Source organism: Silurus meridionalis, chromosome 22 (genome assembly GCF_014805685.1).
Source record: "Silurus meridionalis isolate SWU-2019-XX chromosome 22, ASM1480568v1, whole genome shotgun sequence".
Taxonomy (NCBI): domain Eukaryota; kingdom Metazoa; phylum Chordata; class Actinopteri; order Siluriformes; family Siluridae; genus Silurus; species Silurus meridionalis.
Genome location: NC_060905.1, coordinates 12,124,359 through 12,701,074, shown reverse-complemented (window position 1 = coordinate 12,701,074; position 576,716 = coordinate 12,124,359). Strand labels below are relative to the sequence as shown.

Genomic DNA, 576,716 nt, shown 5'->3' with positions numbered 1-576,716 from the left:
CTTTTTCTCTCCCTCTCTCTCTCTCTCTCTCTCTCTCTCACTCTCTGTCAGGAGAATAGCAACACATTCTGTCTCAGTGTGTAATTAGACACTTTTGACAAACCGGTGGGTTTCTAACAGATGTACACATTCGTTACCCTCATCCACTCCACGTGTGATGGAATTCTATCTGTTCCTGTTTGGAGGGATCCATAATTTTTATTAAACAACACACTACACACTACTGATAGTAAAAAAAATTTTTTTAATTAATTTGATTATCAGTTTATTGTATAATCACCTCCGATGGTTATTAGAGGTAACTGTAACAACACGAATGCTACCATTCAATGTTCAGACAACACACGGATGGATTTGATCTGAAGTGGATCATATGACTTTGCACAAACTTAAGGAGTCTGTGCCAGCTCGAGGGCATGCTGTCATCTGATGAAAGTGGCATGGAAAGATGTTATGTCTGGCCTCATTTAATAGACCCTTAAACAGCTAATTAGACTAAAGGTCAATGAGCAAACAGGATAAACAGATAGACTTTTTGTAGGTTACAATGCCAATTCAGTCTGACAGACAAACTGTCTTCTCTTCAATGTAGACACAATTGATCATGCAATCCACGTTACACAGGTCACTGTACTCTGTATTTCCAAAGTCACTGTAATACTGTACACTAAAGAATAAAAAAAAATATATATCAAGGTTTTTTGTGTTTTGAAACTACTTACATCACTGTACCTTAGAAGCAAAGTCACTTGCCTGACTTTTCCAGCCATTTGTGGTTCTTCCCCAAACTGTTATCACAAATTTGAAGGCGTATAATTATATAGGGTCTTTGGATGCGGTAGCGTTACATTTTTCCCCTCACTTGAAGTAGAAAACCCAAACCTGATTCAGCATGACAATAATGTCTCTGTGCAAAATGCAGATTCATATGCATGAAGATATTGCTTGGCAATGGAGTCGAAGATCTTGAGTGGCAAGGGATTTACCTTTTAATGACGACCAAATTAATTGTAAAAGGGATAGTGTGTGTGTGTGTGTGTGTGTGTGTGTGTGTGTGTGTGTGTGTGTGTGTGTGTGTGTGTGAAATCCGAGCCACCAAAGTTGGTTACTAAACATGAATGAATGCACGCATGAATAAAAGACGTTTAATTATTTGAGTATAAGCACACATATAGTAGTATTAGTTATTAAATACCATGGCCCTGTTTACTTGGCTGTAGTAATGTACTCCAGTCATCTGAAAGTTAGCTAACTAGTGATTCAATGTCTGTCGTTTTAGAAGGACTGAAAGTGAGACCAGTTCACTTTGGTTAGAATTTCATAGAGACAGAGGCAATACTTGTCAATGAAGAATGCAGAGTGTTATAGAATCCTGAATTCAATGGTACAGCATGCCTACAAATGAATACATTATACGTCTATAAACTACTGTCGATGAAATGCTGATTGTGTGATCATCTGTCTGCATAACATTTTCAAAGCACAAACAAACCTATGATCAATATCCCACCCGGCACAGTTGTCACTATTCGATTTGGGCTGCGGAGTAAGTTTAAGGAACAAGTACCTGCTTGTTGCTTTCAACGATTACTTGCTTTTTATATTATCAGAAAACGTGTGGGTGTTTTGGTGGAAACAAATATGCAAAACAAAAAAGAAGATTACTGAATCATGTTGTGGCCAATTAGTAATATTATTTGTTAAATAAATAAATGCAAGTAAATACTATCGTCTTCTTCTATTCAGAAAGAAACAATGCGACGAGTCCATTTACATTATATTTGGTAGCCACCCTTGGGTGGTAGCAGTTCATAGGTTAAGGCTCTAGGTTACTAATCAGAAGGTTTAGGGTTCAAACCCTGGTATTACCAAGCTGCCACTCTTGGGACCCTTGAGCAAGGCCCTCTTTGCTCCAGGAGTACTAAATCAACCTCGGCTTCATTACTTTACTGAGAAATTTAAAGAAAGAATTTCACTGTGCTGTAAAGTACATGTGACAAGCATAAAGCACCTTTCTTTTCAGTTGCCTCTTTTTTGCTCAACTAAGCTGAGCAAAGGGCCCAACAGCACCAACAGTGTTCCAACAGCTCAGTGGTGCTGGGATTAAACACACAACATTATACTCAGAAGTCCATCTGCATACATAACACAAGGAAGAAATGACTATTAGACTATTCAAAATGGCATTTATATTTATAAGGGCCTTGGGGCCCAGAAGTGGCAGCTATGCAGTGCTGCGGATTGAACTTACAAATTTCCAATTAGAATTTCAACATTTTAACCATTGAGCTTTCACTAGATAAAAAAACCACTGTTACAGAATCAATGGAACATAATGTAAATACTGTATGTTTATTTGTATGTATTCTGTGTACAATTATTTTTTACACAGATTACGCTATTCGATTTGGGCTGTTAATATATTAACTTTTGATTCGAGGAAAAAGAGCTATATTTACAGCTATTAGCACCACTGTATCCATCTCTGCCTCGTTTAACCTGGATTTGAACAACTCAAATACCGTGAACACTGCAGGGTACAGTATTTAGTTTTCCCCCCGCACCTTCTCTATGATCAGAGATTCATTTACAGCTATTAGTGTCAGCACAGTTAGTTCAGCTCCAACCTTCATGTTATTGTAGTTTAGTATAATATAAAATTCTATAGGTGATGTGTGATACTATTTAGAAATGCAAGTCCTACAGCACAACAAGTCTTAGACCTTTTTAATGAACGTTCATTCCTTTATTGTGGGGTAACCACACTGAAATGAATTATAAACTATACATTATCTATCTATCTATCTATCTATCTATCTATCTATCTATCTATCTATCTATCTATCTATCTATCTATCTATCTATCTATCTATCTATCTATCTATCTATCTATCTATCTATCTATCATCTATATAAAATATATATAATATATTATAATATATTATATATAATATACTTGTAAATATATGGCATATTTATGAAGAAAGAATAATAATAATAATAATAAAATAATTTTTTTTTAAATGTCTGTGGTATTAGCAGAATTAAGGACTTGTGCAATTGTAGTGCATTTATAGGAAAGTAACCACAATGATTTTTTCAGTTGAGATTCTTTTATATTATTATATACTATTTATTATATCTATCAATATACTATCTAATATTGTGTTTAAATCATATACACTACCTTAACAAATTTGTTAACAAAACATGCACTAAATTGCTAAACTAACAACAATAACAAAATAATAGTATCTACTGTAACACAACCCTATAACCCTCTCTACACCTCTCTCTACATGTGTGTGTTGTGGATGAAGAAAGAACTCTTTGACAAATCGGTGTCCTTCTGCTTTGCTTAAACACAGTGACGAATGACATTTTAATGGCCTTTTGCTCTCTCCTGAGGACAATGATGTTTTCAACCTTTCTGTTTCTTCTGTCATTTCTCTGACACACACACACAGAGCAACCACTTAAGCCTGTTGCAAGCCTGTTAACTTATTATCAGCAAGTGGAGCATCCAGGAGCAGAGGCAGCAATTATAACACCTCACTTAATGATATCAAAGAGAACCTGACTGTCTCTTAATGTTCAACCTCAAGAACCTAGTAATGTTGTTGTTTTTTTTTCATGTGAAATTAACCGAATTTAATTCTAAATTGTTGTTCATGCTGCCTCACAGATTAATACACTCTCTTCCACATACATGAACTTACAGACATCCAAGACTTAATAGAATTGCTGCAATTGACATGAGACAGAGAGCTCATCCACAGTAGAAAGCAAAGCCAGTTTTGCTCTCTTGCTTTCCAGTTAGAAATGGCTGTGTCATCATATGGATTCAAACTTACAATCTACCCCTCTCCCAAAAGAATGATTTTTCCGGTCATAAAAAATTTAAATATATTCAATCAACTTTTTTTTTTTTATATTTTTCATTTCCAATCTATACACCCAGGTCCCTAAGTATTTGAACAAGTATTTGGACAGTGAGAACAAATTCATATTTTACACAACCACTGTAGATTTGAAAGCGGCTTCAATAAAAGCTTTTCAAAAGGAGGAAACCTCAGGATTGGAGGTGTCTACAGGTTTCAGACTTCAGGCATTTATTGGCTGCAATAATCCATATATTTATAATGATGTTAGTTTGGTCAGTTACTTCTAAGCCTGTGAAAATGGACGGACATTGAAAAAAATGGCTGCAATACCTAAACGGATATATTTGTCTTAAACTTTTTTAGAGTCACTTTCAAGTCTTCAAGCAAAATCAAGTCAAGTAATATTTCATTGTCATTTTAACTATATGCAGTTGGTACAGTACAAAGTGAAACTAAACAACGCTCCTCCAGGAGCAAGGTGTTATGTAAAACATAAATGAACACTAGACACACAAAACTGACTAGGACATGCAGAGTTGTGCACACAGCAGGCCACAGTACAGTTAGACAATAATACAGTGACAGTGCAACACCAACTAGTACACAGAGCTAAATGTGTAATACTGCAAAGAAACTATTGAATACTGTACATGTACACATGATTTAGCAGCAGTTATTAATGCACACATTTGCAGTTAAATCTTTTATTTGATAGGTCTAATGGTTTGAGGGAGTAAAATGGTACACTCTGTAGTGAGGGCCCGAATGCTACAGTACTTCTATCAAAATGGCAGAAGGGTGAACTGTGTGTGAGGGATGTGTGTGTGTGTGTGTGTGTGGTCAGCCACAATCCAGGTGGTTTTGTGTGTGGTCTACACGTCCGTTCATGGAGGGAAGAAAGACTCCGATGATTTTCTCCGATGTCCGCTTCAGTCGCATCTTGATTGCTTTAAATCTGTTGTGATGTGTACAGTGGCAAAATTGGAAAAAAATTGTGTCACTGTCTTAATGCTCCCCTGCACACGTTAAACTATAGTACACAGTTATAATAAGAGATACTGTAAAAGCAGAACTTCATTCATATTTATCTGATTCCTGTGCATCAGTTTTTATTTGCGATAATCATTACACTGACAGGTTGGAAGCGGACAAAAACAATACAAATCCACTTGGTTCTTGCTTTTTTTAGGCATGCACTAAATATTTACTTACATAAGCACACTCATTTTTCTTCCACCTTTCATCCTTTCATATCTTTGCTTCTAAATTACCTTTTTTGCTTATTCTGCTCGTTCGAATCCCTGCATTTGTTTCCTGTGCCTGGAGCGATTGGTTTTCTTTAAAGTCAAGTCCAAAGGGCTTTCCCCCAGCAACCCCTGGGAAACAATTTCAGTCTATTGCTCTTTCATCTTGCTGTGTCTCACAACAAACAGCTACCTGTAAAGGTTAATACAGGACGCATGAGGGCAAACAATATTCTCCTTCATAGACACACACACACACACACACACACACACACACACACACACACACACACACACACACACACACTATATCCTATTCTGCAAGTTGTAGCCAAGACTGGTGCAGGAATTTTATCCAAAAATTTAAGGGGAAGCTGGCCTTTCTTTCACTTATGTGCCTGCTATATTGCAATATTACCTGAGGAAAATCACTTTTTAGATTCCTGCAAGAGGCAGCAAGAATACTGGAAACAAAGAGATCCAAAACTCTTGAATACAGCTCTCTCTCTCTCTCTCTCTCGCTCTCTCTTTTCTCTTTCTTTGTACCATAATACATCACGGATGAGGGCAAGCAATATTCTACTTTATGGACATGTGAATGGACAAAGAGAGAAATGAGAGAGAGAGAGAGAGAGAGAGAGAGAGAGAGAGAGAGAGACAGAGATGGAGACGGAGACGGAGACGGAGACGGAGACGGAGAGGAGATTTACTATTTGTATGAGCACTTGGACCAGACTGTTTCTAAGCCACTTTACCACTATTTCTTTCATGAAGCAATAAGAGTATTCCAAAGATGCAGTGAAATTGCCTGTATGACAAGGAAACTACTAAACTGTCTGACATGAAGAGATTTGCTGTATACAATAACAGCAAATTTTAAGAAAAAAATGTCCTAAAAACAAGAAAAATCAATAGTGTGGCTAAAGGATACAGCTTAAAAAAATACAAAATAAAAAATTAAGCTTAAAATTGGTAACATAAAGTGCTACTATGAAACACAACCTTTTAATATAGATAGGTCTTATTAGACATAACTAATCACTAATGGATTAACATGACATAACTGTTGCCTTTGAGTTGTACTCTGCATCTTTGTATTGAAAAACTTCTTTACCAATTTAAGTTAAATAAGCCAACAGGAATTTGAACTAGGATATGCTTCTTTGATTATTGTACTCTTATGTTTTTGTGTTAAGTTAAGCAAGACAATATTAAAAAATGGCAGCACTCTTGCTAGTACATATAATACAGACAAAATTATTGCCAGGCTGCAAATCTGTTGACAGAAACCTTAATCTGATATTCAGATATTCCTCTTCCTGAAACTCTCATGGTGGTGAGTTCTTAGCATTCATGGTATTAAGAAAGAAATATTAAGATGCCATATTGAGACACAGTGCAGTCAACATGAAGACAAGTGCTAGCAGTAGTCAGTGAGATAAATGAGCTAGATCTGTAAGAAAAAATTTCTATCATGTAGAGTTCTGTGATTAGTTTTCCATTATGGAACCACTTGAACCTGCAGAAAACCAGGAGAATGACACAAAAGAATGCAAAATACAAAAACCCTATGTAGTTTCCAGTTGTCTTTTTTAAGGAATGCTGAAGACAACTTGGACTAATCAGGAACAACATATTTAAATTAGGGCCCTTAAAATTCGCCTACTGTTTAAAATACGTCAACAGACAATTGGAAAGTTATCCGTGTCAAGATTTGCCACGTGTGTGGGTTGCCACATGAGCTATTAGGAGTATTTAGCTGACCTGTGTAGTGTCTTGTCAGTGTGTCGTGCTGTCAGGGGAGATTTTATAAAAGAGTATATAGGCTTCACTTTTTAAGCAAATTTAAGCAAATGGCTATTTAAAAGAATAAATTCCGACTCAAAGGATAATATGAAAATAAGTCAAGTATAACAATAAGATGTAATGAGTCATGTAATATATTGGAAATATAATGTTTATATTTATAAATAGCCACAGTTGATACACATCTCCCTGCGTGAGTGCAACTTAGTGTCACATTCAAATCCAACAGCTAGTGTTACTGCACCAGCTCTCACTTACTAGAATACTGATTTACACACATGTTCCTCATTTCTATTCATCAACAGCTGCGTATTTTTTGGATGATACACTCTCGTATTTCATGTAAGATTTTGTCCCTTCTTTTTATTTCTAAGTATTAAGTCTTCTATTCTGCCTGTTAATCTTTGATATTACCTTTGCCATGTTGCCCTATTTTCCCACCAATTGAGCATTGCCTCTCTTGCACATGCCTCTGCGTGTCTTCATTTTGTGACATTTACAACATCTTGTTCATTTCATACATTGCAACTACAAAAATACAAACATAAAACTATATAAAAAAATCATTTTTGTATATTTTCTTTTCTAACACCAAAACTGTGGTATTCTCATTGGTGTACTACAAGATATATTCATGTCATAGTAAATAATAAAACCCCTACAGCACAAATGCCTGTTTCAGGCCACTAAGTGAACATTTTCATTTACATTTGTGGCATTTAACAGACACCCTTGTCCAGAGAGATGTTAAAAAAAAGTGCTTTGGATCTCTAAATAAATCTACACTAGTACGCTAGATCACAACTTAGGATAAATCAGCCTAGAACTCTGTTGGAAGTTTTTTTTAACAAAGAAAACTTGAAAAGTGTTATTTTAAGTGTTTCAGGAAGAGGAAAGTCTTCCCCCATCGCTTGAAGATAACCAGGGACTCCGCTGTTCGGACATCTAGGGGAAGTTCATTCCACCACCTCGGTGCCAAGAAGGTGGTACCAGTCAAGCAGTGCTAGAGGATCTCAGACAATGTGGTGCAGTGTATGGAGTAATGAGGTCTCTGAGGTAAGAGATAAAAGAACCGATGAATCACAGACAAAAATATAATTAACACAATTCAACAAGTCTTCTTTCACTGCAGCCACAACTGAGCTGCCCACAAACGTTATCTCTAGCATCGATATTAAGGATATAAAATCACCCTGGGTTTTCCAAGTATTTTTGTGCATTTATTCTGTACCTTATGGTTTCCCTGGGGATTTAAAATTAAGGTAAATTGCAGGTTTTTTTGGCACATTATATATAAAAAAAATTCTAAAATATAAATGGTTCATGAACAGTCTCTGATCTTCTGATTCTGATATCAGCCACGCTAAATAGATTCCATACAAGAGATTTCCAGTCCCATCAGTTTGTGAAGCATACATCTTTTGTTTGTTGTTCGGTGATTTGACCTATGCTAATTTATTGTTTCACGTCTCATTGCCTGACCTTTTTCCAAATTTTTGACATTGAACCTGCCTCATGTTCTAAATTCTTTACCTGTGTGAATACAGCTGTTTTACTTGCAACTGCATTAATCTACCTTTAGATAACAACCGCTACATGAAAACTCTCTGCTATAAATGTTTGTAATATCCCACAAGTCACATCGTCAACAGAAAAATGTACTGTATCTGAATTTGGAATATGGAAATGGAAAAACGTGTTCTCCTGTTCCTCTTGATATTGACTAATGAGGCTACTTTGAATGTGCAACCCTGTTAAATTATACAGAATGGCTGAAAAATTACCACATGCTCTACATTTTCACCCTTACACTCTAGACATTTTGCCAGCTGCTGTAACAATAGAAGAATTCAATTTCTGCAGTGGCTCTATTCTGAAGAAAAAGCGTGAAAACATTTTTTCCCAACAAGGTATGGCAGAATCTGTGCCAAAATTATTTGAAGGGGATATACTGTATACATTAATTTGAAATATAATTATAGTGATCAGTTAATAGAATAAAAATATATGGTATAATTCAGATTTGGAATGGGACGAAGATTCCAGAGATACTCTAACAAAAATTACAATAAACCAAGTTCTTCAATGTAAACCTAGTCTAATCTGAAAAGGACATTATTACTCAATTCTGTATCTGATATTTTAGGAATAACTGGTCTACATAATTTTAATAATATTTGTTACATCTATGTCTATACTCTATAGATCTAAATTTTTAATTTTGCCACTATTTTGTCTGACCTGATCCAAGTCATGGTATTAGGAAATTTAGCACGAACAGAGCGGTCGCTTTGCCTAAAATGTCTGTGCATTGATAAGCCCTGATAAAAGATTACACTGTTAGATGAAGTAAAAGGCTGAAAGAGTTTCTATTTAAGAGCTTTAACGCGATAAGTGGCAGAACATCCAGATGGATATAATCACAAAGACACTGAGAAACTGAATGATTTTGTTAAATGTAAAACTTCACTGCAGGAACAAAAGCTGGAATGCAAATCCTTATTTGCTATTGACCACCTCATCCTGGGTGTCTTCCCAATCCCAAAGTGATGCTCATTGACTGTCTTGCTCCTCAACCATGAGCAATGTGAACTCCATCCATCAATGTCTGGAAGAACTGCCCCTTCACCAGATATCACTGTGACCATCAGCCCTGGCAGCAAGTCTGCCTGATGAACCCAATTATTTTGTGTCACCATGCTTGCAAGCTCACACAGGCACATAGAGATACATGCACACACAGGCAAACAGACAAAAACCGCTTCTTCTGTTCCAGCATGGGATCATCAGTGACCTGTTCACTTAATGCTCCACTTTCTGTACTTTTTCACACTGTTCCTCGTCTGCAACTCTTACCCCATGCAGCTCTTTCTGTTATTCTCTTACTTTATCTGCTTTCTTCTTTCCATGACCTCTCATTTTTCATTCCATTGGCACACATGGCTGACTACGTTCTTTTTCAGGTCAATGTTACACCTTCAAAAATCTTACTTTTTTATGTTTTCCAGACACAATCTTGAACCCTCTGGATCATTGCCTGAATGTATAGGAGAACTCATATAGGACTTTCTTATAGAGTTGAATGTGTGAAACCTTTACTTCCAGTAAAAAAATGCAATAATCTCAGAATAAATAGAGTATAGACCATAGGTTGACTGAATATTGCACTGAAATATTACATGTACTATTACTTTGTAACTGTGCCAACCTACAGATATTACAAATCAATTTGATTCCTGTTAGACAGGTAAAATTAATTTTAATTAAATTCAATAAAGCCAAACAGGAAACAAAAAGCAAAACAAACAAAAGTATGCAAAATGATTTCTTCTTTCTTTTCATCTGACATCATTGTGGAAAAAATGGATGCAGCAACAGACTGTGAGGGCTTCATTATGACAATGCATTCAGTTTTTTGAAGAAAAAATTACATATGCTAAACTGCACTCAATTTCAACAGTGGTACAGGCCAACAACTTATCTTGCTCAGTCGCAAAATCCTGAAATGACTGGTTTCCTCAAGTGCTATTTTAGCAGGCTCCTGTGAAGCACTTTGAATTTCTAGAAGAATCAGAGATGTAAACTCACAAGCACAAGTGTGTATGCCTTTGTGTGTGTGTTCCCCAAATATGGAAATGAGCCACCACAAAGCGCTGATAAATTGCCTAATTTTGTTTGCCTGAAGGAGATCAAAAAAGTACAGGAGGTGATGTAAAAAGTGCTGATAAGAGTCTCATTGAAATCTGAGAAAGGGTAAAAAGTCAGAGTGGAATAGCTGATATAGCAGAAAGGTGATTTTTAGTAGGATGATCCAGGCTTTAAAATAAATAGGTTTCCAGGTGAATGTTTGGATAGTGCATGTACACAGAAAAAAGGCCAGTACAGGTTATATATATACTTTTATATGCTTGTTCTGGTTCTTGTTCCTCAAAAATCCAACATATTACTTGCTCTGGCAGTCATTAAATGGTTTATGTAACAGTGTAAGCTTTCTTACATCCATGAATTATATGTAAAATAGCTCACTCCTGGTATAAATTGACCTAACAAAACTTGAATACATTTTATTTTTGCCATCCACATCAAGATTTTTGCTCTTAATAAATGTCTTAAGACAGATATTATTTTAGCTTGTTATGGAATTGGGTGTCACTATAGAACCCTGTATGTGTATATGTGTGTAAAGGAGGACTCAGGATACAGGTGGATTCGGAACTTGTTTTATTTTGCCAACAAGCATTTTTTTAGACTGCTTTCCACAACTCAATGGTAAAAAATAAAACAGTCTCGATATTTTTTTGGCTTTTGCCTCTTTAAGCTCAATTTCCCAGCCTACGTGTGTGTGTGTGTGTGTGTGTGTTTGTAGTGTGTGAACTCTGTCAGCTCTATGTTTATCTCTCATTCTGGTTCAGTGCATTCACTGAAGGACAAAAAAGCACACAAAAGTAGACTGACAGCAATTGAACGCAGGTGAGAATCATCATGCTTCATTGGCTTGTTCGACCCACCCTCTTTCTGTCCACAGTCGGGACAGTGTATGTCCCCTAACACTAAATCACTAATGATCATAAGGAAACTACATACAATGACATAAAGAACTAATGCTGAGGCTGATTTATTTTAAAAGCAGACTCTTGTAGCCTATTAGTAACCTATTGTGTCCAGTGATTACACTGTATAATTCAAAGATTACTGAGAAATGTATTTGCATATACGATGAATGTGACATATTTACTCTATCACCCATTTTTCCCTAACAAACTACCTATTCTGAAAAAAAACTAATATAGATAGACTTATCCTATAATCAGTGGTGGACAGTAACAAAGTAAATGTGATTTATTACTGTACTTAAGTAGTTTTTTGTGTATCTGTACTTTACTCAAGTATTTCCATTTGGGGAGACTTTTAATTTAACTGACCTACATTCCAAAGTCAAATATCTTACTTTTTACTCAAATACATTTTGCAAAATAGGTCATTCCTTTTTATTTCTGAGTGGATAATTACTGGCCACCAGTCAGGGTAGAACGCACTCTGTTTTAAACTTTTTTTGCTTTGTCACTTGGCAGTGGTCGATTTAGACATAGGCATAGGTTTTACTACCGCTAATTTGTCCATTATTATATCATTTCATGATACTGTTTGACCCTGTTCTGGACTTGGAGTGTGCACCCACCACCCGGAGAAGTTCCCTCATTCATACACACAGAAAGAAGTGGCGGGGATCATTAAGGAAAACTGAATCCAAATTAAAATTATGGATAACAAAAAAGCTCTAAACCCTCAGGAGCACAATTCAAGACAAAAGATGAAAGAAGTAGGGTGGAAATGTGCAAAAGATAAAGATGTGTATGCAGCTCTATCACTCATCTCCTTATGAGGATAGTAAAGGCATTTAATGTAATAGGCTAAAAACTGTATATCACTTAGGTTATGCTGTTGCCTGCTTTGCTTTTTTCACATAGAGCAACAATATTTTCTTTAGCAGCAGTAGTATGTAGATTATTAGAATGTGTGTAGCAACAAAACAAATACAGTTTAACTAATCTAGTTGGACTGTAGTTAAAAATACCACTTAATGTAGTTACAAAATAATGTGTATGTGGTTACCTTTAATTGAGGTGATGTGATAAAGGTTTTCTGATTCAGGTGACTATACTGAAAAGGTCCAGAACTGAGTTCAGTTAGGGGGAATCTCCAGTGCAGCTTAAAAGTGACATATTTAAAAGACATACAGTATATTATAAGGATATGTTGTGTGTATCTTATGGATACAATTAGCCCGTGGTGGGCTGTCAGGCCCAGCAAAGCCTTCTCTGCTGGCCTATACACTATAAGAAGCACTGACCTACATTCACAACCTAAATTTTTATATTTGTTTAATGAAATTAAATAAATTTATTCCCAACAGTTTATTCTCATTTCATAACGTTTCTTTTGGCTGCACTGCTTCCAGTATGTGTATGTGGATGGTAGATTTTTTGTCCAATCAGATTTCAGTTTTATGTGCTGCCATGCCATGCCATCTAATCTGCAAAGGGCCTTCAAAGTCTGTACTGCTGGCCTTTTTACTTTAGTCTCCATTGGCAATGGGTCTGTTTCTTTAACCAATCAGATTTTAAATTCACCTCACAGGGCCAGCTAGCTGGCCCAGTTTAGCGTTAGCGGAGGAAGAGGAATTGATTTGGCCTCAGACATACTTAAAAATACATTTTCAAGATAAGCTAGACATCGTGAGGAGGTCGACCAACCCCTAAGCTAGCTAGCTTGTCCCAGCCCGGGAAAAGGTTTGTTCTCAACTTTCAGACCAGTGAATACAAGCAGTACAACTGGCTTACAGCCTCTGAGGAGCGGTGCAAGTTATGAGTATGCATCACTGGTGGGTGCACAGTTGCGATCGTAGTGTAGAGGTTTGGAGTCTTAACTGGGTTTCTTGCTTTAGTAAAATGCTATTCACCCTTGATATTTTACATGCCTCTCTCACTGTAATGCCATGCGTTGTTATATTAAGTTTTTGTATAGTTTCGATGGTTTCTATGATTGCGACGTGATAGTGGTGGTATTAAGAGGTGGATTAAGTCGGGTAAGTCCCCACTGAAAGCCCAGGTACCGCCACTGCAATTAGCCAGGGAGTTGTGTAGTTATTGGTTTTAAGCGTTTGATAAATTGTGCACAATGACGTGTATTGATTTTGTGATAAATTTAGGGTAAAATTTATACATGTATGATGCTCTCAGAAATGTATCCAAATTTGTGGACTGCTCTGAGAATATTTCTTACTCACCCAGTGATGATAGCTGAAGCAGAGAGGAGCTTTTTAAAGCTGAAACTAATCAATGTGGAAGATGATTGGTCATGGCGTGGTTCACATAGAGTGTCATTCAAGCTATATCCACTATTGCTGTTCGGTGGTACCTACTTAGCACCAACATACAGTTCGGTGTCAGTTCAACATTAAGCAGAACATTATGAGAGGAATAAATGATGGAAGAAACTCCTGACTCTAACTTGCATGATTTTTGAAGTTGTTGAAAAGAAGGTTTTGGGTTTAATGATAAATTATTAGATATCAGTCAGTGTTTAACTCATTAATATCATTCTATTAATAGATTGGTTTGCTAAGTGTAACTTTAGAGTCTTTTAACATAAACTGAGTTGATTAAAGAAGAGTCTTGTGATAAAAGGGATAATAGAAACATTATAGCCATAAGAAATCATAGTACTTGAATACTTAAGCACATTTAAAGGTAAATACTTTAGTACTTTTTCTTAAGTAAGCGTTTAAAGGGAGCACTTTTACTGGAGTAATAATTATACCTACTGTATCTCTACTTTTACTAAAGTACATGCTTTGTGTACTTTGTCCACCGCTGCCCATAATGTCCAATCAAAGTATAAATTATACAAATGGCAGCATTTAACTTCAAATGCTCTATTTTCATTTTAACAAAAGGATTACAGCTCTTCTGCATGCCATGCTTATATTTTGAGAAAAAAGGCATGAAACCAGCATTATTTTTAAACCAAAACATTAAAAATTAAAGATGTTGGAAGCAGCTGCCTACCTGCTTTTTATTGCATGTGTAATAGTTTGCTCTACATCATTCTTATCATGCCATTTATAAAACCTAGTCATATACTGCATTGCTCAACATAATGGTTACATTGTCTTGCTCTTGATCTAATATCACAACCTGCCATTTCTGAATAGATCAGCGATGGTAGGAAGTAGAATGATATTATCCAGCGTACCTAGATTGCTGTGTGTGTGTGTGTGTGTGTGTGTGTGTGCACATGTGTGTACGTGTTCCTGTGTGCAAACCGGGCTAATGTTTAGTAGATTGTGTCAGTCTTGACAGCTTGTCCTCATTTTGTTTTAAATGAGTGCTGTAAAAGAACTGTCACAGGTCTGAATTAAGGGCTTAGCATGTAAGTCACAGTCTTCACACCATGACTGCTGGCAAGTATAGAACCTTTAATATTACAATAATGACGTTTTTTTTTCCGACATGTTGATGCAACCTGCACCCTCTTTTACGCTTTAACATGATGTGTGTGCTTGGCAGGATATACGAGAGAGTTCACCTATGCGTCCTGTCATTCCTTTCATGGGATGCAATTACTGATTGTGCAGTCACCTCACACGGGAGGATGACAGGACTAACCCAGTAATAAATAAATAAAGGCAGAAGAGTCATGCACTCATCGCCAAGCCAATGATGGAATAATTACCTTATAGCATGCTCAGCCATTATCTGCAGAAATCGATGTGATCAATGGCATAAAATCAGGGATGAAACCAAATGAACAGCTGCGTTAAAAGTAAAGATGAGAGGGTGGATGAGGGGGTGTGTTGATGTGAAGAAATGAGAGATTCTTCATTGTGAGGCTCAACTACACACTGTCAAAGGCTGTAAGGCTAATAGTGAGTTGTATACATTATAATAAAAAGAATCATTATTATGTTACATAAATTTTTATTATAATTTTATTATTATTATCATAAATATTTTTAAAATGAATAAAATATGTTTGAACTACTGCTAACACACACACACACACACACACACACACACACACACACACACACACACACACACACACACTGGCACATATAAAGACGTTAAGAGTTTACGGTTTTGCTTACCTGCTTTAAAACATTTCTCAAATCATCCTTAATATTTGCAAACCAGTATGTGCATTCTCAAAATGATTTGTACAAACAGCATATAACAATCAATTTCTTGCAAAAGCCTGTACTTTTCTCAAAATCCTTAGTTTATCTCTTAAAAATAATTATTTGTGTCAATTAACATATCATATCAAAAGGATTGAAAATGCACATGGATGAATTTCTTCTATATGGCATTTATAAATTCTAACAGCACAAATAAATGTTTTCGATTGCATATTTGATTTATGGATTGCAAGAGACCAGGCAGGATTTACACTGTACTATAGTAGTGTCTATTTTGTTTCTTGGTTGCTCATCTATTTTTTGAAAATGTAATTCTATGTTTTGCTCTGTCTGTATACACTCGCCAATTAAAGGTTCACAAGATTCACCTTTGACCTATTTTAGAGATCTAGTTAATCATTAGTTGAGCTGATGCACACTCCCCTACATAAGGGAAATTCAAGAGTCATCTGTGCAATTAATCAATTCAAGACAGATTTACAATGTTTAATATAAATTTAAGCTTGACAGATCATGACAACTGGTTTATCAATTTTGCATTAAATGACTTATCTAATGAACTGATGCTGAGATGTTTTTGGGGTTTGGGGGTTTCACTATTCAGGCAAAACAAGTATAATATATTTTGATCAACATGACAAACAACTGATAATGTAGGAAACAGCAGACAATTCTACACAATCAATTAAATGAATGTACCAAAGCATTCACAATTTTATCAAAGCAAAGAAAAATACTGTTATGATGTGCACAAGTGACTAAATGATGTGGATTTTGAAGAGGTAGTTTTGAGAATTTCATTTCTGATCTGAGAATTGCTCCAAATCAACTAAGAAAACATTCATCCACTGTTATACTGTCTGTATGGTTTTGTTCCACTTTACCCAATATATGGAACTGTAATTATAAATTAATAATTATCCCATCACATTTATCCAAATAATCCTGGTCCCATTATTCATTTTTGCCTTAAAATAAATGTTTGTAATTGTAAAAATAAATAAAAAAATGTGTACTTTGCATTAAACTGTTGATTGTGTTCAGTTGTAAGGAAAGAAGCTTTTTTAAGCCCTAAAGATTAAAATGCATTGAACCTTAACTATATACAGTAAAGCATCTTTGATGGGTTTTTTTCTTTCATTAAATGTGGAGGCTTTAGTGTCTTTTGCCCCCTGCCAGGCTTGATGAGCCTGAAGCGAATTGTCATGGGAATAAGCATGTCTCATTATTAACTTCTGACACATTTGCAGAAAAGTCTTTGATTTGGCAATTTAGCGAGACACACATATAGCTTACTAATTAATCTAAGTGTTTGAATGTAAGTTAAATCCAAACGACATATCAGAAGAGGCATTTAGAGCAGTGACTTTCTCATTCACAGATAGCACAAATCAAGTTGACTAGAAAGTAAAAGGAAAAGGTATTTTGTTTGTGTTCCTTCTACATTATTTAAGTGTGTATATTATATGTTATGTAAGTTTGTAGCATTGTCAATATTGTCATTAGGAATGTTACAAGCAATGGACCTTCAGCACCTAGTTTTGCAATTCTGGTACAAAGCAATGCGCCAATGAAAAGAGGTTATTACAATTACTTATTGCCTAATTAAGAATAATAGGAAAATACAAATGAAATGATGGCTAAGCCATTAGCACATTCCTCATTTATACTCCTACTTTAATGGGTTATAATTACTCTGAGTGCAAAGGATTACTTCACCATCGTGGAGGCTGAAAGAAAAACGAGGCACTGTAGCACTGTGGACAATTTCCTGTGTCAGATACTTTTTAAAAAATATGCTCAAAATAGCACCTTCAACCCTTTTGATATGTTTGGAGTGTGGCATTTTAAGACCCCAGAGCCATATTAACAATTCACAAAACATGCTTAACATTTTAATAAGCTTGAAACTCTGACTTCTTCCTCTTTTTGTATGAGATTATGCAATGATTTTGTGTTGGCATTAAAAATAATTATGCAAAACTTATTTTAAGGTTCCCAGAGACCCCAGTTATATAGCTTGATTGGCTGTAACTGCACACACGCAGACATGCATGCACGTAAGCAGGAACCCACTCATACAAACACACACCAAAACACAGACATCGCTGCCATCAAGGGTGCAATATTTTAACTTTTAAAGTGCCATGAACCAGACTTTACATGGATTTTTCACAGCTGGGAATCTACAAACACACACAGCTGAAAGTGTAAAAGCTGAAACTGTAATTTGCAGAACACTGGAGTGGAGAGAGATCATATAAAATTGGGAGGACAGAGCCTTGTGAATTATTCCTCTTCCTCTTATTCTGATTGTTCTCTCTCAGCTGTGCTTTGCTTTTGGAAGTGACATTTTCTGCTCTAGAAATATGCCTTTACAACAATAAAACTGAATAGGATGTGATTTATGGAGAACCCTGATTATGAGGGATACTTCGACAGGTTTTTTCTTTGTCTTTTTTGTTTCCATGACCCTTCTGAAGGCTCATGGAAGTGCCTGCTGCTCAATGACATAGATCAGACACCTCTGCATCTAAAAATGGAAAACTGTCATGATCTCTTTCCCCACTTGAGACACTATGCAGACTTGCATAGTGTGGAAAAATACAATCAAAATGTTTCCAGGTCCCAGCAGATACGCTGCTAGTTATGCCACAATCAGCAAATCAGCTTCTCTGATGCACGTCCCACCTCCAATAGAAAACGTTGTGCTTGAGGGAACATAGAGAGGAGGTGGGTATATGGAAAAAAAATGGATGGATATCAATGTGACCATCTGGTAATCCTGCTAATTCTGTGAGAAGCATAGGGGTCTAACACTAAAGCAGCAACAATTCATCAGAAGACTGATACTAGAAGAGCAATAATTTCTGCCACAGTGCCCCCTGAAATGCCCTTCTCCCATGTCACGTGTCTGATAGCAGGGATATGAAAAGAGAGCATGACAAGCTGGCAGCCAAATAGGATGTTATGTTTGGAGCAGATAGGCTCAGCAATTGCCTCTTTTCCATAGTCCACGCCCAAGTGTTTGTTGAATGTGTTGGTGCTTTCAAAAGAAAATATGTCCGTGACAGTATGTACAACAAGCCTACTAAATATAATATACAAGTTCAGGCTCTCTGAGATGCAAAATTAATGTAATCTTAAAAATAGAATATTTTTACAGGAAAAACATCATGCAGTGCTCTTGAAAAAAGTAAAGGCATAAAGGTTGTGCATGATTTGAGAACTAGACTATGTGGTTACAGTAGTAAATTCTACAAACCCTACAGTCTTGAGGAGGAAAAGCAAGCCCACAATGTTGTGGAAAAAAATCTAATAAATTAATTCAATTCAATTCAATTCAATTCAATTCAATTCAATTCAATTCAATCACACAAACTACAAATTAGTTCTCTTGATAAAAATACATAACTGTATTAAATAAAAAATAAAAAAATAAAAATAACCAGCACCAACAGCAGCTTTAAAACATTGAAGCTACTGGATCCAAACTTGCATTGTAAACAAATATTACTAATAATAAACAAATAATGTGGCATTTAGTCATCTTTTGTAACTTATTAGAGCCCAGATATGACCTGATGTGATATAGTCGTGGTTAAAATATATACTGTATATATAGTAAATCAATATGTGATGAATAACAAATAAATGTTACAAAACCTGGCAAAAGTCTTGGCTATGAGGGGATGAACCTTCTGAACTTTGCCTATACAGCAATATAACCTGTGGCCAAGTGTGTGGGTGCTTTTTATGTGCTGCATTGCAGAATGCACAAATAAACTTAAACAGTTTCCTTTGTTTTTCGTTGAACTCTGTACAATCTTTTTTTTTTTGCTTCCAAATTTTGTCAGGAGGTCAGCCCCCATACAACAGCTACTATACTTCCTCTGAGACATGTGAAGCATCCTTTTGAACTGCTGCTCATGCTGTCCTGATGACACAGTGACACTTGGATTAAAGTTGTTGGTTATCCTTATCTACATACAAAATATCTGCATGATTCTTTACTGTTGCTGGGATTGACAGGGGAGAGAGTATGCTATCACTCTCAGCCAGACAGCAATGGCAGTTCGACTTCCAGCAATCGGAATGGAAATATTTACAGCTTCCAATTAATGTGCATATGGATGTAAAGCGTATATAAAAATGGACACAGAGATTACCTGTCTTTATGTAATAATTTTGAAAATTAGGTTTTAACATTGTGTCAAATGACATCATGTAGTGATCAGAGACAATCAAAGCAAGTTCCACTTATGATGGCAAGGACTGCAGATCATTTAATATCACAACTTCCTGAGCATGCTAATATCCCTCGATACCTCCACAAATGTGCTGGCTTAATTGCGACTTGGTATCATTTTCTCTCTCTCTCTCTCTCTCTCTCTCTCTCTCTCTCTCTCTCTCTCTCTCTCTCTCTCTCTCTCTCTCTCTCTCTCTCTCTCACACACTCTTTCTCTGCATCATAGAGCACTGACCAAACAGTGTCAAACAATCAATCATACAGCTGGGTCTCCACCACAACCACCATCTCAGCCATGACCTAATAATCAACGAAATTATAACCGTAATTGCAGACCTCAAATGCCCCTCTATGAGGCTGACCCTAACTACCCTCCCCTTCTACACACCAATCTATCAAACACTGCGGGCTGTTAGAACCACCGCATTAAACCACCCCTGCACGATGGGTGTGACTTTGTTTTGGAAAGTGGTGAGAACAAGCCTAATTAGAAACCTGGGTTTTTCCTCAAGTGCGTTACACAAAAGAGATACACTTCCATTTTAAATTAGCGTTCAATCGACATAAGCGTTTTCCTCTCTTCAGCAGTCACTGATTGATAGATGCTTCGGAAGTCCTTTACATTTTACAGTTTGCCATTGTTTACAAAAGCATACTACCTTCCAGGCTAATCTAATTGGAGCGAGCAAATTTTAAGACAGGTATATGCAATATGAAGCCTCACTTTATTTTTGCATATGCCAAGATATATCTGTGAGTAGAGTTTTCTGTAAACGAATCTGTCTTTGACAAAAATCCATGCATATGACAGATGCATGAACACAGGTATTAACTCATTTGTGTCCTATTACATTATAGCTGCAAGACTTTTATCAAGACTACATATTGTGCTATACTAACCGCTGTGCTATACTAACCATGAAAATGGCTAAACTGATATTGTTAGAATGTGTTTGGCAAGCTAGAAAGCTTTTTAAATAGTGCTTTGAATATAATCAGGCAAATGAAAAGGCAATAGGGGCATGTCACATGTATCTCCAGTGTATTTTACACTTCTGAGGCTTAGTATAGAAACTGAAGTGATAGAATAATTAAAGTATACATTTGCTGATTGAGTTTAATGTGTAAATACATTGACATTTCCCCAAGTCAAATCTCCTCATTAGATTCTAATTTACATACATTATATTGTTATTGTCAGGATTATGGAGCATGGACTACGTAACCCAGCAGCCACTGCACTTCCATGGTGAATTACATGTCACTAATGACTAACACCTGATTCTTGTCACTTTAATTAAAGTAGAACTTGATAAGCACCTCATAGTACATAAGGCTCTTATTATCTATATTGTTGTCCCCTGTGGTTGTTGTGGTTCTTGTTCCATAGTTCACTTTGTTTTTTATTTCTTAGTCTCTTTGTTTCATTTATGGTTTACATTGAGGATATTTTGTACTTTATTAGATATTATCAGCAATTGCATCGACTTTCCTTTAGCTGACAATTATTCATATTTTCCCCAGTGTGGTCTCTTATTTTTCTTCTTTTTTTTTTTTGGAAACACCAGAGTATGTCAAAAATAAAAGAGACTTTATAAATTGACCCCATAGCCACACTGGCCAAAAAAAATAAAATTAATAAAATACACATGCTGTTTGTGTTCACATAAATTTGAAATTGGCTTTAGATCAGAGATGGTCAAATTTTTAACAAATATCAAACTTGAATCAGGGCTGAGGGCTGAAAGCAAATGTTGCAGTATACCAAACTGTATTATATTAAAAAAAAAAAAATAAATAAATAAATAGAAAACATTTATTTGTATTCTGTTTAACTAATGTAGTTTATTTTCTTGTTCAATGAAACCTATAGTTCTATGTTTTCATTGTACAGTACTAGGTTTCATTGAACTAGAAAATAGATTCATATAGTTGTAATATCTGTGACGTCTAACGAGAGAGCTAAAGTTTTTTTCAAATTTCAAAAGGTCAAATTAGCTTATTTTCCCTGTTTAATGTTATATTAGAAATAAGGATCTGGGTCAATGGCTTTTTTCCATCTTCTCATATATAGCATGGCAAATCAAACCAACTTTGGCCCACAGCCCCTAGCATCTTTGCTCTGACAGTGCTCTTTTTTTTTTTTTTAATTCAAAGCATTTTATTTTTCAAAAGCAGCAGCTCTTTATTTTTACAAAGTCAAGTCATCTGCTACCATTGTCACCAGCAATTATGAGTGCCTCATAGCGCCTTTTTTATCTTATAATGCATGAAGCAGTTCTTTCCTTGTTGTTGTGGTAGTTATATTCTTGATTATGTTCTTTTTAACAGTTAGCATAAATTATCACATACTTCAATGCTCCTTTCCACAGTCACTGATATCCTCGGTTGGGTACTAATGCAAATTTCCAGTCACTGTTGCCACCTCTTAGTTAAAGTTTCTAATAATGTAGTGTAACCAGGGAAAGGAAATTAAGGAGTTGACCTGGAATGGCAGAAGGACATGTGGGAGTTGTCGATTTGCATAATCATGCATATTCATAGCTCCTTGTACACTTTAAAGGTAAAGTGTAGAGACGGTCCTTCTTGCTATCTGACTGTATCAGAGTATTTTCTAATGGTTTCATGGGGTTTCCCTAAAGAAACATACTGAGGAAAAGGACATGGTACATTATAAAAATTACAAAAAAGGGAATGCGCAGTGCTCAGGGTAGACACTGACGTCAGAAGACTGTATACACACTTGGCTGGGGCTTATGAGGCATGAAATTGAATTTAAGAGCTTTTTCATTTGTCTCTCTCTAATTTCTGCAAAATGATTTGTTTCTGTTTTTGTTTGTTATGGTTCCTGAATGTATAAAGAGATGCTGTGGACCAGCAGGGGGCTATATAGTTATATGGAAACTTTACATCTGATCTTTTGGCTGAAGATCTGTGAGTTGATATGAGTGTGTATGTGTGGGAGAGAAGGGGGTGAGAGGGGTCTTAGCAGTCTGTATTTAGATGAGCAGAATCACCAAGCTTGATGTGGTGGCACTGTCACACCTGTGTTGCCATCTGCGCCACTTCACCTGGCCCAGTGTGCCCCGGATGCCACCTGGCAGTGCAGCTGCAGCTAAACACTGCTGATAAACATGTCTCGCTCATTCGTCCTCTACTCTAGGAGAACACAGAAAACTGGGAATAATGTTGGACAGAAATGGTAACAGACAAAAATATCGGTTATGACTGTAAGCCTCCTCAATCATCATTCTTAATAAAGATGAACAGAAGATAACATGCATTATCTGAGGTGACATTGTTAACAGTCATTGGCAAGTTGTCTACAAACCAACCTAATACTAAACTTTGTCATGTTGTTTGCTGTTTTGTAGTAATTACAGTAAAATAACACAAAATAAAAATCATACAAATTTTCACATTTTCTAAGTTTAAAAATTTTCCATTTTCCATATTTGGTATTTGTAGGAAATACAGCATTAATCCAGGATGTCACATATGATACATAGAAAGAAAAGTGAAGTATTGAATTTAAATAATTTTCATTTGGAACAGTGGTGCTGAATTCCCCATGAAGTTGAGGTCTTTACAGCACAGGTGTCATGGGGCCCATGGAATCGGTAACTGGTCTCATGAGTGCGCCTCTTAAATGTGACGCTACGCACTGTCAAAACATTTTCACTGCACTTTGTAAGATAAAAACACGTATTTCTTTCATCACCACTGCATCTAAATGAGCTTGTCAGGCTTGATGATATCCCTATTATTCCACCCTCTTCTTTCATGCTCTCTTTGTCTTCATCTCCAAGTCAGAGATAGATTCACTCTTGAGTGAGACTATTTTTCTGGGAATTCAAGTTTCAGTCTCTGGTCATGAGCACAATCCAGTACTGGTGAAAAGAATCTTTGCAAAAAGCTTTTGAAATGGATCTAAGAATTCTGATCTGTGTCATAATATTTGCTCTTCTGAGTCATCATTGTTTTTGACCTACTTTGACTTCCTCTGGAGAGCTAGTGGGGTGTTGAACCACATGACTGCATTCATCTCATTTATATTTTAATCCAAAAGGCTCGTTAGGACAGACTATGTAATGACAATGAAATATGGAAGGCCTGGAAACCTTGTGTTTAAAAAGGAGAAGAGAGAAAAGCAAGACAAAAGAAGTTTTTAAATTTTCCTTGATAATAAAAATAAAAAAGTAAATAAATATACATGATTGTGAAACAATCTATCCTAAATAAACAATCTAGCCTAAACAAAGTAAAGTATGTGTTGCAAAAAAAAATGTAAATTAATTTGAATAAAAACAAGCTTTGAGTACATTTGCTTACTTGCCCTATATACTGTATAATGTGATCGTGTGATAAATGAACAACCACACCATGCGGATGAACGTCAACTAGGCTCCCGGTAAGTAAATCTGATTGTTCTCACATGACACACATTCCGATTACATTCTTTGACATGTTCAAGATTTGGAAATGCCATTATTACACTGTATTATTTTAATAACTTCAGGTTTATTTGTGAAGAAATGATCTCCAAAATGTCATCAACTATAAGTTCATCTTTAATAACCATTCATTAAAAATGGGTGCGAGGCAAATTCATCACGAATGAGTTCAGCACCATTTACACCTGGGGCAATTTTAAGTTAGCAGTTTGTCCCAAGCATGTTTTTGGGATATGGGAGGAAACCAAAGAACCCAGAGGAAACCCAAAACTCTGCATAGACATTTAACTCAAACTCAGGCTTGAACCTTTTTCCTAAATAACTGAAGCACTTTCAAAACTAACACTATTATATGTGTGAAAGTAGCTCTGAAATGTTCACCGCAGTAACTCAGCGCCTGTGCCTGGAGTGTGCTACCCTTTTCACTGACCTACTCTCTCACACAGATTCTTAGCTTTGATGGTAACCAGACTTTCCTTTGAGCAGAGCACTGATCTCCCTTGGGTCTGATTTCTTGTTCTGCTTCTGTCCCGGTTTTTCCCAGACTCACGATTAAAGAGATTACATTCTTTACAGGATCTTGGAAACCATCTCTTTCTCTGTCCCTCTCTCTTTTTTCTTTCATACCCCAGGGAATGGCTGCAGCTAACCTACTCCTTTGCTCCTCTTTGTATCTCTGGTCCTGTGTTAGAGCAAGGTGACTGCCAGTGAAGATGGAATTAACAAATGATGCACACTGACTTTGTTCAGAGCGCAAGCGGTGTAGCACAGCATCAACACTGTACGCCTGCGTTCTGTGCGCTCTCCGCTCTGTAGTCTCTTCCTCCATTCAAGGGCTTCAGGCACGGTGTGTGTTCATCTGATTGATAATGAAATGGGAGAGGTGCGAGACTTGCTGTTTAGGGAATACTCAGTTGAGTGTGTGACCCCCAAATCAGCAGTGAGTCTGACACTTGAGCAGTGGGGTTTAATGACTGAGCTAAAAATGGAAGATGTGGGAGAGAAATGTGCAGCACTGGTCAGTGCTGAGTGCCTTCATGGGATTTTTTGATAAAGCATCAACATAAGCAAAAGTCAGGGACGAAAGTGACAGCTTACTCAGGGTATATTAGTGCCAGGGACCATATGGGATCATATGATCACTTCTAACTCCTTTATTATAGTACTATGTTGATGAGAAGTAACCTTGCCATTGCAAAGAAGGACACAGCAAGGGAGAGAGCGTGTGGGGGGCAGTCTTAGACATAATGAGTTTATTTATAGATCACTAATCCTCTGTGTATAGGAACCTAATGCTGAAAATGTATGATAACTTCACATAACTATACATAACCATTAAATGTCTTTGTCTGCGGATGAAATTATTTGGTTGATAAAGTATTTTTTCTTTTCAGATGACAATGGGATCACTCTAAACTTTCCATTAGAGAAAAATCTTGTGAAATGTGAAAATGTGTGGTATTTAGACACATAACATATGTCTAAATAACATATAACAGACACGTAACATTTTAAACCCCATGTCGGTTTTACCATGTTGATGTTTTACATATAGTGCAAGCGTTTTTTATTTCTCCATATGTAATTTTACTTCTATATGTGACTTTTTTTGTGTTCAAAAATTATTTCTTTATCATGTGTGAATTTTTGTAGACATTTAAAATGATTTAGATTTAAATTTATTTGCTTGTTGACTCTATATTAAAGTAACCAATGTCTTATCACATCATTGTGCCCTCACTTTTCTGGTTTTTGGCAAAAGTTACATGTTTCTGTGATAACATTTAGCCTTACAGAGCAACTTTTGGACTACTTAGCAAACATGACGAGATAATTGAGTAAAAAAAAAAAACAACAACTTTGAGCACTTTGCACAACCTGTAATCGAAATGTACGCAGAAAGGAAAAGTGTTTTATGGCATGATGCCCTTTCATTACACTGTGTCTGTTTTGTTCTTAAGACAGATTTCAATCAAAGCCCTTTGTTCTAAACTATTTCCACAGCGTGTGACCAGAAAAAACTGAAATGGTCACACAATCAAATCAAATTCATCTTCATCGAAGGACAACAGCAAAATGGAGAGCAGACAGTGTAATCTCCAGTAAACACAATAACTTTGCACCTTTTCACTCTAAAACTTATAATTTAGATTGTTAGGATTTCACCGCAATTTTCTGGCATGTCATCTCTATAGTTCAGGGATGTTTGATTCGAGTCATGGTGGACAACAATTTTGGAGTTTTAGCCTGCATCATCTAGAATAACACAAAGTGGTAAGGTGTTCTAGAAGAAGCAAAAGATCAAACTCTACCAGTATGTTACAATTCTGGACCAGTATGTTAAGTTTCAGGTGGCCTTGTAAATATTATGGATTTATATAGAGATATAAAAAGCATTCCTTTGCTGACATATATTTCTCTATTTCATGTAATCTTAACCATGAAGCATAAAGTCCTTGCATTTTTACACATGGTTTCCCCTAAAATTGAAAAGGAATTGGAAGACAAGTCTAAGTACATGTGCATGGTCACACATTTCTAAAGAAACAGAAAAATCACAGAAAATAAAATAAAAAATACCCAAAAAGAAACAGGTCAAGTGACAGTCATGTTTCCACCCAAATTCTGTATTAACCAATTTACAGACTATTTTAATTGTTGAACGCATCTGACAAACATCCATTGATTTTCTTTACGTTATTCATCCTGGTTCTTTTATATACACTATGCAGACAAACGTTTGAGGATCATTAGATTTGCATGTGCTTTTTGTACATCTCATTCCACAAAGCAGTCCTTATTTGCTTTTATAATAACTTCAACTTTTTCTGTGCTCATTCAGCATCAAGGGTTTTAGTAAAGGTGAGGAGGCCTGGACCACTTCATGCCAGTGGTGTTTAATAGGGTTGGAGTCAAAGCTCTATAGCAGGCAGCTCAAGATCTTCCACTTCAAAACCATGTAAACCATATCTTTTTTGAGTTCACTTTGTACACATGGGCATTATCATGCTGGAACACATTTGGGTCTTCAATCCTTAGTACATCTTATACGATTCTATGCTCCCAAGTGTGTGCAGCTTGGGGAAGAACCATATCAGGCTGGAAAAGAACATATCATATATATTTTTTATTGTTCACTGTTTTACTGTTTTACTGAGACTCATATTTTACAGATTTGAAGCAATGTTAAAAAATAAAAATAAAAATCTTTACACAAAAAAGTTTACTAGTAGATTTAACTGAATGACCACTCAGTGATTGTTGAGTGTTTTTTATTGCAATCATTTGGATAAGAAATAGGAGAGACTATAAAACTTTTCCAATGATATCAGGGAAAAAGGAACTCTGTTTTATGCTGTATGATAACTCAGTCTTATCAGAATGTTTTTAGTTTTGCATTGCATTTGCCTTATATTCACTGCTCCTGTACTTACCATTATCGGCATTCTGTTGCTTTGAATAATCTCAGCCATTATGTGGTTTTCCTATTAGATTATTTATACACTTTGCACTAGTGCTTGTTTTTGGAATGATATTCTCTTTACTGGCACTGTAGGAATTTCATCAAAAATGCCCTTCAGAAAAGCCTTTATTTCTGAGATGAATTACTAATTCACAGTTCATAAAATCCACAGTTTAAGAGTGAATATAAATACATCGTTGCTTGAAAGCAGAAAAGGTTTTAATGGGGGTTTTATGGATTAATTGATTTAAAGCACTTAATTAAAAGTATATAAATTGTATGAAAACATTGCACTGGCAGAGCTAATGGCCATTTGATGTTTACAGCTGGATGATTTTGGAAAGTTGAAACAAGGGTCACACATTAAAAAAAAAAGAATTTGTAAACAGGAAGTAGCCAAAGTGAAGTGATATTGTGAACGATTATGATTGCATATAGAGCACCTATTTTCTTATAGTGAAATCATTGCAGTGTCAAATGCGATGTAATTTCTCCATCAGGACAGGTGAAGGTTTGTGTGTGTGTGTGTGTGTGTGTGTGTGTGTGTGTGTGTGTGTGTGTGTGTGTGTGTGTGTGTGTCTGTGTGTGTGTTGGAGTGGATGTGAGAGCATGACTTTGCATTAGGTCTGGACATTTCATTTGACACTGTTCATACAGCAATTCTTAATGTCTCTCTGTTTTTGTTTTTTTACATTCTGCTTACTTTAATCAAATATTAACAGGAGATTTTTTTTCATGTTTACATATCATTCTAAACTGTTTCTTTCCAGTGTGTCATATTTAGCTTATCAATCCTCATCCTAATAATAAGGATTGATACACTCATGCAAACAATAGACCCTGAAACAAGTACAAAAATAAAATGCCGCAAGTAATATCTGGCATTACTGTTACAGAGCCGCTTCATCCACAGACTAGTGCGTGCCTTGAGTAACAGGGAAAGATCACTTAGTGCAGATTGAATGGAAATGAACAAGGAGGCTTGCTGTGACAGACAGATAGCTCTAAATATGTAAATGCTTTTTGCCGAATGTAATAGCCTCAGTCGACCCAAAGGCTCCTGTGCTTTATCCCATTCACATGCACCTGTTCTTCTGGTCTTTTAGAAAGACATCACAGAGGCATGAAATGCAAGTAATTTTGAACAAATAATGGTAAAACACTCCCCACTCTTTCCCTTTCTTGCCTCTGCTTTTCTGCTCCGTGGCAGCCAAGCCTTACATTGTCTAATTTCTACTAGCCTAAAAAAAAAAAAAAAAAAAAAAAAAGTCTGAGTCTGAGGATTTTATGATAATCCCTTTTACTTCTCCTCCTTTCTCCACCTACCATATTAAATCCATCAGTGTATCTGGGTAAATACTCCAGCTCAAAGCACTTCATTATTGACTTATCTACTACTTTTTGTGGCTCGCTGCTGTTCCATTAACAGACTTGTGCCAGTTGCCTATTCTTGTGCTGCTATGTGACCATCAATCATGCCATTTCACTCATCATATGGGCCGGCCAATATCGTTTATGCTTTTAAAATCCTCCCCCTGCTCTCAAAATTCTGGCAACCATCTGCCATTTTTTCCGTGCCAATAAGCACTAAGCAATAAAAGTGGTCCAAAATCAGAAGACATGATGCCTGAAGTACTTGGACACCATCCCGTATCCTTCTCCTGTCCACAGTGTTTTTGCTCACACTTAACACACTTAAATCACTTTTTTTTTTGGCCATACTGAATGCACCTCAAACTTTATTACCACTGACATCTTTTCTCAAGCTTCTCTCAAGTTCCTAGTCTCCACCATATACCTATTATCATCAACTCTCCATGACATGCCAAACATTACTTTCTATCTTGGGCTATCATGACTATATTATGTGAAGGTGTGCTATAGTATCACCAAAACATATCAGCAGAACCTTTAAACCTTGTAAACAGTAATATTCAGTTCCTCTGGACACTGTACAGGAGGTGGGAGAAAGGAGGATGGCAGCTAAACTATCATCATTGCTGAAGAACGTCTTTCACCCCCTGTATGAAACAGTTTAATCTCTGAGCAGCTCCTTCAGTGACAAACTGTTACATCCTAAGTGTCTGAAGGAGCGATACAGATGTTTTTTTCTCCCTGCTATTAGACTTTACAACCAGAGCTGCTCCCAGTGAACCAGTCACCAAAATATACACTGTTATTACTGTTTAACTGTGCAATACTAAAAATAACAAAGTTTTTTTAAACAACACATGTGCAATAACAGTAATATAAAACCGTGCAATATTACCTGTGTGCAATATGTCTGTTAGCGTAACTACTTATATGTGGTCTCTTTTTTCTCCTTTTTGTATTTATACATTGTGTTGTGTATATACTGTATACTGTATTGTCTCTATTCTTTTTATATATTTGCACATTTCTTTTTCATTTGCTGCTGTAACTAACAATGTTCCCCACTGTGGGACGAATAAAGTTATATCTTATCTTATCTTATCTTATCTTATCTTATCTTATCTTATCTTATCTTATCTTATCTAGGACCGCCATACCTGGCTTATTTATGATGGGGGAAATTTGAAATTTAAACTCAATGCATTTAACATCTTTGTCATGTTTCTCAAACCAGTCTGAACTTTTTATGTAGTACCATAATGGCAGGCCACATTATCTTGCTGAAAGAGGGCACTGCCATAAGAGATACTTATGCCATAAAAAGGGTATGCTTAGTCTAATGTTTAGGTAGGGTGTAAGTGTCCAAGTAACACTAACGTGAATGTGAAGACCCAAAGTTTCCCATAAGAACATTATCCAAAGCATCACATTGTCTCTGTTGGCTTGCTTTCTTCCCATAGTGCATCCTGGTGCCATTCTTTTTCCCAGAAAGGTGACTTGCACAAACTTAATTGTCTACATGATGCAAAAGAAATGTGACCAGACCACCCTTTTCTATTGCTCACTGCTCCAATTCAGACCCTCACAGGGGGGGGTAACCATATCTATATCTAATATGTTACTCCAAAAAATGACTTCTTGTACTTTGAGTCTTTTGCTTTTTTATTCTAGCTTTCTTGACAATCCCCTTCATGTAGGACTTTTTATTTTTTGGCTCCATCTCTTTCAGGACTATAACAGCATAATGCATTACAAAGATGTCATGTTAATCCTGTGCCTGTTTCACGCATTCCTAGTCTTCTTCATCTCCACTGACACCTCCTAAATCACATCCACTCTAACTTTTAAAGTTAGAATTCAGAGACCATACTGACTGTGCTGACATGTATACTGTTTTTTTTTTCTTTAGAGTTTTTTATATTGTTTTTAGAAGCAGTGAGTGGCAGCAGTGTGCGGCTTTAGGCCACACTCACATGATCTGTAAATAGATACAGAAATGACCATCCAGAACACTTAAGAGATGTTCAAATAGTACTATTGTAAACTTCAGAAAGTCTTATATTGTATTCATTTCTGCTGTTCTTCTAGATCCATTTTTTTTTTTTTTGGAGAATAAAATTGGTTGAAAGACAGACAAATTGTACATCACTCCAACAAGTTTGGCAATTAAAACAAAAACTCTGGTCCAGCCATCTTGCACAAATATGAAGCCATAATAACTCTCTTATCTAAAGCTCGAGGTTCTCTAATGCTTCTCAAGTTTTGCATTTGCTATTGAAACAATTGATCATTTGGAGGCATCATATGCACTTGGAAAATTTACTTAACCAGGACAATTTCAACTTTGCCCATGGATTCTTTTTGATGAATTGCTTCTAAATATATATGAAATGCACACACTGGAAGCTCAGACAACTCATCGCTAATACGCTTTATATTTCTCAGTGGTCTTTTCAAATAACATTAAGTAGAGTCCGATGCTGGTGTGTCATAACACATGAAAGTTGATTATTCTCTTCAGGAATGTGTGGCCATCAGTCTGTTAGAATGTTGACAGTAAGGAGTCAGCATGCACAATAAATCATAATGATGTTTACCTCATCTGTGCAGAGTGGCAAGGAAAGTCATTGCCAGTGTGCTATTTATCTGTGATCCCCAATGCCATTAGAAAAATCTATCCTCGGTGATTTGCATTTCAAATATGAGTAAGTGGTTTAGGAGGGATCCTATGCAGAGAATACCAAACCTTAAACAACCCCCACCTGGCTGCCAGAGCGGACAGGTTTAGTCGCACATCAGCACACCCTTCAGAATACCAATGCAAAAGCTCATTCTGTTTTAGCTGTCAAAGGTCATAGATAGCAGACGAATGCAATGTGGGTGTGTATGTGACTATGAAGGAGAGGCTGTTTAAACCTCGGTAGTCTGATGGACAGTAACTCACTGAGATGTGTTTGCGCTTAAAGGAGCAAAAGCTACCGATTAATGACTAAATTAGGGCATTACCTATAGAGAAAGTTTTGCAGTGATCATTAAGCCCTTTTAGTGTATACATTTCAATTATGCACACAAAAACTCGAGTCAAAGAATAAATATGAAATTATTTTATATAAGAATATTAATGTTAAGAAAGTAGGGACTCTGAATTAAAGCAACTTCGCCTCGTTTTTTGAGAATGTTGGCATTGTCCTCACCTGCAATGATAGGGTGTGTCACCTTCTCAGAAGTGCAGATTGTCGCAGTCTGCTCCTGCCACCTCAAGGGTGCATCTCTATAAATCAGCCCCAAGGCACAATGCGCACAACACCTTACCTTCCTAGAATGCACCATGAAAAGACAAGCAAGGCAATTTTGGGTCTATTAGACATTGTCCTGACCCAGTGCTGAAAAATATATATATAGTGTCCTGTGGCGTTCTTTGCAAACTCTGTCTTGTTTAGGTCTTGAAGTTGGCATTCTGTAACATTCTTAGAGAGGACGAGTAGAGTTCTTTAGGAAACTGAAGATTGTTAGTTGATGCTCTTAATAAATGCCTAATGGATAAATGTGTGTGGATATGACTCTCTAGATGGTTGGGTATATATTTTTTAGCACCAACCATACTGCAATGCAATACTGTACCAACCCTAATATACAAATCAAGCAAAATCCTACAAATACAGGATTTCTGATATCATTAAAAAAAGCACCAAAATTACTTCTTACATTAAAACAAACAGAAAATCATTTACAGCATATAAGACAATATATAATAGTTGAAGCACTGTACATTTCTATATAATATCTAACAAGGTTTTAGATGACAGCACAGGTTTACATTATATTTTGCTCCCAGAAAGGGTTTCTTTTGGGCGACATGGAGTTAGAAAAGCATGGTTTGCAATTTTGCCAACAGCTTTTATATTTTAAATCTCTGTTCTCTGTTTTATGCAAGAATTTTTCCACCATTCTCTCAAGAGTTGGCAGTCATTTTGACAGAATGTTCAATACATAATGGGCAATGAGTACCCATGAAACATTTTTGAGCGGGCACTAAAACAAGTCTTTTGCAAGATAAGAAAATATGAATAATGGTTTGATAAGGGCTTTGCCTAGATCATGTAATTATTTTTAACATTTCATTATTACAAGGATTTAATCAGTTAATTTATAAAATCAGTTTATAAATGTATTGACACCTGCCGTATTAGTTTTTGTTATTGTTGTTGCTTGTTTATTGAATTCGTATCACATTCATTCCCGACAAAAACAGATAGACGTTATGAACTATCGGACGTGAATCAAGCCACTATCACTCATTATCGCCAGAGCTGCCCCTGGTGGCAGCTGAAAGGACTACACACACACACACACACACACACACACACACACACACACACACACACACACACACACACACACACAAAACTAAATTTTTTAAATATTAACATTGTGTGAACAAATGAAGAAAGAAAGAAAGAAAGAAAGAAAGAAAGAAAGAAAGAAAGAAAGAAAGAAAGAAAGAAAGAAAGAAAGAAAGATAAGACAGAAATGAAGGGAATGGCCAGTGTAGAATAAATCTTTGCAGTGTGATTCATGCTCTGAATCTTTAAACATGGTTTTAAAAGTGGAGTCTCGGGACCAGGTATGTAAAGCATAGCCAAAGGCCCTATCTTTTCTCATTTTATTTATATAGCTTTGTGGGCTCTTAAAGAAGTGCCCTTCAGCTTGAATCTTGATTATGCCACAGTGGAAGTCCGAAAGAGCAATATCGCCCATGCACTTTTCCCTGTCAGTCAAAGTGACATTAGCTAACCGTGAGCCCATACATGCGGAAGACGGCAGATAGCTCTTGTCTCTGAGTATGCTATGTTGCCTGCATGGTGATGACAGTATGAGCAGCGATTTTCAGAGATGCAGTTGGCTGGTTTTGCAAGTCTCCTAGGAGCACATGACCGCCTTCACCCTGATCGTTTAAAAGAAGTTACATGTTTGGAGAAAGCTTGCTAGTGCTTCAGAATTAGAACAAATTAATGAAAAGTGCCCAATTTGTACAACTTTTTGTGTGTGTAAAAATAAATTGGTAATGACAAGGTCAATGGCAGTCGAAAAGCTTTCTAAAGTGTGCCCACAGAACAGCTCATTCAAGTAGTTTTGTTGTTTTGAGGTGGGCAGGGGGAAGTTGGGATAAGATTTAGCTTTTCACTCCTGTATTCATGTGAGAGGATTCACCTAAATTATATTTTCAATATAAAGTATATATTGTACATACTGTATATTCAAATTACATCTTCGCATTTACCAAATGAAAAGAGCTGACAACTTGCAAACTGCAAACATTTATATTATTGGCTTACAAATGTTCTACTTTATCGCCTAAAAGTTAGAATAAAATTGACATCATGATCTCTTTGGCAGGAGCCAAACTATTAAGTAAATGCATTATTGGAGACCAGTGACCGGCTGTGCATTTGGTACCTGGGCGTTCAGTGGGGACTTACCCGAATTAATCCACCTCTTAATACCACCACTATCACATCGAGATTATAGAAACTATCAATACTATACAAAAACGCAATATAACAATGCACGTCATTACAGAGAGAGAGGCATTTCACATATGGAGGGTGAATACCATTTTACTAAAGCAAGCTCCAAACCTACTCACCACAGATGCATACTCATAATTTGCACCGCTCCTCAGAGGCTGTAATCCAGTGGTACCTCTTATATTCACTGGTCTGGAAGTGGAGAACAAACCCTTTCCTGGGCTGAGACAACTAGCTAGCTTCAGGGTTTCGCCGACTTCCTCACGATGTCTAGCTTTTCTGAAAATGTATTTTTAAGTATGTCCGAAACCAAATAAATTTCTCTTCCTGAGTAGGCATAAAAAACGTCTAACTCAGGTGTAATAATGTGTGCAGATTGCTACAGATGTGTTTTGCCTGTTGAACTTGCCTGTAACAGTTTCACTCTGACCAACCAATCAGAGGAAGGAAAAATGCGGACGCTATTTTGGGCCAGCTAGCTGCCCTGTAAGGTGATTTAAAATCTGATTGGTTAAAGAAACAGACCCGTTGCTAATATCCTCTATGGCTTAAGAGCCAGCAGTATTAACTTTGCAGGCCCTGGGCAGATTAGACTGACATGGCATAACATAGAGGCTGAAATCTGATTGGACAAAAAATCTAACATCCACATACATGTACTGGAAGCAGTGCAGCCAAAAGAACGCTACGAAATGAAGAGAATAAAGTGTTGGGAATAAATTAATACAATTTTATGGAACAAATATTAAAATGTAGGTTGTAAATGTAGGTCAGTGCTTCTGATAGTGTTTAGGCCAGCAGAGAACGCTTTGCTGGCCCTGACCGCCCGCCACTGTAGGTGACTATACTTTGGTTTTACCTCTGAAAAAAATGAAGTAAAGAAATACATTGTAAAGTTTAAATTAGCTCTGTATACCATACTGAAGGTGGATAGTTTACATGTAACAGTTGTAATTCCTCCCACAAGCAGCTGACTTCATTCTACTCTCCACACATTTGTCAGTACAGAGGCGGCAAGGTGTCTCAACTTAAGAAAATCATATTTTGGGAAGACTAATGCTGCATATTTTGCTACTTTTTTGCTACACATTGTCACTTATTGGCATATTAGGCTTTCGGGGTTGATGAAGCAGCAGAGGCCCTGCTTGTCCTCTAGTCATGCCTGAATCAAAGTAGGGAGTGGGAAATGAGTGTAGCAGGGATGAAGTGCTGCAGCGAATTCACGAGCTGTTAGTTTTAATTAGGCCTCTGGCAGTGGAGCACAGAGCAACAACATCAAAGGTCAGATATACATCAGTAGTGCTGTGGAAAATGTCGGCTTACTGTGGTGGGCTGGGCCTGAGAGCATGAGATCCAGAGAGAGGAGGTAGAGGGAGTAAACTTTAAACTAGGAATTGCTTAATAGGGATGAGCTGAGGCTGCTTAGTTTATCATTCTAATGGCCAGTATACTGACATGTTATGCAAATGTATGGCACAAAGAGAATGATGGAGATAGAAAAAAGGCAGAAGGAGGATTTTATTAAGGTGTTGGGAGTTGAGGACAGCACAATATAACCAGTGTATTCTCAGGTGTAGATGAGCTGCTAGTTGATTTAACAATCACAAAGGTGAGACAAAACATCTGGTGAGGTAGTAAACAATGGCACAAATAGAGCCTGCAATCAGTTTATTGGGTGGGCATAAATATAATTAGTTTTGTAGGTCAATGGGTGTTTAAAGTAGGGGGGATAAAAGTAAGTAATGGAGACAATGGCACAATTTATAAGCCATTATTATATAATATATATATATATATATATATATATATATATATATATATATATATATATATATATATATTTATGTGTGAGTATGATAAGTTTCCAAATATACTGTATGAAAACAAATCTGCAGCTATAACGTTCGTCTGCAAGTGTTTTTGATCGAGTTATAATGCAGAAGTATTAATTCCATCTGATATTAAAATATAGGTAAAGTAATAAATGTTTTTTTTTTTTTACATATTTTAACTGCTCTAACATAAGATATAAAAATATGTTGAGTTATTTTTAGAGGACAGTAAATCTATACTGCTATACAAGCTGCACATTGACTGCTCTAAAATATATCCAAGTTTCAAAAGTATTGTCCCTTGAGAAGATATACTAAAATGGTTGCTAAAATGTGAGGGGTGTACTTACTTTTGTGAGATACTGTATATACATGCTGTATATTAGATGATTTTGTTAAATTGTAGATCTGAAATAAATCAGTATATGGATAAATGATTTAAAAATGCTATGTGCACATACACAGTGCTTATCTGAGAGCAGGAGTCAAATTCATACAAGTCAATGGAAACATGCCTTATAAAGAGAGTGGGGTACATGCTACAAATGCTCGTGTTCTTATTATAAGAAATATTTTTTATTACAATTTGTATCATGTTCACATTGGCACGTTTGAAATCCATTCTAATGTTTGGGGCTTATACATAAACATTATTTTCAGAATCTGCAATTAGTTTAATTTGATTAATAAGAATGGGAGCATGTTACTTTTCCCATAGTGTGTTTTTTTTTTTTTTTTAGCAATTCCACATTGATAAGATGTTCTGTATTGTGTCTGTGGTGCAAGATATTCCAATGTACTTCCATTACTAGGATTTTACTAAAGTACTAAAAATAAATGTCAGTTTAAAATAAAATATTATTTAATAATAAATACCAGAGTACACTCTTTGGTGGGGTTAATGATAGATTGCTAAATAAAATTACATTTTGCTGAGTTACTGACTGTAGCTGTAGTCCCCTGCCGTCTGAAGGGTTAGGTCGAAGCTGAGGCTGTATGCACTGGATGCATCAGTTTGGAGAAAAAAAGAAAAAAAATCTGCAGTGGATTTGTATGTTATTTCTGTGCCAGGTTCTTAGTTTTTTATTCCATCCCCAATCCTCTTTGCCTCCATGTGAACAGAGGATCTCTGGCTTTTTTGCCCGAGTCTGCCACACATCATATAATTTGCTTGTGGGTTTTTTTTTTATTCTTTTTTTAAACACTGGCTAATTTGCTTGATTCTACTATCCACTTTTATGATAATTTCCTTTAATTACTTTTGTTATTGCTGCACATATCAAGTTGGGGCATTTAGTCAGAAAAATAAAATGAACAAAAATTTTAGGATAAGACATTTTAATCCCAGGACAAGACTGCTGTCTCAGTCAGAGGTGTTTCTGTGTGAGTGTACTGTATGTATGAGTTTATGAAGTGGAGAGACAATCTTCCCCATGGCTCTTGTATTTATATTAAGTTTGGAAGTGAAGATGAGCCCCACACAGTTACATAAGGGAATTATCTCAAGCCTAACCCAGTGAGACATGTCTCTGCTATTTTTCAAAATTTTATACATTCTGTTCCATGGCTTACAGGAGGACGCTATAAAAAAAACAAACAAACAAAAAAAAAACAATTTGTAACAGTCAGTAAGTTTTCCACTATCGAAAAGTCTTCATAACAAAGACAAAAACATTTTAGTTGTATTTTTTTGGATTTCAAGAAAAAAAAAAAGTACAATGTTTTAGTTGGTATAAAACAAGTGATAATAAACCTAATGCAATGCTATGTAGGTGTTTAATAAAATCTAGTCATTTTAATAGTTTAAGAAACATAAAACAGTTTTGGATGTGTTGTTATATCAAAATGCATATATAAACAGTGTAAGTGTTCAATAACATTAAATATGTTTTAATGGTTTAAGAAAGAGAAAAAAGGTGTTGGATTTGCTCTTATATTAAGACTAAAACCTATTATCTATTAACTATCTAGACAAGGCATCATGTGACCCCATTTGTGGTAACCCTGATTGTAATAATATAATAAAATTAATAAAAGAATTAATGTGGGTCCCCTGGTGGTCTAGTAGTTAGGATGTGGCGCTCTCACCGCTGCGGCCTGGGTTCGATCCCCGGTCAGGTAACCAACCCCAGCCACTCTTAGTGCCGGTCCCAAGCCCGGATAAATGGGGAGGGTTCCGTTAGGAAGGGCATCTAGCGTAAAAACACGTGCCAAATCAAACATGCGGCTGATACGCTGTGGCGACTCCTAATGGGAGAAGCCGAAAGAAAGTAATAAAATAATAAATAAAATTGGCAAATATCATAATTAAAAAAAATGATGAAATACATTCTGAAATAAGAAATGAAGAGAGAGAGAGAGAGAAAGAACTGGCTATTTATGGGAATATGCAAAGATTGAGGTGCCACTGTTTTTTAAACATCATCTCTCTCACCTGGGAATGTTTTAAGCAAATATTTGGCCAGCTTTTGGTGGAGAAAGGAAAGTGAGGAGCTATAATGCAGGTACAAATCTCACACCTTTCCTCTTTTTGCCTGTATTCCAGCAGCATAAAAGGGCATTTGATTCACATTGTTTCTTATGCTCAGTTTTTTATGTATAATGCCTTTACAGATTAAGGTGAGCGCAAGATAAAGAGTGCGAAACAGAGGAGAGAGAGAGAGAGAGAGAGAGAGAGAGAGAGAGAGAGAGAGAGAGAGAGAATCCGAGAGAGAGAGAGAATCCGAGAGAGAATGCCATCGACCTTCGGGTCTTGGTGACCACAAGATAAACTACCTCTGATAAGGAAATAGACAAGTAAATAGCTTTGGCTCTTTAATGAGTGAGACTCCCTCAATCTCCTAATGGACTGCTTGTAAGAGTCGGTCAATTTGTTTCACTTAGCTCACACTGTGTTTAAAGGTTAACACAGGTAGAGATGTGTTAATAGAGTGTAAATCTAATTTCAGGTCAGCGCCCCTTCATAAATGATAATCCATTACATTTAAGCATGCACTAATGAAAAAGTTTATATGCTTTTTTGGTAATAAAATCACGCCTGAGACTAATATACAAAAAAAACATAATACATGCAGTGCAAACACACTGTGTCTCATAGTGCCCTAGAGGTTCTTTTTCTCAAACTGAATAATAACCCAGGCTGCAAAGCTAGACCTAATGTGTATACCCATGTTTCTGATCGAATATAATTTAGCGCTAAGAGGAATGCATAAGTGAGAGATAAAGAGTAAATAATATTAGGCACTCTGAAGGTGACCTGTGGGTGGCACACCATAGACAGATGATATCAGTGGTGTCTGTGGTAATCAGAAGCCCAAGGCCCCTGAGGCTCCAACACGTGTCAGTCTTCATCAGCGCGGAGGCCTTGTTCAGGCCTGCACCTTGCACTTCTTTGTTCTTACAATGATTTTCCGCCATCTAGATTTCCACCGACCTTTTCCCACCTGCACACATTGTACGCAACAGCTATTTCCAACAAAACAGGCCTGACAGCTGTGGGGTGGAGAAATACATCCAGAGACTTCCTTACACTGCCCATGAAACATTTTACAGCTGAACCTCACTGCTTTTTACAAAATGTTGGCATACACATCAGAAGAATTTGATATCAATACGTAATCAGTGCCATACATATGCATCGTTCTGGAAAAGTATCAATCACGGCTTTGTAGAAACAAATCCCAAACAGGCCAAAGAGCATCATTGTCAAAAAATGTAAAGAATACACAATCATGTATCTTAAAATTAATCATGAAAGCAACCAAGGTGACAGAGGGCAACTCTGTAGCTGGAGAGATTCCACAGTTCAGATGGAGAAAATGTTGGAAAGATGGAAATGACAGATGGAAAATGTTCTCAAGAAATGACTACCCAGAAACTTGACAAAGCCTGGCTTTTCAGTAGTGAGTCATAATTAAAAAATAGACTTATTAATTCCCTCTTAGTGAGTGAGCAGACATGTGGAAAATTATTCTCTGGTCTGATTGGACCAGAATTTTCCTTGGCTATATTTGGTGGAAATCCAACACTGCTCATTATCTTGAAAATGCCATCACAACAGTGTTGGTAATGTCATGTTGTGGGATGATCTTCATCAGCAAGAACATGGTTTGTTTGTATCACAATTCCAAAAACAGCTATACTTTCAAATGTTAGAGACATTGTGCAAAAGTGGTAAGCATCCTAATAGGATGTTTTAATTACAAGTTTTGTCACCAAAATATATGGAACAATTCAAACTGACCTTCACTCAATCACATTTGCCATTATGCTACTCTAACAAATGATGTATACACACACAATAGAAATTGTTTGAATTCAGTTGGGCAGTAAATCACCAGAGGAATGTTTGCATAATAAGGAGTTCATACTAAAATTCTAACAAATTTTCACACTTTTTATAATGTTAATTTACAAAGCTTTGAAGAGGCCATCTTTTTTTCTTTCTTTTATTACTTGTGCATGCAGGAGTTCTGGCAAGATAGCTTCAGAGACAGTACTTCATTAAAATATATTTAATAGTTATTAAATATTAATTTTTGTTTATATTTGTATGTCTGTGAATTTGTCTAAACTATCGTTTGATTGTATCTTGCTTTGTTTACGAGTCATATGCCAGGATGTGCTTTATCAGTGCATTTTCTGTCTTTTTTTTTTTTTTTTTTTTTTTTTTTTGCAGGTTTAGAGATGAATGGTGTTGTCTAGACAAAATGCTCCTGCTATTAAAAAGCTCCTGCCAACAGAGTGCTATGCCAGCAAATACCTGAAAACCTTGAAGGAATGAATTTTGATCAGGTGATTTCAATAATCTGCTCTCAGAATATAAAATTAAGCACCTGTGTAGCATGATTCAGTATGGGGGGGGGTACTTCAATAATTAATGTCTAACATTAATTATTGAAGTATCTTTAAAATGTAAGTATGAACAGGGCCGCCTTGAATTTGTTCAGCAGCTTTGTCATATCTTATGCTGCTTTAAAAGTCTGCTGCTGATTCTTATATCCATAACAGTATCCCATGCCGTGTCATACATTTTCCATCAAAATCCTAGACATTTCTCATTGACTTTCTTTCCTGTTGCTTTACTGTGCATGTGCTTTAAACTGTCTGTATTAAAGGCTTTCAGCACTTTAAAGAGAAACAGTCACCAGGGTGGCTCTTTTCCATGGTCTTTAAATGCAGTCAATCCCAATCTTTTTGTCCATGTTTATACCTGTATAATTAATCAATCCTATTGAATACCTTTGGGATAAATTGAAATGCTGACTGCACCCCAGGCCTCCTCACCCTACATCTAGTGGAACAACTTCCCAGAAGTTATTATAACCGCAAATAGGGATCAAATGTGGTGTGGAGAGTTCAAAAAGAACATACGAGGCCTATGGACAGGTGTCCACAAAATTTGGTCCATATAGTGTATGTCTGGTGTGTGCACACTGACGTAAAAAGAATTAGTGACATACAGTGAGGAAAATAAGTATTTGAACACCCTGCTATTTTGCAAGTTCTCCCACTTAGAAATCATGGAGGGGTCTGAAATTGTCATCGTAGGTGCATGTCCACTGTGAGAGACATAATCTAAAAAAAAAAAAATCCAGAAATCACAATGTGTGATTTTTTAACTATTTATTTGTATGTTACAGCTGCAAATAAGTATTTGAACACCTGAGAAAGTCAATGTTAATATTTGGTACAGTAGCCTTTGTTTGCAATTACAGAGGTCAAACGTTTCCTGTAGTTTTTCACCAGGTTTGCACACAGTGCAGGAGGGACTTTGTCCCACTCCTCCACACAGATCTTCTCTAGATCAGTCAGGTTTCTGGCCTGTCGCTAAGAAACACGGAGTTTGAGCTCCCTCCAAAGATTCTCTATTGGGTTTAGGTCTGGAGACTGGCTAGGCCACGCCAGAACCTTGATATGCTTCTTACAGAGCCACTCCTTGGTTATCCTGGCTGTGTGCTTCGGGGCATTGTCATGTTGGAAGACCCAGCCTCGACCCATCTTTAATGCTCTAACTGAGGGAAGGAGGTTGTTCCCAAAAATCTCGCAATACATGGCCCTGGTCATCCTCTCCTTAATACAGTGCAGTTGCCCTGTCTCATGTGCAGAAAAACACCCCCAAAGCATGATGCTCCCACCCCCATGCTTCACAGTAGGGATGGTGTTCTTGGGATGGTACTCATCATTCTTCTTCCTCCAAACACGTTTAGTGGAATTATGACCCAAAAGTTCTCTTTTGGTCTCATCTGACCACATGACTTTCTCCCATGACTCCTCTGGATCATCCAAATCTTCATTGGCAAACTTAAGACTTAAGCCCTTTCCAGCCTTGTGGAGGTGTACAATTTTGTCTCTAGTGTCTTTGGACAGCTCTTTGGTCTTGGCCATGTTCGTAGTTGGATTCTTACTGATTGTATGGGGTGGACAGTTGTCTTTATACAGCTAACGACCTCAAACAAGTGCATCTAATTTAGGATAATAAATGTAGTGGAGGTGGACATTTTAAAGGCAGACTAACAGGTCTTTGAGGGTCAGAATTCTAGCTGATAGATAAGTGTTCAAATACTTATTTGCAGCTGTATCATAGAAATAAATAGTTTAAAAATCATACATTGTTATTTCTGTTTTTTTTTTTTTTTTTTAGATTATGTCTCTCACAGTGGACATGCACCTACGATGACAATTTCAGACCCCTCCATGATTTCTAAGTGGGAGAACTTGCAAAATAGCAGGGTGTTCAAATACTTATTTTCCTCACTGTACATTAATAAAATAAACTTGGCCTTTCCATTGAAAGTTTGTAACTAAATTTGTTTTTGAAAGATTATTGCTTAGTGCCATGTTGATGCAATGGGTTAGTTTGCTGCTTCACATCTCCAGGGTGTCTCACTCAATCTTAAGCTTGTATATTTATGCATTTATACTTCAAAAAATGTGTGTTAGTTGGGTTGACTGAGCTTGAAATTGTCCCAAGTTGGAATAGGTGTGTGTATGCAGCATCCCATACATATTCCTAATGTTCCTAGGTCAGGCTTTAAAGCTACCATGACAAAGATAAAGCAGCTCCTGAGGATGATTGAATGAAGGTTTTGGTTAAATCTATGGGTGGGGATATTTATAATGTTCGTAATTATTAATTAATGATATTGTCCTTGTTCTAAATACCTATGTCTCATGAGATTGTGTTGATTAAACAGGCTTCAGCCCGCATTCAAATTAAATATACATCAACATCATTGCAAAAATTTGCATCACCTTCTGAGTCCTGGTATAAAATATAAAACTGATCTGTGTTTTCTTCTATTGAAAATCTGCCAGGACAGACTGCAGCAGAATATTAACACACCTATGACTAAGCAGTTAAATTTATTAGCAAGCTAAAAAGTTTGTATTCCCACTAGACACACTATATTTGGTTACCATGAAGTACTGTTTATAATATCATATGGAATCACATTATATAACATCAAGCCTTCGAACAGCCAATAGCAAACAGTTTTTACAAGACCTAAAACTAAAAACTTTCACATGACTGGAGAAGAAGAGAGTTAAAACAAGACTTTAAAAAAAATCTTAACAATCTACTGAGAGTGAAACCAACTTTCAGGAATGGAACATGACACAACGCATAGACACAAAAACATGACCAAAGAGAGGATGGGGGAACTAAAAAGAAGGGAAAAGTAATTCTATTTAAGTAAGTCATTCTGTCTATATAGTTATTTAATATTAAAATTTATATATGTATATATAAGCAACATTTATTTACATTTAAATAAAAAAGTCAAATAGAAAATGGCATATTGATTGTTTCACAGTTAACTTAACATGCCTGTCATTTAAAATGCAATGACCCTGATTTAAACACAGTCACAAGCAAATCATGCACCACTGTCTGCCAAAAAAAATAACACACATAAACAATAGAAAAACAAACACAAAAATAATGAAATACAAACCCAAAGTACTAAGAAGTGAATGCTAAAGAAGTGTACTGTCCTCAAGGGAGCTTCATCTACCCAGCCAGACTTATTCTAGAAAGTTAATAAGGAATCCCTGAAATCAGATTTAAAAGTTATTTTTTGAGTGACAAGACAGGCTGCAATCCATTTCCATTAAGCAGTGTGCGCAAATCTGCAAATCTTCTGGCCTGTAAAGCTCGTAATTGGCTCTCAGACTATTTGAGCTGGAGATCTATGGTGTTCACAAACACAGGTCTTTACCTGAGTGCTTCAGAGGCAGCAATGTAGGTACGAATTGTTTATGTGTGCTGCTGTGATATGTGTATGCTTGTGGTGTGTGTAATGAGGTGTATAAGTGGGAAAGAAAGGTGCTGATGAGGTTAAATGAAATGTTGTAGCTCTCTTCTGGAAGCTGTCCTGATTACTAAGGGCAGGAAAGAACAGGGAAGGGTGGAGGGCAGATGTTGGAGCACAGCAGTGACCCAGGCAGTAACCTTTTACTATGCTGGAGAGTGTAGGGCACACCAGGGACAATAGGTGAAAACACGGTTCACAGCCGCTACTGGAGTTGCAACCGTAAACATAAGAGGCAGAGTAGCTGAGAACAGCTGCTCGGTCAGTCTTCACTAACCCCAATGTATTCAAACTCAATTTTTTTTTTTTTTTTTTTTGAGAATTTTAAATAGATCCTATGAATGCTCATTTTAGTGTTTTTGTTTCAGCTATTGAAGATAACTGTCTGAAGATGGTGCAGGAGAAGATTAAATATTACACTCTCTGTTTACAGGAGCTTTCCTGGATTACCGTGAATGATGTTTAAAGTATTGCAAGGCACACCCAAAAGAGAACTGCTTCAATTTATATAATTTCATGTTACAGTAACATTAAAGGTACGTATTCTACACACATACAAGTGCATCTCAATAAATATTAGAATATTGTGAAAAAGTTCAATATTGGAGACTCATGGTGTCACACTTCAATCAGCAAATTAAATCCAAACACCTGCAAAAGGTTTCCTGAGCCTTTAAATGGTGTCTCAGTCTGGTTCAGGCTACACAATCATGGGGAAAGACTGTTGACTTGACAGTTGTCCAGAAGACGATCATTGATACCCTGCACATGGAGGGTAAGACACAAAAGGCCATTGCTAAAGAAGCTGATGTTCACAGAGTGCTTTATCCGAACACATTGATGGAAAGTTTTAAAAAATGTGGCAGAAAAAGGTAAAACAAAACCCATTCAAGAATTTGCGGGAGATTCACAAAGAGTGGACTACAGCTGGAGTCAGTGTTTCAAGAGCCACCACGCACAGATGTATCCATGGGCTACAACTGAAGCATTCCTTGTGTCAAGCCACTCCTGGACCAGAGACAACATCAGAGGTGTCTTAACTGGGCAAAGGACAAAAAGGACTGGACTGTTGCTTAGTGGGCCAAATTAGTTTTTTTCAGATGAAAGGAAAATAAATTTTGCATTTCATTTGGAAATCAAGGTCCCAGAGTCTGGAAGAAGAGAGGAGAGGCACAGAATCCAAGTTGCTTGAGGTCCAGTGTAAAGTTTGCACAGTCACTGGTCATGTCATCTGCTGATAGTGGTCCACTGTGTTTTATTAAGTGCAAGGTCAGCACATCCATCTAATAGGAAGTTTTAGAGCACTACGTACTTCCCTCTGCTGACCATCTTTATGGAGATGCTGATTTCATTTTCAAGCAGGATTTGGAACCTGCCCACACTGCCAAAAGCACCAAAAGTTGGTTAAATCCCTATGGTGTTGGTGTGCTTGATATCATAGAGAATCTATGGGGTATTGTCAAGAGGAAAATGAGAAACAAGAGACCACAAAAATGCAAATGAGCTAAAATCCACTGTCAAAGAAACCTGGGCTTCCATACAACCTCAGCAGTGCCACAGACTGATCACCTCCATGCCATGCCGAATTGAGGCAGTAATTAAAGCAAAAGGACCCCCTATCAAGTATTTCAGGCTGTGTGGGATGAATCTATATAATATACGAGTTTCACTTTTTGTATTGAATTAATGCGGATCACAAATCAAAATTCCATACCGGATCGGTTGAGGCCCTGGTTACCAACAACTGCCTCAGGTATTTTTGGCCAACAGGGTACCGGTGGATATTGGGCTACTGTTAGCCAAAGGAGGAGAAGAAGAGGAGGAAGACATCTACAGAGACAGCAGGGAAAGGAAAAGTGAAGGAGAGTGGAGTTTTGGGTTGGTACTATGACTGGTGAAGGGAGAGAGTTAGCTGATATGAAGGCAAAGAGAAAGGTAGATATGTTGTGTGTTCAGGAGACCAAGTGGAAAGGGAGTAAGGCCAGGAACATTGGAGGTGGGTTTAAATTGTTCTATCATGGAACGAGAAATGGTGTAGGGGTGATTCTGAAGGAAGAGTACATTAAGTGTGTAGTGGAGGTAAAAAGAGTTTCTGATAGGGTAATGAACGTGAAGCTGGTAGTTGAAATATAAAGGAAGTCAAAGAGACATGGTGGTGGAATGAGTAAGTGCAGGAAAGCATAAGGAGAAAGATTGGGATCGACAGAGTGATGAGAAAAGTAGGCAGGAGTACAAGGAGATGCAGCAGCAGATGAAGAGGGCTGTGGCAAAAGCCAAGTAAAAGGCATATGAGGAGCTGTATGAGAAGTTGGACACTAAGGAAGGAGAAAAGGATTTGTACCGATTGGCCAGGCAGAGAGACTGAGCTGGGAAGGATGTGCGGCAAGTTAGATCAATGAAGGCTGCAGATGGAAATGTGTTGACTAGTGAGAAGAGTGTGTTGAGCAGATGGAGGGAGTATTTTGAGCAGCTGATTAATGAGGAAAATGAGAGAGAGAGAGAAGGTTGGATGGTGTGAAGGTGGTAAACCAGGAAGTGGATAGGATTAGTTAGGAGGAAGTGAGATCAGCGATTAAGAGGATGAGGAGTGGAAAGTCGGTTGGACCAGATGACAGGTTCAAGGTGGAGGTGGGAAACAGACAGGTTCAAGGTGGAGGTGGGACTGCATCAAGGATCGGCTTTGAGCCCTTTCTGGTTTGCAGGGGTGAGGGAAAGGTTGACGGATGAGCTCAAACAGGAGTCTCCGTGGACTATGATGTTTGGAGGGAGTTTTGGAGACGGGAGATCCACTGTGGCGACCCCTAATAGATGCAGAAAGTAGAAGAAGAAGCAGAAGACTTTTTGTATTAAATTACTAAAATAAATAAAATTTTTATGATATTCTAATTTATTGAGATGCACCTATATATAGTTATACAGTGAAACCTCGCGATACCAACGTTCCCGAATAAGAATCGTCATTCGCCAAAATATTCGGTTTACTCGGTTTACTCATAAAAATTTAGGATACGAATCATTCGAAACACGTAGCCGAAATTTTGAGGGGACCTTGGTTCTTCCGTCACGCAACCTGTGCGCTTTCCCACCTCAGAAAGTTTAGTTAACGTCTTGAAATCATTGTGTGTGTGTGTGTGTGTGTGTGTGTGTGTGTGTGTGTGTGTGTGTGTGTGTGTGTGTGTGTGAGGCCCTCTGATGCAGTGGATTTTCACCCAGGGTGTCTTTGTACCTCACGTGGATCCATGCTGACACTGGGACAATTTAGAATCACGAATCCACCTACCACAATTTTTTAGGTGGTAGGATGACACCAGAGAATGCAGAGAAAACAACATAGACATGAAAAATGCAGAAGTCAATACTATAAACCACCAAGCCAGTATAATTCCTTGCCTGCAACTGTATTAGGAATCTATCTATATTTATATTTTAATATCTAAAATATTGAGAAGTTGAGAAATGTCTTAAAAAAAAAAAAATTAATAAACAATATGTGTCATATTTATCATGTTCATGTTTTTGTCTGTTGACAGGACCATGCAAATTTGTCTACGTTGTATTAGAGCAGTTAAAAGTTGGTGATTTGAGTTCAATTCTCTCATACTGACCACTGGATGTTCAACATGGCACCTCATGGTAAAGACTCTCTGAGGATTTAAAAACAAACTCCACAAAGATGGCAGAGGCTATAAGAAGATGGGTAACACCCTGAAACTGAGTTACAGTGCAGTGGCCAGAGTCATACAGAGGTTTTCCCAGATGGTTTCCACTCAAAACAGGCCTCACAAGGGTCCATTAAAGATGTTGAGTCCTCGTGCTGTGCGTCAGGTGCAGAAGCTGGCTTCTAAAACAGATGCATGAGTGCTGCAGCATTGCTTTAGAGTTTGCAGAGCTGGAAGGTCCGCTTGTCAGTGCTCAGACCAGACACCTGACACTGCAACAATTTGGTTTGCATGAATGGGGTCTCAGAAGGAAGCCTCTTCTGAAGCTGTCTCACAAGAAAGCCCACAAACAACCTGTCCAAGAGCATGAATTACTGGAACCGTGTTCTGTGGTCTAATGAGACAAAAGTTAAACTTGTTTAGCACAGCATGTGTGTTTATGTCCTGGTAAGGAGGACCAAGAAAATTGTGTCTTGCCTTCAGTTAAGCATGGTGGTGCTAGCATCATGGTCTGGGGCTGCGTAAGTGCTGCTGGCACTGGGGAGCTGTGGTTCATTGAGAAAGACATGAATTTAAACATGTACTGTGACATTCTGAAACAGAACATAATGCCCTCCCTTCAGAAACTGGACAGAACGTCAGTTTTCGAACATGCTAATGACCCCAAACACACAGGCAAAATGACAACTGCCTTGGTGAAGGTGATGGAGTGGACAAATATGTCTCTAGACCTGAACCCTACTGAGGACCTGTGGGGCATCCTCAAGCGGAAGGTGGAGATGCACCATGTGTTTAACATCCAGCAGCCTCGTGATGTCTTTATGGAGGAGTGGAAGAGGTTCCCAGCTACAACATGTGCAGCTCTGTCAGTGGTGCTCACACAAAATATTGTGTAAACCCCTTTCTTGGCAGCTATTTTGACAGTTATTTTTAGAGTAAATTAAACATATCAAAGTTCAATTTCTAAAGTATTGTCCCTTGAAAATATATAATAATAAGTTGTATATAATATAATATATAATAATAAATAGTTGTTTAAATGTCAGGGGTGTATTCACTTTTGTGAGATATACATATGTATGTATATATATATATATATATATGCATGAAATGTTAAGAAAACAAGCAGAGTTACTTAGAGAGTGTACAGGAGTTCCTATGTGTAGCTTATAAGAATCTACATGAGCGAGAAAAGCAAAGGTTAAGTGGGAATCAAGGGACTTTAGCACAGCTGAGTGAGAACCTCTGGCTGGTAATAAATAGAACAGGCTGTACAGAATCAGTCAGAGCATCCAACGTGAGCATGTGCATAGACTCGCGTGTGTGTGATTGCATTGTGTGCATCGTGTGCTGGCCCATACATTATTCAACATCTCGCTGGATGCCTCGCTGATGAGTCACTCTACAGCTGAGAGAGCGAGAGAGAGTGAGAGAGCGTGTGTGTGTGTGTGTGTGTGTGTGTGTGTGTGTAAGAGAGAGAGAGAGAGAGAGAGAGAGAGAGAGAGAGAGAGAGAGAGAGAGAGATGAGAAAACCAGAAAGTGTGAGTGAGATAAAGAGAGCTTTAGCGAGGCAGGGAGCAGAAGACAGAGAGCAATGACCACTTTATATCTACTTCTGATTAAAACAAGCTTCTGACTATTCAGTGATCCTCAAAGTTTGTTCTTTATTATGCACCTCTATGGCATATTTATTTATTATGCAACTCTATGTCTGTTTTTTCCCCTCAAAGGGTCGGGTCACTGAAGAAAAGATTCAAATCGTGAAATAGAAAAAATAAGCTTAAAGTTTATTTACATTTTAAAATCAGAATTTGAAATGGATAGATAGATAGATAGATAGATAGATAGATAGATAGATAGATAGATAGATAGATAGATAGATAGATAGATAGATAGATAGATAGATAGATAGATAGATAGATAGATGCATAAAGACTGGCTTAGGTTTTACATCATATAATATTTGAAAAACAAGCAGGAGAGCTGCAAAAAGCTTGTTCTTCTTTTTCCTTTTATTATTATTATTATTATTATTATTATTATTATTATTATTATTAATTTATTTTATTTTTATTATTTAGGCTTGCTGCAGATCAACAACTTGATAACAATCTAATAAGAAACAACATATTAAAAAGTCCCAGAGCTGTAGGATAAAAAAGGCACTGAGAGCGCATCTGCCATTAAACAAACTCCATATATTTATCCATATATATCCATATATAAGGAATTCCATCCTTCTTCATTTTGACATCTTAAATATGGACCGTCAATGCTTTTACAGTATCTGCTATAAAATTTTTGCCTGTATGGTCATGTTTTCAAAACTGTCCCTGCCCATTTCTTTTACCCAGAACTTCCTTTTTGCACACTAAATGAAAGCTTTATTAAACTAGAGTAAATCCTAATTAATACTAAAGTTTGATTAAATGTAACAATGTAAAATGAGTATGATTTATTGGTTGAGAGAGAAGCAGAATAAAAATGAAGATAGACAAAAAGTTTTACATCCTGATTCCCCTTTAATATAGAGAATTCTGGCAGGTGCGAAAAATTGCTCTGCTACTAACCGGGATAATTAGAGTATTTTTTTGTGATTTGAGCTGGAAAATAATTTCCATTATGTACACACTTTATATTTCTTCAGCATTATATTTTTTTAATATATTTTTTTCATTTAGACTTTTCTGATTTGAATGCTGTGAAGCCAACAATATTCAAATGAAGACTATTTACCACCATCATCCCCAGGCATTAATTAAACATACACACGTAGGTAATCACTTGAAGCCTGCATCCAAGTCTTGGCAATTCAAATGCAAAGAGAAGAAGGAAACAAGATTCAAGATCATGCCCCACAGGAGTTGCTGTTTAGCTTTATTGAGCATCATTCCTCGAGTGGCAGGGACTAGTCCACTATCTGAACGTGTACCAGCACTTGATAATGATAACTTGATAACACAATCATTTTAGTCTTCTCCTTTGCTATAATGATTTTACAAGGACAATGTTTTTTTCCAGAGTGGTGTATATAAGCCAATATAATAATAGTCTGGAATGACAGCTACAGTATGTGACATTCCAAATGATAAAACTTTTCTAGATAAACTTTTTAGCGAAGAAGATTTCTGTTCACGGCTGTTTCCATGGGCACATCTCTAGCTAAACTGGCATGACCCACAGAAACAATTATACTTTGTAAAGTGCAGACAAAATTTGACTTGAGCTGCATTAAATGCTCATATTAATGTGTCTTACCTATGCAGGCCTAATTAATTCACTTTGACAAAAAAGCACTTAACTTGCAAGACATTACAGATTACATTCATTTTACCAAGAACAATTTATTTGGGTGATTATTTTTTGTGTGTGTCTACTACAAAAAGAGACAAAGAGATCGAAAGAGAGGTAGGTCAGACTATGGCACATCCAAAGCCATTACACACGTCCAGTACAGTCCCAGCATGCAGCTGATAGATAGAAGAAGAGCAGCTTCGGCCAATGACTAAGAGAGTGGCCCGAATGGCACAGGATGGCTTTCCTATTTTAGCATGCTGCGCTGCTGCTGCTTTCTCACTCCCCTGCTTCATCAATCCGAAATAATGGAAGTGTGCAGACAACCCAGGGCTTCTCTATCCCATTACAGCACATATATGTGGAACCCACCAAGAAAAAGGTAGCACTAACATATGTGCATGAGTGAAAGCAAAAGAATAATCAAGATGGAAAGAAGGTTTGAAGAAAGAAAAGAATGATAGAGAGAGAGAGAGAGAGAGAGAGAGAGAGAGAGAGATGAGAAGGAGAGAGAGAATATATATCAGAAAAATATTAAAGCTTGTGAGATTTCTCTAAATGGCTAAAATAGGGTTGGCTGCTGGAGTAATAGCTTAGCTAGAGAGCTGCACAAAGCTGCAAGATTGTGTTGAGCGTATGAAAGGCTTCATTAAATACATGAAAGGTCATGGGGGAGGGGTAATTTGCACTGCTTATAGGTCTGCTGTCAGAAGAAAAGTACTTTTCCATCTAGTGCAAATGGACCAATGGTTCGGCTTAAAAGCCATAATGCCAAATGTGTATTGTGGATGCAATTATCAGTGTCTATTCACACTGTTCAAGTAGTTAAAACACTGAAGTAGAACTAGATTTATATCTGTTTTATTAACTTGCTAGAAATAGTTTTGGTACTTTTTAAAATGCAATAAAATTTTTGCATTTTTTTAGATATTGGTGAGGATTTATTGTTTTTTTTTATGCTCTAATTAAATGATTGGGTGGTACAGTGGCACAGAGATATGCAGACTTATGTGTTTATGTGTCTATGTAGCTTTTATCCAGGTTCTTCAGTTTTCTCTCACATACCACAAAAATGCTCCTGGGATAGGTTTTGGATTCACCATGACCCTGACTAGGACAAACAGACTACTGGAGATAGGTGAATAAAGGGACTAACCTCAGTTCTCAAACTCTTTTCAGAAAATATTCTTTCAAACCAATTGCTGATAGGGTTGTTTATATATATTGTGCGTCATGCCAAAAATGTACAATAAAAAATACAGTGTAATAGCTATAAACATTTACCGAAAAACTTTTCGCAACTTGGTAGAAACTCATCCACAGCCCGTTACTATGCGGAGTCTTAAAATCAAAAACAATTCTACTGTAAAATAGAATCATGTTTGTTAAAATTTCAAACCTCCTTATCTTTTGACTTTGGATTTAGAGTATGTTGTGAGATAACACTAATTATCATGTACATTGCCACTTATCAGGGAAACGAGTACATTGTGTTCTAATGGGATGAAGAAAAAACTTTCAAATTTAATAAATATTTTTCATTTCACTTTTCATGTCACTTTAATTAGGCAAGTTAGATTTTCTACTTGTCAGATTAGGTTTGGATTTCTTCTCCTGTGAAATGAATTTTAAGAATTTTAACTTAATGACATCTAGAGATTAAAAAAGTCAAAGATAAGCAAAGCAAGAGCACACGCTTCTCTATCTCCCCTGCTTCTTTTTAATTATCATTATTATTATTATTATTATTATTATTATTATTTTTTTTTTAAATTGTAATGGCAGACAGAGTGCTTATATCAAATGTGGTGATGGATGAAAAACTGCAATAATGCTAAAATAATTATTGTTTTTTTTTAACTAGCATGCTTGATCCATTAAAACTTTAGTGTCACAGTGCTGGCAGTTATAATATCATAAACATAATATCTACATATATCCATACATAAAATACATACATAAAATGGATTAAATCATGAAGCATAACATCTTCTCAAAGACAAAATCTTTAAATTGAGCCAGTTAAAGGATGAGAAAACTTGAACTTGAACAGAACTGTGTACCATTGTATGGTGTGGCATACCAAACTTGACTAATTGCTTTTAAAGGTCACATTGTGTATTATATTCAATTAGGCATATCAGTCATTTAGGGAGCAGGGATTAGAGAACCGAAATTGACCCTGTCCTTTCATCTCAACACACTATTCCTAATCCCCAATGAATATATTGTAAAATTACGTGTGATATTGTATTTTGTTGCTATCTACATCACTACATGAAATAATGTTGTACCTCATTACCTGTGTTAGGTTTGCTTATTGTTTCTGGCCATGTACTGTGCAAGCTGAGACATAAAAATAGTGCAGTCACCTGTCTTCCAACACAAAAATTGTTCAGTAGTGAAGTGACTGTGCCAACACCCCTTTCACTTATACAAAAGTTCTTTTTTGGCAGCTTAAAGAGAAAACATCACAGCTTTATCCAATGTGTCATATCAATTTTAAATCATTTACCCACAGTCATATTTTCTTCTAAGTATTTAACTTGAGATTTCTTTTCTGTCATCCAAACAAAAACCTAATTTAAAGTTAGGATCAAAATCAATTTTGTTTGCCCATTATACAGAGCGTAGGATAATGGTGAGGTGAGCTGTACATAGTGTAGTGCATGTTAGGGTAGAACTTTTTGTGCACTTAACCTTCTCAGTAATTTCACAAAAGATGAATTAAAACTGCATAGTATTACGCATTTGTGGGCTTCAGGGCTAGCAAAGCCTTCTCTGCTGGCCTAAACACTATCAGAAGCACTGACCTACATTTACAACATAAGTTCTAATATTTGTTCCATGAAATTTTATTAATTTTTCCCAACAGTTTATTCTTATTTCGTAGTGTTCTCTTGGCTGCAATGCTTCCAGTATGTGTATGTGGATGTTAGATTTCAGCCTCTATGTGCTGCCATGTCAATTTAATCTGCCCAGGGCCTCCAAAGTCAGTACTGCTGGCCTTTTTACCTTAGAGAATATTATCAATGGGTCTGTTTTTTAACCAATCACATTTCAAATTCACCTCACAGGGCAGCTAGCTGACCCAGAATAGCGTCAGCATTTTTCCGTCCTCTGATTGGTTGGTCAGAGCGGAATTTGTTACGGCCAAGTTTAACTGGCAAAACATGTCTAAAGCGCTCTGCACAAATTGATACATCTGAGGTAGACTTTTTTATGCCTACGGAGGAAAAGAAATTGATTTGGTTTCGGACATACTAAAAAATCAATTTTCAAGAAAAGCTAGACATTGTGAGGAGAGGTCAGCCAACCCTGAAGCTAGCTATCTTGTCTTAGCCTGGCAAAGGGTTTGTTTGCCACTTTCAGACCAGTGAATATGAGCGGTACCACTAGCTTACAGCCACTGAGATGCTGTGCAAATTATGAGTCTGCATCTCTGGTGGGTAGATTGTATTTATTTACATTTTTAAGTTTTTGTCATGTTATTTGACAAATATTGATTCTGAACTGCTCTAGATGATGTAGGTGGCACAGTTGTGGTTGTAGTGTAGAGGTTTGGAGCTTGCTTTAAAAAAATGGTATTCAACCTCTATATGCGAAATGACTCTCTCTCTGTAATGACATGAGTTGTTATATTGCGTTTTTGTAAAATATTGATGTTTTCTATAATTGCAAAGTGATAGTGGATAAGAGGTGGATTAAGTCGAGTAAGTCCCCACTGAAGGCCCAGGTACCAAATGCTTGGCCCGGCACTGGTATTACCTACAGTAAGATTTAAGTGTTGGCATACATATATTTTCTTACCCACACACTGCCAGTAAAACATACATGCTCTGATTCATGCTTATTTGTCATGTCAATGCAATCCCAGAACACACTGTGACCTACAAACATGGCTGCCTTTTACTCAAGCCCTCAGAATCCCCTTAGACCTCTCAGACTTCTGATCTTACATACACTCAAAAATTCTCAGCAGTAATTCTATGAGTCTTTGACTTCACTAATCATTCTGTTCAGTGTAATACATTTTGTTTGTTGATTCTCTGCCTTTTTTTGACATTATCCTATTTTACTTTGCCTAGTTTACTCTGCTTGCTCATGGCTTGACATTTGTCTTGCTTTTTGAAATTGATCCTGCTTTACTTCAAGTCCTGCTTTACTGCTTCACAGTCAATTTGTCTGACTTGACAATATTCAGAAACTACATTTGTTGTAATCCTTTAAATTCTTGACAATGATATTTCATCCTTTAGCGCCTTTACCACAATCACACACCAACATACACATAACATAAGACCTATTCACCACCAGATAACTCCTCCTACTTTTTTGGGTAGTGTTTGCGATTAGATAATGACGTACAAACTCAGCCAGCAAAATGTTCTGGGTTTGGGTTTATTAATGAGCTGTTCCAAGCTGTGTTGCGAGATAGAAATTGCTCCAAGATACCACTGCATGCTGTTTAGAGCTAAAGGAAAGAAGAAATACATTTTGATTGCCAATCTACTTAGTGGCAGGCAAATAAGTAAGATAAGATAGGATAAGATAAGATAGTGGCAGGCAAATAATTAGATAAGATAGTGGCAGGCAAATAATTAAACAATCCAAGTTACTGGATTGCACCCCTTAAATGTAGAAAGTCACAGGCCTCCATGAAAATATATAAAACTAACCAGCATCAAAGGTATAAAAGCAGATGCTAAATTACTGGTGACTTTTCATAACTGAGATTTTTACTGGTATTACTGAGATTTAAAAGCTATTCACATCGAGAAAATAAAGACATTTGTGTTTTTTTGTGTGTTTAAAAAATAATAATAATATTACAGTACTCATCATGAACTTTTGTTCAGCAGTTTACTTTGGTTCACCTACAGCAGTTGATTTTATTTTCTTAAAACTTTTTTTGTAAAGGATTCACACAATATTACACTAAACTTCCATTAGAGAATTGCTTCATGTCCTGAAAGCTTTAATGTTACAGCTAAAGTTTTGGATATATTTGCTATGAATACTAGTCTTTAGATTACACAGACACATAAATTTTATCTTTAACACCTTTTTTTTGGTAAAGCTTTTAGACAATATTACACTTAAATTCCATTAGAAAATGAGCTCATGTTCTGGAGGCTTTAGTTGTATCTAACACTTTGAAAATATCTACTTGGAAAATAATCTTTAGATTAGATGGACACATAAATACATCTTTCAGTGAGATGTGTTGTGCCTTAAAAAATAAATCTTAAAAACACCTTAAAACACCTTTATATATATATATATATATATATATATATATATATATATATATATATATATATATATATATATATATATAGGTGTTTTAAGGTGTTTTAAGATTTACTTAAATCATATTGAAATTGTATGTGTACTTAATTATGTTTCCAAGAAAAATATTTCAAAGTAAAATGTATAAATTGTAAAACAACCTTTCTTACCTGATACTCGATAACTCTCAAGTGTGTTCTGTTTATAGAATCCAGTTTTTTTCACTGTAGCATCTACTCAATTTTACTGATGTTGAAAAAAAAGAAAGATTTGCATTTAAGAGTGATTTACTTGATTATTTACATAATTGAAGAAGATTTATTAATTTATAAATGTGTTAATTTATGAATTGATTATTTGTTCATTTATGTTGACCATTAATTTAATAATTTATTATTTATTTATGTTGATCAGTGCCAAGCTGGACTAGCATTAAGTCATTAAGTTAACAGGAAGCTAACAGGAAACGTCTTAATTATTAATTATTTGCATAACATTTAGACTTCAGATGAATATAGTTTGGTCACAAATTTGGTTTTTAGATTACAAAAAAAAAAGTTTTTAGATAAGTCAAACGAACCTTCACCTGAAAATATGGCAGTAACTTAATTTCATCAGTTAAATGTTAAAATGTTTGATATGAATACCTGACAAATTTTTTTAAGTAGCAACATTTACCTTTTGACTTGAGTACATTTTTGGCAGATACTGCCACTTATAACTGCAGAGGATTTTGACACATTATCTATACTTTCACTTAGGTATAATTGTAGAGTCATTTTGTAACCACTGTGCATAAACCATAAATCCTTTTTGCTAAAGCATATACTTCTTAAAATAAAGCTTTTTCACCACAACACATAATTGATGCAGTGATGTATAATTCTATATTAAATTAATTAAAAACTACAGCCCTTTGCTTTTAAAATATGTGGTAGTTTTTAAACAAGGCAGGAAAAAAACATAAACACAGACTAATGATCTGTTGGGCTGTCAGGAATCCCCCTGCCACGCCCCCTTCGGCGGCTGTCAAACCTCCAGTGTCCCGAGGAGAGCTCTTCTCCGCTCCAGTGTCCCAAAGATAGCTCCTCTCCGCTCCAGTGTCCTGAGGAGAGCTCCTCTCCGTTCCAGTGTCCCAAGGAGCGCTCCGCTCCATCCCAGGACCTCCGTGAGTGCTCAGCTCTGTCCCAGGACCTCCGTGAGTGCTCAGCTCTGTCCCAGGACCTCCGTGAGTGCTCCGCTCTGCTCCAGAGAGTCCCCGAGAGCACCTCTCCGGTCCAGGACATCCAGGCGAGCTCCTCTCCGCTCCTTGGTTCCAGGAGCGCTTGCCTCCAAGTTCCCGGGAAAGTGGCATCTCGCCCCTGAGCTCCCCGGAGGGTGACGTCACACCAAGGAACCCCGCCGAGGTCATTGCTCGGCCTCGAGGACGTCGTCTGGCCTCAGGACACCGTCGAAGTCGTGGCTCGGCCTCAGTTCTCTATTATGAGCGTCGCTCCGTCTAAGGTCTCTGTGCAGGTGGTCTTCCAGCCCGTAAGCCCCGTGGAACGGTCCATCGAGCCTCCGGCCGTCACCAAGGTCATCGTGCCAGTCCGGGTTTCCTTGGTGGAGATGGATCCATTCCAGGCATCCGTGGGGGACGTCTCTCCGCCTCCGGTCTCCGTGGTGACCACCTCTCAGCTCCAGACCACCGCAGAGGAAGTCGCTTAGCTGCCAGTCTTCACTGATGGTGTCGCTCCACTCCAGGTCTCTGTGGTGGATGTCTCCCCGCCCCCAGTCTCCGCTGATTGCATCGCTTCGCTTCAGGTCTCCGCGGAAGGCGACGCTTCGCTCCTGGTCTCCGCTGAGGACACCACTCCTCCTTCAGCCTCCGCAGGAGGCATCACTCCACCTCCGGTCTCCGCCAAGGGCGTTGTTCCGCTTTGAGTCTCCGTGGGGGAGGTCCCTCCACTTCCGGTCTTCGCAGAAGGCTCCGCTCCGTTCCTGACCTTCACGTGGGGCGGGGTTCCATCCTGGGTCGCCGCGAAAGGCGTTGTTCTGTTCCAGGTCGTCAGGGTGGTCGTCGCTCAGTCTCCGGTCTCTGCCGATAGTGTCTCTCTGCCTCCGGCCTCCGCCGAGGGCGTTTCTCTGCCTCCGGCCTCTGCCGAGGGCATCTCTCTGCCTCCGGCCACCACCGAGGGCGTCTCTCTGCCTCCGCTGAGGGCGTCGCTCCACTTCCGGCCTCCACTGAGGACGTCGCTCCACCTCCAGTCTCCGCTGAGGGCGTCGTTCCGCATCTGACCTCCGTGGTGGGCGTTGTTCCGCTCCGGGTCTCCGTGGGTGACGTGTCTCCGCCTCCAGTCTTTGCTGAGGACTTTGCTCCGTTCCTGGCCGCCGCGTTGGTCTGTGCTCCGTTCCTGGGTCCCTCTGTGACTATGGTCCCATTCCAGCTCTCCGCAGGGGTGGTCGCTCCGCCTCGGGTCCTTCCCAGCTTTCCCCGGTTCCGTAGCAGTTCCAGCCGGGTCCCCTTTGACCCTGGACGATTTGAGGGGCCCTTCTCAGAGTGCCCCGGCCCGCCGGGCTTTCTATGGGTTGGGGCCGTCCGGTGCCGCCCCTTAGGAATCCCCCTGCCACGCCCCCTTCTGCATTCCTAGAAGCAGCTCGCTCGTTCTCTCGTGCGTGCCCCGCCCGCATGGAGCTGCTCGCAATCGGGCTTCATGGAGAACACCTGAGGCTCGTTTATTCACTCATTTCCAGCTCCAATATAAACCGCCCATATTCACCCACACTCCCAGTCCGTTATTGCACGTTCATGCCCGTTCACGTATGTTCCTGTGTGTTCGTGTTGGTATGTGTTCGTGTATGCTTTTTCCCGCTACGTACCGTTCGACTCGGACTCTCTCTCTCTTCGCGTAGACCGCGCCTCATCCCAGGCGTGCCTTGGATCAATTTCCTGATACGTGTTCCAACTCAGACATAGTGGACCGCGTCTCTTTCCAGACGCACCTGGGATTATACCTTCCTTTTTCCCGGACTCCGTTATCTGGATTATTCCGCAGACTCTGAACTGCTGTGAGCACACCACCGGATTATCCCTTTGCAGCAGGTATTTGTGTTTTTTGAATAAAACTTTATTTGCCGCTACTTCGGCCTCCGCCTCCGCCTCCATATCCGCATGACATGGGCAGTGCTCTAGTTCTTTTTTTTTTTTACACATTTATTAAATATCAACAGTGGAAAATATCAAGTGGTTTACAGACATAACACACAATGAGTTTAAACATGAAAGCCATTAACATTTGATTTGTTCGGAATCTGAAACTCTCGACTTTGTTTTCTTGGTAAGTAATCATCAAATATAAGTAATTTTCTTAACCAAAATTGTTATTTAATATATATTTTATTACTTTTTTAAAAGTTTATAGTGACACAATTTAAAAACAAACAAATAGGTTAATATTTTCAGATTTATTTTTTTTCTGATGTCATTTGCATTTAAATTAAATATTGGTGTAGTATGTAAAAAAACGTATTCGCACATTTTTATCTGTTCCAAATATACATTGAATTAATGATTGTAATAAGTTTTTAATATTCTGGTTCCTGCTCATGGCTGGAACAGTATGTTTATTATTAGTGAAACCATACAGAACATAGAGCATCGAGACAAAACATGCTTGTAAATGTTTCAGAGTAACTATAGTGTTTTAGTTTACGTAAATCATCAGGAAATCAAATGGAACTTTTGCTATGTTTCCACATGTACGGATTTAATTGCCGGATGTGTGCATCATTGTGGATTTTGGTGCTTGATTTGAGACTTGGCGCATCAGTAAAACAAATGTTAAGAGATTCATATTTTTTTTCTATTGAATTTATTTATTTTATATCTGAGTAAAGAAATGACATTGCGAATAAATGTGTGTTTTAATTTCACCTGTTTTATATTTATTTATTTATATTTATAATAAAAATGGTCAGTACACCCTAAGTGATAACAGCTGTATATCTTAAACATGCAAAGCCACATGTCCTATTCATCATCTTCATGTTATTGTTTACGTGAGAGGACCATACAAATTTGTGTTTCATGTTTTACAGCAATTATAATGTGTTTTGTTTTTCTCTCATACTGACCACTGGATGTTCAACATGCCACCTCATGGCAAGGATTTGAGAATTAGAAATGTTGCCCTCCACAAAGATGGTCGAGGGCTATAAGAAGATCGGCAACACCCTGAAACTGAGTTTCAGGACATACATAGTTTTTCCAAGACAGGTTCCTTGGAACAGGCCTCGTAAGGGTCAGTAAATGAAGTTGAGTCCCCGTGCTGTGCATCAGGTGCAGAAGCCGATTTAAAAGAACAGACACAAGAGTGCTGGCAGCATTGCTTTAGAGGTTGCAGAAGCAGATGGTCCACCTGTCAGTTCTCAGACCATAAGCCACACACTGCAACAAGTCAGTTTGAATAGCAGTTGTTCCAGAAGAAAGCCTCTTCTGAAGCTGGTTCACAAGACATCCCACAAACAGTTTGCTAAAGACAACTTGTCTAAGAGCAAGAATCACTGGAACCATGTCCTGTGGTCTCTTAAACTTATTTCGCTCATATGGTGTCCAGCATGTGTGGTGACGCCCTGGTGAGGAACACCTAGAAAATTGCGTTTCTTGCAAGCATGGTGGTGGTAGCATCCTGGTCTGGGGCTGCATGAGTGCTGCTGGTACTGGGGAGCTGCAGTTTATTGAGGAAAACATGTTGGATTTTGAACCTGAACATGATGCCCTCTTTTCAGAAACTGGCTCGAACGGCAATTTTTCAAAAATATAAGGATCACAAACACACTACCAAGATGACAACTGCTTAGCTTAGTAAGCTGAAGATAAAGGTGATGGAGTGGCAAAGTATGTCCCCAGACCTGAACCCTATTGAGCACCTGTGAGGCATTCTCAAGTGGAAGGTAGAGAAGCAGCATGTGTCTAACATCCAGCAGCTCACTGATGTCATTATAGATGAGTGGAAGAGGATCCCAGCAACAACCTGTGCAGCTCTGTTAAATTCCATACACAGGAGAATTAAGGCAGCACATTCACTTCTCTGAAATATATCCAATTTTTATTTCCGTAGTATTGTCCCTTTAGAAGATATGTTAAAACAGTTGCTGAAATGTGAGGGGTGGTGTATATATATATATATATATATATATATATATATATATATATATATATATATATATATATATAGGCCAAAGCCTTAACCACTAAGCTACCATCCCTATCGCTATGAACAGTCTGAAAGCATCATTCCTCTATTTCTAATACCATTCTACCTGAGAGATATAATATGCCAATGCCTTACAGATATCAGAATCAGAAAGAGCTTTATTGCAAAGTATGTTTGCACTTACAAGAAATTTGTCTTGGTGACAGAAGCCGCCTCCAGTTGCACATTTTACAGTAGATAATGTCACAAAACAGCTTCACAGAAATACAGAGGTAAATCTTGCTCACTAATGAGCAAGCCAGAGATGACAAAGTGGTAGAATTCCCTGACATGACATAATCAAAAAACAACTCATGAATCATTAGTCTTCTATAGAACTTATAATATAGCCAAATAGAACTATGTCGACTGTGAATGGTTTGTTATAATGAGTCCTGGAATGACCTCAATACAGTCTATGGTTTGAGTCGCAGTCCTTTTGGTATAAAATCTTCAGGATCTCAGTGAGATCTTTTTGATATGTTTTTAGTTGCAGTAGTAAGTGTCAGTCTAGTGTCTCTAATTATTAATATTTTTTTATGATGAGTGTTTTATATAGGGTATCGCGGTTTCCTTTTTATTACAAACTCTAAAATGTGCCCAGTAAAGGAAAATATCACTGTTGGTCTTTAAATGGTGCAGTGCACACAAAAGGTTTATGCCTTCTGTTTTTTGGGTTGCAGTGGTTCTGCGGCAGCTGCAGTGATTCATTGAGAAAAAGTAGTCTGCTGGTGTGGCCATCAGTATTCCAGCCCTCCTCTGTGGTTTCTTAATCCTGCCCTGCTGCGCCTTTAATTCCCTCTTAACTCAAATGCAAATACATCTAATGAGGTTAATATTCCATGGCTTGTGTGTGTGTGTGTGTGTGTGTGTGTGTGTGTGTTTGCTTAAGAGATGTACACACATAAATTGAAGTCACAAAAACAGTGTGGTCTACAGTTTTTTGATGTGATGAGTATCCCCTGCTGATACAGCCCTTTCTACCATTTGCATCCTCAGTGCATTCTTTAATCATTCACTATAATTACCAGTAATAACGTGAAAAATGGCAGTAGATTATTTAACATTGTAGAGCGTAAGAAGTTTTTGAATTTGCAACTATCATATATGCATAATGATAAACCCAGCCATTAGGGAGGCACAAGCCAGTGCATTCTTAGTGCCGGTCCCAAGCCCGGGTAAATGGGGAGGGTTGCGTTAGGAAGGGCATCCAGCGTAAAACGTGCCAAATCAAAGATGCGGATCACAAATGAGAATTCCATACCGGATCGGTCGAGGCCCGGGTTAACAACGACCGCCACAGGTATCGTTAGCCGACAGGGTACCGGTGGAAATTGGGCTACTGTTGGCCGAAGGAGGAGAAGGAGAGGAGGAAGACGTCTACAGAGACGGCAGGGAAAGGAGCAGTGTAGGAGAGTGGAGGTTAGGGTTGGTACTTTAAATGTTGGTACTATGACGGGAAAGGGAGAGATAGCTGATATGATGGAGAGGAGAAAGGTAGATATGCTGTGTGTTCAGGAGACCAAGTGGAAAGGGAGTAAGGCCAGGAACATTGGAGGTGGATTTAAACTGTTTTATCATGGTGTGGATGGAAAGAGAAATGGTGTAGGGGTGATTCTGAAGGAAGAGTACAGTAAGAGTGTAGTGGAGGTGAAGAGAGTTTCTGATAGGGTGATGATCGTGAAGGTGGAAGTTGAAGGATGATGATAAATGTCATCAGTGCCTATGCTCCACAAGTTGGCTGTGAGATGGAGGAGAAGGAAAGATTCTGGAGTGAATTAGATGAAGTGGTAGATGGTGTACCTAGGAAAGAACGGTTGGTGATTGGGGCAGATTTTAATGGGCATGTAGGTGAAGGAACAGAGGTGATGAGGAGGTGATGGGTAGGTATGGTTTTAAGGAGAGGAATGTGGAAGGGCAGATGGTGGTAGATTTTGCTAAAAGGATGGAAATGGCAGTGGTGAACACTTATTTTAAGAAGAAGGAGGATCATAGGGTGACGTATAAAAGTGGAGGAAGGTGCACACAGGTGGACTATGTGCTATGCAGGAGATGCAACCTGAAGGAGATTGGAGACTGTAAGGTGTTGGCAGGGGACAGTGTAGCTAGACAGCATCGGATGGTGGTCTGTAGGATGGTTTTGGAGGCGAAGAAGAAGAGGAGGAGAGTGAGGACTGAAAGAAGAATAAGATGGTGGAAACTGAAGGAGGAAGAGTGTAGTGTGAGGTTCAGGGAAGAGGTCAGAGAGAGGCTCAGTGGTGTTAAGGAGGTGTTGGATGATTGGGCAACTACTGCAGGAGTGATGAGGGAGGCAGCTAGAAAAGTACTTGGTGTGACATCTGGAAATAGAAAGGAAGACAAGGAGACGTGGTGGTGGAATGAGGAAGTGCAGGAGAGCATAAGGAGAAAGAGGTTGGCAAAACAGAAGTGGGATAGACAGAGTGATGAGAAAAGTAGGCAGGAGTACAAGGAGATGCGGCAGCAGGTTAAGAGGGATGTGGCGAAAGCCAAGGAAAAGGCATATGAGGAGCTGTATGAGAGGTTGGACACTAAGGAAGGAGAAAAGGATTTATACAGATTGGCCAGGCAGAGGGACCGAGCTGGAAAGGATGTACTGCAAGTTAGAGCAGTAAAGGATGGAGAGGGAAATGTGTTGACTAGTGAGGAGAGTGTGTTGAGAAGGTGGAGGGAGTATTTTGAGCAGCTGATGAATGAGGAAAATCAGAGAGAGAGAAGGTTGGATGATGTGGAGTTGGTGAAGCAGGATGTAGATAGGATTAGTAAGGAGGAAGTGAGAGCAGCGATTAAGAGGATGAAGAGTGGAAAGTCGGTTGGACCAGATGACATACCGGTAGAAGCGTGAGATGTTTAGGAGAGATGGCAGTGGAGTTTTTGACCAGATTGTTTAACAGGATTTTGGAAGGTGAGAAGATGCCTGAGGAATGGAGAAGAGTGTGCTGGTACCGATCTTTAAGCATAAAGGAGATGTGCAGACCTGCAGTAACTACAGGGGAATTAAGTTGATCAGTCACACCATGAAGTTATGGGAAAGAGTAGTGGAAGCCAGGCTGAGAGAAGAGGTGACCATCTGTGAGCAACAGTATGGTTTCATGCCGAGGAAGAGCACCACAGATGCCTTATTTGCTTTGAGAATGTTGATGGAGAAGTATAGAGAAGGACAGAAGGAATTGCATTGTGTATTTGTGGATTTAGAGAAAGCCTACGACAGAGTGCCAAGAGAGGAGTTGTGGTATTGTATGAGGAAGTCAGGTGTGTCAGAGAAGTATGTGAGGGTGGTGCAGGACATGTATGAGGACAGTGTGACAGCAGTGAAGTGTGCAGTAGGTACGACAGACTGGTTTAGGGTGAAGGTTGGACTGCATCAAGGATCGGCCCTGAGCCCTTTCCTGTTTGCAGTGGTGATGGACAGGTTGACGGACGAGGTCAGACAGGAGTCTCCTGGACTATGATGTTTATGGATGATATTGTGATTTGTTGTGAGAGTAGGGAGCAGGTTGAGAAGAGCCTGGAGAGGTGGAGATATGCGCTGGAGAGAAGGGGAATGAAACTCAGTAGGAGTAAGACAGAGTACATGTGTGTGAATGAGAGGGAGGGCAGTGGAGTGGTGCGGTTGCAGGAGAAGAGCTTCAGAAGGTGGAGGAATTCAGGTACCTGGGGTCAACAGTGCAAAGTAATGGAGAGTGTGTTAGAGAAGTGAAGAAAAGAGTGCAGGCAGGGTGGAGTGGTGGAGAAGAGTGACAGGAGTGATTTGTGATAGTAGGGTATCTGCAAAATGAAAGGGAAAGTTTATAGGACTGTGGTGAGACCTGCGATGTTGTATGGATTAGAGACAGTGGCATTGAGTAAAAGACAGGAGGTGGAGCTGGAGGTAGCAGAGCTGAAGATGTTGAGGTTTTCGTTGGGAGTGACGAGGATGGATAAGATTAGAAATTAGTTTATTAGAGGGACAGCGCATGTAGGATGTTTTGGTGACAAGGTGAGGGAGGCGAGATTGAGATGGTTTGGACATGTGCAGAGGAGGGACATAAATTATATTGGTAGAAGAATGCTGAGGATGGAGCCACCAGGTAGGAGGAAAAGAGGGAGGCCAAGAAGGAGGTTCATGGATGTGGTGAGGGAAGACATGCAGGTAGTTGGTGTAAAAGAGGCAGATGTAGAGGACAGGGTGGTATGGAGACGGATGATCCGCTGTGGCGACCCCTAATGGGAGCAGCCGAAAGAAGAAGAAGATATATGCATAATGATAATAAATAATTAATAAATACAAAAGTGATAATTGAAATACATTTTTTTTATGTTTCTTAGTTGGAAAGTGGCTTCCTTTTACTCTTACATGCTCTGGGGTTATTTAAGCACTGACAATTAGCAAGTACGACACTAATTAGCCTGTTGTACTTGCTCATTTCCAAATCTTAAATAACTTTCATGTGACACAAGTACATTATTGACATGTAATAATAACAAACAAACAAATAAATCAATAACTGGACATTTTTTACTGGGGTTATGGAAGATTTTTCATAAGCTTTTCACATTTCTATTTTTGTATTTTGTGAAACAATAATATTGCAGTAACCATCATAGGCTTCTTCCTCACTGATTTACTTTGGTTTACTTACAACAGTTGATTTGCTACTCTTTCACAACTTCTTTTAGTTTAAGCTTTTAGGTTTACATGTGACACAAGGACATTAGAGACAGTGATTTTTAAATGTAATAAAAATGACTGTAAATCAATCAATCAATCAATCAATCAATCAATCAATCAATCAATCAATCAACTATTCACAATCATAAAAAATGAATAAAGTTAATTTTTCCTTTTTTCTATAATCTTCAGAAATTTTTACTGGTTATGTTCCAAATATTGTATTAAGAGGAATGTGTTTGAATGTATAAATTCTCCAAAACCTAATAATAACCATAAACCTATAATGGCTTGTGGTAAATTATGTTTTTAGAGCATAAGTGATAAAAAAAAATTATTAAAAAGAAATATTTTTTTATGCTTATATTTCAGTGATTATATTTCGTCTGCACACAGGTTGTTGTGAAAGTCTTGCATGCATAAAAGTTTTTATTTTTCTTTGCTTTACTTCCATATACATGTAGTATTAGATGAACACAAATGGTCAAATCACCATAACCATAGCAGACACTTAGAGTTTTATTTATTATTTGTTTTAATGTTTTATCATTTGGAAGCCAGCTATACAGAGACATGATAAACAGACAGTTATGATGGCGGTTTACTGATTTCAGAAGGAAGGGTCATATTTAACTGTCTAACTGCTCACCTTATTAAAATGTTTAAGAGGCAATAATGTTTTAACATGCGTTTACAATGGGTGCTCGCCAAATTATCTGCCAAACACGGATTTGGCTAATGCATACAAAATCCAATCTACAAGGCAATGAATGGCATCTCAAAGAATGATGTATTTTAAAACCATATCTTGCTCAGTCAGTCATGCTCAGGAAATATAATACAGATTTTTTTTGGTCCTCATCTCAAATGATTGATAGCTATCATAAGAATTAAAGGCTCAACTATGAGGTCAAGATGAAGGATTTTCTGTCAGAGAGTCTTTAATAGTCATAGAAAGAGGGAGAGCTTAGGAGTTATTTCTCTTAAAGATAGACAGGTGATGGGGATGGGAGGGGTATGGATGAACAGGGATCGGCGTGAGCCAAAGAGGGTTATGGGATTTTTAATCAATATGGTTGGAGACGAGTAGATGATTGAAAAACAAACCTAATCTAGTGCTCGCTCTTCCTTCTCCATTTCCCTGTTTGTCTTTTGCTGAAGACCTAGATCTGTTGCTTTCATCTAAGCATCACAGTGGATTTTGTTTTCCCTTGATCACACATATCATCCGCACACATCTCAAAGCTGGAAACAGGTTTTTATCCTTCAAGCCTTTTAAAAATGTAATACAAAGGACTTGTCATGGGGCTTGTTTAGAAGTAGCAAATGTTTTTTTCCCAAGTAAATAAGCAGAGCATATCAGGAGAGATACATGCAACATTGCAGTCATGTTTGTGACACACAATGATTAAGAAGTCAGTGGGAATGTGTTCAAACGAAATCAAAGACTAAATCACTTTGCAGACAGGCTTGCAGTGTTCAGATATTTAACAAAAGGGTTGTGTATTTATTAATGTATTGCTTGGTGAAGTGGACAGGGCATAAACTACAAACACATTCCCAATCATTTGTTTTAATAAAAGATTTACACCTTTATTTAGCACACATGCCCATGCCCATGCCCACTTTGGATCTAGTACATTTACAGTGCTGTCAAAACTGCCCTTATTGGTTACCCTTATTGGTTACCACCTATAATCCCTTTGCCATGGTGTATGCTGTATGTTACACTTCAGGCATTCCTTGCTACAGGTTTCCTACAATGTACGTTAGATTGCAACACATGCCATTCAGTGAATTCAGAAAAACTGCAGCCCTAGTAGCCACAGAAGGGCTTCTGTGGCTCACCCTGTAAGCGGAGCTTCCCGACAGGGACAGGGCTTTCCTCCTGAACGCCGCAGTGGCCCCTCCTGGCCTGTTCTGGCGACACTTTAGGTAAGGGCGATCGCCGGAGACCACAGTGGCGTTTCAGTGGTACTTCCTCGCCGCTCTCACAGGGGCTGCTCGGCGGGCACAGCCCCAGCCAGGCACGGCCGGGCGGCATAGGCCCAAAAACAGAGTGTTGCCACCCAGGCCAGGAGGGAAGGGCCAGGGGCCCCTGGTGAGGGTCGTCCTCTTCTCGGACAAACGGGCTGCAGTGCGTAGGTCGTGACAGCTACAGGGCCTTACATCTAGAAGGACGGTGTGCACCTTGTTGCACGGTGTCTGTCCCTCCTCAGCACCACCAGGAGGCCAGACCGTTAGCCCTGCCACAAGATGTGCTTCAGGGTGTGGCCTCCCTTCAGCAGGTGTCTCCCTCCACCTCCGCCTGAAAGATCGCAGCGGATGGAGGAGACCCGCCGCCTCTCAGCTGCAGGGCATTACCCCAGCTGCTCTGGAAGGGTCAGAAACCAGCCTCGAGAGGCTGGTTCCCTTAAGAGACTTCCTGGCAGCTTGGGGAAGCCTGCCAGACGTGTCTCGGTGGGTTCTGCACATAGAGAGGGGCTTCTCGACTCAGGTTGAGTCCTCTCCTCCCCGGTTCAACGTGTTGTGTTCCCCTATGGTGGGACACAAGCAGGCTCTGGTCCTGAAACAGGAAGTGTGCACCCTCCTAAGGAAAGGGGCCATCAGGGTGGTTCCTCACTTGGCCAGGGAGTCAGGCTACTACAGCCAGTACTTCGTTGTTCCGAAGAAGGATGGCGGGTTGCGTCCGATCCTAGAGCTGTTCTCCTTGAACCACTCACTCATGAGGCTCAGGTTCAGGATGCTCACTCTCAAAGAGGTTGTGATAACTGGTTGATATTGGCTCAATCAGAGCTTCAGGCAGTCTGGCATCAAGATGTCGTTCTCGCCTGCATGAAGGAGCTGAGGTTAAGACTAAACGCCGGGAAGAGTGTGCTTTCTCCACGCAGAGAACTTCCTTCCTAGGCATAGTGTGGGACTCAACTGTGTTGCGGGCACAATTGTCTCCCACTAGGATCGAAGCTATCCTCACAGCAGTCAGGAGAGTAAGAGAAGGCCAGTCACTCACTGTGAAGCAGTTCCAGAGGGTGCTGGGTCTCATGGTGGCAGTGTCCAATGTGATTCCACTTGGACCTCCTTCATATGAGACCCCTCCAGTGGTGCCTCCGGGACAGAGGGTTCTTCCGAAAGGGCAATCCATACCGTACCATCAAGGTCTCGTGGCGAGCCCTTTGAGCCTTAGGTATGTGAAGAGAACCAACGTTCCTGTCTCTAGGCGCCATCTTGGGAACGCCTTGTCGTCACGTATGCTAATGATGCCACTCCGCCCATGGTCGGTAAAGCGAGCCACACCTCTCATAGCACATAAACTGCTTGGAGATCATGGCTGTGTTTCTGGGTCTGGAACACTTCCTCCTAGACCGCCATGTTGGTCCATACAGACAACACATCAGTGGTCTCATATATCAACCACCAGGGGGGTCTGTCTCTCCTAGAGTTTGCCCCTGGCATAGCCAGGCTTTCCTCTACTCAAAACCTGGGTACGTACCTAAGGTGCCTGCGGCTCCTCCACGACCTGTCATGCTGCAGGCATTCTGTCCTCCTCCGTTCTTAGTCCCTGTTCTTAGCCCCCCAGTGCGAGCACTGGACACTTATGTCTACAGGACGAGTCCATGGAGGAAGTGGAAGCAACTGTTTGTCTGCTATGGCCCTTAAAAGAAAGGTGGATAGTGGATGCAATCTCATAATCTTACGAGTTCACTGGTCTCCCCACTCTGTTCGGGGTTAAGGCTCACTCCACTCGGAGTGTGGAGGCCTCTATGGCCTGGTCCGCTGACGTCCCACTCCAGGACATCTGCAACGCTGCAAGCTGGTCCACCCCGCTGACCTTTGTGAAGTTGTGAAGTTGCCCACCGATGACATCACGACTTGCCTATTGGCCAGATTTCACATGTGATTTATTGCAATGACAACGCGAGGCGTTTTCAAAGCATTGCGAAGCAGCATCTTGTTCCATCAGGGAACTAGGGTTACGTACCTAGACGATCTTAGCTCTGTCTGGCTCATTGCAAAACAGTGATCATTTTTACTGAAGCCATCTTTTAATGTCCTACAACAACAATAATAATAATAATAATAATAATAATAATAATAATGACAATAACAATACAGTGGTACCTTGACCTACAAGTGCATTAATGTACGAGTTTTCCGAGGTACGAACGTTCACTCGGTTGATTTTTTGCTTTGTTACGCCAGCGTTTTCGTTAGCTCAACCTTATTATATCTTTACATACTCGTTCTATTATGTTTTTATTCAAGATTTGTTATTTAGAAATGTATTTTCCTAATTTAATAACATGGAACATAAAAACAGGGTGGCATTTTGAGGGTTGGAACGGATTAATGCCATTTTAAGTATTTTTAATGGGGAAAATTGATTTGATGAACGAGCAAATTGAGATACGAGCTCGGCCATGGAACGAATTAAACTCGTAGGTCAAGGTACCACTGTAATAACAATAATAAAACAATCATCATCATTATCATCATCATATTTTTGTTTTGTTGTTGCTTTATAACACCAAAGAAAAAAAAAAAAAGGTTGTCACTTATATCTTTGTTCTGCCGCTGTTAAAGGCTGTGTACATTTCTAATGTGTATTTAAATTTATTAATATAATAATTTTCATTAACCTTTAATGTTCTATATAAGTTTCATTTTTGCCTGCCACTACTGTGTAAGTCTTAATCTGAGGACTCTTATTTTGTGAACCGTGAGCCAGGTAATAGGAAATAGGAAGCAATGAACACATGGCGCAGCAAGTGCATGGCATGTCACGTATTAATTGATCCTTCTTCTGAATCCTATCGAAAGCATTGTCTGTAAGTTTATTTAATAATTAATCTGTTTAGTTAAATGTGATAGGACCAGATATGTTTTTGTTATTGCCAATTAGCATCACTTTGCTGCATTAAGGATGTTTCTAACTTTCTTTTGAGTTAGTGATTAATCTGTATACGTTTTGCTGATAACACTGATAAGTTTATTATTTTCATCATTGATTTTCTATACATTTCTTTCCTTTCATTTACAGTTTTACTCGGTTCAATGGCCGCTGAGTTTGTTTGTGTAAACCGCACATGGGACTAATAAAGGATCAAGGTGCTCATTTCCTGGCTCTTGAACAGAGTTTGGCTTGCTGTTGATTTATATTCCACGCTAGGAAAGCAAAACATATAAGGAGAACAGTACAATCTTAATTTTAATAAGTGTGGAGAATCTTTTAATACTGTAATAAATATTAATTTGACAGTTCCTGGAAATCAATTAAGTTATATGTTCTGCACAGCTGCATTCATATAAACATTTAATGTTCCGAGGTCCTTCCTCAGTGGTGCTGTAACATATTTCTCACAAGATGTAAGATGTCCCATAGGTTTTAAGACGTTTCCAACGTTTTGATCCAGTTCCTTAGATCCTTACACAGCAGATTGCTTTGGGTTTAGTATCCCTAGTTCGTTACAGTTAGCACTGCTTCCTCTTTGTCTAAATACAGTATCTTTTGAACAGCATCTCTCTCAAAGGTAATAATCATAAAAAACAGAGAGAAATTTTTACAAAGAATTCTATAGGCACACAGAATTGTACAGACATTCCAATGTAAAAAAATGTACAGCTTCTACCTTTGTTAATTTCAGTGGTGGACAGTAATGAAGTAAATGTAATTCGTTACTGTTCTTAAGTATTTTCACGTATCTGTACGTGTAATTTCCATTTGGGGAGACTTTTTTGTTTCAATTGATTACATTTCAAAGTCATTTTTATTTCTTTTTACTCAACTACATTTTGTTTTGTTTTAGATATTTTTTTTCCCGCTCATTTGCATGGTCACGTCAATTATTATATAATGTCACAGTGAATAAAGCTGGTCGGGACTTGGCGTGTGCACCCACCACTCGGAGAAGTTCCCTTACTTATTTACTCAGAAAAGAGGGGTGGGGTATCATTAAAGAGAACAGAATCCAAATTTAAATTATGGATGACAAAAAAAGGTCTAAACCCTCAGGAGATCAATTCAGAAAAATAAGGAAAGAGGTAGGATGTAAACGTGCAAAAGATAAAGGTGTGTATGCAGCTCTATCCCTCATCTCCTTATGAGGAGAGTAAAGGCTAATGCATTCAATGAAATAGGTTAATAACTGTATATCACTTAGGTTATGCTGTTGCCTGCTATGCTTTTATGCATATAGCAACAATATTTCTTTCAGCTGCATAACATTATAATTTATAGTATGTATTTTATCATGAAGTGTGTGGCAACAAAACAATTACAACCTACAGTAACTAGTCTACAAACCCGATTCCAAAAAAAGTTGGGACACTGTACAAATTGTGAATATAGAAGGAATGCAATAATTTACAAATCTCATAAATTAATAAATGCTGAAAGGTATATTCAAGTTATAGAATAACATATGCTCCCATCAAGACGTCGTCTCTTTCAGGAAAGACCTTGCATTTTCCAACATGACAATGCCAGACCAAATACTGCATCAATTACAATATCATGGCTGTGTAGAAGAAGGATCTGGGTATTGAAATGGTCAACCTGCAGTCCAGATCTTTCACCCATAGAAAACATTTGGCGCATCATAAAGAGGAAGATGCGACAAAGAAGAGCTAAGACAGTTGAGCAACTAAAAGCCTGTATTAGACAAGAATGGGACGACATTCCTATTCCTAAACTTGAGCAACTTGTCTCCTCAGTCCCCAGACGTTTGCAGACTGTTATAAAAAGAACAGGGGATGCCACACATTGGTAAATATGGCCTTGTCCAAAACTTTTTTTTAAATGTGTTGATGCCATGAAATTATAAATCAACTTTTTTTCCCCTTAAGTTTAAACATTTGATATGTCATCTATTTTGTATTCTGAATTAAATATTGAAATTTAAAACTTCCACATCATTGCATTCTGTTTTTATTCACAATTTGTACAGTGTCCCAACTTTTTTGGAATCAGGTTTGTAGTTGGATTGTAGTTAAAATAGCACTTATTGATTTGGTTACCTTTAATTGCGGTGATGTCATAAAGGTTTTTTGCGATTGTACTGAAAAGGTTCTGAACTGAGTTTAGTAAGGAGGAGTCTCCAGTGCAGCTTAAAGGGCTCATTTAAAAGACATATTATACGGATATAGATGTTGTATGTATTTTATGTCTACAATTAGCCAAGGAGTTGTTTATTTCTTGGTTTTGAGAGTTTGATAACTTGTGCACAATGATGTGAATTAAATTGTGCTATAAATGCATTTAGGGTGCTATTTATACATTAAAGTGAGCTCTCACAAATGTAAATTTGTGGATTGATCTGAGAATATGTCTTACTCATCCAGTGACAGTAGCTGAAGCAGAGAGGAGCTTTTCAAAGCTGAAACTAACCAATGTGGGAGAGTCATGGCGGGGGTTCACTCATTTAAGCTAGAACCGCTATTGCTGCTTAGTGGTATCTATTTAGCACCAACATACAATTCACTGTTAAACAGCAAGCAGAACATTTTGAAGGGAATAAATGATGAAAGAAATAGAGTCACTCCTGACTGTAAGTTTCCACAACACCTTTGGCCTTATTTGCACAATTTTTTTGAAGTCGTTGAAAATAAAGTTTTGGGCTCATGATAATTTATTAGATAGCAATCAGTGTTTAACTCATTAATATTATTCTATTAATAGATTTGTGTGCTTAGAGTAACATTAGAGTCCTTTTACATAAACTGAGTATATTAAAAAAGAGTATTATTATAAAAAATGATGTCATTATAGCCATAATCAATCATAGTGCTTGGACACAAGTACATTTAAAGTAAAAGTTTAAAAGGGGCACTTTTGCTGGAGTAATATTTTACCTACTGTATCTCTACTTTTACTTAATCACATGCTTTGTGTAGTTCATCCGCTACTGGTTAATTTTGAATAAGATCCTTTCACAGAAAATGGCCATGAAAAATTCAGTCTAAGCTGATACTATAGAGAAGGTAATGTATTAAAATGAGTGCATACATAAAATAAAAGCAGTCGCTATAGGAAAATTACACCTTCTGACCAATCAGAATTGAGCATTGTGTACTAAACTGATTTTAAATAGTTTAGTGGATGCAATGTATATTGATATTTAAAAAGACTTTAGACAAATCAGTTTTTAAAGATAGCTATTAAATGAATGAGGTTAGCAGGTTAGCAAAAGTGTTTTTAAGTAAAAGATTTGATAGGATATTGTGGAGATAATTCAGCATCATGTCTGGCGTGCTTCACAGCTAATAACAAAGTAGCTTTAAGTACATGTGGGGGCGTTGTTTTCTGCCTTGCTACTTGTATAGAGTAATTACCTGCCTCATTTCAGCTAATTAATTAACCATCCATGGAACCAACACATGGCATAGAAAACTAAAGGAATTAAATGCAGGAAAAAAAGTCAATTATTTACTGTTTAGCATATGTGATGTAATTCTTACAAAAACATCTTATTCAGTAAGCATGAAATTTTATTTACATCATTATATAGTTTTTTAGAATTGCCAGTGTGCATATGTTAATATGATAATATGGATACTTATTGTATTAAATACTGATTAGGAAGTCAATTAGCTTATTATTGTCTGCTATATCAAGGCAAGTTTTTTTTTTACTATGGATAAAATGGTTAAATGTAAGTAATAATTAGAATACAAACAGGGTGATGAAATATTCATGAAAACATATTGGAGGTAAAGGGCTCCCCTGTGGATGGACAGTATAAAGATGATTAAGCCAGCACTTGCACCAGGGTACTAGCCAAAATTTACATGTACATCGCAGTTTTCCTGTGTATCATGGCACAAAATAATGACCCGTGTCTTTATTATGGGGTGTGAAGCCTATGCTTTGTGAAGTGGAAAATGAAACCCAATACAAAAAAAGGCCTTCACACCCCTACAGCAGCCATCGAGCCTCATTCCCAGGTTTGAGATGGACTCAGCTGGCCTGCCTTGCCATGCTGTCAAACGTGTGAGATGTCCCTGAGACTGTAAATCGACCCATTGCTTCACACTTACACGGCATGAATTTCAATTAAAAAATATTCAGACATAAATCTATGGTGAGTGGGCTGAGATAAATAAATAAAGTAGTAGACTTTAAATAGTCAAGCAACACATGGCCCTATTCCATGATTAAATTTAATTAATCCAGGTTACAAGTTGGAAAGAAACCTATGACATGGCCTCAATTACCTATATTTTATCACTTTTAAGTAGGAACTTCAGAATCCAATGCCTGGATGAATAAGCCTTAGATAACCCTGTGCAATGATGTTTGGGGCTCATCTAATGTTTCCTGCAGAGCATGTATAAATGATTGGATGACCTCCAAGCTGGATCATAAATCCTCTGGCTAGATGACTCTGGCCTGTACCTTATTAGTATGAGTACTGCTGCTGCTTCCTGCTCCGGTAGCAGACTGCACTGCCGAAGACCTGGGCACTCAACCCTGTCGACTCCTGGATATCACAGATGTGTCAGCAATCTTTTTTCGTTTTCATTTTTTTTAAATAACTGCCGAACCTCTTGGAAAGTCTCTTGCGCTTGAATCGGGGAATACAGAAGCCCTTAGCTTCAGATTTGCCTAAATAGTTAATAAAAAAAAAATGGAATCAGGGTATCTCTTTAAGACAATGACCAAGGAGACGCAGCATTTTTAATAGTGGCAATGAGGAGAGTCTTTAATGGCCTTAATTCCTCCCACACAGGGATTATGTCCAAAAGTTTGGATTACAACTTGAATGGACAGTTCACACGCACACACACACACTGACACACACACAGACAAACACACACAATCCTACCAATATACTGTGTGATTAAATAATTTTGAAGGAAAGTGGCCTGGTAGACTGGAACAGGAAGTCTTAAAAACATTTAAAATAAATAAATAAATAAATAAATAAATAAATAATCATAATAATAATAATAAAAAGCTTGCATTTTTTCAAAGCTAGAAAGGACAGAAAATATCATGGGTCAGAAATTTAATAGGAGTTAAAGAGATTATTTTGACATATAATTGTTTTTTCAATAATAATCATAATAATAATGATATTATTTGTATTAATATTAACATGATTAACTTTTTGAATACAGACTTACATACGTGATGGTGCTAAAAGCACAGGTAATTGTTTGCTATCAGTAGAAAACACATTAAAGCCTATTATAGCGTAATTGCATGTTGCTTTCCCCACTTGCATTTACACAGTTATCAGATATAACACTCAAAGTAGCACAGCTGCACACACTCTACGCCTCTCCTCAGCTTGTCTATACAATAGCACTGTTGTTAGCACTGTAAGGACTAAGATGCAATGTGAAAGAGGTTTATTGTGCATATACAATTTTCTACAGGATCCTCCATATGAATAAAAGTAGGTGATGTGCTTACATGTCATGCAGCCCTCAAATAGTTCAATAATCTATTATACTTGTGTTTTATTGTATGTGAGGAGTTTGGTAATCCTCATGTAGATGCATTTAATCGGACTGACAGTGAATTGCACAACCTTGGCATAAGGTCACAGTAGCATGGATTAACAGGCAGTCTAACCATGTAAGATGGTACTTTGAGATAATTAACTCCTATTAGAGCAGACTGACACCCACTGAGACTCAGTGGGAGAGGAGTATTACAGGGAGGGGGGGTTGTTTTGATAACCTTTTGCTCCAAAGGAGGAGAGATGGAAGCGATACAGTATGTGTGGTTCCTCCAAAAACTGCTAACTGCATTTTTGACACTGTACAAGTTCATCGGAATGCTCTGCCAGCTGAGGAATAAAGAAGTGCAGAAAGTGCACTATGGACTAAGGGCCTTGTGCATGTAATGAGGACTTAATGCAGAGATGGAGCACATCGGCATTAAGACTTAACCACAGACTCAAGTGCAATATAAGAAATGGCCCACACATGCAAGGTCTGCTGAAAACAGTGGCTTTAATCAGATATGAGTGATTCTGGCACTTACTTTGTTGCTCAACATGAGTTTGGGTGAAAAGCAATATTAAGTCCAGTGCTATGTTTGGATATTTTGTCAGCCATATGTCAGCAACATGTAATGTATGTTTTGGACTGTAACAACACAAAAATATTTAATAAATTAACAATACAAATAAATAACTAAATTAATAATGTTGTAATATAAAATGTATTTTTAAATGCCTCATTACAACACCTAAACTTACAAATGACCTCTCAATGTATAAACAAAATGTATTGGTGTTATTTTGTTACTATTATATACATAAAACAATATATAATACCAATTAAATGTGTATATAAAAATTTTAGAACTATGATTTAATGGCTACTTGTGGCTTCATTAACTTCTCTTCACATTTAATTGTCAGCGCACAGTAGATAAAAAGAAAATGGAGCAAAAGGACCTTATCGTCTCATACATACAGCTTATTTTCATACTGGGCTTTACATCATAATAGTTATCTTACATTTAACAGCAAAACTCTGCCACCTGATTTGGAATCTAAATCCAAACTTTAGTGCTGTGTTTGCTGATATGATAACAATGTGGTTTCTGTGCTGTCCTGTGAGCTTGGTGTCCAATAGAGATCACATATACATACTGTATACAGTATATACAGTACACTGTATACAGTACTGCAGATCTGTTCCCACAAGCCATTAAATGGTCTGTCATACAAAAGCGGGCGTCTTGCTGAAGCTTTGCATATGGGGTGCAACACAGGAATTGCCTTGGCACATAATAATGAAATCAGCGGTGACTAATTTACAAAAGAGAGTAAATTTTGTAAATTTAATTAACAGTCCAGTCCCTGAATACCAAAACACAATTCTAGGGACTCCCCTTCAAGCGATGAAATAGTCTACTCCACGTGTGCAAAGAATTATACAGGCTGAAAAATAGAATAGACACGATTTAATGAATGAAAATGTATTATAAATATATACACATTTGGGGGTGAGACATTATTATAGAAATTACACACATCACTATTTAGACCATAGGATTATTTACAGACAGACTAATACATTCATTCATTCTGTAATGAGGGTTGTGATGCAGCCAGAGCATAGCCAAGAAACAGAGGCTGAGTCAGGAATACACACTGGATGCATGCACAAACACACATACAGTACATTCACACAGTAATTCACACCTAGGAGTAATTTTGAATCACCACTTGACCTACTGGTATGAGCATTTTCGGGGGAGATTCCATAGAAGCTGTGAGGTGGCAATGTTGCCCACTGATCCACTGTGCTGCCCTGTGCCACAAATCAACAGCTATTTGCAGCTATTTGCGCACGTGAGATGATTATCTTTTTTTTTTTTCAAGAATTATGTTCATTAAAGAAAATGAATTAAAAATATTGTGCACATAGAAGAGCTTGGAGGAGGCACTATAAAAGATAATACTTCTTGCAAGGGCAGAACTTAAGTTGTTTTAAAAAAAAAAAAAAAACGTTTTAACTCAATACAATTCATACAGAATTCAACCAGACAAATGCATTTCATGACCTTGCTTTAGACCTTGTCTAAAGGTCACAATAAACTAATTTGTGCCAAAAATTTAGTAAGTTGGCTGGTGTAATTTGGGTTATGTAACTTTCGGATCTATTTGGAGAAATTTGGAGACAGGCATCAGGTTACCAATGAAAAAGGCTTTTTTTTATGTATTATTACCACAATACATTTTTTGTCTAAGCATATATATATATATATATATATATATATATATATATATATATATATATATATATATATATATATATGTCTTTTTCAAATGTCTTGTGTCTTGCCCTTTTATCCCTTTCCCCACTCACTGAAATTGCGAACACTCCTCACTAAAAAAAGCACAGGTGTATGATTCTTACTACTCACTTTCTCTGACTCTGCCCTCAGTTCACAAATATTGCTATACTGCAACTCAAAAACCACTTTTAGCCTTTATTGAAAGTCTCTGGCACAGCTCTCTGGAAAAAAAAAAGGTTTAGCAAGAATAGGGCCCAGTTGTATTTTAAACAGATCATTCATTTTTACAGATATTATAATGTCATAAGATTATGCTGTTATTGGGTGCCTCTGGTTAAGGTGTTCTGTATGGTAAATAAACATAGGGGAATGTAAAGAAGTTTGCAGGCATTTGGGCTATACGGAAGAAGAAAATGCAATGTGTGTGTGTGTGTGTGTGTGTGTGTGTGTGTGTGTGTGTGTGTGTGTGTGTGTGTGTGTGTGGGGTGTCTGATAGGAGGACACCAGAGAGATGCCAGAGAGTAGCAAGTGTTATTTTGTAATTGTTTTCTTTTTGCACAAAGCACTCTACCAAAAGTGAATGACTGACAGGAAGCACAGATTGTCTGCACCTTTATTGGCACTTTTTCCCTCCTTGGAGACACAAAGCCTGGTGGAGGGATTACATAAAAACATGAATAAATGGTAAGTAATAAAAAAGACAGACCATCTTGCTTGTGGCACTGTACCCTATTAACATAGAATCTGTATAATACAGGAGGAGCAAACGGTAAAATTAGTAGTGTGTTCCCCAAACATATTTGCATTTGAAGGAGACACCATACCCATAACAGATCTCTGTTTTGTCACATACCCTATTGATCAGGTTAATTACATTTTCCCCTACATTGTGCAGAACATCCAGAAAGAGGAGAGCTAACTGGACCCGCTCAGAATCTGCATCAAAAGAAAAGAGCCAGAACAGAAGAGAGAATGAGTAGTTGTACAAATGCATGTCAAATTCTCAAAAGTGATTGTGCCGATAGTCTTATTAGAGATGAAAAAGGATTTCAAGTTTTTTTAGTCATTGATTCAGACTTGTCTCTCGGAGCAGGGATGCTGGAGATCATGTGGGTTGGTGAAAGGTTTTATGACGACAATAAAGTGTACATTATCACTTTGACCATGCAGTCTGACAAAAAAACAGTAAATAACTATGCGTAACCTGGCATCACACTAGTAAAGCGAGTGATTTAGGGCTATTTGTTTTTGCTTTCTATTTATTTTGCATGATGGTGATATTTACGAGGCTCACGGACCCTTGGAAGAGAACGCTCTCCGACATGACAGCAAGACACACAGCCCAGCTGAAAGCCAATTTCCAGGTAGACTACTTTAAGTTTTATGACCTCGCATCACCAAACCTAATATAATTACCCAGCAAGGGCACTCTGTCATTCAGCCCTGGGGGGCGGAGAGGAAGAACAAGCTTTGGGAATGAACAGAGATGAGATACACATTACTGTGTCTAAGTATTTTATGTTGTACGCTGCTTGTTAAATGGCCGTCCCATGACAAGAGGTTATGACCTTCTAAGTGTTGTTATTAATTACCTTATTACTGTAATTAAGAAGTAACACCCCATGTGAAGTGAAATTGATCAAGATCAAAAAGTGGGTGTGTCGATGCATTTTGAAGGTCACTCGTCAGGGCAGCTGTAATCATTTATGCCCCGACAGAGAGAAAGAGAAGAGAGGTCAGTGTATATAAAAAAAGGAACTATAGATTTTGTTTGAAGTTTTTTCTTTTTTCTTTTTTTCCCAAGGGTTATATAAATGAAATCGAAAATCCCTTTGTTGTATTAATTTCCCAGGCTTTTTTTTATAGATTTGATCAAAAAGAAAATATTCTTACTGTGTGTCTGTTTCAGAATGCCCTTCCCTTTTTTAGCTTCCTCTTCAGGTTTCTATTTGGCTGTTCATGCAGCGTGCAGTTCCTATCTTTCACTGAGAATCTCCATTATTATCCTTCCGCTTTGTCGCAGCTTCACTGTCTGCACCAGTAGAGGCTGTAAAAAGGTTAGAATGTAAGGCTGTGTATGAATGAAACATGATGCTTCTTAGCCATACAGCCACGTACACAAGATGTGGCCTGCAGTCTCTGTATGGACTCACTCACATAATATGCTCCGCAAGGAAAATGTGTGTGTGTGTGTGTGTGTGTGTGTGTGTGTGTGTGTGTGTGTGTGTGTGTGCGCGCGCTCATGTGTAGATGAGACGAATGCTGCATGATTGGCCCCGCTGTGGGTCAAACGACGGTGCTTGAAAAGGTCTCAACAAAGTTTACATGCTGTAAATGTAATGCATGTGTCAAGTCCATGTATTGGATGGTGAAATATGTGAACACTATAAATGTCATCAAAAAGAAAATGACATTCAATAGAGCAATGCCTTGATTTGAAGGGCAAATAATCTGCACCTCTGTATTCAGACGGGAGAGAGGATGATGAGCAACGACCACCAGTTTGTATGTCTGAATTTTGAATGAGGATTAATTCAAGAAGGAAATATTTAAAAAATAACAAAAAATAAATACATGCTTATGCATTTCAATAGCAATTTTCCTCACATTCAAGGTTGCTAAAAAAAAAAGAAAGTAAAGATTTTCAGGAAAAACTAAGATTGAAGGAAGAGGTAACTAAGGTTATGGTTAATGTGAGCACTTGCTAAGGTCCTCAGACCATGACCTGTAGTGCATATGTGGGAAGTTTAGGTATGTGTTCAAGTTGCTTTAAAGTTGGTATTCAGTGTAGCTATCCAACACAATTGGTGTGAGTAGGAATTACATTTAAATACTGTATGCTAGAGTTTGTTTATTTATTTATTTATTTACTTACCAGAATTGTCAGATGACCCAGGATTTTAGCATCTAGAATTTTAATAAGGGTTGATAGGCAGTTTTAACATTTACTTTTCTTGTTATTTGGCACATGCCCTTACAGAAGTGTTTTGAAGACTCTGTCAATAAATACATTTTGATACTGGTTCATTAAGTCAGAGACTTCAAAAACTTAAAAACAAAAAAATGCAGAAATATAATATAGTGTAAGCATGTGTGTGTGTGTGTGTGTGTGTGTGTGTGTGTGTGTGTGTGTGTGTGTGCATGTGCGTGTGTTACTAAATTAAGTACTTGCAAAAAAGATAGGTCTTTTCACATATGTTAGAGAAATTCATTTGACCACATAAGTGGCAAAACTGAGACGGGCTATGAGGAAAATCACCCTTGTATCCTGATATAAACCTTGAACATAGATAGAGGTTAAAATTATCCATATAATAATAATTATTATAAAGTCTTGCCCTTCATTATAGCTAGTCAAGTTCATGGTTGCGTTGACTCTGTTTATATAGATGTACTGCTAATATGTTTTAAGATACAAATCTGAATGTCACAATGATTTGCTTATGTCTATATCATATTGCTTATTTGCAAGGTCCGAATTGAATTGTTATTATGTAAGAATGTAACTGGCCTGACATTTCTAGTAACCCTTTTTAGAAAATGATTAATTATGTAATTTTTATGTTTGCCTATATTTTTTTCTTTAAGGTATGTGTTTTGCTTTGTTATGCAATAATGAGTTAGAAGGAAAACATATTATTTACAAAAAATATTTAAAGCAGGTTGGATGTTTAAATATGGTACATAGTAAGTCTTTTGGTGCAAATCACTTCAGCACCCAATAAATACTTGTATATTCATATATATGCAAATATACATGACTGAAAAGTTTAAGTGTGTAGGGAACAAGTAATTTTGCATTGCATTATCTGTTCTACTGCTGTATATTTGACATTTTTCTCACTTCATACATGCAAATTACGTAGCACTAATAGGAAGTACATTTTTACAAAGGTTAAAGTGATTATTGCATTGGGGCAAGTTCTGGTGTAGTTCTGTTGGAAAGTGTACTTGATTAAGCAATGTGCATAACATGAACTAAGGGTTATCTTTAAATAATATCTGTGTAATTTACTTAATGCAGTGTCATTAAGGTATTAATGTAAACTGTGGTTCAAATTAAAGAGGGAGAAAGAGAGGGAGAAAATAAAAGTATATAAAGTATAAGGATACCAGCAAGTCCTGCTGTGCTGTAAATAGTTAATGTCTGTCCAGCCTCCTACTTTAAAGGTTAATTACCTTCTAATCTGTGTACAAGGGCCACAGCAGAGTAGAGGATATTAATAAGACATGACACAGCAGGGCTCTGCTAGGCCAAATGTCTGGACAGTCAGAAGGACATTAACTATAGATGTGTCCATCACTTAAGATACATGATCAAATTGAGTTATCAGTCATCTGGGGAAAGGAGTCAGGAAATAACACTGAGAAATAGAATTAGAGAAAAGTGGAGGAAAAGGAGACTATAGTAGTTACAGTTATTGCTATGGCAGCCTCATGAATATCATATAATAAGATTTCTGTCTGTATTGTAATTAAACCTGATATTTATAGCAAGATCTATATTTCCTGCCTCTGATGTTAAGAGTAAATGTTTCCCTAAAGGGGGAAACTGTTAAATGAATTCGGAGTGATGAAATGTAAGCAATAATATTCATTTAAAATGTTCATAATTAAATTGTACTTAATGTACAGTATGTTGAGTATACCCACCTTGTTTGCATTATCCATCAGTGATCTACGCTGGTGTAATCATGTTAAATTCCAATTAAGCATAAATGCTTAAAAAGCTGTAAGAGCACTGACGAGCACAAACATTATGTAACTGTATGCATTATATTACTGAGTGCTGATTTGTATGGATGTGTGATTATCACGATGGCACTATCATCCTTGGCTATAAATACACAATACAAATTGTTTCTTGAAAGATAATCCGATAAAATGGGATTTTTTTTTTTGAGAATAGTGACAGGGATTTGTGTATCATAACATGACTGCTGTATTCTACACATCTGTAATGCACTGGCTTTTTCTGGATGAAATGCAATGCAATTTTTCTCCTATCAGTGCTCATAGTGTCAGTTATTAGGCTCGAATACGAAAGATTGGGAGCCCAAAATTGTGTGCTTTCAGGGAAAATTGCTAGATAAAAAGTGAATGAAAATGACATCCCTCTTTCATTTTACCTTTTCTTTGTTAGGATAGAGAGAACAAATCAGAAGATAACATTCAGTGGTCTTGATAGAAACTCTACTATTTGCAACCTGCCTCATGTGAGAGCCTTTTTCACCACAGTGCAAAGTCTGCTTCAACAAGCTGCCTGAACAAATCTCCAAGCCGTACCAACATTTCATGGCCATTTATCAGTCCTTTCCCCTCTATCCACCTCTTTATATTGCATCTAAGGGCTCTCATGTGTCTCAAAAACACAATTCTTTCTTTCAGCTGGAAAAAAAATATATAAATAAAAAACATACCCGGACACAACAAACAACACAAAATCTTTCATCCACCTGTGGCACAAAGTGTGAAGTGGATAGCTGCCTTGGGAATACTAGACATTTGTTTCCTAAAGTTGTTGATGGAGTAGAAATTGTGATGTTCTGTTTTGACGAAAGAGAATGTAACTCTCTCCACTCCTGATTGTCAAGTGGGCTCACAGCTTCTTCAGTCTTTGAGACTGCTGAAATAGATTGATTTAATAGCGGATTTGCCCAAGGCATTATAACCATACAGCACAATGATACACTGCCAAGATGGTTTATATTGTCTGTCTCTGTTGCTTCCAAGCTGATGGAGCATCAACTGACAATACATTCAAGACAATGACCGACTTTTACAAATTCATTTAGTAGGAAGACTGAATGATTCATGAAAGCATTAGTTCTCACCATGGCTTTGCTTTGAAGAATGATTTAGAAGTCTGGCCTTGGCCTCATCTTACAAATGAGATTTTGGAGATTCCACTGTAATCACAACTCATTAGTAAACTGTGAGATATCTGATTTCCCAGCTTGTGTAACAGAATTAATATGGTTTTATTCGATGATGCAAAATGATTGTAAATAACCATGAATATGAAAAATTAATTTACTTAGAGAGGCACAAAGATTGAATATGAAATAAACTGGACATGGATAAAGTGATTAAATGGGTAATGTGTCTATATTACATGCTGTTCGAAAAAGGTGAATGATTTTCGTTTGCAAGAAGACAAAAACCCAATTTGGCAGATGCAATAGAGTTGCATCAGCAACAAAACTGCAAAACACATTCTCTTTAAAGCAAACAAACAAATAAAAAAAAAAAACTGTACCTTTCTTTGCCACTGTGGTGCACCTTTTGAATGTTATTATGTTGCTTTGACATTAACATGTGGATATAGTGCACCTTACATAAAAATATGTTGGGTGCATAAATGTGCCTCCCAGACACTGAAGTCTTGCCATGGAGGTCTGACAGAAATCTTGGCTAACATGACTTACATGGCAAGATGAGCTGTTGTATATCCCTTAAGAGGCATCTCCATGTCAAGATCTTGTGATCTCTTTGGACAACTACTCTCAGAACACACCATCTGACAGTGTGCAACAACCTTGGGGTAGTTGTAGACAAATGTCTATCCTTCTCACCTCCCATCACTAAACTGACACAGTCATGCAGGTTTCTCTTTTACAGGCCAAGTTTTCCAGTCATTTTTATCAATAGAGTCCACCCAGGAGCTTGTGTAACTTGCTACTTATGGGCCCCTGCCTTTTCATGCCATCCATCTCTTGATCTTGAATGCAGCTGCAAGACTTGTTTTCAACCTTTCCAAGTTTTCCCCAACCACACAGTTGCTGGTTACCCTCCACTGGCTTCCTGTAGCTGTCTGCACCAGATTTAAAGCACAAATGCTTGCCCCCTAAAGCTGCAACAGACCTACTATTGTTTAAGATATAGTCAGGACATACATTAAGACACTTCTCTGTTGTGCCAAAGAGGTGGTAGAATGAACTGCTCCTGGCTTTTTGAACGGCTGTTATTAAACAAAGCCTAAGGCCCTACTTCTTTAGCAAGACCTTAAAGTGCAGTAGGGTAATTATTATTATTATTATTATTATTATTATTATTATTATTATTATAACTAAGGTAATTACTTATTTCCAGATATCTTTGGGATAACTTTCATGATCTATCCCTAAACTTGAGTCAGAAACAACTAATGGATTTAGTGACAACTTAAAAGAACCACGCACTGAAAATGTAGATAAAGGGGGCCGCCATCTAAAGTGTAATGATTTCTTTTGCACATGGCTAGTTTACATAATAGCATCTAATTAGCCTAGCCTGCATGATGTATTGGCCGATTTATTACAAGCGATTTTCCCCCGAATTCCATTACCATGTGATGTTCACCCAGCAATTCTTAATCAAACTCATAATGTTATGACTGGAGTCACTTATCCAGCCAAAGCAAGTCATTTCTCATAAAAAAGCACTTAATGAGACTGAAACGGTCACACTGAGATGTCTACCAAGGGAGCTGAGGCCCGGACCCTGACAAATGTTAAATTAACTTTGCAGACATTTTCCATTTACTTTTATGCAAGAGCAAGGCACCCTAACTTTCACTCTTCCATTTAAGACATTATAGACTGACCTTTTCACAGACTAGAATGGAGCTGGTCATGTGATCATGGTTTGACTATGCTGCACAACCGTTGAGGCTATGTTTTCTTGTGTGCCATTTGTTATACAATTGTCTTTTACAGGAAGCAGTATAATTATTTTGAGCACAGAATCAACTTTTGAGACTAACTGAGAGTTATTGTTTCTATTTTTGAGCCTGAGCAGTGAAGGGTAATGATAGTGTGTGCTGAGTGATATTTCTTTACAATGTCAAAAAGTAAAAAAAAAATCATTTGGTATAAGGGGACAAATGAGTGACAGGAGTTGAAATCTTCACAGTTAGTCTCATGACAAATGGAGAGTACTTTTGTAGTGTCTTGTCAACAGTCAAAAAGGTATTAATGGACTGGGTGCTGGGAATATCCTTAGATGCTTTAAAAAGCAGTTTAAACACTGAGTGTCATGCTGTGGAAGAGAAGTAAAATGTAGTTCAGATGTGTAACCTAGTCTTTTGTGATACTAATGGACAACATGGCTTACCATGACTAAGCAATAAATATTAACAAATTATCAAATATTTAAATAAAATTAATATTTGGTTGTTGAGCTATTTTCATAATACTGTGGCTTTTATTAGTTTTATACGTTTATATAGAGTCAACATCCATTTTTATTTGAGTGACTGGCCGAGAGGATGATTAGGTGTGAAATATACTGTTAAGCACCAAGTATTTTTTTGATGAATTATCAAATCAGGCGACTGTGTAATCATTAATAGCTTGTAGAGAGGAAAATTACATTTGTGAAGAAGCTTTCTCAGTTATAAGCCCATATTCTGACTCTTTCTTGTAGTAGAAGTGTCTCTAAAGATTATCAGGTGGTGATTTGGCAGGAGTAAAAATATAGTACTTATATAAAAATAAAGTTCTAAATTGAGCTTAGCATGTCTATGAGACACTGAGGTGGTACCTTAGTAGCTTAATGGATAAGGCACAAACACACACACACACACACACACACACACACACACACACACACACACACACACTCCATCTAGGGAGAAATTGGAGTACAATCCATACAAAATGATGTTAAAATAGTAAAAAAGTAGTCATATATTTTCTGTGACTGATTTTCAAAGTTTCATTATGTTCTGTCCTATCTTGGTATTTGAAGAAAATTTGTGATTTGAGACATGGATCGCTGCAAAGTAAAATAAGAACAAGCAAAACAGCGTGATGAAACATTACTGTCAGGAAATAACTAAAATAACTGACTAGCCAAAAGATCTCCAGAAAGATATTTTTCTTTAAAAATATATTCTCAAAAGAATTTTAGAAAGGCACAGGCAGAGGCTTTATTCAGAACATCTCAGCAGACGTGTTTGATCAATCTATCAATAACCTGCACTATTTTTAACTCTATATGTATGTTTCAGCTCAGATCACATCGTACCTGGACCAAAATGGTAACCAAATTCAGCATTAAAAAAAGCAATAATGTAAATTATTATAGGTTATCTTAAAAAAAAAAAAAAGTGATGTTTTGAATGCCATGAAATTTTGTAAATGATAAAAAATACATTGAATGACTGATTTATCTGTTGATTCTGGTTAAAATCTACAACTACAGTACAAAAAAAGCCAATAGTTCTAAATAATCAATAGTGCTCTTAGCTGCTCTTTGTAGCTCCGGTTGATGGGTTTGAAGTAAACATGCATTTTTTTTGGTAACTATTGATTTTTATCTGTGCTAAAATTCAGATAATAGATATATACAGATAATAAAGTTTTGCTCATGTAGTGAATAAAATTAACAATGATACATCCTAAAACATGAAAAATTTTAATCATTACTTTGTTTCACCCACCTTGCTTAAATTCCTTTCTTCCCTTAGTCATCTATTTTAAGTGAGAGAAATTAACTCTCCTTCTCCCAGACACATTTTCTTTCAATGCTAAGCTAGGCATGGAGTCCTCAGATAACCTGTACAGTATATTTACAACAAGGATTAGAAGCCATTCTCCTAAGACAGATATGCTATATCTAATACATGTTACTAACTTCTGATTGTAGTTGTTCACAGCTTCTCATCATTTAAAAAATATTACACCAGCAAAAGTGCAGCTATAGTAAGCCCTGAATAGTAGACAGCTGTAACTTGGCCATAGACTGCAGGCTAAGTTTTGTAGATAATCAAAGCCATGCTATTTTATTTGTCGTTCCTTTTGCAGAAAAATATACTTTATTGCACTTTTTAAACGTGTTTCTGTACCTTTTCTTCTCTATCTGACAAGCTTTGGTGCTCTAAGTCTAAAGTTTTATTCCTGATGTTGCATTGTCTGCTGATGCTATTGCAAACGCTAGTAACTGTAGTAACGGTTTCAAAGTAGAAAGTTAAATTGGATGCACACTGACAAACACAATTAAATGCCCAATTGCTGTTAAATAGATATAAGCACTCTTGGAATGCTTCTCCAATAAATAAAATGTTTGCAGTTTTAATTCTGAGGATTTTTAAGAGTCATTGTAAGGATTTAATAAATTGCACTCTGTATTCAGTCAGTCAGTCATGCAGGATTCCATAAACAGAGAATGGGGTTCAGTTGCATGCAATTCTCTCTTAAAAGCAATTCATCATGTCCAATAATAGCTCAAGTGTGGAGCAGTAAGTTTAAGGTTGGCACTGTCTGACGTTCTGATATAACTATGATATGTCAATTTGAACTCTGTTTTAGGGTGGAAATAGACTGGAATGCAATAAAGCACTGATAATTAGATACAAGTATCATCATTTTTAAGGCCACAGTTTAAGCTGAAAATATAAGTTAAACAGTTGTTAAGACTGATTTTAAGAATTTGATTGATCATTAAGAAATAACCCTGCTCTGAATACAAGGAACCATCATTGCATAAATATGGACACAATTTTAGATATGAAACAGTCCTAAAATATAAGTGGGTCACATATTTACCTATACAATTACTATTGTACAGTAGGCCATTGTATTGTATTTACTGTTTTATTTTTGTATTTTTTTTATTTATATATATATATATATATAATTGCTATATATAGCAATTACGGCACTTGGCATGTACAAATCTGTCTCAAATGTGGCACATTTAACAGTGATAAAATCATACAGAATATTTTCTATTGTTTATTTAAGACATTAAACAGTTACTTTTTTTAATTATTTGACTAAAATCTAAAAAAAAAAGACTTTATTAGTTTGTATGTTACTGTGTGTACAAGCAAATGAATAGTTTACATATATAATAAGAGATACATTTTGTAACACAGTATATCCCCATTGTTTGTTAGTAATGGAACCTCTATGGGAAATTCAACAGAGGTTATCACTTCAATATAAAAACAGGCCCCACAGCTTGAACCTAGCTAAATGAACAGTATCATGAAAATGATCATAGTTTGAATATATAAAATATGTACATCCAAATCAAATCAAATCAAATCAAATTTTATTTGTCACATACACATACATACAGGGTACGGCATGCAGTGAAATGCTTTTAATGACGGTCCGGCATGAGGGAATAAAATGGGGTAAAAAGGAGAATAAAAATTATAAATATAATGACAAAATTTAAAAGAAAAATATAATAACAAGAAAAAGAAGGCAGATAAATAAAGATATAAAGATATATAAATATATATGTATATATATACATACATATACATATATACATATATATACACATACACAAAAAAAATCCAAACAAAAATCCAACAAGATGTTATATTAAATCCATTACACAAATATGACTCTATCTAGAGGAAGCTCTCAAAAAAATGACTGGGTAAGGAAGGTAGTCAGAAATGATAAGAACAGCTAGAAGATTCCATAACTCATATTGGGGAAGCAGCACAAAGCTGACTGTGACATATTCTACAATGCATGCTGTCATTGCAGTTAAAGGTGGCTCTGACAAGCAGCCACTAGTTGACTGGGACTATCATTTGTGGACTTACTAAACTCTTTTGAGGTCAAACAAAACATCACTACACCGACTCATCATTTTAGTCACACACTAGACTTAATATACCACAGAGCAGACATCACTGATATAGATATTTCACCTTAGAGTGATGATAATCACAGACCATTACCTTATATTGTACGCACTACCATTAGAACAGATTAGCCATGTTTCACCACGTTATCAACTTGGCAGGATTATTGTTCTGACCACTAAGGACAGATTCATAAGTATCCTGCCTGATTTGTCTCAACTTCTCAATAAACTAAATGCTAATGACGAAATGGCTAACAACATACTCTATCCTTGCTAGCAGATTATACACCGTTGCCCACATCTGATTAAAAAATGTTAGAGAAAAAACACCTGCACCATGGTATAATATAATGCTTTTAAGAGAGCAGCCCAAGATCTGGAAAGAAAATTGAGAAAAACTAAATTAGAGGTTTTTAGAATTGCGTATAAAGACATTATGCTCAGCTACAGACAGGCGCTAAACACTGCTCGGGCTGAGCACCTGAGCAAACTCATAGAAAACAACCAAAACAATTCCAGGTTTCTTTTGATTACAGTGGATATATTACACTAAATTAACTACAAATTAGATATCTGAAAAGAATGTCTCATCACAGTTTAGTAGTGAGGACTTTATGAAATTCTTCACTGTGGAGGTGTGACCTCTGACAGCATCTTGTGATCAAGTCTCACCTAAAGCTTCAATATTACAACTACAATGTTTTACAAGTGTAGGACAGGAAGAGCTGTACGATGTTATTACCAAAAGCAAATCAACAACGTCTGTTAGACCCTATTCTAAGTAAACTAATGAAAGAATTGTTACATACGGCTGGTAAACCTCTTCTAAATATTAGGAATCCTCACTGTCTTTAGGTCACATCCCTAAACACCTCAAGTTGGCAGTTATTAAGCCCCTAATTTGGATCCAAACAAGCAATCAAATTACAGATCCATTTCAAAACTTCCGTTAATGTCAAATATTTTAAACAAGATACCGTCTGCCCAGTTATGTTCCTTCTTACAAGAAAACAATATCTTTGAAGAGTTTCAGTCAGGTTTCAGGCCCCATCATAGCACAGAAACTGCAGAATACATCAGCCAGAGTTCTCACAAGGTCGAGAAAATATGACCATGTAACCCCAATCGTATCATCCCTGGCTACCTGTTAAGTTTCGAATCGACTACAAACTATTGCTATTTACCTACAAAGAACTAAATGGTTTGGCTCCCATGTATTTATCCAGTCCTGACAGTGGTTGGGGATCAGACACACACTCCCAGATTAAGCGTAGATTAAAAAAATATATTTTTGTCTAAAGCCCACACATAACACATCACATATTATAACCTTGTGCTCCAGTACATTGTCTCTAGGTTACGTATGGAACCTTAGTTTCCTGAGGAAACGAGACGCTGCGTCGCAACGCTTTGGGAACATTGCGTCTTGAGGATTAAACACGTGATTCAAAGCGTGAACAACGTGGAAGCGTTCCCGAAGTGTTCTGCGACGCAGCTCGAGTTCTGAAAAGGAACTGACCAAATGCACATTATTAACTTGTGCTTGTTAATATTATGAACAGTGCTACGCTAATCCTTCTCCACTGCTTTTCATTTTCTACCCATCCCAAGGAATCCAGAGGTTGCGCCAGCTTCAGTTGTATCCCACCTTATGAAGATTACAGACCTTCAAAGAAGTAGATGCCGACCCTGCAAACATCCCGAGCCATCTAGAGATGTACCAGCACCATTTAGATCCCACTTCATGTAGAGTTTGGCATTAAACCTTTTCGAATTTTTAAAGGGTCTGGCATGGAGGAGCTGGTGTTGGATCTACGATGATCTCAAATATTTATTATTTTATAAGTTGCTCAGTAGCTCCTGGTTCTACAATGTGAACTGACTGTATAAGACTGTAGAAAGGAAATTACTCATAATCACACACTTCGGTACTCATGGTGGTTCTCATTTTCCAGTGTTTTGTATTTTTTTAAGATTTATAATCACACCCTTAATATTACCCAAATGAGGATGGGTTACCCTTTTGAGTCTGGTACCTCTCAAGGTTTCTTCCTTATAAAATCTAGGAAGTTTTTCCTTGGCACTTATCAGGGATAAATACACATCATTCACTTTCATTCTTAAATTCTGTAAAGCTGCTTTGAGACAATGTCTATTGTGAAAAATGCTATAGAAATAAACTTGAACTAGAACTGGACAGAGTTGTTTGGTTTGCCGAGGATGAGTTATTTGTTCTGCAGTAATGTCAGACAGGACTGACTGCCCTTTTCCTTATCAGTAAAGCACAGATAGATGAGTGGTCTATTGATCCATTCATTAATGAGTGAGAGATGGGACAGCTGAGATGCTTGATTGAATGGAAAAATCTTTACTCAGGCTGTGGGAGTAATTGACACTGACAACAGGACTTCTTTACATCTAACAGAAAGAGAGAGTGTGTGATTAAGTTAATAAGCAATTTAATTAAGACATTATTGATAATGAGTTTGTTTATAATAGATTAAACAGTCTAGGAATGCAGGTTTAAGGAATAGCAGGTGACCAAACAAAATTGTAATCATTCTAAATTCACAATAATCAGGTCGAGCAGAACCAACACGGCGAAAGAAATGTATGACATAAATGGCATAAATCATCTGCATAATTGAAATCAATTAGTTATTTTCCATTAAATCATAGCTACATCTGTTCTTGTTGTCATATTTTAGTGCAGATAAATGATCAAATATCAAAGTCCTAGAATCAGTTTTATTTTATTTTTTATAAAATTTACAATCCTACAATGACTTTCCAATAAAAAATACCAGTGTTTTAGTGTGTAGTGTCCAGAAGAGAACTTGATGAACACTGGAGAAGCATTTAAGAACTGGACTATAATGTATTTTATGTGCCATAATAGCTCTGTGCTCCAGCATCAAACTCCTTTTAATAGCCTTCAATTATTGTTTTAAAAAAATATATTTTAGGTTTCATCAGAGAAAAGGATTAACCAGTGAAGGTAATATTTTTGTTATTGCTAAATCTGTGGGTTAGCTAATTAGCAATATCTTACAAATGTGCAATAAAATGCATTCAATGTCTTGTGAATAAAGTCAATTTAGACCAACTAGAGAAGCCAAAAGAAAAAGAAGAAGTAGTAGAAGGAGAAGAAGAAGAAGACCAACTAAAGAAAATTACAAATTGGCACTCTATTAAAGCCTCTAAATATAAATTTTTATTATTTTTATTCTTATTATATTAAAATTATTATTATTATTATTATTATTATTATTATTATTATTATTATTATTATTATTATTATCACTTTTTGTTTTTACTTTGCTAGCTAGCATTTTGCAGGTACCAAGTTTACTTTTTTCAAAACTTCTCAAATAGGCACTCGGTGTGGAACAAACTGTGAATTATTTTCTTTTTCTGTGACTGAAAATGTATTCTGTGAACACACATGTCAAACTTCTGCCATTCATTTCTCACTTGAGCCCCACACTGGCAGAAATTCATACTTTTACAGCCCACTTTTTCAAATATTTGTGCATTCTTTTCCGAGACCAACAAACTCAAATCTATAGCAGTTTACATTTTTTTTTTAATTTGTAGCAATTTAGCAACCTAAATACAAAAATGAAACCAAATTCAAATCAATTAAATTAAAAAGTAAAGTTTAAATGTAATTAAATAAAAAATCTAATGTTACATTTATTTTTTCGATATTTTCACATCATAATTTTTTTCACACAATTCACATTTTTTTTTACACTTTACACAGTGCAGTCTATCTGAACCAAACTGAATAAATTTTTATTGTCTTCTTAGATTCATTTCTGTGACACTAACATCTAGCACATAGTTTTTTAAATGTTGCCAAGCATGTCATATACAAACTCTTCCATCTGCGAATGGTTTAATATTTTATTTTTAAACTAAGAATTAAATGAATCTGGAATGGTTGACTGTAGTCTTAACCGACACCCCTTTTTTTTAGACCCTTTTTTTGCTTGTATGCTGAAGTGCACTTGATTTCTGTCTTTATAGTGAAATAAAATTGATGATTGACTTACAGAATGTAATTGCTCTCAAAACAATTCACACTGCCCTCTAAATACAATCTTATCTTGGCCAAACAGTTACATTTTTCCGGCCTAATGAAGCACTGTGTTTGATTCTACTAATTTATTCCATAAAAATGAAATGCTAACATCAAAAAACAAGTGTTTTCTTTGTTGGTTTTATAATAATATTTAGTTGTAGACACACAGGTTATTAATTAAAATACTACACGTTTATTGTGAAGTTCTAATGATGAGCTTTATAGCAACAAACTGTATAACAATGAGTTCTTTGAGATTATTTTTAATAAATATTTTTACTCTCATCAACATCACAGCCTATATTCTTGAGAGGCATACATCATACATGTAGAAATAAAAATAATGCAGTGAATGTTGAATCCATGCTTGACAAACTTCTGATTCTGCTCCACAGGTTCTTCCAATGCTTGCAGAAGTCTTACTCAGATGTAAAGGTTAAGATTATATGCTTTCCATCTATAAGCGAAGAAGAGGTTCCCCTTCAGGAACTCGAGTTGCATCAATGCTTTGGGAACACTTCTGCATTGTCCAAGCTCTGAATCACATGTGTAATGAGTCCAACGGAAGGCGCTGTATCACCAGCAGGGTGACATCATGACCAGGAAGCTATAAACGCAAATGAATTGGGCCTTCAGACATATCTCCTCAGCCAGTCCTATTCGAGGAGGGAAGCTCGATATAGATTAACCGGCCGATCAGCAGAAAGTTCGCCCATCCACACTGGGAGGTGCCTTAATAACATAATAATCCATATCCTTCTCTTCCTGACACCCCTCCTCTCTCTCTCTCTCTCTCTCTCTCAGTCTAGTTAAACATGCTCCTGAGGTTCCAGTGACCACTGTTCCTGCCCCTCTTTCCTCCATGGATCTTCCCACTTCGTCCAGGTCTACCTCTGGATAGTGTCCTCTTCGTTTGGAGGCCACTATGTGCAGCTGGGGACAGTTTCTCATCAACGCCTGGGGTGGTTCAATGAAATTCCGGAGTAAGAACGGAAACTTTATGGATGGATTTGGACTGTAGTTAATGTCAACAGTCTGTTACACTGACTCAGGACTACAGTTTGCTTCTGATCACCATCACTGTACCCCGCAACATCGTATATCTGCAGTAAATGGACATTCGGTGCAACCCAGATGAGAGAGTGTTAAGTGTTTAAAATGTTGGTAGAATTTGTTATGTCGCAGGCTGGAATACAGCAAAAATGTGTCTGGGACAGGCTGAACTGGAGTCAGATCTGGAATCAGGAAAATACAGCATAGTGTTTAATCTAATGTTAGAGTCACACATCTTATACTTCAGATGGCTGGCTAAATGCCCAGAAATACATCCGTGTGCAGGTCAGCTATTATCACATCCAACACCAAGAGTATCTGTGTCCAGGGTTGCTGGTATGAAACCAAAGTCTAAAAGAGCTATTTTCTTTTCTCTTTACTATAAAGGACATTAAATGTTCCTAGATAAAGACAGTAGATACCATTTAGTGTATTATATGATGAAGGAAGGTATTCAGTCTCAAAACATTTCTGATAAAGGAACTATGATGTAACACACATGCACTGTATTTATCTATTAACTTTTCTAGTTAATAGAAAATTAGTAGAGGCTATTGCTTTTATTTGGGGCTATTAATCATTTTCATTTGACTCATACCCTACTGTTAAAGCCAGCATGTTTGCTTTGCCCATTTACTGAAATTACACTTCACCTTGAAATGTTAGCATGACTCAAAAATTCGAAACATATAAATACATTTAACAACTCATACTTGAAACAATATTTTATCATCTGTTATTAAAAAAATAATAATATTAATAATCATTTTCTATTCATTTGAGTCTTTCACATCGTTCACTTAACCTTGTAACATTTTCACCCCTTCTAAACATTTCAGATATTTTCCAAGTGTATGTTTTCCTAGATTCAGTGTAGAAGTGGTAGCTCAGTGTTTAATATGTTAGACTTCTGATTGGAAAGTGTGTTGACCGAGGCCCTTAACCCTTAACTGCTTAGTGTATAAATGTAATAAATATAAGTCGGACTAGATAAGAACAACTCCCAAATGTTGTAAATGTGTTTAGAAATTATGTAATAGAAAAAAACGTTTTGAGAGTGAGATGGCAGTTCAGTCATGGACTTATGTTATTTCACCTTACATTCATATTCTTTGTATAAGCGAAGCAGATGTGTAACAATTAAGACAAACTTATATAACGATGATGCTTGAAGTGACACGTGAAGTTTTGCGTATTCAGAATCAAATAAAGACTTCACAGAAAGTTTAGCACATGCTATTATCAAAGCTATTAGTGCCTGTGAGAAGCTATGAAAATGCTAATGATATGATCTGCTCTGAAGCTGTATGAGTTTTTCACGCAGCTTAATAGCCACTTGAAGAATTACAATCACTGTTACAACCATTACATTAAATCCAGTCTTGCATAAGTGTGTGTGTGTGTGTGTGTGTGTGTGTGTGTGTGTGTGTGTGTGTGTGTGTGTGCGTGTGCGAGGGAGTGTGTGTAAGTGTTTGTGAAGAGAACAACCGGGTTCAGACTGATCAATAAAACATGTGCTCTAGAGTGGGACCAGCATTTGTGCCAGCATCACTCGGAAATGTCATTGCTTTGCACAGAGATGAGGTGAACTGAGCAGAACGTCTTACTGAATTCCCAGCCTTGTCCTTGTGATGCTTCCAAACCCACAATCCTTTGCTGCTGTCTATTTATTAGAAGTGCGACAAACCCAAGATGTACTGGAGCAAATAGCTGTCTTACTGGTGATTTCAATTGCTTTTGTGGTGCAATTTGTGGTGGATTTAGTTGGCACCTATAGTGCAGTAGGTAAAGTGTTTAAAACATTGGATAAAATTCTGAAAATATCAGTAATCTTTGAAAGAAAATAAAGAATATAACAGACGACTTATAAGGATTATTGGAAGTCAATAAACAATCTTCTTGTATCTTTACAAGATGAAGGGTTTCGTTCCATTAGCCAGCTGTAACCTATGAATGTCACAAATAATTACTAAATATTGGTCATAGGGAATCAGTCAGTGGATTCCTTGTAATAGTGTAAACAGATCAATACTGTCATAACCAGATATACAGATGTGTATGATGTAAGAGCCCAATACAGGAAGCTGTTTTTCAATTGCCAATACAAGATTCCAAACAGCGAGAAGAACGAAAAAGCGCATGATAATGAACGTTCACAGATTATTATTATTATGTCGATAAAAACACCTGCTGTGCTTTTTAAAAGGTCTGTTTAAGAAGGAAACATACACTATATGAACAAAATTACTGAGACATCTGACTTATGGCCATATGTGGTTCTTCTCCAAACTGTTACCACATAGTTCAAAGAAAACAATTGTATAGTATGTCTTTGGATGCAATAGCATTTCATTTTCCCCTCACTTAAATAAGGAGACAAAAACCTGTTCGAGCATGGAAATGCCCTTGCACAATGGCATCTCAATGAAGATATGGTTTATATGGGATGGAGTAAAGGTCTTGAGTGCCCTGCTAAAGAGCTCTTAAAACAGAGCAAAATGTAGTGGAACATCTTCCTAAATAAGGTATAAATGTAGAATTAGATCTTTAAAAAGAACACAGAAATTGAATGGTCAGGTGTCCACAAACTTTTGTCCATATAGTGTATGTATCCCATAAACAAGCAATGATCAGGCTAAATAAATTAGCAGCTGAAAGTTATTAAGGTCACATTCTGGCCACATCCAATGTGTATCACTGCCTTGCTGTGATACACACCTGATTTGTGTACCTTTGTCACTTAAATTTGGAAATGAGCCAAATAGGGTCAGGATCAAACACGGTCAATTGACTGTTTTTTTTTATTATTATTATTTTTTTATAACAGAGATTTTATTTACATGACCATGTTCAGGAATATGTGCCAATCTAAGATTTTTGTACTATCTGTAAATGTACAGAATTCAATAATGCTTGTATTGCATAGAAGTAGGATGTATTGCACAGATTCCTGCTACCACCAGATGAGATGATTACATTCTGGCACTAATCCACATGGCAAAGTATATTTTAAGGGTATTTATGGCATAAAAATTAGTAACAAGAAGGACTATGCTTGTTGGCAGCAGTTTCATCCTCATTTACACTGTTGGCATAGAGTTCTACCTGTTTCAGGACTGCATGGACACAAAAAATCTAAAACACTTTTGTATGTGTTGCTACAGTAAATAGGATATATCAGATTTATGTATTTTTTCTCCAGAGAAAAATCTGCAGAAAAGAAAATCAAAGGTTTGCAATGGCATTCGTCATGTAATCTTAGCATAACAGCCAGAGAGCATGTACATATCAGAAAAAGGCCTGTGTGAAAATTTCAGTCAATGTAAAAGTTCTTAGCAAAAAGGGAAACATGTAAAATGTGACAAATACTAACTTGTGTGTTAAAAACAATATAAATATCATTATACTTTAAATAATAAGAACTAACTAAATAGTCAGTCACAATTATAGTTTTTTTAACATCCGCTTTACAGATATAGTGCTCCTTTGCTGTTATTATATCATCTATTCTATGAAAATGTCAGGGTTTTCTAAGTTCTCAGCACTCACTTCCGGTTTGCGACCCGCACTTCCGGGATCTCGGTGCGTGCTTCCGGGTGGCCATCTTGCCGTTTTTTTCCGTGCCACTAGGCTAGCAAAGACTTTTACTCGGGACCATCACTGTACCCCGCAACATCGTATATCTGCAGTAAATGGACATTCGGTGCAACCCAGATGAGAGAGTGTTAAGTGTTTAAAATGTTGGTAGAATTTGTTATGTCGCAGGCTGGAATACAGCAAAAATGTGTCTGGGACAGGCTGAACTGGAGTCAGATCTGGAATCAGGAAAATACAGCATAGTGTTTAATCTAATGTTAGAGTCACACATCTTATACTTCAGATGGCTGGCTAAATGCCCAGAAATACATCCGTGTGCAGGTCAGCTATTATCACATCCAACACCAAGAGTATCTGTGTCCAGGGTTGCTGGTATGAAACCAAAGTCTAAAAGAGCTATTTTCTTTTCTCTTTACTATAAAGGACATTAAATGTTCCTAGATAAAGACAGTAGATACCATTTAGTGTATTATATGATGAAGGAAGGTATTCAGTCTCAAAACATTTCTGATAAAGGAACTATGATGTAACACACATGCACTGTATTTATCTATTAACTTTTCTAGTTAATAGAAAATTAGTAGAGGCTATTGCTTTTATTTGGGGCTATTAATCATTTTCATTTGACTCATACCCTACTGTTAAAGCCAGCATGTTTGCTTTGCCCATTTACTGAAATTACACTTCACCTTGAAATGTTAGCATGACTCAAAAATTCGAAACATATAAATACATTTAACAACTCATACTTGAAACAATATTTTATCATCTGTTATTAAAAAAATAATAATATTAATAATCATTTTCTATTCATTTGAGTCTTTCACATCGTTCACTTAACCTTGTAACATTTTCACCCCTTCTAAACATTTCAGATATTTTCCAAGTGTATGTTTTCCTAGATTCAGTGTAGAAGTGGTAGCTCAGTGTTTAATATGTTAGACTTCTGATTGGAAAGTGTGTTGACCGAGGCCCTTAACCCTTAACTGCTTAGTGTATAAATGTAATAAATATAAGTCGGACTAGATAAGAACAACTCCCAAATGTTGTAAATGTGTTTAGAAATTATGTAATAGAAAAAAACGTTTTGAGAGTGAGATGGCAGTTCAGTCATGGACTTATGTTATTTCACCTTACATTCATATTCTTTGTATAAGCGAAGCAGATGTGTAACAATTAAGACAAACTTATATAACGATGATGCTTGAAGTGACACGTGAAGTTTTTGCGTATTCAGAATCAAATAAAGACTTCACAGAAAGTTTAGCACATGCTATTATCAAAGCTATTAGTGCCTGTGAGAAGCTATGAAAATGCTAATGATATGATCTGCTCTGAAGCTGTATGAGTTTTTCACGCAGCTTAATAGCCACTTGAAGAATTACAATCACTGTTACAACCATTACATTAAATCCAGTCTTGCATAAGTGTGTGTGTGTGTGTGTGTGTGTGTGTGTGTGTGTGTGTGTGTGTGTGTGTGTGTGTGTGTGTGCGTGTGCGAGGGAGTGTGTGTAAGTGTTTGTGAAGAGAACAACCGGGTTCAGACTGATCAATAAAACATGTGCTCTAGAGTGGGACCAGCATTTGTGCCAGCATCACTGGAAATGTCATTGCTTTGCACAGAGATGAGGTGAACTGAGCAGAACGTCTTACTGAATTCCCAGCCTTGTCCTTGTGATGCTTCCAAACCCACAATCCTTTGCTGCTGTCTATTTATTAGAAGTGCGACAAACCCAAGATGTACTGGAGCAAATAGCTGTCTTACTGGTGATTTCAATTGCTTTTGTGGTGCAATTTGTGGTGGATTTAGTTGGCACCTATAGTGCAGTAGGTAAAGTGTTTAAAACATTGGATAAAATTCTGAAAATATCAGTAATCTTTGAAAGAAAATAAAGAATATAACAGACGACTTATAAGGATTATTGGAAGTCAATAAACAATCTTCTTGTATCTTTACAAGATGAAGGGTTTCGTTCCATTAGCCAGCTGTAACCTATGAATGTCACAAATAATTACTAAATATTGGTCATAGGGAATCAGTCGAGTGGATTCCTTGTAATAGTGTAAACAGATCAATACTGTCATAACCAGATATACAGATGTGTATGATGTAAGAGCCCAATACAGGAAGCTGTTTTTCAATTGCCAATACAAGATTCCAAACAGCGAGAAGAACGAAAAAGCGCATGATAATGAACGTTCACAGATTATTATTATTATGTCGATAAAAACACCTGCTGTGCTTTTTAAAAGGTCTGTTTAAGAAGGAAACATACACTATATGAACAAAATTACTGAGACATCTGACTTATGGCCATATGTGGTTCTTCTCCAAACTGTTACCACATAGTTCAAAGAAAACAATTGTATAGTATGTCTTTGGATGCAATAGCATTTCATTTTCCCCTCACTTAAATAAGGAGACAAAAACCTGTTCGAGCATGGAAATGCCCTTGCACAATGGCATCTCAATGAAGATATGGTTTATATGGGATGGAGTAAAAGGTCTTGAGTGCCCTGCTAAAGAGCTCTTAAAACAGAGCAAAATGTAGTGGAACATCTTCCTAAATAAGGTATAAATGTAGAATTAGATCTTTAAAAGAACACAGAAATTGAATGGTCAGGTGTCCACAAACTTTTGTCCATATAGTGTATGTATCCCATAAACAAGCAATGATCAGGCTAAATAAATTAGCAGCTGAAAGTTATTAAGGTCACATTCTGGCCACATCCAATGTGTATCACTGCCTTGCTGTGATACACACCTGATTTGTGTACCTTTGTCACTTAAATTTGGAAATGAGCCAAATAGGGTCAGGATCAAACATGGTCAATTGACTGTTTTTTTTTATTATTATTATTTTTTATAACAGAGATTTTATTTACATGACCATGTTCAGGAATATGTGCCAATCTAAGATTTTTGTACTATCTGTAAATGTACAGAATTCAATAATGCTTGTATTGCATAGAAGTAGGATGTATTGCACAGATTCCTGCTACCACCAGATGAGATGATTACATTCTGGCACTAATCCACATGGCAAAGTATATTTTAAGGGTATTTATGGCATAAAAATTAGTAACAAGAAGGACTATGCTTGTTGGCAGCAGTTTCATCCTCATTTACACTGTTGGCATAGAGTTCTACCTGTTTCAGGACTGCATGGACACAAAAAATCTAAAACACTTTTGTATGTGTTGCTACAGTAAATAGGATATATCAGATTTATGTATTTTTTCTCCAGAGAAAAAATCTGCAGAAAAAGAAAATCAAAGGTTTGCAATGGCATTCGTCATGTAATCTTAGCATAACAGCCAGAGAGCATGTACATATCAGAAAAAGGCCTGTGTGAAAATTTCAGTCAATGTAAAAGTTCTTAGCAAAAAGGGAAACATGTAAAATGTGACAAATACTAACTTGTGTGTTAAAAACAATATAAATATCATTATACTTTAAATAATAAGAACTAACTAAATAGTCAGTCACAATTATAGTTTTTTTAACATCCGCTTTACAGATATAGTGCTCCTTTGCTGTTATTATATCATCTATTCTATGAAAATGTCAGGGTTTTCTAAGTTCTCAGCACTCACTTCCGGTTTGCGACCCGCACTTCCGGGATCTCGGTGCGTGCTTCCGGGTGGCCATCTTGCCGTTTTTTTCCGTGCCACTAGGCTAGCAAAGACTTTTACTCGGGACCAGATTATCTCACTGGCTTCATAAATCCCTGAGAGTATTCTTGCAACTCCTGGTCCTGATCCTGTTCTTGTTCCTGATCACGATCCTGTTCCTGATATGTCTCGTTTTGGATTTTTGGCTTTGGTTTTGTTTTTTGCTTTGCCTATATTGCTCTGTTTGAAACCCAGATTATCCCACTGGCTTCCTAAATCCCTGAGTCCCTGCTCTGTCTGAAACCCAGATTATCCCTGAGAGTATTCTTGCCATTCCTAAACCCGATCCTGTTCCTTATCTGCCTTGTTTTGTATTTTTGGACTTTGGTTTTGTTTTTGCTCTTGCCACCCTTCCTCATCCTGATCCTGATCCCTGCTCTGTTTTGGATTTTTGGACTTTGTTTTGTTTTTTTGCTCTGACTATATTGTTGTGTTTGCCAGCTCTTTTTCTGCTTCTGATGGTCTTCAGTTTTGAATCTGTTTATTGTTTATTCTGTGTTTAGTTTTTGAGGTTTCATAAGTTTTTGGACATTGTGGAATTTCTGCTCTGCTCCTTGCCCTCATTAAAGACTGCATTTGGGTCCTTTCACCGAGTCACCCTGACAGAAAGTTTTTTATTGTTTTCATCCTATTTCATCTCAAAGGTGTCCAAGGGGATTAGGTTAGAGCTTGTGCTACCATTTAAGTTCTTTTACTTAAACCTTGCCAAACCATGTATTCATAGATCTTGCTTTGTGAACAGGTGCATTGTTGTGCTTGGGATCTTAGTTCTAGTGCAGTGAAATCTTAATACTGTAGCATACAAAGACATTTAAAGCAAATGTTTGCTTCTACCTTTATGGCAGCATTTTGGGCGAAAATTTGGCTCTGGAGGTCCACATACATTTGACAAGTCTTATGAAAATTGATTTATTTATTTATGCTATTTTGCATGTTATTGGACTACAACCTACTCCTGGGTCCCCTCACCTAGTTTGGACCCAAAACAGCTTCCTTGGTTGTGCCTATTTGAGATCTGTAAGTGAATCAAAATAACCTCCACAATAGAGACACTAAATTGGTGTTTGCGTGCTTATAGTTCTATTTTTATATTTTGGTATCAGAAATATAGGCTTTGCACCATGCCTTCCCACCACATCCTAGTTGCTTATTCCAATCTTGTCTTAGCTAAAGAGGCTTTCACAGAAGATAAATTATCCCCTATGTAAATTATTCATCTGTATCCGTTGAAAACAGATTGAGATGTAACAACAGAAGGGGGGTGTCTGTTGAGTGTTACATAATTCGGGAGGCAATCTTCAACAAAGATGCCCAGAAGGTGTAAACCTTCACACATATATTAAGAGTAGAGAAACAGACCAAAGTGTAATTATAAGTAATGACCACTCTCCCTTGTCTGTCTGCGATTGTTAATTTTCCCTCCTTCACTGTCCCCCCAACCACCTTTTTTTTTTTTTGCTTCTTGCTCCTGCTTTCAACAGCCTGTTCCTGGCACCTGTGTTCTGGCAGGAAACAGAAGCAGCAATGTGCAAGCGCATTAGCCTTGCTCTTAAGGCATTAGACACACAGCCGTGGAGAATTGCCTCACACCATTTACCCATTCATCCATGCTGCATGATGAGTCTAAACCTCTCCCTTTTTCTTGCCCAGTCACTCCCCCCTCCTTACTACAGCCTTGCTACTAACTTTTTCACAGCCAAGGAATCCAAATTTCCTCCTCACACACACCAAATGACACTTCACGAAATGTAGGCATCAGGGCCAGGACTGGCTCAATAAATTACATGCCATGCTTCTAGGAGAAAGCAGAAACACACACACACACGCTAGCATGGTCACTGTTAGAATCGATTATGACCCGGACACGATAATCTTTAATCCCCGAATGCACATCAAGGACTAGCATTTGTACATGACTGCTTAGCCTATGACGCATGGCTGCAAAATAATGGGATAAAATGATATTTTTGCTGTTCTCTGAAACCTAAGTGACTGGATCAACTTGCTGCATTTCACTTCAATAGAGAAATGAAATAAGTGTAAAATATTCAAAGTCTGTCAGCCAGCAAGGCCCTTTGCCCAACTATATATGCACATCTCAGAGAGAGAGAGAGAGAGAGAGAGGGAGAAAAATAGAGATAGGCGGTGAGAAAATTAGGGAAACCCTGACACTTGTCAATTTATTATTATTATTATTATTAATATTATTATTATTATTATTATTATTATTATTATTATTAATAAATAAATAAAAAATCTATTTGCATTCAAGCTGAATGGCATCCATGTTGTTATTCTGAACTGGCACACCACAGGTTGTGAACAAACACTTCAGAAGGCAGTTCAAGTCAATAAAAGTACAAATTAAAGCTGCATGTAAGATCTATTAGAGTTTACCTTGATAGTGCACTGAACAAAACATTTTGACATTTGACATAATTTAGTAAATGTTTGTCAAGCTGAGCTAAAATTGTTTCATATTTCTTCAGTTTACATGTATTTTTCTGGTTAACTGCAATAGATCATAATACAAAACTATACATTTGAGTAATTTCTCAATAGGCATGCTACGTAAAGAATGTAATTTACAGAAGTACAGCAATGCAATCTGTAGTATAATCACAACTATTTATGATATAGGGAAAACACATTACTACTACTGTAATTAAAGTCATCTTATGCTGTCCTTCTAGTGGTGGCTTTAAGATGAGTGCCATAGCAGCTGAGATTTCAATCAAATAATTTCCCACGCTGTCAGAACAGGCTGTTGGCTGTCTTTGGCTGTAATGACATTTAATCTGGTAAGCATGTCACATTATTCATTCTAAGATGGCTGATCTCAAGTCATGAGCATCGGATTCTTTTATGATGTGGGATTTTTAGGATATCTGTCTAGGATTTTACAATACATTAGGATGTCACCATTTTTCAAACATTAATTTTACAAAAACAATCACTGCTACTACTAAAATATTACTACTATTAATATAAAGCTATTACTATTACTCTCACTCAAAACTAATCAAGGATGTTTTGGATTACAAACAGATACAGAAGTGAATAATTTGGCCAAAGTCTGCAGAAGAATTGTTGCAATTTCTCCAAGAACAACCTACCAGCCAATTTTTCTTATAAAACCGCATGACAATTCACCAGATATTCACACAAAATGAGTTCCATATATGTTACTGTCTGCTTTTTCTGAAGTTCAGTGGCCTTTTCACACTGCTTAAGAGCAACTTAATAGCCAATTAAAGCCACTGTTATAACACTTCACTAAACCCACAATTCCGTCTTACATAAATGTAAAAGAATTTTCTCAACCCACAATCACGTACTGCTGTCTGCTTATTAGAAGTGCCACAGACCAAAGAGTTTTCCTGTGCTGTCTTCCAATTTCACATATCTACACGGAATATTATTCAAATAATGGCTGCCAAAAGTAGATGCATTCATAGGCAGAGTTTGTACAATAAAGTCTAAATTCACTCCGACCCATGTAAAAATTAATGCTTACTCTTAAAACAATTTGTTTAAACCCTGCATCTTTTACTGTCTAATTACTTTATGGTCTACGTAAAACCATATGTATATTTTTATATAGAGAGAATCTGGCACATCCTTACACTACTACATGCATTGCTTTTCATATTTGTACACAAACATTTGCTTTTTTATTGTAAAAATAGGAAAGGATTTAATGTAAAATAGTTATTTTAAAATAAAATCAACAATTAACAGTAAAGGAAGTCATCAAGCTATTATTTAATTAAGTATCTATTAACTACTAAAATAGTGGACAATTACATAATTAAACATTATAATTATTACCTGGCTAATGGCATGACAATTTCTTGAATGTTATTTTTTAGGGCTGACAGTGAAGCCGTTAAATAACTATTGGTTTTGGGTTTGGGAGGCTGCAGATAAAACATTGCCTCATATTAACCTAGCGTCATACAACATTTAAAACAATTCTGTCCTGCAATGCAGTGGTACTACTTCTGAATGCACTTAATGACTCTGGCACTCTTTTACATCTGGATAAACAGCTAGCCTGACTAAATGGCCGCAACAGTTATCATTTCATATTTAATTAAAATGATAATTATTATTAACAACTATGAATAAAATACGTTTTTGTTTTTTGGGGTTTTTTCGTAGTGGCAATTCACAGTACCACTATTGACTATCATTACAGAATATGAGCCAATAAAGCATCTAATTTGATTAGAATTTGAGGTCTGTCCAATCGACAATATGTTTGCATTTCAAAATGCCATCAGTACACTATTAGTCTGTAATTCTTATAGCACTGTGACAAGTTTCTGGTCTAATAAATAGCTTACAGTTAAATAATTTACATAACTGTATGTGATTGAATAACCCTGGCCTTATAATAAAGCCAAAATAGTTATCTGGAAAGCTAGAGTTGCCAGTTTATTGGCTGTGCCACACAATTTTTTTTGAGTACTCGCTTTGGTAAGATGAAACAGTGAAAATTCATTTGAAAATATTTATGCAATGTTTTCACAATCACTTTCTTTCCCTCTCTGAACTGTTCTGAAAAGCTACGAGCAGGGCTAAGTATGCGCTCAGTACTTTGTTAGAAGTCTGTTCCTCTTTTTCCAGTTGATTGGCCCTCCATCCAGCAGGGCATGACTGAGAAAGAGCTGAATGGAAGGAGGGAGAGAGAGTGAGCGAGCGAGAAAGAGGAAAAGAGAAACAGAAAAAAAGGACTCTCATTACATCGTTTCTGTCATCCCCTACCTCGCCTCTCTTGTCTGCTCTCTGGGATTAGCTGCATCAGAAATCTTTTTCAAATATTTCCTTCTCTCTCTCTCTCTCTCTCTCTCTCTCTCTCTCTCTCAGATACACACACACACACACACACACACACACACACACACACACACACACACTCCTTCTACACTCAGTATTCTTCTGCTTTTCATTCTATTTCTCTGCCAATTTCTACATATTCTGCTATCATCCTGTAATGAACTTGAATATAAATAGGGTTTACATGCATGGAAATAGGCATTTTCAATGTATGTTATTTTTTGGAAATTATAGTCTAAATGCAGTATAACTTTCTGTATACAATATTCACTGGTTTTTTTTTGTGCTGTTTTGACAGTTCTTTATTTTTTAGCTTGTGTTTTCATATACAATTTGTTGTTATACTCATTGATTGAACAAGGACTTTATACAAATAATATATATGAAAGTCAAACTATATTTTACTAAACTTTATATTTTATATTAACTTTATAACTAACTGCATTGTTATGAATGACTAATATACAGTTCACATATCAGTTAATATGTCTACAAGTCCTTGCTCTTCCCACCAAACAATAGCAAAATGAATGAGAGCTATGTGAGATATGAGTGTGATACTTTATTCATGACTATCAGTCCATAAATATCCATGACAATCGCTTTATTCATGACAATGCATTCATAAATAAGCATGAAATGTTCATGAAATCGAGCTGAAAGAGCCACTTGCATACATTTTCAATGGCAAAACCCTTTTTTTCACCCAAAAACAATTTCTCCATCTTTCTATGCAAAACTTTCTAGACAGAAATTCTAAAAGCTTTTATATAAAGTAAGAAGCAGGAGCATTGGTGAGGGACATTCAAAGAAGCAGAGCAACTGTGCAGGCTGTGTAGTGTTCTGGTATAATCAAGGCTAAAGATGTGTGTTTATCAAAGTGAATTCCTGCCTTTGGTTTTCACAGACTCGACAAGCTTTAGAGATGTTTAGTTTATCAAAGCCACATGCCGGGATGCTTAATGATGAGCAACTCCTGTGTCATGTAGTTATAGCATGAAACTTGAGCAAAATTTCTGTAAGGATGAAGCTGGAGAGAGTGAGAATTATTTTATTCTTATGTATCTGTATTAAGACATGCAGGTAGTTGGTTTAAAAGAGGCAGATGTAGAGGGTATGGCAACGGATGATCCGCTGTGGCGACCCCTAATGGGAGAAGCCGAAAGAACAAGAAGAATCTGTATTAGGTTGTGAAGTTTTAACTGATGACTGATGATAGCAAAATCTCAGTTCATCCAAGCAGTTTATCATATAAGTTGATTTTATTAATGGCACTCCATTTTAATTTACATAAATATTTTAATACCTACTCATTTCAACTGCTCAGGTCAACCAACTCAAGCCAGCTTTTAAAAACTATTTTATTATTCAAGCCATATTGAATGAATAAGGCAGATGCTTTCAACAAATTTAGACTAACTTAATATTTATACAGTAAATAGCTTCACATTTCCCACTATATATAAAGATATATACTAATGCCATGCAGTTGTGCAAGATTGACCTGAGCATGTATATATGCTGGGTTAAAATGAGCTAGACTGTCCCGACCTCATGTCAAAGAAGAAAAAAATCCAGCAAATTACACCTTATCTTATTATGCTCATTATCTTACATTCTGTTTCACAAATATTGTGCAGTGGTGTCACTTTTTAGCATCATGAATCGAATGTGTGTTATTTCTTGTTTCTTTTATCGTCATGTCTCCACCTGTCTTCATCTCCTGTTTGTTCAATCACTGGCTTATTACCTTCTTGTGTGCACTTGAGTACTTTGTCTATTTACACCTTTCTGTGTTTTTGTCCTTTTATAATGAATCCTTGCTTTACTTTGCTCTGTGTATTCCTTATTCTGCCTAGGAGGTTTATAGATGTGGTGAAGGAAGACATGCAGGTAGTTGGTTTGAAAGAGGCAGATGTAGAAGACAGAGTAGTATGGAGATGGATGATCTGCTGTGGCAAACCCCTAACGTGAGCAGCCAAAGAAGAAGAAAAAAAGAAGATATCTTATTCTGCCTTGAATATTAATAAAAGGACATGCAGTTAACAATCTTATGTCCTACGTTTCACTGTACAGCCCACTACAAGTGGATTATCTTTCACTATAGACTATACGAAGAATGAAATAAACTAGAACCTGGGGCTGATTTCTTTCTATATCAGATGCTACAATCACAATCAGTAATTTTTATTTTTATTTTATTTTATTCCATTTAGTCACTTAATTTAATTTTAGTCACTAATTTATGTAAGTATGCTTCAATGACATCCATAACACATCAACAGCAGTCATTATGAAAATGCATGTGAAATACAGTTGTGAGTATATTAAATATGAAAAGAATTGGATTATTTTCTAGTACTCAAGAACTTTTCAAGCGGAGCTTTTCTGTTTATCATGCATATTTTTCAGAAGTGAAACAGAATGATTACAAATTAAAAGAAAAATTGTATTCACAAATGGTGCTGTCTTCTTGTCTTTCAATAAGTACATTCTTAAGTGAAAAAATAATAATTTTATGCCTGAGTCCCTTTGCTAAACGGTACCACCAGAATGAATTGCATTACTGACAGGTAGTAGAATTTTCTTTAGCCCTCCCATTTAGTATCATGACCAGCAATCACTGCATGTCTTGATTACATCTGTTTGTTTAAAGAACATTTTTTTTACAATTGTCATACATTCAATAAACGTTTAAGCAGGTCCAGCTTCCAGCATTATTTCAAAGCTATTTTGCTTGAAATATTTAGAACGTTCTTCCGACTCTTTGCTAAACTATCTAAAAAAAAATGTAGACACTTCATAGGAAAGACAAGCAAAGGAATTGAATCAATGCTAAAGCAATCCTCAGAGCTTCACTCATCTGTGAGCCTTCAGAGGACTGGCATTGATTTTCTGGTGATGCATGCCCCAGTGTCACTCACACCCCAGAAAGGAAAACATTAATCATTTACTGTCATACCAGAGCAGATGCTTGGTGTGCTACACGGGTTAGCTCTACACTGATGATGCAGTATGACAACAAGTACATGACGTGACTGATTGTACTGCTTGTTTTGGCTGCTGGCTGAATGTCTCCAAGGAAAAGAGGATCCTAAGTTAAATTACAACAAAAGGAAGGTAAATTAATTGGGTTTAGTTAGAGTAAACAAAATGTATTTTGACAGTGGGTGTTTTCTTAGTACCTTTGCATATATTTTTGCATTTCAGGCAACCACTATTAAGATAAGAGAAAATAATAGCACATATGTAGTGTGCATATTATTTTATTCATCTGTTTATGATCACTTTAAATTTAAATTTGTATCTTAAGAACATTAGAAGTGAGATGAGAATACACCCCCCGAATGGAATACCAGTCCATTGCGGAGCACAAGGCACACCCATGTTTGACTACTCAGACATAAGGGTAATTTAGCATAGCAGTCCACCTACTGACTATGTATTATGATTTTGTGTGGATTTTATATATTACCTAGTATTCATATAATCATATAGTGTATTTATATAGTTCATATAATCCTATCCTGTGTATAATCCATTATAATGCTAAAAAAAAAAAAAACAGGGCAGGTTTTATGTAAAAGCTAAAATGCCTTAAACATCTGCAGTGCAATATAAATGTAGTGCTCATTTGAAGTGTTGCTGATATTGTATTAAGTACAACCGTCACTTTTAAAAAGTCCAAATAATTTACTTACTGCAAAACCCCTTCCTAATATAGATGCATGACCCACATGAGGTCATCTTAAATCATCCTCAGTACTATGTCTAAAAATGGAGAAAAAAAAGTTATGAGATCATTTAAAATGTGACTTTGCTAATTTGACGACATTTGCTTCCAGTTTTTGTTAGATTCATCTATTTCAGTGTTGCAAGGTTGAAGCAATTTTGCTGCTTATAGAGTGTGGTGTAAAAAAAAAATGAATGTTTTCACTCCACAAAAAGTGCATGGTTCCACTCCCAAGAGGTGCTGGAGGTTACTAATCTTAACAGCAGGCATGCTGCCCACTCCATTAGTGCGTTAATTAGATGGGCATGATGCCCACCGTATGCCCATTGGGGAAAAAGTTGCCCTGTGTGCTGATTATTCATGCTGTTAGTAGAGCCGGTGTTGATAAAAACATGGATTGTGACACTATTTAATGGGAAAAACCTGTATCCACCTGACCCACCACCATACACTCCTGCCTTCTGGACTGTACCCCAGCTCTCTACGGACAATTATGGCTCATTAGCAAAGCGCTTGTGGCGAAAAGTGTCTTGTGAGTGGAGAGTACGTCCTCCTAAGTGTAGAAGAAGCGTGTACACTGCGCCCAACACATGCGTGGTACTCTCTGAATATATAGGTCTCTCAGAATGAGTTTGGCTGGATATTAATTTTTTGCTTGACACAGCGATTACTAAAATCTATCTTCATGAAAGCTGGTTGTAAAAGCAAAACAATTTTGCTAACTACATAGGATATGGACAAGAAATGGGAATTGAAACTAGATAAATGATTTCATGGACACCCTAACGTGCAGTTGGAATAGTCGTTTGGGTAATGGGGTAATCTAACACATATTTCCATTCATTATCACGAAAGTATCTTTTAAAGAACAGCAATAAGAGTTGAAAAGCTTATTGTGCTGAAAACGGCGATTTGCAGGAGTGTTTATGCTCCTCGGTAGAGCCTTGCATGCCAGTATTCTAAGCCAGCTCATATCTATTGTCCAAGGGAGAGGCCACTACCTGCCAAAAGTCATTAAGGTAGAATACAAATCAGAGCAGTGGTACCTTCTTTATGTGGTACTCCACAGTGCATTGTGCCTTGTTAACAGCAAGCCTTTTTGACACATATAAAGAATTATTAAATTAGGCCATGCAACGCTGCTTTCATTTAGTGCCTTGAGCAGATATTACATTCTTCTTATGTTTTATAAATACCAACACTAGCAGTACTGAATTTTAGATCATTTTTGTTATTTTCACTTCTAATTTTTATGTCAATTCACTTCTGGGGAAACCAAACAATAAGTGTGTCATGGTTATGCTAAAATTATAACAATGTCTACATTACCCATCAGCCCCCATAGGTTGCATGACCTGCTACACATCAATGAGCAGTAAACCTGTGTTATCACTAGCACTCCTGTATAAGGTCTGATTTTTGGACGTCTTTTGCCATTGCATGGTGTATGTGTTGTGTTTTTCCACTTCCTTGCCTATAGTTTTACTGTTTTGTAGTATATCTGGTGTTTATGTTTAGGGGTCTTATTTTAGGGTTTGGGTTGGTTGTTTGATATTTGTATCAGTCCTTTAAATAAAATCTACACCCACCAGGTCCTGGATTACATGACAGTGAGTTGATATTGAGCCAGATGTTATATACCATGATCCTCGTGCTGCCCATTAGGAATATGTCATAGAATTCTATAAAACCTTTAGATAAACATAAATGCTCAATAAAGTTGTTAAATTTATTGCACACTCTAAGCGATCACTTACAACGGCATAGCGTCTAAATGACATGCAATCAACCAGCAACACATCTGACATGGTACTGCTGTAGGAATTGCTGTAGGAAATGTACACATACTTTAAACATGTTTTCTAGAGATGTGCTTTAGAAAGGTTGTGTACTAGATCACTTAAATGTAACTTAAATTCATAAACAATTTAATTAATAGAAAAAATAACAGTTTATCCGCTAATAAACAACACATTTTTAATGATGTCATTATATATATTAAACATTAGCCAATATACATCCAATCTTATGTGATATATATATTTTTTTCGTCACAGGTTTTTGCAGCTAACCATCATACAGCTGACCATCATACATTTACTTTCCAATTGGAAATATATAGGCATTAACATTGACTATCTGTTATAACAGCCTTTACAGTTCTGAGAAGGCTTTCCACTAGATATAGAATCTGTGCCTGTTCACCCAGAAGAGCATTACTAGAAAAAACTCTGATATTGGACATGGTGTGCAGGATTCAAATTATCCCACACATTTTCCTATGCTTTTTTTGGAGCTTACTTTGTACACATTGTCATGCTTGGGCTTCTTACTTTCATTGAAGAGAAATGTGTTTTCAACTTGGTGTAAACGATTCATAGAAGGTGTCCACATACCTTTGGCCAAACTGCATGTGCTAAGCCATGACTAATACCAAATATGTTATGCTTCTTCAATTTGTTGTGTAGTACAGAAGAAGATGTATTTTATAAAAGAGGAAGAAGAGAGAATGAAGCATCAGAATCCTCAGGAAGACTTCCTACTGGCTGCCAAAAAGCAACACACCAGGAGATTTCGTTTTTTATAGTAATACAAGGTATTACACATTTTCAGATATCAAAAATATGCAAAACACAACAGCAGGTTTGTTAATGAACTACAATTAAACAGTTGTGATACGGGCTGTGCTTAGTAAGAGATAGAGAAAAATACCATAACAGTGTTTTAAATATGGAAATGTCCTCTCTAAATATGGAAATGTCCTGCTTATCATTGGCATCCTGTTTACCCTGATTACAATGCTCTCTATAAGTCTCCAAGTGATGTGATGCTAAAAGGGGGAACATGAAGGAAAAAAGAGAAGACGGAAAAAGTGAAGAATTCTTTGAACAGAAATGCTGTTTGTTGTTGTTGTTGTTGTTGTTGTTGTTGTTGTTGTAGTGTGACTTTATTCGAAATCCCCCCAAAATGTTTTGCTAATTAAAAGTTTTTCTTTTTAACAATCTTTGTCGCAAAGAAATCCAACCCATGTATCTTTGTGAATCTGGCTTTGTGAACTGGGGCATTGTCATGTTAGAATAGGTTTGTGTCTTCTAGTTCAAATGAAGAAAAAACTTTTTGCTACCACATCCAATAACACCCTGTGCATATAAGGCATTGGACTCTGGATTGGAAGGTCACTAATTCAAATCCCAGCACAACCAACTTGCCACTGCTGGGCCTTTTGAGCAAGGCCATTAACCCTCAACTGCTCAGTGGTAAGTCACTGTAGATAAGGGTGTCTGCCAAATGCTATGAATGTAAATGAATGAATAAACAGAACAAATAAATAAATACTATATTTGAATACTTTGTCTATATAGTGTATGTTTTCCACAAGCCACTGCATTGTCCCATGTCATGTCACTATCATTGGTACAGATCTACATTCTGGCTTTTTCTTTATGCTTTTTTTTTCTTACGTCTAATAGAAATATAATACAATAAAATAGAATAGAAAACAAGAATGTGGGATGATCGTTTGGACTCTGAGGACTACATTTCAGAAGGATAGTAAGATTTAATAGAGCAAAGGTGCTCTATGATCTGTGGTTCACTATCACCCATCACGGTCATATGGTTTTAATGAGATCTGGCTTTTTAACCATTGAATCAAACCACACTTTATAGATGCTAATAAAGTCAAACTCCATTTAATGCGAAAATGCCTGAGAGCAGAGAGGATGTGGAGAGAGAGAGAAAGAGAGAGAGAAAGAGAACCACTAAAGGGGTGATGTTTTATTTATCATGCTCCTCATATTTATTTGTTTCATTTTTTTCTTAGAGAATTTTTATGATTGCTAGTTCACTGGTTTCAAGCACACAAATTTTAACATTAACTTAATTATGCTTTCCAGCATGTTTATCTTCCAGATGCCATGGAGAGTAAAAGATGAAGGGAGTCACAGTTCTGTCCAGTATTAAATATCAAACAACATAACATGACAGTGACTTTGAAATGAAAACAAAATTAACTTTTTAATTAATTGTACTTTTGCTGTACTGTTATAAGTGCTATTGTTATGTCAATAAGTCTTAAATTAACACAATTAAAATGCTTTTTCTATGAAGGGGTAGTTTCATAATGAGGTAATTAGTAGATCGGGTCAAAGCTGGTAAAAGCATATTTGTGCTTTAATTATAACAAGCAAGGATTATGTGCTTAGCTGATGCCACTCTGTGTAATTTAGCACAGCCAAACAAGGATAGATGGATGACAGTCTTCTCACTTCTGAGTGGTCTTTAAGCAACTGAAGCCAACTCTTCATAGTCGGCATATAAATCTGATTTGAAAATAGAACATTGGCAGCTTCATACGTGCAAATTTTACTTGCAATTTGACGATAATTTCTCAGTTTTTTAGCCAAGGTTAGGCTGAATTTGAAAAGCTGTTACAAATGTTTCAGATATTTTCTACAATAATGTTAAAAAAGACTGCAACATTTTCAAAAAATTATACATATATATTTATAATGCATTATAAAAGTGTCTTTAAAAGTGGATACACAATATCATTGATTACAAACTTTTCTAATCTGGTAAAATGGAAGATCTGTCATAAGTCTTTGTGAATGAGCAGAACAGGAATCTGAAACTTAATAGGCAGAACTGCTGCCCAAGCTCAGCTGTTAAAGACCAAACAAAATAAAGAATCCAATAGAATACAGTGGAACCTCGGGTTACGAATTTAATTCGTTCCGGTACTTTATTCGTAACCTGAAAAGTTCGTATCCCGATACAAATTTCCCCATAATAATGAACAGAAACTTCGGTAATTCATTCTAGACAACCAAAAATATTACTTAAATAAAAATAAAGGCAATATTCACTAATATTATTTACTTTTAACATGTTATATTAAAATCATACCACATAAAAACATACAAAAGAGGAAAAGATCTTTACCGGGTACTTTCCTTTGAGAAGACTCGCTGCAGGAGACGACGTCAGAGAAGGGGAGGAGGAGAGTTATTGTTTGAAGGAGAATCTTATTATATTATATTATTATATATTATTATATATTATATTATAGAATATTAAAGACAGTGTTATTAACACTAACGCTGAGACAATTGTTGCATTAGAGGAAAATGAGAGCTGTTTCTTTAAGGCTACTATCAGTTGGTATTGAAGTCCAGAGTGAAATTCATTATGGGTATTGTACTGGAAAAGACTGTAACCCTGCTAATCTATCTTCATAAAAACAAGTAAAGTGGTTATGCATCGGCTAATGTTGTCCATCTCATCATTCCACGAGCATCAACTAACGAGTTGTTACGCTGCTGCCGGGAAAAGTTCAAGCGGATAAGTAACACGATGCTCTCGCTAGGGACACAGGACGCTAACTGATGTGACGAGCTGCGTGGATAGAGCAAAAACAACCAACTTGCCTGCGATTTTTTGGTGAGCGACGTTCGTATCCCGATATATTGTTCGTAACCAGGGGCAAAAATTTTGATGAACTGCGATTCGTAACCTGAATTATACGTATGCCGGGGCGTTCGTAACCCGAGGTTCCACTGTATATATATATATATATATATATATATATATATATAGAGTACAGAGCTGTGGTGGTTTAACATTAAATGCTCTGGCTAAAGAGTTACTGATCAGAAGGTCAGTCCCCAGCACCCTGCTAAGTAGCCACTATTGGGCCCTTGAGCAAGGCCATTAACTCTTTCTGTTCCAGGATGGCTGAATCATGATTGACCCTGTTCTAAGGCAGACGGTAACAAGAAGTATGGGGTTAACAGGGATGGGACAGAGGGAGTCAGCGATGTAAACATTACCAAGAACAGAAACATTCCTGATCACCATCATCTTTTGACACCTTTTGAAATTCGTTTTGTATTAATATATTAATTCAGGCTGTCAACATGCTAATTCATTTTAACGGCACTGGTTTTATTAATGCGCGATTAATGCAGCGTGCATTTCTGTTTGACCATTTTTGTAAAAAAAATAAAAATAAAAAATAAATATAAAAGAGACTAAATTTGAACCTTTAGCGCAACACACATTTATTCACAACATCCTTTCATTACTCAGATATAATAAATAAATAATCTCCACTGAAAAAAAACAAATCATTTTATACTTATAACACTTATAACAACAAAACGCGTTGCTTTTGCAAAGCAAACAGACAGTGGGGGCTCTCTGCTGTCTCTGTCTCTGTCATCTCTCTTCACAGACACTGAAATAAAACAACCTGAATCTCAGTGAATACTTACCTCACAGACATATATATATATATATATATATATATATATATATATATATATATATATATATATATATATATATATATATAAATAAACCAATTCACATAAAAACAAATACCTGTTTATAAAAGCCGTATGAAAGTTAAAAGATGTAAAGTTTCTCCGGCATCACCTCATTAACCGTCCGTGTGGAAGGTTCCATTCGGTGTCCTGATAATTTACATAATTGAAAACATTGTAGTTTCTTTAAAACATTTAAAATAATATTTTGTCTTCATGCTCTATGTTGAGTTTGGTTTTACAAAAAACAAACATACATTTGTGTTAAGCATCAATATTTGTCCATGCCCATGTTAATTAGAGTATAAAAATATTGGAAAGTATTATTTAAAGGTACAGATACAAAGAACAAAGAACAGATAAAAAATATGCGATTAAGGTGTGATTAATCGTGAGTTAACTCATGACAATCATGAGATTCATCATGATTAAATATTTTAATTGATTGACAGCCATAATATTAATATGACGTGAGGTCCAGTTACCAGTGTGACACTAAAATAGGTAGAATGAATGGCTTACAAACATATTACCATGCACAGACATCCTCTTATGCATTTGTGTACAGCAGTCAGCTTCCCTATTGCAGCAGCCCAGTGAAATTGATTATTATGATAATGCTGTTGCAGGTGAGGACACTGAGGAGAGATAATGACATGTCTGTAATGAGTGGTCATGCCATGGCTTGAATTATTCAGTAGCAAAGCCTGCTATTCACTTACAGCAACTTGTTAATTGCTGCCACTATAACAGTGACACCTAGTTTGCAGAATGCTCTCCAATATGTTGAGCAGCTCATTCATGATACAATGATGATCAAGATAATCAGACTGGATAATAAATTGGGTTCATTGCATTTGTGTTAAACTTAACTTGGTAGGTATAGAAGGCTTTGTGGAAAAGACTGGGGTCTACTACAGAAACTGTTGTATGGTTTACGAATTGCTCGATAACACATAAAATTGTCCTTTAGAATCGGGGCCGTTTTAATAAATTCTAGACAAACAAATGAAAAATAGTAGGTCTATAAAAAAGAAGAAAATAAAGAGAACCTTTTTCTTAGCTAGCACTACAATCAAATATCATTTCAAACGTACCTGCTGTAAAACTATTGTCTTGAATTGCATTTTTTTGTTATTTTTTCTTCAGAAATTTGGATATATTCGTATATATGCACTGGACCTGCCAGAAAATAGATGCTAAACCCAGTCACAAGGCATTTGCAGTTTCAGTAGAGGATAGAGTAAAAGCCAGAATTGTCAGTGTTGTCTTTAGAATTTTAAGTGTCCTTAAAGGCAGTAGAAAAATGTACAAGTTCTTTAACATTCTTATCTACACAGAGGCAAGATTATCAATTATATTTTCACCTTAGACTGTAGAAGGGGCTAATTAATTTGAATCATTTAATTGCACTACACAGCACATATATAGGATTCCACCCCTAACCCATTTGATTGAGATAATCATTGTGTGTAATTAACTGATTCCTAATCATGGTATTAAGCCGGAGAATAGGGTATTTTGGAAAGTTCAGACAGAGTGCATGTAACATTGTGACCATACAACAGTTGATCTATGTTATAAAAATATAATGTCAATTATATTTTATTGAAAAAATTAAAGCTTTACAATAGAGTCAACAAATGCGTCTTATTTTAGTTTTATTAAGAGCATCACAGAAAATATACTCTCTCCCCCAGTTAATATGATCTCAGCCTTTCAATGCATTTGACTAATTGATTTTATTTATTTATTTATTTATTAAAATATTCCTGAGTTATGGAAATTTTACCATGGTGAATTTCAACTCCCTGGTAATGATGCCATAAAAACATCTCTGCTCTTTTTTTCTGTTTAACATGCTCATACTATGCTGTACAAGTTCAATTTATTTAACATCAGAGTTGGTTAAATTGCTACAAGATGCTCAAATATGTCACTGAGCGTCAAAATTTTATCGGGCTATGTCTAGGTGTCCTCTAACACTACAATTTAAATATAATCATGTTGCTCATCTGCTTTTGTTCGCACATCTTACAATTCGTCCTGAGCATTACCAGATATCTTATTTTCTTAGTTCTGTCTTTTCCCATAAATGCCAATTGCCAATATATAAAATATAACTAATCCAGTCAGAAAAGAAAAGAATAAAGATCCAGTCTGAAAAAAAAGGCACAGCAACGAGGAGAACAAAGTATGGGTGCACAGATGTCTCAAAGGAAGAAAAAAGAATAAAGCGAACACAAGCTAGTGGCGGAAAGGAATAGAGAGGAAATCTGAGATTGGTACTGTGGTCTGATTTGATTTCTTGCATTGATATAATGGATCTTCGTTTTCTATTAATCTTTCCTCTCACCAAGAGGCGGCGGCGAATCGGGGTATTAGAATCTTGCCACTGGGCACTGTGCAGGCCATTAAAACATCATTACCATCATCTCCCATTATTCAAGGAATGTGCTGAAGGAATTACCTCAGTAATGAGACCAACCTGAATTTTGACACAGTATAGCCTAGTAGGCCATCCTCATGCACATGCCCTCACACTGACTCGGCACACACATGCATGCACACACAGATATCTTAGATTTTCACAACACTAAACATACTGTTCTTACGTGACTCTGCTTCACGCTTTCTTGATAATTGATGAAAAAAATTTAACTTGGGAACATATGTCCCTGAATGCTCTCAAGAATACTTTTACAGTTAAACGTTTACAGTCATAATTATAATTTTTTGAGCATACAGTATTGCTCTGTATGGAGTTTCCCTCTGTGTGAAGTATACCCCATATGGGAAGATACGCCACACTTTCTGTATGAAGTGTCCCTCAGAATAGAGTATATCTCTGTATGGAGTGTCCCTTTCTCTATCACCAAAGGTCAATTTTTCCACTGGTTAATTTACATGGCAACTTCTCCCCATACTTGTGTGACTTCCATGTTTTATTCACACTGTCCAAATACATGCAGGAAAAGTATTTACAATAATACAAAATGTTCTTACAAATAACTATTATTAGAAAATTAGAGGTCTTAAGTTTCAAGAACTTATGTTTTAAATTTGTGTTGAAATTTGTATAGCTCTCACTTTTTCTTCCATGGTGAAATGAGCCAGTCTGACCCTTTGCCTCCGTGTATAATGTGGAAAAGAAAATGTTAAAGCCTTTACTCAAACAATAATGAAGAAACAGAGTTCACATGTGGTATTAGTCTTTTCTTGGCTAAGTATCAGTGTTTTACTAATCTCAGTGGATTTAATTTTGTAGACACAAGTAGCAGCCAAACTAAAGACACCAATTAGTCGGAATTCACTTCCCATTGAAGAGGCCCAGAGAGAGACCTGATACAGCTGAGCAAACTCTTTTTCAATATCGAGGATAATAGGTGATCAGGATTGAACATTTTATATCTCTCACATGCTTTGAGGCATCTCTTTAGTCAGAATGTCTATTACTTAAATAAATAAGAAGGATTTTCTAGCTTGTAGGATTTCGAGATTTATTCATCTTACCTACTGGCTGATGCCACAGCCAGCTGCATAAACAGAAATATGGAAAGTTCACAACTACATCAGTTTAAAGTTCTGCAAATGTCAGAAAGTTAGGGTTATAGGATCCAAGGCAGATGCAAAAGGAGCAGGGGAGAAAGGCTGTGCAGAGCTGAATCGGAAGCCGATTCAGGAGTCGATTCAGGAGTCGATTCCGGAGCCGATTCCGGAGCCGATTCAGAGAGCCGATTCAGAGAGCCGATGTGCGAAGGGGTGAGGATTCCGAGCCGAAACCGAACACGCCCAGCGCGAGCAGAGCAGAGCAGAGCCGAGCCGAAACCGAACACGCCCAGCGCGAGCAGAGCAGAGCCGAGCCGAAACCGGAACACGCCCAGCGCGAGCAGAGCAGAGCAGAGCCGAGCCGAGCCGAGCTGGAACCGGCGCGTTCAGCGCGAGCAGAGCAGAGCCGAGCCGAGCCGAGCTGGAACCGGCGCGTTCAGCGCGAGCAGAGCAGAGCAGAGCAGAGCAGAGCCGAGCCGAACTGAAACCGGAGCGCTGCTCAGCGCGAGCCGGAAACCGAAGGACAGAATGTTCAGGTCAGAGACAACGAAACAAACAAAAGAACAAACAAACAAAACAGAATACGCTGGAGAGTGCTCAGGCCAAACCTAAAGACAATCTGGCACTGACTGGAGGATTCAGGCGTCCTTATAAGTGCCAGAAAATCATACACCAAATCCGTGCAGCTGGTTGGGAGTGGGCGTTTCCTCTGTGGTTGAGGCGGTAATACCTGAAGTGCTCAAGCGGGCTGACAGTACCCCCGCCCAGGGCGGCCCCGACGCCCAACAGGCTGCCCGGTGGGCCCGATGAAAGCCAGCAATCAGGTCAGGGTCCAGGATAAAGCGGAGGGGACCCAGGAGCGCTCCTCAGGACCATAGCCTCCCAATCCACAAGGTACTGAAGGCCCCGCCACGACGACGGGAGCGGAGCAGGCGGCGACGGTGTAGGCAGGACCCCAGCAATGACCCGGCGGGCGGAGGGGCCTGGCGGAGGGCACCAGGAGCAGGCCTGAACGGGTCGAACCCTAGACACATGAAACGAGGGTGGACCCGAGCGCCTGGGGAGCCTGAGCCGGAGGGCCACGGATTAATAACCTTGGAAATGGGGAAGGGGCCGATAAAGCGGGGCGAGCTTCCGACAGGTGGCCTTAAGGGAAGGTCCCAGTAGAGAGCCACACACGTTGCCCGCACGGTAGCGGGGGCTAGGCACCGCCACGGTTGGCCCCTGGCAAAGCCTTATGCCATTCTTGAGCAGGGCTGCTCGGGCCGCCTCCAGCCTCGACGGCAGCGACGAAAGAAAAGGGCGGCAGAAGGAACGGCGGACCGGGGTTCCTGGTTGGAGAAAATCGGCGGCAGAAAACCGTGGACCACCTGGAAGGGCGCAAGTCCTGTGGCAGCAGTGGGAAGAGTGTTATGGGCATACTCAATCCATAAAAGTTTGTCCGACCAGGAGGAGGGTTCCCGACTGCAAAGGAGACGGAGACCGGTCTCAAGATCCTGGTTGAGCCTCTCGGTCTGTCCGCTCGCCTGGGGTGAAACCCAGATGAGAGGCTGGTCGAGATGCCCAGGAGGCGGCAGAACTCCCTCCAAAACTGCGCCGAGAATTGGGGTCCGCGGTCCGAGACGATATCTCTGGGGAAACCATGGAGGCGGAATATGTGCTGGAGGGCCAGCTTGGCGGTTTCCTTGGCAGACGGCAGCTTGGGCAGAGCGATGAAGTGGCCCATCTTAGAAAATCGATCAATGACCGTCATGACAACCGTGTTGCCACTGGAAATGGGCAGCCCGGTAACGAAGTCCATGGCGATGTGCGACCACGGGCGTTTCGGGATAGGAAGGGGCCGAAGAAGACCATGGGGGCGGCCACGAGGGTTCTTGTGTTGGGCACAGTCGGGGCAGGCGCGACAAAGTCCCGGTGTCCTTTACTACAGAAGGCCACCAGAAGCGTGCCTTGACCAGAGACAAGGTGCGAGGCTGACCGGGTGACAGAAGAACAGGGAGTTGTGACACCACTGAAGAACTCCAGGGCGGAGACCCTCGGGACGAACAGGAGACCAGTAGGGCAACCCTCAGGGACAGGGCCCCTGTCTTGGGCATTCTTGACCCGCTCCTCCAAAGCGAGACTAAGGGTGTGGACCGACACAGACTTGGCAAGGATGGTCTCTGGGCATGGCTCCTCCTCCTCCAGGGCATGAACCCTAGAGAGCGCATCAGGCTTGACATTCCGCCCCAGGCCGGTACGAAGAGAGAACCGAAGCGCCAAAGAAAAGGCCCCATCTAGCCTGTCGGGGTTGAGTCGTTTAGCCGATTGGAGGTACTCAAGGTTGCGATGATCCGTCCAGACCAGAAAGGGGACCTCCGCACCTCCAACCAATGGCGCCATTCCTCCAAGGCCAGTTTGACAGCCAGGAGCTCCTCTCACCCACCGGTAGTTACGTTCAGAGGAGCTAAGGCGCCTGGAAAAAAGCGCAAGGATGCAGGCGGTTATCCTCAGGGCAGACCTGGGAGAGCACTGCCCCACCCCACACCGGAGGCGCCAACTTCAACCACGAACTGCCGAGCCGGGTCAGGAAAGATGAGGATGGGCGCCCGTGAATCGCCGCTAAGCTCCAGAAAAGCCTCCTCAGCCTCAGGGCCCCAGAAGAACGAGCGGAGGGAAGACGTCAGGAGGTGGAGGGGCGCCGCCACCGAACTATAGCCCTTTACGGCGGCGACAAAAATTGGCGAAGCCCAAGAACCTTTGTAAATGGCGGCGGAGGTGGGGTCGGCCAGTCCCGATAGCCTGGACCCTGGCAGGGTCCATCCGGATATTACCGCGGAAAGCAGGTATCCCAGGAACGAGGTTTGTGAGGTGTGGAACTCACATTTCTCAGGTTTAACATAAAGCCCGTTCTTGAGAAGTCTCCAAGACCTGACGCACCTGCCGGATGTGTTCGCCCATGGAACGGGAGAAGATCAGGATATCATCCAGGTAGACAAACACAAACGTATTAAGCATGTCACGGAGGACCTCGTTGACCAGAGCCTGAAAGACGGCCGGAGCGTTGGTTAGGCCGAACGGCATGACGAGGTACTCGTAATGACCAGCTGGGGTATTGAAGGCGGTCTTCCATTCATCCCTCCCTGATACGCACCAGGTGGTATGCGTTGCGTAGATCCAGCTTAGTGAAGATCGTGGCACCAAGGGGTAACGGTTCCGGATAGTGATCGCATTAAGACCCCGGTAGTCAATACATGGGCGAGGGACTTATCCTTCTTTTCGACAAAGAAGAAACCCGCACCAGCCGGGGAGGAGGATGGTCGGATGATCCCTGCTGCCAGAGACTCCTGGATATACTGGTTCATGCTAGTCCTCTCCGGGCCGATAACTGATACAGGCGCCCCTAGGGGACTGGCTCCGGGATGCAGGTCGATGGCACAGTCGAAGTGCTGGTGGGGAGGCAGGAGGTAGCCAAGGCCTTACTGAACACGCGCGCAAGGCCATGATAGACCTCAGGAACCGACGCCATATCGGAGTGCTCGGGAGTGACAGCCGGCAGTGGCTTGGGTGGAGGAAGAGCAAGACAGTGGCCGAAGCAATGCACACCCCAATCAACACGTGGGTTGTGTTTCCGAAGCCAAGGGAACCCGAGCATAATGGGGGCTTGGGGAGAGGAGATGACCAGGAAGGAAAGCCACTCCCGATGTTGTTCCCCCACTGACATGAGCAGAGGCCTAGTGCGGTGCGTGGCCCGGCCCAAAAGGCTGCCGTCAGGGCTCTGATCAGCAGAGCTTCAGGCAGGGGCTCCATGGGAACCAGCAGCTGCTGGGCAAGCTTGAGGTCGATGAACTCGGCATCAGCCCCGGAGTCGACAAAGGCAGCCAACTCCGTGCCATCGGGGCCAACCTGGAGGTGGACCAAGATAGTGGGTTTGGAGGGAGCGGGGGAAGCGCGGCTCGTGGGTGCTCCCTCCATTACCGACGAGCCTTGCCTTTTACTGGGCAGGATGCGGCCATGTGCCCTTTACCTCCGCAGTAGAGGCAAAGACCTAGAGACCGACGTTTTTCCTTCTCAGCGGGGGTCAGGTGGTGGCGTCCTATCTCCATGGCCTGTGGCGGAGAGAAAGAACGGGTGCCAGAACCCAAACACGAGGAGGGAACCGCCGCAGTTAAAGGACTGTGAGGACCTAGGCTCTGAGTTGGGTAACCACGCTCCCGGCGGCGTTCCCTTATGCGCCGATCGATGCGTGTAGCCAGGGAGATCAGCGAATCCAGATCCCGGGTGGATCACGAGCGGCAAGTTCGCCCCAACAGCAGAGGAGAGGCCCTGGAGGAAAGTGTCATAAAGCGCGATGCGATCCCATCCGCTGTCAGTGGCCTGGGTCCGGAACTCAGCCGCGTACTCCGCAACAGAGCGTTGCCCCTGTGCGGCCGAGACCAGGGAGCGGGCGGCATCTTGGCGTGGCGTAGACGTGCCGAAGACCTTCCGGAGTTCCGCAGAAAAGCCGCGAACGATCCGCAGTTGGGTGATCGGCTTTCCCACTCCGCAGTGGCCCACCTTAGGGCTCGGCCTGACAGGAGGGAAATGACGTAGGCCACCTTGGAGCGCTCTGTACCGAATTGAGAGGGTTGCATGCTAAAAATCAGGTCGCACTGCATAATAAATGAACGGCAGGAGTCAGGGTCGCCCGAAAACCGGGCTGGCTGCGCGAGCTGAGGCTCACGCATGGCTGAAGGGGCGATAGGAGGAGCAGGGGCCTGCCGGGCCGGAGCAGCAGATGATGATGGCGGCAAAGCACCTGTGGTGAGCCGGTCGCCAAAACGCAGCGCAAAAATCCCATGATTTCCTGCACGCCAGTAGAGAGGTTCTGGATTTGTTGCTCCTGCACCGCCTGTTGGCGAGCCAAGGCCGTTAAAGCGGCGCTAGAGGCAGGTACATCCACGGGATCCATGTTGGCCAGATTGTTCTGTCAGAAAGTTAGGGTTATAGGATCCAAGGCAGATGCAAAAGGAGCAGGGAGAAAGGCTGTGCAGAGCTGAATCGGAAGCCGATTCAGGAGTCGATTCAGGAGTCGATTCCGAGCCGATTCCGGAGCCGATTCCGGGAGCCGATTCGAGCCGATTCAGAGAGCCGATGTGCGCGAAGGGTGAGGATTCGAGCCGGAAACCAGAGCGCGTTCAGCGCGAGCCGAAACCAAACGCTGCTCAGCGCGAGCAGAGCAGAGCCGAGCCGGAAACCGGAACACGCCCAGCGCGAGCAGAGCAGAGCAGAGCAGAGCCGAGCCGAGCCGAGCCGAGCTGGAACCGGCGCGTTCAGCGCGAGCAGAGCAGAGCAGAGCAGAGCCGAGCCGAACTGAAACCGGAGCGCGTTCAGCGCGAGCCGGAAACCGAAGGACAGAATGTTCAGGTCAGAGACAACGAAACAAACAAAAGAACAAACAAACAAAACAGAATACGCTGGAGAGTGCTCAGGGCAAGCCTAAAGACAATCTGGCACTGACTGGAGGATTCAGGCGTCCTTATAAGTGCCAGAAAATCATACACCAAATCCGTGCAGCTGGTTGGGAGTGGGCGTTTCCTCTGTGGTTGAGGCGGTAATACCTGAAGTGCTCAAGCGGGCTGACAGCAAATGCAAATTAAGTTCAAAACCCCACATTCACATTATAGCATGCAAATGTTAATAAAGTAAATGCTATAAAAAAAAATTTGTTGTTGTTTTGTGAGCACCTTAAACCAGTAAAGTATTTTTAATATGCACTGTGAGTTTTTAGTGCATATTTACATTAATTACAGTAATACAAACTTATTACACCAACCAGGCATAACTTTATGGCCACCGATCAGGCATAACATTATGACCGCCTGCGTAATATTATGTTGGCCCCTCTTTTGCTGCAAAAACAGTCCTGACCTGTCCACCACTAACAGCACTAACTTCTTCAGCAATTTGAGCTACAGAAGCTCGTCTGTTTGATCGGACCACACTGGCCATCCTTCGCTCCCCACGTGTTTCCTTGAACCACTTTTTAAGATTGTGACCAATGCAGACCGGGAACACCCCACAAGAGCTGCAGTTTTGGAGATGCTCAGTCTTCTAGCCATAACAATTTGGCCCTCGTCAAACTCGCTCAAATCCTTACACTTGCTCAATTTTCCTGCTTTTAACACAACAACATTTAGGACAAAATGTTCACCTGATGCCTAATATATCCCACCCAATAGCAGGTGCCATGATGAAGAGATAATCAGTGTTATTCACTCACCAGTCATAATGTTAAAATGTTATACCTGGTTGGTCTACTTTGCATGTTATCATGTAAAAACCAAAGCTTTTTTTCCCTCTGTTCACACTAAATCATATTTTTTTCAGCTTATTAGGGATTGTTGTGTTTCCAAGAAAGTCTATTCTCCTTTAACAAAAACTAGGCAAGAGAATGTTATGATATTTCGAAACACAATGGGGCTATGTCTAAGAGAAGAATAAACTCTTTACAAAGCAAAGTATGAATTGTATTTTTAGGATAAAAAAATTTATTACTGGGAAAAACAAAAACACTATACGTAATACCTGTAGTGAATTAACAGTAATAAAGCCGCTTTTGTATAATATAGTGGATTTGCTAAATTTATCAAAACAGTGTTTGCTCTAATCATCATTGCCTGTTGTTTCAACCATCCAGGGTTTCACTCTCTGAATAAACAGAGCAGACAGGGGTATGCCAGCAGATTGTGGGAAGCGAAAAACAGAATGGGAGGATGGTACAGTGCACAGGAAGACATGTGTGCTGGATGATGAGCAGTAACACGGTAAGTGGTAGCATTTTTCATTTGCCCGATTAAACACACCACTGAGTTTCTAATTATCCTGCATCTGATAAGAGCAATGCTCCATCCACTATCATGTCCAGGGTCTGAATCATGGAAATAATGGATAGCATTTACTTTACGAGGCGATGCATAATAGGATTCACCCATCCCTCGCTTATAAGTCTACAAGTCAACATCACGCAAAAGGAGCATTTATACCATTATGTGTCCCAGAGCGAGGACTGAGTTATAGCAGTCTTAGAGTGAGTCTGCAATTGAATTGATCTCACATAGATAGACACATGGAGACATCCATACCTAGAGAGAAAAAATACATTTGTATAATTCTTTTGAAATGATTAGTGTCAGAAATAAGGAATCTACAAATGTCATACTGATGTACTACGATAGCTGGATAAATATTATTTATAATATATTATTATATTTTATTACTTATATAAATGTTTACTTATATATTCATATATATGATATTTATATAGATCCCTGGTATAAGTCGGAGATTGATTTACTGTCTATGTACAGTTTAGCATGTTCTCCTCATGACTGTGTGGGTGTCTCCTCTCTGTTTTCTTCCCCTAGTCTAAGAAACATTCCAGTAGGTGGGTATTGGCTTTTAGTTGCACAACAATTGAACTATAAGTTTGTGAATGTGTGAAAGGTGCTCTGCAATGACACTGTGTCCCACCCAGGGACAGTATGTGTGTGTAAAAATTCTCTGTATGCTGAAGCTTAAGAGACTGGCTCTACTCAGAAAAAAAAATGCTGAGCTATGTGCAAACATATCTCTCAATAGAATTTGATTCAGGTGGATTAAAATAAATCATTATTATGCAAAGTGATTTTTAATACCAAATTATATTCTATAGATATGATTTTTCCAGCCTCTTTGAAAGTGATGAAATTTCTGACCACCCATTAATAATAGAGGAAGAAAATAAAGGGAGGAAACAAGAAAAGGAAAATTGATTTGATACCACATTACAGGAAAACGGCCGGGTAAAAAATGGGCAGAGTTACACCTAATTACACAGCAATGTCCCGTGACTATTAAGCAGAGCCATGTGATTTCATGCCAATGCTTAGCCAAGTGTCTCTGCAAGGTATGATAATGCTTTTCCAAGCAGCTGAATTAATCCTTTGTTCAGAAAACAGCTTGTCCTTCATTTTGCACTGCTTGCCAATTTCAAGCATCTAAGTGTTTTACCCATTTGAGCTGGTTAGTTGGTCCAGTCTTTCTTGATCTATTGTAAGGCTGACCTCTGAAGACAAGTTGTTGCTTGCTGTCTGGCACAAACCAAGAAGGTTTTTCCACAATGAGGGTGGTATGTAGCCCTTCTAACTATTAAATATGTTTGATGTAGTTTTGCCTACAAACGCAAAATACTCATTGATATTCGTTCAGACAGGACAACATAAAAAAAAAGGCTGGCATATAGTTGAAATCATGTCAGTTTAATTAAGTTGAATATGGCATTATGCCCATGTTGCCCAACTAAATATGATCTTGGTAATGTTCATACACCAAACAGTGTGTGTGTGTGTGTGTGTGTGTGTGTGTGTGTGTGTGTGTGTGTGTGTGTGTGTGTGTGTGTGTGTGTGTGTGTGTTGGGGGGTACCATTCAATGGTATCCAAGCAGCAACACATTAAAGAACTGCATAATCCCGATCTGAATTCTTAGGGGTTCCTATGTCATTTTGGCTAATTAAAGAACTCTACAGAAAAAGAAATTGGTTCAAAGCTCATTGACATTAAAAGCACTCAACAGCAGGCAAACAGCATTGCAAATGTAGATGGGAGAAGCACTACTCAGTAGCAGCTTGGTTTTGATTAAGCAAAGCATAATCTTTCCCCATTTGGTTCAAATGCCCTGGATGCACTGTACACAAAGAACGATGTTTTCAGTGCAAGTATTTAGAAAGGAAAAACGTGCATGTTTTTGCAGTGAGGTCCACATATTTGGCTCATGGTTCACATTCACTTAAATTAATGTCACGTGAAATGAACACTTAAAAATACAGCAAATATTCTGAGATGCAAGGTCCTTAACTAGGTAATCAAAGCGGTGTGTTATCATTAATTTACCTTTAATAACCATTTTTCCTGGTTAGGGTAGAAGATCTGAAGCCTATCCTGGGAACATTGAGCATGAGCAGCACACACAGACACAAACATTCACACATCTATTCAAACCTGGGGGCAATTTATTGTAGTCAGTGCACCTGCTGGTATGCTTTGGGAGATGGAAGGAAACTAGAAATGCTGGGAAAAAAGGGAACAATGGAAAGAAGATGAACAACTCCAGATATTCCATAACCCAGGCTCTGGATCAAACCTGTGACCCACTACAAGGAATTATAATTTCCGTGAAATTTTATACAATATTGCTGAGAAGAAACAGATGCAAAATACATGAGCTATGGTATTCAACTGGTGCTTTGTAATGGTAGGGCAAAGTTCCCCTGAGTTTTTTTTTTTCATGAGAAGTGTGAACACTGCCATCTAGTGATATTCAAACAAACAACTGAAACTGCATTCCAGTAAATGACTCCACAGCTCAGTCGTCCTCTCTCCCAAATCATCCATCAGCTTACTGAAACCATTTCCGCCTCCAGCTCATTAGTGCAATGCTGTATCCAGGCAAGAGAGATACATCCTATCAACCCAAATCTAATACTGACTTCTCAGAACCTGCACTTTGCCTCTAGCAATAGATCAGCACCACTGATAGCTTTTCTACCAGGCATCTGTAAATAAGAAAGTGAGACAGTAATAAAGCCATTCTTATCACTCCTCTCAATGTCAGATTCCTGCTGTTGGATTTTTCTGCACGTGTATTTTATTCTTTTACAGTAAGATGGGTCCCTGGTGGTCTAGTGGTTAGGATGCGGCTCTCTCACCGCTCCTGACCGGGGATCGAACCAAACGTGAATCAAACATGCGGATGATCCGCTGTGGCGACCCCTAATATGAGAAGCTAAAAGAAAGTACAGTAAGATGTACCAACAAGTGTACAGTCCTTAATTTAGGGTTGCAATATATGTAAACTTGGCAATGAGCCTTTTACTTGACATGGTACATTCAGTTAAGCTAGCGTCCCCTAACGAATTTAAAGGAATGTGGAAATCATAGATAAGTGCTGAGGCTGAAAGTGTGAAGAAAGTTTAATGGCTCAGAACTCTCCTCATAAAACTGTAAATTTTTAGGCTGTGCTTTGGTTGTGCTTTGCCTCTATTGTATTCCAGTTTAAATAGACACAATTTCTCTGCCAATGAAGTGTGAAATGTTTTCTTTTTTAAATATTTGGTGCTGTTTGGTTGATGTATTATCACGAGTTAAATTTCAGTCAATATTTAAAAAGCTCTCCCTTATTAAACATTCATATAAACTTTGTGGGTGAATAGTCACGTTTAGTGTCACCACACTATATTTAACACATATTCTTTACCTGATTTATTTTTTTGATTTGTTTTTATGTGGTGATTTTCATTACTTTTTTTTTTAATGATTCACTTATATCTACAGGATTTTGTCATATGAATTGTTTATTTATTTATTTATTTATTAATTCAACATCATTCAGTTCCTTTACAGATGTGATTTTTTTTCATCCCATATTATTCACAGAGGTGTGATTTGTCTGTAAAAGCTCATTTCGATTAGAATTAACAAACAATTTGAGCTCTTTTTGCTTTTAAATGTTATATTTGTTGTATTTTTAAAATATATTAAAAAACTTGTGAAAGTTTCATTTTTGGATTTTCTACAAAAAACTTGACAATAAATAGTAAAAAAGAACAAAAAGAAAAATGGGAACATAAATTACCTTATAAAACAGAGAATGTAAGAGTGGTGGTGGTGGTGGTGGTGATGGGGGTTAATTTCTTTTAATGCCAGAGACAGATTGGCAGCAGTGATTTGAGTAATAACCATTACAGAGGAGAATTAGGACAGGCTTTTGTCTGTAATGGACACTTGTCAGCACACAGTGATTAAGTGCTTAGTGCATTTTAAAAACTGAGAAATTTTGAAGGCTTGTTTCCAGAAGTGATTGTAACATACTCAAAGCTGACAGGTTTCTGTTTTGACTTCAGGTTTTTATACATTTGGCCACATATTTAACAATATTTAACAGGAGCTTTGACATGATTTTGATGCATTTTAAGTGTACATTTACATTTATGCCACTTGACAGATTTGAAACAGAACTTATCCAGAGCGGCTTACAAAGTTCCCTTTTAGGAATTCAAGCTGCGTCACAATGCTTTGAGAACACTTTGGTTTTGTCTACGCTCTGAATCACGTGTGTGATCCGGCCAACAGAGAGACGCAACATCACCGGCAAGGTGACGTCACGACCAGGAAGCTAAAACTCGCATGCGGTTGGGGACAGCCCATATGTCTCGCTGTATGCGAAAGTAGTGGGGATGAAAGAGAGCGGTTATGGAGTGATGCCTCGGGTTGAAGAGACGCTGGCTGGCTATCTTTCCCAGGGCGCAGCATAGTCCCTTAAAGTCCTGGCTCTGCAATCGACTTTGTCTCTGGTAGACAAGGCTTATGCGGCAGCGGGTCAGGCTGCGGGTTGCCTCCACACTATGGCTGTGTGCAGGCATACCAGGCTGACCTGCTTTTGGAGATGGATGAGGGGCGGCATTTCAGCCCTTCGTCGCTCACAGGGGCTGCTAACCGGGCACCGCAAAGCCCCAAAAAACTGAGCGTTTCCACTCGGACCTCCTCCTGAGGCAGGGGTTCCAGGTGACGCTCCAAGCCCAAACCTAAGGAGCCAACAGACCTTAGGCTCGTCCTCTAGGGCAGGCTGGCTTCGGCGCAGAGACCCTGACAATCAGGGGTTCTTAGTTTGAGGGGGTGTACACCTCATTATATGGTGCCAGTCCCTCCTCAGAGTCACTAGGAGGTCAGGTTAACCCTGCCATGGTATGTGCTTCAGATCACAGCCACCTCCAACGGGTGTCTCCCTCCACTTCCGCCCAATCCCGTAGCAGATGGAGGAGACCTGCCGCCTCTCAGGAGGCACCAATTGCTGCAGGGCATTGCTCCAGCCGCTCTGGACAGGCCAGAGACCAGTCTCGAGAGACTCCCTTTAGCGACTTCCTGGCATCTTGACTTGACTCTTGACTCTTGGCAGCCTGGGAAAGCCTGCCAAATGTGTCCCAGTGAGTCCTGCACACTGTAGAGAAAGGCTACTTAAATCAGTTTGGGATCTCTCCTCCCGCTTCGACAGGGTGTGTCTTACTCTGGTGGGACACAAGCAGGCCTCTGTCCACTCATAAGGAAGGAGGCAATCGAGGTTGTCCCTCCTTTAGACAGAGAGTCTGGGTTCTACAGACGGTACTTCATGGTTCCCAAGAAGGATGGGTTTGTTGTGTCTATTAAGATCTACGCTGCTTGAACCACTCGCTAATGAGGTTTAGGTTCAGGATGCTTAACCTTAACCTCTTAGCCTGGGTGACTGATATCCCATTGTTTTTAGGTGTTAATGTTTAACAATAGATTAAATGAAAAGGGACAAAAGGAAACTAAATAAAAAATCATTCCAAAGGTCTAAGCCTTAAGCATTGATATTAGATCACTGTTTTTCAATGGAAAACATATAATAAATGTATTTGCTGAATTTGTTTAATCAGTACACAACAACATCATGAAAAAAATTCAATACTTACATTATTATAAAAAAAGAAAAACGGTCAAAAACGCATCCACTACTGCAAATTCTGGTTGATTTGGAAAGATAAGAGGAGTAGAGTGAGGACTGAAAGAAGAATAAGATGTTGGAAACTAGAGGAGGAAGACTGTAGTGTGAGGTTCAGGGAAGAGGTCAGACAGGGGCTTGGTGGTGGTGAAGAGGTGCTGGATGATTGGGCAACTGCTGCAGAAGTGATAAGGGAAACAGCTGGAACAGTACTTGGTGTGACATCTGGAAATAGAAGAAGACAAAAAGACAAGAAAATAGGCAGGAGTACAAGCAGAAGCGGCAGCAGGTGAAGAGTGATGTGGCAAAAGCCAAGGAAAAGGCTAGGAAATGGAGATGGAAATGTGTTGATTAGTGAGTGTGTTGAGAAGATGGAGGGAGTATTTTTAGCAGCTTATAAACAAGGAAAATGAGAGAGAGAATGTTGGATGATGTGGCGATGTTGAAGCAGGAATGGGATATAATTAGTAAGGATGAAGTGAGAGCAGCGATTAAGAGGATGAAGAGTGGAAAGTCGGTAGGACCCAAAGACATATGGCAGGGTGCCGAAAGAGGAGTTGTGGTATTGTAAGAGGAAGTCAGGTGTGTCAGAGAAATATGTGAGGGTGGTGCAGGACATGTATGAGGACAGTGTGACTGCAGTGAAGTGTGCATGAGGAATGACAGACTGGTTCAAGGTGCGGGTTGGACCACATCAAGGATCGGCTCTTCTTTCAGCCTGGATTCCACTACACTTTTCCACTACTCACTCTCGCTCTCCTGCACTTCCTCATTCCACCACCATGTCTCTTTGTCTTTCTTTTTATTTCCAGTTGTCACACCAAGTACTTTTCTAGCTGTCTCCCTTATCACTTCTGCAGTAGTTGCCCAATCATCCAGCACCTCTTCACCTCCACCGAGCCCACCTGACCTCTTCCCTGAATCTCACATTACAGTCTTTTTCCTTTAGTTTCCACCATCTTATTCTTCTTTCAGTTGTCACTCTCCTTTTCTTCTTCTTCTTTACCTCCAAAACCATCCTACAGACCACCATCCAATGCTGTCCAGCTACAGTGTCCCCTGCCAACACCTTACAGTCTCCAATCTCCTCCAGGTTGCTTCTCTTACATATATAGTCCACCTGTGTGGCCCTTCCTCCACTCTTATCGACACCCTATGCTCCTTCTTCTTCTCAAAATAAGTATTTACCACTGCCATTTCCATGTTTTAGCAAAATCTACCACCATCTGCTCATCCACATTCCTCTCCTTAAGGCCATACCTACCATCACCTCTCTTCCCTTCACCTACATGCCCATTAAAGTCTGCCCCAATCACCAATCGTTCATTCCTAGGTACACCTTCTACCACTTCATCTAACTCACTCCAGAATTTTTCCTTCTCCTCCATCTCACAACCCACATGTGAAGCATATGCACTGATGACATTTATCATCACCTTTTCAACTTTTAGCTTCACGTTCATAACCTCATCAGAAACTCTCTTCACCTCCATTACATTCTTCCTAGACACTCTTCCTAGACCTTACTAAACTAAGAATAACCACTACACAATTTCTCTTTCCCTCCACACCATGAAAGAACACTTTAAACCCACCTCCAATGTTCCTTTCCTTACTCCATTTCCACTTGGTCTTCTGAACACACAACATATCTACCTTTCTCCTCTCCATCATATCAGCTAACTCTCCTCTTTACCAGTTATAGTACCAACATTTGAAGTGACAACCATAACCTCCACTCTTCTCTACTTCTCCTTTTGCTGCTGTCTCTGTACATGTCTTTCTACCCTCCTTCTCTGCCTTTGGCCAACAGTAGCCCAATTTCCACTGGTACCCTGTTGGATAACAATAACTGTGGCGGTCGTTGGTAACCCGGGCCTCGACCGATCTGCTATGAATTTCTGATATGTGATCTGCATATTGGATTTGGCACGTTTTACACTGGATGCCCTTCCTAACGCAACCCTCGCTATTTATCCGGGCTTGGGGCTGCACTGGCTTGTGGCTTGATTTCATGTATTTATATTTCAAATAATAAAATGTTCAATGCAGGAAATGTATATTCAAGGAACTTCATCATCTATAACATCATGTTTTTGAGCAATATCAACTTTAAATGATTAACAGTAAAGTTTAAAGTGTCTTTTTTTTTTTCAAAGAAGGCAGTCATTCACTGTAAAGCAGTTCCAGAGGCTGCTTGGGCTAATGGCAGCATTGTCCAATGTGATTTCATTTGGCCTCCTGCATATAAGACCCCTTCAGTGGTGGCTGGAATATCTTTTAAAATATATTGCACTGAACCTTCTGGTTCTCCCTCATTTACTAAGCCCCCTTGGAGCTGGACACCATGGTGCAGATGTGGCCGAGGCTGCGCCTGTACGTCTTTCTCACTATCATGCTGCTCCTGGGAGTTCTGGAGAGAGTTCGCCGGGATGGACTCCGTCTTCTCCTGGTGGCCCTGGATTCCTCCCAGGAGGTATCTTCTCTCCCAAGCAGAGGGCACCCTGGTTCACTACCGCCCGGAGTTATGGAGGCTGTGGCCCCTGAGGGGACACAGTTTCTAGCAGCTGGTCTCTTTAGTGAGGTACTGGAGACCATCCTCCAATCCAGAGCTCCCTCTATGAGGAGGTTGTATGCCGCTAAATAGCACCTGATCTCTGCGTGGTGCAAGCCCACCAATTGGACCCAGTTAACTGCCTGGTTAGTTCAGTGCTTGAGTTCCTGCAGGACGAAGACTGAGGCCTGGGACATGACCCAGAGTGCATGTGTGGGACTTGGCCATCGTGCTGGAGGCTCTCTCAAACCCAAAAGACAGAACTGTGGAGGAAGTCAGAGCAGCTGTTTTATTTTATTTTATTTTATTTTATTTTATTTTATTTTATTTTATTTTATTTTATTTTATTTTATTTTATTTTATTTTATTTTGTTTTATTTTATTTTATATAAAAAAGGGTTTCCTGCCAACAAGCAGACTCTCAGTAGGTGGATTGTTTATGCTATATCCTCCTCTTATGAGTTCACTGGTCTCCCCACTTCCTTTGGGGTCAAGGTTCACTCCACCAAGTGTGGCGGCCTCTTCGGCCTGGTCCTCTGGAGTCCCACTCCAGGGCATTTAAAATGCTGTGAGCTTCGTCAGGTTCTATAACCTTGACCATAGAGACACTCCCGGCTCCACGTTCCCAAAGTGTTGCGACGCAGCTCTAGTTCCTGAAAGGGAATGTCTCTAGGCTACGTATGTAACCCTAGATCCCTGAGGGAATGAGATGCTGGGTCTCCAAGCCACACTCCTTGCATCCCTGCCACACTTGCTTCTTCTTTTAGAAGTTAGCATCGGCTCCACCGCATGTGGACAATAATGGACTATAAAACAATAACGGACTATAAAACACCATCCTCTAGAATGGTGAATGCGGACGCTTCTCTGGTAGACGAGCTAAACACCTTTTACGCTCGTTTCCAGGCTGCAGCTAACCACGGTAGTGGCGCTAGTGGCACAACCAGCGTGCACGCAGAGAGAGCCGGAGAAGTAAACACGTTTACCATCTCAGAGCATGAGGTGAGGAGGGCATTCTGTGTGGCCACATCCAACTCCACCACCATCATCAAGTTTGCTGACAACACTGTTGTGGTGGGCCTGATCAACAACAATGACGAGACGGCCTACCTACAGGAGGTTAAAAACCTGGAGAGATGGTGCCAGGAAAACAACCTTCTCCTGAACGTCAGCAAAACTAAGGAGTTGATCGTGGACTTCGGCACAAAGCGGGAGCGGTCGTACCAACCACTAAACATCTGCGGGACTCCAGTGGAAAGAGTGGACAGTTTCCGTTACTTGGGTGTTCACATCACACAGGATCTGTCTTGATCCTGTCACACTAACACCCTGGTGAAGAAGGCCTGGCAGCGTCTGTACCATCTGAGACGCTTAAGGGACTTTAAACTACCCTCTCAGGTGCTTAATACTTTCTACACCTGCACCATCGAGAGCATTCTGACGGGTAGCATCACTTCCTGGTTCGGGAACAGCACCATGCAGGACAGGCGAGCCCTACAGAGGGTGGTGCGTTCAGCTGAACATACCATCCACACCGAGCTCCCTGACCTGCAGGGCATCTACAGCACGCGGTGCAGGACCAGAGCCAGGAAGATTGTGAAGGACCTCAGCCATCCCAACAATGGACTCTTCTCTTTGTTGTGTTCAGGGAAACGCTTCCGTTCCCTGAAAGCGAACACAGAGAGAATAAGGAGGAGCTTCTTCCCGCAGGCCATTCAGTGTTTAAACCAGGAAACACCCAGGATCTAAAAACTGGTCCACTCTCTCCATCATCACACTTCTTCTCTGTACAGATCTCACCTTTCGCACCACGACACTATAAACTCTGGACTTGCACAGCAAAGTGCACTTTATATTTATTTCTTTTATACCACACCATTCTGCACACGGACACTTTATGGACACTCTATACCGCACACGGACACTTACGGACACTCTACACCACACCATACCGCACACAGACACTTACGGACCCTTACACCACACCATTCAACACACGGACACCTTATGGACACTCTATACCGCACACGGACACTTACGGACACTCTACACCACACCATACCGCACACGGACACTTACGGACCCTTACACCACACCATACTGCACACGGACACTTATGGACAACCCACCACTAAAATTGTTTATTGTTTACACTTTGGTACACATTGTTTACTGTTTCACTGTCTACTGTCATAAGGATTTTCTTTGTATATACACTTTTCTCTTTGTTCACATACATATCTTTATATATATCCTTTATATCTTATATTTTATTTTATATAGTTTTTATACTTTATACTTTATTTATCTGCTTTTTTCTTTCTCCCCACCCTATTCCCCTCTTGCCGGACCGTCGTATAAAGCATTTCACTGCTTGTCGTACCCTGTATGTATGTGTATGTGATGAATAAAAATGTTATTTGATTTGATTTGATGTGTGTTTTATGCTTCCTGCTCTCTCCATTGGCCGGATTACACATGTGATTCAGAGCGTGGACAACACAAAAGCATTTTCATTGTGACACAGCATATCGTTGCCTCAGGGAACTAGGGTTACATACGTAACTTAGAGACGATCTAATTTATACTGAGCAGTCATCAAATAGTGGAAGCTTGTTGATGCTGGGATTTAAGTACAAGACTTTCTGATCAGAAGTTTTATCCACTGAGCTCCCACCTCACTTCCAGGTCTGGTCTCAGAACAGAGCAAGATAAAGCAACAGACTAATGGAATGTGTGTCTCCTTTTGTTCAATGAGATTGTGAGCCTTGCTATTGTAATGAACCCTGCTTCAATTACCTTTCCAGGACAAAGGAGCAAATGGACATGCCGACAATGTGATTACCTGATTGTAATCACTTGTAATTTGATTGTCATCCCCTATTTTTAATTCAGAGCAAAGTTGCAGGCATCAGAGTTCGAAATCAACAGCTCTTGGGTGTTGATACTTCTTAATTATTAAGACAATCGAATGAAAAGTTAGCAGAGAAACGACTATCTGGCCAGGTTAATTTCTGCATCATTAAATTATTTTGCGAATTAGTACGGTGTCATAAATAAGAGGGCAGAGAAATAAAGAAATTGTAGGAGGAAGAACGACAGCAAAATGAGCAGATATTTCTTCCACTGTAATTAAATAAAATTAGCTCAGCAAATTAGCAAGGCTTTTGTATTGTGCCTAGAGTGGGTTTCACAATATGTAAAAGGGCTTTTTTTTCCAAAGTTAATTAGAAGAACACATTTTCACCTAGATTTTATTAAGTTATTGGGAGATCAAAGGATAAAGTAAGAAGATAACAATCCTTCATTCATTCATCATCATGCTAGCATCTTTTAACACGTCCTTTTCCACAGACTCTGCCAGCATTTAAATTTGCATAATAAAATCACTCTTAAAATGACACTAGAGATTAGCATATATTGGCAAAATGCATATGCTCACTTTCATTCATTTTCTCGTTTATTTATTTCATGAAGGGCATCACTGAGTAGAAAACCTGATAATTCCGAGTATTCTAACAAGGATCTGTTTTCATTTAGTGGCTACTCTCTTGGAAAAGTGTAATTTGGATTATTTGACTAAAGCACCAGCTTTATTTCTTGTTTTCCCAATGACATAGAGTTTAATTAAGGTAATGATTCTGTCCAGTTCTGCAGAAAAATCTGTACCACCATCAGCGATGAATCACTCATAATCTGGGTGAATTTGGTGATTACCGTGCTAAATACAAGTCATAAAAAGTGATCACAGCAGATCAAAGAAAGCATCCTGAAGAGAGAACGTTTGAAAGATTCAATTAGCTGCACTTCAATATGCAGTTCAATATGTGAAGCTTCATTGTTTAATATATTAATAGTAGATAGATAGCAATTGGATGCGTGTTTGTGAAGTATTCTGTTGAATGTTGAGTATTTATATTGACCAATGTCAGTATTTTTGATGACTTACAGCAAATAAAAAATGCCATGCATTTGACTCTGACTCAGCAGGAACCACTCTGGCAATTTCACAAGACCAGTAAGTCCCCTTATCAGTCATTTGTCCAGTCAAAAAAGCATTCTCCTGGGTTGCGTCTCTATCTTATAAGGCAAGATAATGCATCCGTTCTGTCCCAGCACAATGTGACTGGCTAGATGTTATGCTAAACAAGTCCACTGTTCTAGGCCCCAGAACACAGATCTCCTCTGTATTCTCCTCCTCAGCTTCTTGATCATTGTCCAGTGTGCTGTTTGACAGTCTGCCAGTTCTAATGCTGCTAGTGTAATGTCCCTTGTCAGCTCCTATAAACTCATATATCTATCACCGAGATTGGCCTTAAAAACTTTCATTATTCAAGTGAATAAAAATTACCCTTGATTTTAGGGACAGTCAGTGGAATGAGAAAAGTGTAGGATGATGTACAGAGTTAGATATTACACAACAGAAAATCATGAGAGAGGAGTGACTGGAGAGGCTGCTAAGGAGATATTAGGCACTTAAATAAAAAAATATAGAACATCAACATTTTATTCTGTGTATGTTTATTTCTACAATGAAATATCATAATGGTCAACAAATGAATGAACAACCAATGAAACCTGAAAATTTGTATTTGAGTACATGTGGATTAATGGTGGCTGTGCTTCTTTACTAACTAGAGTTTTAAACAATTGAATAATTAGTTAACAATTCAAGAGCATAAAGCAAAGAGTTTAAGCTAACAATTCCATAAAAGAAAAAGAAAATATTACTTGAAGACAATTAAACAAAAAACTTTTTTTATTTATTTTTGTTACTAATAAAATACACTGCTCTCCAGACTTGATGTTTTTGAAATTATAAAAGCTATATTATAACACCGTATAAAGCTCTAATACTGGAAAGTCCTAAAATTCTTAATCTTCATGCAAAAAGTTTCACTATATCAAAAAAAAAAAATAATAATTTGTCTAAGATTTCTAACTTAGCATCCCTGTCTATAGTAAGGACATGTATATGCACACAGTATATAAACCTGTGGTTACTTATGTTTTAAAAGACTCAACCTACTGGCTAAATCTTTTTACTCAAGTTCAAGTAAACAGGTTTGGGCTCTGACATGTACTCTAGTCGACCTTACATTTTGTTACCCAATGAATGTATTTAGGCTGAACATTCACCATAAGAAAAACAAACAGAAAAAAGATGATGATCAGGTGATCAGGAAATAGGTTTATGGGCTAAAAAGAAAATATATATATATTGACATTTTACCAAAAAGATAAAAACTAAAGTAACGTGCCTGGTTTAAAAATAAAAATAAAGTAGAAATAACATATTTGAATAAATGATAAGTAAAAAGTATAAAAGTAAAAAGTCATATAAATAAATAGTTAAGTAAAGTACTGATACCAGAAAAATCTATTTAAGTACAGAAACAAAGTATTTGTACTTTATTACTTCCCACCTGTGTAATAGATTAGAAAATGTATTTTATGATTTTTAAAAGACATGCATTTTCCTTTCGTTTCTACGCAACAAACCAGCTAATTTAACAGTGTAAAGATTTAGTTTGACCAAACAAATATATAAATGTACAGATGTCTAAACCTTAGTTTTTATTTAATTCTAAATAATAACAATAAATCATACACTTTTATTTTATATTATAATATTTATTTTAATGATAATTAAAAAAATACAATTATTCAATTTTATTTAATTTAAATATTTAAGTCTGCTTCAGTAACCTGATTACCATTTAATTATATAAGACTGAATGCACAGCCAGCACCTCTGTTTTAAAGATAGTATTGTTGAATAATAGATCTCTCGTGTCAAAAGCGCTGACTTAAAATTAAATTATTACCAACCAGGAGTTTAATGTAATGTGTTTGACAGAAACGTGGATTTAACCAAATTGATATGTAGCATTAAATGAAGCGAGTCCTCCTGGGTATAGTTACATACACCAGCCTTGTCTAAATGGTAGAGCAGGCAGTGGTGCAGCTAATTATAATCTAAGTGTCACAAAAAAACTAAACACAAATGTAACACATTAAATATTGAGTGTCCAGAAGCAAGTCTAGTCAGTCAATTGCATTAATTATTATTTATAGACCCCCAGGGCCCTGCTCTGATTTTCTCATAAAATGTGCAGATTTCATCACAAATCTAGCAAATTCTTTAGATAAAGCATTTCTTGTTGGTGACTTTAATATCCATTTTGTTAATCATCAAAACTCCTTAAGAACAAGAGTTGTGTCCGTTTTAGATTCAATAGGAATTAATCAGAATGTCATAGGACCCACTCATAGCGGTGGACACACTCTTGATTTAATATTAACATTTGATATAAAAAATATAGTTATAATTCCACAGTCTGAAGCTATTTCAGATAATTATTCAATCGCTCTTAAAATCTGCCTCAGTCATAGCATTAGTACCCAACCACATTACCTTGTTAAATGTACGTTCACTTCAACTACAACAGCGAGTTTTATTATTTGTTATTGACATTAATTAGATCTCCGTCTGACCCCATAGCATTTGACTGGGGCACTGAATGCCTAGAATCAACTTTCTGTTACACTCTAGATCAGGGCTGGGCAATTTTCTATAGGGGGCCACATGAAAAATCTGAACTGTGTTGGAGGGCTGAACCAATGATAACGTGAAATTAATTCTGCTCAATATAAATTTTCTCCCATTGTAAAAAGCAGTAAATGATATATTTTGATAAGCTGCTAGTAAGTAAAGTAATAAAGCGAGTGAAGCAAGTAATAAACAGTTTAAAACAAAAAAAGGAATCGAACACAGGCTGCAGCAGTGAGAGCGCCGCGGGCTAACCACTAGACCACCAGGGAACCTTTAATTTTTAACTTGTTATAACAGTATGTTAAAAATAAGCAACTGAACAACTTTATTCAAAAAGCAATAAGTGCTTTTGATGTTTTCAGTTTAGTTTACTTGTTCAGTGAGAAAAATCCAGTCTGTCTTAAGCTTGAACAAGTGCATTGAAATCTGGCTGAATGTCTGAGGTGGCTATGTGAAGGACAGCTGAGAGGTGATCATCAGTTATATGATTATATATATATATATATATTATATAAGGCTCTGTATCTGAATTTGCAATGTTTTGTGAGAAGCGTTTGTTGAGTTTGCAGCTTGGCTAGCAAAGTCTCCGAATCCTTTGCGTGCTCTTCGTCAGATAAGCTCCTATATTTCTCCTTGTGTATGGTCACATAGTGGCGATTCAGATTGTAATCCTTAAACACAGCGACTTGTGTACCACAAACCAAATACATGGCTTTACCTTTGACTACTGTAAATAATTAGCAGTCCATGTCTTGTTGAAAACGTGGCATTCGGCATCAACGTTTCTTTTTTTAATGTGAGCCGACATTTTTTTGGGGGGGTCGCAGACAGAAAGATACGCGCGACCATATGTAATAATAATACGTCATGTTTTTTTTCAAAATAAAAGCAACACAGTTGCACAATTGCATGCACAGCATAAATACTTGTTCATTTGTGTTTATGACTGACATACCGTGGGCCGGACAGGGATGCCTAAAGGGCCGTATGTGGCCCGTGGGCCGTAAAATGCCCAGGACTGCTATCGATGATGTAGCTTCCGTTTAAACCAAAATGATCTGGGATGAAAAATTACCACTGTAGTATAATGATCATACGCAAACCTTAAAACAGACCATTCGGAAATTAGAACGTAAATGGCATCAAACCAAATTGACATTTAATATAGCATAAAAAGAGAGCCTTCTGAGTTATAGAAAAGCTATTAGTGCTGCTGATCAGCATATTTCTCCGCTCTCATAGAAAATAACTAACATAATCCTAGCTTTTTATTCAGTACGGTAGCAAAATTAATAGGAAATAAAAACACATGCCAACCAAATAGGTGGTAATGATTTCATGAACTTTATCAATATTAAATTTGAAAACATCAGGCAAAAAATCCAGACGATTAATATAAATTCAACTATTTTATAAATAACCATGTAGGCAGCACTGTAATTATAACAGACATTCAATTACAAAGTTTTACTTCTATTAAAAAAAATGACTGAATTTCATTTATTTCCTAATCAAAATCATCAACTTGTGTTCTTGAACCTCTTGCCTACAAGTTTCTAAAAACAGAAATTCCAGAAGTAATTGAATCTTCTCTAAAAATAATAAACGCTTCCATCAGCACTGGTTATGTACTTACATTTTAACTGGCAGTTATCAACCCCCTAATTAAGAAACCTGACCTTGATCCTTGTCAGCTGTCCAACTATAGCAAATATATCAAACCTACCCTTTATCTCCAAGATTTTAGAAAAGGTTGTAGCACAGCAGTTATGCTCACGTCTACTTAGGAATAAAAATTGGTAAATGTATAAGTCGAGATTTAGGCCTCATCACAGCACAGAGACAGCAGTAGTTAAAGTGGTCTCTGTGATCTGGATTTTGTCTCCCCACTTGTTTTGCTCGACCTTAGTGCATCTTTTGACACCACTGATCATACTATCCTGCTTGCTAGACTAGAGAATGTTGTTGGAATGAAGGGAACAGCTCTCTCCTGGCTTAGGTTTTATCTGACTGATCGTTATCAGTTTGTTAATGTAAATTGTAAGTTCTCCACACTCTCTGAGGTAAAGTTTGGTGTTCCGTTTATATGCTGCCTATAGGTGAAATTATAAATAAACATGGTATTAGCTTCCATTGCTATGTTGATGATACACAGTTGTATATTTCAGCAAAGCCCAAGAGAGAGAGATTATTTTAAAAATGTTAAAGAGTGTGTAAAGGACATTAGACGGTGGATGCTTGATAACTTTTTTCTGCGCAACTCAGATAAGATGGAAGTACTTTTACTAGGACCACATGCAGCTAAAAGTCAACTTTACAATTACGTTGTATCTCTAAATAGTATTGTTGTCTCAGTGTGTACAGCAGTCAAATATCTTGGTGTGATTGTTGACCTTAGTCTGTCCTTTGAGGATAATGTGGCTATTACATCACCATACGGTGGCTGACAAGTGCAAAACACATTAATAAATTGGAAAACAAATTAACAAATTAGAAAACACTAACAAATCGAAAAAAAATTTACAAATCCGAAAACAAAAGAACAAATCCAAAAACATAACAAATCCGAAAACAAAATAACAAATGCAAAAACAAATTAACAAATCCGAAATCACAGCAATAATTTAGACAAAACAGAAAAGGTAGGTATAGTTTGTGAATGGAACACTTACCAATCATTGAACGAGACACCTGTCATTCAAGATATACAGGAAGTATGAAATCTTATAACTTGTTTCTTTTACATGTGTAAAGTTCTCTGTTTACTTTAAACAATTTTACCTTTAAATATAAGAAAATAACAAAAGTAAACATTGGCAAGCAAGGAAAAACAGTTTTCCTTCCTGTATATCTTGATTGACAGGTGTCTTGTCCAATGATTGGTAAGTGTTCCATTCACAAACTATACCTACCTTTTCCGGTTTGTCTGAATTGTTGTTGTGTTTTCGGATTTTTTATTTTGCTTTTGTAATTGTTAATTTGTTTTCCGATTTGTTAATATGTTTTGCACTTCTCGGCCACCGTATTACCAGGATCGCCTTCTTTCACCTTAGAAATATTGCTAAAATTAGAAATCTGATGCTGTTACAGGATGCAGAAAAACTAGTTCATGCTTTTGTTACATCTAGATTAGACTACTGTAATGCTTTACTGTCTGGGTGTTCGAGTAAGTGCATAAATAAACTTCAGTTAGTCCTGAATGCAGCAGCAAGAGTCCTAATTAGATCTAGAAAATATGACCACATCACCCATGTTGTCTATAGTACACTGGCTCACCATTAAATCTCACATTGATTATAAAATACTACTACTGACGTATAAAGCACTTAACGTCGTGTGCTGCAGTATCTGAGTGAACATCTGTACCAGGATGATCCTCCACGCCTACTTAAATCAAAACTGTGCAGGCTATCTGTTGATATTTCAAATAATGAAGACTACAGGGGGGGAGGATCTTTCTCTTATAAAGCCCCAAAGTTATGGAACATACTTCCAATTAGTGTTCGGGACTCAGACACAGTCTCAGTGCTCAAGTCGAGGCTGAAAACATATTTATTCAAGCCTTTGTTCTGTAAATTTTGTTTAGGTAAAAGAAAAAGATCTGGAGGGATCATGGTTATAGATTGTTTGGTGAACTGTGATATTTGTATGGTGTCGTTCCCTCACTCTCACACATTCACTTATGTTTGTTGATGGTAGTGTGGTGGGTCATCTCTTTTCCCAGAGATCCCTCATGTCTGTGTTATCTTCTGGTTCTCCCTTTTAGTTATGCTGCCATAGTGAGTCTTGCCCGAGTCCCCAACCGCACAGTGTCCTTAAGTCTTATACAACAATAAGGATACTTTATAATCCATATATTTCTCTCCCTGTCACCACTCTTCTCTCTCTCTCTCTCTCTCTCTCTCTCTCTCTCTCTCTCTCATTCTCTCTCTTTCTCTCGAGTTAACATGCTATTGAGATACCAGTGACAACTGTTCCTGTGCTTCTCTGAATGGTGTTGTCTTCAATTGGAGGCCACTCTGTGCAGCTGGGGATGGTTTCTCATCAATTAACTGGGTATCCTTGAAATTACAGAGTAACACAGTAGCTTTGAGGATTTGGATTTAGACTGTAGTTAATGTCAACAATCCGTTACACTGACTCAGGACTACAGTTTGCATCTGATCACCATCACTTCACACCTCAACATCATTTAGCTGTATTATGCCATCTCAGGGAGTTTTTCCTTGCCACAGTAGCCACCGGCTCGCTCATTAGGGACAAACTTTCACTTATAAAGAATATTCTAATTCATTCTTTATTACTGCATTATTTGTAAAAAGCTGCCTTGAGACAATGTTCATCGTTAAAAGTGCTATACAAATAAAAAATTAACTGAATTAAATTAAAAAATCCTACCTTAGCATGAATTACATATTTACACACACTTGGCATCTGGACCTGGACCTGGCCTTGGTATCTGCGGAATAGCATGGAAATGGTTTGCTTCCTACCTGGAAGGTCGCTCATACCAGGTAACATGGAGGGGATTCACATCTGCCCCGTGCAGACTCACCACTGGTGTCCCACAAGGCTCTGTACTTGGTCCCCTCCTTTTCTCCCTCTATACCCACTCCATTGGTGAAGTCATATCCTCACATGGGTTTTCTTATCACTGCTATGCAGATGACACTCAACTCATCTTTTCTTTCCCTCCATCAGACACCACAGCTTCCGCTCGGATCTCAGCATGCTTGTCAGACATATCTTTATGGATGAGTGCTCACCAACTAAAACTCAACCCCAGCAAAACAGAACTGCTGATCATCCCAGGTGATTCATCTCCAGGTCAAGATCTCCAAATGACTTCATGACTCTCTGCTCTCCCCTTCAGCCACTGCTCGTAACCTTGGGGTAACTATAGACAATGAACTGTCTTTTTTCACACATGTCGCTAATGTTGCTCGTTCTTGTCGATTTCTTCTCTATAACATCCGAAGGATTCGACAATTTCTGTCCATACAGGCTGCCCAGATGCTTGTTCAGTCTCTTGTCATTTCAAGACTTGACTACTGCAACTCTCTGCTGGCAGGTCTTCCCCTGAACGCTATTCGTCCACTGCAAATGATCCAAAACGCAGCTGCACGACTTGTGTTCAATCAGCCCAAGTTTTCCCACACCACCCCACTGCTGCGCTCCCTTCACTGGCTTCCAGTAGCTGCACGTATCAGATTCAAAACACTGATGCTTGCCTACAAGGCCAAAAATGGACCAGCACCATCTTACCTCAGTGACCTCATCACATCTCGCACTGCACCACGCTGTCTGAGATCCTCCAGCACTGCTCGACTGGTACCTCCTTCTCTCAGAATGAGAGGTAAGTACACTTCAAGGCTCTTCTCTGTTCTGGCACCGAGGTGGTGAAATGAATTTCCCCTAGATGTCCCTACAGCAGAGTCCCTGACTATCTTCAAACGACGACTGAAAACCTACCTCTTCCTGAAATACCTAAATTAGCACTTTCCAAGTTTGTAGAATTCGAGTTATATTTATATTAAGTTTGTAATCTTGCGTACCAGTGTAGATTTATTCATTACTAGAGACTCAAAGCACTTTTGTACGTCGCTCTGGATAAGGGCGTCTGCTAAATGCCACAAATGTAAAATGTAAATGTAAATCTGGACAGTTTGTTTCTACAAATATTCGGTTTAAATAATTTGCTGTGTCTTGTAAAAGTGTAATAATAATACTAATACTACTACTACTAATAATAATAATAATAATAATAATTTCTTGAAATAAATTTCCGTAATTCATCAAGTAAGAATAAATAATACTCTTCTCCGCTCAAGGTCTCAGTAATTATTCTTACTAATAAAGGCTGGCATTGTATCCCTTTCCTCTTTTTTCCCCCAAGTGGCTGATATTGAAGACAGAACTAGGCTGCAGGGAAAAGGTGTGGCCTCAATTAATTTTCCAAGGTGAATGCAGAGGATTTTAGGATTCTGGAGGTGAGTAAAATGCAAAGCAGCATAGTTACAGCAGGACAAGCTTAATTAGAACTACGGCAGGAGCATTTTGGAGTCTAGTGGGGAGACATGGTCATGCAACCGCTCTGCATAATATGATGCATGAAAACAACGTTTCCCATTCCCATATATGTGTGTATATGTATATGTATATGTGTGTATATATATATATATATATATATATATATATATATATATATATATACAGTGAGGAAAATAAGTATTTGACCACCCTGCTATTTTGCAAGTTCTCCCACTTAGAAATCATAGAGGGGTCTGAAATTGTCATCGTAGGTGCATGTCCACTGTGAGAGATATAATCTAAAAAAAAAATCCAGAAATCACAATGTATGATTTTTAGACTATTTATTTGTATGATACAGCTGCAAATAAGTATTTGAACACCTGTCTATCAGCTAGAATTCTGACCCTCAAAGACCTGTTAGTCTGCCTTTAAAATGTCCACCTCCACTACATTTATTATCCTAAATTAGATGCACTTGTTTGAGGTCGTTAGCTGCATAAAGACACATGTCTACCCCATACAATCAGTAAGAATCCAACTACTAACATGGCCAAGACCAAAGAGCTGTCCAAAGACGTCATGGTTTAAAATCATGCATGGCACGGAAGGTTCCCCTGCTTAAACCAGCACATGTCCAGGCACGTCTTAAGTTTGCCAATGACCCTTTGGATGATCCAGAGGAGTCATGGGAGAAAGTCATGTGGTCAGATGAGACCAAAATAGAACTTTTTGGGTCATAATTCCACTAAATGTGTTGTGGAGGAAGAAAAATGTTGAGTACCATCCCAAGAACACCATCCCTACTCTGAAGCATGGGGGTGGTAGCATCATGCTTTGGGTGTGTTTTTCTGCACATGGGACAGGGCGACTGCACTGTATTAAGGAGAGGATGACCGGGGCCATGTATTGCGAGATTTTGGGGAACAACCTCCTTCCCTCAGTTAGAGCAATGAAGATGGGTCGAGGCTGGGTCTTCCAACATGACAATGACTCGAAGCACACAGCCAGGATAACCAAGGAGTGGCTCTGTAAGAAGCATATCAAGGTTCTGGCGTGGCCTAGCCAGTCTCCAGACCTAAACCCAATAGAGAATCTTTGGAGGGAGCTCAAACTCTGTGTTTCTCAGCGACAGGTCAGAAACCTGACTGATCTAAAGAAGATCTGTGTGGAGGAGTGGGCCAAAATCCCTCCTGCAGTGTGTGCAAACCTGGTGAAAAACTACAGGAAACGTTTGACCTCTGTAATTGTACCAAATATTAACTTTGACTTTCTCAGGTGTTCAAATACTTATTTGCAGCTGTATCATACAAATAAATAGTTAAAAAAATCATACATTGTGATTTCTGGATTTTTTTTTAGATTATGTCTCTCACAGTGGACATACCTTACTAGTACCGGGTTGGACCCCCTTTTGCCTTTAGAACTGCCTTAATCCTTTGTGGCATAGATTCAACAAGGTACTGAAAACATTCCTCAGAGATTTTGGTCCATATTGACATAATAGCATCACGCAGATGCTGCAGATTTGTCGGCTGCACATCCATGATGCGAATCTCCCGTTTCACCACATCCCAAAAGTGCTCTATTGGATTGAGATCTGGTGACTGTGGAGGCCATTTGAGTACAGTGAACTCATTGTCATGTTCAAGAAACCAGTCTGAGATGATTCGCACTTTATGACATCGCGCGTTATTCTGCTGGAAGTAGCCATCAGAAGATGGGTACACTGTGGTCATAAAGGAATGGACATGGTCAGCAACAATACTCAGGTAGGCTGTGGCATTGACACGATGCTCAATTGGTACTAATGGGCCCAAAGTGTGCCAAGAAAATATCCCCCACACCATTACACCACCACCACCAGCCTGAACCGTTGATACAAGGCAGGATGGATCCATGCTTTCATGTTGTTGACGCCAAATTCTGACCCTACCATCCGAATGTCGCAGCAGAAATCGAGACTCATCAGACCAGGCAGCGTTTTTCCAATCTTCTATTGTCCAACAATGTTGTGCTTTCAGAGATGCTCTTCTGCATACCTCAGTTGTAACGAGTGTTTTTTTGAGTTACTGTTGCTTTTGTATCAGCTCAAACCAGTCTGCCCATTCTCCTCTGACCTCTGGCATCAACAAGGCATTTGTGCCCACAGAACTGCCGCTCACTGGATATGTTCTCTTTTTCGGACCATTCTCTGTAAACCCTAGCGATGGTTGTGCGTGAAAATCCCAGTAGATCAGCAGTTTCTGAAATACTCAGACCAGCCCGTCTGGCACCAACAACCATGCCACGTTCGAAGTCACTTAAATCACCTTTCTTCCCCATTCTGACGCTCGGTTTGAACTGCAGCAGATCGTCTTGACCATGTCTACATGCCTAAATGCATTGAGTTGCTGCCATGTGATTGGCTGATTAGAAATTTGCATTGGACAGGTGTACCTAATAAAGTGGCCGGTGAGTGTATATACTGTATATATATATATATATATATATATATATATATATATATATATATATATATATATATATATATATATATACACTGTATATATGTATACAGTGTTGGGCAGTAACTCCAGTCTGTCGAAGCTTCTCCAGGACCTCCATGCCTGAGGAGCTAGAAGCTAGAAGCTAACTCGGTGTTCTACATTGTTGATAGTTTTCATACTTCAGCTGTGAATGGAATATTTTTAAGAGCTCAACACAACAGCAGACGCCACTTTAGTTTTTGATTGTGAATATATTATTCAGCTTGTTTTGTTATTTATTTCAGAAATCCTTGTGATATATTCAGTTTGCGCAGGTCTGACTTTAATAAAATAGTGTTTAAAAATTACTTTGTGTTTAAGTCAGTTTTGTGTTTGTAGACCATAACGCATAAAAGGGCATTAATGGGAACATTAAAGAAGGTTCTTTAAAAAAGTAACTAAAAAGTTACTTTTAACAGTAACGCATTACTTTTTGGTGTAAGTAATCAACAAAGTAACTAAGTTACTTTTTGAATGAAGTAACGAATAACTGTAACTAGTTACTATTTTTTAGTAACTATCACAACACTGTATATATATATATATATATATATATATATATATATATATATATATATATATATATATATATATATATATATATACAGTGTTGTGCTGGGAAGGTGGCAAAATACCTACCAAAATACCTGCCAACCTCAGTTAATGCATTTGGCTCTATTGCAGCAATCTCTAGCACTATAATGATAACACACCTGCTATTTTATACCACAGTTGAACAAGCCTAATTAAAACTGATCAAAATTAGCTGCTAGATGATCGTAGGTTATGAAATATCAACTGCTTATTACGAGGCAGCAAGATTTCGACTAAGATTTGTTTATGGCTATAAGCTGCTGCTTGAATATATTATGCTTTTTGTATGACTTCCTATCTTTGATAAAACCTTCCAAGAAAAAAAAAAGAGTACACATTTTTTTTAAAACAAAGTAATTATAAAGACTAGAGAGTATTATGTTGCAGCTCCTGTGTCAAAATTTCAAAACACTCTAAATGACCCCTTAATGAAAAAAGAGATGTTGCCATATTTTTTTTTACTTTTTAAGCATTTTGTAAAAGAGGGCTGAAGAATAGGAACGCTTCTTAGATATAATATGTTAAATCCTCCCAAATACTCTCTTGTTAGCTTTTCATAAAATCACTTTGGGTGGTCATTTAACAAGAGCTATTTAGCAAAATAGTAACCATCATAACTGCCTAAACAGCCATACAGTGCAAAGACAAGTTTCATCTCTTTAGGCTAGCTTGAAATAGCAGGATACAGCAGGAGGAAATGGAAATGTGCTCTTTAATGTAGAATATTTGCAGCACTAGAAAATCAAAGCTATAAACCTTACATCCAATCACTGACATCAACCACTGATTAGGGTTGCTGTGGATTCAGAACCTATTCTGGGCAGGGCACTATTCAGAAAACATCAGCTTCAACAACTCATTCACACATAAGGGGCAATTGAGCATAGTCAACCCTCTTACTGCAAAAACTTTGGGAGGTGCAAGAAAACCAAGGAACCTAGAGGAACATAAGACACTGTGCCTCTCAGCAATAAATCTGCAGCTGTAAAAAAAAAAAAAAAGTTCAAGCTTCAAAAGATCATGAAGTTAGACAGGCAGGGAACACTGCTTACATTCAGCCACCTACCAGCACTTTTCAGAGTTCAGTACAAAGAGAGCTCAGTACATTACAAAGAAATAAAGATAAGCCAGGAACCAGCAGTGTGACTACACAAAGCCACCACTCCTATATCCACTGCCACAATAGTAGAAGATTGAGTGGAATAGGGTTCTGAGTGATAGTTCAGGTAAGACAGACAAAGCTATCAGGCAGAGCTGTAGTGTTAGCTGGGTGGAAAAGCAATGTTCTTTACCGAAGGAGGCTGTCTAACCCTAAAGGAAGACATTCATATCCTTCTCAGATCCAGTGGTTTGTTTCATGTCTAGTCAGCTATAGAGCAAATAAGAAAGTAGTAATGTTACGACTGGACAATATGATGTTACAAATAATAAATTAAAAGACGATTAAAAAGGCCTACTGATTGGAGAACAGCTAGCAAGTTTAGATTAGCTGAAATATTTTTCAGTGTTTATTCCAATCTGGATACAAAAAACTGTTTCTGTAACATTGTTGTAGCTTTTGTAGCTTTGGGAACTTTAACTTAAACATTTTAGCATAACATTTAATAAAAATAAAAATAAAAATGAATAATACAACTTCCTGTTGTTCATGTGACTTGTTGGAGACTGAAATGTTCTTAAGTGAATGTAATGGACGTCTTGTGGAAATGGATGTTGCTAAGCATGAGATTTTAAATGAATTTACACATTATAAATATTACAAAATAAATCAAATTACTGGATTAACTTTTAATCTAAATGGTAGTTCCAGCTGACTGACATAGGAAATACTCTTTTTAAAGTGATGTAGAGATTTTATTAATGTGTTACACAAATATTTGTAAGTCACTCTTGAGCAGAGAAAGTGTTAGGCACTAACACAAATCTGTCACGTTGAAAAGTACACAAAATTTCACATTACACATTTCCAAATAACATTTTCTTACTTCTTATTCTTTTGGGTATTGATCTACATTTGCATTCTAATTGCTTTGCTGCATAACCCAACCCATACTGATAAGAAATCCAGCTAAAATGATTTGAGGTCAGCATGTAATTTATAAAAACAGAATTTCTAAAGTGCTGCTTGTACCTGAGGGTCACAGCTCACTGGCAATAGAGGTGGGTTGTGGGGTTTTTGTGCTTTGAGTGTCTATCTATCTTTATCTCTGTGCAGATATTAATATGGACATTAATTACACAGATGAGAGAATGAGAATAAAAAAACTTGAAGAGTGTGATATATTGTAGACTTTTTTATGTAGGCTAGGGTAATGTACCATACTAATCACATAAAGAAATAATTTATTAATTGCCTTGCAGTGTTCCTCACTACGGCAAGTTCATTGTGGAGGATTGCTCAGTGGTTAATAACATAAGGAAGCATATTTTGCTAAATCGCTGTAAAGTACTGGCTAAAATTAGTTGGGGTGTCTAAGCATGTCATGTCGTTTCATGTAATGTACAATTGACCATGAGTCCGTTAGCATGAAATCATAGCACAAAATTGAATAAGGGAAGGATGGATTTATTTTGTGGTCCAAATGAAGGTATCAGAAATTGTCCATATTTTGTGTTTTTTATATATTTTTAAGATATTGTCAATTGTAAGAATATTGAGTCATGTCCTACTGTGAGGTCTAAAAAAGTAAATAAATAAATAAATAAATTCTGATAGCAGCATATTCCTAGCTGCTATAGGTTCGGTTTATAACTATTATTTTTTATTGATTTGAAAAACCACATAATAAAATACATTTTAAGTTTTTTATGCTGACATTGGCTGACTTTTTGCTTAAATGAGTATCATGTTGAAATAAACAATCTTAAGATTCCTTTTAGAATATTATAAAAATAATTTAAAAAAAAGTAGAACTGGACTAAATGAGATGTCATTTTGTTGGAAGATTTTAGAAACATAAATCTGTAAAGTCTGATCATTTTGATCAATTATAAGACACTGATCGCTCAACCCTATGCTGACTTTCTGTATAATTATGAACAGTAGGCTCAATCTGGCCCTCATTTTGTTTAACTCATGGCCCCCAGAATTGGTCAGGTGCCATAGACATCATCAGGGATCAGAAATAAAGACTCACAAGCAGGTTTAGTGAGGTGAATGTGGAAAATTTATTCATAAATTCTTTGTGCACTTTGTAAACAATGTCTTATGCTTTATTGCAGTATTTCATTGGACTAAAGTGTGTGTTTTTCACATGGACCACATTGTTCTACTAGGTACAAGTAGCCAAACATTACAAATCTATTATCATTATTAGAAGATGAAAATCATGAATGCAGTCTGTTATAAGCATTACTCTGATGGCATTAGTAAAAATGCATGAATATGTTCCATTAGCAAGCACTTTCATTTATCCGTACTGCATTACTGGTACATTTTCTAGTGTATAATAGTAAGGCTTTTATGACTGTTCAGACTAATTTTTTAATAAACTTTACTGAATGTATCTATTTAAACATAATTATCTAATTTATTTTAGTGGCAAATTTGATTTTATTATTATTCTCAGTGGCTAAGGGAGGTAAAAGTAAGTGCATTTGTACATTAGGTTTATGAGCTTTTTGTCCTACTTCAGACAAAACAATAAAAAATTACAACAATACAAATTAAATCCACAGACATGGGATAAAGAGATTAGTGAATATGTTGTGAATAAATGTATGCATAAATGAATAGTTGGATGGTGAATGAATGAATCAATGAAAGGACCTTAGTCATCTTAATAATGGGCTATTCTTTGTGCTGCGGCCAGGAAAATGATTTTCTTCCTGAAAACCTACAAAGGAAGAATGAGGAGGAGCTTCTTCCTGTAGGCAGTTCGAACCATCAAACAGGAGATGATCAAGAACAAAAAAACGAGAGCCAGGATTTTGGTTGCATAATGTTTAATCTTAAAACCTCCTATTTAATCTTGATTTTATTTAATCTACAAATCTACAAAATACATTACTTTAATGCAATATAGGGATAAAGGACTGCACAGGCAACATATAGGCATCCAAGGGCCTTAATGAATTAGAAAATGTTACCATTTCTTTAAGAAAAGAAGAACATTAAATCTATTATTTGCTGAAATTTTCTGAAAGGCGATAGTTATTTAACATTTACGAAAGGAGTGTCTGTTATCAGTGTTTTGTAAAGGTCAGTATGTCTTCCACTGGAAAGTCTTCAGCAGAGAGGAGTTTGCACTTTCCATTTACTGAGCTGCACAAAAAGGGCTTCTGTTTCTAAACACTAAAACATATTAATGATAAAATGTAAGAAATGTCAATTATTAATAAATATATATATTTTTTTATTGCAGTGCGTTCGGCCACGACACACCACATACATACATACATACATACATATATATTATACGGTAAAACATTATGAAACGTTAATTTTTCCCAGAAATTGTGTTTACAGTTTTCATGTCTATGGCACTGCAGGGAAGCAGTTTCGACATACATCCTGATAGCCCGTCTTTCCTCTTCTTCTGTGAAGCGGTAATAAACATCTTATTGGCACTGTTATGAATTAATTACAGTGGCAGCAGTCCAGGGTTAGGAAGAAGGGCAGTGTCATCTGCTACAAGAAGCCTGAATTTAATCTCTGCCTGGTCGATCTGGAAATCCAATCAACCTTGCCTTTTTGCCTAATAAATCCTCAGTGAAAAGCACATGTCAAAGAAATGCTGGAGAGATTCTATCTTCTTTTTTTATCTTTCACCTTTCACCTTATTTGTGTATCTGAATACCTGTTTGGAATTGACGGCACTGTTGTGGCATAAAGTGTAACTTTAGTTCATGGGCTATTTCATGGATTCATGGACTTATGCAGTATGTTAACGTGAAATGTGAAACAGATCTCTGCTTTATTGAGTGTGAAAAATAAAAAAAGATACTGTTTGTTCCTGTCACAGTTTTGAGAAAGTGTGTCTTGTGTCAACTCTCCACAGATGATAAAAAAAAGCTCATTTAATTAGTTGTCACACCAATGTCACTACATTTTACACATCCCTTAAGTGCACTGTGTTCGGTATCTAAGGTTATTTTCAGCCATTCAACTCACTCCAGATCTTGTCATTTCTTACTTGAGCAGAAAGGATTTTCTGCAGTCTGAATGGAAACTGGTTGGTTGAGTTTTTTTCTTTTTTTTCTAATCTGAATAGAATCAGATTGCAGGACATACAATATTTGACCTGATTTATTTAATCAATTAGCGCAATATATAAGGCATTTAAATCAGCAGGTCAGAAAATAATAATGACTGTGTATAATGTGTCCATTTTTTTATTAAAGTTTTATTTTTATTTTAATTTTTTTTATGTTAACAATTATCAAGGAAATCACAATATTGTTTACTCATTTTTTTAGGTCCCATGACATGGTTTCAGATGTTGGCCTACTTCACACTACACCTACGAGCACATGTACATTTTTTGTTCATTGTAATTCTCCTGTTTAACACTCTAAAATGTATACATCTAATTTGTTCTTCTGTCTGAACATAGCCTAAGAGCTGTCCCATTGTCAGTGAAAAGACAAAGAGAATTATAAGCTACCGATCCTCTGTATCCCATGTTAATGCTATAGTAAATAATGGAGAGTGATTATGCAGGTGATTAGTAATCTGTGTTGTCTTATGGGAGCTGGTGAGGGGGAAAAGGAAATGCACTTCTTTTAGCCATCCAGATGCAATTCTGGTTTAGGTCATTATAATAATACAATTATCTGTATGAGATCTTCTCCATAAGACTAATATTGTTAATCATGTATACTGTACACTGCCTATTTTATTTCACTTGTTTTATTTGGGATTTCTGTTAATTCTATGTTACAGTAGATATTTAAACTCAAACTGCTAAAGTCAATTTATCTAAAAAGCAATTTATAATAACATATGCAAACTAAACCTTCAGCTGATATTACTGGGCATATTAATTTCAAGTAATCTGACTGCACACTGTTGATTTATTATAAAAAAATATTGATGATAAAAAAGAGTTTTTGCTTTTTTTATAGAGACACGACAAGATTATGTTTCCAACAACAGTTGTAACATTTGTTCCATAGGAGTTTAGTTAATTACTAAAAAATCTGCTTTGATGTGAATAAATGGTTAATAAGACAGCCAGGCACAGGAAAAGTTTCTTTAGCCAGGAAAGCTACCTTAATGACACTTAAATGCTCTCTCTGTTGTGAAATAAAATTAAAATATATGTGCAATACCACTTTTACTAATCTAAATCTGTACTTTTTTGTGCAATAATACTCTTTATTTATTTTCTTTATTGAAAAAAAAAATTGTGCAATAACTTTTTATTCTTGTTTTTACTTAGTTTTTTTTATTTCTTTTTTTACTTAAAAAAATGTGCATCTGAAATCTTTTGTCACCAAAACAAATTCCTTTTGTAAATGCAAACATACTTGCCAATAAAGCTCTTTCTAATTCTGGTAAACTCATTTTTAAAAGGGAGGACATGATATAATTTTAGGTCCAAGGGTTTGACACTTAATACCAGATGTTAATGTGACTACAATTTCATGTAAATATTGAATATATTGCTTTCAGGTACTTATTTAAATATGCTTTTATTTATTTATTTATTTATTTATTTATTTATTTATTTATTTATTTATTTTTATTTTTTTGTTGGTGGAAATGTCATTTTATTTGGGAATTTGAAATACATGGCAAGGCCAAATATTTGTCTCTCTGTTTGTTTGTTAAATAAAGGTGTTTGAAGAACACAGATTGTATAATTATCTGCTTTCCAAAAGACTTGGACTCATCATCCTTGCCTCACCAAATTAATAGGATTACAGTCGAAGAGACAGGTGTCTTAAATATTGCATATACATTGGGGGAAACAATTATGATGGTCTTGTAGCCCATTACAACCTTGTGCAGGTCTGCAATCTTGTCCTTCATGTCCTTTGACAGCTCTTTGGTCTTTCTAATGGTGGTGGAGAGGTTTGTATAGAGGTTGATTCTGTGACTGGTGTCTTTTATATACATAAGTTAATATTAGGAGTACTTTCTTAAAGGTACAGGACTAATATGGTTTTGTGAAAGTCAGAATTCTTGCTGGTTGGTACGGGATCAAATACTTATTTCTTTCTTTCTTTTTTTTAAATAGATTTTCTATTTTCTGTCTCTTTCTGTTAAAATAAACCTACCATAAAAGTTGACTTACTGTAAAAGTAGATTGTTCATTTCTTTGTAAGGTCAATTTCTTTGTAATCAGCAGGGGATCAAATCATAATTTTCCCCATTGTATGTGTATAATCTAAAACCAATTTTTCATCACGTAATTTTTCTGTATATTATTGCATATAGTTGACCATTGAGTATATTAAAATAGGTGAATAATATGCTTAGCCCTTTCACATTCAATTTAACAGCTATGAAAAATTGTGTACCAAAATCTTATGTGCAGGATAATTTGTGTTATTCAATGAATGATATTTTTTGAAAACTAATAACTGAATAAAAAATTCACGTTAAGTGTGAGAAGGAATTCCCGCAGAAGGTGTTAAATCAAACTTCCAAGAAGTATATTGCCAAAATCAAATATTTGATTTCACTTTTATCCTTCACCATTCACTGCCTCCATACAGTTTGATTTAGGAAACTTTTAAAGCAACATTCCTGGTGTGATAATGAAGACTTAATGACTTTAAGGACCTGCTTGAGATTGATATAAAATAAGCTGTTGGAAGAGGAAAGTAATAGGCAGGCTTCCAGCCAAAGATGGGAGATGTGGGAGAAAGTCTCTTAGCTCTGATGGAGAGACTTATTGTCAAATATTTTTTTAATGATTATATTGTGACTGACAGCAGTTCACAGCTTTGTATTTATCCACTTCAGAATTATGGTACTTTTCTGTTGAATCTTACAGGGATTTGGATGAAGTATGTTTTCTTGTCTTGCCATTCTAATATTATAGTGAGATCTATATATAGTTACACTATATTGCCAGAAGTATCTGGACATCCCATCCCATTTCAAAACAATAGGAATCGTCCTTAATATTTGCATAAGTGCATTCGCAAAACATTTTGTACAAACAGCACAATACATTGGATTCTTTAAAAAAGCCTGTACTTAACGAATAAACACTAGTACACAACAGTAAAGTGTGACTCCTGTTCGGTCACATCAATCAATATAAATCAGATATGCAATCAAAAACATAAATTTGTGCTGCTGAAATTCATATATATTATACTAAATAAAATTAGCCTTGTGAATTTTCAATCATTGTAATCCAAACCGTAGTTTATATCAGGAAATACTAAAACTGTGCACCGTCATACTGACAACATGACTAAATATTTTGACGACCTTGTTTGTCAACAATGACAAAATTACTTGTTATTCTGATGGCAATGAGGTTTTCATTGACACAAATACTTTTATGACATGAACTAAGGATTTTGAGAAAAATACAGGCTTTTGCAAAAATCCAATACATTGTGCTGCTTGTACAGATTGTTTTGAGAATGTACTTACTAGTTTGCAAATATTAAGGATGATTTAAAAAATGCTCCAAAGCAACTAAAATGGTTTAACCATCTGATAACTGGTTTAACCATTTTGCAATCAATGACTTATCCAATGTGCCGAGACTATTTAAGTAAAACTAGTATCATATATTTTGATAAGCATAACATAAACAACTGATAATGTAGGAAACAGCAGACATTTGTACACAATCAACTAAGTAAATGTACAAAAGCATTCACAATTTGGTCAAAGCAAAAAGAAATGTTTTATGATGTGACTAAAGTGACTAAATGATGTGGAGGTTAAACAAGTAGTTTAGAGAATTTAATTTCTGATCTGACAAACGCTCAAAAGCAACTGATAAAAACTGTAACAACTGAGCTTCAGACTGTATGGCGAAAATCTATCTATCTATCTATCTATCTATCTATCTATCTATCTATCTATCTATCTATCTATCTATCTATCTATCTATCTATCTATCTATCTATCTATCTATCTATCTATCAACAAAGGAATATAACAAAGGAATATCCTGGTTTATTTGCTATTTCATTATATCCCCTCCGCCTTCCTGTCAAAAACATTTAAGAAAATTTGTGAGCCTACTACACCATATCTGACACACTTAACAGATGTAAGACATGCATGGAAGCAATTATGGTGGACTATGGTGGAATATATAAGAAACTAAGTAAAAATACACAAACACCAGAACCAATGTCCATATGTCTTACTGGTTTTTAGTAAAAAAAAAAAAAAGGTTGCATTTATATCTCAACCCTACACATGGTTAATTGTTCCTACATTTTGTACTCTATATAGTACATAGTTCTGACAATTTTCCTAAATACATATAAATTATTTACTTGATTGCCTTACTAAAACAAAATGCCCAATGAACAGAATTCACAAGTCTCCTTTCACTGCAGCCACAGCTGCACTGCCCATATACATAATCTCTAGCAGAAGCATCAATATTTACCTAATAAAATGCCCTGAAACACTATGCAATAAAGAGAATAGACTATTGGGTATAATTTAATACATATTCATGGACAAAATAAATTCAGTCAATTCTGTTGCATATTGTTTCTAATGACCTTTTTATTAGGTATTTTTTACATATACAGTGTATGTAGTGTTTTTTTTTTTGTTTGTTTGATGATGTGAAAGCAGAAAAGCATTACAGACATTTTAACATCTGGTGTCTGATTACAAATTGATTAGGCTTATGCTTGATTTAGGATTTAGGCATCTTTTGGCAGACTGACTCCATTTAGTGCTGTGTTTGTTAAACTGGCAAACAGACTGCCAACATGATCTTGGTAAGCAGACGATCAAGGCAAGGTTAAAAAGTACAATAAAATGTGGTTTTGGAACATAAATATTTTTATGTTTCCTTAAAGTAGAGCTGTCAAGTATATTATTGGGAGAAAAAATAATATTTTAGTCAAAACTTAAATTCAGTGACATTCTATGGAATTTCACATACCACCACGTGCATTTCAAAGACCATGGTGTAAACATTCTCTCTTTAAAAGGGAACCTACATTGATGTAGGCTAAAAACTAGTTAAACACAATGTAAACTATAAATATGATTATATTTGTAGAGTATGGGGTTTCTTATCTTATACCTCATAATTATAAACATTATTTTGACTCTATATGATCATATATCAGGACACTGTATTTCTCAATCATTGTGCTATGAGCTACAGAGTTTGCTGTGCAGATTTTACCAGTTGCTCATCTATTAATTCAGCAGCAGGCGTTCCTAATACTGGTTGCCATAGTAACTTTTATCAGTGGCTGGCCCAGATAGCAGTCCAGGATTGACAACAAATTAGGTGACAGATCATGTGTGCTTTACTTCCATTTTTAACTCCTATTGGTATTTGTTGCACCAAGTCGCTCGATATTTTTTCTTACATTTGTCTCATCTATGGACATGCCCACACCTTGTAATTAGCTGTTGTGGTCACCCATGTTTCAGTCCCAGTCATCCGGTCTCAATGAAGAAAATTCTCTCTGGAATCTTTATTGCAGAGAGTCGCTGTAGGTGTGGGTGAAGTTTATCTTCCACACAGTGCACATACTAAACATACAGTATGACTATAGAGAGTACTTCAGTATTTTACTTTACAGTAAAGTGATTACATTTACATTTGCGGCATTTAGCAGACGCCCTTATCCAGAGCGACATACAAAAGTGCTTTGAGTCTCTAGCAATGAATAAATCTACACTGGTACACAAGATTACAAAGTTAGTAGAGGTAGGTCTTCAGTTGTCGCTTGAAGATAGTCTGGGACTCCGCTGTACGGACATCTATGGGAAGTTCATTCCACCACCTCGGTGCCAGAACAGAGAAGAGCCTTGAGGTATACTTACCTCTCATTCTGAGAGAAGGTGATACCATTCGAGCAGTGCTGGAGGATTTTAGACAGCGTGGTGCAGTGCGAGATGTGATGAGGTCACTGAGGTAAGATGGCGCTGGTCCATTTTTGGCCTTGTAGGCAAGCATCAGTGATTATTGCATTGTAATACACAAAGTTATTGCATTGAGGTAAAATCTGTTATTATAAAGTAAAACATGTATAAGTTGGTACAATAACACATCCTGCCCAGTCAACACTGTAAGTATTGAATTAGTTTTATTTTGTTTGAATAATGTGGTTTGTAAAAACTACAGTAATAGTCATGCATTGTGAGATTTTGAACCACTGTGAGCAGAGCGGCTATGAGTTTTTCTATGCCAGTAATGGGTTGCTGCATCATTTTCACACCCACTGCACCTCCTATTAGGCAATGCCCGGGGGTGCTGTGTAGGTCCCTGTCATACTATTATACTCATTGCATTGGTCCAGTGGGCAGAAATGTAACCATGGAAAACACAACGCACCAAACACACAGGGTTCGGCAGTCCTATTCAAGCATGGCATCCAGCAGTTTGAATAAAGTGGGGGACCAGGTTCAATCAGGAGATAGTGGCAACTGTCAGACTATGCTGAAATGATGTACGACTCTCACTGACAGATACTCTTTTAAATTTGATAACAGGGTGGAATAATAATTCTGTATGTGGAATTCTGATGGCAGGCTGTTCCTCCTGTGCTCTTACCTTGAGTAAGAAGATGAATAAAAGACAATGCAGGAGTGCTGCCAAATGAAGTGTGCTGACAATACATCTGAAATTAAAGTTGATTTGTGCCAAGCTGTTTAACTCTTACATAATCATTCTTGAAGCCTTGGCATAATTAGGTCATAATTAAGGTCAGTTCTGAACCAGCAATGTCAGTTTACAAGTTCAACTTCTTGTTGAAGTCATTCACAACTGTCATATTTTAGGATCAGTCCCTATTGTCATAATTTATGATTATCAGAACAGCTAACTGAACCCCAAAGCTAGATCTCTATCAAAAATGAAGGCTCATAAATCCAATTTGACCGGAGGGATTAGGGGAACCAAAGACTGATGTCTTAGATGGGAATAAGATGCTTAGTGTGTCCTTCATACATCAAATCGGATGAAAGTAAACTTATTGAAAACATCACTCACTGAACTGGTATCCAAATAGGACTCAGATTAATCTCTTTCTTACTTGGATTGAGTCGCACTGAAGTGTTTTGCACAGAAAAAAGTGCGTAGCTTAGTGTTTCTATAGATAGCTATCAATTGCTATGATATTACGAAATATTATGGAATCATTAATTCGCATTACAGTTCTTTGAATACTACTTGATTCTTCTCTTCCCAAAATGCTTCTACCTGGAATCAATTTGGATTGTTATTTTCTCATTTGTAGACTGTTTCAAGGATAAATAAAATAGAACATGTTAGGGTACTCAGACCTTTTTTTATTAGAGCAAAAGGGATTGCCAAGTGGTAGACCATATCCTGGATATGGACCCAGCAAAAATTTTAGTAGACCGGACTAAAAATATATTTTAGCAGAGTGTCAATATATGAAAAAACATCCACATTTAAACACATTTTTATTTCAACATGTACTATCACGACTTCTTAACAGATTCATAGTTTTAGTTTATCAATGACATGATTTTATGTAAATTATTCAGTTGAATACATTTCCTGAAACCAAAGATTAGCTATACATTTTAGTTTAGAAAGGCCATGGTTTTCACAGATTTTTAGTGATCATTTATTTAATTTTATTGTCTCTGGGTAGTGCAGTGCTTGTGCAAAAAAAAAAAGTCATGAATGCAAACAATTAATTGCCAGATCTATTATCTAGTTGGTAAGCTTCAAAAGGTAACTGTAATTGCCATTTAGCATTGTTACTTATTTATCCAGATCTTTTTAGGCCAAAAAAATTTAATTAGACTGGACCTGTAAAATTTTTTGTTTAATACCATTAATGTACAGAAAAATATTACTAACTACTGGAACATGAACTGGATTTCATGTGCCTGAGATAAGGATGGGTCTGCTGAGTTTTGGTTCTTGGTTAATTATTTCTATTCTATTCTATTCTATTCTATTCTATTCTATTCTATTCTATTCTATTCTATTCTATTAATACACCAAAGAAAAGCTGCAAGTCAAAAGATGAGATGTCACCGGGTATTGAGTTGTATGATGTTGCGATCTTTCATGCATAACAGTCATTTCCAGTAAATGGGACACTCCATACACTTTATCTCATTGTATCTTTTTTGAGGCTGACATTGATATCATCATTATCGTCATGGCTGTGGGCACTTTTTAAGCAATTTCCCTTTACTTACTTCCAAACAACAGCCATGAATTCTGGTGGATTTTTTTCTGACCTTGCACTTTACATTTCACTTTATATTAGTTGTAGATAAGGATTTAGGTGAAGTGCAATGACTGTCTGTCTAAACACATCAGAAAACACACAAACACACACACAAACGAAATTCTTTACTATTATCGTTGAATATATATTCTACTACAAGTTTTGAATTTTTAAGAGAGACAGAGAGAGATAGAGAGAGAGAGTAGGTATAGAGAGAAAGAGAGAGAGAGAGAGAGAGACAGAAACAGAGACAGAGACAGAGAGAGAGTCAGAGAGAGTGTGTTTGTGTGTGTGTGTGTGTGTGTGTGTGTGTGAGAGAGAGAGAGAGAGAGAGAGAGAGAGAGAGAGAGAGAGAGAGAGAGAATAAAAGTTCCTTCAGTCATATACCCATATGTTATTGCTTCATTTCAATAATCAGCTTATGAGTTTGGCAGCGATTTCATATGCAATCAGATAAGATTAAAAAAATCAAAGCTTATGCTATTCCCTGGTATTCCAGCTTAAGTATTACACACACTGATTTCTGCAGGCCATACTCACTGCCTAGTGGTCCCAGTGGGGCCTTCAAAGATTGTTTGCACTATTTAGCAGACAGCTCATGTTTTCCACTGGGGAAGTGGAGAATGATGTTAGTGTGCAGTGAGGATATTCTGTCAGCATGTTGCACTCTGTATTGCACTTGTGAGATTTGTACTAGGTGTTGGCATGCACTGGATGTCAACACAGTTGGAATTAAACTGCACATGAACCCTGTCATGATTCAGCCACAAACCTACTGTATGTCACAAAACATTTGCAATACCAGGAAATGGAGGACATTCCAATGTAACAAGCTGAGAAACACTAGGAAACTAGAAACCTAGGACTTGAATTAAAATTCAAAAGTGAAATGGACAGCTGTAGACTACATTTTTCTGGGGTTGTGTCAGTGTGATAGAAGTGCTATCTGAGACAAAAGCGAGTGTCATTTTCATTGGTTTGAAAGCTGCTGATATATGCAGACAAAGTTCAGGTTTAGAGAATGAAATTGATTTTGCTGTTGTGGTACATGGAGTTGTGGGGCAGCTGTAATCCAGTCAGATATTTTTCTCCAGGATATTAATTCAGAGAAAATAGAAGAAAAAAGTGAGGGGATACAATCCAATTTCTATCTGATGGAAAGTGGTGGTTAATCCATTTTGGGTTATAATTATCCAGAATGCATTATTTCTACAGTTAAATAGAAAAATAGTTTCTTCTGTCTGATTGAAAAATTGTTTATCCAATCTAATTAATTTCCCAACAGAATCATTTCATAGATTATGTGCTCTTGTGGTTCTTGCTAGCAAACGTAGTTAAAAGAATGAAAAATATAATATATATAATTGAGGAAAGTGGAAAGCCAACTACAGTTTATCATGCATGATAGAATGCATTCAGGGTTTACCTCAGAATTTAATTTAACATACTGTATTATCAGAATTAATTCTGATGCGAAATCACTTTTTAGGGCAATTGCTCATTATCATTTGATTTACCATGTCCAAATCAGTGTCAAATTTACACTTTTGGTTTGTTTTGGGATTTTACCTTGCACATACTTAGTGCAAACAAGATAGGCAGCACACATGTCACGGGCCACTACGGTGACCGTTAATCAAGATGGCCGACAACAGTGTTAATGCATGCATGGAACAGCGTGTGTGGAAAACCTAAAACCCACAGATATCTACAGGAGAGTTCAAGCACAGAACAGTGATGAGATGCTCAGCCTCAGTAAGACATTTGACTGATGTAAAGGTTCGAAAGATAGCTGTATGTCCATTAGTGACGATCCCGGTAGTGGAGGTTCACTGGTAATATGAAGCGGGTTGTCCTAGGATGGTTCATGCATACTGACAAAATATTCTATGTTGAATCTTTCCAGGCATAAGTTAAACACTGAGATAAATGTAGAAATGTAGCAGGGTAGTATGTCGAAAAATAAATGCAGTTTTCACACCTTAAAATTAGTCTTTAATTTTATATTTTATAATGTATATATATTTTATTTTATATATATTTGGCCTCAATGCCTGTGTCTGTGTGTGTATATATATACATATATTACACATTATATATACATATAATGTTAATGTGTATTACATACATTTTTCTCTTTCCTTTAGATTTCCAGTCCAAACATATTTAACCTTGCATAATGTTTAGCAGTTTTGGTCCACACTTAAAATATAAATGTTTTTTTATTTGTTATTATTATTCTCATATAAGCTTTAACTTTAAAACATGATGATTTCATTTTTCCGCTTACCATGGCAATAACACATAAATACAAGGGATGTGGCACAAAGATTTTGCTTTTAAAAAAGTGTTTTGAACCAGCCATTTAGCTACACGTGTGCGACCGATGCTTAAGAAAACTACAGAAGAAGCAACAACTACAGGCACAATTTGCTGCTGGTAGGTGACTTGCTGTGTTGCTATAAAATATGTATGGACAGTGGCCCAATTAGCTGTTGTATGAATGATGCCTCTTATTTTTTTAAACTCCTTTTTTCACGCCAGAAAACGAATATTTGTCCGATAATGATCATTAGTGCCACCATCTGCTGATCGTCCATGACCTCAGAGGGTATGTGAAGTTGGTAATAGGGTGTTGCCATTAACAACACACAGAAAAATGCTAGTTGCTTTAATGAGTGGAAAGGAATTGAGAAATCAGACATTGAATCACAGAGATATTCTAAATTCCCATGTGATCTAATAACCTAGAATACTGTTTTCAGTCCTTGTCCAGCTGCAATAGCTGCAATCCAAGTTTCTAATCATAAGAAATCCCACCATGGTTGTGAAGCACTCAAACATATTGGCCACATGAACAGAATTGTTGCTTGCAAATGCTATGAAGTAAAGCATTTGATGAATAAATTTTATTACCTTTCTTTATAACGACCAGTTGCAGATAGATGAAACGGAAAAAAAAGGCAGAATCAATAGACAGAGACCATTTTGTCTGCAGCAAAATATCTCACATCTCTGCGTAGGCAGATATCCTCTCAGTCTCTTGTGGATATTAGGAGAGTAGTGAAATTCATTACTTTACTCAACAGGTGTTTCCACAGCAACCATCAAGATGTTTCCCTACCAGAGATTGATTAGCAGGCACGTCACATCTCCTTTATGCAAGACTGACAGCACAAGGTGAAAATATGAATACAAGAGGAAAAGAACAAAGGCAAAAGAAATGGAGGAAATACTGACAGATCTGGAGCTAGTAAAAGCTAGCAAAGCTGACCAGCATATCAACACCAAAGTGCCTGAGAGGGTCTCATCTACTCTTTCTCTTGTTCGTGCTCTCCCTTTTTTTTCTGTGAGGCAGAGTAGCATATCAATGCTTCACCTAAACGTCAGCTCTACTAAATGCCCTCTCATGAAGACATGAGAAAACAGGGATGCTTTGAGGGGGAAAACAAGTGGTTAGCTAAACTAGAGCAATAGCTCATGACGAAGCTTTTTTTTTATATAGCTTAGCAGCTGTAGGAACTGGTAGGGGACCCTATTTAACACATGAACTTAAATCATGACATTTTTAAATCAAGAAGGCAAAGTTTAATAATAAAAAAAGACACGTTTTTTCTCTTATTGAATTGTTTATTGAAAACAGGTTACACAATTCTGTGTAATTCTTTACAGAATCTATATTCTTTTTCCATTGCAAACATTCAATTATTTACACAGAGTCTGGATTTTATGAAAAAACAATCTAACTTATTCTTATATTACAGCCACATTAAAACATTATGTAAATGTTAGGCTATAGAATATATATATATATATATATATATATATATATATATATATATATATATATATATATATATATATATATATTATGCCTATATAAACAATAAGCTGCTGTGCATGTATTAGTTGAGCATGTGCAGTGTCAAAGGACTGACAATATCAGTTATATTTTCATCATTATGTTTTTTAATAGTATGACAAAACGATGCAAGCTTTTAATGAGTTGGGACCAAACGTTTAAAAAACAGTCCCAATAAACATATACAACTTCTGAATCATAATTTATGATCAAACTATAATATTTGGAATATTTAGAATTTTAATATATGCAATATTCCATAGTTTTACAACCTTCACTTTACAACATTTGCTGCCTCTGTATTGGGAGAAAAGAAATAAGTTTCTCATCTTAGCTTGCATTTACTGGAAGAGGCCTTGTGTCAAATTCAACACCAATGGTAAATAATTGTGCATACTTTATAAATAAATAAATCAGGAATATATAGTCTGTGAGTTTTATCCTAACAATGCTTTTTAAGATGTGATAAATCTTAGCAGTTTCATGCAATGGATAGTTGGTGAATATCCAAGGATTGTCGATTGACACGCTCACTGAATTTTTCGGAAGAAGTGCATGAAGTGAGTTCCATTCACTAGAGAAAATCCATTGCATCTTGCAGTAAGTGAAATAAAATCCGACACCTGGGTGATAAATTGAGAGTTTGTCCTTCTAGCTTTTTAGCATTGAATGAAAGCTTGCCAACAGAGTTTTAAGGGGGAAACACTATTGATTTGCTCTTTTTTTTTCTTTTAGTTCAAATGGTTTTAATTAGTCAGTGCATTTTACATGTCAGTAACTTCATAGATTTGTTTCTTTATTTGAGACAGTGTAAATTAACAGCCACTTGATCAAGTTAAATTGATCACCAGATTCAGAAAACCTATTATCTACAACACATAATATACTTACAGCAGACCATTTTCTATATTTGAATCTCTATATATTCTAGATTTATATCTATATCTTAATCTTACGGAAGTCCATGCATGCCAAATATTTTTACAATCATAACAAACTATATGCAGATAGGAATAAGATAACTTGGTCAAAACAAAGAAATGTATAAGAGTTACACAAATGGCCAAACAAAAATGATAATATTTGTTTTGATATTTCTTTACTAGAGATTTTAAATGAAATAATTTATAGATCATTTATTCCAATGTGAGATTCAAATAAGATTCAAAAGTCCTCTTATTTATATTTTGGTATCTAAAGTTTATTTCAGTAAAAATATTGCAGTGAATAGATCAATAAATGGTTTCTTATGTTTTCTCTAAACCATGTTTATGCATCATATTTTGAGCTTGAAACAGATTAAATGATTTTCTCCATTCATTGATCCAGAAGGCCTTGGAAAAAAGACACATGGCATACTGATTAAGTCCATCTGTGCAGGAAATAAGTGAATCAGCTGCCTTGAATGCATCTCTTATTCATGAACGACTTTCAGTGACACATTTAATAGATAAATAACAATAATTTAGCTAATCAATTAAATAATGTATACATATTTTTTGCATTATAGAACCAAGGTAACACATTAAAGACATTAAACATTACAAGTGACATAAACAAAGACATTTTTTATATTGAATACCTTTATTAACCAAAAATTATAAATGTGCAAATATATAGAATGTTTTTCTAGTTTGTGTTCAAATAAATAATAAATATCGGGGAAGATTGTATACCAAATTGTTTAATCCCAGCTAGCCTTGCTTTCTGAAATGCCAGCTTCAAGGTCGTATGGGGCACACTCAGTCATGGAGAAATACAATAGAATCCCAGCAGCCAGTAGAAATCAATTAAATGAACTACAAGAAAGCATATATTCATAATAATTCCTAAGCATCTACTGAATGCCACTTGCACGTGAATGGTCTTGTCCAGTTTTAAAACAAGCCTGTGTTAGTGGGATTTAAAATGTTACCGATCACCAGGTTCAGAGACTAAGAGATCGATTCAGAGCCTTGGGTCAAGTGCTAATATAAATTTACTGTCCAATTCACTGTTATAACAGAAGACAACAAATGGCAATAAAACATCTGTAATTAGAATAATATTCTTTGGTTTGCATATTATTTTAGAAACAGGAGCTTAGTGCTACTGATGCTGGGGGTGCAGTGGCATAACTCCATTCATGCTTACTGTGCATAGGAGGTATACATGGCTAGCATCTATGGCTGTTGGTTGACATTGATCTCTGACATATCTCTAAAGCTGATCTGTCCCTAGTCAGCAGCTGTCTGTTTGGAAAAAGTCTTCTAATTACAGTGACAAGTGGAGCAACACATTCAGCCAGGTCAGCCGATTAGAGTTCCACAGTCTAGCCAGGTGAATATCTGTCTGATTGAAGATGACAGCAGTAAATGTGTGTGTGTGTGTGTGTGTGTGTGTGTGTGTGTGTGTGTGTGTGTGTGTGTGTGTGTGGGTGGGGGGTTCTATAGTTAGTGGGGATAGGAGGTCGTGAGAAAGTTATCAGAAATCAAAAAGATATCAACTGTCACATTGAAAACAAAGGCCACACACCTTCTGTTTAACAAGATTGAGGTTTGGGTTTGATATAGAGTTGTTTGTCGCATAGCATTTACTACTCTTCAGCACGTCATACCCACTATCATACCCAACAAAACACATTACCATTACCATACCCTCTCACACCTCTTCATACACATTGTCATACCTTTTTACACTCTCATACTCACTATGCATAATATTATACCCACTTAGACACACAATGAAGCTTTTCTCATTCAAACTATTACATTGTATTATACACAAATCTCTCGCACTTGCCGTAGATTTGATTTCCATTTAGGCTGGGGGTTTTTATCGGCCAATGTTGCTGACATTAATTCATAACACATCAGGGGCAGCAATTACGTAGGGACATAAGAACAGTGCTCCTTGCCTATCGTTAGGTCTTAAAACCGACACAAAAGAACAAATAATGAAAACAATGCATCTGTAATGCTCAAAATTTTATCAGGTTGAAGTTTTGGAAATAAAGGTACAAATAGAGTCAGCAATCTGTTTAAATAAATAATATGTATCTCCTTTTTAATCTAGTTTTGTATCAATTGCAACACAGTACTGTTGGTAAAATATATACTTTGGTTTTTAGTCACATATTTTCATAAAATTATTTAGCACTTATAGCACTAACAGTTTTAAAGATTTTCTATGTTGTGTTAAAACTTTATATAAAATTGTAATGTTGTCATTTTATATCACAACCAGCCTGTACTAATTTAACTTGATATAATTGTTCATGTAAAAAAAAAAAAGTCTATGGACACTGTATTGACAAAGGTTTGTGGACACTTGACCATAGGTTTGTATGTTTTTTTAACGTTCCATTCCACATTTAGTCCACATTTACTCTTATAATGACCTCCACTCTTCTGTGAAGATGTTCCACTAGATTTTGTGTAATTGTAGAGATTTGTTTTCATTCAGTCACAAAGGCATTATTAACGTGCAGGGTGAATAGGCCTGGGCTGCAGTCAGCATTTTTCACATCCTAAAGGTGTTCAGTAGGGATGAGGTCAGAGCTCTATACCAGGCCACTCAGGATCTTTTACACAACCTGTAAACCCTACCTTGTAGTGTATGCAGTGAATTTTTATGCTCTTAAGGCAAGCGTCAAACAGACTTACTAGCAGACTTTATTGCAAAAATCCAAAATGATGAGGTGAGGGTCAGGCAATCAACAAACAGAATAGGACAAAACGGTAATAAAATACAAAATTAAACAGAGAAGCAGAAAACAGCTGACACGTCAACAGGAACACATTTTTTGTCACTTTAAGACAGAAACAGTGCCCTGAAAGTTACATTAATGTTCTTTCTTATTTGGTTTACAGGTATAAATAAAAACATTGGTATTGTTTCGGCAAGTAGGACATAACATAGTCTTACATCAAAAAACTCAAATGATAGACAGCACTATTGTAACACTTCTGTCTGGGCTTTTATATTATTATTTTGCATAGAAGAGATTCAATAACAGAAAATGTAGCATTAAATTATGATGTAAACAATAGTCACAATGGTTGAATTTTCTGGCAATTTTTAAAGTGATAAACAGTGCGGATGTGGCATTGTTATTTCTTGGTGTGTAAGAAGTGTACAAAGTTGGCTACCTTTAAAGTCTTTATTTATATATTTTTTTAAAATAATACATTTATTTTCTTTATCATCAGAATTATATGTATTACTGCATTTAAGCAATTCCCAACCACCCTGATCCTGATCATAATTTTTATTCAGGTTCTCAGTTCTTGAATTGATGCTACAGTTTCAATTCTCTCTGTATGTTACTGTATGTTATATATATATATATATATATATATATATATATATATATATATATATATATATATATATATATATACAGTGCCCTCCACAATTATTGGCACCCCTGTTTAAGATGTGGTCGTGGACTTCCTTTTTTTTTTAAACAACATAGAACCCAAATGCAAAAAAAGAGAAAAATCCAACCTTTTATTTAAGTACATTACTTTGGTGGTAAAAAAATCACACATTTAGAAAAAGAAAAAAAAACTTGAAATCATGTGTGCCACAATTATTGGCACCCTGATGTTAATACTTTGTACAACCTCCTTTTGCCAACAAGACAGCACTTAATCTCCTCCTATAACATTTCACAAGATTGGAGAACACAGAGAGAGGATTTTGACCATTCTTCTTTGCACAATCTTTCTAGATCATCCAGTGTCCTGGGTCCTCTCTTATGCACTCTTCTCTTTAGCTCGCCCCACAGGTTTTCGATTGGGTTGAGGTCTGGGGACTGAGATGGCCATGGGAGGACCTTGAGTTTGTGACTGCTGAACCACTTTTGTGTAGATTTTGCCACATGTTTTGGATCATTATCCTGCTGAAAGACCCAATGATGACCCATCTTCAGCTTTCTGGCAGAGGCCATCAGGTTTTTATTTAAAATATCCTGGTACTTCAAAGCGTTCATTATGCCATGCACCCTAACAAGGTTCCCAGGGCCTTTGGAAGAGAAACAGGCCCACAGCATCACAGATCCTCCACCATACTTCACGGTGGGCATGAGGTGCTTTTCGGCATACTCATCTTTTGTTTTACGCCAGACCCACTTAGAGTGTTTGTTGCCAAAAAGCTCAATCTTAGTCTCATCTGACCAAAGCACACGATCCCAGTTGAAGTCCCAGTACCGCTTAGCAAACTCCAGACGTTTACGTTTGTGAGTGTTAGTGAGAAAAGGCTTTTTCTTTGCATGCCTCCCAAACAGCTTGTTGACATGTAGAGGTCTGATGGTTGTGCGTCTGATGGTTGTTTTGGAGACTCTGTGACCCCAAGATGCCACTCTTTGATGCAATTCTGTGACGGTGAGCTTGGGAAATTTTTTTACTTCTCTTACCATCCTCCTCACTGTGCGTTGTGGCAAGATAAACTTGGGACCTCTTCCAGCCTTGTTTGTCACTGTTCCAGTTGTTTTAAACTTCTTAATGATTCCTCTGACTGTAGATACCGGCAAGTTAAGGCGAGTGGCTATTTTCTTGTAGCCATTGCCTGACTTATGAAGGTCGACACACATCTGCCTTACTTGAATGGTGTGTTCTCTTGTCTTTGCCATGTTGACAAATGGGTAAGAGAATTAGGCCTCTGTGTCACGTCATATTTATACCCCAGGAAACAGGAAATCATGAATTACTAATTAAAAGTCCCTAGATACCCTGACCAACCTTAGCAACTACAGAAAATATATAAAAAAAAAAACAATTAAATTTTCAGAGGAATTGTTAGGGGTGCCAATAATTGTGGGACACATGATTTCAAGTTTTTTTTTTTCTAAATGTATGATTTTTTACCACCAAAGTTATGTACTTAAATGAAAGGTTGGATTTTTCTTTTTTGCATTTGGGTTCTATGTTGTTTTAAAAAAAAGGAGAATTTTTAGAAGTCCACGACCACATCTTAAACAGGGGTGCCAATAATTGTGGAGGGCACTGTATATATATATATATATATATATATATATATATATATATATATATATATATATATATATATATATGTATATATATATATATAATGTGCTAATTAATGCATGCCGAAGATCTCTCACAGCGTGCTGGCTCCATCCATCCATTACAATTATTTCAACTAATGAACTTGGTTTTATTTATCAATTATTATCATTAGCCAGCACAAGAATCTTGCGTCCTTTTCATCTAGTAGATTTTTTTTTTTCAGTTTGAATAGTAATGTAACAACTTTTTAATACGTATATGTCTTTACAAATGAACATATATTCTAACATAGCCTTAATATTTCTTGCTAAAAGAATAAACAAAACTGGAGGCTTTACATTACGCTTTAAAGATTTGTTCTTATTTAGCCACAAAGGTTTTAGAAATGTCAGGTGATGTAGGGTGAGGAGGCTTGGGGTGCAGTCAGCACTCAAATTCATCTCAAAGCCGTTTAATAGGGTTGCAGACAGAGATTTATAGGCCGCTCAAGATCTTCCACTTCAACCTATGTAAACGTCTCTAGGTTTTGTAGGTAACCCTGGTTTCCTGAGGGGGCGAGACGCTGCATCAACAACACTTTGGGAATGCTTCTGTTCTACACTTGGACGCCACTGACACTTTCCTCTCCTCTCATTCTTAAACCATGGACCTTCTCTGCCCCTTGTCTTCTAAACCCGTAAGACTTCTTGTCCCTGGCTGTCAGTAGAATTGCGCAGCAATTAGCGAGAACTTAGATCAGCGGTGAGGAAGTGGGAAAAAATCACAACTGAAGCAGACCTCACCTCTTACCGTGCATTTCTGATTAAGAAAAATAGAACATTTTATAGACTGTCCCGAATATATCTATATATCTAACTGATTTTGCTGTAAAAGTGGTATGTGATTTGATATGCAGTATATGGGCTGTTCTTAAATAAATCATTAGCCATTTTGGTCTTAAGGCCACTGTCATGTTCTTATTAAGGCCTGAATAACTGTTTTGTCTTTTTATTAACTTAAAGATATGACTTAATCAATCACAGGCTTAGCAGCAACTGAGTTGCAGTCATTACGTGTTTTACAGAGCAGCTTTGATTTGGTCCTCTCTAAAGCAGTGTTTGGCAAAGTGGGGTTGGGGGCAATTGAATTAGTCTCACTCTGTGAAAGCAAGTAGCACCTTAGAGCTTTTCTATTAAATAAAAGCCCTTTCATTCACTCATCATGCTCTCTTTATCGTTTATTCTTCACTTAACCTTTTTCATTTTTGTTCTCTTAATATGTTGACTAAAGACATTTTAAAGAGGGCAGCAAAAAGTGTGCCTACATCATGAAATAGTTTAAAAACATGCTGAATTTTATGCTTAACTGTTATGGAAAATTGCTATGTATTGTAAGGATGGCTGCTAATATATTTTTTTTTGCAGAACAAAGTTCTAAGGTTTTGTGTTTCCTGGATAAACAGAAATGGTCACTTAATGTTACAAGTGGTCTCTAATTCTTTGAATAAAAAAATAAATAAAATAAAAAACATAAGCCATGCTGATGAGTCTTGCCAGATCAGGCTATGAGACAGGCAGCTCCAGTCCTATAGAGGTAATGAAGATCAATAGTACAGAGGATGAGAGCAGGCTGTGATCCAGGAACTGTCTCACAGTCACGGGCCAAGGCACTATTGATTTTACCTTCTCTTCCACCATCTGATAAAGAGGCTTCTAGTATTCTTGCAAAAAAATAAAATAAAATGCACAGAACAGGACCTAAAAGCTAAATCAGGATTTCTTTCTCTTTCTGTTTATAAGAAAAAGATAATACTTCAGGAATATTATCCATTGCAAATATACTTATTATTATTATCATTATAATTATTATAATTATTATTAAATACGTATTTAGATTTTGTACCACTATATTGTCTGAGTATATGTTGTAATACTCTACTTAATTTTAAATTGAAATAGTAATACAGAGCAACAACCCCTGCGTGACATATGAGCTTTGTCAATGCTTAACTAATCACCTTTATATACTGTAAGGCAATTTTAATCAAATCTGAGGTCAATTACACACATAAAGCAAATAAAACTTATAGGCTTTTCTCTTTGATTTGAAAAGATCTTGCTTGTGCACTTAATGCAAGAAATCTCAAATATATCAACACTTAAAAACTATACAGTGATCCCCTGGAACATCCGCAAATTTTGGACTCACCCCCACAGCCCCAATGGTACCTTAGTGAATTCATCTAGACATTATGTCACTTTAATACAATAACGTGTTTTAAAAATGTTTATGAAATATGTTAGTGAAAACATAGTTTAAAAGTTTATTCCTAACGTTCCTGAACATTCGGTCCCGCTGCAGATTCCCACAAATTTTAACATAATCCGCAACTTGCTGTTAGTTAGGTTCCAAAGGAGAACCCATGAATTTTCCAAGCTGCGAATTATCGGGGTTTGACTGTACATACATAAAATATATTTTCATTAATGCTTGATGACCACTGGTTACAACCAGAAGTAAAGGATAGGTCCATCACTAAACAAAATATTGAAAATAAATAATCCATTAAACTCAGTAAAGTACTGTAACTAAATGTAAACTTTTGATTTTAACTGCATTTTTTTAATACATTAATTAATTACGGATTGTAAGGAGATTAAATAATTCAAACAATTTCCTTCATTGTGCAAAACAATCACATATATGTTTTTTGTCATATTTACTAAACCACTGAATCTTTTGTGTATGTGTGTGTGTGTCTGTGTGTGTGTGTGTGTGTGTGTGTGCGTGCAGATCAGCCCAGACAGTGGCCTGTGGCTTGCCTGCTGAGAAAACACCTTCATGGTTGCAGGAACAAAGTAAGTAGAAGACAGAAAGTGGCACATTTGAAGCACTGGTGGGATCAGAGATTTTTTTTTTTTTTTTGTGGCGGGCGGGGTTTGGGGGGATAAAGGTTTTTTTAACCATGGCTAGCAGCCATGTGCATGTGTACAGGCTGGTGATGCAGCTTCTATAAATGGAGTTAAACTTTTTCTCTATCCTAACCTTCAAAGTCAATAAGAAATCAGAGTGATGGATGCAGAGCAATAGAAATATAGAGAAATGGAAAAATTCATGTGGGTTGGCAATGCAGTAGCATTGTCACTTTTTTATCTCCAAGGCCTGAAGCTCAAACCAGAACTGGGGTTACATGAGTTTCTTCTGGGAATTTTAGGTTTCATCTCTGAAAAAAAAAAAAAAAGTTGTAGAGTCTCCATTAGGTGTGATTGAGAGCGCACGTATGAGTTTGGGATGCCCTTGGGTTCATTATTCTTGTTTATTACATCAAATCCATTAATCAGAATTGGACATTTCATGGTCAAAAGAGCTATTCTATGAGTTAGAATTAGCCATTCAGTGGGTTACAGTGATGTCCACCTAATAAGCATAAGTATTTTAAATCCGTTTGATTAATCACACTAATTAAAGTAGCAGGATTCTCAGGACTGCTTTCAGGCTGCTCACTTTTTAGGCTTCCTTGTAAACAAAAAGGATGGACAGAGAATTTTACTGCTGGGCAGAACAAGGGATATTATTCACTGTGCCAGAGTTTCAGAGCCACATGGCACATCCCTCCCTCTAATCCTCTTCAGAGGAGGTGCAGAACAAGAGCTCATGGCAACCGTCACACTCTCAATTTCTCCTTTATCTCAGTTCCTGAATGACACCCTTGAGGGGAGTGATGTTGCCCCAGTGAGGGAAGATAAAACATTTAACAGGACATGATGTCTGGCATCGCAAGCCTCTCTGACTCCCACCATAAGTATATGTGATTCATCTGCTCTGAGGTTCGGTCTCTATATCCTTGTCTGAGAATTAATTGGCAAATCGACAATGAAGAAAATGTACCAGTAATTTCAAAGTAAAGAAAAAGTTTTCACTTATTGTTAATGGTTAATATATATCAAATCATTTTGTTAAGAGTTTAAACAGAAATGTAAATGTTAAGATCACAGTCCAGTGTTGTATGTAACATAGCATGGCTGGTTGGTCAGAAGGTTATGATTGATTTTCTGAAAATTCCTCCTCTGACTGGTTTAAATTAACATCCTCATTTTAATGTATTATCATTTCTCCAGTAACTTTTTCACATAGCCTGAATAGTGAATACTAAACATAATCAAAGACAGTCAAATGAATTTTTAAAAGTATTAAACCAAGAAACATAATTGATTTGGTGAAACTTTCTGGAAAGAGGAATTTAACATTTAATTTTTTTTTTATGGAGGAAGTCAGCACTTCTAACAGTCTACCATGGGGGACTTGATGCTTTCTGATTTTGTGTGTGTGTGTGTGTGTGTGTGTGTGTGTGTGTGTGTGTGTGTGTGTGCAAATTAACTTTTATATAAAAAAATAGAGACTGGTGAAGGATTGCCTGTTTATAACAAGAACTCTCACAACATTAAATGTAAATCGAAACAGTTAAAAAGCTACTGAAAAAAATTGTGTCTGAGAATTTGGAAAAAACAGCAAACCTTAAGGCCTTGAACTAGATATAGGTAATTTGCATACTCAGAGTTTCTAGTGACTGGAAAATGAGCCTAATCACATGCAAAAACCTCTCTGAATATAAATAAATGTCCCTATGTGTATATTAATGTAACAACTGGACTTAATTCAACAACTCTGAATGAACATTCAACAACTTTGAATGTGTTTGTTTATCTAAAGTGTTATGCTTCAGCTGCCACCTGGCTACATGTAAGTCTCCTTTTCAAAATTAAATTCAATTATTTCAAAGTTAGTGGGATTTCCTTTTACTAGGTTTTGTTCTGTACTCAGTGTAAAGAGTATATCAGAATCATTGTATCTGGTTATAAAGACCTGTTATATAGCTCCTTCACTGCTTGTGTCTTACGATGAAATACACAGCGAACATATACTGAATCTCAGAAAGTCAACGTGTTGTGCATTTTTAAACATACCACCTAGGTTTCACTCTAAATGGGGGTGTCACGGATGTTGGGCTCTGTAACCTCTCACTATATTGTTCCAGTGCCTGAAAATGGGTTTTATTCTGGGCTGAAGATGAGATAAGCCAGTGTCAAGAATGCAGCAGTTCTGCTCTGACATTCACTGGGGGGTTGTTATAAAGGAACAGATTCACATTCACTCATTCTCCCATGTTCATCTCCTTGGTGCAAAATTTTACCCACCTATTTCATCTGCTCTGCCTTGGTCTCATTCTGGATTTTATTATGTTTAGCACCATATCTCTCTACCCTTTACAATTTTCATGTTTCACAAAATCTCATCACATCTTTGCCTTTTATTCTTTCTCCATTGCTCCCCTACTATCTCAGCCCAAATGTTCCGATTCACTTTTCTTTTATTTTCTTTCTCCCTGATGCCAGTCTGTCTGCTACTGTGCCAACTTTGCAAATACTGCTGTCATTAGGATAAAGTATGACAACCTTTGGGAATCTGTGCTTCTTTTCAGCAAAAACCCAGCCATTTAAAAAAAAAATGGAGGTCTCTAAGCTGATCGGTTTTTTTTTGTTTTTTTTTTAATCCTAACCTAGCGTGTGTGCACAGTATGTGTGAATCTGTTGTGCAAGAGCATAGCCAAAAACAAAAAAAAATAACAATGACTCATCCTACTTGTGAACTATTAGACCTATCAGATTTGCCCAGTTTGCAGTGTGTAATATAACAGTATGACACCTCAGTGCTATCACACTCATTTGATCCCACAGCCTGTCACCTTTCCCACTGCATCTTACTTCTCTGGGGTCAGGAGTCCATAAATATAGCTTGGATAAATATGGTCACAGCTGTTAAGCAGCTCTGACACTTTACCTCCAAATGTCCCCAACACTGTCCTGGACACCTATAAATTCTAAAGGCTTAAAAACAATGGATGCGTTCTATACAATGTAGGGAGCAGGTAATTGCACCATAGTCATGACCTACTACAATTCTTTCTATCACATCTTTTTCTCATTCTCTCATCTTAACTAGTTCTACATTTAGAAACCCATGCAATGAGTAATATTCCACATATTCCAGATAGCCCACATACACAACTAGCCAAGACACACAACAGCATTGATGCAATAAGAGGGTTTATATGAAATAATCATGGAAAAATGTTTTATGAAGGGATATAAATCATGTATTATTAGGGCTGTCCATCGATTAAAACATTCAATTGCGATGAATCACATGATTGTCATGAGTTGACTTGTGATTAATCACAACTTAATCACACATTTTATTCTGTTTTATACATAACTTAAATTGATTTTTTTTTTTTTTAATATTCTAAATAACATGGGCATAAACAAATATGGAGGTGGACGACGCTGATCTGGGGGTAGGTGCCATTCTGTCCCAGAGAGGTGCCCGGGACAACCACCTGCACCCGTGCGCTTTCTTTTCCCGCCTACTACTACCTCCAACTACCCTGTTGGAGAAAAAGATCTCTTGGTGATCAAATTGGCCCTGGAGGAGTGGTGTCACTGGCTGGAGGGGTCCAAAGTTCCATTCCTCGTCTGGACCTATCATCAAAATTTGGAATATCTGTGGACAGCCGCCTGATTCCATACTCCCTGCCTCCTGCCTGTTACTGTCCACGCACTCAACCTGAAGATCGAGAAATAAGTCCAGCAGGCCACTGTCAGCCAACCTGTCCCTGAGGGATGCCCACCATATGGGCTTTCCATACGCCGACACCCTTGGTCGCACACGGATTTTGTCACCAGCCTTCCCCCTTCTGCCGGTCATATGCTGATCTTCATGGTGGTCGATAGGTTTTCTAATATGGGTCAATTCATTCCCCTACCCAAGCTTCCCTCTGCCAAAGAAACTGCCCAGCTCCTGCTCCAAGTCTTCCACCTCCATAGTTTACCTCGGGACATTGTGTCCAATCGGGGCCCCCAATTCTTTATTTTTCTTTATTAAGGAGTTCTGCCATCTCCTGGGGATTTCCATCAACCTTTCCTCCAGATTTTATCCTTAATTTAATGGCCAGACTAAAAGGCTCAACCAGGATCCTGAGACCAGCCTCCGTATTTTCTGCACTCAAGAGCCCTCCTCATGGTTGGAGAAACTTCTTTGGGCTGAATACGCTCACAATACTCTTCCCACTGCTGCCACAGGCCTCCTGCTCTTTCAGGTCGTGTTCGGCTACCAACCCCCACTGTTCTCCACCCAAGAGCCCAAGACCTCCGTTCCATCCGTCCTGGCCCAGTTCAAGCGTTGTCGGCAAGGGTGGAGAATGGCCTGGGCAGCCCTCCTCAAGTCCTTCCGGAGTTACGAGCGTTGGGCCAATCGCAAACGCCGACCTGCCCCTCAATATAGGATTGGCCAGAAGGTCTGTCTTTCTACTCGTGACCTTCCCCTCAAGGCCATGTGCAGGAAGCTTGCCCCTTGTTTGATGGGTTCATTTCCCATTTCCAAGGTCATAAACCCCGCAGCAGTACGTCTTAAGCTCCCCAGAGTCTTACGAATCCACCCGACCTTCCATGTCTCCCGCCTTAGATCTGTCCAAGTATGCTCTCTGGTACCCTCCATCAGACCCCCTCCGCCCACCCGGTTTGTCGAAGGGGGCCCCGTCTTCTCCACGGTCTCTTATGCTCCAGACGTTGGGGCATATTTGTCAGCCAGTTGCACGAATATGTCCGCAGTCGCGACGTCTGCTTCTGGTTCAGCACCATCTTGCAGCCAGCAGCACTGGAACGCCAGCCATTTTGTTTATGTATAAATAGATGCCGGCTGCATGCGCTTGCTGCCAGATTGTCTAATTCAGCTCTGCGCTTTGTTTGAGACCTTCCAACCTTCTATTTCCCCTCGTGGAAAGTTTACTTTAGGTTTCGGATCTCCCGGTTTCTCTGACCTTTTGCCTGCCCTCGATTTCGGATTGGATTTTCCTTTATTGCTCTGTTCTCCGTCTCTTGACCTCGGACTGTTTTCTGACTCGCTTTACACTCTCGGATCCACCCCCTGCTTCGTGCTCCCGGTGCCCCGGGACCTGGTTCTGTTCTTCTGGTGGTGTCCTGCTTTTGGGTCCTTCCTGCCAGCCACCCCTGACAAATACAGCATATCAATTGTAGTTCCAATGATATTTTGAATGGAATTCTAATGCTGAGTTTTCTTAATGGAGCACCTTATAGTTAACAACATTTAAATATATATATTTTTAAAAGAAAAAAAATTATTTTCTCCAATAAATGAAATGTATATTCTACACCATATAGTGATGCATTTCATTCCAAGAGAGTAGAATTTGGGCTAGTTCATTGTTATGTGACAGGTGTTTCTGCAAACTGGTTCTGTCAATAACAGTAATTCAGATCATTCAAATATATCGTAAAGCATTGTGTTGATGACCTTGCAGCTCTTAGTCACCACCACTGCTCCTGATGTTCAGCCTTATGTACACCACATGGCATTTGACCAACTAGGATTTTGTCCGTGAAAAATTTATACAGGCCTTAACACATATAATGGAAAACTCTAAACCCCAGAGTAATGGAAATGGCCAATTATCCTTCTTTGTAGCATCCGTCCTAATTTATAGTGAAAAAATATGCAGAGACATTAAGATTTAGCAAAAGTAGCAAAAGAAGCACCCAAAAGGCTTTTGGCTCTGGCTTTTCAAGGTAGAAATTCTCAATTACTATTCTGCTCTACAAATGTTGTGCAGCAAAATTATTCACATGGAAGATCATTATGAAGGCAGAGAACAGTACTGAGGCTACACCTTCACTATTCCTAGAAAATGTCTGTCATCTTTCATCCAACATTCAGGAAGAATTTCTACAAGTGCACTGGGGCAAAAGTGTCATTGTCTTAATTAGCTTCAGAGCATTTCCTAAAATGAATAACTCTACCATTTAAAAGAACAGCACTGTTAATTATGTGGCAGGAAAATGGCTTCCATTATGATATAAATGATGTCCCATTTTCTAATTTACTCTGTGAGGCATGATCAAAATTTGAGAGAGGGATGAGTGGCTACAAAAGGTTAGGTAACACTGATTAGACTTAGCCATCTATTGTATAAATCATCTGTCTTTAGAAAGGCAGATTAGGATTTTTCTCTTTTGGGAGAAAACATTTAATTTGTAACTGCTCAGAGTTAAGACTCAGCTGGTTGTCAGTGTGATTCTGATATTTATTCATGCTGATGCACAAGGTTCCCTAGTGGTCTAGTGGTTAGGATGCGACGCTCTCATCGCTGCAGCCCGGGTTTGATCCCCCGGTCAGGGAACCAACCCCAGCCATTAAGGTTGCACAAGCCAGTGCACTCTTAGTGCCGTTACCAAGCCCGGATAAATGGGGAGGGTTGCGTTAGGGAGGGCATCCAGTGTAAAAACATGTGCCAAATCGAACATGTGGATCATGAATACGGATGATCCGCTGTGGCGGGAGAAGCCGAAAGAAAGTTTTTTATTCATGCTGATGCACAAATGGTTTAATGCACTCAAATTTACACTAATGTACACCAAAAACTCATATGGTGGTCAAGTCTATGGTTAGATGATGAGAACAGTGCTTGGGAACTTTATATGTATGAAACAAAATCCAACACAATTCTGTGTAAACCTTTGAATATTGTGTGTGAAAATCCGAGTAGATCAGCAGTTTTTTTTATTCTCAATCTAGCCCATCTGCCAACAACAACCATGCCACAGTTAAAGTCACAGGATCCACACTTTTCCCCATTAAGGTGTTTGATGTGATCATTAACTGAAGCTCTTGACCTGCATTTGCATAATTTAATAAATTGTGCTGCTGCCATATTATTGGAGATTAAATAAATATTTTATTTATATTGCATACATGAGCCGGTGTACTCAAAATTCCTTTTAAATCAGCTATTCAAATGATTCAGATGCATTTTGAAAATGTTTATCAACCGTTGTGTGCTGAGGGTCACAATCATTGGGCACTTGTTCCTATACCTAGTGGTCAAAAATTGGATTTTACAAGAGCTGCTAATTGAGGCACATTTAAGCAGGAACCATTGAATGAGCATTTTGTTTGAGGACAGGACAGAAAATGATATTACCTTTCCTGTGTTTATGTTTATCTGGCACACTGTGACACTGGAAAGAGGATCAACACCTGTTCTATCAAAGTGTTGAATTTCTTCTAATGAGACAATTATTAAAATTATTAGTCCAGAGTTTCCGTCCTTCCCTTAATTACAAAGAATTTGATTAGCAAGTGTACTCGACACACCGCAACTATCCAGGTTATTATTATGTCTTTGGTGTGCAAAAATAAATAAATAAATAAATAAAAAAATGGCTACAGTTACTTAAAACAGTATCATTTATGGTTTAATAAACCCGGGATTGAAAAATTGTGCATATGGGATTTTATTTATTTTTACAAAGTGGAAAAAGGTGAAAGTGTTACGCTAACCATTTTCAAATTGCTGAACCGGAATTTGACTGACTGACTTTTTAAAAAGTCTATTAATTTGTGCTGTAGGTGCTTGTTTTCAGACTTCTGTCAGTTCTCTCACTGAAATGTGGTGTCAATTTGTTCTATTTAATCAACTCTCTTTTTCTAGGCTATGTCACTATTAACTTTCAGTTCTTCTATAAAGTGTAAACTTCATGTTATAAAGCATTTTGAAAAAAAAAATTATTTCATTAGAAATTATTTATTAGAATCATTCTACAGATATAAGAGGGCATACTGGGAATCCATCCATCTATAAGACACCATGTGTCACATATCTGGCTGTAAAAAGACTGCAGTCTACATGAGAGGTGTATAAGCTCAGCTAATTCATTAATTTCCAAATCAGTTTCAACTTCATCTGTATCTTTCAGATATTGTTTTTCAGTACTGTTGGGTTTTCTGTTTGTTTGTTTGGTTGGTCGGTTGGTTGGTTGGTTGTTGTTTTTATATTTTTTAGTTTTCTGTGTAGGATCATGCCTGGAGAACAGAAAGCTGTCAATAGTTTACCCTTGGGAAAATTGGTTGTATGTTTGCACAAAGCTGTTAGAAGGAGATGCCAGGGTGTCTTTTTTAATCTGGGTTTGCTTGTGCATCCTCTCATCAGAATGACTGGGGCAAATATCCTGCTAATGAACTGAAATTTCTGAAGCAAATTTGCAGCTGAAAGCAGGGTTTATAGTAAGTGTCTGGAATGGTTTACTTTCACTGTAGTAGTCATTTCATTGGCTCACAATGAAACTAATTAAATGTAACGTCTCAAGGTTACGAACGTAACCCTAGTTCCCCGAGGGAACGAGACGCTGCGTCGAAACGCTATGGGAACGCCCCTGCGTGACCACGCTCTGAACCACGTGTGAAATCTAGCCAATAGGCAAGCCGTGACGTCATAGACAGGCGACGTCGCGTAAACCAGGAAGCTACAAGATGGCTGTGCGGTGGTAGCGACATTAGCTTCTGCAAAGAGAGAAGGTAAGCGCCGCGGGATGCAGGAGTGTGGCACGGAGACGCAGCGCCTCGTTCCTCGGGGAACTAGGGTTACGTTCGTAACCTTGAGACGTTCCCCTTCAGGAACTCGAGCTGCGTCGAAACGCTATGGGAACGAGTGTCCAATCACGCCACACTGACCAGACCCTGCCAAAGAGTGAGGGCCTCGGCACCAGCACGTAGGACAGAGGAGCCCGGGGTGGCTCTGAGGTCGAGGCCATAGAACCTGACAAAGGCCAGCGGGTGGACCAACCCGCAGCGTCACAGACGTCCCGGAGTGACACTCATGTGCACCCGGCTGCAGAGGCCGCCACACTCCGGCGGGGCGAGCCCTGACCGCGATCGGGGCGGGGACCAGGACTCGCAGCCGAACAACTGCACCAACCACCTCCAAGGACTCGTCCTGTGGAGATAAGCACCCAGTGCTCGCACTGGACACAGCCGGTCTCGTAACCCCTGGTCGGGGCTATAATAGAGGAGGGCAGAATGCCTGTAACACGACACATCGTGTGGGAGCACCTGGCCCGTGTAAGAACACTCTGGGCATGCCAGGGGCAACTCCAGGTGGGGCGAGGCAACTGCCAAGTCCCAGACAGGCACTCAGTCGTGTCCCGGGCCACAGCCTCCGGCGCCGCGGAGGAAACGTGTCACCAATGGGACCTACCCAGCGAACACGGAAACCCTCAGGGTCGAAGGGTTAACCCTGCGGCAAACTGTACCTGCAAAACACCAGAACTGAACCGACCGGGCAGTCATCTGGGTCCAAGTCATGGTGCTCACACCGTGGCGCGAACAGTCGCCATCGTGCGGCATACGACCTCCTCATGGAGGAGCTCTGGAGTGGAGAGGGGCCTCTACTACCTCGGTAGAGAACAGCCGCTGCAAACTGTGTCCCCTCAGGGGCCACAGGCTCCACAACACCGGGCGGGTGAACCAGGGTTCCGCCCGCCAACCAGGTGCTACCGGAGGAGACAGACTCCCTACCGGCAAAACTTTCCCAGAACTCCCGAGAGCAGCGCAATCGGGAAAGGCGACAGGCGTAGCCTCGGCCAAGACCGTCCACGGCAGCCACTGTCTCGACAGGCGTCTGCTCAGGCATCCAACCGTCCGGGATGTAACCGGCTCTAAATGAGAGGAGTTCGTCCGGGACCACAAGAGACCCCTGCGCCCGTTGCTCGCAAGGCGAGACCGAGGTCCCCGGTGGGCGATGTACGAGACCACCGCAGCATTGTCCGAGCGGACCAACACATAGCGATCTCTAAGGACTGGGAGAAAGAGTTGTAACTCCAACAACACTGCCAGCACCTCCGGCAACCTATGTGCCACAAGAGGCGGGCGCTCCACGGACCCTGGGAGGAGTGGCCACTCATGACCGCTCCCCACCCCGTGATGGGCGCCCGTCGTTGGCGTTACGTGACGACAAGGAGTCCCTAAAGCGGGGCCTCGGGACAGAACGTAAGGTTCTACCATGCAACCAAGGCTCGTGGGCACACCGTAAGACCTTGATGTGATGACACAGACTCCCTCAGGGGAGAACCTACTGCCCGGAGCCACCACTGGAGGGGCCACATGCGGACACTGCCGACATGAGACCCAGCAGCCTCTGGAACTGCCTCACAGTGACCAGGCGGCCTGCCCCTACCCTCCTGACTGCAGTGAGGATGACTACAAACCGGGCGGAGACAACCGTGCCCGCAACTCGGCCGAGTCCCACACCATGCCGAGAAAGTGGCCCTCCGCTGGGAAAGTACACACAACCCGGCGTCCCAGTCCGAACCCCAGTACCTTCATGCAGGCGGAACAGCACCTCAATGCCAAACCGCCAGGTGGTCTAACGAGCCACCATCAACCAATCGTTGATATAATACAGAACGCGGATGCCCTGAAGCCGCAGCGGGGTCAGTGCTGCGTTCACGCACTCTGTGAAGGCACGGGGTGAGGGCGCTAGGCCGCACGGAAGGACCGATATTGGTAAGCTTCGCCCCGAAAGCAACCTCAGGAACCTCCGTCTTGGCGGTGAAGGACGGCTGCATGGGAGCATGCAACCTCCAGATCTAGCGTATGACAAATCAGTCCTTGGACATGACCTGAGACACGACCTCTCTAAGCGAGAAACCTGAACCCGAGCCCCAAAAGTGAGTGGTTCAAGTAGCAGAGATCCAGAATGGGGCGCAACCCACCGTCCTTCTTCGAACAACGAAGCACGGGCCGTAGCAGCCTGACTCGCAAACTGAGGGGAACCACCTCGATGGCCCCTTTCCCCAGGAGTGTGCGCACTCCCTGTTCCAGGACCAGGGCCTGCACGGGTCCCGCCAGGGCGGGACACACCCCGTCGAGCCGGGGAGGAGAAGATGCGAACCGAATCGCGCAACCCTTCTTCACAGTACGCAGGACCCCGAGAGACTCAGGCAGCCCTAAGACTGACAGAAAGTCTCCACAGGAGAACCAACCCCTCGGGCTGGCCCCGACCCACTCAGAGCGGCTGGGCGGTGCTCTGCAGCCGACCACACCTCCTGAGAGGTGGCGGAACCCCGTCCGCAGCGATCACGCGGGCGGAATACGGGAGCAAACCGCTGGAAGCTGCGCCTGAACACGACCCGTGGCAGGGCTAACAGACAGTCCTCCTGAACCCAAGCGGCAGGAGCAGCGTACTGCGGCCGTTGAAGCCTCCTGAGAGGCGGCGGAACCCCGTCCGCAGCGATCATACGGGCGGAATACTGGGAGCAAACCGCTGGAGAAGCTGCGCCTGAACACGACCCGTGGCAGGGCTAACAGACAGACCTCCTGAACCCGAGCGGCGGGAGCAGCGTGCTGCGGCTGTCGAAGCCCCTGAGAGGCGGCGGATGACACCCATCCGCAACGAACTGTCGGCGGAAATAAGGGAGTTAACCGCTAGAGGGAGGCAGCGTCCGAACACCCTGTGGCAGGGCCGACAGACCGGCCTCGGCGGTGCCAGGGAGGGACGAGCACCGTAGCATGAGGTGCGCACCGCCTCAAAATGCAAGCCATCAGGCCTACGCACCATAGCCCGTTCACCAGGCGGGGCGACCCTCAGGCCGTCCAGCCTCCTCGGGCCTAGAGAGTCGCCAGGGCCCCTAGGACCGCCCAGCAGTCGGGTGGCAACACTCTCACCGGGCCATCTCGCTGTGCCTGGACGTACCAGGCGCGGCTGCCACTGAGCAGCCCCATCGAGCAGCGAGGAACTACCACTGAAACGCCACCGCGGCCTCCTGAACCCGCCAGCAATCACCCTTACCCACAGCGTCACCAGGTCAGGCCAGGAGGGACACCATGACGCTCAGAAGGAAGCTCGCATCATCCCCCATAGCAGGCCAGCCTGGTATGCCTGCAACACACTCATCGTGTGGAAGCAACCTGTAGCCTGACCTGCCGCGCAGCGCCACCCACCAGAGCCAAGCGGCGCTCGTAGGCAAACCGATGGCCGTCACAGACGCAACACTCGGGAGAGATAGCTAGCTAGCATCTCCACCACAGCGGCAACGTCCGTAGCCGCGCCACGCAGATCCAATAACATTCGCGCTGGCGAAGAACATCGGAAAAGCATGCGCGTCCACGGGCCTCCCAGGACCCAGACACCTCGGTGCGCAGATCAGGGGAGGCGCTGAGGCTGTGACACAGTGCAGGAAACGCACAACCAGCTCACTGGCGCGCTGCTCCGCCACACAACCGCCAAGCTAATCCAGCTCGGACCGGCCCGTGCCACGACCACAAGGAGCTCCATATACAGCACAGGCTGTGAGGAGTCCGCAGGCTCGCCAGCATCCACCAGCTCAACCTCCTCGGAGAGAGAGACATGTAATGCTGCGCCGCCCGCACGGGAGAAGAAGCAGCCGCCAGGCATGCTTCCCTAATTTCCAATTTCATCCACCTCGGAGGAAGAAATACGGAGCACCGCGTCACACACACCGGGAAAAGAACCGATACCAAACGAGCGCTCTCCCCGGGGAACGGGAGCTCGGCTAGCAGCCGGGAGCGATTAGCCACACGGCTAAATGCTAACAGCCGATACCATCGAGCCAAAGCCGCGAGGAAGAGCGCTCACCTCGGAGAGCGCTCCCGAAATTCACCCACCTCGGAGGAGAATACGGAGCACCGCAACGCACCGGGAAGAACCGTTTCAAACGAGCGCAATCCCGGGAACGGAGCTCGCCTCGCAGCCGGAGCGCATAGCCGCACGGCTAAATGCTAACAACCGATACCCTCGAGAGCCGACTAAGCACGCTCCTAAGCTAGGCAAACAACACATCGGCTGCGTGTCACCCCCCCCCACCCCGAAATGAATCGGGGCAAGCAGGAGACACGCAGACGGAATTTTGCCTGCATATAAGCTCAAGACTGCACAGATAACACACTCAAAGCGCTTACCTGAACTAGCAGAAGCTAATGTCGCTACCACCGCACAGCCATCTTGTAGCTTCCTGGTTTACGCGACGTCGCCTGTCTATGACGTCACGGCTTGCCTATTGGCTAGATTTCACACGTGGTTCAGAGCGTGGTCACGCAGGGGCGTTCCCATAGCGTTTCGACGCAGCTCGAGTTCCTGAAGGGGAACTATGATTGTTAAAACATACCTAAATCTTGTGGCAGACTATGGATGTATGGATCTGATTTGTATATGGTTTTATAATGCTTGGCCTTTCTTTGACATCTAGCATCTTCTCTTTTACTTTTCCAACTTCCTCTGTTGCCATGATACAATGTCATGGTCTAGAGCTCATTCTCCCCCTTCTGTAACATTCAGTTCCTACACCTCTTTTATCATTTAGACAAAAAAAAAAAAGTATGCTTTTTAAGAAAAAAAAACCCTTATATACTGTAGTCATAGATAGCACGAGGAACAGACAAAGCACAGCATCATCAAATGGATACAATACCAATAACAGAACAGATAATAGGTGATATCTCTATAATAGTCAATTACTAAAAGTAAAATTTGTTATTGATAAAGAAAAGGTTATTTTATCTTTATCTGCAGTTAGATGTTTGAGAGACCAGGCAGAATTGCAACATGTTTGTTTTATCTAAATGCACACCTACATTTGTGACTACATCATATGCAAGTATGTTAATTAGTATGTTTATTAGGAAGAAAAAAAATTGCAAAATCTGTTTATTCTTGCTAGGTGTTTGAATCCTGTCTCCTCCTGCTGGATTTGCATGTTCTCCCCATACTTTGGGTCCAAAAGGCATGTAGTGTAATCTGATTAGCATTTTAGAATTGCCCTTAGTGTGTAAAATAAAGGATGTAAAAATTAAATGAAAGAATTCTCTGCTACAAAACTATAGTAACCATAGTAATTATGTTTTAACCATCATTTTACCATAGTAACTATAAAAAAGAAATGGAAATTGTTGTTGTGTATAATCAATCAATTAAAAAATATCTTTCAAGCATGAAATTAGTGAGTGAACATCTTATCTATCTCAGTGTTTTTTCACACATTACAGCATCTGATATGCATCAGCCCTCATTGTCGTTCAATTGTTTATTACAGCGGGATTTAAAAGTGCAATTGTTCTGCATGTGCTTGTTTGCATGTGCATTATCAGCATGAAACAATCTTTTGTAACGATTTAATAAGTCCAAGCTACTCTTAGAGCTATCACACACAAAGATGAAATAATTGTTCCTGACATACATGTATTTTTACAGTGATTTTAACAGTCTTACAAGTACAATTTTGGCTGTACACTTAAATTAATTAAATTAAATTAAATTACAGTGACAATGCATTGTACTAAGTGAGAAAATAGGTAATCTTGCTTTGGTCATGAAGCAAAAATTAAATGATTGTAGGAAATAAACTATACAGACAAATTTATGACAGACCTAACTTTTCCAGCCATTCTCCAAACTGGTACCACAAAGTTCGAAGCACACAATTATATAGGATGTCTTTGGATGCTGTAGCATAACATTTTTTCCTTTTACAATAATTAGGACACTCAGACCTGAATGACAATGGCCCTGTGAACAAAGCCAGCTCTGTAAAAATATGCTATATATGGGTAGAAGTGGAATATCTTGAGTAGCCCACTATAGAGCTCGGACCTTCACCCTATTGAAGACTTTCAGGATGAATTGGAACACTAACTACACTCCAGGCCTCCTTACTGTACATCAGTACCTGACTTGCTAATGATTAATGAGCACAAATCTCCACATCTACACTCCAAAATCTAGGAGAACATGATGGGGGACTATAAAATGTGGTGTTTAAAAAACAACTACGAATGTTATGGTCTGGTGTTCACAAGCATTTATACATATAATGTACTTTATGTCTTTCAAAATCATCACTTAAACCAAAAGGTGAGGTGTTACAGTTGTATGTTACATGTAACATACAACTGTAACACCTCATTTAGGTAGTAAATCCTGAGTTCATTAACTTTATTTAAGTAGCCTAAATTTGAAAATCATTCTGGAAGATCTACATGAGGAGCACATCATTACTGACAAAAATAAATATAAAAAGCAACCAATCAACTGAACAAGTTCAATAAAAGGACCTAAGGTGTGTGTGTCTTGTGTGCAAGGTGTCCATTGCTAACACAGTGCATTAGTATTGTTGTGACCTTAAAGTCATTCTCCTGGAACACAAACAAAACAGCAACATTCCTATTAAAATTGATTTAAGCACGGGAATCCGAGTCTGTTAATGTGCTGATGTGCAAACTGACCCATTAAATGGCTGAAAAAGCTAGGGCTATCAGTGGAAGAGGAGGTCATTTCCCTCTGTAAGTCACAGGAGCCCTGAAATAACGAGTGGATGTTGCTCAACATGGCGTGAAATGACTTTATTGCATTTTCACATTAAAAGCATTGATAGAGTACATTTCTAATAAAGGTTTGTAGTGCCGGAGGGAGAATCGTTCAGAGGCCGCTAGTCATGCGCAAGGGCAGCAAGAATGCATTGTGGAAAAGTCAGAAAAAATAATGTGTATAAAGAAAGAAAAAAAAAAATCCTCACCTACTTCATTCAGAAATACACACATGGCTTCAGGAAGAAGAAGAATGCCATATCATCAAATGTGTTAATTGGACATATGTGGCAGTGTAACAAAAAGATGAATGGCATTTAGGTGCAGACTTGGGAATCTAAAGAAGTAGAAATAAATATCACAAATGGAAAAGCTTGTGAAAGCTGCCAGATTGATAGTTAGTCATTAAAACGTGTTTTGTTTTGTTTACATGTTTGTTCTTTTCACCAAGAAACTTCCATCACTAGCACATGTTGCTTTTTTCCAGTAGAAATAGAGGTTTGTGTTCACAGTTGACTAAATAATTTAACTGCGCTGTTCTTCAAAATATATATTACTGGTTTCCTCATCCCGAGTCTTAATGGAGCAGAAAAAATCATAAGCATAGCTGACAGAAAAAGCACAAGCATAGCTGACAGTTAATGACAGATAACAGCATGGGTATTTTAACGAGTTAAACTGCTGAAAAACCCGAGATGGAGGTGAACATGAGCACCAATGTCATCTTGCGCCAGGAGATTTACTCGAATACACAGTGACAGCACAAATTCATTGGCCATTAATCATCTACTGTGGCCCAGGCCACATGCATAATTACCACTGTCCGGTTGTACCGATTTTTGTCTTTCCAGCCATGTCATCACTCAGGTCGGGCCAACAGCAGGGAATGGAGAAGTTTCTCTCTTCTTAACTAGGGTCATTTGTGCAAAAGTGAGTGCTGTTCTCAGCATGCTATGAGGAGCTTTCTTAGGACACAATGGCGTCTGTTGGTCTTTCCTGCACCCCTGCTGGCCCTAATTAGGATAAGGGAAATTCATTTTTTTTTCTCTTTTGTTTCTGCTTATTTCTGTCTGCTTTTACACGCTAACATTCCTAGGGCTATTGGTATTTTTGTTGATTAAAAAAGGCAAATATTCACATTGGGACTCTACAAACAATTTAGAATCATTGCTAATCGCCGAAGTACAGCCATCATGGTTTAATATTAACACATTAATAAGCCAATTTAGGATCAACGAGATCAGTTTAAATTGTCCAGTTCAGATATGATAAATAAAGCCATGTCTCGAACTTGCTGTAAGTTGACAAGAGTGACCCAGTGTGAAAATAAGTCATAAATAGGATATGCCTTGGTCCATAAAAACAACACTTTATTACAGAAATACAAAAAAAGTTCATATATGTTCCCTGGCATCTTTTTTAAAAAATGCCCTGTTTTCTACATGAAGGACAAGAAGCAGTCGTGACTACTGATTTACATAAAGTAACAACAAATGTTTTCCCTTTGTTTAGTTTTTTTTGTGTGTCTTACACCATAGAGTGTGACTGCCCCCTGGTGTACCACGTTATACACGGAATTTTGTTTAATTAGACATAAATACGTATATTGTTTTAGGAGGTTGTGCAGTTTTCACAATGATGAAAGCTCTTATACAAACTTGTGCTGAAGACATTCTTGACCAGCAAACTTCTTAACGCAGGGTTATTGACTAAAGCAACACAGACATGGTTGCCTGGCAACAAGCGGTGCTTTTTTTTCCCGTAAATACTCATAATCTAGTGGATAGTGAACATCAGGACTGGAGTATGGACTGAAGCGCTGAAAAACAAAATAAATAAATAAATCTTCTAATCAAATTTGAGCTGATGGAACCTGTTGTCTTCTAGACATCTTTGTAAGCACCCAGGAGAATAAAAGACAATTCACAGAGGAGTGTTTTAAAGATGAAATTCCTCCGCATGTTAAATATCAACATACTGAAAGCAGGAAAGGCTTTAAATAAAATAGGGTTGTAATGCAATGCCACTGTCTATATCTGTCTTTATCTGTTTATTTTTATTTATTTTATATATTTAACATTATTTTATTTAGGCTATCTTTGAAATTTCCTCAATCTCAGTTAGTGATGTGTGCAGGACCAAAAAACCTATTTACAGTTACTTTTTTTCTTTTTTTCTTTTAACTCTTTTAAAAGCAATTATGAACTATATTTTCTGTTTATTAATATTACTGATAAATTTGATTGCAATTGAATTTTAAATGTTTCTGTGTTGTCAGTTAAGTATTCTGATTGAGTCTGATCTGATTCTGAATTAGTTATATTCTATCTTATACCTGTATTTGTATTAATTCTGAACACATTATTTTCATTCTAAGTAAAGCGTCTTTTTTAAATATCTATATCTATTGACACCCTTTTCGAATGGGTAGAAAGGTATAAAAAGGTTTAGGTTTAGAAGAGTCAACTTTTTAGACATTATAGAAAGTTTTGCAAAATATTGTTCTTCCAAACGAATAAAAATTGTCTTCCTTAGACATCTTTCTTATAAAAAATACTAAAACAAATTAAATCAGTTTCAAGAAACTTCCTTTTTGTGATAAAAGAACAAATAACCCATGTCCCTCCTCTGCACATGACCAAAGCTTCTCAATCGGCCTCTCTCATTTTGTCCCTGGTACATCAGACATGTGCTGTCCCTCTAAAAAAATATTTTTTTAATCTTGTCCATCCTCGTCACTCCCAATGAAAATATCAGCATCTTCAGCTCTGCCACCTCCAGCTCCACCTCCTGTCTTTTACTCAATGCCACTGTCTCTAAACCATACAACATCACAGGTCTCACCACAGTCCTATAAACTTTTCCTTTTACTCGTGCGGTTACCCTTCTATCACACATCAATCCTGCCACTCTTCTCCACCCACTCAACCCTGCCTGCACTATTTATTTCACTTCTCACACATTCTCCATTACTTTGCACTGTTGACCCCAGGTACCTTAACTGATCCACCTTGACCAATTCTTCTCCCTGCAACCGCACCACTCCACTGCCCTCCTCTCATTCACACACAAGTACTCTGTCTTACTCCTACTGACTTTCATTCTCCTTCTCTCCAGCACGTAACTCCAGCTGTCCAGGCTCTTCTCATTCTGCTTCCTACTCTCACCACAAATAACAATATCATCCACAGACATCAAAGTCCATGGAGACTCCTGTCTGACCTAGTCCGTAAGCCTGTCCATCACCACTGCAAACAGGAAAGGGCTCAGAGCCGATCCTTGATGCAGTCCAACCTCCATCTTGAACCAGTCTGTCATTCCTTCTGCACACTTCACCACTGTCCTCATACATGTCACCATACATGTCCTGCACCACTCTCACATATTCTCTGCCACATCAGACTTCCTCATACAATAGCACAACTCCTCTCTCCACCCTATAGTACGTTTTCTCTAAATCTACAAACACACAATGCAACTCCTACTGACCTTCTCTAAACTTTTTCATTAACAGGGGGAAAATCATACATAATAGCTGCCAAATTACATTTAACAGAAACTTACTTTTAACTTTTAACATAAAAACCATAAAACAGTCAACAAAACGGGTTGTAATGTATAAAGTATGTTGCTATTATTATGACCTGCTATATATAATAATCCATCCTGTGTTACAGCATATTATTCTTAACAATAAATGTAGTTCATGCCAAAAATTTTTTTTACATGAGCAATAAAAATGTTCAGAATTTAGTTGAAGTCAAAAATTTAGTTGCTGGGCAAAGACATAATAGACAATATGAGACAAATTTATATTCTGTTCCATAAAGGGCTATAAAGGCTTTTAGGCCACTTTACATTTTTAACTTCAAAGATTGGTAGAGAAATACAGTATAATGCATGGCTTTTTTCATTTATGACTTTTTGATCTTAGATTACTGTTAGTGTGGAGTTGTGTCCATGTGGCTTTACTTTAGGTTCTCTTGTTTCTTTTTACATCCCAATGGTGTGCATTTGTGACATCTGCTCCAGTGTATATTACTACATCTCACTTAAATACATTTTTTATATTGAAATGTTAAAGGGTATTCAAAGGATATATAGAAAAGTAAAATAAAAACACATTTCTCCTTTGATTGATCAGTGTCATCTTTTTAATTAATGTGAGGTTAATAGTTCCAGATTATTCAATGTTAATTTAATATTGAGTTTCTGTCATTAAACAATATTTTAATGTGTGACAATTTTGACAGAAAAAAACCTAAATTCTTTCACCTGGAAAATGAAAAATACACTCAGTAATTGTTGAATTCCAGTTTAAGGCATCATGAAATGTATAGATATGATATTAATTAGTTGTTTAAATCATCTCTATAGAGGTCACAGTTGTTTGAGTGTGTATTAATGTCCAAATTACCATATGTGATTGTGTGCATGAAAGATTTAAATAAAGACAGCATTTTAACACTTACACTATTAATACAAGAGTTTGTGGACACCTGACCATAAGATTTGTATGTGCTTTTTGAACATCCCATTCCACCCATTTGCTGTTATAATAGCTTTCATACTTCCGGGAAAATCTTCTGGAGGTTTTTGCTCATTCAACCACAAGAGTTAAGCAGTAACCTTGGGTGCAGTCAGCATTCCAATTTATCCCAAAGGTGTTTTATATGGTTGAGATCAGAGCTCTATAGCAGGGCTCTCAGGATTTTCCACTCCAATCCATGTAAACCATATCTTTATAGAGGTGGATTTGTGCACAGGAGTATTGTCATGCTCAGAGCAAGTATATATATATATATATATATATATATATATATATATATATATATATATATATATATATATATATATATATATATATTCATACACAGTATGTTTTTGCATAGATGGATTTAGCAATATCAAAATTATTAATTGTCAGTTAGCACTCTTCAGGAATGAAAATGTCTATTGATTCACAAATGTTACTGTGTTTCATAAACAAAACTATAATCATCTTTTACATGTTTGCACCTACTTGCACAAACTTCCAGTTGCACATGGAAATAAAAAAAAGTTAAACAAATAAAAAAAATAATAATAGTATAAAGTTATTGCATATGTGTATGTTTTATTTTATTGCACAATGGGCAGAGTTTTTAAGTGTTCATAAGGTAGATTGCATGGGAGAAGAAACTTGTTTTGTGCTTGGCTGTCCTGGTGCTCGGTAGCGTCGGCCAGACGGCAAAAGTTCAAAAAGCATATGGCTTGGATTTGAGGGATCCAGGGTGATTTTCTGGGCCCTTTTCCTCACTCTGGATGTGTACAGTTCCTGTAGAGTGGGCAGAAGAGCATCAATAATCCTTCCAGTCTTTTGAACCGTCCTCTGTAGTCTTCTGATGTCTGTGCAATTGAGCCAAACCAGACAGTTATTGAGGTGCACAGGACAGACTCAATGATGGCTGAGTAGAACTGTGCGAACAGCTCCTCTGTCAGGTTGAACTTCCTCAGTTGGTGAAGGAAGTACCTCCTCTGTTGGGCCTTTTCAACGATGGACTTGATGTGATTGTCCCACTTCAGTCCCTGAGAGACGTTGGTTCCTAGGAACCTGAATGACTCCACTGCTGCCAAAGTGCTGTTCATGATGGTGAGTGGGAGGGGTTCAGGGGGGTTTCTCCTGAAATCCACAATCATCTCCACTGTTTTGAGCGTATTAAGCTCCAGGTTGTTATGACTGCACAAGACAGCCAGCTGCTGAACCCCAGTCTCACTAGCTGTTGCTTATTTGTTAGAAAGCTAGTGGTCTGGAGGAGTGTTGGGATGATGGTGTTGAAGGCTAAACTGAAGTCCACGAAGAGGATCCTTACATAAGGCCCTAGTTTGTCCAGATTTTGCAGGATGAAGTGCAGTCCTATGTTCACCGTATCGTCCACAGACCTGTTTGCTTGGTAAGCAAACTGCAAGGGGGGCAGCAAGGGTCCAGTTATGTCCTTCAAATAAGCCAACACCAGTCTTTCAAATGACATTGACCACAAATGTTTGGGCAATAGGTCTGTAGACATTAAGGTCAGTGATTTTAGGGTTGTTGGCTGAAAAATGATTTTCTAGCTTTTTAGAGTAGCACCTCTTTGCCACTCTAATCTCCTTTGTCAGTGTGTTCCTGGCCTGATTGTACAAGATTCCCCTTCCTGTAGGCATCCTCTTTGGCTTGACGAAGCTATCTGAGTCTTACTGTATACAATGGCTTATTGCTGTTGTATGTTAAATGAGTCTTGGTTGGAATGCATATATCCTCACATATGAAATTAATAAATTAAGAGTAAAGTTAAAGTGTGCAATGGTAAACCAGCCATTAGGGTTGCACAAGCCAGTGCAGGTCTTAGTGCAGGTCCCAAGCTGGGATAAATGGGGAGAGTTGCTTTAGGAAGGGCATCCAGTGTAAAACATATGCCAAATCAGATATGCGGATCACGAATTGGAATTTCATACCAGATCGGTCAAGGCCCTGGTTACCAACAATCACCACAGGTATTGGTGAAATTGCGCTACTGTTGGCCAAAGGAGGAGAAGGAGAGGAGGAAGATGTGTAAAGAGACAGCAGAAAAAAGAGAAGTGTAGGAGAGTGGAGGATAGGGTTGGTACTTTAAATGTTGGTAGTATGACTGGTGAAGCGAGATAGTTAGCTGATATGATGAAGCAGAGAAAGGTAGATAAGTTGTGTGTTCAAGAGACTAAGTGGTAAAGGAGTAAGGCCAGGAACAATGGAGGTGGGTTTAAACTGTTCTCTCATGGTGTGGATGGAAAAATAAATGTTGTAGGGGTGATCCTGAAGGAAGAGTACAGTAAGAGTGTAGTGGAGGTGAAAAGAGTTTCTGATAGAGTGATGAATGTGAATTAGGAAGTTGAAGGGGTTATGGTAAATGTCAGTGCCTATGCTCCACAAGTGGGTTGTGAGATAAAGGAGAAAGACAAATTCTGGAGTGAGTTAGATAAATTGGTAGAAGGTGATGAGGAGGTGATGGGTAGGTATGGTCTTAGGGAGAGGACTGTGGAAGGGCAGATGGTGGTAGATTTTGCTAAAAGGATGGAAATTGCAGTGGTAAATATATTTTAAGAAGAAGGGGGAGCATAGGGTGACGTACAGTATAAGAGTGGAGGAAGGTGCACACAGGTGGACTATAGTTTACGTAGAAGATGCAACCTGAAGAAGATTTTAGACTGTAAGGTGTTGGCAGGGGACAGTGTAGCTAGGCAACATTGGATTGTGGTCTATAGGATGGCTTTAGAGGTGAAGAAGAAGAGGAGGAAAGTAAGGACTGAAAGAAGAATAAGATGATGTAAACTGAAGGAGGAAAACTGTAGGGTGAGATTTAGGGAAGAGGTCAGACAGGTGGTGGTAAAGAGATGCTGGGCAACTACTGCAGAAGTGATAAGAAAGACAGCTAGAAAGGTACTGGTGTGACATCTAAAAAAAGAAAGGAAGACAAAGAGACATGATGGTGGAATGAGGTTGGCAGGAAAGCATAAGCAAAAAAGAGGTGGGTGAAACAGGATTGGGATCGGCAGAGTGAAGGTGAAAAGAGATGTGGTGAAAGCCAAGGAAAAGGCATATGAGGAGCTGTATTAGAAGTTAGGCACTAAGGAAAGAGAAAAGGATTTGTACCGATTGGCCAGGCAGAGGGACCGAGCTGGAAGAATGTGCTACAAGTTGTGATACAGGAAGTGGATAGGATTAGTAAGGAGAAAGTAAGAGCAGCGATTTAGAGGATGAAGAGTGGAAAGTTGGTAGAACCAGATAACATACCTGTAGAAGTGTGGAAATGTTTAGGAAAGATGGCAGTGGAGTTTTAACCAGATTGTTTAACAACATTTTCAAAAGTAAGGGGATGCCTGGGGAATTGAGAAGGAGTTTACTTGTACAGATCTTCAAGAATAAGGGAGATGTGCAGACCTGCAGTAACTACAGGAGAATAAAGTTGATCAGTCACACCATGAAGTTATGGGAAAGAGTAGTAAAAGCCAGGCTGAGAAGGAGTGACTATCTGTGAGTAACAGTATGATTTTAAGCCGAGGAAGAGCACAGTGGACGCAATATTTGCTTTTAGAATGTTTATGGAGAAATATAGGGAAGGTCAGAAGTAGTTGCATTGTGTGTTTGTGGATTTCATTAAAGCTTATGACAGGGTACAGGGAGAGGAGTTGTGGTATTGTGTGAGGAAGTCAGAGAAGTATGTGAGGGTAGTGCAGGGTGGTGCAGGGCATGTATGAGGACAGTGTGACAGCAGTGAAGTGTGCAGTAGGAACGACAGACTGGTTCAAGGTGGAGGTTGGACTGCATCAAGGATCGACTATGAGCACTTTCCTGTGGTGATGGACAGGTTGACGGACAAGGTTAGACAGGAGTCTCCATGGACTATGATGTAGCAGATGATATTTTAATTTTTTTTTTTTAAGTAGGGAGCAGGTTGAGAAGAGCCTGAAGAGCTGTAGTCAGTAGAAGTAAGACATGTGTGAATGAGGGGGAGGGCAGTGGAGTGGTGTGGTTGCAGGGAGACGAGGTGGTGAATGTGGTTGAGTTTAGGTACCTGGGGTCAACAGTGCAAATTAATGGAGAGTGTGTTTGAGAAGGAAAGAAAAGAGTGCAGGCAGGTGGAGTGGGTGGAGAAGAGTGCAGGTGTGATTTGTGATAGAAGGGTGAAAGAGTGAAAGGAAAAGATTATAGGACTGTGGTGAGACCTGCTATGTTATATGGTTTAGAGACAGTGGCACTGACTAAAAGACAGGGGTTGAGCTGGAGTTAGCAGAGCTAAAGATGACCCCTAATGGGAGCAGCCGAAAGAAGAAGAAAAAGAAGAAAGTGTGCAATTGTGCCTCTTCTGCTGTAAATAAGACCCTATTTTACTTTATTCAAAATTTAAATTTATTAAAATGTAACCTAATAAAATATCTGAATTAAGTCTGACATAGTGAAACATTTTCTAAAACAGTGTGATTAAATAGTTTAGAAATATCCTATGGATGACATTTGTGCAGGAGAAAGATTAAGAATAAAATCTTCCATTCTGACTGCTGCCTGAACTTTTGTATTCTTATCATTTTGTCACCATATGATACCTTTTTAATTTACTATGTACCATCTTAATTTACTGTTTGTTTTTACTCTAAGAAATTTTTAAGTAATTCAGTCAATTAAGAGCTCACATACTAATAATAATAATAATACGAATTTATTCTCTATACTTTTTTTTTTTTATTAAAGGAAATGTTTATCCTCAAAAAGATAGTCCAGATACAAATGAAAAACTGTGGCTTTGTAAAATTTACATCTTATAGAATGAAACATTCCAGCATCCCTCATTCCCACTGCTTAATTGTTGTTCTCATCTGCATAAATATAAACTTTGCCCAGCTATTTTTGACATTGTTCCCCATTCTCACCTTTTAATGCTAGCAGTTACTTTGTCTAATGTTGATAGAATGTTGATGCCATTAAATCACTTCTGGCTGTATGTCATAACAAACCTTTTAAATTAAGTTGACACTAGTATTCTTTATACTTCAAATAATATAAAGGAGATGAAGGTTTATCGATACAACACAATCCATAATTCAGCATTTACAATTAGTTTTTATTAATATTATTTATACTCTAGTCGCTTCCACAGTAAACATACACAAAGTAACACACATGTATGTTAATTTGATGGAGAAGCCACTTTCTACGGCATGCCATTCTGTAGAAAGTTAGAGATTTTGTCAAAAGGATTTTTTTTAGTGACCCTCCCAGCAGCTGGTGTTTAGGTTGCCAGGCATGACAACTGGAATTCATCTCCTGCTTCTGTCATCTGCCAAGCAGCACACATCTGCACTGCCAAGCAGCCAGGCATATCCGCTAGCTGACACCTCTCCTTTTATCTCTCCCCTGATACAACCCAAACCTCCCACTGACATTGCGAAGTGCAAGTCTCGACTCCAAATATCTTCTTTCCTTTTGACTAAACTCCCACTGCCAAAGTAAAGTTTCTTGGGATTCTTCATCCTCATCACTCACTCACTCAGTCACTCCTTCACACTTATCTTTGGGCTCCCAAGCACGGTCTCTGTTTCATGCATTTTGCATGAGCATTTTTTTTTACTATCCCCACTTGGCACACACAGGTAATAGTGACCTTAGGGAATGCTGTTTCTTCAAAAGAAAATCAATTGTTCCTCTATAAAGAGGCATTAAACAATGCACTACCTCCCTACAGCTTGCTTACAAAGGTGGTAAATGTAGAGGTACAAAGCAGCAAGGGAGTTTTACCCCTTAAAAGCAGTTCTCCATCACAACTGTGGCAGTTGCCGTGACATGAACAAGGGAATGGCCATGACGTTAACCAATAAATTGAGATTTCCTTACTTTCTTTCTGCAGATGGTATCAAAAGACACAGTTCAAGGGATGTTTCATAGTAATCTGCTTATCAAACTCCAAATTCTAATGCTATGAGAATCAAAAAGAGACCAAGCATTTAGCAGATGCCCTTATCCAGAGCAACTTACATTTATCTCAATCATACAACTGAGCAGCTATGGGGTTAAGGGCCTTGTTTAGGGGCCCAGTAGTGGCTGCTTGTTGTGGCTGGGATTTGAAATAGTGACCTTCGAATCCATAGTCTAATGCCTTAACCACTAAGCTACCACCTCCCAAAACAGTGTTAAAAAGATGGATCTGCTATATTAAGAATACCAAAATTAAAATACAAACAAATACAAACAAAAATACCAATCATTTATTTACCTGCAGTAACCTCTTTATCCTGGCCACACAGAGTGGATCTAAAGCTTATTCAAAGAATAAGACTTTGCCCTCCATAGTGTATTCTATCACAGAGCACCATGAAACATTCACATACAGTTCACAGATGATACGACTCTTTGGCCATATTTGCATCCTATTAAACTCTCCTTCTTACCAGATTGGTCTCATGCGTTCTCCCACCAAGCATACTCAAATGTGTACAGCTTGGGGTCACATATCTGAACATCAAGGCCAAATATAATAGTCATATTGTTTGCAGAATCCTTACAGTAATGTCCCTCAATTCAAATCAGTATAATATTTGATGTAACTGAATAATTTAGTTTGTGTGAGGTCTTCATGATGAAGGGCCTCAGGGATAAGACAGTTAGGTAATAAGTCACATGAGCAGTTTTAGACTTTCTATTACAAATTTATAATCTCTCTCTTCCAGTGAGCTGTATGCGAGTTTGTGCATGACAGTGTCAGTGGAGATGAGGAAAAGTGAAACTGCAAAACACATTGGAAAGGTTTCCTGTTCTATGGCAGTCTAGCACATATAAACATGCCAAGGGGAGCTGTAAAAAGGACAATAAATGTTTTAAACTTACTGTTTTCTGAGGAGACTCCTGGGTTTTGGCCTACTCTGAGCCAATGAGAATAATTGACCCAATTATTGGTCAAAAGTCTCACTGCAAAGTTTGTAGGTAATCCTCAATTAATAATTCACAATATATCATGCCGTTACCATGGCACCACCACTTAAGCAAAAATTTGATCCTTCTTTTCATGGCCTTCATATTCATTGTGCAATATTCTTTGAAGGCTGAGTCATAGAGTCATACTGAAGGCTGAGTAACTATTTCTTCTTCTCTTTCACTCTCAGTCCTTTTGGGTGTGTGGGTATGTTTAAACAGAACAATGGGGATGTTCTGGTTTCAGTTGTGGTGTGATTCTCTGACCTTTGTCAAGTTCACCCAGACTCTCCAAAGGGAAATCATAAAATGAAAATATTTATTTATGTACATTCACACACCCACACATTTCCTAAATCATTTGCATTTAATTCAGCATTGTACAGCCTTGTCTATTGACATTCTCTATGATTTTCTTTCCAAAATTGTATCATAATTCTGGAAAGAAAATTAGAGAATGTCAATAGTCAAGGCTGTACAACACTGGCAAAAATAAAGCATGTTTTAGGACCAAGGTAAGCACTAGATAAGTATTTTTTTATTATTTGTGTAACTAAAGAAATAAAAGCTGAGAGACTGGCATTATGAGGGAAAAATAATGCTTAAAAAAAAGACAAAATCAGTAAATCATTTGGAGTAAAGCTGAAAATAATGAAACATTGTAAATATTAGGTATTTTCCTTTCTCTACATTGCCTCTGAAGAATGAGATGAGGAACTAACAATGACAAACTGGTAAGGCTGCATACATTTTAGTATCATCACCTCTTGCTTTTGATTTTAACAAGAACTGTCCTAACTATTGTCAAATCCAGGGCTATGAAAACCTAAAATCTAAAAATAAACAAGAAAAAAAAAGAATAATGAGTAGCTATAAAACAAAGCTTTATATCTAGCAGTGCTAAAAACAGTTTTGCTAAAATGAAACCTGGTAGGTTCCTGTGGGTTAGTAGATATGATGAATATTGCTGCAGGCAGAACCTTTCTTGCAGAATAGAATCAAGATTTTACCAGCTAGAACAGCATGTTCAGATTTTGTTTGCATAAATAAAGAGATTTCTCTCCAAAAACAGATACAACAGATGCAGCACAATACAGCTAGTAACAAATGTGCACTTTGCCAGATACCAAAATGTTTCTGTAAAAGTTTGGCAGTTTTGCAAATGGAGGTGCTTTTAAATATCAGCAATTAAATAGATCATTCAATTTTTTTGACAGTCCTCCAAATTGTTGGCCAAGAAATAGTTTTTTCACTGGACTCAAGTACAGTAATCACTTTGCTAGCAGTATAGATTGTTAATTATATTACCTCATGCACATTAATTGGGCACAAATGTTTACATTTATATATTTTGGTAAAAAACAACTTTTGGACAACTTCCATTGTTAAAAGCTCTATACAAATGAAATGCAATTAAACTGAGCTAAACTGGTTAGGATTGAATTCTACTCGTTGTGAATGTCAGGTTTAAGAGCGGGACACTATAACGAGTTGCAGAGACACACTCAAGATGTGCAATGGCATGATTCTTTAATGAAATCACCAAGTCCAAAAAACAGCTTGGGCGAACCAAAAATAGAACACAGGCAGAGTGGGTTTAACAAAACAACACAACACGACCAATACAATCAAGTAAAGACAAAACAGGACAAAGAAACTCGAGAAGACAGGAGGTACCAGGAGACTCAAGAAGACCGGAGACTAGAGAAAACTCAAGAAAAGCAGCAAAAAAGTAAAAAGACACTCAACAAACAGAAAAACAAACAAACCCACACAGCCAGATTAAAATGCAAATATCAAGACAGACACATAACAAGTCCAATATCAAAGCCACCTATCCCACCAAAAATAATGACAATAATAATAATGAACCAACAAAGACCAATGCAAAAGGGGTAACTTCAATAGACAACACTAACAAAGAGCAGGTGGGAGACATTAAACAGTTAGGGGCTAAGGGAGTAGGAAATAAAGGCCCGGTGGCGGCATCTGGTGGCCAAAGCAAAAACGAACCCCAAAAAATGCCCAGACACTGACAGTGAAGATATCATTTGTAGTGATATTATATAGATGTACTATTTATATTTATCTTACTGTTCTAGCTATACCATTAATTATTTGCTATTATCTTACCTACAAGTTTATTGCAATTAAATGTTTCTATCTAAAACTTACCTTGTCAGTACTAGCAGTAGCACTTCATAGTCTCCTTATATATATATTACTTTTTTGGGTACTGCTAGGTATATATACAGTACAATTCTCACATACTTTTTTTTTTCTTACTTTTTTATTTTTTGGCAATGCTTTGTACCTGAACATTGCCCAATCTGCAAATAGAATGATGTGTGTTTTCATTACCTTTAATAAGAAGGGTGTGTGAAACCACAAGAATGACTGCACTTATTTCAGCAATAGGAGCATTAAGTAACATTGCAAGCCAACAGGAAATGTTTTTCTTCTGATCTTTGAAGCAGTTGCTCATTGGTTAAGACAATGGACTTCAGACCAGATGTTCAACCAACACCGCCAAGTTGCCACTGCTGGGCCTTTGAGCAAGACCCTTAAATGGCTCGTCTGCCAAATGCAATATTTTTTTACTTGGACTTTTAAATTTATTTTTTACATGCTGTGATTTTAAATACTATATGTATAATGTAATCTATATGTATCTTAAATATCTTAAAGTTAGATCTAAAATGTTCCTAAAATTAATTTTTTTCCTTTCTTTCTGATCTTAAACTTTATATAAAGTAATCAATAGACTATTGTCATTGGAATGGCAAAACCCTAAAACAGTTTATTACACTATAATGCATTTATTATCTTTAAACTTATTTTTTTCAAGGGTACATTTATTCTAATAGTTGTTCTTTGAAAAAATGTTTTTGCATACACACTTGACCAGTAAATAACCACTAATCAATAATATTTGGAGAGGACTGACAATCCTTTGATAAATTAAAGTTTAAGTAATAGTTCAAAATAATAAGAAATTTTAAGGGGCATAATTACTGATTATTAAAAATTACTATATTTTAACATATATTAGCTCATCTGGCAACTGAAAGCTTTGCTGTGCTTTGTTCCTATGGTTTAGATGACCTGTTTGACTAGTCTAAAACTGGGGACTTGATGTCATTTCCCGTATGATGCATCAGCGGCAGTGATTTATTCCGATCTTGCAGTGTGACATGCATTCTGTCAGCTTTGAGCGAAATCTATTAAATAAATCAGGCACCAATGATGTATGTCATAAAAAAAAATCATAAAATGGATGTTAAAAAACAACAATACAAACAAAAGACAAAACAACAGTTAATAGTTTCCCAAGAAACATGGTGGACATGCCTGTGAAGGATTCCACTCAGTATTGCCATTAAATTTTCAGTTTTTAGATTGTGGCATATGATATGAAAGGTGGAGACAGCATTTCATTGTCCTTACTCAACTGGTTTTGCAAATATAATTCATCGTCATCATGTTCAGTTAATGAATAGAGATACCACAGTGAATCCAGTTCACCTGTAAAATCAATGAGGTATGACACTGACTGACATTGAATGCATTTTATTAGGTTAACCTACAGGAAATGAAATAATCAGTATCTTCAAAGTTTTTAGGCTAATGTGCAAAGGTAATTAATTTTTTATGATTTAAAAAATGAAACATTTTCAGCAGTCAATCAGGACATGATTTGGTCAATGTGTAAAGTGCAAAAAACCACACTTAGTTTTATAGATCAATCATCATTATAGTTTTTGAGATCAACCAAGCACAGCAAAACACAATGTTTATGACCTAACCTCTCACACTACTGATTTTTTCACCACTGCCAGTATACTATGGCTTACAGCAAAGTAGCCGCAGTGTCCCTGTTAAATTGGTGACAGTGTCTCTCTGAATCAAGACTTGAACTTGAATTATATATCTGTTTAAAGTTTTTGGTACATACTTTATAAGACACTGAAGTGACTTTAACTGTGAGCTCAACTGAGTCTTAATTCTGAGTAGTTTGATATAGCAACATCTCCCTTTAGTCACCAAGTTAAGTCATTTGTCCCAAGAGAACACCAGAAGACACATTCAATAAAATTTTTTCAGTAAAAGAACCTGTACCCATAACCAGAACACAAAAAAAATGCAAAAGAAAAGCAAAACCTTCATAAGCTTCTCTACATGTTTCTCACAGTCACTTCCATTTTGTTGAAGTTTGGCTGCTAGATAATGTCCTATCTACCTAAAAAATCATAATACTATTTTCAGGTTGTTGAACAGGCTGCTGAAACATCCACCCACCTGTACTGTAGCTATAGGGAAGTATTGCTTTCAGTTAGTCTAGATTGACAAACAAACGAGGGAGCGACTGGTGTACCTGCCCTCTTTCACATTTCTTAACAAGAACAAACAGGTAAGACTTGGTTCCCAATGTTCGACTGGATGTTTTATTTGTATATATAATCAATGTTTGGTAGCTTTTTTGGTGCTTGCTGTAGTTCTGATGATAATCAAGATATAAAGACATTGCTGTATCGAAGCAAACATTGAGGTAGTTTAAGAACTGGGCTTTGTGAAGGAATCTTTGTGGCACCGCATTGTTGATAAAAATAGGTATAGTACCCTGTTTAGCAATGCAGCAATGCTTTTATTTATGTGTTCATTTAGAGGCTTAAAATGTTTTTATATGCAAATATTCCTTTACACTGCCAGGGGCTACAAATAATCTATTTTCTCTTCTCCTATTGATATTGTCAACGTATGTGCTTATGTGTGTGCTCATTTTGCGGGTGTGTGCTCAGTATTTTTATGACCAATCTAACATTCTGGTGATTATTTTTATTTAGGTATTAGGTTTCAGATCGCTAAGTTCCACAGAGTAAACTATACTTGTCTTATCCTCAGTTCCCTGAAAATGTATTATCCTGTGATATTCAAGCCACAATACACTAAATACCTAACTGGGACAAAATAAAACATTATATAATAGTCCATTTTTTTATTTTTATTTTTTTATTGAACAGCAAAACTATAATGTCTTGCAATGCACTAATAAGCACTCATCTAGACATATACTCTCTGTTGTGAATACCAAACCTAGACCTGTTGTCGAGCACAAACAAGGTATAAACAAGGAGAAACAGATCCTGCTTGCATCCATGCTTTCTGGTAAAGCACTGTGTACCCTGCCTCAGCCTCTGGGAAATCATCAGGCGATGCGAAGCAGAGACAGCAAAACAGAAACTTTCAAAACCTGACATGAATTTGGCTTTGAGGGAGATTTTAATGGAATCAGGCAACAGTGATATATGTCATAAAATAAATAAATGAAACAAATACTATAATATTTAGCAGAAAACAGAGAGAGAAAACTTGTAACCAACATGTATTTCTTTCCAAGTTGGTTGGTGGTGGTTTGAGAAATTTTTGGCCTAAAATGTTAGAATTCAAAATGTAACCAGTGCAACATGTAGCCAAAATGATCAAACCAGTGCTATCATATGGTAAATCATGAACAAAAGTTAAACATTTTACACTTCTAGTACTCATCTTAGTGGTCTACTTTTGTAGACATCGTTTCAATCTGTTTTCTCAGTTGACTTTTAAACCTTTATTTAATTGCATTCATTTTTGTAAGGGTCCATTAATTAAGTAGGCCATGTAGAAGTCTTGATCATCTAAATGTGGTTTGACAAAAGACTGTGTCCTTTAGTTTAGTTTTTTCCCTTTGAAAATAGGAAACAATACAAACATTCTAAAAATAACAATAAACCAAATATAACATATTCTCCAGTAAATGATACAGATGTTTTTTCTTTTTTCATATACTCTGTACAGGAGCTGTCTCATGACCTTAGCAGCTGCCAACCTCCAACTGCTAAGATGAACTGGTTATCCCTGCAGGCCTTGCTCAGTGGCGTAAACAAATACTCCACCGTTTTTGGCCGTATTTGGCTCTCTATGGTCTTTATCTTCCGTGTGATGGTTTTCGTGGTGGCTGCACAGCCAGTTTGGGGAGACGATTCCAAAGACTTTGTGTGCAACACAGCTCAGCCAGGTTGCAACAATGTGTGCTACGACAAAACTTTCCCCATCTCCCATATTCGCTTATGGGCCCTACAGCTCATCTTAATAACCTGCCCGTCTCTCATGGTGGTTGGCCATGTCAAATACAGGGAAAAGAAGAACAAAGATATTGCAGTTGTTCAGAAAGGCAAATATTTGTATTCCAACCCGGGAAAGAAGCGTGGTGGCCTCTGGTGGACCTATTTACTTAGTCTGATTTTCAAAACAGCCATTGATTCTGGTTTTCTCTACATCCTATACTATATCTATAAAGGATTTGACTTACCCACTCTGACAAAGTGCAATCTGTATCCTTGCCCTAATGTGGTAGACTGCTACATTTCACGTCCTACAGAAAAAAAGATCTTCACTATTTTCATGGTTGCCTCCTCTGCTCTGTGTATCCTCATGTGTATCATTGAGATGATCTACCTGGTGTGTAAGCGCTGTAAAAAGGTGCTTCATGAAAAAATAGAGAAAGAACGCATGCAATTAGCTGAGCAGTCTGAACAGAGGACTTGTTCTCGATCAAGGTGCGAATGCAGAGTGGATCCTACTGCATCCTACACAAATATCAACACAACAAAAAAAGACGAGTTCAAGTGAAATCAGTTAGTGTTACTGCTCTGTCTGAAATCCTTTACACTGTAATTTTTTTAAAGTTGTAGTTACACATTTGATTTAATGTGAAACTCTAAAGGTATTGCATGCTTTACAGTGAGATGAACTGCGAAATAATCCTGTACAATAATCAAAGACTGAATCAATATAATGATAAATATCTGGACTCACTAATATATAAATATGAGCAAATGTTGTGTTATGACGACTTTGGGTGCAGTGTTTTATAATTTTGATATTTTGACATTTACAGTTTAAAATTCCATGTATGCCTAGATAAAATGTTCGTGTTTGTTATTAAAGAGAAATACTGACCCCTAGTGGACAACCATGAATATTATAGGATACTTCTTTTTAAAAAATTCAGGAGTGTATTGATTCACAATTACAGTACAGTTTTAAAATAATGCAATACAGTACACGTTCTTTGCATTTTCACATGATTATTATCTTTTGATAAAAAAGTTAACACAATCTTTCTTCACACACCAGCTGTTTCATATTCTTGTACAAAGCCTAAATACATTCACCAAAATTCAGTTGAAGAAGGCATTGCTTATTTGAACAAAGTGTACTGGTGAAAATAAAATTAAATAAATAAATAAATAAATAAATAAATAAATAAATAAATAAATAAATAGGTGTAATAGGGGATTCAAATATTATAGTGAATGTCACTATGTAATTTCTTTTAAAAGAATGATCGAAGTAAATTGTTATTTGTTGTCTTCTGGAAAAGAGCTTTTGAAGTGCAATACTAAATCATATACTTATAACAATAACAATTGACTCTGAACATCCTGTTTTTAAATGTACACCAGAGACCCTTAATGGACCATGTTGCCTTCTTGAAAATTGATGAATGTTCTCAGGAATCATGAACTCAGCTCTTACAAAAAAAAAATTAATAATTTGTGTATCTTTTATTATTGTGTCTTTTGGAGTATATGTAAACATTTGCTATGTGAAATGTGAAAATATCTTATTGTGGGCTGCACTGAGTACAAAATAAAGTATTTTTTCTCTTTACATTAGAAAGAATGATTCTATTTTGCAAATTCAACAATCTTTTATCACGATGCATCTTTTTTAACATATTTGCACTGGTAAAAAAAAAGAAAAAATATTTATTTATATATGCTTTTTAGTAGATGTGCGATATTTTTATAATTTAGAAACAGATAATATAACCAATAATTTGTGACCAATTCTTTTATATGTAGATTGATTTCTCCTCACTAAACTGTTTCTTAAGCACATCCTCTCAAAACCACTGCTGACTATAGACACTATAGAGACTGGTCTGTGTCCTGAAAGTCACATAGAATATAGATTAACATGTTCAAGTTTAAGTTCATTTCTGTAGCACTTTTCACAATGGACATTGTCTCAAAGCAGCTTTACAGAACTCAAGAATGAAAGTGAATGATGTGTATTTATCCCTGATGAACAGCCTGGGGTGACTGTGGCAAGGAAAAACTCCATAGATGTTATGAGGAAGAAACCTCGAGAGGAACCAGACTCAAACGTGGAACCCATCCTCATTTTGGGTGATATTAAGGGTATGATTATAAATCTTAAAACAATACAAAACACCAGAAAGCGAGACCCACAATGAGCACCAGAGTGTGTGATTATGAGTAATGTCCTTTTTACAGTCATACAGTCAGTTGATGTTGTGGAACCAGGAGCTACTGAGCAACTCATAAAATAGCTCAATATTTGAGATCCAACACCGGCTCCTCCATGCCAGAGCCTTCAAAAATTTGAAGAGGTCCAATGCCAAACTCTACATAAAGTGGGATCCAAATGGTGCTGGTACGAATCTAGATGGTTCGGGATGTTTGCAGGGTCGGCATCTACTTCTTTTAAGGTATCTAATCTTCATGAAGTGGGATACAACTGGAGCTGGAGCAACCTTGGGATGCCTCAGCATGGGTAGAGAAGGAAAAGAAGTGGAAAAGGATTAGCGTAGCAGGCTTGGCATAACATGCCAACATTGCATCTTCCTGGAAACAATCTTTTTGGATACAAATAGAGTACAAAGGCCTGTTTGTGAAAGAACCATGTGTTAGAAATAAGAAGGCACTTAAGCAAATTTATGATTTGCTGACTGTCTGAGCAAAAAAAAAAATTAAAGCCTTATTAAATTGCATAGCATCATATTTTTCCAGTGCGTCGTATTGCATTGAATTGCATTGTGTTGAATCGAATCGAAATCGGATCGCATTGTAATAGGGTGAATCATATCGCATCGCATAGCTGCTACTTGTGTATCTTTAACGTATCGTTGACTATGTACTAAAAGTTATAGGGATGCAAATCCCTTATGTGTGTGATGCCTTTTAAAAACTAAAAACTATATTATAATAATGCAATATTATTGCCTTTAAATCTCACTTTTCTGCTTCACTTTTCACATGTTTATGACATGATTTACTACCCGTTCGACATGATCGAACAAAAATAAATACACTTACGCCCGCTTATATTTTATTTAGCACACATTAGAACTTAAGGAATCATATTAACCACCGAAGCTTGCCATGGATCAGTCTGTAAACAGAATGTCTAGTGGTTAATGCCAACTTTCTCCTGAGGTGTGGTTACTGTCTGACTCATAGTTCCGGGATGAAACCTTTTCTCTGACTTTGACCAATGAGAGGAGGAATATAGGATACATTCTGTGACGTACATTAAATCCGACCAATCAGCAACGGGGGCGGGACTACAAAATCAAATGTTCGTACTCACCCAGAAGTTCCTTCACACAACAAGATGAGTTTTTACGGACAGGTAATGAAGCTTCCGGGGTTTTATAATGTTTATGTTGTCATTATTTGTCGTTTGTCGCTTGTCTGAATTTCAGTAATGTTTTATTACTCTGAATCTCTTTAAAACAATCCCGGAACTACTGTTAAACTGCGAGAGCTGGATGGGGTTTTGCTAACCTTCTGCAGCAGGCAGATACAGGATTGAACAAAAACTCTATCCAGTGTATACATGAGTACCCAGAGATGTGTTTATATCTGGCATATATCAATATGCTACATTATTTTAAATGGTTGATAAATAACGAATAAATGATTTGTTACTGAAAATGCTTCATAAATTAAAGCATCTCCTGACCGTCGAAATCAATGCCTACTTAAGATGGTGAAATAGGTCTGTATAGGTTTTCTCTTTGTGTTCACAGGGCTATCCAGGGGCAGGAGGTAACATTCCGCGTCAGCATCCTTCACCGGGTAACCCTTACGGAGGTGGTGCACCACCAGGAGGTCCTGTAGGAGGGCCTTATGGGGGTCAGGGTCCACCCGGGGGCCCGCAGTATGGTGGTGCACAAGGAGGACATTATGGAGGACCATATGGTGGTTATGGTGGAAGTCCTGGGGCCCCTGGAGCGCCTTATGGTGGTGGTCAAGCCCCAGGAGCTCCTTACAGAGGATATGGGCAGCCTCAGGGAGGACCATATGGCCAGCATATTCCTGGAGGTGAGAAAATGGTGGGAAAAGGTTTTAAAGGACTGATTTTTGGCATGCCATATTTTTTCTCCCTATTTGTCTCTCCTAATTTTATACACTTTCTACAAGTTTTGTTCTTTTTTGTTTTAAATATTGGACTGATCTGTATTTATTAGTTCTGGTTCAGAAGAACCGTACAGTGATAACTTTTGAATCTAGAACTACCCATAATCTGGTTGTGATGTATTTTTACTGCATAACCACACTCATGGCATTAGCAAGAGTTCACTGGTGATTTGGAGTGTGTCTGGTCTGATTTGTCTGATGGTGAAACATTTATTAGTGCAAATTTATACACACACTGCAGCAAATTCTCAGTTGTTTAAGTTTTGGCCATGTTTTGGTCAAGTCTGTGAATATAGCAAACAGATGCAGAAAATGTTTATTTTGCCTACTGCTAATGTTTTACTCGATATCTGACTGCAGTCCAAGAACACAAATTCTGAAGCTTAGAAAGATCTGGTACATCCAGAGATCTAGATCTTGTTCCTGTAGTGGAATTCGAAAGCTGTATGTGATTGAGTGTGTGCGCGCGCATGTGTGCATCATGGTAATTTTATTTATAATGTGAAATATGTGATATATATGTTCCCCACAGGGCCTATGTATAAAACAGTGTAAATTTTCTCAAGGGACTGCAGCAAATCTCGTTTCAATGCAAACTGAAGTAATACACTATGTCGATTAATTTCCTGACAGTATCTGCTTTTAGCACGGACACAATTAGCTTATTCCACATCATCCTGTGCCACTTGAGACCATATCGATTTTCGGTACTGTGTAAGACTGTTTCAAATTGTTTTTATGTTCTGGGTAACATCCCACCAGGGGTTAACCCTGAGGCATATCAGTGGTTTCAGACGGTTGACAGCGATCGCAGTGGTTACATCAACCTGAAGGAGCTCAAGCAGGCCCTGCTCAACTCCAACAACTCTGCATTTAGTGATGAAACCTGCCTGATGATGATCAGTGAGTACTTTTATCACGGCTTCAATCTTTCTACAAGCGCAGTATTTCTGAAAGGTTCTTCTATTATCCAGGTATTGGGGAAAAAAAAAGCTTTACGAGGCTGTGTTTTTTTCAGATATGTTCGACAAGACCAAAACTGGCCGCATTGACATATTTGGCTTCTCAGCTCTCTGGGTGTTTTTACAGCAGTGGCGGGCAATATTCCAGCAGTTTGACCGTGACCGCTCGGGTTCCATCAACAGCACTGAGCTGCATCAAGGTTAGTCAGACAGAGGACAAACAAAACGCTGATTCTGCCATCCTTTTTATATACATATGTTTTGTGGGAGGAAATATCACACTGTACAGATTCTTCAGATTTAAAATGCACAGATCAGGCACAACATTATGACCAGTGAGTAAATAACTGATTATCTCTTCATTATGGCACCTGTTAGTGGGTGGTATATATTAGGCGCAAGTAAACAGTTTGTCCTCAAAGTTGGTGTGTTAGAAACTTGAAAAATGGACTAGCGTAAGGATTTGAGAGTTTGACAAGGGCGAATTTATGATGGCTAGAGGACTGGCTCAGAGCATCTCCAAAACTGCAGCTCTTGTGGGCAGTGGTTAGTAGCTATCAAAAGTGGTCCAAGGAAGGAACAGTGGTTAACCAGCAACAGGGTCATGGGCAGCCAATGCTCATCGATGCAAGGTGGAGCGAAGGCTGGCCTGTGTGGTCCGATCCAACAGACGAGCTCCTGTAGCTCAGATTGCTGAAGAAGTTAATGCTGTTAAAGCTCGACAGGTCAGAACTGATTTGGCAGGGGGAAAAGGGGGAACAACACAGTATTAGGCAGATGGTCAAACAGTTATGCCTGATCGGTATGTTTTTCTTATTAAAACATATTAAAATGTTTTACTGCAGGCCTTAGACCTTTTTTGGTAATATCCAAATAGGAAAACAGACAAAAATGTATATCTTATCAAACAAATCAGCATTCTAAACGTCAAATAAAATTTAGAGATAGCTGAAGTGTTTTTTTTTTTTCTTCAACATGCTGTATGAACTATGTTAATGTTTTCTGACTTGTCAGGGAAGTATATAGCTACACATTATAATTGCATAAATGTCGAACAGCATTATCTGCTTGCTGCCATTACCTAACATCATGTTAGCCTACATTACTGCAGTAATATTCACTTTTCAAATGGAAGGTGCAGCTTACTTTTAGACTGTAGTAGAAAACAGAACATAATGGATGCCACTTACCTCAGTATGTCTTTTTATGTTCATGTTGTGATTTTTCATTTTTGACAAGTTTTCACTTTTAACGATCTGTTTTGCTTATTAGAGGGTGGTATGAAAAAAGGGGCTAACTTCCTGTCAGAAGAGAGTGCATTTAATCGCTTTAAAAAAAATAATAAAATAATTAAAGCTGTCTGAATTTTGATGAAATTACAACTAAGTAAAGAGATGCCCAAAACAATATCATATATTTTACCATCGATATTACAGACTTTCTGTATCACCTTAATGGTACGCACAGCTTTAAGCCACCATCCTTTATGCCGCATAGTTATGTCTAGTTTTTGTGTTTAAGCACTTCAGTTGCACTATGTATGCTATTGTTTTTTTTGTTTTGTTTTGTTTTTTACTTTTTAAAATAATTTCTTATACAGTTTTATAAAGTAGTTTGTAAACTGGTGATGAATTAAGGTCAAACACTGACCCTGCATTCTTTTAAACCGATGTGTTTTTTTTTTTTTTTTTTTTTTTTTTGGTCTTTTGTCATATTGATGGCATTATTTATAAAAGATAGCCAGCAATACCACCCTGGAACATATTTGATCGTTTCAAATTCTTACAGACCACCACAGTCTGCTGAACCAGAGAGTTCATTTACACATTGTAGGGTTTCAGAATATCAATCTTCTAATGGCTAGACCTGCTATAAACCTGAACGAACAACATACATTAAGGCCCCATAATGTATACATAATGATAGTAAATGTGACCCCCCTTCAAAATGTGTCTTCTATACAATTATGATAATTTGACATTTGCAGAACATTTATGAACCTTAGCATTTTCTGCTTTATTTATTATTCAGCCATTTTTATATGATAGTCATGCTATGAATCTCATTTCTTTCTTCAGCACTCTCTCAGCTGGGCTATAACCTAAGCCCGCAGTTCATTCAGAACCTGGTGAACCGTCACTGTGTCCGTGGCATGAGTAACGCCCTCCAGCTTGACTCCTTCATCCAGGTGTGCACTCAACTGCAAACCATGACCCAGGCTTTCCGTGAGAAGGACACCGGCATGACCGGCAACGTGCGCATGAGCTATGAGGACTTTCTCTCCTGCACCATCATACGGCTCATGTGATTTTCATTCCATAAGATGACAGTTCTTTTCCAGTGATGACGGCTTTTTTTTTTTTCTTTTTTTTTTTTTCCATGCCAAAGACCACCAGGCATTCTGGATGTTCCCTCATAACTGTGCCTTTCACTGCAGTTTACTTCCCTCACCCTAAATGCCCTGTACACATGAACTCTTACAGTGTGCTTAGCTTGTAGTTTGTTTCAGTTTTGAAGTGCAAGATAAATGAACAGATACCTGTGCCATAACTGCATGTAATGCCTGAAAAAAGCAGTTTGAGGAGAACTATCTCACTCAGGGAGTGAAGTTGCATTATTATATCTGCTGCCAATTATGTATTTTGTGGGGCTTTGTTTTATTAAATATATTATTTTATATTGTAACTGCATTCAACAGAAACTATTTTGTTTCTGATACTGATGGGGGAAAAAAAAGTCCTACTAATTCAACCACAAACTTGGTCTGGTACAGTGTAAAATTGATTTATTGTAATAAATTGAAGGCTTGGATCCTGAGTGGTTGTACATTTAATAACTGTTTAAGTCCAAGATCTGAATCAATTTGATAGTCATACCTTTGTAATGGAGCAGTCAATACCTTTTTTTGGCCTTGTGCCAGAGGTTATAAGGATTAAAGCTTTTAAGCGTATTGTTGATAGAAGCTTCAGAGTTTTAGTTATGATTGTAATGTCATCTCTTGTAAGTGGAAAAGTTCAAGAACATTTAGAGCACCGATTCTGAACCTCGGATTCAGGGACCCGCAGGGGTCACAAAAGCACAGCCAGAAAGTTAACCAAATTATTATAATGATTATAATTATTATAAGGATTTGGCCAATTTTATCAGGTGCTTGCTCGGTTTCTTGTCATTTCGAGACTGCAACTCTCTGCTGGCAGTCTACCTCTAAACCAAATTTGTCCTCTGTAAATGATTAAAAATGTAACTGTGTTGCACTTATTTTAAACCTGCCTCACACAGCACCTTACTGCTACACACTCTCCACTGGCTTCTGGTAGCTGCACGCATCAAATTCAAAACACTTCATCTCTCAAGGTAAGAGGTATTTGACCGATCACTTGATTTGACCCAAATATAAAAAAAAAAAACTAGCTCTTAATATATCACTTAAGTGTATCATGGTGTGTCCTAGAGATGGAGTGTGCAGAAATAGAAAGCTCTATGTCTCTTATAAATGAAGGCCTTAATAGTTATCAAGAAGACTGTACAAACAACAGGGAGGCAATAACCCGTTGAAATCTGAAGGTTTGATGCACAAGGTGACCGCTAGGTGTCGCTCATGGGCCGTATGTCGTCGTACACCAAGGCGGTGGAATTATTTTCCCCTAGATATCCAAACAGCTGAGTCCTACTCCAGACTACCCCAGAAGGGGACCTACCTCTTACTAAAACACCTAAACGAGTGCTTATTTCTCTCTGTTCTATGTAATTTTTTTTATTGTTTTTTAATTCCTATAATTCCTCCCAACAGAGTTTTAGTCTGATGGAATTCTAAGTCTGCAACCTTGTATACCAGTGCTTATGTATTCCTTGAGAGAGGCTTCAAAACACTTTTGTATGTCGCTTTGTATAAGAGCGTCTGCTAAATGCCGTAAATGGAAATCATTGACCGATCACTTGATTTGACCCAAATATAAAAAAAAAACTAGCTCTTAATATATCACTTAAGTGTATCATGGTGTGTCCTAGAGATGGAGTGTGCAGAAATAGAAAGCTCTATGTCTCTTATAAATGAAGGCCTTAATAGTTATCAAGAAGACTGTACAAACAACAGGGAGGCAATAACCCGTTGAAATCTGAAGGTTTGATGCACAAGGTGACCGCTAGGTGTCGCTCATGGGCCGTATGTCGTCGTCATAGCAACGCGACCAAACTGACAGTGTTTAAACTAATCGTAAGGTGTCGCGTTACAGTTACGTCAACAATAGAGGCGGGACCTGAAAGCAGGAAGTCGGTTTTTATGTAAGTTCCCTGTAAGCATGGAACATTTGCTTTGAATTGCGTCTTTAGTAAGTAAAATCATTTGCAGTGTTTGTTAGTAGTCATTAGTATCAGTATTGCATGTGCGCGTGCCTTTAACGCAATGAATTGGTTTATTTTAGGAGTATTTGCACAGGCTTTTCCTCGGTTAGGTAACGGAGGGAAGCACACTGAACATTTGAACCCTATTATGTGTTTTGTAGCTGTATAAAGGCGATAGTCCTAAAGATGAGCGAACAAGAAAATGCAAAAAGTTTTATCTAATATGAAGCCTTGCTGGTTTGTATGCATGCTGCTAAGGAGAATAGAATTATAGCCACTTGAGCTCATATTTAATTTGTATTTCTTGCTATAAGATTATAATTATAGATAACATGTTTATTTGTTTCTATTAGGCCGTGCTGAATTCGGGTTTTCTGTGCCACCATGTGGCCGGTTTTGTGGACCGCGATGCGCACCTACGCACCCTATGTGACCTTCCCCATTGCCTTCGTGGTGGGCGCAGTAGGGTATCAACTGGAGTGGTTCATCCGGGGACCCCCCAAACCCCCGGGGGAAGAAAAGGCCGTCACGGAAATTCGCGAGGACCGGAAACTTGAGGAGCTGGTGGGCCGAGACAGCACCCAAGTCCTGAGTCTGAAGGACAGACTGGAGTTCGCCCCAAGGGCAGTACTGGAAAAGAACCGGCCTGAGAAGAGCTAGCTAGAGTCAGCGCAACTTTCAGAAAACAAGACTAGTGCTAACTACATGCAATGCTGTATTTAAGGACACTGTGTACAATGGGAGTTCATGCTTCATCACTCTACAGTCACTTACATTACAGGTTTCCATCTCGGGTCCTGAACATTTGGGTTTCTTTGCACACGATTTGTCCAGGGTTAAGAACCTGTGCATGGCATGATGATGATCATCATCATCATCATCATCCACAGGACAAACATACTAGCAAATGTGTTGAAGATATTTTTTCATTCATGGCTTCATGGCCTTATGTCCTATGGTGGAAAAGCATTTAAAAGCTTCTATACATCTCACGCTTTTCACAGGTTATCATAAGACCAAGGTTTAAAAAAAAAAAAAAGCTCTTGTTTTGTGTGTGACTGATTGAAAACCTGAACAAGATTACCATATTAGAATTGCTTGAAATGTTTTGTGAGAAGTGCCCTTATTACAGAAGGAAATAAAATGCCAATTGACTTCGTTTGTCACTTCTTTCATGGGTGGACACGATACAGCTAGTTTTAGCCATCTGTCACTTTATATGAGAGTTTAGTGATTCGCCACACAATTCCACCCTGAAACACAACATGAGATGAAATAAATATGATCTGCATTTGTATTCTGCTTGTGATTAGTTAGAATTGAACTCCTATTGGCACAATTACCAGCACTGGGACTATGGGGAATGTAGGAAAAAAGTAATAATAATAATAAATTACAAAAGTATGGTGAAGTTGTCTTTAAAAAAAGAGGGCAGCATGTTTGAAAAAATTAAAATTAAATGACCACAGGTTTTCATTACAGGTTAAATCTTGGATGTGACATGCCATGTAGAGAGATTAATATGCAAATTGTTTTGGGTGAATATTTATCCTTGTCGTTATAGCAAAACTGAAGCATCTTTGTAGACAGATTGTATATCTGATAATTAATTACAGAGCATATTTGCACTATGTTTGTAAAGATGTGTGGTTTATTATTCTGTGTATGTTTGTGGGGTTTTTTTTTTTCAGGTTTTTCACTAAAAACATACACTGAATATAAAGTAGTTAATAAATGAAAAGTCACTCAGCTGTGTACTGATATGTGTTTCTAAGCAGTATAACACTGGCCAATGTTAAGGTACTGGGCACACGGAGGAAACTACATGATGGATGTGGATATTATTCAACAGTATTGTTAAACAACATGAATTTATTACTTTATTGAAATTCCACATCTCCCACTGTGTGTATTTTATAAGAAAGAAAAAAAGGACGTCTCATTAGCTTTACCATTCACCATTGTGTGTTTCACTTTTGTTATGAAGCCAGTTCATGTCCATACATATTAGGAATGATGCCTCAATTAATCTAATTGAGTGTTTATGTATTTCTCTGTAAAATTAGACAAAATAAAGGCAACCAATTATTTCTTGAACATGATCCCTTTTTTGGAAACTCCTTATCAAACCTTCTAACAGCACTGAAATTCAGTACAAGTCCATTCATAAAATAAGAGAATTATGTTTAATGGTCATCTGTCTAATCCCAACTAATTATTTGTGTTCTAGCTTTAATCAAGCAGTATTACATTACACAAGTACCTTATAGTATAGATAATGTAAACATGACAGCAAACAGGACTTAAGAAAATAAAAAAACCTCAAAAGACATCAAAGACAATAATCTGTTGTTGCTATCAGACTATTATAAGAAAGCTAACTGGGGAAGGGGACAGAAATTGAGTTGAATCTCATAACATCCTGATTGTGAAATTGAAAGCATGAAATTATTTCCACACCCTTTATCATAGGCAGTTAGAGCCAACACATTATTTCATTTACTTTATTTTTTCTATAGTACTTTGATGTGCTGTTATAATTTCTCAAATGGAATGTAATACATGCACTTTATATGATAAATAGTGTAGAAAGTCATATTGTTCATAGTAATGTGGTACAATACAAATTATAATGATTTAAATCATTCTTGTGTAAATCTGTTTTTTTGCAACATCGATTTAGACTTACGTTTGCACTATTTCAACTATATATATATATATATACGTATACATATACATATATAATAATTTATTTTTTTTTTAAAGAAAAATGTATTATTCCATTAATATTTATTTTAGGGAATTAAAAAACTAATCACTATCGCCTATACATGTGGGTGTTTGCATTTTACATGGAATTTGAATTTGTAAATAAAATTATATCGTATTAATGTTTTTTAGTCTACTTAATTGCTTAAGTTTAGGATTTAATGATTGTCAGGATTACATTGTAATTATTCTGGATGCCTTTGTAAAAAAGTGTGAAAACTTTTTTAACATCATATTGCAAAATATTCCACTAAATATTTTTATACAGTTTTTAAGTTTGTATCGGCCGTCCCTAATCGAAAAACAATAAAGCACAGGTGAACAAGCACATTAATATAAAGAAATCAAAAGTGACGATTGTCATTTTTAATTTCTTTATATTAACTGCTTGGTCGGATACTTTGCCATAACTGGTTAATAGGGCTGTATGGAAAACACGGAATATGTGGGATATATTACGTGGCATAACTCTAATACTGAAAATCTATGCTGTTATTTAAGTAAAAAAAAAACTTGATTTGATATGTTGAAGCTTTCTGTAAGAATGCATTTGTTTAATATTTAACTGTTATTGGAACACATGGTCAACAGGGTGGCTTTGAATTTTTGCAGTATTGCAGATAATAGCAGTAAATGATTTTATTCGTCATTTTGTGAGTGTGAGAAGTAAAAGAGTGCAGGTAATAGGGGAGAGACTTAGGAACTGAAGTGCGATCATCCCAGAAGGCAAACAGCTCCATTGTTCTTGAGAAATGGGAAGAGGGAGCGACACCACCAGCCACCTCTGGCCTCTCTAATCAGGATGTGTGCAGGCCCAGTGCACAATGCCGGCACGATTATTTAATACAGAGATTTCCATCAGCCACAACAAAAACAATTGAGCCACGCTCGAAATCCTTCCCTTTCCCATGGGTTCCCTGTTCAGTTCCCACAAGTTTCTGCACTGTCCTGCTCTGACCTGTTTGCTTGGACCAATCACTTTCGTTTCCCTTTGGATGAATCTCTAGGGATGCATCAGTGTCCATATAAGCCTAAAAAGTTATGGATTTGGAATTCTGTTTAGAAGAGTTGTGCTTATATTGATTTACAATGTAAGATTTTTTAGTCATATCATAATTGTTTTGTGTGTAGACAAAATAATTTTTTTTTATATAAACTGGAAGAAATGTCTTCTGCTTTTCAACTGTCCACTTTTGGTGATCCTGTGCAACTGTCAGTAAGTGAGCTCATAATTTTGCTTCTATTCTGATGTCTGATTTGAAGAATAACGGACTCTCCTGGCCTGTATATGCATCTTTTTTTCCATTGTACTGCTGCAACCTAATTGGATAACTGCCTGAATGAGCAAGTATCCAGGTGTTCCTATTAAAGTGGCTGATCTATTTCAGTTGCATAGGTATCATAAAACCCTATATTGAGTTATATCATTATTATAAAAAAATATAATTATTTTTTACCTTGGGATATATTATTACTGAAATTCAAAAGACTGCTGGGAGAAGAAAATCGTAATTTGCATTTTAATGAATCTCATATGCAATGTGTTATTTATCCTCTATCCCACTGCTTCCTCTGTTAGAGGCTTTTGATGAGGTGGCTGTGACATCTGTATAATGCTGGTGGGGCTTCATTATGAACAATGCAACAATGCCCACTGCTGCTCCATTGTCGGAGCGAACAATCCTCTGTACCAGTCCCTGGAGAGAGCAATGAAGGAATCAGGAAGCCGACACAAACTCATTTCCTCCTCGCTGTCTAAATGAAGGACTTATATAAATGTTTTTCTTAATCTCAAGCAAATTCATTAGGAGTCCATATATTTGGTCTGTTGTTCAGGTGCTATGGTCAGAGGTGGGAAGTAACGAAGTACAAATCCTTCATTATTGTACTAAAGTAAATGTTTATGGTTTCAGTACTTTACTTCACTATTTACTTTTTACATTCACTCATTATATTTTTACACAAATATTTGTACTTTCTACTTACATTTTCAAACCAGACTCATTACTTTAGTTTTAATCTATTTGGTGAAATGGCTCTCACACTCCACAGCTAGTTTATAAAGATAACAATGAGCAGTCAGAAGGCAACAAGAAGTATGAGAGTAATGTGGATGAGACAGAGGGAGTCAGCGATATAAACATGACTGAAAACAGAGACATTCCTGATCACCATCATCTTTTCTCTGCTTGTGTTCCATATGGTAATTCTTTAGCCTGAATACATTTATTAGATAACAAAATTTGCAATTATTATATATATATATATATATATATATATATTTGTTTTACTGATGCACCAAGTCTCATATTAGCACCAAAATCGGCAATGATGCACACAATTAACCCTCTGGGGTCGACAAACGCTGCCATTTTTTCCCATGATGCTCATAATAACAATGAGCATCTTTCCACACAGACACATAAATAAAACAACTTGAATAGCAGTGAATACTTGCCTCACAGACATAATACATATATGAATAGAAAGCTCTAAATGTCTACATTTAAATAAACTGAGTTTATTCGAATACAAATATTCTCAATTATGTAATCCGCATATAAATTAGAAGAGGTACATTTTCTCTGGTATCACCTCACTAACCGTCCGTGTGGAAACATAGCAAAGGTTCCTTTTGGTGTCTTGATGATTTACGTAATTTAAAACACTATATTTACTTTAAAACATTTACAAGATTATTTTGTCTTCATGCTCTATGTTGAGTATGGCTTTACTAATAATAAACATACATTTGCATAAAGCATCCATATATGTCCATGCCCATGTTGATTAGAGTATAAAAATATTGGAAAGTGTTTATTTAAGGTTCATTAGAACAGATAAAAATGTGCGATTAAATTGTAATTAATTGTGTGTTGACAATCGTGTGATTACTTGCGATAACATTTCTTAATTGATTAACAGCCCTAATATTATTATGATGTGAGGTCCAGTTACCAGCTAAAACAGGTAGTAGGAATGGCTACTTTTTACTTAAGTACGTGTCAGAGCCCAAACTTCTTTTTTTTTTTCTTTAATTTCAGTAAAAAAGTGTAGTCAGTACTTCAACTTTTAGCAGAGTTTTTTAAAACATAAGTATCTGTACTTCTACTTAATTGAAGAATGTGTGTACTTTAGCCACTTCTGGCTAAGGTTGTCTTAGTTTGATAAAAATTTTTATAAATAAATAAAAAATCTGTATCAGGAAGTTCATTTTTCGATTTTGATATTTTTACCCAGTAACTAAGCACAGCTGAAAAACATGTCTTACAGTTTCAACATTAAAACATTTGTCTTTAGAACATAATTTGGTGATGTGTACCAGGCAAAATTTCTCTGTTATATTTTTTGTTCTTTTTTATGACTGAAGCTGGGGAAAAAAAGGTGCTTTCATCACTTACGCTCACAGGAAGTGTAAAACTTCCTTTTTGCCATGTGGTCCAGAATCATCCCAGGATAAATTTTCCCTAAATAAAAAAAATAAATAGCTAAATGCGAAAGTACAACATTAAAAATCCCCTTTTTCCTGAGGTCTCATTGTTACAAGTGCAGTATTTCCTTTACAGGTATCTTTGGTAGGACCTGCAGTTCTTCAGAATGCTGACAATGACAGAACAAATAACACTACACAAATCCCCAGGGAAAGCAGGATGTCTGATCAATCTAAACCCCTTGAGTTGGACTTAAACCCAAAACACATCAGTACGGTTTGGAATGTAGGCTTGGTAATTGCTTGTGCCTTTTTTGTCTGTGTGAAGAGTGTGTATTTTGTGTCAGGAGAAAAATGCTTCAGCAATCAGAACAACAATATCAGGCCAACAATATGACGCTGAGGTGACTCACTCGTACTGATACACAAGTGTGCAAATGACGAACTGACAAAGAACCGTGTTGGATTCAGGGTAGAGATTGACCACAGAATGACTAAGCGTATAATTCTTACAGTAAATCCAAAATGATTTAACAATACAAATGAGGTACAAATGCTTTCATGCTCTTAGGACAAACTGAAGAAGACAAAGAAATGTATTGCTGCTATAAAATATTTTAGATATTTTTCTATATTATTCAAATAATACACAGAGACAGATTTAGAGAATATCTTTGCTTTGAAAAAAGATGACAGTTTTGTGAAATGAAAGGAAAAGTCATAGTCATAGTCATAGAAGTCATAGACGTTAGAGCTTTTAAATTGTCACTATTTACCCACTGTTTACAGACCTACACATCATGAGATTCTATGGTTTGTCCAAAGATGACACACTGAACTTGGACTGATGCTGCACTGGCCTGAAAAGCTACATTATTCTTGGCTGTATCATATCATTCAACTTATTTATTTTAATAGGTTGGAGCAGTAATGCAGACTACTCCCCTTAATGAAACACATTATCTGTGCCAGCAAATCACCTATTGTTGAGTAGTGCAGTGGGAAGTGTTGTTTCTTCACAGCATTATGATCCATGGCCAGAGTTTAGGTTTCTGTCAGCGATGAGTTCTATGCCTCATGCTCAGTTGAACGCTAATGAAATGCTTTTATTTTTGATTCTTTTACTAAATTATATTATTGACAGCTTTCCAATTTCTATTATATATGTCCCGCTTTTCACTTGATTATAGTGTGTACTCAATCAGGCATGGCTGTGAGAAACCGTATAATACATTTTAGATCAAATCTATCTTAGTGTTGTCTGAACACACACTTCAGTAAAAGAAATACAGTTATGAGGAAACTGATACGGTTTTGTAAAAAAACAGTTTACATAAACAAGTCACACATTTACTTAAACCAGAACCTAGAAATAATGCAGAATTGCATCCCAATATTGTGGATGATTACTCTGGTACTGCAATAGGTTCCTTCTTTGACAAAAGACGTTTGGCAAAACCTGTGACCAGCATATACAACATTATAGAAGACAACATGAATTAGAATTTGATTTTTATTAAAGCAATTAGCATATATACATATTAAAAAAATAAATATAAAAATAGAGAATACAATATCATAATATAATATACTTTAAATATATATATATTTAAAATTTAAATTCACATATTTAGTTGGTACATAGTTGATATTTTGGTCAGTGTGGACAGACTGGATAACGGACATGTTTGAGCCTGCCTGTGAGACTTGGTGAGCTTGGGGAGACATTGCACAGCCCTTTGGTAACTGATTTGAAATGCATTTTACAGGAAAGGATTAAAAGAAGCTGAATAAATCTGCTAGCACCTAAAGTCATCTAGCTGCCAAATGTAAATTCCAAGTGTGTGTAACATTATTTTTAATTTCAACTGAGTAAAAGTAACATTGATAAGCACATCAACTGTTCTATCTAGCTGCAAATAGCTATTATGATGATTTTTTTTTACTACGGTACAAAGCGAATTGAAGTTATAGTTATCTAAATCCTATTCTTCATCAACTAAATGTTAAAATTTTGTACATTTTAGCACTGTGCCTCCGAAAGTGCAAAATATATGCACCAGATTTTCCCCTGACAAATAGAACTAGTCATAGTGTAAGCAGATTTGCAGTGTTTTTTTCTGTGAAGGAATCCTAGTGTATATTGTAATACTCGCTAGCTACTCCTTATGAAAAAAAAATGGTTAAAAATAACAACACTGGTAAGACAACATGCAGTGCTATTATCCAAAATTACCAACAGGTACAGAAAGAAAGGAAAACAGAAGTTGGACCTAGGCTCTCAAGTGACATCTTTACAGTATTACATAACTGATGTGAACAGAAGACATACACTTTGGCACATTAGCAAGCACAAGGTTTAGTGAAAATGTACTTATTTAATAAATTATGATTTTCCCTCCACCTTATTCGTGATTAAACAGATTGCCTCAAACTACAATTTATCTTTGCATGTTAAAACTTAAAATTGAGTTTAGTTTACAGTGTATTAGATTCAACTGTTCATCTAAACAGGAAATAGAGGAAATGGCAGTTGTCTTACAGCAGTGTTTTGTCCTGCCCTCTGATAAAACAAAACAGGATCCATTACACTGGTTGTCTAAGCTCATACATGATGTTTATCAGTGGAGTGTTTCACTTTATCCTTAACTCTTAAATGGGTTTGGTTTGAACATGTCTGTACTTTCAGAGTCACTAACAGCTGTAACCAAATTCCTTGTGTATGTTGGCCAATAAACCTGATTCTGATTCTGAACATGCTTTTTGTAGTGACCCCTATGTATGGTGTCAGTTTAAGTTTATCACTGTAATAAATTTTCCTATAAATTAACAGTAAAATACTGGAAGAAGCGTTGCCAGGAGTTTACTGTTAGTTTTACAGTAAATTCAGTACAGTACAGTTGCAATCTGCTTAATAATTTACTATATGCTACTAAGATAAAGTCATGCACTGAATTACAATTAAAATACAGTGCAGAATATTTTTAAAAGTAGACTACTGGCAGTAGGGTTGACAGTATGTTACTGTTTGTTTGTGGTTTGTTTGTGGTTCTCTGCATACAGATAAAATGTATTTCATTTAACTATTTATAATTTGCCCTTAAAAAGCAGGCTTCGGATAGAGAATACTTGGAAAATAAATCCGATTTGGCTTCATGGTTTCCTGTTCAGCGTGTCTCCTCTAGAAATACTGTTGTGTGCTGTATTCGAGGGGTCTCTATACTGCTAATTCTAACATCACCCTCAGAATTCAAAGCTATTCACAATGTCTTGTGGTATTTTATAGAAAACGGCAAATATTGCCCAGTATTCCATAGTGTAGTACCATTTTAATGGGAAACTGGCCAAATGTTACTGGCAGAATTCTTCTATAGAATTATGTTATAGTGTATTTGGGGTGCATGTCCTTGTCTGGGGATGTCTGCTCCCAGGCCAGTCCTTGACATACTGAGCATAGATGCCATTTTCTGTTGAAAAATGCTTCTGGTACGATTGAGTCTGAGCCTCCTTTAGCTGTAGTGGAACGTGTTTCACTACTGGATTGATCCCTGGCTGTTGATATTGGAACTTCTTTTCAAAATAATGTTTGATGAACAGTTGAAGAAGTTGGAACAGCTCTAAAACATTGAGCAACACAGAGACCAAAGCAATGACCTGAATATATATAGTGAAAATTGTCTTCTCAGTCGGCCGAGAGACAAAACAGTCCACCTTGTGAGGGCAGGGAAATCGCTCGCATTCATACTTAGCTGAAATTACAAACCCATAAAGGAACCACAAGCCAACAACAAAACCAATTTCAATTAGGACTTTCACAGCTATGCTGATAGCGTATGCACCCAGAAGCTTCCCCTTGAGCTTTGGAGGAATGGACGGTTTCTTTTTCTTTGCCTCCTGTGTCTCAACTTCATTCTCTTCCTCTATCACATCTAACTTGGTTTCTTTGACTTTTATATACATCATTTTCCCGTGTGGCTCCTCTGTCTCTTTTTTTGTCTCCTTATGTCTCCACATGGCCACATAGACGAAAAAGAAAATGCTGGGCGTAGAGACAAAGACAACCTGTAGGATAAAGTAGCGGAAATGGGAGACTGGAAAAGCCTTGTCGTAGCATACAGACTCGCAGCCAGGCTGTTTGGTGTTGCAAACAAAATCCGACTGTTCATCGTCCCACGCGGACTCAGCAGCAGCACACAAGACGAGTACACGGAAGAGAAAAAGGACAGTGAGCCACACGCGCCCCACAGCAGTAGAGTACTCATGACTGCCCTCTAACAGGTTTTCTAGAAAACCCCATTCAGCTTTGGACATCCTTTGGATCTGCACACAACAAATGTTCACACAGCATAAAATGAGCCAAGAACTAAAGTCAGGAATTTGTAGACTATTAGAAAAAAGTACTACATTACAAAGTAATACATTGTAATAACACTTGATAGGGTATAGGAACATCAGTGTGCTAAGTGCACCATTAAACAAGAGAACGTTTGAACCGTGTTTTCCAAAAATGTACACCAATTTCTCAATTTTGTATGAACATTTACTAAAATAATTTCTTTTCTAATTGTTATTGTCAATAGTGCATCAATTTTAATACGTTTAATTTCTGTGCTCCACGTTCCCCTTACATACAAACCTATATATACGTAAAATCTGCAAATTCTGCAAATGTGATCCTGACTTTACCTTGTGCAAATAAATCTTTCTTCTTCTTTCATTAATATTTGTTGTATCTTGAAGATTTTGTCACCAAGACCAATGACTTATGTGTGAGCACACTTGCCAAATCTCTCATTCTTTTATAGTTTTAAGATCTATTAAGATTGTGGTACCTTCTGAGTCATTTACACCTTTAATTATAAATTTAGACTTTTCATTACCACTTCTTTTATTCTGGAGTTCAGGAGATCAGACTGCTGTAGTGTAAAATCTGAAAGTCAAAAAGAATATATATCTTGTTTAACCCTTTCATTCATATTAGAAAATAGTAACATCTTCATATTTGAATTAATCACAATAATATTTTGTATAAAGTTAGACAAAATATTATAAATTAATAAATAAAATCAATAAAGGACTATATGTTTAGTGGACTGTTTCTATATGGGAATACAATGCATCAAAGACATCAGGAAAAGTTTTATTTGCAGGTTTGCGATTCTATCAGGCAAATATGGAAGTGGTTTCTACCACTAAATAAAAAAATAAAAATAAAAGGTTATTGCGTTTTTTTCTCTAGGGTAGATAGGGTAGAATTGTGAGATATAAACTCGCAATCGCTAGAGAAAAAGGCAGAATTGTAAGATATAAAGTAAGATATAAACATATAAAGTAACTCATTTACTCTTTTTTACAATAAAAAGGTACCTCCCGCATTCTTTAAGAATCACATCTCATAGTTTTCTATGGTGCTTTGCCAGAAAGTGTTGTAAATGAGAAATAAACTTAAGAAGTCAGAATTGTGAGGAAAAAAGTCTGAGATATGAACTCACAATTGCAAGTTTGTATTATGCAATTCTGAGGAAAAAGTTAGAATTGTGGGATAAAAAGTATAACGTATAAAGTATAATCACAACAACCATAGGCTACAGTATTCAGCCAGTTTTGAACAATTGAACAGATGGGAGTGTGGTGTAGAATTGACTGATATGAAGTTTAATACAGTTTCGAGTTAGCTTGTATGTTTTGGAAATTGAAATTACACAGGTTTACAAAATTGTCCATATTCTATTTCAATTATTTATAATTTCACTTTTTAGGCTAATAATAAAAGACCTATACAGGAAATATGTATCTTTCATATCATAAGTTTGCTTCCTTCACCTTCATTTCTAACGTTGGAGCACTCAGTGAGTTTCTAATGCACATTTTTATTCAGGGGCCAAAACAATCCTGTTACTTTAAATTTGCGATGATTTCCATCTGTGTAAACATCCTATGAATCACATTGGTCTATGCTGTTCCTTCAGTCCCGAAAGACTGTTTTTCCATGCAGATACTGACTCAAACTGTAAGCAGTTATAGGAAATAGCATCAGAGAATCCTCCGCACTTGGAGGATTATTATTATTATCATTATTATCATTATTATGCTTACTTTTATACATTTATTACTCTGTTCTTTGTTAAAAATGAATCACATTTTGATAAATATTTATATTCATCCTATACATAATGGATTCGCATGGGGTGAACAAAAACACTTCCATTTAATTATATTGAGAATGTTACAATAAAGATATGAATTTCATGTATCAGAATATTGGAAGCATAGTACACACCAAATACTGTAGTCTCATAGTCCATTCTTATCTTGACTAATAAACTCTCAACTAGAAGCAGCTAGTTCTTTTTTAAATATGAGACTGAATGTATTCTCTCTTAGACAAATGTCTAGTAAAATCTACTTTGTGATTAGGCAAGAGCTGTGACCCAAAATAAACCCTACCTGTATTTCTTGGACTTGTGTTGATCCTGTATTTCTCGTATGTCTGTTTTGGAGCTTAAACAGCGCTGTAATGATGTCTAGAAGTTCCTGTTATCAGCATAAAGAGAGCCGAGGAAGAGGAACTTTCCCAAGCCCTCCCACAGGAACCTGGTCCAGGAAAAGGGATGGATGTGTTCAAAAATAGTCCTCTTCTCTTCTGCCTTCACACTGGCTAAATGTCGTCATGGAGAGATTCAACCCATAGGTCATGAAGATGCACATTTCTACTTAGATGTCTTTTCACTCTTCCTGGCCTTTATGATCTCAAGGGCTCAACATTTTCTCCTGATGCATTACTTTCATGTTTTTGTTTTGACAGCCTGCTGCATAAAACTGGCCATTAAAAAGTTCATTGACTGTTAAAGCTTTTAAGAGTATTTTAAGGGACCAATCAAAGTTACAGTTAAGTGCGATTTTTTTTTTTTTTGGCTGAAGAAAGGAAAATTTTACATCATGCATTATCTGATGAAATTAATTATGTGACCAAATAGATCTGATAATAACATCTTAGTCATTCAATTTTCTTACTCTTTAATTTGTTTGTTTTTTTTTCATGCAAATGTATTTGAATGGTTGTGTTTGGTAAGCTAACACAGACAGACAGACAGACAAACAGACAAACAGACAGACAGACAGACAGACAGACAGACAGACAGATAGACAGATAGATAGATAGATAGATAGATAGATAGATAGATAGATAGATAGATAGATAGATAGATAGATAGATAGATTCCATGTTCCCACTATTTCTCCATTCCTGCATTTCCTTGTTGCACCACAAGGTGTCGCTTCATATGCATTAAAATATTCTATTGCAGTTTGTGGAGATGTCAAATCAATCACGCTGAAGCACTAAAATTTAGTGCTGAAATATAGCTAAATTAATACACAAAAAATTGATACATGTATAACAAGTGGGTGTACGAGTGTGTTTTCTGGCACACAAAGGAATGCTGAGTTATACTCTAAAGGTGATTGGTGATTCCATATGGGCATTTCCTTAATCAATAATTAAATAGGTAGTAGCTTAATTGCAAGCACGAGGCAAAATATTACATAATTGTAATAGTTGTTTGAGCTATTCATCTAATTAATAACATTAACACACTCATGATTGTATATTATGAATGTTTTATATTCTTATATGTTATTGCCAGGCCAAACCAATATTACCTTAAGAACCAACTGAGGTGTTGTTGATTTTACCATTGACTGTTGATTCGATTTTTCAAGACTATGCTGCTATTTCATATCATACAACTCAGAAGCCGTTAACTACACAAGTAGTCTAAATGTGCCTTATTTGAAATCCACCATTTATGTTTTGAACACTGTGTTCCTCAATGGTCCTATACAGTGTGTTGATTTATGATAGGGCTTTGCCTGTAAGCCGTGCTTAACAATGATGGGTCATGCAAAGTGTCAATATTTTAATTGGTTGGAAGAATAAAGGGCCTATTTGAGGCAACTGCAAAAAGAAAGCATTTTCTAAAGTCTGTTCAATTGGCAATGAATCATTCTGACAATCGCTTCCCTTTTCTGGCATGTCATTATAAAACCATTCTGATTGCAGGGAACTAGAGGTTGTGCTTCTGTGGAAATGGCAATTTCTAAATAATGATGTGATGTAGCACCAAGTCCATGGTGATAAATCATAAAACATATTTGAGCATAAGCTGTAAATGCCCTATCTCTGTTACAGAACTTAAGATGAACGGAATTGAGGAGGTTAATTGCGAGAGGTTGTTCAGTCACTGCTCTGTAGTCCACGAGGCTGCATCTGGGAGGGACAGGCCATGACTGTGCACTAAATTCAGATCTGACCTTTAACTGTGATTGGACACAGGCCCCTGAGGGTGTTGGCGTTTTTTTGCTTTTTCAATTATGAAGCTGACAAAGTAGGATCTGGTTTTGTGCTTTTTGTGAAGTATGCTTGAGTGAGAGGTGGACATGAAGGTGTGGACACATAGTGCGTTCTGGCTTTTCCTGCAGTGATAATCATACTTTGCATTGCCTTTTTCCTTGTACATAATTTCATGAACTCATACATAATATATACCATAAGCCATGAGAACGGTAGGGTGTGTAAACAGACATTTTATCCACACGTGGATCTGCCTTTAATAAGAAATCTTCAGGATGGATTTGTGTTTGGGGTATTTTTTAACCATCTATGGCATTGATCATTACTTTGTCATTATTTCTCATCAAATGTAAAGCTGGTGATTAATTAATATTTTTGTTCAGAGTATCCACAGTATGTTTGCTACAGCTGTTTATATACATAAATTGTGTTTTATTGTTAACATTACCTTAGAAAAGACAGAAAGATATAAGCGGAATACATATATATATATATAATATATGCACATATACAATTGAACGGATAATTTCTACTATATTGTGATATACGTTGCACTTTAGTAAGAACATTTTTTTTCATAAGTCGTTGACTTTACTTGAAATATTACTATGCTGAAAGTGATGTCCCAAAAATTAATGAATTAAAGTGCACTGTTGAGATATGCTTATAAGCATGCCCACATTTACTCATCTACAGCAAAGTTTCCTGGTCAGGGTTGAAGTAGATCCGGAGCCTATCCTGCCAACATTGATTACCAGGTGGGGAAGTTCACCCCAAATGGAATGCCATGAGCAAACATCCACATTTTCATTTACACCCAGGGGTTATCTTAGTCCAAGCAATTTGTTTGCTTGTTTTTGGACACTGCGAATCACACCAGGGAATCTGCAGCTGTGAGGTGGCAATGCTGCTCACTGCACCACCATTCTGCACCAGCATCCTAATCATATTTAGCAGATTGGTGGCTTCCACTCAGTGCAATTTAGACCCATGGTAACAATATGAGGTGCCAACAGTGTGAAGTATACTTCAAACCTATAGTGGTGACTCTGATACCACTCTACTGCCACAGAAATCTTTTTTAATCCGCTATGTAAGGTTGCTGGCCAAGGTGCTGAATTTACAATCAACACCAGACCAAGGCATTTTACTGTTTGCTCAGTAAAGCGAACTTAACTTTAAATTAAAAAAAAGCTCTATATTATCTCTTTTCTAAATAATGAATGAATAAAGATGAAAAGATTACAAAGGTCATTAATGAATGAAGTGTGTGTTTGTGTGTGTGTATGTGTATGTGTGCATGACGTTGCTTTGCATTAATTCACACAACATCTGAGATTTTTTGTGGCTGTAGGCGGTGAATGTCGCTTGTGCAATTTGCGTGCCGATCGTGTCAGAAGGCCTACAGCTTGGTGGAAAAAATATCGACACTAAATGAATCATTGAGCTTCCCACTTTTACTCAATTTTTTATCCAGTATGCCAGGTCTCTTCACTTAATGACAAGAAACATTAGGCTGTAATGTTTTTTTGTTGCTTTGTAGTGACATATTCTGCTTTTTCTTTCAGAATTTTCCATTGCCTTCTAACCCATGTCATTTGTAAAGATCATCTAGATTTCTGAATACTTCTCTCTCTCTTTCTTTCTTTCTTTCTTTCTTTCTTTCTTTCTTTCTTTCTTTCTTTCTTTCTTTCTTTCTTTCTTTCTTTCTTTCTTTCTCCCTCTCTCTCTCTCTCTCTCTCTCTCTCTCTCTCTCTCTCTCTCTCTCTCTCTCTCTCTCTCTCTCTCTCTCTTTCTCTGTCTCTCTCTGTGAGTCATACTGACATTGATTTCAATGCCATTGCTTAAGAATATTGCAAAGTTATTTAGCAGCTGCTCTGTGCTTTTGTTTTTTGAAGTGTTAGATTTCATTTCAAAGGGACTTTCATTTTGCCTGGGTTCACACTAACACTTTTAATCTCACTGCTCTTCTAAGGTTTAAGTAAAATATGCAGAATCAAACATCATTTATTCAGTTTTCCAGGTTAATTTAATGTTTGAAAATGAAAGAGCCAGCTGTTCTTAGATGCACTGGACGCATGTTTGAAGAGGCAAGTGGCACAGAGCCCAAATTAAATTACAGCCTGAAGGATGAAAATATACAGATCATAAAAAAAAAAAAAAGAAAAACATTGTCTGACAAATCTGATTTTCCTCTGGCATCCATGAACAGTATGACTCTCATGACTGTGAAAGGGAACTGGGAAAAATGTCAAAGTGTATTAACTACTCTGCATCTATAAAGGTCTGAGCATTGAATATTAATAGACTGACATGTAGTGCAGGATGTCCATGATAGTTTAAGCATATATGACAAAGATGTTTACGGTTGTCTTGGTGTTGTCGAACATGTTATTATAACCCAACTCTCAAATCAAATTTAAATGGTAGTTCCAGGTTGGACCTAATTACACACAGGGCAGGGTTGCATTTACAAAACTGCATGAAAATTGTTGCTACTCATTCAAGTGCACCATCTTTAATTAGTTGCGGGTAGGTGGTAGCATAGTGGAAGGAGGTGGTTAAGGCATCTGAAGGTCGTTAGTTCAAATCCCAGCCATACCAAGCTGCTGCCAGTCATGGCCCCCTGAGGAAGGCCCTTAACCCCATAGTTGCTCAGTTTGTACAAATTATATATATGTAAGTTGCTCAGGATAAGGGTGTCTGCCAAATGCTGTAAATATTACTTTCTTTCTGAGAGTGAGGGATTTTTTTCTTGAAATCATGATTAGGTAAATAGCAATGAGGGTTATTACGTCTGCATGAATTGCAATTATGATAATGGGTCTTTCATAGATGGGTGACTGAGTTAGGGTAACAATTGGGATTGCAAGGCCTACCTTGAGAGAGAGAGAGAAAACGAAACAGTTATTTATATTTTTTTTTCTTCTAAGAAGCCATACTGCTTTATTCTTTCCCTATACTATGGGCACCTTTCATTTATTTCCTTGAGCCTGTAGAGTGTAGCAGCAGCATCTAATGCGCCCTGTTTGAAGCCTTTTTCTGAAGCCACGCCCCTCCTCCGGGTACACGGGCCGCTCTAGACCAATAGGGTTTAAGCAGCGCCGGGACGGAGGGGAATCCTGAGCGCGCGGAACCTCACAACCAGCTGCACATTACAGAGCGCTTCGCTTCTGTCTCCGGATTTCTGTACTGCTGTAGAGACGAGGCTGCTGCATAGAGGAATATTGCCTGAACCCGTGCCCAGTACGAGGGACCTGAAGGCAAACCTCTGAACTCCAAACGAAGGTAAGTCTCCTTCATCAGGATGCTCTTCACCAATGACTTCTCTTTGCATCTCAGAGGGGTCTGTGTCTGTGTTCACTACACCGCTGGATGTTAGTACAGGGAAACTGGGGCTCAGGTATGCTTTCCTTTCTTTTGCATTGAGTTTTTTTAGTGTGTGTGCACTAAATGCGCACCCCTCGTGCGTAATCGTTTGAAAGTTTTGCCATGAAGCCGGGGCAAGACCGCGGGCAAGACATCTGCACTTTACACATTCCAGCTGAACGCTGAAAACCCTGGTGCGCATGTGCCAGCCGTGATTGCTCTCCTCTCCTAACACTCCCAAAGAATCACAGATAACGGATTCAATGGTGAGCAGCCAATTGTTCTCATTCATAAAAATACTCAGTGAAACAAAAGATACTCGGGATAAATCATCGACACAGAAAACCAGTCCTTATAACCCCTTTTCCATCCTTTTGGAAGCTCATTAAGATATTTTTTTGTCACGGTAACTACACATTTGCAATGCCTGTTTTTTAAAATATAAAATATATGTGCCTTCTCTTGGCTAAATGAACACTAAAATTTTGCTTGGTTTAAACAATTAAATATATGATTACTGCATTAACTTAGATCAGGTTTTTGCCCCTTATCTACCATCCACCACCACTGAGACTGCAGGAAGGCTATGGAAAGCACCAGTTCTATTTGGGAAAACCTTTACTGCAGGGATTTTACTTACAATCCATTCATTTAGATGAACAGTATAAAATCAAACAAACAAATACATATATAAATAACGTAATGTGATGTAAAATTTAATATGGTAAGATGTGAAAGATAAAGTGTTTACTTTCATCAGTAGTTTACTTTCAGTCAGAGCTGCAATTAGTATGTATGTACGAATTGAAATGTGATCCTTGTGTATTTTATGTGGTGATCTACATTCTTGATAGCTAGATCAAGACATATTCTTTGGTATAATTTTTGGTTGTAAAGCAGTTAGAACTTGAGGGAAAATACATTTTTTATTAAATAAAAAATGACAGTTTATCATTGAAATCCAAAATATGTGAGTAGCCAACAGATAAAAAAAAAAAAAACTACACATTTTTAAATAAAACAATGAATTTCACAAGGGATACAAGAGATAATGCTTGACAAATAGTCACAAAACAAATGACCAAACTACTATACACATTACCACCCTTTTTCTTTTGGTTTTGAATGTTACTTGAATCAAAGTAAAAAAAACTGATCATTAGTTTTAAAGCTTTACAAATGTAATGAAAAATGTCTGAGATCACATCCTTTTTCTTCACTGAGTACATGTATAATTATGAACTGTGCCATTGGTAAGTATAACATTTCATTAAGGTTTTATGTACAAAATAATGACACATTCAAAGTCATTCATGTACAGAGATACACACAGGTGTACTTATGAGTACACACACATTATGAGTGACTCATACTGTAGTGCAGGTCACGCATAACACACACACACTTCAACTCGCACATTCACCCTCTTTCAGTGCACCCCGTTCTCTTTGCATTTTCCCTCTATTCCTACAACATTTTCTACTAAGGTCATTCTTTTCTCTCTTTCTCCAACCTTTATCATTGTCTTTTTCTTTTTTTTTTGCCCATTTCTCTCCCTTTCTCCTTTACTACCCTTTCTCTGTTTGCTGTTTTGTTTTTGTCCAATAGTAGTAATCAATCCTTGCCCTCTACTCTCTAATCTTTCGCCTCTATTTTCCTCTACATTATCTTAAGTGTTTGAATGTGTCATAAGAAACTACAGTAATGATACATATTATAGAAACAATTTAATTAAAAAAATTGCCATTCAGTGAATCTGAATGGCAATTTAATTAAAAAAATTGCCATTCAGTGAATCTGAATCTACTAATTTGTTTGTTTTATGATTCATGATTTCCCTGATCCAGAAATTAACTTCATTTAGATCAGTGCTTTTTTAGAATATCCGAGGGTTGGTTGGGGAGGAATACGTGTTCGTTATTTTTTTTATTTATCTGTTTATCTTGTTGTTAATAAAAATACAAACTGCTCCTTCAAATAGATATAGAATCAACGTTTGCAATACTGTCTTTCACAGTACCATAAAGGATTTTTCTTAACAGAGTCAAAGAATAATAGTAAGGATTTCTTTATTTGCATAATTTGAAATGTGCATATAAATAGAAGGTCTAAACAACACAATGTTGTTAATGAAACACACCTCAACTTGAGAAAATGTGCGTATACTACAGACTGAAACAGCAATAGGTGTCAGCATCACTTCTTATCTCTGAAAAGTAGTTCATCTTTGTGGTTGTTCTAATTAGCTTTCCTAAAACATACAAACCATGAAATTGAAAAACAAACAAAAAAAAAAAAGACAAAAAGTTTGTGATGGCAGTTTTAAACACCCTATCATTCAAACCACATTAAGTGAAACTTACCTTGCACAATTAGCTGTGGGATGCTGAGCAGACTGTCAATCTTTCTCACATTAACATCTGAGGCAGATGGCTGCAGTGCAACTGAAATCCGAAAGTATAGAATAGACAAACGCGCTTTAAATAGTATCCAGCAAACAGAACAATTCATAGAGTGTATATAGAGTGTGCATATATTCGTAAGGGACTGCAAACTCGCATATACTTCCTAGAGTAAAAATACATGTAATAGTAGATACACATCGTAAATACATCCTGAGTTTATTAACATCCTAAAAAAGGAACTGAAATAATACTTGGAATATCATGAATAAAACCTTCAAGATATTTTAGCTGGGCAATAATTGAATTAAACTTTTATTTGTTGTCTGTTTAGTCTTGTTAACTCAAGTAACCAAGGTGGTGTAAAAGTTTAAATTGTTTGGAATTACCACCATTACTTTCATAAACTTTGTTTTATTGACGAAAAGTAGAATATTTTCTTTGCAACTAGTGAAGTATATCAAAGTTATCACAAAGGTTTGAAATATGTCCCAATAGACTGTTTAATAGTAGTGCTATTGAACAATCTGTGAAGGGGTCAAGTGACAGGTTAATTGATTAATACTTTTGTTTGCAATCGCAAATACAATCAGGTTGTGTGGATTTTGCAACACTGTTGGATGGATGTCTGCTTTGGTGGTGGGTTTCAATTAACTGTATGCAACTAAATATACACTATATGACCAGAGGTCTGCATACTCATGTTTGTTGAACTTCCCCATTTTAAAACAATGGCTGTTTGTATGGAGTATGTTCAGCCTTCTGTACCGGCCTCCAGAAGATTTTGGTATGTAGCTTTGGTGGTTTTATGCAGGCACTTAAACAAACCAGCCTTTGCAAGCCTTTATGGAGCTCTCTTTATGTACATATTATGCTGAAATAGGTTCACTTCGTTCCATAAAATGGAAATGCTAGGTACAAAAAGTATTACATACAATTCTGTGCATGGTCAGGCAACATTTTGAGAAAGGCCTCTTTAAAAGTGTGTTGGCCAGCTGTCCACATTAGTTTGTACACTTAGAAGATTTGCAACAAATTGTTTTTATTGTTTTGGGATTGTGGAACAGCACTACAGCTGAAACATAACTTTATGGAAAGAGTATATTGGCTGGATATGATTAGATTCCAAGTGAATTTTTGAGCAAGTTACTAAGGTGAACAAATAAGTATTGGCCACTGCCATGATCATTGATTCCTATTTAGACAGCAGGAGTAGAACAGGAACAGGCTGCTCATTTGGGCAGAGAGAATACTTAATGAATCAATGGATTAATTCAAATAACTCAAGTTACTAAAAAGCCCATTTAAACTCAAAGGCAAAAATAGTGTCTAGTGGTAGCCTGCTGCCTCAAAATGTCTGTTTTTTTGGACAGAGGCAGGTGCCATTAAATGCGTTCTGGGCCTGTGTGTCAATGACCAGTTAAACTCATAGTAGCAGGTTGAAGAATCTTTCTATCAGGCTTGCTATGTTTTCGTTGCTAATTGTTTCATCAAGGTTAAACAGTTCCCTTTTAAAGGTGTACAGTGCTCATTTGCCAGAGCACCACAGGCTTGGTGAATGAACATATCAGCTTCTATCTATTTGGCTGAGTGCCACTTGTGTTTACTTGCAGAGTTTCATCATTGTCTGTACCAAAGGCATTAATGTCAACCTCACTGCTTCTGCATCTGCAATTAAAGTGCCATATTCAGGTCACAAATACAATGCACCTTTGAGTGTGCATAAGGGCTCTGTAATAAATTTGAGCATTGTGATATAGAATGATCACTTGCTTGAGCAACTATGTCTCAGAGAGGTTAAGAATTTTCCAAGCTGTGTTGAGTGGAAGATCCAATTTTCCTAAGACAGCCTTAGTATAAGCCCGAAGCCTTGCATGCCTACTTATCTCTTTTTGATCACCAGAATGTTCTGATGGAGGGCTCTCAAAAATCTCCACCAGGGCGGGCTCATTATTCAAGTTTAGAGAATGAGAAGCAGCCAGAGACTACTGTGAAGCATATGCAGCAGATGTACAAAGTTGCACTTCACTGCACTGAGCAGATGAGCTTCTTCCCATTTTAGTTTTTGCATCGACAATATGGTGAAGGAGCTTTAACTTTTCTTCTAGGTGGCCCAACAACCACGTCTGCTCTTGATGTTGCGCAGCATTAGAGGATGATTATAAATACTCAGCAGTATTTGCATAGCCTGACAGTTTCATACATCACTATTGGCTTTATGCTTCATTTAAATCAAGGCTTGTCAGAGATGCTCAAGCGTCAACATTTTGGGCATTGATCATTGTCCATCATCCAATTTGTGGCCTGACAGGGCAAAAAAAAAAACAGCTCACTATCCTGCACTGAAGTATAAGAGGCTAGGCATGTTCAACGATTTAAAACAAGCAATGAATTCATAAAATTATGAAATCAGGTACTCTGCCACTTCTGTGGCCATATAGCTATGCACCAATGCAAACAATAGGCCATGTGTCTGCACTCAGGACACTGTAATGTGTCAGACACAAAAATAACCATCACACAAGGTGTGTGCACTCTCATCTGGTCCAACAAAACCAAAACTAGCAGGAAACAGAAGAATTAGATGACTATTTTTAGCACTTTGAATCCAATTCTTGACAAGATGAGAATAGGAGAGAGAACGATCATGAACTTGTAGGTACCTTTAAGAGGCTACTCATGCAGGTTCATAGTCACAGTCGTGAGTCAAGCAAATGGAAAATAGTCCAAAAGTGAAAACGATACCATGGAAAAAAAAGATTTTTTTCCCTTTTCGGTCTTGACATTTTCAACCTACTAACCAGCTTACTAGCTAACTACCAGACTGGAAGAGTGGTGTAAACATACTCCTCTGAATTATTTTGAACTGCTTCTGCAGTATTCTGCTTGGCTAGTGAGAAGTATGTCATCTCTCCCACCGAGAGAGCATGGAAGTTTGCTCTCTTGACTGCCAGGCTGTTGCATTGTCAGGATTTCAACCACAATTTCTGGAAAATAGGGCAAGCTTTTTTTTGTTGTGCCACTTGGAATTGAGAAATACTTGTCTGGTACTGACTCGACATTCAGCAATGATGCTCTGTCTGATATTGCCTATACTTGTCTTCAAATGTTAGCAATAGTAAAAGCTGTTGTCTGGTACAGACAAAGTAGATAAAAAATTAAATAAAAAACTTTTTGTTTTATTATGTTTAACAACAGGTACACAGTATGCCAAATGTCTGGTGATATCAAGTAGACAACGTGCATTGAATTTGAGTCCTGCCTCTGCCTTAAGATTAATAGCTTAATCTCAATTTCCATATCCAAAATCACAGGTATTTTGAAAAACGTTCGAGATGTGTAATGAGCTTTGTTTCCCCACAGGACCATTTTGCTCCATCTGCATCAATCAGTGCATTTCATGACTCAAAGGAGTATGTAAAGATCCAATTGTGAATGTAATCAGATAAGAATAAGCTGATATGACTATGAAAATTTTAATTAAATACAATTAAATAAAATTTGTAAAAAATACACCCACTTTATTTAACAAGGTAAAATATATTTTCTGATTGGCTCAGTCAGTTTACTGTACTCTGGATGACAATTTATTCAGTACAAATTGTCAGTCAGTCTAATAAAGACAATACAAAGAATCATAATTTCGAACGTTCCTCATACATAAATGTTTAGCACAGCCTGTACAAAGTGTTACAATAACAACTAATTGACCTCACCACAGATCTGCAGTAAAGTCACCTCTTACATGACCCTGGGTTATTTAGAGACCTCATCTCACATTACACACTTAACTCTGATAATAAAAATGATGATCAGAGGATTTTATATATTTGCATATATTTGTATTTATCTATACATATTTTATTGTATATCATTTTCGAATTTTATATTTATGAAACATAAGAAAACATACTTGATTTAATCCAATATATTCCTCAATTTGAAAATCCTGATACTCCTGCCTTTAGTTGTGCTTCAGTTGCATTGATTAAAAAGAGCAAAACTGTTTTCACAGAATAATATGGCCACATCTAAACAGTCTAGCTAATGACTAAAGCAACTGTACCTGGTAAAAAAGTGAAGCATAGATTCCACAAAATTCACTTTCTAATGCATTTACAAAATTCTGCAAATGTTTTTGTTCAAGCGTTTGAGTTTTCATCATCAGCATTTTTTTTTAACTCTTGTCAAAACTCCAATTTTGGTGAGAGCTTTAACTGCTGACTGAAATAACAATCTGCTCCTGTCCTGTTCTTTACAGATCAGAACAAGCTTCATGTGATGTGAGTAACATTAGATATTTTTATGCATAAAAATATCTGCCAGTGAACCCAAAATATCTTCAAAGCAAATCCTAAAGGATTTATAACTTCAAAGTGTGCAGAAAATAGCATCCAATGTGTCTGAGCAAAACATTCTTGCCATTATCATCAGTAGCTATTAATGCAGGTCTCTTTCAAACCGAAGCACAGCATATGCCTAGATACATTTACTGAAATGCAGCTTACACTTACTGTCATATTGCAGCATTTAGAGAGTGATTTTAATGCAGAGATAATTTCTAGCATTTGATGATGGCCACTGCCTTCCACAACTTTATGCACTGAAGTGAATGTAAATTGTTTCAAGCTCAAGTAAATTTAATTATATCACATAATTATTAAATAAATTATAGTGAAGGTGCAACAAAAAACAACAGTAACAAATGCTTCTACATTTTTAAATGTGGAGAGTAAATTGACAAATCTAACTGTCAATCAGTTGTAGGATGTCGATGTAAAGAGATAATGATTGACTAGAGAAATTGCAGGATGAGTAGATGGAGAGATTTGAAGGGGGGGGGGGCTTAGTAAAACTTTTGGGATGTTGGCTAACTGACTTAATTTTATTATAAGGTGAAGATCTGTATTCAGGCATTAGTGGTCCGTGTAGAAGAACTAACAGGCTGTAGAGACTCAATAGACAATATGGAGTATTGGGTCACCTGACTTTTCTAGTTATAGGTATGTGGTTCTTCCCCAAACAGTTTCCACAAAGCAAACATCTTTAAAGGATGTCTACGGATTCAGTAGCATTAAATTATTTTCTCACTTGGAGACCCAAACATGTTTCAGCATGACAATGCCCTTGTGCACAAAGAAAGCTTATGAAGTTATGGTTTACAAGAGTTGGATTGAAAGATCTTGACTGGCCTGCTGTAGAGCTCTGACTTCAAACCCAATAAACACTTGGGACGAATTGGAACACTAACTGCACCCAGGTCTCCTCACCTTACATCAGTCTCCACAACCACACTACAAAATCTAGTGAAACATCTTCCCAGAAGAGTGAAGATTATTATAACAGCAAAAGGGGACTAAATGTGGTATGCAATGCTCAAAAGGTACATGTGATTCAAATGGTTTGGTGTCCACAAGCATTTGTCCATAACATGTAGTTGAATAAGTAAATGAGAGTTTTGAGTATGGTAATGCGATGTTTAGCAGGAAGAAATATTTAGCCAGCATGCTAAGAAATGATGCCTGATTCCAGGATGTGTGTATTACCTATCTGGATATTTAGGCAAACATTTGTGATTAATAGCATAACTATTGCTGTTACTGTTATTGGGCCCTAACACACACTCTCTTGATCATTTTATACTTTGCTTATTTTAAGAATTATAATCTCTCTCTCTCTCTCTCTCTCTCTCTCTCTCTCTCTCTCTCTCTCTCTCTCTGTTTCTCTTTTACACTCACACACACACACACACACACACACACACACACACACACACACACACACACACTCAGATTAAAACCTTTATAGCTTTGTTAGGCTGTGCTAAATCAAGAGCACATAGGCTTAACTGTAGCAAAAAGGATTAGAGGTAATTGCCTGTGGCTTTTCTTCTATGGTCCTTTATTCTCAAATCTGTGTAATTCTTTTCAGTGATATATAAAAAATAAAATAAAGAGTGAGATAATCAGAATACACTAATGTGTGCACGCTTAAGTGTCTGAATTCATGGTGAAGTTTTGAGAACATGGCAGATGTGGTGCATTCTGTTGTAAATAAAGCATTGCTGACGTAACCTGATTCTGTGTGTAACAGCTAAGCTCTTGCTTCTACTTGGAGTTTCAAGCATTACTAAATTGCTTCAAGACTGTTTTAGGCATAGAGGCAAAAAGAAAAATATATTTTAGAAGCTCACACAATGTTCAAGTTTAGAGGCTGTGCATTAGGTGTTTTTTTTTGTGTGTATCATGCACTTTAATACTTATAGGTTTCTATCTACCATTCATTCTTTACCCAAATACAACCGTTCAATAGCATAAATGCATAAATAAGTGTGTTTTCTTGATTTTAGAAGACGAAAGCTCACACAGACAATGGATTCAAGAAGTGTAATAAATCCTTATCAAAAAGAATAATATTTAAATAGAAATGGATATGGATTCAGATTTGTACAGTATAATAGAGGTCTGATTGGCGTCATTCTGTTTTGTAAGTTATTGATGTCAGTGTGTAGAGAATATCAGGTGTTTTAAACGGTAAAAATTAAAATAAACATCAGATTTAGAGAAACGAACAAAACATTTGGCCACACCCACTTTTCGTTTTAAATCTGAGTATAGATACAGATATGAATATTTCACGCACTAAACAGAAACAGATATGTTTACAGAGAACATTACATTCCTACAAGAAGTGCAAAGATACTTAGCTTTATTTATGATCAAATGCTTGTTGCATTCTGCTCTGGTGCTTATAGTCATTGCCCATTTATGACCAAGATTGCTTCCCTACATGATCTTAACACACTCCAGTCTCATCCCTAATTCTGTCTTTACAGCCAAAATGTGTTTGTTTCATGCTGACATGGAGATCATAGAGCCTCTTTCTGATGAAACCGTGGATTTACACACTGTGCTTGAAAGAAACGATCCATCCCTAAAATACCACATAAAACCACTCGCCTAGAAATGCTTGATAACCCACACATAGTATCCCGCAATAAAAGGCCCATTTTGCATATTGCATGCATATCAGTAAATGCACTTTATTGAGTGCTGTCCTTTACAAGGTCTAAATAGGGAACACTAAGCATCTATTTTGCATTGAGTCAATTGCTCCATTACAATTTACCTTCTTATACTATGCACTAAAGGTATGTAAGCTTTTTGTAAAGAAAACATGCATACCTTCAAATGTACACCAAAATAATATGCATACAAACATGTCATATAAGAAAAGAAAATGTTGTGTAGTTATATAGGCGGTTGCTGTAAAAAATGCATTTCAGCTATACTTTATTCATAATATTCTGTGTGTATATACGTATGTAAAATCCATCAACATTTTTACACTTGTCCACCATTTTGCAGGTTTGCAGGTTAAATTTAGTAGTCATAAACCTACTCCTCACTTGTGCAAGGAATTGTTGATAATATTAGTTGGCCAGGGCTTAAAAATAGTCAGAGTGCTTTTGTTATAGTCATTGTAACTCACTATGGTCTTATCTTAAGAATACTATTAGGATAGATAGTAGGCAAATTTACATCTAATGTGTCTCATGGATAAGAAGAATCTGAATGATCCTGTATGTGATAGGTGATATAGTTCTGGCTCTGTCAGTTTTGGCTCTGTAAAGGCACTAACCAAGTGCCTTTAACATCAGCTGTTGGTGGCTTAGGTTTGAGTGAAAAGCAGTAATTGATCAACATTTTTGGTAGTCTGTTGTGAGGTCTGTGAGAGCTGGCAGGAAAAATTATTTGAGTCTTGCAAAAAGCCTCAAAACTGTGCCCTCAAAAGTATTAAAGCAGTAAACACCATGTACATGATACAGAGCAAAAGTCTTGGGCATTGGGAGAAAATTCTGTCTGAACCACTTCATCTTAATAAATTTCTTTATTAGTTGTAATACAAACATGCTCATAATCCTCATCACTCTTGCACTGATTTTGATCCGATACCCTTTATCACTGGCTGAAATCCAACCCCCGGCCATGACTGTATCCCCTCTGTAATTTGTATGAGAGTGAGCAAGGAGTTAAGAACATGTGTTTGATAAATTTCAATATATATATATATATATATATATATATATATATATATATATATATATATATATATATATATGCCTTCTCTGCTGGCCTAAACACTATCAGAAGCTCTGACCTACATTTACAACCTAAATTCTAATATTTGTTCTATGAAATTGTATTAATTTATTTCCAACAGTCTATTCTCTCAATTTTGTAGCATTTCTCTAGGCTGCACTGCTTTCAGTACGTGTATGTGGATGTTAGATTTTTTGCCAGCAGAACAGACTTTGAAGCCGCTGGGCAGATTAGATTGACATAAGGCAGCACATAGAGGCTGAAATCTGATTGGACAAAAAATTTACCATAATATTACCAACGAGAATATTACCAACGGGTCTGTTTCTTTAACCAATCAGATTTTATATTCGCCTCACAGGGTTAGCTAGCTGGCCCAGAATATCGGCAGCATTTTTCCGTCCTCTGATTTTCAGAGGAAAACTCGAAAAGTTAGATTAGCAAAACATGTGTGTAGCTCTGCACACATTAATACATCTGAGTTAGACTTTTTTACGCCTACAGAAGAAGAGAAATTGATTTGGTCTCGGACATATTTAAAAATACATTTTTAACTAAAGCTAGACATGAGGAGAGGTCGGCCAACCCCGAAGCTAGCTAGCTTGTCTCAGCCCGGGAAAGGGTTTGTTCACCACTTCCAGACCAGTGAATACGAGCGGTACCACTGGATTACAGCCTCTGAGGATCGGTGCAAATGATGAGTCTGCATCTCTGGTGAGTATGTTGTATTTTATTAAAATGTTTTATGTTTTCGCACGTTATTAGACAAATATTGATTCTGAACTGCTACAGATGATGTAGGTGCACTGTTGCGGTTGTAGTGTAGAGGTTTGGAGTTGTCTTAACTGGGTTTCTTGCTTTAGTAAAATGGTATTCACGCTCCATATGCGAAATATATATATATATATATATATATATATATATATATATATATATATCAGTTAGGGGTGTAACGTACACAAAATTCCCGTTTTGGTATCTAAGTCACAGTACAGTAAAATTTTTGGTTAGTGGGAAGAAATGCAAAACCTAATATTTATTGCTTTTTTATTAATGCAGTTTATTATTAACATTTGTGAACATCAACAGTTTACATTAAAAAAATTGCTTGGTTAGATAATATAATATAATATTTTATAATTCTTTTTTTTTTTTTTTTTTTTTTAAATAGAATAAATCTAATTAATGCAAGACACTTTTTTATTATATTGATTCAATTGAGTAATAAATTAAATTGACAAATAAAATTGATACATTTAATACATTTAATACATAAAAAAAAACCATTTAAATAAAAAGAAAATATTAATCAATAGTTTACATTTGTTAGACCCCATTTAGGTAATACAGATGTATATGTAATGTGTGTTTTACATTTAATATTTCATTTTCTAATAATATGATCTACTTAACTGTTCTTCTTATTTAAGCATACATTAACAAATGTCTTCAGTCTTTCCATCCTTTATTCAATCACTCCCTCGATATGTGGAATTGTCAGAATTTTATCCTTTTAAGAGAAATCCTTGAAGCTGATCCATAGTGCTAGCATTAGCAGCTAGCCACTTCCTGGTTAGTGGCTAATGCTAGCACTGTGGCTTATTTAGCGTTTTTATGCTTACCAAAAGCCCTTTACCAAAAAAATGCCCCAATACACATACACACACACAGGGAGAGGAAGAGAGAGAGAGAGAGAGAGAGAGAGAGAGAGAGAAAGAGCTCCATACGGACATCTCAATATTTTAATTTGTATTCAGTTTTGTGTTTTGAGGCTAGATGAATCCTGATCTTATATAGCAATGTTTATTTAGGTGTATGACTAAATGATGTATCTATGGAAATACAGCTTGTATTTGCATTTTTCCACATCGCCTACTAGGGCATAGCCCCTCCAACTGTATGCAGAGAAGCGTGTAAGCTCATATGGTTGACCATCTACTGTACTGCTTCAGTTCCACATCTCAGTGCAAATCAGCAAAATTTCACCAGCACACACATCAGGGATGAAAGAATGACTAGAGACAGCACCGACAGCAAAGTGACTAGAGAATGAGTGCACTGTAGAGAGAAGCTAAGAAGTTTTTCCCGAGATGAATCTGAAGAAAATCTAGAATGATGGAGAAGTGGTTAACTGTTGCATGTACTAACCTCATTAGAATATATTATTTTACTTATTAATGAAGTGCTGCAGTGTGGTATGCATCTGTTTGTGTGCGAGTGTTTTCACCCGACTCCTATCTTCTCTTTTTTAAATAGTCTGACACGTCTCATGCTTTTAATCACTCACAGCTAGCATCACTGCATAATTTCATTAAGATAATACACGCACTTATTAAGATCCATATCAAAACCGACTGATAAATGTTTATATGATCCCCAAGATGCCAACACTGCCACCACCATGCTTGCTATAATAGTGTGAACAAACCCACACAGATCAGGAAGCATTGTTTCTCATCCTCCAGATTGGTTGAGGTATAGTAGCCTCTGTGGACATCTTCATCTGGCAGCTTCTCCACATCTGTTTCCAAGGAGAATTATTGGCAAAAGGAAACATCGAGAACAAAGAGAGAGATAACAGGGAGGATAGAGAGAGGGGCAGGGTATGTAGAGGAAGAGCGATTGCATCAGGGTCTTAGACAGAAAGGATGATGTTTTGGCTTGATGAAAGGAAGATTGCAGAGGGCATGCTGAAGAGATGGAAAAATGATGAAAATACAAACAGACACAAAGTGATCCTGCACCAGGATCACTGTACATTTCATTTCCTGTCTCTTCCCATGTTTTGCATGTTCACTAACCAGGCCATGACAGATCTACATGAAAGCTTTAAGATGGGTTTTTGTGCATTTAGTTAGATAATGTCAGGTCTCCGCTTGTTTTATGCTGAATTATTGAACAACACCTCATTACATTTTGTGGGGATGCATCAACGGTGGCATTTGGCATTGAAAAATGTTATTTTCTTTTGAAATAAAGCATGGTTGCAGAAATATAGCATGTAATCACAGTAAATGTACCATCATGAAAGCAATATATATTATTTTTTAGCCTATAACCTAGTCTGTTGTACAGATTTAGCTTTTTTTTCCTGATTGCCTTATTGTGAAAAAAGCTTTCTTCATTGTACATCTTGTGAGAGAGAAAAAAGATTTTTTTTCACATCAGCAGTTTTGATTCTTCATAGATGTTAGAGCTATAAATAAAGCCTGGTTTTTAGCATATAGACTTTCTAAGTGCATCTTTATATGCACTCACAAATCTCTAAAAAAGGGCAATATTAAAATGCATAATCTATGTAACTGTCTTTAAAAATGGATTATTACAATACACAAATAGTTAAAAATATCACTGAACCTAAGAGGTCCAAACCGATTTCAGCATGACAAATGCGACTGAAGCTACAAAGTGAGATCCATGAAAAGGCATGGATCGCCAATTATATCTCAGCCCCACTGAACACCTTTTGGTAAAACTTTAATTCAATTAAATTTAATTAATTTTTATTTGTATAGCGCATTTAACAATCAACATTGTCTCAAAGCAGCTTAACAAATGCCAACTGTATGCCAGGCCTCAACCTCAATAATGCTTATATCCCTACAGCCACACTCTATCTTGTGGATAGCCTACCTAGAAGACTCCTGAGTTTGTTTAGGATTACACAAATACATTTTAATGCCATGCTTTTGGAATATTATGTTTAACAAGAATACCACGTACAGCAAGCTGTCCAAACAATCTGATCCATACAGTGCACCATGTCATTAACACTATTGTAAAATTCATAGAACTTCTATATTTGATCCAACAAGAACCATATTTATATATATTCAGGCTAATATCTCTTTTAAAAAAAAATTCTTACATTTATTTTCTCTCTTGTACTTCCTTGTCAGTCCAAAATCTGTGACCCTAGCAGTAGAGCTGCTCTGTACATCATTAGTCAGTAATGATCTTAATGGAGTCTAAATTTGAGGAAATTTGTGTTAGAACTCTAGCCCATTCATTGAAAATAGTTTGAAATGGAGGATAAATGTGAAAGAGAGAAGCATGGCATAGGGTGGATTAAAGACTCTTTTAGCTTTTTTATATTTTACTAAATTGAAAAAAAAAATTCCAGTCTGCCACAGTTGCTACTGGCAGATGTTTCACTTTTCTGATACTATGGCATTTGTCTTTTACTTCTCTGCCATCTCTTAAGTGGTGAGTATGGAAAGAGGACTTTAAGTCAAGTCAAGTCAAGTCAAGAGGCTTTTATTGTCATTTCTACTATACACAGTGGTACACAGTACACAGTAAAAATGAGACAACGTTTCTCCAGAACCCTGGTGCTACACTAAACAACAACAAACAAAACAACATAGAGCTACAACACAAGCTACATAAAGTGCATCGAGTGCAACCTAGTGCAAACAGTGCAGACAGACAGTGCAGACAGACGACACAAGACAAGACATAAAACCCTATATAGCGCCGACCAGTAAACCTACTGTATACTTGATTATACAGTACTGTACAAGAAAACTGTAAAAAACTATACAAAATAAAAAGACTATCCCAGAAGTGAGTATAACCAGTACAATGTAGTGCAAAATAGTACAGCAGCAGTCCAAGGTGCACAATAGTGCTTAAGATAAAGATTTTATGGATCCAACTGGAAATGGCAAGATGGGCCCCCAAACCTGTATCTCTTCATAGTAATAGCTGCATAAATATCTATGCCTTTTTCAAAATCACACATATGTATGAGTCACATGCACATATCTTTCAGCCCAACAGATATTAGAAACAGAGATTCCTCAAAGATTGTTATTCTCTTGAATAATGCGGATTATATTGCAATGCCAAACAATTTTTTCACCCTCTGCACTGTTGAGAATCTGGAACTTTATTTGTATGAATAATTTTTTGCTGGTATTCCTGCCTGAGCACCACACTTGCCTCCACTCGATGAGGGTTAAGCAGGCATACCGGGCTGACCTGCTATTAATAAGGGATTCAGCTCTGGGGCTGACGATTTAGGAGTGTTGTCGTGCTGCCACCTAACCCTCATGGCCACCAAGGTACGGTGTAGGCCGTAGGTTGGTCTATGTCAGCTCTAGTAGCCACAGAAAGGCGTCTGTGGCTCCCCCTGTAAGTCGGAGATTCCCGACAGGGACAGGGATTTCCTTCTGAATGCCCTGGTGGCCCCTCTTGGCCTGTTCAGGCGATGCTGTAGGTAAGGGCGGTTCAGGAGACCACAGTGGCGTTTCAGTGTTACTTCCCCGCCGCTCTCATGGGGCTGCTCGGCGGGCGCAGCCCCAGCCCGGCACGGCTGGGCAGCGCGAAGCCCAGATCGAAGGGGTCGGCCAACCCTAGGGTGGTCCTCTCCTTAAACAAACGGTCAGTGGTGCAGTGGCCTTGACAATCAGAGCGCCCTATTTCTGGGTGGGCGGTTTACAGCTCATTACACGGTGGCTGTACCTTCTCGACACCACCAGAAGGCCAGACAGTTAGCTCTCCCACAAGATGTGCCTCACCCTCCACCGGGTGACTCCTTCTTCCCCACTGGGGATGGAGGGGACCCATGCCTGCTTAGGAACCACTCATGGCTGCAGGGGATTGCCTAGCTGTTCTGAGAGGGTCCGAAGCCAGCCTCGAGAGTCTGGTTCCCCGATCAGACTTTCGGGCAGAAGGGGAGGCCAGGCTGTTAACTCTCCCACAAGATGTGCCTTGGAGTGCAGCCTCCCTCCTTCTACAGCTAAAAAGAATGGAGGACTTAATTATAAGAGAATAAATATGTAAAGGGATTTTCAAAAACACATACAAATCTTATGGTCAGGTGTCCACAAACTTTTGTCTATATAGTGTGTCTATGGACATGATGTAATGAAACAATTGTAAATGCTTACAATAGAAGTAACCAACATTTATGTATTGATGTATTGTTCCTCCGATGCCAATTCTAAGAATCATTAGTCTATAAACAACCCTTGTGTCCTTCAACTACAACCACTAACTGGAATTTTACTTGATCTCAATTGTTATTCATTCCCTCTAAGTATACACCACAGTTCACTCAGTTCATTGCTAAATCTTATTAGTGCTACTTCACCTCTCATTACTAGCCCTTTGTGTTTTCACAGTCCAGCTTGTTGACGTTAGTAACCTTTTTGCCTGTTTTTTTTACTCTGCTTTCACCTTGTTTTGTTTATCTCGAGCAGAGATAGGAAGTAAAGAAGTACAAATACTTTTTTACTGGACTTAAGTAGATTTTTCTGCTATCAGTAATTCACTTCAGTATTTATTTTTTAGACTTTTTACTTTCACTTATTAAATTTTTACACAAATATCTGAACTTTCTAATTCTTAAAATATTAAATCAGGCTTGTTCAGATGACCTGATCAATATTATTCATTCTCATTGCACTCCTTTTTCAGACTATCAACCTATTTCTTGTCATTGCACGGCTTTTTCTACCTACCGCTGGTGTATTATTTCCTGGCTCTCACACACCACAGACGTAGGCTAGCCTACGAGGTGAACAACAAGCAAGGCAGAAGGCAACAAGAAGTATAGCTATCATGGATGAGACAGAGGGAGTCAGTGATGCAAACATGACAGAGAACAAAGACAATTCTGACCATCATCATTTTTGCTCTGCTTGTCTTCCATTTTGTGGTTGTTCAGCCTGGATACATTCATTAGGTAACAACATTTGAAATACTTTTGTATTAATATATGAATATGATGTGAGGTCCAGTTACTAGCATGCCACTATAACAAGTATTAGGAATGGCTACTTTTTACTTAATTCAAGTCGGAGCCCAAACTTCTTTTCTTTAACTTGAGTGAAAAAGTGTAGTCAGTACTTTAGCTTTTGCCAGAGTCTTAAAACATCTGTGGAAGTATCTGTACTTCTACTTGAGTAAGAGATGTGTGTACTTTTGCCATCTCTGATCGCGAGCAATGCTCACTAATATACAGTGGTATTTATATTAACCTGCTGTTTGTCTGTGCTAGTTTTACCAAAACCTGACTTTTTGCCATTTGCAGTGAAAAAAAGTCCCTTTTGTTATCAGACCAGCGTTATGTGCTAAAGTTATGAGATCACATCAAATCATGTTTGTTGAACATTTTGAATGAAAATACAATTTATGAAGAAAAATCAGGTGGTTGAGCAATGGCATTCAGAGCATATTCTCTGTTGGCTTTCTCACAATGATTGTAAATAGATGTTATAATAGGGTTGAAAATTGCAGCAGAAATGTCATTGAGGCAATTGTGACTCTGCTGTACAATATTTAACTGTATCCATTTCCATATCAGAGACTCGAGAATGAGGCAAACTTTTGAGTTACATTTCCACATATTTTTGTGAATAGTGTTCTGTGACCAAGTTAATTTGAGATTTATATCTCTCTTAGTACTTTTGTGTACAATAAAATGTTTTTTGTATATGAGTTATTTGATAAAAGTTTGTTACAAAGACTTGTTGATCTTGTGATTGACAATTTTGAGACATGACAGTCAAGCATCATGCATTTTCCATCACACAGATAGAGCTCTTGACAGCAAAGCCATTTTATTCTGGTGTAAACTCTTTCAACTGCTCTAACTATTTTACCTATTTGTGCTTTTTTTGTAGGATGTTGTACTGATATAATAAGGAACAAACCAACATAATGATTCCATGTACCAAAGCAGCTTACACTAGCTACACTTCATAAATTCAGATTGATTTTAAGGTGAAATAACTAGATTATTAAATTATGGAGCAATTTTATGCTAAAATTAAAAATGGGCTGTTATAAGTGTAAATATTGACTGCTGTTTACCTCTACATCATTTTATCATGTTAGAGAGCTAGCAAATGGTATCACAGTCAGTCTTGACTCATGCCAGTTGGCAGAGACAGACCGATTGAAGTTTAACACTTTATTTAAAAAAACATGCAGACAAATATAACACGTGGTCAAAAACAGGCAAAGTGTCAGGCAATCAACAAACAGACAGAACCAGGAGAAAGCAACAGAGCAAAAGTCAAAGAAGCATGCATAGTAAACACAGGTTCAGCATGCCTGGTGAATACAAGTGATACAAGTATTAAAATAGAGGGGTGTGTGATTTAATTCAGATTTGTAGTATCAGTAATCTGGTCACTGTGAACATGACTAAGTGTGTAAGTTTAAGTGAGTTCATGTTGGCTATGTTTTGTAGGCCAAGTTCAATAATCTGTTCAGGAAGTTCAAAGCTTTTAACTTTTACCTGTCCATGGTAAAATATTTTCAAATTCTATGACTACAATTTAGCACCTCACATATTAATTAAATACACTGTACCTTTACACTTGTACACCTGTACACTTTTAGCTAGTGCTTGTTTTATTGTCTTGATTTTAGGTAAACGTCCCTCAGCACACATGTTCCTGGCATGGCAATATCTAGCATGGGAGGTCAAAAACTCCATCCAGCCCTATTTATTGTGTATCCTCTGTCTCTGACCCACTGCACAAACTCATTCAAGACTCTTACATTTTAGGCATATTTCAGCTTAAATGCATGGAAGTCATTAACTGGTGCCATGTTGTCCACTCATATATACAGCCATTAGTCTATCTTGGTATATAATTCTGATTATAGTAGACAAAAGCAGTTTTCCAAATGCCATACAATATAGGGATGATATATACTGTAAACCACTGGCTTTCAAATGTTTTTAGCCACTGAGACTAGATTACAGGCAATAACACATTTGACATACCGGTGTTTGGCAGAAAGGAGATATGATCAGTGTCACAGCAAGGGCAAAGTTCACATAGTGTTAGAGGTTGTGGACAGTGTGTTATGCCTTTCAGTCATAGAGCCAGTGCTTATTTGGAGACATCAATCATCAAGATGTTTTACTTCCAACATTCACTGATTTGCTTGACTGGTTTTGTAGACAGAAGCGTGTAGAAGACCAGTGGATTAAACAACAGCTCTGGCATGCAGAAGTTAACCTCTTAGCAAGATTTCTCATTTTTATTTTGCTCTGTGGGTAGGCTGTTGGCTATAGTTGAGTTAGCACATTTAATCCACTTGTTTGTGTACCTTTAGCATTCCAGAGGGTACTGGCAAAACTCTGTGTGCATTATTTACTCAGAGAACAGCAGCTGGGCTGTAGGGCTATTGTTTCGACCTGATCTCGTACATTCTTCTTCATTTATCAACAACTAGAGAGGAATGCAGAATATATAGAAGTTCAAGTTAATGCAGACAGTTTGGTTTATTTGTGTAGGAGTATGTAATATTGTGTATCTCACCTTAATTCTGCATTTAATCCACGTTTCTTAGATATTTTGCATAAATAGAAGGGCTAAAATTGTTTCACATATTCTGTGTTAATTTCTCTACAGCTCTGAGAAAATGTAGCACTCTCAATTCCATCATGGTAAGACATGCTTATTGTTGTGTATAGATAAGCATAACAAAAGACACAGGAGTTCCTCTGCAGTTAACTCTCCTGCTGGAAAGAAAAGGCTGAATGTAAATATTGTAATTTTGATGGCAAACCAGTGTGGTCTACCCCTCGCTCCAAGCAGTGAAATGGTATAAATTTGTATTTAACTGGAATTTCTTCTTGGATTGGTTTTTAAATATCATATATCTTCCCAGTTCTAGTACCTTTTCTGTTATTAAAGTGAAGATGCTGCTATAATGAGAAATTCATTTCTAACAATTTAGTTTTCTTGGCTGGCAATAAAGACACCAACTCTTTTGCCTTTCATTCAAATTTCCTTTTCATCTTAACCCTTGTTAGCATGTAAATGTAATCAGTGACTAGTGGTAGGTGTCATTAAAACTATGGGTTGCCAATCAGAAGTTATTGGGTTTAAACCCAATACAGCACTGATTTTGGAGAAGAAGATTCTTAGTTTGGTTCCAGGCTAACTCAACATAGCGCTCTCTTGGGCACTGGTGGCTCAATGGTTATTGCTCTGGGTTACTAATAGGGAATTCAAGCCTCGGCACCCACAAGCCACTCTTGGGCCCTTCAGCTAGCCCTTAACTCTCTCTTCTCTAGGGGTGCTATTTCATGGCTCACCTTTTGCTCTGACCCCAACTTCCTAACAAGCTGGGATATGCAAAGAAAAGAATTTCACAGTGACAAAATAACATCTGCTTCTTTTTAAACCACTTTCTGCCTCTATAGCTTTGGTAGATCACATAGATCATTGTGATTTCCTTCTGTAACCAGAAAACAAAAATGCAAAACATTTACTGATATGGATCAATAGTGATATATACTGTATGAACCATATACAGTGTGTCAACCTTGAAATCCATCTGTGTAATTTGTAATGATTGGGTTGTATTAGTTCAATACAGATGGGTTTCCTATTAAATTTGTTTTACTCAGGGTTTCTTCCTCACACCATCTCAGGGTGTTTTTCCCTTCCACCATTGCCACTGACTTGCTCATTACAGTTAAAATATTTAGGGACAAATTTCAGAATTTATGTAATCTGTTATGTAATATGTTATGGAACAATGTCCATTCTTAAGCACACTGTACAAATTAAATACAAACAGCAATGCTTCCATAATTATTTTAAAATAATATTAAATTAGAGTTTAGGAAGGAAGACCTACATTTTTAGGAATAGTAAAGATTAATTTTAGCAATTCTCAACATCAATATCATGAAATTTATACTGACAACAACTTAGTGTTGAGCAGTTTTGGCACAACTATATTTTATCAGCATAGAGTATTTATCCCTTCCTGGGCTTTACACTGTGCTAAAATCTTCTTGCATTGGCACAGAACCGTACAAGGACATCCTGGAAAAAAGCAGAAAGAGTATCATCATGAATTGCATCAATGTTGAATACTAATAGCACTATGTCAATAAATTGCTTATATGCTCTCCTAGGGAGAGAATATGCAGCTTAGAACAGACTCATTAAGCTGACATTTTTCTCCATGTGTTCATTGCTTCATTTAACTTTGGTCATTCCAAAGGGTGTCACTTGGTTTTATTGAGTATGCATCAATATCTGTATAAGTATCAATTTAGATCTAATATTACATTCTTTTGTGTTCATGTTTGTAAAAAAAAAATGCTCCAATAACATCTGATACCAGCTTTATCTGTGTAAAGCTGTTTTGAGAAAGTGTTCATTGTAAAAAAAAATGCTATACAAATAAATATTTTTGAATTAAACTGAATTGGTACTATATACAGAGTGTATGTTTCATGTTAATGATCAGACGAGATGAAATGTCAGCGATCCAAAATGTCAGAGACTGCTAACTTTGCTCTTTGAAAATATATATCGAGAGGAGGACCTGCCACATCTTTCTACTACACGAGTTAACTGTATAATACCTTATAACACCTACAAAACTTTACAACCCCCTTAAATATATACTTCAGCAAACAGAGGTTGTTTCTAACACTACTTAGTGAGAAAAATGTCTACAGTTCATTATAGATGAGTAAAAATAATGGCACTTACACTCAGTATACCCTGAGTATGTTGTTCTTGACTATCCAGATTATCCATCCAAGTGGTAGCTACAGTAATAAGTTCAAATCCCAGCAATACCAAGCTGCTGGGACCATAAACAAGGTCTTTCATTCTCACCTGCTCAGTGTATAAATGTAATGAATATAAGTCAGTCTGGATAAGGGCGTCCGCCAAATGTTATTAATGTGAATGTAAATGCAATTAATCTATGAGAATTAGGGATTCTGGCACCATATCATTTTGAAGCATGTACTTGAACTTGCTGGCAAACAACGGTACTGATGCACCACTGGTATAATGGTTATGTTCAAGAAGCTCTAATCTAAGCAAAATAGTTCTACCACTTGATAAATTATAATCAACACATATTTTTATAAAAGAAAAGCTATTCTATTTTATAAGGGTTTTAAATATATTGCAGTCAGTGAAGCTCTTAAGACTGACAAAACGTGAATTTTCAACAAAGTTATTTCTTTGTCTCCTACTGTATTGTGTCATCACATCTTTTCCATTATTCAGCTAATCTAACACACTATACTGTATATTAAGCCTGTATTAGCAAGTTAATGCAAGCTTATTTTGAATCATGGAGGGTCAGCTAGGGTTAAGTAATGTAATTTAGTGCTCAGTAGTCACTTCTGACCTGTACATTCGATTCAGCACACCTGTATTTGAAGTCAGCGTTTTTTCCACACCTGTTTATTTAAGTCAGCAGAACACCAATATGCATTTCTCAGAGCAAACACACCACATTGCATACCAATAAGCATCTGAAATTCCACTCAAATCTTTGTCACTTATATAGTAATACCAACTGATTTGGGCAGAATTATACTTCTCACTGCATTAGATCTTCTCAGCTCTCTTTCTGCAGGAGTTTGTGGCACCATATAACATCGCCTGAGGCTAAATTAGCTTGTAGCCTTTGTAAAGTCTGAATAAAAGTAGAGAAAGCAACCATGTCGAGATAGAAGGTATAAGGCAGTAGCTAAAGGCAAGGTACTTTACCAGTGGTCTGGTAAAGTGTTCTTTAACCACATGGAATAGAATAGTTGCTGATATATGAAGTGGATTATTCTGCCTTTGACTAGGTATGTGATTGTCTTCAACATACTTACCCGCTTTCACAAAAAGTGTATGTGACTAGAAACATGTGAATGGAGGAACACGATGAACAAGCCGCATCATAGATTGTTTTGCACCAGGCTGCAACGGTGTGTGTGTGTGTGTGTGTGTGTGTGTGTGTGTGTGTGTGTGTGTGTCTGTGTGTGATTGCAAATTGATCCAACACAGCATTATACAATTCAGAGAGAGATGTCATCAGTACCTCCATCAACAGAACATAATCAACTATTTTATCACAGTCATTGCAGATGTGCTTCAAATTAAAATGTTGATTGTGTACTGGCATGAAGATGTTGGCACACAGTTTTTGAAAACTAAATGCTCTTCAAATACCTATTTTTATTTAATACATAAGTATTAATAAATAATGGGTGCTACTATACATGCTATGTAGAACATTTTATTTTTTCACTTTTATTGATAACTAGGGATACAATATAAACCGAATTTAAGATTTTAGCAAAGCAGCGATAGCGAATCAGGTGCATCATGTACATACAGATTAAAGTAAAATATCACCAGACCATGAAGAACCTACAGTGCAGAGATGATCTTATTTTATTTTATTTATATTTCCACCTAGTGTCTTTGATCCTATCTCACCCTGTGACATTTGATGCATTACATACAATTCTCTTTAAGGCATAACTGAGAAGTCTTTAAAGACTAAATATATATACAGTGGATGGATGACACTATGGATTCTTTAGAGTTTTATGTCCAGCTTCAAGAATTTTTCTTAAAAGGTGAAAATTCTGACCATTTCACATATCGAGGGATCGATGAGTAGCCACACTGACGCTGCGCTAACTCTAGTTTTTTATGCCTTCTTATTTATATATATATATATATATATATATATATATATATATATATATATATATATACACACACACACACACACACACACACACACACACACACACACACACACACACACTACATAACTACATAAAGTCCACATGTACAAAGAACCATTATTGCCATGATGTCAGTCCTAATTATTTAACAGGAAACAGGCAATTACGCTAATTAATACTGCCCTTTTTTACCTCCCAAAAATTCTTAGCAACATTGATATCTCCTATTCAGCTCTATCTTTTTCCTCTCACAATGGCCTGCTGAATACAGTCATGTGAAACCACTGTGCTGTTCTGAAACTTAGTGGACTGCAGCACGGTATTCTGGGTGGCACTGGTGTCACACAGCTGAATGACAGGACAGAGATCTGAGTCATGACTGAGTTTGGCACTGAGCCCATCTGTGCCTCTTGTCCTCTGTCCCAGACCACTCTTTCTCTAGTTTACCCACCAATAATATCTTCTTATTTTCTGAGACTGCCATGGGTTACTCTTGACCGACTTATCTGTGCACTTGTGTTCCTATGTCTTTGATTGTGCAGGCCCTGCAGTACATGAGTAAAAAGGATGAGTAGTGCTGATTTTCAGTAGTACTAATCTACTCTTACAGCTGTAAGCCATCAAATGGAAGATCACAGCTGAAAATGCCTTAGGTTTACTTTTTAGGTGTGGTATTTTTTTTGCAGCGATAACCACCTTTCACATAGTATTGTTAAAGAAATTTGCATGTAGATTTAGATTCCTAATGAGCAAGGCAATGAAAACCTCTTGAGGAGGAAATCTGATATGAGGAGGAAACTTGGAGAGAAGCAAAAGGAAACTACCCTCTTCTAAGGTGAAAATGTAGTGTGATTGTTAATCATTACACTATACAGTTGTAGAGTAAAGTTAAAACATATTATGCATGTTTAACGTAAGTTCTGTAATGTTACAGAATAATCACATGATTACAACCATGGATCTTATCTATAAATCTCCAGTACACCAGGTATCTACTTGGAAAAGGGTAAGACTTATATTTTTGAGACGTGAACGTACATTCGTCTACACTCGTCATGTGTCTGCTGTGTCATGGATAAAGCATGGTCCCTGTTCAATGGTTGTGGTATGACAGTGTTAGAGTTGGCTAGTGTGTGAGCATTAAGGGAGAAAATGAAGTTTCATAATGACACAGATCAAATCAATGAAATTCCAAATAAAAGGGTTAGTGTATCACACCAACAGTTGTAAAGTTAAAACAATATTATGGGTGTTCTGTAGACTCACAGTAAAGAAAGTTCTAGAGACTCCATGGATCTTATGTAAAAATCTACAGTACTTAAATAAAGTTATCTACCGGTGAAAGGGTGAGACATGGGTACAATATTTTTGTTGGAAATGCACCTACATTCTGCATATTAATCTTTAGAATATATGTGTAGAATTATTAGCAGCAGCAGAATGTAAGCCAGAATGCAGAAGCTCCAAACAGAATCCAGGCCTGGAGGGTGAGAGGAGTTTATGATAGAAAAGATTTAGATTTGGAAAATGTTCCCTTCCCATCGAACTCAAAATCAAATCTCTCTCTCGCGCTATCTCTCTATCTTTCTCTCTTTCTCTCTCTCTCTCTCTCTCTCTCTCTCTCTCTCTCTCTCTCTCTCTCTCTCTTCACTTTTTTAACAGAACCTCATTTTTGCCTCAGCCATATTAGTGGGAATATTATTTAGATTTAAAGCATTTTGTTGGAACATTTGGTCTATAAATGCTTTTTTATTCAGATTTAGTTTGATAATAGTATTGAAGGTGCCTAACTCTACCACCATAGGTGCCACTACTTGCTGCATCCGATTGGGAAAAGGGGTGACTCCAACTGAGACCCTAACTTGGTTAAAACCCCTGGAGGGACACCACTGGAGGGACTACAGATTAGTAGTCTGTATGTATAATGTAGCTATTGTTTTATATTAATGTATTGAAAAGTGTTTCTGCAAGAGGTCTGACTTCTTGGGTTCTTTGCTTTATGTATAATGGTTAGATGAATCCCTAAAAATATGAGTGTTGTCATTTTATAATATTGTAGATGTTGGTGGTAAACGTGATATTGAAACATGGCATGGATTTCCGAGCCCCACTGACATTTCTCTTGAGGTGCCATATCAATGCTGGAGGCTCATCTATCAAAAGCCCAGTCAAGCTGTACAGGCTAAATATTACTATACATAATATATATAATTACAGCAAGACATCTTTAACTCGTTAATTGGAACATAACATTTCTAGCCACTTAAAATTATGTTTTTTTCCCTTAGAGAGAAAGAAAGAATAACACGTGGAGTATTGCATCTTCACCACCATGTAATGATTGTCATTGAGTTGTGTGGAGGTCAGGTTTATCATCAATTCCTCTTGAGTAGCGCTTGCTCTGTTTTCAATGCAATTGTGATTCTAAATTCAGTCTGGCGAAAAACGGGTCACTTATAATTACTGTGGCAGAATTGGAATTGGCATTTCAATTTGACACAACTGAAAATCAGGCTCGCCTGTACCCAGCCTGGCTTGGCACTACCTGTACAGCTTATTATGGCTAGAGTGTTTACGACACTGCTATAGTTCTAGTGGCTGCAGTTCGGTATTCAAGAAGGGTAGATTTTAAGAAGTGCCTCTGTTCTATTGTAATCAGACAGTAAGGAGGCGATTGTCTTCTGTCTCTGTCTTCCTGGGAATGCACCACGGGAGAAGATTAATGTGCACTTGGGCCTTTTATATTCTAATTAGATAACTTTCATGGGATGTTCTGTATCTAATGGAACTGATCTTTTGTCATTATAAAAAAATTACAGCAACATGACCAATCATGAGTGTCTGTAGAATCATATATGCAGGGGAGGGCAGATAGCACACTATTACACTTTCCTGTGATGCAGCATCAGCAGCAGTTTATAAAGATGTGCTTTATGTGTCTCGAGGGAAGGCTTTTGTTGATTTGGATGGTTGGCTTCATGGGTCTCTTTGTGTGTCTCCTGTGTCATGAAGGAAGCATGTGTTAGGATTCATGCCTGCTGTTTGATGGTTTGATGGTATGATATTGGAAGAGCTGACTGGTCTGCGGGCATTAGTGGAGTAAATGCAAAAAAAAATAATAATAATAACAATAATAATAATAATAATAATAAAAAAGTTACCTACATTCCTATTTTTGTTTTAGTAGGTTCAACATGAAGGTTCATAATGGCACAAATCAAAGCAATGAAATTAAAAATAGTTGGTTGGTGTATCACCATAATCAGTGTCATAGACTCCATTATAAACATTAAACTCCATTAAGCAGCCTGTGATAGGCAGTTCATCTCTCCATCTGAAAATAGCACTCCACTGGCAGTCACAAAACTGGGTAATGGAAATAAATTGCTATTTAATGTTCCTGCCATGTTAGATAGCAGCTTGCTCGACTGTGCTTTGGCACTGCAATTCGTACCGATCTCTCGCTCTCTTTCTCTCTTGCGCTTTCTCTGACACTGTGTCAGCACTTGACCTTGATTCAGACAGAGGAGTCAGAGTAAGATTATCCTCTTTTTAGGTTCAGACGGCCACTCTCTTTGGCTTTCTTTCTCTCTTGTTCTTTTCCTGCCAATCTAAACAATTTCCCTTTGTTCCCTAGAGCTACTGGCTGATCTATTACACTCTAAATGCTTTCTTATAATGCTGTATTTTTCCTCCCATATTGGGAATCAACTGACAGAGAGATTTCTTTCAGTTCGCAAAAAATAAAGCATTAAATAAAGTAAAATGTGCATGATCATCCTTTGTTTGTTCAGAAATATTTACAGGAAATACAGTGTTGGCAATTTCTAATGGTACCTGTGTTAATGCTAATCTTTGGGCCTCAGGCTACAGAACATCAAAGACTGATCATCCAACATGTGTCTTTGGTACCGTTGGCAAAATAAATCAACTTGTCCCATTAGCATTAGAAAATCTATATAAAGTTTTATATTGATTTATATTTACGTTTTGAAGAGTGTGCTTTCTACATGGATAATTCCACCCCTTTTCACTGGGCATGACTGTTTACTGGATTGGCATGACTGGCAACATTCTCTTTCCCCTCAGCAAAACATCATATACAGATTTATTTTTGGTATTCTACCATAAATATATCATTTTTCTCTAAAAAACAATAATTATCGCAATAAATGAGAGTCATATTGTAATTATAGACATTATGTAGTAATATGGCAGATGTGCTTTGTGGTTGTCTCCATAAAAAAAATTTGAGTCACACTAACAACTGCTGATTTAGCATCAATAAAGCAAAAATGAATATCATTAAGGTGCTAAAATGACAATCCTGACCTTATTTTGAGAAAGTCCAGCATTTGTTTTTCTTTCTTTAGAACTGTGAGTCATTGACAAATAGCAGTGGTCTTAAAAGACCACTATTTCTGCTACTATGACTGGGAAACTGTTCAGCGTTGTTCACACTCTCCGCAGGCTTAATTCAGAAAAAGTCTTCTTTAAAAGCTGCTCCAGCTGTGCCCCAGTGTATGAAGGACTCGTTTCCCATGGCAAACATGTTATTGGGGTTTAGTCTTATAGCTGCTGTCAGCACAGATTAGCAGGTTTGGGAGAAACCCTAGAGAGAGAAAGAGACAGAGCGCGAGTTGGATGCATGGAAAAAGAGGTTAGCACTAGAAGCCCAAAGCTTGAGTGTAGCTATGGATGGCTCAGTTCATCACCATGGCAACCCCATAAAGACCAGTCCCAGATGCAATTAGAAGCGCTTTGGGTCTGTGCATTAATGGCCGAGGTTGAAAAATAATGAGAGCAAGGAGCAACATAAAACAAAGGCATAAAGGAAAACAAAAAGGAGGCCGAAACTTGCTTATTTAATAGTCGCTTTGAGGCAGGATGTCAGGTAATGACACAAGTGGCGGGGGGCACAGATTGGACACGAAGGCGGCGGGGATCTAATGGGAAATGTTGAAGCAATGCAAACAGTCCACGTAAGCAATACTCAGCCTCCCACTACAGTGCAGCACAACACAGAACAGCACCGAGGATCAATATTAAAAAGCGGGCCATTTGATTTGGAACAATGCCAAGGGATGAAGGTTAAGCCAAGGAGCAATTAGAATTGCAATTAGAGCACAGCAGAGAGCCGCCTCTTGTATATGGGTGATATAGCAGTAGGGTTCTGCCTTCTCGGCCATTTCACAGGGAAGGAGGGATCCAGAGGGAGGGTATTCAAACTGCACTGGTGTAAGTGGTGCATGCTGTGGCTACTTTTTTTTACTTTGCTCAGTTTAGTTGGCAACGAGAACTCTCTGTTCTTTCCAATCCATTCATTTCTAGTGGTATTGTGAGTTTTAGCCACTACCATGCATTGTGCTCTAATCTTCCACAGTTGGACACTAATCATCCACAATAAAGAATCCAATGCATTTGTACTTCAGTTTGAATGTCCTAAATTGCAATGTTCATATCACTGGTACTGCTTCATCATCTTTATTCACGCCTCTTCTCTGGCATGCTGTTCAGAGGTGCCGTCTGAGCTTCGAGCTTATCCCAAAGCTTCTATGTAACTTAATCCAGAGAGATCCTTATCTCATCAAATTCTCATCTGATTCAAACTTTCAGCACTCTCTCTCTTCCTTTCTTTCTCTCTTTTCCTCTCTTCCTCCTCCTTCTTTTCTTTCCATTCTCTAATTCATATCTGATTTATTGCGTTACTTTGAGTGCTGCTAGTAAACCGATGACTCATCTTCTGTCTGTGATTAAAAATCACAGTAATCTCATTCATTGTGTCCCCTTTGAGAATACACAAAATGTATGACTACAAACACTGTATATTCTGGATGCTCTTACTGCTATTTTCTTTTGAGTTGTTCCTGAATAGCTGGAGGTATCGAATGATGATGGCGCAAAACCCGCAAGCACTTTTTGACCCTCTAGCAGGGCTCAGACATAGCAACTAATTACATACCAGTCAGGCCATCAGGAACACCTTATTAGCTTTGAAAAAAACATCAGATGGAACTGCGGCCATCCGTAGGTGAAGACATCAGAAGATTCAACACGGATCACTGCCTGTGTTCAGTTTCCTGCTTTGAAACCTGGAGTGACCAGTGACTGAGAAATGGCCTTCGGTTATGGAAATGAGGCTGTTTGATTTAGTCAGCGTTGCAGTAATTGCTCCCTGAGAAAAAATAAATCAATGGCTTTCGAGTATCTTACGTACACGTAATTTAGAGATTAAATGGCTGAATAAGCTTTTACCGTAGTTCTATGAAAGTTAGATTGGAAGTAGTACTTTATTTCAACTACATTTGACAAAAAATAAATAGTTTCTCATTCTATGTCATACAAAGACTTTGACCAAAATAAGTTTTTTTTCAAGTGTCAGGATTATGGACAAGGACTTCCTTTCCCACTCCCACCTCAATGTATTATGTCACGTGTTTGGGCACCTGATTCACGTTCACGGTAACTGGCATGTGTACTTTTTGTCTTACGTTTGTTCTTGGTCTCTTCCATTGTTTTCACATTTTTCCTTGTTCCATGTCCAAGTTACAGTTTTCATTACTTTGCCCATTGTTTTTTGTTTGGTTTCATTTTAATGGTGTGTGTGTGTTTTATATTTATTAAAGTATTTCTAAATCTACTCCCGGTCTTTGAATTTGTCCCATTATATGACAGAAGCTGATTTTTTAAATCTTTTAATTTTGTTATCTATTAAAGGTCTATAGGCTTTTGGGTTAAATCATTATCTTTCTATCTAAATGTTAAAAGGTTTTATTAAGTATATATTTGTTAACTGTTTTTAGGAACATTCTTTCAACATTATATAGTAAACAAATAATTCCAGCAAGAATGTTTGGTACAAAAAATAGATAAAGCCAAATATGGACATGTAAAACAAAATTAAGGTTTATGAGCTTTATAGTAAGTTTAATAAAAAAAAAAAAAAAAAATCGTTCCTTTACTTTTTAGTCCATTTTAATTTTTAAGCCAGAGAAAAGCCACCCCCTGTTGTCAGGAGCTCTGTTTGCTGTGTGTTGTATCCATGGGCTCTTGTTAAGCAAATTGTTGCCACTGTGGCATTTAGAATTTATAGTATATGGTAAATATAGTATACGGATGACACTAATGATAAGTCTGTGGCAATGCAACTTCTAACCAGAAAGAATTGGTCATCATAGGTGTGTGCATATGCATCACTCTGTGTGTGTGTGTGTGTGTGTGTGTGTGTGTGTGTGTGTGTGTGTGTCTTAGCCCATAATAGATTCGAATATCAGCCTATTTTGCTCTCTACCCAGACAAGATAAACCTTTTTTATTTCAGTATATTATTTTTTTTTTAGCAACATTTTTTTTATATTTTGCTGAGCAGGGGTTTTTTGTCCCGATGCACTATTAAAAATGTAAGAGTTTGCTTTGTGTGGAAAATGCTGCATTTTTTCCATAGTGCTTCTGAATTTTGCTTCTTGGAGATTGCTTCATCTATAGCAAACAAAACATATCTCAAAAACAGTGCTTTCTGGTGTTTTCCTACAGGAGTGTGACTGGAGGCATTGTTCTGTACTCTGTCAACTGTCATACAGAATCACAAGCTGCTGAGCTTTGGGATTTGTTTATTTATAAGTGTTTCATACATCAGCTAAAATCACCAACAAAAATACATCCCCTCAATGCATTGCATTACTGTCAAATGTGAATAATTTTTAGGATATAACCACAGAGATGAAACCACAAAGTTTCCGCCTGATTACATGCAAAACATAGACTAGTTTTAAAGTAAAAATAAATAAGATAAATATTAATATTAAAAATCCTTTGAAATGTGATATCTTTTTTAAATGTAACATAATAATATAACAATTATTTTAAGTACATTCAAATGTACTTTTGTTGTCACTGTGGTGGTACCCACAAGCTTATTTATTTTTTATGCTAATCATAGTCCAGTTTTAATTTGCGTAAATTATTTTAAATGAGCTATATTCACATTCATACCATATGAGAGCTACATATTTAAAAAGGATTTTGTGTCTCATGGTTAAAAAAAAACACAAAGAAAGTGTCCTCTGGGACTATTTTATCTATAATAGGGTTTCCTATTATAGATAAAAGTCGATAAACTGCCCTACAGGGTGCCCTTAAAGTAAAGTAAAAAGAAATGTGCAGGATGTGATTCTATAGGTCCCTTATAGGGTGGAGAATATGTGATGCAGTGCCCAATAGTGTTCCCCTATGTGTAATAAAATATAATGAAGTGCCCTAATGGGTGCACTAACAGCTCAGAAAATGAGATGCTGTGCATTATAGATAGATGAGTGCACTCTAGGACCTGCCATATGCAAAAAATATGCCCTTTAGTGTCCCCCCTCAAAAAAAGGTAAACAAAAGTTAATGTCCTATCATCCGAGTGTCTTTTCTACATCTGTAGCATTTGTAGCAAGGCTTCTAATCATGTACTTTTACCCCTCCACATTTCAAAGCAGTAGAAAAGTGTAGAAACAAAGAGACACATACACAATTTCACTTTGCTATATTGCAGTTCGGCAGGACTTCTGAGGGTATCATTTGTATTGTCAGAGCAAAGTGGGGAGGGAATTGAACTGCACAGTATCAGGCTTGACGCTGGTAGCGCTTCATTGTGTAAACCCAGGCAGAGGCATGAGCGATCTGTTTGTGTGTCTTTAATATCCATGTCATTACCACGCGGCCTGTGGCGAGCTGCGTGTGAGAGGATACAGCAAGGGGTGAGTCCACAATTAACCCACATAGAGCAGGAAGCTTCCACTTTACCCTCACCTGCAAAACAGTCTCCTCCCACAACCATGACCCACAAGCTCTTTCACCCACTGACTACACTAACACTTATCCATGTGATTATGCACGGTGACCTCCCATGTTGTGTCTGACTAAAGCCTGCGGTCCACAAGGAGGTTGGATAAGATCGTAAATGATTTAGAGCGCAGATCTGACACAGCCATAACTCGGGCTCTGCTCCATTATGAAAGCAGAGAAGACGGCGTGTAAAAAATTGATGTGGCCTATTTTACCAGGCAGAGAGAAAAAAAAAGAGAGGGAAGCATCAAGATAGAGGGAAACGAAAGCATGTTTGTGTAATCTAAAAACAATGATGATGATAGTGAAAGGTTGATAGCACTAATGTACAGTTTGTATGAATGCTTTCTCTTTGCTTCACTCCTATCTACCTGCCTGTATATTTCCTTTTCGCTCGCTTGTTGTCTTAAGACTTGACAGATGAGTGCTTTTTGTTTGATGTATATGTATGCTTCTGTTCATTTTGCGTGCAAGCATGCAAGGCCTAGCATCAGGCTCAGAGCTTCTGCTGTCCAATTAAAGTGGAGGCATCAGTGAGTTGGCTGGGGGAAGGAGAACAAGAGGGAGAGCAGCATGGCTTCTGTGTTACCTTAGCTTTATTACTGTAAAGTCCTGCCTGCCCCAAGAGGCCCACTCACCCAAATCACCTCCAAACACACATACATACACACATACATACACACACACACACACACACACACACACACACACACACACACACATTCACCTTGCTTTCATTAGCTCCTGTCCACACTGCAAAATAAATAAATTAAATAGCAGTAAATAGCCTTTGGCCCAGAAACCTTCTCTAGGGCAGGGGGTTCTTAAAGTCTTTGTAGCCAGGGACCACTTTAACAGTAAACAGACCCTCTCAGTATAGATTTATTAAACTTTTACAACACCTAAATGTGTGCAATAATGCTCTGGCTATTTATTAGAGTTTTTAAGCATTTTATTGTTAGAAATTCCATCGACAAAACACTGTATTTAATGAGCGTAACTTTATTAAAACCTATGTGTTTTGGAGTTATTGAGGATTTGGATTAAACCCAATTCAATTATCCAGTTAAAATCGATTAATATCTAAAAGAACTCGATATGATACCTTTCGTGTGGATGTAATGGTGTGTTGTGATTCATACATTGTTTCATATACATGTTGATTATACTCCTTTACATTACCAAACATTATGGGTTCTTAGGAATATTTTTAAAAGAATAATTATAAAAGTGTTTTGAGTGCCTTTGCCAGACTGGCAATAATCAGAATACATCATTCTGCCAATCTTGTTATTATTTTTTAAGTTATTGTTGTTATTTCTATAGCTTTCATTTATTTATTTTATGTTTAAGCATTTTCCCTCTCTAATATTTGCTCCTTTACTCTAGTGCTATTGATTACTCATTTATTTATTATTTAGCACTCCTTGTTCTCTGACAGCCCAATATTATGTGCTCAGGCTTTTCAGCTTTGACACTCATGACAGCTTCATCAATTGTAAATTAAAATACCAGGGGTAAAAAAATAATAAATGTAATTATAAAAGTTAATAAATTATATCAGGTAGTAATTTTCTTGCAGAAAACCCCCACAAATTAACTAAGGGCAACACTATCAGTAAAGTGTAAGTAGTATGATAGAGGGCTAATAACAATATTGAAAAACCTGAAATAATTGCCATGGCTTTATTTGAAGGTAGATATCTACAGATGCTTTCATCACAATAATCTGTGAGAGATTAGATCTCTTTAATGCTGGAGGGACCAAATGTAAGTTTGTATGTTTTATGCCTGGTGACTTTTTATACCTTTTCTAGATATTTAGTCCAAATGCTTTGTTATGTATTTCATGTGTAGGTTGTTTAATGGCATCTCTATGCCACTTAGGGTCACCACTATCACTGAGACATACTGTAAGCATGTTCTAAGCCATCTTGTGAAGTCATCACTCCATCACTGATCACTGACACTGTCAATTTACAATTCCCCTTGAGATTGGTTTTAAAAAATGGCAATGTTTTGTTATTTACTTTGAATTGTGTTAATTGTGACTTTCCACATCACCTGATGATATATCTATGTGGCTGCAAAACACTGTTCAGGGTGTTTAGTGCCTGGGGTTCATGCCAAATGTGAATAATGACATTAAAGCATCTGAACATGCATGCTGTGGCAACATGCTGCATTTGATGAGTAGTTGTGTGGTGTCGATGATGCATACCCAGGCATAAAATTGAGGCAGGGCGGATACTGTGCAAATTTGGTTTCCTAAAACAGACACGCAATTGTGGTTATGTGCATCAACACAATTGATACGATCATTATATCTCTGGGCATCCATGTCTAATTGCTCTAATCTCATTATCAAATGTAAAAGTAGCCAAGGGTAATCGTTAAAATGTTTTCAGCAATGGCAATAAGCAGGATTTCTCTACAGTAGTAAGAGGCCATGTTGAAAAATATGATGGTGATTTGGTTAATAAGAAACCACAGAATGTGAACTTAGAATGTAAAGTACCAGGTCTGTCTAGGTAGGCCACAAGGATCATGCTTTTTTTATCTGCATTCTGGATTTGTATTGGATCAAATGATAATACCCTAATCCCATATTACATGTTCTACTGGAAGATATAGGTTTACAAGGCTGGACATGGCTGGACAAACTGGAGTATCTCAAAAGTGGTGAGGGCAGAAGTTGGAGGGCATAGCACAAAGTGTGTCACTATTGTTTATTAATAAACCCAAAATCATTATTTATTTATTTTTATCCTGCATATATTCAAAATGTGGCACAAAGTCACAGATTAAACTTTTTATTTTTTTATAATCCAAAATATGGATTTTTTTTTTTCAATTTCATACTGTATAAAAGTCAAGTGAAAATGGTAAAGCGCCTGAAATTAATGGCAACCTTATGTTCAAACAACCTCCCATTGTTGCTTTCCACCAAACAGCACTGCTTCAGTTGCTAGCATGCTGCCAGTGAAACATTGTCTTTCTGATAAGTTCCAGGTTGGTCCTCCTTCACATCATTATGAATGAAAATGGGGGCTTCTCCAGGGACTGCCTTGTGCTGTAAAGTGAGGAGATGCACCTTTTATTCAAGCTTTAGGAGGGAATTGATTTTTCGCTGCTTTAGCTTTCCACGGTGCTTGACCCTGGTTTTTTGCCACTTCTCTTAGTCCAACAGCTCACTACAATAGAGTATTGTGGAAAAAAATACAATATAAACACTATTGTCAATAGAGCCACTCTAAAAATGAGGTAATATCACATTGAAATTGAAAAAGACTGTGGCTGCTTTTGGTGGATTATTGTGTGATGCACAGGTTTTGTCGTTTTTGAATTTCTGAAGCGACTAGAAGTTCCCATTGGGAAAAGAATGGAATGATGGAAGTCTCTTCAACAATAAAAATGCACTATGATGGAAGGAATAGATTGGGGTATTTTTCCCTGAAGGCAATATCACACTTTAGCACCAAGACAGAGATTGAGAATGGCAGGCAACAGGCCTGACCAAGGATTAGTGACAACATAGAAACCGTTGTCAAGCTACGCTATACACTAGGTGCTGAATGAGTCATTATTTCATCACCAATGACAAGTGGATAGAGTATTGTTTAATATTGGAAATTTTATGAAATGTATTGGTCTTCTAAGAACGATTAGTGATAAGCAATATGAGTGAAAGACTATTCAGGATTTGTCACCCAAGGTTAAGTTGTTGTAATTAGTGAGTAATTTCCCAGAAGATTTCATAAGCATTCTAGCACAATAGTATGTATTTACTTGTATGTACATGTTTATTATGGGGAAAAAAATCTGCTCTCATAGTCTGCATTTCTGATCAGTAAACAAGAGACGTGCTAAAATATCCATTTAATCATTGATAAATTATGCAAACTCAGTGTAGTGTAGAATAGCAGAGCATCATAGCTTTGATTGAGAGTTGGCTTTCTTCCACCAAACCATAATTTCTATCTTTGTCACATACTGTTCTATCTTTTTCCCCTATCGTCTTTTCATTCTCTCCTTCGCTTCAGTGCTTGTCCTGCCCCTCAGCGCTTTGTTCTGCTTTTGCTCATAGTTTTTCACTCCTCTGTCTCTTCCTAACCTTACTGTGTGGACTTGTAATTGTTCCTTCTTTTCTCTTTCATCTTTTCCCTGAGTCACACTTTCTTTTTATTTTGTTTTATTTTTTCACTTTCACAAGCGTTTGAAATTCACACAGAGCCTTCATTAATCTTTGAGCCAGGGAGACTGGGTAATTGAAAGGCATGTGGTTAGCAAAAGTCAAACGGCTGTGGGTTTATCAGCTCCACATGCCATTCGAACTCCAGAGCATGTCAGCACTCAGCTAATTTGTTTTCTGTTTCTTGGTGTTTTAGAGTAAGAGCAATGGGAAATACATAAGAAAAAGAGCAGACAGATAGCAGGAGGTAAAAAAATTGTTTACCCTTTGCCTTACCACTGGGTTAAGTCAGGGTTTGGTTTGAAGGTGATCAATCTGAAGCAGGTGGTAGGTAAAACAGTAGTAACTTTGGATAAAGGTTTTTTTAGTATCTTGTAGAAAATGGGCATAGAAAAACGTATTTAAAGCATGCTACTGTGTTAATGCTAATAGCTTTGAAAAAAGGCACTGGGTGTGATTCTCAGGTGTCTACATATCTTTGGGCACTGCAGTTTGTACATTTTTTGTTTTTGTTTTAATTTCTTTAATTAATAAATTAAACAAAATATAATTTTAAAGATGACAAAATATGTAGTCTGTCTGTGATTTTACCCACAGAGACTGAGATCACTAGGAGACAAAGATGGTGGAATGTTCTCTAATAGAATGAGCCTCCAGACAGTTTTTCTTTCATTACTTTTTTTTATTTTTATTTTAAATTACACAAGAGTGTATTTTGAACAATTGATGATTTTTTAAAGTACAGGCTGGTAACAACAAATATCGGTTTGTTGATTTATTTAGATCTTTTCTATCATTTACTTCTATAGCAGTTGATAGGTGGATAGGTGAAGACTAACACATAATTCCTTGTGCTGCATACAGAACTGCAAAACACACTAAGAAGAAAGCATTATCTGTTTTTTTCTGTATACAAAGACATCAATGATAAGTATCACTTAGGTTGACAGGGAAAAGAGTATACCATTCATCCTTCCATTCATTCATCCTGCCCAAACAGCCAAAACTGCTATGTAGACTCCCAGCCAGGCATGGTATGCATGCATTTTCTGATATTAACTTTTTTTTTCTTTTTTTTATATGTGGTTTATTCATGTTTAACATGCTTTGGTTGTACTAATACAATTCATTAAGAAATGTTCAGTAACTGTATAAATAGATCTATGGATTGCTTGACATCCAGATTTTACAGATAATTGCTGTTAAACAGTAATAACAGTGTGTATTATGGTGACTGGTTCACTGGGAGCAGCTTTGATTGTAAAGTCTAATAGCAGCAGGGAAAAAAGACCGTCTGTACCGCTGCTTTAGACACTTAGGATATTACAGTCTGTCACTGAAGGAGCTGCTCAGAGATGAAACTGTTTCATACAGGGGGTGAGAGTCATCCTCCAGCAATGACGATAGTTTTGCTACCATCCTCCTCTCTCAAAAAAGGTCTTCACTCGCTCTCCCTGCACTCCAAAAGACCTTAGTCTCCTCAGCAGAAAGAGTCTGCTTTGTCCTTTCTTATAGATTGCCTCAGTGTTTTCTGTCCAGTCCAGTTTGCTGTTCAGATGAACACCCAGGTATTTGTAAGAGTCCACTCTCACAATGTCCTTCCCCTGAATGTTCACTGGTGGTAATGAAGTTTGTTTGTGCCTACGGAAATCCACCACCAGTTCTTTGGTTTTCCCCGCATTTATCTGGAGGTAGCTCCGTTGGCACCAGTCCACAAAGTTCTGGATCAGTCCTCTGTACTACCTGTCATCATCATCCATGATCAGACCGACGATGGCAAAGTCATCTTCTGCAGGTGACAGGTTGCTGAGCTGAACATGAAGTCTGCAGTGTAGACGGTAAAGAGGAACAGGGCCAGAACCTTTCCCTGCGGGGCTCCAGTGTTGCAGACAACCATGTCGGACTCACAGTCACGAGTCCTCACATACTGTGGTCGATCTGTGAGGTAGTCCAATATCCAGACAGACAGATGATGGTTCACTCCCATGTACACCATCTTATCCCTCAGGAGCATAGGTTGAATGGTGTTAAAATCACTAGAGTAGTAAAAAAAACATGACTCTCGCTGTGCTCCCAGCCTTTTCCAGGTGCGAAATAGCCCAATTTGGGAGGAAGATGAAAGCGTCTGGATCCATTGATGGGCTCACCAGAGGTCAGAGATAAGTGAGCACCACCCTTTCCAATGCCTTCATCAGATGCAAGGTCAGTGCTACTGGTTAGTAGTCCCCAAAGTCTGTGTCTCAGGCACGCAGGATGTTTTCCATAGCTGTGGCACCTTCCCCAGCTTAAGGCTCAGATCAAACATGTACAGCAATATGCTGCACAGCTGGTCTGCACAGGTCTTAAGGAGCCTTTGTGAGCTGATAGCAGTGCAGAGAGAGGTGGGGCTGGAGCCGCTTGCTGTGGAAGCTGAGAAGAGGGTATGCAGCAGGGGAGACTGGATGGGGCCAGGGGAGGATAGCTGATCAAATCTGTTAAAGAATAGATTCAAATCATTCAACCACTTCTGGTCACCCTCAGTCTAAGAGCTGGGCTCCTTATGACCAGTGATGGTTTTGAGCCCCTTCCACACACATTTACATTTGCGGCATTTAGCAGACGCCCTTATCCAGAGCGACGTACAAAAGTGCTTTGAGTCTCTAGCAATGAATAAATCTACACTGGTACACCAGATTACAAACTTAATTACAAACCACACACCACTGACATTGAGAATACTACACAGTCTCACCCCACATCGTCACATATCGACGTTGCCTCGGATGGCGTACACATCCGACGCAGAAGGGGGCCCCTTTGCGTCGCTTTTTAACGTAGATGTCTGTTCTATACACTTCAATGCAAATCCCGCGTTGCTTTTCAACGTAGATGCCCGTCCTATACATTTCAATGCAAATCCCTCATCTTCGAATTAGGGTTAGGGTTTGGGTTAGGGTTAGGGTTAGGGTAAGGGTTAGGGTTTGGGTTAGGGTTAGGGTTCGGGTCATCATCGGATTTGGACGCGGCCGGGGGACAACCAACGAATCGGTCGTATGTAGTGGACATTTCGTAACATTATTATTATTTATTAAATATAGTATAAATAATCCGATACACTTATTATTATAAATAATAAGCGTTTATTAATATAAATAATTTTTATTATAAATAATAAGTGATAAAGTGTATAGGACGGCCATTTACGTTGAAAAGCGACGCAAAGGGGCTCCCTTCTGCGTCGGATGTCTACGCCATCCGAGGCAACGTCGATATGTGACGATGTGGGGTGAGACTGGCCTGGAGAATAATAAGAACAACCTATGGTACCTGCTCAGCTATGAAGTTATCCAAATTACCAATCGCGTGGAAGGAACAAAAACATGCAGATACAGGTCAACAACTTCAGGACATCTTTACATCAAGCCATAACATGGTTGTTTTTACAACATTTGTCATTCCTCACTGAGACACAGCTGTCTTACTTGACTATTTACTAGCACAGGATCTAGGGGTACACCGGGAAAATGTCCGCAACATTTTTTTATGTACTGAATTTGTTCCAGCCACTGTATTAAGTTAGAAATCTTTTATGTATTCACTCTAGGCAGAAATTTATCTAAACAGTTTCTAAAAATATCACTTTTGCTGTATTCATGTTGTGCTTCTCAGGGTGTAATGAAATTTTCACTCTGTGATATACCTATGGCATCTAGACAGCAATAACTAAACATTGCAAAACTGGATGCTTGCATCAAAAAACAGTGATATGATCACATTATTGTATCATGGATTTATTTATAGAAAACTGTAATCATATTGCAGGACATACGTATGAATATAATATGATGCTTTGTACAACTGTAACTGTCATTATAATGTCCATTTTAGTTCAGCTGCATTTTTTTATTCTTTACTTTCTTTGGGCTAAATGAAGGTAATATGTAGGTAATGTAGATTAAAGCAATTTAGTTTTTCATCCATTGTTCACTTTCTGGCTGCTGGATTAGTGGTGATACAGACTGGTCTTGATCATTTTATACTTTGCTTATTTTAAGAATTATAATCTCTCTCTCTCTCTCTCTCTCTCTCTCTCTCTCTCTCTCTCTCTCTCTCTCTCTTTATTTCTAAAACCATGGGTTTGGGCTGCTCCTCAGCGATAAGATTTAAAACTGGTCAACAGTAATAAAGATGGATGCTCAGTGAAGACAGTGCGGCCTGTTTAGAGATGCGTTTGTGAGCCCTGCTGAGGATACACATGACATTCTTATTTTATAAATGTCCTTTTACAAAAAGAAGACATAAAAGGAAAAATGAGGGGGAATAAAAGTCCAGGGAAATGAGAGGGAAAAAAGAGTCCAGGGAAAAGCAGCGGTCTCATTAAAGGAAGGATTCAATGACAAAAAAATAATGATGTTTCATTGTTCTGTGCTTTGTTTCTCAGTACGAAATGAAGCTGTCCTTGAAACGTGCAGAAGTAAATTTCCTTTATGTTTATTATTAAGGAAATTCATCTGCATCGTGACTTCCTGCTTACCCATGCACTATACAACTGTAGTGAAATGTACATATAGTATGGAGGAATTTTGAGTTGAACAGTTAGTTAGGTTTATAGTAGTTTATACACTCGCTGTGTCTGTTATCAGTGTGACTTCTTGAGTTGTCGATCAAGTTAGAAGACAGTAAACTAAAACCTCATGTACTGCTGACTCCTGTTTGCGACATATCTTGTTCCTGAATGTGTGGTGGAAAAACTCGCTCACAGATGAAGTTGTCTAGCCAAGGCACAGGGGAAACTTGACACATGTGCCAATTAAACTGTGCAGCAACAACTCGAGCACTGGCAGTTAAAGATTTGTGACTGTGTCTCTGTTTGAATATATATATATATATATATATATATATATATATATATATATATATATATATATATATATATATATATATATATATATATATATATATATATATATATATATACATATATATATATATATATATATATATATATATATATATATATATATATACACACACACATATATATATATATATATATATATATATATATATATATATATATATATATATATATATATATAGATAGATATAGATATATAGATATAGATATAGATATAGATGTAGATAGATAGATAGATAGATAGAGAGATAGAGAGATAGAGAGATAGATAGTGCTTGTGGGGGAACAGTGCAGTGCCCAGCAGGCTATCAAGCCTGTTTCGGGAGTAAGCCTGCTTGATATTACTGCTGCAAATCAAGTCAGCTGCAGTGCTGATGCCAGCAAATATCTGCAGCTGTGCCAAGCTAAGAGGAGAGAGAGGCCATCCAAGGTTCCAGCAATTTAAATGACTGTTATTGTAACATTAAGAGATCCATTTTACATTTGGAGATGTGCCCAACTAAGCAGAGAGTCAAATAAATCTTTTACTCTTGTCGTTGGAACAGTAGTAGTGGAATTGAAAATATGTGCGAGATTTTGTGAGCAGTACAGTTGTTCGTAATTTCGTAAAGAGGAAAGCCTCACTTTACATTCACACCGCTATCAATCTCTGCTACACCCACTTTCACTTAGTAATCGATTTATCATGGCCAGGGTCACAGTGAAGCACACCTGAGCCTATCAGACCATCTGATAGACTCAGCACACCTGAGCCTGGTAGACCAGTCAATCACAGGGAACCAACATACACATCTACATCATTCAGGTAGTAGCAATTTATCTTACCCAATCCAACGCCTGGGCTGTTTTTGGGAGTTTGGGGGAAACAAGCAAATCTTGAAGAAAACCACCAAAGATGTAGATAAATGTTTAGACAATAAGCACAGGATCAAACCTGGGGACTTTGTAGCTATGATGTCATCTCTAGCTACTGTACCCCTCTGCTCCCCTGCTACTATATTTTGTGATTTATTCATGATTAAATATATAACAAGATAAGTTAAAACTAAACTATGGTTATTTAAAAAAAAAAAAAAATCTTTTTTAAATTATAAATACATACCAACTGCATATAAGAACTAAGGGTGTAAGTGAAGAAATTTTGTCAGTTTTTGGAGTCACATATATAATTCATTGAAAATTCCAATTCACTCCTTGTGTTGCTTGATACTATAAATGCAGGTTCAGATATAATGATACCAGTTTAAGGCAGTGACAGGCCGTGCATTTGGTACCTGGGCCAGTGTGGACTTAATCCACCTCTTAATACCACCACTATCACGTCACAATTATAGAAACCACCAATACTATAAAAAAACTCGATATAACAATGCGTGGCATTATGAGGGAGAGGCATTTCACATGGAGGGTAAATACCATTTTACTAAAGCAAGCTCCAAACCTCTACACTACAACCGCAACTGTGCACCTATATCATCTGGAGCAGTTCAGAATCAATATTTGTCTAATAACATGACAAAAACATTGAAAAAGGAAAATTAAATACAACCTACTCACCAGAGATGCAGACTCATAATTTGCACCGCTCCTTAGTGGCTATAAGCCAGTGGTACCACTCCACTGAAAATGGATTTTTAAGAAATTTTCTTTCCTCCGTAAAAGGCCATCAGTACTGACTTTGAAGGCCCTGGGCAGATTAGATTGACATGGCAGCACATATAGGTTGAAATATGATTGGACAAAAAAAATCTAACATCCACATACACGTACTGGAAGCAGTGCAGCCAAGAGAAACACTATGAAATGAATAAAAAAATAAACTGTTGGGAATAAATTAATATTCAAAAATTTTTATGAAACAAATATTAGAATTTAGGTTCTAAATGTAGGTCAGTGCTTCTGATAGTGTTTCCCACCACTGATTTAAGGTAATACCAGTACAGATCATCTAATGACCAAATATTCAAGACATGTACTGGAACATAAATGTACATTAAGAGAATTTTTAAACACTGACATGCTTAGGTGACATGTGTGCCAATGTAATGCCAGTGATGTCTTAAATGAGTGGGTGAAACACTTTTCAAGCAATTATTCTGTAACTTCTTTCCTGTTTTTTGACTACACTTTATTATAAAAAAAAGGAGGGCTGACAATTGAGAATAGAAAAAAGAAAGACATCGTGTGCAGCTTTTTAGCTTCTCCAGCTTTTTTCTTATTCAAAAGTATAGCTGCAAAATGTATGGTATATATAGTTTGATCGATGACACAGCATGAGTGTCTATCTGAAATTTTAAAAATAGGCATGAATCCAACCTAGTTTTTGCATACTGACTTCCAATTTGAATAAAGTGGGTGTGTATATGTGCATACATGTATGAGACAGCTAGAAAGAGATGGAGGTCTGTGTGTTCTGTGACCTCTGTGTTTTGTAAATAAAAGCACTAGCTGATGTGCATAGATTGTCCTACACTCAGTACCATTTTTGCTGTTTGATTTTTACAAGGGTTTAAAAAAGCAGAGGATCCACCATATACTGCATAATGAACGCACACAATCATGACTAAGCATAGCATGTGAGTTACTCAGTGTTTGTCTTTGAAAGGCTGAGGGGGGTACCAAATATGAAGTGGGTTTTTTTCCAAAGACACCAAGTCTTACAACTACTGAACATCACTTTATATGAGACTTGTTTAGCTGTGAGCCTGATGGCTGAGAACTGATTCCTGCAGTGCAGGGAGTACAATAACAATAAGGAATTTAACAAAAGGACTAGCAGAGGCTTAAAAAAGACTCATTTTTTACAGCATTTTGTTGAAATGTTTTTTAATCTGTCATGTTTTTCTGATCATTTTAACTGAGAGGAGACTGAGAATGAAACTGAGAAGAAAATCCACTAAAGGTAGTTACCTAGTTACAACTTGTGAATAAATAATGCATTAAAATGTTTGCACTTTATCAATTAAGGACTCGGGTAAAAGGAGAAGCTGTTACCTAAGCTGTAGTTGTGTTGCACTTTCTGCTGCAGTAGATGGTCTCACATGAATACCCTCAAGATTGGACTTCCAAGACTCACTCCTCTTTTCAACTGCAGCTGTTATTAATTAACACTGTCCAGTGTTTATCCATAAACTTATTTACAATATACCTTTAATATATCATGACATATACAATACTCAGTGAATATCTCTAGGCCCCATATTCAAAACACTACAAACAAACAAACAATACACTGTAATACAACAATAGATTTTATAAACTAACATTAGTGCTAAGACAGAGATACAGTACAATACATATACAATATGTGATGTACAGTAATACAAAATGAAGATGTAACAAATATGTAATAAATAGATTAATAATACATGTCTAGTTCACACATTAAAATCTGTGTGTTGATTTATTCTTACAAGCCAGCAGTGTAGCCTTCAAGGTCTTCATACTCAGAGTAAACTAGCTGGGAGTCATCTCTGCATGTATTATATGTATTTCTTTTCCTCCCTTCACAACCTCCAGCATCACCTGTATAGATCTGCTACAGGGGTCACACTTTTTTGACCTTATACAGTAGCAGCATGGGCTTTCTAAGTTTAAAAATGCTGAACAGAGCAGCAGCAGCATAGCAGATCTTGTCCAACAAGAGCGAACACAGTTTCACTTTATTCATCCATAAATAAACTCTTGTCATCTTCAGCCTGAGAGTTGACAGTAAACTATGCAAAATTACCTTAATTACTGATTATGAATAATCAAATCCATAAACATTAAACCTGTGAAGGGCCAGCTGTTAATTTCTAGATGAGTAGAGATTTCTAATAGTTATAATCCACTATAAAATGTATAATAAGTAAGTTCTTTTTAAGTTTTTTCCTTGCCACCTATTAGGGATAGCTCATTAGGGAACTAAATCTACTTTCTGATTTCTAGAAAGCGGCTTTGTACCTGTATGGATTTTCTTTTGAACACTGCAGAACTACATTAAATTTGGTTATTGGGGTTTTACCTGACAATGCATTGCATCTGTTGAAGACCATATTGTTGACTGAAAGAATGAATTATGCAGACTTAGAGCATAATTTACAAATATTATTTGAAGAGTTCATTTACATAATACAAAACATTGTTTGAAACATATTACATTGCCTTCCAGTTCACTGCCCTTGGGTTACAATTAAGCAAGTCTTGAATAAACATGCCTTATGTCCTTTTCTCAGTTTAGAAAAAAATTGATGAAAACCTCTTGTAATCACAAGTGCACAGAGAGAGATGCAAAGAGGTTGAAAACAGCATAAACAGCCCTTCCTCTCACACATACACCATGTATGTCTGCTCTTTTGTATCTCGTCATATGCATCAGAGAGTGTATAATACTTCCGATTCTAGATAGCAGTGGGGGGAATAGACACATCGCTCTGGCGTTATTAATGTTTTATATAGCTCTGTCAATGCTGCTGGTCTTCGACTCACAGCTGTACAGAAATGTTTTGCTGGAGGAGGCTGAGAGAGAGAGAGATAGAGCGAAAGAGAAAAAGAAAAAAGGGAGCACAAAAGGAAATCTGTATGAAGAACAGAAAGACTATTTCTTTTAGAAACAGGAAGTCAGTGTGACAGTTTGCTAAAGTGCAACAACAGACATTAGCATTTGAGATATGCCACGCCCTGCCTTATTTTAACAGACTTCACTATGGAACAGCGAAGAGCATAACAAGAGCCTGTGAAACGTTTCTCAAATTCACCTATATCGGTCAAATTTAACAAACAAAGCATCCGAGACAGTGTAATGCTTTGTGGTTTTTTGAGCTACTCTGTAAATCTTACACGTTTCAAGTTTCTTGTCATGTGCATTGAGAGTGCTTTAAACATCTATATGTGATTAAATTATTGTGCTTCATTTCTTGTTTATTCATTCCTCCTCAGATAATTCAAGAGTATCGCAAAATACATTGCAAAATTCTTAAGTGATTTTACCAAATATAAAAAATTATCAACTTTAACATTGTATGCAGTCAAAACATTTTATAATGAGAGGTATTACACATACATTACAGCACAAGGACAGTCAGAGTGTGAGTCTTATATCAATTTAAGTTCTGTAAATGTTTAAGCCAAGGCCGACTGTCAGAGGTGTAGATGGTGATGGAGAGGCACACGGATGTTTCCGCGAATCACCTCATGGTGCCTGAATGGTAAATAAAATGATGTTACTTACTCCCTGACAGTGTATAAAGACAGAATCATGTTCTGGATCAGTCTGAGGTGGCAGACGCATTGAACAGATCCAAGGTAAAACACTTCTCTGAAAAGTGCCTGTCACATAATCATAAAACTGCACAAATTGCACCCCCTTGAAAAGCATAAACTCCAGACATTTTTTCCTTCTGCTGTCGTTGAAAAACGAAATAGTGTACTAAAAGGCTCTGAGCCAAATGCACAAATTAAACAATGCTTACACATAAAAACTTTTACTTTAATGCAAGACCTGCCCTCAGTACTGGGGCATATGCATTCTGGAGATTAATTGGATGAACAAGGACTAGTAGAGTATGGGTCTGAAATTTTATTATAATTTTCCCAGAAGCAACGCATGTACCATATGTATATTTGCATTTTGTTGTGACACTCAGTGACACTAAGGGACAGGTAAAACGAAAAAAGTACACAATGTAGAGCGTTATTGTGTGTATGTGTGTGTCTGTGTGTTTGTGTGGGGGTGATTGGATGGTTGAGATGACTAGCTCAGCCAGGACTGTAGGAGAGCTCAGCCAGCTTTACTGTACTGATCCTAGGAGCTCAGGAGGAAGAGCTGGCCTGCAGTGCACTAATTCACACACACACACACACACACACACACACACACACACACACACACACACACACACGCACACACTTCTTAATTTCTAATACTGTACACTTTTGCATACCATTTTCATCTTTCTACTTTTTACTGTACCTTTCTTTCTTTCTTTCTTTCTTTCTTTCTTTCTTTCTTTCTTTCTTTCTTTCTTTCTTTCTTTCTTTCTTTCTTTCTTTCCCTCTCGTCTCTTCACCTTTCTCTTTCTCTGTCTCTGTATGGTGTCGGTTTCATCATCTCCCTCCATTTCTCACTCGGTGCATTCATGCTTCTAGTTATTGCTTCACCACATTCATACCCCCTTTTCCCCATCACCTTTTCCAGATATTTCACTGCTTCTTTTCACTCTAAATCATTTCCACTCCATCCTCTGCTATTTACTTTTCCTCCCCTTGTCCTGCCTCCCATCATTCCTCTTATGAGAAACTTTCATTTCCTCCCGTGACCAGCCAGTTGCAACAGGAGCATCCGAATTTGAGTCTGAATGGGGACTCAAGCAATTACAAGGTGAAAAATTGAAATGCCCCTATCTGATTTCTTTCGGCTGTCCTGCAGCGGTGCACTCCACATTGAACAGTATCAGTAATGCTGATGCGCTTTCACACTGTTGGATGCAGCTGCAGCATTCAGATTGTTTACAGCAGCATAGAAACGTTACATTTAGAATGGTCTAAATCTTCAGGGTTGTAAACTAAAAACTAAGACCTACTGTAGAATCAAAGCTTATATGGAAATGTAGCATTCTCTCTCTTTAGTTCTCTGTAGGTGAATATTTGACCTTGTATGTGATCTTTTAATGGTTATCATATTACTCTGCCAGACTGTACACATAAGGCATGTTCAAATCCTCTTTTCTGTCACTGTCTCTCACCTTGCTCTCTTCCTGTACAGTTAGGAGATAATAGGAGATAAAACCAAGATCAAGTGTTCTCAAACGTTTTGCAGCTACAAACCTGTCTAACTGCAAGCAAAAATAAATAAATAAATAGACTATACCTGTACAGATTTATTGAAGGAATTATGGAAATAAGTTAATTATTTATATTTATACAATAATAATAATACAAAAAGTATACAAAAATAATTCTGTGTGTTTACGAGAGCTATAAAGCATTTTATTCCAGAATAGTCTACTGATAGAGCACAATACATTCAAGTTCAATTGAATTTAATTTGACTTAATAAGAAACACTGCTTGATGTTTACTTTCCTTAAAGAAAAGTATGAAATTTGAGATGCATTTTGGAAGTTCAGTTTAATGTTCATACTGAAAAGTCATTAAGAAATTACACAGAAATATGAAAGTAGTCTTTGGCCTGCAGGTTTGCTGTCAGGTTTAGTATATTTCCAAATGGTTTTTGTTCTGCAGTAATGTTTTGACTTTGCAGTTTGCCTCATTCAAAATGCAGTCTGGCTCAAAAGAAAATCTATCTGCATTTTTAAAAGGCTATAGAAAGATATATTTTGTGTTTTACCCTTACATCTTCCTCTCCAGTAGCACTACATTATTAATGCTTTAATGTAATTCATATAGTGTAGGTGTCTTATTTAAAAGTTTACGTGATCAGAATTTAAAATTGACTGCCACTGAAGATGATATGGATTGTATGGATCAGAGGTTGTCACCTGACAGACCAATCCTGATCCAGCAAAATATTTCATCAAATCAAACCAAGGAACTGGTCTGAAATACTGCAGCATAAATTATGTTTGTTAAAAAAAAAAAAAAAAAAAAAAAAAGAGCATGACCAGCTTATCTAGTTTTCAGATTATAGCATTTCGAAGGATTTTGTAACAGACACTTCACTGAAGCAGTCACATAAATGTGTCTAAATTATTGGTCTAAAAAATTGGTCAACTAAATTGGTCCAGAGACCAGCTACTGGGCTAAAGACATTAGTTCAGAAAGGGGAGCGATTTTACAGACTTTCCTAGATCCTTTTTTTTTTTACTTTATACTCTCTGATCTAATTAGCAAACTGGTGACATGGCTTGTTTAAGAAAAAAAACTTAGAAGCTTTGCTTGAATACCCCTAGTATGTACATTCAGTTCACCAATATTACATTTCACTATTTTAATGAAATTAAAATTAACTGAACTAGACAGGCAATGTAAGAATTTAAGGGGTAAATAATATAATAAAAAATACATTTGTTGACACATTTTGTCACTTTTTTTGGTAATTGTATTTAATCATGCTCTAATTGAGCTAATTTTCTTGCTGCCACTGCAAATTGATTCTAGACAATGCCAGGAACAAGGTGAGCCATGAGGAAAGTGAGAATGAGAGAGCCAGAATTAAAGCTATGCCTATCATTCTGCTGGCAGTTTGCTTGCCTTTCTTCCCCTTTTATTCCATAATTGAATTTCAGTCTCAGCATGCCATGTTGTGTATTTGTGTGTGTGTGTGTGTGTGTGTGTGTGTGTGTGTGTGTGTGTGTGTGTGTGTGTGCGTGTATGCGTGTATGCGTGTATGCGTGTGTGTGTGATGGTCATGCATGCTCACACACATTTTTTTCCCTAATAAAAATTCCAGTTTTTCAATCAGATCATGTTGGCAGGCGTCTTGCACCTGCATCGCTTTATTAATGGTGCAGTAAGAGCTTATTTAATTATTATTTAATGCCTATATTCTATGGTGCGTTTGCGACATTTGTTTTAAAATGCATTTAATTAGAATTTTCCTGTAGCTCAAATGATTATTTATTAACAAAACTTCAATTAAGAGCAGATGATGACACATTAACTAAATTTCTTAAATTACATCTAAAAAAAATTATTGAAACTACTGTTATACATGGAGTGTCCTGTACAATATAGTAGGTAGAAAACAACATACTTATTTCTAACTGACTAATGAGTCATTGAATTGTAAAAGGAAAGACACAGAGAGATGAATGAAGAGTGGACACACTCCATTTTGATATTGATTTGTCTAAGTGGTTATTATTTCAATCAGCTAATGAATTGCATAGACTTAAACAGGAGCCACAGTAGTGTTCTCCAATCGTGGTCTATGCTGCAGTAAAAATCCAATAGAGTCATGTCCACTATTCACTTTTACACCGAACACCATTTAGTTTATTAGTTTAATGAAGTGAAACAATAAGCACTTCACACAATTCTGTTGTACAAGTCTTTACTGTACAACACTAGTAAATGGATTACAGATTGCTGCTCTCTGTACTCATGTCTCTTACCTTGAGATTGTGCCCTTAATATGTTTAGCAGTTTTTCTTCATGACTAATCGTTTTGGCATCCGCAAATTCAAATTTGTCTTGTGGTCTTCTGTGGTTACACCAGTTGGATGTGAACATGATGCAACCTAAGTGTTCACTGTTTTAGATTTTCTTGTTTCTTGTTTACTTCAAATTTTTTCCATTTTACAATGTCCTGTTATGCCAAACCTTTTTAACGGTCTTATTTTACTGAAATATTGCTACATTCTAGGTTTTTAAATTTCACTCCAAATAGTCAACAACCCCATGTGTAAGCTAAATGACAAGACAGAGAGGCCATTAGGTATGAAATATTTAAAAAATGTAGTCATTATTAAGTAAATGTCAGTGCTATTGTTGTTGACATGATGAATGCTGAATAACAAAATGTAACTAGCTACACTGCATGGACAAATGGACAGTATTGGGACACCTGAATTTAGCCGAATGTGTTGTTTTTTTTTTTTTACATTTTTCGTTAACTTGATCTAGTAGAAACCAAACCTGTTCTGGCATGACAATGCCCTTGTGCACAATACAAGCTCCATGATGATAGGGTTTACATGAGTTGGAGGGGAATATCTTGAGTGGCCTGCTATAGGGCACTGACCTCAATCCTACAGTACACTATTTTGATGAACTGGACAGCCGACTGCATCCCAAGCCTCCTCACCCTACATCAATATCTGCCTTTACAAAGGCCCTTGTGACTGAATAAGCAAAACATCTCACAAAGCACATTATAAAATCTAAAAATGTTTTTTTACAAGAAAATAGGTTATTATAAGTGCAAATGTGGACTAAATGTGTAATGGGATGTTCAAAAAACACATACAAATCTTATGATCAGTTGTCCACTAACATTTGTACAAAAATTTCATATAAAACATTTTCAATTTCATTTTTGATCCATGACATAGCATTTCCTGTAGTTATCACACCTCTATTACACCTGGTCAATAAAATTAACAAATAAAGATACCCTCATTCATACAAACCAAATTCCGAAATAAAAAAATTAAAATAAAATCATGAAAAGGAGCTAATCAAAGCTGAAAGCTGAATGGGAATTGTTATCATGTATATATAAAATTATTAATTAAGCAATGTTTGATGTTAAAGCCTGCAAAAAAAAGTCAGTTCTTAGTGGTGATTCATGTACACAAATGTGCTTATTAGTCAACTGAAGGACTAATGAGCTGTTAAAGATGCACATCTGCGCCTCTGATTTCCGTTTTCACATTACATATTTATACATTTTTCTATATTTAAATGAAATATATAACATGATTTTTGTGGTTTGCTCTAAACAAGGAACTGTATGCTGTATTACATTGACTGGGGTTCTTTATAAAGGCCAAATATAGACATAGATCCATCATAAATGTGTAAGTAGATTTTGAATTTGAAGGTGACATTTTACATTTTACCTTCACACACATCCAAATCCGAATTTGCACAGCCAAAGCAGCAAAAACTGTCCAATTACTCACAGTCTGTACTATGGATTTGTAGCTCAGTGACAGCTAATCTTATTTCTTTGATATATTACAATGAGACCTGAACCTCTGACCTTATGGTCAGGTCTGTGAGTCGCTTTACCAGAACATCACTGCGACAAGAATTCTTTATGCAGTGTTTGGTAAGAAATGAGGTGATGTTCTCATATGCACCCTTTTAATCTTCATGCTCATACATATATGTTGGTAAGATTCCGATTACATCTTGGTTGCAAGTTTGATTGATGGGGTACATGAGTGCAGCCTTATTCATTGACAGATGTTTGGTGATCTCGGCTTACACAACCCCGTCACATAATTCACATGGATCGATTCTCTCATTTTGTTGTGGGGAGGGGAAATGTTAAAGGCAGCAACTGCTCCTTTTAACTTGCATTTCTGATTAGGAAGTAGTAAGTTAGTCACAGCGAGGGGATGCCATCTGGGTTGTTTATTAAATTCGTATCCTCAATCCTACCTGTCCTACATTGGAAAATATTTAATAATCATCATTTTATTTGTGCTATAATTTCTATTATTTAAGGTAAGTAATGTTATTTTTGTTAGTTTGTTTTACTTAAAATGAGGATGAGGATGGTATACTCTCTCCCCTCCCAGTGTTACCAAAAGGAAAGGTTTTAATTAAACTGTACATCTCACAAAGTTAACCTGTCAGTTAAGCCTGAAGGATTTGTCAAAGCTCAGGCTGTGAACACATAATCATATCCACAAGCTGTAGTTGTCATCAGTGTGGTAACATGCTGTGTCTGACATTTAGCTTATACATTTTTATGGTGTACAGCATGTAATGCGAAGATGCCAAATGATGCGTCCTGATATAAAAAAAGAAAAACAAATGTATTTTTTTGTAATGATGTGTTTCTTCCATCAAGTACATCAAGTTTTTTTAGGATTATAGGGACAATGTTTATTGTGTAAAATATCTACTGTACAGTACAATGGCTCTTTAACTGCATTTTCAAAGTAGAGTCCATTATATGCTTTGCTTGCTCACAACTAAATTATCTAAAATAGTAAAGGTATTATTATTATTATTATTATTATTATTATTATTATTATTATATTGAAAATAGGTCTATCAAATGTGCAGGCTATAATCCATATTGGAAAATATATATAAAAAAATATTTTGTAAAATAAACAATAAAATAATAATAATAAAACATTTCCACTGATATATAATTTTGGTAGTAAATATATTATGAAGTATATTTATGTTATTAAAATGTAAAAATGAGTATGGAGACAGTAGACTTTTTAAGAATTCCTTTTTTTTTTTTTTTTTTTTTAAAGATTGCCAATTTTCACAAATTAATGTGGAAGTTCTGTTTGCTTTATACATGTATAAAGTAAATAATAACATTTTCCAACAAGGGCTGATAGTGTATATCTTTTTGTTTATACTAGGTTCTATGGTTTCTTCCTACCTCCCAAAACCATGACAGTTGGTGTACTGGCTATGCTAAGTTGTCCTGAGGTGTGAATGAGTGTGTAAATGAGTAAGCAAATCAGCGTGCATGGTGCCCTACCATGGACTGGCATCACATCATGGGTTGTATTCCCTTCACGTCACATTTTCCTGGAATAGGTTCCATATTCACAGTGACTCTGATCAGGATAAATCAATTAACTGAAATGTATGTGGAAAAGTCTTAGTGTCTGAAATGCTAAACTTGTTCATTAGTTAACTTAAGCTTGACATCAATATGTTCCTGTTTCCTAGCAACTATCACCAGTTTGAGTGGTAAGCTTTTTTTATGTGTTCACCATTCCATGTCAACGGATGATGTCTTAAATATTGTTAAATGCATCAATAGTGTCAGGAGTTTTGATTTTGAACAGTTTTTTTAGAGACATACTTTCCTTCCAAACAGAAATGATAAAAGAAAGAAAATATGACACATATGGAAATGTACCAGGCAAGAGGAATCAGTGAAATCAAGGAAGAAAAATATTATTTTTTAAGTCATTCAGTCTGTTATATGCAATTAAACACTATACTACTGATCCATTTTAACTTTCTCAAGGTATTTCAAGAATTCAAAAAGAGTTGCCAGTGAAGCTTTAACGATAAGGAGAGAGAAAAGGCCAATTTTTACACTGCAATATCCCACTGTGCCTGTCAGCTGTACTGATTGCTAAAGAATCAAGTTGCACTAACTAAGGCAGAACTTGCAGGAGTGAAAGTAGAGTTGAACAGTGTGACAGGGCATGTACACAGAAGTAAGAAGAGTAAATACAGCACTGTAACAGGCTGAAACTAACAGACTGTGGAGAGCAGATGGTCTCTGAGCTCACGCCTAAAGGCAGCCTAAAGAGGGAGAGATATGATTGAGAAACATGAGACAGCATGCAGGCACTATTAACAAGGCTTTAAAAAAGAACTGACAGAGAGAGGAGTAGGAGAGTAAAAATGGCTTGATGCATCAGAGATCAGGCTGATTGCTAGTGATATATCTGTATTTAAAGGATTCAAGGATTTTTGAACAGAGGGTTTTGTTCAGGTTGATCAAATGTTAGTGAAAAATGGACCCTTCATAAAATAATTGAAAGCAATTGTACAGTGCTTGTTGACAGATCCAGCTGCGCTTTCAATAACTTAACACTTTCTTTTGATCTCAAGGCTGTCTCAATCTTAGTCAGAAAAGAAACCAATATGTAGTTTTTTCTTCAAGATGTACCATTTTTGGTGAGAAAATTGATTTCCGTGAATAAGTCTGAGATGGTAACTCCAAATACTGTAGCTTGCAGGATATAACATACAGTTGGACTACAAATTAAACAAATCTATAAGAGGCATTTTGTAGCATGTTTTGTAGCATGTTTTTTGTTAGATGTAGGAGTATAAACTATTATAATTATTTTCAACAGATTGTCTACTAATTCCAAATAATGTACTCAGTTCCATCCCTGCAGCATGCAGTGCATATTTAATAAACATATGTACATGCGAAAATAATAAATCTGCATAATCTTTTTGGCTTGTAGAAAAGTAAAAAAAATCACAACTAAATACTAATGAATGTAGAGGTAGAGGTATGCGCTGGAGAGAAGGGAAATAATGGGAGCAGCTGAAAGAATAATAATAAGAAGAAGAAATACTAATGAATGTAAACTGTCCAAGCCCAACTCTTGCCACATGGCAGCAAGTCAAACGTGGCCCAGGGAAGACGTTGGAAATGGCAACTCTGGTTTCCTCCATATAGATTCCTCCTCCAGTTGCACGGGTTCTGCTCTATTGGGATTATTATAGTAGCATTCTTGGCTGTTCACCAACAGTGCCTGCATCCAAATGGCTTGGCAACAGAAAACACAGCAACTGACATCTCTGTTTATCATAGCAGCTAACACCTGTGGCTTAACAACCAATGATCAGTCAGTTCAGCACACTAAAATAAGTAGGTAAAAATGTCTCTGAATGTACTGTATGGTTTGGTGCCATAGTGCATGTGGAGTCTGTTTGTACCCCACACACTAAGTGAGCTTGCTGTAACTCCCCATGTGTTCTGCCTTTGATTACTCAATAACTGAGTGTCAGTGTTCAGTAAAGAGCAACAGAGGAGTGAAAGATAGAATGATAAAAAAAAGTGAGAGATTTCTGAGAAAGGAAACAAGTAATTTATTGAGAAGCACAGGGGTCAGGAGCATAGATCATTTTTAATGGGTGATGGAAAATGGAAGTAAACGTTCAAAGATGAAGAAAATTGCGAAATCTGTGCTGCCCGAGTGTCGTGAGGGTAAAACATAATTATTGATGACACGCATCATGTCAGTGGTGTTCTGCAGGCGAGTTCAAAACCTCTCGTGATAAAAAAAAAAAAAAAAACAATAAACATTTGCATGCTATTCCTTTCTTTATTATTCCCCTTTGCTCTTTCCCAAGTCTGCTTGCTGTCTCTCAAACACGCAGCTAAAATGTATTCGCTTTAGTTACAAAGGCTCTGATCTCTCTTACTGTGATGTAAAACTAACTTGGCCTAAATGAAAACCATTACAGTTTTACCCGCCATCTAATGCAATGGCTCAACTATTAACTTCACTCTGTGTCATTTTTCTACGAATCTCATTATCTCTCAACTCAAACCGCTACCCCAGCAGGACATTCTGTTATGGCAAATTCATCCATTAATGATTCTAGTTCCTGTCCATGCCAGTCCAGTGTACAAGAGAAAAAAACAACAACCCTAAAACCTCTGCCCTCTAATGAGCGACATTAATATACAGAGAGACAGAGGGGGTAAAAGTGAGCAGAGAATTTGTCTAATTGGGTGAATAATGTGTTTCATAGCCTAGACATTCAAAAAGTCAAGCTTGGGCTACAGGGTATGTAGAACAAGAACAATAAGCCATACAAATAAGTCCTCGGTAGCCAGAGATTGAAAGGTTATGTGTGGGCTGAAGATTATTAGTGTGAGCATAGCTTTTTACTCCATCTCTGTAGTAGAAAGTCAACACATTCGAAAGCGTATATGAACCTATATATTCGACTACATGAGAGAACTATGGGCTTTGCTGGGTAATCTTCAGGTACACAGAATTATATGGATACAGTGCACTCTTGAGGAAAACAAGGTTAAATCTAGCATTCTGAAACATCTTTGGATTTATTGCTTTGTGAAAAGGGTTCCGAGTAGAGCCTCTATACAAAGTTAAACCATTACTATCCAAAAACCCTTGAGGTACCTTTTTTTTTTCTAAGAATACAGAAAGTGAAAACTGGAAGACTCAGTCTAGGCATTTGAAGATTCGTTCTGGCTATGAGAGGGTTATTAGCCTAGCAGTAGGCCCAGACCCTTTTGTGTCTACCAAAGAGATCGAAAGTGCACACACATGTTTTGTTTTCTGAAACCCTGCAGGAGCCTTAAATGCTTAAATGACCTGGATAAAGCATAGCAATAAATTATTAATAATAAATAATATATTAATTTTATTGTTGTTGTATACATCATTGCAAAATACAAATCATAATGTGACAATCCATATTTTTCATGTTCTATGAACATTTTAGCCAATCTCCCAGGACCAGAAAACTTTGGCTGTGATCAAAAACTAAAGCTTCTGGTTGATTAGCCGATTGGATAATTACATGAACGTGCGGTTGTACAGGTACATTTTAATAAAATGATAGAGTATGTAATATAGTCATTATATTGTGTAGTTATTTTTCAATATAATGAAGGGTTTGTCAGGCTTGTGCATCTGTGTGATGTTTGCATATATGGCCATGACAGCAGGCATCAAACCTTTGCTTGTGCCAGCTCCCCTGGTTCTTGTCCTCATTCTGTCTCCGGTTCGTCTTTCAAAATACTAAAAGAGAACACCTTTAATTGTTGACCAGGAGGATTCATACTGTGATGATGAGTTCATACCGATTGTTCCCTGTGGTTGGTACTGTGTGTATTTGCTGTTTCCTGGTAGAAATATGTATGTGTGTGGATAAGTATGGCTTTCTAAAAAGACATTTTATAGTGTGTTTCTAACACTCATTTTTCTTTCTTGAAGGTCAAGTGCATTTAAAATGAAGAGCACTTAGCAGGCAATATAATCTCATTTTTAGCTAATTTGCATGTATGCGTGCGTGTGTGTGGTTTGTGTGTGAATGTGTATCTGTGTTATTTGATGAGAAGGGTAGCATCTGTGCTCCATTAAAAATGACCGCTCTGGGATCTGCAGCTCCTATCTGTTTCTTTTTTCCAGCGTCTCTCACATTCGAATTCTCGATCTGCAGTGTCTATCCTGACACTGTGCCTGTACTGCAGTGATGTGTGAGTCCTGGAAGCAACAATATGCAATTTAATAAGAACACTTTACCTGGACCAGGCGAGATTTTTCCAATCTTCAACCTTCCAGTTTCACTAAACCTGTGGCCACTGTACCCCCAAATCCCTGCTCTTGACTGACAGGAATGGGACCAGATGTGGTCTTCTGCTTTTATAGCCTATCCACCTCAAGCTTCTACATTTCATTTGTGTTCAGAGACTTTTTTTTCTGTTCACCACAGTTGTAAAGTGGCTTTCTGAGTTACTGCAGCCCACATAATTGCCACTTTTTCTTTTTTTTGTTTTGTTTTCTTGCACCATCTGTGTAAATGCTAAACACTGTTGTGTGTGAAAATTGCTGGAGATCATCAGTTTCTGAAATACTCACTTAGCCAATCTGGTGTCAACAACCATGCCGTGGTCACTGAGATCACATTTCTCCATTCTGTGGTTTGATGTGAATGCTAACTGTTAAATAGCTCTTGACCTGTGATGTGATTTTATGCACTACATTGCTGCCATATGATTTTCTGATTGGATAATTTGCATAAATTAGCTGGTTTAAAGGATAATAAAGTGTGCAAGGAGTGTATTCCTAAGTGCAAAATCTCTTGTGAGCTTGATTTGACATTCTAGCAGCACCACTGCAATATTGTTGATGTCTCCTGAGAACACTTCAATTTTCATGCTTCTCATCAAGACTCAAAGCCTATGCAGTCTTCCTAAAGGACCACTGTCTTCATCTTGTTATGTTTTAAGTCAGTCCTTCCTTCATTTAATGCAATCACTACCAAGAATGACTTACAGTCATTATTAGCTTTATCTTTGTCACCCAGATTAGGATGGGTTCTTTTTTTTTAATCTGTTTCCTCTCAAAGTTTGTTCCTTTCTTGCCACTGTCCCTACTGGCAGGCTTGTCCTGGTAAACCCATGTAAATGACTCAAACTGCAATATAGTGATATAGTGAACTCCACAGAGCACAAGAGCTGTCTGGCTACTGGAGGCCATAGCAGTGTACCCACTTCAAATTATTTGATAATTGCCAACAGAGTAACCCCTACTTATTCATTCCAATCTAATTTAAGTTTATTTTTTTATGCCACCTTTAGATAGTGCCACTGGTATACAGATTTCTGAATATAGATTTAGGCAGTGTTGTGCTAGTTACTAAAAAAATAGTAACTAGTTACAGTTACTCGTTACTTCATTCAAAAAGTAACTTAGTTACTTTGTTGATTACTTACACCAAAAAGTAATGCGTTACTGTTAAAAGTAACTTTTTAGTTATCTTTTTAAAAAACCTTCTTTAATGTTCCCATTAATGCCCTTTTATGTGTTATGATCTATATAAAAACAAAACTGATTTAAACACAAAGTTATTTTTAAACACTATTTTATTAAAGTCAGACCAGCACAAACTGAATATATCACAAGGATTTCTGAAATAAATAACAAAACAAGCTAAATAATATATTCACAATCAAAAACTAAAGTGGCTTCTGCTGTGGTGTTGAGCTCTTAAAAATGTTCCTTTCACAGCTGAAGTATGAAAACTATCAACAATGTAGAACAGAACACCGGGTTAGCTTCTAGCTTCTAGCTTCTAGCATGGAGTTTCTGGAGGAGCTTCAACAGATTGGAGTTACTGTTTATCGCAGTAGATACGAGCTTCAAACCAGAAAGACACAGCTTACATTTGACTCAAAAGGTTTTGTCTTTATACTCAACTAAAGTGAAATAATGAGCATATTTCCACTTTGAGAAACTTGTCTTGCTCTCTCCTTGACTCGCTATTACTGCCACACAGACCTGAATAAACGGAGACACACCCACAGCGCATCTTCTTTGTGTATACAGAGGGTAATCCATTAATCCTACAATGCGTCTTTTTCCTGTTTACAGTGGTTTATCCACCAATCCTACAATGCGACGCTGCTGTAAGCAAGTTAGGCTGTAGTCTACACTTCAGCCAAAATTAATTCATTTAAAAAAGTAACGGGTAACGCACCATACGGTAACGGTAACAAAGTTACTTTATTTTTAAAAGTAACGCGTTACAGTATTAGTTACTGTAAAAACAAGTAACGCGTTACTGCCCAACACTGAATTTAGGTCCCTATTGAGCAAGTCAGTTGACATTAGAAGGAAATGTTAAGATGGACCAACCCCAAAAGTGGGCAGGGATAGTAAGATTAAGGCATTACAATATGCAGCTGCAAAAAAAAGTCCAGTCACACAGTATTAAAAAAAAGAGAAAGAAACAACAACAGCAAAAAAAAAAAAAAACATAACTGTTAAGGGTTCCAAGATCCCATTCCAGAGATGACAACCAAACAACTTTACTGGAGGGGGTCCTGCTTCTTTTTGCAAGAAAATCACAAGCTATTTAATGCAATTTCACAAAAAGACACTTTATGCTATAAGGTACAGACCAAATAAACCTCAAGTATGTGAAAGTGTAAATGCAAGGAACTGGTGCAAGAAACTGAAAGACATTTCATGATGTTACCTGTTTAGTGCAGTGATTTTAGAATGGCTTTTTTAATTGCCATTTAACTCTGTCATTAATCACTTAGTTGGTTTTGTTGCACTGTGTTAATCGCTTTAACCTTTTCCATTCGGAAACAATAGATGTTAAGCATTCGTATTGTTATTTTTGAATTTTTTTGCCATTTTGCATCAATGTTGCTTTTTATTGTAAGTAACCCTATTCTTTGTGATCAGACCTAGTTATTTCAGGTAAGTTTGTTGTTTGTAAAGCCTCCAAATAAGAAATGACAGGAAGCACTGTATAGCTTTAAGGACCACAGGACAGAATATATTATTGTGATCAGTGAACACACGTTTCTGATTACAGTATATGGTAGATTCAGAATACAGAATAGAGGTCGATTCTGACAGATACAGATAATAAACCTGTACAGAATAGTATTTTGTCACTATGTTGTGCATTTTTGGGTTCTATCCATTTGCATATAACCAGTTTTTCTCAACTTGCTGTGATTCCTGTACTGAGGTGGTAAGCTTTTTTACAACTACATATTCTGCCTCAATTACAGCCAATCATGACAGATCTAAGGCATGCTTCAAAGATCTGGGGTACAGAATCGCATTACTTTCCAGATCAAGTCATTGCTGTGATGCTTTTACTGAACCTTTTATCTTTCTAACACTGAATCAATAGGGCTCTAATACAATCTTTTATGTTTTGGTGTAATTTCCCCAACCATGTACTTGTGTTTATTCTTATTTACTGTACATCTTATTTTTTCTGTTCACACACAAATACAATTTAAGAAGGCAATAACATATTGTAAGAGTTACTGATTAAAAAAAAAAGTGAATTTAAAAAGGTAAGCAAATTAATGGATGTTGCCATCAAGATGTGTGTCCGAGTATGAGTTCATTGGCTGATGGGTCTATGATGTTGGACCTTTAATAAATCATTTGCTGATTGTCTGCCATGTTATTAGTGATAAACAATGAAGGGTTTATTCCTATGTATCCATTCTAGAGAAAAAGGATATTAAAGAGAACAAAGTAGAAGTGAAGTTATACCTCAATTTCTTCCAAACCTTTGCCATCAACTGGAAATTTTGAGCATGTTTGCTATATTTTCCTTTCTGCAGAGGAAACAATCTACAAGGGTAATGACCTGAATAGTGCTCAATATAGGAGTGTGCGGAGGTGCTGGCAGTTTTTCTTATTAAGACACACTACAGAAGCAGAAACCTACAGTAGATTTCATGTTTCCCTTGTTAAATGTTGTCTATAATTCAGTCATAGCAATGGCATGTTTACCAGTTCAGACTTTTTCACAGTTTAGTTAACCACTGTCTTATACTGCACTGATTTTCTTATTAGTTTCACTGTAGATGCTGAATATTTGTTTAAATGTTTATGGTTAAAAGTGCCTGCTTAATGTACCAATGTAAAATTAGGTGGAGTTGCATAAATCTTTAGTTGTGTCACAGTAATGGAAAGTCTATTTCCTTTTATGCATTTGTCATCATGACACAAATTGAAATTATTTTAGCAAGTAATTAGATTTAGAAGAATTTATTTTGGGAATACTTGAATTTTTTTTTTTTAAGGGCAATCTCTCCTATACAATCTACAGCAAGACAGAAGAGGGACAAGACGAAATGGCGTATTCTGCTTCTTGAAATCAGAAAGGCTGTGCAACAACGAAACAGGAGAATAATTAGAATCATTAAGAGCGATAGAGTGTGAATCAGATGACAGAAGAGCAGGGAGGTGGGGAAAAAAAGCATCGCTCCGACGTGACTGCTGTAATGATGGCTGGCGGCAGTTTTGTGGCCCTTCTGTCATACTTCTTGTACTGAAAAGACAATTAATGATCACGTGCTGTCTCATTAGGAAAGAACAGGCTGTGACCTACTTTTGAAATTACATGAGTGATATTTCCTCAAAAAAGAAACAACAGGCCATTTCCATATTTTGCCATATTTTGGAAATTTCCTTTGGCGTGTGCATCTTTTATTGATAATGTCCCCGGTGCTGCCACACATAAGTGCTGATCTATACTGATGTAGTGTGTGTGTGTGTGTGTGTGTGTGTGTGTGTGTGTGTGGTAGGAAACCTTTTATTTCAAATGTCTCTATTAATTCCAATTTAAAAAACACTGTATGTCCAAGGTCGGCCTCTACTACAGAACACGTAGACACATAGATGAGTTCAGCTGCTCACACAAGGCTCCTTTGCTCGGCTATACTGTTCGAACACTTGTTAATGAGGACTGGGACACTAGAGTGCAGATGAGGGAGGGAGAGCAGCTCATATGGATGAACATTAAAGAAACACTCCAACGTTTTTTACCTTATCTCTATCTGCTGCATCCATACTACAAGGGCAGTTACCATGGAGAGAACATTTTCAATCCAGCATTGAGGAAAGATCAGAAAGCCTATTTATATAAAACTCTCAGTACTTAAGTGTAAGTGTATAATTTGTTATTTTATAGATGTGGCTTTTTTTATGATGAGTTCATGGTTATGGAATACCAGTTATGCTATTCTGCACACAAAATGTTGCAAGTTGTCGTACAGTTTGCATCTAACGCAAATAGCGATAGATATATATGTGTATACAAAGTATATTTTGGTGTTTTGACACAACCAGACTCTTTCTCATGCATTTAAGAGTCAAACTGTTGCTTTATTGGCATGACAAATATAAAAAAAAGTACAAAAATGAAAATAAAATAAAAACAATACAATAATTAGAAAAAAAAAGTTGTTTAATAATAATAAATAGATACAAGTAAGTACAGAATTATGAATCATGTCTGTAATCTGTCCAACAGAAAGTCGTGATGTCACCACGATGATGTCAAGTCAAGTCGAGTTTATTTCTATAGAGCTTTTCACAACAGACATTGTCTCAAAGCAGCTTTACAGAATTTAACAATTAAGGTGAACAATGTGTATTTATCCCTGATGAGCAGCCATGGTGACTGTGGCAAGGAAAAACTCCCTTAGATGTTATGGGAAAGAAACCTTGAGAGGAATCCAGCAAACCTTGAGAGGAACCCGACAATGTCACGTGATGTCACAACCAGGAAGCTATAAAAAGCACATGCGGTGAAGATGGCGCTAGCTTTTGTTTGCTCAGGAAGCGCTCTGTGTGTGTCTGTGTGTGAAAAAAATAAAATAATAATATGAGGAAAATAAATAATAAGAAAATGGAAGGCAATGAGGGGAGCATACACACAGTTTGTGTGTAGCTTGCCTGGGAGAGGAGCATGCTCGGTAGGCTCTTGTGGGAGCCGGCTGCCTGCATTGCGACTGTATGTCCAGGTAGACGCGCCGCTCCAGGAGAGCGCTATTCAAGGAGAGGGCTTCCACTCCTTGTGGTTCTGGCCCCGCTTCCGCCAAGGCGAATCTGGTGAAGAATTTGGAGACAGGCCTGTCTATTTCTTCTGCCTCACCTGCCAGAGCCAGCTCTTTCTCTCAAGGTTTGGAAGCATAAAGCATCCCTTTCAGCAGCTGGACTCGTGCTTTTTGCGATCTACGTCACTGCCTCCACGTCGGGGTCTGCACAATGAGGTGTCCAGTTCATGGAGCAGCCTATACTCAGCCCGCCTCTTTAGTCCCAATGTTTCCCTCTACACTGATGTAGTAGGACTGAAAGAGTGCGGTTATGGGACAATGCCCTGGGTTGAAGAGACACTCGCTGGCTATCTGTCTCTGGGTGCTGTATTGTCCCTCAAGGCCCCAGCGCTGCCCACCAAGCCCCTTCGGACTTCCTCGGCCTTGGAGGGCAGGCTTACATCGTTTCCTCAGAGAACCAGGGTTGAATACTTACCCTAGAAACAATCTTCTCCACAAAGTTGAAGGCACAAAGTTGTATTGGGCGTATTTGAATCTAAGAGACTAGGAGACCCAAGCCTTTTCCAGCATGGCAATACTTTTGTGCACAAAGCGAGTTCCATGAAGATATGATTAACATGGTTTGGAGCGGAAGATCTTGAGTAAACATTTTCTCAAAATTGTGAAGTTTATTATAATCAGCAAATGGGGAATAAATGTAAATTTATTTTTAAGAAGCACATTCAAAAACCTATGGCCAAGTGTCTACAAACTTTGGTCCATATGGTATCTCTCTCTCTCTCTCTCTCTCTCTCTCTCTCTCTCTCTCTCTCTCTATCTATCTCTCTTCTCTTTTTCTCTCTCTCTCCCTCTCTCTTTCACTCTCTCTGTCTGGTCAGTATTCATCACAGGTGGGCAGCTTTATTAAAACCTGGGGACAGTGCAGTTCATGCTACAATAAAAGGTTGTGTGTGTGTGTGTGTGTGTGTGTGTGTGTGTGTGTGTGTGTGTGTGTATTTGGTATTTCTGTGGTATTTGTGAAGGGGGAAAGTCAACTTCATACATTGCAATTCAGCCCATGCACTTTCAGACCCATCTTATTTTAATATTCTGTACAGCTAAGACAGTCATCCCAAGATGAAATAGTCAGCAGTACACTGGCATGCTTTAAGAAAGTCAATAAAGAAATTCAACTGATGTCTTCCATTTCAGTATACATTATATATTATATGTATTTTAAAATAATAAACAATTAAATTATCGATCCTGTTATTTGATCTAGATTTTTTTCTGAAAGATTCAATTGAATTTTTATTGCAAGTGAAATAATATGGCATTACCATCATGGGTGCAGTCGGTTTGGTTTGAATGAACAAAAGATGAATTCTTTTAAAAAAGCAGGTGTACCTACTGTAGTATAGATACAAGGACGTATTGGAGTCACTCTGGCCAAGTTATGCCATAAGTGTATTATTTGCAGCTATAAATATACAGGGTTATTCAAAAAGAATTAACCGATTTTATTACCCAATATAACAACTTAACGTTTGCTGAAGAACGACGCGACTACTTCGCCCCTGTCGCAGCCAGTCAAAACTTAGATAACTCCTTTTTCAAATGGTCACTGACTCATTCCATGAGGATGCTTGAGAACTAAAGCAATGCGTCATGATATCGGTTCATTCTTTTTGAATAACGCTGTATATTCGAAAATACATGGTTTGAATTGACATACAGACAATGATATTAAGTAGTAGAAATACCCAGAAGATCTAATTGGAACTTATTATTACTAAGAAAACTATGTCCTTTTGTCCTTTTCAGGCTTCCTGTTTTCAAAGTAGGGCCTCATAAGTGGAACATAAACTGAGGGCATTTGTGATATTTTGATGAACTCCAAAGGACCTCCATTACCTAGGTGAGAAAAAAAATACATCTTTGATGCCTATTTTCCACTCTTTTGTTGTGGTTGCCATGGAAATGTGAATGATTTCTTTTAATTGTCCAACTGCTGAACTGCTTTTGAAAAGTACTGGCCTATTATAGATGAGAAGGTTGGAATATAGCTGAGAAAAAAAAAAAAGAATACAATAAAAATATTGGAATATTATTATGAAAAATAACATACTGTATCTTCAGTTGACATTGCACCTGTGCTGAGTGAAGGCAGCTTCCTGTTGAAGTTTGTATTGGATCAATTCTGGACCAATGTGAATTCTTGAATATTACTTCAACAACTTACAGATAAGAAGGTTCCTAGCCATGCATATAACAAATGGGCAGGACCAGAAAAACATGTTTTAGTCTTTACGGTCTACTAGGTTATGGAAGCTTGAATTTTGTGTGTATATTGAAAGCAGCCTGCAATCTGATTATTTGTCTCACTTTTTAATATGTATTCTGTATAGTGTAAGATTTTGGTGTGAGAGGAGAATATGGTAAAACCTTAAGAATTTACAGAATGGGTTGTTCCATTTATGCATTTATACACACTCAGGTCTTTAAAAAACCTGGAGAAAAATGTACTGTATCTATGGTTCAGCTAGTAAAGGTTAAATACCTTATAGCCTGTTTAAATGAATACACTTACAGAATATGTTTATTTGACGCTATAGAGCTTATAGCACGTACAGATATGTTTTTTCTTCTCATTTGCTCTCATAGCAGGTAAAACCAATAACCTTATATGCTACAGAGATCCATATTGACCTGACCTCTCTGTTGCTATGTAAACAACTGGTTTAGACTATGTGGAGTTTTATACAAGAACACATCTTTGCCAGCTGAGACAAGTCACTAGTCACATCCATTACGTAACTACTTTAACTCATTTAAAGTATTTTATAAAATTTACGATCCTGTATATTAGACATTCTATATTCATTGCATAGACTTGATACATAGTCCCTCTCATATTATTGCTCTGTGGTATTAAATTGTCCACCTGGTGTCTGTATCTGTGTCTGTGTATCGATTTGTGGATGCAAATCTTTAAAGCTATAGCGGCCTCCCCTTGCGCCCTTGTAGCCTCTCTCTGCAGTCGCTATAGCCTCCCTGCTGTTTGCCACTGCTGAGAGATTCACACATTACATCCTTCCATCATCAATCTGCTTTCTACACACTGCTATACCATGCCAGCACTGATACCACTGTACGCAAGTGTGTGCAGACCCGTGTAGGGAAATGCAGTTCTGCAACAGCTACAGTAATTCCTCTGTGAGGCCATGTTGGATTTGAGATCAGTGGTTGTGGAAACACAACGATGTCTTGTATGAGAGTCAGAGAACAAACACTGAGGAACATCTTTATGAAATATGAATGCCGTTTGCACACATTGCACTCTTAGGAGTTTTTGTGTGACACATTGCAAGGAAATAGGGGCAAATAAAGAGATTTTTAATAGAGCTCTTGGAGATCAGCATGATTAGGGATTGTTAGTAATTGCTTATTTGCCTTAAATGTCCTCAAGAAAGGATGCTTTAATGGATACAGCATTGTAGATACTGTATGTGCCTCTGAACACCTAGGTTTTTTTACTTTCGAAAGGTGTTTTGTGAATCTGACAGGGTATCTCCACAATAGTAGCAAAAAAAAAAAAAAACCTTAACTAAACCAGTGATGACCTAGTTTCTTCACAAACATAAAGACTGAGTCACTGACACCATTGTGTTTTGTGTGTAAGACCTTGCATGCAATATATTTCTTTCCTTTTTTTATACCACAGTGCAATTAATATACAGTTTATATGGACATGGTAGCTCAGTGATTAAGACATTGAACCTCTGCTCACAAGGTCACAATTTCAAATCTCAGCACTGCCGAACTGCCCTTGTTGTGGCATTTGGGCCACTGAGCAATGTCTTTAGCCCTCAGCTACTCAGTCCTATAAATGAGATAATTGGAAGTTTTTCTTGATCAGCACATCTAACCAAAGCCAGAACATAAATATACAGCTTTTACTGATACACATAACACCAGTATATTCTTGTTCCAGTATATTCTTTCAATTTAATCTTTAACGTCTACAAGCAAAAGTGAGATCTCAATATTCATAATGACCAGCTTGGTGGTGCAGCTTTCAGGTAAAACTAAGCCTAAAGTGACACAAGGAAAAAATAATTGCATAATAAACTACTGCTTAAATTAAAGAGTTTTACTTTTTACTTTGAGAATTTTCTACAGGAGAGAGAGAGAGAGAGAGAGAGAGAGAGAGAGAGCACGCACACAGGAGATAACAGGCATTGCAGTGTAAGCTTGTGATTGGATAGAAACTGTGTTCACAGGATGATGTGGTAGGAAGATTGTGTTCTTTGCACTTTTAATTAGGCCTGACAGGAATTAAGAGCAGCTGAGAAGCAGCTAATGAGAACAGAAAGGAGTGAGCAGTGCCGGAACAGCAAGTTAGGCTACATTCTGGTAACCATGTAGCACATCTGTTTACACTAATCCATACATTAATTAGCTCAGCGGTTCAAATGAAGATTCCGATCAACTGTCATACACAGGTGCAAGGAAATTGAGACATTTTCTTTTGTGTGCATATTGATTATATATTCATCATTCTGACTTAAACAGATGCATTTGTACTATTACAATTATATTTAATTGTTTATCAGATGGATTTATTTACTTATTATTTTTTTAAGAAAGTGACAATTTGATTACCAACTTAACCATTTAACTGTTAACAGAACTGATAGTGGCGGTGATCAAACATGTCAGTTGATCATACTACAAAATATATATCAAAACAATATACATTTCCTATTAGTGTAAAGTAAACAAAATTTTTATCAGAAATTGATAATTAGAACAGTAAGACAGTGTTTGAATCATGGGCTATCCTCACAAGAGGTCTTTTTTAGAAAGAAAATTGATCACTTACTGACATGTGCTATGTCCAAATAAGAATATGCTATATTATAATAACTTGTAATAATGCCATGGTTATGCTCACTACAAGTTATTTAAAAAGAGTCATTAGTTTGATGTTATGTTGCCACTGCATCTGTATCCAAAACAGTTCAAACTGATTTCTTACTTCCTAATATGTAGCCTATTTGAATAAATCATATTGTAATGAAATGCAGATGGATACAAGTGCAGGAAAAAAAAAAGTCTTTATTCAAAAAAGTAATATTCAGATTGATAGCAGAAAATATAATCCAGACAGAAGTCAAGCGAATACAAACAGAATCCAATTGGCAAAACAGATAAAAAAAAAAAAAAAAAAAAGAAGGCAAAAGTCATCCACAAGATATTGCTCATAAATATATGCCATTGTAAGTCTATGGAACGGGTCACAAAGAGCATTACTTCGAATTGATTTAATAAATAGAGTCTCTTTTTGTGTTTGAAGGTGTGTGAGTAATTGAGCACACCTGTGCTCGATTAGTAATTTGGAAACAGGGAGTTCATGAAAGCCAACTTTGAGGGCTCGGATTTATATTTACTAGGGCTGTCAATCAATTAAAATATCAAATTGATCGCATAATTGTCATGAGTTAACTCGCGATTAATCACAACTTACTCGCACATTCAGTATCTGTTCTAAAACTACCTTAAATTAAAGTTTTTAATACTCTAATCAACATGGCAATGGACAAATATGGATGCTTTATGCAAAATTATGTTTATTATTAGTGAAACCAGACTCAACACAGAGCATGAAGACAAAATATTCTCGTAAATGTTTTGAAGTAATTATGGTGTTTTAAATTACCTAAATCATCAGGACACCAAATGCGACTATTGGACACGTACGGTTTCCACACGGTTTCCATGGTTTTAATTGCGGATGTGTACATCATGGCGGATTTTGGTGCTTGATTTGAGACTTGGCGCATCAGTAAAACAAATGATTTAAAATTATTTTTCAGTGGAATTTATAATATTTTATATTATTTATATATTTTATATATGTGTGTGTACGTGTGTGTGTGTGTGTGTGTGTGAGTTAAGAAAGGATGTTGATGCGATATATATATATATATATATATATATATATATATATATATATATATATATATATATAATATAATATAATATAATTTATTATTTACTAAATTAACATAGCTCACTGATCACCTCTTGAAATAAGGACAATAGATTGTCTTTATGCATTTACATCTGGCCATGTCTCCTGCCGTCTTTCTAAATAAGATTTAAATCATTCCAGGAAGTCAGGGTGTATTGCTTTTTAATGTCAATTAAAATATGTCTTATTTGATTTGCATTGACTTCCTGTTACATTTTACATTTACTGCAAGGTCTTGCTTTTGGCTTTTATAGCCCTTAATGGTCTAGTTATGGCATATCTCCCTGATCTCTTGAGGCAGTTATCCACACCCAGACTCCTTCACAGCCGAGACAGGCTTACACCTAAGCCTGAGGATTATTTTTCTTATATACTTCCTAATAGCGTTCTGGGGAATATTATGAATGTGAGCTGTATTTGCTGCTCATAGAAATACAGATTAAATACTTGTCATTCAGGTTGTCCTACACTTTTATTTCCATTGTTAAATTTAAGGCGTTTAATATGCTTTATGCAAACCTAGTTTCCGCTTGCTTTCATGTTCCTGTCAGTGTGTATGACCAAAAGAGGTACGAGTGGAATGTAAGCAGATAGCAAAGGTGCCTTGGAGCGCTAGTACTCTGTGCTCCTTTACCTTTTTAACAAAGCTATGAAGATAAATCTTTCCAGTGATTTGGAGACACATTTCACTAGCGGGTCTATTTTTCACTGATATCCTACTACTATATGTTATTGAGAGAAAGGGGCATACAGTGACATTCCACTTTATCTGGAGCACCTGCACCCCTGAATACAGTTATCCAATCGGCCACTCATGTGCCAGCACCACAGTGCATTTAACTATGCAGATGCAGATTCACACTCAACAGTCTCTAGAACTGACACAGAAAAAGGGTAAAAAAATAATAAAAAATTGGTCATATGGTAATGGCTAAAGTGGTTTGAACTGATAGGAAAGCTGAACTCAAATAACCACTATTTATAACCATGTGATGAAAATAATCATATTTTCTCTCCATTCTGATGTTTTGAAGTGCTTTTACAATTAAGTACATTAAGTGAAGCTCTTGACCTCTATGTGCAAGATTTTATGCATGCATTCTGTTGTGGCCGCATGATTGGTTGATTGGATAATTTCATGAACTTGCAAGTGTAAAGTTGTTCCTATTAAAGAGGTCACGAGTGTACTTCCACTAATGCCTTGCACGTTTTTCACAGATATTTATCTTAACTGGATGATGTCAAGGCAATTGATGCTAGCTCAATGCTCTAATTGACACCTGTAATCATGCAGCAGAGAAATGCTAACAGGGTTTAATTAATGAGTCTTGCACAGAGCCAGGTCAAGTCATGGTATTTTCTTCTGTCCAAGTCCAGCAGTGAGGTCACATCTTTTCTTGGCACTAATTAACACTGAACTAATGTGGGGGAAAAACAGGAAGCCATTAACTGCATTTCACTGATTTGGTTACTGTTATTGTAGACAAGGCCACCTGGATCTAGAACTAAAATAGAAAGATGCCATTACAAGATCATTTTAGAGGATAATTATCAGATGTCTTGGGAAGAGACTTCATTGTGCACATACAACAGACTTACATTTCTCTAAGGTGTTTTTGTATTTTTTTTACTATGACCTAATTCTTTAAACATGGTACACATGTATACATATATATATATATATATATATATATATATATATATATATATATATATATATATATATATATATATATATATATATTTTTTTATTTATTTTTTTTCACCAGGCATAAAGATTTCTGCTAAATTCTGTAAATCGCTGGTCTGGCAGTTTCCTTTTATAGCTTTATGGATGCAATATCAGGATTAATTTTAACCACAGTATTGCTGGTGGGTGGTAATGTTTGGCAGACCTAATTTACTATTCTATTCTAAATATTATATTCTGCATCAAAAAAGAAAGAAAAATGAAGCAGCTTAACTGAATATTTAATTTTGCCCTTTGCAGTGTGCTACCTCACTATTTTGCTTCATATTCTGGCCTTATGGTTGAGGGGCCGAGGCAAAATGGCTCTGAAGGGGATAATCCATCCTAAGTGTTCTTGCTTATAGCCTAGTTGATGAGTCTGGATTTGCTAGTTCCTGTGTGAACACACACACTGCTGACACCCAATAAGAAGTTCTGCCACATGCAATAACACCTAAATCCTTTCAGGAGAGCTCAAGAGACTATCAATATCACTGAGACAAGAACAAACCTTTGCAAGAATTATGGATTCAAAGAACAGTTTTATTACAAAATCAGTTTAAAACAAACTATATTTCAGTAAAATGATACAGATATACTGTTTATGTAGACCTTTTAAACACCATGAGACATCTTCTTGGAGCTCAGTAATCTCTGATTATAGTCAGTGAAAACAGCATGCTGAATATACATTGTGGAGCTCTGTTGCAGTACTGTGCTTCAACATCTTGTTTAAAGCCATTTTAGAGCTTTAAGGGAGCATCTTTTGTCTGAACATGTTAGAAGTAATGGACTAACTGTAGCAAACATGTCCATGTTCAAGTAATAAAGCTATTTCTTCATTGAGTTGTTTGACAGCAACAACCTACAGGCCACGGCTTTTCAAGTGCCAGATACAAGTATTTCACGGGACTGAAATGACCACTTGAAAAATACTGCGGTAGGGGCAATCAATATATGAAAAAAAATGATGGCTGTAGAATAGTGATTTTTTTTTAAACATAAACTGTAGCTGAACTGTAGCAGATGTTTCAGCTTATCTAATCACATTTAAATAAATGGTTTAGTTCTGGCTCATAGGCTCAGAAACTATAGCTATAGTTTGAGCAAAAGAAAGCAATGTTTGTTTACTTATTTATTATTGTTTTTGGTTTAAGTGAAACCACATGACAGGAGATGAACTTGCAGAGATGTAGGAACTTATTTCATGCTCTAAACAGGCATGACTCATCTATCTAGAGTACAGGTGTACATTGTGACCAGAAAGGCACAGGAGTAGGAGGATTTACTTTAATACAAATGGTCAGATCTGACAACTGAAGAATGACCGTGCTCATTAACCCGTGCAGCATTTTGATAAATGACAGATTTTCTGTGTTTATAAATTTTTCTTCAGTAACTTCTTAATTTACGGTTTAATATTTGTATTTGCTTATTAATTACATTTTTTATGTAAAATAATAGCAAGTACAATCAAGAATAACTTGAATAAGTGTGTGTGTGTGTGTGTGTATGCACAGACACACACAGAAATTACAATTTAAATAATTTATTAACATTTTTTATTTTAGTTTAATATTTTATAAAAAATATATATATATATTTATAAGCTCACAGTGCTCAGCGAAGTGGTGGTAATGTAAGTTTCATTGCGAAAAAAAAAATAAAAACATTTTGAATGGTCTTAATTGCAGTCATAATTAATAATTTATGGTTCAGCATTAAAAGCTGTCTCAGTTAAGCCAAGTTTGCGGCTTATTCGCACCTTTGAAAGTTAGGAGTAAGAGTGGTCCGTAATTGAATCGCTCTGTAAACTCTACTATATGTAGTTATATTTTAGAGATTACATGAATTATGCCTTCTTGTATTTCTATCACCAGTCAGCCTTAAAGTGATATAGCTGACTGCTTAGAGTAAATACCTTCCAAAATTTATTATTTCCTACCAAAGCCAAGATTAGCCACACTGTAATTAGCCACACAAACATATGCAAATATACAAATCAGAGAGGAGCAGGCTGGGCAGTGTTCAGCAGAGCATGACAGATTTTCAGGTAGAGCGCTAGAAGGGGACAGCTGTAGGAGGTTGAATAAGCACGCTGGCAGGCTTTACATAAATAAACCTCTCTAATGTGACAAGTGGAAGTCAAAGACTGTACAGTGCATACAAGCTTTATTCGAACCATTTGATGCATCATGGTTTAAGCCGGCAGAATTGTTTTTAAATACAAAACGAGAAAGTACATGAACATGAAAATGAAAGCAAGGCTCTTGAAAACCAGCAATAAATATAAGTAGTAAAAAGCATATGAGCACTCACAGCACTGAGCCAGGAACAATATTAATTCATGCATGTTCATGTAGCTAAAAAGAGAAAAGGAAAGGAAATAATAAGAACTGGAAATGGGTGGAGCTTTTGACTAATCAGGAGTGAGGGAATCAGTGTTCAGTCTTCCTCCACATACATCACATCACCCTTTAATTGCTCGCCAATAGTAAAAACGCACTGCTGTAGCTGATGGTGGATGCCAGGGCCAGGTTTTTATGTTTTTGAACAAAACATAAACATAAAAGCAATGCAGCATCTGCTTTCTTATATCTATTCAAGAAATCTCTTCCATCTTCTTTTTTCTGGCTTTAGAGCTTTGCTGTGATGTGTGTTGTGGAATCTGTAAAAGAAATTGTGACAAAATTGCCCTTTTTTCAAGGCCTTGGTGTGGACTGTGAGAAGCAACAGCTTGGTTTAACGTATTGTATTTTAATAGTACATGAATTCAGTCCATGACCCTTTAAATATACAAGATGGATGCTTCCTGTTGATAGCTCCTTTGTGTCACAATCTATTCTCGACTTCACATGTGAAAAATTAGACGGGTTGAGAGAGTTCACTAAAGATGAGATGTAATTTTACACTCCTTCAACTCATTAACCCCTTGCAGCATTGCAAGCTCTCCACAGCTCAGGGCTTTTATGCAAGATTTCCAATATACTTTTGACATGAGCTGCTAATGCATATATTTCTAGTTTGTTATATAGGCACAGGAAAAAAGGAATCAGAAATGAAGTTGGTAATTTTCAAACTGCATACTTGTATGTACTTGTGGCCATCCCAAGGCCCTTAACAAATTTCAGGGATTTGATTTCTGTCAGTGGGATCTGGGAAAGTAGCTCAATTTGTGAGCAAATTCAATGTGCTGCATTCTGCAATTCAGTCTCTATTTAAAGATTGATGTCACATGAAACACAGACGTTTGTAGTCAAGCAGACTGAGCCAGTGCAGGGGTGCACTCAGAGGTAGAAAGAGAAATTGATAAATCGTTGCTTTGTCATGTCTTCATTTGCTTGCCTTAGAACTCAAAAGCAGCAGGAAAAGATTTTAGAAGGAGACTGAATTATGGTTTTGATTAATTTGGCTTTCTGTTTTACGGCCCCCCCAACCCCCACCCCCAATTTTGCGCTTCTTTGTACTTCTTTGTACCTCGTACAATTACTTTGAACATAACAATGTACAGATATTAAATATAATGAAATTATAGTATGACAAAGTGGTTCATGAGTCCCTTGCTTTAGTGAGCAGCTGGAAAGCCAAAAATCATAACAAAGTAATGCAGGCCAGCAAAGTGGGAAAGAAAACGAGAGTTAACCTGATAAAGAATGTACATACATAACAGGCTATGAACTTGTCTGCAGATGCATGCGATGCAGATGCGCATGTAGTAATTCCCTGTGGCTGTGTATACTGTCTACGCTGCAAGTTTAAAAGTGGCTGAATGCTGTACATTACCACATAATCTCAATAACACAAATACCTGCAGAATGCAGAGAAACATGCATGAAATTGATGATTTACTTTAGCCCTGGCAATTCTGTAGTTTTTAAGTTAATACTGCATGCAAGTAGAAATATGCAGCATGATATACAAGTCATGTAACTACCTGACATAGCTTCTTCAGAAATACACAATAGTGGCTATTTCTTGTGTTCAGTTTAAGGTTCCTTTATAGTGTGTAAGAGAATGCTTTAAGAAAAAGCTAAATGCAGTCATGACTTGCTTTAACCATTATTTAATAGCAACACAATTTAAAATAAAATATATCCACTGAGAAAAAACATCAATCTATAATTATTAAGAATGAACACAACCAAAAAATTATGTAAAATCACTAAACCTAAAAAAAAAAAATACAAATAACAACATTCAATGTTGCAATAGTTAATAATCCAACACAGAGATTCCAAATTTGATTTATCCTCAACTACAGGAATAGAATAAGAAAAAGTATATGTATATGTATGTAAAATACCTAATAGAATATTATGTACTGTGTTCTTGTATTTCAATTTTACATACACCTTTTTGCATATTCTTATAATAGGAAATGCCAATTGAATTTCACTGTACTCCTATCATGACAATAAATGTAATAATTTCTATACTATTTTATGCAGTTCTTCTCAGATCTATTCTACGATCTAAAATTTCACTAAAGTTTTATTAAAATGAACTAGAAATTGGTAGGTTTGTGTACATCACAGAAAAAAAAACAGAGACTGTATAATCTGAGTGGTTTCTTTAGATAGGCACAGGATTTCTTTAGGTTTTGGTTTTCTGTGCATAAAGAATATAATCATAATTATATAATTTATACAATTAAATATATTTTTTAAATTGTTTAAATTATTCATGCTAAGGAAGAGCACTACAGATGCAATATTTGCTTTGAGAATGTTGATTTAGAAGTATAGAGAAGGTCAGAAGGAGCTGCATTGTGTGTTTGTGGATTTGATGAAATCGTACGACAGGGTACAGAGAGAGGAGTTGTGGTATTGTATGAGGAAGTCAGGTGTGTCAGAGAAATATGTCAGGACATGTATGAGGACAGTGTGACAGCAGTGAAGTGTGCAGTAGGAAGGACAGACTGGTTTAAGGTGGAAGTTGAACTGCATCAAGGATCGGCTCTGAGCCCTTTCCTGTTTGCAGTGGTGATGGACAGGTTGAGAGACGAGGTCATACAGGAGTCTCCGTGGACTATGATGTTAAGAAGAGCCTGGAAAGGTGGAGGTACGTGCTGGAGAGAAGGGGAATGAAAGTTAGTAGGAGTAAGACAAAATACATGTGTATGAATGAGAGGGAGGGCAGTGGAGTGGTGTGGTTGCAGGGAGAAGAGGTGGAGAAGGTGGATGAGTTTAAGTACCTGGGGTCAACAGTGCAAAGTAATGGAGAGTGTGTTAGAGAAGTGAAGAAAAGAGTGCAGGCAGGGTGGAGTGGGTGGAGGAGAGTGGCAGGAGTGATTTGTGATAGAAGAGTGTCTGCAAGAGTGAAAGGGAAAGTTTATAGGACTGTGGTGAGACCTGCGATGTTGTATGGTTTAGAGACAGTGGCATTGAGTAAAACACAGGAGGTGGAGCTGGAGGTAGCAGAGCTGAAGATGTTGAGATTTTCATTAGGAGTGACGAGGATGGACAGGATTAGAAACGAGTTTATTAGAGGTAACGCACATGTCTGACGTATTGGAGACAATGTGAGGGAGGTGTGACTGAGATGTTTGCACATGTGCAGATGTTTATCAGTAGGAGAATGCTGAGGATGGAGCCGCCAGGAGAGAGGAAAGGAGGAAGGCTAAAGAGGAGGTTTATGGATGTGGTGAGGGAAGACATGCAGGTAGTTAGTTTGAAAGAGGCAGATGTAGAGAACAGGGGGTATGGAGATGGATGATCTGCTGTTGCGACCCCTAATAGGAGCAGCCGAAAGAAGAAGAAGAAGACTTTTTTGTGCACTGCTAGTCGTCATAAGAAATACACAAAATGCGATAACATGAAGCCAAGTGCTGTAGATTCATACAGCCAAAAAGAAAGTGGCCATGACTAATATATTTTAGCCCATTTTAGTGATGCATTTGGTGCATGTCTTCAGCAGGCACAGTATGGATCTAGTTCATGACTGAAATGAACAGGAAAAGTGGACAATTGAGCCCAGTCCTATTTTTCCACAATTTTCATTTGTATAGTAGGAGAACCTTAAAGTATATAGATAAAGCACACGTGGTCTAATAAAAAAAACAATTACATGAAAGAGCAAATGACAAAAGTTGTTTTGTGTGTGTGTGTGTGTGTGTGTGTGTGTGTGTGTGTGTGTGTGTGTGTGTGTGTGTGTGTGTGTGTGTGTATATTTATTTACCCTGCTATTATTTCCATATTTTTAATTTATAGACTTCAGCAAACACTGTTATCGAGACCGGCTTAAAGATTTTAATTAAGTTTTAAAATCCAGTAATGTTTTGCCACTTTAGATATTGGCTGATACATTAGTTAGCTGTAATCTGTCTGATCTTGCTCATTGTCTGCATCTTGTTTAGAAAAGAAGACTCTTTGGTATTCATGTGGCTTTGTCTAGCTCACTGCTCTGAGATTGGGTCTAATCGATCGCATTAAAGCTGAATGCTTTTTATCTGCATCTGAAACGGTAGCACTTATTCAGAGGTGACACATATAGGTGGGATTTGTGTAACATCATAACCTGCAAAAAAAGAAGGCCTCTTTGTCTTTTGGACATCATGACCCTGTTGTTTAAATCAATGTCATAAGATGAATAACAGATAGAGCACAGAGCTCCTGCATTTTAGAAATTATCTGGCTTCTCCAGGTCTTTCATCAATTAATGTATGTTTTATTCATACAAACACATGCAAGTTCAATTAGACAGCGTTTGTGTGTGGGTGTGTATGTGTGTGTGTGTGTGTGTGTGTGTGTGTGTGTGGGTGGGTTGTGGGTGGGTGTTGACTATAAGGGGAATTAGTTGTGTTAATGATATACATCCCAGAATACATGTAAAGTGCACTGGCTTGGTGTGTGGGTTAAAGCTTCTTTAAGATGTTTAGCAGGGCTTGTGGAAAATCCCTGTAGCATTGCTGGCCCCTAATTAGTATCTCTGCAGTTCCTGATTAGAGCTCCTTCAACCTGTAAAATGGAAAGGGGAGACAGGGCTGTAGAAAAAGCAGGATTATCGATCAAATTAGCATAAGGAGCTGCAGTGGTTCCATGGCCGGCTACACACTGCTTCTGCCATCCAACCTAAAATGAGCAAGCCTTTGTGTGTGTGTGTGTGTGTGTGTGTGTGTGTGTGTGTGTGTGTGTGTCAGCTAGTACAAAATTTCTTATATACGACAGTGGGTAGTGTTGAAAAATGTAAATAGTGTTGAAACAATATTCAGCATTAGTCATTTGATCTTCTGAAAATAAAAACGATTTAAAATAATAATAATCTAATTCAAAATTACTAATTATTAAAAAAGCTATTCGAATGAAGCTGATTTTAGATTGTGATTACAGCTGTCTTTTATAATCATGACTTGTCAGTATTCTGTTACAGACAGCGCAATTTCTATGCCAGATTTCCCACAAAAATTAATATGTTCTGCTTATGTTATCAGTCACATCAGAGCAATCCAGGCTTTTGAACAGAATTGGGAGTGCATGAACAGAAGCATTCTTCAAACCGAGCTTGAAATAAAAGAATTTTCTTTTTTATTGTTTCGTTTTTTGAAGTGGTCAAATGAGTTTTTACATAATCCTATGCTGTGCTCCTATTGGTAGCTTTTAGACCAGCATGATTGCAGCGTTCTGAAATCAAGGTTCTAATTATAAAAAATGTGCACCATCAGAGCTGGTCATAATGCCACTAAATCTGTTGCTGTTTAGCATGCCAAAATATATGTTCTTAAACTGTATATGCATTTGTGACCAACTCATTATTTTACAATATGCCTTTGTGTATTCAACAGCTCCATTTTGACTAACAGTGTACAGCTCACTTAAGAGTAAGAAAGTGACTTGTGAAAACACAAAATAGTGTTATTCATTATATAACACAAGATTTACGTAAACGTGAACATTTCAGCAAAGGCAATAAAAAGAATGGCAGATTAAGAGATTTATTGAACCATATATAAGCTAGACCTTTTTTCTGCAGTGAGAGAACGAGCCATTGGGGACCAATCCATTCGATTAATCCTTAGCAGAAAGTGAATCCATTATGTATGTTTTTTTTTTTCCTTAGCAGCAGAAGTGGAAAGTAAAAAAAAAAAAAAAAACTCGCTTTTCTTTTACCTTGTACTTTAAACTTTTATTTACCACATTTGCGAAAAGGAGAATGCATTCTACTCATTGCAGTTTGATGCTTTGCATTACATATTTCTCCATAATCAAAACTCCTAAAGTATTTTTTTTCTTATTGTTAAACAATGTGAAGAAGTTTATCTGAAATTCCTAACCAATCACACTTTTACATAAGACAGATCACTGTTTGTTGGTATGTACAGGTTTTTTGTTTGTTTTATTATTACACCAGTCTGCATTGTGACATCTAGTATTAGAATTAATCTAGTTTGAATAAGCAGAGTTGTCATGTTATATAAAGTTATAGAGATTATGAATAAATTCAAGCTTCAAATAAATGTTGAAGTGAGCATTAGTTGATGATTTCCAACATTTCTTTAGTTTCCTGGTAAACAAATTGAGGGCCACTGATTTCCTTTTTGTTTGTGAATTGTTTGTCTCTCGTAATTGTATCCTTAAATGTACAGAGTTGTATGATGTACAAGTTTATTGTTGTCTGCATTAACTTGGTGGAGAATCTATAGTAGGGGAAAAGTATATTGTTTTTGCAGCTGTAATAGGGAACGAACTGATACATCTTGCAATCGGTTAAACTGTTCCAGTTTAAAGCAAAAAATGCTATTTTTGCTGATATATTGACTCTTTGGCTTGTATGTGTTTACACTCAAAAAGTATACAAATACAATTATTAATAGGCACTTTTTTGTTTGTTCATTTCATTTGCAGAAAAGTTCCATGACATCTGTTTAAGACTAAAGGTCTCATGACCTTATGTACATAAGCTGTCAATATTAAGTTAGCAGGAAATACAAAGACCATATTTTTTAACATGCATTTGAAGTGTTCATTTATTCATCATGAGTTACTGCCAAGTGAGGGTCATATTAGTTTATTATTGGGCTCCAATTTTTATCTGGGAAACTAGAAAGAGCTAAACAGGCAGATGCACACCAAAAAATTTATTACTGTGCCAAACTGAAACTTGTCTATCAGATTTCACAGACTATACAGACAAAGCTAGCCTTTCTAGGTGTCTTTCCCTCTAGTGTTTTTCAATGTTTAATTTTGGTTTAGGTCAGAACCCTGTAGACAGAGGTTTATATACAGATCCAAAGGCAATGCATTACACCCATAACAAATGTGCACACCATACCAGATGAAAGAATATCTAAGTGCGAGTGATATCTTCACTAAGTATTTATTATACATAGATACAATGCAGATAATTTTTATTTTTTTTATTTTTTGCTGGTTTTGTTGCTCATTATGCAGTATTACTATTCACCTTCAATTGCAGTGAAAGAAGAGGGTCTGACATTTAATTTCCAAGCCCTGGCAGATTTGGACAGCACAGAGCAATAATCCTCAGCTGCACTCCATGAGACGAAAAGTGAATAGGAAGCAGCAAAGGAAGCAAGGATATGGTGTTATCTCAGAGCACTAGTCAAGGTCATTGTATTTAAATTGGCGATAGACTGGAGTCCAGCAATGAGAGGTCTACAAGGATAAGGGCACGAGAAATCTGCACTTTGTTTTCTAACTTTTGTTGGCGAGTGTAAGCGGTTGTCTGTGACTGTTCCCGGTGTCAAAAGTAATCAGTATCATAACCAGATAATTATGAGACTAGGAAATTAATTCAGTATTAATGATGCAACGACCCGGCACAGTCTCAATTCTTAGGAGACATTCACACACAGTGATCCATTTGGGTTCATTCTACACATACATATGCACACAAAGACTCTGACACATTGGCGCAAGCTTAATACTCAGACACACACCCACACAGGCACCCCCAGAATTCGTAATTGCTTTCTTGCAGTTTGAATTTATAATTAGTTTTGAAATGAACTTAGTGGTGACTTGATAAGCATCCTTCTACCATGACCTATATTCTCTTTCTTCTGTTGCCTTTCTGCCCAGTGGGAAGAATAGCAAAGTTGTGTTCTAATTATTCTACCTCCAGCTCGTGCAAATTTAGTCGGAACCATTACCTAATATTTCACTGTAGGGAAATGAGCATCATTGCTAAAACCATACTTTAGCTTGAGCAACCCTATATTGTTGCTGTTTTATTGCTATGTTATGTAATATGTGACATGTTTTCTTTATTTGTTCACTTTAGTAAGTGTGTGTGTGTGTGTTTCCCATTTTCAGCCCATTAGGTACGAGGTACTATGGCTCAAGTGGACAGTATTGCAAATGTGACCAATTTTGGGACAGGACTACTTTAGTGGTGCAATATAAAAAAATTGGGTTTCATAAAAATTGCAGTGTGTTTTCTTATTTAAGGATCCCAGTAAACATTTGATACATCGTTCTAACTTCAAGGCCCTAGCCACATTTTGTCCAAATTTAATGGAATATAGAAGATATGTCTTTTAAAGTAGAGCGATTTCCTTATAGTATAATAATAATATCGCTTCTGTTGCTAAATATTTTATTAATGCCCATTAGATTCATTGGTTTCAATGAAACTCGGGATGTAATCATATGACAAAGTGTAATAGACAATGGTTTAACCTGGATACGTTAGTATACTGTGTATACTGTGTATATATAACGAGATATTTCTCTGTCTTTATCTCTTTGTTTCAGATTCCTGTGAGTGAATGCCAACTGCAGAAGCATTGGTTGGTCTCCAGAGAAGCGTTTTCCCCCTACTGCTGATAATGGAACTCAATTTACAGATGAGGAAGCAGTGAGTACTTTCTCCTGTTCCTTTTCGACAGTGCTCCGATCTGAACTGCTAATGTTTTCCTGGTTTGCTGTGTGTCTATGGAAAATTATAATTTTCTCTTTGGGTACCTGGAAACGATTGGATGCTGGTCCATTTAAGATATGAGTTTAAAGGCTGTGCTTGAATCTAAATAGCTTAACACTCTGTTGATAAAAGTGCGTTTGGAAGCATGCTGGCTTGAGAAAGGTGTGTAGCTGATGAGTTTTTGTACTTGTAATGAGGGCTGTAATAAAGCAAAGAAATTCAAGAAAGTGTTTGAAGCTTCAGTGTAGGAGCAAGTGTACACTTTATTGACTGTTGTTCAGGCCACATACACACACATACATATATTGTAACAAAGACATACATTACATTATAATACTACAGGGCTTTTCCCACTACACTTATCATCGTTCTAAACACTGCTTTTAACCCTGGATAGGGGAATGCTTCACACTAGGAATTTTAAAGCAGATTTAGGACACCTTTTTTATTGTAACTTCCCAAACATCTATAGTGTGAATTGTTTCGGTGTGACCATCAAATGTGCAATACATTTTTTTAAGGTTTATGAATGTACAACTGTGAAATGTCAGAATATAAATCCCCAGGATTAATTAAACCCAAGTATGAGCAGTGTGATACATGGAACTAGATGCGAGGATTCAATTTCCCCAAGGTTAAGAATGACCCAGGGTTAACAGTTTCAACTGTGAAAAGTCCTTATAAAAACCCAGGCGATAATATCAACACAGATCAACTTTGGAACATTAATTTATATTCACTTACAAAACAGTGCTAATAAGGTTTTAATCAGGACGAAAAACACTTTTTGAATGTTGTCATAGATACTTCTAAAAATAATTTGATTGCATTTTCATCTTGAAACCCAACCCATGTCTTTGCCACCTCTCATCTTTATTTTTCCTCTAAGCAGGGAGTCTGTAGAATGATGTCTAACTCAATACAACTGTCTATAGAAATTATAGCAAAATTGTTAGTAGCACATCGCCTATTTCTACGTAATGTTAGCGTACTTTACCTGAATTGCACCATAATTGCATAACAACATAGCAGATTTTTTCACAATTGACCACAGCATGACATCACTAGCCCGATTGTTATGCCCTTAAAGCTTTCTTTACACATATTTTATGTAATACAGTCGAAAATACCAGGATAATATTATATTGCCCAGCACCATTGCAGAAGGTATGACAGCTGGAATCTAAGCTGTGAATTAGAGTGCACTTTGTTTATACCCGGGTGGACCCACAGTGTAATTTAATTTGAGGTGATGCTAGACAGCTGCTGTGAAAAAGTGCAGTGATTGAGCTCATTAGTGAATTAAGGATAGGTAAGTGGGTGTCAGGCTGCACCAACACTTTAGCCCCTTAAAAATCTAATAGAAATATATGTTCCTTTCAAAGCTCCATAACTGAAAAAGGTGTTATTTTACTGAATTAGGAAATAGCTTTCATTAGACATGGAGATGCTTGACCTACTTTGTAAACTCCACTTCTTACTTGTCAGCACTCTCTTGTCTTTCTCACTCTCTCTCTCTCTCTCTCTCTCTCTCTCTCTCTCTCTCTCTCTCTCTCTCTCTCACTATTTTTCTGTTGCACACAGACACTGCCACTAATTTGTTAGATTACAATCAAACCTTTCACTTCCTTGAAGAGCTCTTCATCAGTTGCAGCACAGCTGGATACCCCATGTAACTGTAGCATGTTTGTCTGGATGCCACTCTTCTTCAACAGTGTACAAAGACACTGAAAGTTCTAAGTAGTTATAATGTAATTAAACACGAATTTGTCCATTAATCCCCATCTACAAGGCTGTAATGTTATCGGTGCATGAATCAGTTAATTAATTATTTAACTCTGTTGATCCATCCATCCATCCATCCATCTTTGTACTTCCGATCAAAATGAATTTAAAGCCTAGTATTGCCAAGCTGCTATTGTTGAGTCAATCCATCTGTCCAGTCAGTTACAAGGGTCTACAATTGTTCCCAGCATTGCTCCTATAATTAGCTGGTAATGGCAAGTTTATCTCATTAGTGGTCATGCTGAGAAATGATAGCCTCATTTCGTTGACTAACTCACTCTACTGTGAGTACTTAGACCTTATTATGTGATGTTATATGATGCCTGAGTCACTGCATTACTGTTATCCTAGGTGTCTTTTCTTACTTTTCTGTTTGCACTTAGTACTTTGGCAGACACTCTTAAAAAAAAAAAATTGCAAAACAAATTAAAAATAAAAAGTACAACCAGCTGAGGTCACTGGTTAAGAATGTTCTAAAGGATGATAACCTAAAAAAATTGTGTATGTGAACAGTATTTTATGTGCTGCATAATCCAGGGTTCTGGACAAGAGCTGCTTGGGAAGGGAGCTTGTGAAGTGACCTGAATTGAGTAGTAAAAAGAATAATTATGAGTTAGATGAGCAGCAGCATTCTTAACACTCTGTGGAAAAGTCAAGGCATGTGAATGGAAGCGAGCAAGAGAGTCACAGTAGTGAAGTGTGAAAATGATTAGAGCTTTATCAAGTTATTCTTGTGTGTGAGGATGTGTGTATATTTAGACCTTCTCCTGATCATGTGTATGCAGAAATGCCTAGTGCTGATAAATTGTAATCATGGGTGAACTGATAAGCTCTTATCACACTTATTGTCAATCATTTCAGCATAATTCACAGTAATTGCTCACTACGGTGCTCACAGCATGGTGCAGGCAGGTGACACAGATGAAATGTAAAGTAAAATCCTATTAGAGGCACATTCTAAAGATTGATTGGACTGGTGCAGACAATTGCTGAAGTTGGCTTGCTTGAACATTTGGCACAGGGAGCACTGGAAATGTGTTTTTAAGGATCACAACCTCTTTGCTGAGAGTGATGAGTGGCTTATCAATTTGTTTGCCCAGTGAAATCTTTTTTGATCTCTGGCAGAAAGTTTTAGAGAGGCAAAACAAAATGCAGTATAGCATCCCTGCTAATACTCAAGTGATTTCTACTCTTTGTAGCCACAGGCATGTTTTATCAAGATATTGGCGACATTTCACACCTAACTATAGGCTGAATAATGGCGTCTTAAATGTTTTCATAAAACCAGTGGTGCAATACATTACAAATTCAAATAAGGCAATGCAAAAAAACAACAATGAAATGGGATTTCACATCGTTGCCAGTTTGCAGAATGTAACTGAGGCAATAGATTGCTCACATATAAAATCCATTCTTTACAGGGATGTTTTAAAGGGAACCAGTTTGAGAACACTGGGGCAATACAGCTGTGCATATTCAGGTGTGATAAATGGCAATTTATTTAATGTTGTATGTACTGCCGGGTTTTACAGCTAGAAGAAATAATCTATTGAAACAAGACCACGTTTTTTGTAAAAATGCAGAGAACATCTTACTGCACATATATCATCTGCAGATACAGTAGTGCAATGAATGTTTTTTTAGGATTATGATAGTGCATGTGATATCTCATAATGTAACTGTAAATCATATAATTTGTAGTGCCCCAAGTTAGTGTTCTCTTTTATAATTCAGCAGGCTTGTTTGTGTATGTGCGCTTGTGTGCATGCATGCATGTTTTTGTTCGTGAGAGAAAAAATAACCGTAATTAACTTGGAAGCAAACTGCTGCCACATGTGTACATACTTTATGAAAATCTGTTGGCTAAATTGTATTAGTTTTGTATAATTTCTTGCCTGCTCATTTCGAAAGCTAAGAGAGACTTTGTATAAGACAAAATGTTATAACGGAAAATGTGCACAGGATCATTAATTAGGACTTGACAAAACCATTTTGTCTTTGTCCGGGAATTTAATCAAAATTAATCAATACATTTATAAAACAAATTGTATGCACTGTAACTAAATGCACATACATTAACATATGGATTCCATTTAAATCAGAGTGGATGTTCTGACTTTGAGATATTGGGGCTGTGGGGAGTGATGTAAATCACAGAGCATGTTAACCAGGAGAAAAAGATTATCCTTCTGCCTAGCAACTATTTTTATTCTGGTAGAAATTATAATGCAATGGTGATTTAATTTTACCAGCTAGGAAGAATCACCTGAATTTGTTCTTGTGCATGGACACATAGACATTTCTTGCATACCATACACACTATTGTCCACTAGCATCTTCTTTTTGGACCTTGTGTACAACTTGTAGCTACAGTATCTGTGTAACAACTTACATCTACGCGTCGTAGTTCTCTGTTTAAAGCTAGTATCAGACTCTCATTATTTTGTTTCATGTCTTTATGTCCTTGGTGAACTTATTACATACATTTTGGATTCATTTAGAAACCAGAGAGTACTAGACTGAATTGGGTTCACTATTTCAAAGTGTGTCTTTCCTCAGTGCTTTTGTGACTTCACCAAGTGACCCGTTGATCTGTTAATATTTACCTCTAGCATGATCGAATGCCCCTCAACCTGTGTGTGTACAACCTAGCATTAGCCATGACTCAGTAACAATCACTGATCCTGATGTTTGTTCCTTTAGCTCCATTTTAGCCAAGAACCTGATGCTAAACTGTGATGCATCAGCAGCATCTGTAAATTCATCTGAATTGCCCTTTACCAGCATCCTAACATGCCATGAGGGACAACCTTAAAATAGCAGCAGCCCAAATTGGATTGTGTGTTGACAGTGGATGACACACTGAATGTGTTCTTCCACATGATGCTGGTCAGGTTTTCACTGTGCTTGGTATTGACACATCTATAACATCACAGGTGGTTTTACTGGACAAGGCACAGTGTTCAGTAAAAAGAATTGCCTGCACTTAAGGCAGGGTCATAAGACTCCACCAAAATTTCATCAGTGTGACTGCAATTGGGGCTTGGGCATCATATGTCTCAACGTCCCACTTCATCCTATTATCCATTTTGCTGCTTGCCTTGAAAAAATAACTCCAATATGCAGCTATCAACCTCTCTGTGATGGAGCTTGGTAAAGCGCCACTCTTGGCAGTACAACATCTAGGCTCTGATACAAAAAGGCTCTCCACTAGAATAGTTTATGGATGGTGCCAAGAATGGTTGACATAATCCTGCTGCTGGACACATGCAAGTCAACCTTATAAAACCTACCCAATGTGCCAGAGTGGCTTTTTGGGCTTGATGTCAAAGAGAGCCCTGCAGACAAAGACAAAAGTTTTAGAAACTTGAGAACAACACATCCAAACCAATCGGTCACTTGGCACTCTAATTTGCACAGTTTGTTTTGTCAAAATCCTTTAAGACCTTCTCATACGAGGAGTTTATACAGAATACATGCAGGTTTCTTGCCAGTGGTCACTTCAAACTAAATGTGCAGAAGATCTACATACCCTAGTCATAAGCTTGCCTTTTTTAAATGTTTTTTTTTTTTTTTTTTTTTTAGCCTTTCGATCCAATGTTTCTAACCCAATCAAAAAAACTGGCAGAATTCCATGGAGGAAAAACATGTTAAGGGTTTGATGTTATGGCCAGTACTTGCTATTTGTGCTATTTGTACCAAGAATGTGATGTAAATTTATATAAATTTATTTTATTTCTTCTACTGGGAACTTGTTATGGCATGAACCCTGGATTCATTGTTGTAAAAAATACCCTGAAAGGTAAATAATTGTTGACATTCTCCCAGTCATTGACTCATTTACTTTTCTAAATAATATTTCTATTTCAGTTTTCTTGCTGCAACTACCTCTCTTTCTCTTGCTTATTATTTCTTCTTTAGAAGAATTGTACAGTAGCTGAATACATGGAATATTGAGGTGATCACCTTGGTAACAAAGAAAAAAAGTGACTTGCTATAGAAAAATGCCAGAATCGGGCAGGTGATGACTGTGAGCACAAGTGGCCTTAGGCAAGAGCTGAAAATGTTCAGTGTATCAAGTGCTGGGTATAGACTGCTTGTGAGTATGTTTTGAAAATAGAATAAAGTTGTGTACTTAACACAATGTATTAAAATATTTACATAGTGTAATTGCATAGATGAATAATCAGATTTGCTTGTAAGGCGTTCGTGAAGTGTCTATCTAAATTGTTTGTGGTGTCATCAAAAAACTCTGGATTAAAGGCTTCCTACCTAAGCAGTAAATTCTGTCTTGTTTACAGAATTGTAAATCACATCTCAGCAACAGTATCCTGCATAAGCAGCAGCTAAAGTGGGAACTATTTGAAATCTATCTATCTATCTGTCTGTCTGTCTGTCTGTCTGTCTGTCTGTCTGTCTGTCTGTCTGTCTGTCTGTCTGTCTGTCTGCCTGTCTGTCTGTCTGTCTGTCTGTCTGTCTGTCTGTTTATCTGTACTTCCCACATTTGTGTATAAGACAGCTACTGCTTATCTGTTGAGCCTAACCATGTAAAATGGCCATTGTCCAGAGTTGAGCTCTCTGGAGAGTTCTGTAATGTGGAATCTAATAAGATATTGTTGGTTTTGTGCTAGCTTATGTCAATTATATGGGTGACAGAAGCAAAATTCATCTGCATTTGGCACCTGGCAGTACTAGATTTGACAAAATCTTTATGGAAGACTGATTTTGCTTCACTTTTACACAATGTTTATTTTTTAATAGTTATAAACAAAGTAAAGTGTATCATTTAAATATAAGAACCCTATAGAACCCTTTTTTTTAGCAGCTCAGACTTTCACAGATGGCTATACATTCACAGATGTCTCAAGCAATGTGTGCCACTATATGTGTGTGTATCTTCAGGTAGTTTCCGACGCTGGAGATGCATTCCGATGACCCCATCGTAACTTAAAATTATCAAAAGTCGAGACATGGTCTAGCGCATAATTTAACAATTACATTAAATAATTTAGCAAAACAGAGCAATTTACAGTAGACTAATTTATAAACTTTATAGCATATTTGTAGGTGGCAGCAGGTGGCGGTTTAAAACCCCTAAAAAACCCACATAAAATGTGCTCAAACAGTGAGACAACCAAACTCTGTTGACCGCTGACGAGAATAAGACATCTCACAAGGCAGGTAATGCATACATTATAGCAGTGTCCCAACGTGTTGTACCCATATACACTGCTACATTTGCCTGCTGCATGAAATTTATTTTGTCATATCACTATCGTCATTGTAAGATCAAAAAATCCTCTGTCGAACAGTTGTAAGTCAAATCAAGTCAAGTTTATTTCTATAGCGCTTTTCACAACAGACATTGCCTCAAAGCAGCTTTACAGAAACAACAGTCAAGGTGAATGGTGTGCATTTATCCCTGATGAGCAAGCCATGGCGACTGTGGCAAGGAAAAACTCCCTTAGATGTTATGAGGCAGAAACCTTGAGAGGAACCAGACTCAAAAGGGGAACCCATCCTCATTTGGTTGACATCAGGAGTTTGATCATAAATCTTTCAACAATACAGAACACTGGAGAGTGAGAACTAACATGAGCACTGAAGTACAAGATTATTAGTAAATGTTCTTTCAACAGTCTTTGGTATAAAAGTAGGAGCTACTGAGCTCAGCATTTGTGATCATCACAGATCCAGCATCAGCTTCTCCATGCCAGAGCCTTTAAACACTCCAGGAGGTCCAATGTCAAACTCCACATATGCAGTGGGATCAAATTGGCACTGGTACGTCTCTAGATGGTTCAGGATGTTTGCTAGTTTGGCATCTACTTCTTTAAAGTCCATAATCTTCATGAGGTGGGACGTGACTGAAACTGGCCAAACCTCAGGAAGCCTCGGGATGGGGAGAGAAAGAGAAGCAGTGGAGAGGAATTAGCGTAGCTGCTGTTCATTATATTAACAGCACAAGTTGATAATGTGCATGTGATCAGATGTTCTGGAGCACAAGGTTATGATGTGAGACGTATGTTATGTGTAGGCTTTGCTAAAAAGATATCTTTTTAATCTACACTTAAACTGGGTGAGTGGCTCTGAACCCCGAACACTGTCAGGAAGACTATTCCAGAGTTTAGGAGCTAAATGTGAAAATGCTCTTCCACCTTTAGTGGACTTTGCTAGTTGTAACTTTGGGACTACCTGTATATTGATATGCAATCCACATCCTTTATCTATTTCATTTAATTAATTCAGTATGTTTCATTAGAATTAGCATCGTCATATTTTTCTTTTAAGCACAAAACCCAATGGTCTATGCTTTATCTTACCAAAACTGATGTCTTGACCTCAGTTATTATAATAATCTTGCTGACATTTGTAAACCACATTTAGACACGACATGTAAATTAATTCTAGTGAGTCAGAGCCTTATTTACTCATGCACAGATTTTCAAACTCCGTTCTGAAGAACCACTATGTACTGTACATTTTATTTATTTTTTTCCTTCTCTTACTTCTCATGAACAGCTGTTAATTAGCTAGTTAGTTAAACCATGTGTTTTGGGAGCAGGGAACAAACATTCGGGAGTCTATGAACAGGGTTAAAAAAGTGTAATGGATTTATAATAAAATATATATTCAGGTCAGGATTCTGGTTTGGGTGATCTTAAACATAGGCAAGAGTATAGTATACAGTATATATAACTGTTTCTCAGAACCGTAAGTCTGATTGAGCAGAAACTTGGTTTCTTGTGTCATAGTGACATATAGTGATGACTGGTCTTTTTGGGCTATATAAAAAGCAAGAACTGAGAAACTGTAACATGAACTCCACAACTGTAATGTTTTTGTATCTTTGCCAAGATATTTTACTCACTTAATTACCTGATAAAAACTTCTAGCAACCCACACATAAGTGAACCCTTTTAAAAGCATGTGCAATGTGAAAAAAACAAGTATAAAATAAACATCTTCAAGCACACACTACTTAAGGTAATGAGAAAGGCTCAGCTGATTGGATATGACAGGATTTGCGCCCACTTTTTGCAACTACTTACTAATTACCAGGTGAACCCATGTAATAATCTCAAATTAATTTTTTCAGCTCCATTAAACTGAAGCCAGAAGTGCGATCTCAAACCTTGTTTTTTTTTTTTGCCATTGTATCAGGATCATAACAAATATGGCGCTTAGCAACTGAATGTATTTTTTTCTTTAATCTTAGTTTCCAGACAATAACAATACCTGAACTCACAGTCTATCAGAGTGAAATTACCCTGTGTCGCTGGAGGAGAAGATGTTTTATTACATCTAGTTTAGCCCAGTGGATAAATGGGTCCATTTCTGTGCCACACATCACATTTTTATGCTTACATCAGCTACTCTGTCTTTTAGTTTTGTTTTTTATTTTTGTTTATTTCTTTGTTTTTCTTTGTTTTCCTTTTCAACTGTCTAGGTTGGTGCTGGTCAAAAATCTGTAAAATCATTATTTTATCATTTTCTTTGTAATTATACAATTTTCATTGTATTGGCAAATTAAAGGTAATTGTCTTTTTTGCGCTTGATTCGGTTACCGGCACATCACAGGGAATGGTCTGAAAAGTCATAAGCAAAGTTTCCTTCATTTTTATAGGACAAAATCTCTTAACATCTTTACCTAATTCTATTAATAAATTTTGCATCTTGAGATGAGTTCAAACATGCCATTTTACTGACTGCTTCACATTTCCAAAAATAAATACATAAACATATACACATCTCCATTGCAGTGTAAAGATGAAAGGCGGTGGATAAATAATCTGCTGTCTGTTTACCAAAGGGCAGACTCTGCTATGCTAATGGACTCATTTGTAACTGTGAAGAGTGACTGCTTGACGATTCGCTTCTGGACCTGTTTAACTGGAGAAAAAAGCTGCCTAGGGAGCCATCTTTCTCTCTCTCTCTCTCTCTCTCTCTCTCTCTCTCTCTCTCTCTCTCTATCTATCTATCTATCTATCTATCTACTTTTCTTTTTTCCCCTCTAGATGTCTTTTTCCTTGTAGTCTCCTAAATGACACATTGTGCCTTCTTAGTTGTAAAACAATGGTGAGGGTATAAAGATATGAATTAAGAAAGAAAGGAAAGAAAGGATTAGCTAAACAGTGATGACTCTATTTAAACTGCAATGGTGCGGTGGAGAGGATGGAGGATAGAAATGCATGAGGACTAGTATTGATTGTTCTTACAGATTATCTTCTTGCAGTTGGCTTATCACTGACAAGTGTAAAAAGCAGGATAAAATTCGCTTTGCACAGTGTATTATGTTTTTTTTTTTTTTTTAGTTTGCTTTCCTTTTTAGTATTACTCACATGATTACCAATATTTCTCCCATATTTCTTATGGTTTATTAAAATTACCTGCATACACTTCATGTTTATTTTAAAAAGCTTCTAGACAACTGCTTTTAAACACAGAATACAGAACATGCAGACTGGAGCAGCAGATCATGTCTACTTTTCCTTGCTGTCAGCTGAAAAGGGAGCAGACAACATAAAAATATACAAATGAAAGGGAAGGCTAATGTGATAATATACAAAAAAAATTACGGTAAACCTTCAAATAATCATCAAATGTGTTATGAATCTAGTGTATTGAAAATCTATTGCTGCATGTAAAGTTGTAATTACCACATTAAGTAATTACCACAAAGTGTTCTTATTTTAACAAGAGCTACCATCATGTTGCAAATTATAGAATAGTATTTGATCCATCTTATCTCTATTCTGAATGTGCCCCCTTATGATATAGTTTTTTTTTTTATCTTGTTTCCAATCTCGTCATGTGATTATAAATTAATAGCCTCTCTCTCCTTCCTTTTGTTCATCTGAATCTCTGATCTTTCTTTCTTAGTCATTTCACCCTCTTTCCAATGATTTATATCTGTCTCATGAGGTTGAAATGTCTCAGCGCTTTAACATCCATCATGCCATGTTGCAGTCTGCTCCACCAGGCTGCACTCTCTTTTTGTGTGTTGAACACTTTTGATTTTTGATCTTAAATTGGTTCAAAAAAAAAAAAAAAAAAAAGGTACATTTGGCAAAAGATGCTTTTAATGTACTTTAGAGCACCTAAAGTCATTTGAAATCTGCTTTGAACACCATTTTTTTAAGTAATAAAATAATTAGCTTGATAGAGCAAATCCACAAAATTAATGCCATTATCATTATGATGTCTTACATGTGAGTGGTTTTGCCCCAAAGATGCTGATATAGCATTCACTATACAACTACTACTACTACTACTACTAGCAATGTAAACAATGTACACAAAATTCACGATTCGGTATGTACCTCGGTTCAGTTCAATTTCAGGACAGTTAGAGAAGAAATGCAAAACATAAAATTGTGTTGGTTAAATTTTTTAAACAATTGTAATTAAAATGGTTGCTTGGTTTAAATAAATAGAAATGTATAAAAAATTAAATGTAGTCAATTGAAATAATGCAATACATTTTTTATTATATTGATTAATTTAAGTAATCGATTAAATTGGCACATATTAAATTGATAAAATACAATTTAATTGCTCACTTTTGTTTAGATCCCACCGGCTGTCAGTGTCAGACATGCTGGTGTGAGTATTTTAGAAAGTGCTGGGATTTTGAACACAAAATACCATGTTACTGATAGTGGTCTGGAGAAGGGGGGCCAGGCTAGAGCTGAAGGAAAGTCTATACAACACAAATAACCACACTTTACAAATGTAGTGAGCAAAAAAATCTCGGAACTCACCAAACCTTATAAAGTTGATGGACTACAATAACAGAACCAAGAACAAAAATAAAAGCTGAAAGCTACAGTGGGCACATAGGATTTCATCTTACCCTGGTGTTTGCAGGCTAAAGAGATTACACAAGATTCTGGGTTTATTTTACTGATAGCATTAAAAAGTGTTTTTGATTTTTCTCTGTGAAACTGTGCACTATTTCTGCCCTGTGTAAAAAGACAACCTAATTTTATTTGGGAAATAATGTTCTTAAGGATTCAATTAAAGTGTAAATATAGAACAAAGTAGGCAATTTCATTCATCCACTCCACTGCACACTCTCTACCTTGAAACTGTGTCTCTCTCATGTATACTACAATTCATGAATGCCACCTCTCTTGTTTTTTGAAGGGCACGGTTTTATTTTTCACGAGTTGCAATTATTGTTGTGTATAGATTTATTTAGAACCTTGCAATATACAGAGGGAAAGTGAGCTTGAGCATGTGAGTATGTGGTCAGAACTCTAACCATTAAGCAGAAGAAGGTAGCCTGATCTGATGAACCATGTGTTTGTCCGGGTGAGTGCAAATTCCTTACCTGGGGGAGAGATGGCATCAGGATATACTACAGAATGAAGGCAAGCAGGGAGAGGCAGTGAGGTCCTCTGGGCATTGTTCTGCTGAGAAACCTTGATGTGGACATTATTTTGGTATATACCATAAACCTAAATATTGTTTCTATTGTTGACTAAAGACACAAATTCATGATAATGATAATGGTCCCTAATAGCAGTGTCTTCCTTCAGCATGCTGAAAATTTTAGGAATGCTTTGAGGAACATAACAAAGAGTTCAAATTTTTGATTGGCCTTCAATTTCCCCAGATCTCAATCTGGTTATGAAATCTGTAGGCTGTGTTGGACAAACATGTCCAGGCAATGGAAGCCCCAACTTGCAATTTACAGTATGTAAAGGATCTGCTGATAACGTCTTGGTGCTAGATGCCATATTAGATACCGGCATATTAAAATGGTGGTTTTAATTGTTTGGCTGATCGGTCTACAGTTATGTTTCTGTGCAGTAGTGGTTTTGGAATATTATGTTAGGGTTGCACAAGTCAGTGCAATCTTAGTGCCGGTCCCAAGCATGGATAAATAGGGAGGGTTGCGTTAGGAAGGGCATCCAGCGTAAAACATGTGCCAAATTAAATATGCGGATCACAAATTTAGACTTTCATACTGGATCGGTCGGGGCCTGGGTTACCAACGACCGCCACAGGTCTTGTTAGCCAACAGGGTACCGGTGGAATTTGGGCTACTGTTGGTAAAGAAGGAGAGGATGAAGACATCTACAGAGACAGTAGGAAAAGGATAAGTGTAGGAGAGTAGAGGTTAGGGTTGGTACTTTAAATGTTGGTACTATGACTGGTAAAGGGAGAGAGGTAGCTGATATGAGGAACATTGGAGGTTGGTTTGAACTCTTCTTTCATGGTGTGGATAGAAAGAGAAATGGTGTAGGGGTAAATTCGAAGGAAGAGTTTAGTAACTAGAGTGTAGTGGAGGTAAAGAGAGTTTCTGATAGGGTTATAAACGTGAAGCTGGAGGTTGAAGGGGTGATGATAAATGTCATCAGTGCCTATGGTCCACAAGTTGGTTGTGAAATGGAAGAGAAGGAAAAATTCTGGAGTGAGTTAGATGAAGTGTTAGATGGTGTACCTAAGAAAGAACAATTGGTGATTGGGGCAGACTTTAATGGCAATGTAGGTAAAGGGAGCAGAAGGGATGAGGAGGTGATGGGTACATATGGCTCTAAGGAGAGGAATGTGGAAGGGCAGATGGTGGTAGATTTTGCTGAAAGGATGGAAATGGCAGTGGTGAATACGTATTTTAAGAAGAAGGATCATAGGGTGACGTATAAGAGTGGAGGAAGGTGCGCACTGGTGGACTATGTTCTATGCAGGAGATGCAACCTGAAGGAGATTGGAGACTGTAAAATGTTGGCAGGGGACAGTGTAGCTAGACAGCATTGGATGGTGGTCTGTAGGATGGTTTTGGAGGTGAAGAAGAGGAGGAGAGTGAGGACTGAAAGAAGAAGAAGATGTTGGAAGCTGAAGGAGGAAGACTGTAGTGAGAGTTTCAGGGAAGAGGTCAGACAGGGGCTTGGTGGTGGTGAAGGGGTGCGGGATGATTGGGCAACTACTGCAGAATTGATAAGGGAGACAGCTAGAAAGGTACATGGTGTGACATCTGGAAAGAGAAAGGAAGACAAAGAGATGTGGCAGTGGAATAAGGAAGTGCAAGAGAGCATAAGGAGAAAGAAAATAGGATTAGTAAGGAGTAAGTGAGAGCAATTAAGAGGATGAAGAGTGCAAAGTCAGTAGGACCCGATGACATACCAGTAGAAGCATGGAGATGTTTAGGAGAGGGGGCAGTGGAGTTTTTAACAAGATTGGTTAACAAGATTTTGGAAGGTGAGAGGATGCCTGAGGACCTACAGGGGGAAAAAAAGTTGATCAGTCACACCATGAAGTTATGGGAAAGAGTAGTGGAAGCCAGGGCTGAGAGATGAGGTGACCATCTGTGAGCAACAGTATGGTTTCATGCCAAGGAAGAGCACCACAGACGCATCATTTGCTTTGAGAATGTTGATGGAGAAGTATAGAGAAGGTCAGAGGGAGTTGCATTGTGTGTTTGTGGATTTAGAGAAAGCGTATGACAGGGTGCCGAGAGAGTAGTTGTGGTATTGTATGAGGAAGTCAGGTGTGTCAGTGAAGTATGTGAGGATGGTGCAGGACATGTATGAGGACAGTGTGACAGCAGTAATGTGTGCAGTAGGAACGACATACTGGTTTAAGGTGCAGGTTGGACTGCATTAAGGATCAGGTCTAAGCAGTGGTAATGGACAGGTTGACGGACGAGGTAAGACAAGAGTTTCCGTGGACTATGATGTTTGCGGATTATATTGTAATTTGTGGTGAGAGTAGGGAGCAGGTTGAGAAGAGCCTGGAGAGCTGGTGATACGTGCTGGAGCAAAGGGGAATGAAAGTCATTAGGAGTTAGACAGAGTACATGTGTGTGAATGAGAGGGAAGGCAGTGGAGTGGTGCGGTTGCAGGGAGAAGAGCTGGAGAATTTGGAGGAGTTCAGGTACCTGGGGTCAACAGTGCAAAGTAATGAAGAGTTTGTTAGAGAAGTGAAGAAAAGAGTGCAGGCAGGGTGGAGAAGAGTGGCAGGAGTAATTTGTGATAGAAGAGTGTCTGTAAGAGTGAAAGGGAAAGTGTATAGGACTGTGGTGAGACCTGCAATGTTGTATGGTTTAGAGACAGTGGCATTGACTAAAAGACAGGAGGTGGAGCTGGAGGTAGCAGAGCTGAAGATGTTGAGGTTTTTGTTAGGAGTGACAAGGATGGACAGGATTAGAAATGAGTTTATTAGAGGGACAACGCATGTAGGACGTTTTGGAGACAGTATGGAGAGGGATGATCCGCTGTGGCGACCCCTAATGTCAGAAGCCAGAAGAAGAAGAAAATAAAATTTTAAAATGACGGTTGTGCATTTCCAATATGTTAATTGGATTTTTATTCTGAGATCTGCAACTCGAACGTTGATTTCTCTTGTTAACATTAATGGACTATAATAATCACTTCTCTAATGCCTTGCTTTACAGGAAAAGCTGCTCTCTTTCTCCTCTCTCTCTCTCTCTCTCTCTCTCTCTCTCTCTCTCCCTCTCTCGCGCTAGCTTTCTCTCCAGATTGACAGGATTTGTCACTGAAATATGGAGAAGCAATTTGTAAATTCTCTTCTCTTGTGCTTTCAGCATAGTTATTAGGCTGACTGATAAAATTACTAAAGAGAAGACTGCAGTGAAAACAATAATCATAGACTAGATTCACCAGAGGATCACTTTGACAAAGCCCAGTGCCTACCATCATTAGCTGTTCGAATAATGAACTAATGAATAAACTGATGATAACCACACTCTGCAACCATGCCATGTTTGTGTATCACAGCTGAAAATCAAAGACATATATATACATTTTATGAAAAGAAAACATAACACTTTTTTGTGGCTGAATTAAATGCTTTTAAGTTAGTCAATATCCCTTTACTTTGTAAATATTTTATAGCACGCAGGTCACGTCAATATTATCTCCCTACTCGGCTTACTATAGGTCTTAATTTGATCTGTTCCCAACTACTAATCTAAATAATTACATGTGACACCAATGACAGCATTGTAAATTGAAACAGTTTTGCTATTTCATACATTTTGTGTGCATGCTTTTCTAAGAAATATTTTGACCTCCTTAAACCTCAAATTTTTTTTTTATAGAAATGTCAGGGATTTATGTATTAATCTTTTTTTTTTACAGAAAAGGCCAGGTCTTCTATAGATGGCTGTTTAGATTATTTAACAAATAATAAAAGCTTAAAATCAGACTGGTGACCATTAACAAAAAGGTGAGACAAGGAGAGATTTTTACTTTCTATTTATTTGATATTCTGTACCAATGTAGTAAATAACTTTTAGAAGCTGTTTTTTTTTCTGTCCTGGGCATTTGTGTCCTGTTACAAGATTTTTTCTTTTCCTTATGGATCAATTTAGGTCATAGGCTACTTGGAGGATTCACAGAGTAAGAATTTTATTGTATGGTGTAACCGAATGCAGTCTGTTACATTTGACAATAAACTCTCGAATTTTGTCTTCAAAAACGTCCTATGTTTAACTAAAAAACACTTTATTATTATATATTTTAAAGGAATTAAAATATTTGAGAAGTTAGCTTAGGAGAAATAATACTGGACATTGTTTGTCCTTTATTTCTTTGTCACATCTTCTGTTATACGTGGACTTTTTTTTGTCAAGTTTATTTAGTACAAACATGAAATCAATAATACAAACAAAGCCATAAAACACCAAATAACAAAAAAATTTAAATTGTTTAAAAAAAACAATTAACATGACAGAGAAATCCAATAACAACCAGTGAAAAACCATGAGACTAATCAAACGGGACAAAATTGCTTAGATCAATGCTCCTGACACTCACAGTGTATTATATATAACAAATGGATATACATATAGTAGATGGTGGTTTATGTTTATTTGTAAAGTTTTGATCGTGATTCGATTTCATATAAAGTCAGTAGATTTTAAAAGGGTCCATATAAGATTTTTGAAAGACATTTTTGGTAGAGGCCCAAGTTTAGGATTCAAACAGATTTCATTGAATTCATCTAAACGTCTCATTGAGATTTTTCAATTAGAATGGAATTTATATGAATATTTCAATATATTATATAAATATATTATAATATATTAATATACTATAAATTATATTATTTTATTTATATGCATATATGCATTTTCACATTTTTATGCTTGTAAACATAACCAGTGTTGTGCATCGATTTGATGAACTGCTCCAGATATTCATAAGTCACAGAGCAAAATAATCAGGAGAAAAGTTTGCTCCTGACGGCACTGACAAACAATCTAATTGACTTGAAGTTCTTCTGAAAGTTGTTTTGAATAACAAGAAGTCAAAGACTAGTCTTTTGCACTCAGGCAGCAGTAATAGATTCTGCAGTCACTACATTGGCACAATGTTTTGTACTCAGTCAGTTATGCATTATTATACTTACACTCTATCTTAGTGCGTTTCCACATCAGCGCTTGTCGGTCCTGAGAGACACAGATGCTGGCACGCTCTAGTCACTGTCCACATTGATTTTCCCATAGTGGAACACACACACACACACACACACACACACACACACACACACACACACACACACACACACACTTGTCCCTTTCATGCACTGTGTACTTTTGCTGCTTGAAGCACTGAAATGCCTAAATGCATGTAGTACTATAAACCTCTATAAATCGTTTTACATTTTACAATATCTGTTTTTAAAGCACTAAAGAAACACGAAATTCAGGAGACAATTTTTAATTTTATATATGTATTTATAACATATATAAACTGTGTTGCCGAATTTGTGTGACATCCATGTAGGCGGATTCTCACTGTCTGCATTGTGTTTGTAAGCATGAGCGTGTATTAACATGGGCCTGAAAAACAGCTCTGTCATGTCCCTGTCACTGTGATCCCAAAATACTGTTAGAATGATGTGAATAATGCATGACTCCTCCCCTCTCTTTATTTTCCTATACTTCACATGCTACATTATAATGCCAGTGTCTCACAGTGCAAAGTGGAGAGTGTGGTTATGGAGATTACATTATTGGAACAGATTAGATGTGTGCAATAGCCTTAGCCCCATGCACTATGCTTTTCTTTTGGATTCTGGACTCAGCTCACCTTGGCTAAAGCCAGTGAGTGTATGTGTGTGTAAGCAGGGATGCAGTGTGAATGTAAAACAGTATGGTGCAGGCAATGGGCAGGGAGGCCTGAAGCCATATTCACAAAAAGTCATTTTCTTATCATTAAGCCCCTGATGCACTAAAGGTTTGTGAATAAAAACAGGTGCACATTTTGATGTCCCTTACAAAAGTGTGCTATGAATTATTAACAGGAGTTTGTAAAGAAACTGACCTGCAGTATGACAATTAACTGCAGGCAAATTAGAACATAAATAAGTTCTTGATTCCTGAGTTTTCCTCAGTGACACTGAAGGAAAAGGATGATTTTATGCTTAATGACATAATTTCAGCACTGAATGATTGATCCAGTTCTCTTTGGTAAACTAAATAAAATAAATAAAATCACAATTAGTGGGATAAGTTAATATAAAAATGCGGTGTCACAAACTGTTTACATGAGTATTGTGAATTAGGTTTTTAAAAAGGAAATTTTATTTTACATTTTTTAAAGAATATGATCAAATTATTATAAAAAAATATAATATAAAAAAATGAGTGGTACTCCAGTGTGGCTGGTTTGACCCTGTGCTCGATTTGCTGCCTGGGTGGAGTTTTATATGCTCCCATGTTATACCCCGTGCTCCTGGAAAAGCCACAGGATCCACTCTATGCCTGACCATCATAAAGCAGTCATTTCAAAAGACCAGGTAAAAAAAGAATATCAATTGGACATCTTTCATAATTAGCAGATTATAGCAAAGCGTATTCATAGCTGAAGTTACTAAACACAAAGAAGATGACAGACTCTGGAGAGGCGTTTACTTTGGGATGAACTACATGACTCAGTCAGTATCTCATGACTGAGATGTTCATTTGCACTGCTTAAGTGCTGTGTTTATTGTGGCCAAGTAGTGAATCTCTGGTGTTATTGCACTGCTTCTGTAAATACAGGTTAACCTTTATTAGTATAGCCCATTTAACAATAGAGTTTGTAGCAAAACAACTTCTGATGACCATGCTATGGGTTATTAACATCAGCCATTTTAGAATTACTCTCTGGACTCTGCCTAAAGTTTTAAAGTTTTCTTTCACACACACATTGTTTGTCTTTTACAGTTTGAGCTAATTGATACACTGGCGCAGTCCCATAAAAAAGCAGGATTGATCATGAATGGCACATCGCAGGTACTGTATAGCAGACAAAAGTAGGAATTAATGGTACTCCATCAATCTCTTCTCATCACTGTATAGTTTTGCACTACTCTCCCCAGGCCCTGTGCTGAGCTGCTCTCTCCTGTCTCTTTCTCTTGTTCATGTTATCTCTCCCTGTCCAGCTGTCCTGTGTGTACTCTTACAGCCAAAAGCTCTGCACTCTCATTAGCTCCTTTTATGAAAGCAGAGAATAGTTTAAATGAATGAGACACTAGAGTACAAGGATTATTCTGAGCTCATAAACATCACCCCCACCCACCATAGACCCATGAGTGCTCTACAACCTCACTTATGCATGACCCCCTCCCGCTTTCTTTCTCTTTATCAGTCTCTTTTATTTATTTATTTATTTATTTATTTATTTATTTATATATATGTATGTGTCCTCCCTAAATCATTTCTCTTGGTTTTAAAAAGGAATATCCAAAGCGCACAGAGGTTGATGGTCAGGTGTCCACATGTTTTTTTAATGGTTTTGTATGCAATTCCAAGTTTAGTTTTTTAGTTTTAGTAAGCAAGTGGAAAAATTGAAGAAAAATGTGGACAAAAAAATGAAGTGACTTCTTTTTCTGTTTACTCAGGTTTCCTTCAATTTGTCATTGTCTCTATGTGCAAAATTCTGTATACATTATGCACTCTGGCTCTCCATGCCTGTAAACATTAAGCCCTTGTTAGCTGATTGACCTGTTTTTGCCTCACTTAAATTTTCTACAACACAAATACACAGAGCGCTTCGTGAACAGACAGAAGCTGCCGCTGCCTTCACTCATATGTGTTTTATACTCCTGGTTGTGACGTCACCCAACCGGGGACAGCCAGCATCCAATTTTTGACTGATTACACACATAATTTCAGAGCATGAACAGTCGGGCGCGTTCCCAAAGTGTTTGACGCAGCGTCTCATTCCCTCAGGGAACTAGGGTTACATACGTAACCTAGAGACGTTGTTCTGCTTTACATTATGACTATGCCTATTTGGCATATGTACCCCCAAGTTTACGACCTGAGGCTGTACAAACAATAGCATTCAAAAAAACTTTTTTTTTTTGCTTTGTCATTTCTACAACATATAACTGCAAAGGCTTGTGTGATTGGATCATAACAGAGCAACAAAGTCTTTCCTCTTTGACAAGCCCTTATTTTAGCTAGGTCGCTATTATCAGCTCCCGCCTCTGATCTGATCTCACAGAACAAACGTGGCATTGATGATCACCATGCTTCAGGATCGCATTACACTATGTATTCAGTGTCATTCAGAGGATCAAGCAGAGGACTGACTACACTAATGTTTATCTGTCTGTGCTTTATTAAGAACATTTATTTTCGTTAATGAACTAGCATCATACTCTTCAATATGTAAAATACATTTTCAACAAGCAACAGTTAGGCAGATCCTCCATGTCAAAATTGGTTGTAGCTAGCTTTTTTTTTTATGGTCAATTTGTTCAGCAAGTGTTGCTCAGATCAAAAGTCAGTTAGAGAGTGGATGTAGACTTCCTCTCATTATAATGGTAAAGATATACCTTAAGCCTTGGCAAAGAAGGGAAGGATAAAAAGAAGAAGAAGAAGAAGAAGAAGAAGAAGAAGAAGAAGGATTGTATATTGTATAAAGTATATGAATAAAACTAAATTTTGGTAACTTTTTTCTGGTGTAAGTACATAAGTTTAATAGATTTGCTTCTCTAAAATTAGCTGAGTAATTTTAGCCACCGTTTCCCTTCAGTTTATTTGCCATGTAGCTATAACTCCAAAAATGTAGTCTGCAAAAATCTCACCTAACTCAACTGCTACAATTACAAAAAAAAAATCTTTTTGAAGACTTATTGAATTAACAATGACCTTTACAAAGAGATTTCACAAATGGTGCATTGGATAGATGGTGACCTGATCTCAATGTAGATGCCTCTCTGAATATTTTTGGGTTTACTAACACATAAGTTTACCCCACCAATTATACCAGGATTTAGCCATTAACCGATTCCTATCAACAAGATTCTCTCTGCTTGACTAAGTCACATGATGTCATATGCTTAAGTTCTCCAGTCCCAGAGGACTAATTTCTACAGATCATACTGAGAAAATAGCATTTGTTATCAATCTTAGATTTGAACTATCTTTGGTCTGAGAGCTTACATGTCCATATGAGGTGCTATATTGCGCTGAGATTCACACACCAGATGTAGTAGTGCGTAAGAAGAGAACGTGTGGCAGGAAGTCTAAACCAAAACCAACATGATGCAAACATGACACAGATAGAACAGGAATAAATGAAGTAACAGGAGTAACTAGTTACAAAATAAGAGCGCACAAAAATAGTTTTATGCACTTGTTAACGAACAAATTCAAGAAAATGGTTTTTAAATGGCTAGAGAGGCTTTTTGTATTTGTCTGCTGAAGCATCCTAAAGTGAAGCATGTGTGATGTAGATGTAAGTCTGCAAGATGAATAAAAATACAGATAGAATTAGTCTGGGTGAGAGCATAGTTCATAGGACTATAGTTCATAGTGACTCAGCACCACCTTTCTTTCCTCTGCCCCTTTCTTGCACAGTGATTCATGGTTCAGTTCTTTATTCTGAAGCACCAGTGATGTTTTTAATTCCCTCAGAAGCCCTTTGTAATAGTCCTGTGGCAGGTGCAAGCTCAACATATATAAATGACCACGACCAGACAAGGCTTGTTTTTGTCAGACCACAGGGAGCCTTAAAAGGCACCTGAGACACTCTTATTTTTTCTTTTTTTTATGTACTGATCACATATCTCTAATGCTGAAATAAAGTTTTTCACAACTGTATTCTCAGCCATCCAATATTTTGTCTATGGAATTCCATTAGCACCACTTAAACTATTAAAAAATGTCATAATAAAAAAGAAAAAAAGCTTCAGACAGAAAATTTCTCAAAAATGAAACCATTTCCTAAAATGGCACTTCCAGTGATAATAACATTCAAAACAACCCTGTGAAAAGGTTTTTATTCACATATGCCTTATCTACAGAACACCCATCCCATTCATTGATTATACTTACTTATTTTTCATTCGTTGTGAAATCATATACTTATCTAATTAAATTTAATCAATCTTTGCATTTAAAAGCATATTTACAATGGTAGTTTACCACAGACAAACCAAACCTGGGAGTGTTGTAGCTCAGTGGTTTAGGCATTGGACTCTGGATCGGAAGGTCATAGGTTTAAATCCTAGCACCACCTTAATCCTTAACTGCTCAGTTGTAAGTCGCTCTGGATAAGAGCATCTGCTAAATGCCATAAATGTAAATCAAAATACACATAAAAGTAATTGGGTTGTCTAAAGATTTACATATAGTAATTTAAGTTAATGAAAATTGTTTTTTATTGATGGTCCCTTTCTAGTTAAGTGCCAAATAATCAAATAAAAGCAGTGACATTAAAAACTCTTTAAAATAGAATATAAATGCAAGGTAAATATAAAGACTATACTTGTGCATTTTGCAGATAACTGTGCATGTATGAAAAAAAAATCACAGGCTCTCCTTAGATGGTGTAGGTATTGAAGGTTTGTAGCAAATATCTAATGCAAAAGCATCATTACAGTAACAAAATGTAAGATACTGAATCATCATTGTGATAAAAGCTTCCCATACTATACAAAGTCAGACTTTCAAGTGCTCCATGTTACACATATAAACTGCACCAAAATAATGACTATAAAAAGCTTCTAACTTTCATAGAAACAATAACCAAGGGTGACCATGGCTTCTGATTGGTCATTTACAGGGCTAGTTATTAATTATGAAGGAATCCCATATGCTTGCACATGTAAAACTAGATCACCAACTGTAGATACGAGGAGGTTGGATGCCATGAGCTCCCTCAAAGTCTGCTGGAAAAGGGGAGGACCATACTGTCTCTGTGGAGATTTCCCTGGGCCAATGTGTGTCTGTGTGTGTGTCTGTGTGTGTGTGTGTGTGTGTGTGTGTGTGTGTGTGTGTGTATGTGTGTGTGTGTGTGTTAAACATACAACAGCTCATATAATTTTCCACTCTTCTTATTCAGGCACTATCTGGCTGTGTATAATAAGTAGATCAAACTGGCCTTGTGATGAAACAACATGGAACAAAAGCTCTTCAGATGCAGTTCATAGTACTGATTTGATAGATCTTGGCCATGTTGATTCAACAGGAATCTTTATATATATAATGAAAGAAAGATGGAAAGAAAACATTGTCATTAGTTGTTGTGCCAGTTTACACACTTTAATTAGAATTGAATCTTGCAGTCCTGAAAAAGTAAAGAGGTGGAAGGTATTTGCATGTAAATTTTCCGTTAAAAAATCACAAGTGTCAAAGCCAGTGCTTAAACTGGGCCAGCACTATGCACAATGCAATACCGCTGTTTCTGTTTTGTTCTCTTTGTGCACTTCTCATACACTTTTTTTTGCACATTAACCCAAGCTAAGTGGAAGTTAAGTTCACAGCATGTAGAGAGCATAACTGAGATTTCATGGATTTTTGGGGGATTGTATGTGGAATGGAAGCAGTATCTGAAACTGCCTCAGAATAAGCATAAAAAACAAACCAAATAAATGTAATGTAATCTGCACTAATGACACTTTTAAACCAGAAATAATAGATATTTAAATCATTTTGTGTTTTAAAATTTGTGATTTATAAAATAAGATGTAATTTAATTGCTTGCTATGTACAGTATATGGGTAGGTATGCCCTCTATATATATTTATTTGTCTTTTAATCTTCAGAAAGGTGAATTTGCACCTACCTGAAATCTGGGCTTATAAAAGCACATAATATACTGTATATTATATTGTTTACATGTTTATAAATATGAACTAAATAATTCATGGTTTAAAGAATGTTGTATTATATGCCACATAGATATGGAAAGTTGTTGAGACAATGTGGTGCACATACATTTAACAAAGTTTTTTTTTTTTTTTGCAAACATTTAATGTTCATGACAGCAGAGTATGTTTGTGTATATACACACACATTCACTTTGTACACTTGCTTAAAGTCAGGGATTTTTTTTGGATCAGAGTCAGGTGTATGTATATACAGTGTGTATATACACTCATCGGCCACTTTATTAGGTACACCTTACTAGTACTGGGTTGGGCCCCCTTTTGCCTTCAGAACTGCCTTAATCCTTCGTGGCATAGATTCAACAAGGAAACATTCCTCAGAGATTTTGGTCCATATTGACATGATAGCATCATGCAGTTGCTGCAAATTTGTCGGCTGCACACAAGATGCGAATCTCCCGTTCCACCACATGCCAAAGGTGCTCTATTGGATTGAGATCTGGTGAGTGTGAAGGCCATTTGAGTACAGTAAGCTCATTGCCATGTTCAAGAAACCAGTCTGAGATGATTCGCGCTTTATGACATGGCGCGTTATCCTGCTGGATGTAGCCATCAGAAGATGGGTACACTGTGGTCATAAAGGGATGGACATGGTCAGCAACAATACTCAGGTAGGCTGTGGCGTTGACATGATGCTCAATTGGTACTAATGGGCCGAAGTGTGCCAAGAAAATATCCCCCACACCATTACACCACCACCACCAACCTGAACCGTTGATACAAGGCAGGATGGATCCATGCTTTCATGTTGTTGACGCCAAATTCTGACCCTACCATCCGAATGTCGCAGCAGAAATCGAGACTCATCAGACCAGGCAATGTTTTTCCAATCTTCTATTGTCCAATTTTGGTGAGCCTGTGGAAATTGTAGCCTCAGTTTCCTGTTCTTAGCTGTCAGGAGTGGCACCCGGTGTGGTTTTCTGCTGCTGTAGCCCATCCGCCTCAAGGTTCCACGTGTTGTGCGTTCAGAGATGCTCTTCTGAATACCTCGGTTGTAACAAGTGGTTATTTGAGTTACTGTTGCTTTTCTATCAGCTCGAACCAGTCTGGCCATTCTCCTCTGACCTCTGGGATCAACAAGGCATTTGCACCCACAGAACTGCCGCTCACTGGATATTCTCTCTTTTTCTGACCATTCTCTGTAAACCCTAGAAATGGTTGTGTGTGAAAATCCCAGTAGATCAGCAGTTTCTGAAATACTCAGACCAGCCCGTCTGGCACCAACAACCATACCACGTTCAAAGTCACTTAAAGCACCTGTCTTCCCCATTTTGACGCTCGGTTTGAACTGCAGCAGATCGTCTTGACCATGTCTACATGCCTAAATGCATTGAGTTGCTGCCTTGTGATTGGCCGATTCGAAATTTGCGTTAACGTGCAGTTGGACAGTTGTACCTAATAAAGTGGCCGGTGAGTGTATATATAAAATATTATTTTGAATTTTTTTTCACATGCCTAGCCATGTAATGTTTTTATTGAAAATCAATACCAAACAACACAACACTGCACAAAATGCCAGCAGTGTGAAACTGCAGCAATGTGTTATTTACTGTGTTGTAGTTTTATGTCTGATCTTGAATTCTAGCAACAGCTCAACATTTTCTGTTTATATGTGAAGACTTGAAGAATAATTTTGCCTGATGTATCTCTGTGAAGTTGCATTTTCCAATAGCATCATGTACAGGCATGCCATGTGTCTATGTTTGCGTATTTGTCTGTTTGCAAGAAATGCAAAAAATCTTTACCTGCATATTTAAAAAAAATAGTTTTTTTCTGCTTGACCTTTCAAGACACACTTTACTTACCATAAAAGTCTATTTTGTTCAAAGTGATATTTAAGTCATGTAACCTTTAAAGTATATCAGTATATTTAAGAGTCTATTCCTTTCAGAACTGTACTTATTAACTTATAAATAACAGCTCATTTGTTTATTAATCTGTAAAGCTAGGTGATAATTCTGTAAAATTTTAGAATTCTGTCATTTATTAAAATTCTGAATAGAATAAAGATTTATACAGAATACTGTATGATAAATATTCCATTATGTTTTAATCAGCCCTGGTTCCTAAAGGTTTAGAAGATACATTTTCTTCACAGATTTTCTCACTGTGCTTCAATGCATGCCTCCAATAATATGTTCTTTTGAAATGTTCTGTTCACCCTTATTATATAACTGGCAAACCTCTACCAGAGTCAATTGCCTTTTCTAATTGAATAGAGGTGAGAGATGTTTGAGAAGTCTTTGTATCATTACAACAGGCAGGGTTTCACTCATTGACCCTGTATGAATGGTGGGCTCACTGTAAAAAATGTGCCACAATGAATTGGCAGAAGCACTACATCGGCACCATCAGTCAAAAATGATAGAAAGAATAACTTTGCCACAATAATTTCTGCTGCATTTCGGACAGAATGTTTAAAAAAAAAACACAAGTTAATTCTTACCTTGCTGTTTCTAAGCCTTCAAGGTTAGTTTTGGTTAAAGCGGATAAAATGCAATTCATGAGTTAATGAGTCTGTGTGTCTGCTTTAAATTTGCGGATTAGAGGCAAAACTAAACAATACAATACAGTCAAACTTCAGTGCAGTCAAGGTGAAGACCTAATTTTTGGCATCCACTGCATATCGTCTATATGTAGGGTTACGTATGTAACAGAGGTTGAGGTTATAGAACCCCCCAGTGTTGCAGATGTCTTGGATTGACACTCCAGAGGACCAAGCTTTAGAGGCTGCCACACTCCAGATCAAGTGCGCTCTGACCCTGAACGAAGCTGAGAGACCAGAGGACTCAAAGAAAGACGCCATAGAGTCAATAATTCACCTGCTAATAGTCTGCTTATTAGCAGGGAGGCCTCTCCTCAGAGGGCTGTAGCAAACCAGCAGTTCCTACAGGGACTCGTCCTATGGGCGTAAGTGTGAAGACAGCCGGTTCAGTTTTTCCTGGTCTGGGGCCTGAAACCGTGGAGGATAGAATGTCTGCAGCCTAACAGGTCGTGGGACGACCAAGGGCACCTTGGGGATGTAACCCACTGAGAGGGACTGAAGATCACTCACTCTCCTCAGAGAGCAGATAGCCAGGAGAAACACAGTCTTGACTGTGAGATGCATCCATGAAGCCTCGGCCAGGAGCTAGAAGGGGTCTCAAATAGAGCATCCAGCACAAGGGCCAGGTCTCACCCAGGCACTCTAGGTTGCACCGGAGGCCTCAGCCCCTGGGTGCCATGGAGAAAACGCGCCAAAGCAGGTCTCCGCCCAGTGATTGCCCGGCCATGATATGCATGATACGCCAAAACGGCGGAAGCGTACACTGTAAGGGTGGACGGGGTCAACCCTTTTGCAAACTGTTACTGAAGGAACTCCAGCACTGAACCGCCCGGGCTGAACACACCACACAGTGAACAGATGCCATCTCACAGCATATGACCTCTGGAATGCAGAATGGTCTCTACCACCTTGATGGAGAGACCGGACCCTCAGAACTGTGCCCCTCAGGGGCCACAGCCTTCATAATTCAGAATTCTGGGCGGGAGTGGACTATCGCATCCCCTGCTTAAGTGAGGATTCCCCTCCTCAGAGGGATTTCCCCTGGAGGCTGATCGAGGAGGGCTAACCATGGCAAAACATGGTCTGCCCAGTCACCTTGAGGCCACCAGGAGGAGACGGACTCCATCCCGGGAAACTCTCTTCAGAACTCCCAGAAGCAGGGCAATATGGGAAAAGCGGTACTGGACGGAGGGGCTTTCTGCTCATCAGTCGGTCAAGCTAGATCCAGCTTAACAACGCCACGTGTCACAACCTCCATGAGCTCCTCGAATTCAGACTCGCAGAGAGGCAGAGCTGCATACTCTCTTCACAGAGGGAAGAAACTGGCGAAGCCTGTGAATGGGAGCTGGACCAGGCAGGTGATGTTTGAGAAAGGGACAAGCCTATCTCGAAACCCTCTGCAAATTCCATTTGCAAACCCCAGGAACTGGTGTGCCGCTCTGCTTCAGCAAGAGCGAGACCAGAACTGTGAGGAGTAAGGCATGCGGAGCAATCGCATTGACATGCGAGCGCAGTGCTCGAAGTCGGCTCCCTCGAGAACTGATTTAGCATTTTCTGCTTTCAGGCAAGCCACACAAAGGCTGTGTGTATCCCACCCAAGATATAGCGTGGGGTGTTCACAGCCTGAAAGTGTGCTAAGCCTTTTTTGATACCTTAATTTTTTGACAAACAATTAACAAACAATAGACTTGTGGTGTGTTTGGAGTGACAAGGATGGACAGGATTAGAAATGAGTTTATCAAAGGGACAGCGCACGTAGGACGTTTTGAAAACAAGGTGAGGGAGGGTAGATTGAGATGGTTTGGACATGTGCAGAGGAGGGACATGGGGTATATCGATAAGAGAATGCTAAGAATGGAGCCACAAGGAAAGAGGAAAAGAGGAAGGCCAAGTAGGAAGTTTATGAATGTGGTGAGAGAAGACATGCAGGTAGTTGGGTTGAAAGAGGCAGATGTAGAGGACAGGGGGTATGGAGACGAATGATTCGCTGTGGCGACCACTAATGGGCGAAGCCGAAAAAAGAAGAACAAGAAGATGAAAAATATACAGAGTGCTTCATGAACAAAAAGAAGCTGTTGCCGGCTTAACTCTATGTGCTTTTTTATAGCTTCCTGGTCATGATGTCAACCCACCAGTGACGCCACACCTTTTATTGGACAGATTACACACGTTCAAAATTCAAAAATTCAAAATGTGGCGACGCAGCTCGAGTTCCTGAAAGAGAACATGTAGTATCATGTATTGTAATGTATCTGCACACCCATGTAGTATGTGTCTGTGTTTGTGTGGGTTATATACACTCACCGGCCACTTTGTTAGGTACAACTGTCCAACTGCTCGTTAACGCAAATTTCTAATTAGCCAATCACATGGCAGCAACTAAATGCATTTAGGCATGTAGACATGGTCAAGACGATCTGCTGTAGTTCAAACCGAGCGTCAGAATTGGGAAGAAAAGTGATTTAAGTGACTTTGAACGTGGCATGGTTGTTGGTGCCAGACGGGCTGGTCTGAGTATTTCAGAAACTGCTGATCTACTGGGATTTTCACGCACAAGAGAAAATATCCAGTGAGCGGCAGTTCTGTGGGAACAAATGCCTTGTTGATGCCAGAGGTCAGAGGAGAATAGCCAGACTGGTTTGAGCTGCTAGAAAGGCAACAGTAACTCAAATAACCACTCGTTACAACCGAGGTATGCAGAAGAGCATCTTTGAACGCACAACACGTCGAACCTTGAGGTGGATGGGCTACAGCAGCAGAAGACCACACCAGGTGCCACTCCTAACAGTTAAGAACAGGAAACTGAGGCTACAAATCCCACAGGCTCACCAAAATTGGACAATAGAAAAAAATAGAAAAACGTTGCCTGGTCTGATGAGTCTCGATTTCTGCTGCGACATTCGGATGGTAGGGTCAGAATTTGGCGTCAATAACATGAAAGCATGGATCCATCCTGCCTTGTATCAATGGTTCAGGCTGGTGGTGGTGGTGGTGTAATAGTGTGGGGGATATTTTCTTGGCACACTTTGGGCCTATTAGTACCAATTGAGCATCGTGTCAATGCCACAGCCTACCTGAGTATTGTTGCTGACTATGTCCATCCCTTTATGACCACCATCTTCTGATGGCTACTTGCAGCAGGATAACGCGCCATGTAATAAAGCGCGAATCATCTCAGACTGGTTTCTTGAACATGACAGTGAGTTCACTGTACTCAAATGGCCTCCACAGTCACCAGATCTCAATCCAATAGAGCACCTTTGGGATGTGGTGGAACGGGAGATTCGAATCATGGATGTGGAGCCAACAAATCTGCAGCAACTGCGTGATGCTTTCATGTCAATATGGACCAAAATCTCTGAGGAATGTTTCCAGTACCTTGTTGAATCTATGCCACGAAGGATTAAGGCAGTTCTGAAGGCAAAAGGGGGTCCAACCTGGTACTAGAAAGGTGTACCTAATAAAGTGGCCAGTGAGTGTATATAAAATATAAATATTCTGTTTTCACTTTGTCATTATGGGGTAATGAGTATAGATTACATAGATAAAAAAAAAAAATATTTGCACGATTCTATTATCAGGCTGCAACATAAACTTAAAAATAGTGAAGGTGGTCTGAATACTTTCAGAATGTGCTGTATATGATGAAAATTAAGAGAGATTTGGAAAAGACTTGGGAAAGTGTCTAAATATCCTTTATAGTTGCCATCTCAGACATGTGAGTTGTTTTCTCGGTAATGATTATTCACACTCTTTCACATAAATAGTGTTTAAAATTTAATGAGCATTATTTATTTCTATTCACAGATTGAAGCACAGAGATAATAAATAAAAAATATATACATATTAAATGCTATGATCAAAGCAGATTGTAAATGTACTAATATACATTTTTAGTGGAATAACGTAGCAGTGCTTGACACAGGTATTATCTTTATAGGAAAATAAAATCTAAAACCACTCTGGCAGAGTGCGGTAAGCTATGATATAATATGCTAAATATGTTTATTAATAAACAGAATGTACAATAAACAACACAAAGAAATGAACTAATATTTCCACTGCTGGAATAATCAACAGTACTGGTGGTAATTTGGAAAAATAATATGGAATATATATATATCTGCTTTGACAAAATTAGAGTCAAATCTCCTTTTTCTATATGTATTCTAGGTAATCTTGATATTTTTTATAAGCTTAGTTAACAGAAAATCAGATTTTTCATTTATCTTAAAAACTGAGCATGCACTGGTTGCTTGGTGCAGTGGCATCTAAAATACAGATTTAGTCTGATATTATATCATGATATCTGATTTATTTCAACATCATTCTGCAGGTGTTCACTTAAGTGCACTCTAAAAGTCTTTACCAGCATATTCCTTATCTCTGCGTGCTGTAAATTCACCAAGTGCAGTATTTAGTTTGATTTTATTAGATGTTTTATTGATTCTTTTGAAATATATGATGCCGTGTGCATATTCATCCAGTCTGTATGTATCAGCTCTTATTTTTAGTAGCTACAGATCAGCTGTCTGTTATAATTTGTTGGCAAATGTATTAAGAGAGTGATGTACAGTAGCAAATTTGTATATAAATAGAATGAAACAAATATAGTGGTTTATTTGGAAAATGGACAGGACTGGTCAAGATTATGAGACGATTATTTACTATATTTATTTATCAAATAAAATGTTTCAAAAAATGTTTATAAAAGGAACCAGGAACACCGATATACACCTACCTCTATCCATGTGAGAGAAAGTAACTAAGGTTGGCATGCTCCTGCCCTCGATGAAGGTTAAACCTGAAACAACCACGTCATGGTCAGTCAGTCTGAATAATGCGTTATGCCGGAGATGCGCCATGCCACCGTGACACCGATGCTCTCCCGAGTGTTTTTTCCTGTGCAATCAGAGAGGCTAATGTCATTATTATTTTGATTGCCATTAATTAAATTATTATGAATGCATGGTGACAAGCTGTTTGGTCTGATTAGAAATCACTTTCCCATGAAAGCCAGAACTAAGATCTCAGAGACCCAAAGCCAGGCCACATTTACACTTTTTCCACTGCCTCCCACAGTCATTGCTTGTCTTCCAGTGTTTTTCCGCATTCTCTACATTAAGATGCAGCTCAGCATACCTCGCTGCTGTAGGGTACTACATCGTTTTGATTCGGAGCAATCTCCGGTAATTTTGCCGCTCTCTCATCAATGCAATCATTGCTTTTTAAATAGAGTTTTATGCTAATCCAGTGCATTTAATGGCATAGAGTTTAACATGAAAAAATAAAGGAATGATCATTACAATTTTTGATTTATATAATGCAATACATCTGTTTCTGTCCTCGTGTATACGGAGCGCTAAGGAGCTCTCCCTCCAGCCTACAGTCCAGAGAGGGTTTTTTTCCCTATACTGATTGTTCAGTTGACACTGAACTATAAGTCAGAGCAATCAGACACAGTGAGACACTGACATGAAATGTGGCCTGCTGTTGCAACACTAACACTCACACTCACACTTACATACACTACACTGACATATATCTGTGTTCTGTACAGGCATACACAAGCAGCCATTTTTTCTCCTCTCCATTACACATCTAAGCGTTACAGGACCAATTCATTTTAGAGCACATGTTGTATAAGACAGGACATGCATCTCATTTTTTCAATGACAACTGGTAGAAGAGGTAGAAAAAGCGCAAATTGAAGTAGGGTTTAGGAAACAACACACACAAACACACACACAGTTAAAGAAAGCTCTAATTTAAATAAATAAAAAAAATCATACAAAACTGCACCTTTAAATATCTCCAAAATTGGCTAAACTATTTCATCAATGTTGACCATGACTAAAGTTTGTCTCCACATACATTATAAATAGAAAATTGTATCTAGACATGCTAGTTACCCTATACATGTGAAAAAATTTACACAACAATGTCCTAACTGCTGTGTGAATTCACAATAATTGACATGTTGATCACTTGATGACATATCACTAACCAACAATTAAAATTAACATTTCTTGCCAATTGCTAAGCACTGGATTGCTAGTTGACCACCCAATATAACCAATATTCCTCACATTTTTTAGCTGTGCTCTTCATGTGCTGATCCTTAATGAGCCTTATTAGCCATTTGTTTTCATTTCACATCAACAAGTAAAGAAATGCAAACTATTTTGCCTCTTGTATTTGCTATGAGCAAGAATTTGATTCATGATGCACAAAAAAATACTGGAAAAAATTCTGCTTTGTGTATTTCTGCATTTATCAGTTCTCTAAATGTACTGTAAGTCTATTCAAACTGAAGAGAAGGATATAGAATAGAATAGAGCAGGAAATTAGGAGGTACAGACATTTACAGGGAATAGAGATCTCAGAGAAAGGTGTAACTCATGACAGATATTAACCCATGAAATAGTTGTGAGAAAGCAAGATTACACGTTGCTAGCCTACTTTTATACAATTTAGCTTACAGTATGCGGTACATAGCTGTCTTTTCAATAATTGCATGTTCTGCTCACTTGTTCTGACAGGTTTTTACTTAAATAAAATAAATTTTTTAAGACATTATTTTTGTTTGTTAATAAGTTTGCATTGCCTCTGCAGTCATTAGAATTTTTTTTTTTTTTTTTTTTTTTTTTTACTTCTTCCACCATTTCACAACAGCTTTGAAACTGCAGATTGTGCTTCTTGCAGAACACATTCAGATGGTCCCAAGTGCAAATGGCGTAATGAGCTACAACCTTAGCAAAGCGAACCTTAATGTCAGACATATGGCAAGAGTGCTTTGGGTCTGAATCAAGTCACATAATTGTTTAACTCCTCACATACTTTTTTTATGGCCTCAGGTCTTTATAGCAAAACAAATTAACAGGTTCCTCTTAAGCCTGCACATAATACAGCCCCAATGTTTTTTATGTTTCTATTTGCTTAGCATATGGCACCGATTGCTGCCATCTCATGCTTTTAACACAATTAACACCTATCTGTTAGTGCATATGATGAAGAGTCTGATGCATACGGAGAGCTCTTCAGTAAGTGCAGAGAGTTTGAGCTGCATGTCTCTGCAGGCTGAGTGCAGTAATGAGAAATCTCCCGAGTCCTCTCGTGTTTCATCATTAAACTCATTACCACTCAGGCAGAATATCATGTAGCTACTGATTAAGGCCAGAAATGAGAAAATGGGGACTGGCTGAAATGCTGCAGGTTATTTTATTATTTATATATATAAACAGCAGCGAACAATAGTGCTTGAAGCTCTACACTTCTCCTTGAATGTCCTTTCTGTCTCCATGCTTCAGGCTCCGCTGATTAATAGATTGTGTGTGTGTGTGTGCGTGTGTGTGCGTGTGTGCGTGTGTGCGTGTGTGTGTGTGAATAACCACACAGAGATGGAGAGGTGTAAGGGAAAAAAGAGAAGAAAAAGAAACATGTAGAGCCATGACACACAATTTCTAACTTGAGTATGACAGAGGCATTGTGACCTACTTTTCATAAAAGATGCCATTGTATGTTAACGAGTGTGTGTGTGCATGTGCGTGTGCGTGTATGTGTGTGTGTACGTGTGTGCATATTATCGGTGCATTTGTATTCATTCAGAAGTAGCTCCAGAGAAAATTTACAGAATAGCTTGCCATAATGTCAAATTTTTTTCTGTCAAAACAGCTTCAGCAGTTTGGCAGGTGGAAAGCACATGGACTGTCTGATGCAAACTGTGAACTGCCTGATGTCCAGTTAATTAGTCACATTTATCAGAATCCCATTGCATCCCTGTGTGCAGACTTATAAACTCTTTATTAACAAAATGGCAGTGGTATTAGGTAGAGGTAGAAAAACATGCCAAAATATCATACACCATATGGAGCTCTTTCCCAAACTTTGCCACAAAGATGGAAGTGCACAATCATTTAGAAGGTATTTGGATGCTACAGCATTACACATTTCATTTGACTGGAGAGGCCCAAACCTGTTGGAGCCCGACAATACCTTCCTCTTCCTCTTCTTCTTCTTCTTCTTCTTCTTCTTTCATCAGCTCCTGTTAGGGGTCGCCACATCATCTGGATCATCTGTCTCCATACTACCCTGTCCTCTACATCTGCCTCTTTCAAACCAACTACCTGCCTTTTGGTTTGCCGTAAAGATTGAAATTTATGAACTGAGATGACTGTCTAAGTCCGCCTTTCAAGCCCACGGAACACCTTTGGTATAAATTGGAAGATTGAAAACTGGAACATTGGAACTGTATTCTCTTTCATTTCTTAAGAATATATACTGTAGGTATCTACAATAGGAACCATACTGTAAATTTTATTAAACACAGTAATAGCATTGCATCCCATACGATAAAAATATTAATTTTCTAATATATTTTGTAATGTATTAAAACATTTTAATATTTCGAAGATATATTTTTTAAAAATTAAAAAATTTATTTTGTCCTCCATATATTTCAATCAAAGGAAATACATTCGCATGAAACATTTTAAGAAAATCTTTATTTTATTTATGCCACATGGCAGACACCCTTATCCAGAGCAATTTACAACTGAGCAGGGGAAGGTTAAGGGCCTTGCTCAGGGGCCCAGTAGTGGCAGTGGGATTTGAACTTGTGACCTGAAGTCCAATACCTTAACTACTGAGCTTCCACCTCCTTACCATTTTATAACATGTACAGTAACACATTTTATCAAGCAAGCAAGGAATATTATTATATATATATACATATTCTACTGTAAGGTTAAAAATGTATTTTCTTGACCCTAAAATATATATAATATATTTTGGTTTAACTGAAATATATTTTCGATTTCAAAAATTTATTTTGTTGAGCATCACAGCATAAAACATATATTTAACATATATATTTAAAATATATTTTTTACTATATAGGATAATAAACCAGACTTCCAGAGTGATGCCTGTAGGTCTGGTTGAGTTTTTGTTTTCACTGGTGGTATGAAAAGAGAAATACATGATTCAAATATATTTATGCTTCAAAACGTACACAAACCTCCTAGTATGAGATGTAATTAGCAACATCAACAAGCAAAGAAAATGCAGTAAGGCATTTAAATGTCAGTGCAGGAACCAGGACAGATTACCTCAGAGAATTCTGATTCCTAACTGAATCACAGTTGTTGATTTATAGCAGGTATGGGATACTATGTTTTGTCATAAAATATTATTTTATTATGTGCATTGGACATTTTCTGTTAATAATATGCATTGGGTTCCTGGAGGTTTCTTGAACTGTAAGGTGGTTTTTTTAATACAGACACTCCCAGTATAATACACAGTATATGATCTTTGCCCTCCTATTTTCACTTATACAGATTACAGACTTGTACATTTTAATTAATAGCTGCTGGTTTAATCGCATCACTAGCCTGCAGTGTTCAGGATCATACAAATTGGTGATGGAGTCAGCAAGGATGTGGAACGATTCTTAATGCACTCACAGAGTGTAAGTAACGACTCCTAGGATCTTGCTGTATACTACCAAAGCACAGCCCCTCCTTGCTGATTAATAACCCAGCATGTTTACAAAGGCCATTTGTAACTCTCGCTGCTAGCTAATTGAACTAATTGTCACAATTTATTTTTCCATGTTTTTGATGGAACAGTTCTACATTCACTGCTGTTTTAATGATTTTTGGGTGGATTTTATACATTTAAGTATCCATCTGCAGAAGGAGAGGGAGAGTGCAGGGTCTCTCTCATTTTTGTTGTTGTTGCTGTATAGTGTAGCAACTTTTGGACCTTTAAGGCCCTTAACTCTCCAGGGGTGCTGTATCATGGCATTGGCTGCAGCTTTCTCACAAGCTGAGATATGTAAAAAAAGTATTTAACTGTTCTGTAATGTATGTGCAACAAGTAAAAGCCTCTGTCTTTATTCTGTCTAATGATGTTTTAAATAAATGAAAATACCTCAAATCATTAGAAAGTTATAACTTAATCCTAAAACTCTGAAATAATATGATTCGATTCTGTAACTAATTTAACAGAAACGATAATTATTGAAATTAAACTGGTATGTAAATTAAAAGAATGAGGAATTAAGACCCTAAGTCTGTATGCGGGGACATATATAATAACGGTGATTTTTTGGACAGTGTTGGAGTGTTATTGTTGTGATATTTCAATCATAGCAGTAGTCACACAAGGTTCACAACACTGAACTACAAAACCCAAGTAACATTATGCATAGATCCCTGTTGAACAGGAAAAAAAAAGTTTATCTTAGAGTAATGTGCATGTAAGTGGACTAATGTGTGCTCTTTAAAAGTCAGTAATACTTTTTTTTGGAGAGTTCTATTCCTCAACAGTAAGTTAAGTCTGCAATCATGGCTAAAGCCCAGCAGAACTAAATGCATGTTTGCTCAGAAAAGCACGCAGCAAACACTCTGAGAAGAGCTCCCTGCTGTGTCCCTCACAACTCCTTGGTGTTCTCTAAAAGTTTCACAGCATGAGCACAGAGTGTGTAGCATCTATTAACACTTAAGCACCTGTGCATTTTGTGCTTTTGGGCTTTGTGTATGTATTTACAACATGCCTAAAAGAGACGTGCATGAGTAAGCATCAGGGAAATGTAGAATATGGAGTTTTCTTAAATGAGCAGCATGTGTATGCATTTTGTTGCTGATTGAACAAACATGCGCATTTTGGAAAAGAGTTAACATTGCAGATATATTTTCCTCTGCATATCCGGTGTTTATTAAAAAGAGCAAACAGCAGGCTGGGTTCACATGGGCATATTTCTATCTGTCATAACATACCTACTGATTGAAAGCAAAACCCCTCCCACCCCCTCCTCTCTTCTCTCTCTCTCTCTCTCTCTCTCTCTCTCTCTCTCCTCTTATTAACATTCCAAAAGTGTCTTTGCACTTCAGGTAGTTTATGTTCAAAGTGCTGTCTGTACTCCATTTTGTTTTGTGGAGCAATCTATAACTTTTTCTATTCGCAATCTCTTTTCTACTAGCTGAACATGTGATAAATGCCTCTGTCCTCCATTACATTGTTTTGGAGAATCCCCAGTGACTGGATTAATAGAATGAACGACAGGATGCAAAGACAAATTAATACATAGATACATATATACAATAAAAATAAATAAAAAGTACTTAAAACCTGTATTCAAAAAGGTAATTCATCCAAGCAGTGCAGTAAAATTCATAATAAATATGACAACAATCAATCACAGGGTACACAATGTTTCATTTGTTTTTTCTGCATATCTCCATGAGGAAATCCTATGAAAACACAAGGAGATCAGGTTAAAATCAATGCAGAAGTCAACCTGTGCTCAGGATCACACCTAAAATTCTCCAGCTTTGAAGCAGGAACACTGCCTGCTGAATATGCCTGGAGGAGAGCACGAACTAGCATTTTACATGTACATGAGGTAGACTCACAGGACTGGGTGCTACTCTTGCATGGACAGTTTAATAATTTACATTTTATTGTCAGTTATTCTCTTTAGAACTTCTGGTCTTCTTACATATTAGTTACAGTGTTTTGTGACTCCAGAACCTGTGTGTATTGTTTTTGAGAGATTTTTATTCTAAAGCAAAAAGTTACTGGCACTTATTGTCCAACTTTTTATGCTGCACAGCTGGAAATCTGTTTGGTACATTAAATTCTTAGATATTTAAGGCAAAGACATTATTGCAATGTGTGTTTCGACGACAATTCTAGCAACCCTACAGTGCCATTTCATCCATATCTCAGGAGTCAAGGCAAAGGGCACAAATTGCCCCATTGAGAAAAGATAGAAGAAAGAGACAAGAGAGCATTGGCAAGAGTCTTTCCCCAGGGTCAATCCATAGCTTTATCTGTTATTATTCATCTCTCTTCCTGCTTGCTGTGAGGGCTTCAGACGGTAAGAGAAGGGCAAAAGAAGAAGTGAGGGCTTATCTTGGTGAGTCTGGCATAGAATCATATCACACTCTTCACCTGTGCAAGACATATGAGGAAAAAAGAACCTTTAATATTTGAAGCATTATATTTATTTTGTAATTTCTGTGTGTTTGTGTGTGTACATGTGTGTGTGTGTGTGTGTGTGTGTGTGTGTGTGTGTGTGTGTAGTGTTGGCATATTTGTGTAAGAATACATAAAACAGAATGATGGTTATAGCAATTCCTAGAGCAGATAGTGGATTTAAAATTGTCTCCATTTATCAGTGTTTCCAGTGCGATGGCAGTTTGTCTCAAAAGCTTTTGTTATTACAGTAGGATTGAAGCAATACAATCAGTGGGAAATCACCTTACATAGTCACCAGTGGTGTCATACCTCTGACAGACACTCTCCAGAGGGCCGCTGGAGCACAATCAAAGAGGACTCCATTATTTTCACAACACACACACACACACACACACACACACACACACACACACACACACACACACATACAAACACACATGATCCCCCTGTGCATGATCCATTATAAATTTAATTCTCAGTTGGTAACAGGTGTCCCTCCTTTGTCTTACCTAGATAGAGAATTTAAGTACTTCTACTATCTTATTCGAAATGCATGTGACAGAAAATACATAAGGTATTATTTTGATAGAGAGTGGGAAACCTAAAATGTTTCAATGCCTAAGCGATGTATTTCTGTCCTTAGAGCAATGTTTTAGGCAGGCACACAGCCCTACTGTTTCTGCTGTTATTTCAACTACCAGTTTTGAATATTGTCCACATTTCAAAGTGGATATAAATAAAACATAAAAGAAGGCAACAAGCAAATAATAAAGTTAATCAGATAAAGTGATTCAGATGATATAAGCATTCTTAAAACAAAATGTATTGTGTAAAAGTCTGTGGACTTTGAATAGTAATTTCTCCTACTTGTATATGTCCTTTCAGTCTCAGTAGGGAAGTTCAAACTCAATAAATGATTTTTGCATTTACCATTTGGCATACAAGTGTTGACATTTTATTTACCAATGATGTGGATGCCTCATTAATAGCTTTATGTAAATGAAATTTGAAATGTGATCATGCAAATATCATTTAACCTTTATGTGCTTTTTAATAAGCCAATTTAAAAACACAGCATGGAAGACAGCTCCACAATAGTATGAGTCAAAATCAAAACTTTTATTCTACAAAGGTTCAGGTGAGAACAACAATCCCTCCATTGCTTAGGTACAGCACAGTGTTATCAGGTCTGCTCAGGATTATCGTCTCCAGGTTCCGTATGTAACCATGGGTACATAAAAATGAAACGCTGTATCAACAACACTTTGGAACCACTTCCGCGTTGTCCACGCTCTGAATCACGTGTGTAATCCGTCCAATTAAAGGACAAGGGACGTACCCTGTTCTAGGGTACAGGAAGGCACTGGCCATGCCTGGAGTGAACTCCAGAAATAACTCCACAGAGAGGGCCTAAAGATCCCCTACTCTCTTAAGAGAGAACATGGCCAGGTGGAACACAGTCTAGACTTTGAGGAACCTCCAGGATACCTCGGCCAATGATAGAGCCTCCAAAAAAACAGCCAAGTCCCACGCAGGCACTCTATATCGCACAGCCTCTGAGTGCTGCGTCACCAGTGGGTTTCTACCCAGTGATTGCCGTACCAGGGGGGCATTATATGCCGAAATAGCCATGTGTAGACTTTAAGGGTGGATGCAGCCAACCCTTTGGCAAACTGTTTTTTAAGGAATTACAGTACTGAACCAACCGGGCAGATAACTGGATTCATTACCGCTCCCCAGCCCGTGAGGGATGCATCTGTCGTAAGCGTTACGCGATGACCAGGAACTCCCAGCACGGGACCTGAGACAGGAACCCAGGATCTATCCACACATCTAATGCATGTAGGACTCGCTGTGTGACCTTGATCATACAGAGTGAATTGCCCCTCTGAGAGAACCCTTGGGCTCTGACCCACCACTGGAGTGGTCTCATGTGCAGGAGGCCAAGTGCAACCACATTGGATGCTGCTGCCATTAACCCCAGCAGTTGGAACTGCTTGACAGTGAGTGTCTGTTCTTCTCTGATGCTCCTGACAGCCATAAGGATGGATGCAATGTGGGCAGGAGACAGCTGCACACACATAGGGGGTCAATTCCTATACGACGCTTAAGTAAGTGTTTCTCTATCATGGAGAAAGCATACTCTTTTTGGTGTTTAGCTGTAACCCCAGTTATTTCATGTGAGCGAGAATGACATCTCGATGCCAGGCCACTTAGTGCTTTGATTGAGCTAGAATCAAACAATTGTCTTTATAGTTTAAGATGCAGATGCCCTGAAGTCTCAAAGGGGACCAGTGCTGCATTCACACACTTTGTGAAGGTGCAGGGTAAGAGGGCAAGACCAAACGGAAGGACCCAATATTGGTACACCTTAGTTCCCTGAAAGCAAACCTGCAGAAATTCCTGTGAGAAGGAAGGATGGATACATGGAAAGATAGATACTTGATCTATCATGACAAACCAGGGTCAGGGTCAGCGTCTTAAACCTGTGCCTTAATAGTGAGCGGTTTAGCTAAAGTAGATCTAGAATAGGACGCAACCTCTGTCCTTTTTGGGAACTATGAATGACCGGTTGTAGAACCTGGATTCTCAGTCTGATGAAGGGGCCACCACAATGGCCTCCTTCCTCAGGAAAGTGCCTAACTCTTGTTCCATGAACAGAGCCTGCTCGAGTCCCACCAGAGTGGAGGCAGGTCACAGAAAGTGCTCGTCAAGTTTACTGGACGGGGGAACTTTCTGCTCATCAGCCGGCCAATTAAAATTTAGCTTGGCTATAGCACAGGTCACAGCCTCCATTAGCTCCTCGACTGTCTATGGGTTCATTAGCATCCAACCCCACCCACCCCTTATCAGGGGGAGGAAGACAGGTGGGGCGTAGCACTCTCTATGTAGGGGGAAGAAAAGTTGAAAGGCGTGCCTCCAAGCCCGTTTCAAATCTCCTGCCAAGTCCTAATGCGAGCCCCATGACCTCATTTGCCGCTTTGCCTCAGCAAAAGCAGGGCCGGAACCGCGAAGAATGTGGGAGCACCCCCTCAAGGAGTGCTCTCCATAATTTTTCAGACATTTACCACTTACCAAAAAGCTTACTTTTGGTAAAGATTATGGAGAGCACTCCTCGAGGGGGGTGCTCTCACTCCTCGTGAGAAACACACTCAGAGCGATTTCTGAGCAAACTTTACTCCATGTGCTTTTATAGCTTCCTGGTCGTGATGTCATCCCCCCAGTGATGCCATGCTTTCCACTGGACGGATTACACACGTGATTTGAAGCGTGGACAAAGCAGAAGCATTTCCGAAGCGTTGTTGATGCAGCTCGAGTTCCAGAAAGGGAACCTTCATTTTATCCAGGATTCATATGTATGATGCAGAAAATTTTCTTCAGAAAATAATTGACAGATTATAGTCGGCTGTAAACTCCCAGACATTTTCAGCAACAAACCTCATCTCCCAGAATGCACTGCTACTGATTAAGCATGAGATTTATTTTTTTTACATTTTAAAATAAGGCAACTGTGATTTTTGGAAAACACAATCAGTGTCTGATTTGGTGATAAAATCAAGAAGGGCCACTAGCCCATTTTCAATATATTCCCACGAATGTTGTATGTAACAGTAAGGCCTAGGTAGTATCATTAGTTTGAATGAACACATTTATTTGGAAAGGAAAGAAAATTAACAAAATCATCTTCAGATAGTAGAAGTGAGTTTAAGACCCAGGGGGAATGGCTTATCAGTTAGAAGGACTTTAACTACTACCGGAAAATGGCTTTATATCTTTATATGTGTCACAGGAAACATTTGAAATAAATTTATTACGTAAAGAGGGAAAACATCTATACAATGAAAGCTTGTGAACAGGGGAATGGAAAAAACTTCATTGGCGTTAAAAGACTCAGTGAACTTGTGCTATGTGTAGATTCCTTTTTTTCTGGCAGATAGGAGTAGGTTTGCTGTTGGTTTGCTGCTAAAGCAGACCAGTGTCAAGGTCAGACATGTGGATTCTGAGTTGCTGTTCACTAAGGGAGTAAAGAGTGGCTATTTAAATAACTGTAGCTATTTTTTTGTCAGCTAAAACCAGCCTGGACATTTTTCTCTGAAAATAATGTATATCTACTTACAAAACTCTCTCAGTGGATGTTTTTTGTTTGTTTATCACACCATTTGTTTCTAAATGTCCAGAGAGAAGTGTTCTTATTTAAGTGACCAGAGAGTGTATATAAGATCCTATAAGTAAAATCCCTCCTGACTTGATAAAAGAGTGTGGCCTTTGGTATTAATATGATATTTCCTGCACATTTGTTTAAAAAAAGAAAAACAAGTGGTATAAAAAAAAGCTTTTGTTTTTGTAAAAAAATCTAAAAAATAAAAAATTATTATTGATTATTACAATAGAGTATGCATTAGAGCAATTTATACCCCATAGTGTCAATGCAGTTATTGACAAACCTAAATATTAGAAGCTAAATTATTAAAGAGGGATTTTGTTTCATACACAGAATTTTCTGTCATTATTATTTATATGAATTCAGTCAGCCATGCACCCTCCAGCAGCTCTGGTAAAGTTGCATTTTGTTCAGTTTGTGTGTGTACTCAAGATCTTTGCCTTTTGCTTTAAGGGTAGTGATAGAAGCAATATGTCTAGAAACCTCAGACTTCAAATATGGATCCCTTAGCCTTTTACCTTAAGTATCTACTGACAAAAGTTAAACTCCATGACCTGTTTTTTTTTTTTAGTTCCCTGATATGCAATCATTGTGTCACAGATCTCCCTCTTTAGCATGTTTACCATTTCACTGAATAGAATAGAATAGAATAGAATAGAATAGAATAGAATAGAATAGAATAGCCTTTATTTGTCACATATACATTACAGCACAGCTAAATTCATTCTTCGCATATCCCAGCTTGCTCGGAAGCTGGGGTCAGAGCGCAGGGTCAGCCATGATAGGGAGCCCCTGGAGCACAGAGGGTTAAGGGCCTTGCTCAAGGGCCCAAGAGTGGCAGCTTGGCAATACCAGGGCTTAAAATTCCAACCTTCTGATCAGTAACCCAGCCCCTGAGGCACTGGTATTGGCACTGGCCATTCTGATTTTCAGCATTGCGTCATAAGAAAAGTCTATTTTAAATTACACTGAAGTAATTATGATTTGTATAAAAAACAAACAAACAACAAAATAGACCAAAATGATCAGCACAGTTTCTGATCATGCTATAGAGGTACGGAAATTGAGGTCTTTACATGTGGTCTTTAAATCACCAAAACAGCAGTTTTAATGTTTCACTAGAGAAATCATAGCTTTCAATTTGTCCATATTTTGCACTAGAGCTCTAAATGACTTATTTTTGTACTACTGTACAAGCATAAGATGCAATGACTAGCTCTCTATATCTTACCTCTTCTCCACAATTACAGGTGGTCACATAGGGTCAACTTTATCAGCCCGGCCAAAGATCCAGCTTTCCTTCAATTTACTTAAATTTACTAAATATAGCATTCAACACACACTTAGGAGTGGCTATTGGACACTAGAAAACATTTGGTTTAACAGACTAACATCAGAAAGATGCCTTATTGCACATTGAAGAATGTGTGTCCATTCTTTGTTGGAGGGACATCATGACAAGAGGTAGATAAAGCCATTGTGTAAAATACTTCTAGCTTCCTGCTGTGTAACAGTGGATGGCTTTATTACATGACCACTTAAAGCTTTTTTTTGTCTCTGCTTTGTTATGCAACAGAAAAAAAAATTCAATTGGCATGTTCTGATGCTATGTGGCGTCTTCAATCAGTTTGCCGTCTTATGAATTAGATCATAATCAATATGTACACTAAAATATGTACAAAGAATGATTACAGTACATTGGCTTGACAGAAAATTCAGAACAGCACCTTTTGTGGAACAGATGCATGCAGAGAATACTGTAGCCTTCGTTTAATATGGATAATTTGACATTAGGCATTAGGCAATAGGAAAACAAAAATACCTCGGTTTTTCAGAGTTTCCTAGTATTTGCCAATTTGGATAAAGTCACAACAGAAGGTGATGAGACAGATAGAGCTCCTGACCTCACATGTAAAAGCTCTGGGACTGAAAGTCAATCAGAAATAAGTCCAGCTGTGTAGTTCATAAGCATGAAAGTTAGCTCATGTGCCATGTAAATATTTGTTTTCCCATTTTCCCCTTAATGTGTTACCTGCCAATTTTCATCAACCTGCTAACTCTCTTCTATTATAAGACTGCTACCAGCTCAGAAGGGTAAAGACAAATACATATTTTTCCTGAGAAATCTGTAACTGACCAACACGTTTTTTTTGTTTCTTCTTCGCCTTCTTCTTTCGGCTTCTCATCAGGGGTCGCCACAGCGAATCATCCATCTCCATACCCCCCTGTCCTGTATATCTGCCTCTTTTAACCCAACTACCTGCATGTCTTCCCTCACCACATCCATAAACCGCCTCCTTGGCCTTTCTCATTTCCTCCTTCCTGGAGGCTCCATCCTCAGCATTCTCGTACCAATATACCCCATGTCCCTCCTCTGCACATGTCCAAACCATCACAATCTCGCCTCCCTCACCTTGTCCCTAAAAGTCCTACATGCGCTGTCCCTCTAATAAACTAATTTCTTATCCTGTCCATCCTCGTCACTCCCAACGAAAACCTCAACATCTTCAGCTCTGTCTTCAATCTCCACCTGCTGTCTTTTACTCAATGCCACTGTCTCTAAACCATACAACATCGCAGGTCAACCTGCTCTCTACTCTCACCACAAATTACAATATCATCCGCAAACATCATAGTCCATGGAGACTTCTGTCTGACCTCGTCCGTCGACCTGTCCAACACCACTGCAAACAGAAGCCTCAAAACCGATCCTTAATGCAGTCCAACCTCGACCTTGAACCAGTTTGTCATTCCTACTGCATACTTTACTTCTGTCACACTGTCCTCATACATGTCCTGCACCACCCTCACATACTTCTCTGACACACCTGACTTCTTGATATAGTACCAAAATTCCTCTCTCGGAACCCTGTCGTACGCTTTCTCTAAATCCACAAACACACAATGCAACTCCTTCTGACTCCTCTATACTTCTCCATTAACATTCTCAAAGCGAATAATGTGTCTGTGGTGCTCTTCCTCGGCATAAACAGATGCTCACAGATGGTCACCTCTTCTCTCAGCCTGGCTTCCACTACTCTTTCCCATAACTTCATTGTGTGACTGATTAACTTTATTGCCCTGTAGTTACTGCAGGTCTGCACATCTCCCTTATTCTTAAAGATCGGTCCCAGCACACGTCTTCTCCATTCCTCATGCATCTTCTCACCTTCCAAAATCCTGTTAAACAATCTTGTTAAAAGCTCCACTGCCATCTCTCCTAAACATCTCCCAACTCAGGCCCACTCGGTATAAATCCTTCTCTCCTTCCTTAGTGTCCAACTTCTCATATACGCCTCATATGCCTTTTCCTTGGCTTTTGCCACATTCCTCTTCACCTGCTGCCACATTTCCTTGTACTCCTGCCTACTTTTCTCATTACATAGATCCTAATTCTGTTTTGCCAACCTCTTTTTCCTTATGCTTTCCTGCAATTCCTCATTCCACCACCACGTCTCTTTGTCTTCCTTTCTATTTCCAGATGTCATACCAAGTACCTTTCTAGCTGTCTCCCTTATCACTTCTGCAGTAGTTGCCCAATCATCCAGCACCTCTTCACCACCACCAAGCCCCTGTCTGACCTCTTCCCTGAATCTCACACTACAGTCTTCCTCCTTCAGTTCCACCATCTTATTCTTCTTTCAGTTCTCTTCTTTCACTCTCCTTCTCTTCTTCTTCATCTCCAAAACCATCCTACAGACCACCATCCAATGCTGTCTAGCTACACTGTCCCCTGCCAACCCCTTACAGTATTCAATCTCCTTCAGGTTGCATATCCTACATAGAACATAGTCCACCTGTGTGCACCTTCCTCCAGTCTTATATGTCACCATATGATCATCCTTCTTTTTAAAATAAGTGTTCACCACTGCCATTTCCACCCTGTTAGCAAAATCTACCCACATCTGCCCTTCCACATTCCTCTCCTTAAAGCCATACCTACCAATCACCTCCTCATCACCTCTGTTTCCTTCACCTACATGCCCATTAAAGTCTGCCCCAATCAGCAATCTTTCCTTTCTAGGTACCCCTCTTACCACTTCATCTAACTCACTCCAGAATTTTTTCCTTATCCTCCATCTCACAACCCACTTGTGGAGCATAAGCACTGATGACATTTATCATAATGTCAGAAACTCTCTTCACCTCCACTACACTCTTAGTGTACTCTTCCTTCAGGATCACCCCTACACCATTTCTCTTTCCATCCATACCATGATAGAAAAGTTTAAAACCACCTTCAATGTTCCTGGCCTTAATTCCTTTCCACTTGGTCTCCTGAACACACAACATAACTATGACTGGTAAAAGGAGAGAGGTAGCTGATATGATGGAGAGGAGAAAGGATTCTCCTCTCCATCATATCAGCTACCTCTCCTTTACCAGTCATAGTATCAACATTTAAAGTATCAAACCTAAACTCCACTCTCTTACACTTCTCCTTTTCCTGACGTCTTTGTAGTCTTCTTCCACCTCTCCTGCTCCTCCTTTGGCCAACAGTAGCCTAATTTCCACCTGTACCCTGTTGGCTAACAATACCTGTGGCGGTCGTTGGTAACCTGGGCCTCGACCGATCCTGTATGAAATTCTCTTTGGTGATCCGCATATTTGCACGTTTTACACTGGATGCCCTTCCTAAACCAAACCTCCCCATTTACCCTGGCTTGGGACCGACACTAAATTAGTGCACTGGCTTGTGCAACCCTAATGGCTGGGTTAAGTTTTTTTGGAGGGGATGTGTTGGTGTTCGCCTTTTTTACATTCATGAGCTCATAATAGTGCTGTAGCATTTTTAAGAACATGTAAAGGTTCCCTGGTAGTCTAGTGGTTTGGATGCGGTGCTCTCACCGCTGCAGCCCGGGTTCGATTCCCGGTCAGGAAACCTACCCCAGCTATGAGGGTTGCACAAGCCAGTGCATTATTAGTGCTGGTCCCTAGCCCGAATAAATGGGGAGGGTTGCGTTAGACAGGGCATCCAGTGAAAAACATATGCCAAATCGAACATGTGGATCATGAACACCGAAAATAAAGTTTTTATAAATGTAGTCATGTGTTAATGTCGCGTGTTAATGTAGCCTGTCAACACTGCAATGGTGCTTCACATCAACCACCAAGGATGCACATATCTGCAAATGATGTTGAGATGGAGGAACAAGCTCTGGAATAGGCAAATGTATTCTGTGTTATTTCTGTGTTAAAGTGCTACCTACATAGTGGGCCAATACAACACAGTAGTATATGCACTGTCTCTCAGTATGCCTGTGTTCAGGGATTGAAAAATTCACAAGCAGGTGGATCAGATCATTTGGAAAACCTATGGCAGAGAGGAAGTCAATATTTTGCTGAATGTAGTTCACATAGAGGGCAGAAACAGATGTTTTGAGGCAGAATTTGTTGATGCCGGATTGGCAAGATTTACAGATGGTGTTCCACTGCTCTCATTGTTATAGATGACACTGCAACACATCTCTTAGCTCAGTATATTTGATAGCCTCATTCTGGCTAAACAGGCCATAGTTCCACCTGCTGTTGATGATATTGACATGTCCTTTGTGTCCACTGCTAATCAGACCAGACCTGCTGTCTCAGATGATTGGGTCACTGTGGCACATCAGACCACACAAGTTCAAATTATGGGTCTGGCCCCTGTGAGCTACTTGCATTAAATGGCTTTCCTGCATAGCAAGCAAAAGAGAACACTTCGCTAGTTCCAAAGATAAAAACTTATAAAAAATCATAACACACAAATTACCATTACCATTTTAAAGGTCTTTTTTAATAAACTAATATTAGATTCTGAATTGTAATATTTAGATTATGCCTCCATTATGTAGTGCTGTTTAAAATTCAATTTAACTATAGTATACATTAAGTGTACATGAACTAAAGTTTCCTAGTTCCCTCTCTAATTAATCCCTTCTTACATGTTGTTGTTCCATGCTGACACTTTTTGGTTTAAATACATTTTTAAATAATCCATTTGGGTAAAACTTTGAATGTTTTACTTCTTTTACACAGTTCTCCACTTCTAATCACACATTTCCAGATAAACTAATTTCGTAATAATGATTTTGAGGAACATATTGCTTGTTTTCTGGCTGACCGTTAATTTATTCATTATTACCTAGCATTGTTGGTCACCTCTTTTTGTGAAATAATATTATGATGCATGACCTATCAGTTGTATGAAAGTTATAAGTAGGGAAAACATCAACTCAACATGGCAGTTTCCAATGCATTACAGCTTAGTGCGATAAAACAGTATGTGATTAAGTGTTTGAGAGTGTGTTTTTTGTCTGGATCAGTCCATATGGTGTTTGTGCTCAGGTGGAGCAAAGCAGTAGTTCCAGATTGTTAGTGTGAGCAAAGAGAGCAGACAGAACGATAAGTGTAAACTCAAAATAGAGGAGAGACGTATGGCTATTCAGACAGACACTCTAGAAAGGCTGTCAGGGTTCCTCTTAAACTGAAGTAAAAGAAGTAGGTCAGAAGTAAGGATCTAGAAATAGCTAAGAGAAAACGAAACAGATGGAGAGCAGAGAAGAACAGGGGAAGCGTCAAGAGACATTTGAAAGACATCCCTGAACTATCGGCGATGCCTTTGAGATGCATTTGATCCCTTTGCTATTTCACGTTACTATCTACTTAATCTCTATTTCCGTCCTTGTCTGTGGCTGACTAAGGTGTGATGCTATGTGACAAGAATTGTTGTGGACAAGTGGCACTTAAAAGAATGCTGAGAGACAGTGACTGACAGATACCTCTTCTAAATTACATACACATCACACACTGTGTTATTTATCAGTGATGTGTGACAGCACTTTTCAACTTCCTCTCTCTCTCTCTCTCTCTCTCTCTCTCTCTCTCTCTCTCTCTCTCTCTCTCGTTTACTCTCATTACTCAGTACTGCACCTCTAAACACACACCTCTTAGTGTACACATCTAACTCACAGCCATACATAGAGTACTTAATAATGCCAATGATCCTTGAGTCTGCATGTGCATGATGGAGGTGTCTAAGTGTACTGGCTACAGTCTAGCAATGTCTAATTACCTCCACTTCTTTTACCTCTCAAACCAACATCGTTACTAAACGACCTGTCACATAAAGACGTTCCCTGTTACACACACAGAGGAACTCGTTCTCCTTACTGTCTCGCTTTGTGGTGTTTATCTCGCTAAGATTAACAGGAACCCAGCATAGACAAAGTAGGCATGAGTCACTGGAATTGTGTGTGATGGGCATGAAATGGGTTATGGGATGAATTAGTGAAACAGCATGCTTGCTCTTCTAAATGAGTTTGGAATCAGTTAGCAGGGATGTGGGATGTCTCACTGCTGCAAATAAACGAACGTTGTTCAGATGTGTCAAGAGTGGGGCTGTGTGTGTAATCAGATGTTCTCAGAGTCAGCTGCTGCTGTAAATAATAAAAGTCTGATTGGTTCACTTTCTTGAAGAAAACCACAAATTGTACAATAATGCATTCTCAAAATGTCTCTAAAGAAAGTCTTTTTACAGAGTGTACCTTTTACTGTACAAGTGAAAGCGATTTGTATCCCAGATGTCTACACTCAGTATTAGGAGAAAAAACCTGACAAAACATTTCTGAGTGTGATCCTGACAGAACTCTCACAAAAAGCACACAGTATTTTATACTGTCAAGGGTAATAGGCTAAGCAGGTAGAAATTGTAATTCTGAATACTGCATAGTCCTGATTAATAGTAGCTCTCTCCGAGTCTTGATTTGTGTAGCAAGCAATTGTGTGTCCATCTTTATTGATTCTAATAAAATTATATCTTTAATTAAAATAAATAAGAATAACATGTAGAACATAAGTGAATTATTGAAGGAGACTAAGTCTAACCATGACTTTTTTTTTCTTTTTGTGTGTAGCTGACTCCAGCGCAGCCCTGTCGCGCCCACAGCGCCCGCTCTCGGCCCGGGCGGCTCACCATGGCCCAGCTATGAAGGGCTACCAGGTGAGCCGCAGCCTGTCGCAACACTCACCCGGGCCATGCCAATGCACACCTGAGGACTTTGAGGCCACACGTGACTACTTACGCCATGCAGACCATGCATACTACCCACCTGGTGGACCCCCTGAGCCTCTGGCACTGCCCCCTTCTGGAGGAGGCACTTTCCCACGCTCTCATTCCACTCAGCAGCAGCCATATGACTCATGCGAGGAATGCTTATCTTCGGCTGGGCACGGGCATGGACACGGGCATGGACATGGGCACCCAAAGATGCACCGCATCCCTTCTAACCTGCTTGATCAATTTGAGAAGCAACTACCCTTGCACCCAGATGGTTTCCATACTCTACAGTACCAGCGCTCAGCCAGTGGGGAGCAGCGCAGCGAAAGTCCCAGTCGGATCCGCCACCTGGTGAACTCTGTCCAGCGCCTATTTGCCAAGTCACATTCACTTGAGGCACCATCCAAGCGTGAGGTTAATGGAATGAGAGATCGTGATCGAGAACGGAGTCAGCGCACTGGAGGGGAAGATGGCACAGGGCACCACCACCCAGGTACACATCAGTCCCGTTCGACCCGCCGCAACAAGAGTCGGGAACGCAGCAAGAGTGGAGACTCACGTCATGACTCTCGGCACTCCTCACGCCACCGCAGCAAAACAGCAGGCTGGTGGAGCTCTGATGACAACCTGGATAGTGACAGTAGCTTCCTGGTGGCTGGAGGCAGGGGGGTAGGACGGGGATACCCGCCAGGTCACGAGACTCTAGATGCAGCCATCCAGGAGCTAACCTTAAAGAAAGGGAAAGGTCCAGCTCCTGGAGAGTGCCTGGCTTGCAGCACCATGGCCAGGGTAGGAGATAGTGGTCATTCTCTTAAGAGGAGCACCTGGTCAGCCATGACAGTCAACCAAGCCAGAGAAGCATATCCTACCCCTAGAGGAGGAGGATCAGGTTATGATAAAGCTCTAGTACCTATGGAAACAAAGTTGAAGGAGCGTAATCTCCATTACCTACAGGCAAGTTTAAGTGTGAGTTTGTGTGTGAGTGTGTTTGTGCATGCACATTTTCAGTGAATAAGAGACACTCTTACAACCTTTCAGGATGACCCTCCTGGCACGCATACACAGTATGCTTTCAGCTATTCTTTAGACTAGATTTGGCTGCAACTGAGCATCAGCAGTGGCATGCTATGTGCATCATGATTCAGCTGCTTGACAGAACAGAGAACTGATTCATTACACTAACAGACTGCCTCTGAGTTGTTAGAAAATATGGTTAGTTATCTTGCTGGGCTGCAAGAATATGATGTGTAGAATATGATGTGTGCACTAGTGTGCACTAGCATACTATCTGTGCTAATACCTTTACAGGTACAAATACGAAGACATACTATACATGTTTAAGCAGCGTTTCTTAGATGATTGAATCCAGGTTAAAGAAACCATTGTGGCAATTGTAAAACTTACAGCTGCAGATATAAATCTATTATAAAGGATACAGGATTGAAAAACATGTTTGAAATACAAAGACACAGAAATTAGCAAGGTAGCAAGGTTTATTATTGTCCACATTGGGATAGATTTCAGTAGAAATATTAAGTTGGTTAAGGCACAAAGACTGTAAAAAAAAAAAGATTTTCAGGGTAGTTTGAAAGCTTTTTTGTAATATTAGGCACTTGCTGTCTAGTAGTACCCACTAACAGGTGCCATGAGATATATATAGGGGTGTAATGGTACACAAAATTCACGGTTTGAAGTCAAGGTTCGGTTAAATTTTGGTAGAGTTAGAGGGAAGAAATGCAAAACATAAAATTGCATGTAATCTTTTTTTTAATTAATGCACTTTATTATTAACATTTGTGAACATTAACAGATTGCATTTAAATGTGATAATAATATCACATTGGAGCTACAGCACCCTTCCTTCGTTATCTTACCATGGCTGGCAGAAGAAAAGAATGAGAAATAATAACAATATTTGATAAAAAAATTTGATGACTCTCTGCACTCCTCATGCCACCACAGCAAAACAGCAGGCTGGTGGAGCTTGCCTCCGTTTATATATAATAGAATAACTCAAATTAATGCAATCCAATTTTTATTATATTGATTCAATAAATTAAACAAATGGAAAAAAAGTATTAAATATTTAAAATTTGGGTAATACGTGTGTGTGTATGTGTGTTTTTACATTTAATATAAAAAATGTATGAGCATGACATTGAATGGACAGAACACATTGGAGCTACAGCACTCTTCCCTCGTTATCTTACCATGGCTGGCAGAAGAAAAGAAGGAAAAAGGCAAGAGATGGCAGGAGAGAGACAAAGCTTTTATAACCAGGATGAGTGTGAGAATATCACTGGGTGGCAGCAAGCCCCATGCACTTACACAGATAGATCAATGTAATGAGGAAAAACAAGCTTTCCAAACACTACTGGGGATTTTTAATAGATGATACACATCGTATACAGTGTAATCGCCCTCTCATGTAAGGTCAAGCAATTTTTCTGTACAGTGTCAACAAATCAGGGTGTGGAATGCGTCACCAATACAAAAAAATAGAAAAGAAAAAGAAAAAAAAAAAAAATATATATATATATATATATATATATATATATATATATATATATATATATATATATACGCACACAAACTATATGTATATACATACACATAAACAAAGTATATACTGTGTATACTCCTGTGTATATCGAGAAGAATACCAATAGTCAAAATTCCTTAGTCAGCCGCTACCTGATCTTCAGAGATTTTGACAAGGGCTGTTTCAGCAGTGAGAGCGGATGCCTGATGGAATTGTTCATTTAATTATTTACTGATAGGTGATTGTGCACCTGAGCTTAAACTACCGTTTCTAGAATTTTGGACAAAATGGCAGATTGGGAATTGGACAGAAATGATCAGTTATTTGGATCAGCAAATGGTTTCTTGAACAAAGGAGTTATTAATGCAGTCTTAAATAAGTTGGGATCAATGCCAAAGCAAAAGAACTGACAAACAGCCTTTGACTAATTAAGTTGGAAGGGGTTCTAACTGAAAGGTTAGGGTTAGGGTTAGACCATAGATTAACCCTACATTTAGATTTACGAATGAATGAAGCAATCTCATCTGCTGTATGAAGTTTATAGGTAGAGCAAAAAGAATTAAGCGAGCATGTAAGAGTGATAGAAAAGAAGGCTTTAGGTCTGGGACCAGCAGAAATTTTTAAATATTATCTATTTTTGCAGTGAAATATAAGATAATACATAATAAGTGAGAAGAGTGTTGCATAATTCAGCTGAGTGTAACTGTACAGGTGGAGAATCAGAATCAAATAGAATGTATAGAAGGCAGAATAAACAAATAGCTGCTGCTATTGATTATTTTAGTAATCGAATATTCTAACAATCATTCCATCGATTAATAAAGTAATCGAATAAGAAGTACTTTTTTTTATTAAAGAGCAATAATTAATAAGAGATAGAAAATTAGTTAGGTCTCTTAAAATGAACAAGTAATTTGTTTTACTTTTTAGAAAAATGTACATTTATATTGTTTAAATTGCAAAAGAATATCGGTGAAAACTAAACCCATTTTGTGCATTTAATAGCCATATTACATCCAAATGCAAACACAGTGTGGGGAAAAAAATCCCTCCAAAGTCACTACCTACACTCAGTTTCAAATTACTTTTAAAACGTTAATCACACTGTATGGTGTTTTTTTATGTTTTAGTTTGAAATGATGCCAAACTTTGAAAACTTTCTGTAATTTTCTTAAATCCTCTCTCCCCTAACTGTTTTTTCCCTATTCCTCTATTTTTCATTCTGCAGCGTTTTCTCAAACTAAAATTTTTATTTTTAATACATACAGAGTATGACATGCAGTGAAATGCTTTATATGACTGTCCAACATTTAAACATGAAAAAAATAAATAGAATATAAGGATTTAAAAAAATCATTAAAAATAAAAAAGTTAGGAGTTAAGGTGCTGAAATCTTCATGCTGAAGTCCACTATCAACTCCTTAGTCTTGCTGATGTTCAGGAGAAGATTGTTCTCTTGGCACCATCTCTCCAGGTTTTTAATTTCTTGTAGGTAGGCCGTCTCATTGTTGTTGGAGTTCAGGCCCACCTCAACAGTGTCGTCAGCAAACTTGATGATGGTGGTAGAGTTGGAAGTGGCCACAGAATCATGTGTGTACAGTGAGTAGAGCAGGGGGCTCAAAACACAACCCATTAAGAGCTCCAGTGCTGAGGGTGAGGGTGGGTGAGGTGTGTTTGCCCACCTGTACAGCTTCTGGTCTGTCTGTCAGGAAGTTGGAGATCCATTGACACAGCGGCAGGAGTCCCAGGACCTCCAGCTTAGAGGTGAGCATAGAGGAAATTATGGTGTTGAACGCTGAACTGTAGTCCACAAACAGCATTTTTGCATAATTCCCTTTCCTGTAGTCCAGGTGGCTCATCGTTGTGTGAAGAACATGAGCAATGGCGTCCTCAGTAGGGCAGTTCTGGCAGTACGCGAACTGTACAGGATCCAGTGTGTCTGGTAGTGATGCAGTAATGAAGTCTCTGACCAGCCTTTCAAAGCACATCATCACTACTGAGGTCAGGGCTACAATGCGGTAATCATTGAGGCAGGAGGGCTGTGGCGTCTTTGGGACAGGAACAATGGTGGACCGTTTGAAGCATTAGGGGACAACAGACTATTTCAGGGAGAGTTTGAATATCTCGGTGAACACTGGTGCTAGTTGGTCAACGCATGCTTTCAGAACCCAACCTGTGATGCCATTTGGTCCTGCTGCCTGCCTGGTATTCACTCTCCTGTATTTCCCTCCTTACATCATGCTCCGAGATGGTGAACGTGTTTACCTCTCCGGCTCTCTCAGCGTACATGCTGTTTGTGCCGCTAGCGCTGCTAGCTTGGTTAGCTGCAGCCTCAAAGCGAGCATAAAAGATGTTTAGCTCATCTGCCAGAGAAGCATCTGCATTCCCCATTTTGGAAGATGGTGTTTTATAGTCTGTGATGTTAATTCTGTGTTTACCTGTCCAGAGTGCTCCAGAGTTTATCAGGCGGTGTGTCAGTAATAATGGTTTGTTGGAAACACAGTGCTCCATGTGTAGTTAAATGGACTAAACAAAGCATTGAGGCAAATAGTTTGCCTCGATGAATTATTGTAATCGAATTACTCAAGCTATTCAAGGAAATGTTACAGCCCTAGTATCTAGTAATAACTGCAGCACATCATTGTAGTGAGATAGCAGTCCATCTGGAGTTGTTAAATAGTCTTTACTAAGGAGAGTAATACGTTAATCTATTAATGTCATTGTCAATTTTGTTCGTATTCCAGAATGAGATACTACAACATTTGACATTAATATGATTAAGCAAGTTTTAAAGGTCCAGAGATATACATATATATGTGTAAAGGTCCATATATATATATATATATATATATATATATATATATATATATATATATATATATATATATATGTGTGTGTGTGTGTGTGTGTGTGTGTGTGTGTGTGTGTGTGTGTGTGTGTGTGTACAGAATATATATGTGTGTACAGAATATATAAAATCTTTTTAGTACAGTGTTTCAATGTTTCTTCAGTCCTGGCTGGCTGTTCCAGCTGTTTGAATATTCATGTTAGAAACCAAACATGCAGGCACAGTCACACAGTCATTCTCATTGACTTGCAGATTCACCTTCATGACAAAAGGAATTAAGCAATGTTCAGAACCAGGTTATTTGAGCTGGACTGACTGACAGTTCATCACAGTGAAATATAAAGGATGTGCTGATTATATTTATTACTTATTGCTTTGAGGTGTCAACTCTGATGACTTTATCAGACTTGCAAAATATCACGTAGTAGTAATGTACACGAAAATACATTTACATAAAGTTTTAGTTACACCACATACTAACAGAGCATGCATTCTGGTGAGACTTATATTTATATTTATTTAATCATCATTTGTATGTAAAAGCCATGTTATACCTAGTTAACATAGCAGTATTATTGCACTCCTGGTCACTAAATTCAAACAGATCAGACACACATGAAGGCGCTTTTACTTTAGAGTTGTTGGAGTTTGGAACAGTATATACTATATGCTGTATATTAAGTATTCATGAGCAAAATATAGCTGAATAAATGGCTCATATCAGTTTGGATCTGAATATTTACAACTAGTTAATAGTGCTATTTTTCTATAACAGCTAATTCTTATGACAGATAATGGTATTCTAACAAAGAAAATAATCTAATTGATATGGTAAAGTTTCCTGTTAGATTATTATTTAACATTTATGGAAGAAGTCTCAGCATTTTGTAAAAGTCAGTAAGTTTTGCAAATTAGGAGATAGTTACTCACATCATCAATTACATTTTAGTAGCTATATCAATGAGCCGAACAGTGCTGCTTCCTATGTCTCTGAGAAAGTAAAAAGCTCTTCTGTCCTGAAGACACAAACCTTGCAGATGTTATATAGCATTAAATGTAGCTCTGACCAAAAAAGCAAGAATTCAAAATTTTAATTATTGACAAATCACTACTGTATAAAAGGAATGCTATCGCTGATACAAATAGTCTTTAAAAACAGAGCAAGAACATGCGCAAACACACAATAACATCTGCACACCCTTTACACAAACCTGTAGAGAGTGGCATAGATACTCTAGGGGCAGGCAAAATTATAGGTCTCTAAAAGGTCCCACCCCCTCTCATAACTGCAATTTTTTGTACTGATGCAAGCTGTGTTTCTATGGCACAGCAGGTAGCGCTGTTTGCACATCTCCCTTTACATTGAAGGGAAATACGTTCTGCTCATGTCTTGGTGCCTGATATTGCTCAGTTAAATTTTATTATAGTTCATCTATCTCTTTACTTCTTAAGAAATGTATTAGGTTATGCTAGTGACTGATATCAGACCCCAGCAACTATTATGTAGGGCAAGCTGCTGAAAAGTCATTGAGTTATGGAGTTATGGTTTTACAAACCTTTTTTAAAGTGAACAAATAGTTTTATGGTTAAGGAAACAATACAAAGCAGTAAAATTAATGAATTAACGTTTTAAGCAGAGAGACATGTCTATGTCTATTAAATTTTTCACTTCTATTTTAAGAGTCATAGGAATCTATTTAAAGCTCTGTTTGTTCTAATTCAAAACATTTCCACAAGAAAAGCTGCCATACTTAATACCAAAGTTCTGAAAGCTTGACCGATGTAATAGCAGATGGCAACAGTTGCTGGGCAGTAAAGACAGAGCTAAGAAAGTACAGCAAGGCCTCTGTAATTATATTATTAGGCTGGCTAGCTACCTAAAAAGTCTTTATAGGTTTCTCCCCAGAGCTAGTTTTTTTTTTTAGCATGTCTGCTAGTTTCTTCTTTTAATAGTCAAATAAATGCTCCAGCTGTATACTTTATTATCTTTTGTACTACTTTATACTTTATCATGAACTGTACATTTTTCAATGGTTCTCCAACATGCAGTTACAAACTGTTTAAATAAACATTCAGTAATTTCACATTATGAAAGCAGGGAATATGAGTGTGTGTAATGGCTAACTCGGCTCTTATAAAAATCAGAGAGAGAGAAAGAGCGAGAGAGAGAGGCACCCTCACTGGTTGGGCCTCCAAGTCACTGAATGGGGCAATTTTCCAAGATAGCGTCAATAATCCATCTGCTGAGCGCCTGCTTATGAGCAGGAAGGCCTTTCCTCGGAGGGCTGTAGCAGGAGAAAAATTGTTCCGACTTCCTCCAGGGACTTGTCCGGCAGACATAGCAGTCCAGTGCTTGGACCGGGCACAGCTGGTTTAATCTCTCCTGGTCTGGGGTCTGGAGTGGAGGAGGACTGAATGCCTGGAGCCTGACAGGTGGGATGACGGAGGGCTTTAGCCTTCGGGTGCTGTGGAGAAAACAAATCAGGAGTGGGTCTTTGCCCAGTGAATGCCCAGACACAGGGGTGTGATTAATTATGGACGGAGCCAACCCTTTTGCGAACTGCTCCTGCTGAACCAACTTACATCCTGGTGGAGGCTGTTTGAGAAGGGCCACCAGGTCCGTGAACCACGGACGGCCCGGCCCCCGTGGGGCTACCAGGAAGAGATGGACTCCATCCCTGCAAATTCTCTCCAGAACTCCTGGAAGCAGCGCAGCGGCGCTGGTGGATATAGGGAGAACTGCGAGGAGAGGGGCCAAGTGGAATCGTTTAATTGAGGATACGGATGCCCTGAAGTCTCAGGGGAGCCAGAGCCACATCAACACACTTTGTGAAGGTGCGGAGTGACAAGGCAAGGCTGAATAAAATTACCCGATATTGGCTTTGACCCAAAAGCGAACCTCGGGAACTTTCTGTGAGAAGGGGGGATGGATACGTGAAGGTACGCATCCTTTAGATCTACCGTGACAAACCAGCCCTCGGATCAGATCTGAGACACAACCTGCTTGAGGGTAAGCATTTTGAACCAGAGCCTCATCAAAGAGCGGTTCAGCTGATGTAGCTCTAGGATAGGACGCAACCCACCATTCTTTTTGGAAACTATGAAGTACCAGCTGTAGAACCCGGTCCCGTTCATCCCTCTACAGGTTGGGTCAGGACCTTTTGGCCAAAGCCCTCATCCTGGAGATGACAGTCCTCAGATCTGTGACCTCACAGGGCTTTGACCCAGGGCGCAGCGCGGGATCCGGCACAGGGGGAGAGCACATCTGTCTCTTCACTTGCCAGCGCGAAGTGCTGGGTTGGGGTTGAGGCTGCGCCCACCAACCAGCCCCATGAGAGCGGCGTTGGAGATATCACTGGAACGCTGCCAATTGTCTTTTGGACTCCTGGAACCTGTCAACTACCAAATCAACGGCATCGCCGAACAGGCCAGAAGGAGAGAGTGGTGCATCCAGCAGCTCAACCTTGTCCCTGTCAGGTATTTTGGACAGGGTAAGCCACAGATGTCTCTCGGTGGCTATTAGGGCGGCCATAGACCAGCCAATGGCCTTAGTGGTCTCTTTTGTGACGGCAGATCTCAGAAAACTGGCCACCTAAGGTGTCTCCCATATCTAGCTCCCGCAGCAGGTCGGCTTAATATGCCTGTAGCACCGACATGGTGTGCTGACATCCAGTAGCCTGACCTGCTAAGGCTGCTAAACCCACCAGCGCCAAGGTAGTGGGGCTGGGTGGGTAATGTCGGGGGTTTAAGGGGGGATGCCACACCCAGGGATAGCGAGCTAGCATCTCTTCAACCCATGGCATGACATCATAACCATGATCCCTAAGCCCCAGGACATTGGAATAAACCACGGTCTTGGGGATGAGAAAGGCCACGCCCAGGACCTGGACACCTCATTGTGCAGGTCAGGGAAAAATGGCAAGCCCCGATGTGGAGGCTGTGATGCTGGGAGCAAAAAAGCTTGCCCAAGGGAGGGGCTTTATGCTCACCGGCCAGCCAAGGTATATCCAGCTTCTGAACAGCACATGTCACAACCTCCAGGAGCCCGCCAAACTTTCTGCAAGATCCATGAGCAAACCATAGGAACCAGGAGCCGAAATAGCATGCTCTGCTCCCAAACAAGCCACACACAGGCTTTGTGTATCCCTTCCTATAATAAAACGGGGGCAGGGAGAAGCACACAGCCGAAACGTGTACTTGATTTTCTTAGCTGCCTTAATTTCTTTGACAAACAGACAGACAAAACATTAAATTTCACACAGAGCGTTTCATGAACAAACAGAAGCTGAAGCCGGCTTCTTTCCGTGGGCGTTTTATTCTTCCTGGTCGTGACGTCACCTTGCTGGTGACAGCCTGCCTTCAGTTTTGACTGATTAGACTCATTATTCAGAGCATGGACAACGCAGTCGTGTTCCCAAAGCATTCAGATGCAGCTTGAGGTACTGAAGGGGAACTGATGGAGATGGTGTGACATTGATTCATTTTGATGTTGCACTTTTGTTTTAAGGTTTCTGCACTTGTGACTCAATTCCTGTTGTTGTTAATGGTCCTGCATTGATACGATATATTAATAAAATATATACTTGAGTCTCCAAGTCTATAGAAATTAGATAAGTGTTTATAGATCATCTCAACTGAATAATGTTCATTTGTACCTAAGCTTTCCTGTGCTCATCCAAACACTTTTATTTATTTTATACGTTTAACACATTTACTACTGTTTGACTTTGTAATATACAGTAAGAGTTACAGCTGATTAATGATGTCACACAGAAGAGGGTAAGTTCATGTTTAAGTTTGGTTTCTCCCAGGCTTTATTTCTTACGTCATGTCATGTCAGTTTTTTGTGTCCCCTTTCACACCTGGTTTGAAGCGATTTGAATGGGAAGTTAATTGTTTTATATTTCAGTTGTAGTTAAGAAAAGGAATAACGTTGTTTTAAGCAACTTGGTGTCTCAGCTTTTTTTTACAGAACACTTAACTGAATTGTGATCCATGTGCTTTTGACAGGTTCCTTCTGATGAGTGGGGTGGAGGTGGAGTGTCAGAAATCGGAGGTGAGATCCCATGTAGACGCATGCGCAGCGGCAGCTATATTAAGGCCATGGGTGATGATGACAGCGCAGACTCAGACACCAGTCCCAAAACCTCACCGAAACGCTCGCTCATTGCTCAGAGAGATGCTTTCCGGCGTTCCATCAGCATGGACCAGCGCTCTTCTGCAGCCAAGTAAGATCACTCACTGAAATTCTGAGCAAATTAAAATACAACTCACTGAGAATTGTATTAGGGACACTTGTACACCTATTCTTTCAAGCGTTATCTGCTAATAGCTTGGCAGCAGTGCATTGCAAAAAACATGCAGATACTGGCCAGCAGCTTTGGGTAATGTTCACATTGAGCATCAGAATAAAGGAGAAGAGTGATCTTTGTGATTTTGACCGTGGCATAATGGTTGGTGCTAGATGTTTTGATGTAAGTATTTCTAATACTGCTGATCTGTGATTTTCAGATACAACAGTTTCAAAGTTTTCTCAGAATGGTGCAATAAAGAAAAACTTCAAATGAGGGCTTTTATTTGAATGAAAGACAATATGATAATGAGAAAGGTCCATATTCACACCTGGTTTGAAGCGATTTGAATGGGTAGTTAATGATTGTATATCTTCAGTAATAAAGTTGTTTTGAGCATCTTGGTGTTTCAGCTTTTTTTGACAGAACACCTGTTTGGTGCTATATGGGCAGATGTGAGTATTTCTAATACTGCTGATCTCCTGTGATTTTCATATACAGCAGTCTCTAAAGTTTACTCAGAATCGTGCATTAAAGAAAATACTTTGAATGAAAACCATGTGTTTATGAGAGAGGTCATACTGGTTCATGCTGGCAGATAACTAACCAGTCAGTATGATTGTGGTGAGCAGAGCAACATCTCAGAATGCACAACACATGGAATCTTGAGGTAAATAGGCTCCAAAAGCAGACGTTCACCATTGGGTTTCCAGTTCTGTCAGGCAAGAACAGAAAGCTGAGCCTGTAGTCGGGTCATAATTTGGCATCAACAGCATGAGCCCATGGACCAGACTTGCTTGGTGTCAACAGTCCAGGCTGGTGGGAGGTGGTGTAATAATGTGAAGAATGTTTTCTTGGCACACTTTGTGCCTGGTAATAGCAATCAATCCTCACTTGAATGCCACAGCTTGTTTGAGAAATTTTGATGACCATATGCGTCCCTTCATGGCCTCAATTTACTATCTACTAGTGGCTACTTCCAGCATGATTATGCACCATGTCACAACGCAAAAGTTATCATAAACTAAAGATGCGGATGACAATGAGTTCAGTGTTCCTTAATGACCTTTCTAGTCACCAGATCTGATACCAACACCTGTGGGATGTGGTAGAACAGACAATTCTCAGCATGATATTTCCCTTGAAAAATCCACAGGTCTTGTATGATGCAATCATGTCAGCATGGAACCGAATCTCAAAGGAATGCTTCCAACATTTTGTAGAATATATAACCCTAACCCTCTGTTATCAGCTAAACCTGCCAGCTCAAATATACCTGTCCTCACTCCTGGGAAGAAACTGTAATCTTTTCCCTCCATCTCTGCCTCTAGTATTAGCAGCAAATTTGTTTGCCTCCATCTCATCAAGTGCTGTGGGAGACAAGTACTCGTCCATAATCGACTGCCAGCTATCTTAATCATCTTTTTACAAGCCAGTCAAATCCTGGTGGATAATGCTCACAACATGATATGTTTCAATTGAAAAAATGCATCATGTTGTAAAAATAAATGCATTTAAACATACATTTTACCCTGTCTTTCATGTTACACACACATCAGGAGGAATTATTATATACTTGAGAATATTTATTATTGATATGATATATTTTTGTTATATTTTTATTAACATTCAATAACCTTTTGGCTAAAAAATTATATTTGAGTTTAACCTGTATTATAGAAAATGTATCTTTCAAACAAAGTCTATGAGTCGATTTAAGTACAGCATTACTCAACAGTTTTATTCATTAGGATCGTCAGTATCATTGGGATCCAGTATATGAAGCAGACTTTTATTCTTATATAACACACCACAATATTGAAAAATGAATGAACACATGGATAATACAATCCATATATTTCTGGTCACCAGATCTAGGCTATCTTCATAAAACTGGTTTTGTGCACAGGTGCATTGTTATGCTGGAAGAGGTTTGGGTTCCCTAGTTCAAATGAAGAATGCTACAGCATCTGAAGACACCCTATACAGTTGTGTGCCTCCATATTTGTAGTAACAGTTTGGGAAAGAATCACATATAGCTGAAAAAAATCAGGTGTCACAAAACTTTTTTCCGTATAGTGTATAATGGCAAATCACATACGTAAACTAACAAGAAAAGAAAGATTTTTTTTCACTTTATTGTGTTCTATGTTTCTGTTGTAGTCCATTTTAACTTTAATGAAACTTAGAATAGATTTTAATTAGCTTTAATTAACATTTTTATTTAATTAAAATTTAATTGACTTTTCATTTTGTTTATCACTCTTCCCAGGTATTCGTGTAAACAGTGTACAGATTCCTATTCAAACAGCCGTACCGCCCTGAAAGGACATGCACGCTCTCGGAGCTACACACGTTCCTTGACCAGCTCTCAGGTAGCACACACTCTTGCAGATAGCACTGTTCCAGACAGTAATATTGTGCCTATCTGATGAATAATAAAAGTCTCATTACTGCCGGTTGATTATCTACATCTGGCTGAGCTTTTACATAATGTGCCGCTCTTACACAAAGGCTAAGCCCCGATTCTCTGATGTCATTTTATTATTGCTTCCAGTGTCTACATTCATAGTCATTCATTACTTTTGAAAAGCATGACAAATGACCTCTGCTGCCAGGCTTCTCTTTCCTCAGGCTACAGAGTGAAAGCGAATAGAGTGTCTTTGTTTTTAACTTATAACTCATACTAAGACAACTGATGTTGCACATATGGGATGTACACAAAACCTTTTTCTTGCTCCACTGTGTCTGTGTTTCGGTAGCTGGGGGACACGTTGAATCGTCAATTCGAGTCGGTGTGCGAAAGCATGTTTGGTGAGGTAGAGTCTCAGGCCGTGGAGGCCTTGGATCTGCCTGGCTGCTTTCGTACACGCAGCCATAGCTACGTTCGTGCCATCCAAGCAGGCTGCTCCCAAGACGATGACTGCCTGTCAGTCTTCTCTATGTCTGGCCCCCAGGGGAGCATCAAGGGTGGAGCAGGTGAGGGTTGTTTGTATAGGTTGCAGGTGTGTGTGATTGTGTAGGGTAAAAGTCTGGGTAAATAGATATCTCTGCCTCAGGCTTTTCCCCTTCTCCATGAAGTAACAGGGATTACTTGAGGATCCTAATGAGTTTTTGGATCTGTCACCCCGACATTGCTGGGGAAACAGCTCAGGGCTTTAGATGCCTTTTCTTTGCTCTAACTCTTCTTCTTTAACTTAGTAGAAAATCTTCTTCAAGCTTTATTAAAGCCATGGTGAAGTGTCAAATGTGTTTATTGCCACCCACACGCACCCATCACCCACCCACACACACACACACACACACACACACACACACACACACACACACACACACTGGAGTGGAGGAGACATTTGGTCCGTACCAAAACATGCTATACATAAATACACATGTGGACACACACGGCGAAAATCCATTAACCCATTGTTGAGCAGAAGGATGACCACTCCTTTTAAAAACAATTATGCTCTGTTTTTTGTTAAAATTCATGCAAATCAAAAATTCTCCATGAATAAAACATGTTTTCTGCATGTGTTCTGCATGTGTGTGTTCGTTTGATGTGTCTTGCTCAGATGAATGGTTCCATGTGACCAAGCGCTCTGACAGGCAGTGTGATATAGTACGCAGTCTTGCTGTCAGGGATAAAAAAAAATGGTTACAGGAACAGAGAAGCTTAGAGGGTTTATTTCTTGGCCTTGTCTTTAAATGGCAAAACAAGCTGTCTAAATGAAAGGAGTTTTTTCATGAATTTTTCATTTTGTAATGTAGTTTTTGTGATTGAAATATTTACTGCATGCTTTATGTCAGAATTGGGGAATTGAAAGTCAAAAGATGTGTGCAGTAGTTATGCAGTGACAACAGAGGCATGAAAGGGAATTGCTAAAAATCAAAATAGACATTTATAGGAATAGTTTGGGGCAGTAATAGAAAGCTATTTTTCATAAAAAAAAGAAATATATTTTTGGACTGTTAACTTGGGAAATTAATCATTTATAATATATAAGGCATTATGCTCACAATGTTGGAATTTACAGCACATACAGTACACAGTAGGTGGAATTGTACATACAAAAGTAAAGTTATTCTACAGTATATGAAGTTATTGTATATAAAATCAATTATTTAAAAGCATGATGAAAGATAAAAGATTTGAAGAAAGAATAGACAGCTTAAGTTCAAGCGACATAAATAATCCAAACATTAATGATAATTAATAATAATTAATAACATATATTCTTCTAGTTTTCCCATACAGAAAAGGTCCACCTCCACTTCCGCCACGCATGACTAAGCCCATGATCTCAGTAACAGCACAAAGCAGTACTGAGTCTACTCAGGATGCCTACTTCCAGAGTCGGCCCAAACTGCACAGTAATTCTATGGACCTGAGCGAGAGCTCTAGAGGGGCTTACTACCCAAGTGTGAGTGGAGTGCGAATCAGACAGAGCAGCAACTCCACAGAGAGCATAATCATGGATGGTCGAGCCTTGAGGGACTCCAGCTATGTGGGAGGGACAGGAGTCATGAGGCCTAAGCACAGCGCTTCAGCTGAAAACCTGCTAGAAGGGACCAGGGGGCTGAGGGAGCGTGGTGGAGGCAGCCTGGGCAAATCTGCCTCCCTTCCCCAGACCAGCATCATGCTGAGCAAGACTGTTAAGAGCATAGAGGAGCAGAAGCAGGAAGGCAAAGGCCGCAAGTGGAGACCATCTATAGCCGTTCAGGTTGGGAAAAATGTGAAAAGCATACCTACCCTGATTTTTTTATCCTGCAATAATTTGAGCAAGAGATGAGCAGCAATGCTTTTTCACATGCTTTTTCTTTACTATATCACCCATTCTGTTTCTTTTCTAGGTGGATAGCTCTGAGACTTTGTCAGACTCAGATACAGAGGGCAAAGCGCTGAGAGAAGTGCACTCCATTGGAGTTCAAGTGGAGGATGATAAAAGGTATCTGTTCTCTCATTTGCACGTTTCTATTTCTTTTCAGTTCAGAGTTTTTACTGGGTTGACAAACCTATGGGGGTTGTGTGGAGTGTAAATCACACACACACAGTGGAGTATATGTGTAAGGAGCACAGAGTGTGCTGAGAGGGTATAATTAGGTCTTATGTGACATGCCACATTGTGTGAAAAGATGTCATAGTGATCCAGGCGGGGTTACTTAGCTCATTACCCCATGAACCACATTAAAGGATCGTTTGCCCCCTTCAGGCTTGCGGATATGAGGTCACAAGGAGGGGTCTCTTTCTTTTCATCAAGACGAGATCATGTTTGACTAGACCTGTATTTTGTAATTGTTAATATATTAATTGTTAATTCCACATCTAATAGACTTTAATACTGTAGGACACGTTTATCCATGCTCATTCATGCATATGTATGTCCTCCTTCCTTCCTACTTTTTTTTTCACTAAATGGTTTTGTCTTGCTTTTTGTGCTTTTGTGCTATTCTGTATAAACTCTGTAGACTGTTGTATGTTTAAATAACAGGAAATTAGCACTATGAAAACTTTACAACTTTTTTTAAATTTTACAATTTTTATTGTATGCTACATTATAGACTAATATAATAATTGCATTAATTAAATTATATTGTTTTTTAATCATTTTACATCAGTGGAATTCAAAATGTAGGATTGCAGTGATGTAATACTTATTAAAACAGCTATAGCACTTTTCTGAAAAATTTTCTGTTTTCTGAACCCTGTTATAATGATGCTGTGGTCAAAGATCCAGTGTAATTGACTCTTATTGACTGTTATTCCTTTCTAATTGGGCTCATGTTGTTATTATAGGCACAAAGTATAAATTCACTAGGGCTAATCTTTGGCATAGAATATTTTCCCCTGACCGATTGCTTACTATTTGTTCTTGATTGTATGGTTAATTGAGAATGCTTTTTAGAATATTAATATCACACCGAATAATGTATAGGCCTAATATAAATATACTGCAGTTTAAAGATTGGTCTGAACAGCAAATGGAAGGTGTATAGACTATATATTTCTCTTTCTTTTTTTTCAATTTCAACTTTTATGACTGCTCAATATAACACTTAGATTTATTCATATTTGGAATATTCAGTGCAATATATTTACTAAAATAAATAAAGAGAATGATCAATATCACACATACATTAATTATTTTAGGGGACTACTATTTTAATATTTGTGATTCTTCACAGACGAGCTCGATTCAAACGCTCAAATAGCGTGACAGCAAGTGTGCAGGCCGATCTGGAAATGGAGGGTTTCGGAGCTCTGAGTGTTCCAACGCAGGACAAGGGGCTACAATTCGGTTGCTCCTTCCAGCGCCACTCATCAGAGCCTGAGTCAGAATTTCGCTCCACGGTACACACGCAGGGCCAATGGGCATACCGGGACCACTACCATGGTGCATACTCCGGTGAGCCCTCTGGTTTGGAGCTGAGGGCTCTGCCTCAGACACACACTGAGCGATCAGTGGCAAGTTGGCATGAAGGCCCACGCAGCTTGCCTGATTCAGGCCGAGCTTCACCATGCCTCCGAGATGGAGAGTTCTTCCTTCGCCTGCTGCAAAATGAGGTGGAAAGGATGGAGGGATGGTGCCAAAGCATGGAACGAGAGGCAGAGGAGAATGAACTGCCAGATGATGGTGAGTAAAAATGGAAAGAGGCAGGGCTGTCCAATGCCACAAAGACTGGTAAATTTATGTGATTTAAACAATGAAGCAACATATAATGATTTTTTCTAACTAAGCCAACAGAATTTTAGAGGGTGTGCCATACAGCGCCTTATTTTGCTGTTTCTACTTCTTAAAATGTCAACTTGTAACGACTCTAACAACTCTTTGATCTGTAAAGAACATTTACCAGAATAGTAATAGGCATTGACCTTATTTATCAAAGCTACAAAGAAATGCAGATTTGCAATCCAAGAAAAAAAAGTCTGTGTTCAAATCATAAGAGTGTTGCATGGCAGAAAGATTAATGCTTATTTGACTTAATTAATCAACTGATTGGGTTTAATTCCTGCCAATTATTCCTTTAACCTTTACACTTACCTAACACTTTATCATAACTAAAGTAATACTGTGTAGGGTCTCTCTCTGCTCTTCAAAAAGCCTCAGTTCATCACAGCATGTATACCATATGTTTGTGAAACAGATTCAGGTCCATGTTGACATGAGTTCTTAAGTTCATTCAGATTTGAATGTGCACTTTTTTGCTATAAATCACTTGTTCTGTCACATCCTAAAAATCTTCTATTGGATTCCATGACTGGGAAAGTCACTGAAAAACACTAAAAATAAAACCATTTTGAAAGTCTTTGGCTTTGTGACAAGGTGTATTATCATGCTTAAAGTAGCCATAAGATGATTGTAAATTGTGGCCATGAATGAAAATACATGATCAACAACAATACTATAATAGGATGTGGCATTTTAGCTATGATTGGTTGGAATCAACGGGACTAATATGTGTCAAAAAAGCATTCCCCAGATCATTACACCACCTCCACCAGGCTGGAATGCAGACACAAGGCTGTTGGTGGCAAATTCTGACCCTTGCCTCACATAGTCTTCTCCTGTTTTAGCTTGATTCAACAAAATGTGCATTCTGAGATGCTTTTCTGCTCATTTTGCTGTGCAGAGTGGTTATCCAAGCAACTGAAGCCTTTAAGTCAGCTTGAATGAATCTAGCTTATGACCACTGACATCATTCATCAATAAGGCATTTCTGTTCACGGGTCATTTTTTTGCACTGGATATTTTTCTGTTGTGTATGAAAATCCCTGGTGATAAGCAGTTTTAGAAATACTTCAATAAACATGCATGGTACAAACAATCATGCTACTGTCAAAATCACTGAGATCACATTTTCCATTATTCTGATGGTTGGTGTGAAAATGACCTGAAGCTACTCATTTGGTTATTGCATAAATGAGTAGGTATATAGGTGTTCCTAATAAGTGTTCCATTCATGCATAATTAATTATACATTAAACATGTCCCAAAGGATCTAAGGAGTTTCAAAAGTGAGCAAATAAATGGAAAGCATCCATCATATCAAGACACACTGACATTTTGAGTACATTTGAGTACACTTTTTTTTTTTGGATCAGTTAAGTGCTTTAAACTTAGGAACATAAAACCTTTCATGGCATGCAGCTCAGTTTATCACTACAGGTTGTGGACACCAACAAAAATAGATGTCTACAAAAAACTTAAAGCACACACCCTACTATACAATACAATATAATACTAAACAATTAGTCCTGTCAATCAATTAAAATATTTAATTGCGATAAATTGAATGATTGTCATGAGTTATCTTAAAAAAGGTTTTTAATACTCTAATCAACAAGGGCATGGGCAAATATGAATGCTTTATGCAAATGTGTTTATCATTTAGTGAAACCAAACTCAACACAGAACATGAAGACAAAATATTCTTGGAAATGTTTTAAAGTGATTGTGTTTTAAATAACGTAAATCATTAGGACACCAAACAGAACTTAAGCTATGTTTCCACATGGACGGTATTAATTGCTGGATGTGTGCATCATGGCGGATTTTGGTGCTTGATTTGAGACTTGGCACATCAGTAAAACAAATGTTTAGTAATTTAAATTATTTTTCATATCAGTTTTTTTTTATCCTAGTAAAGAAAGGATGTTTTAAATAAATGTGTGTTGCAATAAAGGTATTAATTTTGCTTTATATTTATTTATTTATTTATAATTGCATGTTAATAAAATTAGTGCTGTTAAAATTAATTTGCGTTGACAGACCTAAAGATAATATAATATAATATAATATAATATAATATAATATAATATAATATAATATAATATAATAAGCTTAAAATATATTTAGAAATTATTTAATCATTTTGTAAAACATTTGTAATGATATTCAGTTCATTTATTCAAGGCTCCATTTCTAGGTCAGTTCTTGGTGGTGCTTCTTGTATGCAAATACACCTCAACTGAAAGACTAATGAGCTGATAATGCTCCATGTCTGCACCTCTAATTTCACATTTACAAATTACACGTTGACACTAAACCCTATATTTCAGTGCAAGGTTCGTGCGTGCACAATTGTGATTATCAGGCATAAGAGGGGTCAACAACTGACATGCATATACCTGAACACAGCCTTGTGAACTAACATTGCACTGGAATCTTAAGCTGTCTGACTAATTAAACTCTTGTTCAATTGCAGTCTTTCTTTTAGCCTTTAATATCTTGGCTTTACAGTTATCACCATAGTCTCTTCTAGCTAATCTTGATTGGTTCACATATATGACAATGATCTCAGCTTGAGATATGGAAAGTGTTCTATCATAACTGCTGGTATCATGCCTACTATGAAATTGCAAACAAATGTTACTAGTCGTAAGATCCCTAACAATTAGACATAACAATTGCAAATTATTATCTGGTAAAAAAATTTTCACGTATGCAGGAATCCTGCTTGATATATTTTTGTATGTAGTATACTGTTGGATTTTATTGACTCATATATTTATCAGGATGATTCCTTAATCATAGGAATTGCCACTGAAAAGTCATTTTGTGTATATCTTTTATATTGCAACAAATTCAGATTTTATACTTGGTTTACCCAAAATAAATTATTGTTCTACATCTGAATTTAGTCTAAAAGAAAGTCAGTGTGCTTTCTGTTACAAGCTCTTCTTTTCTCTCCTGTAGTGCTGGAGCTGATCAGAGCAGCAGTGGGCAGTGCACAGATGTTAATGTCCCAAAAGGTGCAGCAGTTCTTCCGATTGTGCCAGCAGAGTGTGGTAAGCAACAAGCCTTTTCTTTCGGGTCATGGCATGATTTCTAATACTACTGCTAATGAATTTCATAATAACCTCATTATTGTTTATATTTTGAGATTTAAAAAGAACCACCTTTAAACTAGGGTACTGGGTTGATTTATCAATCCTCACACATATTCCCTCAGGACCCCACGGTATACCCCCAGCCCACCACTCAGGACCTGGCTGGTTTCTGGGACCTGCTACAGTTGGCCATTGAGGATGTACGTGTGAAGTTTCAAGACCTGCAGCAGATCAAGGAATCAGGCTGGAGGCTGCCTCCTGAGAAGAAGGTGAGAATGAAGGGTTATTCAGAGGCACTGTATGCCCAGATAACCCCAAGAGCCAAGACTTCAGTGGGCAGAGAAGCTGCTTGTGTAACCGAAACTGGCAATACACGCCTACGTGAGCAACAAAAAAATAGTGATTGAACTACTCTATAGACCTCTGCCAAGCATCACATTCTGTTCTTACTAAATGATTCAAACTCATACTATCGATAATTAATATCTAAACTTCTCTTCTTTCTTTTTTCCTTTCCCATCTGCATTATAATAACATGGTCTATCTTCTTCTTCTACATGATTCCCTCTGTAATGTATGTGTGCATTTGACGTCTTTTTTGTCCTACATCCACATCCACATCCACATCTATCACTCGTCATCTCCCATTCTGTGCCCCTTACTACCGCCACCCCTCCTTCTCAGGAGGAAACAAAGCTTCCTCCTCCATTACCAAAGAAGCCAGCAGGTGGTGTGACTGGAAGTCTACGGGCAGAAAGCATGGCAGAGGCAGGAGTGGGAAGCACAGCTGGTACGCTAATGATCTCTCGTGGTCGCAGTATGCCTATTCCTTTGCCATTGCGAGAGAAATCCCTAGAGTTGGCTGATCGGCAGAGGCTGGAAGCAAGGCGGCGGCTCCTTCAAGCAGGCCCCAAGCGAGCTGCTTCTTTCCGTCAGAATTCAGCCACAGAAAGTGGGGACAGCATCGAGATCTACATCCCCGAGGCACAGACCAGACTGTAAGACAGCCAAGATCAGATTTGTCCATGAAACAAATATCGCAAGCCTCCTCTCCCTTTTCGAGTGACTCACAGTATAGCTCACCTACCAAGCGTCATTCATGGAGAAGAGGCAGCATGGGTACTTTCTGGAAGAAAGGTTGCTCACTTGTTTGTGTTGAAACTTGCAGATTAATCCTCACTGATTAAAAAGGGCTCCCACCAGCACAACCACGTGGTACGAGACTGGGTTTTTTCCTTTCACAAGGATTTTATATACTTATTTAATATCCCGAAAACTTAGGACTTTTTTCAATAAATGTCTCCGCAGAATACGGGTGCAATATTGTCTTGGTGAGAGGATTTTAGAAATTTAGCTACAAATAGCAGACTCTCTTTTGATATTGTCTTGATATCTAAACTGTTAATTTAGTTTTGCTAGTGTGGTGACAAGTAGCTCCTCTCACTGTGAAACAGCAGCACACTCTTGTGGCCAGGTTAGATAAGTGCATCGCAAAATCTCAGGCCTGCATAGATGAATTTGGGCTCCATCCCAGTATCCCTTGCTCACAACAGGTCAGATCTCTTGCTGTAAATAGTCAGTAATCAACAGGGGTATCTCCTTTATTCAAACAAAGTCCCCATTACTATTTAATTTACACTATCCATTGAAGATAGAGACAAAGTTCTCAAGATCTAATTTGCTTCATCTAATCATATTTCTGCTTTAACCACACAGAGACAATCGCTTTCCTGGTAACTGTTTTAGTATAGCAAAGCTTGTTAGTCCTTCCTCAAGTCCACTTATGTGTAAAAGAAAAAAGAATTGAGGAAATTTGCTGCATTTAAGTCACTATTGCCCGAACAAAAGTATTTGATTATAGGAATTTTTCCAAAATGTAAGAGAATAAAAAACTGGGTTTAGATGTGCAGTTAAATTTTTGGTGCATTTTGGTGCGCCATGCCCCCTTCCAGCAAAAGACATTGCTGAAAACTCCAGACCTCAAATTTTTGGCCTGGATGATTTTAGTTATTATTACATCGTATTATTTACTCGCACATGTGCGTGTATGTGTGTTCAAAAAGTCAGTGTTTTGTTTGTTTGTTTGTTTGTTTGTTTTTTTCTTTCTTTTCTTTTTTTTTTTTTTTGCAATTTTGAACTAAATAATACAAGGTAATGGCTGCCCGCTGTGACACTGATGTTCTGTTTTGTTTTTGGGTCATCTATAGAACTATAGAGATTAAAAAGTATTTAATAGCAAATAGTATATTTTATAAATGACATTTTCAGATTTAAATATGAAAAGAGAAATCCCTATCAAACTTGAAGCATTAATCCATGTACCAGAAAAAGAAAAGAAGACAAAGGGTTAGACAAACGAAAGAAAGAGCAGGATACCTTTGCAGTGTCACATACCTGGATTTTCAGTGTTGCCTATACAGTATGTTGTTAAATATTTATTCAAAGTCATATGGAGCCTGCTGCTTGAAGTGCCCAATTTTTCTTCTCTCACTCTTGACCTCAGCTTTGACAGGCTACTGGTATAAATTTTGAAATAAAGAAGAGCCAGGAGCCACTTATAGTCTTTGTTGTCCTGTATAGACTAGCTGTGCCTAATTAGCACTTTTGTGTGGCTTTTCAAGTGACTATGATATTTTACTCAATATAAAGTATGTTATTCATATGGAATAGGTATGGTTCTGATCATTCAATTTGTAACACTTTACTGGATATTCACTTCAGCCAGTAATCTATGTAACATGCATGCCTTTTATTACATTCATGTACAACTTTTTATACTTTTTCAGTGAATCCATTATGCTAGTTATGCTGTAATTTATTTTATTTATACTTTTTTAATTTTTTTTTTTTAACTAACCCACTTTCAGATTGAGGATATACGTATGCCAATGACTGCACTTATCTAGCCTTCGTCTCCTTAATCTATTTTTGAAATTGCAGATCAGCAGCATATAAAAATTTAGGGAATGTCAAATACATCAAATATCTGGCCGAGCATGTCAGAAAACAGGAAAGCACAAAAGACTATTCCCTTTTCCACTGTGAAGGACTTCTGTCCATTTGGCATACTGGACTCCACATTACTAGTTGTCCTTCTAGACTTATGATTTTAAATGTTTTCCAAAAGAATGGTTTTTTTTTTATTTCTCATAAGAAAATGTTTTTTGTTGCTGTTGTTTGGTTGCTTGGTTATTTTTCTTTAAGCATCAGGCATTTGCATTTTTTTGGATGGACCCTTTACCTGTTTGGAAGACTGACATGGAATCAGCTGCACACATTGAACAACACAGGCAAAGTGTGTCCTGGAATAAATGGATAGACGATCTTCCAGCGTAAACATTTCACACACTTCAGTTGTCAGCTCACCTCTCTGCCTCATCTTCCGGATCTGAAACATGACCCAGGCATATTTGGGGTACATGGAATATGAGGAAGAAAACAAGGGACTTTCTACACATTTTCTATTCTACACATTACTGTCCCATGCCTTGTGTTAACAAAACACACCTAACAAGGACTCTTGGTCGTATCTCTTGTTGTTATTCTACGGGCTTCTAGAAGCGAAAGCAGCTTGCAGGCCCCGTCCTCACCATTCTATCATTAGCATTAGATTGTGCAGATGATTATCTTTTGGTAGCACAGAAGAGCTTTGTAGCAGCGTGTGTTTAAGGCACTTTGGTGTAGATTTTTTTTCCTTCTTCTCTATAATAAATCAGTACTTAATCACTGGATTTCACATGGGTCATAGACTTTTAAACAATTACTGTGTAATTAAATATATCCTCTTACTCTGTTTTACTATGATGTACATATATCTGTTGCATTGGAAGTTATTGTATTATATGAATTATCATGACAATAATTATTATCATATTATAAAGAGAAGTTGTTCCTTAACCTCTATGTTTAGACTATGGATAACGTATTTGCAAAAAGTGTGTTCTATTGCACCCCTGTTAACCACCAGGGAGAATCAGCTGGATACCTTTACTGAGACCATCGAAGTCACAAAGTGACATGTGGTAACAGTATTTGTGTTAAATACCGCCATCAAAAAGTCATCTTCCATTTCTGTCTTGGCACCTCATACACAGTTGAACCGCATGTATACAATAGGAAGTGATAATTGACAGCTTGTGACTACGACCAGAGAATAGTTAACCTGTTCTAAAAAAAACTTCGGATAGACTCTTCTCATGTCTTCTACCTCACTTAGGATATTTTTATATATTGCAAGCACCCTTTCTTGTGGAAATTTGTGGCATTTAAAAATTGCTCTGTACTGTTACTTAGACCCACCTTACATTGCTGAGATGGCTTCTCCCTCAGCATCATCTCCGCCAACAATACCATATCCACACCCATAAATAGTTGACCAGAAGGTTGTTGTTAGTTTCTTTTTTGTTTCTTTTTAAATGCCCTAACCCCATACTGTTAACTGCTGAGTGACCGTGCCATGTCAGCCGGGTACCACATACAACACTAGAGCTAGAGTAGAGTTTTGCTCTAATCACCCATTATTGTCCCCATTGTGCCTTGTTTTCCCACAGTACTATCTGCCCAACCAACACTACTCTGATTCAAGCACGTTGAAAAAGCTCACACCCGTGGGTTTTGATAATATAAACAACCCTGTCACTTAAATGTTGGGCAAACATTATTATGCTTGTATCGCATGTTGTTTAGAAGGACTGTCAAATATTTTAGTTTGTTATTGCCAGATAAAATTGTAAGCCCTGTAGGCTGGAACAATGAAGTTTCAGAAGTGGGCTTATCAGACTGCAGCTAAACTTGGAATGCCACGAAGATATGTATATTTGTCTCAGCAAAAGGGGGGCAGCGGCTCTGCTGGGGATAAGATGCCTTCCTTGGGAGAAGTGCTCCATTGGAGAGAGACAGTTACCACAGACAGAGACTTCCCCCTACTTGCCTGGTAGTAGTGAGGGGTCACAGTGGCACAGTGATTTTGAAAGTCAACCAGCAACCAACTGGAACTAAGTATAAGGCTTTTAAATTGTGCTTTTCGGTTCTGGACAGCCTTGCAGAAAGATCCATTCTATTGGGACCATACACGATTAGGCTCTGTGAGATTCAGGGCTGTAGTACCAGGGCTGAACAGTGGGGCACAGGCTGTATTGTTAAGGCAGCAAACACAAGGAGACTGGTAACCCAATATCTGGGAGGTTTCGGAAAGGTGCTGCTAGACATCAACATGTTGAACATTGTGATTCTTCCTGGCAAACCCTAAACAGCCCACTGGGACAAGATGGAATATTGCCATGTGTTTTTCTTTCTATTAATGATGATGATGGCTCGTTCCCAAAATTTAGCATTAAGGTTACAGTGTCCTGCTCATAGTGCCAAGCTGGCCAGCAGTAGGGTTTCTTTCACCCATTTATGCTAATGATCATTTGGCCACTCAAGGCATGTTCTGCTCCTCATGACATTGTGGCGTAACGTATTCTCACAGCCTGTGGCTATTAGGAGTGGTGAAATAGAATGCAAGTGGCGCTATGAATCTAAGATAATTTCTTAGTTCTAAGTTTTTACATATAAAAAAGCTATAAATGCATCTATTTATTAGAAAAATCATACAGCACCTTTTTTTTGGACGATCTCATGCATGCATGTACACAAACAGAAGGTATCCAAATGATTCTCACCACCTCTGGAGGTTCTCTGTTGTTTATAGAACCTTATTTACATACATACTAGCATTTACAATGTACAAAGAGCTACCTTATTTAGATGACATTTTTATTGCTGCTAAAGTAGAAGGTGGATTGGAAGAAAATACATGTTTTAAAATTTAGCAAACACCTATATTCTGCTAGACCTGGGCTGCTGCATGCAAGATTATGGATGAGATTTTAAATTGGGAATCAGTTTGTTCATAGCACCTGGAGTTGTGAATTACATCATTTAAAACTGAATTCAAAACTTTTCTTTGGGTGATTTTTTACAGACTGAAAAATAATGTGGGCATTCTGTAATGTAGCAAAATCAGTTTACACTCCTTTAATTGTTCCTCACTGACCTGTTTAAAGAATATAGCACTGTATTTCACCATTATGTTTGACTACTTACATCAGTACTCACTTTTTTTTATTATTTAATGTGTAATACAGACAAACACTAACATTGTTTTTAATTTTATACTTTTTCTTCCCTTCATGCCAATTTTACAGGCCAGATCAAACAGCAATAGCATACTGCTTCAGCCTGTTTATATTGTATATGAAACATGTACTGCTGGTTGTTTTAAGAATAAAGTTGCAGCTAACCACAAAGGGCCTGTGACCAATGTTTTAGAGTCAGAAAGCCACTGTTCCCTTGCCATAGACATGTACAGCTCAATGTGCAGTAGCTGTAAATTAAGACAGAAGGCTCACTGTGATGTGGTTAATCTAACACAGAATGTAACACTGTTAATGGCTGTAAACATTTATTTTAAATTATGATAAAGCTATTTTAGCAAGCGCGATCATTCTTGTCCTGTTGTTTGTGTCCGTCTTTTTTTCTTCCTTTTTTTTCTTTCAAAAGCTGCCATTCATAGCATCACGCTACACTTAAGAAGTCTTAGTAACACGAGATCAAAATAACCAACACTATTAAACAGATAAAAACTTTAATTTATCAATGATGGATACAAAATAAAAAAATACAACAGAACATAAAAGTGGACAACTCAGCTCCCCTCCTTCGTTGGTTTAAGCAACAAGTGGAAAAAAGCAAAGCAGGATTCCTTGCAAAAACAAGGGGGGATGAAGGGCAAACACTGCATGAGGAAAAACAGAAATATTAATAAACAATACATTTCCAATGAGCCATGACGGATCGGTCCAAATCTACTATGTAAAAGCATTAATTTCCACCGCTAAACTTTCAGAGCATCGACACAAGTGTCTTACATGAGAAGATAGGACTTATTGTACGGTCAGTGAGAGTCACTCCTGCGTCTCCATGCTTTCATCCTCTCCTTCTCCTCCCTCTTCCAACGCCTCCTCTTCTTCTTCTTTACGCTCTGGAGGCTTCTCATAGGCTTTCTCAGATGGAGTGACAATCACACCATCCCACGTAGACATTTCCACAGCCAGGTCTACAGACAACCACAAGAGAAGCTCATATATCACATTTGAAGCATATATCACATTATAAAAGCAAAGATTGTAATGCACTGTACTTTTTTTTTGTTAGGTTAAAGTAGAAAACTTACAACTGGCATCTCCCTCAAGTCCTAATATCTTCCTGTAGCCACCATGGGAAAGAACCCTTACCAGTGTCTGAGCTGTAAAACACACCATATCCTGCAAACACATACAATATCAGTCATAAAGGTAATTATTAAATGACATTTGCTAATACACTCAAATTAATAATCTGGAATTCAAAATGACTTAAGTCTCCGTTTGCTGTGTTAATAACCTCCACTCTTCAGGGAAGATGTTTCACACTAGATTTTGGAGAGTTATTTTTGTGCTCATCCACAAGGGCATTATTAAAGTCAGGTACTGATATAGGTGAGGAGGCCTGGGGTGCAGTTAGCATTCACATTCATCCCAAAGGTGTTCAGTAGGATTGAGGTCAGAGCTCTATAGCAGTACAAGCAAGATCTTCAACTCGTAATCATAAAAACCATAGTGTCATTAAAACCGTCCCAATACTACCGTAATTTCCAGACTATTAAGCCGCACCCACTGAATTTGACAAAGATTTTTATTTTGAACATAAATACGCCGAACCTGTCCATAGGCCGCAGGTGTCTACATTAAAACTAATGAACTTTACACAGGCTTTAACGAAAGACGGTGTCTGTTAAACGGCTTGTATTTGAACAGTAGCCTAAGAAAGTCATTGTTCACTTTCTTCCTCCTTCCTTTCACAAGTTTTCACACGAATTCACACGAGTTTTTCTTTTGGCATCGTCGTGCGTTTAAAAATCACCATCGGTGAATTTTTTCTCCCGATGCCGTGCAGCTCAGAACACAGGTGAAGGGTGTTTTTTCATGCCCGTGTTGTTTATCAGCGTGTTGAAAGATTCACATTTCCTGTAGAAAGTCCGAGTGAGCGGCAGGTAAAACATCAGAGGAACATCATCCATATTTATGATGTGGTGCGGCCCGATTCAGTGGGAGCACATCCGATTTAATATAAAGAGTTTCATTGGTTCACCTGAACCCGTCCGGCAATTTCATTGGTCTAATGTTATGTCGCTCAGTTTTTTGGCTTGAAGCTTGTGAAACCGGGAAAAACCCATATATTAGCCGCTTCGTTGTTTAAGCCGCAGGGTTCAAAGCGTGGGAAAAAAGTAGCGGCTTATAACCTGGAAAATACGGTACTTTCAATAATGTGTAGATTTTATTTGACATTTCCAAAAAGATTGCTGGTACACAAAAAAGATTTTTGCTGTTATATAAAACAATATAAAGAAATGAGTGATACAGTTTTAGCACATTTCCAGGCATTTTCTTTTCTTAACGCCATGCCAGCTTCTATGGCTAAGTTCATGGTGAAAACCAGGTTTGTAAAATCAAATAAGATGTTAAAGATTTGTTTTTTTTTATTTCTTCTAAAACCTTAAGACTAAATTTGGATTAACTTGAATAGAATAAACAGAAAATATTTCCATTACTTCATTTACACTTAATATAATATTTAGCTAATCAAACTAAGAATATTAGCCTGTTTATTAGCAAACACAATGTGGTTTTCACCTTTTTATTATGTCTTTTTGGAGTTTTTATTTATCCTGTTCCATTTTTATGTAAAATGTCACTTCCGGGTACAAGTAAATTACAAAAAGTCTTCACCTGTTGCTCCAGGGTCATTACAGTGTGTATGCGAAAGTTCCCGCTCTCACATGGATCGGTGATGCCTACAGATCCCGGCAGAAAAAGCCCTGCTGCTAGCATCTGGAGACAGCGTCTTCATAACACATGCACAGACACACACATGTAAAGTAAAAAATAAATGCCTGACTAGACAAACTGTTAGCAAAGTAACTTCAAGGAATAAAATCACTTCAAAGCACTGGTAGCTTACCTGTAGGCAAGGTTAAGGGAAAGAGGTTGTCTGGAGGGGTTATTCATAACAGCTGAGTGCCCCTAAATGCACAATATACACAGCAATGTCAGCCTCAAATCAGATCTCTATTTTATGGTATATGATTTTCAGATGGGAAGGTCTTCACACTGTATGTATGGTTGTTACTCAAAGAGGTTTAAGGGTACTAAGCACAGCTGTGTGAGCTCAACAAGTTTTGGGTAAGCTTAAAAGAAATCTATTGGCACAAAACCGTTACTAAAAGAACAATTAGTGTGGCCCAGATCTAATCCAGGAGAACTTGGAGGGAAAGTAAAGATCACAGAGCAGAGAGTCCAAATTGAATGCTGGATTTTGAGTCATGACTCACCAGAAGGTCCAAAATCCAGGGTGTGAGAGGTTCAAAGCCAGGAAAGCGCACCCGCAGATCCTTCAACAAGCGGATCAAAACCTTCACCCTAAGCAACACAACACACTTTGATTTACACAAACAGTCTGCTGGCATTTTGAAGTTGCTTCAGCAAAGCAACTTGGAAAAAGGGATCAAAGTCTACGAAAGCTCCACATTCACAAGGGAATGCTTAAAAACTCCAACAGACTTTGATCGTTTCTTTAAACAGATTTAACTCAACAAAGCGAAGAGGAATTAATGAAGGTCATGAACGGGACAAGCACTCTTACGTTGAGTGTGAGGCGTTCTCCTCAAACCAGCGAGCATGGCGAATGGCAGCCAGGGCACTCTGCAACACCTTGATGTCCACTTCAGACAGACAATGCTCAAGTCAAACAGTTGTCAGCACAATAATGCAGGAAGGTTTATTAGTTAGGGGCTTACGGTGGAGTTCAGGGTCAAGTTTGCGTAGATTGGGAGGGATAGTAGTGATGAGGATCTTCACTGTAGCGTCAGCTGAGCTGATCTCAAAGCCAGTCTCATTGGTCAGCATTGACAGCACTAAATCAGAATGGGGCAAAGGAACACTAAAGTTATATGGAATAATGGCAGCAAAACTATTATCTGTATAAAAAAGCCCACACTTACCTTCAGCTGGGTCTTGGGTACGCAGAGTCTCCACTACTTTGTTTCCTAACGCAGCGACCGCCTCCACTGCAACAGACAAATGCTTTTACTTCAAATGTGTTTGCACAAGGAACCAGCTAACACAATATTTGAACAAAAAAACAAAAAAAAAAAAAAGCAGCGCAAATAAATTTAAATCAACCATAATGCGTATGATTCAATGTTATTAATCTCCTTAAAAAAAGAGTGTGAAGAGTTTTCCTGACAGATCTGAAAGCAAAAACAATTTCTGTGTTTTTTTTTAATTCATCTCATCTTTGACTCCAGCATGTCCTGTTTTACTGCTTCCTATCAATTTCTGAACAATAATGCCTAGCTAGATTGTTCTGAATTTGGAAAGCAGATTTGTTTACAATGCACTCAAATGCAATTTAGAATCCCATCCCCAACCAATACATTACTTCCAAACCAGAACTGACTTTCATGCTGTCAAAAACAGATAAATCAAAACACTTACAAGTTGGAAGAATCTTAAGGATAACAACAAGGTCAGCTACATTGTGTCCTGTCGTCATGGTGCCTTTTTTGTATGAGCCCACTTGCCGTACCTCTTCGATTTGCTGCAAATTAATGACAAAAAGCACAAATATTATTCAGCTGCTGAAACAGAAAGAACTGCTGTTAACTTGTGTAAAAACTCACCACTTCAAAGTTCCCAGGGGCGACAATTAAATTGTCAATAATATTATTGATCTTCGTCACTAAGGACAAAATGGAAGACTGCACACAAAAAAGAAAATCAGTATAGTGCCTAGGAATTAAACCAGGTTGAATAACAGTCTCAGTTTCTGCTTTCAAAAATCCCCCAACTGTGATAATAGCAATGAGTACAGACAACAAGAACACTATAGCGGTAATGTTTCAATTCTTTACTTTCCAGGTGCTGGCCTACTTTTTTCTTTAAATATAAATTATAGATGTACATAAGTGAACAGAGTGGAAGATTACCTGCTCAGCAGAGGTAGGACTCAGGTCTTGGTTTCGCTTCAGCAGAGCTTCACTAAATGAAGTCTCATCAGGAGCTGGCTTCACCCTTGGAAAGGCCATCTCACACTGGAACGTGGAGAAAACTAACTGAGTCACAAACATTCCAGATATTTTCTGCAGTACGTTTCTGAAAGTCAGACTGTATGACCCCTTTCTTAAATGCCAACTAAATTATATAACAGCAACACATGTTCCATGTAAACACCTGGTGTTCCGAATGACTAAAGCACACAATAAACTAGTCTTTCATTCCAGACAAAACACTTGCCCTCCCTCAATTTAATATAAATGTATACCGTAATTTCCTATGATTATAAAGCGCACGCTTATATAAGCCGCACCCACCGAATTTTACAAATATTTTTATTTTTAACATAAATATGCCGCACCTGTGTATAAGCCGCATGTGTTTACACTGAAACTAATGAACTTTACACAGGCTTTACTGAAAGACAGTGTCTGTTACACGGTGTAACAGGTGAAATATGTTGTGGCTCCTTTAAGAGCAGAGCATTTTGGAAACAGCACGTCACTGCATTCTGCCGGTATTACTGCGTGTGTGTGTGGAGACTGTAGATTATGTGCTCATTATTTTCTGACGCTCATTTCTAAGTTTCTTTGACTAACCCGTAACGCTGTTGCCAAGAAAAATAAAAAAAGCACGAGTTTTGGAAACCTGTCTGTGCTTATATGATTTCTGTTGCAACTGGAGTTAGCGAGCTCTCCCTTCACCCAGACTCAACGCGTTACAACGGCTTGTATCTAAACAGTAGCCGACCAAGAAAGTCATTGTTCACTGTCTTCCTCCTTCCTTTCACAACTACTGTATTTCTCTCGGGAGTTTATCTTTTGTCATTGTCGTGCGTTTAAAAATCAACACCGGTGAAAGTTTTTTCTCCCGATGCCGTGCAGCTCAGAACACAGGTGAGGTGCATCTTTTCGTTTCCGTTCGGAAATTTAATTAGTCTAATGTTATGTCGCTCAGTTTTTTGCCTTGAAGTTTGTGAAACCGGGAAAAACCCAGAAAAAATTCATAAGTTAGCCGCTTCGTTGTTTAAGCCGCGGGGTTCAAAACGTGGGAAAAAAGTAGCGGCTTATAGTCCGAAAAATACAGTATATAATATACGCCATGTATTCCCTTTGTACAAAATTATATGTTCGCAATGACAGTCCCAGAGAAATTCTTCACATTTACGTGAAGTACAGAAAAAAAAGGGGTAAAAGCTAAAATGAATGAAAAAGTCACTTACAACATAAAAGTCAAATGGTATGTGTGGGACAAAGGGACGGTACCTGAAAATAAAAACAGGCATAAGCAAAGACAAAGCAGCCAAAACAATTATTAACTTGTTAACATGCAGAAAGCAAAATGCAATATACTAATGTAAAATGCAGAATGTATATTGTATAAAGAAAATTATACGGACGCAAGTGTATATAGTATACAAGTATACTATAGGTATATACATTCTCTAAACGTATATAATTCTATACTATAAGTATATACTACACTATATGTAAGCAGTAAACTACTGTAATATCACCCAATTTATAAAGCAGCATTCTAACATTATTATACAGAATACATAATGCAGTATAAGCAATGACAACATGCAAAATGCTTGCAGAATGTATAGCACATTACACTGATGTAACGTATAAAGGGGTACACTACTGTTATTATACAGAATGTACAGCACATTACACTGATGTATTAAGGGGTACACTACTGTTATCATCCAGTATGTACAGCACATTACACTGATGTAACGTATTAAGGGGTACACTACTGTTATCATACAGAATATATAGTACATTATACTGATGTAAGGTATTAAGGGGTACACTACTGTTATCATACAGAACATATAGTACATTACACTGATGTAAGGTATTAAGGGGTACACTACTGTTATCATTGAGAATGTATGGGGTAGTGGTGTAATGTAAGCATACAAAAGGTGTAATGCTGTACGCCAGTGAAAGCATATAGAATGCATAAAGCATTACAGTGATGTAATACAGTGTGATGCATAAAACAGGGGTCCTCTAACTACATCCCTTTAAACAATGACAGAGACATTTTAAAAATTTATTTTATTCCTATCATGTCTGTATTTGATAAGGGTTAGCTTTCAAACTATATTTCCCTTAGTTATTAACGCAACCAAATTATTCCCCCACTACCCAATGGTACATTCAACATAAATGTAAATGTTATAATTTCAATAGCATTTTCAACATTTTATTATGATCGTAATAATGCTCTTTTGATAGGCTAACGAAACAATAAAATAATAAAACTAGTCTAGCATTAGGAGGTATAAGAAATACATTTAAATTCATAAAAACTCCACAATAATTCTTGTAGTCACTCCAGTCCATGGCATTTTTTGGCACCCATTAAAGAAAGGAAAAAGAATGTGGCCCTCGCAAAAAAGATTTTTTAGGGACCCCTAGTATAGAATGTATGTATAAAGATAAAGAGCTTTATAACGATCTAATCATACAGATTGAATGAAGCATTGCACTGAGATAAGCATGCAGAATGTAAGTATGGTTATAAACTGCTCACCCTTGTACCAGACCCCCACGGGAGCCAAACCGGCCACCACGGCCCCTTCCCCGATCTCCTCTGTGGAGAAAAGAAACAATGTTATTTAACTCTGTTTAACATAGATATTCAGGAGCTACAATCTTCTAAAATTAGGGGTGAAAGTTCCATGGTTTTGCTCCCTGCATCATACAGTTGAATCTATAAAACATACAAGTATTAAATTGGTAATTGAACATAATATTTGTTCCAGTTCTTGGTTAATAATCAGACACTAAATGTTTGTTGTTAAAGGTTAGGAGACGGGGATTTTATTATTTTACAGACATGGCAACCCTGTTCCGGGCACAATAACTCTGGCTGGAGAGAAAGGATCAGTGCTGCAGGTTTTCATCTAAATAACATTAACCAATGTGTGGAAAAGAGATTTGGCAAATCAAATTGGCGATTAACAGTATGTAGTCTTCACTGCGCTTGCTGTAATATAAAAATGCCAGTATTGTGAACACAGGACACGCGTTAGTCAGCAGGCTCAGGTTGTGTATCGTGTTTCATTCATTGTAGTAATGACTACACTGAACGACCGGCATGTTTTTCTGATGCTCTTCGGGAAGAGTGAGTGCACGAACATAACCGCGCTCCTCACACTCCCCTGAACATCACCGAGGCTCGCTGAAACCAAACGCACAATCTGGCTATGAAAGGAATTAGCCGGGTGACGCTAACTAGCATAAACCCAACCGAGTCTGCAGAGGTGTCTCGGTAACTGCAGTAAAACTAAATCCTATAAAGCGATGAAAGCAGGAGAAACGCACCGCTCACCTCATTGCGTACGACGTTTTGGCGGATTAAAGAAGAAACCAACGCGTGAAGAGTCACCGGTAAACGGTGTGCAGCTACTACTGTATTCGGGGCTCTGCTGCGTCTCTGAGAGCGAAGGAAACAACGGAAACCAGACAATAGCTGCACCGGAACTAAAATAAACCCGGAAGTACAGGTTTCAAAATAAAAGGAAGCCCCGCAATGTTTTCACTATTATACACATAACAAATTATCAGTGGCGGTACCTGGGCATTCAGTGGGGACTTACCCGACTTAATCCACCTCTTAATACCACCACTATCACTTCACAATAATAGAAACCATCAATACTATACAAAAATGCAATATAACAATGCATGGCATTACAGTGAGAGATTGGCATTTCGAATATTAAAGGAGAATACCATTTTACTAAAGCAAGAAACCCAGTTAAGACCCCAAACCTCTACACTACAACCGCAACTGTGCCACATACATCATCTGGAGCAGTTCAGAATCAATACTTGTCTAATAACATGACAAAAACATAAAAAAAAAAAGTATCATACTCACCAGAGATGCATACTCACATCATTTGCACCGCTCCTCAGAGGCTGTAAGTCAGTGGTACCAGTTGTATTCACTGGTCTGGAAGTGGTGAACAAACCCTTTCCCGGGCTAAGACAAACTAACTATCTTAGGGGTTGGGTGACCTCACGATGTCTAGCTTTTCTTGAAAATTTATTTTTAAGTATGTCCGAGACCAAATCCATTTCTCTTCCTCCGTAGTCATAAAAAAGTCGAACTCAGATGTATTAATGTGTGCAGCATGCTACAGGCATGTTTTGCCAGTCGAACTTGGCTGTAACAGTTTCCCTCTGACCAACCAATCAGAGGACGGAAAATGCTGACACTATTCTGGGCCAGCTAGCTGCCCTGTGAGGCGAATTTTAAATCTGATTGGTTGAAGAAACAGACACATTGCTCATATAGTTTAAGGTACATTGGCCAGCACTACTGATTCCGAAGGCCCTGGGAAGATTAGATTGACATGGCAGCACATAGAGGCTGAAATCTGATTGGACAAAAAATCTAACATACACATACACGTACTGGAAGTAGTGCAGCCAAGAGAAGCTACGAAATGAAGAGAATGAACTGTTGGGAATAAATTAATACAATTTCAAGGAACAGTTATTAGAATTTAAGTTGTAAATGTAGGTCAGTGCTTCTGATAGTGTTTAGGTCAGCAGAGAAGGCCTTGCTGGCCCTGACAGCCCACCACTGCAAATGATTAATAATAAAATATACATACTACTATTAGTACTTTTATAATAATAATAAGAAGATGTAGAAAAAGAAATATGTTAGGAGTAATAAAGTTGTATACAGAATGTATAATGCAGTAAACCAACGGAAAGAGGGATACAAAATGTAGAAAGCAGTACTCTAATGTAAGTATAAAGAATGTAATGCTGTATAGAATATACAGTGTATAGAATGCATGCAGCAGTATTCTTATGTAATCATACATAGTGTATAAATCATTCAACTGATATAATCATACAGAGTGTATAAATCATTCCACTGATATAATCATACAGATTGTATAAATCATTGCACTGATATAATCATACAGAGTGTGTAATGCATTGCACTAATGTGAATGGTGCAAATGTGAAGGTGCAAATATAAACAGCTCACCCTTGTACCAGATCCCCACAAGAACCAAAACAGACACTACCACTAGACTACTTCTACTAATAATCATAATAATAAAAATGATAAAAAATAATAAGAATACAATTATTAATAGTAAAAAATGTAAATACTACTATTACTAATAAAAAGTCTTCGAAAAATCTTCCTGAAACTTCCATAAGCTCTAACTCTGAATTATGTGTACAGTGGAAAAGACCCTGCAATTTCACACATCAGGTTGGAGATGTGTTATGAATGGAATAGCAGAACAAAAGGCAAATTTAAATTCCACTTAGAAAAACACAATCACTCTCTCTTGTTTACATAAAATACTGTCTAGTGTACAAACATTTCTCCCAAGTATGCAATCATAAAACCTTAACAGAATGTGATTGAAATTCAAGTATTTTTTCTATATCTTTACAAACAAGTAATTGTATGTTATGCCTTGTGTTTCTAGCAAAAAAATAAAAATAAAAAAAACTGGCTGCAGCTACTGTGAGCATGTTTGTGTTTCTGTTTTGGAAGAGGATGAGAAAGTGCTCTGTATCATTGTTGTGGCAAGGATAACTGGCGTCTCCATCTGGCTGCTGTGCAAACTATCGAGATGCAACACAGAGAGACACTGAGAATTCTTTTTCACCAAAGCTGAGATTCTCAATGAGAGTATTACCTTGTTAAGGCAGAATTAAATGCATATTGTATCAACTGCACAATACAACACATAAATAAAAAATGCACACAAAAATAAATATACAATTCTTATAAGAGACAGTCTTTAGTCACTTGACAGCCATCAAGGCATTTTGGAGCCAGGTCGTGTGTGACAATGCTTCTAAAATGTTTGCTAAAGGGGAGAGGAGAAAACTGAAAGAGACAATAGTTTGAGCTGTTGTAGTTTTGGGTAGTTAGTGGCAGGGAACTTTTATAGCAGTCCTAACTACTATTACCAAAATAGCTTCAAGTGTCTTTTGGTAGCTGATGTATGACTGGACATGTATCTCACTATCACACACACACAATCCAGTATTAACTGACTGACACATATCAGAGTTGATGGATTAAAGTACATTTTTAATGATCTTCAATGCAAACTCCTGCCTCTATTATTTCTGCTTCAGCTTACCCATTGCTCAGTTTGCAGACAGCGAGTGCTTCCAGATGACTGAGCTTTATTGATCCATCCTGTCCCTCTGCCTCTCAATGTTGCTCCAAACCAGTTTCATATTTTGCTTTGCTTCCACCTTTGATGTTAATTATAGGCTGCATTGTTAAAGGGAAGTGTGGAATAGCCCATTGAATGTAGCGCTGTGTTCTTCACATGTACATTATGGGATCTCATATTAATGTTTACAATGGTTAGGGATAGTCAGATATGAAGTTCTGTAAAAAGTTTAATCAGATATACTGTATAGACAGACAGAGCCCTGTGTTGCCTGTATTGCCAGAGCCCTATACTGTACAGACAGAGCCCTGTGCTGAGCATCAGTGTTGTACTGCACGATTGCTATTCTCATTCCTAATATTTCCACAGATTACAAAACAAATTATGGTTATGCCTTTACCTTTAAGATCACACATTTCAATTTCCACATATCTAATAGAAAGTATTGTTGTTGGCTGCAGTTATCAATTCAGTAAGTCATACATTGCTGCATGTGAGTAAGAGGAGGCAGGATCTCATGGCCTATAAAGAGTCAGACTTGATAATCAGCCCCCACAGTGTCCCCTGCCAACTTTGTGTTGAATCGCAGTGACCCTTCCTTCTAAGGCATCAAGTGGAGCCAAAACAGCCCACACATCATAACAGAGTCACCATTAGTTCTGTTATAAATGTATTGGTCCTTCAGGTATTTTTTTTGCCTCATTTTGAGTCATGTAGACAAATAATCTGACCCCACAATGTCACCACGATTATATATCAGTATCCTTGTAAGGACATTTGGTTCTCCACCAAGCTAAATGCACGCACACACACACACACACACACACACACACACACACACACACACACACACACACACACACACACACACACATTAAATGTTGAAAAAACAGCAGCTTTCTTGGTTCCCATAGCAGAAGTTCCTGTTATATATGCGCAAGAACACTGAGCAAATCAAATCAAGCGAACAGAGCACATAGTCAGCATAGTTTATAAATTTGAGACCCATATGCATTCTGTAAAATAATTTCATATATGTACTAATTATATCATTCACTTAAAGAATTCTTTGGAGCATGCCTACATGCATGGGCACAGGTACAGCACCAGTTAAAAGTAATGTGAAAGAGAATGTAAAAGACACTACAGTATAACAGCATGAACTGACCTTATAAAATAATTTTCTTTTATTATGCCTCTGCCACAACTTTCTATTATTAAATTCTGATAAGCCAAAGATTTTGCTCATTGGCCCAAAAACCAGTACACAGAAACTCCAGCATTTCAACCTGCATTTAGGATGTACTGTAAATACTAGTTCAACAGTTAAAGACCTGGGAGTTATTTTAGACAGCAAGTTGTCTTTTAAAAATCACCATGTTACAAAAACAGCCTTCTTCCACCTTAGAAATATTGCTAAGCTAAGAAACACGTTGTCTATATCTGGTGCAGAGAAGCTCGTCCACACATTCATGACCTCCAGAATAGACTATTGTAATGCATTACTAGGTGGTTGTCTTGCATCATTAATAATCAAGCTTCAGTTAGTCCAGAATGCAGCAGCCAGTTCTCACAAGGTCAAGAAAATATGACCATATAACCCCAATCTTATCGTCCCTATACTGGCTACCTGTTAAGTTTCGAATCGACTAAAACTACTGCTACTTACTTACAAACCACTAAATGGTTTCCCTCCCATGTATCTTACTCTATTAATTTTACTAAAACCTACTAAAACTTAGCAAACATAGGCCACGCTTTAAAAACTGAAATCATTACTCTTTTCTATACAAATTAAAGCCAAAGGACACAAGTAATAAACTCTACCTCATTGAATTTGTAACTTATACCAATGTAGGACCTCCAATTAGTTAAATTTAAGAAAATGACTAATATATTTTCTAGAGTACACAGCTGTTCAATTTATTTATTTATTTTTACATTTTGATGTTAGCCTGCATTTTTATAGAGTTAACACTGTACACAACCACAAGTACAAGGATATCCCTCGCATAAATGCTGGTTAAAAAAATGGTTAAAATAGCTTTTGAATGACTAGATTGTTCATCACAGCTTTGTGGTGTGAATTGGACCTTAGTAGACACACAGTTGTAAATTTAGAAAATGTGTCTTTCATCCAATGGATGTATGTGTTTATGTTTCCTTTGGGAAACTGGTGTTTCTCTTTGGTCCGGAGTGTGTTCAGATGCGTCCAATAGAGAATAGAGTGTGAAGGATGTGTGTTTGCATGAGGAAAGAACTGCTTACCTGGATGTGTCCCTCTGTGTGTGTGTGTGTGTGTGTGTGTGTGTGTATTTGTCAGTTCCTGGCACAAAAATAGGTAACCTGCATATGTATGTGTGAAGAGTGTGATCACCTAAGTGTGTGTCTATGTGTGTGTGTGTGTGTGTGTGTGTATGTGTGCGCGTGTGTGTGTGTGTGTGTTTTGTCTTAGTCACAGCTTCACTGCCATGACAACTGCATTCATCATGACATCACTGTCTCTGAGTGAGTCATACTGTGCAGGTGGTGTGTTTTAAAGAAAGACAGAGACAAACAGCAAGACGCAACACTGCATGATGAGATGCATAAGAGTTAATATTAGACATTGTGCCTTTGAACAAACAGGTAGGAATAGATTAGTTTAAACACTGGACCTACTGCAGAAATTCGGTAGACACTCACAATTTTATTCATTTATGTACCAAAAATAACGCGTCTTTGAATGGGGAGCTTTACGATTACAATAGTGAAAAGTAAAATGTGACTAAATTGTAAAAAAAAAAAAAAAGAAAGAATAAAGATATATTACGGTATGATGCAATTGGATCAGAATTATTCCCTTTTACACTTTATATTATGTGATATACATTAACATAACACAATAGCTGTGATATGAATCTAACAGATGCTCATAGTGAATGTGGCAAACTTGTATTTTTTATAATACAAATACTATATTAATTAGGGCTGCAAAAGTAATAAAATTTTAATCATGTCTACGATTTCATCATGTTTGGCTTCCTCAGTTGAGTGATCCATTTCTAATGCCGCTTTTGATATTGTAATGTAATATACACATGGTTATGTAATATAAAAAGTGAAAAGAAAACCCATTTTTGTTGTGGATTAGGATTAGCATAATAATAATTTCAGGACAGATGTAATGTAGCCACTTTAATCTCGTATTGGACAAATTGGTTGATAATAGAGGTTTCAATACTGAGCAATCATATCATTACTAACATTTTAGTTGTTATTGTGCAGCCCAAATATTGATTGTATTACCAGAAATATTACATTTGCAATTTAAACCAACACAATCTTAGTGTCAGAGAAAAGAAGAAAAAGAAAAAGAGCTTATAAAATACAGAACTGTGTTGTAATTTTGGTCCATTATGTTTGTAAGCAGAAAATCCGTTCAACATCAGCCCTCACACTATTTTCCATTGAAAAAAAAGTTCAATATTTTACCACTGAGTGGCAGTATAAAACAAGAAGTATTTACCTCTACTTAGTGCAACAATCTTCTCATAAGTATTGCGGCGTGAATATTGCGGAAATCACAGAATAGACTATACCAGAGGGAAAGAAGCAAAAGACGTTTGTGACAATATTAATACAGTACAATTACGATAGCTTGAAAACAGCTAAGGCTGTACACAGAGGCACAAGAAAAAAGATTAGATGTCATCAGGACTGCAGAGAAAGGCAGCTCTGATTAGATAAAAACCAGTGAGAACCACACCAGCAACAACTAACATCACTTTAATACTCTCAGAACAGTGTGGGCAGCTACTATAACAGAAATATCATAGACTGAGGCATTTGCTTTCCAATGTACACGCATACATTCACCTACACACACACACACACACACACACACACACACGCCTCACCCACGCACACGCACATGTATACATACAAACAACCACAAACATATGGATACACATTTTTGCACATATAAATTCCTCACATTTCCATTTTTTTACACTTTCACACATTAAGACAGATCTATATCCTATACAGAATGTTCTTTTGTGTTTAAACACAAATGCAGCAGTGTTGTAATATGAAAACAGGTCTCATGAAACATTTACATTTCACTAATTACATGTACATAGACTCCAACTCTTAAGGCTAGCAAAATTCTGTTCCGATATGTCAGTGACCCAGAACCAGCATGACACAATAATTATTCTACATTTTGAACCATTGATATTTAAGAATTGATCTGCAGATGAAGACCACCAGTAAATTATCTGCCTCAAACATCCGATAGTAGGTTATGATGGTATATCTAATATCCATCATAATTACAACACTGCACAAGCCTTTATCAGAGCTGGAGATTTAAACAGATACGTTTTACGTGAGGGAAAGTTCTTTGTCTTTAAAATGAGTTTCTGTAGAAGCTTAATTTAAATTTCTGAATAACCTATTAAGTTTATTAAAATAGCCTGTGTGTCGACCATGTCTACAGTGTTGGCAAAATTGTTTTGATTTGTTTGTAGAACTGCTGAGGTTTCAAAAGAGCCAGGACCACTGCCTGTTAATGCAAGCATTTGCCTTTAATCTTGAAAAATTTGGATGAATGAAAACAGAATTAGACAGAAATCAAATTAGATTTCTTATTTGCTAGATTATTGATTAAATTCTTTTTGCTCTCAGCCGTAAAATATGTTGTAGCATAAAGCTAAGCAACAGTAAATACAAAAAATACGAAAATTAGAAATGTGATAAGCAAAAAGATAGCAACAGTTTATAACCATTTTTTTTTATAGATAATCCAAGCAATTGCAATTTTTTCATTAATCACAACACATCTGATTTAATATAAATTATGGCCCTATACTCATTATACAGATACAGCTGCATATAAAATAAAATAGCACTTAATCCAGTAATTAGTAATTAATCCAGTAAACCCTATTATTATTATTATTATTATTATTATTAATATTATTATTATTATTGTCACAAGATAAAACTAAATATATATATATCCACTGTATCCAGTTTAAGCAGACACTCACCTCATGCTTTTAATTAGCTAATTTCATATAAATAAAATAAAGCCAGTGTTTTGTTAATTCCATGCACCCTCCTGCAAATATTTTGTGGCCAAAGTTTGAAGGATAAGATGAACAAAGACTTTTTAAGCACAATATATTAATTTAGAAATCAGTCCTGGGCACAAGTGATGTCTCCAATTAAAAAGCTGTTAGATATCCTTCCTACAAACAACAGATGGCCATTCAAGTTTATTTAGAACCACAAACTGTGAAATTATTATGTGGCTACATCGAATTTTCAGCCAGTGATGGTGGACTTAATACTGCTCCTCATTCATGCTGACACTGCACAACAAAACTGGCTTAATTTCAAATTTAGAATAGCACATACTTGAGATGTACCTTGCAGAAGAGTTCAAGTCTGAAGTTATGTTCGAGGTTTGAATAGTAATGGGGGCAAATTTGGTATTAGATTCTTATTAAGTGCATGTAACTGAACTCTGAATATGGTCCTTTATCTATGGAAGGATTGAAAAAATTTTGTTCACAGGTTAAAAAAAAAAAGCATGTGGGCTATTTGACACTTGACACAAACATTTTAAGGAAACAGAAACCTAAAGAATTTAGAGCTGCCACAATTTTGCTCAATGAATTCGTATGGATTCTATTAAATAAATAAAAATTCCAAAAATCAAGAGCATTAAGTATTAAAATGGTCTAAATATCTTGTAGTTTTAGGCTTGGACCTGAAAATCACAATGGCATGGTATAACTGTCTGATAATCAGTGCAGTTCTCTGCATGACCAAAAAATGCAGGCTTCCATCACTCCATCCTCATTCTCTAAACTGTCCCAAAACCTGATTACTCTCACATTCTACCGTATTGTACTATATGTACACAGTGCTATAATTCTACTCTTACTAACCTACTTTTATCTAAATGTCTGTACATGTTGCTTCATAGCTCCTGCCTTATACCTACACCCTCTCTTGCCAACTTTCCTTTTCTCTCTTACTTCTGCATGTCACATTGCAGCAGAAGGACAATGGAAGGGTCACTTTTGGCCGCCTCTTTGAACTCCTCCAGTGTGATCTCATCATTGTGGTCTTTGTCCATCTTGCTGAAGATTTTGTCCACACGCTGCTGGGGTGTCAAGCCATCTTCGTTCATTCGCATCATAATGACCGTGCCAACCATTTTATAAATTGCCTGAGAAACATAAACAAAAATTGGGGTAATAAAGGTAGTGTCTAAAATATTTTTTTTTTCAAAGTGCATAATTAATGTCTTACCTCTATAATTTCAAGCATCTCCATGCGTGTAATCTTGCCATCTCCATCCAAATCATACATATTGAAGGCCCAGTTGAGTTTCTGCTCAAAGCTTCCTCGAGAGGTGATGGACAAGGCACAGATAAACTCCCTGAAGTCAATTGTGCCATCGCCATTTTTGTCAAAGGTACGAAAGGCATGCTGAGCAAATTTCGAGGCATCACCGTAGGGGAAGAACTGTAACATGCAATAATATCACTATGAGTCATTTTTAGATGACATATTACCTGATGTAATGGTCTGGCAAAAACAGAATCTTAATGTGAGCTCAGAAAGGATTTAAAAGTCTACTCCAGTAAATCAGATTTATGATTAGAATTTTTATGTGTTCTAAATGATGTTCTCAAATAGCAAATTCAAAAGCAAGAAATAACTCAAATAGCACACAATGAAACACTGCAGTCATTCTATTTTATTTATACTGAAGAGAGTAGAAATATCTTTTTTTAATGGACTCATGGTTAAAAGAAAAAAAACATATACCCATTTCTTGGAGGTATTTGTGCAAGAAAAAAATTACCTTGACATAAAGCTGCTGGAACTCCTCCAGATTAAGGATGCCAGAGGGACAGTCCTTCAGGAAGCCTTTATACCACTGCTTCAACTCTGCCTCGTTGAACTCTGTATTCTTGGTCAGGTCATCCAGAACCTCTGGGGCAAGCTTGCTGTTGTGTTTCCCCATGTTTATTAGCCTGTCTATGGACATAAATAGAGAGGTAATGGTGGCTATTAATTTCTGTAGGGTTTTTACGATAGCAAGGGTCACAAAGATTATAGTATGGAAATAACTATTGTTTATTTTTCCTTTCAATTTACTTGACACATTTGGGTCATGCTAATAATTTCTTTAGTTATCTTGTGAAATTTTTGTAAATAATCAATATAATTTAGATTGGCGTTTTCTAGAGCTTTTCTGATTCTTTAGTACCAGACTGCATAAACTTGTGTTACTTTAACCTGGTACTAATATTATGCCTCAAGATGTGACACATATCTGCCCACCTAGGAGCCTGAGATATATTTGGCTAGCCCACATTTCTATGATCGTTAAAAATGGTTATTTGGGTACACATGAAAAATGGGGTGCCACTGTAATGAGTCATTACCTGGACTCTTAGCTTATTAAAGTTGATTAAATATTAAACGGGTCTAAATACTTGACGAGGAGCTATAATGGCTAAATGCATCAGTGGTAATGCACCAGAGCTGCTGGAGCCCAGTCGCCCACAGCACATTTCTCTGCTCATGACAGGAGGCCATTTATGTGTGATCATGATGACTAATATGAAGTAAGCATTTATCTCCATCCCCATTCTTTCACCACTACTTTCTCTATTCTGCTTCCTCTCTCTTAGACCCTTTTTTTTTAAATTCTCAGGTAATTTCTGCTCCCCTAGGCATCACACCCATTCACTGGCTTTAGACAGGAAGCTTTAATTGAACATCTGAGCAGTTAATGAATTTTAAAACTAATGACATAGGATGCATGATAGTTTTCGGACAATGATATTATTCATTTTAAATGCTTTTAAAGAATAAGTACACTTTGGTAGTATGTGCTAGTTTAACACAAGTTTACCTTCCTCTTTTTCTCTATTTACCAAATTAGTACTTTTTTTGGAGCTAGCTTCACAAGACATTATATCATGCACACTATATGCAGTTCTATTCAGGCAAAAAAAAATTACACCCAATTATTTATTAACCGCATTTAGCAGAGTATTGTTTTATACTGTATTGGAGCCATTTCTGTCCACTCATTCTCATCACATGAATTTATTAAATTGGTTGTTGATTGCATTTGCTTATGCATAGCTCTTCCATGTTGCCTTGAAGCGGTTGAAGTATGACTTAAATCTCAATTTTGCCACTGTGTGTTTTTTTGTTTCAATTGGTATCACTGTCTTGTTCCTTGACCCAGACAAGACAAGACAAGATTCAGCTGCCCAACACATGGCCTTACACTTGCCCCCAGTTTGCTTCGGAATAAAGAAAAATCACGGTCAACTAAATTGAGCTATGCTTTATGGTGCCCTATGCTTCTCCTTTACTCTCTCAAGTAATGCAGAGGTTTAAGCAGATGCTTACTTTGCAGGCTTTGTGCTATGCTCATATAGAAGATCCATCTATTTTTATTTTATTAAAATTTGAAAGTTCAAAAAACATTCTGAGCATATGGAGAATTTAATGAAACAACCACCCTGATATTAATTCCCAACTGTCTTGAATATTCAATATTTCTTTAGAAACCTTGTGCTATTGTACTATTATGAACAAATTGTGGATTTTAGATTGTGTGCCAATAACCTTCACAGATGGATAAGCAGCAACAATTGCTTCTTTCACTGAGCTCCTCTTTAGGCCTGGTGATGAAGACCACCAAACTGCCTAGAAGTTCTTTTTTATGGAGGTTAATATATCTTCATTAGCTCCTGAACGCAAATCAGCTTGTTAATTGCTACAGAAACAGAAAGGAAAGGTAATATTACTCACATCCCATTTGCACAATGCCTGATGTGTTTCTAAACAAACAACATTATTGCAATCTGTTAACTGTTCTATATTTTTTAATGATTCAAATTAAAGGACTAAGTGAAGAGCATGTATTTAAAAAAATATATATATTTTTATATACATATAATAAAACATTATTGTGACATTTTCCCCCCAACACCATGTAAGGAAATACTACCAATCAGCTATATGTAATCTTGTTGTGTTTGTATGCTTAAAACAAACCAAAACTAGCTGAATCGATTTCTGGGCAGTTATAGTGAATTATTAGCTGACAAGAGCTGATGTTTCATAAAAAGAATCTAATGCATGATCCTGCATGTCAGAGTCCAGACCGTGTAGGTGATAAAAATGTGAACTAGCATTTATCCCTATTAATCCATCAACTCATCAATTTAAGGCTTTATCAGCTACAGCTAGGGGTTAGACACAGGAAAAACACAAAAAAGAAATATAATAAAACAGAGCAAATCACCCAGTTTCACTCTGCCTAATGCTGAACCAGTTAATCAATTAATCGTATTCCATGTTGTTAGGTTCCCAATATTACAGTAATTTGCTGAAGTCAATGACAACTGTACACTACAGTAGTTGAAGATTCTATTTAAAGGAGTGTGGTACAATTTAAGCACTGCTATAAAGGGAAAGCAATCAGACTTCGCAACTAGAGCTCATCCATCCTGAAGTAGCAGCAAACTTTATTATAAGGACTAGGTAAAGGCTCTAAGCATCCTCTGTGTGCTACTATAAGCTCTACTTGCAGCTTTACTTAGCACCAAAGGGCTTAGATGTGAATTTTAATGTTGTATTACAAAGTGTATATCGAGACATTTTCTTCTATGTCTCCTTCCTTCGGCCTCCTTCCTTCCAATCTGCGATTGCTGTTATTATTTAAAAACGTAAAAATTTTTTTTAGTATTTTTAAAGTCGTCACGGCGCTCGCACTTTTTGGAACTCAGAATAAACAGTCTTTAATAATAAAATCCATAATGATTGGTGAACTAATGTTTGTTAGGGTATAGAAGCCCCCATTCAAGCCCGAGGTCCTAGGCCAGGGGTCTTCAACAAAAATTTCTTGAGGTCCAGTAAATGAACTCTCCTTACCAGCTGAGATCCTGACAATTATATAACTAAAAACACGAATTGATGCTTTTTTCCAGACTAAAGAAATTAGTGTAGACATTGTTATTGGACACATTATAAATGAATAAATAAACAGAGAAATATAATAAATAAAAAATAAGGCTAAAGTGCCTTTGGTTCTGCTGAACTGAGATTACAAATCAAACGTATTGAGTAATAAGTAATACTTCACTGGGTGAAGAAAAAAAAAAAGTGTCTTGTTATGTTTTCCAAAAATCTGATGTATTCTCAGTGAACACTCATATGCTCGTTGTTGACGGCTGAGGGTAAGTTTCTTTAAGGTGTCTATGTTTAGTTTCGTAATGGTATTTAATGTTTCCACTTTTGACAACCGCAGCAGACTCTGAGCAAATGAGTCACACTGGCCTTGTAAAGTTTGATGCAGGAATAATAAATGCGTATTTTTTCCACCCATTCATCTAAAAAAATTCGGTTTTCAGCATCAACTTTCTTTATTTTTGAGAATGGCATTATTTTTCACTCACTGAAAGTTTCATCTGTTTGCGCATCGATCTCTGCTGCCTTCACTGCACGTGCAACTGCACGTCTCTACTGCTTTACTGAGCTGACATTGATGTGCCTGATATAAATTAGATTTTATTAGAAAATAGCATTTGGCATGTATTTATTTCATTATGTGAAAAGGCTTTGCGGTCCGGCTGGATGCATCTTGCAGTCCGGATTCAGACCTGAGTCCGCCAGTTGGCGACCCCTTTAGGCAATTACAATCAAGCTATAGACAAAGGGTGTCAACATTTACGTGCTAACGCAAATTAATTTTAACTTAATGAATTAATTTAAAATGAATAATAATTTTAATAATGCATGATTAATGCAGTGCACATTTCTGTTTGAAAATTTTTATTATGAATATAAATAAGAAATAAAAGAAGCGAGATTAAAACCTTCAACGCAACACACATTTATTCACAACATCCTTTCTTTACTCAGATAAAAAATAAAAAAAATAAAAAAATTACACTCTGATTATGTAATCCATATGAAAGTTAGAGGTACAGTTTTTCCGGTATCACTTCATTAACCATCCGTGTGGAAACATAGAAAACGTTCTGTGTGGTGTTCTGATGATTTACGTAATTTAAAACGCCTTAATTACTTTAAAACATTTACAAGAATGTTTTATCTTCATGCTCTGTGTTGAGTATGGTTTCAGTAATAATTAAAATAAGTTTGCATAAAGCATCTATCTTTGTCCATGGCCATGTTGATTTAATGTAAAAATTTAAAAAGTATTAATTTAATGTACATTTAGAACAGATAGTTTAACAAGATAGTATCTAAGTATAGAGGTTCCTGTTACAGCAGTTTAAAAGTACATAAAGAAACTGTGTTAAAGCAGAAGAGGATAAGGCATGCCTCCTATGTTTTTTTCTGTGAATGTTAGCAAGTGACACGGGAAAATAAGTTTGTCACACAAGCAGCGCTAGAAAAATTAATGAAAATTATGGCAAAACAGACCTGGCAGCACCGCAATTCTCTGCACAGTCCTCGCAGATCCATTCTGCACTCTAGTGTAGAGTGTCATGGACAGATGTGCATCAGTTCTTTTAGAGTGAGTCAACAACTACATGTTTTGTGGTAGTACGTGTTCATTACTAATGAGGTGTTCAAATGATACAAAATTTAAAAAATGGAAACACCTGTCTTAGACCTTTGCTAAAAAAAAAATTAAAAATGTTATTAGGGGAAGGTTTGGACCACTGGTTAAATAATATATTATTCTAATAATAATAATGATATAATTTATACTTACTTTATGTATTTTGTACATGTTCCAAATGTCCTGTGGAATTGGTGGTCAGTCTAGTACCCCTCTAGTGACAAACTATCACTTACATCTTGAAATGTGACATTCAGTCCTTGTTTTCTTTTTTGGGTTTTTTTTATGTTGTTGCAAGTACATGGCATTGACTATTCTAAGAAGCATACCAGGCTGGAAGAATGCCATAAATATATGCACAGTGGGGGTATGGTTCTCCTGTATAAGCTTTTCATGTTTTGGATATAAATATAAGGGCAGAAAGGCAGGTTTTAACATATATAGTATCACCTTAAGCAAGGACCACATTGTTCTATTTAATTAAGTGAACAGTGGCTAAACTTGTAGCTTCCACTTATTAATTGAATGGTGCCAGCTATTGCTTTCATTTATTATTAAATGTATTAACTCGATGAAATTTGGGCTCTATTATTAGAAAAGGTAAGAGGTTGTGCCACAGTAAGGAAAGCAGTAATCTTATTACTGTCATGTTATTTCTTAATTTTCTAGTCTAGTCCAGAAGGTAACATTATACCACTAATTTACATACACCAACCAGTCATAACATTAAAACTGCCAACCTAATATTGTGAATGGCCCCCTTGTCACACCGAAACAGCTCTGAATCGTCAAGACATGGACTCCACAAGGTACTATTGCAAGCCATACTGGTTAAGGAAAGGACTGTTTAGGAATGATTTGTTTTGACTTCAAGCTACTACTATTAGAGACTAATATTTCAACATGATTAAGAACAGAATCCAGAAATGGCAGAGCAAAAGCAAGGCAAAAAGGCAGGGAAGCAAGGGCATGGACAAAAATGAACACAGTTAATATAAGTGTATCATGGATTTACAAAAAAATCTGTGAACTGTGATAAATATGATTTAAAAGTTGATGACAAGCATGTGGGGAAGGAAAATCATATTTAACATAAAACAGTGCAAAAAAAAGAAATTAGGCTTTCTGGGTTTAAGGGTTGATGGTTATATTATTGATTTACTGAAAAGCCACATAAAAACAGGCAGTATGGAGGACTCAAAGAAAGTGTGAACCACAGCAAAGCAGGAATTGGACCAAAGCTCAGGCATTTGAACAGCATTGCAGCCAGTCAAGGTGGTTTGTGAATTGCTTATTTCATCTAGTCAGATGAATAGATACGGAAAATGTTGTAATACTTTGATAAAAAACAACTAATAAACAATTTTCAACACTAAGAACATGCTACAAGAGATCTCCTACAAGAGATCTTCTCTTACAAGAGTTCTCCTTGGTTCTTAATTCTATGTGAAAAATATGACAGTTTATCTAGCTTTCATAGCTTTCCTGGTATTTTTTCCCTTCATTTCTCTCTGATCATTGTCACTCTGATAGATCGATAGACAACAGCTGGCAGGCTGATGTCTTTGACATTCCAGCCACGTCTGTCCCCTCCTTTTAAGAGCTACTGAATGAGATAGAAACTCTGAACTCTGGGACATTGCAGTGGATTAATTCCAACACACAAAGGGGACAGAAAAGATAGAGAGACAGAGAGATGTCAAGAATATAATTTTTTGTCATGTGTGGAGAACAGTGAGCTGGTCACTAAATTTGATTGAAAAACAAAAGTCAGGATAACACAGTTTGGGGACTGTTATAGATTTTAAAAACTGGAGAATGACTTCCTGTAAGTTTTGAAATGGATATACAGGGAGTGCAGAATTATTAGGCAAGTTGTATTCTTGAGGATTAATTTTATTTGAGGATTTAATTTGAACAACAACCATGTTCTCAATGAACACAAAAAACTCATTAATATCAAAGCTGAATATTTTTGGAAGTAGTTTTTAGTTTTAGCTATTTTAGGGGGATATCTGTGTGTGCAGGTGACTATTACTGTGCATAATTATTAGGCAACTTAACAAAAAACAAATTCATACCCATTTCAATTATTTATTTTTACCAGTGAAACCAATATAACATCTCAACATTCACAAATATACATTTCTGACATTCAAAACCAAACAAAACAAATCAGTGACCAATATAGCCACCTTTCTTTGCAAGGACACTCAAAAGCCTGCCATCCATGGATTCTGTCAGTGTTTTGATCTGTTCACCATCAACATTGCAGCAGCAACCACAGCCTCCCAGACACTGTTCAGAGAGGTGTACTGTTTTCCTCCTTGTAAATCGCACATTTGATGATGGACCACAGGTTCTCAATGGGGTTCAGATCAGGTGAACAAGGAGGCCATATCATTAGATTTTCTTCTTTATACCCTTTCTTGCCAGCCACGCTGTGGAGTACTTGGACGTGTGTGATGGAGCATTGTCCTGCATGAAAATCATGTTTTTCTTGAAGGATGCAGACTTCTTCCTGTACCACTGCTTGAAGAAGGTGTCTTCCAGAAACTGGCAGTAGGACTGGGAGTTCAGCTTGACTCCATCCTCAACCCGAAAAGGCCCCACAAGCTCATCTTTGATGATACCAGCCCAAACCAGTACTCCACCTCCACCTTGCTGGCGCCTGAGTCGGACTGGAGCTCTCTGCCCTTTACCAATCCAGCCACGGGCCCATCCATCTGGCCCATCAAGACTCACTCTCATTTCATCAGTCCATAAAACCTTAGAAAATCAGTCTTGAGATATTTCTTGGCCCAGTCTTGACGCTTTCAGCTTGTGTGTCTTGTTCAGTGGTGGTCGACTTTCTGCCTTTCTTACCTTGGCCATGTCTCTGAGTATTGCACACCTTGTGCTTTTGGGCACCCAGTGATGTTGCAGCTCTGAAATATGGCCAAACTGGTGGCAAGTGGCATCTTGGCAGCTGCACGCTTGACTTTTCTCAGTTCACGGGCAGTTATTTTGCGCCTTGGTTTTTCCACACGCTTCTTGCGACCCTGTCGACTATTTTGAATGAAACGCTTGATTGTTCGATGATCACGCTTCAGAAGCTTGGCTATTTTAAGACTGCTGCATCCCTCTGCAATATATCTCACTATTTTTGACTTTTCTGAGCCTGTCAAGTCCTTCTTTTGACCCATTTTGCCAAAGGAAAGGAAGTTGCCTAATAATTATGCACACCTGATATAGGGTGTTGATGTCATTAGACCACACCCCTTCTCATTACAGAGATGCACATCACCTAATATGCTTAATTGGTAGTAGGCTTTCCAGCCTATACAGCTTGGAGTAAGACAACATGCATAACGAGGATGATGTGGTCAAAATACTCATTTGCCTAATAATTCTGCACTCCCTGTATAGGGCAGAGAAAGATTTAAAAGACTCAGTTCACATTTAAATTGCTGCTCTTGCATTTTTAGGAGTTTCCACTATACTATCCATTCTTGTGTTCATGCAGCCAGTTGCATCGCTAGTAGTCCACAAGTTGTCCATAGTGAAAGCAAACTGATTTAGACTATCTTTATTTTATGCTGTGCACTACATTTAAACTCTGATAAACAATAGCAAATCATGTATCAAACCGCTCTTCATCTACTGTACATTTCCAGCTATGCCAAAGCCATTTGTGGCCACATACACTTTCTTTCCTGTCAGCCACAGTGACACTAGTAAATCTTGGGCATTTGTGAGAATAGAATAGAATAGAATAGAATAGAATAGAATAGAATAGAATAGAATAGAATAGAATAGAATTTATTTGTCACATATACATTACAGCACAGTAAAATTATTTCTTTGCATATCCCAGCTTGCTCAAAAGCTGGGGTCCAAGCAAAGGGTTTGCTATGATTTGGTGCCATTAGAGCACAGAGGGTTAGGGGCCTTGCTCAAGGGCCCAAGAGTGGCAGCTTGGCAATACCGGGGCTTAAACCCCCAACCTTTAGCTTGTGTATATTGAAGAAGACAGTCCATTTCCTGCTTTTATGCTGTCGGTTAACTTTACCATGTCTCGAAGAAAGCATGGGTTAGTCCTCTTCCTTCCAAGGTGGCAGCTGTATTATAATAGGGGAGAACTGATAGGTGGATGAATATTGGCAGCTGACTATACTGGAGAGATATGTTTTGTGTAAAAAGATGTGCTTCTTTTTTTTTTGTACACTGACGGCTACAGACTAAGTATTATTGCATGTTTAATCCAGGTCTGTAAACTAGAAGAAGAAGTCTGCATAAACATAACCTGAAAGCTCTGGCTGCTGGAAAAATATACAAACATGTATTCAGTCCACAAAGTAACAATGTTTATTGTGTATTCAGCATGCACTTAATAGCACGTGCATGCTAATTAGCATGTCTATGCATGGAGCAAATTATATATACCCCTTGGGAAAATGAAGTAAAAAGCCTATCTTAATGAAGATTCATGCTGGACTAGTGGAAAAGTGTACTGCTGAAAAACATTGGCAATCAAATAAACTTCAACAACGTTCTATTATTTATGTGTGAATTATTTTGTAAATGGTAGATGTGTATTTTATCAAAAGTAAATGTATTATATTTATTTATTTATTTATTTATTTATTTATTTATTTATTTATTATTATCACATGATTTGCAAAAAACATTTTACAATAATGTTAAGTAATTCAAGACAATAAAAGTAAAATAAGCTTAAATGATAACAGCTAACTTTTCAAGTAAATGAACAAATCTAATGCTACTGCTTCCGAAGACATCCTGTAAAATTCTATGCCTCCAATCTTTGGCTGACAACTTTAGGAAGAACCACATATGGCTGGAAAAGTCAGGTCTTCATACAGTGTACTTGCAGTATATTCAAATAATAACAATATGCAAAACTTCCTAAATAACTTTCCCTTGTATGTTGCTCAATTACAGCCATAACATCCAACAGTGGGCATAAATAATGCAGATGTTGAGCACTAAAGGTCAACCATGCTTATCTAGAGGCATAGAGGCAGATCCATAACTGTCAGGCACCATCATCATCCACTGAAAGTGCTTTTGTGTGCTGCCTGGGGGAGACAGACACAATACAAAAGGGGTTTCTAAATAATACATGAATGGAGCCAGGTGAAAGAATATATTTCTTTTTTTATTATTCTAATAATAATGATAATGGCTGTTAATTGTATATGTGCATTCTCATTCATTTCTATGTCTTCATATCAAAATATTATACACAAAGGGAGTGCACAAAGGCAAGCTAATAGCAATGATTAAACGTTAGATTTTTATGGTTTCAATTTTGTTAAACCAGTAGCCAACAAATAACTTCAACTGACTCCTAACTGAGCACTTTTTTAAGCCAAGTTATTGGAAGACTGCCACAACAGACTCATCACTCATAACCAAACTCATAATCCATGTCTCATTAAGGGAAAACTGCATATGCTGTGTTGGTATTGCCCAGGTCCCAGTGCGCCATTTGAAACTAAAACCTCTGAAACAAGTGCTGTTTCTATAGCAAAATTGTGCTGATTGAATGAGCAATGGAAAATCAGGAAACTCTCTCTAATGATACCACGTCATGATACCAGTACATCTCTACCTCCCATAATGTGCTGAATGCTGCCATTGGTGCTTTCTAATGCAACGGTCTGTTTTAAAAATAATCAGATGAAAAATATCCGCTGGAGATCCATTTAAAACCCTTGTATAATATTTTATACTCTGTTTTATTCGTTGTGCATGAAACTGCATATTGTTCTTATTTTTATCCAACACACGAGAAAAAAAACAAAGCATTCTACACCTGCTCATGAGGATATCCTTGCATCAACAGCACAATCCCCCAAGAGTGACAACCGGTACCGAGGCTTCCTTTAATACCCATAGGACTTGTAGGGTAATGAGGAAAAACTATATGTGTAACACCAACATCAAACATATGTTGTTTGTGGTGAAATGCACATCTTGTGGACATAAATTGGTAGCTGAATGTCAGTCAAAGCAGCTGAACAGTAAAGTATGACTATGTTAACAGCTTGTGCTTTACAATTAGTTAAATTTAATTAACCTAAGGAAGAGCACAATATCCATGATTTCATAACAACTCAGTGAACAGGTGGGTTGCACCTGATGACTAAAATCCCTTCTGGCCAAGATTCAGACACAGGGACCTTGGTAATGTAATTAGGGCTTAGTCCATGTTTAATATTAAAGCCACTACATGTTCATAGTATGAGCGTACTGCATTTGGATTGGATTTCAGATTTTTCTACTACCTTCGCTTAGAGCTCCACATTTCATTGCTATATAAATGTGTCATTTGGTTAACGTCTTTAAAGAAGTATTCGGGTAAAATATGTTTTCCAGACATATTAAGTAATGCTGCTGGTGGAAGTATACAGTATGCAGTATTAAGGATTACTTAATTGATTTGCACAGGATAAGAGATCTCTGTATAAATCACACTTATAGGAGTGTCTGAATGAAGGCTGTCACACCAAATGTTTCTTGCATATTCTGCACTTTCATAATTTTAATATGAAGTGAAAATTGTGTGCATTATCTAAATTTTAGTATGTTGTAGTGGCCACAAAAATCGCACTCAATCATTTTTAGGTCAAATACGTTTACATCCCAGAGTGTCTTTAAACTGAATAGAAAGTAAAAAGATATGAAGGATACAAATTAATCTTTACCTACATGTCAATTTGGAAGGGTTGTGTATTACCTGTGTTTATTAATCATAATCATTGTTTATTAAAAAAACAAAACATTCCATTCATCCATTCCAAATCCAAAGCATGTACAGTCTGTAAAAAACATAGATATATGGATTCTTATCGGACAATATTTCCAGCAATACTCTAGTTATAAATGTGTTATACCTCATACCCATGTAAGACAAGTCAAATCTGCATTGTGCTTCAGTTATAACCATTAGATGCCGAGTGCCTCACCTGAAAGCCTTACAACAATAGCCATCAGCATCAACATCTGGGGCAAGTTCTCTTGAACCTCCCTAGGAGACTACTTAAAGAAAAGGTTCTGATGCTCACAACACTGATTAATGTTGGTCTATCTGAAGAGTCTGTCTACATAAAGCTATCAATGAAATTGTCCATTTCCCAAAATCAATTTATTTCCTGTTAAAGATCAAAATGCTGTAAATAGAAGGGGAGCTAAAAGCCACCCACTGGTTTAGTTGAAATACCACCTGTCTTAGTAGCATTTCAATGGAAAGTCATTCCAGCAGCAAGTGTGGCAAGGATTGTATAATCCTCTTTCTCTGTATTAGCTGTGTCAACCAGTATTTTCCAAATTCTTTCAGATCCAAGTACCATAACATTAGGATGAGCATGAAAAACAATGTATCTGTGATGTCCAAACATGGCCTGTGGCATCATGCAATGACTGAGACTGCTAAATGTGTTTGACTGCATCTTGCTCATTATAGCACTACACTCATTTCTCATTCACATTTAAAATAGCCAACACTGCAAATCAAGCAAAATAAATAAATAAAAAAAACCCAATCTTCAGGTTCTATTAGATGATGGGAACACAACAAGCACCTATGAGAGGGAAGAGAAACAAAAACTGTCCTTTGCTCATTTTTTTCCTTGCATACCTTTTGTTTCTAATGCATTGAGTACCCTTGAGGTGGGTTGATTAGTGGTGCTGAAGAGACAGTGACCGTTTGCAGCTTTTTGAGTTCAGCCATTTTGGAACTGCCATCCATCTCCATGAGAAACAGAACATGTGGGCAATCGATCAAACAGCTCTGTGTTCATGATTTGACACACCTGGCATTGGCTGGCCTCTTTTGTCTGGGACAAAATGGAATACTGAGAGTGGCCATGTGTTTCCTTGATTGGGATTTTTTTTTTGCATGATTAAGTTTCAGCCATGGGTGTAGAAAAATAGGATTTGTGGACAAAGAGGTACGAAGTTCAGGCACCTATCACCTGTCCTCAGTCACCAGGAGCACAGGGTCAGAAAACACTGGTAAAAACAAACTAGCGCATAAAATATCTACTAGGAAAAGGGTGGAAATATGACAGGATTGTGGGAATCATATCATGTACCCAAATCAAGCAGTGTTGTCATTAAGGGGGTTGAAATGCATTTTATAAACCATGGCAAAAACTGTCTTCTCTTATTCGAATTTTACACATCATATAAAAAAAAAAAATCACCTTCCTTTTCCACAACTATTTGACATTTCAACACCATTTCCAAAGCACTTTACTTACTATGATGTGTTGACACTTTATCTTCTGGGAGTTTCTCATGACCAGGGATTGTCTGCCTGGTGAGCATAATACCCATGTTCTTCTTCACTTTCACTCAAGTTATTTATTTACTCCAAATCATTGTCTGCCTGCATGGCTCACACAAAATCATCTTACACCAAACTAACACTGTGATAAAATCAACCAGCATCAGCTTAATAATGAGTGGTGGATAAAAGATTTATTGATCCCACTATACATAGCCTGGACAAGCACTCACAGACTTATGCATGTATCACCATGCACAGGGTACATAAACCATTATCATCAAGACCTATATAGTCTGCTTTCCGAAGTCACAGTCGACAGCTGCAGGTAAACACACAATGGGCCACATCATGGATAGACTCCTGAATATAATCACACTCGAAACAACACAACACTGCAGTCAGGAATTAAACGTGCATTTTAATGATTAGCCTATACAACCATTGCAGCTGCTTCTGGCTTGTTTTGATTGCACAAGAAAGTGGTGTATAAGAAAGGAAACATTTTATTAACAAAGTCCATATAAAATATTGTCTAAACGTTTTATACTGTTTGCCATCAAACTGTTTATCAAAAACTGTAGACCAGTAAACTGTATATCAACAAACTGTATACTAGTAAAACGTATACTAACAAACATATCAACAAACTATATACCAGTAAGCTGTATACCAACACACTGTATACCAGTAAAACCATATACAATTAAACAGTATACCAACAAACTGTATATCAAGTAACTATATATCAACAAACTGTATACCAGCAAACTGTACATCAAACTCTATATCAAAAAAATGTATATCAAAAAACTGTATACCAGTAAACTGTATATCAACAAACTGTATACCAGTATAACGTATACTAACAAACTGTATATCAACAAACTATATACCAGTAAGCTGTATACCAACACACTGTTTACCAGTAAACTGTTTACAATTAAACAGTATACCAACAAACTGTATATCAAGAAACTATATATCAACAAACTGTATACCAGTAAATTGTATATCAAAAAACTGTATACAAACAAACTGTATATCAACAAACTATTCCAGTAAACTGCATGACAGTAAACTCTTTACCAGTAAACTCTTTACCAGCAAACTCTTTACCAGCAAACTCTTTACCAGCAAACTCTTTACCAGTAAACTGCATATAAGTAAATGACAAGTAAAAGAGTATTAGTATTGCCACTTGATCATTTTGCGCAAGAAAAAAGATTGGTGACAACCTGAAGAAAATGAGACATTTATTATACGAAGAAAGTTATAAAATAATACAAGTAATAATAAACAAAAAGTCAAAATACAAGTAAAATAAATCAATTAATTAATTAATTAATTGATTAATAAATTAATTATTATAATTATTACTAAAATGATGATAATAATAATAATAATAATAATAATAATAATAATACAAGTTTTATTATACGGGTGGTCTCCATTAACATCTATTTGTCAAAAGCTCACAAAATTACACACCATCAAAAAAGAGCTAGGATGGATGACTCACCCAAATGTTTGCGGTGAGGTAACGCGGAATTTCGAGCGCGTGTGTGTGTGTGTGTGTGTGTGTGTGTCCGCACAGTGTTTCTGTAGACGGCGAAACGCGTGAACGGCGCTCGGCGGGGAAGTCTGCAGAATCGCGGAGCCGCTCGCGCGCAGTCTTCTCCTTCCAGCTGGGAGCAATGAATGGAGACCGCGCATCTCCCTGGCTACCACATTTGCATGAGCACCGCCCAAAGCCTTCTCTGATTAGACCGACTTCAAAGCTCTGCGATTGGCTAGATCTGATTAGATGAGCTGTGGTGTCAGTCAAACGGGGTTTCCGGAAGCTTCTAAACAGAGCGCCATGTGGATAAACAGGTGTGACACAAGTTAGAGTCGTGTCCGTTTGGGTTAGATATTTGCATGGCACCGGTCTGAGAACAGCCACAAACTAATAATATCATCTATTTAAATTGAAAAGCAGTTATGTAGTTCTTGTAGAACTGTCACCACTGTCAGGCATTAAAGGTCGTGGCCAAGTAACATCAAAAATAACAGATTCAATAACACAGTTAATCACAAGCAAAAAAAGAAATATCCAAGTTCAAGATCCAGTGTTGTGGTGTCGATGGGGGACTTTATTTATGCAGAAACAGTCAGACAGTTCCATGCAATTCAGTTTTATTTGTATAGCACCTTTAACAATGTACATTGTCCCGAAGCAGCTTTGTGGAGATACATAGGTTATAAAATATGGATTTATATGTTAGTGCCTATAAGTTTAACCCTTACAAGTTTATCCTTAATGAGAGAGGCAGTGGCGACAGTGTCAAGGAAAACTCACCGAGATGGTATGAAGAAGAAACCTTGAGAGGAACCACACTCAAAAGGGAATCAGATGGATCCAAAAATAAAGGGGGCAAAAACACTGGTCACTGGTACCTCAGGAGCATTTTTAAATCGACTGATTAAGATAGAGAGTTGCATGGAAGCACCCAAAATAAAATGTTTATATACCTTCCTCTGTAACCTGTGTAACACCCATCTTTTTTATTTTCCAACTATTACCTAATCTGCCAGCAATATCTTTAATTAGCTAGGTCCAATTTAAAATAAACGATGGAATAAAATTATTAGGGCAAAAATGTTTTCAGTAATATCTGATTTACTCAGACCTTAGCCTGTTTATAACCCTCTAACACAGAAATCATCTCAAAACATGAGAATCTATTCTTCGTTTTACTCTTGACATATCACCCCTTCAAATGTTCAGAAGCGGAAGGTACATTGTGACCACTGATACTGCTGATTCTAATTACACATTAATCACTTCTTTGAATAAACTTATTTGCCTGTTGCCTGATTTGCCTACCACAAAAATACATGCCATACATAATAGAAACACATTATAATGCAAAAGGGTACAAAGTAAAAAATACTATAAGGACACAATGATATGACTTTCTGACACAATTTCTGTTTTGTCAGTTTTGGCATTCAAATTAAGTCTAAAATGAACAAATATATTGTATTATTCAAAGTGTGTTTTTTGTTGTTGGTGGTGTTTGCTGGTTGCTGTGTTTTGCTGGTACATATAGAATTTAGAATAAAGCTATTAAAATAAAAACATGGCCTAATAATGATAACAGGTAACAATCTTCTATAATGCACAATGTCACATTTTTAAAATGCAATACATTGCAGCATGAAGCTATATGATTATCATTATTACATCATCATGTCACACTATGATTTACAGTTCCATTCAATTATAATTTCAATGCTCCATTCTGCTTGTTGTTAACAAAGCCCAAAAGCTCTATAGCTTGAGTCGCCCCAGGACAAAACGTGATTTTATTAGTGGATGTAACCGGAACTTTTAGGCTCTAGTGATTGAAATTTGCATCTGTACAAGAAGAGCTTTAAGCTGTGCTTTCATTTTTGTCTCATCCAAATATTTTCAGCTGTTGTTGTTTTGAATAATCTAAACATATGTTTTACATTTTTTTTCTTTTTTTTGTAGAATTAAGAGAAAGGTGTTGATATATTTGTCCTTGGTTATCATACATCTATCTACATCATTTCACTGAGTGTATCTACTTTATTAGGACCAGTTGTACACCCCCAGATTAATGCAGTTATGTAGTGAGTTATTTATGTGGCACCATTACATCATGCAGATTTTGTTCACATCAAACTTCAAAATAGTAAAATAGTCTTGTCCAGTTTGTGTGAGTCTGTGCCCAATGTAGCCCCAGATTTCTGTTCTTGGCTGACAGAAGTGGAACCTGATGTGGTCTTCTGTAGATAGGAGTGTAAATCCAAGACTTTCTGACCATTGAACCTGATCTTCCTAATAATAAATACATGACCTAACGTCATTATCTGCCTGAGACTGATACCAGGATCAATATACTAAAGGATCATCATATTTATCGATGCACAAAGGATTTCTGATCCTCTCTCTGTGGTACGTCACAGTTTTTACTGAACTGTCCTTCGAGGTAGTTAGCACAAGGAAGTGTGTAATTGGTACACAGTCTAACCTTCATGCACATTCTGCAGTAATCTGCTGGATTGGCACTCTTTCACAGAGGGGCAAGGCAGATTAGTAATAAATATAAAAATAATAATTTATATATTGTAAGATGTCAGTGATGTATTTTGTGTCTACTTTTCAGTCAGCTATTTACTTCTTAATATCAGACTGTCTGTTTAAGTTGTATTTTATCCAAAACTCAACAGCTCAATAAATTAGGCCTTTAAATAGCAACTTAAATCTAACCATGAGTTTATTTCTAATTTGATTTGTCACTGGGCAGGAATAAAAAGCTCTATGGTTCGAATACATAGACAGATTCATTAACCTAGTAGTCCTAAAAATGTAAGTGGAATTATTTTGACAGTGAAGGAAACTCTGGCTACAGAATAGTTTGAACACATACATTATATTACATACTCTGAGCATTTTACAGTATTTTATTCTGCATTAAAGTCCTTTGCGTTATAATGGAGCGGTCCTCACTTTGCACATGGTCTTTATCAATAATTCATTCTCACTTCATATAGCACTAGATACAATGGAATTTCTCTTGGTGGATGGGGATCTTGGCCTTGAATGCTGATATTATTCTGTATCCAGACCATCTGTTTTTTGTGGATGCTTCAGCAGTGCCAGATGTTTCACCTGATCATTACTGAATTTCTTTTGTACAGCATCTATGAATTTCAACAGCACAAATGTATTTATTTGATTGCATATTTATGTGAGTGCAAGAGACCAGACAGAATTCACACTTGGACTGTACTGTAATCAGTATTGTGCTATTTACTAAGAAATAGTAACTAGTTACAGTTACTAGTTACTTCATTCAAAAAGTAACTCAATTACTTTGTTGATTATTTACACCAAAAAGTAATGCGTTACTGATAAATGTAACTTTTAACGTTCTTTAATATTCCCATTAATGCCCTTTTATGCGTTATGGTCTATACAAACACAAAACTGACCAGCACAAACTGAATATATCTCAAGGATTTCTGAAATAAACAACGAAACAAGCTGAATAACATATTCAGAATCAAAAACTAAAGTGGCTTCTGCATCATAAAAGCTGTGTTGTGTTGAGCTCTTAAAAATGTTCCTTTCACAGCTTAAGTATAAAAACTATCAACAATGTAGAACAGAACATCAGGTTAGCTTCTAGCTTTTAGCTTCATTGAGGCATGGAGTTTCTGGAGTTGCACTGCACTGCAATCGCAGTACATAGGACCTTTGAACCAGAAAGACACAGCTTACATTTGACTAAAAAGTTTTTGTATTTATACTCAACTGAAGTGAAATAATGAGCATATTTCAACTTTGAGAAACTCGTCTTGCTCTCACCTCGACTCGCCATTACTGCCACACATACTTGAATAAACAGAACACGCCCCCAGTGCGTCTTCTTTGTGTATACAATGGTTGGCATCCATCAATTCCACAATGCTGTAAACAGGTTAGGCTGTAGGCCACACTTCAGCCCAAATTACTTAATTAAAAAAGTAACAGACAACGCACCATATGGTAACAGTAACAGAGTTAATTGATTTTAAAAGTAATGCGTACTAGTAACGCATTATTGCCCAACACTGACTGTAATAGTGTCCGGTAATTTCTTGTTTGTTCATCCATTTTTAGAAATTGTAATTTTGTGTTTTGCTCTGTCGTCAGTTGAAGGTTAATGAGATTCATCTTTGACCTGTTTTAGAGAACTAGTTGATTGTGTTTATCTGATGATTTACAATTAACTGATGATGAGGTGTTTCAGGGGTTAAAACTATTCAGGTAAAACTAGTATAACATATTTTGATCAACAAGACATTACCAACTGATGATGCATTCGCAGTTTGATCAAAGCAACAAGAAATGCTTTTATGATGTGCACAAGGGACTACACAATGTAGAGGTTGAACAAGTAGTTTTGAGAATTTAATTTCTGATCTGAAAAATGCTCCAAAGCAACTGAGAAAAACTGTAAAACCCCAAATATAATGCTAACAATTCTTCATGTTCAATTAAAAGTATTGGCAATATAACACTTTTCATGAATCTTCATCTGTCAGGTTTATTCTCAGGAGAAAATTTTAACATTGTGGCTCCATTTGACCAGTAGCTATTTCCCAAGGTATTTCTTGTTTGGTATTTATTTTATTATTATTATTATTATTATTATTATTATTATTATTATTATTATTATTTGTATTTGTATTTGTATTTGTATTATTTGTATTATGTAAATGTCATTACCTTGCCAACCAGATTCATTAAATTATCAAACTTAATGTCATCAAAGTAACAAAATGAACAATAAAACTTCAGCATACATATCAACAACTTTGCAAGATTACATAAGCAAGGAAGAAAGGCCAAATACCCTGATTTACAATCTTGTTAATGATAATTAGATGATATCAAAGAATAAGCTGGAAACTGTACCTCAGCAAAGTGGTTCCTATCCAAACCAGCCTTGTCAATACTCACTGTTCAAATTCCATACAGAATCATGCACAGTCCCCATCTACAGTATAACAAGCCATGACAAAAAGGAGCTCTTCCTGTTTAAATGACCTTTCTGCTCATCTCAAAGAGCATCTCTCTCTCTCTCTCTCTCTCTCTCTCTCTCTCTCTCTCTCTCTCTCTCTCTCTCTCACATTTTCAATACAGTTACATTCCCACCCTACAGCAACAGGCATCCATAATTAAGAAAAAAAATTAATCAGTGTCTAGAAGCACCAGGATTATTCTGAAGATAAATCATTAAATGGGTGAGGCATGAATTCAGGGTGTGCACAACAGAGTTCAGGCTGGAAGGATGTCAAAGGTATTTCTTATCTCTCTATAATGTGACCTTTTATAGTTGTAGATGCTCGATTTAAATTTTTATACCAGAGTCCAGTTCGATCAATTTAGGAAAAATGTCTGTGTCTGACCCTCCTGGCAGGGTGACAATTTGCCATTTTGTCTAGCCTTATGAGGCTGATTACCGATTATTAGGAAAGGTTATTCAGAATAGAGTAACAATATGAAGAGAAACTGTATATATATATATATATATATATATATATATATATATATATATATATATATATATATATATATATATATATATTTACAACATCTGCCCCATATTCACTTGTAACTGAGACCAGGCACCACTGTGTATTGTGCTAAATACTATTAGCTCTGCATATTCATACTATACAGTGCTGTAATGTGATGAGCTATTTTAAGTGCAATAATGAATCTAGTCAGTCTTTGAGAGATGAATGACTGTACCATTTCTGTGAGGTGCCTCTGTTAATCACAGGAGAACGCGAAACAGAATGAAAGAGAGATAACGGAACTGACAGACATAATAGATAGACAGACTGTTGTGTAAAGCACTAGTGTTAACATTATTCTAAAACCGTGCACATTTAGGGCCTTAAGAGTTATGTCTGTGAGCCTAATAATTATTGTACACTATTGTTTATAAGGAACATGAGATGCAGCTTACATTTATTAAAACACACATGTATAGCCAGCAGGTTTCTGCATTGACCTATGTAATGTTTTGAACATAATCTTCACTGTAAAACTTCTGGGATATAATGCATGCTGCCTCATTGTATGCTGTATTTATTGCATCACATAGCAAACAGGGCCTTAACAAAAATAAAAAACTATTGATTCACCCTGATGGTACAACCCTGTAGAGACAAGTGGACCCAAATCACAACAGCAAAATGGCTCCACAGGATAACAGTCACCAGATGTTCCTTTGCATTTCTTACATAAACCATATTATCAACAATAGTCTGTGAAAAAGTCTTAGGCCCACTTTTTTTTACTTTAATTGAGCCATATTTGCCTATTTTGTGCATTCTACATTAAAGTGTCTCATAAAAGTGAAAAAAATTAATTACATGTTCCCCTTGCATGTAATTTTTTTCTGTGGCTGTCTGAGATTTGATGTGCAAATAGTATAAATATTAAGTTTTTAATTTTTTTTTTATTTTAAACAACATAACCAACCAATTTCTTTTGAGTGTAAATTACTTTAATTGTTTTAATTGATTTAATTGTTTATTTGTTCATTTAACTCTTAAAAGTTAATTATGCTTTGATCATTAGAAACTTTTCGTTGCATCGGTTCTTCACAGAATGTCTTGACAGTTTATTCAGATGAGCTTAAAGCTTTTGCAAAGCAATATATAAAGTAATTACAAAGCTATATGTTAGTTTCATCAGTTTATTAGTAGAATAATACTATGAACAATGAACAATATTGTACAACATTTTGTGGATATTAGTAGTATTGTAGTGTTAGTTTCTGGGAACATCCCTTTTGCATGATGTAACAAAATGCTAATAAAATCATTACCTATGCTGTGTGAACATATAACTCTTTATATTTATTAGGAGTTGCTGTATCTTCATATTCAAAATGCAAATCTTTTAGACCGTTTTCATTACGACCCACAGTATAAATAACCAGACTGCACAACAGCAGTAAACTATTTGATGACACTGGAGCAATTCATTTACACCGCTAGACAACTGCAGATTGTGACATTGATGTCAAAATTTCAAGAGTTAGCAGCTCATTCATTCTCTGTCTGGCACCATCTGCCATTTGGATTAAATCTCCAGACACATAATTTCAAAACTTAATTGTCCAACAGCAGTGTCTAATGGCCTGCTCCGATTTTTTTTATGGAAACAGTGCAATTATTGCAGAAGTCTTGTTGACAGAAATTAACATGGCACATCCACAAATTGCAATACCAACCTAAACAATTGGGGTGGATTAGTGCAGGAAATGAGTTAACAAAAAGCCAGAATCGGAGAAAGACAGGATTTTTCTGGATGGTGAATTACCTATGAACTGGACAGATGTCAATATTGCCCTAATGACTACCAGTCTGCCATTGCTCTGCTTTACAGCTATGATTGATATGCCTGAGCTGCTCCCAAGTTGGTGAGGATATGTGACAAAATTGTATTTTATTAATCAGCAAACAGAAGTCTCTAAGAGTATAGGTTATGGTAATTTTAATTGTAAGGTAACAATGGTGGTCTTAAAATGCATAAAGTTGCTCATTAGCAGCTTATTTGGTGCCTTTGCAATTTAAAAATAGTAATCTACAAAGATTGGCCTTTTTTGGACTGTTTATTTAAAACCTCAAGTGACTGCAAGTTTCAACATTCATCTAAAAAAATCACCAATAGAAGTAGGGGTACCTCATATTGAAGTGAGAATGGCAAAACATAAAAGAAACATGCTAATGTGTGCATAAAAATGCCCTCAATTTACAAGCCCATTTTGAATCATGTTTCTGTTCATGTAATCCTCTTTTTATGCACATGCCCATTAGTGACATAAGCAGAAAGTAGTAATTTTCCTTAATCACAGGTTAAACCTTACAGTATAATTGCATAATATATAATAATATAATCCAATACAGTGCTACAGGTGATAATGACAGTCACACTGTCACACTGACAGACTGATCAATTCACACAGTGGTTTGTGTAAGGATTCTCAGGTATGCAAATCAATGGTACTACAGCCACAGTCCTTCTGAATGTTGAAGAATATTACTATAGTTAAATATACTTTCTAATAATACAGTAATATAGTTAAAAATCACACAAATGTTTTAACTGCTAATTTAAGTACTTCTGGAAGACACACCAAGCATATTAGTATATGCCAGGTGGATGCTGAGTTTTTGAAGTGTAGGATGTAGTTACAGTAGCGTTGACTTGACTTGTCAATGGCCATTATTGCTAAATCATAGTTAAATACTGGTAGGAGAAGGAGTTGTCTGCCTGAATGTTCAGACTTGTGACTCATGGTGACTAATATAAAATTAAAATGAGCAAATGGAGCAATTGTCACTCAAAAGATGGCACATCATTCTACAATTTATCTGTTCAGTGTTTTTTATTACAGTTATATTTTTGCAGCAGAATCACAGATGTGTGCAAAGTTGTAGTTTCATTTTTTGTTTGTCTACTTCCTACCAGTGCCAATGTACATTAGCATAAAAGTGCGAATAGCCCAAATATAAACATCTTTTTGTTCTGATTCTAGTCGACTGTTTATCACATTTCTCTGTGATAACAACTGAGTATTCTCTTTTCCATGTGTTACTCTAGTGTAAAGAAGGACTTATTTGTGAGATTTTTGCCACATCACTAATTATGCTGCAACTACTGAGCGTGTGTGTGCTGCATGTTATGAACAGGTGTGTTTAACCTGACCTCCCATGGCTAATTCCACAATGGCACATGCTTTTATCTTTCCTACCAGTCTCTCATCCTTCCTTCCCCACGTTACCTTTATATTTTTCCCTCGATACATCCTCACTCAAATTCTGTCTCTCTGGATGTGACCCAGTTGCTATAGCAACAACACAAGCAACCTATAAGTCACAGCCTTATAGTTCCCTCCTCTCATTTGTTAGAAAGATAGAGACATACATACAGATACACGCACTTAATAGAGAAAAAGAGTGAGAGAGCTAGAGAGTGAGTTTGCTAGTGACTAGAAGGTCCTAGAAGATTCCACAGCACGTCTTCACCTAAACAAGTCATAAACAATACCCCAAAGCAGTTTGAATAAGATGAATCACAAGTGATCGTCAAATGGGCCATTAGGTGTGCTACGGGTTTAGGTTTGTTTTCCTCTCTGTGTCAATAACAAGTGGTGTGTGTGTGTGTGTGTGTGTGTGTGAGTGTGTGTGTGAGAGAGAGAGAGAGAGAGAGAGAGAGAGAGAGAGAGAGAGAGAGAAGAATACAGCTGTCTCAGGGCAAGCCTCACAAATTTGGCTTGTGTGTATGTGTGTGTCAGGAATATGAGTGAGTGGCTCAGATTAACACTTCAAAGGCACAAGGGCCCGGTGTGGAGATTAAAGCTCAGCATTCAAAGCCCCTCAGGTGGCCAACAACACATGAACCGTACACAAGTATATGCATATGTGTGTATATATCTAGGGTTTTATATCTTAGTAGGGACTGAATATATCCTCATAATAGTCCATATATATTAGTTTTGACCTTTTGACTTTTGAAACAGCTCAAAGTTTATTTTTTGGTCATTTCACTATAAGGACAAAAGTAGAGGGATGCCTAACTTTTCCAGCAATGTGTGTTCTTAACCAAATTTCAAACAAATTTAGAGGACCCCAATTGTATTGTATGAGATAGATGTTAACATTTTTTTCCACTTCAATTAGGAGACTCAAACCTGTTCCAGTATAAAATGCCCCTGTGCACAAAGCTAGCTCCATGAAGATATAGTTTACATGGGTTGGAGTGGAAGCTCTTGAGGAGCCTGCTATAGAGCTTTGCCTTCAAGTCTACTGAACATATTCAGAATGAATTGGAACACTGACTCTACCCCAAGCCTCCTTACATTCATCAGTACCTGACATTGCTGATGCCCTTGTGGCTGAATGAGCACAAAAACCCACTGTTGTTTCTCTTCTGGTAGACAGTGGTCGGAATGCAGACCCAGTATAGTATTTCAACAGATTAAACTAAGCAGTCAAAAGTAGTTTAGCAGAACTGATCAACAAATTGACCAAATTTAACATAGTTCAGCTTCTAAATTAAGGGTTGTTGCAGCTAATACATATTTTCATGTATTATTTAACTGGCAGCTCATTGAAAAAAGGAAGCACAAGATGTGTCCACTTGCACATTTTATATTGCACTGCTGGCTGTTGTTTTATGATGGCTACTTGGATTTGGTCATGTTGAATTAAAAGTCTTTGATTAAATGTAGTGCAATGTCACTGTAATGATCATGTGCTACATGTACTGAATGTAGTGTTGGGGCTATTGTCACTCTCCCACTGGCAATATTCATTTCTAACATCTATTTCACAGTGGAACTGGGCTTATTACAGCTATTCTTCTGGATGGAAATGACACATGAGAAAACAGTTTAAAGTTTAGTTTATATATTTATTTCCAACAAAAAATCTGAGCCGGCAGAAATATCAAATAGTTCTAATCCAAGTATTCAGCTAATTCTGACTTTATAATAGAACTATATACAAGCTTAGTATGCATCTCTTACTATGTGCGAACAACTCAACTCTGAATACAGCCCTCAGTAATTACCTACCTATGTGTCTGCGTAGAGGAGAACTGGGACTGAGCCGAACGGATATCATGACAGATCCAGACGGGTGAGTCAGACACTGTGTACTCCATCAGAACATCATGCACTACTGTTTATTAGAATCACACAGAGAGCCCTTTTCTGAACAGTTATTAAAAAAGTTCATGACCAACAGAAAAAAAGGGCTTGTGAGCACTCAGTAAAGTTCAAGTTGCTAATTGGTTATTTTCATCTATTCTGTCCGATATGGTAGTTTGAAACACCATCATCAAGGTAATACCATGCTCACAAGCCCACTTCACAGAGCTATCAACCTGAGAGAATATTTTATTTGTCATGCAGATCTAACATGAACAGCTAATGATCTACAAACCCTGGGTGGAGAGAGTAAAGCAAGGTTTGCAGAAAATAATAAAAAAGGAAAAAAATGGGAAAGGAGGGTAAGTATAGAAAAGAGAGATAGAGCGATCCCCTGTATTAGTGATGCTCATTTTCAAACACTATTTCCTATTTATAGCAGGAAAGTCAGGAGTGGGAGGAAAGAGAAGGCCAAGTCCATGGGTGGTGGAATGAAGAGGCAAAAAAGACAAAAGAGGAATTTAAAGTAAAAGAGAACAAAAGAGTAAAATGCTATGTTTGTAGATAAACTGAGCTTTACTGTCTTGCCTTTTACATTGTGTGTGTGTGTGTGTGTGTGTGTGTGTGTGTGTGTGTGTGTGTGTGTGTGTGTGTGTCTGTGTGTGTGTGTGTGTGTGTGTGTGTGTGTGTGTGTGTCTGTGTGTGTGTGTGTGTGTGTGTGTGTGTGTGTGTGTGTGTGTGTTTATTTGAACTGAAGTGTTGAACAGACAAGCCTGAGGCAATTATCACTGTGTCTGCTGGAATGGCTGAGAATTTCTACATGGACACGTGAATGTATTACATCGTAAACTCTGTGACATTGTACATCATCTGCATGACGCCCAGCTGTTAAACCCAGTGAGGCATGGTGGCCCAGTTTGTGTAGAAAATTTCTAAGGTATTCTAAGAAGTTAGGTTTATAACATTGGAAAGGAAAAAAATCAATGTAAAACTACAACTTTTAATATTAGGAACCTTAGATATAGTTGATTTGTGTATTGTTAAGCATTAAGTTCATTTTTAAATGTTAATTAATTCAAAGTAATTTTATTCAATCCCAAACTCCAACCATTTTATTCTGGTCAGGGTTTTGAACTTGGCATGAAGCAGCAACACACTCCCGATTGGAAACCTGTCCATCACAGGGCACCAAGGACACACATTCATAATTTATACACACCTGAAAATGATTTATCTTATCCACATACCAGCATGTTTTCTGGGCATATGGAGGAAACTGGAGATCCCAGAGTGGATACAAGAAGAACATGCACAGACTTAAAAAAAACAGTATCCTGAGCTCAGGATTGACCCAGAGATCATTGGCATGTGAGGTAGGAATGCACCAATGAGGCAAGTTCCCACTCCAGACAATCAGATTACTATAATAATAAAATGCAAGTTCAGACCTTTGCTTTAAAAATAGAAAGTTATTAAAATCATGAATAAAATATGGGTGTTATAATCATCAGGTTAATTTAGTATCTCAAAGATCTAAAGGCCTAAACTTGAGAGTTTTGCATCTTTTTTAACTATCCCTGCTTTTTTGTGTGATGTACTGTGATGGACACCCCCGAATGCGTTCCTGTCAGATAATAGAAAGATTCTGATCATTTATAATCTGTTACAGGTAAACTATGCATGCTGCTACCTATTGTCCTTTTTCAGTTCAGCTGAGTTAATTTCTACTGGCAGCATTAGTGACACTCCATAATGCAAGAGTTTATTATGATGCAGCCTAACACCTGAGAAGAATGTCTCTGCTGTTATCTTTCTATATTTTGTTTGTCTGTGTCTCCTACTCCACTCTTTGTTTCTCTCGATCTCCCTCTTTCATGCTCACATATGACTCCGCATCACTCTAGCATCATTGGCAATGGTTGCTATAGTAACCCAGCTGAGTACTCGCTTCATAGCTTCATTGAGCAATGACACAGGCCTACGGGCAAACTCATTACAACACATATTACGCACACACAACACACACAAAAAAAACACAGGACAAAAATAATTTGTTCAGTAATCTATTTTTCATGTGACTAACCAGCACTTTTGTTTTATGGCAGTGAGGTCAATTCTATGAGTTACTCTGATTGGGACAAGGCAACAGAGTTTTTTTTAAATTACACAATACTGCCCTCTCCTGGCGAGCATTTGTAACTATAGGTCTCCTTACATCCTTCACTGTTCAGTAGGATTGTGCTACATTTCAAATGCTCCAATTTCATACATTTTTTTGTGTGTGTACTTCACCATAACCGTGGTGTAAAGACTGACAAGATATAAGTTACTAATGCCAGTATGACTTGAGTAAAATGTAAAGTATGTGATTTGAACAGTACTTGAGTGGTGACTTGCACTGTGGCTTGAGCGGAAGTGGTGGCTCAGTGGTTAAGGTGTAGGATTACTGGTCAGAAGGTCGGGGTTTGAGCCCCGGCATTGCCAATGTGCAGCCTTTGAGCCCACCATGATCAACTGCAATTGTAGGAGTGGTAGCTTAGTAGTTATGGTACTGGGTTACTGATTGGAAGCTTGTGGGTTCAAGCCCTTGTATTGCCAAGCTGCCGCCCTTGAGCAAGGCTCTTAATGCTCTGTGCTCAAGGGGTGCTGAATAATGCTCTGTCCCCAGCCTCTGAGCAAGCTGGAGTATGTGAAAAATGGATTTAACTGTGCTGTAATGTACATGTGACAAATAAAGGCTATTTTATTATATTGAGTATTTTACTCATATTAAAAGTAGGCCAAACAAGTCTTTAAAAAAAAAACAATGAAATAAAGCAGTCTTTTCACAAGGTCTCGTTAATTAACAAATAGATTTACAGTTGAATGTCACAAAGAAGACAAAATAATAGATTCCAAAATAAAAATAAAAAATGAACCTTTGGCAATGCTGGGGCTAGAACCCACAAGCTTGTGGGGAGCTGCTGATTGATAAACCAACACCTTACCCACTGAGCTATTACTTCTGACTTGTGCAAGCTGTCAATAAGCCTAATGAACCAACATGGCTTATTTTCCATCCTTCAACACCATGTAACTCATATTAAAAGTAGGCCAAACAAGTCTTTCAAAAAAGACAAAGAAATAAAGCGATCGTTTCAAGAGGTCTCTTTAATTAACAAATAGATTTTCAGTTTAATGTCAAAAAGTAAACAAACTATTAGATTTCAACGGAAAAAAATCAAAATTGTTAACTTGGCAATGGGGGGTTTGAACACAGAACCTTGTGGGGAACTAATGAATGGTAAACCAACAGCTTACCACTGGGCTACTAGTTCCCACTTGCGCAGGCAGTCAATAAGCCTAATAACCCAACATGGCTTCTTTGCCATACTTCAACACCATTTTGGCCAAACAAGTCTTTCAAATAAGATAAAGAAATAAAACAATCTTTTCAAGAGGTCTCTTTAATTCACAAAAAGATTTACAGCTTAATGTCACAAAGTAAACAAACTATTAGATTTCAAAAGAGAAATAAAATTGTTAGCTTGGCAAAGCTGGGGCTTGAACCCACAACCTCATGGGGATTGGTAAACCAACACCTGACCCCTTAAGCTACCAGTCCCCTCTTATGTGGGCAGTCAATAAGCTTAATGAACCAACATGGCTTCTTTACCACGTTTCAACACCATGTAACTCATTAAAAGTAAGCCAAACCATTTTTTTAAAAAAGACAAAGAAATAAAGCAATCTTTTCAACAGGTCTCTTTAATTAACAAATAGATTTACAGTTTAATGTCACAAAGTAGACAAACAAATAAAATAAAAATCAACCAGTGGCAATGCTGGGGATAGAACCCAAAACCTTGTGGTGACCTTCTGATCAAGAAGCTAACACCTTATCAACTGAGCTATCTCTTCTCCCTTGTGCCAGCAGTCAATGTGCCTAATGAACCAAATGGGCTTCTTTTCATTCGAAAGAGAAAGAAAAAACTTTCGACAGCAAAGGAGGGAACTGAACCCCAACCTTGTGTGGACCTGCTGATCAATAAACCAACACCTTACTGACTGATCTATCTCTTCTGCCTCATGCAAGCAGTCAATGTGCCTAATGAACCAAATTGGTTTCTTTTCTTATACTTCAAACGAGAAAAAAAAACCCTTTATTGGCGAGGAGGGGAATTGAACCCAAAACCTTGTGGTGACCTGGTAATCAAGAAAGAAACACCTTACTGACTGGAATATCCTTTCTCCCTTAAGCAAGTAGTCAATGTTCCTATTGAACCAAATTGGCTTCTTTTTTGATACGTCAAAAGAGAAATAAAATTGTCTAATTGCTGATGCAGGGAATTGAACCCCCAACCGTGTGGGGACCTGCTGAGCAATAAACCAACAACTTATCGACTGAGCTATCTCTTTTCCCGCGTACAAACAGTCAATGTGTCTAATGAACCAAATTGGCTTCATTTCCTTCAAAAGAGAAAGAAAAAACATTCAATGGAAATGGGGGGAATTGAGCCCCCAACCACGTGGGGCCCTGATGATCAATAAACCAACACATTACCACCTGAGCTATCTCATCTCCTTTGTGCACCTAGTCAATGTGCCTAATGAACCAAATTGGCTTCTTTTCCTACACAACAAACGTGAAAGAAAAAAAGATTGATGGCGATGCACGGAATTAAACTCCCAACCTTGTGGGGATCTGCTAATCAATATACCATACACACCTTACCAACTGAGCTATCTCTTCTTTCCTGTTCAAGCAGTCAATGTGCCTAATGAACCAAATTGGCTTCTTTTCCTATACTTCAAAAGAGAAATAAAAAAGCTTCATTGGCAGTGTGTGGATTTGAGCACACAACCTTGTGGGGACTTGCTAATCAAGAAATGAACACCTTACTGACTTAGCTATCTCTTCTTCTGTGTGCAAGCAGTCAATGTGCCTAATGAACCAAATTGGCTTCTTTTCCTATAATTCAAAAGAGAAATAAAAAATTTTCAATGGCGATGCATGGAACTGGACCCCAACCTTGTGGGGACTTGCTAATCAATAAACCAACACGTAACCAACTGAGCTATCTCTTCGCCTTTGTGCAAGCAGTCAATGTGCCTAATGAACCAAATTGGCTTATTTTCCTTCAAAAGAGAAAGAAAAATCTTTCAATGGAAATGAGAATTGAACCCACAACCTTGTGGGGACCTGTTAATCAATTAAACAAACACCTTACCACCTGAGCTATCTCTTCTTTCCTGTTCAAGCAGTCAATGTGCCTAATGAACCAAATTGGCTTCTTTTCCTATACTTCAAAAGAGAAATAAAAAAGCTTCATTGGCAGTGTGTGGATTTGAGCACACAACCTTGTGGGGACTTGCTAATCAAGAAATGAACACCTTACTGACTTAGCTATCTCTTCTTCTGTGTGCAAGCAGTCAATGTGCCTAATGAACCAAATTGGCTTCTTTTCCTATAATTCAAAAGAGAAATAAAAAATTTTCAATGGCGATGCATGGAACTGGACCCCCAACCTTGTGGGGACCTACCAAGCAATAAACCAACACGTAACCAACTGAGCTATCTCTTCGCCTTTGTGCAAGCAGTCAATGTGCCTAATGAACCAAATTGGCTTATTTTCCTTCAAAAGAGAAAGAAAAATCTTTCAATGGAAATGAGGGGAATTGAACCCACAAGCTTGTGGGGACCTGTTAATCAATTAAACAAACACCTTACCACCTGAGCTATCTCTTCTTCCTTGTACAAGCAGTCAATGTTCCTAATGAACCAAATTGGCTTCTTTTCCAATACTTCAAAAGAGAAATAAAAAATGTTGATTGGCGATGCAGGGAATTGAACCCACTACATTGTGGGGACCTACTAATAAAGAAACAAACACCTTACCGACTGAGCTATCTTCTCTACAATGTGCACGTAGTCAATGTTCCTAATGAACCAAATTGGCTTCTTTTCCAATACTTCAAAAGAGAAAGAAAATATTTTCATTGGCGATGCACGGAATTGAACCCCCAACCCTGTGGGGACCTGCTGATCAATAAACTAACACCTTACCAACTGAGCTAGGTCTTCTCCCTTGAGCAGCCAGTCAATGTGCCTAATGAACCAAATTGGCTTCTTTTTCTATTCTTCAAAAGAGAAATAGAAACATTTGTTTGGTGATGCGGGGAATTGAACCCACAACCTTGTGGGGACCTGCTAATCAACAAACTAACACCTTACAGACTGAGCTATCTTTTCTCCTGTGTGCAAGCAGTCAATGTGCCTAATGAACCAAATTGGCTTCTTTTCCTATCCTTCAAAAGAGAAAGAAAAAACGTTCGATGGCGATGCAGGGAATTGAACTCACAACTGTGTGGGGACTTGCTGATCAATAAACCAACACCTTACCAACTGAGCTATCTATTCTCCCTTGTGCAAGCAGTCAATGTGCCTAATGAACCAAATTGGCTACTTTTCCTTCAAAAGAGAAAGAAAAAATGTTTGATGGTAATGAATTAAACCGCCAACCTTGTGGGGACCTGCTGAGCAATAAACTAACACCTTAGCAACTGAGCTATCTCTTTTCCCGTATGCAAGCAGTCAATGTGCCTAATGAACCAAATTGGCTACTTTTCCCTCAAAAGAGAAATAAAAAACCTTTATTGGAGATTCATGGAATTGAACTCACAACTGTGTGGGGACGTGCTGATCAATAAATCAACAGCTTACCAATTGAGCTATCTCTTCTCCCTTGTGCAAGCAGTCAATGTGCCTAATGAACCAAATTGGCTTCTTTTCCTATCCTTCAAAAGAGAAAGAAAAAATGTTCGATGTCGATGCGGGGAATTGAACCCCCTACCTTTTGGGGACCTGCTGATCAATAAACCAACACCTTACCAACTGAGATATCTCTTCTCCCATTTGCAAGCAGTCAATGTGCCTAATAAACCAAATTGGCTTCTTTTCATATCCTTTAAAAGAGAAATAAAAAACCTTTATAAGAGATGCGGGGAATTGAACTCACAACCGTGTGGAGACCTGCTGAGCAATAAACCAACAACTTAACAACTGAGCTATCTCTTCTCCCTTGTGCAAGCAGTCAATGTGCCTAATGAACAAAATTGGCTACTTTTCCTTCAAAAGAGAAAGAAAAAAATGTTCGATGGCAACGGGGGAATTGAACCCTCAACCTTGTGGGGACCTGCTGATCAATAAACCAACACCTTAATGACTGAGCTATCTTTTCTCCCTTGTGCAACTACTCAATGTGCCTAATGAACCAAATTGGCTTCTTTTCCTCTACTTCAAAAGAGAAAGAAAAAACGTTTGATGGCGATGAATTAATCCCCCAACCTTGCAGGGACCTGCTGATCAATAAACTAACACCTTACCAACTGAGCTATCTCTTCTCCCTTGTGCAAACAGTCAATGTGCCTAATGAACCAAATTGGCTTCTTTTCCTATACTTCAAAAGAAAGAAAAATGTTCGATGTCGATGCGGGAATTGAACCCCTACCTTTTGGGGACCTGCTGATCAATAAACCAACACCTTACCAACTGAGATATCTCTTCTCCCATTTGCAAGCAGTCAATGTGCCTAATAAACCAAATTGGCTTCTTTTCATATCCTTTAAAAGAGAAATAAAAAACCTTTATAAGAGATGCGGGGAATTGAACTCACAACCGTGTGGAGACCTGCTGAGCAATAAACCAACAACTTAACAACTGAGCTATCTCTTCTCCTTGTGCAAGCAGTCAATGTGCCTAATGAACAAAATTGGCTACTTTTCCTTCAAAAGAGAAAGAAAAAAATGTTCGATGGCAACGGGGGAATTGAACCCTCAACCTTGTGGGGACCTGCTGATCAATAAACCAACACCTTAATGACTGAGCTATCTTTTCTCCCTTGTGCAACTACTCAATGTGCCTAATGAACCAAATTGGCTTCTTTTCCTCTACTTCAAAAGAGAAAGAAAAAACGTTTGATGGCGATGAATTAATCCCCCAACCTTGCAGGGACCTGCTGATCAATAAACTAATACCTTACCAACTGAGCTATCTCTTCTCCCTTGTGCAAGCAGTCAATGTGCCTAATGAACCAAATTGGCTTCTTTTCCTATACTTCAAAAGAGAAATAAAAAACCTTTATTGGAGATGCAGGGAATTGAACCCACAACCTCGTGGGGACCTGCTAATCAAGAAACAAACACCTTACCAACTGAGCTATCTATTCTAGCATGCGCAAGCAGTCAATGTGCCTAATGAACCAAATTGGCTTCTTTTCCAATTCTTCAGAAGAGAAATAAAGAAATTTCATTGACAATGTGGGGAATTGAACCCCCAACCGTGTGGGGACCGGTTAATCAATAAACCAAACAACTTACCGACTAAGCGATCTCATATGCGTTGTGCAAGCAGTCAATGTTCCTAATGAACCAAATTGGCTTCTTTTCCGATCCTTCAAAAAATAAATTAAATATTTTAATTGCTTATCCAGAGAATTGAACCCCCAACCTTGCAGGTACCAACTAATCAATATACCAAACAGCTTACCAACTGAGCTATCTCTTCTAGCTTGTGCAAGCAGTCAATGTGCCTAATGAACCAAATTGGCTTCTTTTCCTATACTTCAAAAGAGAAATAAAAAACGTTCATTGGCAGTGCGTGGAATTGAACCCCCAACCTTGTGGGGACTTGCTAATCAAGAAATAAACACCTTACTGACTTAGCTATCTCTTCTCCCTTGTGCAAGCAGTCAATGTGCCTAATGAACCAAATTGGCTTCTTTGCCTATACTTCAAAAGAGAAATAAAAAAGTTCATTGGCAGGGCAGGGAATTGAACCCCCAACCTTGTGGGGACTGGCTAATCAATAAACCAACACCTTACAAACTGAGCTATCTCTTCTCCCTTGTGCAAGCAGTCAATGTGCCTAATGAACCAAATTGGCTTGTTTTCCTTCAAAAGAGAAAGAAAAAACAATCAATGGAAATGGGGGGAATTGAACCCACAACCTTGTGGGGACCTGATGATCAAAAAACCAACGCCTTTCCAACTGAGCTATCTCATCTCCTTTGAGCAGCCAGTCAATGTGCCTAATGAACCAAATTGGCTTCCTTTTCTATACTTCAAACGAGAAAGAAAGAAATGTTTATTGGCAATGCGGGGAATTGAACCCCGAACCTTGTGGGGACCTACTAATCAATAAACCAAAACCTTACCCATTGAGCTATCACTTCTGACTTATGCAACCAGTCAACAAGCCTAATGAACCAACATTCTTTTCCATACTTCAACACCATGTAACATATTAAAAGTAGGCCAAACAAGTCTTTCAAAAAAGACAAAGAAATAAAGCAATCTTTTCAAGAGGTCTCTTTAAATAACAAATAGATTTACAGTTTAATGTCACAGAGTAGACAAACTATTAGATATCAAAATGAAATAAAAATGTGTCCTTTGCAATAGTGGGGCCCAAACCTACAACCTTGCGGGGAGCTGCTGATTGGTAAACCAACACCTTACCCACTGAGATATCTCTTCTGACAAGTGTACTCAGTCAATAAGCTTAATAACCCAACATGGCTTCTTTATCATACTTCAACACCATGTAACTCATATTAAAAGTAGGCCAAACAAGTCTTTCAAAAAAATACAAAAAAAATAAAGCAATCTTTTCAACAGGTCTCTTTAATTAACAAGTAGATTTTTCAGTTTAATGTCACAAAGTAGACAAACTATTAGATTTCAAAATAAAATGAAAATGTGTCTTTTGTGATAGCGGGGCTAGAACCCACAACCTTGTGGAGAGCTGCTGATCGGTAAACCAACACCTCACCCATTGAGCTATCACTGGTGCAAGCAGTCAATAAGCCTAATGAACCAACATGGCTTCTTTTCCATACTTCAACACCATGTAACTCATATTAAAAGTAGGCCAAACAAGTATTTCAAAAAAGACAAAGAAATAAAGCAATCTTTTCAACAGGTCTCTTTAATTAACAAATAGATTTACAGTTTAATGTCACAAAATAGAAAAACTAATAGATTCCAAAATAAAAATGAACCCTTGGCAAAGCTGGGGCTAGAACCCACAACCTTGTAGGGAGCTGCTGAGCAGTAAACCAACACCTTACCCACTGAGCTATCACTTCCGATGTGCACAAGCAGTCAATAAGCCTAATGAACAAACATGGCTTCTTTTCCATACTTCAACACCATGTAACTCATATTAAAAGTAGGCCAAACAAGTCTTTCAAAAAAGACAAAGAAATAAAGCAATGTTTTTAACAGGTCTCTTTAATTAACAAATAGATTTACAGTTTAATGTCACAAAGTAGACAAACTATTAGATTTCAAAATAAAGTAAAAGTGTCCTTTGCGATAGCTGGGCTAGAACCTACAACCTTGTGGGGAGCTGCTGATCGGTAAAACAACACCTTACCCCCTGAGCTATCACTTTCAACATGCGTAAGCAGTCAATAAGCCTAATGAACCAACATGGCTTCTTTTCCATACTTCAACACCATGTAACTCATATTAAAAGTAGGCCAAACAAGTCTTTCAAAAAAGACAAAGAAATAAAGTAATTGTAGCGCCTATGGTATTGATTTTATGGAAGTAGCTAAAAGACGCTAACATCTACCTAGGTTCGATGAGAGGTAGGTTGGGCCAATTTACACGAGAAGCTCCGGTTGAGTTGAACAGCTGACAATTTTATTGCCTTCTTACAACAGTGCAAAATAAATGGCACAATAATGTTGAAACAAAAAAAAGGAGAAGTAATTGGTTCTATTCGTAGGCCAGGGAGATCAAGGCGACCACCAGGTCGTTTCACCTACCCTGAGTTAGGGAAACAACTAATATCCTTTGCACAGAATCTCCTAAATAGCTTGAATCAAGCACTTGACACCTTTGGTGGCTATGATATCTCCCCTATTGAGGTTGTTTGGACTAAACGGCATGAAGGGACTCATGCTGAGTAAAGAGGGGTGGGTGTAACCCATAGAGAGATAAGGGCTACTATGCTGTAGTTTCACTCCCAACCATAGGGGGCGTTGGGGGACTGACTCTATTAGAGCCTTGGTTATCAGCTTTCCCCCCCCTTTTTTATTTATCTTCTCCTCCTGAATGCCAGCAGAAATAACCCTTCTAAAATTTTAAAACCAGCTGAATTAACACTTCTAAAATTCTAAACCCAGCTGAATTAACACTTCTAAAATTCTAAACCCAGCTGAATTAACACTTCTAAAATTCTAAAACCAGCAGGAAGCAGAGGAAATAATTTCAAGTAGCAACAGTTGAAACTCCGGTGAGTGAAAGCACATTTTGCTAAGTATGATGCTACTGATCATGGTGCTAAAATTGTTATTGGGAATTATCTAAAAACCAGTCGGAGTATTTGCAGAGTTATCTGTAAATTTAAAATCTAAATGAACTATGTGTCTTTGTAATTACATAAGGTTGATGTACTTAGTTATGTTTCATGGTGTTACAATGCTAAGGGGTGGCTAAGGCTGCAGCTCGTTAGCATCGGTGCGCTAGCATGTAAGTGGAACAGAATGGTTTAGGATAGCATGTAAAAATTACGTCATTTATTTTGTAGTTGCTGTTTATGCAATATGATTAAATACAACATGTTTAATATATCCAAGGTACATGGTTAATGTAATTGATTGTGTTAAGTTCCATTTTTCTTGCTTATTGCTCATGCTATTTAATTTCCATGTTAAACCTGTGTTAAACGGTAATTTTCAATGTATGATGGAGTTTAAAGGAATTAATGTTTAACTAAAAATACCAGAAATATTATTACAAATAATTAAATTGTAAGTGTGAATAGTTGATGTAACTTGACTAATAGATTAAAGTGTATTCCTAAATATTGGTAACATGCACCTTAAAAGAAAAAGAAGTCAATGAGGTCTCGTTAGAAAAGGAAAAGAGAACTGAATTGTTTTTGTCTGTACTGTTTGTGCAGATTATTGTGCCATTTATTTTGCACTGTTGTAAGAAGGCAATAAAATTGTCAGCTTCCCGTGTAAATTGGCCCAACCTACCTCTCATTGAATCTAGGTAGACGTTAGCGTCTTTTAGCTACTTCCATAAGATCAATACCATAGGCGCTACACAATCTTTTCAAAAGGTCTCTTTAATTACAAATAGATTTACAGTTTAATGTCACAAAGTAGACAAACTAATAGATTCCAAAATAAAAATGAACCCTTGGCAATGCGGGGGTAGAACCCACAACTTTGTGGGGAGCTGATGATCGGTAAACCAACATGTTATCCACTGAGCTATCACTTCTGACTTGTGCAAGCAGTCAATAAGCCTAATGAACCAACATGGCTTCTTTTCCATACTTCAACACCATGTAACTCATAAAAAGTAGGCCAAAGAATTATTTAAAAAAAAGACAGAAATAAAGCAATGTTTTCAACAGGTCTCTTGAATTAACAAATATAGATTTAGAGTTTAATGTCACAAAGTAGACAAACTAATAGATTCCAAAATAAAAATAAACCCTTGGCAATTCTGGGGCTAGAACCAACAACCTTGTGGGGAGCTGTTGATAAGCCTAATAAACCAACATGGCTTCTTTGCCATACTTCAACACCATGTAACTCATTAAAGTAGGCCAAACAAGTATTTTGTTTAATTAACAAATAGATTTACAGTTTAATGTCACAAACTAAACAAACTATTAGATTTCAAAAGAGAAATTAAAATGTTACCTTGGCAATAGCAGGGTTTAAACCCACAACTTTGTGGGGACCTGTTGACCTGCAAACCAACATCTTACCACAGAGCTACTATTTCACACTTGTGCAAGCAGACAAAAATGCCTAATGAACCAACATGGCTTCTTTTCTATACTTCAACACCATGTAACATTAAAAGTAGGCCAAACAAGTCTTTCAAAAAAGACAAAGAAATAAAGCAATCGTTTCAACAGGTCTCTTTTTAATTAACAAATAGATTTACAGTTTAATGTCACAAAGTAAAGAAACTATTAGATTTCAATGGAAAAAAAATAAACATTTTACCTTGCTAATGCCAGGGCTTGAACCCCCAACCTTGTGGGGACCTAATGGACCAACATGGCTTGCTTTCCATACTTTAACACCATGTAAAATGTAGAGTATGTGATTTGAACAGTACTTGAGTATTTAACTTATATTGAATGTAGCCCAAACAAGTCTTTTAAAAAGGACAAAGTAATAAAGCAATGATTTAAAAGCTCTCTTTAATTAACAAATAAATGTACAGTTTAATGTCACAAAGTAGACAAACTATTAGATTTCATAATAAAAAAAATTTCCTTGGTGATGCCAGGGCTTGAATCCCCAACCTTTGGGGGGACTTGATAGATTGGTAAACCAACACCTTAAATACTAAACTAATGCTTCCCTTCTGTGCAAACAGTCAATACAGGGAGTGCAGAATTATTAGGCAAGTTGTATTTTTGAGGATTAATTTTATTTGAGGATTTATTTTGAACAACAACCATGTTCTCAATGAACACAAAAAACTCATTAATATCAAAGCTGAATATTTTTGGAAGTAGTTTTTAGTTTTAGCTATTTTAGGGGGATATCTGTGTGTGCAGGTGACTATTACTGTGCATAATTATTAGGCAACAACAAAAACAAATTCATACCCATTTCAATTATTTATTTTTACCAGTGAAACCAATATAACATCTCAACATTCACAAATATACATGTCTGACATTCAAAACCAAACAAAAACAAATCAGTGACCAATATAGCCACCTTTCTTTGCAAGGACACTCAAAAGCCTGCCATCCATGGATTCTGTCAGTGTTTTGATCTGTTCACCATCAACATTGCGTGCAGCAGCAACCACAGCCTCCCAGACACTGTTCAGAGAGGTGTACTGTTTTCCCTCCTTGTAAATCGCACATTTGATGATGGACCACAGGTTCTCAATGGGGTTCAGATCAGGTGAACAAGGAGGCCATATCATTAGATTTTCTTCTTTTATACCCTTTCTTGCCAGCCACGCTGTGGAGTACTTGGGCGTGTGTGATGGAGCATTGTCCTGCATGAAAATCATGTTTTTCTTGAAGGATGCAGACTTCTTCCTGTACCACTGCTTGAAGAAGGTGTCTTCCAGAAACTGGCAGTAGGACTGGGAGTTCAGCTTGACTCCATCCTCAACCCGAAAAGGCCCCACAAGCTCATCTTTGATGATACCAGCCCAAACCAGTACTCCACCTCCACCTTGCTGGCGTCTGAGTCGGACTGGAGCTCTCTGCCCTTTACCAATCCAGCCACGGGCCCATCCATCTGGCCCATCAAGACTCACTCTCATTTCATCAGTCCATAAAACCTTAGAAAATCAGTCTTGAGATATTTCTTGGCCCAGTCTTGACGTTTCAGCTTGTGTGTCTTGTTCAGTGGTGGTCGACTTTCTGCCTTTCTTACCTTGGCCATGTCTCTGAGTATTGCACACCTTGTGCTTTTGGGCACTCAGTGATGTTGCAGCTCTGAAATATGGCCAAACTGGTGGCAAGTGGCATCTTGGCAGCTGCACGCTTGACTTTTCTCAGTTCACGGGCAGTTATTTTGCGCCTTGGTTTTTCCACACGCTTCTTGCGACCCTGTTGACTATTTTGAATGAAACGCTTGATTGTTCGATGATCACGCTTCAGAAGCTTGGCTATTTTAAGACTGCTGCATCCCTCTGCAATATATCTCACTATTTTTGACTTTTCTGAGCCTGTCAAGTCCTTCTTTTGACCCATTTTGCTAAAGGAAAGGAAGTTGCCTAATAATTATGCACACCTGATATAGGGTGTTGATGTCATTAGACCACACCCCTTCTCATTACAGAGATGCACATCACCTAATATGCTTAATTGGTAGTAGGCTTTCCAGCCTATACAGCTTGGAGTAAGACAACATGCATAACGAGGATGATGTGGTCAAAATACTCATTTGCCTAATAATTCTGCACTCCCTGTAGACCTAATGGACCAACATGGCTTCCGTTCCATACTTCAACACCATGTAAAATGTAGAGTTTGTGATTTGAACAGTACTTAACTCAAATTAAACATAGGCCAAACAAGTCTTTGAAAAAAGACAAAGTAATATAGTGGGATACAAAGTACATATATCAAATCTCAATTGAGTAGTGAGTACAGTGCCAATTCAGCACAGAGGATTAAGGAGTCTTGTGGAAAACTCAGGGACAGTACCTTTGTGTTGCCAGGGCATGAAACCCTGACCTTGTGGGGACCTGCTAATCAGTAAACCAACACCTTAGCCACTGAGCCACCAATGCAAACAGTCAATTGACCTAATGGACCAATATGGCTTCAGTTCCATATGTCAACACCATGTAAAATATAGAGTATGTGATTTGAACAATACTTTGTACTTTGAAGGATGTACCACAAAAAGATAGATAAAAAAATACAGTATATCATTTATTTGACCAAACTATGATCATGTATGCTGGGTTATTATAGTACAATGCAATGCCTAGTAGTCAAGGATATTAGATCATATCCTAATTATTGCTTGTTAGCTCTCTCTCTCTCTCTCTCTCTCTCTCTCTCTCTCTCTCTCTCTCTCTCTCTCTCTCTCTCTATATATATATATATATATATATATATATATATATATATATATATATATATATATATATATATATATATATATATATATATATATATATGGGTCATTGACGGATAAGACTTTTTAATAGGCCAATTTTAAAATACCAGAAATATGGATATGTTTGGCCATTTTCTAAACATTTGGAATGTAGTGTACACATGCCTTTATAAAGAAAAGTAAAAAAATTTACATTTTAGTGTTTTTACACTTAAGTTAATAATACATAGCCTTAAAAAAGTCATCTGGGGCGACTGTAATTTATCTCAAAATTCACATTTTTATGTATCATTAAGACTAGTTGAACTCATATCAGTAAGTAGATAAACTGATGAAGAAAGATAAACTTTAGTGCCCTTTCATTTTATGAAAACCATTATTTCACAAGTTTATTCTATAATATCAGAGTCTCCCTCATAATCCAGTTACAATACTGATTTTTACTTTAAAAGCAAAAAAACTGAATTAGCATTTATACAGATATTACACATTCAACAATAGCATACCACTGATTAATATTTGAGGCTAAACTGATGGATATTTGGTTATGAATTTATTCATTTATTCATTCATTTGTTGGTTACCCACATGATATAGGGTCGCCCCAAATGATAAGAAAACCACAGGTATAAAAATTTCAGTTAAAATGTACACAAAAGAGTTCAAGACGAAAAAAAGTAACTCTTTTATTCAAATTAAACATAGGCCAAACAAGTCTTTGAAAAAGACAAAGTAATATAGTGGGATACAAAGTACATATATCAAATCTCAATTGAGTAGTGAGTACAGTGCCAATTCAGCACAGAGGATTAAGGAGTCTTGTGGAAAACTCAGGGACAGTACCTTTGTGTTGCCAGGGCATGAAACCCTGACCTTGTGGGGACCTGCTAATCAGTAAACCAACACCTTAGCCACTGAGCCACCAATGCAAACAGTCAATTGACCTAATGGACCAATATGGCTTCAGTTCCATATGTCAACACCATGTAAAATATAGAGTATGTGATTTGAACAATACTTTGTACTTTGAAGGATGTACCACAAAAGATAGATAAAAAATACAGTATATCATTTATTTGACCAAACTATGATCATGTATGCTGGGTTATTATAGTACAATGCAATGCCTAGTAGTCAAGGATATTAGATCATATCCTAATTATTGCTTGTTAGCTCTCTCTCTCTCTCTCTCTCTCTCTCTCTCTCTCTCTCTCTCTCTCTCTCTCTCTCTCTCTCTATATATATATATATATATATATATATATATATATATATATATATATATATATATATATATATATATATATATATATATATATATATATGGGTCATTGACGGATAAGACTTTTTAATAGGCCAATTTTAAAATACCAGAAATATGGATATGTTTGGCCATTTTCTAAACATTTGGAATGTAGTGTACACATGCCTTTATAAAGAAAAGTAAAAAAATTTACATTTTAGTGTTTTTACACTTAAGTTAATAATACATAGCCTTAAAAAAGTCATCTGGGGCGACTGTAATTTATCTCAAAATTCACATTTTTATGTATCATTAAGACTAGTTGAACTCATATCAGTAAGTAGATAAACTGATAAAGAAAGATAAACTTTAGTGCCCTTTCATTTTATGAAAACCATTATTTCACAAGTTTATTCTATAATATCAGAGTCTCCCTCATAATCCAGTTACAATACTGATTTTTACTTTAAAAGCAAAAAAACTGAATTAGCATTTATACAGATATTACACATTCAACAATAGCATACCACTGATTGATATTTGAGGCTAAACTGATGGATATTTGGTTATGAATTTATTCATTTATTCATTCATTTGTTGGTTACCCCACATGATATAGGGTCGCCCCAAATGATAAGAAAACCACAGGTATAAAAATTTCAGTTAAAATGTACACAAAAGAGTTCAAGACGAAAAAAAAGTAACTCTTTTTATTCAAATAACATTTCAACATTTAAATATAACAAATCAGAAGGACATTAACATTTAAAATTATATAATTTTTATTGCAACACACATTAAATGCTTCAAGAACTTAAGAAGCTGAGTAAAGAATCTCTTTTTTGGAACCTTTTTGATTCATTGGACAGGGATGAACACTACTTGCATCTCAATTAACCTTTCAACATTCAAATATCACAAATAATAAGTTTCTTTTTCTGGACCCATTTAGCCACATAAGGCAGTGATGAACACGACTTGCATTTATCTAAGCTGAGGTATTTCTGAACTTCACCCAATCTTGGAGAGTCAGCTTTGAGAAGCGTGATGTTGCTGGCTCAGGCTCTGAGATCACAGCATGCACATCTTTTCTGTAGTAGAAAATTAAATCTACAGTTTGTGGCCACATGAAGAGGTTTTTGTCACCAGATTGTAGCATACAATTGACCTGCACTTCTTCTCCCACAACCTCAAGCACTTGGCCAACATAAGGCTTTTCATCATAAATGACAATAACAAACTTGCCACAAAGATCTAGATTTTCTTGTTCCCTAGGTGGTTGAGGAGGAGAGCTTGGGGGATTCTCAGTGTTGCACACAGTGCGTCTCACTCTCAGGTCTACTGTTACGGGCTTGTAACAAGGGCATGGACTCCTCTCTGTTTTCCTACAGAAGCATGACACAGTCCTGTGAGTGATCTGTGAAGGCTGGGTAGACCAAACCTGGTGTATTTTAAAGGTGCCCTTCACAGCCTCCAAGTTGTCAGGAATTAGCTCATCACACTTTTCAATGCTTTCTCTGTTTACCCAATAGTGTGTGATGCTTGAGCCTAATCTTGTGTTCAGCATCTCATAGAGTTGCTGTGGTGTCTGAAGTTCACCACCTCTTTGGACAAAGCGATCTGCTTCTCTTTTTATTGCCCCACCAATCCCATCTGGGGCCCCTTTCCCATGAGACTTTTCTGAATAATTCCAGGTCACCTTAGTGAACCCAGAAAGGAAAGGGACAGTACTGAGGAGGTAGAAGTTGTTTTTATTCCGGTACTGTGTAACCGGCCCATCACTCTGAATGTGGAGGGTTGTGATCTGCGGAAGGTTTCACAAAGCTCTCCTAAGATGGGCTCTACATGTGCCCACACCGCCCGCTCGTCATGGCGCAGGCTGTCAGAGAGTGTTGCATAGGATCTTTTGCCCTCGTCTCACCTTTTCTGGCCCTTTCCTTTTCTTTTCTCATCTTTGCAAGTTGTTTCCTCAGATTTATGTTTAGCTTTCTTAATTCATGCTTCTCAGCCTGCAGTCGTTTACAACGTTTCTCAGCTTTCTTTCTCTATCTTTTCTCTCTGGTGTGGAGGACATATGTGGATGGAAATCCTCATTTTGAGGTGGAGCATCCACCACCACACACCCCCCTGGACTCTCTTGCTGCCCCTCCACTCCTTCTACACCTGCTGGATCTGGCAGAGTGTTCTCTATGGATTGAGGTGTAAGGTCCAACATTGCCTTCTCCATCTTTCTTCTCTCCCTGTATCCTCTAGATGCAGCCTTCCACTTGTTTCTCAGATTATTCCTCTCCCTCTCTGATAACTCATCTGACTTCACATATGGAATCTTCCCCTCATGCTTTCTTTTTTGGTAGCTGAAACAATAGTGTACAGAGTTGTTCATCAACAACAAGATAAACATTCTACACCTGTGCTCTTTCCTCCTTATCCTGAACCTACTCTCTTTAGAGAACAGCTGTTTCGGTGACCAATGTTTAATAGCTCATTGTAGCATACAGTCTAAACTGTTTATTTGATCTACCCTGGTCTCCTACTTTCTGTAGCTCTAGTGACTCTAGCTCACTGCTACAGAAGCTCTTTTTTCTTTACCTTCTTTTCCTTGCAAGATACTCTGCTCTTGCTGCAGGGTCGGAGTTGACTTTCTGTCTATGACGAGCAGTCTTCTCTTTGCTTGTTAATCGTGCCATCTAGGAAATAGGTAAAATAGGTTAAAACTTGTTTTAAATGACTAATACATGTATAGTCACATAAATAGAATGTCATTGTGTAGTTTTTTTATTTATTTTTTTTACATTTTTCCTGTAGGATTGTACTACAACAAAAAAAAAATGTTTATCCCTATAAAAGGAATGGAAAATGGCTGAATTAAAAAAAAAGATTAAATATACAAATAATTATGCTTAAACAATTAACTCTATGTATATAATTGATGTATAGAATATGAAAACTACAAATATAGGACATGTATCTATCATTTAAAACACTCAGCAGTGGTCGCCCCACATGATACTCGGTCGCCCCATATGATGTTTTCAAGTTCACTCAAGTATAACAGGCTAACAGTTAGCCTCAGAAACCAAACTAGCTTCTTCTAGTGACAAAGCACTATCAAATTTATCATCAAAATATAGATTTGTGGGAAAAAAATTATAATTCACAGTTTTGGGGTGGTCGCCCCACATGATGACCAAAAGTGACTACGACATTACAGCAGTTAAAAAACAGCTTTTTCTTACTATATGAGAGAGACTGATTTACCTTACAGTTGTTTCCAGGGGGTCTTCACTTGTGTCTGGCTGATGCAATATCCCATCCTTGAGATGTTTTTGAAAATAAAGGTCCCAAAATTGTGGTTTGTTGATGGTCGCCCCGGATGATATGGATAGAATCAACTTAATTCGGACAACATTCGTTTGTATATCATGATAGAAATATATGTGCAAATGCTTTATAGTTTTGTCAATGGATGTAAAACATGTTTGAAATTATGCCAACTAGGAAAAGGGATATATTTAAGTTGATTTAAACTGTTTTTAAACCAGTTGTCCTAACAAAAGTCAAGGCTGGACGGTCGCCCATATGATGTTTTGGCACCGGATAGCAGAAAATGATGAAAAACTTAAAAATTTGGAGAAGTTAGAGTGGTTTAGTAGGTGAAGAAGGTATAACAAGTAGATGAGAAATTTTTATGTATTTTTTTTTTGTTTTTTCTGCAAAATAAAATTAACCCAGACAGAAAAAGGGGGCGTCACGTCATTGACCCATATATATGTGTGTGTATATGTGTATATATATATATATATATATATATATATATATATATATATATATATATATATATATATAACTATGTAGATATAGTTCATGCACAGCCAATAGTATGAATATGTAACAGAAAAGGTAGTAAGTACTGAAGACACTAGAGAGTGGTAGAGAGCAGAGTTTGCCCTTTTTTTTTTTTTCTTCTACGGTGCTATTGTGTATGAAAAATAAGGTCAAATCCAGAACTAATTGTTAAGTCTTAAAGATCCTTAAAGATACCTTGTAAAACCCTAGATTGCCCCTATTTGTGTGTAGAGATGTATTATTTCTTGTTACTTATGTTTCTATTCAAGAATCTGAGCATCCTACTATTTTAAATCCTAATCAGAGACAGATATATACTTAATTAGCTTATTTTTCTCTCAATTTGTATTTATTCTTATTCATACCAGATGAACTCATAAACCACTGGAAGAGCTGAAGAATTTTTTTTTCCCTGGTCTTTGTAAAACATTATAAAAAAAAAAAACGTCATGAACAAGGCCACAAGTGGGACTGTATTAGCCACAGTGACAGCAACAACCAACATGACATACGTTACCTGCTGTCACTGTTGAGCAGAATGTATAAAGTTGCCACTTTAGATTTGTGAAATCTACTGCTCCTGTTGTTTACATGTTGGTCTCGCTAAGAAGCTATGATTATAATATGACCTAGTATCCTTGACTACTGGGCATTGCGTTGTTACTATAACAACCAAGCATACAGGATCATTGTTTAAACAAATAAATTACATTTGGCAATAATCAGTATTAATAATTGTGGGGAAAAAAGAAAATGATTTAGATTTTTCTATCACTTTGTGGTACAATGCTGGCAAATCACCCAGCTGCATCTGTTGAACCGAACTGTGTCCAGCAGTGTGTGTGTTTCTTGAGGGCTTTTTGTTGTGCTGTCTGGCCTGCTGAAACTCAGCTGTAGGGTAGGGAGCAAATTTAAGCTTGACTAATTGAATAGGGACATCTGCATGCAAGTAGACAGAACAAGAGTATGACAGAAAGGGAGCATGGATCTCTTGGTGAAGACACTATGGGATGTGGGTTTTATTTTATTTTTTTTTTTAAATTTATTTATTTATTTGAGCAAGAGGGAGGATGGACTAAGTGTGCCACATGGAGATGAGAGGGGAAATGAAGAGCAGTGGCTACTGCCATGTCTGGGGGAGGGGAAGCTGGCAACCATAACCTTTTCCCTTTTTTCAGACATACAGGCACACCAGAGGAAGGCTGCCAACCTCCTGCAGAGAAGCAGGGTGTATGTATGTGTGTGGCTTAACATTCAGACACTATCTGTCAAAAGCTGGCTGCAAATTTAGTTCTGTGTATTGTGGAAAGCGTGTGTCTTAATTCACCCTCGTTAGCATTTTTTTTATTTGTATAAAAACTCTAATTCAGAAGGACATGTCATGAGGATCAACTTAGTCAAAGAGTATTCTTTGGTCATCTGTTTGCTGTCTTACCTCTTCTTTTGCTCATCAGCTTTCACCTTGATATGCAAATGTGCACAGTTTGGGTATTCTTTATACAGAAAAACTGAGACGTCTTTTATAAAGTTGTATTAATATGACGGAGCAGTAAATTCATGTGCTAATACTATAGAGAATGATAAAGATTCATACACAGAGTACACACAAGACTATTGGATTTTCCCATTGCCAGGAGACTTGGGGCTTGAATCAACTATTATTAGAATATTCGATTATTAGAATATTTGAACCTATTAAACCTATATGGATCTACAGGTGCTACTTTGAGTTTACCTACATGCGCATCATCATCATTTTATTCTTCTCCTTCCAACCTAAAAAATGTTTAGACAACAAATTGCATTGTTTTACAGTGGGCTCTTCTAATTGAATCTTATTATCTAACATTTGCTTGTTTTTCTGTCATCATATACCCCTTGTTTTACTTTCTGGGAAAAAAACAAAATTGAATACATAATGTGAATGGGGAATAAATTGTGATTTGAAGACAATTGTTTAATAAGGTTCAACTGTATAGATTCTTCTTCCCACTGGTCCACTATTAACAATGTATATGCATATGGCACACTTGAATATACCTTTTTTAAATATTTTTAGATGACATTCTGTTTACATGATAGACACTATTATTTTGCAGGCATTATAAAATTATTTAATCTTTCCCTAAAACATTCTTGTCAGGTTCTTGATTGATCAGTATGCCCAAAATTGTATTTCACCCCTCACCTGGAGGAACCATGAAAAACCAACAAATAAGGACCAACTGAAAGGGTGTTCAGAGATGGTTGTAAAACCTGGGACACTGAGACAGAGTTGATGATATATTTGTAGAGCCTCAAGTTTTTAAAATGTGGCTTACATTATTTATCCCTAATTCAATTTAATGAGGAGGAGATGCACTTTGTAGGGTCATGGTAGGGGCTAGGGGATCATTCTGTCTATAGTGCATGGCAGTGCTGTTTACTACCCTTTTGGTCAGCCTTTGTTTCAACAAGAGTTAACTTTATTTCTTTACTTTGTGACAGATGAACAATTAGTCTGAGTATCCAATGGCTGCCATCTGGTCTAAATATCACTCTAGGGTACAATATGGACAGCCTTCATACAAAACTAAATGGTCAACTGATTAATTTACAAAATAGACTGCTAGTTGGTTCTCCTACTTTTTCAGTGATCACTAACAAAAAAAAAAACATCCATTTTAGTTCATCTATTTTAGTCCTCTTAGGGATAGAAATTGAAGGACAATTGTGTTTGAGTGTTTCATGGACTGCTAAGTCAGAATCAGTTCATGGGGGCTAGACCAACGAACATAGGTGACCTGGCAGGAATGTCTCCATCCAGTGTAGAGCTTCTCAAGGAGGAAGCCAGCTGTGGAAACCAATGTCTTGCCATGCCAGTTGCCGTGTCCATAGATTGTAAGAATTTACACAAAAGGCCATTTATGAATAAAACATTTTGTGAATAGCAATCATTTCAGTAGCATGCACACTCAAAAAAACACACCCCAAAAAGTGGGCGAGTAAAAATATTGAAAAAATATTCATGGTTAACAAGTTTCAGATATGCCAAATAATCCATTATGCCTTTCATTTATCCCAAATATCCTTCTAAACCACCTAGCCATGGTATTTTACACACATTTTTACTTGAACTTTGTTATAACTGTTTTTTATAGAAAAAAAAATAATAATAATTATATAATTTTATATATATATATATATATATATATATATATATATATATATATATATATATATATATATATATATATAAAGCATCATGCAGGATCATATCATATACTGCTATGAATCTTACAATGATAAATGGAAAATAAAGCTTGAAGTGTTTGTGGCATAGCTGTGTCCATAGTAGTATGTGTGTATATAGGAGAAGGTGTTTGTCTATACAAAGCAGCAGACAAACAATTGAGGCATAAAAATTATATTTAAGGCTACTCTCAGGCTTTCTGCAGTCCCATATATAACATTCCCACTATTCTAAATAACCATTTTCACATTTGTCCCTCTTGTGCATAGTCAAAGATCAAATCATAAATTGAAATGTGTTTAATTATAACATACATGATATTGTTAAATAGGTGTCACAAGATAAAAGCACTTTAACCACAACTCAACCGCATGACAAACATTTTTTAGTAGCATTACGGATCAACTTTTTTTGTTATAAAATCAGCAGGCTATTTGTTTCTCAATACTCTTCTTTGATATTATTAGAAAAATCTAAGTAAACTGATTATTTTCAGAAAAGAGTGTTAACTTACATGCTTAAATAAAAGTGTTGCACTACAGGAAAAAAAAATATTATTGGAGTGCCTGAGAATTAGCTACTGGTCCATATGGAGTATACTGCTTTGGAGCAGCTGCTGTCTTGTAAGTGTGTGCCAGGACTGTTTCACCACACACAATCATAGAATACGCCACCACATACAGCCAGACAACTCACATGCCCACTTACACACCCCAAACATAATGTGGCTCAGAATAGTAATGACTCTATTTCAGTGCCTACCTTTATTACATTCCAAACAGAGACTGCACAGACTCCCTCTCTCTAGCTTTCTTTGTTGGTAGTGTAGTTGTGGGTTTGTGTGTTTGATCAGGCATATATTGAGAAATCCAAAACAAATCCTGATCTTGTACACCTTGAACAAAATGTAAATAACTAAAGAGGATATGGTAAGTTTTTATTACATTTCCTACAAATAGCATGGTGAAAAAGTTAACAGTATTAACTTGCCAATTACCATAAAATTTTGTTGGATATTTGTTATATGACCATGAGCATTGAGCAACTCTACTTGGCTTATTTAATAAATAGATTTCAAGTAGAAGATAATTACAGGAAAAATATGGCTGACCTGTAAATTACACTGAAAATATATGTTTTCTGTCCTGTTTTCCTGTTAAAGTCCTGCTATCCTTAAAGACAAGTTTCCACAATTTCATGTAGATAAATTGTGTCCAGATGAAATTAATCAGATCTGGGCCATAATTAAATCCTGAAAGCTCAGGTTACAGTCTGTGTAGCCTTTCACATGTTTTCCCTTTACTCTTCCCAATGTCCAAAAGCAACGCATGCATTTGAATGTACATGTGTGCATGGTGCCATATAATGGACTAGTGTAAAGCGATTAATGATGATGAATGAATGACAAAAATAAGAATATGTGAATGGAGACATAAACCAAGGCTGTTTCTACTATTCTAACCCCAAACTTCTAATCTCAACACATATCAGTCAGCAGTGAGTGAATAGCGATTTTCTCCAAGCGAGGGATGACGCCCCGTTGTATGAAAAATTGTATGAGCAGCAGTTTTGAAACCATGTGGTCAGCTGGCTTCACATGCCTCTGAGGAATTACATGATACCTGGCTGATAGCTGTCATGTAATAAACAAGAGCTGCCTGATGAGTAGGATTTGGTATAACATTACACAGTTACTCACATCTTTATCAGAAGTAACACTGATTACGGCCCATATATTTTATATTTGTACACTGTACTTTCGTCCATACCTCTATGAATTTTGTGGTGAGAGGGATCTGAATCAGAAAGAAACCACGAATATCACACACTAACCTCCTAAAATGATCAGAAAGAGTAATATAACCTTTCACTGTTAGAAATTATTTGACACAACACAGGCTTTTATACTTCCATGTGAAAGGTATAAATGAGTGTGTAAACAAACAGGTTTAGGAGGTTTTGAAGCACACATACAAGAGAGAATGATATTCATGTGTTCATGTGCTAGTGGACGGGCTTTTATCTTTTATTAAAAAACTTTGGGCAGACTATGTCATTTCAACTTAGAGCTTCTTTACTTTTACTTGATAATAGATAGCTGTGATAATAAATAATATAACATGCATGGAGCCTTCTAACTGTCAGGGAACCACTGGCCACGCCCCCCTTGGCACTCAGCACTCGCAGGGCCTCGCCTTCATACTAATCACCTTCACCTGTCTCCAATCTACACCCTCCCTTTATAAGGCCCCCGTTTGCACTCACTCACTTTCCGATCTACGGTTCATTCTGGTGATCATCCCTGGACTACCTGTGTTTCGGAATATACCCATTTTCCAGTACATGCTGCTGCTGATGTTTCCCAAGGCTAATAAACTTCCTATTCGTAATTCTGGTTTCCAACTCTTGATCAAAGAAAGACACTAACAAATGACAAAATGATTTGTTTTAGATAAGAACATAGTGTACATATTTGTTTCCATTGTGATTGCTCTTACTGGTGGCAGTTTTACCACCAAAACAGATATGTTTGAATACGGACAAGCACTATTTAACTTACAAATTATCCAGTTTTGATATCCTACTTATAAACACAAACACACACAGTGTTACTGACATTTTCCCCCCGGAATCACCAGCTGTGCAACAGGATTGCTTTGACTTATTAACCAAACATGAAAGCAACTGCTTATTTCTCAAGCAGAATTTGCATAATAAATAATAGTAGCAGTGCAGATTATATATATAAAAAAAAAACAGGAAAGTTCCACAGTGTTCCATTGTTCGTTTACCACTATACAACACTAGCATTTACATGTAACTATAATTGGATAAAAAAATGTATCCATTTATAGTAACATTCAGTTTTTAAAAAAAGGTGTGGAACAAGTTAGGTCCTGTTTTGTCCTGCATTATCAGATCTACAGTCTTTTTTCTCACCAACTTCTCTTATGCCTCTTTGAAGTTAATATAACAAAGAAATACAGCTTCCAGTACAAAATACAAATATCCTTTAAACTGAAGATTTATACTGAAACTGTTACAACTTCTCTGTTACACCGAGGACTCCTTCATTAATGCTGAATAAATGTCCCCTCCCATATCTGTGATTTTATATATAAATAACTTTGGAATAATGAATTCATTTAACTGTCCACCATTTAAGTTCCAGTGGAGCTGCTATAGAAATGAGGATATTCATTTTAAAACTGTCATCTGCCTTGCAGATGAACACCTTGCAGATTTTCTATAAAAGCCATGCTGTTATAGAAAATTAACAAATGATCAATCAGAATTGAGAATTCAACAACTAAAGAATTTTTTTGGAAACTCATACTTGTGTGAGGGCAGCAATTGATGTTCATTAATATGGAACATGTATTGTATCACACTGTGCCATGTTCCTCTTATTATCCTCTGTAATAGCTGTTTGTGTAGTGTATGCCAAGCCTGTGTTGTACCCCAATGTGCAATTGTAAAACAGTAAATGAATTATCTCTGTTGAATAATAATGTTTAATTTTGATTTTAAATGACCTCTACAGCTTTGCTTTTCATCTTAAAATGCACAGATGCTATGTTGTGTATGATACGCTAATTAGAAGCAGGTCCTCCTTGCCGCTTTCCTTAGTGTGGTTGGGGCAGAATTGTAAGTTTGAAACAACGATGACCAAAAATAACAACCATTGAAAGACAGATGTAAGTCGAAGAGTGCTGTAAATGGTGAGACTTATAAACATGGCCAATTATAGAACAATCTGATTTGGGTGAGATCAGAGAGCATGAAATGGCATATATGAATGCAGTGGCTGATGGGAAGTGTAGTCCTGGCCCTTAATCCTGGCAATTGATACATATTTACACACCTGAGGCTAGCTTTGCATTTTCATCTTTAGCATATACTAGCATATAATAATTTGCATATAGTATGTATTTCAGGTTCAAACCAATTAATGCCTGTGCGTGTGTACATGTATTCATGCGGGGCTAGGTTAGGTGAAATCTGTACAACAATACCTCTGTGGGTATGTAGGTTACTACAGACCAGCTGCAGGCAATTTTCACTCATTATTTCAGTTTGTACTCCTAGTGGTGTGAACAAAGGCCTATCCATGTGCACTCTTATTGACTTTAGAGCTTTGCAGTGGTGCAATCAATTATGTATATAATTTTATTTTTATAGTGTAAATAGAAACATCTTATTTGCATCGTAAGCATCAATGTGCATAATCCAACGTGTACCTAAATTTTAATCCCACTTGCTCCTGACTGCACAGATCATCATTATCTCTCGCTTTGGGTGCTGTCCTTTCAGGACCAGCTTTCTCTTTCTCTCTTGTTCCCTCTTTCTCTGTACTTGACAGAGCTGTTTCCCCCCTACCTGCGTGTGTGAGCTGGTACAGCCCCTGTTCCCTGTCTTTCTCAATGCATTTTGCCCTTATAAGGAGAGAGTGAGAGCAGTGAGCGGGGGCGAGACAGTGTGCAGTTGGACTATACTATCTGCAAATGTATTGCAGGGGTGTGTAGAAGAACTGGAGGAGGCAAGAGATGGTGAGTAACGCAGCTTCTTTGAGGCTGCGAATGAAGGGCCAAAAATAGGCTACTGGGGTGAACTGAGCAAGTGCGTGGGAGGAGGAGAGAGGGAAAAGGAAGAAAGAGAGAAGAACAGAAAGAGAGAGAGAGAGGGAGCTGATCTGTGTGGGATGATGGCACATTATAGAATGTTACACTAGGTTATTTTGAGGCACATCGTGTCAGTCCAGAACTGAGTACATCGGTGACAGAAAAGAAAATATGAGAATCAATCAGCATATTTTTTTTAGTTTTCCTTGATTTAGAAGAAGTTGGTTAAAAAATGGCACAAAAATATACCAAGCCAGGGCATATGCATAAACAAACTCCTCTGCAACCGCTGCAGTATAATACACAATGAGCATGGGAGTGTGTTCACAGGGATGACTAAAGTCTTCATCGTAAGCAGTCAATTTTAAATTAGAATTCAAACCATAATCAATCTGAGAAACACCTCGAGTTCTGCAGAGCTTTCTCCAACTGCACAGCTGCAGAAGTAATAGAGTAGGTGTAAGTGGGGGTGAATTTTGTGTTGCAGATTGCCTCACACGCTGTTTCTGCTTCTTATTCTTCTTTCTTTTTTTTTTTGCTTATTTCACACTTTTTTTTCCTGGAAAAGATGAAAGACATACAGACATCTATGTTACACACATATTTGGATTAATTTCCTAATAAAATAATGGCATAAATTATGAATGGCTCAGGTTTAAACATCCCTAAAATAAATATTTAAACAAAAAAGCCAGATTACTTATCACTTTCTTAATACAGATGTCGAACTATTAGTTAAACACACAATGCAGTTTTGCATTATCATTAATGAATATACTATCTCTACTGCTTGATGGATTTGCTTACTTACATTGTTAAATCTTGCAGTCCTTAAGGGTGAAATTAATTCCAACCTTCATGTTACCATACCTACCATTCATTTAATTTTGTTGCTCCCTTATCAAGCATTAATAAGTATTTACAAAATGCTGCTGTATTCATAAAGTCTGTGATGCTCATAGTGGACAGGCATTCCACACACTCAGTAATATACAACTGTTAAACTGTGATTTATAATCCCACTATTCAGTGCCACACAGAAAGGGACGAGGTCCTCACTGAATCTAAATAAAAGCCTTAATTTACATAGACATTTATCAAAGCAGCTTTGCAACTATATTTATTGTGAAAAGCTCTTTTCAATTAAAAATGGAATTGAATTAACAAGAAATAACAAGGTTTACGTGTCTCTCATCTTCTATTAGTGCTTATGTACAGATTATCAAGATCTTCCAGATCATCATCATCATTCAAACTAGAGTTGGCCCAGCTTTACAGAAGGCCAGTATATCTTGCATGCTGAGAAGAGATTAGGTGGCAGAATTTCATGCTGTTTCTCGGGTTCACTTTAAGGTCACTCACTGAAAAGGCTACTCTCAGATAGCAGCACTTCTGCAGTTTCACTGGCCATGGTAATATTTAGGTCACTGGGTTAATAATTTACATTTTCAAGAAGCATTGGAGTAGAACATTAATTTGGTGTTTAGGTGAGTGGCTTTTAAAAGTCTGTTCAGATGAAAATAATGTTACATGGTGCATAAAATTGATTCTGTCTCCAACGGTCAGAGGGAAAACACATGTTTACTTGATCTATTTGTAGGGTTGTCTTTCAGTTTCACTTAAATCAGAGGTGGAAAGAGTATTCAACAGCCATACTCAAGTAAGAGTAAAGAAGTAGCTCATTTAAAACTAAAGAAGTGAGCATTTTTCCATTTCTAAGTGCTTCTGTCCCTTATAACTTGAGCGAACCTTTTTAGCATAAAACCCAATCGTACCTGTCAAATTAGAAGCCCAAATTATTCCACAACTGCTTTAGAATGCAAAGCAAATATGAAACGAGAACACTATTGTCCTAGCTTGGTCTTGACTTTGAAAAGCTCTTGCAGGTGCAGCCATAGATTTTGTAGTGTTTTAAAGTTAATGCAGCCTGAGGCACTCCACATCTCCTCCCACGACCTTCATGATTATTTAGCACTAGGCACCAGTTTTACTGTCACCACATAGGGCTTTTATGGGATTTGATATGATTAGCTAGAGAGAAGAATAAGAATGAGAATCCTATCACTATCTGTGTAGTCTCAAGAACAATAACAAAAAACAGGAAAAAGCATATACATTTAAATGAAGAACGGTCAGGTAAAATTGCTAAAATTAAAACATTTCATGCTATTTAGAAATGTTAAAAAGTTGGTTACTTTATATGCCTGGTTAAAAAAGGTGATAGCAAACGCATGTCATGCCAGTGTTTGGTGAAAAAATTATATCTGGGCTTAACTACCCATATTTCACTTCCTATCAGACATTTTATCTTCTCAGGATGGCTTAAAGGTGACATAAAATACTAAGCATACAGAGAAGCAGATAAAAAAAAAGGCCCAGGCAGTCAACAAATAGTTGGGTTTTATCACATTTTACTTCTTGACTGTTTGGTCTCATTAGATGCATCAGCATATCGCATTTAAGGGGTTTTCCATCTATTGGCCGTAGGACACACAGCATAGTTTTGGTATGTGTATTTTTATTTTTGTTGAAACTGAAACTGAACTTCTTTTTTTTTTTTTTTTTTACACAATAAAAATAAATTCCCCATTAGAAAGCATATCTTAATTCTCCAGCAAAAACAAAAGCACCAATATAACATGACTGGAAGTGCTAAACATTTAGAATAAAACACACTATGATTAGATTTGTTTATGACATCTAATAGTTACATAAGAAGAAACAGGAAAACAGGAAATATTGCTATAATTAACTACATTCATAACATTTGTCATCCACAACTCCCTGTGCAGTCTGTGACAGTTACCCTCTTTGACAATTTGGGGCATTTTCAGCCTTTCTATTAATTATTTCAGTGATTCATTCTAAATGATTTATTCAATTTCCATACGAGCCATGGCAAACCAAGCAATTGAAGGTCACCTTGCATTGCATTGAGTCTTATGTTGTACTTAATTACACTGCAAAAAGTGTGGACTGCAATGATATTGTATGCATCTGTAGTCAGATTTAAACTGGAAATCATTGGTTTAAACTGGAAGGCTTTTTTCTGTCCACTATACCTCTTGAAACACCAAGGAAATGCCCCAGAAGTATGAATCTTAGCACCGTCAGCATGGTTTATGTTTTTTGACAATGTTTTCACCATGACAAAATGTTTTTTGACTTTGATAGTTTCTCAACCTCAGCTACATCATTCAAGTTATGAGTGGGGTTGTTCTCTTTTGTATATATGCCTGCAATTTATTAACATTTTCTAACTAAATTGACTTAGTTTGGTTTCCCAAAAATATATGTTAAAAAAACAAGTAGCATAATGCTGCATTTATTTCTGAGCTGAGACAAACAAATAGATAAATAAAATAAAATAAAATGAAAAAATTAGAACATTAGAAGAAGAAATTGTCTTCTCAACTTCTCAAGTTCAGCACCTAATAAACAAAATAACAAAGAGTAAGCAAAGTTTTACAACATAAACGATTTATACTCGCGTTTGTTGCAATGTCCTAACCAAATGACCTTTGAACTGTTCAGGATCTAATTCTGCTGAACAACTGATGCCCTTTTCTGTCTATATAAAAAAAATCTTTTGAAAAAATCCTACGTATGAGTTAAATAGTACTCTTTTACTAGTATCTACTTAGTGTTATATGCCGTTTCCGAGAGTAGAAATAGTAAGTAATCCTAGTATAATTTGCCTACAGTTTGCTATTATATCCAATGTAGGTGTGTGTGTGTCATCAGAGTGTTTTAATATTGCTCTGCTTGTTTCAGTTTTTCTTCTGCACTGATTCACTTGGATCAGAAAAGGCTTTCTCCTGCCAGCCTCAAATGCTGGTTGAACATGCTTAGTAAGAGCAGAAAAATATCGGCAATGAGCAACCGACTACTAATGATAACTGTCACTTGATGGCCAACAGTTACTTTAGTATGTCAGGGTTCAAATTTTTAGAATGATAGAATGAATATTTATGCCTTGTATTTTATGGACCATCTGAACATAGTGATGTTGGTTTTTTTTTTTTTTTCCCTTTTCTTTGTACACAAGGACTAATACTTCTGATGTATTATACTTCGGATATCAAATACTCATTATTTAACTCCGGAGACTGTAAGTGCATAAATGTTTAGACCCTGTTGCCTAGCCACAAACAAGTCCTCTGCTGCTGTCATGGGTCCTAATCAACTCTACACTAATAATACAAGACTATATAAGTTGCAAATCTCAGGTATTGCTGTTGACAGTAATAAATAGTGCTACATCATTCAAAGTTCAAAATCAATGATGACGCAAAATTGTCATGTTCATTATCAAAGTACAAGTCAAATTTAACAACATGCAGTCATTCGATATGAGTAAGATAGACGATAGCACTGCAGGAGGCCACTGTAAATAATTGGCATGTTCCCAGCACATTCTGGAGGCATACTGCAGAGATGATAATGAAAAATCAATGAATCATATATGAGCTGAATGCAAATACACATCTGATACATGAGCTAATGTACCACGCACCACTATTTGATCATACCTCAAAAATAGGTCAAGTGCTACATACTACCAAATACTTTACATCCAAGCTTCAGTAATATTGTTGTGGCACAAGCTAGGGTGTGTGTTGACCTGCAGGGGGTGAAGGAGGAGTGCAAAGAGACAGGATAGACTGGTGAGTACAAACAATAGCCATTTTGTTCACACACTCCAAGCCAGATACAGATCATTTGACCGGTAGCATCAGTTGTGTCGTTATATCGGGGAGACGGCTCACACGCACCTGCTATGAAGGAGGGCAAATTGCACGGTAAAGGGTTAAATGACACCCCCATGCTATAAATGCATAAAGGCACATACTCACACACTCCCCCCACTCATGCTTGTTGGCTTTGGAGATGTCAGTTGTTAGTCTGGGGGAGGGTGTGTAAAGGGGATAGGCTGGTGGGGGTCTTTGTAAGAGCGCAAGACAGAGAAAAGGATACGAGAGAAAGAGAGGGAGGGAAGATGGAACGGAGTGTACTATTTCTCAGCTGCTAAGCATAGAGTCTTGAATGCAGAGACAGTCAGAGCGAGAAAAAATCATTTGGTAACTGAGCAGGAGGCGTGCGCGAGCAAGCCGGCAGGCAGGGAAAGGGACTGAGACACACATTTCACACACGCACACACAACGTGAGGTTGACTCTAGGCGTGCATTCAGGGAAGTCCATACAGCAGCTCACTGGGGAAGTGAAAGAAGTGCTGGTTTTTTCACCCCTCATACTTTTCCTTTGTATTCTCCAAACAGGGGTCTGCTTTGAACCTTTACCTCCTCTGTTTTCTCTTTATTGTCACCTATTTATTTTTGTTCGTGAAGACAGAGCAGGATCACCTCTGCCTCCCTGTAACTCTTCTTGCCGGTAAGCAGCATCACTAATGCTCTTTCTCATTTAACAGTTCCTCTCTCTGTTCCTTCCTCCTTCGTCTATTTTGTCTGCATTGTCTTTTTTTTTTTTATACAGTTGCTATAATTTTAGCGTCAGCAAGGTTGAAAATAAGAAGATAACACATGGCAAAGGATGGTAGTTGATCTTGTTGCCATGCCGGCATCCTCTTCAGCCAGACTTTAAAGAATTGCACCGGTAGAAAGAGAGAGGGAGGGATGGAACTAAAACTAAGGGGTGTGCTACTTTCCTAGGCATGAGATCAGTCGAACAGTGCTCGTCCTCTTTCGCAGCAGTGTATTGTAGTGTTGCAAACAGACACCTTAATGCATATGTGCACACACATTCACACCAAGTACCAAGTCTGGTAGGTGCCTATGCTGCTTAATATACCTCAATCTCTAAATACATACACACTCATATTTACTCATGGTGCTATAGAATTATAGAATACATAAAGTACATTCACGTAAAAAGGTGTTTCCATGCTAAATCCGTTGTTCCCATAACAACAGACGGTCTATAGTGCATGCCATCTATTTCCTTTTACAAATGGCAACCATTTCACACAGCACTCTAGTTATTGAGTAAGTCCCCCATTCTAGCTTTGTTAGAAATGACATTTTACGGCTCATATGACATTTAGATTGGCATGCAGGGCATGTGGACCTAATTAGCTTGTGTGTGGGTTGTATGAGTTTGTGTTTTAATTCCATGCATTCTCACACCTACCAGCATTGTTGAAATAGTGGTGGAAACAAATCGGAAGCAAAAAAGAAAACTACTGACAGATTGGTTGGTGGAGGGAAAAAATTAATGAGATAGTGAATGAAGGAATGAACCACTCGTTTTTTTCAAAAGAGAAAATGACGAGATTTGTTAATGTGGCATAAGAGAATATGATGGGGTTTGGCTGGAGGTCTCAATAACAGGCTTTCAAGGATATGCAGATAATGTGCAATTTTCCCTTAAGCATAATGAACAGATTCTCAGGTGTGTAATAATTATGACAGAGAATTTATATTAATTTACAAAAGTACTTGACACATCACACAAAACTGGTATCCTTATTAACTGCATATCAAATTTTGGACATAAAAATCAATTATGGAAAAAAAAAAAAAAAAAAATATATATATATATATATATATATATATATATATATATATATATATATATATATATATATATATATATATATATATTATATTTATTATTCACTAATGATTTAATAATCTTAATTCCATGGCAATCTGCACATACCTGGCTATCTGGACCATCAAATAGATACCTACAGGAAATATGTTAGCCTATGAATCAAACTGTCTCAGGGGATTATTTCCCCCAAATATACAAAATGAAAAGATCCAGATTAGATATTTACTCGTCTGTTGCTAGGACACTCCCTTTGAACATTTTCTAAGAGCATCCGGATTGGCTGATGGAGATGATGTAGCTTTCTTACCCCAAATCTCTCCCCTTCGCCCATGGAAACATGTCTGCCTGTACTTCTCCTTCCATTACTCTTATTTTTCTTTCAGTGGCTGCCTGTCTTCTTTCCACCATTATTCTTTATTTCATTCACTTTTCTGGCACTTTAAGCAATTATCAAACTCCTTTTGGAGACAAAGGAATACCTATCACAAAGCCATTTGGATAAATGGTTCCGTGAAAATAAAACATTTAATTGTGGTTTGTCTATTCAGTTTTTCATTTCATATTTCATTTTCTTGAGATGAGACATAATGTCTTATACTGATGCAGTGCTTAGGAACAGAACTCTAAAAGCTCAGAGGAGCAGGGATTTGCAGCATATTACAATAGATATACTGTATGCAATTGAGAAATATGCACATTTTCTGTGACTGTAAAGTCAAGTTTAAACTGTAAAATCAAGTTAATAAAAGCAAAGAGATGCAGTAATGACACATATCTGGAAATCTTATAGATGACTGCAGAGAGGACAGAAGCATAATAGTCCTGGTTCTGATGTGACATACTGCAAAACTCTTGAGACAATAAACTGGTTTGAAAGGGAGAGAATGCAGGCCATCATTGTTTGGTAATTGTTTTGAATGTGTCATAGACCTTACCTCATTTTATAGCATGAAGCTGTTAGGTGAGGATGGAGATATGCTAGAATTAGACACTGGCAGAAGTTGCATAAAATTCATTGATAATTTTGCAAGAAAATGTGTTACTAATGCCATTTTTGCAACACACAACTTACTGGAACATTTAGTTCCAGAAAGATGGTACTGATCCCACTGAATGGTCAACATTTTGCACTAATACACCCACAGGACACTGGAATGGGTTTTTCAGAAATGTTCATGGTTGATTGGCAAACTGGATCACAATGACTGAATTAATATACACAGATGAACAGAATAAAAACAGGTGATATATTGGGAGTCACTAATGCTGTTTGTCACATTTCCTGTTTCACTTCTCAACCTACAAACAGTAATTTTTTTGGCATATGGATGAAAAAGAATACTGATCACATGGGATACAAAACTTTCTGGAGGTTTTTAATTTATTCAAAAATGTCCTAAATGTTACCAGAAAGGTAATTTTGCCAACTTACGTTCCCAGAATTCGTTCAGAATGGGTCTCTGTGTGTGATTTCACATTGCAATGGTATATCCAGACTGGTCCAACCAATGGGGTTTACACTGGTTTCTTTGCACCTCCCAGTACAGTAAGGAGATGGACAGGCTAATTTAACTATCCCATTGGTGTAAAGGTGAATATAGGTGTATTTTTATCTTGAGTCCAGTTTTCCTAAGATAATCTCTGAATCCAAGTTGACCTTGACTAGTATAAAGTATTTAATGAATATGAATGAATGTTCTGAAAAATGTACACTCATTTCAAACGACTTTTAATTTAATCACCACATAGATTTTTTTAAATATTGCTGCTCTTCAATAAATAATTTCTCTAAATCAAGGTGGCAGTGTACCTCTGTAACTCTGAAATGGGGATACACCCTGGATTGGATTGGACATCAGTCATACCCACACACACACACACACACACACACAAAAACTTATTGCAATGTTGTGTAGCCAATCCATTTCTGATCTGTTTTTGGGAGGAAGTAGAAGTAGGAGGAGGAACCAGAAGAACCCATGTCAAACTCATGCAGACAAACACAAGTTTTACATAGACAGTAACCTGATCTTAGGATTGAATTAAAGCTGTGAGGAAGTAATGAAACCAACTGCATACATGTGATGTCTTCTTGGTGCTACTGTAGAAAAAATGATGATAAACACCTTTTTGTTCAGAGATTTCCTTGCATTCAACAGACAGCAAGTCAACCAAATGACTCCTGAGACAAATATACATTGTAATTGAAATATTTTAAACATTTTGTATTTAACAACAGCATTTCTCACTGCAATGATATCACTGAGAGCCAAAGAAAAATCAGCTTCATGAGAAGAAAAAAGAGTGTCTGGTATTTCTGCTTTTCATATGGTTTTGTTATCACCTTCTATATCATAAAAGAAGTAAGTCATCTGGATTAGTGCTTTTTGGGTTTTTTTTGTTTTTTGTAGGGATTGTTTTAGAGGTAGGTAGTTGAGAAAAATAGGTCCGGTGGGTTTTGTGGACCTGGATCAAGATGGATTTGAAAATGCTACTTTTCCTGGACAAAGGACATGAAGTACAGTGTGTTCTTATTTTAGAGAAAATGTACTGAGCAGTGGATCCTGGTCCCATAAAAATCCTTTCTGCAGAGAGTGTTGGCAAGTATGGAAGATGAAAATGTAAAGAGCATGTAGGGTGCATGCAGTGGGGATGTCAGGAGATCTGTAGTAACCTTGAGATCAGCTTTGACTGTCACTGCTGCAGTGTGGACATGTATGCATTATAGTGTGTGTGTGTGTGTGTGTGTGTGTGTGTGTGTGTGTGTGTGTGTGTTTACATCGTCAACCATAAGTAAAGCTGTGTAGCCTGCAAAATAAAGCACACACATTCCAGGTTATTAGAGACACCAATATAAATTCTGCACCAATAAATACATTATTAATAATTATTCAAGAGCTTGTGATAGAAACTATATACACATATTCTGTAAAAATGAAACATAGAACTATAAAGAAACAAGTATAAAACACATCATAGTACACAAGTTGTATAAGTAGTAATATTTAAATAATAAAAAACATAAACCCATTAAAAAAAACCTGAATTCCTAATTTGCATGATCCAACAATACACTTTTGTCACCAGTCTTAGTTCCAACAAGTGAAAACTGTCAGACTGTTGAATAGAGCAGTCAAAGTTTCTGTGTTCACAGCTGGATGTTTAAAATGACAGATCACAAAGCTGCATAGAGTCTGTCAACAAAAAAAAGTATTTACAATTTATTTGGTGTCAATCACACACTATTATTCAAATCTGTTTTTATACAGACCGCAAATAAAGCTAATAGTTAAAAAAAAATTGGTACAATTAAATTCATATTTAAGTTATTCATGTACAGTGGAAATAATTATTTTATCCCCTGATATTTTGGTAAAACAACATTCCTTACAAAGAAATAAACAGTGCAGAGTGTTTATGGTAGGTGTATTTTAACAGCGAGAGAATATGAAATGAATATGAAATAAGTCCAGGAAAAATATTACTAAATAAAATGTTATATATAATTTAATTCGTATTTGATCCCAAATTAGTCCTGTACCTTTAAGAAAGAACTCCTAATATCAACTCATTATGTGTATAAAAGGATGTCAGGGACAAGATTGTAAACCTGCAAGGCTGGAATGGGCTACAAGACCATCAGCAAGAAGCTTGGTGAGAAAGAGACCACTGTAGACATGATCATTCAAAAATAGAAGAAATATAAGATGTCAATCGCCCTCGCTCTGAAGCTCCATGCAAAATTTCACCTCATGAGATAAGGATGATTCTGAGAAAGGTGAGGGATCAACCCAGAATTACACTGGAGGAGCTTGTTAATGATCTCAAGGGAGATCCTAACCGAGGTCCTTCTGCTGAAGAATGCACATTGACAGACTCATCTGAAGTTTGCCAAAGAACAAATGAATGATTCAGAGAAGGCTTGGGAAAAAATTAGCTCCTTGGCATCAACTTGACAGGCAGAGAAAATGCTGAATATGACCCCAAGAACATCATCCCCACTGTCAAACGTGGAGGAGGAAACATTCTGCCTTGGGGCTGTTTCTCTGCTAAGGGTACAGGAAGACTTCACCACATGAATGGGACCATGCACTGTAGAGTCTTGGATGAAAACCTCCTGGCCTCAGCCAGAACACTGCAGATGGGTCGTGGATGGGACTTTCAGCATGACAATGACCAAAAACATACGGCCAAGGCAACAATCTGATGGTCTTGTAGCCTCTTTCAGCCATGTGCAGGTCTGCAAACTTGGCCCTGACATCCTTTAACAGCTCTTTGGTCTTTCCAATGGTGGTGGAGAAATTTTAATGTAAGAGGTTGATTTTGTGTCTTTTATACATAATGAGTTGATATTAGGAGTTCTTTCCTAAAGGGTACAGGCTCAAATACTAATTTCACTCGATCAAATTAATTTATAACCTTTCTTAAATTTTTCATACATTTTTTATGGATGTTTTTTATATTATGTCTCTCTCCATTAAAATAGACCTACCATAAACATTCTAGACTGATTATTTCTTTAGGGGTAAGGGGGGTACATTTACAAAATCAGCAGGGGAACAAAAAATATTTGCCCCACTGCATAGGCTGCATTTTCATATTAATGTGTATTGTGGTTTTTTGTTTGTTTTCTATCTTATTTTAGATATGTATTTAGATGTTTAAATGTAGATGATTTGAAAGTAAATTATATGAAAAAACAAACAAACAAACAAACACATCAAGTTCACCAACTGTCAGAATCCAAGCATATGGCTGATTTTAACCTGGCATTTTCCCATAGCTTACTTATCATTAATATTATATAAGTGGAATGAAATGGCTTAAAATCTAACCATTAAAGCATTTCACACCAGAACACATTTAATCCCATTGACAGAAATGGGCAATTAATGTTCGGGCTTAAGATGTATAAAAGGGCATAAGTATAGCTTTTACAGTTTCAGTAGATCATTAGACTGATTCTTAGCTAATCCACTTGAAGCAGTTTGTGCAGCAGTCTGTGTCTTTTCTGTTAATATGGAAAGAATAATAAACAAAAATGTTTAATGAGATATGTGATAATGAGAATTATCAATTATTTAATCTTAGATTCTACTGCAGTGCTGCAGCAAAGGTTAACTGCATAGATTTGCAACGTTCTAGTTTTTCACTTCCGACACTGAGTGGTGAATTTCGAGAGCTGCTCCTTAAGCTTTGAGTTATCAGTGATTGGCAAAAAGCTTTGTTTCAGAGCCAAACATACATGGACAAAGCAAAAGAGCAGGTTTTAGAAGAGAGACACTTCTACAGGAATGCCTAAAAATGGCCATGACTGATAAAGAGAGAGCCAAATGAGCACTGTGAAAGTGCAGAATGCTAAGGGCACACATTTACCAATAGCTGGTGATGATACAAGATACTGGACATTATCAAAAATAGCTTCTTTAAACTTAAACAACCTCCCTTACTTCTTTTAATCAACAAATTGTGTACAAAATACTTGGAGAACAAATAGTAATTAATACAGTATAAGAGTGAGGAGTGGAATATAAGGAGGTTAATGGAGTTTCATGCATCATAAATTATATAAAGTGATTAATTTATTGCTGTACACATATAGCCCTTTAATGCTATTAAAAAGGCAATACAAATTCAAACACAGCTGACACAGCTTTTATAATTACAGCACATTTAAATGAGCTGTTAATATAGAATGAATAACATATTACAACAAACGCAATATATATAAGTGTATGATTTGCATTGGTCATTTATGCTTTGAAAAAATAATCAATACCTTCTGACAAATCAGTCTAATTTGATCATATTTATTTTTATTTCTTTTTGCTTAATGACAATTTCCTTACACATATAACACTTTTTTTTTTATACAAATACATTAAATAGCAAAAGTCACTTTCACACACAAGTCACAAATGTGACGTGGAAAAAAATAGATTCTGCAGCTAAATTTAATCTTGTTAAGAATGAAACCATTTTGGTCATTCAGGTTTCTAGTTTAACAACCTAAAGGCAATGGCACAAACCAATTTGCATGCTATTTTAAACACTCTTGTCTGCTCATATTAAAATATTTATTATCTCCTTCATTGCTCAAGGGGTAGATGGAACTAATCTGAAATCTGTCTGAAAATGTTTGGGTTAAAGGGAATTTTTAAGCACAAGTCCTGGCAGGACTGCCTAGAACAGAGCTACTCTTCTCCTCTCATCTCTCCTTGTCCGTCTCTCTTTTTTAGTGGCCCAATGCAGCCGAGCAGCAGGCACAGGGGGCAGCCTGACAGCCATGGCACCTCTGTAACGGATAAGTGTATAGTGGATTAAAGAACAAGCTGCTGGCACAGATCCAGAACCAGACTCTCAGAGAGATCAACAAACTCAAAGATGCACTTTGAGATTAACGAGCATGCTTTTATGTGGGTCATGGCAGCATGTCAATAACAGCTGTTCAAGATATCAATGTTCTTTCCCTTTTTTATCCACTTACATACAAAACCTTTTATATAATACCTTTTCTCTTCATCTTCTTAAACCAGTACCTTCATCAAAGACTCAAGGACAAAAGCTTTTGTCAGAGAGACCCAAGACATGTTTCTATATATAGATCGCTGATTTAACTGATGACCTTGAGCAACCATGCGCTGTCAAAAGGGAGGAAACAAAATATAAATGATTTGGGTGAAAGAGTAGGTTTTATTATATTTTTAATAATTTGAATAAAAGTGTAACCAAATGACAGAGCTAATCACCCTGATGATATTTTGCAGAAAAGTGCAGAACAGTGAGTATTGTGATTGAGGCATGTCATAGTCCTTGACATTTTCTATTAAGCCCATTGTAATTGTTCAAGTGAAGAATGAAACATGATGGGACATGCTTTCATTCGAAAAACGAACACAACACAAGGGCTGTGTGAAGCAGCCTAATGTGAAGCAGACATACAAATTTATTTTCCAATATCAGCATGTCACAAAATGTTGGTATTGACTATTTATTATTGAACAACACATGGTACTTTTAGCATCTAGCATTCCTGTAAAAGAATGAATATCACAAGTCTTCTTTTATTAATGTTAAATATGTCCTAACAGAAAACCTGATTAACCACAGATTTTGTTTCAGCATAACAGCTTATTGAAGCAACATTTAATCATTTAACAATGAGCTCTTTACTATTAACACGGGTTTTGCCTTGCAGACAGATCAATAACTTCTGACCAATCAATCCAATTCAGTCACATTTATATGTATTTTTCTTTGTCAAACGTACAAACAGTTGATCCCTTGCCAAAAAATTATCCCAAGAGATTCTGATGTAAACGCAAAACGTTTGCAAATAAAAGAATCGAGGCTTCATCTCTCTCTTTCAACAGCTAATGCATGCAGTGTGAAAATAGTGCATACAAGTAAAACTCTTTCAGTAACCCAAAGAAGCAAAACAAATCAGACAGACAGACAGACAGACAGACAGACAGACAGATAGATAAAATGTCCAGATTCTATTTAGTTACTACTCTAACTCATAATGCTGATTATCAATTGGCTTTTTCATCCAGCACCATTTTCTCAACATTGAGGACAGAGAGAGTGTTGGGGGAAGGGTGGCTCAGTAGAACAGTGGAAGCTCACTCTACCTTCCTATACCTCTCACACAATTCCTAGTGCTCGCATTCACTGAGGATGATGACTGGGCGTCTCAGCCCCATAGCATCACATTACAAGTCCGTCTAGTCCCGATACTGCAACTTCCCATCAGCTGCAGAGCTGAGCTCTTTGTCTGCACTAACCTCCCTCCCACTGCACTAAGCTAATATTCCAGCCACAGCACATCGACCATACTAATGTTCAGGGGAAATGTGTTCTAATCACAACGGAAAGATGGTGGGAAAAGAAGAAAGACAATTGATCAACAGCTGCCTCGCTTGCAAAAAGGAAAGAAACCTCACATTCGAACAGGAATTAAAGATAAACATATATCTCACAAAAGTAAATCACTCTGGAGGAGATTCTCCACCTTCTGCTTGAGGATGCCCCACAGATGCTCAATAGGGTTTTGTTCTGGAGACATACTTGGCCACTCCATCACCTTCAGTTTCCTCAGCAAGGCAGTTCATCTTGGCAGTGTGTTTGGAATCGTTATTATGTTGGAAAACTGCCATCCAGCCCAGTTTCCAAAGGGAGGGCATCATGTTCTGCTTCAGAATGTCACAGTACATGTTGGAATACGTTTCCCTCAATGAACTGCAGCTTCCTAGTACCAGCGGCACTCATGCAGCCCCAGACCATGATGCTATCACCACCATGCTTGACTGTAGGCAAGACACAATTTTCTTGATACTCCTCACCATGGCATCACCACACATGCTGGACACCATCTAAGCCAAACAAGTTTATCTTAGTCTCATCAGACCACAGGACCTGATTCCAGTAATTCATGCTCTTGGACAGGTTATTTTCAGCAAACTGTTTGCAGGCTTTCTTGTGAGCCAGCTTCAGAAGAGGTTTCCTTCTGGGATGACAGCCATGCAAACCGACATGTTGTGGTGTGTGGCGTATGGTCTGAGCACTGACAAGCGGACCTCCCCCTTCTGCAACCTCTAAAGCAATGCTGGCAGCACTCAGGCACCTTTTTTTTCAAGCCAGTTTCTGCACCTGACACACAGCACATGGAATTATTTGATCGATCATTGCGAACCCTGTTCTGAGAGGAGCCTGTTTTGGAAAACCTTTGTATGACTCTGGCCACTGTACTGTAACTCAGTTTCAGAGTTACGGTACAGCTTTTGATTGATGCTCAAGCACAATTGGGTTATATAGTGTCTACATTAACTGTGGGAGCTTATAAAGACAGGTGTGTGCCTTTCCAAATCATGTCTAATCAACTGCTTTTACCACAGAAAGTCTGTTAATATTTATGTACATGTGATTTTTTTCTTTTTGTGTTTTGTTTTTTTTTATTTTATTTTTTTCAAAGATTTCAAACACAATAAAAAAATTATTTAATCAATTTTGGAATAAGGCTATAACAACAAAATGCGGACGTGAAGCATTGTGAATACTTTCCGGATGCACTGTACAGCAAGCCCCAGAGCAATTCCATCTCCTAATGACTCAAATGAATACAAATAAAGGTTTTGGAGTGACCTGGTTAAAGTCCTGACCTGAGCCGGATTGAGATGCTATGACAGGACTTTAAACTCCTGCGTGAAAGTGGCTTCAGTTTTTCTGAATGAAATCTAATTAAATATAAAGAAGTGGGCTAAAAAACTTTAATGTTTCTATGAAATTGCATATTTGATTGCAATTGTTGCTGCTAAAGTTTGCACAAACAGTTATTAAGTTTAGGGGACAATTGCTTTTTAACACTGGTGCTATATTCTTTTTTCTATCAATAGATGAACTGGCTATGTTTTGTGTTCTCTCGTGTTTTTTTCTTTTGGTCTTATATTACATTTTGCATAAGGGTCTGAAACCATTTGCTGTGGCAATGTGGCACTGTATGCTGGACTACTTTAAAAATATTGAGGTAAAAAAAGCAATAATATTACTGAGCAAATAAAAACTAGAAGGACTACATCATTTTCCTATTGCTCAGCAGAAAAGCATGCTTCAGAATGTGCTTGTTTTCTTTTTCTAGTCATATTGCAACATTTAAATGGGCTTGTGTACACCATGGCTACAAAATGATTCCATATAAAACATCTCACTCTTCTGGTATTTGCTATTTCAGATCAAATCAGAATTCACTGGACACTTTAATGCAAAGTCTATGCGTGTGTAATTAATGGAAAGTGTTGTTTGAGTTTTTTCTCAAATTTCCAAATTTACCAAAATTACTGAATGTTTGCCATTTTACATTAATAGAGATATTTCTGAACACAGCATACTGTAACACAGTACCTACACTTCAAAGACAAACTCATTATATAGCATTCAGTTTCCTGTGTCGTTCTCTAGGTGGTGCTAAGTGCTCAAAAAAGACACAAGGATTCAAATTAAAGCTGCACCTTCCACAGAGGATTGATCATTACACTGCTTGCCTCAGATCTAATCTAAAAGCAATGATCAGGATTTATTGAAATATTGGTATTTATTATCAAAGAAATAGAGGTGAAAATGTTGACCTTGTTGTATCATGCGGCCAGTCTATAGTATTCAATCATTTGTGGCTATGAGCCATTAAGCAATTTAAATCTAATCCCTGAAAAGTTAAATCCATGTACAACTCAAGGTCTCAAAGGCATCTTTTGACCTCTGATGACCCTGCATGGCCCTTGAAATGTATTAACATTATAGCCCAGTCAATACACTTACTGTAAATCAATCAGGGAATAAAAGAAAATTATCTCTTGACAGTCTGGCTTTTCAAGCACTACTTAGACAGGGATGTGTGAGACATAAAGAGATGTGTTTTTACATCTAGTAAAAATATAGTAATATCTTCCATTACCCAAAAACACACTTCTCTAGTTCTGTCACTTGTAATGTAGTGACAGTGGTTAATGCTAATGATGACATCGAATCGAGGACTGTGGTTCATGTGAAGCAGTTTTGTGGTTCAGCATGAGAGTGGTGCACAGCAGGATAGCAGGTTGCCCATGAGCCATGGCAACAAGCAGAGCCCTTTGTGCGCTGTGATGTATATTATTTTAGATTTATGGAGTGGACTCAGATGCATTATGCATCAAGCTTCCTGGCTGCTGCTGGTGTTGATTTGGAGACTGTAAAAGAGAGAAAGTATATACTGTGTGTGTGTGTGTGTGTGTGTGTTTAGAGTAAGCTTATTTACAGTTACAAAACCGTACATAGTTTAAAGACTGAATATGCATTACACTATTACACACATTAGTCAAAATAAACAAGCAGTATTTTAAATATAATTATTAGACATGTGTGTACTATTTGTGTTGTTTATTTTGCCAGAAAATGTAGCTGGTCTAGTTGACACTAGATGTATTAAAAAAGGAACTTGCAGCAAAAAAATGCAGCAAATATTTTGAGTAAATGAGTGGTCAGGTTTAAAAATGTGAGCGAGTGATCAGGTATAAAGCATTCAGGTCAGTCAGATATGTATCTAGGGACACAGAAAAGCCACATTCATATTTATTTTTAGGTTTGTTCATTTGTGCTTAGCAACGTCCTGGTCCTGGTCACAATAAATTAACTACAGTTGTTAGATTATGTGTGGAACAAGATTAATAATGGCAATTAGGCTTCTATGCAGATCACTGTACATACATACAGTGGTGTGAAAAAGTGTTAGATTTCTTATTTATTTGCATGTTTGCCACACTTTATTGTTTCAGATCATCAAACTAATTTAAATATTAGTAAAAGATAACACAAGTGAACACAACATGCAGTTTTTAAATGAAGGTTTTTATTATTGAGGGAAAACAAAATCCAAAACTACATGGCCCTGTGTGAAAAAGTGTTTGTAAAGTAAGTGAGATTTATCAGTCTGGAAAAGGTTATAAATATAATTTCTAAACCTTTGGGACTCCAGCAAACCACAGTAAGAGCCTTTATTCACAAATGGCAAAAACATGGAACAGTGGAGAACGAAAACCTCTGCTGAGCAAAAAAAAAAACATAAAGGCTCATCTCAGTTTTGCCAGAAAACATCTTGATAAGCCCCAAGACTTTTGGGAAAATACTCTGTGAACTGATGAGACAAATGTTTAACTTTTTGGAAGGTATGTGACGCATTACGTCTGGCATAAAAGTAACACCCCATTTTAGAAAAAAGAACATCATTCCTCCACAGTGCTGTAACAGACTCATTGCAAGTTATCGGACATGCTTGATTGCAGTTGTTGCTGCTAAGGGTGGCCCAGCCAGTTATTAGGTTTAGAGGGCAAACACTTTTTCACACAGGACCATGTAGTTTTGGATTTTGTTTTCCCTTAATAATAAAAACCTTCATTTAAAAACTGCATGTTGTGGTCACTTGTGTTATCTTTTACCAATATTTAAATTAATTTGATGATCTAAAACAATAAAGTGTGACAAACATGCAAACAAATAAAAAATCAAACACTTTTTCACACCACTGTAGTTTGTCTATATAAAATCCTCAAGCAGGAGGAAGTCACTGGCATTCATATAGTTATTTAATTTCCCATATGTTATCCTGAAAGGATTTTTAGTTTTATATATATATATATATATATATATATATATATATATATATATATATATATATATATATATATATGTGTGTTGAAATTCTGCTAATACTAGCTAGCTCACATAAACTAACCTGACAAGACTTATCAAAAAACTTACACGTTCATAATATTCACTAGATGGCTTATCTATTAAAACATGAAATGATATCTGAGTGGATTTTTAAGTACGGTTCATAAAAGTTATAATATACTGCTAATGGTGGTTGGCTGATAAACAGCATATACATTGGGAAGATATTTGATATGCGCTTAACTTTTTACTGCAATCGTAAAACAACTAGCTGTGTGCTAGTTTGAAGAGTGTTTAAGGTCATACAATGTAGTTTATGTATGAAAATCTGTTTCACTGAAAACATGTTCAGTGACCTGAAGTCTGCAGACAGACTCTAGTCAGTGGAGTTGATTGCTTGTTCAATGTATATTCATTAGCCCAAGAATTTAATTGGAACTTTGTTTTATGTTAGATTTCCCACTGGAACTATACACTACAGTGATTGTAGACGTTTCCTATGCATCATGCAAGACTGACATGCAATAATCAATAATAACACTTATATATACCTATATACTGTTGGCAGGAGCTACAGGGTTTAGAGAAGGTGCTTTTAGTGATATGTGTATTCAGTAAACAAGATGCTAGAAAATCAAATACATTTCTTGCCAACTTTATGTCTCTATTATTAACAAAAACATTCTGGGCTATAATCCAGTATCACTTTGTTAATTGAGAAGCTTAGTAGTCTTCTTTCAACACAAACAAATGCATCTGTCTAACAAAAACTGAAAGCATCTACATCTACTTGTCAACACCAAATATTCATTTGAGATTCTTACATTGCTTAAAAGCCAATTTATTTTTACAGTAAAAAAATTAAGCTTTTTTATTTCTATAACAGACGCTGATGTAAAAAAACAGATGTATGTCTAACTAAAAATATTCACCATACTCACAATACACAAATATGTCCTCATAATGATAAGGAATGCAAATGTTGTGGATGCAGGGACTTGTGAAGAAAAATGATTTGAAACGAAAATCTAGTGAATAGAATTTGATTTTAAGAGGCATGTAGAATATCAGCTGAAAAATATCTATCTTTTTTACAGAATATTAAAGAAGTAAATGTGTCATAAGATTTAATTTAGGCTATAGTTTATTTATCTGTGTTAATATTTGTCTCAGTGATAAAAAACCTCTCACAATGATGGACAAACCTTTATTAGACAGCTAAACACCTCTAGTGTTAGCATGCTGCAATTAATTCATCAGGGGGGCTGCTTGCTCACTTGTTATCATACTTTATTTTAAAAGAACAAGAACAACATTTTTTCCTTCTCTTCTTCAGGTGGTGGATGCTGATGCTGTGATACTAGCAGAGAAGCAGACAGGTCCCCAGTGGATGCAGTAAAGTGCTCTTGGAGGAAAATTGCAAGCAAAGGTATAAGCATGAAACTGACCAGCTGTGGCCTATGCAACATTCTGTAACTGAGCCATGTGACACAATGAATGATAGAACTGGGGCACTGAAAAGCAAAGATAATATAGCATAAAGCCACAGAATTCATTTGCCATTGCATTACAAGCACATGTGACGAGTTGCTGCATAAAAAAAGGCCATAGCCAGAAATCAAAACAAAAATTAACTTGATTTAGTCCTAATAAATGAAATAAAACATACACATATATGTAGATCCTAATATCATAGACAAAAATCTAGAAATAAATATGTAAACATTTAATATTTGCACAGAATTGTAGCCATGGCCATGTCCAAAATCTTTTGATATAAATGTGCAGTGGGTTGAGCAAGTGTGGTCTGGCTTTAGCCTTAAACACTGGTGAGACAGAAGGCATTTTCTTACAGTATCTTACAGTAGTGAGACAAAGCTATGACTTCATGGCTAGCTTCCTCTTTACTACCAAAGACCTTTCTTTTTGCAACTTACCATTAAATATGTTTCAGTTCAGCTATGAGTTCCGTACAATTATATGTATTCATTTAGCAAAAATGAGCCAAGCATATCGTTGAGGCTTGAGAGTCTTTCCTAAGAGCCTAGAACAAAAGTTAACCACAGAGGTATCGGTTACCGCAGGCTGCCACTGCACGCCATATAGGTCATATTAATGGTTTATCCTTTCCTTATATTGTATTAGAAAGTCTATGGAGAAAGATAAAAACATAAACAAGAAGGCACAAAATGTACTAAAGGGTTTTTCTTTTCTTTCTTTTTTTTTCTTTTTTCTTTGCGGAAGCTAAATAAATGTTAATGTAAGACTTTAGAATTGTGTTTAGCAGACTTTTTTTTTGTCCACAGGAAGCTGCTCTTAAAGCGTTCTCATAGATACTAAACCCCAGGCCTAGTTTAGGGCATCCTACCAGCCCACACATTTTTTTTTTTCAGACAGAACAAAAAAATAACACCTCTATCAGTCACAGACATATACACATGCATGCACACACACACACACACACACAAACACAAAAACACACGAGCGCACACGCGCGCGCACATACCATATGCCTTCAAATAGATGTCAGAAAAAGAGAAGTGTGAAAAGGACAGTGTCATGTCAAGTGCAGAGCTTCTGCACAAATGCACAGTACTTTTTTATGCTACAGAACACACAGCCTTACTGTCAGTAAGCGCATGATTCTGCTGTTCAGAGGAACACCTCATTGTCCAGAGAAGGAAGGGAGTGAGGAGGAAGAGGCACAGCAGTGTTACAAGAGAGAACTAGAACAAATCAAAGGAAAGTGGGAGAAGGCAAGCGTATCGTTGGCTGGTAGGTGAGAACAATAAAAGTCATGATGTTCATGTTATGCTGAAGTTCAAGCTGCAGAGTGATCGGTCGGTTTGCTGAGCTTGATGACAAGGAAGAAGAGCTGACTTTAAACTAGCTCTCTCAGTCCTGGTTTGAATGGTGGATGGTGCAGCACTGAAAGTTATGTTTTCAGATTAGATTTAGGCTTTAATAAGGTAGCCACTGAACATTGAAATTATAGTTATATTGCAGAGATTGTCTTTAAAAAAATACATTAAAAATACATTTAGCATCTGTATTATTCTCTGCAGTTTTATAACCATTATTTGCCAGTAATTATTTTGTAATTAATATGAATTTATTTAATGATACATTGTTTATTTCCTGGTACAATTTCTAGTAAAATGCCACAAGATCAAATCATTTGAACAGCATAATATATTGGGATGGGGGTATTGGGGGATGGGAGGGGGTGGCAAAATGGCATCCATCATGTAGCACCAGCCAGGTGTTTATACAAGCTAAAATGTAGTGTGTAGCTGATCCCAGCTAGCAAAGAGGGAGGAGGACAAAGCTGTGCGATCCAGCCATGGAAACAGAAGCTATACGGCTAGTTGCCAGGAGACGGGCAGTGATAAACCGGCTGGGAATTGCTATCTCTGTACTGCGCGTGTGTGTGTGCATGTGCCGTTAACCACACACTGCATCATCACCATTTGATGCAGAACGTAAGGCTAGCTGCCATTTCAGATAATGTTTGTAAAAGCAGTCTCTTATCATGTCAAGCATTTATTTTCAGTCTTTTCCTTTTTTAAATGGCTTTACTGTGGCAACATGGTTTTAAATCTCTGTATGCCAGTGGTGTTTTTATGGTTTCAAATCAACTAAGAAGATGGTAGATATTTACAGCATCATCTTTTTGAGAACCTTTAGCCTTTTAAAACGGCCTTCCAAACAGCTATGCTAATTATACATAATGATAAAGCAATATTGATATAAATATAAAATCAGTGGCTGTTCTCCAGCAGAATGAGAATCCAGTTAATTTATGAATTAATGATGATTGTGTTAGATTATCTTTTTACAGTAGAGTTGACGAGGGTTGTTTTTTGATACCACGCAAGGGTGCAAAACCACAGGCATACAACACAATATCATTTAGATTCATAAAGCAGTATTTGACAATAAGGATCTGCTACAACACAATAGGATATTAATTATTAAGGCAATGATTCGACATATATGACAATACTTTAGAAGCTGCTACAATATGAGTCAATTTAACAAAATGTATTTATAATCAGGGGTAGGCCTACTATTGAATAATGAAGACCTGTAATTACTTACAAATCAGTTTAAAAATAAAATTTTTGCATAAATGTTCCAATCTAATAATTTGATTATTACACCCATAATAGCACATGAGATTAATCATCGGTAAACTACTCCAATAATTGTCAGATTTTATGCAGTTAGTTCTAATGCATATCAAGATTTTGGCATAACCTTAAAGAGTTCAGGCATCTGATGGTGCTCTGAGCATACGGGGAACCGGGAAGTTTTGATGTTTAAATCTTATTCCTTGTAACTGAACTACTTTCAGTATTTTTGTGAAGAACTATTGGAACCCTTTTGATAGACTGGTATATGATTCCCATGATTGACTTAACATATAACTACACACTTTTTTTTTTTTCATAGTTCTGGTCATACTGAGAGTTCAAAGTGTGCAATAAAATTGACACTTATAGTGACTATGAACTATGGTTTCCACAGCTGGCATTCCACTTTTGACAACAAATCAGGAGATAGATGTACTGTATTGATATTGTAATGTCTTTACTTCCCTTTGTAGTCACTGTACTAAGTCACTCCATATTTGCTTCATATTAAACTTTCCGCAGCTTTGTCGCATTGCTGGACACACCCAAATTTAGTTTCCAGCTGACAATGTTGCTCATGTCACAGGAAGTGGTCAGTTCTCATGGAAGATGAACGGTCTCTATTTAATTTGTTTCAATGTACAAACATAAAACAACTCTTAGAAACAAATCAAATAGATCAAACCGTTCATCTTCCATGAGAACTGGCCACTTCTAGAACAGAACAGAACATTTTAGCAAGGTAAGGTGCGAAAGTTTAGCCAGTTCTAGAAAAACAGGAGACATGCTAGGATGAATGAAAATCAGCCACTGGAAACCAAAAAGGTGAAAATCATTAGATTAGATTAGATTAGATTAGATTAGATTAGATTAGATTAGATTAGATTAGATTCAACTTTATTGTCATTACACATGTACAAGTACAAGGCAACGAAATGCAGTTTGGGTCTAACCAGAGTGCAATAGCGGAGTGTAATTGTAGTGAAATATGGAAATTCAATTTGTTCTTTATAATATCCCATTCAAAACTGAAAATGTAAAAGATCTAGATTTAGTTTAGTTACAGTATTGTATTAATATGATTATTTATTTTAACAAAATGTCCAACTTATACATACAGTATTTTACTCAATAATACATTGCATGGTCCTTGTAAAGTTTATACACGTATTGTCAAAACTTAGCATTTGAAGCGCTCTTGTGATAAAAAACAGGTTATATTGTCTTGTACTGTATGCATTTGTTGTCTCCCTTGCCCAGGTTTGCCAGCCATGGGGAACCTCATTAAGGTCCTTGGCAAGGATTTAGAGAACTGTCCACATTTTTTTCTGGACTTTGAAAGTAAGTGCTTGTTGCTGTGTGGTGTGCAATGTTTCAATGTGTGTGTGAGCACAGGGTGGATGTGCTGAGGTTGGAGAATGGATGGATTGGAGGAGGTTCTGTGGGTACCTGCACTCATTTTGTGAAATGCAAATAGAGCTGGGAAAAAAATGTTTTATTCTTACACCATGACATCACACCGAAACGCCCCAGTCTTCCTGGTCTTATTACTCCATTCCATCCACACCCTACGCCTTGTATATGCCCCTGATGTCACACATATCTGTATGCACACACACACCACACAGATCTCCATGACCCTCCATCACCCACATACGTCTCCCTTTTTTTCTGTTCCAGGGGGCTCATGGGGAATCTCCTGAAAGTGCTGGCTTGCGCCGAACTTGAGCATGGCCAAATAGTTTTCCTTGACTTTGAACGTGAGCTCATCAGCTTCTTATTTTTTTTATTTTTTAGTTCTGTTTTTTTCCGTAGCGCTGCTTATTCCAATTTTGCGTCCATCACCGCTTTCATTTCATCCTTTTACTTTGTTCCTCTATTCATGTATAAACTTCTTGCATTCAGAGAGTTTCAATGTGTGGTGTCCTCCTAGAGTGACCCATTTTCATTCTGAATGTCTAGCATGACGTATAATCCTTTGCAATATCTCAGGAACGCTATGCATACATTGAGAGATATGCAATATATAAACCCTTCTAATGTCATTGCTCCTTCTTTCTCCCCACCTTTGGTTTCTGGCTGTGCATAATGTTCATAATCCCATGTTATTTGTTTGTCTCTGTGTGTGTGTGTGTGTGTGTGTGTGTGTGTGTGTGTGTGTGTGTGTGTGTGTGTGTGTGTGTGTGTGTGTTGTGTGGTTGGTAAGGTGGTCTAACTGAATAAGTGAGAGAAGCAAGCATGTTAATGTGTATGAAGTGAGGAAGTGAGAATTTCCATTTCTCTGTTCACATTTAACTCTTGTCTCTCCCAAATAGCTACTCCTTTTCTGAAACCTCCAGTCCTTTACCAGCTCCACTTTAACATTTCCTCTTTGGTGTTTCACTAACCCTATGTATCCAATAAGCTCAGACAGGCTGCTATTCAAACCGCACTCAACAAATACACAGTTATAAAAAAGTAATGTAGAATGACAGCCTAAACACAGAACTAAAATCCTGGTAAAGGTAATAGGTCAGATAGAGGTTTGTATAATGTTTATTTTAAATGTAAATCATGAAGCACTTTGGAAAGAGAACATGGACAGCAGCCTGTTCTGCTCTGTACTTTACTATTTTTGATGCAACAGGGAATGACCACCTCTGTCACAGTTCTTGGTTTCCTTTCTCATAATCCCAGTGATTCAGCTAAAGCAACTAAATACAATTCACAGCTGTCATATGAAAGCTTCTTCTCTCCAGTTCTGACACTATTAATTTAATTTCATATAAACAAAGTTGACACTTGACAATGCTGGTTCAGGTAATATAGGTAATCTGATTTAAAAAAAAAATAAAAAATACAATCCTTATTGATCTAAACAAAATGTGAGTCTGCAGATATAATGGCAAAATTGTCTTAGTTATTAAACTCCCCAAACTATTATATTAACACAGAATGCAACACCAAACACGTATAGATTGTACAATTGCAACATGTAAAAGTGAATTTTCCGGTGTAACTTTCTTACAGAAACAGAGTCAGAAAGAGATAGCAATACTATAACATGCTAGGTTACATATCCAGAAATACAGAATCATATGCAATGTTGAGCCATTTGTAAGGATTTCAGAAGTAGCGGAAACGTCTTTTTTCTACTTGAGACGAGTGAAGGATCGGTAAACTATCAATAGATTGTATGTCAACCTAAAAATAGAGTGTAGATAACTGGGAAAGTGGTGGTACAGTGTTTCCATAAATATGCAACAGTTATACCAAACTCAGAATCTTAAATGTATCAGTTTATCAGCAAATCCCCAAAATCTACTTTAATCACAAAAGATCACAACAAAATAGCACCATAAATAGTACCAAATTAATCCATCTGGATTTAAAAGAAATCTCTGTCTCAATGCCTTTGGACAAAACACTCTCTAGGAGAGGATACAGTAACAATAATAAAGTACAGTATGAAATCTTCCATAGGGAGTTAGCAACTGGGTGTAGTACTTGGTTTATTGACATTTTTGTGAATCAATAGTAAATTGACCACTTGGCCAGTTAAACTTTAAACTATTGGCTTCCAAGGAGAAAGAAACACATACGAGGCTGTGTCTGACAGAGGTGATAAATAGTCCAAAAGAAATTGTAGGAACATTGGCTGTGTTTGACTTTAATCTTCATTGACATCCATAAATTGACACCGAGTCCATGTCTGATCTGCAGATGCCCAGCCCACAGAGGCGGAGACAGCCGTTTGGAATCAAGTCAGCGCCGTTCTGGAGGAGGCTCACGGCATCCTAGCAGAGTTACAGTCTTACAGTGGAGCAGGGCAAGAGATAAGAGAGGTGAGCGCTAGTCTCAAGAGTAATCAGTTCTCAGCCACACAGCTGGAAAGCTACTAATTCATTCTGCTTAATGAATATATATATATATATATATATATATATATATATATATATATATATATATATATATATGTATATATATATATATATATATATATATATATATATATATATATATATATATATATATATATATATATATAATATTTCTCTACTAGTGTGGTTTGGTTGGCTCTGTTTGCTTATCACTATTGGGTACATGGAATTTATTCAGCTGTAAGAACTCTCAGATCCTTTAGATCAAAGCTCAGTGGAAGCGAATTTACAGATAGAAAAAAAAGGATCAATGCCAATGTCTTTTGTTCTAACTCTATTTACCCACAGTGGTTTGTCAATTCTAACATGGCTACTACAAATGTTTAGTCTAAATTTTGTTTGTACTTTTCTTCAGGCTATTCAGAACCCCAATGACCTCCAGCTTCAGGAGAAAGCCTGGAACGCTGTGTGCCCTCTGGTGGCCAAGCTGAAGCGATTTTATGAATTTTCACTCAGGTTAGGTGAGTGGGTGTCCAGAGTATTTTTTCTTTTTTTTAAATAATCGGATAGGTAGGTATTACATGATGTAGCCACCACTTCAGCCAACACTCACAATATGTGCCCTTCCTCTGGCACAGATTTTTCACAGACTGGTTGCCATGGCTACAGCATCCAGCAGAGTGTAAAGGATGCAGTGCTTCCGCGTCCTTCTGCATGGAAAAATGAGAATTTAGCAGATTCTCGCAGAGTCTAAAATAGCTAGTGTACCACTTCCTCCCTGGCTATGCTGAGGAGCCAGAACGCATTGATAAATCTGTGTCATCTGACTCAGAATAAACGTAACCCTCACCAATTCAATAAAATGATAATGAAATTGATCAATAAAAAGATGCAGAAAAAAAACACATGCAGGCATTTGTCCATCTTCTGTATCCAGGCACTAGTTCAGCAGGTTTCAAGTCTCTCCTCCAAAACTCCTGATAAATATAATTACTGTGGTACCGCGTGTATTCATTGGTCTGGAAGTGGCGAACAAACCCTTTCTCAGGCTGAAACAAGCTAGCTAGCTTCGGGGTTGGCCGACCTCTCCTCACGATGTCTAGCTTTTATATGTATTTATGTGTGCAGAGCGCTACAGAAATGTTTTGCCAGTCGAACTTGGCTGTAACAGTTTCCATCTGACCAACCAGTCAGAGGACGGAAAATGCTTACGCTTATAAATAAATAAATAAATAAATAAATAAATAAATAAATTTTATATATATATATATATATATATATATATATATATATATATATATATATATATATATATATAGAGAGAGAGAGAGAGAGAGAGAGAGAGAGAGAGAGAGAGAACTGCTGCTGCTTATTTCATGAGGAGCAAAGATGGCTTCTTTTGAGACTGACTAATGTATGCTGAATAAATTTTTTGGTCAATATTTTCTGATTGCATGATGTTGCTGTACCAGAAAATGCCCTGCGCAGCCTGTTGGAAGCACTGACGAGCCCACCGTATGCTCCCATGCAGCACCTGGAGAGAGAACAGGCCCTGGCTAAACAGTTTGCAGAGATCCTGCACTTCACTCTCAGCTTTGATGAGCTAAAGGTGAAATTATCACACAGCATGCTGTTCACTATGTCAATGATGCGAAGTTGATGTGCTGTGTAATAAATAGCTATTTTTACAACATTACAGGTTGTGTAATAATTAGATATTTTGATTGGTTGTCCTGTTTCCTGTAGATGACAAACCCAGCCATTCAGAATGACTTTAGTTACTACAGGAGGACTATAAGCAGGAATCGGCTAAACAATCAGCAGGTACTGTGACAAAATACATTTTCAACCTGGAGATGTTATCATTGATGTTCACTGTCTGAACAAACAATATTTATCTCTCCTGCAGCTAGAGGCGGAGAATGAAGTCAATAATGAAATGGCCAATCGGATGTCTTTGTTTTATGCGGAAGCCACACCCATGCTAAAAACACTGAGCAATGCCACAACTAAGTTTGTGTCAGAGGCAAGTATATAAAGCTTACATATATATATATAACTTAAAAACTTTGTTTGTTTATATATTATTTTATTACATGTACATTTTATTACATGTATCACAGAACAAGACTTTGCCTATCGAAGACACCACAGATTGCCTGAGCACTATGGCCTGTGTGTGCCGGGTCATGCTGGAGACTCCGTAAGTCTTTTTAATAAACCCCACACAAATATTTTCTGGTCCAGACTTTGCTTTGGTTAGAAAGGACCAAATTTAGGGAAAGGTTATGAATTTCAACCACAGTAGGCAGACTGTTTAGGAAAGAAATGCTAGAAAATTGCTAGAGCAGTATGATGAAATGAACCAACAATAACTTGAAATAATACATGGAAAATAAATTGGAACAGTAGCATACTCTTCAAGCACAATGAAATAACAAATTTAGAGAGCTGTTCATTAGTATTTAACCACTTTGCCCTTAACCATTTTATGTTAAAACAAAATTATGTTTAGATAATGTAGACATTTTTGTGATTATTTTTCAATATTCACATATTTTCAGATTATTACATGCTTTGTTTACGAAAGGGCAATTAACAATACTTGGTATAATCACATTTATAGCATTGAAATTACAAATGCTACAAATAAATCTGTCGGTTCTGCATATCTGCAGGCTAATATATCTGCCAATTCTTCCTGCCAAAAAAAAGCTTGCCACATTTACAATCAAATAGAGATCTGGGCCTTCAATAGGCTGTTCAAAAACATCAAAAAGCTTGATTTTTAATCTATTAAAGTGTTCACTGCATCTTTTTTGCAAACAGCCCTGACCATTTTACCAAAAGCATCCACACAACATGATGCTTCCACTACCATGTTTCAGTGCGAGGATTACATGCTTATAGTCATAGGATGGTTCAGGTTTCTGTTGCACATAGCATTTATTTTGCCAAGGCCAAAAAGTTTGGTCTCATCCAAACCGAAAAACATTGTCTCCAACATGCCTTTTTGCATTTTTATTTTATTTATTTTTTTTTAATACTTGAATACTTTGTGCTCATGGGTGTACACCAATAATTTAATCTATTCTATGAGGTCATTCAAAGCACATAAAAATGTAAATACTTATGCATTTCACTGTAAATATTGTAAAATATTGAAAGAAATTGAAAACATTGTGCTGCCTGCTTTTTAGAATTTTGGGTCTTCAGAGTCATTTTGCATAAGATTCAGTTTAAATAGATTTATTAAAGCACTTTTTTGAAATGGAAACCTTGAAACTCTTAACTCCAGGTTATCTAAGAATCTGTTTTCTTCAGCTGGACATCCATATTTTCAGTTAGTTTAATTTATACAGCAATTATCTCTTTATATCTTTATATTTATGTAATACTTTAATATTTTCAGAGCACAATCTTAAACACAGAATTATGCGTTTTTTCCCTCAAAACCAAATAAATGACTAAGACAAACATTAAATCATAAAAACACAAAAAAACATTTGTAGAACTTATCGTATAGCTCCATCTGAACAAAAATTTGTAAAAGTGGAGTACAGCTTTTCACTGAATATATTTAGATAAGATTTTGTGCTGGTCAGAATTTTTTTTTTTTTTGTCTTTACTTTTCTTATGGCAAAAATTCACACATCACTACCTGAATCTTGCCTACACCAGTCTTCATTATCTAAAATGTAAGTTGGCAAGAGTAAAAGGAAGATGAATTTAACCTTTTGTTTATATATGTAGGGAATACCGGTGCCGTTTTACCAACACAGACACTATGCTGTTCTGCATGCGTGTTATGGTGGGCGTGATTATCCTCTACGATCATGTTCACCCTGTGGGTGCCTTCGCTAAAACCTCCAAGATTGACGTAAGACACACCTTTTTTTACCTGCACATTCATTATGGTTCTCATCATCTATTCACTTATTCTACACTCTAACAATCACTTTTAAAATCACTTTGTGGAAACCAGTAAAGGTACTGTGTGAAGCCCTAGAGAAGAGGATTTCCCTGTTAGAGAAGGTTCCAGGCACTGTGTGTGTGTTTGTGTGTGTGGATCAGAAGGACTTGACCTTTCTCTTACACAGTGTGTGTTTGTGTGTAGATGAAGGGGTGCATCAAGGTGTTAAAAGAGCAGCCTTCAAACAGTGTGGAGGGATTGCTGAATGCTCTGAGGTGAGTTGGGTTTTTATGGAATGCATGTACAGTATATTTTTAGTAATGCTGTTTCTAAAATAAAACATTTACCTATTTCTGTCCATCCTAAGGTATACAACAAGACATCTAAATGATGACAGCACCTCAAAACAAATCCGTGCTCTGCTTCAATGAGGGGAGATGGAGGGAGAGAAAGAGCGAGAGAGAGAGAGAGAGAGAGAGAGAAAGAGAGAAAGTTGGGGAGATGAAATCAAGTATGAGAGAGAAAAATGATGAAGGAGGAAGTTGCTGACAGAGAACAAAGTATGAAGGCTGGAAGCTTTTGGGTAACACACCCTTCAGAAACCTGTTTGTTTACATGAATGAAATGCAAAATGTCAATTTCAAAAACTAAATAGGGAAAACAATGGATGGAAAAATATATATAATATATTGTCAGTTGTTCATCATGTCTTTGATTTTGTAAAAACATAAAAAAGAGATTATAGAAATATATATATATGTAGGTATATTAAAATGTAAAAAAAAAAAAAAATGCTAAAACAGAACCATGGCTTACCAGATGAGAACATTTGAGGGGGGGAAAAAGCATTTATTAAAGCCCTATGACCAGAAACAAAAACAACGAATAAGGTCCATATAACTATGTACTTCTGCAGATTATTTTTGCACATAGATAATCCCCTTATTAAATATAAAGATTTTGAAAAATGGCTTCACATTGTATAGTGTATAGTGTGTATAGTGCCGGTCAGTCTCCCTGCATTTAAATACCATTTGATTTTTAATACACTCGCCTCGTCATCTGCACCCATGCTTCTTCCTTTGCATTCTGCAGGAGTATTTTATTTAATTCTACTCCCTTTCCAAGTTTCAGTTACAAAATCAATTTGTGAAGCATGCCATGTTATATTTCTGCCGAAACTCAGTACCTGTAAAACAAGAGACATACGTTGCTGTATATACTCGAAAAGCACAGGTTAAGGATATTTGTTGACTTCTTCACTAGTGCTGTACAGCAATACTGAAATAAAATATTGACTGCAAACGCAGTTTCGATAAGCTGTTTTGTGCCAATATAGAATGAACAACGAACAGTTCATGAACAAAAGAAAGGCCTTAGTACGATGTACATGTACAAATGTGCACTGAATTAGGAATTGTCCTGCTTCAGGAAACTGTGCGAGAAGGAATTCGAAGCAAAGCCATGAAACTCAGAAGCCGCTCACATTTCACTCAGCGCTGCTGCTCCTTTCTCTGCAACCATCTCATTTGAGGACCCTGTAGATTATCAGGAGTTTATTACATATTGAGTGAACTACAGGATCCGCTTAGCACCAATTTAACGTAACAGTACAACATAAAAACACACTCATAGTGTATTAAGTTTACTGGTCAGAAATACTGGACATTGCCTATTAGTGTACTCAAGTTCAAGTTCTGGACACGTTTACACTTGTAGAAATCTGGAAAACAATCAATTACACTTACACACATACACACAGGCACACAAACACACACATAAAGGGCATACAGGTGATTAAAAAAAAAAACAAGTAGTATGTTTTTGTGTAAATAAGTGAATAAGCGGAGGATTTTCCACCAGCCATCTAAAAGGCCATGGAACTGATGCGCTTACAGTCAACTAGAGAATGTTTCTTTTAGTAAGATGCAATTTTAAAAAAAAGGTGATCATGTCATAAACAAGTGAGTATTTAAAAAATAAACTATTTAATAAAATTAAGATGCAACAAACGCAGTGTTGTATTTCGATGTCTATAGCCCTTAGTTGAACTTAATTTGATCTAACAGTATATTTTTTATACAGGGGTATGTTTACAAGCATATTCTGTATAAATAAATAGATGGCATGCTGTACAACTTCAGATGAAATTGTGTAAATACAGTGTTTTTATTCATTTTCAAATGTTCAGTGAACTGAATTGGGTGTGTGTTGTGTCTAAGAAAACCTTGCATTTGGCTCGGACTATTGGACTTGCTGTAGTCACAGGTTCCAGCTCTTCAACTTCATACTGGGGGAGAAAAAGTAATGGGCAAGTTGGATGGGGGGGAGGGAGAGGGCTGTCCATTTGCTTGTTATTTTGTACATTTTGTGCAACAATAAACTTGTCATTTATTAAGTTCAGTTTTGTTTGTGGTCTTCTGCTCACTTCCTCTGGCCTACAGACAGAATTACCAATAAATATCACATCAAATAAATATCACAAATGGCAGATTATTTCTGTTTTATAACTGTTTTAATAAAGCAGAAATATGCATTTTATGTAATGGCTTAGAAGCTATGATTTCTCTCCAGAACTAAAGAAATACTGAACAGTGGAGCAGTGGTCAAATATTCATGGGGTAGGGAGGAGCCATTCAATAAATATTCACATTCATGAAGTCATCTTTCAAAACTACACACATTTTAAACTTAATTGAAATACTAATTATCGCTTATGAGTAAATGATTTTGTTTTTGTTTTTCCAGCTAGAATCTGATGTCCCATCAATTTATAACACCTATTATTATCAATATATAACACCTACTAATCATAAAACATGTCCTAATAGAGGTGACTTGGGACAGAAAACATTTTTAGGGTAAATGCAACCGGGCATCATTCATTGTCAGTGAATTTTAACAAGAGATGCAAATACCTGTATGATACTTAACTAGAGCAAGGTATGTTGTAGGTAGGACCTAAAGTTGTGAGTAGGGAACAGAAAAAACTGTTTTTGTATCCTCACTTAAAAAATAACAATAATAAAAAATAAAAAAAAATACGTTTAAAATTGAGATCATGATCTGGATTTATTGTCTCTGTGCCATATTTAGTTAAAAAGCAGTAAAAATTAATAACTAGTTAATAAAATGTCCATACAATTTTAGCTAAATGAACAAAATAACTGTCTTGCTGGTTATAGAGATGCTTTATTGTCATTTTGACTTATTAGTGATTAAAATGATGCTCAAATGGCAACAACACATTTTTATGTTTTTATATGTAAAATAGCCCTAAAATTAAGATGTTAGAACAGGTGAAATAGCCTTAATGTACCACAAGAGGGCAGTGGCGTATTAAGAAACCATGTATATATGACTATTTACACAAGCATTACATTTGTTAGAACTGTTTAATGCACTTGGTACGTTTGAGAAGTCTATTAAGCAGATTGTTTGAGTATATAATTGCTTAGTTTTATGTCACAATATGTGTACTCTAGACATAGGGATTGAACATGAGATCTGTGAGTAAACTAGAGGAGAAATAAACTAGACTAGAGATGCAGTGTATTTTATGTACTTTTTTTGGGGGGGGACCATCAGGAAAGGGACTCCATCTGGAAAGGATTTAGGTACAATCAATACTTTTGGAAATGAGTTCCGTTTTTGGACTGTACAAGCTGCACAGTTGCATGCAGGCATAAACTGAAAACTTCAGACTCTTTATCCACTTTTTGATAAACAACACCTAACACATGGTGCTCATAGATACACAGACCACGCTCACTGCAAATCAGTACAAACGTATTCAGATTAATCACCCTTATATATTTGCATTCCTACCCTGATGGCAGAGACGACTCCACCTCCATACACAGTGCACAAAAGTTCACTAGAGAGGTTTTGCATGCAGTTCCAGACACTTGTAGAATCTGTACCATCTGTGCCAAGAAGCTGTTCTGCCAACTCATGGTGACTTTGCACATTTTATGTTATATTTTCCATTTATTTTTCACCCATCCCTACATTTTTCTAAACATTTATATTTACATACAGAAATAAATATATTTGAGCTGTTATTGCGGCACATAAAAATGTGTTAGTTAGTTGTTATTAAATGTTGTAATAAACACATTTGCATGTATATTTCATACATTACAATATAGTCCACCTCCATTTTGTATATATCGTGCCATTATATCATATGGAAGATACAAAAATAACTGAGTAAATCTAAATAAAATGAACCCAGCAGTTTCCATGCATTTTAAAAGGGCCTGTGTCATACACAGTTCTACATTTAAAATTCTTGAAGATGTCAAAAAAAAAACATCACACTTATCTGACATCTGGAAAGATACTTTACATTTGCCTGTTGGCAGCCATGAACAGCATTATAATATATAGTGAATATGTAAATAGGCTGATGGTAGTGACATCATAACTATTAGAATTTCACAACAGCCCACCATTGACATTGTTGCAGATACCCTGATGAACCCGAGGTCCATTATTTAGTAAAGTGTCTTTTGTGCATCTCAGGCCATTTGTGGTAATGCAACTGTCAGCAACAATGTGGGTTTTATAAATACTGTACAGATTAATTCAAATTCAGGTTAATTAAAATTTCTCTTCAATCAGGACCATTTTAATCCATTTTAAACATTGCCTGTCTGAGTCCTTCCTTTTATTCAGGAGTTGTCCAGAAACCATAGTAATATGGTATATATTTTAAATCATTTTATTCAAACTAATCAAACTAACCTTGCTACACAGGGAAAGACATGATTGTAACAGTAATGGCAACTAACCCTAATGCTAATAAAGATTCACTCCAATAGAGGAGACAGGCGTATGGGGAAACAAATCAAGAACAAATCAACAGAACAGGGAAAAAAATAATAATAATAATTTCAGGATTTTTTTCATTCGGGTCATTCAGCTTGGGGAAATTTGGAATTCTGGAGTGAATACAGCTTGGTTTCCATAGTGACTAGTGGCATCCATTTAAAAGTCCAGTGAGCTGATTTTCCTGTGAATGTCAAGAACCATGAAAAGGCCCAACATTTCTACTTTAATAATCAAATAATCATTAATCATTACAACTACATAAATACAACTGTTGTAATAAACAGTTATTATTATTCAAACATTGAAAATAATTGATCGAATCTAGTATTTGTTACAATGAAGGATCTAAAAGAGAAAGAATAATAGAACCCCACAGATCACCAGTATATAATGGAGAAAATGTAGTTTTATTTTACTGGCTTTATATTATTATTATTATTATTATTATTATTATTATTATTATTATTATTATTATTATAGTCGGCATTCTAACTCTTAGAAATACAGCTGAGAGCAAATGTCTGCATGTATTTGAATAAAACTGGGAAAGATTTTTGCATCCACAAATACAAATTTTCAAGAAAATTTGAACAGTGTCCTGTCCAAAGTCAACAATCCACAATAAAGTAATAGGCAAAGGTCCAATTTTTGTGTAAACTGTCTTAGAATCCAAACATAATTTAAAGAAGACACTTACATTTACACTGAACACTATTCATATCATTTGAACATTTTCTTACTTATGATAATGAAGGAATATCGGTGAAACATAGTTGTAAAAACTAGATGTCAAGTTAATGCAAATTAAACGTCTTTGTCTCTTTGGTCACCCAGGTGCAGAATACATTTCTTATTTTTAATAAAATAGACCATTAAACATCATAAACTAGGTGAATGTGTTTTACTCTGTCCAGAGTTTCATACAAGTCTTACATATATAACTATACAAGTTTTATATAAGGAAGAGACAGAGTTTGTTTTGAGTGTGTGCAACTGCTTATCGCTAGTGGGAAACCCCTGGGCTTTGCACTTGGGAAGTTTCCAGGTAAATTCAGGAGCAGCGGGTCCGTTAACAGGAGCAGGGCCAAAGTAAACACACAAGCTGAAATGTGAGAGAGGGCCGTTAGCAACCACACACCAGAGGGAAGTACCACAGAAAGATAGCAGAAAGGTAGTGGTGCCTGGTGAAGCCTCAAACTGTCTCATTTGCCTACTGATCTGTTTCACAAAAACAGCTCAATTATTTTGCAGCTAGCATGCACTAATTCTGCAAAGCCTCTGTTGCTTGCTTGAGTGATGTGCTGACAGTGAGCTTTGCATAACTGAGTGCCACCTTTGCCCACATTGATTTTTGTTGTAGGTAAATTCAGGAAACGTGACAGCAGCTTTATGGCAGTACCACCTGCTGCTATATTATCAACAAGCTCACTGTACCTGATCTCTGCACCCCACACACACAACCTCCAAAGAGCAGGTGTGTTTATATCTCAAACAAACCATGAGGGTTATAGTAGACAGTAGTGGTGGCATACATATTTCATTCAAAAACACACTCATAGACCTCTCACACCAGATCACCTGTTTTCACACTGAAGCTAATTACTTTTTCATACAAAAGAACATGAGTAATGACCTAAAGTTATCTCTTTACATTTAACCTCAGTCCAGCACATTTACTTAAAGAATTATATTACCAGCTGACACAGGAATGAGTTATAGCTTTGGGCCAGTGATCAGAAGACAGATGCCACAGTTGGGCCCTGGAGTTCAACTGTTCAGCATCCATAGTTGTAAGTGAGGTTGGATAAAAGTGTCTAGCAAGAAACGTATATTATCTGTCCATCATTTTATATATATAAAATTAATATACATACAGTGGAACCTCGATACTCACAACCTTGACACCCGCGACCTCGATAGTCGATAGAAATAAAACATTTACTACTTTAAATGAATAGTACAATAATAAAATAATTTTTTAAACATTGTTATGTCATTTATTAGTACAAACTCTGTTTTGAATGTTACTCCAAACTTTCGAGCCACTATCGAGGTTGTGAGTGTCAAGGTTGAGTATCGAGGTTCCACTGTGTATATATATATATATATATATATATATATATATATATATATATATATATATATATATATATATATATATAAAATGTATTGTGTATTAGAAAGATAAAGTTACATAAAATGAGCAATAAACCATCACAAACTACAAAAAATACACCAATATAAAAACAACCAATATATTTTATGCCATTGTTTTGCATTGTTTTTTTAAAAAAGTTACATTTTGTGCAGTTTTTTGAGGAAAGGAGAGGGTAAGCTACATACCGGATATATAACAAATATAAACCGGTATATGCAAATCCATCATTTGTGAAGAAATATTCACAACTTCAAACTAGACTGATAAATTACAGGAAAGATGACATGCTTTCAAACTTCATCTGTTGATAAAACACGAGTAAACAAACAAGCTCGTTGCTAAATGTGTGTTTAAACAATAGGAGGGAAAACTGTTCCTCTTTCAGCTCCAGTTACAGATCAGTGCGTTTTGTTCTCAACACAAACCGGCCGCACCGGTAGCATAGTGGTGATGAAGGAGTTAAACCTGCAGCGCTTTGGCCGTTGGCCACGCCCATCAGCCGTCCTTATTTGCATGTTGAGCATTTGGCGGGAAAGCCATACTAGGCCGTGCCTTTGTTGCCAGAGCCCCGCCCATGCGACCGGCTCGAGTGGCGGGAAAACTGCAGCGCGCTAAAAAAAGAAAGAAAAAAAAAAAGAAGAAAAAGCTGCAGAGAGAGTGCGGCAGCCCGGCGCAGCGCGCGCGGATCAGACCACGCCCATCCTCTGTTTCCCGCGCCGGCGCAAAAGCGTAGCTAAGTAATAAGCAAACACACACACACACACACACACACACAGCGATTGACGTGAAAAGAGGAAAACAATGCACACAATGAAGATTGTGATTAAAAGAAGGAAGGTTACACAAACAGTGAAACACGAGCACGTTGTGAGGAGGCGTGTAATAAGAGTGAGAGCGGGAAAACCGCCGAGTGGAGAGTGGACAAAGCAGGAGGGAACGCCCAGGGTGTTCCGGATTTTGAACCGAGACTGCTGAAGGCAATGCACTTACCTGGCCTTAGGATCTTATATTTATTAAAAACAAATAAAAAAATAAAGCACTCGTTAAATCGAGAGTCTAGTGTCTTTCAGAATAATCTGGGCAGCTTTATATATATATATATATATATATATATATATATATATATATATATATATATATATATATATACAGAACATTCTTTTTTATAATTCTCAGAGTGTAAGCTATAAAACAAACTGGGTATAGGAAGCAGAAACCTGGAAGGCCAAAGCAAGCACAAAGCACATATCTAAAATGTGAGATAAACGCTACCCTACCAGCTCTATCTCTCTCGCTCACTCCCAAACGCACAAAACACACAATATATACAGAGAAATAAGTACACAGTGTTCTCTCATTGCATAATACTTATGCACCTCATGCACACTGCAGACACTACTCTCAAATACTTCAAACAAAGCCTGTAGAAACCTTCATAAGCCGTATTAAAGTGTAGACTCTGGAGGCTAATTCTGGTTTCAAAATAATGTTAATTTCTTAGCAAACTTCTTTTATATTAGACATCCATAAATCTATCTGAAGCAGCCACTCTGTCCTGATCAGAGGTGTGGTGGATTCATCTCACCTAGATAGAACATCAGCCAATCAGGGTGGACCATGTACACACCTTCATACTCTGCAGCAGACCTGTGTCTATTTCAAAACTAGTAACAGATGATAATGTGATAACAGTGGTAGTGTATTTCATATGTATATTGTTCAGGACTAAAAACAATATTAAATGTAAATTGTCAGGGTTATACTACAACATTTTGTTTATACATATTGTTATTCATGTATACAGTGTAATCACTGCCATTCTCTTACTCTCTCTTACACACGTTTGTACTATTCTAGTGAGGACCTTTCATGGATATAATAATGCATCTAATAATATTATTAGATTATTAGCCACATATTGAGTTTAACTATCTTTAATTTAAACCTTATGGTGGCTGCTTGTTGGGGAGTGCATAGGGGATTTCTCCTCTGAACAAATTCACTCTTGCTGGGTTGTTTCTTTCTTGATAAAAAAAAAAGGAAAAAAAAACATCTGAGTATGCAAGGTGAAGCAATTTGAGTAAATCAATATTTGTATCATTTTTAATGATAATTGAAGATGGCAAGTTGACAATCATGCTTAAATCAATATAAAATATAATACATTGTTTTGACAATTTTTTTTAAAAAACACAGACATTTTCTTTAGTTGTGAAAAAATAGGCATCTAGAATATATAAATAATTTATATTATATATATATATAATATAATAATAAAATTATATATGCATCAATTCAAAATTCAATTATTGAATGCAGTAAGTAACGTTTAAAAACATAAGTTTTGTTGTAGTAGATGAATAGTATAAAAAGATAATAGAACGGAGAAAATAAGTAAGCTAACAGTCTTTGGTGTACAAATGCATAAGCATTCCCTTAAATCCACAACAGTGACTAAAAATGTAATCATTTACTGTTGCTGTTATTTGCTGCTTTTAGACTTAGTGTTTGTTCTCAAAGTTTTAATTTAATCCATCACTATGTGGCGAGCGAGGTAATTGTGAAACCTGATGCTCACGAGTTACGACAGAACAGATCCAGTGCGGCTGTCCTAAAGTTAGCAAACAAACAGTTTACACAATTGCACTTCATTAAACAATCAGGATATATCATTCTTTTTTTTTTTTTTTTACAATGCTGATGTTTCACCTTCATCCGTTACACCAGTGTGTTGTCTTTTAATGTGCTTGTGCCTCATGGTGGTACTTCTATGCCACACAAGTTCAGCTTTGCATAAAGTCTTCTTTGTTGCAGGTAATCTGAAGGTTACAGCTCTTTGACTATTTGTAGTGGTGCTTCCGTACAGCTGAGTGGCTGCCTGCGTCTCCACTTCCTGTCTGTAGAAACAGTGGGACACTGGGAAAACAGGAAGTTAGAAAGGAAGAGCAGAAGAACAGGGAAGAAAACAGATAGACCTACACATTTCGTAATCGCACCGGAAATCTGCAAAGCTGTAACAATCTCTGCCCCACACACACACACACACACACACACCCACACACAGAGAAAGCTTTGTATACAATGCAAAACAAACCATGTACCAAATACACATGCATACAGTAGACTTATACACAGTTCAACAGCTGGCACTTTAGTATACTGTCATTCATAATCATGGGCATAACATGGGCCTTTTTTCCTCCCCACGCATTTGCTCATACACATCAGGCATGAAGCCAGATCAGCCTCTCCTAAGATATTAGCTCTAGTGTGTGTTTGTGCCAGCTGTATTAAGAAATCAACTTAACTGCTCTCTTGGGAGATTTTTATCCTTAGAGATTGGGGATTTGACATACCTTTAAAATTCACATTCCAAATATTTTTGATGAATGAACAGATTTAGTAATGTAAATGCATTTAAGCAGGAATTAACCTTAAATTTGCAAGTGCAACAGATAGAATAAACAAGAATTTTTGAAAGTTCTCAGTAAAAGCTCAGTAAAGAAATTAACCATAAGCCTCAGATTATTACTTATAGAGCATATAGAGGAAAATGCTGAATTTTAAGGCTTCTGACATAGACCACCATTGTATGGATTAAATAGTATTACACCACTAAATGAACATGGCATTTTTTGTTAAAATAAGGCTTCGTGAAAAATTAAGCTAATTTTTTTCAACTGTAGACCAAAGAAGGCAAGTTTGCCACTAACTGTAGTGGCAGAAGGTAAAAACACAACATGGTTCAATCACCTTAATAGCTAACAAAACGAAAACTGACATCTTGTCATGTTAAGGAGAAATTACAATACACTTTCCTAAAGACTTTCATGCAGAAGAGAACAAAGTTTTACATTCATGCACTGCTCTGCTACAAATCACATACATGAGAAACCCAATTGCATATATTGAAATAACCAGATATTTACAGAAAGCTTCACCACATCAGGGATATGTTTACATTTGTTATTACGATTAAATCATGTGGTGTGCCTGCTAAGAAAATTAGTTACGACATGCATGATACTGTATTACAATGAACACCTTATAATTACACCTGTGATTTAACATATAGCCAGAACTACAGTCGTAGCCGTGGTTCTGCAAAAAGTCTTAATAGCACCTTCTGACCAATCAGAATCAGGAAAATAGGTATAACAGGAAACCAGTAGAATTCATTCTGACAGCATTACATTAACATAACCAAGTCTGGACACTAAAATAGGAAAAGATTAAATGAAAATGATTATCAGTGCAAATATTTTAAACTAACCAAAACATTTCATGAACAACGGCATGTTAGTTAACAGATTTCACTACACACAGACTAGAACATGCTAAAATATATACTACTTGTTATAATGATTAGTTATAAGTCAAATGTTTTCTATTTCTCAGCACTTTTCTGCATACTTTGTCATGTCACTCATTAGCTTTTAAGGAGCGGAATCATCATGATGTCAGCCTAGAGGAAACAAGAGATAATCTACAAGACACAAATGGAACAAAACGGATGTTGGTTCTAATAGAACAATCAAAATGAATAGAGTGAAGAACAAAGAGTGGAAAGAAGAAAAAATACTTAGAGTGGTAAGTAAAAAGTTCAAAATAGCAGATGAATTGAGAATATACTTAAGATTTTAGAGTTGTTTCAATAGACATTTTTAAGCTTCAGTGTAACACAAATTAATCTGATAAAAGTAACTGTAATAATGAAAGAAGTGTATTTTGTATATCAATTATATTAAATTAATACTACAGCTTAATAAACACCAGGGAAATAAATTACTATATTCAATAAAGTGAATTTGGTTTACTATGGGTTTTAATACACAATACACAGACAAATACACAAACCCAATGTGTATGCAACATAATTTATACCATAGCCGAGTTGAACTATATTGAGAAAAGTACTGGGGCACCTGATTTTTACAGCCATACGTAGCTCTTCCCAAACTGTTACCCCAATTTTCGAGGCATGCAATTGTATTGCATATACAGATGCAGTAGCAATACATTTTCCTCTTACTTTGACTAGGAGACCTAAACCAATTCTAGCTCCATGAAGATAAGTGTTACATAGGATGAAGTGAAAGATCTTCAGTGGTCCGCTATAGAACTCTGACCACAACCCTAATGGCATCTTTAGGATGATTTGGAACACAGACTGCACTCAAGGCCTCCTCACCCTACATCAGTACCTGACTTTACTAATGTCCTTGTTGCTGAAGGAGCACAAATCTCCACAAGCACATGCCAAGATTTAGTAAAACATCTTCCCAAACAATTTAGGATATATAATAACAGCATATCGGGATTAAATGTGAAATGGGATGTTTAAAAAACACATGAACCAGGTGTCCACAAACTTTGGTCCATATAGTGTATTTTGGCAAAAGATGGCATGCACAATAAAAGCTGAGCCAGATGATTATTACATACTACAGGTGTGGTTATTCCTCACCTTTTTATTCTATACTTTGTACAAAAATAGTACAATGTCTTATTCATGACTAACAAAGAGGTCATAGAGACCGTTGCTCTTTTCTTCTCATTTTACTGCCATTCTTTCACTGAACATGTTTTGCATAGAAGTGTTTGAAAATTGGTTTGAAGAATGGTTTACTAGACAACATAATGACCTACAAGACAGAACTATTATAAATACAAATTTACAGCCACACGCACTCAGAGGGTGTGGTGGTTCCTGGGAAACCAGTTAACCGTTGCTCTGTGGCTGTAATCAGAGCCAGCCCGATAAAGGATTAGAGAAATCAAACAGAGCACAGTGTGATACCGCCACAGAGCATCGATGTATGTAAACTAAAGGCCAGTTTGCAAACAAAACCATTTCCGGATGTGTTTCTCATTTGAAGAAACACACATTTATTCCAATGCTGTTAGACATGCAATGGGTATGTCAGTATTTCTACTATTGTATAACATTTTTTAGTACTACTTGTAAAGAATTAAATTTCTTTCAATTATCAATATCAACTTTTTATATGCTGGGACACTTATTACTAACTATAAGCTATAACAGTTAAGATTTAGAGGCCAGTAGTTGCAGAGCCAAATGTTTTTACAGTATAGAGCCTCATGAAACCAACATGGAAAACATAATAAACCCAAATATGCTGTCAATTTACTATATCCCACTGTGCACTCTCTACTATACAATAACAACACTAGCTAATATTCATTAACTAAAACATCAGGCATTATATATATGATTTTTCTACACAGCAGTCTCTCTGGGGGAAAAATCCAATAAGCAGCATGTGGACACTGCTTGTTGATAAGTGGTCAAAGAATGACAAGACTGCTTTAAAACAATTACAAAAAAGCTATGATAACTCCATCACTCTTTACAACCTCAGTGAGCAGAAATCTAAATATGCACATCATCATTAGAAAATATGTCAATATAAATATGTTTAGCAAAATCCACAAAATCTATGATAGAGCAAATGGGAAATAAAAGTGTGAAGGGTGAGTAGCCCATGTATATAATTGAGTAAATACAAAATGATTTATAAATGAATAATTATATTGTTATATGTGATTGTATAATAGAAAATCAGTCATACAATGTTACCCTTTATAATTTTCAACAAGTTACGTTATATTTAAAGCTTATTTAAATAACCTTGCTAACAGTAATGTATCAATAGCCTGTATAGACTCCTAGTCTTAATAATTATTTTCTGTCTTTTCAATGCACATGGTTAAGTTCATCAATTCTGCTCTGCATTAATCACAGATTCACTACAAATGTAATGAATAAAAAAATAATGGAAAAGAATAACTAGACCTGAATTCTAGGTTCTAGGGAAAAGTCTGCATGTACTGTTCCACTGCTGAAGAAAACTAGTGATCAGTCACTACAGAAAGATGCTGCAAAGAAGAACGATAGATACAGAAAGAACAAGAAGGTGGTTTGCAGGGTATCTGCTCTCAGCTGTTTGCTGATGCAGTGGCCTTGCTTTTTTCCCACAAAGAGTACAGTGAGTCTTTTTAAATTGTGAGCATTTAAAAATTGTAAGAACATGATGCTGCAGACTATCAAAACCCTGACCTTGTTTAAGAACAAAAAAGAGAGAAAAAAATGGAAGTTGTGAGAACGAAAACGCATACAGACAGAGGAAAAGAACACTCTGCTCCCGAGCGACACTGAATTCAGACACACCGTTTACATATCTGAAGCTCGTTAAAAGTTGTTTTTTTATGGCTGAACCGAGCTTTTATCAAATCAGCCGCCTGCTTGTATGTGGAATGTTAGACGATGTTTTGTTGTGTGAGCTATCAGCTTTTGCTATGTTAGGACAATACAAATGAGTTAAAACAACTCGTGAGTGTGTGTGTGTGTGTGTGTGTGTGTGTGTGTGTGTGTGTGTTATATATATAATATATATATATAAATCCAATTTACAAACTGTAAACTAAACACACAACAACAAATTCATATTATATACAGTGTGTGAAAAATTGATTCCTGATTTCTTATTTTTTTTGCATGTTTGTCACACTTTAATGTTTCAGATCATCAAACTAATTTAAATATTAGTAATATAATTAACACAATTAAACACAACATGCAGTTTTTAAATAAAGATTTTTATTAGTGAGGGAAAAAAAAATCCAAATCTACATGGCCCTGTGTGAAAAAGTGTTTGCCCCCTAAGCCTAATAACTAGTTGGTCCACCCTTAGCAGCAACAACTGCAATCAAGCGTTTGCGATAACTTGTAATGAGTCTGTTACAGCGCTGTGGAGGAATTTTGGTCCACTCATCTATGCAGAATTGTTGTAATTCAGCCACACTGGAGGGTTTTTGAGCATGAACCACCTTTTTAAGGTCATGCCACAGCATCTCAATAGGATTCAGGTCAGGACGTTGACTAGGCCACTCCAAAGTCTTTTTTTTTTCCTTCAGCCATTCAGAGGTGGACTTGCTGGTGTGTTTTGGATCATTGTCCTGCTACAGAACCAAAATTCGCTTTAGCTTGAGGTCAATAACAGATGACCAGACATTCGCCTTCAGGATATTTTGGTAAACAGCAGAATTCATGGTTCCATTAATCAGAGCAAGTCTTCCAGGTCCTGAAGCAGCAAAACAGCCCCAGACCATCACACTGTTACTTTTACGTCAGACGTAATGGGACACACACACCAACTTTTGACTTGTCAGTCCACAGAGTATTTTCACAAAAGTCTTGGAGGCAAAACTGAGACAAGCATTTATGTTCTTTTTGATTAGCAGCTGTTTTCGTCTTGGAACTCTGCCATGCAGACCATTTTTGCCCAGTCTCTTTTTTATGGTGGCGTCATGAACACCACACAGGGCCATGTAGTTTTGGATTTTGTTTTCCCTCAATAATAAAAACCTTTATTTAAAAACTGCATGTTGTGTTCATTTGTGTTAACATTTACTAATATTTAAATTAGTTTAATGATCTGAAACTTTAAAGTGTGAAATCAGAAAGGGGCAAACACTTTTTCCCACCACTGTATATAATATGAATTATTTGTTGTGTGTTCAGTTTACAGTTTGTAAAGTGTGTTTAGTTTACAGTTTTTTTTCTATATATATATATAATTGTGTGTGTGTGTGTGTATATACAAACCCAATTCCAAAAATGTTGGGACACTGTACAAATTGTGAATAAAAACAGAATGCAATGATGTGGAAGTTTCAAATTTTAATATTTTATTCAGAATACAACATAGATGACATATCGAATGTTTAAACTGAGAACATTTATAATTTACAGGGAAAAATAAGTTGATTTTAAATTTCATGGTATCAACACATCTCAAAAAATTTGTGACAAGTCCATGTTTACCACTGTGTGGCATCTCCTCTTCTTTTTATAACAGTCTGCAAACATCTGGGGACTGAGAAGACATGTTGCTCAAGTTTAGGAATAGGAATGTCGTCCCATTCTTGTCTAATACAGGCTTCTAGTTGCTCAACTGTCTTAGGTCTTCTTTGTCGCATCTTCCGCTTTATGATGCGCCAAATGTTTTCTATGGGTGAAAGATCTGGACTGCAGGCTGGCCATTTCAGTACCCGGATCCTTCTTCTACGCAGCCATGATGTAATTGATGCAGTATGTGGTCTGGCATTGTCATGTTGGAAAATGCAGGGTCTTCCCTGAAAGAGACGACGTCTGGATGAGAGCATATGTTGTTCTAGAACTTGGATATACCTTTCAGCATTGATGGTGCCTTTACAGATGTGTAAGCTGCCCATGCCACATGCACTCATGCAACCCCATACCATCAGAGATGCAGGCTTCTGAACTGAGCGCTGATAACAACTTGGATTGTCCTTATCCTCTTTAGTCCGGATGACATGGCATCCCAGTTCTCCAAAAAGAACTTCAAATTTTGATTCGTCTGACCACAGAACAGTTTTCCACTTTGCCACAGTCCATTTTAAATGAGCCTTGGCCCAGAGAAAATGCCTGTGCTTCTGGATCATGTTTAGATATGGCTTCTTTTTTGACCTATAGAGTTTTAGCCGGCAACGGTCGATTGTGTTCCGACAATGTTTTCTGGAAGTATTCCTAAACCCATGTTGTGATTTCCATTAAAGTAGCATTCCTATATGTGATGCAGTGCCGTCTAAGGGCCCGAAGATCATAGGCATCCAGGATGGTTCTCCGGCCTTGACCCTTACGCACAGAGATTGTTCCAGATTCTCTAAATCTTTGGATGATATTATGCACTGTAGATAATGATAACTTCAAATTCTTTCGCCGCAGCACAGGGGGAATTGATGATCCTCTGCCCATCTTGACTTCTGAGAGACACTGCCACTTTGAGAGGCTCTTTTTATACCCAATCATGTTGCCAATTGACCTAATAAGTTGCAAATTGGTCCTCCAGCTGTTCCTGATATGTACATTTAACTTTTTCGGCCTCTTATTGCTACCTGTCCCAACTTTTTTGGAATGTATAGCTCTCATGAAATCCAAAATGAGCCAATATTTGGCATGACATTTCAAAATGTCTCACTTTTAACATTTGATATGTTATTTATATTCTATTGTGAATCAAATATAAGTTTTTTTATTCACAATTTGTACAGTGTCCCAACTTTTGTAATCAAGTTTGTATATTGTTTGTGTATTATATATATATATATATATATATATATATATATATATATATATATATATGAACATTTTCAGACCACTGTGTGTGTGTGTGTGTGTGTATGTATATATATATATATATATATATATATATATATATATATATATATATATATATATATATATATATATATAAATTTGTTGTTGTGTTTAGTTTACAGTTAGTAAATTGGGAAAAGAACAATTTTAACTGTTCAATGATTAGAATAATAATTTATAAAAGGCACAATATACAGTAAGTGAATTACCTAATTATAGCAGCTAATGGCATTCAGCTAATTATAGTCAACATAGACACACACCCACATATATGCTCTAACGGAACAAAATCTAAAAAGAAAAATTCCGTTTTGTTATTTAAAAAGCACAGGTTTTTATTCTTTTCTTAAAAAAACTAAACAACACAAAAACAGTCCATGAGTTTGAACATGACCCATGTGGTGCAAGATAGCATTTGTGGTAACTTGCAACTACAAATACCAGTGTTTCCATGGCTAGTCCCCCCTGTCAGTCACTGCAACTTGAGCCAACGATGGCTGTCTCTAAGATCATTTTTGCAGAGCTTTGCATACAAACACAAGTACAGTAATCCCCCACTTTACCAGCGGTTCGAATCTCGCGCCACCAATTTATCACGGAATTGCATTTGCCACATAACTAATTTGTTTATCTCTTTTTCCCGGTCTCTCGTGGATAGCACAATAGACAAAAAAAACTTGTAGGGAATTGTTTTTGTGGCGTTTTATGTTGAAATAATGAAATTTATTAATAAAAAAAAGAATTATTAATTATAAAAGTAAAGTAAAATGTTAATACAGTAGCAGTTCTGTATACATAAAATAGCATTTTTGGGGTGGCGTCCGTTTATTGCGTTTTTTGTTTATCGCGGGCGATTTTGGAACGTAACCACCGCGATAAACAGAGGATTACTATATAACAATTACAACGATATATGTACAATATATTCTATCTTTGGTGCGCTTTATTTTTGTTCATTAGAGTATGGAGGAGCAAAACAACCAAAAAGAAACTACTAGACAAAGCCCCATGTTTTGTATTTGTATTTGTATGACACCTCCTGAAGTATTCTTTGACGTATTGACTCATGTACAATGTACTCATCGAATTTAGAAATGTGAAAATATTGACATTTAAAATATCAGTCAATATTGAGGTAACAGAAAGTCCTTATTGACCCATGACTGATGTTCCATGCAGTGATGTGTGAGCAGAATTACAGGCAGGGCAAGTAAGAACAACATATTTATTATGATGGTGATTAAACTTCAGAGTTCACCCAGGGCCATGGAGAGGAGCAGGCAGGCTGGCAGCCAACTGAGGAAACACATCACCCTGTCGCCCTGCCAAACACTCTCTATCTTCCTGCTATACACTTACACAAGCACACACACACACTAAAAGGAAAAGGACTGGGTGTGGAAATCAAAGCCTACACAATCCATTTCTCAGCACTGGTGCTGATGAAGTGCTTATGCGCATCTTGATGTGGAGGAGGAATGGTGTATGAGTGAACACTATATATATTGTATGACTACATTCAGGAAGAAAGATACAAAAGAGAAAACAATGATTTCAACTCGCTGCATGTCTGATACCGAGTTATACCGTCAATCATCTCTCAGCATCAACACTGCCAGAGCCTCCAAACACAGTCTACTCTCACTAATCTAAATCACTGATGCTGGGAAAAGAGCCGCCTCAGCCCTGCTCTGTTCTATGCAACTCTCAAACCCAAAACATTTTGAAAAGTACAAACCGTCAGACCAGACTAAACATGTGTGTGTATGCCTGGAATTTCACCACTTTTGAAGTTTTGCAGACTAAAGAATGTCTCAAATTCTAGCCTTGGGATTGTGAAGGCAGACAGATAACTATGGCAACCTTCATGGCTAAGAGTTCACAGATAAAGTTCGAGAGGAGTCAAGTAGATGAAAACATTTCACTGACTCATGAGTAACATGAATAAGTAACAAACATTGATTTTTTTTTTTCTTATTATTTATGCTTCTTTGCCTGAACCAACTGTGTAGACTGTTCCTGTTTTATTTTATCAGTCATTAGCTTTATACAAGTCCTTATTTTAGCAGTTTAGTGAATGAGGAATACAACATAATAGGGCATGATATTAGGGGGAAATAATCAACACCAGGGTGGTGTGATGCTGGCAAACAAGGTACTGGCAGTTAAATGTTATTCTATTTTTCAAGAACAATTATTAAAGAATAATATAATTTTTTTATTTATTTTCTTTATTTATTTATTTTTATGTATTTTTATCAGTTTATAGTTGCATTTGATGCTGCCTAGGAAACAAGTTTTCATATGCATTATAGTAGCTATAAACAGTTTCACTTACCCTTTTCAAGTGACTGAAAGTTAATAAAATCTGGAAAATAAAATCCTGAAATCTTGTCTATGAATGAAAAACCTACAGATACAGCTTTAACTGATGTCCTATTCGAAATATAAAAAATACTATAATAAAAAATAAATGTTTCCCAAAAAAACCCACAGAATGATCAATGACAAGATGCATTTTTCATATATGTTTGTGTGGACTGTCAATGATATCACCTTATAACTGTCAGAGCTGCTGTTACAGCAAACTAATTACCCCATTGTAACCAATCAGATTCGAGAATCAACTGTTCTGTAGTGAAATATGAATTCGAATTAAAATGAACTCTTCTGATTAGTTTTGTCTTTTGTCAAAACAAAAGGCAAAGTAAGTGCCTGAGAGGCATGCAAGAAAGTGAAAAGATGGAAGGCTAAAAGCAAAAAGGCAACAAATCACAAAAGTTAATCAAGCATGAAAACAGTGTGTTAAAATAAAGCAATCAATTCATCAATAAAGTTTAGAACATCAGCATGAGTAACACTTTACTTTACCATTATATGTCCATTTCGTCCAGTTTTACTGTTTACTTGTCTCTGTTTTACATTCAGAGACACTTCTAAAGTCCTTTATCAGGCATATTGTGTCTACTTTTCTTTTTAGTTATGAAGCAAGTCTGTATATAAAAGATGTACTAATGTTTGCCCGTGGTTGAATAATATTTGTCTGTCTCTGGTAGGAGGTTTGTGGTCATTTTATGTTTATTAGCCTTGTTCACGTCACCAGCTCCAGATGGCCATCTGTTTTGTCTAACTGGATTAGGATTATCTGCAGATTTTACAGCAGAGTCTAAAACCAGTGCATGCTTTACAAAGTCCTTACATACTGCAGATAGAGAATAAATATTTCAGGCTGAAAAAAAGTCCACCAGTTTGTTAAAAGTATTTGTTGTTTTTGTCATGTAATTAAAGTGATTAACCTTCCTATTAGTCATCAGACAAACCAATATGTAATTATCTAAGTGCTGAGTGTTTGGCTGGACATCAAATAAAATGACGTTTTCCAGGGTTACTCTGAGCAATTACTGCTTTCTGCTGTAATAGATTATTGAATTTCTTGTCTATTAGTCATATATGTGTGTACAGCAGATTTTTATGGAAGCCTAGATCCTAAATCTCAAGGGAATAAGCACAGAGCTATTATAATGCAATACGTAAACCTAAACACCTCATGTGCATTCAATTACATATGACACACATATCTCTGGTAATGTTATACTACAGAATCTTATAGGATCATATTATAAAGCTAAAAACTGAACCATCAAACTATTTAATTCAACAGTTATAATCAAGCTTTGGACAAATATAAACAAAATTCAATACAATATGTTTATCTTAAATTAAGCATAGAACACAGAAGTACACAAAATAATGTCATTAATTTCAATTGGTAGATTAATTTTTAGCTCAGAATGCTGGAACATTAATATTTTGTCATACAAAGTCATACTAGATGAGGACCATTTGAATGATGGGAAAATGTAATACTACAGTATATAAAGTCATCTGTTTTGCTTCATACTTCATACTCATACTCATTTTCGAGGAACAACCACATATGGGTGTGATGGTTAGAGGTCAACATAGATTTAGCCATATAGAACCTTTATTGTGCTAGAAACAACAGTCAAGATGCTAAAAACATTTTAGAAAAAAATAGATAACATTTTCTGAGCACAAAAAATTTGAAACATCCAAATGTATGTGTGGAGCATACTGGAGTTTTGATAATAATGATAATAATAATAATATTAATAATAAGAATAATATAGGTGGTGGTAGTTGGTTTTTTATTATTATTATCATTATCATCATCATCATCATCATTATCAAAACTCCAGTATGCTTCACCAATTAAAGTGTTGCTAAACTTGCTCAGTGCTGATAAATCTAACATTTGTTTTACTGTGATTAATACTAATCACAGTAACGCTTCTAACTTAAATCAGAAATGAATTTAAATTGATAATTATTTAAATGACTCATTTACCACATGCATTACTGAAGATGAGATTTTAATGTCAATGTCAGTGTCTGACAACAGAAGCATTTTGGCTAAAGATTTTCCATTAAGTTGTTTAAAAATTCCAGCAACAAAGATGTGTGTATGATACTCCTCTGCAAAGAATGATCCACCACCCAAGTCACATCCGGTCAGCAGTGGCCCTATGGTGTTTCTTTCCCACTGATGGACAATGTCAATGTTGCCCTACGGTGACTAAGAATTGTACATGAACAAATTGTACATTAAATTCTATTCTCAATCCACAGAGAGAGAGAGAAACACTATAAGAGGAATAGGCAGATACATAATGACTGGGACTGGCTGCATCACGTGTCAAACATCTCAGTGTCAGTGTGTGTCTGTGGGTGCATGACCCTAACACACACACACACACACCTCTCTTCCAAGAAGCGTTCCTGAAATAAACGCAACAACCTGCTCCACTTTCACGCCCTGTGTAGCCAGCTAACAAGACTAAAGCACTCATTTCCTGGCCTGCTCTTGTGCATAGCCTTTTTGGTACAACGTTCTAACCAACCACATGCTTTTTATAACGCAAATTCTGATTTAAAAGTATAAAATGAGAATGGCAAATTTAATCCACACAGAATGTTTGTTGAATAAATGTTGATGTTTTAATCACCGGTACAAACCAGTTATGTTAATCACAAAAAGATACAACAGAAAAATAGCTTTTAAAAAGATATAGAATGAATAGATCACTAGTCTCTTTTGCCACAGACCCATGTAAAGATAAAAGGGGCCGTTTATTTTTACTCAGCCGGACCTACTGACCTTTTACTCCCGACTATGCCCCAGCCTTTCTAAATTAGCACATTATCATTTCAGAGGAAATGTAGCTGACCCCCCAAACAGTACCTTTCATACCACTCCAAGCCTGTGAAACACAAACATGCCTAGAGAGATGGCAAGCATATAGGTCTCCAAGAGCAACACACCCAGAGCCAAGCATACAGATAAAAACACACAATAACACACAGGCAAATAATAGGAATAAAATAGAAAATCGCATTAATTAAATATCATATGATTCTTATACAGTATGTGGATGAATTATATAGTCAAACTGAACTTCACAGCAGTTCCAAGCATTTGTGCAAAATTAAATGACACCCAAGGCTCAATACAAACAAATATGAAGATTTCTGTATAGACCCAGACAGTTTTTTTCTCTCCATCCAACAATAATTTCCATTAGAACTTGTCTAGTAGAGGCTTCACTTTGAGCAATGTGGATATTGTATTAATCCAACATCATGACTGCAACGGTGTGGTTCAATCATAGAAAATAACATTTGTAAAAAATCTGTGCAGATTTCAAGGCCACTCTTTTCCACATGGGTATAACACACTCTTGAGGAATCGCTTTAAGGCACGAGGTGTAAAATTAGTTTTTCATGCAGGTTACCACTCCTCAGATATCCGTCTTTGCTTATCACTGTTCCTGTGTGTTCCTGCTTCGAGCACGCCTGATTCAGAGCCTGGTGAGTGAAGAGAGGAACCTGCCTGTCTCTGACACTTTGCCATGGATGGGTGTTCAGCCCCAACATCATGCTGATGCTCTGAGGCCTCCTCTGCCCTCCGCTTCTTCCGGACATGATGCAAGTGACTTTTAGACTTCAGATGAGCTGAAAGACAAGATAAACGACATTCTGAACAATAGTGGATCATTGCCTTTAAGCATATTAACCAGCGTAAAGGGAACATTTCAATTTGAGACTTCTAATGTAGAAGGCTGGAGAAATTCCTGATGACCATAAAACATACTTATGACTTACATCTTTATTATTAAGTAAACTATGTTTAAAGTTTACTGGATCAACATTTCTTTAGTGTATAATTGTTTCTTTTGGTTCTCTAGCTAATACTGGATGAAACCAAATTACAAAAGGGGTTAATTAATTCCTTTTTTGTGGTTTTTTTTTCTTCTCAACAATAATGATCCTAAATAATAATAAACTAATCAACATTTAACAAATGAATGTTGTTGTGTTCTTTCAAGCTCATCATTTTGGATTCTTTTCGATTTCTAAATGTTTTGGATCTTTGTTTCTGCAGTCCCTGTAGGAAGTAAAAGTGCTCACCTGTCCACTCCAGGTCGCCAATGATAACTTTATCACACAGTTCACATGTGTGGTGGCTCCGCTTGTTCCGTAGTCCCTCCCCCTCAGTTTTGATTGGCTCAAAAGATGGATGCTCTCCCTGGACAAATGAACACAAAGCCAAGAAGTTCAAATGCCCCGTGTGGATGCTTTATAATTGGAACAACAATTTAAGCTAGAAATTCTATGAGCTGACAACCATATACAATTGACTTATCTAAATCTAAATCTCAAGTGCTGCATTAAAAGAATAAATACATAATTGTATGATTAACTCAGTCACATACACACAGCCTATAGTCTCAATAATATGAATGGATGTCTAGAGGCTACAAGCTGCCTCCAAATATCTTTCAGGTATCTTTTGCCTCCACAATTTCGGGTTGTTAAGGATAATGGTCTTGTATCATTTGATGACAATAGAAAATCCACCTTGCACAGGCTATCCAGAATGTCTAGGGCAGGAGTGAGGACCGTTTGTTCCCAAAGGGACAAATTTGTCACATCTAGGCCATAAACAGGTGGAACACTGGTACCTGGCCCTAAGGATGAAATGAAACAACAAAAACTTTTTAGGAACTAGAGCAATAAAACGGTCATGTATGAGCCAATTAATAATCTTAAACTTATATTTTTAGTTAACAAAATCTGTTAACAGAAAACAATCTTTGTAGTCCTTTCCATAGTATATAATATGCTATTTGTTTGTATAATAGCAAACTTAAAATAGGTTAGAACAAATAATCTAGAAAGATTAAATTCACTGAGAAGACCAAACCAAACACTGCACAGGTGTAACCCAGTACTCTAATACCATCTTTAATATCCTTTTATTCCAGACTCCCAGTTTGCCTTGCCACTCTGACCAATACAGTGAGGAGAAGAAAATAAAAAAAAACAGTGAGAAGTAACTTGCCATTTTAGTTTCTGCCTTAAACATGAATATTGTATATAAATAATTTTTAATGCCAACTTGATCAGAATTTGAATGACTGGGAACAAACACCCTTTAATTAAGTTTAATTATTCCTACTTTGTACAATCAAGTTGATACTGTACAAACACCAGCATGCATGCAGGTTTAATGGGGTTGTACATTAGGCTAAAACATAAAGCTTCCAGGAGTTTAAAGATGTTGATATTGGAATAAGTACAGATTGGGATATGACAATATAACAGAGATAGTGATAGATTTACTTCATAATACATTTTTCTAAACATCAGCAGGTATCAGTGTTTCCAAAAGTATATACATTAACAGAGAATACTGTACTAGTTTTCCCTCTCTGAACTTATGGCTTCTTACTATATTGTTCCAATATTTACAGACCAGCAGAACTCGGTTGCAAATTCTATGGTTGTATCTGCCAAATCTGTTATTTTAGGATAATAAGTATATTCTGATATGGTTAAAAAAATAATAATAATTTTAATGCACTTATTCTTTAGTTTTTTCAGTCAATATGTTCATGTAGCACATGACAACATTAGGAAATATTGTTTGCAGTATCTTCAAATATGAATATTTTTTGCCAAAGTGACTTCCTAAAATAGTCGAAGCCAGTTGAGAGAGCATTAGAGTAGAGGTGAGAAAGGATGACGAGCAAAATCGTGAAAACTGGGATTATGTAAAACTGACAGCACTAAAGCAGAGCTATGAACATCACTGTATAGACTGAATCAACAAGAAACATCAACATGCTGAGTTGCAACAGCTCCATAATCTCCCTCAGCTTTCTGGCACAGTCAGCAGTCAGACTGGAAGAATCCGGCTCTGCCAGAGCCTCCACTTTTACTAATGATTCACTTATATAGCATTTACAGAGTGAGAGAGAAAGAGGGAGAAAAAATAATTACCCAGAGGTAGGACTTTATCTACTTAAAGAAAGGCAACACCAGATGGTAGATAAAGACAAAAGTAAAAATCTACATGTAGAAAGAAATATTTCTTTTTTTTTCTTTTAAATAAGAAAAAAATTCTTATTTGTTAAGACTGCATAGTTCTTGTATCTCCGTCTTATCAGAAGTTGCACTTGGAAGGTAAAATTATTTGAATATTACACATGCTCTTAGGTCGAAGTCATGAAGTACATTTGCTTTGGTAATGAGGAAAAAAAATAAAAAATTTATACTTTAGAATCAGAACTTGACTCTTGGTGCAGGCTGGTTCAAGTTTTCTTATGACTGATTAGATTGCTATTAGCTGCCTTCATGCCTGACCAAAGCGTACTGCTTGTGTTAATCATGTTAACTACAAAGGCTCAATTATCTAAATGAGTTACAGGTTAATCAATTTCAACAGCAAGAACTCTAAAGGCGCATTATCGAATGGACCAAGTCAAGTGTTAAGCTAAATAGCACTGTGTTACATCGCCCAAGTGCCCAGTTTTGCCAAGTGGGTGGCCAAATTAGTAGAAAAGTTCTTAATGATAACATCTAACAGCTACAATTCCTCTTTAAAGACTAATGATTATAAGGCATTAGTTTATCATTAGTTTATCAAAGCAAGCCTAGTCTACACAGTTTGGTTTTACTACATTTAATTCCAGTACTCATGTACTGGGGAGAAGGAAAAAACTTCCTTACGTCCTAATAAAGCCAAAAGTAATCTTGCCTTCTGCATGACCCCATCTTATTGTGTGTAGGCCCAGAAATATTCAAAGCAAAGCCTTAATTTATGTTTGTTTATTCAAATATCTTCAACGGCTTTGTCTGGGGTTTTATAGACGGGAAGTCCCCTAACAAAAGCCAAATCAAATTGACACCCTTCAGCGCCAATTTAAAAGGCAGGTGAAACAGAAACCCAGAAGTGCCAAAAAACAGTTGCTCAATTTTTTAACAAGAGAACAGTCATCACAATCATGCATACTAACATTGGTTCCGAGTTCTTGTCTGATCCCAGTGCCTTTGGGATTAAATAGGGGACTAGGGGATTTCCACACTTTAAATAAATAAAGAGGAATGCCGAAACTTCTTTTAATACAAACAGCAGTAAATATAGCTAGCATTCATATGCAAATGCCTATGCAAATCCAAGGATATAATGGCAACTGATAAAATATGGCGTCTCCTAAAACCCTGTCAAGGACAGCAGGTCTGTACATGCAAGGAAAAGAACTGCCTTTAATTGTCCATTTCTGTTTACAGCAGGTGTGTTTACAGATAACTTATCAGCATTACATGGTCACTTTTCATTGATAGATGGGGTGTAGAGGAAGATGACATGTTCCGCATAGAAACGGGCCAGAATGTAGGTGTGCCTGATAAGTGTTTAAAAAAATAATAATAATAATAATTAGTTTTATTGTTTTACCACTTTTCATTTCAGTGAGTACACTTTTAATGCTCATACTGACTCAAATGAAGAAATTTCTCAAATATTGTGTCCAGTGTTATGTCATAATCGTAGCCCTAATGTTTCATGTTATCTAATGGTTTCCTTGTATTTTTCTCACTCACACACACACACACACACACACACACACACACACACACACACACACACACACACACAGTCCCAGCTGGCTCGTGTAGAGCACGCCTCACCAGCCTGTTGCCCCATGTTGACTCCCGCCTGCCGCTGCCCTTAATCAAAGATTGGGTTTCTCTTTTCAGCCAGCACTCTTTTTGTCCTCTTTTATTCTTTTCAGACAAGAGGCAGCAGGTGGGACTGCTGTACTGAAGCACCTGGCCTACCTGAGCCATGCGTGAAGTGGAGAAAGCATATCTCTCTCTCTCTCTTTTTTAACTCACTACATTTAACTTCTTCCCTCTGTCGTTCTAAGAGCTGGAAAGGTTAAGATAGAAGGGCGGCAGAGCTCGCCCGAGGGACAGCAGATGTTGGACGGAGTAGCCCCTTTTAACTTCAAATCTCAGTGAAATCTGAGTAAAATAATCCGGTAGAATTTGAAAGGGGTAAACGGGAGATAAATGAGGCTTTTTTGACCACAGAACTCTCGAGTGTCAACCACAAGAGTTGGTAGGAGATGGCAGGATCATAGTACAGAGACTGGCACAGTGTGTGCGTGGCAAAAAACAGGCAGCGGCATCACACCACCTGCTGCATCTATGCTTTGAAGAGAACACTCGAACGCTCTATTTGACAGCTGACAGATTTAAACATTGAGGAGAAGAGCTCTCTGTACAATATGGTTTTTGTAATGCCAACCTTGCAAAAGCAGCGTAAAGAACGCATGTGGCGTGGAAGGAAATACACCTGTCAGGATGTCGCACCTGTCCTGAGGACTGTCCTACTCAAATTTCCACTAAGGCTGACAAATAGGTGCAGGGTTGTTACTTAACACTTACAAGAATGACACACTTGATACATTTGACAAAGCCAAATACAACACTACCAGTTTCACACACACCAAACACTTACACATACTAAGACACTGAACAAGAACATTCATGACCGTCTGAATGATCAATTAACTCCTGAAATGTATGAACCACATAGCTGTCCTTTTCAACGCTACTACATTTTTCTATACTATAAACATATGCAGACTATTATAACAATGTTCTTTCATTCCAAGCAAGGCCTCATCATTCAATAAACTGTGGAAGCTCTGAAACACTCACAGTTTAATATACACCCACATTCACAAACTTTAGGATAAGGAAAAATTTATCCATGCACAAAATAATTGACTCCTAAACTCACTAGAACTTTTAGAACAAACTGCAGTGTTTTAACATTAGTGAAATTTAAACTTGTTTGCTATGTAATGTAATAGAACACGTTACTTGGTGTAGGGAGATTAAATCTAAATAAATATTACGTTGCTGTGTTTTTAGAATACGCAAAAATATAACTTTTATAGTACGTACTATGTTTAACCACTTTTTAACTGAAATCTAAAATATATTTTAATTGTGTAACAAGTATATAAGGTGAATGGCCAGTTTTCTGAGGGGTAAATAAAAAAGAAAATACCGTAATTTCCGGACTATAAAGCGCACCCATATATAAGCCACTGAATTTTACAAAGATTTTTATTTTAAACATAAATAAGCTGCACCTGTCTATAAGCCGCATTGAAACTAATGAACTTTTCACAGGCTTTACCGAAAGACAGTGTCCGTTACACGGTGTAACGGGTGAAATATGTTGTGGCTCCTTTAATAGCAGAGCGGTATTTTGGGAATAGCCTGCCGCCGCATTTTTCCGGTATTGCTGCATGTGTGCGAGGATTATTTTCTGATGCTCATTTCAAAGTTTCTTTGACTAACCCGTAACGCTGTTGCCAAGAAAAATAAAAAAGCATGCGTTTTGGAAACCTGTCTGTGCTTATATGATTTCTGTTGTAACTGGAGTTAGTGAGCTCTCCCTTCACCCTGACTCAACGCGCTACAACGGCTTGTATCTAAACAGTAGCCGACCAAGAAAGTCATTGTTCACGGTCTTCCTCCTTCCTTTCACAACTATTTTTTCTCGGGTGTTTATCTTTTGGCATCGTCGTGCGTTTAAAAATCAACACCAGTGGAAGTTTTTCTCCCGAAGCCGTCCAGCTCAGAACACAGGTGAGGTGCGTTTTTTCGTTTCCGTTCGAAAATTTCATTGGTCTAATGTTATGGGGTTCAGTTTTTTGGCTTGAAGTTTGTGAAACCGGGAAAAACCCAGGAAAAATCCATAAATTATCTGCTATGTTGTTTAAGCCGCAGGGTTCAAAACGTGGGAAAAAAGTAGCGGCTTATAGTCTGAAAAATACGGTAAAAGATATGCTTTTACACTGTAAGGTATGGGAAAGATATACTGTTTTTTGATTCCCTACATGTTTTTAATGAACTGAAATGATAATTTCAGTTTCTTGGGTTTCTTTATTTTTTGCTTTTTACCTATGAGTGTCCAAGTGTTTTGCCAAGCAGTCTTACCCCTACACAGAGGAATATCAGGCATTCTGCTAATGCCTAAAGGATTAGGGAGGATCTGCTGAGGCCCCCACGAAGCCACCAAGCTGGAGGCGCTTAACCAAGACCAAAAACAGGTCAGAAGTCTAATAACCGCAATGTAAGGAAAGCATTATTGAATGTTTTATTATAACAGTTGACATGGTTGTAACTGAGAGTCAGCTGACTGAGTGAAGAGTAGGGTACTGGGTCAGCATGGAGAAAAAAGAAAAAAAAGGTGAAAGAGCTCATAGCCAAGACAGCCAAGTGGACAACAACTAAAGATGCAGAAAAGAATTACTGATGCAAAACTATGTAATTACAGCAAATAAGCATTTGGGGAGTCACGTTTTGATCTGCGCTGGTTTAGGGACCTCCAAGGGCTAAAAACTGGATTCAGTAGCACAGAATTAGAACTACTAAGCCATTATAGTCATATTGATACACTTAACAAGTCTACATTATCACAGATATCAAAGGCCACTAATCTAAATGAGAATAGTTCTCAGAGAAGGAATTAGGTGATATGACATAACTAGCTGATCGGTGTCGATGTCTAAAGTGGGAGAAAATTGGGTAAAATGAAACAAAAACGAACCACAATTTCTAACCACAATGACCTCCACTTCCATGAAAAACAAGACATGTACTACTCCATCATTGCCTGCTCATTGCTTAATGAGCCACAAGATCCACTGAAGAAAGCCGTATGGTGGCCCAAAAGAAGAGGGTGTAGTCCCATATGGCAGGAGACACACACATTTAATCAGGTTTAGCCACAGTTTCCACTTCATGCTTTTAACCCTAACAGGATTGGTAGAGGGAGTGGACAGCAGGCCTTCTTCAGCATGTTGGTCTCCGTGGCCACAGCCTACATGCAGCACTGGCGAAACAATAATGACTGTGGGAGGGTTGAGATAAACGAATGGCACAGGAAATCCGAGACACGGTCCAGCCATTGTGGTGGAACAGTAAGAAGTGGTGACTGTGTGGGAGGAGGGTTGACATCCAGTCAAAGAGCGGGAAGGGGAAAGGATCAAAGGCTGTCCCACAGGATGGTGGGCCATTACAGGAAGAAATGTGAAGAGAGTGGTATGGATGGGTGGATGGAGAGATTGTAAACAAACAGGAGGAAAAATGTCTGTGTCAAGGATATGAAGTTACAAAGGACCGAAGCTCCATAACCATTTTCTTCATCACACTTTGTCATACATACCCCCTTTCAATCTCTGCAGCATATTGTACATGTGGACAAGAATCTCAAATCTGGGCTTAAACATGATAATCAAAACTGCATACTATTCACTACAATGTAGAATATAGCCAAATACAAATTCAATACTCCTGCTGATAACAGCTATATAAAAAAAAGAAGAAAAAATAGATATAAGTATTGGGGATAATATTCAAATAAAACTAGCCCAAAAGGCTGCAAAATGCCGAGTCGATGACTAGGATCAACAGACAAAAAAAAAGAGCAAGAAGTGTTTGCAGGGATGCAGGATTGAATGAAATGTTCAACTTGGAGTGTTTAGTAGTTTTACAGCAGTGCTTAGTAACTGCCTGGGTCATGACCGTTTCAATGAAGTTACTGTTTTTTTTTTTTATATATATATATATATATATATATATATATATATATATATATATATATATATATATATATATATATATATATATTTATATTTATATTTATATAAATAAAATAAATAAAACCTCCTTTCAGTTTAGTCTAGTTGAAATAAATCCGAATGTAGAATATGCAGTTTGCAGGGAATAGGGCATAAAGTGAACAAAACAACAAAATAAACAATACCACTGAGGTTTAAACGATCTAAAAAGATAGAGGTCCAAAAACTGAACACAAAGCATACAGTTCCTGTTCCACGTTTCCACTTCGTTGCAAGAGACATAAAGGCAAAAAAATGAGGTGAGGCGGAAAAAAAGGTGAGGCAATCTGTGTAATGGTCAGAGCACACAACAATAGAAGAGGAACACAGTGACGGAAAGGGCGCCAAAAACCATGTTGCGCTGGTCTTCAGTGGCAAGTAGCTCTTTAACAAATAACTTTTGCTTTATTTAGAGAGTAGTATTTACATGAAGTGCAACTACTTAAACAGACAGGTGTGAATCTCTAACTTTTGTAATGAGTGAACCTGTTCTGCCTCCTTGTCTGGTTTAGTGAGAATTATGAAACAGTGTGAACTCTATACATCCAGCATGTTTCCCTTCTTCTTTTTTGTTTACAGCTGAACATAAACCACATTCTCTTTACTTTTACTCATAGGCATTATTAGAGATTATTTTGGATTTCTAACTGGTAAATATTTATGATCAGTACTAGCAGCACATTCTTGCTGCTCCTAGCTGCTGATATTTCACACCTTTCCTATATCTACCTTGCTCAAGAAACAAACAGAATTTATAATGTCTGACTCGCAAGTCTTATCATTTAATCTCATATATACTGCACCCTTAGACAAAAATTGTGTGTCAGTTTGGTGGTTACAAAGTAGAACGAACCATACAGGTGTCCTGTCTTTTCTGGTCAGAAAGGGAGGGCCAAGCGACTGCTTAATAGCCTGTGTGAATCCCCTTTCATTTAAAGGTGGATCTGATTGCTTAAAACCATCAGACCATGCTGAGACAGACGCTCACACTCATGAAACTTTACAGAGGATCAGAGAATACACATTGAGCGCATTTACTCATCAGGAATCTGCAGGTTCTGTGCACTGATGCATTCAACGGAGCAGCTCATGAAATGGATGGAGGGAAAACAGACGTGCTTTCTTTTGTAAAAGCGAGGCATTAACAGGAATCATGGCTGGGAGCTGCTGCTTGCTTGGTTGCTGCGATGTTTGCAGTGTACTTCAGTAGCACAGAAACCCCTGAGTGTGGAGCAGTGCAGCAGACAAACATCTCACTCACTTAGACACACAGTTACACACTAAATAAAGACAACAGCGCGAGACAAATGAGGCGTACTCTACGGTCAAGAAGCTGTCTTCCTGAATTCTGATAACACAAACATTTGCTATGAGAGATTGAGAGATTTCCTCTTACTTTTGAGGAACCGGTTGCGAACCCATTTGTTCTGCTTTCGAGCGTAGCGCCGTGTTGCCTGCTTCAGGGCCTCAATACCTGTGAGAGGGGAAAGAATGGAGATACAGTTTCAAACCCATTTCTCATACTTTAATACATCAATTTGATTTGCTCTCAGCATTGAATCCCTGAATCCAGTTTATCATCAATCTATTTGTGGGAGAGTGTGAGGACAAAATGTAAGCACAATGATCTTGCTTCATATCCCCAAAATAAGCATGACATGATTCCTGGTGACGCACAGTACAAAAACAGCCATCTTATTTTTCACTATACACTATCTGAATCTCCCCAAACATGTACTTCATTCGCATTTCCTTTTACTACTCGTTTCATAACAAAACATATCCTCACGATGGATACTTTATTTTCATGAGAAAGCAGGATTTGTGGCACACTGTGGCAGGGATCTCTCAAGATTCATCCCAACCAGTGCTTGTGTAGTTTGCACACCGCTAAAACACCAAACAACTGACCACAAGCAATTGAAGTTCTGTAGTGTGCAAGAGTCTGGGATTTCCAAGAGTAATGACCAGGAAATATGTACAGGCAGAAATACTGCAATTATGTTTTATAACTCCGGTCAGATATTGCATTTCCCCACACACAATGGGAAAGCATTTTGAACACTATTGCGTGATAGAATTCCTGTCAGTTACATTTAGAACTGCGCCTAGTGACAATGAAGTGACTATGGAAACAGCCCACAATCACTGGGAAAAACTGTTTTTTTTTTTTTTTTTTTTATAACATGGTCCATTTATTGATTTATTTCACAGCAAGAGAATATAATTCCCACTTGTAAAAAGAATTGATATGAAACATTAATATCATATTTGTTAGACCAAGCAAAATCAAAAAATATTTTTGAAACAGGGCTGTTGAACTGCGCTTGTTTAATGCACTTGGGGCTGCTAGGCAGTAGCCATACATCATGCCTAGCCTTTAAAAATAAGCATCCAATGGTCTTAAGTAGCTTAAGTTATATAAACATTACTGCATTCATTCTCAAAGCTTAGTCTTCAGTGTTTAAACAGCAAATTTGTATTAAGTGTTGCATTGACATTCAGTGCACACTCGAGTTACTGAGTCTTTTCAATAAAAATTAGAACAAGCTAGTAAATACTAGGTATGATGCGATTTGCCAAGCTTCACTTTTGTACCCCAAAATGGTTTAACAAATCATTTTTTAAACACGAACCATGAATAACATGATTCTGTGACTGGCAAAGGCGTAGCTACAATGAAAACATTGTGCCAATTTCCATTTGGTCAAATGAGGTATTCTTCTTAGTGTTTACCATCTTGTGGAAAAATAATGTCACTGCTCTCAACCTACAGAAGTGTTCTATGGTACAATTGAGTAATACAAAAACTGACACTAGTCTATAGGTAGGTTAATATCTATATGACTAACTGTACCTATTATGTATTGGAATAGCACTAGACATTAAAATACAGTAAAATGGAACCAACAAGAAACCATTTTAGGACTGAATGCATATTTGCTGTCTCACTGGGCTGTACCTTTATTTTTCAGCTTCTCGTGATCCTCCTGGCTGATGCCTTCTTCAGCAGTGAGGTACTCATGGAACTCTTTAAACCCAATAGACTGGAAGATGCCATGTTGGTAGTCCTGGCTAAAACATGGATAAGGACAAATCAATGAAACAGGCAGAAAACATCTGAAAACTGAATCAACTGGACAAACACCTATTCAGGGTGAAATTATTTGCTCGAGGAATTAAACTAATGGTGCAAGGTTGTTGTTTTTAGGTTGTTGTTGTGTGAATTATAATATTATTGGTACATTTTTAAGCCATTAGTGATCATGTAAAAATAAAACCAGAAGCTTTGTTTTGTTGACATGCTGGTAATTGTTATATAACTATGTTTTTAAAAGGACAGGTAAGATGGCCAGTTGTTCTGTTTGTTACCGATTTCCGTTAAGTAAAGTCAGCAATTAACAAAATAGAAACTGTAGCCAAAGCACTGAAATCTGTCCTGGTTTCTCAGGTGTAAAAGTCCCTGAAAATGTTCTGGAGATTGAATTGTACCTATAGATACCAAGCTGTAGGATGGAGCGACTATCTGGACAAAATGAATGACTGTGTATCTGTGGACAAGAGACAGGGGGAGATGGGAGGCAAGAGCAAAGTTTGACCTTCCTGCTTTGTGATGGCACCGTCTGAAAGGCGAGACGATCAGCGGAAGGGAGGCAGACAAAGGCGGAACGGAGAGACGACTGCAGGAGAAAGTAGGAGACAGAAGACTAGTGAAAGCGGAGAGGGAGAAAAGTGCATGGGTGGCCAGTATGCATAGCCAGGGATGGCCTAAGTGGAAACAGTAAATGATTAGTTTGGGGGGTTGGGAAAGGCCAAGCTAGGGGTGGGGCTTTGACTGGCGCAATGGAACAACCAGCCACCAGGGTATCAATTCTCTGCATCCACACCCATCCCAACACACAAACACACACACACACACACACACACTGCAGTGCAGTGCAGCCAGTCAGCCAATATCACAGCACAACCTGCAAGCAACAGTCCAGACTATGATATCAATAATTCACTGTCTGATAGAGATCTTATTATATTAAATTCACTGCTAGGTTTGAGCTATATAGGGCATATTACAGCATTACACCGGCACAGAGGGACCACTAATGAATCGGCTCCTGCATTTTACAGCAAATGATGCATCCAACATTGTGCAAATCTACTAGCTTCAGCCTGTCTGGAGCACGCCTGCTCTTTCACAAACCTGTAATCCAATCTTTCCATATGTCTCTTTTATCTCAGCCCAGCCTAGCTACTTACACAACACACAGGTGCTGCTATAAATACATTTCATGTGACAAGGTTTTTCACACTATATTTAACTTAAAATGACCATACTGAAAAAATCCTGTATCTTCCATAAAGTGAAAAAAATGTACACTAGCTACATACAGACTGCATTAACTAACATCAGTTGTGTAGTGGTATATTAATTATGCAGAAGTCAGATAACAGTTTATTCAGAGCTGGACATTAATCTAGCATTCAGCTAAGTTAACTAATGTCCACTATAACATACACCAACCTTGTTACATAACTGACCACTTACACATGAAATATAGCATGGACATAAAGGTGCACTTGCTTGCGATTTCAGACTTGTTTTTTGCAATAAATCTTTTGACAGCAAGCAGGCCTATACTTTGAACAGACTTTGACATATTTTGCATCCATACTCAGTAGACTCCATTGTATCTCCTTTGTCATTCTTTGTCATCAATGTCTCTCATCTTGCAAAATGCACTTACCGTAATTTCCAGACTATTAAGCGCGAATATATAAGCCGCACCCACTGTCTAATGTACTTTACACAGACTTTAACGAAAGACACGTTACACACGGTGTAACGGGTGAAATATGTTGCGCTTCCTTTAGGAGCATAGCGGTATTTTGGGAATAGCCTGCCACTGCATTTACCGGTATTACTGTGTGTGTAAGAAGAGGAATATGTCCTTATTATTTTCTGATGCTGATTTCTAAGTTTCTTTGACTAACCCTTAACGCTGTTGCCAAGAACAATAAAAAAGCACGAGTTTTGAAAACCTGTCTGTGCTTATATGATTTCTGTTGCAACTGGAGTTAGCGCTCTCCCTTCACCCAGACTCAACACGTTACAACGGCTTGTATCGAAACAGTAGGCGACTAAAAAAAGTCACTGTTCACTGTCTCCTTTTTTTCTTTCACGACTATTTCTCTTAAGAGTTTATCTTTTGGCATCGTCGTGCATTCAAAAATCACCCGGTGGAAGCTTTTCTCCCGATGCCGTGCAGCTCAGAACACAGGTGAGGTGCGTTTTTTCGTTTCCGTTTGGAAATTTCATTGGTCTAATGTTATGTCGCTTAGTTTTTTGGCTTGAAGTTTGTGAAACCGGGAAAAACCCAGGAAAAATTCATTAATTAGCCGCTTCGTTGTTTAAGCCGTGGGGTTCAAAACGTGGGAAAAAAGTAGCGGCTTATAGTCCGGAAAATACGGTACTCAAAAGATTAACATGTTCAAAGCTAAAGGCATCAGCAGTATTAAACCAGAAAACAAACACAGAATAGCTGTTCATAGCATACTCTTGAACGAGAAAGTTCTTGATTTTCTGTAGATTTTGATGCTTTGTAAAATACCAAATGATAAAACAAGTTACATTGCACAATGTATATCACAAGTTACATTTTGATTCCTGCCACAGTTACAAAAAAGACTTACAATAGGTAAAGGTTCTGCTAGCAGTTAAACTGACATCATTTCTTTGGCACAAAAATAAGGTCACAAAGTTCAATTTTGTTGATTAACATTTTTCTTTTGTCAGTCACCGATTTACCCAGCTTCTTCTGGCAGCAATCCAACTACTGATGAATATGGGTCAGGGACAATTATATACGTACTATATGTGTGTGCGCACGCATATTATATATATATTTTATTATTATTTATTTTTTTTCCTCGATATATTCGATTCGATTTAGCGTTGGTGGATCCTAAACAGGTTGTAAGAACTAAAAAGGAGCAAGAGGAACGAAAAAAAAACAGAGTTTGGCAATTTATTGAAAACTTATTTAAACTCAAACAGGCTGTTCATTAGCTGATCAAAAGTTTTAGACCACAGCCCAGAATTCCCCACAACAGAACTAAAAGTAGTAGTCCTACTGTTCTTGTTCCTAACTCTCGTTTCAACATATTTGATCGGCTGTTTCCAGGAGGCTGGTGGGAATGTTGCTCCATTTGGTGCTGATGGCTTCACAAAGGGCATCCACAGTCTGAAACTGACATCCGTTTTTGTAAACTTCACTTACCATCCATCCACTAGCATTCTTAAGGGGATTTAGATGAGGGGAACGTGCAGGATGGTCCAGAAGTGCAGCGTTATTGTCCTAGTAGAAGTCCTTCGTCAGGCGGGTGTTGTGAACTGCAGCGTTATCCTGTTAAAAAACCCAGTCATTACCCCACAGACGAGGGCCCTCAGTCATGAGGTATGCCTGCTGCAACATCTCCACATAGCCAGATGCTGTTTGACACCCCTGCACAACCTGAAGCTCCATTTTCAGATTGAAGGGGAAAAGCACCCCAGATCATGATGGAGCCTACTCCACTGTGCCGTGTAGAAAACATCTCCAGTGGGATCTCCTTGTCATGCCAGTATTGTTGGAAGCCATCAGGACCATTCAAGTTCAATTTTTTCTCATCCAAGAAAACAAACTTTCTTCCATTTTTCAATGTCTCATGTTTGGTGCTCCCTGGCAAATTCCAAATGGGTAAGTTTGTGGTGTGGGAGGAAACGTGGCTTTTAAAAGACGTTTATTTGTTCTTTAAGCCCTTCTCTCGCAGATGCCGTCTCATGGTTATTGGGTTCCAATCAGCATCAGAAAGGGTCCCTGTGTCTTCACAGACAGCCCATCTGATCTTACGGCTCAGTGAAGGTGACATTTTTTTCGAGTCTACCACTTGATTTTTTTGTCACATAACTCTTAGGATCTTTAAAGAAATTTAAGATGACTGTCTTACTGCGTCCAACCTCGTCAGCAATGGCGCATTGAGAGAGCCCATGCTTGTGCAGCTCAACAATCCTGCCACATTTAAAAACAGAAAGCCGTTTTGTTTTTTTCATCAGGAGATCATGACATTGTGACTGTCTGAAGGCCATAATTTTGCACAGATTTTAATTTTTAAAGGCTGTGGTCCTAAACTTTTGATCAGCTGATAAACAGCCTTTTTGTGTTTAAGTGCATTTTTCAAAAAATTGCCTACTTTCTTGCTTCTTTTTTGGCATTTTGAAGAAGTACTTACCACCTGGTTATGATCCACCAGCATGAAATGCGTATACTTGGAATGTTTCCCCGGTCTTAAAATTTTGTTCAGGAATGTATTCAATGTTCTGATATAGATGTGACACTTTGTTCTGCCTGTCTACAATATGTAACCATTGGTCCATATTTCATTTCAATGTTTAAATCATTTCTAACCGCTAACATTTTATTTGGCATGCAGCAAGTGCATATTTAGCATGCCATCTGACTCCAGTAATGCTTGGATTGTTAAATTTTAGATGTCACCTACATAGAAAATGTTTTATACATACAGGAAACACTTTGAGCAAAATTTAGCCCAAAACCATACTTTTTAGTTTCCTACTTCTAGCAAAAGGAATATATTCAAATCATTATCATGGATTGATCAGGAAGCTGCTGCAAGTTTGCAGTGGACTTTAACAGGCAACATGGTAACCACATAATACACACACCACCACTGCCATACTGGGAGATATGACTCCATGTGTCAATTATGTACATATCACATCATATTTTGGTACACACATTTTTACAGTAAAACATTGGTGTATACAAGAAACGCTACTGTACGTGCTGAAGTCCTGAGGTGATCTACAATCACTAAGCAGTGATTAGAGAGGCAAAAAAATATCCAACTCAGAAATACAGCAGCTGTATTCCTAACAATTAATCACCTGTTGTCCTGGATTTTCTTCTCATTGAAGCGCTGGTGAAAATCGTTTAGTTCCTTAATCAGCCCTAAAGACAGCATGTCATCCACACGCTTGTCTAGCCGCTTATCTAACACTACAAGTGGAAATAAAGAGACAAAAACAGTAAAAAAAAAAAAAAATTGAGAAGATAGTGAACATCATCAGCCATGGCACTGAGTAATCAACACAGACAGGAAGATCCATCATACCATCCATGTTGGAGTGGAGCCAAAAGATGCAGGGATTTGTGAAACGGAGAGGACCTCCCAAACCATCTGCCCCATCTTGCTTTCTCTGCTCCTCCAGCAGATGACTGTGCTTGACTCCTGTCTCCTGGTAAACCTGAAGACTCCTGTCAATCAAGCCATTCACCATTGAAATTAATAAAAGAGATTACATAATAATTGCTACAATTATGCAATAAAAATAATACACCCTAACTGAACCTTTCATTTTGGTAAAGCAGATGCCTTCCTCTCTTACTCATCCCTCAGAGTGACACTAGCCAATTACAGCTATCTGTAAGTTCATGTATATGTATGATATCAAACTTTGCATATATACACACACGTTACATATATACGTGCTTTCACCTGTCTCAGGAGGAAACACTATTATTATTGCCCTTCCAGTTTGACAGCTTTAACTACCTAATAAACAGGAATAAGCCATGACAAGCAATAATCAACAGGATTATATAAAATAAATAAAGCATCTCCTACAAATGTAAGCATCTGCTTATTAATCTTTAAAAAGTCCTTCATTTATTAGCATTGCAAATTGATGTTTTGCAGTCACATTGCACAATTATGCCATTAATTATTTATAAAAAACACACCACAATTAACCCCCTTAATTTGATTTAGAATAACAAAGTGGAAAGATATTGTGCGGTATATAGCATTTCTCGGAGTTAGTAAACATGGCAAAATGTTAAAAACGAAAAAAGAAACGATACGATTTATATAAAGGAATTCATTTTCTGATGACGCTTAAATGCGACAAGAATACAGTCACGCTATTGATGTCGAGGAAAGCCAGACACTGCTTGTACATGGTTTTATGTGAACTGGTTAAAGGTTGGCTCAAGAAAAACTGTCATCCAACTCTGTGGGCATAATCCTACTTGATATGTCAAAAAGCAATGCTGTTTCACCAATTTCTATCTAATTTGTATCTGTGGCTAAAATTATACAACTTGTGTGGGACTTGTTGGACAGACACACATTTCTCAGTCCAGGCATTCAGCAATCATGTCCCTGAATCAAGTCATCTTTGAATAGCACAATATGCAATACTGACATAAACTATGCTGCATATCTTATGGATACATATATACTTCACATAGGAAAATCCTTACAATTAAACCATTACCTTTTAACCTAATGTTTGTCCTATCTTTATATTCTGTTCACTACATATAAGGTATAGATCTTGTAAACACATATGTAATTAGACTCAATCCTTGGTTTATTTGTTAATCTCAGACATATCTGAGAATAGATATTAAAAGGAGGCATGACCCTGTTCTATGAATGAAGTCCAAACACCCAGCTTGCTACCACTTTGCTTGTCCACATAGCAGATGATATGACAGCTGATCAGCTACCACCGTGTCAGAAGCCTCTGTTCCTACTGTCAGGGAAAGCAAATTTCAAAAGCTGCAAATCTATTACTAAAGGAGAGAGGGACTGGGACTTATCCCCCAAAACATGATAGCATCAATTAGCCAAAACCCAGAGAGCCAGATTCGCACCCCACCCCCCCTCCCCCAAAAAAGTGTTAATTGGTCCCATGATGGGGATTGAAATCGAACCAATGCATCCGGAAAATGAGTGTGTGTAGTGCAGGCTGGTACAGACGGAGACAACTGTTTCACACAGGTGGGGTGACAGATTTTTATAAACTGGTGCCAGAATTAAACACAAAAATGGGTTCAGGGAGGGGGTAAAAAAAAAAGCTTAATTTGAAGCCCTATGCTCTCAGGCTACAGAGTAATAATGAAAGGTGTTACCAAAAGAAAAAGCAAGAATTATACTTTCTACCTCTGCCTATTAGACTGATCACTCTTAGTGCTATACAATAAGCATATTGTAATAGTAATCACAATTTTACATGCTTTTTTTTTTTTACCAGGTCTAATAAATTGATCATATTCCTAAAATTACATGGTGAATTTTTATTCCACGTATACCATAATTTACCAATGCTAAAATGTTATTTGATAAAGAAAGACAAATTTAATGCTAACATCCACTCAAAACGTTATTTTTGTTAATCAAATCATAATAGCTATAAAATGTGTAGCTCGTCATGTTACACAAAAAACAGCTTTGTTACAGCTTTTATTATTTATGGTTAGTGGGAGACTAGCTAGATCTGTACTTGTATAGTACTTTAATAGCACCCTAATTATTACTGATGATCACTGTGTGGACACTAAACAGCAGTAATTAAACAAAAAATAATGAATATGTAACTAATAGTTAAACAATACACCTAAATGGTTAATGATAGGCTTTTCTCAATGGCAGTCCTCCAGACCCACCCTGTTTACACCTATTTCTCAAAGAAATGAGAATTGCACATTTCTAGTGTATTTCTCTAACAATAACACTTGTGAGTAAAGCATTTGTAGATTTTTCTTTTTCTGTGAAAACCACTGAAGTAGTAGAAATTAGTTCCAGTGTTCATAAAATAAAATATGGAAAGGTCCAGGCACATTATATAAAAGTTATCATTAAAAAATTGCAAAACAACGAAATCTGAGAAGCCTAGCCTGAATCACATGGAATAACTCCACTCCTTACCTTGCAATCTTACGTGTATCATTGGGATGCAAGATGGCCGCCATATCGGGGTCTACATCCATCAGGCGTTTGTAAAGTTCAGGACCTCCTAGCTTCTCCAACTCAGCTTTTGGAATGGATGAGTCACTTTGAACTCTCTCTGTCCCATTATCCTGCAAAAACAAGTGGGCTAAGTGACGTGGGAAAGAAAACAGATGAGCAATCATACAATATATTGTTTTGTTTGTTTGTTTGTTTTATTTACCCCAGAATCAACAAGAACTTTCCATAGAATGGATTCAATGTAGTAGTTTGTGCCACCAACAATGATCGGGAGTTTCTTCCGATGATGGATATCCTCAATGTGTTGCATTAAGGAAAAAGAAGAGCACAGAACCCATAAACAGGCCTGACAACTCACAAGATGAATAATGATTAGACCCTTTTTTCGATGGATTTCTTACAGTTACCGATTTCATTATGTGTGTGAATGTGTAGATATTGCATTCCCTTTGCCTATTTTCTTCATTTTGCTTTTTCTACTTTTTGGCTAAAATAAGACCAGTTATATATATATATATATATATATATATATATATATATATATATATATATATATATATATATATATATATTTTTTTTTTTTGGTCAGCTAAAAATTTTATAAACAGTTGACTATAAATTATAATACATTTTTGAGCATGGGGATATGTGGGCGGGGCTTCCACTGGTGTCAATTTCTTGCATGTACACTGTCAGTCACTAGAGATTCATGTGTCAATTGGCTCATCTACCATTTTTCCGAGGGATTAAAAACAACTTTTTCCCAGCAGATATTTTTAAGATGATACCTCGTAACAGAGCAATCAAATTGCAGAATTTCAATCATGTTTTCATTCAGCATGTAAAAAAAAAAAAAAAAGAAAAAAAGAAAAAATCAATCAAAGTGAATCAAAACTAAACTGAATCATGTGCTTCTCAGAAATTCACTCCCTGTTTTAGTGCACATTTTCCTACAAAAGTCGACACGATGTTTCATAATAATGAATATCTAGTCTACATACATGCCATTAAAAATTGTTCAAGATTAATCCAGACAGCTTGTAGCAAGCTGACAATTTCCTCTGTTCCTCTACTTGGCTGTGGAGATTATAATAAAGATCAGCAGAAGCCTCATCGTCTGTCTCCCTGGAGTAATTAAATGGCAAGACAAGGCCCATAAGCCCTCATCCTCCAACACACACCATCTACACCCTGCATTACTATGTTCTCCTGGGAAGGAGAACAAGACTTGAGAGAAAAAGAAAGACAGAGAGCAGGTTCATCTATCTGTGACTGGAGATGATGCCTATAGTTTCCTGTGATAAATGAGCATTGATTATGCTTTTACTACTTTACACAGAAAGGATGAAGAATAAAATAACAATGCTTGCTATGATAAAGCAGTTGAGGATATCCATTGGTGAAAAAACAAATGACTTGGCCAGTGATGACTCCTCCCAACTTTCACTGACAGAGAGCATCTCCTGGATCTATTAATATCTGCCCCGATCAGCTCTCATTTCCAACAGCAGAAGCAGACAGAGAGAGGAAGGACACACACACACACACACACACACACACACACACACACACACACACACACACACACACACACACACACACAGTGATTTATCCCTTTCATTCCTTTAAAACACCTTCATAACCCACAACAAAAAAAATGCCACAGCAAAATAAAAAAAAACGGTGTTCACTCAGTAAATATATTTAACAGAAATGTACACGACTGTGATCCCTGCTTGTTGCCAGATTGTATTTTTATATATTTTTATATATTTTATTTATATATATATATATATATATATATATATATATATATATATATATATATATATATATATATATATATCATACCATATACATAAAAAACAGTCAATGAGACTCTATTAATAGGGAGGGATTCAAGCTAATCATTCCTGCTGTGATGCTTAGAAAGAAAGCACATCTGCAAGACGAGCCCAGTAAATTATTCATACATTTAGGGAGTACAAAACTATTCAAGCCTTCTTACCCATGAGGCCCAAGAACTAAGGTTTGTAAATTGCTTGGTTGATTATTGTTAATGTACACAACCAAAAATTGATTGACTAAAGCAAAGGCCACATAATTTAAAATACTTTCATCAAACATCACTTTAGACAGAAATTGCGTTTTTTAAAAAGCAATATCTTTATAGTAAGACCAGCTCCTGAAAGTACCAACAAAATTAGCCTAAGGGAACCCTACAAGCTGTAAGAATGCTTCGATTAGTCATTAACCACTTAATTTTATAACTTTAGCGTGAGATCAAACTCAAGCTTAAATATCTCAACTTAAAGTGGATGTCATTCCACCTCTAAGAATCCAAGGTTCATCATGAAATCTTGTTCAAACATGACAGCCTTACCGCTTACATAGCGACAGCCACGCATTTCCCTTCAAGTGTTCCTTTAAACTATTTTCAGTGTTTGAATTTTAGCAGGGAAATTTAAAATTTCATTAAAACATTATTTGATTAAGATACACGAACCTACTTAAGGTCTTGTTCTGATAAGAGTTATTAGCTAGTGCACAGAAAAGGATATGAGAGACAAGGCTTTGTTCCTGAAGTCCACCACTGTGTAGCTGTTCACCAAAGGATCCACAAAGCTTATCATGTGATGAGGACACTGTGCCTGCTCCTCTGTGGTCACTTTATTAGTGATGATGTCCAGTCCTTTATACACCTGTGTGGAGAGATTCACAAGACACACAAAACCACAGGCATACATTACACTATTATCAACAAATGTTTTACTGCCAATTACAACAAATTTAATAGGATCGCAGTCTCCTGCCAAAAATGTGAGTCCCATTAAAGTTGCATTTTCCCAAAGTGTTAAAATAATCTTATTATGTAATATTAACTTGAATAGATTGCGTGTTTAGTGTAGTTAGTGTAGTAGGGTTTGGAGTATAACAAATCACAAAGCAAATTTCATGTTAAAGCTTTTTGGAGTGTTTTTTATTTTATTTTTATTATTAATATTTGTAGTGGGCCGATGTACAAACTATTTGTCCAAGAAAAAAATTCAATTCCACTTCTTACAAAAATGTTGCTAAACTTTTCATTTTGCATGCATGTTCAATTAACATGCTTGGTGCAGTTATCTATAGAATATGCTTCTAATCTCTCCACCTTGTACTACACACATATCAGAGTCAAACACTAATGGAAGAACTTTTTATTTAGCAAGCATGCTTGACAGATCCATCAGGTGACACATCGGCTGGAGTGTTGATTAACTCTATTGCTAGCACAACATTGCAGTTTCCTTGTGGTTAAAAATACAATACTGAGGGAAAAATTAAAAAGACTAGGCAAACTGAATAATATTTTCCCTTACAATGTGAAGAAAAACAACTTACAGGCAAAAAAAAATAAATATAAAAAAAAAAAAAAAAGAATAATAATTCTCTACACTCTTACTATGCTTCCGGGCAATCAATGAGATTTATGTAATTTTTTTTTTTTTTTAGATTTCCCCCCAAAAAACATTGTTTTTACCAGAATTGCAGCATAGAAAAGATAAAGATGAGTGCTTACCTGCTGGTTACCACTCATCTGTCTTTTCTATGCTGCAATTCTGGTAAAAACCCATTTACTGTTGTCCTGATAAGATTTTTTGGGAAATCAAATATTAAATAAATAAATAAATAAATAAATAAATAAATAAATAAATAAATCTCATTGATTGCCAGGAAGCATAGTGAGGGTATAGACAAAAAAAAAAAAGATGGGCAGCATTCTGTACTCATTTATTTATTCAGTGTTTTTTTTTTTGTCTTCCTTCACACCCTTATGCATCAGATCCTACAAGTTAGCTACCACTCGTTAGCTTGGTCAACTATTGTTCCAGATAACGAGACTGGGAAGCACAAAAGAACTAAAGCATGTAATGCAGCTACACGATGATTAAAAGTATTGAGATACCGGACTTTTGTAGCTATATGTAATTCTTTCCCAAACCATTACAAGGCACACAACTGTATAGGGTGTCTGTGAATACTGTAGCACAAAATTTTTCACTCATTTAAACGAGAAAACCCAAACCTTTTTCAGCATGTCAATGCCCCTGTGGACAAAGTCAGGTCCATATAGATATGGTTTACATGGGTTGGAGTGGAAGATCTGGAGGTTGGAGTGGAAGTGACCTAATCTCTATTGAACACCTTTGGGAAGAATTGGAATGCTTACTGCACACCAGGCCTCCTCACCCTACATCTTACTAATGCCAATGTGGCTGAATGACCAAAATCTCCACAAGTACACACCAAAATCTAGTGGGACATCTTCCCAGAAGGGGGGAGGTTATTGTGCAAATGGGGACAAAATTGGATGGGATGTTCACAAAGCACATACGAATCTTATGCTCAGGTGTCCACAAACTTGTGTCCGTATAATATGCTATTTGTCTCTAAATTATATAAAAAGACATATTTGAAGTACAGGACAGCTATACACATGCCATTATTCCACAACAGGACATAAAGTAAGAAGGAGCTTTCAAAACATTCCCGTACTCCTGTGTATTTGACATCTGCACGTTACTATCCAACAGTGTGGCTCTCGTCTCACGGGATATTCAGGAATTTCAAGGAGCACCTTCATTTCAGGTTGTCATGCTTATGATTATTGCTACCCTGCATTCCAAATACGTTATCGCAATCTGTGCAAAGAAACTCGCTGAATTATTAAAACTCTCTTCTCTCCCTCTCGCTGTCTCCACAGGGCATTGCTGCCAGGCGAATCCAGAGCCGAGTGGAATCAGCAGGAAAATATTGACAGAGGGTGCTGCCTCACTTGCCCCGGCGCTACGAGTGATTAAAAAAAAAAAAAAAACGCGCAGATGCCTTATCAATACCTCGCAGCACTCAGGAGTCTTCTGAAGCTTTAGTGCTCTTGAAAACTGCTTGCCTCTGCTTTCCAGAGAAACACCCCAGCCCTGCCCTTCCTTTTATTTCTGCAGCTCCTCTCACAAAATATAACACCTGTCAAGCAATCACTTTATTTATATAACTTTTAACAAAAGCAAAAAAGGAATATATATATATTCCTATACATTATATTATATATTGAATACATATATATAATTTAACACACACACATTATAATAATATAGCTTTCATAACATATCTAGTAATATATTTTCCTATTAGTAGTTTGTGTGAACTTCAGGAACATATTTATAGGATTGATGTAAACTCTAAGGAATGCTTTTAAAGTCAGAAATATTTATTAAATCTGTTAGCGTGTGTGTGTGTGTGTGTGTGTGTGTGTGTGTGTGTGTGTGTGTGGAAAGGAGAAAGGGGAGGAAAGAGCAGACAGATCAATACTTCAGCCACAGAGTGTCCATCTTTATGTCTCAGAGGGGTGTGAGCAGCATGCATGGCTTCCTGTGAGCCAGAATCACAGCTCCCCAGCCCATAATCATAATTTCCACACGTCACATACATGATAGTAGACAGTCATGTTCTGCTTAACCGTTGCTACAGGTCTGTGCTGGCGTGCACTGAGATCAATGGTGTCTATTTGACAGGTTAGCAATGCAGTGTTAGGATGTGACCCTGCGGTTTAAACACGGCGATGTGAGACGTGCTGCATAGCTGTACGGTCAGGGCGCAACAGCCTGCCACTGTCTGGCCTCAGGTGCTGCTTTATTCTGGCATCATCGTCACTTTGGGTTCATATCAGGGCAGTGGTAGTCCAGTGGTTAAGGCTCTGGGTTACTGATCACAAGGTCAGCGGTTCAAGCCCCAGCACTGCCAAGCTACCACTGTTGAGCCCTTGAGCAAGGCCCTTAACCCTCTATGCCCCAGGGGCGCCGTATCATGGCTGACCCTGCGCTCTGACCCCAGCTTCAAGATGAGTTGGGATATGCGAAAACCGGGGGAGTGGTAGCTCCAGCGGTTAAGGCGCTGGGTTACCGATCGGAAGGTCGGGGGTTCAAGCCCCGGTATCGCCAAGCTTCCACTCTTGGGCCCTTGAGCAAGGCCCTTAACCCTCTATGCCCCAGGGGCGCCGTATCATGGCTGACCCTGCGCTCTGACCCCAGCTTCTAAGCAAGCTGGGATATGCGAAGAACAAATTTCACTGTGCTGTAATGTATATGTGACAAATAAAGGCTATTCTATTCTATGCTATTCTATCATTGAGGCAGGACAGTAAATGTAACTGACTAGCATACAGATCCTAAAACAGTCCAGACTTTAGAAAAACATACAATAGTCTGGTTTGTTGTATGTTGTTCGCTTTTCTTATCTTAAATCTGGAACTACTAAAACATTAAAATGATGGATTTTTTTCATAATTTTTTAACTATTACTTGCATGTTCATTCTTTATCAAACATTATAGAACTTTTTCCTTTTTGTTATTTTCAGATTTGATTTGATTACAATGGCAGGGGAAGATAGCCATTTTATGTCTAGGAAATAGTGTTTAAAATAAATCTGTCCACACAAAAAAAAAAAAAAAAAAAAAAAAAATGCAGTAATAACTGTATATGAACGTGACACTAAATCAAAAACACAATTTATTATTTAAATATATCATTTCATCATACATATTTTCACAATAACAGTCAGGTTTCAGTTCATTTTTATTGCCTAACAATTTTTTCATTTCATAACATTTTTTCATTTTATTACATAAGCACACGTATTTGATTCTGTAACTTGTGCAAGATGTGACTTATTTCCTACTTCCTCCTAAAGCAAAAGTGTATTTGGTTTATTTTAATAAATAATGATCACTTTTGTATATCTGTATGGAAAAAATCATGTTTGTAGTAACACTCTACAATGCTAATCTGATCTTGGGCAATGCAGATAAGGTGCCATAGTCTTGTTAATCAGTTTAGGCTTTTAGAATTAGCTATAAGAAAAGAACTAGCTGAGGAGCGCACACAGAAGGCGAAAGTCTTATTTTCAATATTCCATAAGCACTTTGCTGCTCAAAATACTTTTTTTTTCAAAAGCACCGGAGTACCTCACAGAATTCATGACTCACATGTAAAAAATAAAAACACTGTAAAAACACTGCCATGTCATTCTTACTCACTTTACTACCCGAAACACTGTTCAGCCGTTTCCAATGCCAAAGAAATGTCAGTTTGAAATAATATCCAACTCAACACACACAAACAGACACACACTTCTGATCAGGGAGAAAAATAGACCACTACATAGATTATAACAGCTATTTGCTATAACAGCTATAAACACTTGTTTCCTTACAGCCTTTCCCCCTACATCTCTATCTGTGTTTCTCTTTCTCCATCTGTCTCTGTCTCCATCTGTCTCCCTATACATCTCTCTAGCTTTAACTTTCTACGCGTCTTCCTCTCTAATCTCTTCTCGTTTCTCTTTTTCTCCGTCTCTCCCTCACTGTCTAGAAAGGCAAAACATTTCATCCAGACTTTCCCCAAATGAAGACATGCAGTACAGCTGATGTTTTTTCTCCTCCCATAAATGAAAGTAACTGTTCTCATGACAGAACGCACATCAGGGGTTATAAGTTCTTCCCTTGTTAAATAATGTATGTTTATTGTTAGGTCTAAATTATATACAGGTTCCTGTGAAATATATTCAAATGAATGCATTAATAAAAACCTGTCATTTGAATTACAACCAGCACCACTGCCAACCATTCAGTTACTGAAAATTATACACCTCCTTCTCAACTTCTCAACTGTGCTGTAATACCGTCAACTGTATCATGAAACGTGGAAATGTGATATTTTAGAGAAATGGGAAGGTCTAAATACAAGATGATGTAAACAGCTATCTGTGGTACAAACACTAACAAGTGTAGATAGCTAGATAATCTAGCGTTCAGCAGCCTGGTGCTTTCCCTGGTTCTATGATAAGAGTCCACTTCCTGGGTTTGAACATCATATCAGAATGCAGTAAGTTAGTGTGATATAATGTTCATTTATTCAAGTCCCTGCTGTTATCCCACAGAACCATGGGAATCTTTGTGGCAACATGTATAATACTAGTATGTACTACATTAGTGTGAATTTTTGATGTAGCCTATGACTAGCAGTGTGCCTTCTTGCTTTTAGTTCATCTAACGAGTGTTTATAGAAAATACCAGTAAGATTTAGATTTTTAGACACATTTGGATAAAAGTGCTTGTAGTGTGACTGTGTTTAAAAGAAATCTAAATAAAAGAGCAGGGACAGGGAATGCATCAATGTATGTGAGCGTGTTTGAAACACACACATAAATAATAGAATAAAAAGCCATGTCTCGCCCGGTCATGTGGCTCTTACTTAGGGCCACACCGCTGGAGTGCTAGCCTGCCTTAGTGCAGTCTGTTCTCAGCTGCGCTCACGCTACGGTACCACCCTCCGAACACCAAACACATTCACCCCTCCGCTGCTTTTCCGGGAATCTTTCCCCTCTCGCACACTTCCTCTTTGTGAACGTTTCTTCCCGCCGGCTGCCTCACACTCCTTCTGCTGCGTCTCCTCTCCACACAGAGCGTCTCTGGTGGAACGGCAGCTTTTGTCCTCCTAATAATGTCACTCTTGTCTGTGCTTGTGCTGGTGCTGGACTTCTATCTTCTAACATTTACCCGATCTTTTATTTCAGACTTGCGATATTTATGTAACTTGTTTCCCGGGTTGTTTGTTGGACTTTAATTTATTGTATTGTGTTTTCTGTGTAGTTGTAGACAAATATATTTCGCTATACAAATAAAACCAAATTGGGAACTGAATATTCATCTGCATTCCTTATGCATTATGAAATCCACATTATATCCTTCAAGAAAATTTTTTTTAAACCCATAAATGGCTTCCGGCTGACTACATACACTTACAAATTAGGGTATAACATAGTGACTTATTAAACTTTACTTACTGCTTAGTACTCCAAACTGATTGGTCAGCACTTTGTGATTAACAATCTACAACAGCACGGCTCTAACAATAGTTCCAGATGTAGTTCAAATCGCTAATTTATTTTATTCTTTTTATAGTATAAGCAATGTCACAAAGGTGGGTCCACCTATATTACCATTATAATTAAATATATTAAAAATGTGTTATTTAGCAGAGAAAAATGTATAATGGTTATATAATGATATAAGAATAAGAAAAGTCTTGTCAACAAGCCTTGTTTTATTTTTTTGTTTTTTTATGTCATGCTGTGTACAATTGTAATTTTTTTTGGTTTTCTCAATAAATTTAAGACCGAAACAAATTGTAAAGCCGGCATCAAGCAACAAGTGTAGAAAACATACGTTTTATACAGAAAGTGTATAAAACATACGTTCCAACAGACCAAAACTATAATGAGCTACTTAATTTTGAAAGTTTCTTTGCCTTTGAATATGCAGCTTGAACCGTGCAAATTTATTCAAACAGCTCTAAAGTTTGGTGAGTGTGCAGACCCACATGTGTGACATTAAGTCAAAAGCAGCAGGAAGTCCCAATGAAACCCTTCAAGGCCAAACAATTTGCAGGATAAGGAAAGAGGCATGCCTGCAAGTTTATCTACATTTTATATTGATAAATGACATTTTACATAATAAAATAAAAGCTGTATTAAAGCTCGGAATAAGTGATGGCGCTTACTAGAACAGGCTTTTCAGAACCACATGGAAGTGAAAGCGTGAGAATGCGAATCTCTGAATGTGAGCTCTTCGTCCATACAGAACAGTAAGACAGTGGGAAAGAGGGAGGTGAAACAAAGGAGGAGCTAGTCTGTATGTTTAAGGAGCATGGCTCCACGTGGTGGGACCAGTACCTCTTTGTGTGCCTGTGTGTGGATGTGTGGTATAGAGAAAGAGAGGGATAGAGCCCTGTACTGCCCCCACCGCCCCATCTCCCCACTCCCAGACAATGGGCTCAGTGTTGGATGACTGCAGCCGGCCTGCCATCCACACCCAACCTCAGGCCATGCACGAGACAGCTGCTCCTCATACACACAGAGAGAAAGAAAGGGAAAGAGATGGGAGGGGGAGACCATGAGAATCAGCAAAGAAAGATGAAGGAGACAAGAGAGATGGGAAGAGATCCACTAATCAAGCTGGACAAATGCCAAAAGGAGCCAAGCAGAAGGGCAGGATACCCAAAATATAAACCAGAACACAACCCAGATGGAACCACATTAATTACACAGAACTTGTTGAAACACCAGGGCTGTGGGTTAATGCCTAAAATGATCATGTTATTATTATATTTTTATTTTACAACTTAACAAAAAACCAATTTTTCTTTAGATCGTGTTATTAAGCCTGTAGCCTTTAAAAGAAGGAAGACTGATATATAAAATTTACACAAAACATCGAAGAAAGGGTCAATAAAATGTTTAAAATGATCAAAAACATTAAAAAAAGAAAATATTTATAAGATCAACTATTTTTAAAAAAGGTACAAACAAGACTTAAAACAATCAAAAAGAAAAAAAAAAACAAAGATCATAAAGAAAAATATATATAAAACTATCATATTTAAAGATAATAATTGATGTCAATCAGTTGACACTGTTAACAATGTGATCATTATTAAAAATCCTATTAACTGTCCAGCCCAATTATATACAGGAAGAAGATGTAAAAAAGGAAACGGAGGAAACATGGGGGAAAATGTGAATGAGTGAGAAGGGGGCTGAAAAATGACACCCTCAAAACATCCTTGGCATGACCTTCATCTTCTGCTGATAGTGCAGAATTCCCTTTAGCACAAGATTCTCTCAATCATTTCCCTCTGCAGCTTTCTCAATGCTCAGCTCTCTCTCATTCGGCTCTTCCTCGCTTTGCTACAGCCACCGGCTCAATAAATTTCCTCTAATGAATCTTTCATGAGGTTGATCTTTTACTTCATTCTATCCATCATTAGACAGGAGTGAGGTACTCAACGGCTCGCTTGTTTGTGGCCCATTTTAGCAGCCCCTTATTCATCGTTTAGAGTTGAGACAAGGAATAAGGCCTTAAGATATATGAACGTTTTTGCGATGGGAAAGAAGGAGAGGTATAACAGGAAAAAAAAAAGCAGCAAAGATGCCACACCCAACACAGGGGCTATAGTATAGTAAGTATTGTAAGCTGTATGGGATTTTCCATCATGATGTAATGAGTTAAAACATAAAAAAACTAAGTTGCTTTAAAAAATATGATTTTTGTTTATTTACTAAATCACATCTCAATTATATGACAACTACTAAATTGGGATTTAAGTAGTTTACAGGGCTTATAAACCAAGTGGCAAGTGCACCAGGTATCCATGTTTAGACTGGATTATTATAAAAAGCTACATAGGCTAACAAGAATGAGTGAGTACTCAAACACCCAAGAACAACAACTTTGTCTAGACCCCAGCTTCCTTCCAATGTGGCTCACAAGATACAATTTAGGATTTCTTGATTGTGATTTGGCACTTGTTCAAGTGGGTTTTTTTTTTTTGTTTGTTTGTTTGTTTCATTAATAACAAAAAGCCTAATTAACATTTAGTTAGCACTTTAATCCAAAAACTACCTTTTGTAGATTTGGTGCGTATTGCTGTCTTGCCATTTTTCTAGGCATCTATATAACAGACACGTCCCTAAAATAAAGAATAGAGTGATGTTTATGGGTGCGCAAGCAGTAAAGCTTTTTTTTTTTTCCTGTGCAGTGGTTTTCCCTTTCTTATGTCTGACCACATCTTTACCAGCTTATTTTACACAATAAACTTTATTTAAATAGAAAAAGTCCCTACAGAATACCAGAATGCAGTTTCGAGAAATGTTTGTAATTTACCTGGCAAAGGGGCTCTGGATGATTCACATCTCCATACATATTAGAACCCAATATTAGAATAGTGTATTATAGAAAATGTGACTCTGGTGTAGCTCAAACATATTTTGTTAAATGCCCTGGTGTCCACTATGCCACAATCCTACTTGTCTGGAAGATAACTATGAATAAGAACAAAAGCATATCTCCATCACCCAAGCTGGTTCTTAGTTTATAGTCAACCCTATAAAAGGTTTGTGATTTGACAAAAAAATTATTAGAGTATTAAACACAGAAACTGTGGTTTCATCTGTTAATGTATTAAATGTTTTCATTGTTGTTAAATAAATATCTCACGACACTGCAAATCAAGATTCTCAAGGTCAAACAAGATATTGACTCCCACGTGTCTCTTTTTTTTTCCCACCAAAATGTTGCCATTTGATTTGTCATTTATGCTCTTCATGCCCATGCTCTTCAGGTGGGAGGGATGGCAAAGACTTTCCTCCCTGTTAATCAAGGCTGATTGACAGATGCCAATGACAGTTTGTACAATGAAATTCTTAACATAGCATATAACACCTTCCGCTGAGTGTGTTACACTGCCTTGTGAGGCAGCAAAATCAGCAGTTTGAAAAGATGCAGTTGGTTGGCTTTACATGTTTTGGAATAAGGACGTTTTAGCTGACATAAAAAAGCTAGGGTTGGCTGGTGAGTGGAAATTGGGAGAACACAGGAGAAATGTGTAACTAAAATGCTATAAGATATGACCGAATTTTATAGTGTCAGAACAGTACTGGAAGCTTGTCCCACAGCTCTAAGAAAACTAAAGTCTGTGCTCAGGTTACTGTTTTGTGGAGTTTTTGTGCATGTTCAAATGGTTTCTGTCTGCGATCTCCGGTTTCCTCCCAAACACAATGCTAATAGGTTGATTATCTACTAAGTGTGACAGGGTCTGTGCATTAAGCCCTGGCGTTCTATCTGGGGTGTCTAACTCAGTTATTACATAAAATATCTACTGATGGGACACTGAAGAGCAACAATAAAAGCATAATAATCGATTTTAAAAAGCACTAATTTATTTTTCTCACTATCAACACAGTGGTCTAGAAGTCTGACGATAAAAAAAATCTAATAAAATCACAGACCTCTCCTGACAACATTGAGTCAGCCAATTCAATAAGATTCTTGGGCATTGAAAGGGAGTGAAAAAAACATTTAACAATCAGATATTGTTTAGATTGGGACATAGACAACTTGAAAAACCTGTTAGATCTTAAACCTGATACTTACGAACTTTACTTTTATTCAAAAGTATGACAATGCAAACGCATGTTACAGCACAGCACTCATTATGTCTTTCTGAGTAGGTCAACAAACTACAAACAAACAAGCATTTCCATTCCCATGTGCATGTTCTGCTCCTTATATCCAGTTTGATTTCCTTTGACTTGATCAGGCTTATCAGAGGCTCCATCAAGCTCCCCATTAAGCTTCCTTGACGTCTGTGGATGAACACAGACGTCAAGCCAGACATGTACTGTGTCGCAAGGCATGATGCCAGACAGCCCTGACACAATTGGATTTTCATTCATTCAGCACAAATGTAATTTGGCCTCTGGTGGGCTTGGAGTGATTGAAATGATGTGAAAGGTTTTGACACTTAAGTAACTACAGTTTCGAAGGCAGACGGCTATTCGTTTTTTATCCCCAGCAGTAAAAACAGCTATATCTTTAAGGTGTGCCTTTAGTTGATTATTGCTTTTAATTTAAGTGGTCAGTTTAAAATATGAATGTATATTTAAAAAAACATGATGTTCACAAAGTGCATCCTGTCTCTATCTCACTCATGATATATGTAAAGATATTTAAAGGCATCTGTATATGCATGAAGGAGTCTGGATGAGCTTTGGGGTGTGTATATTTCCATGCACCCTTTTTTAAGTATCAGTTGAACACGGTGAGAGAGGTGAGCACACAGGAGACCTCACACAGGTGTGCCTCTCTATAAAAGAGGTGGCAAATATCACACAAACACATTAAAGCACACAGCTCAGATAAAATTAGCATCAAATTGCTCGTTCACAAAAATACGCCTTTAGGTAGTTCAGGCTCATCGCTGCCGCCTGTTATGAGGAAAAAAAATGTTCATAGCACTACATAAATCACGAGTTATTTCTGAATACATTTTATTTCAGGTATGATGTTAAGTGGTGTTGTGGTAAAATTACAAAGATCCCACATCACAAATATGAGAACACACAATCTGACTCACTTTCTATAGTCGAGACTATAGACTATGTAGACTAGGTACATTATGAGCTGTACAATTGTGTGCAGATGTTGAGCTTGGTAGCTTAGTTGGTAGCGTAGTGGTTAAGGCTCTGGGTTACTGAGTAAAAGGTTAGGGGTTTACGCTCCAGTATCGGCAAGCTGTATCCCCAAGCTTGAGCAAGGCCCTTAACCATGTATCATGGCTGACCCTGCACTCTGACCCCTGCTTCCAAACAAGCTAGGATATGCAATGAAAGGGAATTTCACTATGCTTTAAATGTATATGTGACAAATAAAGGCTATTCTATAAAGTTTTAGATATGCAATCGGGCTAGTTCGAACTCTAACATGGTTAGACAGTTAGAAGCCATCCTGAATCAACCCAACTGCAGGATGGAAGCCGACCATGGCATTTAAGATGCATTTTGATTCTGTGAATGCAAGCTGCTAAACTCACCTGAGCCAAATCAGAAATGTAATGTGTTCTAGATATGTGGACCGAATAACAAAGACAGATAAACGCAGGATGAAAGACACAAATTGGTTCAATATTATTCAATTAGTACCAGGTCATAACTATAGTAATTTGTTTTCCCTCTTGTTGTAATTATGAGCAATGAAAGAGTTTTGAAAGCATGTTGTTAGCGCTAAAGGTACCTCAGTCAGTGTTCATTTCGTTCTCTTTTATTTTTAGTGTATTTTTTTCCTATATTTATTAATTATTTAATTATTTTAATTCCCCTGCAACTTAATTCCCCTTGCACCTCAGTCTTTTAGTTTTATTAGTGACCCATTAAACAGCCCTTCAGGTCTTCAGAGACCTCCCATAGTAAAGAGGATACACAGAGTCTCTTTCTTTCTATTTACCCCACTTTCTGGGATAACACACAGTCCTCTACGAGGTTCCCATGAGCTCTTACTCATCCTCATAGCCTTGAACCATGATCTCAGTGACCTTTAGGGTCAGGGTTCATTCCAATGGTTTGACTAGGTGTGTCCACCATTACTGAATAACACAAACTTAACATAGTCACATTAACCATAACAATCCTGCTTGCACCCCATACAGTACTGCTATTGAAAGTATCAATAGCATCGTGTGAAAATGACACAATCGCTGAACGCCAGCAATGGCAAGTGGAGGCTCTACAACACAAAGAGAGTGTGGGAACCAACTGAGCATGACAATGGTGCTTCCCTATAGTGTGTGTGCAACAGCAACCCCAACACAACAATAGTCTCGCACAAACTCCACCTTAAACACAAGCACGAGACTTTTACCCACACACACACACTTTCGATAGAGTCTGAGGAGCCTGTGCTGCAGGAATTTCTTTATTGTCACCTAGTTACTGCACCAGGTGACAGCCATGTAGACAAACTCAAGGTCAAGAAACACAAGACAAGGGCAAAGTGTCCCTAAATTATAAGAGTGTTGCACTTCATAAATGGGTGAATTGGTCTTTATGGAGCCCAAATCCTAGTTTCAGGGAAAGAATCCTTGATTTTATCTTGGCCATAAAATAAAAAGATAAATGTGCAGTGATTAAAGTAAAAGACCCACTTTGACTATGTATACATTTTACTATACAACATTTCTACATTTCCCAGAAAAAAAAGTTAAGTAAAAAGACAATTTTATACTTAAATGATTATATTTCAGTACAGGCTTACCTCACAAGTTTCTAATATTAAAATATATACAAATAAATAAATTAGAAATTATTAGTTACTTTATTTATTTAATATTTGACATTTATTAGTAATAAATATTACCCCATGCCATTGCCCTCAATACCTGATTCTAAAAAACCTAGGATGCAGCCACACAGAGTTATAAACTACCAAGGAGTGAACTTTTCTCGTCTTATCTGACAAATCTGCTTTATTTGGACATCTTTAAGAAATAATGAATAGATATCCGGTTAACAGTTCAGACAAGGCCAATGGTTTAATGTCACAACCATTTGAAGTATTATTAAACATGGCCCCAGTCCATTAGGGGTTAACTGGCTACTTAAAAACTCATGCAATCATTTTTCAAAAAAAAATATGAATCAAGTGTGACAGAAAATCTATTTCAGACATTTGACCTTGTTGTGACATCGACCCTGTTTTGAACAACTCCAAAATTGCTGGTTAAAACAGTTCCATGTATATTCCACAATCAACCACTCATTCTTTTGATTACAAAGTCATGAAAATATCAGAAAGAGCCACTGACAGACAGTGACGGAGGCATAAAAATAATGTGTGGGATAAAAAAAATTGCTTACGTCAGCAAAAGCACAATTGGATATGCTGTTAGGTCTAGAGAGAAAAAAAAAAAATCAATACTTGTATAATGTATTTCATTTAATTATATTCCTATTTTAAGAACACTGTAATATTTTATAGTAATTGTGGAATGACTGTAAAACCATGCTAGTTCCTGGTATAATTTACTTCATGGCAGGTGTAACCAGTGGTTTCCTCAACAGCCATGCTACAAAAATGAATGATTGAATAATTTTTCATGTTATAGAGAAACCAAAAAGCACATGGTCTTCTGTACTGAAGTCTCTCACATGGTGGAAAACTACTAATTGTCACTGACAACAGAGAAAACTTTAATAATTTTTGCATTAGTTTCTTATTAGAAGCATCCACTATACAAGACCATTTGAATGAACTGTTACTACACTGCTAATAAAAGCTAATAACAAAAACCAAATGCAAAAACTATGATTTGAAGATTCAAGAATATAACAGCATTGTGATTTGTTTAAGCAAAAAAATACGTGTGTTGTTGAGTTTCATAATCTGAATTCTCTTAAAAATCTCTTAGTTAGCTAGGTCACAAGTAGAAATCTGTGATTTACTAAACAATAGTAAAGCCAGTCACAACATACCACACAATGGTATCCAATGCTACCTGCAGCTAGTTACCTTAGGACATTGATTCTCAAACCAAATGCCAAATGCACAATTTACTCAAAAGAAAAGAAAATTTTATATAACATCATGAATGTACAGCATTAATACCTGCCTCCCCGGACTGCATCAAATGACCACAGAGTTAACAAAATCTGTTTACAAGCGATCAGTGGAAATTTGAGGCACGTGTAAAACAGGTGTGCAATTATGAGTAAACAACCTGAAATGGATGTTGATACAAAGGCTGTGATTATATTTGTTTTTCAGCATATGTATGCAAGATGGCTAGTCTGCATGTTGATTGTGCATGTACACAATGTGCTCATGTTGCAATACCTACATATTCAGAGGACGCAGTATATGAAAAGCAACCCCACAGTGTCTATAATCAATTTCTCATGCTCACCATTGTCCTCTAAAGCTTGATTTAATTGTCAGAGATGCATTCTTTGTGGTGCTTCCATTGCTGTTGCTGACATTTTTTTCTTCATGGTGTCCTCCTCTACTCACACAACCGTCACAGTTTCTACTTTGATGTGCAAAGATGTGCAAAATCAGAGGAAGTGCTCAAAGCAGGTATTTCATTGCTTTTTCAGGTACTCCAGTGCTGGCTGGTGAGGTTTGTGCTACCTCTGACTGGCTGACTATTGGAGTCATGGTAATGGTAATTGTCTCTAGAGAACAACTCTAGCTCTCTAAACAAGGCCCAGCTAAGTTTTGCTTCTATACCGTATCCTTTGTTGCTGCTTATCCAATCCCAATTATTTATGTCAACTTTTTAGCTGAATACAGCTCATCAAACCAAAGAGGAGGTACTGGCCTAGAGATTTGAAGTTAGAAAAATGTTTTTTTAAACTTACAAAAGTTTAAAAAGTTACACACATAGGACATTTAAGGGTGAATGTACAGGAAAGATCTCTCTGTATCAAATTCAAAACATGTCTCTCATCAATGGAGTTTGTCAAAAGCGGTAACATTAACTGCAACTACAGAAAACTATAAAAAAATATATATATTATTATTATTAATATCATATATTATAATAATATAAGTATTATTATAATAACTCCTGGTTGTTAAAAAACAACTTTTGTTACAGTCATTTTTCTTGCTTTTCCAGATTTTTGTTTTACTGATTTTAGTGGACTAACCCTTCTCTAGATGTTTAAACAGTACTATGATCACATATCAAGTACAGTCTTGTATCTAATTATAAACAGGCAGGTGTGTGTTATTCAATAGTTCTGAGCCTGAACTCCTTAACACATTATTTAACCAACATGATATAACAAGATGAAAACACAAACCTATAAAGAGGTGAACAATTAAAAGCACAAGTTTAATTCCCTGAAGGTTTAAAGTAGCCATTGGGTGAATCCTCTGATGCCTGTGAGGATCAAATGCAACTGAAAAAACATCTGGTGTTTGAGAAGATATGGAAGCAGTATGTGATGCAAAAGGGACTCGCTATCATTGTGTCGTTTTAAAAAAGGGAATACCATTGGCATACAGTGATTTATTTTACAGCCATTTGTAATGAAATGTTTAATAAATTAATTAATAACTTAAAGAAAGCTCTCTCTCTCTCTCTCTCTCTCTCTGTGTGTGTGTTGGCACGCTTCTTATTCTGCCCAGGACAGAGATAAATGCTCTAACAAGTTCAGAAGTAAAAACTAAATAATCAGGAGAGTGTTTTTACAGATAACTACTGGAATAAAAATATGTGTAAGAAGAATAAGCTCAATGTTTTAGTTTTAGCTCACCAGAGCATATTGTTCTGAATAAAACGAAACAGATCTGGTTAGAAATAAAATAAACAGAAATTGCATATCAGATGATCGGCTGTTAGAACATGGCAGAATAAAACAGCATAGCTACAGCTCTGTTTTAAATAATAACTGCATCCATCATCATCATCATCATCATCATCATCATCATAATCATCATAATCATCTTGTAGCAGTTTCATGCAACCACGATACAGACATGCACAATGACAGGTCGTGTTCGCAAACCAGCCTATTTTACAATCAGATCTCAAACAGAAAGCTGTTTCGAGTATATGATTTCAGTATTAATTGGCACAGTCATATGAAGGCATATATGGAAAATATACAGTATTATATTCGGATCTTATGTAATACAGCGTCTCCTCTTATTTCCAGCATTCGCCTAGCACTTTGTTTGGAAACTAACCTGCATTGAATCGGCGCTTATTATTTCCCCTTGAAGTCGTTTTCCGATCTCGATCGCTAGTTTGGACTTCCCGGTACCGGTAGCCCCTAAAACCACGACCAAAGGAGGAATTATGCCTTTCCCGAACGCACGCTGCACACCAAGACTGGAGGCCGCCATGATGGCAGAAACCGCAGAACCCAGGCCTCCACTGCGCATGCGCGTTTGAAGCAGCGCGCCTCGGAGCTTTGTATCTTAGCAGTTCCTAACAGTTTCCATAGAAACACTGGGGCCGCGTGAGAAACGCGGATTTTACGCAGCTGCTTTTGTTGTTGTTTCCCGGAAATCCTGTGTTTAATGTGTATGACGTCGATATGATAAAATACGTCAAATCTCTCTAGTATATATAATATCATTTAGATTTTTAATAAGGATTACTATTTTTTTCCCAACAAAAATATATATTTTTAAATTTTTTCCATACGCGTTATTGACCCCTCGCTTTACCTCATAACTGGTCACTAGGTGCGCACGTGGTTCTGTTGACTTTCCCGAGCCAGGTGAGTCACACCCACTTCCCGGAATACACGCATAGTCGACTGGTTGCTATGGAAACTGAGCTGTCCCCGCCTCCGGGAGAAAGAAAGAGATGTCCGTTGCCATGGTGATCTGTCAAAAAAGCGCGTCTTTCTGTCCTGCAGGTTACACAGAGACTCTTCTACACCACATACAGATCCTACAGCGCGTTCTGCACGGAGAGAGGCGTCTTTAAAGGATTTACAGGGAGAAAAGAATATTAACAATCCCGTTTTCCGGGTTATTCCAAAGTTCGGTGTAGTTTTACACTTCAACTCTAAATTAATGCAGCATAAAAATCAATCAAATGTTCTTTAAATAGCGCTTTTACCAATAGAGACTGTCCCAAAGCAGCTTTACAGAACTGAATAGATCACTAATATACATTTTAATCGTCCATACAACTGTATCCCTCATATGTTCATCCCTAATGACAAGTGGCAAGAGAGGAAAAAACCTTGAGAGGAACCAGAACCAGACTCAAAAGACATCCATCCTCATATTAGGATCACCGGATGTCCATTCATTATAGTTCAATCATTGTTGAGGTTATCAGCTGTTCATTGATGGATGCTGAATGTGAAAACTGTTCATGGTGATTGTAATCTTGAAAAAAAGCCATTGAAGCAAACTGTTTAATATTAATTGCAATCTACATCCATCTTCATGGTTCTTAAGTTTAACAGTGCTCAGAAACCTCACAACCCAGTAACTTTAAATAATACAAACACATTTTCTGCAAATCCAATACACACACACTTACTGTAATTAAGCTATATCTAGATTTTAAATTAAAATAAAAAATATAAAGGATGTCTCTATGTGATATTAGACAAGATTTTTTCACATTTTCTTTAATGGCAGCTTTGGGAATAGTTTCAGCTGTAAGATTCTTCTGATGTTATTATAGAGACAGATTGTGGAAGATGCTGCACAAAATGCATGTAATCATTTAACATCCTAAAAGGAATGCATTTAATTTGAAAGAAGGAATAACAAGAATATGTAGGTTCATAATCTGTTAATGGCACGTTTGATTAGGAGTGGAACAATAGGTGCAAACCGCTTTAATAAACAAATAAAAATTGTTGTGTTATGAGAAAAAAAAATATATATATTTTTGTGCTAAAAATTATAAGAAAAAAATGTTCTTCGCTTGGATGTTTTTTAAAAATTAAATAAATAAAAAAAGCTCAGAGACATGATTGTATTTGATTTTGAATTTATTATTTTGATTTTGAACTTCTTTCTTTTCTATAGGCTCATGAGGTACCGAACACAAAGTGCTTAATGCTGCTGTCGTGCTCCAAGTGTAAAAAGAAATAGCCACTAGGAGAGACAAAGTGAAAAAAGAACAAACAATAATAAAAAATAACAATCGGCAAAAAAGAGAAACACTACGTGACAAACCTTAACAGTATCAAATGAATTCTTAAAGCTTGGCTCTTCCACTGGAGAATAAACATTAAGACTGAGAGTGTTGTGCTTGCTGATGGTATATGCATCTTAGAGAGATAAAGTGGCCTGAAAGTCTCGAGTATAAAGAAAGTGATCAGTAAAATGCAATAATGAGCTTTCGTATGTTTTCTTTGGATTATTTTTCAGACAAATCAGACCTAGTCTGATTCAGACCAGACATAGTAACACTGAAAGTGATTTACAATGAAGAATGGACATTTATACTCACTTATATACTTATATTCAAGACTAAGTTGAATCTGAAAATGATTAAGGCAGATGTGCAAATCAGCCTTTGGAATAAGAGTGGTACTCTAAAAGGCTTCTTTAGTTAAATGAGGGAAAGATTTCAGTGTGAGAAAGCAGTGCGGCATTATACCACAAGAGCCGTAAAGTTGCGTGATTCAAAGGATATTGCACTAAGAAGAATACATGTGCTGTAATAAAAAATAAATGGGAATCTTATTATTTAAAATAAAAAAGAAGCATATACCACCAGTAGAGCTTGTGTGGGTACAAAGTGGGAGAAAACACAGAAAAAGACAAACGTCACAAAGAAACACAGAACTCTGTAAGAAAATAGATTATAAAAGTCTCTTCTCAGCATTTCTGAATTACTAAGCAAATATTATATATACCCCCTTGAAAAACAGAAGATGATTAGGCAGTGGCAACAACAAGGTGACTAGCGATGCAAAGGTTCTAGTGTCGTTTTAATATTTTACATTTTTTTGTTGTTTTAATTTTTATTAACAAAAATAGAAGCTTTGAGATACTCTGAGAAAAGATTAGGCCGAGTGGGCTAACCAAGTTTCAGAACACATGGAGGCAAATATATATAAAAACAAACACACACACAAAAAAAAAAAAGAAGTTAAGTTTAACAACCTCGATTTTGGTATTAAAACGGAAAGCATATATAATACACTTTACATACCTATACAGCTGAGCTATTATTTACAAATGATTACAGATATATCAGTTTATATACAGGTCATGTCGGTAAGGCATGGACTCCGATGTGCACCAGTACAAGAACATTTTGAAAACCGAAAAACCAAATATGAGCAAAACGACAAACAGTCAAACTTCCTGTCTGTTGGACTTCAATCCTGATTCAGTATTGCATGGACTACACAAACTTCACTTTGAAAACGTAAAAATCTTTTTGAACATTAATAATTGCACAGCAGGGCAAAGACTTTTTAAACTAGGTAATATGCAAATTTTTTACACAAATCCACTTTTAATATAATGGCTGTACATGCATACAAGCTAAATGCTACATTTCAAGCAATGGCCAAATGGCATGATAATTCAAATTGATAGGAATTCCTTGACTAAGATTGTAGTAATATTGAAGAGATTTGTGGGTAGACCCTTTTTTTTTTTTTATCAGCAGGGCATTCTTTGGGAAACTCAGTGAAGTTTATGTAAACCACAACACACCAGGATTATTAATCCCCCTGACTACAGAATCAAATGTGCAAAAACCATTGGATAATAAAACAAAAAAGGTACAGATGTTTTTATTCTTAAATAATCCCCACTTTTAACCAAACACTCTCGCAAACAGTTCTTGTGACTGGCATGGATCTGTGAACATTAAGAGCGTTTCAGTTCTGCTATCCTCCGAAGAAGCTGCTGATACTTGTTTTTGAGCTGCTTCTTCTCCTGGGCTTTTTGCTTATCAGTGACATGTAACTGATGCAGGTACTCGGTCGCCTTGGTCAGGATCACCACCTTGGGCGTCTTTGGACAGTCCAAGAGGCCAGGAATTTCATCTCTTAGCGCCAAAAAGCGTGAGCGCAGGTCATTGCGTCTCTTTCTCTCTAGGTAGTTGTGGTTCTTGCGTCTGTCCATGTCCTCACTGTCTGAGCTTTGAGGGCTGGATGGCTGCAATTTGGAGCCAGGATGGGATAAGGCAACAGGAGGTGAGGTGGTTGTGGAGGGTGTTGGAACTGAAACAGATGCAACAGGCGAGGATGGTTTGCTCTCGAGTGTGTGGGCTGTAGAGCCTGGCCGAGGCTGTGAGATCTCCTGGCGAATCCTCTTGCGAGGGGGCTCTGAATCAGGGGATGGGGCGGCATAGTTGTGCTGCTGTTGGTGGATGGAGATGTGGAAAAACTTGCCTTGGTCTTGTGGGTCAGCACGCAACGTAATGGTGACCGGCTTGCGAGAGTTCACTGGCCGTGACTTGCCATGCTTGTGTTCCACAGTCACTACATCGATCTCCTCATCATCTGAAACCAATATTACAAAAGATTTAACTCTTGTGCACTTACTATGAATTATACAACATTTTTTAAATGTGTGACTTCATAGTGATACTATAAAATAACAGAATAATAAACACTGGTCAAAAATTCTCTTTCCAAAAGCAGCCTTCTGGTATGAACCCAAATGCATTCAAGGCCAACATTTGCGTCATGACTTTCAAGTTTCCAAAATTACTAAACTACTTCATAAATGGATTTATTCAGTGACAAAAGGCAGCTTAACTGCATCACGTGAAAATCATGCACAAGTTACAAAAGAATGTTAGTAACTTGATGAAATATTCATTGGGACATTTCACTTTTGCTTGTCCCTAAAAGAACTGCTTAGTTTCAAAACTGTCTTCTTTAAAGCAGGCATTTTCCATGATTAAGGCTTTAAAAGACTGGAAAAAAAACATTTTTAATCTGTCTCACAAACATACTTTAATCCTCCACTAACCCTATCCTGGACTTTTCTGCATCTGGTCTTCCACAGCTCATTCAGTTCAACCACTTCTCATTGGCTCTTCTTACAGCCATTCACCCTCTGAGCCCCCCCCCACCAGTAAAACAACCCATCCTGTTGTTCAGGATCAGGAATGTAGGACCATGGCACAAGTCCACAGAGACATTCCACAAGGATCCCGGAATGATGTCAACCTCGAAACCAGGGCACCGGCGCATAACTGGAGTAACACCTCTGCAAGATTCTCAGATATTACAGTAACTATTTAAAATATCCTACAGACACTGCTGTTACACTGAAAAAGACAACGCTGACCAGATTATTGATTCGCTAACTGATTCAATCTTAGACGCCGCTCACCACTCTATTGCGAGGTTTTCCTTTTAATTTACAGGTCTTCCATACCCAAACAATTGGAAAAAACTTAAAAATCATGACTTAATGACTCTTCAGCAAGCAAGTGATTACTTGAGAGACAACACATTTCACTATCTCTGAGCAAGTCTGTGAAAAAAGTACTGGCCCATCACAGATCTAAATCAAGGTCAAGGACTCTGCACCTACCAGATGAGTCGGTGTGTGACTCAGAGCCGGATGACACCTGCTTCTTGCAGCCGCTCAGCGGGAAGGTCAACACAGCCGCGGGATCCACACAGTCCGACATCGGACTGCTGAGTGATAAAGATTCCACGTGACCACTCTGTGACCTCGACGGGGGAATCTGGGGGACGAGAGGCACCTTGGCCCCACCCTGGCACAACATGTGCTCACTGACAGCCTTTTCGAGCCTCTGAGTGGCTGAAAAGCCGCTCCACATGCAGTCCTGAATGATTATCGAGCTCAGATTGCACTGTGCCTCATGCTCTTCATCCTGGCCCAGGAAGTGCGATACCCATTCGAGTTTGTCCCCAAGTGATGGACACAGAGACGTTTCATCCAGCCTCCTCACAGGAGACGTGGGCGGGGTGGGCACGAGCTCAAACTTCTTCCAGATGTCCTCACTGGGTGCAGTGGATTTAAAAAAGTCTTCGTCTGGATCGTGGTCGTCGTAGAAGTAGTGTTGGTACTGATCCGGCTCCTCCATGTCCCAGCATGCATAGGGTAAAGGGCTCGTACTGATTCCCAACATTTATAGTCTTTTGGAAGTGAGCACAAGCCACAAGTCAGAAGAAACAAGATCTGAACAACAAAAAAGAAGACAAGCAATTAAGAAAATATTCATCATATCTTACACATGCTGCTCATCAGTGTGACCTAAAGCAACCTAAACGAGGGAAAGAGGACAGGTTTGAAATAAAGGATATATGAATTAATAGAGATGGTATATCATATCATATCTCATATCATGAGAGTTTGTTAACAGGTTGAGGGATATTAGATTTCAGCTTAATAAGCGTTAAATCTGTTATTTAAATGAGCAGGGCGCAGTCACGCCACGCCAATAAACGTGACTCTAAGAAGATGTTAAGAAGTACAAATCAATGTCATTGTAGAGACTGAAAAAAAAGGGGAAAACAAATAAAAGTTTCGCAACACGTTTAGATTACACAAGCTGAGCTCCACCGGGCAGCAGACTCGGGCGGTGTGTACAGTTCTGGGGCTCTGGGCTGGTGTGCGGGAACACCGCAGATCACTGCAGCTCATCACAACCCATTCACTTACAACTAACCAGAAAGTCTTTTAGGCAAACAGCAAGGAATAGAAAACGTTTTCTCCTTTTTTATGCTTACCGAAAAATATTCTCCAAAGTCTGTATCCCGCAAGACATTTATTGCGAAATTCCCTAAAGCGACTGCGCCGAGCAAAAAAAAAGAAAAAAGAAAAACACTCTTTTCTTCTGCAGCCCGGTTTAGTGTCCAAAACTCGGCCGAATGACAGCGGCTTGCCAAGCAATAAGCTGGAAAAACAACATGTATAATTTCTTGCGTGCTGGGCTCTGGTGGAGTTGGTCCGTGTTTTTAGTTCTCTTGCGTCAAATCCAGGTTGAAACAGAGCACACTATCAGAATGTTACCGGCACCGCCGCTAGCGCTCACTATGGATCCTGGAAACAACTACAGCGCTGTATTATCACACCGAGCAGGCGCGCGCATTTTACATAAAGAGGCGGAGTTTTGTTCGCGTAGACACGCCCCTCTTAAAGAGGCAGGTCCGGAGTGAGACAGAAAGGCGGCTGTGCGAAATTTGGCAACGTTCCCTAATAGTTTCTATTTACATTTACTGCAGACGTCCGGAATCATCATCCAGAGAGACTTCCAATGATCTTATTAATAAAACAGGCCAGGTGAAGGTGACCTTTCTGAAAGGTCACGCAGTGGCAGTTTGGTGGTGCTGGGATTTGAACTCATCACCTTCTGATCAAAAGTCCAACATCTGAAACACTGAACTTTACACATCCCAGATCAAACAAGTACATATTCTCATCCATTGATCTCCTTAATACAACTTTTGGGGTGCTATAAATTTGAACTCATCACCTTCTCTCAGCCTTTATATTTATTCACTGTACATATGTTTACATATATATATATATATATATATATATATATATATATATATATATATATATATATATATATATATATAAAACATGCTGTAAATATGCTACATATTTATTTGCACTATTTGCATGATTGCACTTCTGGAAGATGCCAAACTGCATTTCGTTGCTGTGTACCTGTACAATTCTATCTATCTATCTATCTATCTATCTATCTATCTATCTATCTATCTATCTATCTATCTATCTATCTATCTATCTATCTATCTATCTATCTTCTGATCAGAAGAACAACATCTCAAACACTGAGCTTCACACATCCCAGAGAAAAACTAGTAAATATTACACAATATACACCAACAATTGCCTTCTAATGTTTAACCATTAATACATAGTTTATATGTAAAAATAGAAATAAAGGTATATTTGTTTTGTAGTCTACACACAGTTTGAGGTTTGAATATAATGCAGAGAGAATAAATGCATCAGTTTCTGTCAATTTTGTTCACATATCTGCAGAAAAAGCAAAACAATACAGCTCAGATTTCTGTGTCTAATGTATTGTAGTAGCAATTTGCTAGATTGTAATTGTAACTGGCTAAGAGATACAGAAGCCATGCTGGTCTGTGTTTAGAAAACTATGACCAGTCTTTTTTTTATGTTTACGAGTTGCGTTTTTTTTTCCCAGGTACTCAAGTCGGTCTACTAAAACACATTGCAGGGTCTAGTGGTTGATGTCACTTATTTTCCACACATTGTACTCTGGTATCAGATCTGTACAGTTAAGTGACTAAGACTGATAGGCAGATTGTGGTTTGCTGTATCACAGCAAAAATACATTTCTTTATATATTAATTTGTCCACCATCATGTATTTTTGTAGCACCAGTCCAACATGCTCCAACATGCAAGTTTAAAGTATTCCCTCCACAGCTCTGTGGGACTTGTTCATAGTGATGCAACCTGTCACAGACTCACAGTCAATCCAAATCAAACCCTTGTGAAACCAGGATCAATTAATAAATACACACTATTACTTTCTGCCTGTCTCATTCAATAAACTGGTTAGTAGCCATTCTACCTATTATTATGCATGAAAAGTGGTTCATTGTGTATATATAATTTTCTGGATAAGCAAGGGGGCTAATTATTGGAAAATGAGGAGCTAGGAATTGATGCTAGTTGTCTGTATGACAATAGAAAAGTGTGTGTGTGTGTGTGTGTGTGTGTGTGTGTGTGTGTGTGTGTGTGTGTGTGTGTGTGTGTGTGAAATTCTTTCACATTATCACAATTATGATACTCGAGGTGTTAATTAAGAAGTCTGTCCTCAAAGCTGTGCTCTGGAAAAAAAAATAGAAAATTTTTAATGGACACCTTGAGTTTTGGATATAATCGGGTATATTGGAGATCTTTAAAGGGTCTGTGTAGACACACTTTTTCATTTCCATTTTCTTTTTGAAATCAATGCTGTAACTGATCGCTACTGATTTACATGCTCTCTTCCTGTCAATGCATTGAATCATAAACGCTGGATAGTGTGAAGGTGTGTTTAATCTTTAGCCATATATTATTTTAAAACTGTGTGCACAAATGAGTCAGTTGTATAACTTTTTGTGTAGAACCAAATTGATATGAATCCTAGTTTAAATCTTTGAATATTTGCTCTTACCCTTTAACACAAGTCAAACTTAGCTTTAGCTGTAACTGTAAGCATAATGAATGAATGTAGTTTAGCTATAAAGTGTTAGTAATGGTAAAATGTGTGTTAGTGTGTTTGTGTGTGTGTGTGTGTGTGTGTGTGAGAGAGAGAGAGAGAGAGAGAGAGAGAGAGAGAGAGAGAGAGAGAGAGAGAGAGAGAGAACCTACATTTCAAATTGGCTTATTAAAAATGTATTTTTACTCTGGTTGTGATGAATCTGTTATTCTATTTTCACTATGGCATGTATATTCAAGGATCACTCACTGCCTTTAGCTTGAGGCTCAAAAGGACACAGTGACAAAGTGCACTGAATGCCATCTGGTGCCTTCAAGCCCTGAAGATATAACATAAGAGGTCAAACCAGAGGTAATGTCTCTCTCAACCACATGAGTCTTAGACTGTGATCTGGCTGTTTGATCTACAGGCAACAGACCTTTCCCTAAAACCCAGATGTAATTTGAAATAGCAAAAAAGTGATATTCTTTAGTTGAGCATTCAAGTAATGAAATCAATATTTATATGTAGCTCTTATTGCCTCCTTTATTGTCATATGTACAATATGTTTTCCCTGCATGCAGACCCTCCCTGCATGGATATGTATATGTAGTTTTCAGCAGCCCATCCATCACAAGGGTACAAACAAGGCTGGGTGAGGGGTCCAAGGCTGAGTGAGGGGCCCATCCTGGGTGAGGGGCCCAGGAGGTTTTACTAATCCATTGCATTGATATGCAGAATAAACCCATCTGAAATATGGCCATGCATTGTGTGCAACTCGTTAGATAAGTTATTTTTTCAACTGTTTTGCGAAATGATTTAGTTTGATGTGTTTTCAGAGTAAGAGCTTTCATGCCCGCTGAAATTATGACTAATGACAGTGTGTAACCAGCTGTTAGTTACGTTCATGTACACTTGCTAAGATGTTGCATAAGTCATATGCACAAAAAAACAACAAAAGAAAGTATTGAGAAACTTAAGGGAGTGTTAATTCGATTTTCAAATAAAAATAAGTTATAGATTATTATGCATCACAGCCATTTCCATTTCATATGCATGCATTTGCATGCATCTTTCTGTAGCAGCCCAATTTAATTCGTTTTTTTTTTTTTTGACTCAGGCAACAATGTAGAGAGAAACAAAGGCAACATTCACACTCGCCACCAATCCAGAATAAATCTATTTGTTTTACATTTTTAAAAACTCTACAAGCATTTGCAAATAAAATGCAAAATGAAGATATCACAAGCATATAAGCCAATCTTTAGCAGACTAAAACCAAAAATGTTACCTAACTACCTAATGAACTTAATGTCAGCTAAACTGCCTGTCAGCTGTTATCAAAACTGTCTATATCCATGTTTTTACAATTTAGTTTCTTCACAGACCCATGGATCCACCCAAAAAAAAAACTTGCAACAACAGACATCCAGCTAACTCACTTCTCCTTTCCCTATACTACTCAACTGAGCAGATGAATGGCTTAGGGGGTTGGTGATTTCCAAATGCTAGGTATTTACATGTCTTTAAGCAGTATACAAAGTATCTTTTAACTTTTTTTTGTTAATCCTATTTGAAATAACTGGATGCTTCTGTTTCTTTGCCCTGATATGACCCAATTATTGATCTAGACAAGACATGAGGTGTTTGCACCTCAACAGCATCAGCGTTAGTTGTAGAATGCTTGCATATTTCTGTAAATCACCACAAACATACAATATATAGACTTCTCACCCTTGATCAGTACCTGTCTTTATTAACGCCCTTGTAGCTAAATGAGCACAAATCTTCACATCTACAATCCAAGATCTTGTGGTACATCTTTCCAGTAGAGTGGAGGTTAGTATAGCAGCAAATGGTGACTAAATGTGGCATGTGATGTTTAAAAAAGCACAAAATTTTGTTCATATGGTCTATAAATCACAGTTAGAATTAGCCTAGAAATTATGCAACTAAACATTTACAGTCTTTCAGACTAGTGGGAAGCTGTTCTATGACTAAGCTGGGAGGGGTAATAAATATGGTTGTTACCACACCAAAAGCTGACCTGTCGTTCAGGATCTTGTAATCATTTGCAATACACCACACTAACTGATACATACTAAATAAAATCTAATGTTTATACAAATAATAAATAATATTTAATGAACATTGGCTTAACACCTTAAAGTGTGTGTGTGTGTGTGTGTGTGTGTGTGTGTGTGTGTGTGTGTGTGTGTGTGTGTGTGTGTGTTGAGGGGGTATTAACTGAATATAAAGCTCTAGTATTTAAGAATCAGTTTTTTACTATATGCTGTAATATAATATTTTGCTAATTCATGTTAATTTATACTTAGATATGAATTAGTTAAACATGAGTCAATTGATCATTATTTACTCTTGACACAGATGTCAGTTAAACGTAAAGTATGTTAACTTTGTTATTGTGTTTCTATTACTTACAAACTACTCATGCGCTCATTAAATGTGCAGCAAACTGCATGCATGATAAACTATACAAATTAAACAATTAGACATCAGATGCAAATTTACAGCATATTTATAGCATAGAGGCCGCTATGTAATCAACATTAATTAACATTAAGTTTTAAAGATCAAAACAATCTACATATTATTGTTCTCTTGTACTTAATGTACATGAATATCATCAAAATCATTAGAACATCACATCCTTTTAAAGTTGATGAGATGCAGAGAGCAGCTTGAACAAGACCCTTTGGGGGCCCCTACTGCATACACATAGAGAGGGAGAGAGAGAGAGAGAGAGAGAGAGAGAGAGAGAGAGAGAGAGAAGCCTCCTCCTGAGGTGGGTTTGAATGGGGAGCGTTGGGGGTCCTTCAGCTCCTCCTCCTCAGGAGGTTATTGTTGTTTCTGATTGGTTGATTTTAAAAAATGCACAGCTAAGGAGAGACCCTCTTGTCTCCTTCAATGTCCAAATGCAAATAAAGAGTAATCCAAAGTGTATGGTCTTCTCTGTAAAGACAATTACTCACTCTCTCTCTCTCTCTCTCTCTCTCTCTCTCTCTCTTTTTCCAGGATAGATAGATAGATAGAGAGAGAGTTAGATAGATAGATAGATAGATAGATAGATAGATAGATAGATAGATAGATAGATAGATAGATAGATAGATAGATAGATAGATAGATAGTGTCACAACTTTCACCAAATGACACATTGTGACTGTAGCTGTTTTGCATATTTCAGAAACTCTTGAGCATCTTGAGATTACACTGAACCAAGTGAAAAAAACAATGTGTGGCGTTTCTGCATTCATAGTAATTAATAACACGGTAATAAGTAATAAGTGGTAATTAGTCTTTACCATCATGATGAGCAGAAAAGCATCTCAGAATACATAATATGTCCAGCCTTAAGGTAGATATGCTACATGGGAAAAATTTTATGATTTGATGAAACAATCTTTATTATATTTTTCAACAAGGGCATTTGTGTTTGCATTTTTACAAGTCCACTTCAATTGAACGGTCACTGGAAATAAATGCTAAATTATTCTGATGGATCATCTTTATTCAATGATTAAACATTTTTCTCCAAATGGGAGTGGTTTCATTGAGGGCAGCCCCGCCCTTAGTAAGAGGCAGGGGATAAGAGATTAAAGAATAGTTTGATAAATATACAAATTGTGTAAATGTGTTATTTTTGGAGAGATGTATTAAACACTGATCTACAATACTAGAATGTAAACTATCCATGGTGACACACAAGAAACACTCTCTTGGCTCATAGTGGATCAGCACCTAACTGAGAGTCTTTCTGTATTACTGCATCAATGCATTTCTGATGCATTACTGCATCAATCCAGTTCTATTTTTTGTGATCTTCTGTTGAAGAACAAATGTGTCAGAAATAATTTTTTTGCAACCTCATACAGATGTATGACCTTTATGTTTATTCCAGAGTAGTGTCACTGGATGGACATCCTTTTTTCCGTAAATGAACAGATGTTGCTGGTATGTTTCTGTATGCGAGTGATGTAGAGACCATGATTGTGGGAGGTTTGGGTGTGGAGGTGGTGGTGGGGGAATTGTGGGGGATGCTTGCTGCTTAGTTGTGCTGATCTGTCACTTCTCTTACAGAGATAATGAGGATCTCACAGCTGATGTCTGATCAGATAAGAAACCCACCACACCCAGGTTCTAATTATTGTGGCAACACTAAACTGTAACTGCACTGTGTATACACGTGCAGTACTTCCCCTTATGGTGTCCCTAATGTCTCCTTGACACCCAGTCAGATCAGAACATGTGATTTACACAAGGTGCAAAGCATCATATCTCACACCCTTACAAATTACACGCTTTCACTTTTTCTCCAGATACAACTTAAGAAACAAGATTTTTTTTTTTTTCCCTTTCAGCTTTTCCACATTTGTCTGGTGTATTGAATCTTAGGGTTTAGACTTTGTATCTTCTCTGAGTAATCAATTTACAGAATGCCTTAGAGGATTGTCTGTGAACTGGAACAGCACTGTTTGGTAGTGCATTGTTAAATCGATATTACTGCTTATGTGCCATTTTTAGGGCAAGATTTTTTTTTTTTGAGACAGTGACTGGTGTCACCTAGAGAGTAG

At 37.4% G+C, this 576,716-nt stretch overlaps 10 protein-coding genes across 26 annotated transcripts; 5 read left to right on the top strand and 5 right to left on the bottom strand.

The window, feature by feature from the left end:
* Window positions 1-210,208: 210,208 nt before the first annotated feature.
* On the top strand, window positions 210,209-213,577 carry gjb9b (gap junction protein beta 9b). The gene is made up of 2 exons (XM_046835264.1): window positions 210,209-210,275; window positions 211,700-213,577. Exon 2 carries the CDS (start codon window positions 211,745-211,747, stop codon window positions 212,531-212,533), a length of 789 nt encoding a protein of 262 aa, XP_046691220.1. The 5' UTR covers window positions 210,209-210,275; window positions 211,700-211,744; the 3' UTR covers window positions 212,534-213,577.
* A 1,673-nt stretch (window positions 213,578-215,250) lies between these two features.
* Window positions 215,251-219,914, top strand: pef1 (penta-EF-hand domain containing 1). The gene is made up of 5 exons (XM_046835263.1): window positions 215,251-215,344; window positions 215,745-216,039; window positions 216,898-217,038; window positions 217,154-217,297; window positions 219,176-219,914. Exons 1-5 carry the CDS (start codon window positions 215,327-215,329, stop codon window positions 219,403-219,405), a joined length of 828 nt encoding a protein of 275 aa, XP_046691219.1. The 5' UTR covers window positions 215,251-215,326; the 3' UTR covers window positions 219,406-219,914.
* A 1,331-nt stretch (window positions 219,915-221,245) lies between these two features.
* On the top strand, window positions 221,246-222,593 carry smim12 (small integral membrane protein 12). Of its 3 annotated transcripts, none has more exons than XM_046834274.1 (2): window positions 221,246-221,378; window positions 221,792-222,593. In XM_046834274.1, the coding sequence occupies exon 2, from the start codon at window positions 221,823-221,825 to the stop codon at window positions 222,096-222,098; it is 276 nt and encodes a 91-aa protein (XP_046690230.1). In that variant the 5' UTR covers window positions 221,246-221,378; window positions 221,792-221,822; the 3' UTR covers window positions 222,099-222,593. The 3 variants fall into 3 exon arrangements, with proteins under 3 accessions (XP_046690230.1, XP_046690231.1, XP_046690232.1); XM_046834275.1 differs by having other exon boundaries at window positions 221,336-221,425; XM_046834276.1 differs by lacking the exon at window positions 221,246-221,378 and adding an exon at window positions 221,539-221,675.
* A 7,329-nt stretch (window positions 222,594-229,922) lies between these two features.
* On the bottom strand, window positions 229,923-234,171 carry gja4 (gap junction protein alpha 4). Its single transcript, XM_046835475.1, has 3 exons — window positions 234,085-234,171; window positions 232,518-232,567; window positions 229,923-231,957 (listed from the first exon to the last, which is right to left on the bottom strand). Exon 3 carries the CDS (start codon window positions 231,946-231,948, stop codon window positions 231,019-231,021), a length of 930 nt encoding a protein of 309 aa, XP_046691431.1. The 5' UTR covers window positions 231,949-231,957; window positions 232,518-232,567; window positions 234,085-234,171; the 3' UTR covers window positions 229,923-231,018.
* A 4,961-nt stretch (window positions 234,172-239,132) lies between these two features.
* Window positions 239,133-394,468, top strand: dlgap3 (discs, large (Drosophila) homolog-associated protein 3). 4 transcript variants are annotated; one of them, XM_046834838.1, is made up of 13 exons: window positions 239,133-239,278; window positions 305,273-305,366; window positions 321,927-322,029; window positions 372,608-373,704; window positions 383,151-383,368; window positions 385,704-385,806; window positions 386,194-386,410; window positions 387,674-388,152; window positions 388,283-388,377; window positions 389,615-390,063; window positions 393,127-393,218; window positions 393,383-393,529; window positions 393,945-394,468. In XM_046834838.1, exons 4-13 carry the CDS (start codon window positions 372,679-372,681, stop codon window positions 394,260-394,262), a joined length of 3,144 nt encoding a protein of 1,047 aa, XP_046690794.1. In that variant the 5' UTR covers window positions 239,133-239,278; window positions 305,273-305,366; window positions 321,927-322,029; window positions 372,608-372,678; the 3' UTR covers window positions 394,263-394,468. The 4 variants fall into 4 exon arrangements, with proteins under 4 accessions (XP_046690794.1, XP_046690796.1, XP_046690795.1 ...); XM_046834840.1 differs by lacking the exon at window positions 305,273-305,366 and having other exon boundaries at window positions 239,137-239,278; XM_046834839.1 differs by lacking the exons at window positions 239,133-239,278; window positions 305,273-305,366 and adding an exon at window positions 307,797-307,864.
* Window positions 394,469-399,871: 5,403 nt separating this feature from the next.
* Window positions 399,872-407,899, bottom strand: ilf2 (interleukin enhancer binding factor 2). The gene is made up of 15 exons (XM_046834841.1): window positions 407,744-407,899; window positions 406,943-407,002; window positions 405,618-405,660; window positions 404,329-404,433; window positions 404,023-404,100; window positions 403,838-403,940; window positions 403,342-403,407; window positions 403,138-403,254; window positions 402,984-403,062; window positions 402,673-402,760; window positions 402,303-402,364; window positions 402,071-402,185; window positions 400,477-400,567; window positions 400,172-400,359; window positions 399,872-400,038 (listed from the first exon to the last, which is right to left on the bottom strand). The coding sequence occupies exons 1-14, from the start codon at window positions 407,746-407,748 to the stop codon at window positions 400,208-400,210; spliced, it is 1,164 nt and encodes a 387-aa protein (XP_046690797.1). The 5' UTR covers window positions 407,749-407,899; the 3' UTR covers window positions 399,872-400,038; window positions 400,172-400,207.
* A 6,441-nt stretch (window positions 407,900-414,340) lies between these two features.
* hpcal4 (hippocalcin like 4) lies at window positions 414,341-437,088 on the bottom strand. 5 transcript variants are annotated; one of them, XM_046835572.1, is made up of 5 exons: window positions 432,033-432,250; window positions 419,244-419,394; window positions 417,457-417,632; window positions 416,898-417,113; window positions 414,341-416,814 (listed from the first exon to the last, which is right to left on the bottom strand). In XM_046835572.1, exons 3-5 carry the CDS (start codon window positions 417,616-417,618, stop codon window positions 416,617-416,619), a joined length of 576 nt encoding a protein of 191 aa, XP_046691528.1. In that variant the 5' UTR covers window positions 417,619-417,632; window positions 419,244-419,394; window positions 432,033-432,250; the 3' UTR covers window positions 414,341-416,616. The 5 variants fall into 5 exon arrangements, with proteins under 5 accessions (XP_046691528.1, XP_046691529.1, XP_046691530.1 ...); XM_046835573.1 differs by having other exon boundaries at window positions 419,244-419,368; XM_046835574.1 differs by lacking the exons at window positions 419,244-419,394; window positions 432,033-432,250 and adding an exon at window positions 436,986-437,088.
* Window positions 437,089-453,842: 16,754 nt separating this feature from the next.
* fam49al (family with sequence similarity 49 member A, like) lies at window positions 453,843-504,395 on the top strand. Of its 8 annotated transcripts, none has more exons than XM_046834865.1 (12): window positions 453,843-454,027; window positions 491,420-491,512; window positions 495,900-495,979; window positions 497,922-498,043; window positions 498,495-498,600; window positions 499,552-499,688; window positions 499,826-499,903; window positions 499,989-500,105; window positions 500,203-500,282; window positions 501,833-501,959; window positions 502,197-502,267; window positions 502,360-504,395. In XM_046834865.1, the coding sequence occupies exons 3-12, from the start codon at window positions 495,907-495,909 to the stop codon at window positions 502,421-502,423; spliced, it is 975 nt and encodes a 324-aa protein (XP_046690821.1). In that variant the 5' UTR covers window positions 453,843-454,027; window positions 491,420-491,512; window positions 495,900-495,906; the 3' UTR covers window positions 502,424-504,395. The 8 variants fall into 8 exon arrangements, with proteins under 8 accessions (XP_046690821.1, XP_046690823.1, XP_046690818.1 ...); XM_046834867.1 differs by lacking the exon at window positions 495,900-495,979 and adding an exon at window positions 495,480-495,560; XM_046834862.1 differs by lacking the exon at window positions 453,843-454,027 and adding an exon at window positions 476,273-476,700.
* A 19,791-nt stretch (window positions 504,396-524,186) lies between these two features.
* Window positions 524,187-563,409, bottom strand: trit1 (tRNA isopentenyltransferase 1). Its single transcript, XM_046834887.1, has 11 exons — window positions 563,197-563,409; window positions 546,633-546,773; window positions 544,274-544,372; window positions 544,030-544,181; window positions 541,429-541,571; window positions 541,202-541,313; window positions 536,222-536,334; window positions 534,656-534,733; window positions 526,130-526,239; window positions 525,680-525,797; window positions 524,187-525,223 (listed from the first exon to the last, which is right to left on the bottom strand). Exons 1-11 carry the CDS (start codon window positions 563,392-563,394, stop codon window positions 525,000-525,002), a joined length of 1,488 nt encoding a protein of 495 aa, XP_046690843.1. The 5' UTR covers window positions 563,395-563,409; the 3' UTR covers window positions 524,187-524,999.
* Window positions 563,410-564,956: 1,547 nt separating this feature from the next.
* Window positions 564,957-570,010, bottom strand: myclb (MYCL proto-oncogene, bHLH transcription factor b). Its single transcript, XM_046835470.1, has 3 exons — window positions 569,664-570,010; window positions 568,498-569,112; window positions 564,957-567,452 (listed from the first exon to the last, which is right to left on the bottom strand). Exons 2-3 carry the CDS (start codon window positions 569,060-569,062, stop codon window positions 566,815-566,817), a joined length of 1,203 nt encoding a protein of 400 aa, XP_046691426.1. The 5' UTR covers window positions 569,063-569,112; window positions 569,664-570,010; the 3' UTR covers window positions 564,957-566,814.
* Between the last annotated feature and the right edge of the window lie 6,706 nt (window positions 570,011-576,716).

Excerpts from the sequence above, each read along its gene's own strand:
- gjb9b (XM_046835264.1), top strand. The coding sequence starts at position 211,745 with ATGAACTGGTTATCCCTGCAGGCCTTGCTCAGTGGCGTAAACAAATAC.
- pef1 (XM_046835263.1), top strand. Across the intron at positions 217,039-217,153 it reads AACCTGCCTGATGATGATCA|ATATGTTCGACAAGACCAAA; the intron begins GTGAGTACTTTT and ends TGTTTTTTTCAG. Across the intron at positions 217,298-219,175 it reads CAGCACTGAGCTGCATCAAG|CACTCTCTCAGCTGGGCTAT; the intron begins GTTAGTCAGACA and ends TTCTTTCTTCAG.
- smim12 (XM_046834274.1), top strand. The coding sequence starts at position 221,823 with ATGTGGCCGGTTTTGTGGACCGCGATGCGCACCTACGCACCCTATGTG.
- gja4 (XM_046835475.1), bottom strand. The coding sequence starts at position 231,948 with ATGTCCAAAGCTGAATGGGGTTTTCTAGAAAACCTGTTAGAGGGCAGT.
- dlgap3 (XM_046834838.1), top strand. The coding sequence starts at position 372,679 with ATGAAGGGCTACCAGGTGAGCCGCAGCCTGTCGCAACACTCACCCGGG. Across the intron at positions 385,807-386,193 it reads GTTCCTTGACCAGCTCTCAG|CTGGGGGACACGTTGAATCG; the intron begins GTAGCACACACT and ends GTGTTTCGGTAG. Across the intron at positions 390,064-393,126 it reads GAATGAACTGCCAGATGATG|TGCTGGAGCTGATCAGAGCA; the intron begins GTGAGTAAAAAT and ends TCTCTCCTGTAG.
- ilf2 (XM_046834841.1), bottom strand. Across the intron at positions 403,255-403,341 it reads TACCCAAGACCCAGCTGAAG|TGCTGTCAATGCTGACCAAT; the intron begins GTAAGTGTGGGC and ends ATTCTGATTTAG. Across the intron at positions 402,365-402,672 it reads CCTGGATTTTGGACCTTCTG|GGGCACTCAGCTGTTATGAA; the intron begins GTGAGTCATGAC and ends TTGTGCATTTAG.
- hpcal4 (XM_046835570.1), bottom strand. The coding sequence starts at position 432,226 with ATGCGCGGTCTCCATTCATTGCTCCCAGCTGGAAGGAGAAGACTGCGC. Across the intron at positions 417,114-417,456 it reads TCCAGCAGCTTTATGTCAAG|TTCTTCCCCTACGGTGATGC; the intron begins GTAATTTTTTTC and ends TGCATGTTACAG. Across the intron at positions 416,815-416,897 it reads AGATGCTTGAAATTATAGAG|GCAATTTATAAAATGGTTGG; the intron begins GTAAGACATTAA and ends TATGTTTCTCAG.
- fam49al (XM_046834860.1), top strand. The coding sequence starts at position 492,669 with ATGCACAGTACTTTTTTATGCTACAGAACACACAGCCTTACTGTCAGT. Across the intron at positions 499,904-499,988 it reads ATCGGCTAAACAATCAGCAG|CTAGAGGCGGAGAATGAAGT; the intron begins GTACTGTGACAA and ends TCTCTCCTGCAG. Across the intron at positions 500,106-500,202 it reads CAACTAAGTTTGTGTCAGAG|AACAAGACTTTGCCTATCGA; the intron begins GCAAGTATATAA and ends CATGTATCACAG.
- trit1 (XM_046834887.1), bottom strand. The coding sequence starts at position 563,394 with ATGCGCAGTGGAGGCCTGGGTTCTGCGGTTTCTGCCATCATGGCGGCC. Across the intron at positions 546,774-563,196 it reads TAAGCGCCGATTCAATGCAG|GTGTATAAAGGACTGGACAT; the intron begins GTTAGTTTCCAA and ends CTCTCCACACAG. Across the intron at positions 541,314-541,428 it reads GCTCCACTCCAACATGGATG|TGTTAGATAAGCGGCTAGAC; the intron begins GTATGATGGATC and ends TTCCACTTGTAG.
- myclb (XM_046835470.1), bottom strand. The coding sequence starts at position 569,062 with ATGTTGGGAATCAGTACGAGCCCTTTACCCTATGCATGCTGGGACATG. Across the intron at positions 567,453-568,497 it reads GTCACACACCGACTCATCTG|ATGATGAGGAGATCGATGTA; the intron begins GTAGGTGCAGAG and ends TATTGGTTTCAG.